The sequence below is a fragment of the Oenanthe melanoleuca genome, chromosome Z (genome assembly GCF_029582105.1).
Source record: "Oenanthe melanoleuca isolate GR-GAL-2019-014 chromosome Z, OMel1.0, whole genome shotgun sequence".
Classification (NCBI taxonomy): Eukaryota; Metazoa; Chordata; class Aves; order Passeriformes; family Muscicapidae; genus Oenanthe; species Oenanthe melanoleuca.
In genome coordinates this window covers 53,882,869-54,440,579 of record NC_079362.1, presented here as the reverse complement: position 1 = coordinate 54,440,579, position 557,711 = coordinate 53,882,869, and the positions used below count along the sequence as shown (strand labels likewise).

Below are 557,711 nucleotides of genomic sequence, written 5' to 3'. Positions count from 1 at the left end.
AAAAAAAAAAAAAAAAAGAGTATGGAATCTGAGTGTTCCCTCTTTCAGTTTAAGGTTATTTCCTGTATTCCGTCAGGCACTATATGAGAGACCAGCTCCCACCTGGTACCTTCCTTTCAGGGAGCTATAAGAGCAATAAGGTGGCCCCTGAGCCTCCTCTTCCTGAGACTGAACAAACCCAGTTCCTGTGGCTGTCCCTCATATGACACATTTCCTAGTCCTTTCACCAGCCTTGTTGCCCATTACTTGACACACTCCAGCACCACAACGTCCCCTTTAATGTGATTCCTTCTTGGGGAGTACACCTACCACAAGGGGCATGAGCAGGTACTGAAACAGTGAGTTTGTACATACACGGACACATGGTTGAAGCTCCAGTGTTTGAGAGGAAAGGGGTAAATTGAAAGCTTGCTCAGCTTATCCTTACTTGAGACCTTTCTCAGCTGAGAGAGAACAGGCCACAGCTGGAGTTGTTATGGTTTAAGGCTCTGGCTACTCACATATAGACAACAGATAAGAAAGTGACACGATGCCTAGTGAAGTGGAACTGCAAACGGACTGGCAAGGGAAAATTTGGGCTGTGAAAGGATTTTATTGTCTATGACATGGTATCCTCATGTAAGGATCGGTTTGTGGCTATGGTTAGCATTACATTTATGCTAACCAAGTACAGTGGCATACTTGGAATAAAGATGCAAAGCAAAGTTCAGCCACAAAGAAATTTCCCTTAAAAACTTTTTATTTAAAAACTTCAGTGAGTAGACTGGGGCTGCTTGGGAGACTGGGATGAGACACAGCCAGACAGTAACCCAAACTGACCAAAGGGATATTCCAGACTATGTGACTTCGTGCCCATATAAACTAGGAGGAAGAAGGAAGAAGAGGGGATGTTTGGAATTACATTGTCTTCCTGAGTAACCGTTAGTTGTGATTGAGTCCAGCTCTCCTGGGGGTGGCTGAAGACCTGCCTGTCCATGGGAAGCAGTGAATAAATTCCTTATTTTGCTTTGCGCATGTACAGCTTTTCCTTTTCATATTTAACTTTCTGTATCTCAACCCATGTTTTCTAACTTTTACCCTTCTGATTCTGTCACAGATTCTGCTAGTGGAAAAGTGAGGCAGTGGCTGTGTGGTGCTTGGTTGTGAAATGGGAATGGATGACAATCTTTCTGTGCTGTTTGTTTGGAATCAATCCTTAGCTTTCAGCTTCCTGCTCAAGACAGAACTTTGTGTCTTAACTGTTAGAAGTCTGCGATATAACTCCTTATAGCTGCAGCTCCCCACGTTTGTTTGACTACTTTTCTTGCCATAATCTATCCATTTACCCAAACATGTCGTGCTTCTAACTTTCTCACATTTGCCATGGGGCCTACAATAAATCTAACCTAACACAATCAATATGCTTGGCAGCAGGCAGTATTTAGAGCAGGGTATTAAAAATCAACATATTCTTGTACAGCAAAAATGAATAAAAGAAAGGAAAGAAAAAAAAAATAGGTCTGCCTTTACTGATTGAAGTAACTTGTGATGCTATGTATTTTCCTGGTTTCCTTTCCTCTGCTCCTTGTCACAGGCCACCCTGATTTTGAGTTTGCATCAGTCTAGATATTAAATAACCCCCTTTTTTTTTGGCACAGACTGTTCACTCTTAAGAATGTTTTCCCCCATGTCTTACCTGCATTCATTTGTCAACCTAGCTGCACATTTCAGTGAGGCACCTGAAATAACCTGACATTTTACAAATTGCCAACAGCCTTTTGAGACAAATCTCTGTGCTTTGATGTGATGAGGGCTGTTCTATTTTTTCAATGTGTGCTGTCTTTCTTTCTGACCCTGACTGTGATCTCAGACAGTTTACAGATACTCTTCACTTAGAAAAGACGTACAAGGCCTTACTTAGAGTTTTAGTTGGGAATTGGACTGCTGGTCAAGAGATACTCAACTGAACTACTACACAACAAAGAATTGGAGAACTAGAACTTGCAATAGTGATTCCAACAGATTCCCCCACAAAGAATGGCATTAGGGCTGGTCTTGTGTCTCTGCCTCAAAAAATGCTTGCATTAGAATAAAAATGGTATATTTTTTTGTAAAAGAACTGTTTGTAAAATTAATATTTTGAACAACAGCCATGAAACTGAACAATCAATGAAAGAAATTTCTGATCTGTCACAGAAGCAGAGTCTAAAGTCAGCCTCTATGAACTAAAAACTATGCTTAGTTCTGATATGTAGGAAAAAGAGTGGTTTTCCGAAGTAATTGACAAAGAGATCTCTGATAAGTCATCTGTAATCTCTCTCCTAGAATGTAGACCATTATGCAACATTAAAGTCCCTATTTGTAGCTTTTAGCAATTTTCTGAAGCTTTTGGAGCTGAAGCGCTCCAGCTAGTTAGTCTCTGAAGGTAAATAGTGATGGAAAGTTTGATCAAAACATCTCAATTGTCAGTAGTTCAAGAAGGAATAAATGAAGAATAGAAGCTAATTCCTTTATGGAAACCTTTGTTTAATCTTTGAAAAGTCTACAGACTTTTCATTGCCTCCCAGTACCTTAGAAGGCCTGTGGGAGCTCAGACAGGTGTATGTTTAGAATATGCTTTACCATAGCAAACAGCCTTAATGGTTAAGTTGCTTAAAGGGCACCTATATTACTGCACTCATTAAAAGTGATGAAAAACATGTATTTGTATACCCTGTTCCTACTGGGAAATTATTTCACTTGCTTGAGACATTTTTTTTTTCCAAAATGAAATAATATATGTAATATATGCAATATATGTAAAATAAAATGTGTAATATATAATGATTTACATTGTATTTAGTCTTCAGGACCAGGTCTGAAACAATGAAACTTGTCTAAATACAGAGCTTCATTCTAAGTATCCCTTTTTCCTATTTTGTACCAAGACCAAATACAGCACATATAATAAAATAAACAATGTAGCTAGAATGAAATAAATTATACTATCACAGGGATCAATACAATTCAGGATCCACTGTGACGGTTGGAGCTTTTTAGTCATGATACCCATATGAAATGCTTTGAATTTCATTTTGAAATCAGGATATTCTGGGATTGAAGCCAAACCCAGAGACTTTGGTCTAAAGCAAGTTTTATGTACTAGAGGAAAAGCAGTTTTCCCCAGGAAAACAATACAATATTTTAATAACAATACAAAGAACATAAATAAGATGTCCATTAGAAAACAGTATTTAAAAGCATAAAGTCATTAAAAGCAAGATGCAAAAGTTTAGCAAGTAAATACTGAGAAAAAGTAATAATTAATTACAAAAATTTTTCCCCACTGTGCAGCATTCTTGTTCTGATATTCAACTTTCAGCCAGATACAGTTGATGCTCATTTATGCCCTTATATGATTTCTTCAGTGCTTTTAAATTATTTATTATATACAGTGTGCTAATTTTATATGCATATAGATATCACATAATATACAGTACAGAATTTATTAAATGTAATTAATATCATAGACATCAAACGAAAATGTAAGGTAACTCTGCAAGCATGTAAGTTAAATCTGTGAATTCCAACTTTAAATTGTAAAATCAAGATAAAATACAGATTTAATAAATCTATAATAATGATGTATATCAAAATATTTACAGATATTTACAGATACAGTATTTACAGATATTACATATCAAAATATGTAGATGTCTTTATTTGGCATGTCTACATATGAATTATCCCTGTATCTTTTTCAGATGAGTATTTTGTAGTGCACCATTTAGATTATTGTTTAAAATATACTCTAGGCATTTGATGAGAGTTAAGGTGTTATGATGCATGGTTAATGCTCTGCTCTAATTAGATTAATGAGTAATTGCTAGTAATTTTATTACTTCAGTGTTTTGTTTCTGTAGATTTTGTAAATCCACTTCTTCAAATGCAAGTGTTTTAAAGGAAGGTCTAAGTTTTCATATATTTTAATATTTTCTCTCTTGTGTGAAGAAAGACATGTCTTAATACACAGGGTCATTAATTTTGATTGAAAGCAGTGGATAAAGCAAATTTATTCTGCACAACTCTACAAAACTCGGATTTTTTTCCAGTTTTGTATTAGCCCATTTTACCCTTAGGAGGATATTAATGTTCTTCATGCCCTAAACTAGTCAGTTAAATTTTTGAAGGACATGCCTGATATATCAGTTTCTGAGGGTCAAGATCTTAATATGAATTTTATTGTTGTTACAAAGGTCTAGTAGATAGCTCACTCTTGCCCAGTTTTTATAAGTAGTTGAGAGAAATTGATTTAAGGTTAATGGATCTGGAGACAACATCCATTAATTTATCTGCATACATATAGTACATCCTCAAACTGCCAGACAGACAGACAATCTTTTTCCTCTCCTGAATTAAACATTTAATAAAGTTAATATTATCTCTATTTTATATTTGATTTTAAATTGATACATTTAAGCATGCACTTAGAATTTATGAGTTCTCAATGAGCATACCAGGACTTGAACAAATTCGGAAGGTCCTCCTTTGTTCTGTTTTCCTAACTTCTTCTATGTGTATTGCCAGAGGTGGAGAAGGGTGAAAGAGCTATCTGTTGGCGGCAAACATAAATGCTCTTGTATTATATTTCTTTACTGTGTCATTTAGGTTTTTATCTCTGGTTTTGGTCACTTACTTTTCCACTTACATGGAAAATGTATCTGAGTGCCCAGTTTTATTCGCTTCTTGAGCTTGTTCATGTTTAAGAACTAAATTTCACCTTTTGGATGTAAATGATGACAGTATTTTATGGAAAAAAAGCACCTATATAATGGCCTTGTTGTCAAAGATATGTACCTATCAATGAAGAAATGCCTTAGTATTAATCTTACCTCCACGGAGCAGATTGTTCATGATATTAATATTCTGAGAATTACATGTCTATTTCTACAAAAGCTATTCTAAAATTAGACAACTTTCAAATACATTTGGCAGAATCACAGAATGGGTCAGGCTGGGAAGGATCACAGTGGGTCACATTGTCCAACCTCCCTGCTCCAGCAGGATTGTCCCAGAGCACATTTCATAGGATTGAGTCCAGGCAGTTCTTGAGTATCTCCAGTGAGGGATACTCCACAGCCTCTCTGGGCAATCTGTTCCAGTGCATGGTCACCTGCACAGTAACAAAGTTCTTCCTCGTGTTCAGGTGGAACTTCCTGGCCATCTGTGTTTGCCCATTGCCTCTTGTTCTATTGCTCAGCACCACTGAGAGAAGTGAATCCATTGTCTTGACATCCTTTAGTAAGATACTTAAAGACATAGATGAATGAATAACATTTCCTGTACCATGAAAGCTTTGAAATATAATGAACTAGTATTTAGGAGTTTTGCTCAAGAAATCAGAACATTTTTGTTAACAGAGACAAGGATTACATTAAACTTTGCAATATGTATATAGAAGTTTTCTTCAAAATTTTTCTATGAAGCCTTACAGTAGGGATAGTTGAAGATAGAGTTTTTAACAACCATTTAAGTAAAGCATCCTATAAAGACCTGGTTCTACATACTTTAGCTCTGAAAAGCAAGTGCCTGTCTCTCAAGACAATAGCACTTATGTTACTAGTAAGCCATAAAAATTGACACATATTAAAATGCAGGTAGCTAAGAGATGGACACATATATCTGCGCCCATATACACTTTCTGAAACAAGTTACAGAAGTTTAAGCAAAAGTTAGTATTTCAAAATTGAAACAATTTTAAACAGTAATCCACAGTATTGCTTATATTCACTGCCACCAATTTTCAAGCAGTTCTTTCTAATATTTTTGCATGAGTTTTAATTAAAATAAAATAATTTTCTCTATTTCATATTTGCAAGCATGTTCCTTCTCATCTTCAGTTTTAATATGGTGTTTTTCAGGCCAGATAGTTCTTCAGCCAGTGTCAAGGAGGCAATGAAACAGAGATCCAAAGGGAAGCTGCCAGCACCTTATCTATGAAGAGGCTACCACATATCCATAATACATTACACTAGCTAAAGGCAAGTTCAGTCTTTGTTGTGCACTACGTATTAGTACAGTTTCGTCTGAATAATTTATAACTGTTGCTGCATAACCTGGGTTAGTATTAGAAGCCCTAGAAATGTCAGGTTTCAGAATAACCCTTCTATTGGTGAAAGTATTCAGTGTGAAATACTATATAAAGGAAGAGTGAAGCTGAGCTTTTGAAATCACTGAAGGCAGGAAATGCAGAGTTAAGGCTACCATGGAAGCCTTAACTCTACACCTTTAGGTAGGTAGTATCCTATCATTTTAATTACTTCTCCTTTATCCTACTCTATATCTGTGTCATTTTTTATGTGAATTCTAATTATATTGAGTGCTACTTACAATACATATTAATGGCACTGGCTACTCAGCAACATCCGAAATCAGATGTTAACTGTGGCTGAATCTATCTGGCACTGTTATATTAAAGTGACGGTATGATATGTATCTAGAAAATAACATTATGGGTAACTCTTGGCCAAGGAATTAAAATACACATGTTCTGAGTTAGAACTGCAGAGTATGGCCATCACATTTCAAAGTATCATCAAATGAAGAGCAAAATCCTAGACACAAGTAATCTACAAGAGGTAAACTGAGAACAGTAACTTCTGTATATTGCAAATTTACCAGTATAATGGTACACTTCTTCAACAAGGTGTGAAAATATACCAACAAAATCTGTGATTTGAAAATGTGTCTTCTTCCCTCCAGCAGTTCACATTGTACTTCACAAAACATGACTCTTGCTCCTTCTCCTCCAGTTTCCTTCCCAACAATTGGATGAGCAGTATCAAGCATCTGCAAAGTTTGTATTAGGCTACACGCCAGAATATTCTCTTGCCCAATTCAGAATTCCTGAATCTGCCAGATAAAGGAGCAGGTTTATGTGAGGTTGTGTCTTCTTTTAATTTGCTGTTCTCAAATGATATGCAAGGAATACACATCAGGAACCTCAAGACTTAAAAACGCTTTCCTCTCTCTCCTCCCTCCTCATACATACTCTCTTATACCCACATGTAAAAACCATAGTGATTATTTTACAATATCTTTATAATCTTCAGCTGAAATCACAAAAACAAAACTGAGTGATATCTCTAGGTGAACTTGGTGTAATAAGACAGAAATGACAAATTGACCTAATCAGTCTAGTTGCATAAACTGTGCTTTCTGTATGGTCATAGAAAGCACTGGAGGAAATAACAGCCATGATAAACCTAAGTAAGAAATAAAAGCATTAGTCAGGGATCAGTATCTTAAAAAAATTCCAGTAGGGGTGTACTGCTACAGAACTGTGTAGGAGATGTGCAATACATTTCTGGTGGCAAGACAATGAAATGTTGGAAGTGGGTGCTGGAAAATTAGCATTCACTGGCAACAGCACAGAGTTAGAAATATTGGACCATAAGGCATCTCAGGGAATTATGTCATACAGTTGGTTTCAAAATCAAATCTAGTCTTAATTTGAGAGTACCACATTTACTAGAATACAAGGCAACACTTATATTTCTTCATCTATTCCAGGAGAAAAAACAATGGTCCAGAATCCCCCCAGGCCTACCTGATATAACAGGGAAGTTTATTCTGGACTGAAGAAAATGTAGACAAAAACCTTGGCCTCAAGGAAGAGGATGACAGCCACTCTCCTCCCCTCTTTTCTCTACTTATATATTAAATGCAGATCCTGCAAGGGAAAATGATGGAGAAGTGATCCCACTCACTGAAAGAATCATGTGTGTGGGGAGGAAAATTTGTGATTAGACAGGAGAAAAGAAGGCAAGAAGAAGATATAAAGGAGTAGGAGAAGGAAGGAGACACTAAATAGCAGCAATGGATGAGATCTGAGGCAAGTATGAGGTGCCGGCTCTCCCTCCTTCAAATAAACTTCCTTGGTTTCCTTAGGGATTGTAGAATTTAAACTGACCTGGTATTGAACAAACAGTACAAACAAACACAACAAAATAGCTGATGTAAGGAAGGAGCAGTAGTGCCCCAGCCCAGAGCCATGGAGGAAGTGAGCTCCTGCAGCATCTGCAGGCTATGAGCTGCTGTACCAAAGATGTCTTTGTCCTTAGTTTCCTCTACCTACTCCCAGATGGAGTCAGAGATGGCTGCCATCTGAGATTACTTTTCAATCATTGCTTCTTTTGCACCTAGTCCTTGTTTGGGAAGGCTGCTCCTGAAGGTATGAGCTTCTCAAAGAGCAACAACCTTTGGAGTACCAGAAAAAAACATTTATAGAAGGTTTACACTTGTTAATTCTTTTGGCATTTAATAGCTCTTTTTGCTCCCTTGCTTGTATTAACCTCACCCTAAATATTTGGACAGCACAATAACATGTCATATTGGATTTTACTTTCATAAACCAAACAAGCCAATTTTTAGTTTTCTATTCTCACATAATGGCTCTGAGGTTCCCTAAACAACCCTTTAACAGTTTCTTTCTGGTTTTGCTGCAGCTAGAATTCCTTTGTTTTAAGTGTGTCAACTAGACCTGAACAAACAATTGCAGTTCAAATCTTGTCACTGTTTAATATATTTTAATGGGATTCCCCTGTCTTTTCCACGGGAATGGCAGCTCCTAGACAGTATGCAATCAAGTGGTACAGATCTGATTTTGCATGGAGGAAAAACAGGTACCATGCAAGTTAGGCAAAATGCAGACCTTTGTAGTGCTTCTTGATGTTGCAGCTCTCTACTTCTGCTCTTCCAGGACTTTGAGCAGGACAGTGGCCATGTTGATACACAGCAGGCTTGAGATTCAGACGGCACAGCCATCTGGGGTTTTTTTCCATCTACAGGTATCCCACTGAGAGACTCAAAGTAGCATTCCTTGCAGAGATACTAGTAACTGCTGCCAAGTTTACAGGTGTTGCCCCAGCTGGTTGGCCATCCTGGGCAAGGGTGTCAGAACAGGGTTTGGCAGCTGAATAACTGGCTATGAATACATATGCCAGGAATATGCTACTTCAACTCTGCAAAATAACACCCTTTCTCCTGCACCACCCTGTGCTTTGCCTTGCCTGAAGCCATCCATCTCTTATTTGATTTTCGCTTTACCTGTATTTTTGTGAAGAAGCAGGCACTGAACTGCTGCTGGTTTCCAGGCATGCCCAAGACTGCCTCAATCAAAGTGCTCTAGACAAAGAAGTATTCTAAAATAGCAGGGAAAAAAAGCAACTAACTTAGAGCTGAAAGTCTTGTCATCACTGTTAAAATTCCTCATGTTTTATCCCTTCAGTTTGCAAGATGAATTGATTGTGTATTTCTCCTGTTAATATCTGTTGTGGCCGGGTAGCTGTTAAGATGGTTGTAGGTAAAGAAGCAGGAAGGGCCTTTGCAAGGGTTCCAAAAAGATGTTTATTTCTGCCACGCGCGGGAGAGTCCAGGGTCAGAAGGAAAGGCAAAAGCAGGCCTTGTGGTGAGGGTCCAGGCTTAAGTACACGGGTCTTTTGGGGCGGGGGAAGCATCAGAGACCAATTACCAGAGGACATGGGGGTGGCACAAGAGTGGGGTTAGGGCAAGGGAGCCAAAAGGGAAACAGGATGGGAGTGACCGAAAGACTGAGGGACAGGGAAGGGGGCACGTGGACGAGCCAGGGAACAGAACAGGGGTACATTGGCATGACAGAACAAGGTTTGCTGTGATAGAAGCTTTTTATGTTTCCATAACTTGGGAATGCCTTTTAGGGTCTCCACAAAAACCTATGATTAATCACCTGGCCTGCTTACTTCGTATGTACAGTTCTGCATTAGCTGACATAGATCACCATGTTTCTGCATCATATATTAATCTGGGGAATGGCAAGAGAGAAAACTGATTTCAGTAAGCTTGCAAGTATAAACAAAAGCTTTTCCAAGACACAAATAATGTTAATTCGACAAAATCAACCTGGAAACTAATCAAGACTGTAAAAGTGTGTAATTGAGACAAAGCTTAATTCTTAGAGAAACCTGTCAGAACTGGAGGCAATGTAACAATAAATATGGAAGATAAGTAATAAATTTGGTGGACTTTCTGCACTTAAATGTAATAATGAACAAAAAAAACCTGTTTAAATTAAGAATTAAGAATAATAAAAAAACAAATCATTGATTTACTTGAAGCTTTCTTTGTCCCTACAGTTCTGTTTCCCTACCCAAGATCTTACCTGTCCCAATACTCATATTTTATTACTTACAGAAATACATGAAATATAGAGCTCATTTATTTCACAAATCAATAAAGACATTCTTGATATTCCTTCCACATGTTTCTTTGTCCATGATTTTGTTCACACCTCTGATTCTCAAGTGAAGACACTATTCTTTACCCAGACTTCAATGTGTATTTGTCTTCTTTTATATTTTTTTCTCTTTTCTCTTCATTCTTGGGAATTTCTGGGTTTGTACCCATGCTGTAGAAAAGCATACTTCATGCAAGACAAATATGTGAACAAGTTGAAAGGCAGAGACAGATGGAATCATCTTTGTGATACCTAAACAAAATACTGTGAACATAATGAAATGCATTTGCATTAGTGTGTGAGCTTGAGTTGTAAGAACAAAACTGATGCAACAGTTACTCATATATGAAGTTAGAGCCTTAGATTCCTAGCTGCTGACCTGCCATTGCTGCATGCACAGTACAGTTTCAGAAGCTAATGAATATAGACTCCTAGCTACCTGACATTGGTGAATAAGCACATACAAGCTAATTCTTGTTTATGCTTGCCTAGTCAGCATTAATTCTGATATTTTTCTCTCTAATCATATAGAAAAAGGAATAGTTATGAATCTCCATCTTCCTCACAACCCCAGCACTAGAGAGTATCTCTGTTTTATGAAAGAAGCCTGCACACAGTTTAATTTTTAGTGGAAAATACTAAATAGAACTTCATGTTTCAGAGCTAGCAGGTGAAACCCAACCACAGCAATTGCAGTCCAGTGAAGTAATGCAGCCTCATCATACCTATGCAGGTTCTGAGCATGGCACACAACAAACGTTAGACTGTTGTCACTCAGATTAAAGTTTTTTTAGTTCAGTGCCTTTACTTTAGCTTATGAGGTGGTGTGTGGGAAATAAGAAATGGGAAACTGAGGAAGCTGTTCTTTTCTACCTCGTGAGGCAGTATGCCTCACTGCTACTCCCATAGTAATGAGTCATGCTGGGTTTCCTATGATTGTTTGTGATTGGAGGAGGTTTGCCTTAATATTTAATTTATCATCCTTGCTTTCCCCATAGCTGATTACTTTTAGAGGTCAAAATGTTGAAACAAGAGTCTGTAAAACATGCATCTGTAAAATAAAACAAGTTTGGAAATGTGCATCCTGACTCTGGGAAGATCAGCTTGTTAGCCAAATGCTTTAGCTGTCTTTTATTGCAGCCTCTTCCTGGCATACACTTGGTCCCAAGGAACAGAGGTTCTGTGAAAGGAAAAACGAACAAAGAAGCAACAGCTTTAACATGGTTGGTTTTATCATGCTTTACAATTCTGTAACACACATTTGGTAATATTCTGGGCTTCTTCAATTTTTATGTGGAGATTGGCATCTAGTATAGTATCAATATCTTCCTCTTATGCTCATTGTAGTTTAATAGGCCTGTGGTAGCTACAGTTAGGCAGAAAATACTGAAAGATGGCCTAGCAAGGAGCATGTTCCACCTGGGGCTATCCAATGCCACTGGCAGAGTACTGTAGTCTTTCAATCTAATGTTTACAAATTGTGGAAATCTCAGGCACTTAATGGAAGTATTTGCATAACTTAAGATGAGGTATATCCCTCCAAGATGGTACGTGGTGCTGGAGCTTGAGCTGATGGATTAGAAGTGTGCTGTTTGCGTGGCACAGCTGAAGAGCTCAGCCAAATATTGTAGGTCCTATCCAGCTTACAGTGCTGGCTCTTTCTTTTCGGTAGTACTACCGTGGATGTGCTGGGATCTACATTTTTGGGGGGATAATTTTAGAATGGCTGCCGTACTTCTTCCCCGTTTTTCCGGTAACGCCGTCTGTGTTAAGTGTCTGCAGAGTGTCTGCAGAGCAGCGGGACGCGGGCCCGTGTTTTGGCAAGGCGGAGAGCTGGGGAGTTGCAGTAGCCACGTTCCGGAGAGGGCTCCGCGCCGCCTTCGCCCGTGACTCCGTGACACCGGCTCTCCCCGCCGAGCCGCCGGGCGCGGCGTTGCCGTGGAGACGGCGCCGCAGGGGCCGGGGGCGGGAGGAGGCGGCCCGGGCGCCGCCAGCAGCCCGAGCCCTCCCCGCTCCGCTCTCCCCCAGCCGCCGTTCCCTATTATAGAAGAGCTTCCGGCGGCGTGGACCACTCTGACATCATCCTCCGCACCCCGGTGACGGCAGCGCCGGGAGCGGGGCGTGACGTCGGTGCGTAGGGGAGCGCGGTGACGTGTTCTATTTAAAGCTCCCCGGGCGGAGGATGGAGGCAGAGCGAGCAGGTGCCGCCGCGGGCAGGAGCGCGCTGGCCGCGTGCGGCGCAGGGCTGTAGGGCAGGGCGCGGCTCCACTCCGCTCTTCTCGCCTCTTCCCTTCCTTTCCCGTTCCCCGGGAAGGAGGAGCGGGACGAAGGAGGGGGCTCCGCGCGGCGGCTGCGCCTGCCCGCCGCGAGGGGACGAGCGGGCGGTGGCGGAGGTGTGAGGCGGAGGCGGGGGATGCGAGCGGGCACAGGCAGGGGCTCGTTGGCGCCGGAGCAGCCGGGCACCGCCTGAGGCGGCCATCGCTCCCTCCCTTCGTCCCACCGGCGGGGCTGAGCCCGCGGCCCCGCCGCAGAACAGCGCGGGCTCGGCGGCGGCGGCCCCTCCCGCCGCCCGCTGTCAGTGACCGATCCGCCGCGCCCCAGGACGATGCCCGCCCGCTCGCTGCAGAAGAAGGCGTGACGGCGAGGAGCGGGCCCGCCGCCGCGGGAAGGAGGAGCGGTGCCCCGCATCTCCGCAGCCGGGGGTGGGCGGGCGGGTGGATCGGGGAAACGGGGCGTCCCGGTGCCCGCGGGCGGCGCACGGCCGCAGCTCGTCGGTAGCGGCCTCTCGCCGGGAGTCCGATGCCAGCGCCGGTGCCTTCGCTCGCTCTGCCTTCTCGGGAAAATGCATCCGTGCCCGCCACGCGTCTGGTGGCGGTGCTAGGGGGAGCGGCGGCGTGGAGCTCTGTGCGCACCGCCTGCCCCATCCCGCTCCGCCTCTGAGGCACACGGAGCCCTCCGCGGCCGCGCACGTCCCGGCCAGAAGCGCCGCAGCCGCCGCCAGTCCCTCGCGGAGAAGGCGAGCGCCTCCCCGTTCGCCTGCAGGAGGGGACCCGTCCGCCCCCGAAGCCACCGCTGCCGCCCGCCCGGGGGCCGGAGCCGCTGCCTGCGGGCGCCCGGCGGGGCCGGTGGCCATGGGAGCCCGGCCCGCGGGGGGCGCTCCCTAGGGCGCGGGCGGCCCCGCTCGGCCCCCGACACCTGCGGCGAGCCCAGAGCTGCGGCCCCGCCGCCACGGGGCTGCAGAGCTGCCGGCGCGGCGAGGAGCGCCCCGGAGACGCGGCACCACCGGTGCCAGGCGCTGCCGGCCGCCATGGGGTAAGGATGTCGCGGGGGCCGCCGCGCTGGTGGCGGGGATGGGGGTGGGAGCGGCCGCCCGCGGAGCCGTGGGCGCTGCTGGATGCGCACGGAGTCGAGGGGTCTCACTGGCGGGGTGCGCCAGCAGCAGGAATCCTGCTGCAGTCGGTGCCGTGCATCAGCCCGGTGAGGGGAGAGCAGTGCGATCAGTGAGGGGCGCACCGCGATCTGCAGAGGTTTGTCTCCCACGTCGGAATTCTGGAAGAGCCGTCTCGGCTCCCAGTTCCCCACCGTGAGGACCTCTCCCGGGTTGTTCAGTCCTGAAAACGAGTGCTTTAAAGTCAGTGTGCTTGAGTGAAATTCCAGAACAGCGAAGGCTCTCTTCCACCCTTCTGGAGTCTTCAGAGAATATCGAGCAACACGGGTATATCTCAATAAATTAAAGGCTCTAAGGAAATCGGTTTCACAGCAGGCTCCCTAGTAAACTGGGGAATCCACCTGAGAGCTTAAAGAAATGAGAAGAAATGAAATCTATAAAATTAATCGGGGCTCATATAAATTGGTAGATAAAAAAGGGGCATAGATACCTATGAAAACTTTCCACAGTCGTATCCTTGGGAATCTGTATAGTGGTTTGAAAAAATAATTCATTCTACCAGGTTTGTCTGCTAGTGGAATGGAAACTCATCTATTCCAAAGCAACAGAAAACTGGTATAATCTGGCAAACTGCAAGGTGGAGTCAGATTTTCTGAGTCTACAGAAGTTACAAATCATGTCCTTTGTATTTTGGTCATTTAGGAATTCGGATTTGAAATTGGAATATTACTATGGGAGTTTCAAATGTCTCCTCAAGCTGTTTAGGGCATTTGAATTCTTCAATTTATTAACTTCCTTTCATGTGTGGTGATAGCAGCTGTGTCCTTGTCTCTGTCCTATCACTGGGGGGTCACAGGTCAGTGTGTAGGAAGAAATGACTCCTTGCTCCTTAGGCTAGTTTTTATTTTTCTGTTGTCTTCCTTTCCATTAAAAAAAAAAAAAATCAAACAGAATAAACCCAAACTTGCAGCTGTCTACATACCCAAGAAAGTGTTGTTTCTGCCAAAAGTCTAAATAATATTATAATTTTTTGGGATATATACTTAAAATTGCTAGTCAGGCACAGGATTATGTAAAATTAAAACAGTGGAAACCTTCTTACTGATTTAAAATCAGTACAGTGTTTGTAGATATTTGATTTAAGTGTATCATATTACAAATCCACTGAACTGTTGAAGAGGAGCAAACATATTGTCTCCTGAACTCCAGTTCTGGTGTTTTAGTGTTGGAGCTTCTTAATAAACAGTACAAATCCCAGTCGGTAGAGAGCTGAAATGATCTTTAAAAACACAGTTTTTTCTGTGATGACTTGAGTAGTGTCTTGGTACATGAAGGTCAAGACTAAATTTGCTAGCAAATATTTTAATAACACTTTAGACAGTATGCTTTGGGGTATTGCAATTCCTTTGCAGAGCGTCTTCTAACTAGGAGGACAAACCTCAAAATGTAGGAATGTGTACTGAGAACCCCATATTTCTGTAAATCTGAGTGAGCACACCCAAGCCAGGGCCAGCACCTACTTAGTGGATCTGTGGTTAGGTATCAGACATTTGCTTCTGTTCAGAGCAGAGGTCTTGATTCGGTAGCTGTTTTTTATTAATTTCTATGTGCAAATGCCCATGGATTTCAGAGTATTTCTACACCAAGGTGCACTGGACTTTTAATTCAGCACTTGATACTCTATTCTCTACTAAGGTCTAAAAATTGAGTGTTCTAGAAGAAAGTTGCAAAATCATTGGTAATTCAATGTACCTGGGTAACATGATGGTCTGTGTATTGCATTCAGTATTTAATGGGTACTGCTATGCTGTGTAAGCTTGTAGACTTATCTTGTAGTACCTGGCTGGTGGAGAGCTCACCTATTTCAATGGTTATAACACAGAAAACTTGGGGAAGAGAAGTTGGCTTGCCAAACCAGCAGGGTTTTTCTTAATGAAGAATTCACTGTTCTGCTGGTGTAGTTCAGACTGTTTGGCATGTGCAATATCTTTAGGGAAGCCATGCACTGGGTGTGTGGTGGAAACCAACTGGTAAGTAACTGGGCATTGGGCCAGTGCTGCTATTAAACATTTTTTTGGGAAACTTGAAACTGGAAAAATGTAGAGCAGTTCAGGGCACTTTCTTAGTGCTGTATCCTGTATGTCTGTGCGTATCTCTCTTCTCATAGAAGGTAAGTGTATCAAGCCCTAAGGATTTTATAGGCCATACACACAGGATGTCCAGTCTTGTTTCTCTGTCTGCTAGTCTGTCTCACTTCTCCCAGTTCCTCATTCCTATTGCATAAAGACAAGTTCTTATCAATAGTTGCTGTTGAATGATATAGTGGTGTTGAGTGATGTACGTTGTGGACAACCTTTTGTTGTATTGACCACATAAAATACAGCATTCTTTAACAGGGAAACATGGATTTTGTGTAAAAACTGTGTTCTGTCCTAGTTGATAACATGTATTCATGTGTTCATTGCCGGTACTGCACAATCAGTCTTCTTTGAGCAGAAGTCTGATGGCATTAAAAATCCTCAAGTAACAGCTCTAAAGCATACTCAGGATTTATACTAGCAGTTTAGGCTGTTGTATGTATTGATCAGGTAAGTACTGTGTTACAAGCTGGAACCATTGTTGTATTTTTGTTGTCATTGGTACTGCTTGTACTTCAGTCTGTGAGCAGGGGAAGTAGAGACAGTAAGGACAGTTGGTTAGGCTAGAATGAATACACTTCTTTTCAGACACAATGAGGAAGATGCACAGTGGTGAATTATGGTAGGGATGAAGAAATTGATATCCTATTAAACATAATTATCTAGTATTAATTCCTGATTTATTGGTAGGTAGTCTCTCTATTACTACTTCCCATGTTGGCATTTACATGATGGCTGTGCACAAATACCTAAATTTGCTATTTGTTTTTCCCATCATTCATGCTGAATTATAAGGAATTACAAGGTAAAAGCTTCTGGAAGATGTGCTGATCTCTGTCATGTCATGTTAATCAAGGTGTCTTTATAAAGGCTTCATCTTCAGTTTTGTTGGACTATATTTAGTATGTTATCTTAGTAAAGGTGGTTATGATACGTGTCAGTTTGAGATGGCAGAATTAGAATACTGGGGTTCTTAAGTTGGCTGGAGAATATTGAGAAAGATTAGCATTTTAGGGTATACTTGTTAGTGCAGCACTTGCCTAGAAATAAGGCAATAAATAATATTTAATTTTTGGTGGTCTGCAACTGGTTGATCCAATCCTAGATCTTACACAATTTGAAATATGTGCAGTTAGTCAAAGACATTTCTTTAAATAGGACAAACTATGGTCTTGTCCTGAAATGTTTCAGTTTGCTTTCTGTATCTGGGTAACAAGACATGAACGCTGTAAAGCTGTTGGGAGACAGAAGTATTATTGATCATTGAATTTGTCCAGACTCAAATTCTTTAACCTGTTTTTCTCCCACAAGTTTTAATGGAAGCTTTCCCCAAACTTTGTTATAGCAACACTTCCATCAGCTGTGCTCCACAGAAATACTGCAGATAGTAGAGTGGAAGGTATAGCTTCTTGGCAGTATTCAGCATTACTGCAATTCCTGGTTGTCTCAGGGGTAAAATGAGATGCTTATTGTGTGAAAGCAATGGTGGCAAAATAGTTTATGCTGTCTAATGCAGCAAAATGGAGAGTCTAACAAGTTCTACAGATAACACTAACAAAACTTGATTATCAGTAAAGAATTAGTACCTATACAGACTGCATGGAAGTCAGCCTGAAATGGTTAATAAACTACTTTTCAGAGAACATTATGTGTAGACTTCTACAATACTTAAGTTATATTCTGTCACAATCACTTTATGACTTCAAAACAAGCACGAGAAATCTGAACCAGATCTTCTGGCCTGGCAAAACATAAATGTGTCCTGAGCCTCATGAGGGGGTGATTGCTGATCTAGTGAAAGAATTTGTCATGAATTAAGATTGTAATTGATCTTTTAAGGTACTTCCATGCATTGTTAAGATTTTATAGGCCAACCCTTTAGGAAAAATCCTGCTTCTTAAAAATGCACATGAATCCTTCCGATTCATCATGTGGAGATTATTTTTATTCTCAGTGTCTCAAGGCAAACATCGATATGTGTGTGTTCTTTGTGTGCGTGTTCTTGTGATTTGTTTTTCCAAAACAGTGCTTGCTCTATCACAGTTACTATTATCTTTGCAGGACTCAAGTAGATGTTAAGCCATTATCTAAGGAAATACAGAGTCTTGGAGCCACAGAGAATGCAATGGCTTGCAATTCTGTAACAGGTCAGCGCTTCTAATCAGGGAGGGCCCTGACACTTAGCTTGAGATGAGCAGAGTATTTCTGCCTGCTAGTAAGTGAAAGTTTTAAGTTGAATTTAGATATCACTTTATGGGAAATTTTGTTGTAAAACATTTATTCTTTATGATTGTCTCATAAAAAAACTGTAGTTTGATTTAAAGCTTTTAGTTAATCATCCTTTAAATCATTGCCTTTCAAATCTGTGTCTATGCACTAGTGTACTTCAGAGAAGAGCATTATCTAGGCTGTAACACCAATTTACTGGTAGTTTCTCATTAGTATAGGTTGTTTTGGTTGAAGATACGGTTTTCCAAAGTATTCCAGACCATAAAAACAATGCAGATCCTTCAACCTGACTAGAACTTTTTCTTCTCCTTTAGATGTCTGTAATTTGGAAGCTGTTGAGCCTAAAGTAATTACCAAGGACCAAGGTCTCTGCTAATCCAGAAGCTAAAAGTTAAGAGGTGCTTAGGAAGGAAACCAGTGTGGTGTGTTCATACCCAGCCAGGCTGCGACTAGGTCTGAAACTGACCTTGCACGAGTATATGTGCCTGTGCTTTGCCAATGTGTGCTTTGTATATGAGACAGTTTTGACACTGGAGAAGACTATCAGGCTTCCCCATGTATGTGGTTAGTAACAGTTAACTGTGACGGTAAACAAAGAAACAAAAGTATTATTTAAAGTGGAAAAAACACAGTCCACTTATTTTTTAAAGATACCATGAAACATGTATTTAAATGCCCTATTTAAAAGCCCTACTTAGGTGAAAGCTTTCTGGAAAAAAAAAAAAAAAATTAGAAGAGCATCCTTTCCGGTTCAGGGTTTTGTGCTGTTCTCCCTGCAAGGCTTTTTCAGATATATTTAGTCATAAAGGTAGGTGTAATGGGTGTGAAAGTACTGCATTATGAAAAATCTGCTTTTATATCCAGTTTCGATAGTAGACTTCTTCTCACCATTCTGTTTCAAGCTTTTTATATTTCTCAAGGCTCAGCCGTGTGAGATCCACCAAAATTAGTATTGTGTCCAGGACAGAAATATTAGAGAGGAGAAGAGGCTAGAGGGAGCTGTGGGTTTATTCTGCCTGGTCCTTGCACTATTCAATGTTGAGCTCTGTTTTATCTACCCAGAGTCCTGGTAGTGGCATTACTCCATTTGGTGAAGTAATGGAACTGTGTTTCAATACTATATTGATCTTCTGGAACTGCATCATAATCATGCTTCTGGCAACAGACTGCACTCTGATATGCATCTTTGATGGCAAGTAGTGGTGAATGCTGGTCATCCTTAAAAAGTTAGTCTAGGAAGCTACTGTTTAAACATGCAGTAGATGATGTTGGCTTGCCAGATACAAGCATATATTGACATTTCCAGTAACTAGTCACAATTTCACTTTTTTTTAGTTAAAGTTACCAAGTTAGCTAACTTAAGCAGACTGCATCACTCATTTTCTGGAATGGGATGGGAGAACTTAAAATGCTCAGGTTTTTCTTCTTCCTTCACATACATGCAGATGATTCAGAGGCACAGTTTTGTTGATGTTTGTGGTTGTGCTCTTTGCCAACATCCTGATCATTAAATTTTCACAGATCTTGCCACCAAACAGTGGGAGCCGTAGAAGGCAAGCAGTGCTTCTTCCGCTTACCTCCTACAGCACCAATGTTTGTGCAGTGAGCTATGTCAGTGCTGTAACCTAGCTAACTGCAAATACAGGGGTGTGCACAAGGGAAGGGCCATTACAGGTGGGATAGACCTACTTTTTACTACAGCAGTGTCTGTTTATCCTGTGGCAAGTTTAAAAAGGTCTGAACTCAGACCTACCTGTGCTGAGCTTTGCTCCTCCATTTTGAAGCTCAGGTCTGGAAAGATTTTTTGTGACTGTCCACTAGGTTGAATCTCAGCTTATTGAGAAATTGTATTTTTTTCCCCACTGAATAGTATATTTTTAGTAGAACAAAACAACACTACAGCCAAACCCAAACAAGCAAATTTGCTAAGCCCAAACCATAATGGGTCATATTGCTGGGTGTAGAATTTGGTGTTTTAATGTGCTTTTGAATTACCTATTGTGTAAATAGTATGCTGTAGTCTTGGATCCATAATTAATCTTGAAGCTCTTCTTGTAATGGCACATATGATAAGATCTTCCCTGAGTTTTGAAAACTGAAGAAAAAGCTTTAAATGATCAACACTTTACAGTGAAGTGTTAGTAAAATTAATTATCTTTGACACATACTCTCACAATTCTTAGGCCTACTTCTTAGGCCTGTTCATCTAGCCCTGGCTTGTACAAAATTCTGAAAGAATGTACTATGTCATACTGGAGAAAACAGTGTTTTCTCCAGTATGACTTACTGTGGAGTATACAGCCATGGCAGGTATCTTAGCATACTTTTCATGCTAACAAAAATAAGCAAATGTAATAATATGTGCTGCATATCTCTTGTCAAATGACTGTATGCAGTAAACTGGGGTACTAAGCAGATATTTGATTGATTGGCTTTAACCTCTGCTTTTGCACTACTTGGGTTTTTCACTGACTGTATGTGATGCTTCTGGATACTGATTTCCAAGTGCTCTTTCAATTTTCAAGTGTAAGTTCAGTTTTTACATCTAGACATACAGAGGAACTGATTTTACCAGGAAACAATTAGCAGTGCTTGGGAATAGATGGTATCCTGCTGATTTGAGTCTTGGGTACTCATGGTTCTCAGAAGTACTGCACAGCTCAGATAGTATGTCTTGCTACACATGATAGTAGAACTCAAAGAATATTTGGGAAGTTTTCATTAAAAACACACAGGTGCTAAAGTATATGATTAAATAATGGTCTATTTTGTGAAATGAAAACTGAATACTAGATTCCCTAGGATAACCTCATATCTGAATGTAAATGCTGCCCACATGTCTTACAATAGATCTTAATGGGCTACTTGAGATCTGAAGTATTTTTTACTGAGAATTATGTATTTGGTGAGCTTAAATGTGACATAGAAATTTTAAAAAAAAAACAAAAACCAACACCAAAACAGCAAAACTTCCTCTTTTGTCCACATTGATTATAGCTTTTAAAATCAGACTGCAACAAAAGTTAGAACAGTTCTGTTACTGGGTTGAAATGATGAAGAATATTATAGGGTCCTTTTTAATATGCCACTTTTATTGTTAGCAGAACTGGAGAATTAATATTAGTCTGGAGTGAAGTTTTAGACAAATAAATACAATCTGCTTCTTCCCTAATTTTTCTTACAAAGAACAATTTCATTTGGCCTTAAAATATATTTAAAGAGTCCTTCTCTTCTTTAGTAACAACAGCAAATCCAACATTTAAAGAAAACTTCTGCTGTTGAGTGCTCAGAGATGGACATGGTATTCCTCAAGTACTAAGTCAGCCTTTACAGATAGAATCCACATCTAGATCTTGTAAAGGTTTCCTTCTGCTCCATCATCGTGTTTATCTTCTTGTCTTGGTACTTCTGCCACTGGCTAATGTTTTTGTAAAACCCAAGACTTGCTTATTCAGGGAACCCTAGATAATTTTTTCTTATATGTATGCTCTTTGTTTTCCTGAAGAACTCTTACTCTTCATTTGCTTGCAACACTGGAAAAATTTTTACAATTGACTATGGTATGTGTACTTCCTGCTCATGGCATTCTATTTACTATATTAACCAGTCTGTTTATAAACAGAAAATCTGCTCTGAGTGGAAAATGGCAGTTCTTGCTACATGGACTAGTATTTGATTCTTCAGTTAAGCCTCTTTTGGACATAATCATGGGAGCACCTAGGTGCTCTAGTTTGGGAAGACTTGACCATGTTTACCATGCATCTATAAAATGTTTTCACATTTCAGCTTTCTTTAAAACTGACTTTGCAATGCAAGCATTCTGTAAGTAACTAATGAACCTGCTTGGTTTATTTAATGGATACAGAAACAGCTTGGTTTCTTACATTTAATATCTGTTCTGATATTTATGTACAGGTGGAGGTGAGGGAGGCCTTTCTAGTTCTTGTTTCACACATAGGTTTTGAAGGCATGGAACCCTATGAGTTCATTCAGGTACCATGTGAGGAAAATTGTTCACAGAAAAAAGGTCATGCTGAAATAACTAGCTCTTAACAAACACTGGTTCTTGGTCTTTGATTAGGTGCTTCTTAACTGTAGTAGCATGCTGATATTTTTATTGAGGTGGTAAATATAGGCCTCTAAGGTAGGCAATTTGAGTCAAAACTTCTGCACCAGCTGTATGGTACCCATTTTTTTTTTTTTTTTCTCATTTTGTCAAAATGCTAAGCAGTGCTCTGAGACCTGAATTTTTAAAGTTATTTTTGTCTGAGTTAGGCCCTGACACCCAGCTGCTATACTGGGGCTAGAACTAAGGTTGTCATAAGTGCTTTTCAGAGGTATAAGCTAAATTTCGAAGTGTTGTTTGCAAAGTGATTGCTATTACAGTACACACATCACAGTACAGCACATAATACTTTGGCTTTACCAGCCTCCATCAGCACAATCAAAGTGCATGAGCTGTCAATGAGGAAATGTTTCTTTACATTATTTCAGTAGCACTACCTGAGGGTAGTACTGATGCTGTTTTGTGTTTCTGGAACTGTCCTCTTCACAGAATGTGTAAAATAGGAAGGGACCACAGTGGGTCACATTGCCCAACCTCCCTGCTCAAGCAGTGTCATCCCAGAGCACATTTCACAGGATTGTGTCCGGACAGTTTTTGAATATCTCCAGTGAGGGAGACTGCACAACCTCTCTGGGCAATCTGTTCCAGTGCATGGTCACCTGCACAGTTACAAAGTTCTTCCTTATGTTCAGGTGGAATTTCCTGTGCATCAGTGTCTGCCCATTGCCTCTTGTACTATTGCTCAGTACCACTGAGAAGATGGTCCACCACTGGTCCATTGTCCTGGCACATTTCCTTCCAAAGCTTAGATCTGTTCCTCTCTCAGTTTTTTCTTCTTGATGTTGGACAGCCCAGCTCCCTCAGCCTTTCCTCATAAGAGAGATGCTCCAGACCCCTCATCATCTCTGCTGCCCCACCCCAGGAGCTCCATGTCTCTCCTGTCCTGAGGAGCCCAGAACTGGACACAGCACTCCAGGTGAGGCCTCACAGAGCTGAGTGCAGGGGCAGGATCACCTCCCTTCACCTGCTGGCAATGCTCCTCCCAATGTCCCCCAGGATCCCATTGGATTTCTTGGCCACCAGGACACGCTGCTGGCTCATGGGCAGCTTGTTGTCCAGCAGGACCCCCAGGTCCTTCTCTGCAGAGCTGCTCCCCAGCAGGTCAGCCCCAGGCTGTGCTGGTGCCTGGGCTTGTTCCTCCCCAGGTGCAGGACCCTGCCCTTGCCTTTGCTGAATTTCAGATGGCTCTCTGCTCATATTTCCATCATGTTGAGGTCCTTTTGAAGGGTTGTAGAGCACTCAGAAATGTCAGTCACTCCTCCCAGCATAGTATCATAATTGAATTTGCTGAGGAGAAATCTGCCCCTTTTTACAAGTCAAGGATGAACAAGTTAAGCAGTTCAAGGCCCAGTATTGAAACTTGGGGGACCACTAGGGACAGGCCTCCAACTTTGCCACTAATTTGGACCCTCTGGGATCTGCCATTAGGCCAGTTCTCAATCAGCCTCACTGTCCACTCATTCAGTCCACATCCCTGAGTTTTTGTATGAGGATGTTGTGGGCAATGATGTGGAAAGCCTTGCTGAAGTCGAGTAGACAATATTGTTCCCCTCATAAGCTGATTATCAATGGAATGAACAGCTAGTGCAGGTGTGGCTGTCCTTCTCTGCCTGTTGGGGTTCATCTCCATGGCACAGCACTTGGCACAATTTCTTGACTGATGCTTACTATGCAGACCTGCCTAACTTTTCCCTTGTCAGCTGCTGTAGTGGGCTGTGCAGAGCACTCTTTCCTGCATGCACAATATGTGTTCCTACTAGTGTATTTAAAAATTAATTTTTAATCTCACTACAGTGGGAGGTTGCCATGTCATGGGAAAGACAGGATTTGGAGCCATCTTAGGAGTATCTTCAGTGATCCAATGAGCAAACTGTATTACCTGTCAGGATACCTATTTGGGTGTTTGGAGAATGTTTGGTGTAAGTGTGCTGTGAACAATAAGAGAAACAGACCTGGAACTCCCAGTTAAGATCATTATATGTTCAATTACTGCATCCAAAATTCAATGGTGTTTACTTGGCTGTAAGTTCTCAGAAAGGAGTAACTTGCTGGCATGGTAATAATATGCTCAAAGTGAATTAAAGTTTTTATAGTTCCTGTAGTCCTCAATGGGTGATTCAAACTGATTGGTTATTTATGAATATAAAATTAATTTGCTTACCTTTCTAGGAGTCTAATTCACTTCCTTGATACAAATAAAATGATCAATTCTCGTCTTTTGATGGGGACCAGTGATTATTTTTTTGTCATTTGAAACTTAGCGTGCAACTGTAGCACTCTGGTTGGGATTGCAAGTTGTTTGAAGATCAGGTGCTGGTGATGAAATGTGTGTCTATTCAGCCCATCCTTGTGTAAGTTCTGATAGTTCCACTGGTGCTGATGGAAGAATGAGTGAGTTCAGCTTTGAGGTGTCTGCAGTCAACATGTGGTTGTGCTAGTGCAACACACCTATTTCAGGATGTTTATTTTTGAGGGTTATGTGCAAAAGCTCTTTAAACTGACTGTTAACTGACAAATTCTTAATGTCATATATGTTGTTTATGGGTTTTAAGCTGGAAATTAATGACATGAAAAGTGCCAGGCTCACTAAAAGAAAAATTTTTTACATGGAGAAAGCATGTCAAAATTAATAACCTGGAGTGGAAAAAGATGGAGTGGATGTGGTTGATTAGGTGAGAAGTGGTAAGGAGGTGTGACTGTTTCTATATGAAGTTCTGCAGGGAAGCAAAATAGAAGTTTAGAACCAATACCTTATTGCTTCTACACTTCTAACTGGTTGAATTAAAGCTATTAAGAAGCAAAGAGAATTTGCTAAAGACTGTGGTACCAAATGAGGAAACCTCATTTTAGTACAGACATATCTTTGAGACAAATTCCAAATGTAGAGTAATAAACAAGGAAGATATGCATTCCTTGGTTTTTCTTCTGTTAACAAATTGCCATGATATCTGGTCTTAATAATAACAAAATTATGACTAGTACTATTTTAGTGTTGTCTCTCAAAGTCAAAGATGATTGGAAAAACAGCAGTTAGACTAATTTTTAAATAGTATCACTGTTTACATTATAATTGCTGTTTATCTCAATGGAAACACACAATAACTTGATTCTATGCTTTTGTATTTCTTCTATTACTTTTTAGATTCCAGAATTCTCGTCAGTCTATTGTCAAAAGCTCCAGCTTTGCCACTTTGCTCCATAGCTGTGAAATACAGGCATCAGAACAGAAATTCTTGTCGTAGGCATTGATGAGACTTGATGGAGCATGCAAAATCACACTGAATGTCAAATCAGAAGATACCATGTTTACATTGTTTCTTGAACTCTGCTGTATTTTATGGAATGTAAGATGACGTGGGATTGCCACTCTTATTATTTCAGTGATCTACATAGCTTCATGTCCTAGTGCCATCCCTCTATTCTCACTTTTGTCATTCTGCACTACCTGTGCATGGTGACCCTTGTCAGTGCTGCTGAATGATTCTATTGCTGCCACTAAATTGATCTTTAGAACAGAGAATGTTGATTTATGGTCAGTCTTATGCTTTCATGTCAGAACAGAGTGAGGAGTTTCAGTCTGCCAATTTTCTGAATCTGCTGCTGTGGGTGGCATTTCTACCACTGTTGTCTTATTACCCTTAAATCCCACCAACCACTATGACTAACATCAAAACCTTGCAAGGTTTGTTTCTACCTATCTGTGCTTCAGCAAGAGCACCTAAGTGGCCCCGTGCTGTTTAGCTTAATTCTCAACTTGTTTCATTGTGAGTTGCATAAAACTGAAAATTGTTTTGCAAAGGAAACAACTGAATTTTAAATCTTAAAGAATCCATAAATTAATTTGAGGGTGTTTGTGAAATGTTAAAAGGAATGCAGGTCATGAATAGGCTTGCATTCTGGAGATGGCAGAGGTTGAAAATTATGTCCCATGTAGAGCCTTTCTCCTCATTTTCCTCATCTTTCTCTATGCACCTGGAAATGAGAGTGCTGCTGGGCCTGCTTGTAAAGCAGTACATGAGCTCCTGCCTCACTACCAGTGTCTCTGGGTCCAAAAGCAACTTTGTGCTCTTGTTCTCTCTGCTTCTATTGTTTGGAGAGCTGTGTTTATGATGCTGATGTAAGGGGTTTCTTTATTTTTTTTCCTTCTGTTTTTTTTACTCCGCCTAAAATTGTAGCTCTTGTAATGATTCTGAAGACTATAGATATTGTTCCTGAGGATCATGTCTAGAAAATATCTATTCATTTAACCTCAAGAAAACTGTGTTGCAGGAAACTATAACTTAATTGTCACATGACTTTGTATTAAAATACTGTGTGAACTAACAGTAGAAATTCAAGCTAAGCAGTTAAACTACTTAATATTCTCCCTTTTAAATATTTACATGAGTTCTGTAAGAGTAGTCTGACTGTCAGAACTTCATTGCAAGGAGATTTTAGATAAAGATTCCAAAGGAGAAATTGTCTTTGTACAGAGAGTATCAAGGAACTAGAGGAACTAACAGGAAGGATTGTGAATTGCTTTTGGGCCTTTCTAAACTTATTCTACTAACAAGCATGAATAGCGATATTTCTTCCTTTCTGTTTTCTTCTCCTTTCTGCTTGTATTGCAAGAGTACCTAAGTTGGATTTCCTTGCTTTAGAATGGACAGAAACAAATATTTTTAGACCATTAATTGCCTGCTTATTTCTAATTCCGGATGCAGCATAGCTGAGCTTACTGCCTGTAAGGGCTGTTGCAGGAATGTTAATATCTAGACTTCTTGCAGAAATGTCTCATTACATTGTCGTTTCAGGATTCTTTGTTCATAGAACCTGACATTAAGTAGGGTTGTTTTGTTTACTTCTGATAAATATTTTTAGTGACTAGATGTGTAAAAAAGCTGTACCTCTTAAAATTAATTGTCTAGTTCTAAAAATATAAGAACTTGTCTCCTGACAAGAATTTTCAAACAGAGCAAAATTGAAGAAAAAAATGCAGTATTTTACTATCATGATTTCTTAGTATTTTCACTACAGATAAGTATCTGTTCTAAAATTCAACCTAACATAGCTTAGCTGCTCTGAAGTCATTAAAAGCTAATGGTTAGTTCTATTCAATTGTAATTAAAACAAATTTAAGATAATAATTTATTTAGAGATACCTAAGTGCTTATTCTTCTAAATTGTGCAAGTAAGTGGACAAGGGTATCTAGAAAAATTCTGAAGATACCTATATCCCTGGAATAAGTTACTAAACTGAAGTGTAACCTCTGGGTACTTGATAATATACTTTTTGTTACCTGGTTTGTTTCCCAGACCTCTCACTTGATTCCTGCTATGAAAATGAACTTTTCAGGTTGTGTGGAAGGACAAAAAAAAAGAAAACCTTAGCATGTGGTAAGAGCGTATAGGGACATTGGAGAGCAGGCATTTAAAACAAACACAGAGAATTGCAGAAGTGAAAGCAAATCCAGTGTTAATTTTTCTTCTTTAAAAAAAAATCAGTTTAAGACTGCCCTATACATAACCTACAGATAGCTTTATTAATCTTTAGTATAAACAACTCTATATTCACTGTCATTATACCAAAAAATGTGAGTTTTATTAGGATTTTTCTTTGCTCTACTATATAAGCCTTAATTTTAAGTACTGGGTGCTGATTTGTCCTCAGCTCTGCAACTTTGCCACCCTCCATGCTGTTGATGTTTCTAAATTTGTGAGACTGTGATGCCTGTGCTATCCTACAGCTGAATGTACATCAGTGCTGTGGGAAAAGCTCTTTACTCTTCTATTAGATGCTTCACGAGTCCCTTACAAATGGGAAGCTCAGACAGAAGAGGAATGAGGTTAGGTAAACTTTCTTGTTTGTCTTCATGTTTTTCTAATAGCAGGAGTTTTATTTTGCAAAGTGTGGTAATCCTAACTCTTTGGGTTTCATGTGATGGCAATACATTTTAAGTGTTGTTTTACAGTGCCTACTAGTAGGAAACTCCCCTATCTCTTTCCTTTCCTTTCCTTCTCTGGAAGGTACCATGTATGGGCTTCCCTGAACATTTGGTTGAGATTAGCATACATAGAGTCATCCATTTGTTCCCCAAAACAGACTATTTTATAGGATTGCATACCTGTGAATTGTATAATTGTTAAGGTTGGAAAAGACCTGTAAGATCACCAAAGCCAACAATGAACCTAGAGCCAGCACCATGGTCGCATGTCCTCAAGTGCCATATCCAAATGCTTTTTGAACACTTCCAGGAATGATGACTCCACCTCTACTGTGGGCACCCAGCTGGATAACACTTACCATAAATATTTTTTCCTTAACACATACTCTAAATCTCCCTACATTTCCTCTCATCCCATTGCTTTTTACCTAGGAGAAGAGAATGACCCCGCCTGGCTACAACCTCCTTGGAGACAGTGGTAGACAGTGAAAAGATCTCCCCTCAGCCTCTTTTTTTCTTCAGGTTGTATCCCCCCAGCTGACTCAGCTGCTCCTCATATGACTTGTGCTTTTGTCCATACACCATGGCTCTGATACCCTTCTGAAGATGCCCCCCACTTTAGTGGATGTGCTAAAATATTTCCAAAAAGAATTTATTTCAGAAATATTTGAAGTTATGGACTTTCCTGACTTGTTTGATATGTAATCTGAAACTTCTATTAATTGATGCAATAATCACAATGAACAGTTTTTCTGCTAATGAAAATCCATAATTGCTGACTTAAGTAGAGTTCTGTCTGCTCATAGACATCAAATTTAACTTGGTTTGTATAAAATTATATTCTCTGCATCTAGCAGTATATACATACATGTTTTATATATACGTTTTAGCTCACAGTAAAATGTTGCAAGGTTTTTGTTTGTTTTGGTTTGGGTTTTTTATTTGGTATTTTTTTTTCTTTTCAAAAGTGTGGGGTGCCAAGGTATGCAAATAAAGTGCAACTTTTCCCTCTGTTGTCCAAATACTCACAGATTTTCACTAGTCTTTATAGAGACACTAACATTTCAAAGATAACAGATTTCTGGTAATCACTAAATTATTTTCTACTGACTTCCTGTACCTTGTGTCTCTCTTAGTACTGTGCAATATCCTACTTCAAGCTGTAGCAAATTGGTTTAAACTTCAGGCCCTTGAAAATGTAATGGACAGTATGTTATTATGCGTCTGGCTACGGTAAATGTATTTTTACTTGACTTAACAGGTTTAGTGAAATTTTCTAGATAATTTTTCTCCCTTCAAATCCTGAAAAATGGCAGGTATTACTTCAGATGTTATGCTAACTCCTAAGTGCTTAAAAATCTAATACTAAAAACTGATTCTGAAATGGAAACGAAGCGACTTTGAGCAAAGCTTGAAAACACTGCATGTGCAATGTTACATAGCTACAGAGCACAGTCTGAAAGTTTATATTTTGAACTTTGTAGATAAATAGGCAGACATATGTGTTAACTGGTAACTGTATACAGAAAACAAGCTTTCTTGTAGCCACTTTCTAAACATTTGCTGACTTCAAATAAACCTGATTCAAACTCAAAATGTAATGCAAAACAGGTCTAAGAATGTAGGTGTAGGGCTAGATAAATCATTGGTGGTATGGGAGAGATTTTGATTTGGTTACTTGATTCCAACTTCCCCTTTTTTACTACTCAAAGATTGTTTTGAGATATGAAAGTTATTATTATATATGCATATTGTACATGAAAGTTGTGTGTAAGACAAAGAGCAAAATCTGAAGTTGTAGGCATTAGGCAAGGCCACTGAGTGTGTTTGTTCAACTTTATATATAATTTTAACTTCAAGATGGTATTCTCAGTTACTTCCTGTCCAGAAAGAGATTACATTTCAGGGCAGTCTCCATACAATGAAAGCCAGTGTTACGCAGTAGATTCTCCCAAATGTATACAATTTTTATCAGACCTTAAAGCATTTTTATGAACACGGAAAATCCTGTGGTTTCCTGTTGCTTTGAACTGTTTGCAGAGCTTATTGACTCAGACTTCTTGAACAGCACTGACTGCTTGGATGCTGTAGTTTATGAATTAGTTTTGACTAGAGCTGCATTTTTAATCACTCTCCTAATTTCTTTTCAGGAATCTCTTCTCAAGCTGCTTAGAGTAACAAAAGCTTGCTACAGCTTCAGAAACAAGCTAGGGGAGAATATTTTTAAGACTAGCAGGACACCAGGAAAAAGCTGTGGGATTAGTATGCTGACATTTGGTGAAAGTAAAAAGATCTTTGTCCTATCCTAAATCTCAGGATAATCAGCAAATGCCTGAAATACCATGTGCAGTGTTTATGTTGTCTGACCTGGCTAGAAATTTCCTTTGATGACAGCTATTACAGAGGCTCAGAATTCAGTGTATGCAAAATGACCACCTGCAAACACGTGGTGCCTCCTGCAGGACTTTGCAGTCCTCAGGACTGCCAGAGACTCTGTGCTGAGCATGCCGTCTGTCGTGTAGCAGGGACTGCTGTGCCCTGGCTGTACTGGCATGAGCTTAGCACAGCTTTTGTCCAGCCTCCACCACTCCAACCAGCTTGGAGTATGGTTGCACTCCCATTTTGAGCACAGGGATATTGTCCTGTCTTTGTCTGCATGTGGCATCATTTTCCTCTGAAACTCCTTGTATGAAACCTGATGGATAAAATCTTGCTCTGTTTGCAATAAGAAAAAAAAAGTCTCCAAAGCACAATTTGTTGGTCTTGTTTTGAAAGCAGTCTTGTATGTAGACTCCATGTGCACTAAAGCCAGGAAGTCTGGATAATGCACTGAAGTTTGTAAGATCCACTTTGGAGAAATAAGCATTGACATGGAAGTCATGGAATTTTCACTATCAAAATTGATCTGAGTAAGAACACCCCATCACACATGCTTATTCATTCCCTTTTCATCTTACTGATTGGGGAAAATACCTCTGCTGAGAAATTTAGAACTTCCAGGTGGCAGGCAGTTCCTATGGTGGTTCCTTTTTTTTTTTTTTTGAAAACTCAGCTCCTCCATGGGCCACAGACACACAGTGTTAGCCTGTTTCTGTGTCTGCTGTCTGTTTGTGCCTGGGCAGCTCTTTGCTTCAGCTGTTGCTTAAGAGTTATCACCCACATCTCTCTTGTCTTCATCTGCAATCTTGGCCTCATCTTCTGTCTGCACAGAGAAGTTCATTACCTCATCCTACATAGTGCAGCAACTTCTCTGCTGAAACATTGTCAATTTAGCCAGTATGGAGGAGGAAATTAGTGTTGAATCTAATTTTTAATATGTTTCTTAGCATCATTAACACTCCATAAGGGAAGGCAAGTAAGACATCATGTAATGTTGTAGAGGTTCATACTTCTTTTCAGTGGCCTTATTGTTTTCAGAGTTACTAAGACAATGGAACCAGCCTTGAGAAATTACAGGTCTTATGGCATTCAAGATAATTTTGGAGTAATGGTAAACAATAGTATGAGGGAAGAAATAGGCAAAAAGAGGTCTTCACCACTAGTGCTGTAGAAATACCAGATGTTGAAGAATAGATACTTATTTTTTTAAAATAAGCATATACTAATTATGGATTAGCAAAGGAAAGTACTTTCTAACCTGCTGCACTAACTTAAGCTTTTTTTTTTTTTTGGTAAAGGCTGTGTTAAGATGTCAAAATGGAAAGAGTGGTTGGAAATTATTCATTCAACTGTTATAAGCAGGTTTATCTGCTAAACTTAGCTTAGGCCTGATCACGTGTCAATGAATGAATTTCTATATTGGTGGAAAAGCCTGTTTGACTCTGCCTGCTAAAGTGATAATTCTTGTGCTGCTTTACTCATCACATTTCTTCTCCGGTCCAGGAGGACTTGGCACTTCCTTCTTGTTAATCTTTGTTTGACCACTGTAATGTTGCAGCCTAAGGCAATTAAGAACAGCAGGATATGAGCCTTAATGTTTTTGCCTTGCCTGAGCGGGCATTTTTAATAGTCAAACTCTGTTACTATGGCATTTTTGTTGGTTTGTTTTCTTTTTGTTCAGCGTCAGTATATTTCTGGAAAAATGAATAACTTTGCTTTGTAATTAGTGAGGAGTTCTTGTCTCAGTTCCTATTTATGTCTTTAATGAATACTGAATACCTTCTGATAATGAAAGAAGAAGAAGAGAAAGCTGAAAGGAGAAGAGAGGGAAGAGTAAGAAACCAGTAGGGCGGTTTGGTTTTTTTATAGGATTGATTCGTCTTCTTTAAAGCTGTTCTTCCTTTCTTAACTCCATATGGATCAAAATAAGAGGATGGTGCTGTGTAGGGCTAACAATTGAACTCAATGATCCTTGAGGATCCGTTCCAACTCAACTAATTCTGTGATCCTGTGAAAAATAGTGGACTTATTTTTCCATATATAGAAATATATATTATAATTTTTTAAAAATGTATTTCACCTAGAAAAGCAAAGAGGAAACTATCTTCCTATTTAATTAATATTGCTATAACTAATATTGTTTCATCTGGATTGATGGATTGAAACTTCAGATGGGGAGGGCATTGTGTCCTTATGGGGATAATCGAAGACCAAAACTTTAATGTAAAATGTATTGCCTGAAGTTACAAATATTTTTATATGTTTTATACATCATGTGTTGATTGTTCACAGATGTTTTAGGAAATCTAAAATTTAAATAGCTCTATATAGTATGTTGCTACAGAAAAGTACAGATGATGTAATTGTACAGCAGCTTTGAAGGACTTCAGTGGTACATCACAGACTGGTTCTATAACACATTTAATCCTGTAGATATATAGTGCATAACTTGCATTAGCTTGCAGAAATAACCTTTATAAATGTTCATTGTGAAGTGCCAAAACAGTGGTCCGATTCTAGAGTCTTCTGAAATTTAGTGTCTTTGTCAGAAAAAAATCCTAATTACCCCAGTAATCTGGCAAAATCATAATTTGTCCAACTCGTTTAACAAAGGGAGCTATGGCTTTTCCACAAAGTGAAGACAGCTTGTCATTCAGTAGAGCTGTACTTAAAACGTGGGAAGAAAAGACTATAACTCTAGTTTTATCGGAAGTGATTAAGGAAGTGTAAGTAGGCCTCATTTATACTGTTCCATACCTGACTGTGCTGCCTATGCCAGACCCACGCTCTGCCCTGCTCTGGTTTGTCTTGAGCAGCACTGCTGAGCGATCAGCAGGAACGTGCAGGCCACACCATAAACAAATTGAGGATATTTGGGTGGGGCTGTGGAAGATTTTTGTCATGACAGTGCTGGAGAGCAGTATCTCAGGGCTGAACAGTTGACTTTCACTGACACTCACTTTAGCCATATAGTACTCACCTACCTTTTACATATTAAAATTTTAACCTGTGTTGTATTGCAAGTCCCAGTTATGTGATATACTGTACTAGGAATCAACTGAGCATCAGTGCTGGTCAAATGTTCATTAAACACCTTGGAGTCAGTTCTTCTTTGGCCTTTCATTAACATGGTCAGAGCCTTTATAGTTTCCTTTCAATGTCAATATTCATCAAAACAATTGTCAGGCTTCTAAGATTGTTTCCATATTTTTTGATGGACTCTTTAATTTTCCAGGGTTGAAGAGCTGGTGCACTATGTTATTGCACATCCCTTAATATTGGCATATGCTTAACTGTGAGATAAATTATAAAATAGATATAATATTGAAGACAACTAAAGTTTAAGTGTGATTGAAGACATAATTGTAGATAATTAAAAGAGCAAAAATAATTAGTTTGTTTTATTAAACAAAAGGTCTATAAAAGGCAGTCACCTTTGCGTAACATTTGTGCACAAGGGATTTGGAGCAGGAAAACATTTATGCAGTCTCCTATAGCTTGGTGATTTACAAGGAAAAATGAATTGGTGCTGAGGGTGCATTTCTGTGGAGAACTAGCATGTGCATTGATCCCCTTGACCTACGTTCCTTCTTTATCTTTCACTGAAACTGTTTTGCTGTTTCTGATCTGTTCTGCATACTTCTGTCATTTCATCCAACACCCAGCATAGGAGAACACCATGTCTGTCAGCCAGTGAGCTTCAAGGAATCTTGACTCCCAGCTGAGGAATACAATTCTACTACTGAAAGTTGCTCTTCCTGCCAAGCAATAGAGATATTTCAGAGAGTTCACATGTGTACTGCTTTTTAGTGAGGCCAAAGTAAACCCCTTTGACTATAAGTACCCAAAATTCTGTGAGTTTTTCGCACTTTCTTTTATTTTAGGAAAAAAAGTGTTAAAAACATACCACTGAAAAGAAAACAAAGGCAGGTCAAAGGGTATGTTTTATCACACCCTGAAAATGAGAGTCAAAATACCTAAAAAGTTAAATTCAACATAAAGTCCTGGTACTTAATGTATTTGGAACTTGATGGCAGTGTTCCTTAAAGAATACAGCAATCAATTTGTCATTAAAATGTAGCTTAATTTAAACTGACAGCTAGAGTACCATAGAATAGTTTGAATTGGAAGGGACATTAAAGATAATCTAGCTCCAACCTGCCTGCATGGGCCAGGACAATTCTACTAGACCAGGTTGCTCCAGCCTAGCCCTGAATGCTTCCAGGGATTGGACAGCCACATCTTCTCTAGAAATCTCTTCCATCCTCATGGTGAAGAATTTCCTCCTAATGTCTTATGTAAATCTGCCCTCTTTCAGTATGAAGCCATCACCCCTTGCCCCATCACTGCATGCCCTGATAAAAAAGTACCTCTACCATCCCTCTTGTAGCCCCTTGTTAGGTACTGAGAGGCTGCTATAAAGTCTCCTCAGAGCCTTCTCTTCTCCAGAACATTACAACTTTCTCAGCCTTTCCTGATAGGAGAGGTGCTCCATCCTTCTGATCATCTTGGTGGCCTCCTCTGGCCTCTCTCCAGCAGGTCCATGTCGTTCCTGTGCTGGGACCCCAGAGCTGGGTGCAGCACTGCAGGTGGGGTCTCAGCAGAGCAGAGCAGAGGGGCAGAATCCCCTCCCTGCCCTGCTGCCCACTCTGCTCTGGATGCACCCAGCACACGTTTGGCTCTCTGGGCTGGCAGTGCCCATGGCTGGGGCATGTCCAGCCTCTCACCCACCAGCACCCCCAAGTCCTTGTGGGCAGGGCTGCTCTGATCTGTCCATCCCCAGCCTGTGCTGGTACCAGGGTGCTCTGACCCTGGTGCAGCACCTTGCACTTGGTCTTGTTAAACCTCATGAGAATTCCATGGGCTCTCTTCTAGGGCTTTTTAACATCCCTCTGGATGGCATCCCATCCTTCAGCTGTGTCAATCGCTCAGCTTGGGGTCAAGTGCAAGCTTGCTGAGGGTGCACTCGGTCTCATTCTCTGTGTCATTGGTGAACATACTGAAACTGGTGTCCATTGGGACTCTGAGCCATTAATCACTGCCCTCTAGATGTGATGGTCCAACTAGTTTCTTATCCACTAAACTGTCCTTTCATTGAATCCATCTCTTGCAATCTAAAGAGAAATCTATTGTAGGGGACTGTGTCAAGACCTTTACAGAAGTACAGATAGCTGACATCCACAGCTCTCCCCTTGTCCACTGATGCAGTCACTCTCTGGTAGAAGGTATTGTATCACCATCTTAGTGATATTAAAATGTTTTTAGATTACTGTGCCGTGCTGTGTGCCCTGGTAGTTGTCATGGGGAAAAAATTGTGAATTCTAAATTATAATAAGGGTTTTTTTGCCTTGTATAATTTTATTTGCTGAGCAATTTATGATTAAAAATGTATTTTATATATTATTTATTGTTGTTGTTGTTGACCTTAAGGTGTAAAGCTCCAAAGAATGAGGGATTCACAACACATGTTCCTGGCCTTAATTAATGTTAGTTTTAGAGTAATTGCATTGAATCAGCCAGTTCAGTTCCAGATTGTGGCATAAAATTGATGCAAATAATCAGAGTATTAGAAGATTTTGGAGAAGAAGTGGACTTGAAGTTATGCACATTCTGCAGTGTAATGAGAGAAGTTACACATACATTCATGCTGTTTAGTTTAACGGGATAGATGGGCAGCGAAGAGCTGGGGAGATGACGGGATGGTGCTGAATCTGTTAGAGATATCTGTGTATCTGACTCCACAACTGGATGCTGATTTTTGCCTTAGAAGACTTGCATTTTACTTGCATATATGTATTAAAAAACTTACCTGCTCTATGCAGCAACTCATACAGAAGTCATCAGGCAAGGTTTACCATGCAGAGTAACTTGTGTACATCCAAATGGGCTCAACTTGTGTGCAATGGTAGTATGTACAAATTAGACTCATGACTTCTTCTCTCTGTCCTTCAGGGAACAACCCATCTTCAGCACCCGAGCTCATGTCTTCCAGATTGACCCAAACACTAAGAAGAACTGGGTTCCCACCAGCAAGCATGCTGTTACTGTGTCCTACTTCTATGACAGCACAAGAAATGTCTACAGGATAATCAGTTTGGATGGCTCAAAGGTAAATTTTATTTCAGAAAACCTAGGTGTCTGAAACATTTTTGTTACTATTTTCATTTTATATCCTTCGTGTTTCTTCTCAGATGTTTGTATCATTGTCTGACCAACAGATTACTGATGTTTTAAAATAGTAGCATTGCCTCATTATATGTTTTAAGTGTTTATTCATAAATCCTGTTTTCCATATGGTTGCCCTGACTTCAATAACTATTGCTGAATTGATGACCTGTTCCTTGGTTAATGCTATGTGAGAAGGCTAAAAAGACAGAAAATTGTACAAAAAGTACGAATGGGGTTACAGCAACTTGTTTTCATTTCTGTACTCAGTCATTTATCAATATAATTAACTTCAGCATTATGAAGGACATCTGTTCAGTGGCCATAATCGCTTAGTAAATCCTTTGTTATGTAATCTTCCAATTTTTGCTGTAGAGAATACAAGGATTGCCTCCTAATAAAGCCTGCCTAATAATTGGTAAGCTTTTATCTAGACTCGGTTTGGTTTTAGTGGGGTTTTTTTGTGATTTTTTGTTTGTTTGGTTTTGTTTTGTTTTTTCTGTTTTAACTACAGAGGATATTGTGCTGAGCTGCTGCTGTTGTAAAACATGTTGTCCAAGAAATTAATTTGATGTGCAGAAAATCCTTGACTGTTTCTACCCACAGAGCTACCATAACAGTAACTTTACAGATAGTGTAGCAGAAAACTCTAAACTAAGCGCATTAAAGATATACAGACTGTAATCAAAAGTCCAATCCTTTCCGAAGACTTTCAATTTGAAGCTTTGGAAATCTATCCATTCACAATGATTGGAAATGAAGTATTCTGTTAAAAGCATGGTGCTATTCACAGAGATTTTATGACTACTTATTGAAAGCTGAAAATTATTACCCTGCATTTTTTTTAAATACCCAAAATGTTGCTATTTTAAATGTAAAAGGAGATTTTCTATCACAAAGAAGTATATAGAAATTGATGCCATAGTCAAAAATCTCTGCTTCATGTGGCTGAGACTGGTATCAGAACCTAACAGATATTTTCCAGCTTTAAGTCTTTGTTTTTTTCCTTCAAATGATCCAATTAGTTCTGTCAAATAACTAAAATACATTTTGAGTCAGTTTTTATGAATAAAGACACTGGGATTGGAATTAGATGATGTATGAAATCAATACTACCAGCTATAAAATGTAGTTCAACTATCTGGAGAATATACAAAAACCTTATTCTGACATTCACTGGGGCTCCTCTGCCTTCATCCTGATGCTGCAAGTCCTGCTGAGTGCTTACAGAATTAAATTGTCAAATAGTTATTCACATATTTAGTTGTTCTTTTGTCTGCTGCAGCATTCCCTTTACATCCAGTACTAATGGCAAGATATATTGATAATGCAGTTCATCACTTTTATTTACTCTGTGGGACGAGTGCCATCCTAATAATGTTTTCATCCAAGTCTTAGATGAAGATCTAGAATTGCAGTCATGGTTAAGAGAGTCCAATTTTTTCAGGCATTCACAACACTGCTCTGAAACATATGCAGGTGAATAGCAGAGGGACACATGGAAGAATTTTAAGTGAGTTTCCAGCATAATTCCCAGACTTTTATTCTTACTTAAAACCCCATCATTTTTTTAGCATGTCTGTTTATATACAATAATTTATGTGCGAAGAGTTAAATATAAATAAAAAATATTTTTGAGTGCACCCAGAGAGAGTCTTTGCTGTATGGCATATAGCTGCATGTCAGTAATGCTGCTGACAAAACACTTTGCCACTGGTCAAAACCACTTGACCAACCCTACTGGTTTTGAAGGTCTTGCCCCTCCCTCAGAGGGAATAAATCCAGCTAGATTTTATTGTATATATGTGTGCTGGTGAGGTTTACAGCATTATTTGGGTTTGTATGGTGGAGAGACTGATGTGCTGAGCAGTGAGCAAGTAAGTAAAGGCAGCTCACATGTATATTCACCTAGACTGCAGTAAGGAGTGTTGGAGAGACATACACTTTAGATTTGAGTGGTAATCCTATTTATGTCCCACACCCTTCTCTCTCTTTAGGTTGATGAATTTCAGAATTATTCCTGGATAAAATTTAACTTCTATACTGATTATCTGAGAGTCATTAAATATTTATTTTGGAAAACAAAAGGGCATTTAAAGATATGATCTTCACTCCCTTATTGTGCTTTGCAGCTTCCAACCTGAGTTTGCTTATAGTGTCTGTTAATTTTGAAAGAAAGGGTTTTTTTCCTTATTTGAGTTTGATTTAGCCAAGACAGATCCTATAGACACAACTTCTGCTTACTTTTAATGCATTTTGTGTAATGTTTTCTGAAGCTACAGTCTCGTCTTGAAATATCCTGCACCAGATATGAGGCATGTCCCTCTATCTTTGACTAAAAAAATGTTCTAGGACCATTAGGTGTTCAGTGTACAGGCTACATATTTTATAGTCATGCACAATATTTGGAGCCCTGTTGCCCATGGCAGAGAAATCTTGATACAAGTAATCTGATAGAACTTCAATATGGTTTCTCTGACCTCTTGAGTAAATATCTTTTCTGCGACTTTTTTCTCCTATCAGTCCCAGAATCAAGACAAAGCCTGAAAAATTAGATTTCTTATGTAGTATGGCATGACAGCATTGAGCAGTTGTTGCTAAGGCTTTCATTTCTCATTAATTATATACTCATTTCAGAAAAATGTGTTTTAGTACTTCTTTCTCCTGGGTGATGGAACAAAGCTTCCATTTTTTTCTCCAGTAACAATACAGGCAGATGTTAGGATTATTCTGAGTCCCACGGTCTTTTCCATTTTCTCTCGCCATCTCTGAGAAAAGGAAGGAGACCAAGAATAATGTGGTTCTTGCTGCACTAGTTAACTCTCTGATTTTTTTTTCCCACAGATACAAGGTAGGAAAACAAAATTTCCTAGTCATGTAGAACAAGAGATGGCTCTGGAAAAAAGTGGTTTTCCAATGTGCAGGTTCCATGAACCTTGCATATTATTACTCAGTCAAGTCTCCCATCAGTGTTACTGCAGATGATCTAGTTTTAATTACTGTCTCACTTTAAAGTGACAATCCTTTAAATGCTCAATAAACATTTTAAGTAAGACCTGTACCCACAAGTGTTGAGTGATTTTCCTTTGAAAAAGCTGGAAAGTTCTGTGCCTTAAATTATCATTCCATTAGTTTTAGCACAAGATAAAATTGTACTTGACCACTACTGTATATCTTGCAGCTGTTGGGTTTGCAGTCGGTAAAATGAACAGCTCAGACACATGCCCTATTTTCTCATCTCTAAAGTAATATGAAAGGGAAACATGAAAGCTATTTTATAATTCTAAATGTCTTCCTGTCAGATTGACTCTGTTCTGTTTTTAAGATCTTCTTGTTCATTTATGGAAACAACATTCTTAAAAGTTGATGAAGTATTTGACACTTGTTATGCTGATAACTATGCAGTGAAATCTTGATTAGAGGAGAGCAGTTAAAGCAGCACCCATTTGAATGGACAATACAGGCTTAATTATAAATTTTTATTAAAAAAAAAAATATTTTTAAAGCTAAATATGCAAAGGTTTGGTATCTAGTTGTTTCCAGATGTAGCTGACACTGGACTGTATTTCTGGGATGCTCTAGCATTACACTTTTAAATAATAGTTTTGCATGTGAGAGACCTAGCATACTGAGGCTGTTAATTTAGAGAGCATGGAAAACCTTGATTTCCTTGTACAATTGATAAATTCAGTGAAAGGGCTTTATTATTTTAAGAAAGTTTTCTTCCTACCTTTCTCTGTTGCAAGAAAGCAATTTGACAATTAATGTAATCCAGACTAAATGCAGACTGCTGTCAAAAAAGCTATCCTGTTCTGGACCAGGCACTCAGTTCAGGTTCTCTGTGCTGCAGCCTGTCATGTGGTCAGCAGAAGTGTTTTTCCAAGGTTTTTGACTGGGTTAAGCTGCAACCAGCTAAGTTGCTGTCACTGGCAGCAAATGACAGCTGTGAAGGCTTTCAACTTGTGTTTTACTTGGAGGTCTTAGCTCTCTTGCATTGGAGTCTTCTTCTGAATTGACCATGACCACGTCCATGACATAATACTCACGCTCTCAAATATGTGATGCAAGTTTCAGTTAATCAAGCAATGGATGAGCCTGGGCTTAAGCAGACTAGAAAACATAGCTAGAGCTCGAGTTGGGAGGAAAAATCTATTCTACACAGTCCCCAGGATATTTAATTTTCTGTTCTGGGCTTCCACCTGGTTATTTCAAAAGTGGACTTCCAACGACTAACAGTACAAAAGAAGACAAGAAGCATACAAGTAAAAAAGGGTTCTAGAGCACATCTTTTAAGAGAAGTCCTGTCTCACATTCTCTCTTTTGTCCTGCAAGATATAGACAGCTGATGTCCAGTTGGAGGTTATTGTGCAAGAAGTCTGATGGCTTTATTTGAGCTTCAAACTTTATGCCTAAAGAAAGGAGAATAATGTTTCATGTACCAGTGTCTTCACTGAGTAGCTTCTATATGAAAATCTGAGGGATGACTTTCAGACAATGCTGGAGATGGTTCTCTGTTTTCTGGTCACACAGTAAATCCTGTCTTTGATCTGATGAGGCTTCTTGGCTCAAATGTAAGCTTTCAGGCATTCCAGAATTTTCCAGTGGTAGGCAAAATTTGTATTTGGATACAAAGATTATCAGAAAGAATTGGCTATGCTCAAATTTGCTCATCTTCATTAATGTGAGTATAGTGAGGCTGCCAAAGTCACCAAGAAAAAGTTTTTTTAAATTTATCTGTGCTGCAATATCTTTGCTAGGCTTTCTACATGTTGCAATACAATGTATTTTTTTGCACTTTCTTGCAATACTCCTCTCTACTGCTTCATCAGAGAATCACCATATGAACATGGGTACTGTTTGTGAGCTTGGCTGGGCCCTCAGCTTTAATTTTTTCAGGCTTGCCCTGTAGAATTCCTAGAAAATTTTAATTTGATGGTAGCTGTGGTACCCAAATCTGTCAGCAAAAGCAATGAGTGCAAAGTAAACTCCTTTAAAAAACTTCTTATTTCAATATCCCTTCAGAAATCCATATAATTCAAGTAGTATGGACTGATTTTGACTTCTAGAGGATCTTGGTCTTAGGAGAGCAATACTTGGTGCCTGTGATGTTGAAGTTTCTCAGTCACCATCCTGAGCAAATATTGTTACATGCTTCACATTTGTACAGTTTGTGCTTCACATATGTACTCTTTATTGTGATGGAAATGCTGTTGAAATCCACAGTGAAACTTCCATTGCTTTTAGCAGAACCACCCATATCACCTAGTAATTGCATTTTGTGTTTGTATTATCAGAAGTTACATGCTGGAGGATGATATTCTTGCATCCTGTAGATGTAAGAACAGGAACCAGAGAAGAAAAATTATCCTGCAGTTGGTATATGACCCTGCTGTTATTAACCTTGCTTGTATGTGTGTAAAGAAAGCAGACTCTTGTAGAACAGAAATTTAAAAAGAAAATGTGCTCCTTTGTCTTACTGAGTGTTTTTCAGTGAGAATCTCATAATCAGCAGGGTTGGGGGGAGGGCAGATCAGCAGGCAACTTGAGAGGCACTGCCTTAGGGGACAAAGAAATACAAGTGTGAGGCAAAAGACTTTGATAGTCCTTATATGCAGAAACTTTAAAGGTCTGTTTGCTACTGCAAATTGATGCCTACTCTCCTCTCCAGCTTTTCCTCCTTTTACACCATGTATGCAAAAATATGCCTTTGCAATTTTAGGTGTATTTGAATTACAAAACTCTTTCCTACTTTCCAGTGTGTGTCTCATTCAGTATACTCAGTAAATTGCCTACAATATTGGCATTTTCAATTATGAGTTGTCTTAAAAACAAACAAACAAAAAACAAACAAACAAACAAAACGACTAAGCTCATTTTTAACAATTATTACCTTTTTCAGGCAATAATAAACAGCACCATCACCCCAAACATGACATTTACTAAAACATCCCAGAAGTTTGGCCAGTGGGCAGACAGCAGGGCGAATACAGTCTATGGCTTGGGATTTTCATCTGAACATCACCTTTCGAAAGTAAGTATGACCAGTGGTGACTCTTCAGCTAGTGCAGCTACTTAAATGTATTTTATTTCTGCTCGCTAAAACTTGACTCAGTACTCACTACTGCTGTTATTTAAAACAATTTTACCAAAAAATGTTCTGTAGCAATCTGGTATAATGTAAAAGCACAAGAGTAATGATATCTGGAAATTTTCTTTTAACTGATTAAGAAAAGGAGAGAGATTAAAGCCTATTACCATTTACATTGTTAATGTTTTCTTATTACTAATTTGTTTGGTTTTGCTTTTTTAAAAACTGTTATTCTGTTACAGTTTTTCATAATAGAATTTAAAGAAGTAAACAATTTAGTGTTTTTTGTGTATTTAGATCTCCTAGAAAAAACTGCTAGTAGTCTTCAGATATATTTTTGTCTTTTAGGCTACATTCACTTTCACTTTTCTACTATGTAGTACATCAAGTTACTATTATTTAAAAATTTGCAGCCTTAAAGTAAAGCTAGTGGGAAAAGAAAAATACATTTTCTACTGGAATGCAAAAGTTGAAATATTTGCTAAAGCTTTATGTGCCATACATGAGTTTCTTTTCTGGTCTACTTCTGTGGAAAGGAACTAGACCTTATTCCAAGGAAAGCAATAATCTCTGTTTCTCAAACTGATGGAACAGATCCTCTGAGCATCCTTTCTACATTACTTGTTGGTCTTGCTACTGCCCTGGTTGATGAGTGCAGGAACCTGTACAAGTGTGATTTTTCTTCAGATGAGGAATTGCAGTTCAGTTTAAGAACTTCTGTATGTATTAAGCAGAAAATTTTCATATTTGACATAAAGAAAAGATTTGGACCCCCAAACACAATAAGAGAAATATATGTTTTGGGAAGAGATAGCCATGGCTAGCTGTTTGAAGGAAGAGTAATCACAGCAGATCTTTTGAGAAAGTACTTGTCACTATCCAAGGATAAGCATAGCCTACCAGAAGAACATGAAAATGAGACCCAGTACAGCTGCTTTGGTTGGGCAAGCATCAAACTTTTAAGATTTCTTCCTATCATAATCACTTGGTTTTCCTTTCCACAAACCAACAGAAACACAGGACATTCTGAGTGATTCTAGTATTGCATGTATTGCACACCTATTGTTGCTTCAGTGAACTTGGAAACCTCATCAGTTAGTTTGGTGTGTATATCCTAGAAGCATTTGCTTACCAACGTGGTAATAAGTTTTCTTAATGTTTCAATGGCTTTAGCACAAATACTGATCTACTCTCATAGACTAGCTTGTTTTCTTGTTCTCAGATGATTCTTTGAAGGCAAAGCATCCTGCTGTAGTCATGCACACTCTGCCTGACTTCAAGCTCTAGGTTTTCCTTGCCAGTGAAAATACATTGACATTTTTTTATCTGCTTTGTCCTCATCTCTTCTCTTGCCCCTCCCTCTGTTGCCTTCTTAATTACAGTTGTTTCAATCCCATTTTTTTCACTGCCTTCAAGCAGATGTCTAGGACTTTTAAATATTCCTTCAACATAAAACTCTATATTGCTGTTGAAAAATTAATCTGAAAGGCTACATTAGGCATTTTTTCTTCATTTATTTTTTGCTAAGCAGTTACTCAGATTGCTGTTTTGTGGAGAATAAGCAAATTTATTAAGAAAAGTACAATCACTTTTCTGAAGATTATGGTGAATCTATGAGCCCTTTTCAGCATACTGTTCCTGTTGTATTATATCTTAATTATTAAACTGATGTTCATATGAGTGGCAATTGCCAATTGTTTTTACTAAAATTCCTAAAGATTAAACTTTTTGTTGAAAAATGATAAACATATTGATGGGGAAAGAAAACTTTTCTTTAGATTAGAAGCTGTTCAGCCACTGGAGCTGGTAGGTATGTTTGGTTGGGAATCAGAAGACTTGATTTAGATCTGCCCTGTACCTTTAGAGAAATCATGTCTATATTCTCCTTCTTGTTTAGTCTTTCCCTCAGATTACTTACTCTCACTCCTCTGCATCATAGCCAGCTTTACCATAGCACTCTGATACAACTAGCACTTTAGGATTGTAAGTGTATTAAGTTCCAGGGAACAAAAGGCTCCTGGAACTATAAAAAAACAGTTGGTCTAGTCTGTGACCAATTTCCACAGTTTATCTGCTGCAATTATTTATATTATTGAAGTTTATTCTCACCTTATTGTCTGAATGTCTTATAGTACTTTTGACTTTTGTACCATTTTTGTTCTTGTCCCCTTGCCCTTCTGAACTAATTGCTAGAGTGCAACAATGGCAGCCTCACAATTATTGTGAATAGGAATTAGTAGAGTAAAACTGTCTGATGGAAAAGTAAAAGCACTCTAATCAGCTTCACATACAAACAGTATATAGGAAAATTAATTAAACATTTATTTCTATTCACTAGGTCTCTTCTCAATGTTAGACCACAAATTCATCTCAAGACTGCTCCATCAGATGTCAGTGATACTTGAAAGATACCTGAGAATATTCACAGGACCATGATTTTTTAGCAGAGTCCCTCTTGCTGCTGCAGTAGGAGAAACAGAATGTCCTTTCACTGTCAGGAAAAATTGAGACTACTTTCTCATTTAGAATATGTCCATGCTTTTGGTAGTATCCTGATGTATGAGAAGAAATACTCCTTTTAGGGTTTGCTGTCTTACCTTCTTGAGTTAGCTGACATGATTTATTCCATAAAACTTAAAGAATGCTAAATGGAAAGTGCCACCATGGATACTGGCAGCAGCCTTACGTAGTCTCCATGCACAATTTTTCATCTTTTCCTTAAAAATGTGATCTTCCAGAAATGTGATCTTTCATACCATGAGACCTCATCTTTATTATTCAGGAATATTACCAAGAGATAGCTATTGCCCATCACCTGGCTGTCTCAAAGAATTCTAGAGAAGTTGTGAAAATCTCAATCAAATTGGGCGTTTATGGTTCTTTCTTAGAATTCTGTCTATTTTTTAAAAGTTTTTTAAAAACTTTTCTATGACAGTCATATTTACTGCCTTTGTCTCCAGCCATTTATTCTAAACCTCAGCATTGTATTTGCCATTTAATAATTCTCTGGTCTTAAGCCTGATTTAAATAATAAGTTACCCATGAGATTTTGAGGTTTAGGCACAAGCCTTCAAAAAGTATTTTTATCTGGTTCTGGTGATCTGTTGCCAATTTCATCATCTGTTCTGAGACTTTTTTTTGATGCTGGATTAAACTTTCAGGAAAAATAAGCTTTCAAATAACATAACAAATTAAATACAGGATACAAGTGGAGAGAAATTACATTTCCTCAGATACTAGTAGCCTAGCAGAAAAAGGTTTAAAGACAGTAAGCTTTTTTAGGCCTTGTGCAGTAAGTGAAGTTCTGATTGAAAATAATTGGTGAGGTTGTGCAACACAAATTGTAGCCTTTGTACCTTGTATATACATTGAGTGCAAAACAATTTTTTCATGTGCTGCTGCCAAAGAGATCCAGAAGCTGCTGGAGAAGCTTCTGATATTTATGCAACATCATTTTGCTCTTAAACTGATCATATTTAGATAATATTCTGTATAAAAGCAGTAGGACAAAAAAAACAAGTGTGTGGCTACTCTAGCAATTAGTGTAGTGGAAAGATGAGAGCTGTGAATCCAGTTTTTTTCCTAGCCAGAGAAACCAGGCCCTATTCTTAACTAATTGATTTAACCTTTCAGGTTTAAGGGGGCATATATTTCTAAATTACTGCTTTAGCTATTTTCTGGAAGAGGTGCATGTAGCATAGAAATAAAGCCTCTTGTGGCAGTTCCATGTGGAATTTCATTATTTAATGCTCAGTATAAGCAGTTCTAGTTGAATTAATTTGTTCTTTAACTTGATTGATGTCAATGAATGTTCTAGAGATGAACACAGTATTTCCACTGTTTCTTTTCTAATTAGCTATTGAAATTATAAATGCAGATAAAATTTGAGAAGAAGTCAGTATTGTTTCAGTCATGAAAGAACAAAGTACATTGAAAGCTTTCCAGGCTCATGCTGACCACAATTAGGCTTTCAGAAGCAGATTATTTGTTTTTGAGAAGGATAAAACCTGAATCTGAAAGCAGCTATGCAAGGCAGTTTGTCCCTATTATTAGCCATCTCTGAGGTGAGTATCTTAAAACTACCAGCAACAGATCATGCTTCATTGCATTGCCATTTTCCTGACATGTAAGGAGTATGCATTATGCCTGAAAGATATGTCACTGTGTAACTCATTTAAGTGAGTATTTAATAAGAAGAAAAAAATTTAAATTACTGACAGAATTTGACTTTGTGAAATGCAAAGTACAGTATTCTATTCTGCATGTAATGTATTATTTCACGCCTACTCTTTCTCTCTTTTTTTATTCTTTAAACATATGTACCTCAGTTTGCTGAAAAATTTCAAGAGTTCAAAGAAGCTGCACGAATAGCAAAGGAAAAATCCCATGAAAAGATGGAGTTAACAAGTACACCCTCTCAAGTGAGTCTTATTGGCTGATTCAAGCATCATACTTCTTGTCTGTGCTACTAACTGTATTGTTCCTTATATGCATATGTATTCAAAATTAAGAAGCAATTTCTCAGCTTCTGAGAATTCTCTCATCAGTCAGCAAGAGTATCAAGAAGTCTTAAAAATACGTTTAGCATATACTACAAACAAGTCAAAAGGGCTTGCTTTAAAATAAAATTGGGTGCTTTTTTTTATTCCTCTTTTCCTTTATTTCAGCTTTTGCAAGAAAATGAATAAAGCTGGTTATGTAAATGAACTATACTAAACACTTTTTGTGCTATTTCCTATTGTATCTACAAAGCTTCTGGTGGTGCACTGTAAATAATTTTATAGGAAGATCATTGCACCAGAAATAAAGGTTGAAACAGCAAGCTGTTTTTATTTTCTACTGTGTAGTTTTCTTTTGTGAGATGTGTTGAAGAGAGACAATAGATTCACAGGCTGGTTCTGGAGTTTTACTGCAGTTAGTCATGATGTACAGGAAGAGTTTATAAAAGTTATCTCAAAATATGAACTGAGTTAATCTAGGCCTCATCGGAGAGTCAGTTACTATATTCACATTTACGTTAGTTAGGACTAAAATTTATTATGGATACTTTGAATTTTCTTTGAAAAAAGAAATTCCTTGAGGCTTTTATTCCCCATCTCTCCAGTATTCCTCCTGCCCAAGATTTTTTACTCAGTTAGCTATTTGCTTTTTTTAAGCAGTAGTGAAGACAAAGGCAATTCCTTTTTCTGGAGAATGCAACAGCTTTAAAACTACATCAGGGATTCCTAAGTTGAGTAGACTGAACCATTTTTTCTGGGAATCTTTTTCCATTGAATCAGTGTATCTTCAGTGCTTTCTACTGTAATAGGCTCCTTCTCTTTGATGGAGTAAGGATGGCAGGCAGTTTGTAGCATGCTGCATGAATAGTTTTATTGCTACCAGAAATCTACATCTGGTGTCCTACCAAGAGAAGTCAGTGGAAATCAGAACATACACAATGAACAAGCCTTGTGTTGTTTCCCCAGTAGGCATTTTGCCCGAACACTAGGCTGGCTCTTGCTGTTAATGGGAAACTGCTTGCTTCACTGAAATGGAAAAAAAAGAAAGGCAGGGAGTTTTATGAGTTTACTTTACTGTCTCTAAATTTCTGATAAATTCCACAGAGACAATGGGAAGTATGTATTTCAATATTACTCACTTTTCAATAGTATACACTTGACTTTAGAAACAATTACGTGCTTCACCCAGGCCTCTAATTACTTGATGTTGTAGGCACAAAAATATTATGCTTCTCTTTTGACACATTGATTAACATTTTAGACTCAGAAGTTAAATCTGACACTGTCACATGGAGTGACTTATTACGTGGCTTGGACATAAATTTGAGCTATTCACTCAGAGACAAGATGCTTTTGTCTTGCAGCTCGTCAGGGTTAAAGCTTTCTCTTATACTGTGTAAGCTATTAATGTTGTTCATTTTCCTGTACAGAGTTCTTTTTACATTTGAAACCTAACATTTTATACTGTAGGCAGTTACAGCAATGTTACTCTGAGTGATTCTATAATGCCTGTTGAGGGCTGTGATTTCATTATGGCACACTTAAGAATAATTTCCTATTCAGGCCTTTCTTTTCTTCTCTTGGCTTTTCACTGTGTTGATAAGGTAGTGTATTATTATGAGTAGTGCAGTTAGTGCAAGTGCTGACACATGAGCATAGTAGCCTTCACATACTAGTTCCCTAGAGAGAAGGGAATCAAATGAAGAACTTCAGGGTCTAGAAGAGGTAAGAGGCAGTGGCATCATGGCAGACTCCAGCACTTCCATGGTATGGGGCTCATTCAGTCGGATTTGTGACTGGCAGGAGGGTGGGTGCTTGGTACCAGGGATGGAAGATGGGACTGTAGAGATATTTGAAAGATGACCTGCTCTCATTTCCATCATCTGCTAAAAGGCAGCTGCAAGGCAAACAATTCAATTGTTGTCTTTCTGAATAGTTTCATAGCCCTTCTTTCCCTTTTGCATAGTGATCCATTGAAGAGGGTGAGAGTGAAAGAGAAGGAAACATTTTAGGGGTCAGTAAACACTTTGCAGGAGCTTGGCTTTTTTATTGGAGCTTTGACAGCATTGACAGGAAGCACATTGGGAGGTATATGAACTCTGTACAGGTAACTCATTTATCTAAAAGGGTCAGTCCCTCTGCAGTCTTGGACATGCAGATATCTTTCTGTATTAAATCAATAATAAGTAGGAAAATATTGTATACCAAAAATGGAAAATATGCCCATCAAACTTAACAGCTTTAGAAAATGTCCTTGTTATTTGTTATTAATTCAAGTACTGGATATGGTACATTTCCCACCCTTTCTACTTCAGAATCCTAAAAGAGTAAAAGTGTGCTTTTCTGCCTCAGTATGTCTTTACAGATTGAATCTTTATGAAATATCTCTACAACTAATGTAACAAAACACTGCACAAGACTTTTGCTTTCACTATTGTTTGATGCATGCCTGAAAGTACCTCTGCTACATGTGAGTTTCAGTTCTGAATGCCAAGCAAAATCTTGGGAAACTACAGAGAAATAGAAATTAAGAGAGATCAGCAAGAATATCTCAGAAATTGGATATGTACTTGCAGTTCAAATACTTAGTAGACTCTAGCCTTGTTAGAACTTCAGAGCAATTTTGCCTAAAGTCCACAGAAGATGACAGAAATTAAGTTGATTCTGCCAAGTGTTATGAGCTTTAGCAAAGTGTTGCTCCTATAAAGTGCCTCAATGACCAGGAAGTAGATGTTCTGTGGGGTTTTTTGATATTTTGTTTCATTTGATGGAATATGTTCTTCTGGTTTTTTTGGTTTTTTTTTAGTGTAAACACACAGTAGAAAGAAAACCATATACAGCCTAATTTGTAGTTCATAACAGGAGTTCCTTTTCTCTGAAGCAATGCTGCTGCCAATTTTAAACTTTTCAATCTCCTTATTCTCTGCCTGTCTACCAGCAGGCTTTATTTTTCCAGAATATCAGATAATAGATAAAATCACCATTTACCTTAACTATAAAGGGAACTTAACTTGTTCAGAGAAAGACAGTGGCCTAGACCACCAAATTGGAAGAGAGATGCTGCTTTGTTACACGTAAATCCCATTGAGTGCACTGGGCTTTCTCAAAATGAAGAGAAACACATTGTTCCTGTTGGAGAACCTGTTCTTTAAAGCCATCTGAATGAAGACAGATTAATATAATAGTACACAATTTATCTATATCTGGTATGTCTGGAGGCTTTTGTCTAGAAAGAAGTTGTCTATTTCGGGACTTCTAAGACCACCTATGCACATAGCTGTACCATCTGGTGTCCATTTAACTGAGCCTTAGGTAATAACAACTTACAGTCCTCTTAGCATGCTTATATAAAACTGAAATGCTGGCTCCCCTGCTCTGCCACCTCCTATTTCCCAGATTCATAATTTTGCTCTTGCTATAAGCTCATGGATCTTAGAGGCAAACCACCCATGGTCCATTCTCAGTTACAAGCTTCCCCATGCACTTACAGTTGGGTATGGAGTTCACTGAGCTGCATTAAACAATAGCCTGACAGTTGTGTCCACCTACCCACACGCCTTTTTTTTATTAAAAGTAACCTTAATTAGATTTAAGTACAGAACCAAATAGAGCAGTTTGTACAGTTTGCAGTTGCACCCCATCAGTCTTGAGTGGTTTCACCCCAATCAGTTGGCATCTGAACCTCAGTTTTTCTAGGGATGACTATACTCTGATAGTTGTTTTTGTTTTTACCCTGGTCATTTCAGATTAAGAGCCTTTTTGGTTTCTGAAATTGTGTGTATGGGGGGAGGTAATTTAGTCAAAATAGTCTTGTCTATGATTCTGAGCCCCTTCTGTGCAAATTATTAGGAATGACTATTGTCTGAAAAGTTTTACAATCACATAATTATTAGTGCAAGAAATGGTTGGTTTTGGCAAAATGATCCTGTTCTATAATTTTTTTGTCTTTTTCTTGGCAGAAGTACAAAATTTACTTTTGAGCTTGTGAAAAAGGTCACTTTCTGCGATGTTACATGAATTTCTGCAACAAACGTTGCAGCGTTTCATACATGTTAGGATGGCAGTAGCCAGCAGACTTATGCCATTGCCAGCCTGAGCAAAGTAGTGTTATGAGGAATAGCTGTGCCAGGGAGAAGTGTTGAATCCTTACTGGGATGTCAGTATAATACTCAACAACTAACCATGCTGGACTTGTTTGTGCTTGTTCATGATTTTAGAACCACTGACCTCTCCTTTTTTTCCTGTTCCTTATTGTTATCACTAAAAGGTTGTTTGATCTGTGCTGTAAGGTCTGTTTGTTTTACTTTGAGGACTCTTACTCTAAAGACTCAGTGCATGTGCAGTTCTTTTTAAGATACTGAAATTTAAGATGTCTTTTGATGAATACCCTGCTATTCTGTTTAGTTTAAGTATGAAATAGCACAATGTCATTCCCAGTTTTGTAAAATCTGGAGTGGATATGTGAACTTATAATGGTATGTAATAAAAGCTTAATTACAGATGCAGATCTCACAAATTGTTTAACTTCTTTAATTAATATAAAATGGGAACATATTATTTGTATACATTTGTGAAAAATCTTTTCAGTGTAAGTGTTTTTTTCTATTATATTTGGTGCCTTGTTCAGATCCAGGTCCATTAGAGTTGTCTGCAAATAAATTACTTGTTAGGCAGGGGTAGTTGTGAATGTGTGAAGAACTGATTAACGTGTACTTTTTGTGGAAGAGAAATGCACTAGAAACTGATGTTTCTTTTGTTTATGAATTTGCAGGCCATTATCCTTTAGCTATTACATAGACTGGGATGTTTTTCTGTCTTAACTTTTGTTACTTGAATTTCATTCATATTAGAAGTCTATGGAAGTACTTTATTGAAAAATAAGCCTAGGTGGAACTTGTACTTTTTTTTCCCTTCTATTGGAATAATTTTTGTCCATTCACATTTAGAACATTTTAGTAATAGTTTCTGATTTTATGTATCTAGTAGTGGTGTTGCAGGAATTTTATCTTAAAGATACAATCTATCCAGACTTTTTAGACTGTGGTATGTAATTTTTTAGAATACATAATATAGTTTTAGAAGAAGAAAAAGTAGAAGAAAACCTTTTAGATCCAGAAAGCCTTTCATTTATTGTCTATGGAAACTGTCTATCCTCTTGGATGATGATAATAATAATAATAGTAGTAGAAGACAAAAGCATGCCATTTGTATAGAATAATCCATTTGCCTCTTTATATTGTCAGCTCTGTTCTTTTTCTTACTTAAATGTACACACAAACATACGTGCTGGTGTGATGAAGGGTAATGAAAACCACAGCAGTGCCTTCTGCTGGGAGGCAACCATTAAGTTCTTCAGGTGTCCAATGGCATAGCCATAGCTATGTGTACACCTGGGTGTAGCTGGAGTATTCTCCTTCCCAGATAATTGCATGACCAGCAAGAGCTAGGCCAGGCTAGCATGCCCATGAAAATTTTTGCCTGTATTTTGCTGTACAAGTGTTCCTTACAGATGGCTCATAGGTGAAACTGGGAGCACACAGTGATCCTCCACTTTTCACTTTGGTTAGTAAACAGCACAAAAGCTAGATTTTGAAACAAATACCTGAATTATTTATTTCACTGCATTAGAATGTAAAATATGAGGCAGGAGTTCCAAGTGTCGAGTCACCCACCATGTGTCAGAATGAGAGTGGAATGTAATTCCAGGTGAGAGATCTGTAGTAAGTGGAAGGTTGGATCTTGCAAAGGATTCATAGGCCACTTGTGTTTTGTTCAAGACAATCTGAATCTTTTGGTTATATACTTCTATAGTGAATACACATTATGAAATGTGACCCTGAGGGATGCTGGAAATCTGAACATTGTATTAATACTAGCTAAAATTTTTGTATTGTTTAAGAATGGATGTTGGTGCTTTTATGTGCATAACCTTTCTGAGCAGGTCAGTTTGTAATTTTAATGTGTTGTTTGTTCACTTAAGGAATCAGCTGGAGGGGATATTCAGTCTCCTTTAACTCCGGAAAGCATTAACGGGACAGATGACGAGCGAGCGATGCCAGAAGTGACGCAGAACTCAGAACCAAGGGCTGAACCAACACAGAACGCATTGCCATTTACCCATAGGTACAGATTCCATTCCCACATCCTGATTAAGTGATACATATCTGCTTCCTTGTTAAAGGGACCTTCTCCCATGTTGTTTGGGGAAACAAAGCAAACCCACCCCTCACCCCAAAAATGAACTTTTGGATTTGTAATATTTTTTCTAATTAAAACAAAAACAACAACAACAAAAAAAAACTCTTGGAATAAGATTTGGGGGAACATTATAGTTTGATCAGCCCTTGAAGACTGCTTAGTGTAGGTGTCCCTTTAACAGGAATCAATATTTCAATATCTGAGCTCTTAGTAAAATTACCTGCTTCATAGAATATTCCAATTACATGATTATTATAAACATTCTTTAAATGGCTGGTGGGACTGGATGTCAACATCTCATTGACAAGCTCTTGGAAGAAAAGGGACTCTTACAGCATTTTTGGATTACAAAGTTTAAAGCAGGCTTTAATTAATTTAACAGTTCTCTGACAATTGTAAAATTTGTCAACTTTTTTCAAAATACAAGATAAGTGCAGCTCTGCTTCAAACTGAATTCTAGTTTTTTGCACTAAGAATGCTGTGCTCTGTTCTTTGAGAAAGGTAGGACTTTTTATTTAATTATACAAGTGACAAGTTACAATGGATATATCTTGCCTATTAGAAGTAATCAATAAAACACATAATTTATTGGGACCATGAAGAGTAAGTGAAATGTTTAATAAAGTTAGAACATAGCTAGAAATATTAGATTTATTTTTTAAGTATTGTGTAATTCAACTTAAGTAGAGTTTAAAAGCTCTTGATCAAAGTTTGGGGATTATTAATACTTCAGATATGTAATGCAATTCAAAGTGAGCACAAGTGAAACCAAAATTGTGCAGAAAATCTCTGTTTTTGTAAGAGAAAATACTGTTAAGTTTCTGGAAAAAATAATATGAGTTTTTCAAATTAGAAAAACACTCTTACACTATTTTTTCTTAACAGAATGATTGTTTATTTTTATACTGTCACTAGTGCATGCATTCTATATTTCATAAGAAATGGTGCATTGTGAGAATGCTATGTGCATGAACAAGGAGTATTACAAATGTTGCAGATCTATCTGTGTTCTGTAACAAGTTTATTTAAACTGCTTGAGTATCGGAACTTTCCATAAATATTTTTGCGAAAAGGAGTTTGTGATGAAGTCCACACGTGATTAGTGTGGTTTGTTCTTTAAAAAAAAGATAGTTTGAATATGTCCCCTCTGGTTCTGCACATGTAAATATGTTTTCTGGTATGCCAGTGTAGTAACTAAGTTTGCTATCCATTGAGCATTACTGAAAACACTTGAAACCCTGTTGTCATTTTTAATGATGTAGAATAGAGTTTACAGAACTTTTACATGCATTGCATTTTTCTATCTACTTAATGTATGCAGTGTCAGTGCCTAGTTTTAGGTTTTTGTTCTGTTAGATATCAATAGCTAGAATTAATCTTCCAACAATAACTCTGCATTTTTAGGTTTACTTCTTGTTCATTCTCAAAAGGCCTGTGCTTTGTCTTGCTAATGATAGCTTCAAGTTTGTTAGTGAACTATTACTCGAGAAAACCCAAGATTATAAACTTCTTTGAAATAAAGTAAATATTGGAATAGGTAAGGATTTTATTATTAATAAATAAGTATTATTTATTTATTATAAATAAATAAAGATGCATGAAATACATGCACAAAGGAGATGGAAAGTGAAGCCTCCAGGACTGTGTTAATCCTGGTTAAATGGACAAAGGGTTTTCATAATAATAAATAGGCAACTAGGTAGACACACCTAGCTGCTTGTCCTGTCTAAAAGGGTCCTGCTCTCTGCAGGCAGTCTGCTTTCCCTGACATACAAGGAAAAAAAAATTAAAACCTTATGTCCCAATTACTGGACTTCCCTGGACTTTTTGTGTCAGGAGTGCAGAAAAGAGCTGTGCTTCCCCTTGTTCCCTGCCTTTCTGATGTGGTATGTATGTGTCACTCCATGTGTGATGGAGAAGAGTTGCTGAACTGAGCCTTTTCCTTGTGCACCCTGGTAACTTCTGCTGATCCTGAGCCTTTTCCTTCTGCATCCTGCATTTCAGCAAAGGTAAAGTTTAGTCAGCACTTCTGGGTGAGGAGGGTAATGCTGCAAGGGCATTTGAGTGTTGTCTTGCTTGTGGCATTTCTTTTCACTTATTTGCCTTTAGTCCAGAAACTGCTGATCAATCTCTAGGTGCTTTTCAGAAAAAAAGGCATTGTGGATTTCCCTGCAATGAGTTTGGCTGTAGGGCCCGTGAGAGTCACCCAGACTGATTTCCACTGCCCTGAAATAACACTACCATGGCAAATTCTTTTATTCAATAAACGGGAAAGCTCTATTCTGCTCTGGCATTAACGCTAGATACTTACTGTGTGAGGAATGAAGGGGTGTGGTCCTCAGTGTGTGTTGGAGCACACTGAGGCAGTGTGGGGCAGCACAGAAGGAGCCCACGCAGTCAAGGGGCAATGTTGTGGCTTCATGTGCAGGATGAGGTGAGCAGTTCTGTGGCACAGAGAGCTGTGGCACAGCCAGGTGCCCCTGTGGCAGAGGAGAGGGACAACTAAAGGTTTGAAGGGGGCTACTGTCAAAACAGTGATTCAAGGAAGGGATTTCATGTCCTTTTATGATCTGGAAGTCTGACAAGAGTGGAAAAGGTCAGAAATTGCAGGTGTGAAGGTCATGCTTTAGTTTATATCCTACTGAAAAATGTTCAGTTGGATTTTGTTATAACATGTCTTTGCAGGCTAGATACGTTTTCTTCTGCCCTTTGGGTCTTAGCATAAGTAGCTGAGGTTTTTTGTTTCAGCAGTGTAAGTGTAGACTACTTTTGTATTTATAGTTATTTTCTGACCCCAAAACTCAGCATTACTTGAGTCACCTGAGTTTTACTAGAATTCAAATGTCTTATTATTTCAGTAAGTAGTTGTAAGAATTGAAATTAACAGTCTTCAGAATGTCTAAAATTCCATTAATATCCCTTGAGCATTACAGTGCTGAAGTCTAGCTGCTTCAATTTAATTCATCTCTAGAAAATGGTAATGCTCTTCACAAGCTTCTTCTTCAAGCTGCTTGAGAAATAAGTGTACTCTACAGTTACAAGTCTTGCACTAAAATAAATATCTTGCTTTTTTTAAGCTATGTATGATGGCTAATGTTGAACAATGAAGTAATATTGCTGTGAAATCCCACATCCTGGAATATACTATAGGCTGAGCACTGCTGTCATGGGTAAATGTTGCCAGAATAAATGAAGTAAAATGACAGAGTAAGGAATGGCATTAGAATTTTTAAAAGTCTTGTTTGTGGCACTTATCTGTCCTTTTCTGAACAACAGCTAGTCCAAGAAGACTTTTTTCCTAGCAGAATATAGGTAATCAAATCTAACATTTAAATTAAGACCAAAAAATAGACATATTTTTGTTATATGTACATATTTCGGTTCTCAAGTAAAATTTAGTATCCTCAGATATATTTCCTTTTTAAAAACATTTTCCACATTCTTCAATTTGTGATTTTTTTTGTCTTTTTCTCCAACTGAAAACTGTTGATTATAAAGTGGGGTTTGGAGAGAAAAAAGTTGCTAAAAATTTTTGGCTGCTACAGATGTGACTGACATTTAAAGTTTTCACATGACTAGGAATTGTCTACTATGCACCATGAGGATTAAAACTTTTATTAAACTATTCAGTTTTAATACTTGAATTATATTCTAAGGCTGAATAGTGTATCTGGTGAACTTTGCAAGTGCTGCTTTTTGATAACTGTTGGACTTGCTCTTTCACTCTTGAAGAAAATGCGTTTACTTATAAAAAGCTTTATTCCATTTTTGACACCTTAAGAAGCTGATAAAACACATTTTCAGAAAGAAAATGTAAGAGGATTCTACTGGGACAAACTTTGAAAGTCTTCAATTTCCTGTCAACCATGACTTGTACCTGTTACCTCATTTTATTTTGTAATGCCTAAACTTGGAATTTCTATTACATAATGTTTTGATCAGACAATATATAAAGTGTGTGTTTGTTGCTTGTTAGTTAAAACTCTTGGTTTTGTATTCAAGTTTTTATTAGGGAATTTTGACTCATTGCCTTAGTGAAAATGGACTTAATTCGAATGACACCTGTATATTCAATGTGTTATTGTCTAGATAGATTACCATTTAATAATGCTGCATGTAAATCCAATGCTGTACAACAGAGAAAAACCAAAAAGTCTTTCTGGTAGGTAATACTCTTTCTCTGAGTTATCATTAAAACTTGTATATAGTAATCTCTTCAGTAGATTTTTTCACTGTGTGTATTAAAACTACTCTCTTCTACAAGCTTAAACATTGTTGTTGTGTTATAGTGCAGGCACTTTGTCAATCAGGCAGAACTGTTAACTTGGCTTTAAGAAAAATCTTTGAGTTGAAAATTACTGAGATATTTTGTAATTTGAATTTAAACTGAAATCGTAGTATTTGGATGTTTATTATAGAATTATGCTTCCTTACCAGGTAGTCCTGGGATGCATATTGCTTTATAAAAAATTATTTGGTTTGAATGTTTTTTAGCCTGATCTGAGAATAATTTATTATTGTGAGGAAGTTCGTATGCTCTCTAATCAAAGCTCCTGCCCAAAGAACAGCTATGAGATGAGATCAAGCTGCTGTAAACTTTATCTGCTTGGGTTTTGAAAGCTTTCTGGAATGGAAAAGTGTAAAATCAGGCATTTTCTGAAAGGTTTCTGTATAACATAAAAGGCAGCAACTTCTTCACATTGCACAGTACTATCATGAACTGTGACATTTTAGGGCACACTCGAGGAATTCTGCAAAATTCAATTGCTCTGTTGAACAAGATTATTATTTCTTGTGTCACATTCAGAGAAGAAACTCAGAGATGATATGTTTCTGCTGACAGTGTAAGCAAAGAACTAGTTAATATAGGAACTTAGACCTAGATCTGCTTGCCTTCAACCAACATTTTTTGATGTTGCAAAGGCCAGCTGTACTGCTCTTCCAGCCTCTTGTGCTCCACTGGGATGAGCCTGGTGCTCTTCGCTCCTTCCCTGACCCAATTCCTGCTGCTTCCCGAGCTCCTGCACTTTTGCCTAAGCTGCTGGAATCTAGCTCAAGTAGAGTCTCCTTCAAAATAAAAATTCCTTCTAGGAAATTAGTGGTTTGAAAGGAAGGTGTCACATTGTGTTTGTGTAATTATTCTTTTTATATCTGACTTCCCTGATTTTGGTAATTCTTTAATATGATTCTTTAAGATATCTTTGAAATACCTTATAAAAATGGTTTACCATGTATCTCTAGTAATGGAAGGAGAGGCAGAGAGGAAGAATGTCCATGTTATGTATGTGTTACTTAACTTTAAAATTAAGAAACTCTGGAACTAACAGAGCTAATTTTAATAGCTGGGGAAATGGGTGAAAGCAAAAAACTAAAAATAATCTAGCACTTAAGAGAGTAATTTCACCATCTCCCTTGTGCACCTAGGCATGTTCTTATTTTTGGTATGTGAATTGCTTACTTCCTGAGGTTTATTTAGTGAGAACTCCAAGACAGTGATGTAAATTATATTAGCTGGGTGTCTGAAATTAGATGATATAAATACCGTCCTCAGGGACAAGAGAACGTTCTTGAAACATACCTGTCAAGTACATTCTTAGAGGAGGAATGTAATGCTTATACAATTTATATTTAAAAAAACTGTAACAAGCCAAAACCATGCTACTTCTAATATGTGATTTTTCTCTTTTAACCACATACATGAGAGAAAAAACCCCAAAACAGTTAAAACCAAAAAAAAAAAAAAAATTATCTTGCTTAGGGAATTAAATTTTTTTTTAAAGTATATCCATTGGGTCCAGTCTATTCAAAGTGTGGATGACATTAAAGATTGTTGGTACTTCAGCAATTGTAAGCATTGGCTTTGTGAACTGGGGTATGTGATACTTAACACTAAATCCGATTTAAGTAGGCTTGGGTTGGATTTTTTGTTGCACCCGTTATTTAAAAATCATTACTTTTGTTAATGTATTCAAGAATACAGTTTTTGAGCTGCATTAATTCATTTTAGGAATCTACTCTCAAGCATGAAGTTACCTGTTTTTGTTATTTTTAGGTAGTAGTGGAGGAGCTGCCCTCTTTAGTCTAGATTTTCCAAGTTGAGTAACAAGATTTTTCTATTGTGCATTTTGATACCAGAGTGAATACTTGCTTAAATTCGTGAGCAGTCTCTGTGGGGTTTGTGCATGGTATGATTTGTAAATATATTATTTAAAATCGGATGGATTTTGAATTATAAATTTAAGCATGCCATCATATTTTCAAAAAGCATAATTGAAACTGTATTTTAGAAGATCTTATGTAGACAGTTGATATCTCATGTCTTCTTTACTCCTGCTTCCATCGTTTTTCATATTGTCTAGTGTCATAATAGGAAACCTTTCAACCAGTAAGAAGGGATTAGGTATAAGGATCAGGATTAAGGGCACTGGAGCACCTTCTCTATGAAGACAGTCTGAAAAAGTTGTGGCTGTTGAACCTGGAGAAGAGAAGGTTGTGTTGGGACCTGATAGCAACCTTCAGTATATGAAGGAGCCTACAGGGAAGTTAGAGAGACTTTTCATCAGGAACCGTAGTGCTAGGACAGGGAGTAATCAGTGCAAATTGAATTACATGAAATTAGGTTAGATTTTAGGGAAAAATTTATTCCTTTGAATCTGGTGAGGTACTGGAGCTCAGATTGCCCAGGGAGATTGATGTCCTAACCCTGTCTGTGTTCAAACCCAGGTTGGACAAGGCCTTAAGCAGCCTGGTCTAATGGGAGGTATCCCTGTCCATGGCATGGGGGCTTGAGACTAGATGATCTTTAAGGTTTCCTCCAACCCTTAGCATTCTGTAATTTTGTGATTATATTGATATCAATATCTGTGCAAACTGAACTTTTCTGAAGCAGCATGAAGCAGACCAAAGTCCTGTCCATAATACATTAGAGATTTCTTTGAGGTGTCTTCTAAAATTTTTTTTGAAGACTGAAAATTGTTGTTAATAGCAAAGAGAATAAATACACTGAGGAAATGCTGCTGGTCTCAACACACTGTTCTCCAAGAAAACAAACAAACAAAAAAACTCAGAGAGGAAATAATCACAGTGTAGAACTGCTTTTCCTTTTAAACTTATCGATGGAAAGACTTAGTACTTTGAAACTACGAATGTCATGCCTTCTTTGCATTGGAAACTTCACCATTTTTCAGCCTCCCATTAAAGAAACAAAACCAGAAGGCCAATGATACCTGAAGTTCCCAGGGAAAAAAAAGCTAGAACAACCACATAGCTATTGATCTCCTGAGTCTCAATGGGTTTTCCAAAAGTCTTGACCTTGAGAACAGAAGCCTTATTTAAAAAGAAAGACAGAGGGGATGTTTTGCAGGACAAACAGATTTTTCACAAAGTCTGATCACTCATCACAGTTTCCTCCTCATTGGCTAGGAAAGGAGATGTGGAAATGAGATGTGAAAGTATTTTAAGACCAACAGAACCACTCATGCCTGTAAATTCAGACTAGGATTAATTCTTGATGAGAAAGCTGGGGGTTTTCTTTAGAACCTGAAATTTGGACCATTTGTAATCAGACTTTGTTATGGCAGTCTGTTCTGCAGGTAAGAGTATCACAGTTTGCACCTGTCTGAGCACACACACACGCTTTGCCTCACCAAAGAGACCTCTTCAGTGCCTTCTGCCCCAGCAGCCACTCAGAACTGTATGGTAGAAAATAAAGACACCTAGTCCCTGTTGTGTAGCTGCTTCGTTTCAAGGGCAAGACAGTCCCCTTACCTTTGCCAACTGAAAATACAGCCCTTATGCAACCATCTATAAGAAACATTTCCAGACTTGTTAATTTACTGTTTTCTGTCTCTAAATTGATTCTGTCATTGTGATGTGTTTCTGTGAAACACAAGAATAATCTGCTTTTGGGTTTCAGGGTACATATTTCCATCCAAGAATTTGTTGAAAAGATTATACAGTTTTAGAGAAAAAAAATTAAAGAGAATTGAAGATTTGTTCAGAGCAATATCCATCACTGTCATATTTCAATTCTTTTGTTTTACTCATCCCAGTGTTCACTTCATGTTAGTTTTGTTTTATTTAATAAAATCAGATACACAACTTACAGTCAGTTTTGGAAGAATGTATCTGTCCTATGCCTTAGTTGTTGGAGTTTGTAAATCAGAGGCCTCTCCGAATTTTTCAGAGAGAAATTAAAGTGCAGGAATTGAATTAAAACTTTTGAATGAATTGAAGTATATTATGCCACTAACACATAAGGTCAAGGTGTAAGTTGAAGTTTTAGAATATGTAAATAAGTAAAAATATGTTTTAATTACTTTAAAGAGTAAAAGTTTTAGATACTAGTGTAGAGGAACCAGTTCTAGTGAAAGCTGAAAAACATAGTCTTAGATACTAGTGTTAAAAACAAGTTTTTGTGTAGGTTCCAGGAACATAGTTTTAGACATAATAAAACTATAGTAAGAATATTGCTTTCATTTTTTTAGATAGAACAAGTTAAACCATGCGCGTAGCTCATACGTTATCTGGTGTGCTAAGAAACTAGAATTCTAATAGGTTGAAAAGAAATAGTTCAGGTTCATGTTTTTAGCTTATTGAGTAATTTTTGTATAAGAATCCATGCACTGGGGAGAGATATGCTCTTGGTTTCTCTTTCTTTTCTCACCTCACCACCATCATCATTGCCCAGAAGAAGACTGGAGCTGTGGCTGCAGCTTTGACCCTCCCAGGTCTTGCACCAGGAGTTGCTTCCACTTCTAATTAGGACTTTACTTCTATTTAGAACTCTATACCAAAAACTTTTAGCGTAAACTTTATCACTTAGGACCCTTTGCCTTTCGAAACTGATGTGCCTTTACAATAAATAACTTTATAGCAACTATTAGCTGCTCAACTCTTTAAAAGAAAACCACAACCTGACACTTAGTGAAGGAAATTCAAGTGTTGCAAAAGAGTCTTGAGTTCAGAGTCCACAAGCTCAAAACATCTTTAAGAAAACTTCAGCAAGAGAAAACTTGGCACTTTTTTTCAATTTTTATATATTAAAATATGTACCAAGTCATAGCAGCAATATAGTTTCAAAATGTAGCTTTAAAGTTTACTCCTTAAAAGTCTACATAAACCTGGCCATGCAAGCCATACCTTCTTGAATATGAAGAGTATATTTTTAATGAGGAAACATCTCCAGCTGTTCAGTTGATTGAGTACTTCACCCAGATGTCTTAAAATGAGGGTGGAGAGGCTGCCTGGAGAAGTCATGGATGCCCCCCATCCCTGAAAGTGTTCAAGTCAGGTTGGATGGGGCTCTGAGCAACCTGGTCTAGTGGAAGATGACTCTGCCTGTGGCAGGCAGCTTGGAGCCAGGTGATCATTAAGGTCTCTTCCGACCCAAACCATTCTGTGATTCTATGATAAAACAAATAAAATAAGCCTGAATCTTTTAGTTAGAGGCTCTTTTCAACTGTAGGGTCTTTGTATTTCCAAGTGCCTTGGCCCCTCTGCCCTCCATGAGGTATTGTGTCTGTTTTGCCAGCTCCCTTGTTGTTCTGAAACTTCCGGTTACTGTTTCTTATCTGTCTGATTTATTCTAAGAGAAAGGATGTTACACTTTTTTAGGCTGTAAGGCCAAATCCAGTAGAATACTTGAAGTAGAATACTCTCTTTTTTAAAAGAGAGAGGGGATAAGAAAAAAGCCTGTAGCTGAGTATACTTTTTAGCAAAAGTGAAGCTCCATTGGATGGATGTATCAGTTTAAATCCTTTTTACTGATACCACCAACAAGTTTGCTGTGCCTCCTGTGTTATTTGAGGTGTGGTAAATTGTGAGATATGTTCACATCTCATGAGAAGCTGCACAAACAGCTAGATATCTGCTTCTGAAGTTCTATTCAAACTGTGGGATTATGATTTCACTGCCATCCGGTAGGCCTGGTGATAAACAAGCATCTATAATGACAGTGTTAAAGAAAGACTTTAATTCCTGTTCTTGAACCAGTGTAGAACTCATTTTTCCCAAACTTCCAAGCAGAAAATAAATAAATGGAACTTCACCCTTTAACATCTCATGTTAAAGATGAAATGACCAATGTAGTCTATGGATTTTTATATTTCTTTTAGAATTTGCTGTATTACTCCCTTCCTATCTGCCCTCTCTCCTTGGACAAGAGATACATTCTGAAAACAGAAAGGGGATGACTAGCACCATCTTCTGCAAATATTTGTACTTAAGAGCCAGTCTTTTAATTTATTTGTGATGTCATTTACAAGAATTAGATATTAGATATTATGATTTATGAGTATTAGATATATAATAGGGCAACTTACATTACATCTGACCAGAATTACAACATGCCAAGCATCTTCAATCACAAAACGTTTCTACTTTGAGTCTTGATGAAATGTTAAGTGAGGATTCCTCTAAAACACACAACATAGATTCTTTCCTCCATGGGCTTTGCCATTTATAAAGTGCTTAGATGGTGTTAATGAAGCCCATGTGGACTTCAAATTTTAGACAATTTGCTACCTCAATACTAGAGATTAGCAGGAAATTCAAAAGCAATGAGACCTGGCAAGAATTGCTTAAGTTATGAATTTATTCTTGTCTAAGGTATGAGGTAGAAGTGCTGCTATTCCAAATCCTGCTTGGGTTAAGAGGAGGTAGAAATGGTGTATGAATTCAGGAAGTATAAATGCAGGTCCTGAAAAAAAAACCCTTTCTGAGTCCAGAGTAAATCTTCAGAATTGACAGCTGTACCTTGATCTGGTACAGGTTCCTCCAGCAGTTACACAGAATGGGGAGGATGGGGTAAAGTTGCAAGAACATTTCTGTCCCTGGAATATTTTTCATTCACAGGCACATGTGTCTTAGGAGCTAACTTTGCTATGCCTTTTGACTTCACCAGTTCAGAGCCAACATACAGTCATCTGTGTGGCACAAAGAGATCATGTTTATGAAGCCACTTGATGGTTTTAGATATTTATTGATAGGATTCAGTCAAATGGATTACCTCTGCCCACTTCTTGAAAGGATTCATATATAAAAGCTGAAGTTAAACAAAGAAAAGAAAAGCAGTTTAGAAAACTCTTTATATTAAGAGAGCACTAACATAGTGCATTTTTAAAAAGGAATGTTTTATGTTTAAATGGACCACTTAATACAAAAAATGGCTTTCATCTAAGTTATTTTTTCTAGAATTCATCTGGAATTCATAAAATATTTATGTGTGTGTGTATGTATGTATGAATGTATATATATATATACATATATATATATATGATTTATATATTCTTTGAGGGATCATTTTACATCCCTGCAAGACCAATGGACCAAGGACCAGAAGCTCTTGATTTTTACATGAAATTAGAAGCTTAGTTTTAAGCCCAAGGCAAAAGATCCATGCTGTTTTACTTATATCATACTTTATAAGTGTCTTGATCTTGTCAAATGAATTAAGATTGCTAAAGATTTTTCCCTTCTTTAGTGATAGATTAAGGTAGTAATTCCCTTGGAGGATGTTGTGGCCTGGATTCTCTGGTGGAGAACTAGCAAATTCTGCCACATCCATGTGACAGTGAGGTCAAAAAATAGCACCTGAGGGGCTTCTGTACTGCCTGATGCCTTTCCTCCTAGGACTGGGTGGATGAAGTGCCATATTGGGATACTTAACCTCTCTTAGCTTTTAAATATCTAAAACTACTGAAGATAGGTCTCATCCACTAAACCCTCTTTTCCCAGATATGGCCTTTATTTGTACCTCCTGGCAGCATTGCAGTCTACAGTTTTGCTTTCTGTTTTCTGTGGAGGCCACGGAGCGTGATGTTCCCTGGGATTGTGGTCACCCTGCCATGGCTCCTTGATGGACTCTTTCAATCACTCTTTCTACTCTCCAGGTCAAGGTTCCTGGCAAGATAGTGTAAGCCCCAAGAAGACTAGAGTAAAAGCTCATTGATCAAGTAAATAGCCAAAGCTGCTTTCCTTTAAGCCAATTCAGAATGTGTCTAAATGTGCAAACAGCATTCAGTCTGCACCTGAACAAGTATTTTGATTAAATACAATTGTGTCATGTTGATTTTCTGTCACATTGTAGGAGGCAGACCCCTTGAAGCGGGGCATCTATTGTGTCAGCCTTATTCTGGCAGACATAGATAGAGGTTAGGGGCAGACACATATAAACACAACTAATTTGTCTGTCAAAAATAGGTAGTTAATATATTATTATTATTATCTTTTTGAGGTTAAGAGTATTTCAGTGTGACACCAAATAGCCCTCAAGTTTTGTCTGTAATGAATTGAGTAGATTACAGCAATGATACTAGGATATAAGCAATGAATGTAAGAGAGTTTTTTAATCAGTTCTTAAGCCATTTGACAAATGAAGCTAGATCTGTGTGAACATGCTGAAATAAAATGTCTGGAATGTCCAGAGCTCTGTTTTCTCAAGTATACAATAATAAAGCATTATGAGTGCATATGAGTGGGTCCACATCTCGTGATCAGCTTTGAGTGTACAGCTGTTGTCTTTGCAGATTTACTCCATGGCACTGTGATGTAGTGATGTTCTGTCTTTCTGATATGAAATTCATAGGGTTTGGTTTCTAAATTAAAGTTAGAGTAGTGGAAACCATTCTTCTGGGAGACTGCAATCCCACAGGTAATTAAGAAGTAATTTTCTTCAAATAAAGTGGTTCAGACAAAAAAGCCCAAACCAAGTCAAAACCCTGAAAGTGAATTAACTGAGTTCTACTAAGTTATCCATCTCTAGTAGTTTGCCAAAGGAAGAAAAATAAAAGGGTTTTTCCCTTCACTATAATGCAAATAGATAGAAAAATACAGTTTTATTGTCTGAAGCCAAATGCATGTAGGCAATACATTCAGATTAATTTGGCCTTGTTTTAAGAAAATAGCCAAAATAATTTCCTATGTGGGTGAAGTGTATTCTAACTGATCTCTGAGTATAACTGCTACCTGTTCACTTTATTTAGGAAATGCTTTGAAATGTAAAACTAATGTAATTACATGAGGACACCAATCATGTAGTTCCTTCCTTTTATATTCTGCAGAGGTTTTACTATTCTGGTTTAATTATTCATTAGCACCTTAGGAATCATTTGTTCTGGACTTATGATCAGTGTAGTGGGAGGCTGAAGAAAGCTGGCTTTTAAATATCTTCACATCATTGTGTTTGCCCTACCTTTTCCCTCATCTAGAGGCCTTATCAGGAGACTGAAATAGGTCTTGCAATACTAGAAAACAAACATGCTGAAATGTGACACATAGGCACGGCCTCATGAAAGGATGAAAGCTCAGTCTCTGCTCTGCTGTCTCTGAACTCACAACTAGGAAAACTCATGTGCAACTTCATTCTTTCCCTCTTGAGTTGGGATAAGTTAAGTAAGAATAAGTAAGATGGGACGAGGAGATAAGATGGGAGCCAAGCTTTATATTATTCTTTGAAACTGTTACATCAATTAAGTGTTGAATTGGAAAGAATGCATCTATAAATTATTATATTTTACCTTCCAGCTGAATAACCTAATCATCTGCATTGTTCCAAAACGAAGATGAAGGAAATCTAAAATCACTTAGTCTAGACTGAGAAAATAAGAACTATTAACTCCCAGTTAGTTAAGACTAGTTAGGTGCCATATTAGTGTTTTTCTTTAAAAATGGATTCTTTTGCAATTAGCGAGAGAAACTTACATAGGGACTGCTTCCTCTGAGTGTTAACCTGTAAATGGGAAAAGTATCAGTGTCAGAGACTTCTCATGTATTAAATTAAATCTTTTGATTTATCAATTTAGTTAGGGTTTAATAAATATTTCTTTGGAGACAACATAGTGCAAGCAATACAGTCTCTTCTTGGATTCAGATTTGTTTTAAACAAAGCAAATGTAATACTTCCATTCTTTTAAAGAACTGGAATGGAAAAAAATATGACTTGCAGTATCCACATATGTTACAACTCAGCTGTGGTTTGTTTTGTTCAAACACACACAGTCAATAAATATTTTACTGTGCTCACATCATGCAACTTACTGCTTGTTCTTCAAAGTTCTTCAGAGAGCTCCATAGATGGTTTTGTTTGAACTTTATATATAGGCTATTGACTCTTAAGTAATTGCATGGCTACCGCAGGAGATAAATGAAACTTAATTAAATTTTCAATGTTTCCATGTAGCTCCACTTCCCTTAATGGAATAAGCTTATTTTGTTGTCAGCATGTAAACTGACTGTCCATCTCTGGCACTACCTGTGTGATTAATGCATGTCCTTGTATTTACTGGGATAAGCAAACTGGCAATTGTAGTGCAAAAATGAATTGCATTAGTAGTTACTCTTTGATATCATAAGATAACCTAGCATACTATCTGGGCGGAGGCCCAGTAGTCATAAATCTGAATCTTTATGCAGATGACATAGAACTGTTTCTGTAGTCATTCTATTAAAATGCCTTTCTGTTGCTGGTAGTGAAGCTGTGAAAGCCCTGCAGCTGCATTTAGTCTTTTGCTGAGGTCGGTGTTTACTATGAAAGTAAGATGGGAACCAGCATTAGGGGGTCTTACAGGCTGAGTTGTCCTGTGGTATCAATAACAGAAGGTTCAGCTAAGAACTAAAAGAGGCACTGTAAGTCTTTCACATTGAACCACTTGTAACAGCTGCTCCAGCTTCAGCAGAGGCACAACACACTCCAGTTACAGCCATGACAGCACCTATAAATGCTGGCAGAGGCTTGTGCTGAGGATCTCCACTACTTGTCTGTGGTTTACAGGCTTACAGGGTTGGGAGAAATCTCTTTATCCAGCTCACTGCTCTGCGTGTGACTGGTAGCTGCCTGTAGAATAGGTCTTACTGTCTTTACTCTGTTGTTGCAGAGCTGAAAATCTGTGCTGTGTCCTGTAGAATTGACCTTCAGCTGTCAAAGCCCTCTGAGCCACATCTAGACTGCTAAATAAAATGTACCTTGGCACTGAGGTTTGTGGGCTGAATTGTTTCCTCATGTTTTCTCTTCTGTGCCCATGCAGTGTCCTTGTGGCTGTAGGACACAGTCACTGTGTTTTGTATGGCATTTTTCCAGTCCAGCATACCTTCAATGATCAGAGGGCTTGCCACGCGTTTGAATGGTATTCTCCTTGCACTAAAACACAGATAAACACTGCTTGCTCAGAAGTGTTTCTGATGGAAATGGAAGGGTTACAGATCCCATAAGCCTGGGATGACTGTGGAGATGGAAGGATGCTAAGCCCAGCTATAGGAAGACTGTATTTAGAATCTCCTTGGCCAGGTATCACTGAGAAGGACAGTTTGCAGAGAGTCCAAGCTCTGCAATCCATACACCTTTGAAAGCTCAGAGCTTTTGGCCCTATTTTACTAAGTGGAGAAGGTAATCACTGTGAAAGAAGTTGTTCCTTGTCCTTACTACCACATAATTTTTGTGGCAAAGCTAGGGAATTTTAGTGTCAGGGTTACCATGTCCTAGTATCTGACTTGCTGATAGCCACATCATCTAATTGATTTCTTAAAGTGATTAAGTGCCATAAACGCCAGAGTCAATTTTGCTTTCTCTGCAGTGAAATACCTAGTCATTTCAGAAAACAGGATGTACATTCCTAAATAACTTTGGTTAATTTTAAAAATGTAATTCCATTGGAATATTTGAAGTATTCAGCACCATAGCAACAGCAAGGAATTATGCCCAATGTTCAGTGCACTAAAAATCTTACTGGGTATCAGTTATACACTACAGATCTGAGAATAAACTACTTCCAACTATACCAATATGCTATTTCAATAAGAGAACAAGGACAATTTCTTCTTTTACTATTTCAGAATATGTGATACTTTTTAGGTCAATAAGGTTTTAGTGATTACTGCAAAAAAAATCTAGAAATTAATTAGCCATGCTTGTGCTTTTAAAGGGCTTAAAGTTTTAAGAAAGAGGTACTGTTCTTTGTTTATACTCTATGGCTTTCACAAAGATATAAAATTCTGTTTATTTTATAAAATTAAGTGGCTAAGATAAAAATGAGGCCTTTTTAAAAGCATAAAATTAGAGGTTGAGCCCCTTCAGAGAGATCAGGGACTTTGCTCAGGTTAAATACAGGGTTTCACTTAGTGATTCAGTGTACAAAATCATGCTTAAAACTGTGCTTAACAGCATAATTTAAACAAGAAACAGAGCTTAAATGTTACCTATGTAAACACATCCAGAGTGCATTAACATGCAGTACAGGAAACTAAGTAATGTCATTGTTTTGTCTTTGCTTTGTTCCTACCTTTAACTTGGGTCAGGATTGGGACCTAAGTCCTGCATGACTAGAGATCATTGCTGAAGCATTAATTTTGTGTTAATATCCAATCTTTTGCATCCTATGAAGTGTCTTTCATGAGCTCCTCTCTTCTATTAATTAACTCTTAGTGTTTCCATAAGCAGTGAACACATACTTAGCCATTTTTAACTCTGGATTTGTTGCCTTTTGCAGGCATACTGTGCTGGGTTACTGGATGTATTTATTATGTGAGAATTCCCATTCTTAAAAAGAGTGTGATATACAGTCTATTCCTTAAAGATAAATCCCATAATGAAAGCAGTTGGTGTCATGGTAGTTTCTATAGCCCTGTAATGAATAAAGGCTGTATTACAACATACAGACCATGACTTTAAGTGGTGGATCTAAATACGGTATGGCCACCCATTTTCATTGCATAGTGGTCTGCTCTATAGTGGAAAGAGTCTGTGTCGTTACTCAACTTCTTTTGTCATTTTCATCCATTAATTCCACAAAGATATTGATCCTTCCCCAGTGAGCTGATAAGGCACGGTACAAGAGCTGCCAAAGTGCAGTACTGCCTGTAACAGAACTGGAAAGGCAAGTCTTCTCTTGTCCACAGACTGCATGGGTTCTCTGGGTGGTTGAGAGTCCAGTCAAGAAGTTGGCCAAGCTGACAGGCTAAATGAAAGTGGAAGCTCATATGTGAAACACCTCGAGGAAGAAATCTGCTCTATCTCAATATATTGTAGCTGTCCAAATTTGCAGAAAGAAGCTTTGACATTTGCCTTCTGACATAGAAATTGGGAGTTCAAGCATATTATACCTCCAAGTTGAACAAAGGTGTGTGCAAAACAAAGGAACATGTCCTGGAGTGGGATGAACCTTCAATATTTGTACAGAACAATAGACTCCTAGACACATAATTCTCTCACCTGCTGATTGCTCATTTCATCCATTCAGCTGCCTTTCTTGCTTTCCAGCAGGGTGGCTTTGATATTAGGCACCTCACCTAGAGTACAATGTGCTTCAAGGGCTTCCTTCATCTCTTTTGCTATGAGATTCACAGCCTTGTTTCTCAGGTTTTGTGCTGATGTAACTCATGAGATCATGTAGATATTCCTTATCCCAAAGGGAAGGACAGATCTTTCATGGTCTGTTAATGTTCCTCCTTTTCTCCCTAGGGGACCTATCCTCCTTTGCTGAAAATTCTTTTGAATACTGTAATTAAGATAAGGATCTCTTTGAATATTAATTAGTTTTTCATTGGCAGAACTCAAAATATTTAACTCAAAGCTATTTCCTGGTAATTATCTCTGGATTATAATTTTGAGAAGATTTACTTTTTTAAAAATAAATTCCAGTTTATCGAGTAAGGCTTCCTTTTGAATGTGTACAGTTAATCACAAGCACATGTAAGACAGTGAGCAGTGGCTGTGAAGAGGCAATTGTTTTGTGTCTTAGGTTTTTTTCTTACAAAATCTGTTGTTTTTACTGTAGCTTTCTCTCTTTTGTTGTTCTTTAATTATTTAACTGGGCGACTCTGTCCCACATGTACATAAATTCAGAGTTAGGCCTCTACAAGCAGACAGCTCTGTGGGAAGACAAAAATGGCAGTCCAACTCACACCCCTTCTTTCTTTCCTTCCTCTTCCTGGAATACTGAGATAGGACCTGGTCCACTCCATGGCTCTTTCCTCAGCTTCTGGCTTATTACAGGGTTCCTCCTCATCCATGAAATAATGGAAGACAAAACTCCCTTCTGTTCCCTATTGCTTTGAATATTCCAGAGAGAGAGGGAGAGATTTCCACATCTTTACTGGGGGCTTATGGTTCTTTGGACTAGCAAGAGCACAAACTCCCAAAACCCATCAGGTTTAAAGACTTTCCATCACAAAGTTGTTTTAGACATTTAATAGATGGCCACAGAAGCTGCTTTTTGAAATCTCCAGAAAGGGTTGTAATTCCCAAATTGCTTGTTTAAAAATTCTTCCACATGAGGACATAAGCTGAGGAGCTTGAGTCTCATTTTTGGCATGAATGAGAGGAGGTTTCTTGTGAGATTTTAGTAACCCCTTGAGAGATGCTGCAACACTTTGCTGTACCAGCAGGGTCCACATCTCCATCAAATTAAGCAGTCATCTCATTTCACTGTGGGCAATAGCAAGCATAGCCTATTGCAGAGATCTTGCCCTTCCAGCCTTCAGCATTAACTGAAGCTTATTTGATATGGGAGATTTCATAAGGACCTTTTTATGTATTCCTTTCCAAATGTACCAGGGAATTTTACATAAACCCAAACACTTGCCTTACCCTTCCAAGGAGAAGTAGTGATGCTTAGAGTTCACTGTATCTCTCAGATGCCACTGCAACAGAACCAAATGGTTCAAAATGCCCCTGTGCTTTGTAGAGCATGAAGCCTTACAGAGCTCTGTAAAGCTCACCAGCCTGGCTGTCAGAAGGGGTCACTTCTTGCTGCCAGCACAGCTCATGCATTGTTACCAGCTGGTTGACATACCACTCCCTCTGCTTCATAATGCTCACTCCACCAGACTCTTGGGCTGCGTCCAGCACATACCACTATTTATGATCTGGGCAGCTGCTATCAGGACTCTGCTCTGTTCATGTTTGTCAAGTCTTACGGATTTAGTTACTATATCAGAATCCGCATTTTATGTTGGAAGTACTGCATTCTTACTTGGCTAAATTCCTCTTCACATCTGCTGTCCCAAAATAGGATTGCTCACCACTTACCTGCAGAGCAGATCACAGTGACACCTGAAGAAAATAATTTACCTGCTCTTGAATAACAGTAGTTTCTTCAAACCGTGACTATGCTATAGAATAAATTTTAAACTAGTTAATTTTATGCAATGAATGCAATATTAAGTCCCCTAAATATTAATAAAGTGTAATTCTTTATACCTTTTATTGCTATAAATCTGAAATGAACCTTAAACCATGTTTCACAGTGTTGGTACTGCATTCAAGTGAACAGTGAATAAGCAATAATGATTCAAAAAGCAGAAACATAATTTGAAGTGCTTTTGTTTCTTTGTTTCATGAAAGCGTTTTCTCAAAATAACTTCATTCTGAATGGAACTCATCAATGTGTGCTTATCCCCCCTTCCCTTTGCAAGCCTTCTCCAACTGGCTAAATGTGGTGACTGGAGCTTTTCGGATTAATTTTCCTTAAGTGACCTACTTTGCAGAGAAAGATAATCATGCATTTATAGCCTTTGGCACACTATTCAGGTCACAGATGGACAGATACCAAAGCTATTCCTCAGTGACTTACTGGGCTTGTAACTAATCCCCAGTGAGAAAGGAGATTGGCCTGATGTTAATTGGCCAGAATGCCTAAATGTATGGAAGGAAGATCATTGACTCCTACTTTAATTTTCAGAGGGTATCAGAGTTAGGCTGAGTGGTACCAGCCAGGAGTTTTCTAGGAGTGTTTTGTGAAAGTGATTGAATTACTGGATGTCACAGATGTTAAATATCTGATTTTGAATCCTTTGCCTTGACAGTAGGGCGCCATGTGGTGTTCTGACTGTGGGCATGTGGTTATGTTATACATGTACCAGATATATGTTACACATGTACCAGATACTGTGGCCTAAATCAAGGACTAGAGATTCAGGAGAGTTTTGACCTTTTGCACACTAAGGGGCACTTGAAATCCCACAAAGGGTTGTCATTGTAAGACCCAAACCACTGCTATGAAACCTTTTGTTTGTTGGTTTGGTTTGGTTTGAGTTTTTGGTTGGTTTTTTTTTGTTTTGTTTTGTTTCGTTTGGGTTTTTTTGTTTGATTGGTTTTGGGGTTTTTTGGGATTTTTTTTTTTGTTGTTGTTGTTTTTTTGGTTTTTTTTGGGGTTTTTTTTGTTTTGTATTAGCATGGTAGTTGACCAAATAAAACTCAGAATTTGCTGTTATTCTTTAGAGGAGTCCTTTCTCTCTCTTGGATTTGGCACCAATGGGATGTATGCAGAACAGCTTGTCCTGGTATTTTCAGATGTTCTGAAGTTTCACAAGGGAAATGACCAGGCTTTATTCTCTGGTAGGGTATTTTAAAAAATTTTGTGTAGCTTTTCATGCTGAAAAACAGGCAAGAAGCCAGAGTGTTAAGAATGTTTCTTTTTTTGAAGGACCATCTTGAAATTTTGGGATTGTCAGGCAGTCAGTGATGTTAATTCTGACAGTTTTCAAGAAATAACTGTTAAAATTGTAACACTGCCTTCAAAGGGATGCGGGATTTTAAGAAGACAAAACATGTATGCAGGTAGAATTATTGCACCACAGGACTGCAAATGGGTATGACTATGTGTCCCTGAGTGTCTATAAACAGCTTTCCACCACAGTGCAGAGCTGTAAAATGCTCTGGTAGAAACTGCTGTTTGGATCGGTGTGATTGCTGAGTAAGTGTGCATATTTTAAGTGCTTTGTAGAGTACATGGTCTCAGAACACATGAGGGATGATTCAGATTAGGTTTAGATATTGACAACTGTTAAGACAAGCTGTCAGGGCTGTGTATGTATTTTCTACGACAGAATCTAGTGCAGTGAGGGCAAAATCAACTCCTTTTAGCAGCAAGCCTTTCAGACAAGAATTTAGTAAAAGGTTTCAGAGAGAAAGAGTATGTACAGCTCTCCTGTACCTATCCCAAGGGACTGTAGCAGTTTCTGGCACCTTTTTGGACTTTCCATGTGTCCATCATCTTCTTGATCTCTGTGTTCTCTTTCACAAGAGTTAGCATCTCCTCCTCCAAGGGACAATTTCATTGTGTCTGAATTATATGATTCCCTGTGTTTGCTTAGGAAGTGTTGGTAAATTTAAATGTAGCTCTGCAGATACAGGATTCAATGCAGATACTCTCAGTCTAACCTAAAAACAGCCTGCTGTGAGTGTGTTTTTATCTGGTTCTAAAGCAATTAATCTTAATCCGGTTTTAACCAAACTAATCCACAGAACATAATTTCATTACCTTCTTTGTTGATTTTGTTTTCCTTTCTTTTTTTTTAATCTCAAGAAAGTATTTGAGAAAAGAAAGTCAGAACAGCCAGGAGTGGTTATGGGCTATTTTAGTCAAATTATGATTTTATGAAACAAAAAAAATTCACACCTTTGGGACTGTGTTTCCCAGTATAATATCCATTAAGAAGAAATAGGGTAAGTCTAAAGGGTTAGGAAGTCTTTGTATTTCCAAATACAAAATAAGACTAATTTAACTAATATGCTTTCATTTTATGGCGCTATAGTAGAATCTGTAGAAGATACAGTAACAAGTATTTGTAGAAAAAAGCCCCGGTATATGCTACAAACAAGTCACACCTGTATTGCAACAGAAACATATCTGCCGAATATGTAGATCTCTAAGGGAAAAAGAGTACAGTTGAGAAATAATACTGATGCATTCCTGTTGAGAATAACCAATTGAAAAATAATCAGATCAAAGAAACCTTACAGCTTTTGAACTGGGGTAACCATAGCAGTAATAGAAAATACATGCTTCATATTTCATGCTGACATTCCATTATACAAGGAATAACTTAAAAGCTCCTGGCTATTTTCTTGAGAGGCACTGCAGCAGGGGCACCAAGCAAAGGTGAAAGTGATACACACCACCAATCACCCTCATATTATTGCTCCTCACTGAGAGTTCAACTTCTGGGTTCTTAATGGATTAGAAGGATGTCACTGTAGCATTATTAGATTACAAAATTCCTTTCACTTCTTTAGGCTAATGAATGATCAAACAGTTCTCAGCCTTTGACTGCCTCAGACATAGCTGTGTTACATCAGTTTGTGTGCATACCTTCTGAGGGCAAAGATGAGTAGTAAGGCACATTATGTAAGAGAATATCGGTGTCACATATAAAAAATTTGCTAGTAGCTAGTAGTTGCCAATAGTCCTGCAGGACTGCTGAATGGAATTCACTTGCATGAAACTACTGGATTGTATATTTGTCAGATCAGAACATCAGGAAGGAAGTATGAATATACTGATGAACTAGATATTTTGACCATTCTCTTAATACAATTTATTGATATTCTGGGCTACTGTAAGTGAAACTTAAATCTGATTAGAGGTCATGGTTACAGAAATTCATGCTTATCTTCTTGAATGTGTACATCTGTGTTCCCTGAGGAAATAGGATCATCACTATTTCAGTGTAGTCTTTTAAGATCTAAAATTTCCAGTGGTGAACTTGTAATTAATTGTACCATTAAATGCTAGAGCACATTCCTCTTCTGGAGGAACTTATATTCCTGTTCAAGGGGACAAAGTACTATTTGGAAGGAAATGCTGAACCATGGAAGAATCAGATATAATGTTTTAGTGAAACAATACAGGTGATCTGAACAAATAATGAATGTTCCCCAATGTCAGGTTAATTTTGAACACTTAAGGAGCATTTATAGGAGTCATAATGTTCTTGAAATATGCCTTGATGGGATGGACTTTGCATATGAGGAAGTGGAAGAAAGAAACTGGACAAAAGGATGGCAGAATATTTCATTATATATGTATACAAAGTTCAAATAAATCTATAAACTTACACTCAAAATCGTAATGAATTATAATTAATTTACTAATATTAACAAATATGTTTAAATATATAATTTTATTATAATCATTGTTCATACAATATAATTTTGGTCAGAGTTACAGATTTTTGGTTTTCATTGATGCCTTTAATAGTGAGCTGATTTTCTGTATGTCCTGTCCATGGAGGTGTGCCCCTCACATGCTGTTAGCATTATGTAAGTGCACATTAATGAGCTATTTGCATATGATGCATATAATGCATTCCCCTGATGGGTCTGAGAAACTTTTCCTTTGTACTGAGTGTAAAGATATGTTCTGCAGTTGATGGCAAACTAATTACCTGTGAAAATTAAAACCCTGTGTTTTCTAAGAGAACAACTAAATTGTAAGCAGGAATTTTCCCCTATTCAGTAGATGCTACTTCAGTGAACCTCGACATCAGCTTCCACTTTGAAGCAAAGCAGTAGTATATCCATCCTACTTGGTCTCTACTCTCTTTGCTGATATTAGTGAGGAAAAACATATTAACAGTATTATGAAACCCAAGGTCTTTGAATTTGCAAAAACAAATTAAATATGGTATTTAATAAAGAAAATATATTTCAGGAACGGAAGGTTTACATTAAGACAACAAAGCTGTACTTCCAAAGCACACAATTAGCTCTCTTTAATCAAGTCAATAACAAATATTTTCCTACAACACATTTAATAAAGTAGTGGATTTTAAAAGCACTTACATTCAATGTGCATATATTAAAAGAGTGACTAATCATATACACATATTCTTGAATTGCATGCTGTTGCTTTTGGGAAGCTGATGTGTATTTCATGATCTTTAGCATTTGATTTTTAAATACACCCTGTTGAACTGAGAAGGTAGATGTTGTTCTCCAATAATGGTATTACCTATATTTTCCTAATTTATTGCTGTGATGATTTGAGCATTTGGATTCTCATTTGGCTATTCTATTTGGTATATTAATTATATACCAAATAGATATTATATTTGGTTAGTTACATAACTTTTTGTGTCATTCTCTTTTTGCTGGATATTTTAAAAAATTTATAAGACATTTAAAAAACATAAAGGAAGAGATTTGTGAGTTCTGACCATTCTCATTCTGTCTTGCAGTTCGACAATCAGCAAGCACTGGGAGGCAGAGCTGGCCACGCTCAAGGGTAATAATGCTAAGCTCACAGCAGCCCTGCTGGAGTCCACTGCCAATGTGAAACAATGGAAACAGCAACTTGCTGCATATCAGGAGGAAGCAGAACGTCTTCATAAGCGGGTAAGTCAAGGCAAATGGCCTGAATCCTTGAGGTGGAAGTACTAGTGACTATATTAACTCATTTTCAAGTAAAACAAGTTTATTGTTGCAGCTTCAGATTAATCTTTGAGACAGAAATTGATGATTTCCTTAAAAGCGTTTCCTCCAGCTGGAAATTATTTGCTTTGTAGGACTTCTTTTTCTGCAAAGGTTATTGTTGCAAGAAGTTATGAAACCTTATGACATGTTTGGCAGCTTTAACTCTTTACTTCATGCCATCATGTGTGTTTCATTACATTCTCCATGGCACTGAAGTCCAGTCTCTTCTGCATTTAAGCCCTCAGAAACTTGACATCAAATCTGTAAGTTCAAGAAATCTTATTGTAATGCCCTCCTATAACAAAGATGAGCAGCTTACTCTTCTCGTTGTACATGAAGGAACTCTGAACTGCACAAACACAACTGAAAACCAAGGTCATTATATACAAGTAGAGATCTGCACCTGTTTTCATAAAAAGTCTCAGAAGAGACTGGGTCCTTTTGCCTTCATGGCAAATTTTACAGAGGTCATTCAGCAAACCAAAAGTTCATAATGGGGGAAGGAAGGACAATGTTTGAGGAAGGAATGTAACATGCAAGGTTGAAGTCTAAGTTATGAAAACAAGTATTCAATATCTAATTTCACTTCTCCTTTCACATGTAACTCTCTATATTGTATAGTCTATCAATCTTTAGCTGTATGAATTCATCATAGCTTAGGACACATTTCTCTACAAAGTGAAGGCATGATTAACATGTGAAGGAAAGATGTAGTTGATGAAGTTTTATCACGTTTGTTAATTAAAGTTAGCTTAGCAAAAAATCAAGGAGGTACTTAACACTGGAGTGGTACTATTTACAAGCACATGTAGTGATAGGACAATGGGGAATGGCTTCAAACTGAAAGGTGGTAGATTTAGATTAGACATTAGGAAGAAATTCTTTACTATGAGGGTGGTGAGGCACAAGAACAGATTGTCCTGAGGAGCTGTGGGATGCCACATCTCTGGAAGTATCCAAGGCCAGGTTGGATGGGGCTTTGAAAAACCTGGTCTAGTGAAAGATGTCCCTGTCCATGGCAGGGGAGGTTGAAATGAGATAATCTTTAACGTCCCTTCCAACTCAGGCACTCTATGATTCTCTGATACTTATTTAAGAAAAAAATGCAAAAACTGCAAACTAAACTATTGCAATTTTATGCACGAATATGTTGAGAAAGAAGGGTCAATATTGCAGACCTCTCAGTTTGGTTTTCTGTGCTGTACTCACCTATAGGAAATAAGATACAGTAATTACAGTGAGCCAAATCTTACAAAATTCATCTTTCCGTCCTTTGGTGGACTAGTCTAACTGGAGGCTGTTTAGGTAGTCCTGAGAATAATCCTGTATTCATCTGAGGTATGAAAAATCCAGTGGGCTACGCCTAACCTGAGTGAAAGAAAAACAAGTGTACCCTGCAGTTTAAGAAACCTAGGGAAATGGCAAGTTTTTGAGGGTGTCCTACACCTAGACTGACTTGCAGACAGCACTCCTGAAGTCCCAGGCAAATAATTTGATAGGAAAAAGCAACAACTTCCAACAGACCGTAACTGTGCCATAGCTGACTGGACAAAGCGCATGAAATGTAATTAAGACTGGTGCTTTTTGCAAAGTGCCTTTTCTTTCAGTTCAAGAAATTGGCAGTTGCTGACAAAATTTTGCTTCAGAAATGTTCCAGTCAAGCAGAAGCTTGCCATGTGTGTTTGAACAGAGGAAGACTGCCACTTTGTCTGTCATCTCATTTAAGCTTCTCATTTGTTAAAATGGGAGTTGTAGCCTGTGCTCCAGGTTTGTGAATAGATGATAACAGTCACTGTCGATAAAATTATTTAAATTGCAGCCTTGTATTAAAGTTACTACAGTGCAAATATTCAGGTGAATTGGAACAGTAGATAGGCTTTACAGTGAAGAATTCATTGCTAAAATGTGGACATAATAGGTAGCATTCTTCCTAAAAAATTGTGCAGCTTGTGTTGCAAAGCTGAGACAATAAAATTGTTACCTAAGAAAGAAAAGTAGTGCACAACAACAGCAGCTGTGTTTGCCTTGGGAGGCTTAACCGGGCAAGACAGGCAAAGATCCCTTTATTTTTTAATGTTATTCCCACTCTTGGTCAAATCTTACTTATATCTGTTATTGGAAAATAAAATTAATGAATATAGGAGTTTTTAGTATTTCATTTTGCTTTTATGATACTACATTTAACAGTAGCAATTGAGTCTTTCAGGCTATATTCATTATTAGCTGATAATTTTTCATAATTTTTCCTAGCAAATTTCCTGCAATTATTTGTATTTCTGAGGAAACACAAAATCCATAACAGGGTATTATGTATCCTATACTCTATTGTTTACATGCCTTTATAAGATGGTTCTCTAACCTGTGACCTCAGGACTTGTTGGTATCTCACAAAGAATATGGGAACATACTGAGAAAGCCAGTAAGTTACAGTAGAGTAGTTCATTGGGAGTACTGCCCTCTGTTGGAATTTCTTTTAGAAAAATGTAGACTTGGCTAACCCAATGAATTAAATTCTGTAGGCAAAAGTGCATATAATACTAAAAAAAATTCTATCTCAATCTGTTACCATACAGTGCGGTGCAGTGCAAAAACTCTCCTAAACTGCATGCTGAAGACTGATCTTTCAAGATGAATTAATACCTCACTTCTAAAAGAAATTGCAAGTCAGATGCTTCTTTCTTACACAGATCAAAAATGTGCTGTTGAAATGGCAGATCTGGAGACTGTTGGTTAGAACACATGTGGCAGTGTTCAGTCCCTGTCTTGTGCTATCTTTCTGTGCAGTTTATCTGTTCAGGATAAGGATCTAGCTGCAGTTGATCCAAAAAATGTTCCCCAAACTGGAATTAATCTCACCTTAGATTGATGAAGGCTATGTTATGTCCTGCCCTGGAAGGCAAGGGTAACCCATGTTCTTGTTAATAAATCACTTGGGGCAGATTAGACTGAACAGTCAGTGTCTGTAAACAAATGCACATATATATATATATATGTACACACACACACATATACATATACATATACATATACATATACATATACATATACATATCCATACACATATACATATACATGTACATATATATGTACATATATATGTATATATATGCATATATATACTTATACACACACACACACACACACACACACACACACACACACACACACACATATATATACACACACAGATTACCTTAGAACAGTTTGTTTGGAAAGACAGTTATGTAGCCATTTTAGTTGTTATTATCTGCAGTAACCATAGCAATATAAAAGTATAAAAGTAGCACTTAAAATGTGTAAGGAAAGGAAGGAGAAAAAAGGGCAAATGTAGAAAGATTTATAGTCAACTCCCCTCGTTGGATCCAGAAACAAGACTTTGTACAACTTTGATGTCTGTTGCTTGAAGTGAAGATGTTGGTCCATCGGGGGTGGGGAAAAGCCACAAAACTCAAAAGATTTTGTGAGTTTTAAATGCTCAGGTTCACTGTGAGTGGGGGGATACTTCAGAGGTCTTTGGTGGTCCAAGTGGTTACAACTGCCTATTATGGCAGTGCAGATTAGTTCAAACAGCCCGTTATAGCCCATCAGCACCCCCTCTGCCTTACCTCCAGGTCCAGTCACAATCCAAATTGAGGTTAGTAAGTGTATTTGGGGAGGGATGGGCTTTGGTGGTCATAGATGAGCAGCTGCTTCTTTGCAGTTTTCTGTAGTGGGCAAAAGCCCTCCAAAGATTTCAGCAATGTTTACTCATTGACAATTTCAGTCTCTCAAAGTCTAAGATAGTAATTTCTTTTTCCTAGCTACTCTTGTGGAGACAAAAGCATGAAGAGTAAACGTGCCACTCTTAAGGCAACTAAGGTCGCTTCTCTTTCTTTGATTTTGATTGCATTTTAAAAATAATTTCACTTAATTTTTTGCCATCTCTGAGTAAGTGTAAGATTTACTCATTATCAGTTCAGTTTTTTGTGTTAACCTACTTTTGTTTGCTTTCTCTTAGGCCTTTATCTTCCTTTTTCAATTTGTTCTCTGCCTTAATAATGCCTAGAGCTAAGATAAAACAGAATACAAATTCAGTGTGGCTGAGTGAAACATTCTCAGAAAATTAAAGTTTTGTTCTTTCTCCTGATATATTGTAAGCTTAATTCAGAAACACTGTGTTTTGCTATTTTTTCAGTTTATTTTTCAAAAAATGAGTGTATGGATTTTTCCCTCTCAAATACAAAGAGATAGTTCTAGGAAAATATGATGCCCAGTCACGAGCTTAACTTGGAGCTCTCACCCTTCTCTAATCTGCTCAGAAATTACAAAAAATTTCCCTTAAATGGGCCTGGTGAGCACTCCTACACGCCTTGCATAGCTTTTTGACATCAAAAGGGATTCATGAGTTTAGAATATCTCAGTAACAAAAAGAAAAACCCAGAAGTAATCTACTTCAGACAAATAGAATAGCATGGGCCCTAACATTAATCCTGATACCACAAAGAGGAAAGGCTTGAATGATGATATAAATTATGCAAAGTTCTGTCTTTGCCACGTTAAAAATGAAAATTATTAATTTTTTTCATGCATGCTATCTGCTAAAGTAAATTATCCTATGACACTGGACAATAGCACAAAGTAATAACACCAGTGCATAATAATAAGAGCTGCAGTCCTTGAAGATCATTCATCTTGAGGAAAAGAAGCCTAAGATAAAAAGAGATAAAGAGAAGTGTTCAAGTTCTTGGGTATTCATGAGAGAATAAAGAGGTAAACCCTTGAATTCTAGCTTGTTATTTTACAAGAAGTTCCCAGAAAATAAGATAAAATTAGGCTATCGTATTCTGTTTCTTTCAATTAATGAAATAAATGTGAGCTATCTTATGTACTTACTGAAACCACCTGACAAATAACAGATCATGATTCTCCTACTGTTAAAAGGAATTTTAAAATGGATATTAAAAAAAATGCATGAACATACCAAAATAAAACCATGGTCATTTTATTGGATAGTTTCTGTGTCACTTAAAGAAAACAACAGTCTGTAGAAGGAGTTGTAAAAGTTCACAAGAAGTGTGGAGTGCTGCATAAACCATCTATTCAGATTATCTATAGAAAATCTTTGCAGACGCTTTAGAAGTCACCTCCACATTTCCATCACCTGATTCATACTTGAATAGCCAAAACTAACTTTTGAACATGCAAATATGATGTGATGAAGTTGTCTTCTGAATTGGAGCCCAATCCATGGACTTCATGTTTGCTGAGAAGTCTTGTTAGCAGTCCTGTTGTTACTACAGAGAACTGTTTGGCTTTATACATTTATACATTCTCTAAAAATGGAAATATGAAGGAAGGTGAAAGTAAGGAATGCTAGCAAGAAATTTATGAATGGAGTTCTGATCCAAAAAATTATTGGTAATTCACCTTTTTTATGTGATGCCTATCTCTTGTTATTCTCCCTTTAAAACTGTGTCCCTCCTACTGAACAATTCAAATTTAGCTTTGAATAAATTCTGAATAAATTAGGTTTGATTGATTGACAAAAAGAAGTTAACCAATTGTAATCTTCTGCTTAAGATACTGTAATTAGCTTGTGGTTAGATAGCAGCTTTGTACTTCTTGTTTACAATGAAAATAGATGACCACCGTTTTGCATGGCATTAGGGGATACCAAAGGAAAAAAATGCAAACATTTTATTTCAGACAATACATTAGGGATTTTTTCTCAGATGTACATTTTAGTCCCTAGAATACCCATTTCAGCTATCATAAGTGCTTTGTTATTTTTTATACGGTAGGTGTTGTCAGCCTTTACATTATCAGAGAATTTCTTAGGAGAAGAATTCTGAAACCCAGCACTTATTTTAATCTCCCTTTGTGTCCATGATTTGTAATACAGATAATCCACCTAGCACTTACAAAGGTTCAACTTTTAGTTGATAAGTACACTGTACTAAAAAGACAATCTCTTTTCAGACAGAGCAGGTATATCAGGTTATGTTCCTCATATCATAATGTGAATTTGCCTTTTTAAAAAAGTTTATGGCAGATGGAAGTGTTTTTGGCATTCTTCACTTTGCCTTAATTTGTTCTTAGAGTAAATTTACATTTAGGGCCCAAGACTGTTTTGTTAGGATTCTTTTTTATTTTCTCCCCGGGAATTAATTTTTCATTGAATGTGTCATATATAAGATAATAGTTTGGAAAAAAAATCCCAACAAACCACCAACTAAGCCACACCTACTCTGGCTAATAAAATAATTTTTCACAGAAGTACTCTCTCATCCCCATCTTATGTCTAGAAAATCCTAAGAAAAGTGCTAAAATACATTTATCTGCAAGTTATAAAATGCATACTTTGTGGAGGCATGCAACAGGATGTTTACATAGTTAAATCTTGCAGAATTAAATACATCCTATAATTCCAAAACTCTACAGGAGAATAAGAAAATGACAGGATTTAGATCCTCAGGACTGAAGGATTATATCCGTACGGTGTTTGCCATTGCATGTATTTCGTGAACTGTCCAGGTGACTGGAAAAAGTATTTGCTAATTAGATTATAGGGAAAGGAATGTGTTTCAAATTTAGTATTACTTTATCAATTGTGAATAATAATGCTTGGCTAAAAGTTGAATCATCAATTCTGGTAAACTTGTTATATTTTCAAAGATTCCTACTACAGTTTCGCTGCTTTCTTCACAAAAAGATGATAGGTTATTCCTATTTCATCTGTACAGAAATGAGTAACTGTGGAAAACATTTTGGTATTTCCATGGCTTAAGGCTTTACTGCCCACAGACAAAAATGTATCCTTTTCAGAAAAATCTTCTAACTGTTTTATCTGTTGAAAAAAGTAAAAAATTGCTGGTAGTGCACAACACTCTTCTCCAGGTTATTAATTTATCTATGGGTAAATCTTGGAAAACTACAATAACTAATTTCCTGTCAGAAGTGATTTATATGAATAATACCATTGTGTGCTTTTTGTTCCTTCAGAATCCTCCTTGAAAAGCAATTGCTTTGTTTTCTGCATTTTCACATTTAACGCGAAAAATCTTTCCAGAATTTTTTATTCTTGAAAGCTGCACTGGAATAATTTTTATTATTAGATTGTGGCATGCTATTCTGCTTCTTAGTACTGTCTACCAATAAGAAGTGGGAATTTTTCTCTGTATAAAGTATGTGAAACTTTATGCAGTTATCCAGTTTTGCTGACCCATGAAATAGTGTTTCTCTCCTCATGAAAAGCAAAGGGCTCTTTTTTCTCTGTGGGAAGTTCAATCTTCAATTATTGATGGAACTATACTGTCACAGTTATAGTTACAATCCTTTTAGGAATGTCACTTAACCAGTTAAAAATACATAATTAATACCTAAATTCAGTCTTGCATGTGAGCACTCTATGTGTTCTGCACTGTAGCTTGGGCTAGTAAATCTTGGATATTGCATCTACAGTAAATAAAAGGGAGAAAAGACTTTATAGAAAACAAGAAGTTGGTAGTGTCAGGTACAAAAACTAGGCTACAGCCACACTGAATATATGTTGCTAATATGGGTCAAAAACTGCCAGGATGGCTGGGCCCAGAGAGTGGTGGTTAGTGGAGTTACATCCAGCTCCAGGTGCTGTTTCCCAGGGCTCAGAACTGGGGCCAGGTCTGTTTAGTATCTCATGGAGTGCAGCCTCAGTCAGTTCACAGGTGACACCAAGCTGTGTGGGTTATTGATGTGCTGGAGGCCAGGAAGGCTCTGCAGAGGGATCTGCACAGGCTGGATCATGGCTGAGGCCAGTGGTGTGAGGTTCAACAGGGCCCAGTGCTGGGTCCTGCCCTTGGGTCACAACAACCCCAGGCAGTGCCACAGGCTGGGACAGAGTGGCTGAAAGGACCTGGGGGTGCTGGTGCCAGCAGCTGAACATGAGCCAGCAGTGCCCAGGGGGCCAAGAAGGCCAATGGCATCCTGGCCTGGATCAGCAATGGTGTGGGCAGCAGGAGCAGGGCAGGGATTGTCCCCCTGTCCTGGGCACTGCTGAGGCTGCATCTTGAATCCTGTGTCCAGCTCTGGGCCCTGAGTGCAAAAAGACACTGAGGGGCTGGAGTGAGAGCAGAGAAGGGCAATGGGGCTGGGGCAAGGTCTGGAGCACCAGTGCTGTCCATTGTGCTAGTTCTCTGCTGCAATTAAAGCATCTTCCTGGAATCCTCCTGCCTTTATAGGTTCTTGGACCTAAACTAAAGTTTCCTGAAAACTGAGAATGGCATCTGCTAGGAAGGTCTAGGCTCTACCAGAAGTTGCCTTGCTGTCTTACTCAGCTGATGTATTTCACACTGAAGGAGGCAATTCAGTATAATGCCATCCACATGTTAGAAGAGTTTGCACACTAAGTAGTCACTAAAAAGCCTTTTCAGAATATTTTCCTTACATGCAATCTTTACCTGGATGATAAATTCAAAATAAAGAAACAGAGGCTAAGAACAGTACCTTTTACTTTTGTAGTCTCAAATATGAAGCCCGAATTATCGACATTTTCAGATATTCAAGTCAGTGCAGTCTTATGGTAGCACAATAGCAGGACTTTGTTCAGTCAGTTACTGTTCAAAGACTGTTCTTTCAGTCTGAATTCTGTATTCAAAATGAGCTGTAATCACAGGCACATTGCTCGATACTGCTGTGCAAGGGTTTGAAGGATTGATTGAGCCTTGCTTTTAAACCTGAAACACTGAATGAGGAGGTGTCCCTGATAATAGCCTGTAGGAGGGTCAGGCTAAAGCACTTTAACTTTCTTCTATGCCCCCTTCTGTGCATAATGCATAAACAGTTACTTGTAATGATTTTTGGACCACTGGTCATGAGAAAATTAAATGCAATTTGAAACAAGAAACAGAACAAGTAAATGCTATCCAGATTCTTGCCTAGAGCTTTATCTTTTGTTTCTTCTGTTTTCAACTGCATATTCTTTATATCACGTAATTTTCCAGCCCATCTTACTCTACAGATCTTTTTGAAAGGGTCACAGTATGTTTTTCTTCTTTATAGGTACATTCAAGAAGATAAAAACATGAAGATATTTGGCATCTTTTCAGATCTCTTTAGGAATGGGCATTGAAATAAAACTGATTAAAGTAACCCAGTTTTTTAATTGAGTTTGTTCTTTTTCTTCTCAACTTACTGAGTTTTCAGTCAACAGTAAATAAAACAGCTGAAAATTATTTTCTTGCATAATCAGTAAGAGATGGATGTTTGCCCAGGGAAAAGCTGGACTGGAGTAAGACATCACAGCCCTTTTAGTGCTGGCAATTAATTGTCCTTCTGAGAGCAGTTGCCTCTGTTGGCAAGGAGGTTTGTGGGAGCACAGCCTGTTCTGCTTAAGAATAATCATCTATGTTTGCTTAAGCAATTTGTGTGTTCGGTTAGTGTGGACCAGAGTGTACTTGGCAGTACTCACATGAGCTGTGCACCTGGCAGGAGTCCTGCAGGAGGTGTTTTTAACCAGCAATAATAGATGCAACCTGGAACAGTAACATTTCATCCAACAGTGCTATTCATCAGCCCCTTGGATCCCAAGCTTGCACCAATACATACATCCTCCCTATGTGTACCAGCCTAGAAGAAACCATATGGAGAACAGTGGGAGTCCAAGTGCTTCCCTTAGTCACAGGATGAGAGACCTCTGCAGGCTTGCTTCAAGGCATGAGGTTTTAGGACAGAGGTAGTTTGGGGACTGGGCTTCCTTTTGTTTCTCCAGCTGAGGTTTTGTGTAAGTGAGCATTCTGTGCTGGTGCTTGGTAGCAGCCAATGGATCTTGCTGAGTGCAACAGCTTTAAAAGAGGGATTGTCTTCTTGGAAGTTACTATTCAACATCTCAGCAGGAAAGCTTGGAAATTTTTGAGATGTTAAACATCAGAAGGGCTGAAGGTCAAAGGGGTGAAAGAGTTTGACAGTTCCATCAAAACTCAGGAAGGAGCGAGAGCTGTTCATAAACCTGCAATGTCAGAACTATCACAGTTCTGCTTGATAGTGAAGGATTCTTGAAGACCCTGAGCAAGCAAATGGGACCTCAAAATTGTCCCTGTTTAGAGCAGGAGGCCTTGACCGGATGACCACCAGTCTCTTTCCATCCTAAATTGCTCTGTGCCTTTCTGATTCTTGCTCTCTTTAGATGCTAGGTCAGACACTGTGCAGACATGGGTTTGTCCTCATTGATGTGCTCCAATTCTTGTTTGTGTAGTTGCAGTGGTGAACACTGTAACAGTATTATAAAAATCTAAATACAGATATGCATGTGTAATTCAGAAAATCATCTAAGACTTCAGTTGTAATGCTCAGTGGCATAGAAAACTAAGCAAATTACTATTCCTTTTTGTAATGAACACTGGTATTCCTTTTGGGACAATACCAGCAAATAAAGTTCTTTAGGGTGGACGGGAAATGTTGCATTACCAAGTTATATCATACTCCCTCATTCCCTTTATCCCCTGCCAAAAATTTGTTTTAATCTCAGTTCTCTCCATTATAAACCTCATGCAAAAATGTCTAACCAATAGCTTTCCAGTAGAGGAACCTAGATTCATCATGGCTATAGCAGAGGAGAGGTTTGTGGCCTCTGACTCAGAAATGAAAAGTTGTTTTAATGTCCTTGTATTTCATCTTGACTTCCCTTGGACTTGATTCAGTAATCTACCTTTTGAGCCTACAAATAGTTCAGAGTCTGAAATTACTGGTATCACAGTATTATTAGCTGGGGGACATTGGAGCAGGAGAGCAGCAACCTTGATTTCCTGAGATATTTTTTACCTAAGAAATAAAATTGTCTTGGAAATTGTCTGCCCCCTGTCTAACGACTACCTCTCCAAGAATGTTAAATTGAGTGTTGAAGGTTTTTGTTGCAGAATTAATTAGCACTTTGTTCAAAGGAGTTTCTGGGCCAGATTTGTAGGTATGTGGTGCAGCTCTGTTGAAAACTATATATTAGGATTGGAAGGCCCATAACTTCTTGAGAAAAATTTGTTATTAGGTTTTAGTTATTAACAGAAATGTTTTGGTGCACACATCCAGGCAGACATGGAGTGTGAGAGTTCTCTAATATTCTGACCTGTAATGTGAGACATACATGGACAGAGACTTTTCTGCATAGACTCTAGGTGCACAGATTTTTCTTCTTTGATGCAGAAGCTGTTTTTTGAAACTGTTTATCTGTGAGTGGCAGAATATTAGCATCCTTTTGATTATAAGATAAAACAAAAATGCATACCATTGCCAGGTATCCGAGGCCATATGGAGCACGCTTGCTGTCTGCTAATGAAAGGGGAGCTGAGCAAATCCAAATTGTGGCATTAGCTGTTGCCTCTGTGACTGAGAGATTAGCTCCATTACTAGGGGAAGTTAGAAGCTGGCAACTGTGTTTTGGTGACTGAGTGTCTGCTATTACATTGTTGATGCAGAGTCAGAAAGGGGTGCTGTGAAATGTTAATTGGCTTTCTAGGAAGTGTGTGAACATTGTGGCTTAGTAAGGTGGTAGAACATTAAAACGTGTCAGATGGAGAGGTTAGTTAGACAGACAGATCTGTGTTTAGTCATCAAGCCGTTGCTGTGTTTGAAGTGGTAATTCAGAACTTTCTTAAAACTTACAGTAATCAGTATAAGTTTTAATTAGTGTTATTTTCAGCCTATAACAAATGATTTTTTTTGTTTCCAGGAATTCATAGCAACCATTTGCATAACAATATCTTATGGAATATTATGCTAACTTTGAAAGAACACTTTCTATTTTAATCAACAGAAGCCATCCTGAAGTTAGGGTGTATTTCAAAGGCAGCTATTGATGCAAAGAAGTAATAGTACCTTGAATATGTTGAAAGTAATTCTGTATGTGTTTCTTCTACTTATTTCAACAGGTGACTGAGCTAGAGTGTGTGAGCAGTCAAGCCAATGCAGTCCACACACATAAAACGGAATTAAACCAGACAATACAGGAATTAGAGGCTACACTGAAGAAAAAAGAAGAGGTAACATTTATTTTTGGCTTTTCTATTACATCATTTCTAAAGCCTTTCAATACTAAGCTTGTGATGACTGCTAGGTGCTGAATTATTTGCTATAAATGTTGCAAAGTAAATTCTTCTTCAGCTTCTTTCAAATTGTTAGTATTTTTCACTTATATCATTACATTAGTCCAAAATAGAGCTGGGTATCTGCATAGCAACAAAAAAAGTATCATATTTTCCTGTTTGCTTTTACCAAACATCTCTGTTTGCAAAAGTAAATCATAAGTGGTTTCTGAACAGCAATCACCACACTGGTGCAGTCCAGATTCCTTAAGAAATGAGGCTGCTGTAGGCATTCTTTCTTTTTTTCTTGAGATTAGCATTTGAAACAAATAATAGATCAATGCCTTTATCCAGCCAGTCTATTTTCAGGCTCTGTTAATACAGCCTGTATGATCCATAACATCAGCAATTTTCTGAAACACATGCCAAGCCCCCAGACTGAAACTTGGTATTTATTGTGCCATGTGCCTTGGCCTGGACCAGCAGCTAGTAAATAAATTGCAGTAACACCTGCATTGGCATAGGTCCTAGAGAAAAGCATATCTGTGCCACAGAAGGATCAAGGATCACCCATTTTTGGATGGAAAAAGGAGACAGAAAGAGCTGCATAGGAAGAATTATTTGCCCCATGTAAGAAGCTGTGGGCTTTGGCATGTGTGCTTGGAGAGGCAGTGTGTCTTGCTGAGCTACCCTCAGTGCTGTGAGGGGTTTCCAAGGAGGAAGCAGGAGAGGCACAGTCATTATGCAATTTTCTCTTAAAATGAAACAAAGCCTTTTCCAAACTCCCTCATACTTAAGAGACTAGGCTCAACTTGGCAATGCTTCCCATTTTGTTGCCCATTCAATTTTGAACTAGGCTGTTGGCTGCAGAGAAATCTTGCCAGAAGGAGTTCTAGGAGGTGAATATGGCCATCTGGACAAGAGTACTTAATAGTTTTAAGTTTGATACCTTTTCATTTTGTTAATGGTTACTATTATTGTCTCCTGAAAGTAAGCTAAGAACAGTTTTCTCTTCTGTTCATTGTTTCTTCTATATTTCTTATTTTTACACCTTATTATTTGCTAATTGCTAAATTAAAGATGCAATTTCTTTTAGATTCTCAGGCAGGTTTGTTTTTATGTTCAGCCCTGCTACTGGTGCCATGATAAACAGTTTACATTTGAAAATTGGATTTTTCTTCTTGAAAAAATGGAGAAGGGTAGATTCTAATGGAATTTAAAGTATAAATTTGTTTTTTTTTTGTTACAAGGGACCTTAATTCTTTGGGCAAGAATTATTTCATGTCTGTTCTGGGGGCAAAGAAAACTTGTACTTTTACAGAAGAAAATACTTATGTCTATTGTTGTTAATTCACAATGGAGTGCTGTTTCGGGACTGTGGTTCAGAAGTTGGGAGCAGGGCTTGCATTTCATGTTCACTGATGGACAGTTGTCCACTGCCAGTTTTGGTATTGTTGTAATAACTTTCTCAGAAGAGGAAGCAGCAGCCAGATTACCAGCACCAAAGCCAAGCCAGGTAACACATTGCTAGCAAGGTTGTTTCTTCTCCCTTAGGAAATAGAAGGATTGAAACAAGAAATTGAAAATGCCAGAGAGCTCCAGGCACAGAGGGATTCTCTGACCCAGAAGTTACAGGTGAGCTATAGTGCATCATCCTAATTTAGAGAAAAGGGAAAAATTGTCAGCAAGTGACCAGTTCACATGTGCGACTTGTGCTATATTCACTAAATGTGCCAGATGAATGTGTAAGTTAGACTTTATTGAAAATGCTGGGTTGGGATGACCCTTAGGAATTCGTATCAAAATTTCTACCTGATGCAAATTGCTATTTTTATCTGAGGAAACAGATCCACATTGCTTTTACAAGTCCACAAAATACTCTCAAGTTTGCAAACTTCCTTCATTGATGCATATCCTGGACAGTTCTGGTTTCATTTTCACAGCGGTGTCTTCCCATAGTTTTTGCATGCCACTGAAACTGTCTGTGTATCATCAGCCTGGGATGAATTTATGTTCAATTTTTAAACATGCCCTGAGAAAGTAAGGGTTAAAGTGTTCTTGTGTAGTACAGGTATTAAAAACACTCTTTCTACATTTTCTTGAAATTATTTAGAAACATTGTGCATTTTTGGTCTTTAGCTATTGTTTCTTACTGTGTGTAATGCCAGATACCTGAGGCTGCTGGAATTGATGATTATATCTTCTCTTGCTCCATCTGATCTCTTGCCTGTCTGTTGCTGTGCTGACCAGCCAGCACATTCTGTGTCACACCTGCCTCTGGAATGAGGTGGACCAAAAGCTTAGGTGGATTGCATTCTGGTTTCAGCCTTCACAGTTTTGAAAGAACTGTAACCTCAGGCATTAAATAGCTTCAACCCTAAGGTGCTGAAAGGGGATCCTCTCTGTTCTATGGCTTAGCCTGCTGAAAGCAAGCCCCACCTGATCACAGCCACAACTTAAAAATCATTAGGCAGGTATTCTTTGAAATGCATGACGTGAATTGGAACCTCTATGAATCAAATTTCAACCTACAGAATAAACCACTAAAGAGCAAAATGGGCCTATTAATTTTTCCCCATTCTTACGTCAACTTGTTTGTACAAAGTATGTTATTACTTTGAACAGAGTTTAAAGAGTGTTTTGAGTACACCTGACCTTGCCTGTTCCAAAAATTGTTGCTGGCTTTAGGCTAAAAATACAAGTTTTCATCTGAAAAGGCATTTATGTGAGAGACTAAAATGAAACATTATAATGAGAGTTGGAAATTGTTCTAGCAGTAGCAAGTGCAGTAATTTCATTGTAAGATCATATGAAAAGTAACAGTGAGCCAGGAATGAGCTATCCTTAGCAAGCAGAATTATGGGACTAGTAAGAGGTGAAAGATTAGAAAATGGCACATTTTTATTAAAATTTTACCTTATAAAGTCAGTAGTTCTCTTTTAGTAAATTTATGTGTAAGTGACTGAGAGCAGCCCTGCAGAGAAGGACTTTGGGGTGATGGTAGATGAAAAATTCAACATTAACCAGCAGTGTGTGCTCCCAGCCCAGAGAGCCAAACGTGTGCTGGGTGCATCCAGAGCAGAGTGGGCAGCAGGGCAGGGAGGGGATTCTGCCCCTCTGCTCTGCTCTGCTGAGACCCCACCTGCAGTGCTGCACCCAGCTCTGGGGTCCCAGCACAGGAACAACATGGACCTGCTGGAGAGAGGCCAGAGGAGGCCACCAACATAATCAGAGGGATGGAGCACCTCTCCTATGAAGACAGACTGAGAAAGTCGGGGCTTTTCAGCCTGGAGAAGGTGAGACCTCCTGGCTACCTCGTAACAGCCTCAGAGTATCTGAAAGTGGCCTACAGGGGAGCCAGAGAGGGATTCTTCATCAGGAACTGCAGTGATAGGACAAGGAGTAATGTCTTCAAACTGAAAGAATATAGGTTCAGATTAGATATGAGGATGAAATTCAATACAGTGGCAGTGGTGAGGCACTACTTCAGGCTACCTGAAAAAGTTACAGGTGCCCCATCCCTGGATGTGTCCAAGACTAGTTTGGATGGTGCTTTCAATAATCTTATCTAGTGGAAAGGGTTCCTGCCCATGACAAAAGGTTGAAACACTTTGTTGGGTTGTTTTAAGGTCCCTTCTAACCTTATCCATTTTATGATTTTCTGATGCTTTAATCACCAAAGAGATATATTTTGCATATATGTCCGTATGTTGCATTTGAAGTGATCTGTTTCTGGAAATTCTATTCAAGTAAACATAAAGGATCACTTAAGATCTGAGTTAAAAGTTACCTTTATTAAGCTTAAACTTAATTGCTGCCCTGATGCCACTGCCCAGGAAAAAGAACTTGGGTGTGTGCTTTGCTCTAATTGTCCTGCTTTGATTATACTGGTGTTCTCTGAGCCACTTCACCCTACATCTGTCACATTGTCTGCTATAGCTTCACATTGTCTCATATATGTTCACTTACCTGACTCATCCTTTATGTTCAGAGTGTTTCTTTCCAGGGCTCATATCTGTTTCTCTCACTCTTTGTTCTTGTGCTTTATTTTTCCCTCTTGTACTTCGCAAGTGGATTATGTAACTTGAAAATATTTTGGTTAAAACCCTATGAAAAATGCTATACAAAGAAATTAAGTTGTATCACATTTCTGATACGTGCATATCAGGAGTTAATTAGATATCACTCATTGGGAAACTCTCTTGAAGAACAATATGTTTTCACTGTGAAGGTTAAGTATTGGGGTCCTTTTTATTAATTCCATTAGTAGTGTAGAGAAGTCATATCAGTGAGTCATGATCAGTGTGACTCTCACAGTAGGTCAGAATATCTTTATTAATATGGCTGATTCCTAAATATAGCTGTTGTGTGTGATTTGAATATTTTATTCCAATCCTTGCACTGAATTCTGTGAGATATTGTTACAGTGCAAATAACAAACATAATTAGTAATGATTTATTTATACTGTAAGAGAAAACAACATGAGAAATGATTATATCTGATGATAGAAGAGCTTGAAAAAACCGAAGGTAAAAACACCAAGTACAAAATACTTTCTGCAAAGGGCCTGAATGTATCAGAGTCAATTTATTGCTGGATGAGATCAGCTGCCAGTAAAGGGAGATGGCACAGCGAGGGGAATAGATTATGTTACATTTAATCCACCTCTTCCAATCAAGAAACAAGTTTTGAGGTTGACTGATTTGAAACAGGAAACTGCACATGAGCTAGACATAAACTTACAATGCAATAACGTTGCAGAAAACATTAATATTAATTTAGGGTAAATATGCTTAAGGGTCAAATTTAAGAAGCATCATTTTCCATGAATTAAAAGCAGTAGCTTCTGGCGTATGTCATTAAAAGTATCTGAGAAGGGCCTGAAAGGTGCTTTTTAGTGCTAGATACAGGCCAACAGTATGCTCTGTTCAGGTCAGATGTCACAATGTAAAGCCATATAAGTATCTACAGATTTGTCCCAAAGTCATCTATTTCATCACAGAAATTAATTCTCTGAGGTAAGAGCAGTGGCAAGGAGATTCCTAGAGCACAAAATTTGGTGACTAGAAGAGAAGCAATGACAGGATGGGCAAATACTGAAAAACATCAATCAGAGAGGACCTTGGATGTCACTTCTATGTCCTATAGTATAATCACTTGGCCCTCAGTGTGTCTTGAGCCTACACCTGGTAGTACTTGTAAGTACTTGGAAGGAAGGAGTAGACCCAATAAAGGAGAGTATGCATAGTATGACTGGGTTATAACCAGCTGTCTTCTTTATTTGTAGCAGCAGTGGAGTAGCTATTCACTGCTACTCTAAGCATGTACACATTTTATTTATATAATTTCTACAAGTGCTCTATCCAGTTAGCTTCTTTTAGTGCTTTGACAACTAAATCATTCAGTGCTAAACAAACTAATTATTCTCTTGATCCTGGAAATAAGGAGTAATTCCTGCTCTTGGGTGTGCTGGCTGTTCAAGACTGGTGCCCAAAACTCCAGAGTTTTTCACTTGCTTGTTTGCAAACAAGAATTAAGGAAGGCCTCCAGTCTGGCCAAGAGGTAACCCTTAGCTCCACATGCAGCCACAGCTATGAGGCAGTGAAGGTCCTGATGTTCTTCTTTCTCCCTCTGCACCACTGCTGGGGGCCCAGAACTCTCCCCTGCTGCAGAGGCTGGGAGCTGAAACTGAGCACTGGCCATGTCACCGCATCCCTTCTCTGGCCAGGGATGCAGCACCCAGCCAATGCTGCCATCAGACCCCTCACAGGTGGATGCCTTTCTCAGACCATGCACTTTGACACAGGGCTGCCAGTACATACCTGTTACTCTTGAATGACTCAATATTTTTTCTGTATGGGTCAGGTAATTTTCTATGGTTAGCTGAGATCTCTCCAGTGTAAACATTAATGTATTTCTTAGCCTTGAGGGGGACAGAAGAATCACACCAAAACCAGTGAGAGAGTTAGAGGGCTGAAAGAGGAGTTGCTCATGCTGCAATCATTGGCTGCTGCCAAATCTCCCTTCCTATTTGAAAAACTAGTTGTAGTAAAATCTCAGAGCAGGCCTGTAAAAGCTGTGTGACACAAAGCCACTGTAAATAGAAGAGGTGTTGAAAAACTTGTTACCATACATAAATATTAACTCACTATGCACTTTTCCAGACATGGCTGTACAGGGCCTATGGTGTACTAAACACACTGTGCTGCCTTTGAAAGTGATTTTTGCAACTGAAATCACAAAATTTGGCATGAATTTATGAGGTGTGCAATGAATGGAACAAAGAACAATATGCTATTCCAGACCCAGATGACTGTTTCTTTTGGGATTTGATTGAAGAGAGGGCACCTGGCGTGCACAGGGCAGAGGAGTTGGCACTGTCCCTCATCAGGTGCAAGCTGGAGCTGTGAGGAAGCCGAGGGGCTGGTGCCAAGGGCCTCTCCTAGTGAGTGAGAACTGAGCTGGCTCAGGGTCAGACCCCCTGGCTGTGTCCAACACGTCGCTGCTTCATCTTTCCGCAGTGCATGGGAACGGCGTGTCCGTACAGCGCTGGTGGCTGTCCCATTGTCCCTGCTCCACAGGTGGTGCTGTGCAGGGAGCTGCCATGTGCAGCTTGCACCTCCTGGCTCACATCTGTACAGTCACCTTGACGTCCACCTGGGCGCTTATGCTCCTGTCTCAATTCTCAGAGTGCAAAGCCCGCAGTGCGGGATGGGAATAAGGTGGTGCTCCTCTGTCTCTAAAGCAGCCTTCTGGATGGGTTTTTGCAGAACTCTTGATGGAGAGCCGTGTCCTTGAGCAATTCATGTAGTCTAAATTGGGGCGTACTTGAACATGCCTCTGAGATGTTTTCATTAGGCAGTACATTTCTGAGTGATAGAAGTGGTAACATACATGGATGAGTGTATCTTTTGTTCACTGACTGAAATTTGTCCCTCTCCAAAAGTTTCCATCTTTCAGATAATTATGAAAAAATTGAGGAAGTGGCAGTACATATGCAATCATAGTAACAATTCAGGTTCTGATTTTGATTTAGTGAAAACTGTAAAGGGTTACAAATTATTTTAAAAAGCACTTGACAAAAATAGCACGAATACCAACAGGACGGTAGACTACTTTCTGTTTGCAGACAACACATTAACATGTTATGTATTTTCTCTGAAGGAAGTAGAAATTCGAAACAAAGACCTGGAAGGACAGCTGTCTGATCTAGAGCAACGTCTGGAGAAAAGTCAGAATGAGCAAGAAGCTTTTCGCAATAACTTGAAGACACTTTTAGAAATCCTTGATGGAAAAATATTTGAACTAACAGAATTACGAGATAACTTGGCCAAGCTAATAGAATGCAGTTAAAGAAAATGGGATTTCAGTGCCAATCAGCTTAAAGATGCAGTACTGTCTCTCTTCATAGGACTGTGTTGCACAAAAAAGTTGCACAAAATTAGAAAATACTCCTCTGAGAGGGATTGTTTTAAAATTGACTTGTAATTCAATGTAAAATTTAGAACTCAGCTTGTAGCCAGTTGAAGAAAAACAAACAAACAAACTTGAATTACCTCCTTTTACATTATTGGCCACAGATAACTTGAAAGATAGTAACAATAATTGAATGCAATCCTTTTCTAATTATCAGTGATAGAAGAATTAGCAGTGTCCCAGGACACCCCCCATTTTGTGACAAATATAATATAGGTTATTGGCTGTTTTATTTAAGATTTTAAATGCTGTGTTTTGTGCAAAAACTTAGTGATGACAGCCCTGTATTTTGTTGTTCTTAATAATTTCTCAGGATATGTTGCACTGTGAAGAATCAGTGCCAAAACAAATTTATTCTTGCCAGGAATGAGAGAGAGTTGCATCTTTAATTGAAAGAAATCTACTATAACTGCTTGTATAAACTTATTCCTTTTTGGTTTTTTGGGGTTGGTTGACTGGTTGGTTTTTTGATTTTTTTTAATAGGTATACATATATACTGGAAGATACCATATTTCTTTATGGAGCTTACTTTGGTGTTCTACAATATTGTCCAATATAAGGTTTAGTTTTTCATATTAATTCCTTGCAATTACAGTGAGATAGTATCTTCCACTTAGCTAAAGTTTGAAGCCAACCAGTGATAGAAGGTGAGTTCCACCGGAAAAAAAAAAGCCCAAACTCCCCCCAAGAATTTTAAATGTAAACTTAAAATTTTAGATTTAACCTGCACAGATAACAATGAATGGCCAGTTATTTGTTTTCTGGCCTTGATACTTATATTGAATGTTCAATTTGTTGTTAACCTGTTCTGCAGGAGACTTTTTCAGAATGTGACATGAAATAGAGGTTCTGTGAATAATGGCTTATGGGGAGCATTGTTCTGTTGCAGATTCATTAAGGGCACAGAGGTACCACAAGGCATTGTTGGTGGTACTGAATGTGTCTAGCCAAAAAGACTGTTTCTTGAAATTTTGTTGTCATAGCAAATTGAACTGAAGACATGTTTACTCTTTTATGGGTCTTCATATCACATCTTTATCAAAACTACACCAGGCAATATTCTGAACTGTTAACTAAGTGTTTAAAAACAGGACATTGAATTGAATTATCCTCAATGAGCAGGTTTTAAAGTTGTTTTGATGTAATTTTAACAGACTTTTGGTGAACTCACATTTCTTTATATAATAGATTTATTTTAAAAAAACCCAGCTCTTTGAAAGGTAAGCCAATTGTAGTGTGTCTTGCATCACAGTGCATTCTTGCCATAAATTGCTTGCAATGCTGAAGAGGGCTTTTTTAAAATGTATGAATGAGTATCAGACCTCAGAGCTGAAAGATGCACGAACCTTTGTTTGCTCCCCAAATTAATTTGAATGTTAAACATGAAATCTAGCTGCTTATTAAATTTGTAGAACACAGTTTTCTTCACTTAGAGACTGATATTCAAAACTAGAAAAGATAAGTTTGTTTTCATGTATGTACTGTGTGTATATACCATATAATACACACGGGTTGTTATTTATATTGGAAAGACATGCTTTATTTCTGAAATACCTTTTTCTTTTCCCTTAACTGGTGATTCATCAGGTCTCCCCTGACTAGTCAGGGAAGTGGCTTAGGTTAAATGCTAAAACTGTCATGTATTATATGGTATGTAATATACACAATGTTTACGCTTTCTCCATATTTTTTAGGGTATTTTCTCACATTTATTAAAGGGGTGGGGGGAGCTTGTTTCATTGTGCTATGGTTGAAAACTTTGTGGTGAGCTACATGTTAATCATTCAGGGGATTTTAGACAGTGATGTGTATATCTTCATCAGGTCCATATGAGCAGATACAGCCAGTTTTTAATTTTCCTGGGGATATTTGGGCCTGATTCTCCTGTCACTTGTGCTGCTGTAAACCAGATGTGTCCTTGATGTGATGTCACCAACATTCCGTTGGCATAACATCCGTGGAAGTGCAAGGAGAATTTGGCCTGTTAATGCTCAGTGGACATAATAAGGATGAAGAAAGAATAAAAAAAAAACAAAACTTAATGATGGAATAAATGTAATATTATTTTTAATGATATTATTATTGACATTTTTAAAGATATGATGTCATATGTGTGGGGAAAATAGTGGACAGAAATACTTCCACTTAAATTTTGTGAATATGTGTGGTACATGAGCATTTCTATGTATAAGTACACACACATATGTATATACAGAACATGGAAAAATTTAGATGTGCACATTTTTAATATTTTCCTATTGAAATTAAATTTAAAATTGGAAATTGATATTTGAGAATTTCTTTTTCTCATAGAATAGATAAGCTTCATTTCTTTTTTTGAAATAATACAATTACTGAGGGCTGCACCTTTGAATTCCCAAATAGTTGCCAAACATAAATATGGGATGAGGTGGACATACGTGCACATATAAATAAAATCCTATGTCTAAGACTATTTTTAATGCTTATGTACAGTAGGCAAGTGTTTAGAAATTGTGATCTAAAGTTCATACTTAGGTGGCTATACCTACTGTAGCCTCTTCACTTCTGTTTCAAAGTAAAGGTTTTCCCATTTGAAATGTTACTGTCCCAGAGACAAGTACTGTACATTGTATCTATCTAATGAAACTATGGGAATATGCAGTATAAGTGTTCAGTACTATAGCCTGAAAACATGACCATGAACTTGCACTGGAGGGGAGAGCAGTCACTTTGTGTATAATTTGTTATATGGCAACTACAGTCTTGGAAAAAAAAAAAAGGAAAAAAAAAAGTCAAAAAAGGAATTACCATAAGCCTCACAGAAATACAGGAAAAAGAAAAAAGACAGAGAGAAAAAAAAATAAATCAAACCCACAGTTTCTTTATTTTGAAATACACTTGCTATTCTCTGAGAATGTACTACTCTTTTTTTTCCCCTTAAATCTTTTTCAAGTATGTGCAAGTGATAGCAGCAGCTACCTTAATCTTTCAGGTGCTACTGAATTTTGCATTAGTGTGTTATGTTGTGAAATCCTGACTTTGACATAAAAGATTTTTGTAAGTATATCCCCGTCTGGATAGCTAGTTTTTGGAGTGTGTTGTTCATAATCCGTATGCCTCAATGATCCAGAAATTGCATTTTCCTATGTAGACAAAGTAAAACATGTGAATTAAACTGTCCATTATAGACTGGAAGTTCCTTCTCCTGGCCATATATCCAGGAAAGAGGAGAACAAAATGAACTGCTAATGCATAAATGTGGTTATAAGGTCTCTAAGAAAATAATTTTCAGGTAATAAATAAATAAATAAATAAAGGGCTAAACCAGTTGTTACACAAATAAGTATCATTTAACGCTATCGGTGGCATACCCAGCATAATTCCTTTAAAGAAAAACTTAGAATTAACAATGCATCATTTAAAGATTAATATTTTGGGATATGTCTTTTTAGTTGTCAGTTGTGAAAGGCTTCTGATTTCCGTTCATTTTTCTACCAGTTGGGGATTAACTTCAGGTTTGCCTTCAACAAGAGGCTAAACCTCATTTCATTATATCATCTTATATATTCTGTACTGAAGTGGCTGCTGAACAGCATTCTGTGAACAAGTCAAAATCAAAGCCATTTTTTGGAATTCTGCATGGAAAGAGGAATGGAAAACTGTTGCAGACCTTAATTCTCTGCAGAGTGGCAGATATCCGTAAAAGCACTTAACTTGGTTAATTGCAAAAATCTTAAGGCCAAAGATGATCTAATTAGGGATTAGATCTGGATGTCTGAAGACAATTTAAAAACACCATCAAGAAACTCCATCCCAATGTGCATAGTTCAGTCTCAGTAACTGAACATGCCAGTTAAGTGCACACCTATACACTGGAGTTTCTTTTTCAGAAAATGGACCTGACTCTGCTAAGCAATGTTCAAATTGTCTTGTTTACATTTTCTTAGTAATGCTGCATTTGTGCACTACCTCTGAACAGTGCTAAGCAGAGACCATATCACAGAATAACCCATATTATTTGAAATCTCTGGTTTTGCTTAGCAGCCTTAGTTCCTCTTTTTATTCCACTTATTTCAGACAAGATGGATGAATTTTCCCTGTTTTGTTAAACATTTTGGAACAATGAGCGGAGTTTTGTGTTATATCCCAGAGTCAGTTCAGCTTATGTCCACTCTTCTGGCCATGCCTAGCCAGAAAGCAGGTGTGAGTCTAAATGTCATAGTACCTCTAGACACTACAGACAAAAGTGGGTTTTCACACCATAAGGGGTTTCATAGCTTGCCCACCACAACCTCTCAGGGACTGTAGTGGCCAGTTCTGCTTCTGCACTGCTGGCAGCTCATGATAGGACCAAAGAAACACAATATACCTACTTTCCCCCTCATTGCTGGATCTTGCAGAAGCAGAGCACAGATGGAACAATATGTCTGGCAATTCTTAGTATTTTCAGATAAAGGCATTGTAAAGAAAGTAATTATCAAAGCTGTTTTAAATTCGGGGTGGGTGGGGGCAACACAGATTTCAAAAATATTCCCTAGTGTGGAACCCTTGTGTAGCTGTAAAATAGACGAGAATTGTTTGCATAGCGAATGACAAACCACCTGAAAGGATCTCACTTTCCTTAGGTGCTCACATCATGCTGAAATTGAGCATACCTGGCTTGTCCCAAAACTCCACTCTTGATTGCTAGAGGCTTCCCAAGGTCAGCACTGGGGGTGTGTTTCATGAACATAGCTGAAGTCCTGACAGTCTGCAAACCCCACATCCTCTCAGTCTTTTACCTTCACAACTCTAGAAATTTAGTACCAGTATTACCCATCCATGCTCCGTTTTCTGCTGCCATCAGTTGCTATCACCTGTCATGTTTGCGTAATGAAATTCTGAGTTGGGTTTGGGTTTTTTTTCTTTCTTTTAACTTGGAAGTAGTTTCCAACCTTGTTCCCTGCTTTGGGGATTCTCATTTGCTCTCATCCAAGCCTAATCTCCCTGCATGGATCCAGCAGTGTGTCAGCTGCTTTTGCTACTATTAGATTGAGAATAGCAACATAGACATTTTCTTGGAAGAGAACTTGCATTTCTGTGACTGTGGTAATTCTTGAAGAAGAAGGATTTTTTCCCAGTAGATCAAGAAGGAGGGCAGAACTAAGGACCTTCACAAACAATACCATGCATCCAGGTGCTAAGGCAGAGGAAGAACTACACTGAAAAGGTATGTGTAAATATAATCTGTGTATATGGATTTCCTCCTGTTGAATTAAATATGGTCATGCAAATACTTGAGAGAGGGAACATGACTTTTGAAATTCTCTGAGTCTAGCTTTTATTTTGTTAAATGATCAGTGGAATTGTCTCTAAACAAAACAAAAGAAATGTGAAGTAAAGTTACCTTGTACTTGCCCACAGGAGGAAGATCATAGCCCTTACATATGGATGGAAATTTAAACATTAAGTCTACTTTCTCCACATCTGAATATATGATTATTTTTATAATTCCAGCAGTTTTGTTTCTCAGGAATCCACAGCAGTAGGAATGAGAAATCTTATCAGTGTAAGGTACAGCTCTCTGACTTCCACTTAGTGAGAGGAGCCAGGGTAGAAGTATGTAGCCGAGTGCCTCAAGTAGTTTTTAATGTGAGCATCCTGCATCCAGTCCCTGCTGCACAGCCTCACTGCTATACCCTGCCAGCTGCACTTGCTGTCTGTCCCAGAAGCAGCCCAGGAGGACTTGCTGTCCTTTGTTCAGAAGCTGCTGCTTCAAAACTGTGGCTCTGTCATCACCAGTCTGGAGCCCTTTGCTCCAGAGCATTTCGCACATTCAGAGTTGTGCTTGCAGGGGAAGAAAAGGGGAAATTGCATTCTGCATATCTTAAAGAAGCAGAGTAATGCATTGATTTCATATAAGCTGCTTTTCCCCACCTCTTTGAAAAGAAATTATGAAAGCTTTATTTGAGGTGGTTATTGTTACCATGTGAACCTACCAGTCAAAACTTTGATTATCGTCCATTTCTTGCATTTTTCTTTTTGTTCTGTGTTTTTTTCTCTTGCATTAACATGGAACAACCAGACATGTTTAGAGTCAATATAAAAGTCCTAAACTGCTTATGGAATGAGAAATATATTCAGTGTCAAGCTCACCTGTCAGGGACATCCGTAACCCAGAGAACCTCAAAACCCACCCACACAAAAGATACCTGTGGGTATAAGGTGCTGACTGTTGTGCATGAACATCTCAGCCTCACCAAGGAAGCATTGGGGATCTTCTAAACAAGTATTACTGAGGCATGCTACGAGGAAGTACCTTGAATCAGACAGCAGTGCAAGTATTTTCAGAAGACATGCATTTTCATGCTCTTCACCAATGATGATGACTGTACTGCACAAAAGGAAAATACCTATAAGGCACATATAACTCCTCAAAGTCAAAGTCAAAATGCAAAAATGTGTTAGGATTGGCAGCAAAAGTTCCCATCAAGCTAGAGGATTTCTTTCATCAGCTAGGATAGGTGACAGGTCTTTTGCAAATAAATTATAGCTACATTGGAAGGCTCCATGAGAGAACAAGTACAAAGACGAGAGCAGTTGTTTGTATCCGAGTCAGTCTGGGAAATCCAGCTATGGGAACTAGTTTGGGCTAGCAAGTTGAGCAGGTGGAAACAGTGCTGTCATTTCAGAGGGGTTTAAAGGAACTTTGACACTTGGGCCAAATTGCAGTGTTGAAGCTGTGACAAGGACACAGGTATCTAAAATCCAGAAGGGAATAAGGCCTCACAGAGTACTCCATTGGTCAGCTCTGTGACTGAGCACGCAACTGCACTGGAACTGCTGGTGTGTCCAAACATGGAATCCCCTCTCTAAACCTGGCAATGAGGAGGGTTCTCTTATGGAATAAGAACAAACAGATTCACCAGCCTCTGAGGCTGGAGCTCAGCAATAGCTGCTAGGTGGCTGTGGAATTTGCCATAACATTTCAAGTCTCTCTTGTGAGCGGCTGCACCAGAAGAGGGGGCCTCTACTAGAGGCAGTTGTAAGCTGATCTCCACAGCCCCACAAGCACAGTGCTGGGTCTTACACAGCATAAATGCTGGCATGCATCTACTTGGAAAAAGTTAGCTGGTGACAGTGTCAAGGGATCAGGCCTTCATCAGTGGGAAGGTCTTAACAGATTTAAGTGAAGAAATTCTAATTTACATATTTCAGGGTAAGTTTTGGGGTTTTTTTACTGAAATTTCACAGCTCAGTATTGCAATGACACACTGACCAGTTAACAGAAGTCATTGTTGTGTCCTCTTGGGGAACAGCTAGGCTCCTTCCACTGGGAGAGAGCAGAAGCTAAAGTTTACATTCAATCACTTAGCCAAGCTGATACTACTGACAGTAGTACTTGACAGTAGTACTGACAGTAACAAGTGCTTCCTTATTCAGAAGCATCCCTGCAACCTTGAGTATCCACCAAGGACTGCAGCAAATTCATTCATCTGGGCCTCAAAAGGCACGGATTCTGTAGTTATCTCAGGCAGCTAATGGCTGAGCAGAACCCAGGTTTGCTGACAGTGCAGTTTTAACAAGTGCTGTCCTGGGACACAGTTTCTGTTCAAAGTTTCTTACTGCAAATAGAGATTAAAGCTGAATACTTAATGATTGGGTTTTCTGCAAAATGGGACGTAGGACTAACTTGTAAATGTAATGAACTGGTTTTGAGTATTTAAAGATAATACTTGTCATTTTGTGCACAAATTAACAAGCATGCCCTGGTAGGCAATGTGTTGCTTATGTTTTCCCTGAATACATAGCCCAAGTAGATACTTTCCATTTTTGTTTTCATTTTTAAAGAGTGGCAAACCCAATCTCCTAAAGACAGATTTGTTTTAACTAATGCAACCTCTGACTGAGGACAATTTTCTGCACTCCTCTGATCTTTCCCCAGAATGGCTTAATGAGAGCAGGCACCCTCCAAGTATCACTTGGGCTTTTTTAGCCCTGTCTGCTGGCCAAGCACTGATGGAATGGTGCATGAATGGCCAGACTTTGCAAAAGCCAACAGCCTGACTCACTGACCTCAGCTTGACGTAGAGCTGAGTGACAGAACAAGGTATGAGTGTATCAGGGGACACATAAAACACTGTTGCAAAGCGGGGGAAATAAACTTGATCCTACAGTGGTGCTAGGCAGGAGGAGAAGTAAGAACCTTATGTTTCAACTTCGTTATTAAGGGAAGCCTTTTCAGCAGCAGAAATCTTTAGGAAGCCATTACAGGAATGACAAAACTATATGTATGCCATCAACAAAAGTACAGGATATGTGATTTTTTTTTTTTTTCTTTTTTAATACTACAAATACTATTTTATAATGCTGTTTCAAGACTTTTGGGTTGTAGGTTTTTTTTGTTTTGTTTTGTTTATTTTTAGGTTTTTTTTTTGTTTTTTTTTAACACGCCATTAGAAACCAAGAGCAGTGTCCAGTGGTTTCTCTGTCAAACAGTTTTCATACAACTATATCCACTCCAGCAGTCATTTTACTCACAGCAAGTGCATGTGCAGGGGAAAATGGCCATTCTTTTGCAGTGCTTCAAAAGAAGTTGATTCATAAATGTCTGTTACGGTGTTTAAATTGTGCTTTTAACATGCATGGCAGTTTGAGCATGCACTGATGATTTTGTATGCTGAGAACTCAGTTACACTCTTACTGAAATTGAATGAGATTAAAATAAAGTACTGAGGAAGAAAAAGTATAGTTACTATAAGTGCTTTGTATGAATTGCATGATTCTTCAATCTTCCTTATTCCTGTGACTTTTAAACAGTAATGTACAGAGGGAATGTGATGCTAATTAGAAAAGTTGTTAAGATGAAAGAACGAAGTAAACAGTGACTTTTGTTTGAAAGACTGTGAATGTGCTTAGTCTTATGTAAGCAGTGTGGGGTGTAGTGAGACGTCTCAGAATAGTCAACAAATCTGCTGCATTTCATGGTAAGGAGAGTGACAAGAAAGCAATACAGATCATTTGCCTATGGCACAAGTATCTCCAACAAACATCCCACAGATAGCACAAAACTACAGTAGGAATAAAGGGATAAGACAGCAGATACATTGTGAATGTGAATATAACTTTTGTTTCGGTTTAGGTTCTTTTTTTCCCGGAATTTTGGTTGATCAATGATGAGCGAATCCCAGCAACACAGGCAGCAGCTTTAACAGCACAGAGAGTAATCTGTGCCTGTTTTTATCCACCAGCCCTTCCTGTGGAGGCAACAGTTCAAGGGAGATGTGCTGTCTTTGAGCTGATGAAAATCTGGACAGTGAGCATGACTACGGTGAAGATTTGCATAAAGTTTAGAGAAAATAATAGAGACTGAGAATCTTAGTGCAAAGGGGGCAAGGGCAGAAAGGTTTCTTCGTGGGATCAGTTCTGCAGGATGGAGAGTTGGACAGAGACCTGGCAGCTTCTGTGAGCAAGGTAGGTTACACAGTGACGATGCTGTAGCTTCCTGGCAACACCTCTCTGGGATGGTTTTCTGCTGAAGGGCAGTTTGTGTAAGCAAAGTGATGCCTGTAACAGTTAAATGGCTGACATCCTACTTCTAAGGTTTAAGACACTGTTTTATCCATGTTTACAGACATTATAACCTTCCTTTACAAATGTCAAAAACACAGTGGCACAACTCTGAAACAGTAGATTTAGACAGTGATCTGTGATGTGAGCATAAAGCTCCGGCTGTGGTGATGGCAGTGACATGCTGATGACTTCCTGATCCCAAGATTCAGAGATACTGTGGCAGTCCAGGATTCCTCTAAGCTCCCTCCAATGGTAGGAACAACGAAGCCTAGACAATTGGCTTCTCCCTATGATGGGAAGCAGCAGTAAGAACTGCTGAAAAAAGTAACAGTTCATAGGTTTTGGAAAACAATATGCCAAATACCCTTCCATTTTTACTTCTTGCCCTACTCTACTGCCTCTCTTGAGCAGTAATGCTGAGCATAAAGTTGTGGAACAGAGACAAACCCTGTATGTATCAGTAGTTCCTCTATTTCAGAGGCAGTGTGGCCCACTGAGTATTTATTTACAATGCCCTTTTGATTTACATCCGATATATAACAAACAGGAAAAAAAGATAATTCTATATCTTTCATCTTCCGTCTTGTACAAACAAGAGGCCTTATTCTGCATGGCATACCACTGCCTTTCAAGTCTGCCTACAGATAGATTCACTCATCTGCAAGCCTATTGCATTCACTAAATTAATTTCCAACCTGTATGGAAACTGTAGAGAGTTATAAAAGAACATCTACTTATCCACTGAAGCCAATGCCAAGCAGAACCAGCTGATGGAGCACCAGTTTGTCCGGCAAAACAAAACCTGTGAGGGCACCCACGTCAAGGTCACACACTGCCAGAGCTTTAGGACCAGACAAATGCAACTGTTTTCTCTCTCAAGCTGGCAACAATCAAAAAACCGATTATTTCAAAACACATTTCCTACTTGTTTTACATGTTCTGCCATAACCCAAAATTAAGAGTCATTATTACTTGGCATGAAAAATGACACTGGGAAACCAAAGCCAGACCGGCCTTGAATTTTGTCTAAGACCTGTTGCAATGTAGATTTGCACCACAAATACAAAGTTGGTTTCATGTTGCTCTTAGAAATGTCCTTTTTCTTGTTTTCTCAGGATTTTAATGGCACTAGTAAGTTCCTGTTCCAGAAACACACTGGATTTTTGTTTCCTCATGTTAAGGAACCAGCTAGAAATACTTGCACTGCACCAAACACACAGAAGCAACAGGGAAAAGAGATACAATATAAAGATACCTCTTTTACAAGATTTATGTCTACATAAATAATAAGACAAAACAGCTAGAGGACTAAAATGAAGAACTTACCCACAGACAACTAGGAATTCTAATTAGGGACACGGTAAGCATCATAAGGGTGCTACACTTTTTAACATTTCTATATTTAAACTTTTACTCCTTTTCATAGAATGTTTCTGTTTTTTGATCAAGAGATGAAAAGTGGATGTGATTTGCAATTACACACAACTACCGTGCATCGTTTAGGAGCAAGTTTCTTCTACAATACCTAAATTTTTCATGTGGCTTCATTTACAAAGATATTACCTAATAACAAGTATTCCAATATAGCTTAGATGCAACCACCTACCATTAAACCATAACAGGGCATTTGAGGAGTTGTAAGAATAGCAATGGGAACTGAAATAAATTAGATCTGAAATTGTTTTTGTGGGAACTAAACTGCACAAAAATATTTTTTCAATGCTAGTACATAATCAAAGTTAAAACCAAGACAGTGATCAAATAAATATCCTTTAATAAAGAAAAGAGGAATAATTTTAAAGCACCAAAACTGTGAGTATGATGTTACATCGCACATACAATAAGGTGAATGCAGTACTTTGCGTACAGGCTTAAATTTCTGAATCATGATAATAAAACCCCATGAAATACACAGCAATAAACTTGCATTGCAGAAAAGCTGCGCTAAATAAAAAAGACCAAGAAGCAATTAAAATTTTTTTAGTTTCTAGATATTGCTAGAAATGTTTGTTTAGTTCTTAATCTTATTTTTTTAAACATACTTGTGCTTAATACTTAATAACTTTGAGCATTTTCAGGCATAGTAAATTTGCAGAGTTGTTTACAATAAAATACGCATTTATTATGTCCTTTTGAATATAATGGAATTAAAGAATTTTCTTAAAGTCAAGCACAATGTGCTAGTAGTGTCTGAGTCTAATGATAACATTGCACAAAGCTAGTGAATGGAAAATTTGTTTTCATTATTTATTTATTTAACAGGCTTAACAAAGAAGTTAGTTTCATTAAGCTTTGCTGGCTTCACTCATGTAAGACAACTTGCAGCCATCTGCATTTCTTTAGCTTTCCTTTTATGACACATTTGTATACACTTAAAATGAAGTTCAAAACATACAGCAACAGCAACAACACACTGGAAGATGTTAAGTGAATATCCCCAATGCCCAACACCTATTTACCAATTCAGAAGTCAAAACTATGTTTATACTCTGAAAATCAAGCCAGTTTATGGCAAACTAATTCCTGGATAGGTGACAGTCTCTGGAATAAAGTCGCTGCAGAGTTTGGACTATATGCACCAAAACGGTCTTCATCCTTTCCACTTGTTTCCAATGCACACACTACTGGTTAACGAGTTTTAGATAATGCTCTACACATTAACATTAAAAACCCATCAGAATAAAAATCATTGCTTGGTCATTTTCCCTATCAGAGGTACAACGTATTCACATTTGAGAATGGAAAGATGACCTTTTCTGTCAAATTCTGAAGCTCTGAGCCACAGAATATAGAAGACCTGAATCACAATAAAAATACATATATGTCAGGTTGCAGATTCACCACAGCCAGAGCTGTGAGTTTTGGATGAATAGTCAAACTGAATGGGAAGTACAAAGACCCATATATGCAACAGCCCCTCCCACAAATATACTGGCATGCCCACCCTCCCTCCCTTGACCCTCCTAAAAATTCTAAGTATTTATGTATTAGGCAGCAATTAAATATAAATTCACTTTGTAGGAAAACTTAAATTACAGTATATTTATAGGTTAAAAATAGCCATTGTGTTGATAGCATTGATAGCAGTATGTTGATGTGCTTATTACACCAAAGAGCAATTTGCAGTCAAGTTTAGGATGACCTACTGTCTGTCAGCTCCAAGAGGACTGAAATCATGCAACATGCTCTCCCAGTAAGGTGCTTCTGTTACTCCTTTTCTTCGCAAGAAGCTTTGCTTGTTCTTAACTTTAATTCTGTAGTGCGAAACATCAACAACATATTGTCCATGCTTATGAAATCATTACCAGAAATACATCCAGGTAATTTAATTACATAAGCATTACAATGAAAATAAAATCTGATTACACGCATGAGCAAACTTGATTTACAAATTACACTCTGAAATTCAGTGCAACAAATGGAATAAGGGTAACATTAACCAATAAAGTTTCTGCCTCCTCTTCTCAATAAGTTGCATCTTCAATAATGCATCTATCATTACTTTATTATTAAACAGTACAGAATATAGTGCTTATACTCAAAATGATTCTTTACAAATAACGTAGTGAAGTATGTTGAGTTCTATCCCCAATTCAGTCACAACACAATATATAATCATACTAATTTATTTTACAAGTGTCTGATGTCGAATGCAGACTGTCAGATTAAAAAAAAAAGAAAAACCACAAAAAAACCAAAACCAGGCAAAACTTGAAAGCGATGTTTGAGAAAAATAAAAAAGCCTTCATCTACCCTAGACAGATAACTAACATGAAAATACAGTAAAGTAAGACTATTGGTCATTTGTAAAGGATCTGGAACCTCCTTGAATGAGAACATTAAATTCTTATTGATACAAATTCAATTTCTGAGCAAGACTATTGCTGTCTACCTTGCATTTTGGTTATTTTAGTAGAAACTAAATATTTAGTTTCTTGTTCCCACTCATAAAAGATTTTTCAGTCTTTACATAAGCATTTGTACAAGAAACATTATGCATTCCAAATCTTTACTTCACTTAATCAGTTACAGCATAATAAAACTTTTAATTTGAAAAAAGAAGGAAGTTTCTAAAAATGGAAAAAGCCAAAAGCTGATGAATCTACTTAAGATAAATAACTAGCAACAGAACAATGCAGCCACAACAATAAAATGAAAAATATCAATAGGCAGGTCTTTTAATGGAGGCTCTTTTTCCTTGCGCATGTTTACGTGTTTTTCCTTAGTGATGCTTGCCAAGATTTCTCACAGACCAACACAATTATTACAGTTTTTCTCAGCTGTGGAGGAACTGATCTCAATGCAGGACTGTCATAGTTTCCCGAAGTTTCTTGTAAATATACTAAACTTTCCTCATTTTCCGCGGTAGCCATCCCACTGGAAAATTTCACATGGCACAGGATGGTACCTTTTATGCATTAGCCTGTGTACAGTACATATGCACAATTTTTTATCAAAGTGAAAATTATATTAAATTGTGACATCTAGTGACTCACGGAGATTTAAATTCAGGATTTTTTTTTTTTTTTTTTGAGCAGGATGTGGAAAAAATCCCCATTCATTTTCCACACAGAAGATGGCAGTTTTGAACTGATACCTACTGCTATGCTCAGCGTAACAACTACTTTTTGTGTGCCCATAAAATACATGCTCATATGAGAACTCCATTTCTATTGAGACTAAGCTACTACAGAAATCTAAGATTTCAGCTAAATATGAAACAGATTAAGAAGGGTAATTTTCATCAATCATGCACACATTTTTCAAGGCAAAGATGACAGATCACATGGCAAACATATCTGAAAACCGTAGTACAGTACAGCATGGAGCTATTTAGGTAACAACACAGTGGTAAACTGCAGACAAACATGTTGTGCAAAGGAACCACTGCACAAATACTTTAGAATTACACTATTTTTCCTCAGCTTGAAATTTTGCTTGGTTTTTGTATGCATACTCCAAGGAATGAAATGCAGGCTGGAAAAAGGAAAAAATGAACATAAAAGTTGCTTGTTCACCACTGTTAATTCAGCACTAAGTTTCAGATGAAATGTATAAAGCGAATTACCGTTCCACATCATAGTTCTGTTTTGTGCTACAGCCAAAAATTTATTTGATTACCTTGGTTTTAATGTGTGGTGTGACTGAAAATACAAACAAATGTAGAACTAAACAGCTAATGGCATAGGGTAGTGTCAAATGATTAAAATTAATGTTGCAACTGCTGCCATTGCTGCATGAACACAGCATCAGACAGCTCACAACCATACCATGTAACACAGAATTCAGAGAGTAAGAAAAAAGCATCATGTAGTTTTAGGTCTGTGGAAAGCCAGTATCAGGTGTTTCACATAGCTGAAAAACAGAGACCTGGCAACTAACACAGCAAAATCTATACAATTCTACAGTAACACTGCTCGCAGGTGCTTTGAAAAATCAATGTTCACTAACTTTAATAAGTAAGGCAACATGGTTAAGAAAATCTTCTCAAGATGTTTTACAGAGCTTTAATTTTTGGACAGCCACAGCAAAACATCTTCAATAGACTGAAGGGTCCCAGAGCTGAGGTTCCTTTAGATTACACAGCCTATTGCTAAGGTAAGGTCTCCTGCTCCTTTCTCTGTAAGTAAACGGCAAGACATGAAATCCCCTGTTATAAATGTTAACACAGTACGTGTTCCATTACACGACAGCAGCAATGAGTAACTCCACTTAAAAGAACCCAGATCCCCATATAGTAGTTTATCTGTCAAAAGAGGAACAGTGAATGGACCACACAACACAAAGGACAGGGACTGTGTATTTCTCAAACACAGTGTATATTATGCTAGTAAAAACAAAATGCTAGTGAAAATTCAGCTTTCCTAGAAGTCTAATGGGCTGATTTTTTAATACCACATGAGGTTTTTAAGTGGTACAAGGCTACTTGTATCTCTGTTTTGACATACCTCTTGGTACTGTGGTATCGAAAGAGTAGCTGCCTGCAGCCATTAGTCATGAGGTTTAGGACTAGTCCTAAGTATTCACTGCAGAGGAAATTGTAACTTTCCTTTAAAAATAAAACAGTCAGAATCAAAAGAAACTTTTTTCAGCCAGTAGGCTTTTGGGTATGAAATACAAACATTTTTGCAGCCACTAAAGGGAATAATGAAAACCAGCAAGAATAGCATGATTTTCACAACTCAATTATCAGTATGCTTAAGTGCTTTGATCTTTTTTAAAGAAGGCTGCTAAGACTAATCAAAAGCCATTTTAAACCAAAAGAGAAAAATATTTTTAAGTATGAAATTACAAAATATTGCTTCTTATAACAAATGATAAAAGTATAACTAACTTGGTTCAGCATAGCTAAATATTATTTTAAAAAAGCATGAAAATGTCTACTTTAAAAAGATGTCAGACTAAACATGACCTTCTAAAAAGGTGCTGCAGTATGTCTTGCTAAATGTATCATGATGGAAACAAACACATTCTTGAATATGTACTGAATTCAACTCTTAATTCTCATTGTGCTGTGATCACTTGTTGCTTTTCCTACTGACATATGCTTCTTCAAGCTAAGAAGAAAAAAGTCTTAGTTGCATGTTACTGAATTTCAGCTACTGTAGTGCAACTAGGAATTCTCTTTCTGGAATATCACACTGCTACACAGCAAGATTCTCTGCAGGGAGCCATTTAGTTGAATTTTCAAGCACATGAGATATTCAGTGCAGTGAAGGGGCCATTTTATAGCTGGTTTGGAACCCCAAAGTTACTCTAACAGCAAGTAGTCTCCCAGCTCAAAATGGCCCCCTCACTTAACTGGCCATACATTACTAACGCAAATATAAAAAGTGCTTAAGAACTGGGCATTCTTGATAGTATAAAATGCACGTCTAAAGAACTTAGCTTTCTGCCCAAACCAGAATTTGTTTAAACAAATAAAGAAAAAAGTGACCTAAAACTAATATTTCAGGCCATTTTTTTCCATGCACTGAGTTATTTGCCAAAGAAAGACTATTTCTTTGCCAAAGAAAGCCTCCTGTGGAACTGATGGTCATAACTGCCGGCTCTGAGTTCTCAGAAATGCAGAAGAAAAGTAATCTTCAACTGGGGTTTCTTTTCGCACGTTGGTGGCTGTCAAGCACCTGTTTGGGAAGAAAGAAAAAGGAACATCTGAAAAGCTAAACGGCTGTACAAATATTCTCTGATCAACATATCAGGCAATTCTAACATGCAATATACTGAGCAGTGTGTACTGAGCAAAGATTCCCTTTGCTCTCAGGGTAATGACACAGTGACTCTGGAGCCAGAACACACATATGACCAGGTCTTTTTTTTTTTTGTTTTTTTTGCCTTCTGATATTACTGGCAGTTAACACAGATTACAGTTTGAAGAGGCCCAAAATACTGGATTAAGAAACTGTGGAGAACAAAAGCTCCCTTGTTATCTGTTACTTTGTCCACCACTGACAAGAACTCAAGTTCCACATTACTTGTAGTACTCTTAGTGTACTCACTAAGGTGATTTATGTGCACTATTATGTACTCATACACAGAAATTCTCAGGATACTTTTGATAACCAGTAATCTCTTCAATTTTTCATAGAGAAGCTGCTACATATATATATACTACTTGCCCAGCTACTTCAATATATAGAATATCTCAGTATCTTTTTACATGTTTAAGAGTGTCTGTCTGGAAAGAACTGCTCTTTTAAGAAGGTTAGTCAACTTTATGCAGACGTTAACTCACAGAGCAGGCAATACAAAAGGTGACTAGATCTCCTGCAAGAATTAGTTACTATTAGTTTTGTCTTCAATAAATAATGAAACCACTTCACTGAGCACTGCTAATACTCCCTTCACATAGATCAAGGAACTTCCTGGCATTTAACAAATACACATCACTGTATCAGATTTAGCCTTCATTTTGTAAGGCAAATAACTGCATTACATTTAGCCTATAAACATGTACATATAATTAAGCATAATTCATATAAAATGTGTGCCAACAGACTTCCATAAACGTGTTTCCAACTTAAAATCTCTATGCTACTGTTTTTGGCATGTGTAGAGCTTACAAGTTAAAAACCAGTAGGTCAATCTTAAAGCATAATACTTAGTGGATAACCTTACAGTAGAAAATACTAGCCTGTTATTTCTACAACAGATTTTCATTATTTTACTCTTATGTGATGAATGCTAGTAAACCAGACTGTATCTTCAAGCAAGTATGCTCATCTATATGGAAAGTATTTATTCGGTCGAGTTTTTCAAGGGCTTTGTCTCAATCTTAGTTCTCCCAAATTATTTCATGTGCTTGGATAGCAAGGGTCTTGCTTGTTTTTTTCTGAGCTGTTAGTACAACTGTTTCAGAGCTATTTTCTGAGCTATTTTTTACAACCATTTTTCAATCTAAACTATTATATGTTAAATAATCTCACATAATAAAACCAGGGTTGTTTTCATAATGAAATATGATATTGGTAAGAGAAAGGAGGTCCCAGATATGTGAAGAAAAGGGAGCATATACTCCTGAAACTGAACAAATACTGAATCCTGCTTTTAGGTCCAAGTGATTTCACAGGACTTCAGCAGGATGCAGACTGGTCAAAACGGACTGTTTGTTTAGGACAACAACCAGGGACTGTGTGGCAGTGATTTTCAGCCTGCATTCTGAAGTCCTTTTATGGGGTTGCAAATAGCAGAGGAAAACATATATTTATATGGTGTGGCAATGACCATGGAAGATTTCTAAGATGCACTTCCAATGGCTTGGGAGGCCAACCAATTTGATTTAAAAAATATTAAGTCAGTCGTCAAAAATTTCTTTGTATCTTGCCAAAAGAATGGAAACAAAACCCTAAACAGTCAAAGATTTACTAAAATCACAAATTTCAAATTTGATCTGTTATCTAAAAATTAGAATGACTGCACTAAGAAAGTCAAGTTAGTTAGTCTCAAGACATGTCTTTTCTTATAGCTGTCACTTGATTTCTGAAGAGCTGTGGTAGTGGGAGTTTTCAGTGTGCAAGGATAGAAAGAAGTTACATGAAAGTAAAATTATTTTCACTTGGATTTTCAGTCAGAGTTAAGCACATCTCTAGTCCTGGAGTTTGAACTCCAGAATTAGCAGTACATTTTGTAGGGAATAGAAAGAGCAAGCCAAACAGTGTGAAATCATTAGGGTGGCCAGTGTTTAGTTCATGAGGAACTGACAGCAGCATTTATTTTCCTTTTCAAAAATTTAAAATATAATTTGAAAAGACCATACCAGTGCAACAGATTGAGACAGTATTTCATAATCACAAGAACATTCAGCAGATTATATGCTAAGTCACAATCAGTTTTTAAACAGCTGTAGCACTTTACCAACAGTCACTCTTCAGCTATAGTAACAACAAACCAAAGTAGAAATGCTGGATTGTGAATATTCACAATTGTTAGCAGAAGACAGCCACCACAGAGCCGCATTCTATGCTGCTTCCACAGTCACAAATTTCCTTGTGCTACTGATGCAGCAGTTATTTTGAAAACTGATGTCTTGCCAATTTTTGGTTTGTTCTAAAATCATTAATTTAATCTGCTGAAGTCTCATATCTGTATTTTCAGGCACTGTAGCTTAGTATTAATGCAAGTTCATGGAATTCATATTACTAGAAGAAGTATAAATTGTATTTGTGTATTTACAAATACAGATATTTATAGCCTGGAAATTCAATTAAGTCAGAGATTTTAGAGACTGAAACCAAGCCGTCAAGAAGTCAGCCACTTAGGGTAACCAATGAGATTTCAATGTCTTTGGCATTCAAACCTAACTGTCCTTCACTTAGAAGTTCCTCAGTCTGAAATAAGACATGCCCAATTTTTACAAGGCTAGAAATAATCAGAAAGTAAGTATAAGGTGCATCCAAGAGTGATTGTGCTGCTTTTTAAACTTTTTTGGTAAGCTGGGAATTATCCCTTCAAATTTACTGAATAAAATAGAGCTTTTTTTCAGGAGAAGTCTAGTCAATATTCAACAGAAATACTGGAACAGTAAAAGGCTAACATACTGTCTAAAAAGAGTTTTACTTATGAACCTTAAATTCTTTGAAAAGTCAGTGATATTCAATTCATATGTGCATGTTTTACCACACTGGATGTCAGACAGTTTAGTCACATTCCTGTTAAGTCTCCTAGAATGCACAACCTGAGGCTTAGCTGCTACTATCGTTAAAAAAGTTGCTGCAGAAATATTTTCTTTAAATGTAGCTTAATTACAGGTTAGTTTTCCCAGTCTGTGCAAGGCAAATTCTCCTCTTCATCCTCTGACTCAGGTGATGCTTCCTTAATCCTTCGCAAAGCTTCATGGATGCTCCTTGTCAGAGGGTCAGTATCAGGCAGAATTGTAAAGGACTCTCTCAAAACATCTTTCTGTACTTTCTTCAGTTTCACCCCTTTCCTGATCTGCGCCAAGATGTTATTGCTATCATCTTCATCAGGAAAAGGAGGGAGACTTCTCTGCTCAACTTTTCTTAAGTGAAAGCTGCCACGTTTCAAGGAAGCCAGCACTTCATCCATTGGGGAACTCACTGCAGCAAATCAAAAGACCTTCAGTTTATTTTCACTAATTTTATTAGTCTTAATTTTTATTTCCTACAAACCAAAAAGTACCTGCATACTATTAATGTGATAGTCCCATACTATAATGGTAGCACAAATACTGTTTTAGCCTCTAAATAATCTTCCTTATTACCAGGTCAAAACTGGTATATACATATAATTTTAATTTTTGTAACCACTTCTTATTAGACAGTAAAACTTTCTGAACAATATGCCTTTTCTGTTTGAAGTCAGGAAAATCAAATAAACTGCAAGGAATTCAACATAATGAAAGTATTTACTGCATCATCTTTTTTTACTTCAGAGCTCAGGTAATGAGTACATGTCTTAGGTACTGGACTGTGTGATCCACTCTTAGCACTTGCATTTGCAGGCCAATTTTACCCACTATTTCTACAAGCCAGCAAGGGAATCAGCATTATAGTCAATTGCAAGAGCATGCATTTTCCTGCTTCACTGGGTTCATGTATTTGTTAGCATCTAGTCCCAGTACAGTTATTAAAACTGTCTTCCTTTATAATTTATGAAAACAAAAACATCAGAGATAGTTCTTTATGACAAATCCTGCCTTTATAACTAATTTTGAAACTAGTTTACAGAAAAAAACAACAACAACAAAAAAAAAAACCAACAGGCTTTGGCTCCTTGAAAGGCCATGAGTGGGCAGGATCTTCATCCCAGAGAATGCATTATAATAAAGTATAATGAAGTTTAAACACCTCGCATACAATAGCACATAATTCATGCAGTACTTCTCCATCAATACATATCCATCTCCAGCTTTTTATGTACATTGTACAACATGTTTTTTAAAACCTGTTTTGCATTTAGGAGTAGGCTTTGTCCATCCCACTGAAGTCCTAGACAAAAAAGACCCAATGAAAAGAGAGATATAAAAGAATACAGGATCACATATTTGAAGGAGGAAGGAAGGACTCTAAAGTCCCTGTCTGTCATAGAGAGACAAATTCCTGAATTCACTTAGAAACGTGAAACATCTCAGGAGATATGGAGTGGCAGGTAGAGTGCTGGTGCAGACATTAACAATATTCGTAAGAGGGATCTTTGATTTGAATTTGTATTTATCATATTATAATGTATATAAAACTGCACACGCAATAGGTGCTTTATAAAAAATTGCAAGATAAAATGCGAGTCAGTAAAATAAACAATAGGACTACATAGACATTATTGTTATTCTGTTATTAAATAGAACACTGCATTGAAACATAGAATATTTGCAGGGCCAGCAGTAAGTAGATATGTAAATATTCTTTTCACCAGCACTTAGGTCCATTTTCTATCTAGTCTAACATGGTACAGTGTAGATTCAATTCCACAAGCATTTTCCCACTGAATAAGTATGCTACGCTGTCATAAAAGCCATAGATGCTGCCGATGTTGCCAGCATCTCTCAGCTAAAAAGGATTTAACAACTTTCCCATTAATATTAAATTAATCACAGCATACACTTTCCTACAGAGTAATTAAAAAGATGAACTGATGCACATTACAATTTTTAAATTAATACCAATAAATTTTAAATTAAATATGCAGAAATTAAGGCATTACCTCTCCTCCTCTGTAAGCCCTCTAGATCACCAGTCTTCTTAAGCTTCTTCTTGGCACTGACTAGCTGACTGCTATCGAACAGATGTGCTGGTGGGCCACCAGAAGAGTGCTGGACACCCTTCTCCACGCTCTGACGTTTAACAAAGCTGTCACTTTTCTCTAAGGATTTGGTGGCATCTTCCTTGGAGGGCAAAGGTGGAGGTGGAGGTGGCGGTGGTGGAGGCAAAGGGGGTGGAAGCTGTGCTCCAGTGGCAGTCTCTGGTTGAAGCTCGTCACTGGTGAGTGGAGAAGGGCTAACATGGGGCAGTTCAGAGGTAACATCATTAGGAGGCAAAGAGACATCTTGAAGTTGTTTTAGGCTTGTGGATTCCTGCACTTGCAAAGGCTGAACTACTTTTTCCAATTCCACCTCCTCTCTCTTCTCTTGGATTGGTATGGTTGCTGGCAAAGATTGAGGCTGCTCGACACAGGGCACTGAGCTGGCTGCACATTTTCTTCTTGCATGAGCCAGCCGTAGTCTGGTTGATTTAAGTATTACTTGCCCAGGGTACCGCTAAAGTGAATAAGGTATTGACAATTACATAAGGATACGCAATGGACTATTTTAGATTTTACGTACCAGTCATTTCTGACAAACAATTTTCATTTTGCTCTATATGTAAAATCAAAGAAAATATACCCACAGCTATATGCAAAAATTTATTTATATTCTTAGTTTTTATTCTTATTTAGGCCACAATTTTTGTATGATTAGTCTAGTCAGGGAAATAAATGGGTTAGAATTCGCATTTCACTAAGAATCAGACTGCACATTCAAAACTGGTTTTTTTTGCTAAAAACTAAAATGCAAAATTCCCTTTTGCTTTTTTTTTGCTTTTAAAAGGGTCAATGGCTCCCTCTGCAAGTGCAGACCAATCTGACTTAATACACCGGCCTTATATGTGAATCATATTGTTTTAGAAGTTATATCTTGAGAACAAAGATTTTCAGACTTAATTTACTTTTGAATTTGCTGCCTCATTATTAGTCTTTTCATATTAGTTTCATGCATAGCCTTTTTAAAGCAAAAAATTAAGCTGCTTCTGAAAAATAGGTCTAATACCTTTTGCACAACTGTGGTAGGCCTAAAGCAATAACATGTAACAATATTAGTATGTTCACAGAAAAAGCTCATGAAAAGTTGCAGGTTAAAATAAGTAGATTTCCTTAAATTTACAGAAGTGGAAGAATTCAAGAGCCTTGCAAACAATATGGAAATTAAGAGTGTACTACTAAGAATACTGTAAGAGCACTAAGAAGTTTCCTTCCATCAAGAAACTTCTCATACCTTTAATTTTTTTAATGTATTCAACAAAAAGTCTTCACCAATTAATACAGTCTCTGTTTCCTTTCACTTTCAGCCCTTTCCTTATTATTCCCCCTTCACTCCACCTTCTATGCATTTTCTGATGCTTCCATTGTAATAAGAAGGCAGAGGTATTCTAGCTAGCAGAAGTACAGGGGCTTGTCAGGTGACAGTGCTCTTTGTGGGGAGTACTCTTTAGATTATACTTCTCAGGAACTTTTGCCAAGTGTCTTGCCACAACATATAGGTGAAAGAGTGAATAAAAACTTATTATGGCTCTAGGAATGCAAAAGCTAGAGGAATTTGTTACCACCAATGCCGTATTTTGTTGTGAATGTTCCAAAGACCAGTTAATGATACAATGAAAGAATTACTAATAGCACAGTGAATGCTATTACTGGAATGAGTGAAAATTTCTTTGGGAAAGGAAACTGCCAGAAAAGCACAACTGTTTGTCTGTTACCTGCTTAAATGTACGAAGTCTGTCCAGGGTTTTCTGTCGTTCCTGACTAACCCAGGAGCTTTTTCTTTCCTCTTCTTCTTGCAGTTGATCTCGTTTCTGGGAAAATATACATAAAACATGTAATATTACATCCAGTGCTCTTTCTGGCTTCACTAGAAAGAACTCTTCTCCTAAATGTGAAAAGTTGCTTAAAAAGATACTTCTCAAATAAATATAACTTCAAAACTTAGCCTTTGGTTTGCCCTTAAAAATAGTATCTATTTCCTGGTTTGTTTTCTCAAAGAAATACAAAGTTCAGTAAAAAAATATTTCAATCTTGAATAGGAACACTTGGAAGACTTGTTACTTCGAGAGATGAGAAATAAATGACAGAATGCTATACTTCGAGATGCCCCCTTGAATTAAAATTGCATAAATTAGCCAGAGAACAAAGCAGTATCCATTTTCCCCTCATTTCAAGAACAAAATGACAGTCTAAATGCAAGGCTGCACTTTTAAACAAGTCGTATTAGTATTTTCAAAGTGCAAGAATTCACAGAATTCAGCATCACGAAGTTTTGAACCCAGCAGCGATCAAATTAAGTAAATGTTTTCACACATTTACAACAGTAAATATAAGTTTGTATTTACTCCAGCTTTTGTTATTTAACCCAGCTTGATTTTATGTAATTGCACTCAGGTAAAGGTCTGAAGCTCTTCCTCGCACCTAGATAATTGTGTTTCTTCTTGTACAGAGATTTTACCTTATGGAAAACACACCTTTGGATACATCTCCTTTAACTAATCATTCTTGCTTATTGAACTTCAGCAGAGATACTGCATCTTTGAAACAAACACTAACTCCTCATCAAATTTACTGGAAATGGAAGCTAATTACCAGAAGGTGAAATTTACTGCATGAGAGTTCAGAAGCTATCAGGAAAAGTGATGTAACAGATGACCACAAAGCAAAAACCCTGAGAAGAAACAGCTTTAATTCTTAAGATGACTCACAGCATTTAATATTACTTTTGAAAGCGTATCTTCATAATCAAAAATTCTGATCACTTTTGTGAACCTTTTACTCTCATTCAGTCACCACAAAAGCAGTGTCTGCCTGCCATTTTCATAAGTCAGCTAGTGGCCTGGTGTCCTTCATTAAAAGCCAACTCCTGTGATTTGGAAGGAAGAAGTATAGATGCGTTAGGGAGAGAAAGATGAGAACATGTCTGAAAAATAGTAAGGACAGAAAACAGAAAAAGGTGAAGAGGAGGAGAAGCATGTGATAAAAGAAAATAAGAACAATGGAGAAAGAAGTTAGAACAGAAGCATAAAAAAGGAAAAAAAAGTAGTTCTATCACTGTACCTGAATATTACATATGCATTCAGATCACACTTTTCCTGAAGCAGTCTCAAATTCAAGATTTTTTGTTTGTTAGTTTTGGGCAACTTGCTTATTTGATTTTGTTTCACTTTTAAGTAAAATAGTAAAATTGCAATTCTTACTTGGTTTCAAATTTGGACTTCCCTTTTGGAAGTTTTCTAAGAGTTATCTTTTCAAAGTTCTTATTAAAAACCAGTAATTTAAAACCTATTTTACCATAATGCTAGAACTTTTTAGTCATATTTTTACCAAAAACCTCACTAAAAAAATTTAGCATAAGGTTCTTTGTATCATTCAAATGGGCAACTCTATAATATAAAGCTCTGCAGTACTTGAGAGACAGGGAAGTTCTTTAGCTTTGTCAAGTCTTATTTGTAAGACTGATAAATAGGCTACAGTCCACACAACAACTTACTATAAGAACTGATAAAAGAAATATTTTTTTTAAATTCATGAAAGAATAGTCCAATACATACTGCCTTTGACAAGTAGCCTCTCCATGAAATAAATTATGCAGCTGACTTCCTGGACAAATATATCAATGTTAAAAATGTATAAGGATGAAATAGAATCACTTTCACTAAGTGAAGCCTGAATTAAAGTGACTTGGATTTCAATGCATCTTTGTCAGTGATCTTTATCAAATATTGATACTATATCAGCTCCCAAGACCTAGTCTAAAATTTGAATATTCTTTACGATAAGTCTGTTAGGTACAGCATAAGAGACGAGCTGGTCTATTGTCTGCAATGAGACTATGAAAAAAATCGTGGAGCATCCACCTGGAGCTATTAGTTTATACAACATAATTCCAGTAATTGCTTTAATAGAAAGAATAAAAGTAACAACCAAGCTTATTAAGATTCAAGAACAAATATGCGTGATTTCCTCACTCCTATCAGCATAATGGACGTGGTCCTCAGAGATGTTCAGAATCACCTATGTGAACATGCTGATAAATATAATAAATCACTCAGACTGTCAACCTAGCATAAAGAACCATTCTACTTGCTTGGTTCCCATGTCTTACTAACACAACTATATACTCTCCCTTAGCAGCATAATATGACACAGAAATCCATGGTGCAAAGGTCAGGGACACACACCATCTTTTGAAACAGCTATCACTCTGAATGCTCCCCTAATTAATGTATAATGAGGAATGCAAGCTATTAATGAAAGGCTAAGCTCAACAGCAGAAAACTCAAACTTACCAGCTGAACAGTATGGTGTATTTTGTACTCCTCCTCGCTCTGGTGACGCTGCTGGATCTTTTCATTATGCTTTGCTATACAGATCTCCTGCAGGGACATAAAGCATAACCTATAAAGCATGTAATTTAAATACAGATTTACATAATGTCATATTTAGCAAATGGCACCTAGAAAAGTAGAAACTGCAGAGCCCTTTTCAGACAAGTCTTAAACATTTAACTTAAAATGAACTGTAACAAAAAAAAACCAAGCCAGACAGCCCCAAATCTATTACTTTTAACCATCAAAATAATATATCCAAGTGACAGCTGCTTGGAAAGTCTGTTCTCCAGCAACAGTACAAGAGTGGAATAAAACACCAATCTGTCAACACTTCATAAAGCCCTTGTTTAACCCTACGTATTTGCACACATGGAGAATAACTAACTCTCGAATGCACCACTTATTTCTGTTTATGCAAATAGACAGCTTCCCATTTACAGGTGTCAGTTAATCTTTTCCATATACTATCTGCAAGCACAGACAAGAATAGAGTTGTTAACATTCATCATGTTAATCTATTATACTGAGTTTGCATCTCTAACATCTGGTTTAAAACAAGAATTTGTTATATTATCTGCAAATATGAATAGGTTAAAAACATAAAAAACTAGGCCACATTACAGCAGCTGACAAGAAGATGACAGTCAAACTTCAAGTAGACAACTTCACTGGATGACACTGAGGCCTAGGAAATTGGACAGTATGAGCAATGGAATTAGACCTGCTATAAGCACTACACAGAACTAGTGAGAAGTCAGATGTACAGTCATAAACAAGTCTCACAGTTGTGCAAGAAAGTGCAGTGTTAGCAGTTTGGAGTGTGACTCCAGACACAGCATGGAGCTGATGGGGCTCCCACGTATCACTCAGTATGACTTTCTGGCCAGATTCAGAAAGGAGCTTTGGCACTGAAAGCATTGTTTGAAGGAGCTGATAGATTAAAGCACAAAAATAAGGAGGAAAGGAAACCTCACTATTTTGGATGTTTAAAAATACAGAAAAAGCTGCTCTTCTGTAATTTGCCTATGGATATGCTTTGATCACATAAAAAAACCAAAATGAAACAGTGCTCATGTACAGGACTGTAAAACCATGAATGTTACTGCTGTATACAGGTAATTGACAAAAGCAAAGATTTCTGTGCAAATATACCTGAGGTACATCACAGAACAGCTTAGGTGGGAAGGGATCTTAAAGCTCATCTAGTGCCAACCTCCCTGCCACAGACACGGAACCTTCCACTAGACCAGGCTGCTCAGGGCTGCATCCAGCCTGCCCTTGAACATTTCCAGGGATGGGGCATCCACAACTTCTCTGGGCAACCTTTGTCAGCAGTTCACCACCCATAGATTAAAGAAATTTCTTTCTAAAAGCTATTCAAATCTCCCCTGGTTTAAAATTGTTCCCCCTTGTCCATGTAAAATATCTGTCCATGTCAAAAGGCACTCTCCCTTTTTTTTCTAAGCTCCCTTTATGAAAGGCTGTGCTGAGATCTCCCCAGAGCCTTCTCCAGGCTGAACAACTGCAGACTGTCATCACAGGAGGTGCTCCAACCCTCTGATGATCTTCGCAGACCTACTCTGGACTTACTCTAACAGGTCCAAGTATATATATAGCCAAACACTGCTGGGCTTTGTGTGTCTTTCTGGAGGCTTTTTTCCCCTAGTAAAAAGAGTTAATCCCAGAACAGTCAATCAATTTAATTCGTAGTTGCAAAAGTACAAAATACTTCATCTCTGTAGACACAGCAAGCTACATAATACTAACAGAGAATCTGAACAACTTGCTGTAATACTCCTAACTAGTCTATAGTTTATTCTCTATTTAGGTTTCAAATATTATAAAATAATTAGAAAATATAAGTTGATCATGGTTTGGGGTTTTGACATGTCTCAAATACTCAGGGGCCACAATTTTATGTAATGTTTTCACTTCAGCAACAGTACTTAAACCTTTCTGATTAAATGCAATAATGAAAGACGTTTTAAGTATGTAAAGAGGACAAACCTAACTAAAACGTATTTCGTGCTGACTTTGTAATCACAACCCTACTTCAATGTAATTAGATCTCTTGGATGTGAAGTAATAAAAACTACTAGGAGGGGCTGAAAACATGTTGCAGGACAGGATTAGAAATCTGAATCGTCTTAATTAATTACAGAAATGGTCTAAGAAAAAAGAAAAGGTTGCAATTTCAGAGGGACAAATGCAGGTTCTACTTAAGTGACTTCAAACAAAGAATGAAATAAAAACCACCCAGATGGAAGCATTAAGAAAACTAACTGGATGATTATGGCAGATGACAAGTTCATTATATACCAATGAACTCTGGCAAAAAGACCCAAAACAACAAAACCATAATAATTGGGTGTATGAGCAGGAATACACAGCCTATTGCATATACAAGGTGGTCCTTACTTCTAAGCATTGGGAAGCAGGCACATTATCATAGAAACATCAAGTTTGTAAGAGACTTTTAATATCATTCCATCCAACTGTCTACCCAGCACTGCCATTGTAACCACTAATCCATTACCCAGCACCATATCCAGACATCTCTCAAACACCTCCAGGGATGATTTCACCACCTCCCTGTGAAATTATATCCAGTGAGAGCCACACCTCAAGAAATACGTTGATCAATTATGTGGAACTGGGAAAGCAAGAAGAAGTAATGCCCATTCTTCCTTTAATCAACTGACTGATTTCACAGTATCAGATTATACTTCTATTAGACATGAAAATGCAGAGCTGAGGAACCGTTTCAACCTTTGTCATGGGATAAATTACAATGCTTAAGACTAGTAACATGTAATATATGTAAAAGAAATCTGCACCAGTATTGTATCTAACTAGTTTCAGTGAGTCTTGCTTTCAGCTTAAAAAGCATCCCAATGAAAGGGTTAGCTTTTCATGTGCAGAAACTGTATTTTACTATAAGCATTCAGTGTAGTTATGTTCTTATGCTGCTGTTGTTGTAATAGTAATAACAGAATACCAATAATCCTAAACTAGCTGTAACTTCATCTACGTAGCACCTATTTTGGCATGAGATGTGCTTTAAAATGTGTGCCTGCTAAATTCTAAAGGTGTCCTATTAAATGAACACAAAAGCATAGGAGGAAGTTTCCTAGATGAAAGCACACATTATGAACATACTCCAAGCAGCTTCACCAACCAGTTGCTTCTCCCAGTCTGCTTGTGATAAGGTGCAAAATAATTTAATTTCATCACAACTCTGTTTCTATACAGATATTTTTTGAGATACCTTCTATGCCATTTTTTTTTATCTTGACTCTTTGCTATAAATCTAGCTCCCTAATACATCAGCTGCTTGTTCCATATGATAATCTAATTAATACTAATGTGTAGCCAGCAGGGGGTACACTGACATAACAATAGTAATTTCCTGAATGAAAGATCTAAAGCTAGCTCTCTAGAAGTAAGAACAAAAAAGTGAATCCTCTATTAGATTTTTTTTTTTAAATAACTCACTGTCACCAACACAAAGGAACATCAGGAAATGATTGTTTAACAAATGCAAATAGATTTGTATTAAGTATAAAAAAAAAGAGAATAAAGAGTTTACACTCATGGTAGTACAGTGAAAAAATACCAAACTCTGTAAAACCATGAATTTTTAAAATGCCAGTTCAGTTATTCCAGAGTCATGACTGAATTATGTTTCTAAAACACCTTTAACTAAACTTTCTAAATAAAAGCTTGGTAGGATTATTTGATGACATCACTGAAAAACTGATGCATCATCTTCAAAATTAGGGAAGGAATTTCTGAAAAACAAAATAGAGACTACAGTCACTGAAGTTTATACTTAAATTACAAATTGTCTTACTCTATAAAGAATTATTTATTTCCTTTCACTATGTTAAATCCTCAATAGAAAAGATTTTCAAATACCTGGATGATGACATTATCTTCTTCCAAAAAATGAAACTGATGATAGAGAAAAATTTCCTATTGTTTGCTTAATTCTGATATTTGCTGCTGGAAAGGAGATGTTCTCCTAAGGGCATCTTCAGCTGCCAATATCTTGATAATGAGAAAGGACTGTAATTTCTAAACATATCATAAGACTGTCCTATACACCACTTAATGCATAGCTTGCTTTTTGCTTTCTAAAAAAACAAAACAAAAAAGAAGAAAAAAACCCACCAATTCATCACCAAAATCTCACCAAAGGAATCCAAAACAGAGTACCTATATAAAAGTCTGTTTCAAGATACTTTGCTGAAACACGTAAAGTCAGGAACACAATCTGAAAAGCATTAAGTACACTCTCATCTCAGTTCAACAATAAATGCTTCTTAATTGAGACAGACAAAGATATCACACAGTATGTACTTCCCATATTCACTCTCAAAAAGTCACTTTTCTTCACATTCAGTCATCACTGCCCTCATTCTCACCATCTAGAGTCTGCTTTTGTATCCCATCTGTATCTTAGCCCTGCATACTTGACTTAACCTTCAGAGCAAGAATCCCTTTTTTGTCCCACAAATACAAGTACTCACACCAGGCACATTAAATAGTTTTCATTAACAGTGTTTTGCAGTATCATTAGAAAGGTCATTGAAAATACAAAGCTTGCTTAAAAAAATGAGACCAATCTATGAGTTTTGATTTTCAGGTAATTGCCTGAAAGCTTAGAAGTACTCTGCATTATCCAGCAGGAAGAAGAGAAGCTAAAAAATGGCCTTGTTCTTTTCTGCCCAACAAATGCCACAAAATGGCACACAACAGATTCAGACATTTCTTTTTGCTCAAAGATCATTTATTCTCTCCTGCAAGTTTAAACATACGTTGTTCTACACTGATTTTTCTAGAAGCTGAAAGCTAATTATCTCCCTGCAGCACTCAACTGCAGAGAATGCTATGCTGGGCAATGACATAAGAAAGAGAGCTGGAACTAGTTCTGAGAGTGATGTGATGTCCAAGTTCCACATGGCGACATTACCTCTGGTCCTGAAAGCAGTATAGCCACAGCTATCCCAGCACAATGTTGAGAAGATGTAATTGTACCACTCCTGCATGCAGATGCAGACAAGCAACACGACCTTACACAGCTCTGCATCTTGTCACAGTGCACAAGCAGGCATGCTGCTACTCCTGCTGCAGACAAAACCAGCTCCTTCAGCTTAAACAAAGTATTATATCATAGCATAACCCTAAAACAAATGAACCACTGAAGGTGACTAGTTCATTAAACAGATCATGGGCATGCTAAAAAAATCTGTACTCCTGCTTCAGGGTTTCTTCTTAACCTGTGAACTCCAGTAAGTTAAGCAAAGAACAGCAAACAGGCTGTCGCTTTTAGACAGGTTTGTCTACCTTGTAAGGTGCCAGCAGTTTCTATTCGTATCTAGGAGAAAGTACCATATTATACTGTAGCCTGTGTAAATTAGCGAAATAAGACAAGTAAGTTCTCTTACTTAAAACACTAACAAGATTCCTGATAGTTTTTCTCTTTACAAATTCATGTAAAACAAACACAATGACAAAGCAAGCTACTTCACATAATTGGCTAACAGGAGACCTTTCTTCTATTACAACATTTGCAATTTTCTCCATATTGGGTTAACTAGAAACCAGGCAGTGGCTGACAAAATACAAAAAATCCAATATATAAAATGTATCAACAACTTTCATTTGCTCTGTTATGCCTCAGATTTAGGTACAGAAATAGATACGTTAATTATGAAGCAGAAGGGTTTACTATCAATCTGCTAGAACTCTTTCTATGAAGGGGCCATCCTCCACGCAAAGGGACATGACTGTGAACACAGAACCAAATCGACCACTCATCCTAACCCAGAATGAGGCCTCAGCTGACATTTTTGCATAGTTTTATAGTACATAGTATGAGGTGGAACCTATTTTCTAATAAGTGTTACAATGGTCTCTCAGAACTTTGACCTAAATAGCACACCTAGAATTACAAATTAAGAATATAGGCTGGATTTCCTATAGATCTGCAGAATACAGAGTATCAACAACACATGACGTAAGTTTATAAGGATGGGGTAAGAGAATGAAAACAGAACTCACTAGTGAGAAACACACTTGAAAATTCTCTTCTGCAAACATATACAAAACTACTCTCCATAAAAGCATTCATTCTAGCATGCACTTCCCACATTAAAGTATTCCGATTAGTTAATAGAAATAAGTTTATTTGTTGACTTCAAAGTAATTGAAGGCTCCTTTAAGGCTAGAAGAAAGGTAAACAGAACCTTAAATGTATCAATTTAATAATACATTCCATTTTATTTAGTATTCTGCAAAACAACTTCTAGCAAACAATGAATGTAATCCACAAAAATTCTGGGAATCTTGTATCTGAAATTAAAACCTTTTGAAGTTTTATTAAATTCACTAATTATGTCCAAAAAAAGGCAATTAAACAGTACCTTCTTATTTCTGAGGTAGGCTTTCTTGGCTGAAATACGTCCACGCCTTGCTTCCAGCTGGCGGATTTTTTGTTGTAACTTTTGCAGCTCCTCTTTTTGCAAGTGTACAGATGTTGCCATATCCTCTTTTTCAAGCATGGCTTCCATACTTTCGTAAGTGTCATAATACACCACTTCATCTCTCTTCTCTGTTTTAAAGATGTCAGCAATAAGAAAATCAAATCAATGGTTCTTATTTGATAAAACATTTTGTTTTCCTCAACAACAATCCTCCCACTGAGTTACAAGATTTCATGAAGAATGCCACAGCCCTTTCAGAGGTCTCCTACCAAAAATCAATAGGTCAAAGGAAAACCATTAAACAGCAAGGCACTGTATGGCCTTAAAGTCTTTATGAAGAACAGAAATTAATACCAATGAAGGTCAGCCTGCTATTTATGCAAGCTCAGAGTATTGCAACACAAATGCAATTCTAAAAGTACAGCTATTATAGGTAGCCTAATTTGAACACAATGCTCATGCATGTCTTTGGGTCTCACAAGGGGACTCATGGAGTGTAACAATTTTCTCTGGTCTTCACCATGAAGTTCAGGATAGACAAGACTATCTGAATTCACTGGCATGAGATTCTTCTGTTACAACCTACTGGTAATTGCATGTAAGGGCACTCAGACAACAGGACACCAAAAATCCTCTCATAGGTTTTTGATGTCCCAGTCACTGCTCCTGGGAGGGAGGGAGGGCAACTTCAAGGCAATCCTTCAAAGCATTACAGGCCTGAAAAGGAGGTAATTACTAATAGTTTTATCAACAGTCATGATTTTTAGCTTCCTGAGTGAAGCATTTGGAATAACACTGAGCTCATCTTTAAATGCTGCCTTCTCATCTCTTGCCAAGCAGGAAAGAGTGGTGATTATAAATTCTTGAAGAATGTTGGGATGAAGAAGCAGCAAAGACCTCTTGTTCTTTATTCCACTGGCATACAAAGGAGGATATATTTGTAATACACCAAGAAGGAAATGCATTACTGCTGTCTGAAACAGGCAGATGCAGCTGGGATGTCTGTCAAGTGTCTATTCCACAGCAACACCAAACTTTCTTATTTCAACTTTATCAACTACTTTCAGAAAGACTGTAATTTCTCCTTCTTCAGCTACTTGATTACTGGGGACCTTAACTGTTCTATCCACCTAAGCAAAGTCTGAGAAGACAATTTCATGCATTGAACAATTCCCATACATTTAGGAACTGTATTTTTAATTTTTCGTCCTATGGGATAGTTTTGGATTTATTATTAAACAATATCTTACAAACTTAAAATAGCAAAGAAAGCCAGAACAGTGAACTGTTTTGTTGCCATGAGGGAAGGAACGAGGAGATGGTTTAGCTGACTGAGGGCTTTATTTTGGATAAGGTTGTGAGTTGAAGGCTTTTTTGAGATTTGGAGAACATATTAATGACAAATTGTATTGCCCTGTGACATATTTACAGCTTAGTCTCTGACAGCCCAGAGGTTTAACTACCACTACAACTAAGACAAAGGACTTTGATATATATTTCTTTTCTGTCTCTCATTCGGGGGATTTCTTTCAGTTCGTAAGTAAGCAGACCCTACTATGTCTTCAGTACCAAAACTATCTGTCAGATTTTGGGTTGGGAAATCAATCTGTCTACCTCAAAACCACTAATTAATTCTCCACAGAAGCACTCAGTCAAAGCTGCCACATTTCTCTAAGTTATTTACAAAGTTTCCAACATACGGCTATGGTTGTTTCCATCAACAGCCATAAAGGTGCAGATTCATGTTACTGTGAGAAAAATCTGTGATACCTATGTTTTCTCCTTTTCCAGAGGCAACTGTCAATACGATCCAGCTTCAAAACTCACTTAGGAGAATTTTCTATCCATAGCAAAATTTTTTTATGCAAGCCCTACACTTTAAAAACAGGAAAACAAAGCTTGCTTAACTCCAAACATTAAAGACAGAAAGGACAGAACTGGATGGAAAAATGGTGTATGACTTACAGGTACTGTTTCCACAGTTCTTAAGTATATGAGGCGTAGCAGCATAGTCTGGAAGCATAAGGTTTGCATTGCTGCTCTAAATCTGAGATAATAGTATGAGCTTCAAGTGCAGCAAAAGGAACCCAATTTGCAGATACAGCTTGTGAAAACCCATCACTTTCAAGAAATTAGTAATATCAAACATTCTGGGTATTTTTAGTTAGCCAAGTCTAGTAATTAAGACATTTCCTCCTCTCTGATCTTAATTCTTCTAAACTTATATAGTTTGAATATCTCATATGCAAACCTTCAAATATAGACAATGAGAACCATACCAGATCTTCTGTATCTATATGTATATGCCTTATAAACAGGTGTAAATTTTAATGTAACAGTACTTTGGAAGCTCTTCACATGGCAAAGAATCTGTTTTCATTTCATTCCCACAGGCTTCCCTGGACTCTTAGAAAGAAAATTATCTTTCACTGATTACATATTAATTGCAATAAATAAAGCACCTGACATCAATCTTCTGATGCTTTCAAGCTGTGCTGTCAGGAGCAGCTCTTCACATTTCAAGATCTCGAACTGCACTTCATATAACTGAAGCTGTAGATCATAGTAATCAGCTTCTAAGTGGTCCAAATGGGCTATAGCTTCTGTACCACCTTTCAGACTCTGCATCTAAATAAAAAGAGAAAACAACAAACAAACACACACCCTACAACTCCAAGATAATGATGAGAACAAAACCACAGATTTTATGATTACAGCTAGATACTGTCTGGTACAGTAAATTTAATATGTTAAAATTGAAGACATCAAGTACCTAAAATACATTCTCATCAGACACACACTTTAAGATGCCTTTAATATCTGACATTTTTTTCTACATTTTCTCCATTTCTACATATTCTACCAACTGATTCTCTGAAGATGCACAATTAAATTAGAATTCTCCTATCTTCAATCCCAAAAGTCCAAAAGTAGGCATCTAGAAAGCTACAGTTAAAACTTGTAAAAGCAGAACTGACGAAAAAATGCGAAAGGATGTGGAAACAGGGATAAATACATTTACCACTGATCATATTGTAATGACAATTTAGTTGTTCCATCCTTTACACGAGAATAAATACACAGATTAAAGTACTTATGTGTATTTCAATACTTATTTGTATTATATGTTTGAAAAGAAAAGTAACCCACAAACAAAGTGAACTGCAAACATTCTCTTTCATTCAAACAAGATTTATCTGCTCAACACAGTCAGCAATTCAGATCATATTTAGGAAATATCAGCATGTAAGGGAATCTTATGTGCTGAGTTTGGAGAGAATCCATGCACCTCTATAACCTGCATGCAGAAGATTTAGGGCCACATCCAAATTCTTTACTGCTCAAAATATGTATATTTGATAGTTTCTCTCCGCTACTGGATGAAAGTAATGGTAAATTTTCAAGGAGATTTGTGATCTGTCTACGTTATTACTCACAAGAAACGTTCAGTTTCATATTACAGACAGAAAGTCATTAAAAAGGGATGTCTACCAAACAAAAATACAGGACCTATTTAGCTACACATTTAAAAAATATTTGTTAGTATGTCATGTTATAACATCAGCATGTTATCTTCAAGTTGTAAAATTGAATCTGTAATGAATAGCCATAAACTGAAGGGCTTCTTGAGTTTTATTTATCATACATATTTAAATATGACTATACTGAACTAGAAAGGTATCTGTACTGAATTAAACCAATGATCCATTTTACTCAATACCCTGTTTTGGGTAAATGTTAACTGCCAAAGTCCAGAAAAATGAAACTTAACAGGCAGTATAGTGATATCTTCCCAAAATGATTCACCAGCCTCTAGAGCACAGCCTGTAGCATAACCTAAACCACTGCTGCCTCTTATAAAAAAAACAGACTACTACACTTTATTCATAAATTTGTCCTATCCCTTTTTTTTTTTTTTTTTTTTTTTTTTGTAAACATGCATGCTTTTAGCACCTGCATCATTATCTACGAACAGGGATTTCACAGCTCAATTAAACACAAATAGTTCCATGTACTATACTTACTTCCATATAAGACTGCTAGACAGAAGATTTGTGAATTAATTCTTGTTAACTTTTAAGTTTCTTCTGCTGTATTTTGTAGCTCTGCACACATCTTTTGTATATCAACTATTAATCTGAAAACTTCAGTAAGTCCTTAAGTGAACACCAGAAACCTTACAATCATTAATGTATCATGCATATGCTAGAGTCCAGTGCTACACAAAAATGGCTTGTTATGCCATTTTATTACTTTGCATCCATATGAAGTTACTAATTTGAATAGAACAGTAAATGACATAATGATCACATAATTGGAGTGAACTACAGGCTGCTTTTCAAGACAAAAGACTGATTCTCTTGAACTCCCCAATATTTCCATCTAAGAGGGATAATGTTTATTGGTCAGGCAAGATATTAGTATTTTTCAAGGGATTTGGCATTTTTCAAGGATTTCCTCACTGTAAAAATGCAGAAAAATTTGATGGGTTTGGGAGTGAGGGAAGTGGGTATGGGAAAAGTTTGTCCGCTTTTTAAATTAAGGTAGTGTGAAATGTGACCAGACCCAAGAACTTCCCTTTTCTCATGAGCTGTGATATTGACTCAAAGCTTTACAGGTTTTTTTCATAAAACACAGATGGTGCCAAATTTAAATCCACAGTCTATATAAAAACTGAATAAAGACACACAGAAACTATCTTCAAAAGTATCAGCTCACCAAGTTATAGCAGCTGAGTACTTTATTCAGTTGCACTGGTGTCTGCTTGATAAAGGACCTGACAACAGTATCTTAGCCCTAGAAACAGCATACATTATAGATGCTGTTAGTTACCTGCCCTGTTTTAGGGGTACACCACCATGCTACTCAGCTTTCAGATGCAAAAGAAATGGGAAAATAGTACTGCTATATGGTTCATCGGCAGATATCCTAGCTATCCTACATAATAGCCCCCCATGAAAAAGGAAAATGAAGATCTTGAATTTCAACATTTTATGTTAAAACTTCATGTAAGATACTAATAATGCACGGCAATTCAAAACAGTATCTTCACTCAAAACAGTATCATCACTTCTGGGTATATTTCAGTATATTCTGTTAAAAAAATTCTCTTCTTAATTGAGAACAATTCTTATGAATTTTTACGTAATCTGTACCACTAATTTGCTGCATCCTTGGTAGCTCTCAGGCTGATCAACACAGTGAAAGAAACCCAAAGAAATTTAACATGAGAACAGTATGGGAAACATTCTGCAGTTGTGCTGGTTTTGGCTGGACTAGAGCTAATTTTCTTCACTGTGTCTGGTATGGGGCTGTGTTTCGGATTTATGCTGAACTCAGGGTTGATAATACAGAGATGTTTATTGCTGAGCAGGGCTTGCACAGAGCCAAGGCCTTTTCTGCTTTTAGTACAGCCATTCTAGCAGGGCAGATAGAAGTGCATGGGAGGCTGGGAAGACACACAACCAGGACAGGTAACCCCAACTGACCAAAGGGATATTCCAGACCATGTCACACCCTGCCCAGTATATTACATGAGGAAAGAGGAAGGGAGGGAATGTTTGTCTTTCCAAATCCCAGTTACTTGTGATGGGGTCCTGAACTCTCAGATATGTCTGCCCTCAGGAAGCCATGAATTAATTCCTTACTTTGCTCAAGTGTATGGCTTTTGCTTTCCTTATTAAACCGCCTTTACCTCAACCTATGAGTTTTCTAGCTTTTAACCCTTCTGATCCCACTTGTGAGGGAGCAAGTGAGCAGCCACATGGGTCTGGGTTGCTGGCTGGGGTTAAAACACCACAGCAATGGAACAAAGAACTTAAACTGCAGAGATCCAAGTTCAAGCTCCTTTAAAGCCACAACTTTCTGCATTAATGAAAGCAAGTAATTTAATCTCTACAGTCTTTGTTGTTGCATTCATACCAACCAGAGAGTGGTTGCATTCACCAAATCATAGAGCAATTTGTGTTGGAAAGGACTTGAAATCTCACCAAGTTCCAAGCTCCCCACCACGGGCAGGGACACCTTTCATTAGACAAGGTTGGTTTGAGCTCCATTCAACCTGTTCTTGGAACACTTCTCACAACTTCTCTGGGCAATCTGTTCCAGCGTTGATCCCTCAAAGTAATGAATTTCTTCCTCATAAGTAATTTAAACTCATCCACTTTCAGTTTAAAGCCATTTCCCCTTCTGCTACCACAATACTACCTAGCAAAAAACTTTATTTTCCAAGTCTAAATGTTCAAAAATCTACAGACAACCTGCTGAACACAAACACTGTCCTTGAAAATAGACATGTCATGTCTTTGTCCTGAATTGTCATTTCTTCTCAGCTAAAATCCAGATATATTAATTTCTTGAGCATTTTAGTCTCTTCAAACAAATATCCTGTTCTATCTTCTAGAACATTGTAGCTAAATGTTTTGCCAGCACGTGTCTCAGTTCTACAAACATTTTCTTCATAAGACTGCCACCATTCTTCCCCAAGATGGGATTCCCAGTCACATTTCTCACATTCAACTATGTACACTTAAGCCTTTTACATTCTCAGAACACACAATCTGTATCAGAGCAGAAGCTGGTTGGTGCTTATATCCCCGTATCACTATATTCAGACCCAGAGCTCTTTTTACCTTGTAATATACCATCCCAAAGCACCATGCCCATTAGATGTCCCTTATTTCTCTGCCCTCAAAAACCCCCAACTCAGAGCTCAGCACTTTCATCCCAATGTACACAACAGGGAATCATTCCTTTTCTTGTGCAGCCCCTAATACTTTAGCATATCAGACCAAACACTCACTCGTTTACCAGACTGAAATGCCATTCAACAAAAATTTACAGGTTTCCACAGAGAGAAAAATAAGACATGCCATGAAAAGAAGATGCATGGTTGTTATAAGTGAAAATATTCAATATATTTCTAATTAGTAGGATTGGCTCATCAACTCTTGGCTAAGGATGACAACAGCCTGATAAACTCAGGTTCTCAGACAACTCCTGGACTTCCAAATCTAAAGAGCACTGAAACACAGAAAACCTATTTTTGAGCTCTGGGTCTTGCACGTACTCTCTCTTCCCTGCAGATCAAGCTGTCTTCTACAGATGCTCCAAAAATAGACACAGTCTATCAGCCTTACAAACCTACCAGCCTTTGCAGTGCTAAAGTTACTGTAAGCTTTCTGGATAACCTTTTCATAACAGCACCATCAGTTTAGTCAAATTTTGCTGAAACATTTGAAAAGCTCTCTTTAAAAAAACATCTAATTGCTAAAATGTAGTATCATTGCAATCATCTAATCATCTAATTGAACACACATTAATATTAGTATGTGCACACCAAACATCCATATGATAGCAAAGTTTTAAAGAGAATTCGTAGCATTTTTACTTTTGAGGAGATGCCATGAACTCAATAAATGTGGATTTCTTCCTGTTAAAGCATTTAAGCACAGTTTCATGCATGAACTCTTTCCTCAGGAAAACTGTAACTAGCACAGCTCCCTCTGGAAGATTGCCTTAGTAATTAAGGTAAGCAGAGAAAGAAAGTGCAACACAACCATCCAGCTACCCCTATATTTACTAACAGTCAGACACCTTCCATCTGGAAAGTCAAGACATATTCTGAAAAAGTGGTCATGCCTCTGAGACTCAAACTGCAGAAATTACATAGCAGCCACTTTCTGTCCTATCCTTTCTCTTCATTTTACTCATCCCAGTGGACAGTTGTAAACATTAACAGCAAAAACTGTCTTTCTGGTTGACTAACCAGGAAAAGGTGAACAGAAAACATACATAAGTAGCACAAAACTCACCACACCTACATTACAACATCATTTGCATTGTCTAACACTGGCTCTTTCTGCACGTTTTAATTTTCTACTTACTGGCATGAAAACTTACCTCCTCTTTCAACGCATGTTTCTTCTGCTCCAAACAAATTTCTTTCGCACGCATCAACTGCAAAGTCTCCTTAGAAACCGAATACTGAAGCTTTTCCATACGTTCCACTGCTGCTGCCCATGCTGCCTTACCAAATTTCTTCTGGTCTGCTCGCATTCGATCATACACAGCTACACATAGGAAAAAAAAGAGGCAGGTACCTTACTAGTCTACTCTTCAGACCACCACTGCTCCTGCTGCAAAGAAAATGCACACATTTGTACTCAATAAAAATCTCATTATTACAAGCATTTGGTCTTGAACTGCATCCCAAATTTTCCATCTTTCTGTAAATACCAATTAACAGCTACTAAGTCTCCAGCTGTCCGTAATAACATTTACAGTGTAGTCATAAATTTAAATAAATCTATTAAGTGAAAAAAATTACTATTTAAAACAAAGATTTCAGCTTCATTTCAAGTGCAATTCTGTAAGAACACATGAAATTAAAAAACATCTATTTTTTATCTCAAAATGCTGGAGTCCCTTGCCTAATTCAATTTACTATTCTTGGGCCCCAGATAACATCCAGGTGGATACATAAAAGATTTTCACGACTGTTAATGTATAGATCATGTGATACTATACTTAGCTTTGCAAAGCAAAAGCCACAAATGTAATGGAATCAGAGGGGTGGCATTCAGTCATCACATGCTATTACATGCTGTTCTTAGGTAATAAGAGACACCTTTATGTTCTCATGTGTTCTTCCCCTGCCATCTGTTAATATTTGGGTATGTAAGACTACCTTGTGATCACCAGAAGGCCAAGAAAAACCCCAAATACAAAAAACCAGGTAAATAACCTGTATATAAAGCTTTGTGGCTGTAATCAGCCTTCAGGCATGTCACTTTTCACTGATTTTTCCCCAAATCCTGACTGCTGTACATAAAAAAATCACATTAACAAAAAACAATTGAGTAAATATCTAACTAGCAGTGTATCTTAGTTGCTGCCTTTGTCATTCTAGAAAGGAGAAGCTGATTAGCATATTTAGAATTTACTCTAATTAAATTTTTTCCAACATGCTGTAACCTATTAAGTCAGCCAGTCAGAATAACGTGAAATTTCACATTATCTTTAACTTGGGTTGTCACTGAACAGAGTGCTTGCATCTCTTGAGTCAGATGTGGCAGTCAGGTACAGAGATGACAAGAAACCTATCAGTCAAAAAAGCATTTCTCCTGTGGATCTTGCACAATCACCATCACCAAGGCAAAGAAAGAAACAGGGACCTGCAGTCAGGCAGGGCAGGACACCAGGACAAACTTTGTCAGTGAACTAGAAAAAGGTCTGTTTGCCCTATTAAACTGGTTATTTAAGTTAGAATGGTTTAAGGCTGAAAGCACATGGTGCACATACAAAGTCATTTGAGCTCGCTTTACCACTTTTTACTAAAACTATCACATTCTTCAAACACAGAAAAGCTAAGGTTATATCCATGAAGGCTTCTGAACAACAGAGCAGTTTTTGCTAAATAGTTAAACTGAGCTGTTGCTTAATGTTTAGAGCTATGCAAAAAAATTAATGAAAGGCAAGGAACAATAGAAAAGGAAATAAACTGAAAGACAATTAACGCTTACTAAGGGGGTCTGCCATATCCAGCACAGAAAACAGAATCCACCAGGGACTCTATGCTTCCTAAATCCTTTGCAAACACAGAGTACCGCTAATACAACTACATTGAGAAAGTGGCTGTAAAACTTCTACCTAAAATTTTTATTCTGTTCACTTCTGATGATGTTCTGAAGAGGTTTACAGGCAAAAGATTCAAAGAGACACAGAAGAAAAAACAATGACAATTGCATTTTGCTCATGAAGGACTGATGAAAAAAATAACTCACGGTACAATGCAGAATATGGTAAATATTAAATAATTTAATTTTTTACGTGATTAATAGGATGACAGAAAACAACTACCTTTTTGTGTTTTAGCTGTTATTTCAAAATATTTAACTGTAAGATCTTGAATAGAAAGCACAGCCATGTGGGCTTTTTTCTGCCAATCGGCATCTTCTTTTTGCAGACTCTCAATTCTTCTGGGGCCTAGGTAGTCATTTTCTATTGAGATCTGAAAATAAATCAGCCCATAATTAAAAAAACAACTCATTGCAGCTATTCTGCCAACAGCAAACAGTTTCAGGGCTAAGAAAGAAAATAAAACAAAAAGGAGATAAAACTACCACCATTACTATTCAGCAGTAAAAAACTCTTTGGAAGCTCTCCCTCCTCTTGAAAAAGTACATCCACCATTTATAATTATTGTTCTTACTGGACGCATAAAGCCCACACATATAAGTTGGATTTGTCAGAATCTTTTTATTAAGTATATTACTACCTGAAGATTATATGCATGCTTCATGCCTCATCCAGGCTTTCTTCCAGCCTGGACTATTTCATTCTGAAGTAAATAAATGCTCTTCAATCAGAATGAAGCTGGCAACCAGCGTTGTGTTGGGGTGGCAGTAAGTGGTAATCAACATTTCAGAAGTTCTTCTTTGTTATAGGTGACTTAAAGTATATTTTTGTGGTGCCTGGGAGCTCAAACTGGCTCTCATTGCCAAGATCATGGCAATTCTATTCTGAGGTCACAGCTGTCAAAAGCCAGTAAAAGACTTGGAGTTTGTTTCACAATTAATAAAAAACAAGACTTTCTCTCCTAAACTTGGGAATTTTTACACACCCGTCACACTACAACAGACTACATATCTTATATCTTAATGAAAAATTTAAGCATGCTCATGCAATACCAAAGTATTAATTATTAATATTTTTTGCATTTATCAGTCAAGAAGACACGTTACTAGTATAGGCAAAACGGAACGAAACCAGAAGTGCTCATAAACTTACATGTTCCTGAATATTTCAACCTGAAGTTCTAATGCCTCAAGTGTTAATCTTCATTTCACAAAGCTACGATTTGGTCTAAAAGAGCCATTCCACTCTACAGTTCAATTGCAAATGAAAGGTTTTTAGGTGATTGTTCAGGACCTACTTCTGCATATCCACTTGTCCTGCCTCTTAGATGGATGATTTTCACAAGTAAAACCAAATACATACCTTCTAAATACTTGTTAATTTCTTGAAAAACGCTTAGAGTACATTAATAAGGTACTTGAATCTACTTCTTAAATTTCGAAAACTCTTAGAAAGGCAACAGATGAAGTATAATGTGGACAAATGGCAGGTGAATAATATTTTTACCAGATACCTTGTAACATTTCATTCTATGGAGCATGTATGTACCATGTTTCCCAAAGGCAAAACTTGTGAGTGGACAGACAGGTTTCCAAATACATACTGAAGTGGAGACATTATATATATATATATACATATACACACACGTCAGTGAATTACACACTGGTGAAATTAATATTTTCCATTTACACAGAACTCAGAAACAGAAAATCCATTTGTGAAGCTGGATAAAAACCAATTACAGTTAAAAGTCTTCCTTTTCTGCTCCTTGATAGAGATGAGGTAACTTAACACTGAATAGACACAGGATCACTGAGTAATGTGAGTAACATTCTTATTAGGCATGAGTTCTAGGAGAGTAAGGCTCAAAGTAACATTTTTTCATAGTTTTGCCAAAACATTATTCACACACAGTGCAAGCTAAAGAGTTTAATGACTGCAAAATATAATCGTATCTTTGTTCCTTAGGGCAAGTATTTACAAGTAACAGAAAAGGGAACCATCTTTTAATTATCCACAATCCCAAGTATATCAACCACGTATCATCACTTGTACTAAAGGTACTCACATGGCAACACATGAACAAGAACAGATAAACAACTTGCCTTAAGGCTGCAGGTACAGTGCCATGCTTAACAGAAGTATGAAAGGAGCTCCAGAAAGATAAAAAGGATAGAAAAATTTCCCTAATACTGCTTGACCTGCCTTCATGCTTGCCCATACCTACACATCTAGCCAGATAGTGAAACTCTTAGAACATGGTTCTTAAGCATCTTGCAGTACAATCAAAAAATTAAAGGTAGAGCTCATATTCATATTTGGACTTTGCATTCTGCAGCTCAGACAAGGGACACACACATCCAATGTTAACCTTCTGGCTCTGAAGACACAAAATATTGGAGGACGGATGTGTTGGTTTTGGCTGGATTAATATTCTTCATATTAGCTGATATGGGCTCTGTTTTGTGCTGTAAACAGTCTTAGTAATACAGGGATATTTTAGCTATTGCTAAGCAGCGCTGACACAGGTAAGGCCTTTTTTGCTCCTCACCTTGGAGAGATTGGGGGGCTCACAAGAAGTTGGAAAGGGACAAAGCCCTTTCCCACCACACACTGAACTAGATTAAGCTAGCAGCCATGTGGGGCTTAGTTGACAGTCACAGTTAAACTATGACAAGGAATGAGACTCTCATTGTTTAAAAGGCAGCAATCTAAAGGTGAAGACAGAATCTAGGAGCCAGTGGGAAACTGACAGGTGAAATATCCCACATGCTTTCTTAATAAAATTGAAGAGCTAGAAGCTAAGGATAAACCTTGAACTAAAAATCTTTTTCCCTTCACTTCTGAAGCTGCTGGATCAGACAACCACAACCTCTCCACAGCTATACCAGCCTGAGAGAGCTGAGGTTCAATGCAACAAATTCCAAACGAAAAAGTTCAAGAACAAGCTTCCAGGCTGGAGTAACAATTCTCAGTCACAGAGATCTCTTCAGATACATGAAAGACAGTATCTAATTTTTGGAAAAGCAGACTTGCCAGAAGGATACTCCAGAATAGTATTCAATGAATAGAATCTGCATTGCCTCCTTGAAGACAGCTCCCACACCTGTGTTTCAATTAGGTCAATGATTTTCTGAGTGACAGCAAACTTTAGGAGTCCCTTTTGTGCCTCAGATCTAGCTGGCTGCTGCTCTCTGTTTCTCACTCCTAGGCTTGCGATGTTCTGCCCAAGCTTGCTTTGCTGGGTTTGCCTGACATACACGCCCTGTGGCCTCTGAGAGCCACTCCATTGGCCTGAAGGTACTCCAGCGCTCCCTGTGGGAAAACCAACCTCCTCCCATCCAGCCACTTCATTCCACCAGATTCAATTTCTCCAACAAAAAAATAAAGAAGAAAAACAGATATTAAAAAGAAACAATAAAAAAACACAGTATAAAAAAATACTGATTGCAACCTTTTCAAAAGTAATTACAGTCATTCTTTATAATCAAAACCAAATAAGTACGACAAACTAGAAGACAGGGCATTCATGAAGCCACTTTTGGCCATGGACCTGTCACACTTTGGGGAAACACATTAAAAAGATATAGCCATATTATGAGTACAAATACTAACAGCACCAACAATTTAGCAGAATTACCAGTGCTCAACTGCAACCTTGAGAAAATGATTATCATCTACTAGTCATTAATTAAATTTATGCTTGCCATCCTTTCAGAGCAGGACAGACAGACAATCTCCAGAGAAAAATAGAGATGAACAACTGAGACAATGGGGTGAAATATCTATATGGTCCCCCTTGCCAAATGGATGTCTGGGCATTATATCTCAGTCTAACAAAGTGCCACTAGAGTAAATCTATACAAATATATATTAAATCATAATATTCTGTTTAAATAATATAATTATGGTACATTTATATACAAGATAGATGTTATTGATAGCATACCGTATTTCAGGAAATAGAAAGTAAGCCCCTGGGGGAAAATAGTTTAAATGAAGACCACAGATGTAATGGGAAAAGTTGGCAAGTAAAGATAAGGAATATGCCTCTGGAGCTTGCAGCTTATGAAAAAGTAGGTTTCCTCCCCACCTGCAAACACGTCCATGAGATAAGTGACCACTCCCTCATTTTGTCCTAGCTAAGAATTTAAAAAGGAAAAGGGAGTAGCCATAGACCATTAAATATCAACATGAACAGGCTTGTGAGTTTTGAAGACTTTGTTTTCTGTACCCTCTTCAATAATTAATCACCTTGATGTAAGACAACAATTCTCATTATGGAATTAAAAGAAGCTCTTATGTGCTTCTGCATTCCATTATTGTTTGCAATATATGCACACCCTGTTTATGCTTTATGTTGCTTACCTTTATGATGCAAGCATCTTCAGTTTTTATAGCTCATAAAAGAACAGATGTCATTTTAGAAACTAAACAAATGATTTTTAAATTACTATTGTCCATGCTAAATATGACTAAAAAGAAGGCAAAGAATAACTAAAAAATGCTGTCATCTAATGACATTTCTTGTAAACTTGTGTATCTACTTTCGATTTAATAATATTTTTAGTTAAAAATTAAGCAACTCTAACATAGTTGAAGTTTCTTCCTAACCTAAAAAGCTTTCCAGTTACCTAACATTACTTCAAAGTGGCCTTTTGACCTGTAATTGCTCATTTGGACTCAAAAGTTTTGGAGAAAGCCTGGTCAAACAGAAAAACCTCTCATCTCACAACTAGATCAGAAGCCAATTCTACAGTTTCTCTTCTACTCATCACTTTCTCAATAAAACATTCCAGCTATTTTTCCTGTAAAAATCCTATATTCTCCTTGAGAGGAATCCAAGATTCACAGTAAAATTTGCTACTATTTTTTTTTCCTGATGATGACACTTGCTTTTGTAGACTTTCATGTTTTACCAGTTTTACTTCAAATGATGCTTTGAAGCTAAGAAAATTATGACAGCTTTCACAAAATTGGTTGTCACAAAACAGAAGAAGGGATAGAAACAGCAGAAGCATTAACTTCAACACATCACACAAACACCTATTTTCATCAGCTATTGCTTCAGCCTAATGGAACATAAAAGAACATATTTCAACACTGTATTGATATGTTTCTGAAGGAGAACAAATGAATACTTCTAAGAAAACAAACTGAAAGGAGGTTCCTAAACTAGCCCATAAGCAAAAGAGGATGAATCAACAGAGGCAATGCTGTAATGGAAACATCCTTCTCTAGAACAGTTTGCAAATTATGGCTAAGTTCTGCAGTGACTGAAGTACGCTTATTGAGAGAAAATATGAGCACCAGGCCTGAAATGATGACATACACATATTATACATCTAGTAAGTGAATATTTTGAATACTTTCCATGTTTTTTTTCTGGAGAATGGACAAGACTGACAGAAATAAGACTTGGCCCAGGCTATGTAATAACTTAGGCAGGCATATGTCAAATGTCACCAGGTCCCTTTGTTATCCTTCTCTTAGATGAACTTGTAATAGGTAGAAAAGGAGAAAAACGTGAGATGCAACAGCAGGTCAGTTAATTATAAGAACAAAAAAAAAGTATGCTGAGTGAGTCGTGTAGACAACAGTGGTAAAACACAAAATGGAAACGGCTTTATACACAAAAGCATTATTCAGATCAAAGGCTCAGCTATCTGCCTTGTCCAAGAGGTCAAACAAGCAATTCCAACAACAGCTTGCTAGACATAGCAGCAAGAAAATCAGCTTCATCTAGTCAGAGACTTCTCAAAATTAGCCTAAGTTCTTTGTTGTTGTCAGTTTACTGTGCTCTCAGCTGTTACAAACTGTTACAAGCTGCTACAAACACAAACCCAGCACTATTTCCCCAAATGTGTTACAATTCTGTATATACACCCCTAAATATATTAAGTGAAAGCATTCAACTTTAAAGAGGGCTTTACAGTTTTACTAGTTTTATCCTAAGAAATATGGACATGGACTTCAATGGTAATACATAAAAACCCATTTAGTTTGCATGGTTTGGATTCCTCAAAATACCTGGCACCTGGGATTAAAATACAAACTACAGGAGTTTTGATTAACTTAAAACACAGGAGAACAACATACACAATTCAGTCAAGACTGTAAAGGTAACAAGATGTTAGGACATACAGAAAGAAGACCGAATAATAATGTCATTCTACTGTGAACTGCAGTGGTCAATGTTTTCTCCAGAACCATGTAGAAAGAAAACTGAAAAACTCAGCAGTTAGAAGAGAAAAATCATAGAAGATACAGGTTATGGCAAGCATAAGAGGAAAGACTGGGTTTATCTAACTGTGTTTTTTTCCCAGACACATAAGAATTTATGTATAGAGTGTTAAAAACGCTAAGTTACAGTGTTTTATATTGCCAATTGACAGAATTAAAGGTAAACAGTGTACCTTGCATTATACCTTCCTTATTTATTCACCTGTACAGCATAACATCTTTCTACACATTTCAGTTTCCCTGACTGAAACCTAGAGTAAAAAGAGAGCTCATCTTCATAAACAAAGCTTTTATGTTTAAAAAAATGTATTTTTAAGAAGACATATTCTACCAGTTATTTGAAAATGCTGTTTAAGCCAAGTTAAGTCAAAGGCAAGTGGGTTTGAGTGTTTCCAGACATTATAGATTCTGTTTGTGCATGAAAATGATTGGATGGATTTTTTAAACCTTTAGTTAAAAAAAACTTAATACATACAATAGACAAAATGTTAAGCATATATATCAAGAGTTCTTCAAAATATGGTTGACAATTTTTATGTACAGATATACTGAAAAAAAGAGAAATAGTGACACAAGTATTAGCCAGAAGAAATCAGATTAAAGACATACAAATAGCCATGAACAAGGATACTGAAAATAACCGTACCAATTAGAAATAAAGCCCAGTAAGTTTCAGTATGAAGTTAGCAAATGAGATGAAAGCTTACAAAAAGGGCTTTTTTCAGAGCACAATTGGAAAAAAAAAGTACTAGAAAGTACTAGATTACAAAATATTTAGATATTTAGGTAAAAAATCTTTTTGCAAAATTTAGACTCTCAGCAAATTTTTCAACCTCTGAAGGCCTTCAGTCCCTGTCCTTGACCTCCACAGTCTGAAAACCATTGCATGAATGTCTCCTCGTTTTCTCTCTTTTCCTATCTTCAACACTGCAAAGTAAAAAAAAAAAACAAAACACAAAAAGACACCGCACATTTCTAGGTTTCACCCTCCTTGATTCTAATCCTCAGGGACACAATTAAGAATTTTCTGCATGTTTACCAGCCTTTCAAAGTTTGATCAATATGCCTTTTTGAATGGATACACTGATTCTGCATTTTTCTACACTATTTCCTACATTACTAGCACTTAAGGAAAAAAAAAAAAAAAAAAAAAAAGAAATACATTGATAACTGCCAAATTCTGTTACAGGCCTCCTAAGCTGATGACTAATCCAAATCATTAATAGTCACTGATGACTCTCTTTCTGAACACATATATAACACATATATATTTGGTGTCCACAGTTAAACTGTGGCAATTATTGCCACAGAGCATGTAAGGTGTACTAAGAGGTTGTTTTTGCTTTATTTGTAGTTCATTTTAAAGCACCACAGGTTCATTGAGGTACCCCTATTTTTTATACTTTCTATCCCTTAACACTCATGATTCATAGATTTTTCTCATCTTTGATGAGCCATGTGCTTTCCAGACTAAGGCAATCCAATTATTTTACTCTGGTCTAGCACTGAGAATGCTCAATAGGGAAACACCCTTACGTTCCATACTGTCACTACTCTGATATTGTCGTTCATTTGTGAGAGGAAGAAATTAAAACTGTGATGCTCAAGATGCACATATAACATGGATGTATACCAAAGTGTGATGTTTCATATTTGGTGCTTGTTTTTTTATCTCTTTAATAATTCAAACCTTTTTCTTTGCTCTTTCAAAATGCTGAATAGTGAGCTATTTTCAGCAATTTCAAGATAATTCTTACACGTTTTTCCTCAAAAGCAGTAGTTAGTTAATTAGGTGCATACAAGTATGCATACATGTTTTTGGAAATTGTCATCAACTTTCTGTATATGCCTTAGTTTTTCTTTATCGAAACTTCACCTACCCTTTTATTATCCAGCCCAGCTTTTTGTAAGGAGATCTTTTAAAAAACTAAACTATAAACCTTTCAGCATTCAAACATAATTAGTTTTTTCTATAAGTCTTATTAATCACTTTTATAGCTGAACACCTAGAGCAGTCTTTGCTTAAATCTGCTTGTCTGCAAAATGAGTAATCAGATACACACCACAGTTTTGTAGTCAGCTACCTCAAATCAGGAACTAAGTTTCAATAAATGATTTAGGGTACCAGACTGCTTTCTATCAGATTGCCTCTTTGGAATATTTTTTTTTTTGAGAAAGCCCATAAAGTCCTGACTTTAAGTCACCAAAATGTTCTGTTCTGAGTTCATACAATAGTCTAGAGGGTTTATAGTTCAGAGACTGACATACAACCCTTTTGACTCAAACTATAAAGACAATTCACCACATTGCATCATATTCTTAAACAAGGAAACAAAGTTTCTGAGTACTTTGTATAAACTTAAAATTTCTTCTCCAGCCTACAGGTTTTTTAAAAGCTACATTTATTTAAGTATTATTCCTGAAAATATGAGGGCACACCTTCAGCTACAAATAGATTTTAAAGAAAGTTAAAAATCCTTTGAAATTTTACAGTTTCTACAAAATAACTTTACGTGATTGGAGACTCTTAGAAACAGATATTCTGTAAGTACTTTTTAAAGTAACTCTCTCAGTTTTGCCAGCTGTTCTCATAGCTAAATTTCTTCTCCCCTGAACTTGCTTCATACTTCATGAAACTATTTTTTAGCCAAAATTTTACATCTTCAATACAATGTATTTATGTCTAAGTATTTAACTTTGCATAAATCAAAGTTAAATTAGTTACCAAGTTCACTACGACAATTCACCACCATATATTAAGCAAACAAATCCATGTAGAGTTGAGCCAGAACTGCATTTTTAATATACCAGAATCTGTGTAAGGGAGCCTGAGAGGGAAGTAAACCTTCAGACAGACTAATAAAAGATTCCAAGATTTTTAAAAGCAGGATGTTATGAATCATTGACATATATGCTGCTCTAATCTCTAGCTTCCAGTGTTAGATATCAATATTAATATATCTAAAGTCTTTAAAATCTCCTCACATTCTCATGAACTAATATGTAAATAAAAATAATTAACACCTAAGCAATGAAGCTATGAGTGTGTTTAATATATTTAACATACGGTAAGTTTTCAATGTTCTCATTTCCTGGAGATGAGCTGAGATGTAATGGTGGCTCTAGGCTTTCACTCCTAATGAGATATTATCAGTTTCCAGTTAGGCAAAACCAGTTCCTCAGACCTTCAAGAACGCATGTTTTGAAGTTTTGCTGGCATCTACATGTAGGTTTCAAAGCAATTTGTTACATTTTATCTTTAGTCCAATATCAAGGACATCCAAAAAACCCTCAAGCATGAAAAGAGAAGGCCTCCCACTGATCTCACTTGGCATTTGATCAAACCCCGGTGCCTATTCATCATGACTGTGAAGTACTGTCCACAACTACAAGGCCATAAAAATTCTAAGCAGCAAGTTAGTTTCTTTGTATGATCACAGTAACCTGGACAGTAGTTCTATAGCCAAATATCAGCCACTAACTGGTTGTTTCCTTACATACTTTCTGAAGAACATAGCACTTTTTATGGAGGATCTCACAAAGTTTAGATTTAGCTTTCTGAAATCAAAGGCACTAGAACATAGGTATCTACTCTGATTTTTTCAAATTTCAGAAACACTTAGCCTTTTTAATTCCACTTTTTGATGTGGACTACCTCCCACTTTTCGGCTATGGCAATGTTTTTCTGCACGCACAAAAAAGAAGCAAAATTTTCATAGGGAAATTATTTATTTTGATTAAGAAAAAATTTGTGACCATAAATGTAAAACATTTTTAGAACCAAAAATATAACACCTTTTCCTGGTTCCCAAGTAGTCTGATTCTTGGCAAAAAGAATATCTTAAATTCTATTTAAAATTCAACATTAATGCTAGATAAAATGATCTATGAACATTGTTTGTCCTGTGTCTTTATGTTCACAGTTGTCTTCCCAGTTCTTGGAATAACATACAGACAACCCAAAACATGGAACACAGCATTTGAATATCAAGTCTCACTTGACTGGTGCCTATGTATGAGTCTGAAATCAGAAGAAAAAGTCCAGTAACCCATATAGTGAAATTAATGTGCTGAAACTCACTGCTTGGATGTCTTTACGTATTTTTACAACTAAACCAGAAATAGTCCACAATTAAATCAGAAAATGCCTCCACAAATTCAGGCCAGCTTTTACATATATATAAAATATAATACTGTCTTCAATTTCTTTATTATGCCTTCTCCAGCATTCAGTGAACATATGGACTGTTTGGCTGGCTTATCAAAACAACTCTTCACATTTACCTTACAAAATAGTCATACTAAACATACAGATTACATCTACTAAGTGTATCTCGTATTTTATCCTTGAAGTAAGTACAGACTTGCTTCTTTGATAGGCATTTCTCAATTTGATAATACCACTCATTACAAGTTGGCTTTTATTTCTGTGTCCCTCATGAAGGCCTTTGGGCAAGCAGTGCTGTTCCCATATCACACATACAGAGATTTAAGTCCAAAACACAGATGTGCTTGCAGTGCTCAGCTCTTTCAAGAATGCACGGTATCTAGTAAGCATCTTGACATGCTTGGAGGGAAGTCCCCATGGATTTCAACAGCACTTACATACAAAGAGCTTTTATATAAACAAAACCAGGTTTCTGATGCTGGAAGCCCAAAAAAAGAGAAGTATATCTCTCACAGAACACATTGTTCTCTGGTCAGATGACTAGCTCATAATTAAGCAGAAATGTCATTAGAAGTTACTTTTCCACAGTGACATTTCATTTCATTATAACCCACCATTTTCTCCTATACCTTTATACATTTTTCATTCTGTTTTTCAAATCCAGAAATATTTAAGTACTTCACAAACAGCTTTGACTCCTCACATACCTAAATGTTGCATCCTTTATACTAAATGAAGCAAAATACAGCTGAAAAATTAGTGTACAATCAAAATATAAAATGAAACAAGATTCTATCATGTCTATAATAGGCAACAGCAATCTACATTTCCAAGCTTCCACATGGTTTTTAACTTTGTTATGAACTTTCATTCTGAGTTGTTTCATTTGTGGTTTGTTGTTTGGTGGGTTTTCTTTTTAAAGCAGCAATCTGGATACAATACAGATGTCCCTCTCTAAAAAGCCTCCACTGATCAGAAAGAGCTTAGTTTTTGTTTCTCCTTTGTATCCTATAGGCTTGTCTCCTCCTTAAAATTTCACAAGAACAGCAGAAATTTAACACCAGATGACATATATGCCAATTTTTATGTCCTGCTGCAAAGCAGAACACACTCTACCCAAAGATTACAAGTGATGTAATTAACTTCCTTCAAAACTCACTGTGAAAACAGACAAAATTAAATTTATTACAATACTTAAAACCTCCCAAATTCTTAAAAAAAAAAAACAAAAACACAAAAAAACCCAAACCAAACAAAAACAACTTCCCCACAAATCAGAAACAGACACCTAATACAGAAAAGGTCTAAAACATTACAGCTTGCCAGAAAAACATATGCAGCAAGTTAATACAAACCATTCCATGCACAAGTTCTATTTATAAAACATTTCTTCAACCCTAGCTACCCAGTATAATATATGTTTTGTCATCATAGATACAAGTACTGCTTTCTCTCAAACGATGAAAGAAAAACAAGAGATGGCATCTTTCTCTACTGCATTATACAGATGACGAAGCTTTTAACTCAAAAATTGCCAACTTAGGAAGAGAACACAGTGTACATTAGAAGAAATTATATACTACTCAAATAATCAACCACAGAACACACCTCTGATGTTTATCAATGTTAATCTTTCAGGAAGAATATTAAATGATGCATTTTAAAACTGGAATTCAAGAGATTACTGAGGTTTTAAAAAATCAAAACAAAGAAGAACACAACACAACTCTTAACATGTATTTCTACTCATTGTAGTATTTGCTCCTCTCACCACACTTTGAAGAAAGCTTTTCAATAAATGAAGTGTTTATATGCTTCAATTGTATAATACGTCAGAAAAAATATTCATGCCAATTCTCTGTGCAACAACATTTATCACTCACAAGAAGAAAAAGCATTCTTAGTTAAACCATTATCCTGTTATAAAACTGAGTTCATTTAAGATTGCTGATTTTTCTGAAAAATTACTTTAGGCACACAGCAATATGTCAAAATAAAACTAGTACATCATAAATCCTTTTGCCTCCCTCCCTCATTCTTTCTCAAAACCAGAGAAAAACACTTAAGTTGAAACAGTGGAAAAAATGTTGGCTAATTGAACAAGGTATCAAGGTGAGATAAACCAACATTTACAATACAGATTAAATAAAATTTTAGCTTAGAATTAGAAGGCTGCAGTCTTAATAATCTGCACAGGAATGGATAATTTTATCAAAAGTACTTCCAAGATGCAATAAAGATAATGTTTCTTAGCTCTGGAGAAGCATTCAAGATTAGAACTACTTTCTAATATAACAAACACACGCATTCTGGAACAATTTTACAAAATTTTTACCAAAATGAAGTATTCTTCAGGTGGCTTTTTTAGCTCTTAGGAAAATATACTGTCCAGGTGTTACAACAAATCATGTATTTTGATATGGTTCCATGTGTCTAAGTCCTTTGCAACATTAGATAAAAAGCTACTGACTTTCCACAGTTCACCAGATTATCTCAGGAAACTAAAATGAAAAGTAACTTTCTATGTAATCTTCTAAAATTAATAATAGTATAAATATTGCACATCTCTTTGTATTTTATATATTCCTCAATATTCCCAGTAACCATAAAATTTTAAGTTTGACCTATTTAAATCAGCCATACATTTGAAGGGTAGGACAGTAAGATAAACAGGTGGCGTTTAGCTACTTATGTCAGACATTCTCACTCTTCAAAAGCACTCATCTGAGTGAGGAGCCGAGAAAAATAGGGCCAGTATCTAGTGGAAAAATATTACCTCATAATATATTGCATAACAGAACTAGTAAATAGAAATTAAAAAGCAGAACTTCACAATTAATTATCTCAGTCACCTTTACCCTACCTTTATCTGCTGTCTTCTAAGCATTGCAAGTTCCCTCATATCTCGGAATGGCTGCAGTAAGTACTGGTAGAGCTCTGTGGTTGCTTCTGCAAGATTACTGTAGGCTTCATCTTCCATTTGGTACAGTTCAAGGAGCTCTACCATACTTTCTGTATTCTTATGTTTTTCCAGAAGCTGCAGAAAAATAGGAGTTTTAATGAAAATATTGGAACATTCCTGTTAAAAGGGGAAGTAATTTAAAAACATTTTTTGCCTATCCTCTTGTATCATCTTCCCCTTCCCACAAAATCACCACACAAATTAAACAAAACAAAACAATTGCGGTTCCCAAAATACCTCTTCAATTCATCCAGTTAAGTATGAGCGCATTTCTGATAACCTTAACCGAGCAACACTCAGACTGATTTTTTAATTTCCAGAAATTTCTGGAAGGTAATGAATAAGCAGCAGAAAAAGCAACTCAGCACAAGAAGGTAGTCTTCAGGTATGCTACTTCACATACTTACCACTCTTAGGTATCAAAGCAGGGGGAAAAAAGATAAAAAGAGAAGTTGCATTTTGAACATTCTACATTTTTGAGAATTTTTGATGTTTGGGTTTTACGGTATTTTGTCAGTCTGTTCTTTAGATCTATACAGCCCCCACTATACCAGTGCGGCCTCAGACAGAGAGTAACCTATATGAAACAAAACCTCCTAGAAAGTTCAATCACAAAACTTCAAATGTATGAACTTCTCATTCATTTCATTTTTGCAATAAAATTGGAATTACCTAAGCATAAAAATCTTTTAAAAAATACTTAGATGTTAGTATAAAAGTACTTAAATTAATATAAGAAAATACAACATCAAAGTCTGTCTGTTCTTTTAGTTCTCATGAAGCAAAAATTCACTTGTTTGTATGAACTAGCTACAATGTATGATTTTTTTCTCTTGTATATGCTCATTTTGCATCTATTTTGGGCATTTGCTGGAGCAGACTTCACATGGTGATGGGGACCTTTCACTATTTCTAATAAAAAATACTTAGTTTTTTAATAAAAACTAATCTCATATAGACATGTGGAATACTTAATGTATTTACAAAGACAAGATTATCTGAAATTAATTCCCCTCATATAATTTTCTAAGTCAAAGTCTCTTGTCCTTCATACTATCATCTCAAAAAACATATATTCACAGTGCAAGTTATTTAAACTTAAATATTAAGATTAAGAACACTGTGTAACAAATACATCCTATCTTCTATCTGTTCATTCATGTCAGATGCTAAGCCATCCATTAAATACTCTCTGTATAGTGAAAGGTGTTTCAGTTACCAGAATGGGTATGAAAAATATCTCTTTGTAATGGAAAGTTTGTTTTAGGATACCTCCGTAACTCCACCTTTGAAGCACTAATGAAGGTTAGAGAGAGGATGCAGAGCAGAATGCAGAGATGCTTGCAGTGGCTTTATTTATACGTTCAACAATAAAGAGCTTTCACTTATTAAGGTTTATTAGAGAAGGTCTGTGAGAGACTCCTGTGAAACTCCTCACAAGGAGGAAACTCCAGCATAAGGTTAACGCTTTTGTTAGCTAAAAAATTCCACACAGAGAATTGTTCCTATCACAAAGTCATTGCCTAAGGCCTTCCACTCTTCCAGTAGCACACAGTATTTTTGTAGCATTTGTTCTCATCAAGAACACAATCATTGGGCTTGCAGTCTTTAAGACTAGCATTTTATTAACTTTCAGTCTTAGACACATACAACATAACCTGAAACTACAGAGAGCGGGATACTCTTGGATTTGTGCCTTATGTCTTTAATGAATCTCACACATTATTCCAACTCATTATTTGTTTTAACCATCCAGTCTAAGAATGCACCACCTTCCTCAGGTCCACTTCCATGTGACTAGGGCCTAAAAGCAGAGTTGCCATGTACCAGCTTTCTCCCACTTTCCCAAGGCACAATCAGAAATCCCTCTGCAGTCCCAAAGCTGTAATTATCTTTCCAGCAAGTTACTAAACCTTTCTTCTTAAACCACTGATTTCAAGAAGGAGCAACTCTACCAGTGCGTGACAATTTCCTTTCAGTTGCTTAGGCTATTAGTATCTTACTATTAAATAAATTTACACCGCTGTTTCATCATGAAACACTCCTATTCTACAAATTCTAGAGGACAACAAAAAATGACAGTTCGAGAAAATGTAATTATTTCAATATCATTTAAAGGGGAATCTTAGGTAGATATATTCAAGGACAGAACAACACAATTCACTTTTTTTTCCTTTTTATTCACAGACCATTCTTAAGGCTATATAGTAGGTCTGATATTTTGGTAGACGGGCACAACTGGGCACAAGCTGGAGTGAAAGCGCCAAGAAATGAAGGACCAACTCAATTTTATGACTATCAGAATAGTACAAAGACATCTTAAGGACATGAAAAACTAGTATCTACTTATGGCTGTTGGTTGTTCAGAAAAAATAATGTCCATCACTGAAAACTAAGGCATAAAATAATGAATTATCAATACAATCCTGTGCATACAAAAGGTAAGTAAATGGGTAAAACTTCATGGTCTTGTCTGTGTTAGTCTGCTACTGAGGCTACCCAAAACCTATATCAAATCCTAATCCTCAACTCCAAAAATACCAAACCGTCAATTAAAAAAAAGATGCACAGAAGTGAGGGCAGGTTATTCATAGTCAACTAGTATAGAATTTTATATATAAATATATAAATATATAAATATATAAATATATATGTTCTGTAACTATTAACCCAAAGTAAGCTTCTATTCTTAACCCCTAAGGCAATGATGCATGCAGGATCAATTTCCTTCAACTAATGAGGGCTTTCTGAATGAAAAGAGTGACAAAATTTCATTTAATCTGCAGTTCCAGAAAAAGACATGAAAAATGACTTTGAAACCAAAGAGTATCATCTTATTTGGTTTAATGCAAAGCTGTTCACTAGGGTTAGTCTTCAATTCTTCAAAACAGATAGGAAAGTAAGCGAGCTGAGAGTACTTGTTACATATAGCCTCACTACACCCATTCATCTATTTGCTAAAAACTTGGACATTCATCCATCTCTTTGCTAACCTTGAACATAAAGCTTGAATACTGTGTTCAGCTTTGGGGCCCTCATTACAAGAAAGGCACTAAGGTACAGTGTTTCACTGCAATGTGTCTTTCCCCAAGAAGAGAGATGGAGATAAAGACCTATAAAAAACTAAATGAGATTTCCAGATATAGCACTTCTCAAAATGGTACAATAGCTTACTTAAAATGCACTTGAAAAAATTTAAGCAACTATCCAAGATGAACAGATCAGCTTCTAGGGAAGGTCACCTGAACTAAATGAACTAACTATAAAAATCACCTCTCCATTTATTAAACAATGGCAAATAAGACAGTATAGCTAATACAGCACTTGGAAATATCATTGCCAACTCTCTTCCCTAATCTTGACTAATGCAGGCTGTAGGTTGCTGTAATTAATCCTAATGGAGTGTTACTCCTTTACTAAATGTACAGTTTGTCTTCTTGGTGACTCTTTATCTAACTGAAACTTGTAGCTGTGTGGGGATTGGTCTCTTCTCCCAAGCAACTAGTGACAGGACAAGAGGAAATAACCTCAAATTGTGCCAGGTTTTGATTGGATAGTAGAAGAATGTCTTCAAGGAAAGAATTGTCAAGCACTGAGAAAAGGCTGTGCAGTGATGAAGTGGCTCAGTCATCAGCCCTGGGAGTATTAAAAAGATGGGCAGATGTAGCACTTAGAAGCATGTTTTAGTGGTGGGTTTGGCAGTGCTACATTAATAGTTGGACCCAGTGATCTTAAAGGTCTTCTCTGACCTAAATAATTCTATATAAATGGTTTAAAGGAATGCAGAATTATTCACTCTCACATTTTGGAACTGGAGTGCATACCAATCACCAAGGCTTCAACTATGCAGTGCAGTATGAGCAGAAAACCAATAGCTTTGATTCTACTTCTAGATGGATGTGTGATGAAGAGTCCAGGTGCTTTATTGCCACCAATCTGGAAGGGGCAGTGACACAGGAAACAGATGGTGCAAAACTGGCTGCACAGAGCACCTCCCATTATAACAGTCTGATGGAGCTTTCCTGTCCCAGATTGAAGTTAGCTGAAGCATTTTTTAAGCTGGCTGCCATCCAGATAGTATTCAGACTACCAGATACCTGGGATGCTGGGATAGCACAGAATTAACGCCATAAAGGAAACCACACCCTCCATAGACTCACTGGTAGTTTGACTCTGGTATGCTCCCATTTTCACACAAGCAGTACCTAAATGAGTACCTAGCCAAGTGTCTAGACCAACTGAGAACATTAAACCAGGCACTGTTCAACGTGTTAGCAGAAAATATATGAACAATTTTTGTGGCATGTTTTATGCCCCAGTGAAGACTAGTTCTCAGCACAGATATTCAGTATTACTGTTCATTTACTTCAAAAGTTTCAGTATCAATTTTTGACTTTCACAATTTTTAAATTACATTATTCAAAGATGTGGGTGGAGGAGAGTAGAGTAACATCCTGTACAGGCCTGATTAGCTCTATACTCATTGAATGCTGCATTTATTTTAAGAATCATGTTTCACAGATGTTACATTGTTCACAACTAAATGAATCCATATATTTTAGGCAGCTATTATGCAGATACACTCCAACCAGCAGGAAACACTTTTAAAAAAAAATTAACAGGACATATATTTGAACTATATAACAAAGATTATTTCTGTCTTCTGTATTTTTTTTATTTTGTTCAAAAAACTTTAAAAGCTTTACAGCAGACAGTATAATTATATGCAGGTTGACCTCCGCTGGGTGCATAATCCAAAGCTTGATTAAATCACAGAAGAGTCAAGTCTTACATTTCCTTTGCTAACACTACCAAAACTTTCCTTCCTTATTTTTTTTGGTGTATTTTATAAAAACATTGGGATATGGCACAACCATTTTTAAGATAAAATTAGCCATCAAGTTATTTTTTCAGTATCTTCTTAAGCTCCTTCATATTTCTTCTATAACTACAGAACACCCTATTTTCCTATGAATTTAGATTGTTAGAAGCCTGACAGTATTACCTGCAATTTCCAAGAAGAGTTCTTAAGATTCAAATTGAAACATATTCAGTTACTGAGGCATATTCAGTTTCACAGGTAAAACTATGGATAGCTCTTGTCAGACAGAAGAACAGTATGGCAGATAGATCCTTTGTCCTGAGAACAACAGTCCTAAGGGTAAAATTCTCAACCCTCCTGATGATGCACTGGCAATAGTCTGCAATGAGCTTCAGAGTTATAAAGAAACAAAGCCAGAGAGTACATAAAATCTATGTACAAAATTTTAGCAACTGAACTTAGAAGGCTTTTTTTGCATCAGAACATGCTTAGAACTGTTTCTCCTTAAACAAACAAAAGAAATCACTGTTTAAAGCAAATACACTCCCACATGTCCTGACAATAAGCAGAAGTCTCAATTATATGAAATCTTCACTACAGGCAAAATACTTTTCTCACTCTTACAAACATGTGGTCTTGTACTTAAATGTCACCCATTATAGTTAAGAGATTAAGACTTGCCAGGATATCCAGCTGTTCATATGATTGCAATGTCATCAATAATCCTTACCTTTGTAGTAAAAAAAAAGATCAGTTGCATTACTGTAGCAGTAACAGGCCAAAGCCTGACTCTCCCACACACATCTACAGTACATTTTACTGCTAGAGCAGAAATCATCTAAGAGAAGACAAAATAGATAGAGAGGGAGGATGTCATAAATAAATAAGATAATACTGACTAGCATGGGAAGCGCTGGATCCAGCACTACATCTGTCTAAACTCTTAAGATTTAAAAAAGATAAAAACAAGTGAATTCCATACTAACTTGTTTGGAAACAACACGGCAATTGACCACCTACTGAGTGCACAAGAAGTGTCCAGTTTTTTCAAAGAGGCTTCTGCAGACAGGGAATTAAAGTGTATGCTGATGCAGTGCCAAGATTATAGTTTCTAAAATGGCTGTTTAAAGAAGAGCTGAGCTAATTCAATTAATTAAACCAAAAGCACAGATAAAACACACATAAAAAACAAGTTCAAAGTTCACATGTATTTCAAAAAACAAACAGCAAACAAAAGAAAACCCATCAAAAACACTGGAAAGCAAAACACAAGGTGTTTAAAACACAAAAAAGTAAATACACTTCTGTAGGATGTGTCATCTAGGCCTCTGAAGAGCTGCTAATACAAAATGAACCACATTATTCCCCTTTAAACACTACTTAAAACAGTCCTTTACCTGCACACAGTGAGCCTGGGACCTCAGTACCATGTGTGCAGAGATGTTCCAGGTAGGTGGAAAGGCTTTTGTACCAGGGGACTACAGTAGCAGCATCTGTGAGAAGATGCCAGAAGTGTCCCCCATGTCCAACACACCTAAAGCCAGATCAGGATCTGGCCAAGGCCAAATCCATCAGTAACCACAATAGCACCTCTGGGATAATGCACTTAAGATGGGGAAAGAGTGCTGGCAGAACAACTACAGCCCAAGAAGGGAGCAAGAAAGGTGAGAGCAACAACTCTGCGCACACTAAGGTCAGTGAAGAAGCTGTGGGAGGTTCTCCAAGCACCAGTGTAAAGATATCCTTGCAGCCTGTGGAAGACCCCACACTGGAGCAGATGGACGGACCCTGACGTAAAATGCCATTTCATAGAGAACCCATGCTGGAGCAGGCTCCTGGCAACCTTCAGCCCCATGAACAAGGGAACCCACGCTGGAGAAGGCTTCTGACAGGACCTATGATCTCATGGAAGACAGACACTGGAGCACTGCTTCCCAAGGACTGAACCCAGTAAGATGGACTTATATTGCCAGAAGTCTATGGAGGTCTGTCTCCTGTGGGTGAGTCCCCATGTTACAGCAAGGGAAAAACATGAAGAGGAAGGAGTGGTAAAGAAAACACACGATGAACTGACCACAATCCCCCTTCCCTGTCCTCCTACGCCATTCAGGGAGAGGAGGTAGAGAAATCAGTAGGGAAGTTAAGCAAAATATGAAGGGAGGGCTGGTATGAAGATGGTTTATGATTTGGTTTTATTTTTCAGTAGCAAACTCTTGATTTATTGGCAATTGATTAAATTAATTTCCTCAAGTTAATTCTGTTTTGCCAATGACAGTAAGTGGTGAATGATGTCTGTCCTTATCTCGACCCATGATCCCCACCATTTTCTCACCCTATCCAGGTGAGGAGGGGAGTCACAGAGCGGCTCTGTGGGCATCTGTGTACAATATCTACCCACTGCAGGAACACACCCCAGGAGTGTATGACCAGCACAGATTGCTTGGCTTCTTTTCACTCCTATCACTGATCCTCACTTATACTAAGGTTAACAGCTCCTGGACAGTAACAACTACCTTTGTCTAGCTCTTTTACACTGCCTACCAAAATGCTCCTCATTTCAACATACTACCTATAACTCCACAGAAAAAGAAAATAACTCAACTGATTAAGAAAAACTGAAGTAGAATTTTAATGCAGCCAAGTGAGCCAAAACATTACTTCCATGTATACATCATTACTGAACAATGCAACTTCTCTCCTCCCACACAAAATTCTAAATAGAAATCTCAGCAGAACCGCATGTACATATATAACTTGTCAGAAAATCACAAGGCTCAGGCATAAAGCTAGTTAGCTCGCTCAAGGAGATGTCAACAACTAAAAACTATGCATCTCTTTCCCTGTAAACAAGAGAAACATGTAACACAAACATGTGGGGCTTTTTTTAAGCTGGTACCTGTCTGGTCACCTTACCTTACTGTGTGATGTGGCTATGCCACTCCTTAGTCAGACTGTCATGTCAAATGAGTGTCTGTAAATACAAGGTATTAGTCAGAATTTAGTGTATTACTTAGAGTAGGATAGCCACAGACGAGCTACAGAAATCATGGCAAACAAGAGCGAACTGCATGAGAGCACTCATAGAACAAGTTTTCCCTTTTCCTGTTAGTGACACAGAAATAGGTATTTACATTGTAATGTAATTTAATGAATGAAATAGATCTGTTTAGATCTGTATTTCAGAGTTATTATGGCATTTTGGGACTCCTTTCCTTTGGAAAGGGGAAAAATAATTAAAAGGTAAAGTCACTAATGAATCACTGGTTGGTTGGAACATGGTAACTCTGAACAAAAAGACCTCTAGGCAACACCTGAAGGCTTGGCAAAGAACTGGCAAAGGCTTGGCAAAGAACTTACTTTACACCTATCCTAATGAGTTCCAAGTATTTTTTTTTTTTCTGGAGGTCAAAAGACTGAGAACATGCATTATATAAGTGTTCACGCTGTCCCATAAAATAGTTTAACTTTTGGTCCACAGATTGTCTTCTTCTCTCCTTCTGAACTATGCTGTTAGTCAGGAAGATATACTCAAGAGCATCAAAACTGACAACTATCTAAACAAACAAATATTTGCATAGAACAAATACATTTAGTTAGCAGAATACAGTGCTAGTCTTAAAATCTTTCACATAAAGTTTGTCATATTAGGACCCAGGCCTAGCCAAATGCCCACCTTCTGTAGAGAGCAAATGTTCTTTTATGAAAAAGCAAAGAACACTTGATGGAAAGAAGAAATTAAAGAGGTACAATCAATTTCACTGAGAAGTCAACTCAGGGGAATTAGATCAGCAGCACTGAATTAGTACTCTTAGCAGTTTTACAGTGCATTTAGCATGGTAGCAAATAATTCTCAGATGTCTGAAAAGTCTACTATTAGACTTTTAAAAATCTAATTCAAAGCCAGTAAAGCATTATGACAATACTAGATTCTAAGTACTTGTGTGAGTGAATTTAATTTTTAAATAGCTTGCTCCTATCAAAAGAAGACTCCACTTCCCATCCCCTCTTGCCTCTCTTCTTTCCAGTTTACTCCAGTTCCATGTTCCTTCTGCTCTCAGGTGCTCTCTTCTCCACTTCACTGGCTTTAGTATTTCTCAGATCCTTCAACAAACTAACTAGAGTCTGGCAAAAAACTACTTTGTGGTCTCCCTTGGAGTAATCTACTGAGGTTTACTGAGTCGAATCAGCATACTGCAAGGACAAAGAAGCAGAACAGAAAGGAACACAAAGCTGATGGAGGGAAGATAAAAGTGATAGCATCCCCCTGTCAGCTCTAGCAAGCTGATGATCCAGTTCTTCAGCTCCCTTCAACAACACAGCTAATGAACCATCTTTAAGCCCAGGTGACAGATGAGAAGTAACTCAAATGGCCCTGTGTATTCTTTCAATGCTGGTAGAGTTTAGCTTCTACAGCACCTTATACAATGGTGCAATCATGGAAAGGCAGGCTTAAGGAAACAGCATTTTGCACCCCTAATTGCAATTTCTAAAATTTCCAAGCCCAAATAATGGGGATTTTATTTAAAAGTTGAATATGTCCAAAAAAAAAACCAGCCCAGAACATATTTACAGTCCACTATTAAAAACAAAAGGCTAATTAAGATAGCAAGAAAAGCCTTAGATACTGTGTCATGCACATTTTTCCTCCTTCTTTAACAGCAAATACAGTAAACTATAAGCTATTAAATCACTTTCATAACAGAACAGTATTTCAGGCAAAAACAATTTATATTAGCACCAGGGGAACAGAGACTTGTATTCAGTGGTACTAATTGTTTGAGTTGCTTTTATTCCTGTTCTTAGGGAGAAATGAAGGAGAAAGGATACTCAGTTTAAATGTTAAAGGGAAATAAAATCCATGTGTGACAAAGCAGTATGATAAAACACATTTGAAATTATACACACCATTTACCTATTTATTGAACTCCTCCAGAACACCTCCAATACTGCAAGTAATCAAGTAGTTTGGGATTTTTTAACCTCCTCCGATATATGATTTTTTTTTCCTGAATTATACAACTCTGAAGTGACAAAATGATGCAATTTAAACTTTGGACACCTGACGATCATGAACAAGTAACACATTACTGAAGGCTGAAGAATTTGGGCTCTAGCCACAGGGCTATTTAAACTGTAGAAAAATTACAAATCTACTAATCTGTAGATTCTCCCCCTCACAAGTTTCACAACTAATTAATACATTCATATCTTTTTAATTTCTTCTTTTACTTCCTCATTTTTAAAATTTCCTTTCAACAGATATAAAACACAGTGTTTTTTAAAGTTCAGGTTTCCTTTAAAAAAAAAGAAAGCCCTAATCAAAACTTGTTCTATTTTAAGCATAGGGTTCAACTAGAAAACACAGTAAGATTCCAGCTAACATAACAATCTATGATTCTAAGTTATTGAAAATCTTTCACAACACTCTTTCCCTAGAGTAGCTCAAACAAGTCCTGATGCAATACTGTAATGTGAAAAGTTGTGCTACTATTAATTTTAGACGACCCGCTAAATTGTCTGCAAGTCTTCACAAACAAATGCTAATTGATCATTTAAATAACATTTTTTAGAGAAAAAAACCCAAACTTCTCCACTTCCCTCACACTAATATCACAGCATTTTTCCAAAAGAAGGTCAGAACCACTTGCCTACAAATACATTTAGGAAAGTATTGTAACAGCAGACAGTGAAAAATCTGAGTTGCTTATGCACTTAAGAAATCAGAAGTACTCAAGTTCCTTTAAAACAAAATTTTGAAGTTTGCTGAATGACTGTACGTGTTTTGTAACACCTTTCCAAAAGCAAATCCTTAACAAAAAAGGTCCACCAAGTGTTCAAATTTGTCTGAATGGGTAATGTTTGCCATTAGTCATCAAAACAACTCACAGACATACGTTCGATATTCCTACAAAAATACCACAGAAAAGGATAGAAAGGAAACCCTGAGGTAGGGTCTTACCACTGAAAGGTTTTGAACTGAAAGCTTTATATGCCAAAATTTGTGTAACTGGTGAGTGGAGACATGCCGATATATAAGCCATGTTCCATTTACGTCTACAGTCAGTGGCCCCAGATGATCATGTCCAAAGGCTGGCGTGCCACGGAAGCTGTCTTCTCATCAAAACAGACACATATACATATTGACTAACTCACTGATGCTCTGTAGCCTTAGACTAGCATTCTCCCTCTCCTCCTGTCCTATCATCCTTCTCTCTCTATCATCTTTCTGATGAGTAGGTTTCCGCTTCTTGCAAAAATAAAGTTTGGCAGATATATCCTTAGCTGGACTGAGCCCTAACTTCAGCTGACATTCTCTCCAGTAACAGCAATATCGTGCTGCACTGCAACGCTATGTTTCTAATAATATTTAAAAAGAAATGTTAAAAGCACATCCTTAAAACCAAAAAATTTAGTAATTTCCAAAAATCTCTGCTTCTCAATGCCTTCTTTAGCTTTGTGATAGCAGTATTTACATATGTAAAGCACACTATCCTCCCTGACTATTAGTAAACACTGTCTTCATGTTACAGAAATGTATAAAGATTAAACTATCAGAGTGCCTGGGTAATAATACCCTGCCAGCTAGGAAAGGAGAGGCTTAAGAAAGTAGTTTTAAACAACATTTACTTGAAGGGAGGACAATTAATTGAAATGAAAGAAAATAACAATGGAAAAAAAATGAGAAAAAATACACAAGACAAAGATAAGCACAAAGAAAGTACAACCCAGTATCATCACTAAAAGCTAAGAATTTAAGGAAGCTGTAAATCCTAACTGCAATGGATTGTAGAACATATATTAATTACATAGGTTGTTTGCACCTCAAAATATTCTGTCATATGAAAATGCTGCAAAGAGGTACCAATAATTTTAAACAAAAAACAGAGGAAAATTTATCTCTACATCTATGGAAACAAGCAGAATATCAAATGAAATTATCTCAGCATCAGTATACTTCCCAAGTAACAGACAAATGGTTCTCCAATCCCACTTTAGGCAGTTAAAAAGACCATACGCTGTATTTTATTTCTTTTTTTTTTTTTTTTTTTTTCTCTTCCAGGTATTTGTATAAGAAAATTAGTTATGAGACTTGTAAACTGGTATATTCAGTTTCTCGAAATTAAGTCCTTACTAACAAATACTGCTATATTCTACAGAATGTACTCTTACATTTCATCTAAGATTTAAATTCTGTCAAGAAAGATCTAATTTTTCAAGTCAATGCCCTTTCCTTTGTGCACATATAAATTGCCCATGTTTTGAACAAATGTACATTGTTTTAAGCACTCTGACTTTTGGGAACAGCCGCAGTACTCACTGCCAACTTGCTCTAGCAGTAGTCCCATACTAGTCAGAGTATTAATACCATGTAGGTGTCACCAAAGAGCTTGGAGGTTACCTGCCTGTTCTACAGAGCATGCCCTACAGGTGCTGATATATTTTATTTTGTTTAGTACTAACTTACAGAACTAGTTCAGCACTTAAACAGCTTATTTACAAAGGATTTATAACCCAGTGTTACTGGAAACAAGTGTTAACTCTACAAACAATAAGTACCAAAAAAAGCATTCCAACAAAAGTAGCTTGGACTTCCCAAACACTCAGCAGTAGTCTTAACTCTGTTCTCCTCATGTCACTAGGAAAAAAAACAACCCAGAGTATCTTATTTTAATCTTCTGTGCTCCCAACATCAAACCCAAACCAGTGTTCTGTTCCCTCTGTAACACCTTACATGTCTTCTAAACCTAACTACTGACGTTCATTCAGTTATTCTCTCTTCTTGCATAGAAAGATGTTACATTGGTTTTGAGGGAAACACTACTGCTGCTAACATTTTTTCCATGTTACTGGAACACTGAATACTTTTTTGTAATGTTTTATATTTACTTTTCCATTATTTTTGAGTCTGCTGCTGAAACACTCTTTAAATCTTATTGTGCCTAGATGCAGATCAGTGAACAGCAACCAGTCACCTCACTTTTGGAAAACTTCCACTTTTGTTACAGGGCCCCACTACCTACCACATAAACATTTATTTTAGAACTGAATGCATATGGCCAAAAACAATGAAATAAAATAAAAAACAAAACATTATTGGATATTAGTTACCCTTTTTGATATAAACAGAAACGAGTGACAATATTTAAGAAATATATGTTGGAAAGTAACAAATGTTAAATTCTATGACATATAAATGAACCAATTCCTTACCACTTCCTCTAACTTGACAAGCACATTTCATTCATTCATTCAAACAAACCATTTTCCTATTAAACATGCAAAAATAATTTAGAAAAAAAAAATCTGACTATGAAGGAAATAAAGTGACCATACAGCTTTCCATAAAAAAGACTACATTCTCTTCTAATACAGATTGTTACTGTAACAAAATAGATTTATTTTTCCTTAGCCCTTCTAGTTCTTCGAATCAAAAGAAAATTAAGCCAAGCAGGACTAGTCTCATGCTTAGCAAATACATCACTATACAGGAGATGGGGAGTAAAAATAGTAGTAGGTCCTCACTTCCAAGGTAGTCTAAAGTCAGACACTAAAGATAAGATGTTTCCAGAATTACTTCAGAATTTAATCAGGTACTTAAAAGTGTTTGAACTTTCACATAAAAAAAATTAAAGACACACAGAGTAGGGATACAAAATGGTCTTTGTCTACCTGCAAACACTGGAATTAATAAATTTTATAAAGAAAAAGAAAACCAAAGCAAGCTTTTGACTAGTTTTACACCTGGCCCTCAAGATCCTATAGACTATCATCCACCAAATTTCAGTCTACCAGGACTGTAGACCAAATTCCAGTCTAAGAGCTGTATGGAAAAGGAACATTCCCAGGAGCTGATAACACAAAGATGCTGAAGTAGACAAGGAACAATATAGATAGGCTTCTCAAACTCTCAACTCATTATCCAAGAGCACACAATGAAATGTGTCTGAGGCACGACTAAGCTACCCATCCCTCTTGATCACAGTTTACACTAACACCATTTTTTATTCAGGAAAACATGACTACCTTCAGCCTTTTGAAATACAGAACGGACAAAGAGATACAGCACCATTACTGATATTACTAAACAGAAATTTACAAACATCTACACTTAGCCTAGAAAAACTCTTCTGTATGTAGGAAGATCATAAACAGGAAACTGGCAGTACAGAGTACAAAGGCAAACATTTTCTGTCTTCTTGACACAAAGTTCAGGATTTTGGAAATACTAGTCAGGAAACTGGAACCCCAAATAAGGATTCAATGGTATACTCTGTCGAAATAACATCGTTTTGTCTTTTATCTGAGTACCAGAAGATTCTGTCAACAGGTATAAACTTAATGAACAAGTTTTGACAACCATTTCAAAATCAATAGTTTTCTTTGAAAAAAAAAAAAGGCAATTTCAAAACTGCAAATCAGGCAGAAGAAATGAAACCCACTTCACACAGTTTCTCTACAACTCTTTTACTTACTCATCTTGAATCTGTTTCTACTTGCAACATTCTTATCATTTATTAAAGGCCTAAAATTTGGACTGAGACAAAAATTACTCTTACAAAAAGCAAACTGCCATGAAAATAAACTGACTTGCGTGTAATTTATGGGAAGCAAAGAATGCCCAAGCAGGGGACAATGAACATGAGGTTTGGTTGCTCACTTTAAGAATACAAATCAAGAGAGCTTGCAAGTATTTCACAAGTAATAGTCTAACTGCACAGAGGAATTTGTCCTGGGAAACAGAAGAGATATATTAAATAACTATAAATCACTGAGGCACATTTTAAGATGCTAAGTCAAGGTCTTGGGAGTGGCACAATTTTACATTAATGAAGACCCTTCACATTTTCTCCCTGACAACATTCTGGTTCTCAATGAGAATGAGTGATTGAGAATGTTTCTCAAGAACTTCCTCTTTTCCCAAAAAATTCTTATAAGAGACAAAATTGTTTAAAATAGCTTGGATCCATATGGCTGCTATCAGCTGACAGAGTTCCAGCACAGATGGAAAAGTAAATTGTGACATAAAACATGGATTCAGTAGGTTTTCTTTAAAGTACAAAAACCTTTACTTCAGAAATACCAAGCAGCGCCCATCATCCACTGCTTCATTTGCTTATAGTTGTAATGACAAAGAGTATCAGTATTTGCCTAAAGAAAAGACATTTCCTGTAGACCAAGTAAACCCCTCACAGGTAAGGAGAAGAGAAACTTGAGAGCCAAGAGGGAAAGAGCAGGTCATTCCATTGGTTTCTTTTCTTAAACATGAACTACCTTTAATTAAAGAAGGATCAACTTACACAACTGACAGAAGTACAGCTGTATAGACTTTAGGTACACTACCAGACTGGCTATCATAGGAAAGCAGTTGTGCAGTAGTTAAACATATACACAGGCTCTGCCATTTTGTCTGCACCAAGTTCAGAACATTAACACAGAATAAAATTATGCAGCTTAGAGAACCAATTTATTTTTGCCAGTAGTACTGCTAACAAAATAGAAATTGAGATTCTCCAAGAAACAAATAGTTCTTGCTCAGTAATTTTTAACTAGTATCTCCTCAAAAACATCACATCCCTCGAGTTAAGTATCCAGCTCCCAAATTCCATGTTTAACAGCAATTTCTCTAATCCTGCACAGCTCATTTTAAAAACTGCTGAACTAGAGGCCAAATCTAATCTAAGCACACACTTCCAAGCATTCATGCAGTCAAAAAAGTGCAAGATGATATGTTTTCATATTCTGTGGACTAAAACCACCACTAAGTCTTGTCAAACTAATTAACAATTGTATATCAAATAGCAAGATTTAATTCAGTCCCTTAAATAGACATGGGGGAAAAAAAAAAAAAAAAAAAAGAAAAATCCAAATTATATACCCTAACACAACAGTTTGGAAATAAACTTTTACCTGGCAACACTATACTTGGATGTTCTTACCATGATTACATCATTGATACTACAATTTTCTCATACTCTGTAACTCCAGTTACCCAGGAAAAGCTTGGCCTGAATTCTACAGACTCAAAACTATGCCATCAGAGAGTAAGAAGATATGCTCACACTCCAACAAGCGAAAAACAATCACTACCATACGTTTTTTAAAAGAATATTGGAAGGATATACGTGGGTAGCTGAAACAGCCAAACTTGACCTATATCCACAACAGAATTAAGACGATGTTTGCAAAAATAAAGAACAGTGTAACCTGACTCATAGTCACACCTTGATAGATCCGGGTACATTCTGGACCAAGGCCACCAAAGGACAAAAACAAGTGTAAAATTCTCATTTTATATCGGGGAAATCTGGGTCCTCATACAACTCAGTCCATGAACATCGAGAAAGTGTAAAAATTCTCATACACTGATGCTACAAGCTAGTTAGAGGGACATTCTCAACTGCTCTGTCTACAACAGTATATGGTGTAATAGAGACACGATGTGCCCTGAAACATCCAAGTCTTGACAAATAATAATAACAGCAACACAGCAAATACTCATTAGGACCAGACAGCTTGCTTTTTTTTAATTCCAACTCTAAGAACTTCTCAGCTGAACAGAAGTTGTGCTTACTCCAACTCCACTGGAAAACATAATCTCGCTATATAAATACCAGATTCAGCACCCGGAGCCTGTATGAATCTGGAATTTTTTTGGTCTCAAACGCTTAAAATGTATTCTCAAAATAAACACCACATGTTGCTGCTCTCATTTAACAGGAAAAAATTCAGGCCCCAACACATCCTGGTGCAAGGCAATGAAATAACAAAAAATATAGGAGCAAGACCTTGCCAAATCCATCGGATATTAATCCGCCAATATCTACATTTGATTGCACAGAAAAAAGCACTGAGCCACACTCAGATGAGTAGGGAAATATGTACCTCTTTAAATCCTGTCCCTAGAGACCTTGGAAAGGTTAGACCTCATTTTTCTCACTAAGGAACAAGAACGACTAAAAAAGATGCCACAAATTAAACTAAATGCGACACTAAAGTGGCGGCATCTGGCCCACGCAGCAGCCTCACCTCCTGAATGCGCCTGCGGGCCCTCTGGAGCACCTCCTCGTACCCCTTCTGTCGCAGCTCACTCAGGCTCTCGTAATACTCTTCGGGGTCGTCGGTCTCGGTGAAGAGCACCTGCGAAAGGATCTTCCAGCCACAGGTATCCAAGCTGTGAACCAAGTAAACTTGCAGCTTGTAGCAGAGAGCGTCCATCTCCTGCTCGGATAGCTCCGGCGCTCCGAAGAGCACCGTCCACATGCCCGAGGGCTCCTCGGGGAAGGCAGGCAGGTAGGGCTCCAGCTCCGAGTTCACCGAGCACAGCTGCTGGTGCACGGCCCGCAAGTCCTGGAAGGAAAAGAGCCCGGCCCAGCTGCACTCCTCCCCCGCCGGCTCCGCGTCGGCAGCGCCCAACTCGCTCGCCCGCGGCGGCGAGGGCGGCAGCGACAGCGCGGCGGCCACGTCCTCCTTCCCCAGCTCCAGCACTTCGATCTCCTCGGCGGCACCTGCCGCGTCCGGGCCGCGCTGCGGCCTCCGGGCCGGGCTGCCCTTGGCGCGCAGCGGGCTCTTAGGCAGCACCTCGGCCCGGGGATGGGCGCAGCCCCGGGGCGGCCCCGGGTCCCTGCGCACCGCGGGGCCGCCAGCCTTGGGGACGGCTCCGACCTCGGGGCCGCCGCGGCGCAGCTCCCGGGAGCCGCTGCGCTGGCGCTGCGCCGTGCGGTTGTGGCAGGTGATGGCGAACTTGCCTTCGATCTCGTTCCAGGCCACGATAAAGGCGAACTTGTGCTTCTCCCGCTCCTGGAAGGCGTGCGGCCTGACGGCCACCCAGTCGGCCTCCAGCGTCTCCTCCAGGGCGAAGGCGGACATGGCGCTGCGCGACTCCGCACACGGGCACACGCCGCCCGCCCTCCGCGCTCCCGTCCCGTCAGCTGCTCCGCAGCCCCGCACCGCCTTACCGCCCACCACCAGCCATCTTAGCGGCCGGGGTACGAGGGGGAGGGTGCGCTGCTTCCCCACCGGAGCGACGAGGGAGGAAGGGCGGACGGGAATCGCCTCCCTCCGCTCGCCGCGAGGGTCCCGCCGGTCACCGACGCGGACAATGCGCGGCGCCCCCGCGCAAGCACCGCGCGCGCGTCACGTGGGGCGGGATCTGTTTACAAGCGACGGCGCTGCGGCAACTCCGCGTCGGCCCCGCCCCCGCGCGGCTTGTGGCAGCCCCGCCCCCCGCGACGCGCCCCCCCATTGGCGGAGGGAGGCGGGTGGAGCCTCGCGCCCCGGCAGCGCAGCGGAGCCGCCACGCTCGCTCTCCCTCGGTGGGCGTGGCAGCGCGACGCCCCGCCCCTTCCCTCGGAGCCCCGGCGCGGCCGTTCGGGCGCCCCCGCGCTGCGCAGTGCGGAGCGGCCGCCAGGGGGCGGTGAGAGGGGCCGCCGGGGAGCGGTGAGGGGGAGGCGGCGCGGGGCGGGAATAGTGCCGTGCCTGTTTTGTGTGTCAATTCTGACTGGAGATTTAAGAAAAATACTTAAAAGATTAGTTTTCGGGAGCGCCTGGTGGCGCGCCGTGCAGATGAAGCCTGCACTCCTGGTTAGTCTGCGCAGCTTCTGTGACGAGTCCTGGCGGTAAGGGCATGTTCCGAAATAGCTATATTGAGGCAGTTGCGTACTTTATAACTGAAGGAAACTGCACTGAGACTTGGCCTTTGTGCTCACATTGGGAATTTTCAGTGTCTGCAGTGCTTTCCCAGGTTGCCAATTTTGTTGCAAAACACGTGGGTTTCAGGGAGGTTGTCTGAAAGGAATGATCAATCTCCCGTGGTGCTGAGCTCAAGGGAAGCTTTTTCCTGGTGCTCTTTGGGGTATCCCATTTCTCTTCATGTACAAATTAACAAAAATACTTCTTACTAAAAGAAACCCAAAACATAAAAGGCATCAAAAATAAGATTAGTGGACAATATGCATTGGCCCATATGGTGTGTTGACCTTGGCCAGATGCCACTTTATCAGTCCCCCTTTTCAGCTTTTCTCTCCCCTGAAAAAAGGAGAAAAAGTAAAATGAGAATCAACCAGTAGGTTGAGATAAGGTATTTTACTGAAGCAAAAGCAAAAGGTTGCATACAAGCTAAGGAAAAAGAGAGATTTTATTCTCTACTTACCAGCAGCAAGTGATGGCTGGCCATTTCCTGGGAAGCAGGGCTTCAGCAGGAGTAAGGCAAACATAAACCAGAGATGCCTCTTCCTTCTTCCTCCTTTTGCTAGCTTTTACTTCTTTTATGTTTTATGATATTTATATATCATATGGTATGAAATACCCCTTTGGTCTGTTTGTGTCTCTATCCAAGATCTGCTCACCCCCAGACTATTGATGGGGGGCAGAGTGTTGGGAAGACAGCGCTGGTGCTGTGCAGTGCTGTACAGCAGAAGCCAAATACTAGTGTGTTATCAACACCTCTAGCTACCAGTGCAAAGCACAGCACTGTGAGGGCTGCTGTAAGGAAAATTAACTTCATCTCAGTTGGACCAAATACAGCCCATTGGTAATACTGTTGTCCTGGTTCAAATTAGAGGAAGCACCAAGGAAATAAAAAATTTTCATTAGAATATGGCAGGAAAACCAGAGTGAGTCATAACCTTTTTCTAAAGTTACTGTATTAACTAGCATCCTGTCCTTGGAGGCTGAAGTATTTCAGAAGGGCCTCTGGCAGTCCAAATATTCTCTGGACATTAACCAAGCCACCTCATGTGTGCAGAATGGAGGTTACATCTGAAAGTCCTAGCTGTTAGAAAAAAGGAGGAAATTATGGCTCAGCATCCTCAAGATATACCATATCTCTGTTCTTAAGGTTAAGGGCGGCATAATCTGTATATCTTGGACTGTAGTATTCTTTCCTATTACTGTAAATGTAGGCATCAGATGAAAGCACCTGTGAAATAATGTGAAAAAGATTTGATTATACCCCATCCAGAAGTGGTCAAGCAAGCAAGCAAAGAATACATTGGTGAAGAAAATACAGTGTCTTTCTGTAGTATTCAGTGTGGTGGTGGAATCTCCCACTGTGGAGACATTCAAAACTCACCTGGATGTGCTGGTTGTCACCTGCTGTAGGTGACCCTGCCTTGGCAGGGGCGTTGGCCGAGATGACCTCCAAGAAGTCTCTTCCAACCCTGGCTATTCTGTGATTTTGTTATTCTGCTAAATAAAATTTTTGGAGAGGAATGTAATCAGCGGGCCTGTTTTGTCTTTTTAATATGTGAAAGAAAAAACAGTGAAGATGCAGCAATGTATATTTCTCCCTTCATCTCCAGGCTTAAGAAAATTTAACACAGATCAAACATTTTTCATCAGACAGAGGATGAGAGACGTGGTATTTCAAGTATACTAGTGTAGAGGCTGAGGTCTTCTGGCTGTTCTCAGACTGCAGAGGGGCAAACTGGTATGATTTAAAGCAAGAAGTAGGTAAATGTGACATTTAGGAGCTGGCTGAAAACTAGTCTGAAATCACTTGGCTACAATCAAGTTTCTGATAGGCCTCTTTTCAGGCACAGAAAAACCATACTATTACTCTCAATAGCTGTCACACTTTACTAAAATTATACCCCTACAGAAAGAGATTTGCAAGAAGGTAACAACTTTTTAAAATTACATTATAGTAAGCATTATGTAGCCTTCATAGTAGCTTCTGTATTGGAGGACATCCACAACTCTTAATTCATAAAAATACAGTCTTTTCAGATGTTAGGTAATTGTTTTTAAGAGTGGTAAAAGGAAATATGTCACTGATTGTTCCTGAATAAACCAGCAAAAAATTAAAATTGCATTTTAAAAGACCTAGATTGCCTTCTGTTTGCAGTGGGGTGTACTGGACTGTTTATCACTAAAAAGTAGTGGGTTTGGTAGCACTCAATCCACCTGAGTTAATGATTCACATGCCTTAAAAAAATGGTAAGTTTGCAGCAACTGAAAGAACTACTGGCAAGTGTCTCTGAAAGAACCCAAAGCTTTCTGGAGAGAAGGGAACTGCTGCCTTGCTGATGCTGAGGGCATGACACTTCAGGACATGGGGATCCTGCCACTGTCATGGAAACTGCACACCTGAGAGGCCTGGTTACCTTACTAAGAGGGCTGTTGAAAGTAGCAACAAGGTGGCTTATTATGTTTATAGTGCCAAAGCCTTTTGAGGGTGTGTTGGTTTGGCACAGCTTGGGTTTTGGAGCAGGGAGCCACAGAGGTGGCTTCTGTGAGAAGCTGCTGGAAGCTTCCACCATGTCTGGCAGAGCCAATTCCTGATGGCTCCGGGGATGGACACACTGCTGGCCAAGCCTGGGCCAATTAGAGATGTCAGTAACGTCTCTGTGATAACATATTTAAGAAGAAAATCAAAACAAAGTAGGCACAGTTTTTCCTACCCAGAGAAGAGGAGGAAGTGAGAGCGTATGAGGGAAACAAGGTGGGGACACCAAGGTCAGTGCAGGAGGAGGGGAGGAGCTGCTCCAGGCACTGGAGCTGAGATTCCTCTGCAGGCCATGGTGAGACCATGGTGAAGCAGCTGTGCCCTGCAGCCAAGGAGATCCATGGGGAATGCAGAGATCCACCCACAGCCATGGGGATCCATGGGGAATGTAGAGATCCACCCACAGCCATGGGGATCCATGGGGAATGCAGAGATCAACCCACAGCCATGGGGATCCATGGGGAATGCAGAGATCCACCCACAGCCCATGGGGATCCATGGGCAATGCAGAGATCCACCCACAGCCATGGGGATCCATGGGGAATGCAGAGATCCACCCACAGCCCCTGGGGATCCATGGGGAATGCAGAGATCCACCCACAGCCCATGGGGATCCATGGGGAATGCAGAGATCCACCCACAGGATGTGGGGATCCATGGGCAATGCAGAGATCCACCCACAGCCATGGGGATCCATGGGGAATGCAGAGATCCACCCACAGCCCATGGGGATCCATGGGGAATGCAGAGATCCACCCACAGCCCATGGGGATCCATGGGGAATGCAGAGATCCACCCACAGCCATGGGGATCCATGGGGAATGCAGAGATCCACCCATAGCCCATGGGGATCCATGGGGGATGCAGAGATCCACCCACAGCCCCTGGGGATCCATGGGCAATGCAGAGATCCACCCACAGCCTGTGGGGATCTATGGGGGATGCAGAGATCCACCCACAGCCCATGGGGATCCATGGGGAATGAGAGATCCACCCACAGCCATGGGGATCCATGGGGAATGAGAGATCCACCCACAGCCCATGGGGATCCATGGGGAATGCAGAGATCTATCCACAGCCCCTGGGGATCCATGGGGAATGCAGAGATCCACCCACAGGATGTGGGGATCCATGGGCAATGCAGAGATCCACCCACAGCCCATGGGGATCCATGGGGAATGCAGAGATCCACCCATAGCCCATGGGGATCCATGGGGAATGCAGAGATCCATCCACAGCCCATGGCGATCCCTGGGCAATGCAGAGATCCACCCACAGCCCATGGGGATCCATGGGGAATGCAGAGATCCACCCACAGCCCGTGTGGGAGGTGCCCATGCTGGAGAAGGTGGATTCCTGGAGGAGGCTGTGATCCTGTGGGAGACCCAGGGGAGGGAGGGTGCCCCTGCTTCCAGGTTGGAGCAGCCTGTCCTTGGAGAACTGCACCCTGTGGAAGAGTGACCCATGCCACAGCAGTTTTGGGAGGAGTGCTGCTCACGAGATTGGAACCATGCTGGGAAGTGCATGGAGATCCATGTCCCTGGGAGGGACCCCATGGTCTTACAGGGGAGGACTCCTCTCCCTGAGCAGCAAGAGAAAACTTTGGGCAGGGAATTGACCAAAATCCCCATGCCCTGTCTCCCTGTGCTGTTGGTTGGAAGAAGGGAGAGGTTGGGGGGAAAAGGTGTTCTTTAAGGGCTTATTTTTACTTCTCATTATCCTCCTCTGTTTTTGTTAGCGATAAACTCACTTTGTACCTCTAAGCTGAGCCTGTTTTGCCTTTGGAGTGCTTTCTCCTGGTTCTTGTCTCTACTCATGAACCTTCATTAAATTCTTCTCTGCTCAGCTGTGGCAGGAAAGGGTGAGCAAGCAGGTCTCATGGGTGCCTGGCGTTTGGCCAGTGTCAAACCATGACAGAGGGCCACAAGAGTCCTGTCACTAGTGAGCTGAAATGCAAAGTTAGAAATTCAATTGATGTCCTATTTCTTTGTAAGAAGTGGGTCAAGTGCCAGAACTTTTAAGGCAGGGAGTACTTTAAGTCATTGCTGTCCCTGGGCAGTCTCCAAGCAGTGATATTTAATAAAATCTTGAACGAGTAATCCAGCAAAGAGTAGGTTAGCAAATTTCCAGGAGTTTTCTGCTTTTTCTGCCCAGCAGTATAATTTCCCTGAGCCCCTATTTGCTGGTTCTATCAGTGTGATCTCAGTTCAGGCTGGTGTTGGGAGAACAGGGAAACTATGGAATCCAAATCTGGCAGAAATGGTGACTTGCTTAGGCTGATCCATACATAATAAGTGCAGAACTGAGCTGGCAATGGGATAGAATCCTATGGAACTGCATATATACATTTACTGGCACATATGTGATGTAGACTAGTAATTCCTGGGTGTAAAAGGTTTGAATAACCTGAACCCTTGCAAAGTGATCTCACTTGATGCTGCCTAATTTATCTTTTGCATGCTGATGTTATGAACAGGAATAGAAATATTCCTCTAAGTGCTTATACAAGCGTTCCAGCACCTAGTCTGTGAATCCTGCAGCATGCTGCAGGCTGAGCTGAAATTATACCAATCTGGATCTGAATCCTTGAACTCCTTGAATAAAGTAGCTTTAGTACAAAATGTTCGTGAGAAGCCAGGCCTCATCTGGAAAGCCTGGTTTAAGGTTTAACCAATTTCAAACACCTGCTGTGGAAAAGTGATTTCTGCTGGAATACAAGACTATAGAGTCTCAGTTAACCAGTTAACTCAGTTAATGCAATTTCTTTTAGCAATTGAGATGAAAGGGGGAGGTAATTCAATTGTGTGCTTCAAAGAACTGTAGCATGAGGACTGTGTTTAGGTGTCCTGAAATTGGTATTAAGTATTATGTTTACATAGAATGTTGGACAAGCACTTTAGTAGCTTTCTATTGATAGTATGATTCAAATTCTAGTGTGGGTAAGCCAAATAGCAACATCTATTTGTTGTTGTCATTTGGCGTCTTTTTTTTTATTCTGGCAAAAGTTTTAATAGTGTTTCTGTGATTCTGTTTGTGTGAAGTAAGACAAGAAACTGGCTGCATACAAGCACTGTTGGCTTTATGATGTCTTGGTAGCAATGAAACACCCCCCCGAAGCATACTTTGTAGTAATAGTTGTATCTGCACTTGAGATTCTGGAAGTGCCCATTCCTAGCAGCTTTGATAGAAAACATTTCAGGTAGTTTCCGAGGACAGGGAATTGGATTGTTCAGCAGAACCAGTATAGCTACAGTGCATATGAGAGCCCATCAATTTTATGAAGGACAACTGTATACTTTGAGTATTTATGCTGGCTCTAAACTGAAGGCTTTCTGTAGCCAAATATTATTGCTGTTGTAGAACGTGCAGAGTTGTTACTGTATGGTAAGCTTCACAAATGTGTGATGAACTGAATTCTTAATGGAATCTCTTGCTTACTGCTGAGAGGGTACAGTAGTCTAAGTATATATCAATTCCTTTCCTTTAAAAGAATGCTTCATGAAAGTCCCTTCTAGTCAAATAAATACATTGACAAGGTCAGATTGTCTGTTCAAATAAAGGGCAGAATTAATATAACGTTGATAACACTCAAGAATCCCTCTTTGTAAGATCACATGATGCAAAACCCAAAGTTACCAACTTAAACCTGCCATTTAACTAGTTTTTACTCTTAAGTAATAATAATTTTACTAAATTGCATTAAAGATATCAGTAGTCTTTGTGGTAGATAGAAAACGTTTTTCAGCAAGAGAGAAAATTGGAACACTCCTTTCTTGGAAGCTGAATTATTTCGGAGTGGTGGTTCTTGCAGCTCTTTTAATGGTTTACAAAACAATTTGTCAACTTGTTTGTGTGATAGAAACATTATTCTTACATGGTCTTTGCAAATATATGGACACGGAAAATTATCCTGATGACAGAAAGAGCAATTAGAAACTTTGATAAATACAAAATTTTCTTAGAAAGATTTTCTTTTGTCTTAGGTGTAAAAATGCAAGAAATATTTCTAGCATTAAAAATAATACTTTTTGTCATGCTAAATATCTCATTATTAAAAAAAGATCCTTTTATCAAAACACTTTCCAAAAGTCTTTTATTCTTCGAGGACAAGAGTGAAAAACTGCAGTCATAGGTAATACCTGAGGAATATCAAAATATTTCTCTAGAAAGAAGATGCCTGCTTGCCTGTGAATACAGTGCATTGATCTCTGCAGCAATATCAAGACTGTAGCGGAGTGTTGAAAGAGATTGCTCAAGAAAAGAGGAAGCAATATGTTTAGCCACATCTACAATTCAACTCAATCAAGAACATTTAGAACTAGGAAGGGTAGCCACAAGCCACAGAACAGCCATCAAGTTACAACAGATAAAATGCCTACATAAATCTTGAAAATGGAAATTATAGCTCCTGTGGCAGTTAATACAGACTGCCTTCTGGTAATAAGTGGAATGTATGATAAGAGAACAGTTCAGATGTTTTGAAAGTGTCATCTCTATCCCTGATAGAGAGATCAATCTCTCTGGTCTGTAAGATCATACCAGGCCTGTGCTAAAATTATTTGAATGTATGGAAAAAGATTTATCTGAAAAATTCTGCATTGTCTTTTGGATTAAAAGAATGCGTTCAAGACCACATAGCTTTTGGCCTCTGTAACTGGGTTTATATGGGGTTTGGTAGTGGGAGCGTTGCAGGGGTTGGCCTTAAGTGAGACGTTTCCCCTGTGTCTGATGGAGCAAGTGCCAGGTGGCTCTGAGACAGACTTAGGCCAAGGCTAAGCCCATCAGAGACAGTGGCAGCACCTCTGGGATAATGTATTCAAGAAGGGGGATAAAACCATGCAATAGCAACAGCAGCCCAAGAGAGAAGAGAGAAGAGAGAAGAGAGAAGAGAGAGAGAAGAGAGAAGAGAGAAGAGAGAAGAGAGAAGAGAGGAGAGAAGACAGAAGACAGAAGACAGAAGAGAGAAGACAGAAGAGAGAGAAAGCTCTGCAGGCATGAAGGCCAGAAGAAGAAGGGGCGGGAGGTGCTCCAGGTATTGGAGAAGAGATTCCCCTGCAGTGTGTGGTGAAGACCATGGCGAGACAGTTGTGCCCCTATATCCCATGGAGATTCACCTGCCTCCTATGGAGGGTCCCACACATTGGGGCATGTGGATGCCCAAAAGAGGCTGTAACCCCCATGGGAAGCCCACAGTGGAGCAGGTTCTGGCTGAACCTATGGACCCATGGACAGAGGAGCCCAGGTTGGCTGGCAGGACCTGTGTCCCCGTGGAGAGCCCAGGCTGGAGCCATGGAGAACCCAGTGATTCCTGAAGTACTGCACCCAACGGGAAGGAACTACTCTAGGGCAGTTCAAGACCTGCAGCCTGTGGGAATGATTAATGTTAGAGAAGTTAATGAAGGACTGTCTCCCATGGGAGGGACCCCCACAGTGGAGTAGGAGAAGAGTGTGAGGAGAAGTGGCAAAGCAATATGTGTTGAACTGACTGCAGACCCATTCCCTGTCCCCTGTGCTGCTGAAGGGAAAGAAGTAGAAAAAATCAGAGTGAAGTTGAACCCAATAATTAGGGAGAGGGGAAGGTGTCTTTAGTTTTGTTCTTACTTTTTATTTCCTGCTATTGTCTGATTGGCAGTAAATAATCTCCCTGAGATGAGTCTGTTTTATCCATGGTGGTAATGGGTGAGTGCTCTTTCCCTGTCTATGCCTTGACCCACAAGTCTTTCATCATATTTTCCTCCCCTCCATCAAGGTGAGGAGAGACAGTGATAGAGAAGCTGTGATGGCCACCTGGCAGCTCAGATCAGCCCACTGCAACCTCTTATCTTTCTCATGTGTAAACCGTGGCATATCCCATAAATGTTTAAGCTGTTTTTTCTTTGGTATGTGGGAGGAAAATTGAGCATTGATGAGTCACTTGTATTTCCAGTACATTTCCAGGCAATCTGACCTATGCAAGATTCTGCAGGGTTTATGTCATTGCATGTATGTTGGCTGAGATGAGCCTAACAGACTATTGTAAGCACAGCCAATGCTGTCCTTGGGTCATTGTTTGGATTGTAAAATTTCTAAATACTTTTTTCAAAAGGGCCAAGAATATATTGAGTAATGGACTTAATTGGCTCAATTACATGATTATGGGATAAGTGTTACATTTCTAGCAAATACTCATGAGGCCTTTGCTCAAACCTGGTAAATGTAATGTATTAACATGAAAAAATCTGCACTGATCCAAGAAAGCATCAGGATTTGTTTGCAATGTTTGTACTGTCTTACCAGGCAAGGAATTTGATATCAATCAAGGCAATACCTTCTGGAAATGACATGGAATCTGTCTTTCCCCATTCCATTAATCTTTATTGCTTTCTTTATTTTGTTTACAATTCTAAGAAGTATCAATTATAAATTGTGATTTATAAGAACACTGTATTTTTTTCCCCCCAAGATATTATGATGTGTATCATTCTGCCCAGCTTTCATACTGGGCAGGGAGGACCATGAATCATTAGTGATCTTTTTAATTTGTTTACCCTCCCAGGGATGTCCAGCACCTTGTAAGTCACTTGCTAGCCTCACCACAGAAACTAGAGTATCTTCAGCCTGTACATAAAAGTCCCTCATATTTCAACTTTACTCTTCTAAATATCCAACATGCTTCTGTTAAAGCTGCCTTGATAAGTCTGTGCAGGGGTCAGTCACAGCTCTGACTGCAGTGTAGACATACTTAAAGCCTTTGAGGAGGAACAGCTTAGAAAATTTGGGTTTGGTTACCACAAGAGCAACAGAGTATGCTAAAACTCTGGATGAGTTGGGACACAAGCTAAAATAGGAAGTAAACACCAGTATTGAAAGACTTTAGAACATTTAAAAAAAATACCAGACTTCTATGGTACTTACTAAACACAGCTATTTTCCTAGGCATTTGGAAATTTTCTTTTCTTGTAAAACACAAGTCAGCAGGTTAGGGTTAAGTTTAAACTTCACCAGCTTTCGGCAGAAATAGCTACTGGTAGCAGTAGTAGTTTGGCAGATATGTGTTCCAGCATTTTGGGATCCAATGAGATTAGAGACAGTTCAAGACAGAGGACAACCTGCTGGGCAAAGAGGTACACATGAGTAAGGAACTCTGACAACATCATTCTCCAGATCACTGGAGAACACTCCTTACAACAGCAAAACTCATATTATGGAGGGAAAGGTCACAGTAATTCTGCTGATGTTGCAGTCAAGGCTTCCTCCCGAGTGTTCATATCAAAGATGAGACACCTACATCTAGGACATCTAAGGTGTTCTCCTCTGTGCAGCAGTAGAAGGCCTGACATTTAACTTGACTTACCAAAGAAGTTCTCATCCTGATTAAACTTTTCTGAAGAAGTATTGGATAGCATCAGCTGCTCTCTATAGAGAGAGCTACACCCACAGCTGCTACATACTTGAGTCTGATCCAGTTACACAGTACAGAAGAAACAGATGGTATCTTCATCTGGTTCCATCTTCAGATAAATTGCCATGTGATCCCACTGCCTGCACTGAGGAAAGCAGAACAGTCCTGCTAAAAACAAGTACAGATCTTCTGCTGAGGATCCTCCATTCTTCCCAACAGATGGATAAAATCCCTCCTCAAATTCAGATGATCACATTTTGAAGAGTAATAAAGTCTGAGAGAGATCATACAGAGCTATAATTTGTGATTGAAATGCAAGTGGTGAAGGAGAAAGAGGAGTCTTGATCAGAAGTTTGAATAATGTTCAGCTTTTGTAGAGGATGGTTGTTTCTTTGAGTCTTTATTACTTTCATGTAACTGCTGGTAAATACATGTTCAGAAAGAAAATCAACCTTGCAAATAATAAGAAGCTTTCATTTTTAGAAATAAGTATTTTTCCCCTCAAGCAATATCTCAAACTCTGCACCAAAATTCAACTTCTGATTGTGGGCCCTTCAAAATAGAAGCAATGTTGATATCATTACTTTATAAAGTAAGTGAAACATGGCCTTTTATACTGAAATTAGAAGGTTACCCGTATCAGATGTCACGCTACCGTTCTGTAGCCCATTTAGTAAGTCTTACTATTTTCAGTTCTTATATTTATGCCTCAGGCAAACAGTTAAGTTCTATGAGCAATAGAATGTTCAAAGCTATTGTCTTTCAGATTTATGTTCTGCATCCTCAATTCAATGCTTTAACTCACCCAGCACTCCCCAGGGTAAGCATAGGTATGTGCTATGACTCACTTAGAGCTATGTTAATACAGGTACATGCGTCTTAGTTGGTCAGTCAGCTGATAGAACACGTAAGCTCTGCTTATTCTTATGTATGTTAATGGATTTTTTTTTCTTGAAACTTAGGAAAAATGCATTTACCCATTGACACTTCATCAGTGGAACCAGATGACCTCTAATCCAATCCAAATAATTTTGTGACTCAAATTGTTAAAATTCATTTATGTTTGGATTCTTCAGCAGTTAGACTCATCCAATATGCATTATTTTGCAATTCAAGTGAAAGAATTGGTCAGCCCATTCAAGTATTACTAGGTGTGGAGTGGCAGGGACACAGAGTAATGGCTGGTGATTGTGTAAGTCTTGTTTTCGTAGATACACAGTGGTGGTGTGCAAGACTCTCATTTCAAACTCTGCATCTCATATTACCAAGGCTTACTTTCAGCATCTGTTTAGTAAATTTGCTTCATACCTGACATTACTGAAATGAAACCTAATGACTCTATAAGTTATTACACGTGCTAGCAGTCACCAGTTTGCTTTTAGCATAATATAGCATACATATTTTAACATGATATGTAAAATAATTACATAAAAAACAATTTTTATTATGGTATTGTATATTTGCTTTATGACTGTGATCTTGTTTCATTTTGCACGGAAACTGGTCATCCATAGGAACAGTTTTTATTAAAGATTCGTCATATGCTTGTCATTAATTACCAGCTGACACCATTTCCAGCCAGTCTTTATTCCTAGAATTACATCATATGACAAACACATCTCAACATCCTTTGCCGTTGATGCAAGATCTAAAGAATTCAAAGTTGTTATTAAAGTTCCTGTTGGTAATTTCTTGTCATTATGCCATGGCAAACCTTTTATGTTTAATTGTATCAAATCTCTATTTGGTATGCTTATTCCTTTTGGAGATATTCAGACTGTTATTACCATAACTGTAAAAAATGAGACTAACAATGGTTAAAAATTAGTGAGAGATGCCTTTTATTAGACAAATAGTGTTGAAGAAAAATATGGTTTTTAAAAATATTGTTAATTGATACTTTCAGTAGCTGTTAAATTCCATTACTTTCCCTTTACACTGTGTACAGGAGTAGTGCAGACTTTGATTTTTTCTGATTATGTAATTTTCTATTTGTTGAATACTGAAAGATGGCCCTGATTTTTTGCTTGGTAATTCCTTGTTTGTTTACCAACACAGAAAACTCATTTATGCATGGCATTAATCACTGTTTCTTCATATTTAAAATATCACTGGTTCCTCTGTCATTAACAACTGCATTTTTGTAGTGACTTCCTGTTTTCTGTAAGACTTGATGGACTTCAACCTGTTCTGTATTTTGATAGTTTTCAAAGTTTTGAATCCATCTGCTAGCAGAAATGGATCAAATGAAGAACTTCACCAGTTGCAACTAATTCAAGTCACCTGCATTGGATTCTTATTTTATTGGATATGTTAGGGGAGTTTAAACATCTTAAATCAAGAATTTCTACCCCCTCATCTTTTGTTTACCTTTGTTCCAGTGAGATACTGATCATTTCTTTCTGGGAACAAATGTTTCCCTAGTGATCTCAGGAGACTCCCCATTTGGTGCTTTTGTTTAGCACCCTTTTTTAAATTTCACAGGTTGCATTTGGAATTTTCCTGAGTAATCTGAATGCTACCAAATCTATTTTATACAACAATGAGAATGATTTTTTACTGAAAGGCATTATTTTTAAGTTGTGCAACTTCAGAATATTTAATGTTATTTCCCTCATTGAAAGTTTACCTTCAATGTAGTTGATTTGTAGTTCCTTATTACATCTATTTAAGTGTAAGTCTGCACAATCCCTCAAATCTTCATCTAATATTTTACAGAAATTATGTGCTTACCTTCACTACTCTGAATTGTCTCACTGGCTTGAAGGGAATATCATCCATTTCAAATGGTATGGCAGATATTCCTGCTATTTGTCCTGTCATGTTTGCAGTCATAGCGGGTACTGAAAAGCAGAGGATAGGATCTGGGAAAAGGCTGGTGTTGAAAAGGCAACCTCCAACTGGGCCATAGGTAGTGGCAACATACTTGTTTTGTTAAACATCTACCAAGCACAATAGCTCTAGTGCAATTTGACCACAGCTTTTACGCGGCTTTTTGAACAGAACTCAGATTCTGATAGTTTTATTGCAAAATTGGGAACTATGTTTGGAAGAGTCTTGACAAATCAGGTAGAGAGAGTATATGTATAGAGAGTCTTTCCAAGGCAAGTGTCTATATAAAAGACAACCTAGAGGGGTGGTGTGAAAGGGATTGGAAATGCTGCAGTGACTGCTGAGGCCAAAAGGGAGGGGTAGAGCTGCACTGTAATAATTATACCATAGATGTAAACCAGACTCTTGAAGGCAAGAATGTGAGCAACCTGAGCTATAAAAGGCCCTCAGACCTCCTTTTGTGTAGTCTCAGATTTATATAATCAAAAATGAAGACTGAGTTTTAGCATAAAGGACTGCCTTTATACGAATACCAGGATTGGAGCTTCTTGCCTAGGGAGAGCAGACATGGTTCAGGCTCCCAAGATAGTAATAACAGGGAGGTAACCCAGGGATTGGCAGCTAAGTTGTGAGAGGAAGACCACTAGGATAAAGGAAATAATGCAGAAGCAATGGCACAGTCTTTATAGAGTCCTCTCTGAGGGATGGAGACATGATAGTGGCATCCTGTATTAATTACAAACTTTAAGCCTGTTTTACGGGAACAAATGAGTCAGGAGGTCAAAGGTATTTATTTATATGACCCACTGCACATACTAAGTAATTAAAGTCTGGGCATTCAGAGACACTCAAACATCTGTCAACAAGCACCCACATATTAAAAGAAACAAAAAAACCACACACACAAAAAACCAGCTGAACCCCAGAAGTTTAAACCTTTATTAGCCACAAAGAAGACCAAAAAAAAAGGCCAGGAAAGCAGTTGAGGGAGATTTTAACCACATTTCTAAATTCTCAATAGCTGCAGTAGTCTCTGCTAATTTTGTTTTGTCTTTTATCATAATGGAAACTGTTGTATTTGGCAGTCTTTTAGGTGGTATTAAAAATGATAGTAACTGTTCTTTTTGGATGAAGAAATAGCTGGAGTTGATGTTATTACTTTTGTGGTAAAAGCCTGAATCTGCCTCCTCAATGATGAATTAGGAGATGGACACACAAAGAGGAAAAGAGAGGAAAAAAGCCAAGTTAGAAAATGTATCTTCTGTTTTTGCTTTGACTTTCATTTACGGCATTGTTGTTAGAACAGACGCAGTGACTTCAGGATTTGGCTTTTATGAGCATTGAGCTGTTCAAAAGCATTGTGTTACTCTGCCTGTTTTAGACTTGCATCAGTGCTGCCAAAAATATCTAGCCAACTAAGACATAAGCTGAAGGCATAGTGAGAAGACCAGAATGAAGAAGATGCTGGGGAATAAAAGAGGCACTGGTAAAAAGATGTGATGGCAGGAATGCAAGATGTCTTCCAGAGGCTGCATTTGCTGAAGCTGGAGAAAGAGTCAGTATCATGCACACAGCAGGCACTGCTCTAGTCAGGGTGTTTCTTAGAACTGAGTTACGAAGAACCAGAGGGGTCACAGTGGGTGTAGTTGTTTGCCACGAAGTCTTTTCATGGCACTTGAACAGCTACCTGGAGACTTTCTAGCTTTAATCTTCTCTGACTTGTGTAGATAACACTGACAGTTGGCTGAACACTGATGTTTCCTGACTATTATTTCCCTATTTGAGCTTTTCTAAGAGTAAATGCCTTTGGATATCATATAAACAGATAATCTCAGCTGCCACTCCTATTACAATTTGTGAGCCACTCATAACCATTTGAATACCATGATTTGCTGTGCCACTGACTGTTTTAACTTTAAAGAACTGTTACACTTTTATTTGAGCTGGAGTGGGTGCAGGGTAAACATCCACTGGCCCTTATTGACCACTGTCTTCCATACCTTGGGAGGAAGCATTAATTTTATTATATAAAATTATTTTACATTATATTTATTATAATACAACTGTAGAATGGTTCCAGTTGGAAAGGACCTTCAAGACCATCTCGTTCAAACCTCCCTCTGCTGTGGACACAGACACCTTCCTCTAGACCAGGTTGCTTCCTGAAGTTCTGTTCAGCCTTGGCTTAAACATTTTAAGGTGTGGGGAATCTACAGCTTCTCTGGGAAACCTGTTCCAGTGCCTCACTATACTGGCCGCAAAAACAAAACAGAACAAAGCAAAACAAAACAAAACAGGCCAAAAAAAAAAAACAAAAACCAAACCCACACACAGACAGACAAAAAAACCACCGTGCAAGTTTATTTAGTTTCCTTTGTTGTATCTCTTTTAGGACCAAATGATGTCTCTACGTTCCTTTTTTTCTCTGGTATTCAAAACTGTTGCTCTGGCTGATTTTCCACAAAGAATGGCAATCCATGAGTTTCTCTTAAGCCAGTAACATATGCTCTTCACATACATGTAATATATTTAATTTCCCATCCTGCAGCCTACTAAGCAGCTCCCATCAGATTGATTACATATCTTTATCATACCAACTGAGCTGGTTTTTTGTACTTTGAACAACTTGAGAAATGTTTCAGCTCCTCAGGCCAGGGTCTGGGTGGGAGGCACAGCCTCTTCACTCTGTTGGGTTTGTAGGAAAAGCCAGATGATTTTATGCAAAAATATTTCTTAAAAACCGCCAATGACGTTTTAAAATTTTGTTAAACATGTTGTCTTTCAGCTGGAAATAGAAGATATTTCAATGACATTACATAGAAATGCTATGAAAATATGTTTTGTAGTTTTTATTTCTTTTCTTTCTCAGAGGTCAGAGGAAAATATTTTTATTGCATTTTAAAAATGAAAGTTTTTAAATCTTTTAAATAATATAAAACTTTTCTTGTGAAATACTGAGCAGTTTCAGACTTATTTTTCTGGAATACTATGACTTGTAAAGTGCAAAGAAGCAATGGGAGCTCTTATGCCTTCAGTGTAGAAGACAAAAGGGTTTTGGGGCCCAAGAGGAATTAATTGGTGCCTAACTATGGGCTAGGGACTGGCTTGTAATTAGTTTTTTTACTTCCATGAAAGAAGCAGTTTCTCCAATTTAGACACCTGAATACATTTTACCACTTATGAACACTATCAACAAGAGCAGCTGCAGCCTGGAGGGAAGTGGAAGGTGGAATTGTAGAGGAACAGGAGACTGTGTTGATGGGTTTGTTGAAGGCAGATTGGTGGCTCAGAAAAGCACTCTAAATAATTTTAGCAGACTGTAGTCAATGGTGGAGGTGTGAAGCAAGCTAAGAAAAGTGGAGTTTGAGAAATGGATACCCTGTGCTGCAAATGTGTTTTCATGATCTCTACAGTAGTGAAACACTTGGGGAGGTCACAGTAAGTGTGAAAGAGATGAGGAACACAAAAGCTTCTGGGGGCTGCAGCAAGAGGTAAGTAGTTTGTTTTGCTCCTTCCTTCTGTTCTACTTTCCCTGATTTTCTTCTCTTCCTAATTTAGTTACTATTTTCTTCTTTGCTCTCTATCTCCATTCTTTTTTACTTGGCCTCCTTTGAGTGCCCCAGTTAAAATCTAACTTCACTTTTGGATTGAAAAAGCATCTTTTTTTTCTGAAACCATGTAATTTGGCTTAATGGTTTTTGATGTATGACAAAATTGAATTGAAATATTGACCCTATATAGTAATAGTTTTAAGTTTTCTTCCCACTGGCTTCTGAGTACATAAATCATAGAAGTTTTTTTACTTTTTCATCTTCTTCCTTCAAAAATTACTACCATTTAAATCAAAGCAATAGTTTCTGTGCCTTCATCTTTGATCAGCTCTTTTGTGCATGCTTTTTACTTCCTTTTTCTTCCATTTTGTACCTGACACTTCTCATGACAGAGGTTTTTGATATCTAGTTGCAATTCCCAGTTCCTATGAGACATTTTGATTCTAATATGGAGTCATCTTTCTGAAAGGGGCATCATTTAAATCTTCTGTAAGCTCTTGCAATTACAACAGAGAGGAAGATATTTTGAGTATATTCCAGTATTCAGCATGTACATAACTTTGGGCTTCATCTAAGTGATGTTTGGAGCAGTGTAGATACTCCAAAATACAGTGTAATACAACCATTAAATCACTTATTTCTTCTTTTTAACTTTTGGTTGATTTGGTAGATTGGTTGGTTGGTTTGTTTGCTTTTAAAGGAAATAAAGAAAATTCTGCAATTCATTTGTAGTATATATGTGGTACAGTTTCTTTTCTAGTATAGTAATTTCCACTGTTCTCATTAATGCTGTCAGGATATGCATTCAGTTTGCTTTCTGGTAGGCAAGGTGAGGGAAGAGCAGGTGAGACTAAAACATCATGCTGGAGGTAGCACTTCGGCTGCTACAGAAGGCAGCAAGATCTGTTTAAATCAAAACTGAATTACAACCTAGTTTTTATTCAATGGTTTTGTATAAACCTAAAGTACAGACATAGCATTGCACAATTTTCATAAATCAAGTAGTTGAAAGCATTCCTTCTTTCAGTTTCAAAAACATACACCCAAACCCCAGAAATTAAACTAGTTGCAGATTTATTCCAGATAAACTTCTGATTTTAGTTCCACTTCCTGTACAGCTTCCCAAATTTTCTGCCTAAATATTGCTTCATCATTTTAGCATGAATATTTCATCAGTTTGGAAAGTATTTGAGGTTATATCCACTAAAAGAATAAAATGAAGATGCAGGAAGGTATTGTATGATGCAATTCAGGGATTTTAGAGAGGTTGAATATATTTCTCTGAGTCTATTTGAACTCAAGTAACAAAAGCAAATTTCTCTTTTCTCAGTTCCAAGCCTTTTTCGGCACAGACAGCCCAAAAGCTGCTTTGATTTTGTTTACAGTCCAATTCCTGCCACTCTTTTGCTGGCTGTATCTTGCTTTTTTTTGCCAATTTGTTTGTCTGCATCTACAGAGATTCCCTTCATTGCTATGTTTGTTAAAAACACATGTTGCCTTGTGTGTGGATGCCTACACACACTCATATGCATTGTTCTACATTCAAATCAATCCTGTACATCTGAGTCATTTCCCACACTTGGGGAGATCCCATGGGACCCTAACAGTTCAGCAGTTGCCCCACCCTCAGTGGCATAGTCCTTGTGTGACAGATTTGCTGCCGTTTTACCCATTGCTGAACAACAGTGTCCCTCCAAATTGTTTCCTGAAGTAGGCTGGATGCAATATAATTTTTTTCTGGCAAATTCATCAAAGCAATTGCCCACAGATCAAAGCCTCATTAGCTGATGGAGAACTATGGAATATTCTTTATGGCAGAATACAGAATATTTCCTGTATTAGGAAATCAAGTAAAACTTGGGTTTAGTTCTACTACCAGGTTTGCTCTTCAGTGAGCACTGGATTGTCTAAATAAATGACACATATTTGAATGACGTCTTACAGTAAAAATTGCAGGTCAGCTTTTCGAATTTTTTCCATTAGGCATCTAGTGCATTTGGTAATTGTTTTCATTACTTAATTCTGTAGTTTTATTGAACTACAGGCAGATAGTGCTTAAGGATAGGCTTAGGACCCGGGCTGCTGGTGTGCTACCAGTTTGCAGATGTTTATAGATGGTCACAGTGTGTTGAGACTAAGTGCAGCATTACCTTAAAGTTTGCTTCAGGCAGTTCTGCTTTGGTAGACTCTCCCTATGATTTAAGGTTTTGAGAGTAAAAATCTACTCTATTAGTTTTTCAGTTTTGATTTCTGCTGGAATTTTAAAAAGACTGCTTTGTAAGTTCTTCTCTTTTGGAACTCTTTTCTGCCAGCCTTTATTTATGACACACATTTGAATCGTGTATAGGAAAGTTTCCTTCCTTAGCACAGAACACTCCTTATGGCTGGATTTATGTTTTCCTCTGGCTCTCATTTGAAGAAGTATTTTTGTCACTGCATGTTATAAGATAGCTTGAAACTGCTTAGACAAGCAGTTATTTAACTATTTCATTTCCAGAGATTTAGCAGTAAATATAAAATGCATACTAATCATTGAAACCTGTCTTCTTTTTGGTGATGAGCTCTATTTAAGTCATGCCAGTAAAATAATCTGCTCGCTTGTGATGTTACTTGCCATGGAAAAGGCAAAGTTATACTTTCCGTGTAATGATATTATCTATCATGGGTAGAGACATATTTTATGTATTTATTAACTTATTTTTTAGAATTTACATTTTGGCTTTCTGCAAGGTAATGAGGGGACAGTTTTTAAATTTTAGGTCAGATATGCCCAGGTAATATATATGCTTTTATCTTGTTTCTTTCCAGGTTCTGTCATTGAGTTCTGCTAAAAAATGCATTCTAGAGCTTTGCTTTGCTTACTTTTATCAAAGCCAGAAACCTCTGAGGTAGTGAGGGATTTATTTTATGCCCTGTGTCACAATTTTGTGTTGTCATTGTTGATATGACAACATGATGATATGAAGTTCATATGGATTTTAAGAAAATGTTTCTTCATTGACAGGGCTGTCATGCATTGGAACTGCCCAGGCTGCCCAGGGGAGTGGCTGAGTCACCACCCCTCGAGGTCTTTGAAAGATGTGTAGATGTGGTACTTCGGGACGTGGTACTTCGGGACATGGTTTAATGGCGGGCTTGGCAGTGCTGGGTTAACAGTTGGACTCAATGATCTTAAGCCTGGTCTTTTCCAGGCTGTTTTTATCTTTAGGACAAGACTAGTCTGACTTATTTGTGTGTGCAGGAAATATGAAAGGGTTTTGGATTGCCTTTGTTGCCCCCAGTTGTTACTACCAGTAGAGTGAGTAGAGTATGAAGTGTGAGCAAATGAAAGTAAAGCATGGAGGAGGCAAAGCTACTACTGCAATGTACTGCAGACCTCCTGTATAATCACTGCTTTCGATTACAGCCTTCTGCTCTGACAGACGTGCTGCTCAAGCATTAGCTCCACCCTGGTGAGGTGCCAGGTTATGTTGCAGTAAAATAGCATCCTTGTAAGAATACTTTTCTTTCCCTGAGTAGAGAAAGAAAGTGAAAGGGAAAAATCAGAGTACTATTCCTCTGATGATGTGATTATTTTGGTGAAAATATTAGCTACATATTGCTCCTAATGTGTAGGTTGTGTCAGGATCAGAACTGTCCTTTGCCTGTTTGAAAAAGAATTCCTCAGAAAGCAAGATGGAATGAGATTTTTCTTCTAACAGTAAGAGAAATTTTCCAACCCTGACATCTGATTCATGCTTTCCTAGCAAAGTAAACTGCTATGCACAAATCTTTGTTATGTTGATCTAAGGCCTGCAGGGTTTTGACCTGTCCCCAGAAGAGAAGAATGGCATTTATTTGAAGTACTCCAGCTACCTTTGCCCTTTGGTCTGTTCCACTTCTCACTATGGGATAGCCATCACGTCTCTTCTGTCCTTTCAGCAGGAATAATGATGAAGATGGGATGGGTCACTATAGCAGCCCTTTATTGACTACAAATTTATATACAGGGACAATTATTCTGTAAGAAGTGATTCTTCCTAGAACCGTACAAACCCAGATGTTGCAATGGCAGAGAAATATATGCTAGTGAGGAATGAGACAGCACTGTGGATTATCATAATTTGTTTTCCACTAGTGCTCTCAAAAAGGAAGATTAAATGCTGAAATACATGAGTCAACTCAATGGAGAATTAGGATATTATTGGCATTGGCTCTAGTAGTCTTTATACTGTGGAACAGAAGGGTGCAGAGATGTAAGGACAAATGACTAAGGAACAAAATTTCCTAGCTGAATTATGGTACTTCCTTGTAGGGGGTATTGTCTGGTTCTCCCACCAAACTTGGGGGATCCAAAATTGTTTCCATCATGCCAACCAGAATGATTATTTAACTGTGGAAGAATCTTAAAAAGGACCGTCCTGACAGGATGCTTCAACTGACAAAGATGGCTTAGAATATACTCAGTTTCCTAGAGTAAAATCTGAACCATCTAACTTTGACTGGAACATTTGAATGAATCATAAGATATACAATAAAAAAAAGAAAACCCTAGGTACTTGCTTTCAACTTTTTTTGCACTGTTTTAAAATAGATTTGCTATATTTTCTGAAGATTTTTAAGTCGTCAGTCAGGATCAGCAACATGCACTACTGCAAAAGACAGCAAAACAGCCCTGCACTCAGTTACTGAGCTCCCAGTCCTTCAAGGCTGTTTATACAAGCAGATATTTGTGCCAACAGTAAGATTCTTACAGGATTGTGTCCTCAGACAAGAAGTAATATACCAAACAGAATAAAAACAACCTGTGAAACATAAATGATTTTGCCATACATTTGTTTCTATTGTTAATATAAATGAGGATGTTTGTAGCATCTAAAAGACTACATTTCTGGCTTCAGCACAGCAAGCTGTTTTATATATGAGCTGTATGTAATTATATTGAAAACAAACTTGCTTCAAGAATATTTTTGGCTCCACTGTGCAATAACACAAAGGGCCTTTGTTATGCCCTCATCAGTGTTATTTATGGATTGCAAAGGACTTATTAAAGGACAGTTTCATCTGATAGTATTCATCCACTGACCCAAATCCCAAATTTAAAAGTAGTGACTTATATTCATATTAATCATAATTATTAATATGATCAACCAGACAAAGATTTCTGAAACTAGAAGGGTCTATAGATTGAGACCTGGAACAGCAAGGACGTGGTGTTTCAGATCCAAGTCTTTAAATGTGCCAGAATGGAAAATGCAACAAACAGCTTTGCATAATTCACATCAATTATAATCATCTTCACTTGAATTGAAAATGAAGCTCTTGGTCTCTCAAATAGGGAAAGAAAAAAAAAAAAAAAAAAAAGTCACAGAGACGGAGCTAAGTGGATCTTGGGAAAAAGGAATCCCAGAGCAAAGTGAAAACATTAATATTTGCCAGAAGCTCCTACAGAACATTATAAAGCTAGGTAAGGGCACTGTGCTTTCCTCTGACTTTCCAAAACAGCCTTTACATTAAAGGACTACTTTCAGAAATCCTACTTTGTCCAGATTTTTCCTGCCTGACCTGCAGGACTTGGGAAGCATCCAATGACAACTTTCTGTTCTGCTTCAAACTCAGCGTGATGACGGACAAGCTCTTTAGAGCCATAGTCGGACCTCTTGCTGTCAGTACAAACTTCTAGTTTCCAACTGCTGTGGCATCTACCTATGAGTCTATCACTCAGCAATTCAGAGACTATTTATACAGGACTGTAAGATCCAGCATCCAGAGGCACTAGTGGACAAAGTATTTATGACAGTGGAGTAAACTTACAGGAGCCAGCCTGAATGTTGCCCCTGCTCGTCCTTTTGCTTTGGCCTCCCAGATGAACAATAGATGGTCAGTATTTTTTTACTTCACTGGGTTCCTTTGAAATGAAAGACTTTAAAAGAGTATTAATCACTGAGATATTACAATAAAGGAGGTTATATAAAGGTAATTTAATTATATAAGCTTCTTCAGATGAATTACACTTTCATTACCACAGCCTTCTGCTACATCCTTGTTGCTTATTCATACTATTAGTGGTTCTAGAGACTAGGTGTTATTTCAGATGATGAATCCCAGTCTTATTTTCTTTGCTTAATGAACGATTTTTTTTGAGTCAGGCAAACTGCTCAGTCGCATAGATTTAATCCATTGTTGCGAACACTGGTTGCTTCTAAACTTCAGGGCCAGTTTTCTGAAATGCAAAATTTCTCTACTATTCCTCTTGAAGTTTCCAGGATGTACTATGACCTATAGCTTACATTTAATTCAAAGTTTTTTGTCACCCTACAAGAATTGCAACAGATGTATTTTGAATGGAACAAAGTACTTGTAAGCTCAGGTAGTAAGCAGAACAAATTGGCATTATCATCAAGACACTGTTTACAAACTATTCCTTGGCATCAGATTGTTCTTTAGTGTTAATCAAATTGCAAGCTATAATAATTACATGTTAATTTATTCACAACCAGCAGAAGCAGATTCTAAGCAGGTTCTCCTTGTTCTGCATGGTCAATGACATTGTTCTGTTGTTTCCTTTAGAAACCGCTGAGGGGCAGCAGGTTTTTACATTGAAATGGACTTTCATGTGTAAAGAAATCTGGAGCTGTGAGTATTATACATTTGATTATTTTAATAAATTCCATGCATCAGGTCACTGAAGATTATAACAAAAGTTTCACTGTGTGCTCCTGTAAATGAATGTGATTTTTTCTTGTTTGTGGAATCTTGATGTATTTTTTTCCTCCATGAGTGGAAAAAGCCTGAAGAATGTCCTATGAGTGTCAGCAAAGTCCCATTTATGGTGGTAGGATGCCTGTAAGATTGAAGTAATGAATAAGTTTGTCACATGTACATCACACATTTTGGCACTACTTGTAGAAAGGAGACCAGGATATTAGGACAAAAGACTGAGAAGAGCTTTGATTTAGTAGTTAGATATACTGTAACTAATAAGCTGACTAATGGAATAGGCTAGGTTATTCAGAAATCTCTGTATGCTTCAGATACATAACTAACCAGACACCCTAATAAAACAGATCCTATTCTAGTCAGACTATTAAGCTTGTGCCATGAACAGTAAAGACATACTCAGTAGGGAATGCAGTTTATTGTTACTTCTAGTACCTCTGCGTTAGATAGCTACCTTATGTGACTGTCTGCTGGCTTTGATCCTGGCTACTCAGATGTGCTACAGGGACTCACACTAGCCCACAGGGTGAAGCACTGTGTGCTTCAGAGCACAGAGCACAGAGTGAAGCACTTTGGTCTGTCAGCATTGGATGCTCAACTGTGTGATCTGCCCAGTTGTTAATAACCCAAGGGAACAGTGATTTAGATCCATAATTTTTTCCCATATATAGTTAATCAGGTTTGCAGAGGACTTCTGCATGAAGATTTGAACCAAGGGCCAAATCCTTTTCCAGCCAAATTATTTCCTGCATGCACTTTGAAAAATGCTAGCAATTACTATTTGGACATACTCCTATGTCCTTTCTGTCCCCAGCTGAGGACAACTTTCAGACACAGCTTTTCAGTAATACCTCAGGGTACTCTGAGCTAAGTATTCTGGTAAAAATTACAAATAAAAATCAAAAGTCTGATTTGCTACGCTGTTACACCTTAGGCAGTTTATAACAATTCTGTCAAGCATAAAAGTAAAGCATGAATACATTATTTAATTTAATTCTTTACTTTCATACTCCTATGAGCTGTTCTTCCCCAAGTTAACATGACAAAACTGATAAGCCATTTTATTTTTCTAGCCAAAGGCCAGAAAAGCTGGGGTATGGGCTGTCCTGGCCATGCTCTCACACCATTGCAATGTTTTATATTCCCACATACAGGAAGAAGCTGATGGGTAAGAGTCGGGTGTATCATTAGGATACACAAGGATTGCTTCATTCCTAGGCAAAACAGCTAATCCTGTTTGTGCACCTTTGTGCCTCAGTATCACTGAGAACTTCAGTGAACTGAATGGAGAATGTACAGCTTCAGGTCTGAAAAAAAAACCACCCCCAGCAAATTGTCTTTCAGGTCATTGGTGCAAATACTAATTATCTGTAAGAGTCCTGTCTGCCTAGAAGAACCAGCAGAACTGTCACATTAAACATAGGTGTAGCAGTATCAGAGTGGTGTGGAATAACAATGATTTGTCTGAGACAAGAATTCTCATATTAATAGAAGTACTAGGAAAAGCAGTAGAGGATTTAAAAAGTAGAGCCTCAATTTGCTGTTCAGTTATGGGCCAGTCTTGCCAATATAACAGAGGGAAACCTTTCAAGGTCTACCCTTGCAGAAAGCAGCAGCTGTAGAGGACACAGCTCTTCATGCCTATCATATCTAAATTCTGCCTGGTTGCGTGGTAGATGCAGTGCTGTATGTTATTTAATATTGCTCAGAGTGCCTCTTTGCCTCTGTCCTGTCCCTGTTCCAACATTTCTGTTCTTTGTCCAGATCTCTGTAATTTAAAACATTTAAAATGTTTTTTAAATGTCTACATTGCATGCCGTTTGATTTTTTAAAAGATGAGAGCAGCCTGGCCATTTTCAAGGAAAAACTTTAGTCCAGTCAGTCCTTTTATTAAGGAAGTAAAACAAGACTAAAATGTTGCACAACTGGAGACTTAATTAGCTTTTACAGTTCTTGTAAAGGAGACACTTCCTTGCTAAGTAGCAAATACAGGTGTAATTAAGCCTGTTCTGAAGTTATATCGTAATTAACAGCTCTTCTGGTTTCTGTCCTTGCACGCAGATCTGAAAGCCGTAGAGGGGCCCCCCCTCCCGAGTGCTGTAGCTGTGCACAGAGCCACCTGGAGGCACTGTTCGCACAGGTTGTTTCAGGCCTGTGCTTGAAAAGATTGAGATTTCATCAGACAGAAAAAAAACTGAGAAAAAATTATTTTTTTAAAAAAGCAGGATTTTTTTAAAAAGCCTTTGCCTTCATAGGGTACACCTTTGATTCTCCATGGATCTGTAACAATGTGATGCTTTTGTGAAGTGCTTTTTTATGAAAACCTTTGTAGGAAGAGCCAGCAGGATATTCTAGCATATCAGCTGACATAATTGAAAAGAACAAAATTTCCTGCATGGGGCAGAAAAATACTGCTGCTTGACCTTAAGTATGGTGGAGTATCTTTATTCTTGTTTTTTCTCTTGGGTAGAACTGACCTATTTTTTGTTTGTTTGTTTGTTTGTTTGATTGATTGATTGATTGATTGATTGACTGACTATAAATAAAAATGGATCATGGAACATCCTTCCTGTGTTACAATTGTCACTTGATCTCTTTTTTCAATTGCACAGAAACAATAACATGCAAATGTTTGCATATGACTGCTACAAAAACCTCTTGAACCACCCAGCAACAATTGGTAAAGCTTAGTTGGATTGATGTGTTTGCTGTTGCTTTGTTAATTATGAGATAAATCATATTTCTCCCCCTTCCAAACATACATTTCTCAATCTGCTTTGAAATTCATACTCTCCACTCTGATTGCATCAAGTCCTATTTGCCAAATTTATTTTTCTTTCAGATACAACATTACTAGACACAGAAGCTCTGAAGTGTAGTTCACCAAGGAATATAGAAAGTCCATCTTCAGATTCCTAGTGTTGGGATGTAATTGATTGCTGTCTGTCTCAGCAGTTGTATGTGAAGAAGTACACACCACTGACAAAATTCAGTGTCATGACTTCATAAAATTTATGTCAAATACCGTTTATCTAAATAAAGTGTAACAGAAGAAAAAGATAACGAAGAACTTTGACATTCATGACATTCAATGTCATGTGTAAGATTTATTCTCTATATTTTAGGAAAGTCAAAGACTTTAGATTTTCACTTCTGGAAACTTCTGAGGTTCAGATCACTTCACTTCTGCTCACACGTAAAAAAAAAACATAAGAGATAGGAATGTCTTCATAGAGATCTGATGGAGGTGATTTCTGGATATATGATGAATCATTCAGAGGGAAGAATGAATGAACAGGGTCTGTTTGAGAGAGAAACAAGGAATGTATGTAAATCTTCAAGTGTATAACAGACTTCAGCAAATGAAGAAATTCTTCATGTCCTTATGTCTCTAATGAGCTGTAAAGAAATATGGAGAAAACCAATAAAAAATTATAAAGAAAGAATAAATTCCATCAAGGAATATTCAAATTAGGAAAATTTTAAGACTGAAGTAACCAGACATGATCCTTGTGGCTCCCTTCCGACTCCAAATATTTTGTGTTTCTGTGATTGTAGACATTGGACTAACCTAGCATCACCATGGAAGCTACATTATTAGACGTGATAAATGGTCCTTAGGGTACCAAATACAGGAGCTAGCCTTATAAAGCACCTTTTACTTACTTTTTAAGTTTTTAGACATGCTTTCCAGGGAAACAAATTTCCTAGGACTGTGCTGTTGGCCTGTCTTATTTCCTTAACAAGACATGTAATTAACCATTAGAAACATGGAAATCTAACAGTTTCCTTATGCCTAAGTTATTACAGAGAAAGAAATGTGAAAGAAAGCTTTGTAGCTTGGTTGGCTTTGCTGGTTGTTTTTTGCGGGGAGTTTGGGAGTTTTTTTGAGGCAGGGGCTGCTGGATTTTTTTGGTGAAGGTTGGGCTTTTTTGATAGGTTGGAGTTTTTTAGTGATCAATAAAGCACCCTGAAGTTGTTTCCATACCACAGAAAATTCCTTTATATGCTCAGTCTGTGATATGAATAAAACAGGGAATGTTTGTTTCACCCCACTCCTGGGCCAGCTCTCATTTTTCATGTCTTCAAATGGCCTTTGAATATTTCTCATCATAATGTGTTAAAATTCATCCTTTTCAAGCTGGGTATCAAAAATTCAAAATCACATCTTCATAAATACCAGGTTCTTTAGTATTCTGTGTTGTGAAGTCATTAATTTCAATACAAATTTTTGCACATAATGACAGTTTCCAAAAAATCAGCCCAGCTACATATATAGTTAGTGTATGATGATCAAGCAGCATTCCATGCCGTAAGAAATCCCTAAAGAGGTAATGATTGTTCAAAACACTTCTGTACTGGTTGTAGCCTTTGTTTTAAGCCACGTAATTATATGTATGTCCTTAGTGCTACATGCTTTTTGGTAATGATTGAGGATCTGGCATTCCTGTTTTACAGATTTTGCAATATTCCACCCTCTGCAGAGGCAACATTGAAAAGCATTTAGGAAGAAAAGGAATTTATAAAGCATGTAAAGTATATATACTTACATGGGCACCTTGTAAATAATCTGCACTTGAAAATATCTTATTTTAAAAATATCTAATATTTCTTGATTTGTCTGCTTTTGGCATTCAGGCAAAATTTCTAGCTAGTAAGTATTTTGATATGTTTTGAACCTGGAGAAGGGAGGCTTAAACCTGTTGTCCTGGGGTGAGGTTTCAGTGGTCTGTATCCCCAAATCGTGTGTGTTGCTCATGCCTGGCAGCATCCCCCGCCCTGGGCGTGAGTGGCTGCTGCTGTGCCTGCTGGCAAGCTGCCCCCCTCGCTCTGCCCCGCTGCTCTGCTCGGCTTTTTGGCTTGGTAGGTGCTCTGCTGCTTGCTCGCTTTTCCCCCCTCGCCTCCCTTTTCTGCTTCTCTTTATTTTTCCTTATTAGCTAGGAATACCACTGGCATCAAGAAAATCCCGTCTGTTCATGACAAGAAATACGCGTTTCTGCCCTTCCCAGCGCTGGAGACGTTCCGAGCCTGTACATCCACTCGGATGGGTGAAGTTTTTCTGCATCACCCGTGGCTGGTTTTTTTCCTTGTGTTGGGGAGTGTTTTTTTCCTGTGTGTTTGCTAAATAAACAAGTTTTTTCCACTTTTCCTCTGAGGAAATCCTTCCCGAACCCGGTAGGGGGAGGAGTTTGGGGAGTTTGTTTCTTAGGAGGCTCCCTTTGGAGATTCTTCCCCTAATTTGTCCTAAACCAGGACACCTGTCTACCACTAACAGTCTCAAAAGAATACCTGAAGTTTCTCATTGAACTGTTGCATATGTATTTCCTGAACTGCAGAATACCAGCATGGATAGAAATAAGAGAATAAGCATATACATAAAAAAATAGACTAAAATTTTCAACACTAACTGTGAGAATGAGAGTTTCATAAAGGTAGTGGCCTCAATGTAGGATGGGTGGAAATTCATTCTAGACAGAAATTGAATGGTACTTTGCAAAAATAAATGGTGGAAATGTGTCCTTCACAAGGTCCAAATATAGTGGTATCCTTCCTATGAAAACCTTCTCAACAAATCAATGTACAAATTCCATGGGTTTTCTGAACTTAAATGGATCGATCTAATTTCTAACAGAGTTTTTCATTTATTAAAATTAAGATGGTAGAGTGAATCAATCAGCTTAAAAAAAAAAAAAAAAAAAGAGAGAAGCATGTTGTACCACTCTTCTAAATAGAAATTGTGTCTTAGAAACCCGTAGAGGTTTTGCTGTTATAAAGATAACCAAGTAATTAAAGTGAGATTTACAGAAATCAACTGCATCTTTTAAAAATTAGTTTTTTACTGAAGATAGAATATTCTTTTTGAGGTCTTACAATTCAAAGTGTGAAGATAATACAGTACTATTCCATTACATTATTTTTTATTAATTTGACCTTTTTTTAAGATTGCACAGTAGTTTCTTAAGCATCTTAGTCCACAGAAGACTACAATTGTGTACATGGTACTTTAAGACAAAAACTGAGTTACCTACCTGCCCTTTTTCTCTTCTAAAAGCTCTCTGCATATAAGAAATTCCTACAAGATCTTATTTTCCTTAGGTTTTGATTACAATTATAAGATATAGCTTTCAGTTTACTTTTATTCTTTTGACCAGGAAAGTGACCACAAATAATTGGCAGCTTGTGTGTTTCTGCACTAGTTCTCAGTAAATCTTGAGGGCTGAGGAAGCTCCCAATAATACCAAACTGAAAACAGACTTGGGAGTTGAAGTCCATTGCCACTGTCTTTATAGATGGCTTTTTCTTTTTTTCACAGATGAGCTGAGCTGACTATTACTTTCCAGGTATTTCTCTGTCTACTCAATTAATGGCATGCAACTAACAGAAGTTCAGTTATTATAAGAATCAAAAGTTACTTTTGACTGTGTATTCTTTAAAATATTCACCCAGAGAAGGATTTTATTGTCAAAGTTAGACATATTTACTAAGTAATCACATTCTTTCTGCATTGTCTCTTCCATTATATTTTAACTGATAAATCAACATAGTACTCATCTTCACAGATTTTTTTTTTCTGAATCATGAGATGGTCTGTAGATAAATCATTTTAAGATTTACATAACTGCAGTGGATTAGAACTTCTTTTTCTGGAAGAGCTCCTTCAGCTGTTGTTCAGTTGTTGCTTCTTTCTGTTGCATCAGCTCCTTGGCTCCTTTGGTCACTCCCCAGCCATCTGGCTTTGACATGCAAGGACAATATGGCCTGCCTGAAGCAGGCTTCAGATTCTCCCAGTATTCTTTTCTTGCCCTAAATAAAGAAAAGGAAATTCAGGCTTTTTTTCCAGCACCTCATAATATTGATGAAATGTGCCCTAAATGATAATTGCAAAGGGTCATCTAACTTGTAAAGATTGCCATTATATTTAGATATAAAAGTATGAATGAAAATGTGCAATTAAATGCTACATGCTTTAAAAGTATCTTTCCATCTTCGAAAGGAAGACTTTAAGCAAGCCACTATTAGGAGCTGATTTGCAATACTTTTCTTTTTCATTGTCATGAATTACATTCACAGGAGCTCCTCTACTTCTCCTTCACCCCTTTCCCTGCTCCTAGGTCAGCTTTAATTCTTTGAAATTATCAGACATAAAATATATCATTCTAAACACAGGATGTTTACAGTGATGTTTAGATGCTCATATAAGCTAAGCATGCTCTGTGAAGCAATATAAGCCTTTGAAGATGTTGTCTTGGTTTCCAGGTCAGATATATGTACCTTGCTCTGACCCAGGGTTTGGTATGCATGCTCAGGTTATCACCCCAGGTGCCATGTTTCTCAGAAGCTTCTGGCAAAAATCCCCTTTCAGGAGCCAACTCCTCAGCTATTGCTCGGATGTGATACGGCTCAAATCCACAGCAGCCTCCAATGAAACGAATTCCTAAGTCATAGGCCTTTCTTGCATATTTTTGAATGTCCCATCTGGTGGCAATTCTTGGCTCCAGACCTGCAAAGACATTCATATCTTAAGTTTACACCATAGTCCATTCAATTTTTATCCTTTTTTATGGTAAGAAACCGTGTTGTTGAAACATTTGCATGCTGTTTGCAAGAGTGGTTATACATGTACATGTTTGAATTGTCTGACCTAGATTCAGTGATCGAAACTTTCAGAAAGCTTCCTTTCAGATTCTGCAGTGCTCTGCTGACCTGTATTTGTAACATTTTTGGCCTTGCAAAACAGTATCTCAGCACCTTCTGAGGCTGATGATGTTTCCCATTCTGCAGAGTTCTTATCTGAAGAATTGGAATACTTTCAATGTTACGGCTATATTTCCTAATAAGCAATCAATACCTGGAAAAAAGGATTACTACACACTAATCTGTGAAAGGAGGAGGTGTCAGCCTACTGGCATAAGAATAATCCTACTCGTCATTCCTCAGAAATTACACTTTTCTCCACAATCAGATACCAGCAGCCAGTTGTTTCAGCTGGGATTTGCAGCTATTTCTTAGCCCACCCCTCAGTTACAATCCAAGTCATGAGCAGCTTGCTGCCTCACTCCTTGTGGGAAGTTCTGTGTGTAGGTAAGTTAAAATGCCATCTTTATTTTGAATCCTTCACTCTGTTGCAAGTTGTGTGGAGCACTGTGATGGAATAACAAAAGCTGAGAGAGTAGACTAGTGAAAGCAAAGGAGTAAAAAGTGAAAAGAGCGAGGAAAAGCACACCTCAAGGAGCTAGAGGCACAAGAGTGGCATAACCATAAAGAAAAGAATGGGGACTGAAGAAGAAACTCTTAAGAAATAAAAATACAGAAATAAAATAATAAAAATTCTCCTATTTCTTAATACACATGCACATCTGCAGGATGTGAAACATCATGGTTATCAGGCAAGTGCAGCATCATGTCTGTGCACTGAACACTGCTGGGTAAAGAAGCTGTGGTTGAGGTAGTAAAACTCCAGCAATACAAAAGAGAGGTAGGATTGAAGAATGTCCCTATGTCCTGTCCCAAAAATGCTTAACATGCAAGAAGTTGATACAAAGCAGATATAGTCTAAGTCCATTGTGTAGTTAAGAACCAGGTTCACAAATCAGGTTCAAAAAAGAAGGAAGACAATTAAATATTCTTCTACAGAAGATTATTGGTCTCAGAGAAAAAGATTGGACAAAGGAAAAGTAGGTGGACTAATATTGCATGGAAAGCTTAGATTAAGCATTTTAGAAAGCTGTTTAAATAAAAACAATCTTTTTTACAGTGCTCAGAAATTATAGAAAGCATCAGAAACACGAATGCATTATTTCCTTTTCTTTTACATATCATTTAAAAGCTAATGCAAAATTTATGCAAATGGTCAAGAGTAAGAATGCATCATTGTGCACTCAACTTACACCTGTATAAGCAACTAAACTTCAGAGGAATAGTATGGATTGTTTCCCTGCCTTCTTCATCACCACTTCAGGGGAACAGTATAGGCTGTTCCCCTGTATTCTTCATCATCCTGTCACAATCCATGTGACTTGATGAGATGAATTCATCTGATGGCACTGAAGTGGCTAAGCCACTGTCCATCATATTTGAAAACTTGTGACAGTCCAGTGAAGTTCCTAGTGACTGGAGAAGGGAAAACATAACCCACATTTTTAAAAAGGCAAAAAAGGAAAAGCCAGAGAAATACAGACCAATCAGTCTTAAAAAGCCTAGAAATCCCCTGGAAACTGTACTAAGGCACACGAAAAATAAGGATGTAACTAGTGGCAGCCGACATGGCTCTACTGAGGGCAAATTGTGCCTACAAATTTGGTGGACTCCTATGATGGTGTTTCAGCATTGGTGGAAAAGGGAAGAGCAATGAATATCACCTTCCAGGATTTCCACAAATTTGAAACATCCTTGTCTCTAAGGAGGAGAGACTGCTTCCCAAAATCAACTAACATTTTGCTTTTCCATGTCTGCCAATGCAATACTTCCCTTGGCTTTATTCAGAATTAAATATCTCTACCTTAACAGTTATTCAGAAAAACTGTAATGTGCTCCTAGATTTGTCTGCTTGATGTATCTACCCTTGAGATAATTTGGTATGCTTTCAGTGATCAAGTTATTTCTAAAATATTGTCCTTACTTAACTGATGACATTTCAGAGAAATTGCAGTAACACAGAAGAGAAAACAGAAAAACTGAGAAAGTTCTACAGAAAAATAAATACTTCTGGCATCTAATTGCTGGAGTTTGTCTTACAACATACCTTATGCTTTCCTAAAAACTTAGATCTTGTTGCCCTGTACAGAGTTTATGTACTCTTCAGATATTGAAATATCTCTGTTATTGCCTTCATGAAAACCAGGTAATTTGGTAGTTTAACAGTGATTTACCAAACAAATTATCTACTGTCAAGCAATCAATTGCTGCTCCTGGGTTTTGAAAACACTCACCCAGAGAGCCAGTCTTCACCAATTAATTATTCATGGAAATTCTAAATGCTGAGATGTCATACAGATTGCTTACAGCACAGAAGCCAAGAACCATAACAAACCAGAGTAAATCCTTCCACTCACTTGATTGCTTACTGCATCTGTTTGATTTTTTTTTCTACTTGCAATCAGAGGAACTATATGAAGGAAAGAATAGGATAAATGAGTTCCTAACACTTTTAAACATCTTAGATATTTTCAGGACTCAGACATGTTATTACCATTTAATGAATAAGCCTCAGGCTTATGCTTTATTCTCTTTCCTTCATTTATGTAAAGAGAGGAATTTAAAGGAAAACAACCAGCTTCCTGAAAACCTCATTTTTTTCTGGCTGCAAATTCAGATTGTGAACATTTTAATACCGTTTATTCTGAAAAGAAGGGTGTATGGTATCTGAAAATGAAAGAAGCCTTATATAAATATTAAATGGCTGAATCTTTCAGTTTTTGTAGAGTTTCTCCTGAGCATACATGTTATAGACTTCTCCAAACTGCTAATTTGTTAACATTATTAAAATCCCCTTTCTGGTCCAATGTCACACTTATTATGAGAGCAATAATAATGCTTCTATATTCTTTGTACTGCATTGTACATTAAATCCTTTCACAGGTAAACATAGCCCTTGTAGGATAGATGTCACAACCCAGAAAAATGGGTTTTTTTTACTACATTTGCTGCTGCTCTTTGGACTGCTTACAGCTGCCCTGAAGAAGTTTCTATAGCATGAGGAAGAACATTTATAAAATTAATTTAGATTGTGGCATAATTACACTGTGATACCACTGAAGTATTCTCACCATGTGGATGATCTTTACTCCAATATTACATTTTGATCTGTCTGGAAAATGCCAGACAGGATAACTTGGACTCATCGTATTGAATAAAAGGACACCTTGCAGCTTCAACTGTACTAAAAGCTGGGGTAAAAAAAAGACGGGAACAACCCATGAAGCAAAACCAACCATCACCAACAAAAAAGATACCCTTGTCTTACCAAAGGGAAATTCGGGAAGGTCAATAAACCCCTGCTTTCCACAATCAGGTGTATGGAAAGCAAGTGGCTGGCACATCAGGTGGGCTTTCAGTTTAGCAGCCTGCAAGCCCTCTTTCATCAGCCTCACAGTTTCAATGGAAGTTTCTGGATCAAAATGACAGTTGACTCCAACTATAGAAGCACCTAGGAGGAAGAAAATAATAACTTCAAGTCACAACTCTCCAGGAAGTGGGAGACAAAAGTCCCACAACACTCTAGAAGCAGCACTGACCATCTTTACATCACTGTTATGAAAACAAGCCAGCTGTGCTAGAGCCAGGCACAACTCTCCCGAGCTTGATCATGCCATTTACATCTCAGCTGCACTCCTCTTCATGTTTCTAATGATGAATCACATCTTCTACCCTCCTACAGTTGTTTTTTTTTTTTACGGGGCTTAACTAGTGAAATCTGATTACACAGAGCCACACATGCAAACAGGTAGCATGTTCCTAACACAAATTCTACCTTTTGATTTCAGCTCTAACTTGAAACGAAAAGAGCAGTTTGGAATAGATATGTAAACCTTCAATCATAATTCCCCTGATTAATTTCTTCTCCCCTTCCCCTTGTCCTAAAAACAGCCCTTGATAGGCAAAATTATTATTTCTTTCATCCTCTTAATTCTCTCATTTTGAGCTTGAACTCTGCCAAAACCAAAACAGAGAATCAAAGGCAGCTTTGTGCTCGTGATTCTAGAATTTGGGGATGGGTCTGCAATGAAATTTGAATAGGTTTAGGATTTGGCTGTATTCGGTATCAGTTTTTTATGGCTATTGCTCTCACCTGTTTCATACTGATTAGCAAGGATTTCATAGCTGTATTTCCATATGTTTTTACAAGACTCTTTTAGTAAAGTACATATAAAAACTTTTCTACAGAGTCAAAACTCTTATCAGATACAACTGGGAAGCTACCTACTTGAGATACTCATCTACTTATTTCAATCATTAGGGACTTTATTCCATACTTTTAAAGAGTGCATTAAAAGGGATTCTTACCAGCCTTTACCAGCTGGACAGCACATTGTCCAGGGGGCACTCCATGCATGTCTCCTTCTGGGCCAATGCACATCGTAGCTGCAACTGGCTTTCCAGATTCTTTTAGAACTTCAACTGCCCAGACAGCCTCTTCAACGTGTTCAAAATACTGAAAGAAATTAAAACTAGGCTATTTTGTTTCTCAACAGTGAAATATAAAAATATTAATCCAGACCCCAAATTCACCATCAATACAATGATTTGATTTTTTTTTTTATTTATAGTAACATAATTCAATTGAGTGTACTGGCCACACAGTTAAAAAAGGATTTTTAAAAGTAAAAAAAAAAAAAAAAAAAAAAAAAAGAGTAAAAATAAATTGAAAATTATACATTTGTTTCAGAAAAAGAATGCCCATATGGGAGGTTAATCAAGGATTAACCCAAGAATTATTGTCAACTAGGCATCTTAGGTTGCGTTCCATGTACCAGAAGAAATAGGGATTAGTCAAGATCCCATTTACATTGTCTCTTTGTACCAGTACAGAATTTTACTTGACTAAGGTAGAAATTGAGGTTTCAAGGTCCTGTTCTAGAACACCTGCAGATGCTGGTGGGCATTTAGAAAAATATCTGATACTACTGGGATAAAAGCACAGTAGAAAATGTTAAAGGATGTAGCAACATGTAGTGATAGTCCTTAAGGAGACTAGACATCTTTAAAGTAAACACTGTGCCAGTTGAAGGCATGTACTTTTTTTTACAGATTTACCTCCGCAATTAGGAAGTCCACATTCTTCTTCATAAAGACTTCCAGTTGCTTTCGAAAGGCTGCTTTAACTTCTGTTTTATCCTTGCAGCTTAAGTAAGATGGTGTTTGACTGACTCCTCCAGCCACTAAAGCATCACCTTCGTTAGCCACTTCTCTTGCAATGTCACAAGCAGCTTCATTTACTTTGTTGCACTGTGTGAATATAGATTATGTTAGTTTTATCTTACCAGGGTAGGAACCAGGGTAGGTAGGAACCCTAGAAGGACAAAAATAGTCAAAATGGCCTTTTAGTATTTTTTTAAAATTTAAACTAAATTTAATTAAATTAAATATAATTTTAATTACATTTAAACTGAATGTAATTAAAATCAAATGTTTTTTTTGTAATATTGATTAGGAAGATAAGATCCAAACAGTAGGAAACTAATTTCTTGCCTCCTCTAAGTTATCATATTATCAAATATTACCAAATATATTACATTTAATAGATCTTACACAAATAGCTTATAAAAAGCAAGTATTTGGTGTGAAGTAGAATTTTCTTTGCCTCTTAGAAAATGAGTTAGTTACATCTAGGCATATGCTTTCAATCTGAAATTTGTGGATGGAAAACAAAATATATGGGAATTTCAACTTCTCTTTTTTAAAATGTATTTTAGTGTTCTGATAATGCCTGATAATATTCACACAGGGTTATTTAAGACATTTTTAAAAAGATATCATTAATTCTATGATGTTAAAATTGCCAACTTAAATAAAGGGAAAAATATTGTTAATTAATCACCTAGACGGAAAGTCATATTCCTATATCTAAATTAGAATGACCAGAACAGCTTTTCAAAAAGAGGTTAAACTAAGAAAAAAAACCCATCTGATTATAGTAGGTTTCTCTGTAGTCTATAGACTATTTAGAATCTCCATGGTCTTCTCTCAGCTGAAGTTTTATGTGCCTGCCTCAAAAAGCGCAGCTGATTTTTAAGGCTGTTGCTGACAGATTGTCTTCCATTTGCACTTGTGCATGGGTACATGGGAGGAGTCTGAGAGGTGGAACCATAAATTAGTTAAATCCTGGAGGAAACTGATTCTAGAACTGGCAGTAAATAAATTTTGAGAGGTTTGATGTAATGCAATTCCAATACCAGGTGGTCTCCAGTATTTATAATTTTGCATGTCAGCAAGAATTGAAGCATGGCTTGTTCAGAGGTACTGTGTTTCTGGGACTACTTCAGACATTTCAGTGTTGTATCTATTTAATGTAAAACTTAGAGCATATCAGATAAATTTGGTCATGTGACATTTTGGTATGACCTCAAGTCTCAAGTGTTTTGCTAGTGTCCAGATTCTTCTAATTTCTGAAGGTATCTTCACAGATACAGATATTCCTTACTCCCTGAGCTCCAAAGAATTCTCTAATTTTTAGAAAAGAAAATGTACAGTAGGACCAAAGGAACAGGGTCAGAGAAACCACTCAATGCCAAACCCTCTAGTCTCAAAGGAACTATATAGAAATGTTTGGCCAGGAATTCCACTGGAGCCTCAGCTTGTGTCTAATATACACACCCAGCATCCTACAGTTCTTCTGTGGAGGGGGTAAGAAAACACTGTCATGGTACTTCTGCTGAAGTAACAAATTACCTTCACACAAAAGAAGGGGAATATTGACTACAGTGTATAGATTGGATTATTTTAGTTACTACTTAATGAAGATGTGGTTTTAAAAACATTTTGTTCTCATTAGATACTCACTAATCTTTAAGATTCTTCACTATTTTTACATTTCAGTCATTTCTCTGGATGTTAAAACAGTCCTGTTTTTTCACTAGTTGTGCTCTCTGTGCATTTATACTCCCTATAATCTTTGCATCAAAACTCCAGTAAACCCATCTCCTCAGATAAAAATACAGAAAAAATACAATGTGGGCATTCCCTTTCCTCTCTCCACCCTTACCCCATTTTGTGTTTGATTTTTGTTTTGGTTTGGGGTTTTTTATTAATTCACCTTGCCTTGTTTGCTTTTTCAAAATCTGAAATTGCATCATCTCATCCTCTGGTCCTCAAATATAGGTAAAACTCTTAGGACAAACTTGATAATCTCTCTGCAAAACGTTTTGAAATTTATCAGTTTATTTTGTATCTCCAACAGAACTGTTTTACTCACACTTATTTTCTCAGCTACATAATTGCCTCTGTTCTCTAGTTTGTCCTCACTGGCATAAAAGGTGAAGGTCTGCAGAACATTGGATCCAGCTCTGAGGAATTCTCGGTGAAGCTGACGAACTGCAAATTAAGAGATAAAGTTGTTACTGTGTTATCTCCAAATCCATTATTTATTGATGTAATATTGCTGTAAAATAGGTGACATTGTATTTACTAGAAGACCCATTATAAGACATCAGAAGCAGTACCCAAATCTGTATAGAATTCCTTTATTCTCACCATCAAAATGTTAGGTAGAAAATTTTCTTCTTAGCTCTTCTCTGGTAAGAATGACTGAAGATTTCTATATAATTTAGCTGCAGATGCAGTTTTGCCTGTCACCTTGCCTATTCTCTACTTTCTGCAGACCTTCACATCTCTCAGATACAGAGCTTTTTTATAGGGATTTAAGAAGCGATAACAGATGTCTGACAAAAAAACATGTAAGCATAACCAGGAGTACCGTACAAAAGGTTTTTCAATGAAAAAGCTGTCTTCCCTTAGCTTCTATACCACAAGGAAGAAGGCAGAAGAAAGTATCATAGCAACAAATTAAGGGACAAGATGATAATTATATCAAAGAATGCAGTGTTTTTTTGCCTCCTCTATTTTGTATTTTTTACTTTTCTCCCCCAACAAAGCTTTAAAAGAGTCTAGTCAACCAAAAACAAAGTTCTATTTTGCTAAATATACCCTTACTTAAAAGATTTGTTGTTCCAGAAATGTGGCTCACACCACAGTCTTCCCATATGTATCCACAAAATGATTTTACTACATAGACAACACTCATTTTAAAGAAAAGGTTACCATTACTTATAACAGACAGGTTTCCTACATTAGGATTTTGGGAAAACTCTGTAAATGCAGTTGTGCCTTTCTGGCTGTAAGCAGTGCCCTGCAATTTCCACAGCAGGAACAGAACAGGAACTCTCAATTGATTTTTATACATATAGCCAGAGAATAATAATTACAATGATTACTAGAATGTTACTGATCATGCAAAACAGCGTTAAATGTTCAACAGCTTATAGCAAACACAGGAATTCTGTATGTACTATACACAAGATATATATTAACTACACACACAAGAACACTGTGATTTCTGTGGCAGTTGTTTTAAAAAATTTTCCTGAAGTCCTAGTTTATCCCAACTCATTGTCTACTGACACAGTTTGTGTCACAAAAAAATATGCAAGTTTGTCATAAGAACAAAATTACTCCTGTACGCTGCAACAAACACAGCTTTCTACACCAGAGAAGCTCAAACAGCATTTTGTGTTGCTAGAATCAACCTGCATTCATTCAAGCATTTTTGCTTTCAGTGGAGGATTGGTGTAGTGTCCTTTGCTTTTCTCTATAAACACAGTATTTTATTTCTAGTTGCCACTTTGGGTAACTACAAAGTGCGTCTTTTCCTACTACATACGTGATTTAACACAGTGGTTCTTTGCCCAGCAGTCACAAAAATCTTTCCAGGAACACAGGTTATAGCAGAGCTACTGTTCAAAATGTTCTTAGAATCTGCCTGAACACCTGGAACAAATTTCATTTTTATATCTTTATGAAGAGACAAGAATTTATAGTGTTGGGTAATTTTTTTTCCCTACATCATAACAATAGGCCACTGATCCCAAATAAAAAGGCTGTCTCTGTATGTTTCTACTGGTTTTTTTTATGCTGCTGAATGAGAAAGCATTAATGAAAACTGGTCAGGAAATAAGAAAAGGGAAAAAAAAATCTACAAATATTTTCACAAATGCTTTATGACATTTCGATAGTAGACCATTCCTAGAAGAATGGCTGGGATTTGTGTGAATATGGATGGTGACATAAGTAGGAAAATGAAATATTATCTAACATATGATTAAGGAACTTCATACCCCAAAATACCAGGCATGTGAATAGGAGACATGGGATACACTTTGAGGGAAACAATAGTATTGTGAGTACCAGCCTGAATCTCATTCATCCTCAGGCAAATAGGCTTTACCAGTAGAATACACTGTTGTGTTTATCAAACCCATAGCACTACACAGTATCAAAAACCCAAACCACTATGTAGTTCACTTGTGTGACTTCCAGCATGTTTCTTCCAGCACTTGAGAAATGGGAATAACAGTCACATTTGAGGCTAAACCATTATTAATAATTTGATGCATTTTTAGGAGTCAGATGTGTAACACCAGTTTTTCATTTAAATCCATCAAGAGTTGGACTTTTCATAAAAGACACAGACACAAACTGCAAGGAGGTAGAGGCAATAAGCATCCATGCATATGGCTCACTAGAGAGCAATATCTGATTTGTCTTGGAAAAAAAATTTAGATCTCCTAATTTCTACAATTATCAGTCTGGAAAAATCTCCTCTTTTCTAATACAGTTAATGGCCTTGAACTCTTTTTTTCCCCCTTTATTTCACATCGCCTTCTTAGAACTTCCTTCCTTTTCCTTTCCTTATAAAGACAAAAAGCTCTGGTAGCTGTATGGTTTGACAGCCACTGGCTCTGCCAGTTGCTTCTTGGGTTCTATTACATCTGCTTTCAAAGTAACATGACCCTTGAGGGAGCAGGAGCAAAAAGCAGTAATGGAGGGAAAGCAGCCTCACTGCACAAAATGACACAAGCGCATTTGCCCTGAAGGGTGGATTTATAAACAGCCTATAAGAAACATGCAAAGCGTTGAGGGCCTTTGTGGTGCAAAAATGACAAGAAAGGGGAAATAAAGAACGTGGGACAAGTGCTAAGAGTTGTAAGATGGAACGTGCAGGGGCAGATAGGGGTAGACATGGAGAAAAATAGAGAGATGATGGAATGTCTCTTTGGGAGATGAGAGTCAGCAAATTAGGTCATCAATCCTTAAATTTTTCCTGAAGCTCTGCATTATCTAAAGCTGCCCATAACCCTAAATTAGGGATGCTAAGTGACACATAATCGTCACTTTTTGTCGTTTGAAGGCTGAGAAGGATTAGGCTGAATAAATAGCTGAAGAGTACAAAGTGATGTAAGAGAGAGAACTAAGATCTCTCCTTGCACTCCTCTTCCTTCTTCTCCTGTATAGCAGAAGAAGACTAATTCAGAATGGAAAACACTTATAACATATTTTTTTCTCCCACGATATTCTGAATTGACTTGTGGGATTAAGTGCACATCATATTACTAGGGCAAATGCTTTCTTGTAATGAAGCATGCGAAAATAGATAATAGCACGTGCTTCTGCACTTTCTGCTTAACACTACAGTCTTTTCACTGGAAGGCATAGAATGGTTGGTCATTTTTTCTCTGTCCACTTTGAGAGAGTTAGTCTGTTAAATGTTTATTGCAATTTTTAGGTTACTATTGGGTTTATCATTCCCCCATTTCACAGTGGAGCCAGAAACATTAAGTACTCCCATTATGATGTTTATTTAAAACTGCCTTTTCTGAAAGAATTAATAAAAAACTATTTTAATTTATAAATATAAATGAATGACTAGAACAAAGCAAAACAGATAGTTAACTGCAGATTTCCTTTTCATGAGACATTTTAAATTACAAGCTTTAAATGATCAGCACAAGGGAAGACTGGACAAATCCATGAGAGAAATCACTTAATGTTATCAAGCACAAATATAAACACATCTGCATCAAAAAGTCCCTGAGATGCAAGTTATTGAAAACTGAGAAAACATTCTGAAGAGGTATCAGTAGATGATTGCACTACTCATATTCTTACCCAGACAGCTTCTTTTGGCCAGTGTTGGAGCAAGGAAAACAGGTAAGGTGAGCAGCTTTTTAGGCTGTTCTTAATGTAATTCTGCAGTTGTAAAGGAACACTTGTATTTAAAACCTACTATGAGTTCCTATATATGTATTATTTAGCCAACCATTACATTGTTTGCATCCACTATAGGAATATAATCTCCCAGTAAAACTGACCTGCTTCTGGGTGTTCAACAGTTGCTTCAGGAGTCCAAGGCCCAGCTTTTACGTATCCCCTCTTTTCAAGAGCAAAGACAAATCCCCCATCGCCGATCACAATTTCTCCACCATCCAAGCGTTCTAGAATACCCTGGAAAAAGCATGAGGGCAGGTTAACAATTACAGTTCTTCAATTTGGGGGCTATTTTCTATATTTACAAGGTAGATATAAATTTCTGTGAGCTAGCAGAAATATTTTTGCCACAAAAATAAAAAGTAATAAATTTCCTTTCTGAAATTCTAATTAAAGAATGGTAGATGTGCTCTTTTTTAGCATAAGGCTTTAATACGCACACATATGTTATGTGTAAGACTTCTCTTTAGTCAGTTATGTTATATTCCAGAGATATTGCTCCCAGGACTGTTCCTATGAAAGTAAATATGCCATCTCAAATTCTCCAGCAAAATACATGAGAAACTTCTTAAAATAAGACACTAGTACCACTCATCCCTTTATTAGCTCATCTGCTCTCTAGCTTCCAAGGCCACCTTGACAGAGCCTTACCACAAGCAGCTTGTGACACCAGGTGGCACAACAGGCATCACATAAGAATAATCATGCAACAGTTTCCTACCAAACAAGATGCATCTCAGATAGCTGACTTGTTTCTGACAATCTTTTCACAGGCTTAGGTTTGATTAACCAGATTTACCAAATGGAAGAAAATCCTGTTTGTTTTGCATAACTCTGAAATATTTTGGAGTGCCAAATGAGAAACCTTGCAGAACCATATGCAAGGTTGACCTTGCTTCTCCCTTGAACTCCACATTAACTCAAGGAAAGTGGCAATTATTTTTTTTTAAACATGAGAAAAACATGAGAACAAATATTGGTTTCTCCTAAAATACATTACATTTTTATTCTTTTCATTACTTCATTGACTTGTTCAAAATTTCTAAAAAGCAGAATTAGAGTAGCATTGATTTCTGCTATTGGATGGCAACCATAATTTATCTATATTAAAAAGTGATTGAATGAAGACTACCTGTATGAAGGTACAGGATAACAATTAGTCAAAGGTAAGACTGAAATTTCCATCCATGGTTTTCTTGACGGCATTTCAACGGAAGTTTGAGGGAGTAGAAAAAAGAAAAGCCTTATGGACATAGAGTTAAGTGTGATTTTCATGCTGAATGGACAGTTTTTTTAACAATTACCTTTCAAACTTCAGTAATCTTTCTCGATAATTTCTTTTTCATTAATACAACTATCTGCCACCATATATCCAGCAAAGACAAACACTTATGATGTCTCAGCACTTCTATTCTGGCAGAACAAGAGTATGCCTTTCCAACAGTAAGGAACACTGTGCCAGTGTGCTAGCTTCAGCACCAAGCACAGCAGTGCAAACTTCCTTGGAGACTACAAAGCCTGGCTGAAAGTTTGGCTGGGGCACTGGCATTGCAGCAAAACGGCAGGACTGCTCTGTACTGTGCTGCTGGGCAGAGCTTTGCCAAATCTTGGCTTGCAAATCTCCACATCAGGTTCCATTGCATACTATGGACTTGCCAAAATATTGACTGGTTTGACTTTAAAACTTTGTTAAAGTATGCAAGTTTTTTATCTTTGTTTCCACAGAACCAGGGAGAAACAATTTTAGTGTAAATGCCAGTAGGTTTTGTAAAGATTGTGCTTGCAGTAGACTAACATTCATTTGCCTCAAATGGAGCCAGCAAAAGCTCACTGCTTGAGTCTGCGCTTCCTCTGTCTGCCAAAGAATCTTTTGTAGATGAAGCCTGCTTCAGAAATTTAATATGCAGAGAACAGGTGTGCAGAAGAAAAAGATATCTTTAACATGAAGGCATCCTCAGCTGTTGCTTTTTAACTGAACATTAAGCAATAGACAAAAAATTACACCATATATAGCTATTATATTTATTATTATATATGTATTTAAATGTACTACAACAGAACTTTATTTTAGAAAGCCACTTCTAGTATTTAATAGCAGTTTCTCTTCACAGTTCTGCTTCCTTTTGAAATGTAAATCTTTGCTTTTGTCACACAGAAGCAACATAAGCCATGTTTGAATAGAGCATGGCACCTCAAGATACTGTGATATATTAAGTCTAGCACCAGGGTATCTAATGGCAGGAGAGATAAATACAAAGCATAAAATACTTAATCAAAACTTATTTTGTCAGTTCATGCTGGATTCAAATGGAAATAACCTTTCTGCAAACTTTATTATTGGTCTGATATCTTCTCTTCACACCACATTTATTTATATACTGTGCAAAATGCCACCTATTTAACCACCATATGGCTAACCAAAGTTCAGCATCAACATTGCTTTGTTCAGAGACCTACAGCCGTGCACTCATGTCTAATCCAGATCAAAATTATACTGCCAGATAATCTGGTAGGAGACAAATCTGGTGTTAAATTACAAAAACAGTAAGTGTAAAAAGCTATCCAAGGCTTTTTTGAGCCATCTTTTGTTGCTTTACTTTTGCTAATATGAATGAAGTTGTACCACATGGTCCATACACTCATACATGGAAAGAAGGAGTGCAAATGCCTCTGTGAAGATACTCCTACTACCATCTTCAGGCATGTAACTGTACTGACTAAGTGAAAAGCCTGCTTGGTCAACCTATAAACCACCATTTTGTCAGTGAAAAGTAAATCTTGAAAGAACTATTCACATCTCAACACCCTAAGATATGTCCACTGCTTGAAGGGGGTATTTAGGACAGTTTTCTTCTGCTAGGTGTTGAAATCAGGTGGCATATGCCAAAATATAAAAAGCAGAACAAATAACTCCCACCTTCTTCTTTTATAACCAATCTACCTGTAGGACCTAGAGCTCACACACTTCTTCCCATGTCTTTCTGCTCTTTTTCTCTACACATAAAATGAGTAAAACCCATTCTGAGAAAGATGGGCCCTATTAAGGGCAATAGAGCCTTTTGAACAAAAGACAGAATACATGATTCTTCTGACCTTCTCAAGCAGCAGGGCAGGATTCCAGTCCATGTATGTCAGAAAGTTTGACTTAGATACTGCTCATAGTTTTGCCTTAATGGCCTGAATTATTGTGTCTGGATAACTTTTTACACTGCTTTATTTCTTGAGCTTCATGAGGGAGAAGTGGGCCTGCATGCATAGGAGTCTGTGGTGATATTATAAACACCAGTCATATTAATCAAGGGGTGAGCAGTCTGGACCTTTTAAACAAAGCAGACAAGATGCTGGAGACAGAAATCTCATCTAGCAAGAGTTTATCCTTAAAATATTTGCTATTTTAATTTGCAGTGTGTTGCAAGTTCTGCTTAATCTGTGTATCAAATAATATTACGCTAAATGATTTTGTACTCTGGTGGCTCCACTCTCTGTGTTCAGAGAAATAGAGATTATGTGAGCTGTGACTGCGTTAAGATCAATCTAATTTATCTGTCTCATAACGGTGCCCAAGTATCTTTAGCGTCTCAATGCTGAACAGGTACAACTCTCATGACTTTATTTTAGGTGCCTTACCTGCAGAAGTACCGAGTACCTTAGCGGGCGGCTAAACGGCGGGGGTGGCAGGTGGTGCCAGCCAAGCAGCAGCAGCAGCGCTGGCCAGCCCGCGGACCCGAGCCCGCGGAGGCGGCGGGAGCTCCGCGCCGTGCCCGCACCGCCCCGTCCCGCCGAGGGCACGGCGCCGGGCCCACGGCCCCCTGCCCGCGGGGAGCGGCGGCCGGGGCTGCGCGAGGGAGGGAGACGGGAGATTTACCCTTTTGCCCTGTTTCGCGGTCTTCCTGATCGGCAGCATCTTCCTCGCCCAGGGACGCTGGCTGCCCGGCTATGCCCCGACGGCTCGGCACGAACCACACCTCGGCGGGCTCTCCGGCCGCACGTTTATAGCCCGAGGAGGAGGCGGGACGCTGTGGGCAGCCTGCGGGCGGTACCCCCGCCCAGCCCGGCCCCTGAGCCCGCGGGGCGCCCTGGTTCGGCAGGGGCTGCCCCGCCGCCGCCCCCGCCCGGCCCGAGGCCCGGCCGCCCCGCCGTGCCCCCTGCGCCAAGGGGCGGTCCGGCGCCCTCCTCCGGGAGGGCCGGGCTCGGCGGGGCAGGGACGGGACGGGACGGGACGCGGCGGAGAGCGGCGCGGAGCCAGCGCTCTCCATCCCTGCTGCGTGTGCGGGATGAGTGCGGTGCTGCGGGGAGCCCTGCGGCGGCTGCGGCCCCCGCGCCGGCCCGGGCCCCTCGGAGCCCAGGGGCGGTGAGTGCAGGCCGGGCCGGGCCGGGCCGGGCCGGGCCGGGCGGGGGACGCGGGCAGAGGGGCCGGTCGCGGTCCCTGCCGCTGCTGTTGGGATGCGCGGAAAAGGCGCTGGTGACGGGGGCGGCTCCGGCGGCCGGGCCGCGGCGCTCCGTGGGCAGCCGGGGCACCTGAGGCCGGGAGGTGCCTCTGCGCCTCGCACTGCTGCGCCAGAGCCGGAACCTGACCTGGTGTCTACTGGGCCATACCGATAAGCAAATAATGACCGGTTTCAACTGGCGCGATCAAACATCCAGGTGAACTGTGTGGTCCGCTGGGAAGGTGAACCCCGGATTCTTGCCAGGGTCCTGGGCAAAGGTTTGAAAAAAGCTGAAAGGCACTTCGAGGAGATCTCAAATCCACAGCGTGAAAGAACAATGAGAAAAGTCTTTATGCTTGATCTCCATTACCACCTACCTCAAAAATCAGTAGTGGAGCTGGTGTGTCGCACATCTGGCTGTTAAACAGCTTACTGTTAACTTGCAAAAATTAATATGTAATCAGAATAAAGAACCGGTGCGTGTGAGTGGTGCACCAAATACAGAACGCCTGTGGTGTCCTGTGCTCCCACTTATTTTACTTTTCATTTGCCTACACCTATTGTATGAGCATGTATAAGCATGGTGCATATTCTTCCTGCAATTAAACACTTAAAATGTTACAAGATTTCTATTCATAAGACATAAAACTAGTAGCCTTTATTTATAAGTGGAAGTCTAGACGACTAGTTACATATTAGAAAGTCTGTTGCTAGAGAAGTTGAAAGTGTAGGAGAGGAGAGATAAAATTGAGTGTAGATTAACTCTTCTGAAGAGAAGGATACTGTGGTTTCATGGTAGTCTGTACTGCTACTGTCATAATATGTCCTGCCTTGTCTCACATCCAAAAAAATTACTTCTTAAAAATTTGTGATACATTTCCTCGTATAGCTTGCTGCTTGGCTATCTGTGGATGAGGCAGTAGAGAGGAGCATCAGTTGACTTGCAGAAGAATAGGGCTGCCTACAGCAGCAGTTCTGGATTGTGCTGGACTCAGGTAGTTATGAAAGTACAGTGTGGAGTAGCAGGTACAGCCATTGACAAAAACCTGTTTCTATAATGTTTTGTCTTAAGCAAAGGAGGGCATGTCAACCCTAGGAATGGCTCAGTTGTTTAGAGATGGTGCAGGTAACACCTGGGTTGTGAATTCAATTTCTGCATGGGTCTTCCACTTAGAAGCTGGACTTGATTATTTTTGTGAGTAGCTTCCAACTCAGAATATTCTGAGAATCTGTGAACATGTCCAAATAGACAAAACATGAAAGTAAGTACCAAACTTCATTCTTCATGAACAGGTACACTGCTATAGCCTACTGACATTGGTTTTAGAAATTTATTAAAGGTCCTACTGACCAAATGGTTTTCAAAGCCTTTCTGTTGCACATAATACAGCACTTTGGAAGAGTCAAGTTTTGACACTGTCATGTTAGACATTAGCTTCTTTTAGAGAAATAGGATCTACATAAAAAGGTACATTGGATAAACAATATTTAAAGCTGCATGTGGAAGCAAACTTGTTTTGTTGTTTTTTATGTTCTTTTCTGTTTATAATTACTGTTTTCCTATGTGACCCTCAAAGGTCATTTACTTTAGAAGTGGGTATGAGTGGACAGGTTAGATTTTAAGCTCAATATGTAAACTCTCAAGCAGAAACCCACGTGTATTATGATTGAAGCCATAAACAAATGAGATGGGGAAAAGTGAAATTGCCTTTTTCTAACTGTCTGTAATTTCACTTTTTTTTTTTTTTTTTTTTTTTTTTTTTTAGTAGAGAAGCCTCATCTCCTTCCTTAGGGAAAGACAGAGCAGACACAGTGATTATAGGCGGTGGTTGTGTTGGTGTGAGTCTAGCCTATCACTTGGCTAAAGCTGGCTTGAAGGATGTTGTTCTGCTTGAAAAATCTGAGCTCACTGCAGGATCTACCTGGCATGCAGTAAGAAATGTTTTGTTCATGTGTCAAATTAACAGTAGCTTGTGTATGTAAGTTTAATTACCTTTTTTATTCCCCCACTTTCTTTCCTGCCATTGCTGACATTACATAAAATTTTGGAGGAGCAAAGGTAACAAATGTACGCTGTTAGTTTTTTATGCCTGAATATTTGTCTGCATTCTAAGGAAAAGAACTAAAAAGACATACGTGTAATAATGTCACCTCCTTTAATAATGGTAATCACATGGTCATTCATACTGGTTCACAATGTGCATTTATATAATTAAATATTTTCTGAATCTATATCTGCAGTAGTTAATGTAACAAAATTAAATAAAGCTCGCCACAATAATACAGTAATAGATGCTTTCCCAATTAATTTCCAACTATTTGTAACTGAAATTGAAAGATTGTTATCTGTGTGTGTAGCAACACAAAAGAGCAGAAATGCAAAAGTTTTAATCTACTCTGTTAATACAACAGAGCATTTATGCAATAATTTACCTTTCAGGGGCAAATTAAGGAGGACAGTTAAGACTCAGATGTATTATATTTTATTTGTATTCTCATACTTCTCCCAGAGGAGGAAGTCTGAAGTCTGCAATGCTTCATCTTTGTGCAGAGGTTTCGTGTTTTTGATGCTTTTTGAGAGAACAATAGTAAAAAATGAAATTAAAAAAAAATCACTGCCTGCAGTGAATAAGTAGTATACTTCATTTTACTTGTTTTTCAATAATGAAGCAAAAGAAAACATGCTGTACGTAGTAAGAAGAAACAACATTCAGTAATTGTATGTCTTTCAGACTGTCATGCAACAATTCGGCAAACAGAGCAACATGATGCCAAGTGTCAGATCAGGTATCTTGTGTATTGAATCATAACTGCAAAATACTCAAAGAGTACTTTGTCTTAGGTACAGGACTGTGGCACAGAATGAATTCTATTTGCCTCATGCATACACCCAAAAAAAAAAGTTTGTAAAAAACAATAGAAATCCCCTAGTTCAATAAGGAATCAGAATCTTGAATGGTTACTGAATGTTTCATTTGTTATTGTTGTTACACTCGCTCACCCCAATTTACTGCTCATAACAGTGTTAAAGTAACCTTCCTCCAGTACTTTTCCCCACACTTCGTGAGTGCAGCATTGGAGCCCTCAATGTGGCTCAATTTCAAAGGTAAGGAGGGACCTGGAGCTCAGCAGAGAAAATGCCTGCACTACCAGAATTGAGTGAACTGCCTCATGACACCTATTAGAAGGAATTTGATGTGATTAACACAGCAAGATACCTAGTTATCTAGTTAAAATGTATAACTACATGCTATTTTTTCATTGTCTCTTTTCACTGAACTCTGTATAAGAGGACTTTGTCTGAAGATGACAAGATTGGTGATGTCTGTTTCAGATGAGTAGGAAGATCAAAACTGTGACTGTGAGTTCCTTGTTATAATAGATACTGTTTATTTATCAGTGTTTTTCTCACAGTGATACAGTACTAAATACAGATGACAATTACACATACTCTTAAGATATGAAATGGTGTGTAGCATGTTGCCTGCAATCACAAATGTTGGAAGTCTAGTTCAGATGTTGCTGCACATATTACCTCTTTCACCATCCAGGTAGTCCTGCCAGAGCTCAGAATCATGTTTCAGATAGCTCATATTCCTGCTGGAGTTGCTGCTAAAACTTTATTTCACTTCTCAGGTCTGTGATAACTTTGTCTGACTTTCATGTGTGCTGTTAAAACAGCAGAATATCATGCATTCTTATATTACCATTTATGAAGAAGTATAACAGAGCAAGTTATTATATGTTATATTATACTTTTTCTTGCAACTTGCTATTGATTTTGCTGCTGACAGTAAAACAGTACAAGTCAAATAATAACTTACACAATTTGGTCACTTGCAATAAGAGACAATTTATTAAATAACAGTGTTAATAATGTTCTCCTCCAGAAAGCTAATTTAATAATGGCATTAGAATAAAATCTGAAACTGATTGAAATAGAAGAAAATTGATACATGAACATTTAAACATTTAAAAATTTAAACTATAAAAATGCTTTAAAATATTTGTGTCAATTCTCAGAGCAAAGTAGTCATTCTTTATTTTCCCACATCATGTTTATGTAAAATAACAAAATCTCTTAGAAAATTGGAGTAAAGCCTAGAGATAAGCTCCTTCAACTACAAGACTGGTTTGCTCTGAATTTCAGGAAAACATGTAGATGCATTGGGAAGCCAGCTGGGCCAGAGTGAATTCATGACTGAGTCTGGAGAAAAACACAGTATACTGGTGATAGAGCAGGAAAAAAGCTGCAAATCAGGAAATTTAGAAAAGTTACTTGAACATGTGAGGGGGATGTTAGGAAAGCCAAACCTGAACTATATTTAAAATTTGTGAGGAAAACGAAAGGCAACAAGAACTGCTTCTACTGCTGTGTTAATAGTAAAAGGCTGAAAAATGAAAATAAGTAAGTGCTGCTGAATGAAGTGAGTAATTCAGTCACAGTGTACACTAATAAGGTCTCAGTGCCTTCTTGCCTCAGTTTTCTCTGACAGGATTTCTCAGGCCTCCAGTTTAAAGAAGTGTAACTACTGGCAGTGGATAAGGACAACCAGGGATTACTGGAATAATTTGGCACATGCTTGTGTGTTGGAGCAGACAGTCTGCATCCAATAATGCTGCTGATTCATCACAAGGCTGCAGATGTATCACATTTGAAAGACAATTGAAATTGTTGGATATGCTAGAGATTTGGCATAGGGCATATGTATGACTTTTCTAAAACGCTAAAGGACTGAGCAGAGCAGCTAAAGGTTAGCTAGCCTTAGTTTGGCTTTTCAGAAAATCATCAAATGAGTCCCAGGTCCATAAAGGAGAAAAAACGTGATTTGGAACAGTCAAGATAAATTTGCCAAGAATAAATAATGTCAGATCAAATATGGTTGCTGAATACTATGAAATTATTGAATTCTTAGACAAGGGGATATAATGGATATCAATTACCTAGATTTTGGCAAGACTTTAGACACCCTCCCCACAGTATCAATCTACCTAACTAAAGATATTACAGTCTATATGGCTGGACAGCTAGAGAGGTAAGACTCTTGGGATGGCTGGGCTTAGAGGTGCTGGTGAATGGATCATACTCCACCCAAACCCTGGAAATAATGGACAGGAATCTATCCTGGGACCCATCCTGTTTAATATCTTTATCAGTAATTTGGAGTAGGTGATGAAGTACATGCTCATCCACTTCTGAAGTTTACACAAACGCGGAGGAGTAGTCTATGCACTCAAGGGCAGGGCAGCCATGCTGAGGGACCTAGGCAGGCTACAAAAATGAAAGGACAGTTTTATGGAGTTTAACAAGGCTGAATGCAAAGTTCCATATCTAGCAAGTAAAGTAGAGCAGCCTCTGTCTTTGAAGATTCTCAAAGGCCAGACTGGAAAAAGTCTTGAGAAATGTGGTCTGATCTTGTAGCTGACCCTGTTTTGGATAGGAAATTTAAAACAAATCTCTTGAGGATCCATTCAGTCTTTTTGTTTCATTATAATTATTTTATGATTTTACTATCTTAATTTTTATATAGTAAAATCAGGTTATAGTTGTTAGCCAGCTACACTCTTGAAATCAGAAACATTTATTACCTCAACCCAAAAGGCAACAAGTGCATTTAAACTTCTTTTCTTCACTTGAAAGTGTAAGAGATTGAAGTATTTATGTAATTCCTGCAGTTAAATGCTCTTGAATATATATGGGTTTGTAGCTAACTTGCAAGTGATTTGTGACTCATTTAGTTCAAAATGACTGCACTAATAGTGACGACTAAAATGGAATTTCCTTACATCTGGAAGATGTATTACTACATTTGAAAGAATAACAGGAGGCCAGAAAATGTTTACATAAATAAATGAATACAGTAAAAACAAAATGAGATAACCAAGAATGCATGTAGAAGTAAATTAATTACTCTTAGGCATTGTACATGGCTAAAGAAATTTAAATATTTCAATACCTCATTTATTTCCTCATTGTGGATGCATTGAAAAGAAGCCCTTAGAATATATTTTTTGAGAAACAAACAAGTTTTAGCTAAAAACTCTGCTGTGAAACAGCCCTGTGGTTTAGTCTAAGGTGATTAAAATAAATGTGTTCATAAGGTGAATGCACATGTGTTAAATGAGATAAAAATCACATTTGGTTCAATATCTAGTCTTCAGCTGTGTCCTGTGTGATGCTAATGGTTCAATATCATAATAAGAAATAAACAAGGAATATTTTTTCCAGACTATTAATTTAGCCTAGGGACTTCAGAAACCAACATGCCTGCTTTGTTCTTGTTGGAGCCCTAACTAGATGAAGCTCTTTCCTTTGTGTGATCACTTCTCTAACTCAGATTGTTGAGGTAATGGACATTGCCAAATATACTTAGAGTCAAATTTATGAATAAAATATAGATACAGGTGAAAAATATGATACTGACAAATGATTACACTCTCTTCTGTTGGATTACCTGGGCATTTCAGTAATCTGGTGCACTATGATATTGCATATAAATTGAGGTATCAGATAGGAGGGAACAACTGCAATAGTATCATGGGTTGGCAAATTTGCTGAGAAAAGACAGATGGCAAAACACCTGTGCAGAAAACAGAAATGGCATAAGTAGAGAAAGGACTTAATTTTATTTTTGTAGCAGTTGTCTCTATGCATGTGTTGTTTTTCTTTACAGTATCTTGGCAGTTCCTTTTCAAATGACAGTTGGAAGGATTTCTAATCTCTGTTGTTCCTATTTCTTATTTGAGGCTGGCTTAACTACTTATTTTCATCCTGGAATAAACCTGAAGAAAATCCATGCTTACAGCATCAAACTCTATGAGAAGTTGGAAGAAGAGACTGGACAGGTAATCCCCTTAACCTTTGAAATGTTCATTCAGAGTAATACCAATTTTAGCAACAGTCTTATTAAAAGGTGTAGTTGATAACTGTGTGAAGTAGGAGTATATACCTTTTTCTTGAACTACATTCTTCTTCATGCCTAGTCACTATATATTGTTGGTGGTTTCCCAGATCCCTCTGCAGTTTAGGAAAACAGTGCTCATAAAACACCTCAAGTTGCAGCAGAGTCTGCAACATTCACTTGATAAAGCTAGAATAGTATCAGGAATCTGGAATGAACAGATTGATTATGATACATTCCTGCCTTAAATGTATCTGCTTAAAAATTCATATGATATGATGCTGTCTGTACTTGAGAAGATTGCTGCAGTTCTTCCTGTCCCTTTCAGAGATGTGTTTTTATGTAGTGATTTAAGGAATGGATATGTGGAGAAACACAGGACTCATCTTTTTCATTTGGCATCTTTTAGCCTTATAGTTTTCATTTACTAAACTTGTGCTTGCGTTGGATGGCAGCAGAAATTGAATGAACCTCACTGCACTAGTCTACACATTTTATGGTTTTTAAATATTTGTAATATATATATATGGCAGATATTTTTTAATATTTGTCATAAAATGCTTTTTTCTTCTTTCTGCTACTCAACTAGATAAGCTGTCACGTCAGATTATCATTATGAGTTCCTTGAAAGACTTATTCAGCCTTATCATTGTCCTGTGAGATAACATAGAAAAGGTGAAGAAAAGTGAGCATTCAGTGTCCAGCTCTGTAAGGATATTTAATTTATTAAAAAGGCAAAACTGGCGAGTGGTTTTTCATTATGTTTATAAAGGTATTTAGTTAAATACATTCCATAGAAAATCATGCAGATAGTAGATTTTAAAATTAAGTATGTCATATATACTTATTTTTGAGACATATCAGATTCTATTTTTGAAAGCTTGTGAGTGCAAATATAAGTTAGTTGTTAGTAAAAATGAATGTGTCATGGCATTCAATTAATGCTTCTTTCAACTGTTTTGAAAATAGTATGCATTAACTTAGGAAGTTAATTTGATAACTTCTTGACAAATTATTTTCTCTAGGAGTCTGTATCTAAGGCCTCTTTGTTCAAGGGCCCATAGCTTACTTGCATCGTGGAAAAATTCCTGTATACTTCCCTTAGTACAGGAAAATACATATATGGCAATCAGTAAAGGTTCTTTCAGTAATTTGTTGTTTCTCTTTGATTTAGCCTGTGGGGTTTCATCAGCCTGGAAGTATCAGAATTGCTTCGACCCCTACTAGGGTGGATGAATTCAAATACCAAATGACTCGTGCTGGTTGGCACCCAACAGAGCAGTATTTAATTACACCTGAGAAAGTACAAGAGCTATTTCCCTTATTGAACATGGATAAGGTAAAGAAGCCAGTTTTATGAAATACAACTTCCATTGCAATTAAATATTGGTCTATCAGAAATGTACATGTGTATTTCTTTATACAAATTGTACAACAGATTCTTATTTTTCAATGAAAGAAAGGTGTATCATAGCCTAAAATCAGAATTTGTGAATTTTAGTGCATACTATATGTTAGAGTACATACTATTAATTACTGTGTCTATAATATTATCATATTAAAGCATTGCAGCTTTTGATTGCATGGGAGAGCTGAACAATTTTACTCTCATAGGCCATTGTTAATTTGGGTAAAGGCTGATACTATTATATATCTTGAAAACTTGTTTTTACTTCTTACAGTTTACTATATTCAAGAAAGAATGTTTTTGTTTTTTTTTTTTTTTAAATATCGATTTTGATAAATGTTACTTTCTTTCTTTTCGGGGATTTTACCTCCATTTAGGTTTTAGCTGGCCTGTATAACCCTGGAGATGGTCATATTGACCCTTACTCTCTAACTATGGCCTTGGCTGCAGGAGCCAGAAAATACGGTGCTCAATTAAATTATCCTGTGCAAGTGACTAATCTGAACTCCCGATCAGATGGGACGTGGGAAGTTGAAACTCCACTTGGAATAATTCAAGCAAAGAGAATTGTGAATACTGCAGGTAGGATTTAATATAAGCGTTTGAGTGCTTTTCAGGTTTATAAACTAGCTGACATAAAGCACCTGACTGAATTGTCTGGGATACATTTATAAGGAATATATATGTTTTTGAGCATTCACTTGGTTTGTGATTTGTACATATTTCTTCATAGTATGGTAAAAATTTAGCTGTTATATTAATTGCTCTTAAGTAGGCATTAAAAATATTTACCCTGATTTGTCGCCAGCAGTTAGCAATCAGACTGCCTTTTTAGATTTTAGTGGCAGAAAAGATCTTTACCTGACAACAGTAAGTTGTGTAGGAGAGAGTCCATGTCTAGAATTACAGAATCATAGAATATCCTGAGCTAGAAAAGACCCAAAAATATCATGGAGTCCAACTCCTGGCCCTGCACAGCAACATCCCTAAGAGTCACACTGTGTTCCTGAGGGCATTGTTCAAACTCTTCCTGAGCTCTACCAGGCTGGTGCTGTGACCCACTTCCCTAGGGAGCCTGTTCCAGTGCCCAGTAGGTGAACTGTCCGTGCAGTCATCTAAAATCTAATGAAACATACCTAGGAAGGGAAATGGAATGTATGTATGAAATAGAAATATCTTCTCTGTTGCTTCAGAGAGAAAGACTGAGGATTTGACCTTGCCTATTTCACTATTATCTTTCCCTAAGATTTAACTCTATCCACATAACCTTGAAATGGTTATGGTTTGTTGTCCTTTGAGTCATATTTTAAACATGTGCTTGGCATTTTTTGTATGTCATAAAAATTGCCAAACTCAAAGGAGCTTGTATTTATGTATGCACATGTTATTCTTCATTGTGTTAAGAAACCAAACTAATGTTTCTGCTTCAAATAACTTTTGGGCAAGTGTCCTTTGGACTTGTGTTTATTTTCCTGAGCAACTTAAGAAGTCTAAAAACCTGTATTCAATCTAAACTTATTCCCTTATTATTATGCTACTTTATGCAAGTGTAGAAAAATACATTACTTGGTTGGCAGGAAAAACATAAATGGTTGGCAGGTTTTATGTGAAGCATGCTTTCTGCTTCTTAGTAGAAGATTTTCTGTTTTCAGTTGTTTGAAAATATGTTGAATATTTACCATATAGATTAAAGTTTTGCTGACTCTGCCTCAGACGGGATCATATCTGCATTTTTAGGGCATTAGTCCTGCATACCTCCCACCACAGTGAATAATCAGGCTTCAATCAGAGACTGTGATATCTCAAGTTGACTTTCTTACTCAGATGGGAGAAGTGAACTGAGAGCAAGAATAATTCCTTTCTGTATATTTGCAGCAGAACTGAAGAAAAAAAAAAAAGGCACCTATTTCTAGTGGGAGGCACTAGAAAATTAAGTTCAGTGAGACAGGGACTCTCCTTGTTGGTGGGTAGAATACCATAGGTGACAATGGAAATTATGAAGGAATTTGACTGGAAAAGGCATAGGTTAGGAGAGCAAAATGCCCTGGAAAGGTTTCTGGAAGTGTTTAGGAGCACTGGCAGCAAGTGGAATAGTTACATGATACAGGACTTGCTGAATAAAGAAGGTCAAACTGGAAGGGGATGGCAGCAGTGGGGGTGACACTGGAGAGATAGTAGTAAGGTATATGATGTGTTTCATTAAGGAAACTGAAACTAGGAGCTTTTCAGACAAAATGACTAGTAAGGATACTCAAGGAATGGTTATATGTGAAACTGAGTGGAAAACTGAGCTGTTTAAGCATGAAAGACTGGTGTAATATGTAATAGAAAGGGAAGGATAGATGGGAGTGGTTTGGAAAGAAGAGAAGGCTGCTGGGACAGAACTTGAGGGAGACTGACTAGCACATGGCGACAAAATAGCTGAACATGAATGTAAACACTGGAGTAAGAGTAGAGTTTGAGACAGCAGAAAAGAAAAAAATATAACAGAGAGAAATTTAGAGAAAGAAATTTAGAGAGTGGGATCAACCAGCTGGACTCTCAGGGGATGTGCTTTACAGATCTTTCTTTCAGCGTCTGGCATATAGACAGCCCTGTCTGTGTTAAATCAGACTCCAAGCTCTTAAATCCAGGCTTTCTGTCAAGACCTACTGGAAAACCCATTAAAATTGCACTTTCTTATATATGCCTTCCATACGTAGGTGATCACCTGCTATCGCTGTATGCCTCGTTGAAATGACAAGGCTCTGAGGCTCTGAGCTTGCTCATGAGTGCCACATAATGAATTTTGGAGAGAAAGAGGATGAGAGGAATTTAGTATGCTTTTTAGAAGGCAATCAACCACACAAACAGGGAAACCAAATTTGAAAAATTTTATATAAGTCACAAAGTGAAGCACTTGGAGAGGTGTCAATATTTGATTGCCTTTGGATTGACAGTGTGTATCTTTCAGGCATGAACTATGGAATAGCATTCAGTTACAAGATCACAAGCTCTGTTATAAATATGATCCCTATGCCATGTGTTACACAGTGTGGATATATTGGTCTGAAGAGGTATAAGATTAGGAAAGGCAGCTCTCCTGGTAATAAGACTAACTTAGGCCATAGACTTCTAGACACTAATTATTCCTACCTATTAGCTCTGCATTGTGTGGATTAAGTATCACAGACACAGTAATTTTCTTACATTTTTGTAGCATAGTATCTTTCTTCAGCTAATATATGAAGTTGATATTAGGCAGGGTTTTCTGGTAAATGCTTTTCAGAGCTTATTTGCAAATATTAGAATGCATCCTTCTGGGTTTTCATAAGTCTTTTTTATTATTTAATAAGTTATTAAATCAACAATATATTTACTTAATTCTCCTGTGTAGTTAACTGTTCAGCCAAAATGAATATTTGGAGCACACATTGCTTAACATTCTGGCTAATGATGTAAAATCAATACTGTATAACACATATCTCATGTAAATGTTTTCTCAGAAAAAACTCGTTCTTTTTCTCAGCCTTTCCTCATTCCTCTACAGATCATGACTTGTATAATTTTAGACTCATGTTGCAGAGAAAAATACATCAGAAGGCTCTTTACATTCCATCTCCCCCTCCCCGCCTCACCCTGCAACTGACATCTGCTGCAGAACTGGTACAAACTAGTTCCAACCGATCTTTAGCTGTTCTTTATGTTAGATTTCCATTTTAGTGGAAAGCAGAGGCCTAATAAATAATCTCTGACATGAAGTGACTATACTGCTTTATTTGCCTGAGTTATTTGCAGCCTGTTTACAATGAAGTGTTGGATTAAAGTCTCCAAAAATAGTGAATTTTCTTTATATACACAGTGTGGGTGTGTGTGTATAATCATGTTTTTTCCAACATGTACACACTATATATACAACCATTTATATATAGGGGTAGAAGGTTGTCTTTTTCAAAACCAAGAAATAGTCAGATTACATATTTCAGCAGATATGCTGAGTAACACTACCACTAAATATTTCAGCATCAGATGTTTGCAGTATGTACAATTTAATCTTCACAAATGTCCCAGAGATATAATGTATGCCTTCATTTTATCTCTACTATGTGTGGCAGGACTTGGCATCTACTTCCACTTAGAATTTTGTTTTAGAGAATGTTTTCTTCCTTTTGACATTTTTGTTTTTGTTCAAAAACCTTAAACAAAGAAACTAACATTTTTCTTTCAGTAAATGTTACCTTTTGTAATTTCAAACAATTAAAAAAGCACTTATCGTAAGTGTGACTTTTTAGAAGTACGGTAGTGTAAATTTTATTTTAAACAAACCTAAACTATTTGTTGCTTACTTAAAAGCATTTTAAAATTAGCTGTGTTTGTAATGTTATTCAGAAAATCTAATTTCTTCTTATAAAGAAAGGAGCAAACCTGTTTCAAAGATCTAACTTTCTGATTCTTTTGCTTTTCCTGTCCACTTTGGATCATTAGCTGGCCTTACCTTAAAACAGTTTTATTTGTAGGTGGCATGGAAATACCAAATCAAATGAAGTTCTCTAAAGATTGTTAGCCACTTAAATCCATGTTTGTGTATGTCTTGTGTAATGAAGGAAACCCTTGCATGTGTGCTAGGAATGCAGATTTATTCATTTTTTTTATTATCTTCTGTATAGGAGAACATAAGTCATGTTTCATTTGCCTTAAAGAATGTTTTGGCACTCTATGTGACTATGGCACGGTCATCCCTCAACCTATTTGACTGACATAACAAGTGTCTGGCAATGAGCCTCCTCCAAATGGTGAGGTGCTATTTAGAAGCAAAAGCTTTACACATGGTAACTGCAACAGGTGCTGGTTTCTAGCAGAGGCTTTTAGCTGAACAGATCTCTTGAAGATGATGATGGATTTCCTCTGCTGCTTTGCCTTAACTGGCTGTCAGTAACTGTTAAGTGAATCATGACAGAAAACGTTTTCCTTGCAAACTTCACATTTTTTAAAAATAATGAATGTTGGACCCTGAAGCTAGTTCATAATGTTAAATAAAAGATGAAGAGCCATTCTGGCATGGGGGAATGGCACAAGGCCAGCACAGCCCAATTCAACTTTCCTAATTGCCCTGGCTTTAAGCCATGCCAGAGGTGAGAGGATGTACTCCCAGTTAATGTCAGCAAGCGGCGTGAGCCGGCTGCTCCCTGCAGGACAGGGAGCCAAGCAGGGTAACAATGCTGGCTGAGCCAGCAAGGGCTCTGTCCGGCAGGGCACAGGGCACAGAGCAGGGAAGGCCCAGGACATGCAGCTGGGGTCAGCCTGTGGTCCAGGGCTCCAGATGGACTTGCGAAGATGAGGCACGGATCCATAGTGATGAAGCCAGGCTGAGGCCAAGCCAGGAATGTGACCACAGGTCAGGAACAGACCTGGTGACGGTAACCGTGGTCAAATGGTGCCCACTAATCAATAAGCAGGACTGTAGAGTGGAGACTGAGCTGAGGTCAGGCTGAGAAGTAGTCCATGGATCAGGGTCTGGATCAATGCGTTCCATGGCCAGACACAGGCATGGTTGTGACAGAGCTGTAAACAGGCACACAATCAAACCAGCTCAGACAGGTTCTGAAGGACCTGAGCTGACCTGGAATGGACTCCTGTGCCCACAAGTATGGGTGCAAGTCCCAGGTGAAGGTATTCAAGTTCATTTATACCTTTTGATGTCCTTGGCACTGAGATATTTTGATATTTTGACTAGGTCTTGGACAGTACAGAATTGAAAAGACAGGTAGGAGAATTTGGTTAAGACAAGTTAACAGCAAAAACAAAGAAAAGTTGCACGTTAAGTTGGGCAGCATGAAGTGTATGTCCCAGGAGAAGGGACAGCTGTGTTAGGTAGAAAATCTTGCTGGAGCTATTTTGTCTTAAGTAGTTTGGTGTCAACTGGTTACACAGGAACCAGGCTGACTTGCCTTCTTTTAGTCAGTGCCATATGGCACATAGCCTTTTATTTGGAAGGCCCTGCTGCCTCTTTTTCATCTTTCATTTTGTCTTCCTCCAACTCTCACTCCCAGACTCCCCTGAAACTCTTATTTCATTGGATTTTCCCCTTCCATTCCCACTCTTGAGACCTCTTCTCCTTGATATAAAATTCAGGAATGTGGGGCTGAAGGATATTCTAAGCACCTTAGAGCAGCTGCCGTTCCTGTCTGCAATTGTACCTGTCTGATTCCCAAGTCTGTTATGTACCAGCCTCACAGCAGATGTAAGCCATGATGCAGAGCCCAAACTAAGTGACAGTTAAGTGGTTTCCACTCCTTCATTCTGACACAGAGGCCTCACTAAGTGAATGTGCCTTAGCAACTTAACCTTAACACAGGAGAATTAGGTCTTCTCCAACTTCTATCTGGCTGTATGCATGAAGGATCTTGAGCCAGCTTCAGAGGCAGGGAAATGTCTGCTTGCATTTTCTGGTCAGAGTCTGTATCAGAACTTCTAATTTGACAGCTGTGGGAGAGCACACTTGACTGTTCACCAATATAAGAATCATTATGAATTGGTTGCTGTATGAAAGACATAATTAATGCAAGTCACATGAAGCGTGTGAAAGAGAAGAGAAACTCCAATTCCTGAGGTCTGTTGCCTAAGAAGTACTGCCTTAGTATGTTGTGATGTTAGGACTTGACTACTCTCTTGGTAGAGCATACTAGCTCATTTGGTTGATAGGAAGACTTTTGGTTGACACAATGTGAGTTAATTTATTCTGGGTTTTAAGTGTCTCTTAACTTTGTTAGGAGTACATTGCAGACCTACTTTACTGAAATAAGCCATGGGATTTCTGGAACTGTTAATTAAATTCTCTTCTGAACTTTTAGAAGTCAAATCTATAATTTACTAATTATATTTTTTAATATGTGCATGCTATAATAATATATAGTAGTATAATTAGGAAAAAAAGACATGGAATTATGGAGGGAAAAATATGCTAGACAGTACAAAAAATAAAGTGAAAATTAGAAGTATAGGGAAAAAAACCTGTCCCACATAAAAACATGATGTTTACTGCAAATGTTTTACTGTCATTTTCCATTCACTGAAATTTATGTTTGAATGTTTATATTTTGGTTTTGTTGTTTGTTTTTTTTTTTTCTCTAGGCTTCTGGGCCCGTGAGGTAGGCAAGATGATTGGCCTACAGCACCCTCTCATACCTGTTCATCATCAATATGTTGTAACATCAACTATCCCTGAAGTGAAAGCTCTAAAAACAGAATTGCCTGTGATTCGTGACTTAGAAGGGTCATATTATCTAAGGCAAGAAAGGGATGGCCTTTTATTTGGTCCATACGAAAGTGAGGAGAAAATGAAGTTACAGGAGTCTTGGGTAACAAATGGAGTCCCACCAGGTGATTAAGAACTTTAAATATTTAAACATAATAAGCACTAGCACACATTTTAATGTGCATGAATCCCAGGCTGTCATGCTGCCTTATGTGATGGAAAATAAAAAATACTTGCAATGCATTATTGTAATGCAAAAACTTTTTTCAAAGAACAATTCTAACTCTAACAATAAAAGATAACAGAATAACAAAAAAAGATAACAAATGTAATGTAAATAAAGCCTACTACAATGTAGTCTTACCCTACTTTCTGAAGAGCTGCTTGTGTGTTGTGATTAGGAGCAGTCACCAAATCTGCAATATATAGCCTTTTTGCCTGAGTAGAAATTTTTCTAAGTTACAATTCTCTCCAGCATGCTGATGGGGGGGTTGGATATTTATTGATACCACTGAGATAATGTGATTGTCAAATAGGAATAGCAAAGGAATGTCTTAGACAAAATGCTGTGCTTTGATATAAGTGAAAGAGAGGTGTAGATATGTATAGAATACAAAAATATCCTATGTCATGCAGCTGCTTACTAAAATATATTATAAATTGTTGTGTTATATCTAGGCTTCAGCTTTCCATTCACTTCAAGACATGAAGTTACATGAAGTCATTATTGTTGCTATTTTAAAAAGCACAACATTTGCTAAGGAAGGGCAAGTTAACATGGTTCAGTTTTGGATTGCCCTGTCATAGCTTCCTGAACTTACTGTCACCAGTAGCATCAAGTGCCTCTATATAATGATGCTCAGCCATGCTTAGAGTCCAGACTAAGGGGTGAAATATACCCAGAAATTCATATGATTTCATGGAAATCATTAGCAGATACAGGAAGTATCTTTTTTCTTCTTCTCAAATTATTGGTGTATTGCGAAAAATAAGTGGATCTTATTAACGCAGAAGAAAGTTTCCATGTGTCTTCACTGTCTTTCTATTTCATTGTTGAATTTGCATGACCTTGGGGTTAAACAAATATGTATAAAGGATAGTATAATTGCAGTGACAAATAAACTTGTTCCTGCAGGTATGTTGATTTTTATGCATGCCATTTTTCCTATGTAGGATGGCAAAGGCTTGAACATATGCACCGATTATTCCCATAAAACTTTATATGTAGATAGATAGCTGTATTGTTACAGATAGCTCTATTGTATAGCTAGTTATATCTATATACAGATAGCATAGCTGTATTGAAAATGTATGTATTCTCTGTGCAAATATGTATATATAATAAGAGTCAATTATTTGTGCAGGTTTTGGAAAAGAACTTTTTGAGTCTGATTTAGACAGAATAATGGAGCATATTGAGGCTGCCATGGAAATGGTCCCTGTTTTGAGGAAAGCAGACATCGTAAACACAATTGCAGGTCCTATCACCTATTCTCCAGACATTCTTCCTATGGTGGGACCACATCAGGGTGTCAGAAATTACTGGGTAGCTATTGGTTTTGGGTAAGTTTTTGTGATAGTTTTTGTGTGTCATATTGTTAAAATGGTAGTCAGCTCAAGCTTTGTGCATTTTATAGGCTTGGGAGTTGTTTTGCACATATTTAAATGTGTTAAATGTAATTGGAAATAATCTTAATAACCATGGTCTGTATGATGTATGGTCATCCGTCTCTCTTATTTCATTACTCTCAGCAATTTTCTGTTTTCTCCTTTTAATCTGGAGGCCAATACCTATGACACTTTATGAAGCAGCAAGAAATGGTAGTACTTTGCACTGTCTGTGCAGCAACTTAAAGTCAGAGTTTGGGTTTGAAAGTATGTTTTCCAGTTCATTTTATTTCTTGCTTTGAATTACACTGTATTTTACAGTTGTTTGTTGTATGTAAAATTGGTTTCACTGAAATTGGACAAAAAAGAATGTGCAGTATACAGTCTTGTGTGAAGACTGTAGCTGTATTGAACAGAAGACATTCCAGTATAGCATGTGACTGCTCTAAGGATACAAATCCAGTGTTTCTGACTGGTGAAAGTGAAGCTGAAAAATTATATTGCTGGGTATTAGAGAAAATCAAATAAAGAGGGCAGTGCAACAACAGAAATAAGTGGTTTACTGGTATCATTCTCCCACTTGTTATGGTCTTTTTCTTGAATGTGATTTACATCTTATTTGTTATAGCTGCACTGGTGCCAGTTTTAAAACACCTACATCTCTTTAATTGCCTTAGTTTGACCATTGATTCAAGATGGATAGAATGAACAAAATACAATTCCAAGCAGATGTTATTGAACACATTCTGTTTACATAGTTTTTCCAATTGCCTAATTTGCTGTTTAAAATCTAACTCAGCTTTTTCCAGTTTTCTTTCATTCCAAATCAAACAAACCCTCAGATCATAAGATAAGGCAGTATCACTAACGTGCTTTCTGAGGCCCTCAAAATAAAGGAGCTTGGTAATTTTGCAATGATTCATTGTGAAAGGTATTCACCTTTGCTGCTTGGATTTAAAAAAAAAAAAAACGTTATCTTTCAGTAACATTTGCAGAACTTATAGTTACAAAAGCGGTTTGCCTAGACCTTGTTCACCAAAAAGACTGCCTAAGTTCATTACTCTGTGGCCAGACTTTGGAGCATGTTTTTCTTTGTTGGTATCAATGGGAACAGAATCAAATTCCATATGTAAAAAATTGAAGATAGTGTTACTTGTGTAATTTTCTTTAAACAACTTATTTCAGAGGTTTGATTAATCTCAAAATGTTTGGACACAGGTTGCAATTATGTGACTGTCATTGGATTACTTTGTCTGCTTTTCAGGGACTTTTGACTCTGTTCTATGCTTCTGAGTAACTGCAGTGTTTCTACCAGTGTTGTAATTTTTTGTGTGCATTAGCAAATCCTTATCTTGCAGTCAACTAGCAGGGACATTGTGACAGAGGACTTAGTGCTTTTAGATTAGAGGATTTTTATTATCTAAAATTAGCAGCTTGCTAGGCATTTTAACATGGAAAGAAGGTAAGTATAGTTAGGACAGCTTGTAGCACTATTTATTATTAAGGTTGCTCAATGCTTCCCATTTTTAGTTACTTACAGCTTTGAAAATACTAACAAGAGTAGTTTAGAATTTTATTCAGAAAAGTTTCATTCAAAGCAGTGAAACTATTCCATAACTTGGGACACAGACACTAGAAAAGGTACCACAGGGTGCAGAGACTCAGACTTCCTAGGAATAGGAATGGAATGACTTGAAAGTGGGTGAGATGCAGCAACTCATAAGTAAGACACAAGAATGTGACAGGCAAAATGGGGAGTTAACCTGTCAGGAATTGGAAGGAGAGAAGAAAAACTGGAGAAAAATGGTTCATGTTCATTTAGGAAATTTTGTGTACGTCATAAGACGACTGAGATTCCTTCACTGTACCACTCTTTATAGTTACTTGTAATATCCTATCCCTGAAGTACATGTTCCATTCTTGTGCAGCAGAATTGCAGTGGTTGTATTTACACAATCAACTCCCTCTTTTCTGAGGTATGGGCACCCTGTGTAATGTAAAATCTCTGATAATGTAGGCCCAGCTATGAGCGCTAAAATCAATGGGTTGCGCAGTCAGTGCTGCCAAACTGCAGAATGCAGAGACCTCTTGGTCCAATTGCAGGGCTGTACCTGTAGTAGCAGGGCAGCCTCCCCTGCATTGTCTTGCTCCAGGGGTTACTGTGCCATCAGCTCAGCAGTCTTCAGCTGAAGCTAAAGGTCTTCATAATGTTTGGTCTGTCATGACTCACAATCTCTTTGCTATTGTCCTTTTGTGCTTTTGGCTGCAGTGAATGGCACAGGCCATCACATCAGGAGCTGGACTTGAAGGCATCATAAGCTTTCATGGCACCAAAGCTTATAGCCATTAATAACTAAGAGCTGATTAATTCAATTGGCACCAGCAACAGCTAATTCTTCTGTAGTGGCAGTTTACAAGCACTTATCCTTCCTGCATCCACTGCAATGATAGAAGTTTGTACTGAGTCTGAAGATTTGTGCTGAACTTCACTGTACTGATTGTAGTTGGTGGAATTATTTAATGTACTCACTAAATTTTTTGATGTTTCTATTTTATTTAGATAAATAATAAAATAATGGATAAGATACTATATCATTCTTATCATTGCTATTATGGATTCATTCTTCTTATGCATATTAATTAGAATTAAACAATTACTTGTTTTTTGTTTTTTTTTCTTGGTGAGGTCCTTGCCTATTTTAACTGAAGGCATAGAATTCAAATTGCAAAGCGGATGACCAGCAACTTAACTTGGTTTTAGTGTCATTATTCTGCATGAGTGTCTATAGTTTAATTGCTTCATGTTGATCTAAACTTAACTTGGGGCAGACCTACTGTTTAATCAAGGATTTTTCTGTTGTGCTCATGCGAGCATTTCACAAACAACTAAGAATTAACTTTCACATCTTCTAGATGGAAAGATATTTTGGCTTTTTTTTTAAGACATGGTGGTATAATAGAGGTATTTAAAAGTTTTAAATCATTTGGTGCTAATGATTATTTGTCATTAAAATGTGACTGCTGTACATTACCAATGACATTCTGCTGCTGACAATGGAGGTGTAGAAATATCCATTAATACAGAATTTAATCTTTGAAAATAGGCCAAAACAGAAAAATTAAAAAAAAAAAAAAAAAAAAAAAAAAAAAAAAAAGAGGGAAAAATTTAAAATACATTGGGGTTTTTGTTAGGAGTGTATGTTAATACTAATTTTAAAAAGCAAAACATACAAGACTTGGCACTGCAGGACTTTTTCCTGTTTTTAAGGTATGGCATTATACATGCTGGTGGCATGGGAAAGTACCTCAGTGACTGGATCCTTGAGGGAGAACCTCCATTTGACCTGATAGAAGTAGATCCAAACCGCTATGGAAAGTGGACAACTACAGAATACACAGCAGCCAAAGCAAGAGAATCATATGGCTTTAATAACATTGGTAAGAAGATATTTTTTAAATACATTCATGTCCTGAAGATGGATTCCAGCAAAGCCTGCATCTAGATTTTTCTGTTTATTGATATGTTTTCTATGTTGGATGATGATTTTAGCATGCCATAGCTTTGGTGACTTTTTGATTTTATTTTTCCCCCCTCTCCCTCTAGTTGGTTACCCTAAAGAAGAAAGATTTGCTGGGAGACCAACGGAGAGAACCAGTGGGCTGTATGATTTGCTGAAGTCAAAATGTTCAATGGGATTCCATGCAGGATGGGAGCAACCTCATTGGTTCTACAAACCTGGAGATGAGACTGGATACAAGTAAATGAAATATTAATTTTCTTTCCTCCCCTGAAAAATTGTCATGGTAGCAAGAGCCAGGCAATTTAAATTTAATGAGAAGCATGCATTTATAATTTATTTCAGCAACAGGATAGATTAGATTGATCTTCCATTCTTGCTTTTTTCCATTGTTTAGAATACATTTTATTCTGATAATGTAGACTTTTCAAACATGCATCAAGGTATCTTGTATCTGTTTTAGGTTTGAGATACCAGGAAGCAACCTAGCTCAAAGAAGAGCTTGGTAAACAACTTGTTCATTGTAAATGTGTTTTCTCCATCTCTTTCTGTTTGATCAGCAGCACAGGATAATGTTTTTATGAAAAATCTCATTCCTCTCTGTGTGTCTGGAGTGCAGAAGCCAAATCTTTGTGCTTTTTTTCCCCATTCTCTATTCCTGCCCACCTAGTTACCTGCCTGCATCAGGAAGTTTCCAGCAAATAAATATTTTCTGTGGGGATATTGGGAGTCTAATCTAAATGAGGCTCATAAAGGAATGGAGAGACACACTTTGCTGTTCAGAAATAAAGCCTTTGACACCTTAAACTTAAATAAATGATTCATCAACAAAATATGCTGTAAATTCACTCATGACAGACAACTACTTATTCTAACATTTGAACACAGTTTATTTTACACAGTGGTTGATATAATATCAACCCATATCTTTCTGTGTTGTTAAAGGATTTTAATTATTAAGCTGTGTTAGACTAGGGAAAATATTGGGTAAGGTACCTGCAATTAGGAAAGTCTCTCTCTTTTGGATATTATTTTGGATTATTAAACTGAAAAAAGTGAAGACTACATTTTGCTGCTAAGAACACAGAATGTCTAAATTGTGTTTTATGTCCAAATGCTCTGTTTCAGACCCAGTTTTCGACGCACAAATTGGTTTGACCCTGTGGGTCGTGAGTACAAACAGGTTATGGAAAAAGTTGGTGTGATTGACCTGTCACCATTTGGCAAGTTTAAAGTAAAAGGCACAGATTCTGTTAAGCTGCTTGATCATCTATTTGCAAATGTTGTTCCAAAGGTAAATGGGACAGTGGTAACTATTGTAATGGAGATAAGCTCCACTTCAGATATAGAAAACGAACCGTTATATTATTCCCGTATTTCTTTGATACCAAATACACAGGTCCTTTGGAGAAGTTTCTGTGTCACCTATTGCACTCAAAAGCACACAAGTGTTTATACTAGACTAGCCCCACACAGAAGTACTTTTTGGCAGTGATCATTGAATCAGAATGGATGAAGTTGGAAGGGACCTCTGGATATCACCTTGTCCAACCCCCTGTTGGACAAGTGTCACCTGGACCCTGTTGCCTAGGCATATGTTCAGACGGCTTTTGAGTTAACCGGGCAACTATTTCCTATGCTTAGCACTTTATAGAAAAAAAATGTTTCCTTATGTTCAGATAGCCTCCTGTGTTTCAAATCTTTTTCTAAAAAATGCAAGTGAATCCTAGCTGGAATTCTTTTACAGTAGAATAGCTTGGCAGCTGCCTGCCTAAAATTGTGCTTTACAGTAGCAGCTAGAGCAGCAGAGCAGAACATGGAAGGGGCTCTTGCCTGAGCTGAATGAATTCCCAAGGGAGCGGCTTTGTCCTTTTTTTTCAAATGCAACCCATTGTTTTCCTTTACTCATACTGACTGCTTCACACCTGGCTGCCTGGTGCAGGCAGGGTTGCAAATACTCAGGAGGTTCCACTTTCACCTCACAAATATAATTTTTCTCGGGTGTGTTCATAGATCCTCAGAGTATGATCTTGTGCTAAAAAATGGCATATTGTGACAAACTACCCCAGATTTCTCATTCTTTGTCTTCAGGTTTTGGTCTGAGTCCCTTTAATTTCCTATTTTGTCAAACCTTCTCATACAGTATCTTTAGCTTTAGAGATACACCTCCAGCAAGAAGACTGTTCCTTTCTGAAGTGACCCTGCAGTTGCAGGATGACTTGGGTTGGTCATTTCAGCACAGAATTCCATTAAGTATTTGCAGTAGGTGGCAGTTTTCATTGCATCAGAAACTTAAAGGGAGAGAACATAGGGAAGCAGCAAGTACACTGACACTGTAGTTCTGAAGGTACTCTGAAAGGTTAGAGTAAACTCAGTGGGAAGGGACAAGATTGATATCCTAGGAGAAAAAGGAACTTGAATTGCCATGTAGTGATATTTTTACTGTATTAACTTTGTAATAATAATTTGAATTGAAAGTTTGTCTTCAGTCTAGTTTGGGGTAGAGGCAGAATAACTGAGTAATTAGTGGGTATGGATAATACTTTCTGATTTATATGGTACAGTGAAATCAAGATTAAGCAGGAAATTATGAGAATAAATGCTTTCTATGGAATTGAATCAGCAATGCTAAAGGAAAGTTAGGTGGCACAGCAGAAGGTACAGTTTATGAGTACACTTAAAAATCCAGCATTTAAGCTGCCTGATTTTTAGTCCCATTCATGCTTGTCTCCATCATAAAATAATCCAGTAGAATTACCAGAGATGTAATAGTATTGCAATTGGGTTTAGAGTGACCAGCATCAGGTCCTAAAATTTCAGCTGTATGCCTGTAAAATGCCAATAACTATGGCATTATTAATTTGTGTAATAATACCTGCCAAATAATCTTAATATCTGAAATATTTCTACTTTCTTGGTTCATTGTATGGAATCTGGCTGCTGACTGGATTATTGACAAGTTTCATTGAAAGCAGAATGATTAAAGCAGAGAGATTAAATTCTGCTTCTGGAACCAGGCCAGCACAACAGCTATGGCACATTCACATTTCTGTTTTTATGAATGATATATGTATGAACATGTATGTATTTTATGGTTATTGCTAAATAACTGTTACTTGAAATTCTGTCTCTAGGGATTGAGTTTCTATACAGAATCTGATTCAAATGTGCAGAGTTATAGATTCATAGTCAGCAACTACAAAAAACAGAAAAGCATTCATAAATCAGGGACCCAAAAATGTAAGCCAGCTCAATATTTCTCTCTTTATAGTAAGGGGAAAAGCATATGTTATTCTCTTGTGACCTAAAACCTTATTCACAGGTTTCAGGAATATTCACAGGAATATTCATGTCAATTAAATGGAGAATTTTTTATTTAGATGAAAAGAAATGTAGCTTAAGAATGCCTTGTGTAATGCATAATTAGGAAATACTAAGGTCTTGATTTATCTTATTTTTAAAATTTCCATTTTTTCTGTAAAGGAAAAAGCAAAGTTTCTACTTCAAAGCTTGAGACTGGCCAATTGTACATCTCTCCAATATATTTAATGATGTTTAAGAATTCAAAGGTTTTATTTTGCATTCTTAATAATCACAAATTTTACTCTGTAGGTGGGTTCCACAAATATAAGCCATATGTTAACACCAAGAGGAAAAGTTTATGCTGAGCTAACCGTCTCTCAACTGTATCCTGGAGAATTCATGCTTATAACTGGGTCAGGGTCAGAACTCCATGATCTGAGGTTAGTGTATTTTTTAATGCAGTAAGTACATACTGCTATATAATCACATTAATACAAAAGCATTTTTACTGAGTTCCAAATTCTCAATCATTACTCAACAAAATTTTCACAAAGTTCACGAGAATTCTTAGTTATTGATTTTAGTTTCTTAGAAATTTGGTTGACTTGAATTCTGAAGTATAAGCAGTTGGATATTGAATTATTGCTGATGTAAAAAGATGGAGTACCTGCTAACAGTTATGTAATACACTTTATTGGAGGTAGTTCTTGTTTTGTTGTTGGACCCGTTTGTCTTTGGCATTGCATGATGTAACACAGCATGGCTGTTCCTTTCTAGTGTGTTCTCTTACGCAAAAAAGAAAATTGGCTCTTAACAGGGATGGCCCCAGAGGCAATGACCTGGCCCAGACAGATAGGCAGTACAATCTTCTTGATGCTGTGGCAATGTGTTCTGCTTTGGGATCTGGGGTCACAAAGTGAAAAGAAAGAAGGAAAGAAGGAAAGGAGAGAGGAGAGGAGAGGAGAGGAGAGGAGAGGAGAGGAGAGGAGAGGAGAGGAGAGGAGAGGAGAGGAGAGGAGAGGAGAGGAGAGGAGAGGAGAGGAGAGGAGAGGAGAGGAGAGGAGAGGAGAGGAGAGGAGAGGAGAGGAGAGGAGAGGAGAGGAGAGGAGAGGAGAGGAGAGGAGAGGAGAGGAGAGGAGAGGAGAGGAGAGGAGAGGAGAGGAAAAAGAGAAAGAAAAAAGAGCAGTTGCATGATGGCTTCACTAAATTTCTTCTCATAGATGAGCATTGGAATTGACATTTCTAGCGTTCTTCTTATTGGATGTTGATGGCAAGTCAATTAATCAAAATGAATCAACATATTAAAGATTGAAATTCACTACCCTAACAGGCAAAGAATAATATACTGTTCTATAATAGCCCCACAGGAATCTGTAGGAGCATTGGCACAATCAGAAACCAAATGGCAGAGCCAGATCTAATATATTTAATTCTACAGATTTTCTGTAGTCCACTTGAGTACTTGCCTAGGCCTGAGATCTTACAATACTGCTTAACAATGTAGTATTCTATAAGATTTTTAAATAAAACCATTTTTAAAAATTTTCTGAGCTTCCTGAAAGATAATTTGCAGCTGTTGTTTTTGATTAAATTCTAAATTAATTTTCTGCCAATACTTTGAATGCTATATTTGGGAAGCAACAAACCTGCTTGTACATTTCTGTTGCCACAGAAATTTATTTAGAGATTTCTTATGTTCATAGTGTTTATTCCTTACTCTTGTTGTATGCTGACATTTTATTAAAATATTCAGCATCCAAACCCAAATCTGTTGTCATTGTAGGAGATCACTTCTTACTCTTACCTTAAAAATACTGTTCTACCCATTTAAATGCTGTTCTTTCCTGGCTGTATCTCAGATGCTTGTGTTCCTATATCAGTGCCTTACCAGAAAACTCTGTTTAACATCAACTATGGATTTGTCTATCTAATATAGCTCATAGTTTTGTGGGTTTTGAGAGTGTGAGACTGGGAGCTGCTGGAGATATGAACACTAACAGAAAAGAATTCCTAGTAAAATCTTACTAAATTCATTTTTTTCATAAGAAGTGTAACATTGGTGTTATGTTTTATGTGCAGATGGATAGAAGAGAAAATAGCAAGAGATGGATACAAAGTTGAAATAGAAAACATGACAGATGAGATGGGAGTACTTAGTGTAGCAGGTCCATATGCACGACAGGTCCTCCAGAAGTTGACAAATGAAGACCTAAGTGATGCGTCATTTAAGTTTCTCCAGTGTAGACATCTGAAACTTTCCAATATTGCTGTTACTGCCATTAGGATATCTTACACAGGTAAGTGGTAGAAAAAACATACACTTAAGGAAAAAGACAATGAATAAAATAGTAAACGTCATTAAAATTATGTTGAAAACTAAGTCTCGTCGTGTATTCATAAGGTATCTTACATGTGAGTGTGGGAGGCATCACGGTATGTTGATTTTCAAATATGATATGGTCAGGGTCTGTGCTGAGTTTTCCCAAGACCTTTTTCTCTAGAAATACCCTATAGTGTAAATATTTATTTTGCAGAACAAAAGGCCAGTTCTGATAACCTCTTTGGTATTTGCTGCAAAACCAACGTCAAGAATTGTTTTTGGATTACCATATATTAGTATTTGTAATGTGCCTTGAAAATGTAATGCTGTAGTGCTTAGTAGTTGGCTTTCCCAATTACTTTTTATTCTTATTTCTTTTTGCATCTGTTTTGAGTGTAATAGACTGAATTGAGAGCATTCTGAAGCAGCTGAAGTCCTTGCAATTAATATTCTCTTTCTGTTGTGCTAAATATGTTAAATACACTCATTTTTATTTACACTTAGTTACATTTACTGGTCACTTGCCAAGTCATCATCTGTTTATAATGTCCTTAATTTATCCTTGGGACTTTGTTACATGACCTTTTCTTATCAGTTATTTTGTTAGTTTTTTTACCCACAGTTTTCAGTTAACAGTTTAAATTTGAATAATAGTACTACTACTTAAGATGTAGGGCACAAATTCTCTGGTAGCTCTTGCTGGGAATTAGACTTGCTATATGAGTGTGAATTAACACTTATGGCATTGATCCTCACTTTTGACCAAAGGCAAGAGTATATTTATTAGGATCATTTCACTGAACTGATTAAAATACTAACCTTTTTTGTGTAATAGGTGAATTGGGCTGGGAGCTGTACCATAGAAAAGAAGATTCTGTACCTCTTTACAGTGCAATCATGGAAGCTGGCCAAAAAGAGGGAATTGATGACTTTGGAACATATGCTCTAAATACTTTGAGGCTGGAAAAGGGTTTCCGAGCCTGGGGAGCAGAGGTCAGGAAATAAAACTTCTTTATTATTTTTTCTGGATGTTTGGGGCTTTTTTTTTTTTTTTTTTTGATGGGGCAGGGGTTGTTGTATTGGTGGGGTTTTTTTTAAATTTTATTTTATTATGACTGTGCAGCTTTTAGTCATAGTTAGCACAGCTATTATTTTTACCATTTTCTCAGTTTAGCATTAAAAGAAAATTTTCCTCAAGCAGGAAAAGCTTCTATAATTCTTATTGGTGATTTTCTAAATAAAAACAACTGGTATACTCCATTGCACTGCTGGCAAAGAAACACATATTTTGATTCATGGGTGGTTTTCCTCTTGTGTATAACAAAATCATGAGGGTTTTGCTGAGCTCTACTGTTTCAAAATTGGAGGTTTGGCTGACAGTTCTCAAAATGTTTTATTTCTCTAATAACTATGTCATGAGAGGCAAATTATTTTTGCTTCATAATGTATCTGGAACTTTTTCATTTCCCTTTACCTTGTTCCTGCAGAATTTGCTCATTCATAATAAAGAACTACTCACACTGCCTAGAGAATTTGGGGGCAATCAGTAATTTCATTTCACCTTAAATTTTTCCTTTGGAAATGAAAGAGCTCAAGAGATTGAAACAGTGGGAATTTAAGGGTCCTTTTGGTTTGCCCTGTGCTAGCTATTTTCATTCTTTCTTCAAGTGCTGCCTAAGAAATTATTCCCCCTACAGCTAATGGGAAGGTGGTGAATGAAATTGGTTTTGCATTTTATTTCCCTCTCCAGCTAAGCCACTCTGCTGTGTTGCAAATGGTGTGCACACCTTAGTTACTCAATCTTCTGAGGATCCATTCTGCTTTGATGAAAAATCCTGTTTCTTGCTGAAAAGTGTTTACATTGCATATGGAAACTTAGGTGACTGGTTAACATATCTTTATGTCATATTAGGCATGCTAGTTGATACATTTCTTGCTGGAAGCATGCAGTGTATTCAAACAGAAGTTGTGCAAGCACAGTGTGGAAGACTATGACACAAGAGTAAATAGAAGGATTTTATAGAATGAATAAATAATCCCCCCCAGTCCAAAAGCTATGATGGTCCATCATGTATGGATGGTGAATTTATATCTTTTAACAGATGAACTGTGACACTAATCCCTTGGAAGCTGGACTGGAGTATTTTGTAAAGCTAAACAAGGTATGTATTACTATATTCAAAATGTTGTATTATGTCCAAGATTATTCCTTAAGTGTATAAACATGAAAAATGCCATTAGCTGGAAAATAAAATAGATTTAGTAAATCAACAACACAACTGTAATTATGTTTAGTTTACTAGTAGCAGCTTGTTTAAAAAAATCTCTCCGAGTTTCTTGCTATCAAAATTATACATTAGATCAAGAAATTGCAAATGCTTAATGTTGTCTATGTGAAAAATAACTCTTTGTGATTTATTTTTAGAGAGAAATTTCATTCATGTACTTTTGTAACCATATAGTATATATACACACACATATACATACACACACACATATATATGTATCTATACGTACACATAATACATATATATACAACTATATATACACATATATACACACAAGCTGAACAAACCTATCCATACTGTGTTAATATTCTTCCTGTTAATTCTTGTTAAAGCTGATACTGTACTGTACTCTGGTACAATTACTGAAGAAAAGTATATTTTTTAGAACTGTTAGGGACAACTGACAACAATAAGTTAAATATAAGCTAAATTAGTATATTGGTTAAAAGAATAATTAGTTTTCAATGAAATTTCTGAGGAGGTCCTCTGCTCATAACTTGTCCTCACATGATTTGAAGGTTAGAGAATGGAGCTAGTTGAATTCAACTGTGTAGTAAAAAAAAAAAAAAAGATATTGTTCGATCTCCTTTAATTATCCCCTCACTTTTTAAAAATTAATATTTTAGCAATTCAAATTCTGTTTTAGTCTAAGAGATACAAAAAATTGCTTGTAATTCTCTTTGTGGGTCCAAATGAATCACATATTATATGTCTAAACTGTGTCAAATAGAGGACCTTTTCATGAAATCTGATGAAATCTGTGAAGATCTAAAGCCATCTGCTGTTCTCAGTTACTCCTTCAACTCAAACAGTAGTTGCATGCACAATGGATCTGAAATTTCTAACATGGAGAATCTGGTCCTAGAGATTGCAAGTGAGGTTCCTAAATGACAGCCTATTTCTGACTTGATCTTTTCCTTCAATTTTTAATTTGTAAATTAAAGTATATAAGGGAGATCAAGAAGAAAAAGTGTTTTCAAATCATTTAATCTTGACAATGATGCAGTGTGGTATAGCAACAAACTGTTATTATTTATGCTCCCTTTATACCTGAAATGGTAATAAATCAGATAATAAATGGTGCTCAGTATATTTGCCCTGTTATGTGGAGGCACAGTAGAACTGATAAGAAGAATCCCAGACTTTAAGTTACAGCTCTAAATAAAAAGCAAATCTTAAACTTTGCACAGGAAAGAATTACAGAAGCATGTTAAATTAAAATGATGCTTTTATATTTATGAGACAATTTCACTGATCAAACAGAACAAGCCGAGGAAGGTGTTTTTCCTCTCACTGTTTAACTGTCTAAAGAAGGCAAAGTTCTTCAACCTACGGAGGATTGAGGCAGGCTGCTCCCAAGGATGTCACTGGGAGTTCCTGCATGTAGTGCAGTTACAGCTCTCTCCATTCAGTAACACAATTTTGCCTTCATCTAAAGAAGTGACACATGCAAGGGAAAATACAGAATTCTATAGATTAGAATTAAGTTGCATTTGCAAAAAAATCCTTTCCATCTTGAGGAGAGATTAGCAGAATTGCAGGAAAGGCAATAAAAAAAAAATTTGCTTGTTTTTCTTTCCACTTCCTTTTGATACATCCCTTTGTTTTTCTTTTTTTTTCCTTTCCTTTAGCATAAGTAGGAAAGCAACCATAAGCAGGGAAAGCTGTTCCTTGCCAAGGTAGCCATAGGATCATAGGAAGGCATTAATGTGCAAGAAGCACTTGATTCCTTAGTTGCTCTGCACACCCTCTGCATGGTTGAAATGCAGGGCTGGAGCAGTTCTCCAGAGCAGGTACTCACATTGTAGACAAATGGGCATGAATGAATGTCCTGCAGAAATGCGGTGTGTCAGCCCTGAAGCATTTGCCAGTTTTGCTGAACTAATGTGAAAAAGGAAATAATCAATATTTTTTTATTGACTTAAATGAGGGCAGTTGTGACTGTATGTTGACACTTCAGAGGTACCTGAGCTAATTCAGCTATTGGAAGCACTCTAAACACTGTAGCATGAAGTGCAGTGTGAGGTTATTTACTCTCCTTCTTGGCAGTTTGAGTCCCAGTCCCATGCCTCTGTTTTTGTTGCACATTTGGCATAGCACAGACTTCACCATTCTTTACAGGCTGCTTTGACTGAACACAAGGAAAACACTCTTTTGTTGCCTGTTTCTATTGTTACGGAAAATTTCCCCTCAAAAAAGGTAAACTATATAAAAATTACAAGCAGCAGATACTTAAATACTTCTTTTTCACATTTTTGTCTGTTCCGCTTCCCACAAGGATTATTCCTTTAAGCATGTGCTTTCAGCTGGGGGAAGTGCTAATATCTGTGTAAATTAGAACCAAATGGCACTGTTCACTTAGTTATTGGAGTTCTTACTGTGCAACAAGCAGCTGAAATAGCTCACAAAACAGTTGTGAAAAGACTTCAGCATATGCAAATCTTGAATGTCTTGGAACATGAAAACTGTTTCTAAACAGATTAAAATGAATGAAGAGCCAGATACCAGTGAAGGTAAATACGATCAAAAAGAATTTTAATTTCTACAGGGAGACATTGAAATATCTGGGGAATATATATGAAGAGATGTAAAGTCTCCATAAAATTCTGATGGTCTCTGTGTTTAGAAAATTTAGTGTTTACATCACCTTCATGTACAGATGGAGTAGTAATTTTTGTGAGATGAATAATAGGAAAACCTCTTCAAAGCTAAAGCTGACTCTCTTTCCTCACAGGGTTTAAATTATAACATGGCAATAAGTAAACCTATTTCCACAGGGCTTCTGTGTCAGTTTTCGTTTTATCTGAGGCATTGTTCTGTGTGGTCTCCTCTAGTCTGCTGATAATCCCTGTTTCACTAATGTTATAGTCGCTTCCTTGCACATATGAACAGGATGGGCTGCCATTTAACAAAAGTGGAGGGACACTAATAGGATTAATTTATAATTTAGAGTATAAAATACTTTCACAACTTTGCAGCAAAATTCTGTCCAGATTAGGGATTTTTATTTTTTTTTTTAAATACCTGCTTTCTTTTGGCTGTTCAATTACATTTAGTAAGTTAGTTATATAGTTGTTAGATAATCTCATCTCATTAATAAGCACTCTGCTACTAAATATTCAGTAGAGTCGTAATGTTAGTCACTGTGCCAAGAAATACACAGAATATCTTTAAGAAAATATGCAGTTCTTTTTGGTCCACATCCAGGAATACTGTTCTGTACATTTGCACTTTGCTCAGGTTTTTGAGTGTTCAAGGGTACAGTCTATCACCTCTGAGTGTTTAAAATAACCTTATTTTTTTCCTGACTGTAATGGACCAGATATCCCTAAGAAACTTGATGTTAGAGTGAAAAACCTTCGTATCATCCCACGGAAATGAATTCTTTGAGGAGGGTTTTTCTGAGCTCAAAGCCCGCAGTTGGCTGTCGGTGGGTTTGTGTTGTGTTGCTGTATCCAAGACTGCCATCTCCTGGTCGCTGAAGAATCAGTGACATGGGAACAACACCGCGGCGTGGGAAGGGAGCACAGTAGGTTAAGGAAACCCTTTGGGACTCTGCTCTAGTGTGCTCTTGTATGTCAGGATCCGAGCGCTTGACTCATATTTCGTCTGTTTCCACTAGGAGAAACTGCTGTTTTCGGAGGCAGTGTTTCTTTGCCTCAACCCTCTTTGTTTACTGGAGCAGGCATTTTGTGCTCAATTCCAAACTTCTTTCCAGATTTTTCTATATGCAGAATCTCTTATTTTTTGTTATGTCTTTTCTACCGGCTTCCCCCAACCCCTTTTTTTGTTTCCTTTTTACTACCAACCTAAAACCTTATCCTTTGATTCTTGCTTTTTTCCTTGTCTGCTTATCACTAATTGCATTTCATCTCCTCCATCCCTACTCAGTGAGTGCCTGAATGTCCTTGTCAAAACACATCTCACAGGCTGCAAGTGCTACCTCTTCTTCTCACTTTGACATTTGCTGGTTTTTAACTATTCCACCTGTTAGACACATTAATATTAAATTGCTTTGGTATGCATTACGAATTGAAGTTTTGTCACACCCATCAGCTTCATAATAGGTACGTGAATGACAAGATCCAGTCCTTGAGTATTGACCTAACCTCCAACATAACAATATGTAAGATATTATCTCTCAGGAAATTAGAATGAGCAGTTCTAAGGATGTGCCTCCACCCTTTTATTGCTTTGATAGCATGCTTAGATTTACAGTTTTATTCGCTCCTATTTCTAGTTATTTGTTTATGTCCTGGCCACTTGCCAAAACTGTCCCTCAGTTCTTTCAGTCCAACTTGTGTTTCCATGGTCTTGGTGTGGAACGGCCTGAGCTTCAAGAATTCCTGCGTCTCTCCCTGACTGCCATTGTCTGCCCTTGCTTCACTTCTCCAGCTTGCATCCCTTTTGTTGTGAGAGAAATGACTACAATAGTGGTCACTGCCCCATCTCAAATTTCCTATCCACCACTCCATAACCTGGAATAAGACTGTGCTCCATGCCAGCTTTACTCTACATGAAGAAAGGGAAGAGGAGGAAGAAGAAAGAGCGGAGGCTTTACTGAAGAAGGGCTAAGGAGCCTGGGCACAGGAAAAGGGATGGAGTGATGGATAGGAAATTTGAGATGGGGCGTGCTACTTCTTCCCCCTCCTCCCCTTTCAGTCCCCATTTATTATGCTTATAACATATTGAGTGTACTTTTCCATCTAAGTCCTGTCTCCACTCAAATTGAAGTTCAGGAATGAGTGGAACTGTATTCTATAATTACTTCATTTGGTGTCCAGAGGGTCAGAAAAACAGAGGACTTATTTCATAGATTTATACAGGTTAGGAAACATATCCTAAGGATATGTTCCAATATCCTAAGGATATCCTATATCCTAAGGATCTGCAGAGATTTTGTCATCTATATAAAATGCACATCTAGGTGACTCCCCGTGGTTTGACCTTCTAAAGAAATAAGCATCCAATAAAGGATTTTGAGCCAAAACAACACAGTAATTCATTGGTTGCTTCTATCATATCATATCATATCATATCATATCATATCATATCAATTTCCTACAGCTGACTGTATACAAGAAGGGCTTAGGTGGATTGAATGAAAGATGCATTGTTGCAGGTGCCATACAGACTGGCCACCCCCCTTACAAAACTTTTGTCTGGTGTAAGTTGTAGCTTTGATTTTCTACAGAAAAGGAAACTTGCCAAATATTTGCTCTCTGAGAAGAAAAATTGTCTTCATTTATCAGGCTGGTGAGGCAGATATCATTTGGAATGCTACCCCAGATAATTAAAGAGCATCTAGCTACAAAAAATTTCAAAATACTGTATAGAGGCTGCATCCAGAGTGTTGTAACATTATGTTTATAATAGATGACAGAAGCTGTTGGTGCTACTTTATTCAGTGGGGTTATTTTGTGTTCATGATTTGGCTCTATGCTCACAATCCTAGATGGTATACTGAATAAATTACAGCAGTTCCTTGTTGAGAGAGTTGTATATCTTTGCTGCAAGTAACTATTGAACAGATATAACATATTTCTTTTTAGACACTTTTGACATGATTCCAATAAACTGCATGGTGTGAGAAACAAAAAACAAAAACAAACAAAAGAAAAACAATGAAAAAAAGTTTTTGAAAGGCTTATAGGTAGTTTCTATACCTTTGCTTCCCTTAAACTAGAAGATGTTTTTACAGAGGATTAGAATTAGATTAGGGTGCCATTGAAAGCCACGTACATTCGAAACACAGTAAGTTGAACTCCTCAAGGTATCCTACTGTGCATAAAAAAATCACATTGGTTATTGTCTTGTAAACTCTTTTTTAAAAACTGGATTTGTCTTGTGCTGCAAACTCATGGCAACTAACACAAAGTAAAAGCCTGATAAGAAGTATAAGACAAATATATATATACTGTATATATACTATATATATAGATAGATTAGCTAATCAGTGCTATCCCTTTAGCTATGTGCTATTTTAAACATTTGGCTGATTTGTCTTTGTGATATGATTTTTCATTTTAGATTTATCTAAGCTTATCTAACACACAAGTAAAAAGGAGCAGCCCATCTTTTCATCTGATGAACTGCAATCAAATAAAATGAAGCTAAGCAGTAGATACTGTCTTTATCTTTGGTTTCTAAGAAGCATTTTTATTTTATGTGAAAACCATTACATCTGCCAAGCTTAATGCTTTGGAAATTCATGCCAAAGTAAAGAAGTCTTTAAGATTAAAGATTTGTATTTTTGATTTAAGATTTGTATTGTAAGATTAGCTTTTTTGGACTTTACTTCAACTAGTGTAAACATTTTACATTGTTTCTACATGTAAAGTAATTTTTTTAAACTCAGACAGTGAAGAGCAGCTTTAAATTTTATATTTGCTCAAGGCTGGAATTGTTTAGTGTTTTCATTTGCTTCTGTTATTCTGTTTTGTTGGTTTTGGGGTTCTTTATATTCATATATTGGATTATATTGGTTTAAATAGGATTTATTAAAATTGTATTTTGTATGACAAGATAAAGCAAATAGAAGCAGTATGCAAACTGACTATTTTTTTCCTAGAAAGAGGAAGTGTTTGTTACCAAAAGCAGCCTGACTGAGGTTGAATGCATCAGCTTCCAAATTCTGTTCTAATTGGGATGAACAATCCCATGCACATACTCTTAAATGGCAAAAATGAATAATGGTGGGAATACATTAGTGTGAAATTGACATGGGTACCCAAGAACTGTGAAAGAAGTAAACTAAACTGAGGCTGTACCAAACAATGCAATACAACACTGACCTAGTTGAATTCCTATAGTTGGAATTTAAGAAGGCGCTTTAAATATTTAGAAGTGTATATAGGCTTTGGAAGTTCTACATTGTATATACACATATATTTTCACACATACATTTTTATTCATGTTCATGTAGTGTTCAAGTATGTATGCATCCATTTATGTATCTATACATGTAGATACACACATTTTTGCTGTGTACATATACATACAGATATATATATATATGTATGTATATATATATATATCTGAGAGGTGTGTATTTCGTAGAGTTTGAATTATAGGTTACATCCTGGAATTCCAAGCCTGGAATGTTCTTAACCTTCAATTATCAGAAATTAGTAAAGAACAAGCCCTTTACATTAAATCACTCATATGTGTCTTTAGTTAGGATAATAGCTGTGTGGTGGTTTATTCCAGGTGGCCAGAAGCTTGGCCCAGTTAAAATTAATTGGGAAAGGATTTAATTCTTTATCTGCAAGCAACAGGCAGAAAATGACCCACACTTAGGTGGATTCTAAATCCTGCTAGCTGCTTGTTCTAGTGGTTCGCATACCTAGGGCTTATAGCACTGCATTTGAATACTTGTGTTCAGCTCTACAGTGCTCCATGTGACTAAATATTAGCATGAATAGGAAGGAATTGATTCAATGCTCAGTATCCCTGTAGAATGTTTACTTCTTGGTAGTTCTCTTTGTTATGCAAAGCATTTTAATCTGTGAGTCATGCTGTGGTATACAGTCGTATGTGCATTGCTAGTTTTAGGTGTTTCCTATAGTTGCATCTACCATGAAGTAGAAAAGTGAGAGGGAACTACCAGTAGTTGATTATTGTCTGGTAGGAAATCTTTGCTTTATCTTTTGCAGCAGTATTCTGACATTCTATTCTAAAATGAATCTTCACAGTCTTTTTTTCTGATCTGAGGTGTATTTCATGTGTTTTTTCCCCAAAAAAGAAAAGCTCTGATCTTTATGGGCAGTATCTGCTTTATCCCCAGTTGAACCACCTTGATGTTCAGACTAACTGCTCCTTAACTGGTTCATAAGCTGTTTTTCACAACTGCTTACAGAGCCTAGCCTTTCATAGTGCAAAAACTCTTCATCACTTAAATAATTTCTTCTGAGCCTACCCATGGATTTGCATGGACCTCAAGAAATATAAGAACACATGAACTAACTGTATAATATTATTGCACATACATGTTGCTTTTAATTCTGAGAGTGCAATAATTCTCTACTGAAATTAAAGAAATAGTATTTTGAAGTCTTCAACTATATTTCATTTATTTTCCCTTAAACACTCATCAAATTAATATCATTCCTGCTTCAGATCTAAGATCAACTGCCTTCAAATGGCTTTCACTGCTAGTGAAGCAAAGGCTAGAAAGCTAGAGGACTTTGCAGGGATTTGCGGAGGATTTTGGAAATTTAGTTTGAATACAATTCTTTTGTTCTGTCTGATCTATGCCATAGGAGAAAAAATGGACATAATGAAGAATTTCTTCCTGGAAAAGCATTGGAAAGGACTGTCCAGGGAGGTGGTGGTGTCACCATCCCTGGAGATGCTCAAGAAACAACTGGACATGACATTTCGTGCCATGCTGTTGTTGCTAAGGCATGGTTGGTGAAATATTGCACTCAATGAGCTTAGAGGCCCCTTCCTACCTAAATGATTCTGTGATGGAAACAGGCTACTGGAATCAGCTCAGTGTGATCAGACAGAGCAAATACTGTCCTATATACCCTTGAGGGTTCTGAGACTTGCCAATGATTACCCCCATACTTGTCATACACTTGTGCAGGCTTCTGCAAATATGAGAATCTAATTGTACCTTTCTAAGCAGGCTGAAAAAGAAAATTCCAGACATAGCAGCATTCTTTACAAAACATGCTGTATTATCCCATAAAATGGCAGATATGGGAAAAAATGTACCTACCTTAAAACAAGAATATGGAGTAAACTGCCAGCTGTGCAGCCTGGCAGAGACATCAAAGTGGAATACTGACATGTTACTGTCATAAATTGATGATGGCTTCAAAAGAAGTATGTTGACAGAGCAAGGCCAAGACTTCAAGGATCTGGGTATTGGAATGCACTTCTTGTCATAGACACTGAAATGATGGACAGTCTTCTAGCTTGCAACCTTAACTGGGCAGGTAGTCTTCTAATATGGCTCACTGTATATGTGTTTCTACTAAGTTGGAATTATGGATATTAAAGGCTGAGATCTAGGAAAACCAATAAAGACAATTAAGTTAGCAAGGTATAATATACCAGTATAAAAATACTAAGATGCAAGATATACTATCTGCCAAGGGTTTGATTTCATCTGTATTTCATACTAAATACTTATTTGATGGGCAAAGACACTAAGATATATTTAAATGTTTATATCTCTAAACATATTGGAGACCTCAAATAAACATATATAATTATTTTGTATTTGTATAATTATCTTGTATTTTTTCAGGCAGCAGACTTTACAGGAAAAGAAGCACTGAAGCAGATTAAAGAAAAGGGGCTCAAACAACGACTGGTATATCTCACCCTGGAAACAGATAATGTTGATCCAGAGGGAAATGAAAGTGTGTGGCACAATGGCAAGGCAAGGACTATAGTTCATGTTGCAAAATCTCAGTCTTAATTCCCCATGAGCAGAATCTTTGTGTTTCAAGTATGAATGCATTATTTCTATTTTACTGGCATAGAACAATTTGAAGGTATGATAAACGCTCTAATCTCAAGCAAGAAGTAAAGACTAAATACCTACAGAGATGTGAAATGCTGTCAAGTCACTGAAACTAGGGTTGGAACAGACTAAAATATTGTTATCCGTTCTCTTCTTCTGTAAGTTTACTGCTGTCCTAAGAAAACACTTTTGCTACTCAAAAGAAGTGAAACAGCAAGCAAAGTTTGGGGCTCCATACTCCAGCACAAATTATGTGTTGAGTATTTCAAATCAAGTGGTAGTTAAATTGTTACAGATAATAAACATACACATGTGTATTGTATATGTTCCAACTTAATTGAACATAAGAATAGTATATTTTTTCAAAAAGCAAAAACTTCCCAGTTTCAGGTGATGTTACTCTCTGTTGAGAATATTATGAACTTGCATGATATCTGAAGTATATAAACCAAAATGTGAGATATCTAGTTTTTTGAGTTGTTGGCTGGATTGGGCTTGTTTGTTTGGTTGGTTGGCTTTGTTTGGTTGGTTTGGTTTGGTTTGATTTGGTTTGGTTTGGTTTTGGGTTTTTTTGTTGTTGTTTGGTTTATTTATTTTTGAGAAAATCTCACTGCATCTTGAAAATAAGTACAATTATTTTTGTTTTTTTCAGGTTATTGGCAATACCACATCTGGATGTTTCAGTTACGGAGCTCAGAAGAGTCTGGCTTTCGCTTATGTTCCCATGGAACTCAGCAAAGTTGGACAGAAATTGGAAGTTGAACTTCTAGGTAAAAATTATCCAGCAACCATTATACAGGAGCCATTGGTGTTGACTGAACCAACAAGAATGCGCCTTCAGAGAAAGGGTGAAAGTCCCAAAATATAAACACAGATGAGGATACAGCAAATTGTGTAGTAGGAAATAGTGTCATTAATATGCATAAAATTAAGAAAATTAAACTACTCAGATTTTCAAATTACTAAACACAAGATTTTCATTGCCTTACATGAGTGAGAAATTCAATGGTATTACTTCCTACTTCCCTGTATGCACTGCTCACATTAGAGAGCTGAGCAGAGTTGATGAGCCACTGTGTGTTCTGCTTCCCAGAAGCACTTGTGAGCAGAAAGTGGCAGGGAATGAGTACATCATTGATCCAGCTTGCTACCACATTGGTTGGCAGATCTGCATTAATCCATATGAGAAATGTGCGCTTGATTCTGTCCAATAACAAATTCCTCCCCTTCCCTCACACTCACAGTTCCTCCTTTGCTGGCCCTTGAGGTAAAATAGCTTATCTGTCTTCTTTACACCTGAATAGCAAGCTTACCATAAAATCATGTCACTGGTGCTACACAGAATGCTTCATAAGGGATTAAAAGACATCATATTAACCATTGAAATAATAAAGGCATTCTTAAAAGTAATCTGAACTTTTGACTTTTTTTCTCTGCATGTCAGCCTGGCAGAAATTCTCATAGAAGAGCAAAATCTAGTTCTTCTCAATGAAACAGTTATAGGAAGCCCATTCTTCACAATTTTACATAAATCATCTGGCATATTATATGTAATACTCTACAACAAACAGTATGTTATTGCTTAATTTCTGAACAAAGCTTAAATTACAGATTTACTGTATTAAATCCGAACTACTAGACTGGCACCAAAGGTGGTGATTTCTTTCTTACTGTTAATTATAGATTTAAGAAACAGTGAGAGCCATATATTATTACACAGAAATATTAGCAATGAAAAAATATAATTAAATTCACAGCAAAGGAGCTTTATTGAGTGTTAAATAGTCAATAACCCAAGTAAGCAGCATTGGGATGATGTGTATGATGGGAACACACTAAATTGATAAAAAACGCATCTGGAATTCAATAATATTCTCAAAAATTCTTTTGAATAATAATGTTAAAATTTCCAACTAAGTAATGCTGTCCTTTTGGCTATAGAAAAATGTTTTCAAAGTATGTATTAATCATGTCCAAAATGCAGTTTTTTCCAAGGAATTGGTGCCTCTAAATCTTCAGCAAAGAAGCAAATGTATAAATAGTGTATACCAGGAGAAAAACAATTTGAATAATGAACACTCACTCTTGATAAAGTAAGCTGACATTACATTGTGCTGTTTTGAATATCTTTTGCAAAGCAGGTGAAAATTTAATACATGAACTTTGCCAAGTTTGAATGTAGTACTATCTTGAGTGAAAAATCATTCAGAAATTATTCTCTGCTATACTTTCATAAGTGATTCAGTTCTATTTTGCTGAACCATCAAAATGTTACTTTTTATAAAGATAACGTTATCTGTAATGAGGCACTTAACCATCATGACTCTGTGAGCACTTACGAAATTGGAAGTAGAACATGATGCTATATGGTTTTATTTAGACTACGGAGGAAAAGAACAATGCTTAGGAACATACATTTTAGTATTTCTCAAGATTATGCATATTCACTAAACACCACGTCCTGGAATGTAGTGTAACAGTTACTTTGAGACAGATCCACCTGTACTCTCCTAATCAGCTTTTCTATGCCAAAAATGTTCCAACAATGCCTCCATATCCCAGTCTGACACAGTGAGGTTTGTAACTCCTTTCCTGACTCAGAGGAAAGATTAATATCAGCTGGATCAATCTGACTGCAGAAGGGATAGGCTTTCTGCAGCTTGAGCGAGAGTAATGCATGGCAGACACAATCCCTACAGTCAAGTGAGCTCAGAACCTGAGTAGGTATACCCTCCAGCAGCTTGTACTGCGTTTCCAATTGTAACCTCCCAACCCCTAATTTCTTTGTGAGGCCGATGCAGACTTCTCTCATTTTACAGTGTAGTATTTTACAAACCCAGACACTTATTTCTTTGGGGGTTACTCACTGACAGCTCTTGTCACCAGGTCTCACCAAGATCAAGCCTTGGCCAATTAGTGGGAGCTGTATGAGCAGTGGCTGAGGTCACAACTTCTTTGTGAGGGACAGACACTGATCTCTTCTCTGTGGTGACAGAACCCAAGGGAATGGCCTGTAGCCTAGTTGGGGAAGGTTTAGGTTGGATGTTATGAAAATATTTTTCACCCACAGGGTTTTTAGACACAGGAGGAAGTTCCTTGTCATGGCACCAAACTTGTCAGAGTTCAAGGAATGTTTGGACAATGCTTTCAGGCACACAGTGTGATTTTTGGGACTGTCCTGTGCAATGCCAGGAGCTGGACTCAATGAGCCTTGTGGATACTTTTCAATTCAGCATATTCCATGGTTCTAAGTTTCATTTAGCTTCAAGATTTAGATAAGCTAACAATGTGTCATGATGCTTCTGGGTCAAGGCAATATAGTTTCTTCCTTGAGTCAGTTTACAAGACTAAAACAACTTCTGGTTCATCACTGACCACATGTAAGGCAAATGGAGTATCTTGTTGCTCTCTTGTTACTTCTTAAGAATGTCTGTGCTTTCTCTTGAACAATGAATTCAGGAGCAGAGATATCAGAAGTAGTTTTAAGCAAGGATGGCTGAGAATTAGAAGTGATAGCGGTGCTTCCTAGCACTTTCAAAGCTTGACCTGTCTTCTTTTTACTGCTCTCATACCCAAGTCAGCTTGCTGAATATTCATCAACATTGCATTCTGCACAGCACAGATAAATAAAACAGTATCAAGACAAAGCTTTACAAATCATTCCCACATTCAGGTTCACATACGCAAGTCAATTCTTTTAAGTATTTTAAAAAAAGAAAAAAAAGTACATAAACCTGAAGAAATGAGGTGGGGGAAGTGTTCAGCAGCTATTGCAGTTTCCTGTCACTTCTTTTCATTACAGATTGAGATATGGTCTTGCTAAACTTGTGCCAAGAGGAAGTGAATAAGAGTGAGAATGTTTAAGTACTGAGCTTTAAGAGGGCTTCTAACCAATCAAACAGAAATACCAGTGTAGAAAGACTGGTAGGCACTTCTTAAGAGTCTTTCTCAACCTCATCAGTTAACAGAGGAGACACATTGCAACGAGGTGAAAAAATGTCAGTTCAATATCTATGAAATTTTTAAAAATACTCAGATCAGGATATGTAAAAAGCAGTTTCTCAGATACTTTTGCTTGCCATTTTCCTGTATTTTTCCACCTCCAGAGTTTTTGCTCACAAGAGTAGATGTTACTATTACTATTTGAATTTTTGTTCCAAGTTTCCATGTGCTTTGCCAAAAAGTGTTCAGTTCATGCTTTGTATGGCATGATAAATCCACACTGATACTGTAACCTTCTGTGTCACTCTAATGACTTCTTTAATCACTAATCTCAAAACATCATCCAAATTGTTCAACCCCAAATTCAGAAAATATAAACTGAAACATAAGAGACTGAACATTGACTATTTCCTGGATTTATTCTTTTGATTCTAGAGAATACTGTCTGAGAAAAATATTTTTTTCTGATATGGATTCCAATTCCCTCAACTAGTATCTGCAGTATATTTTTAAGATATTAGTTCAAAGTTTATATATTAGTTCAAAGTAAAGTTTTAACTATGGTCAGGCAACAAGGTTATCTAGTTCTAGTGAAATAGGATAACTGGTACATAACTCTTGACACTTCTCTACAACAAAATATTTATCTAGCTATGTTTGTACACCATTACAACTTTGGAAATATGAAAGATGAATAGAAATTATGAATTTTACTTCAAAATTTCTGGTGTCACCTGCACTATGCAGATTTTCAAAGTACTTATTTTGAGAGAACAAAAAGGGTTTCTGTGGGAAAAGTGCTAACATTGGAATGAAACTTAACCTGCAATAAGGAAGAAGTTAGGAAAAAAAAAACCAGTTCAGTGAGATGTTTGAGACTGGTTGTGGGATCTGAACTAGAACGAAGAGAAATTGTAATTTCGCAGCTTTTGAAGAGTATGAATCACATTTCAAGAAAGAAAATACTACTCATAGTCACACACCAGTTTGTCAGTGATCCTGGAATTTACTTCTTGCTTTAGTTCTGTACTGTTGCTTCTTGTTCCAATACTGACTGTAGATTGCAGTACATTCTCATTGTAGAAAAAAAGCTGACATCACTCATCATAGCTGTTGTTTTCAAACCACCGAAAACCTGTGGGATTTAACAGAACCCAAGCTGGTAGCTTCATAGGCTTATCCACTAGACTTCATTAATACAAGTAGTAACTTTCTCTCTACAGAGACTTGTCAGGAAATAGTCAGCAGTCTAGTCTAGTCAATATTTGGCTTTCTAACCATGAAAAACTAATTTTAATGTGGACTGTTCTTTTGCCTGTTACCAAAATGTGATACACATTTACCCTTCTAGCTAAATGGGAAATATATGGTTATTTGATCTTCCACTGAAATTTATGCGTATTCCATGGATGAACAAGAGCTGAAAGCTGTTTCTGTCCTTTCACTCTTAGATTTTACATCAGGATTATAACTAAGGTAGTGGTTGTTTGCAATATTGCTTTAGACGATTACATGGTTTGAAGGAACAGCCCCATTGACATTGCTGCTGTTTCTGCTCCCGTGTTACTTCACTTCCTACACTCTAACAGTCACAAGCACCATCTTGTGCCAGACCTCGATCTAGGCTTCTTATCCCAATGGACAAAATGGAGAGAAAAAAGCACTGGGCTGCTTATGATTTTGCACGGGATAGGGGGTTGAAGGGGAAGACATACGGATCTCTCTTTTGTGCGTGTGGGGTTGTGAGTGTGTGCATGCTAGCAGCTGATGCTGACAGTTTTCCCTATAGGAAAAATCGCCGCTTTGCTCAGATCAGCTGCATCTTCAGTGATGGTTGCAACTTGTCTTTCCCAGGCTGTCCTGAACATTGGTCAGCAGCAAGGTCATGTGTGTGCTGCAGCTGCTTACACACAGAATAAGCTCTGTAGGCAGTATTAAAGACTGAGCTGCTATGAAGGCAGAAGTAACAGTCCGGATAATTTTACGCAAATGCACTCTGTCCTGTCCTCATAATGATGTCCTGACTTCCTTAAAATTTGAGACACAAGCTTCCCATAGTTCCCCGGTTCCCCTGGGAAAGGCTCCGAGGATTGAACCGGGTGTTCAATGTAGGAGTTGAAACAAGACAAAATTAGAAGGGACCGCCAGCATCAGCGGCTTAAATACCTTGCCAACACCAGCAACACCTCTACAATTTTGTTTTTTAGCTAATACCAAAACCAACTGGCACAAACTCGCACCACACCACGCGCTGCCCCCGCCAGCCCCGCGGGGCCGCAGCGGGCCCGGGCAAACCCCGCGCTCCAGCTCCGCGCCCCCCTGAGCTCCCGGCTCCCCGCGCTCCTGGCCCGGCCCCGCTCGCTCGGAGGGCGGAGCCCGGCTCGGGGCGGGCCTCACCGCCCAGTTCCCGGTGCCGGGGATGGCAGGGCGGGCGGAGCCCGGCTCGGGGCGGGCCTCACCGCCCAGTTCCCGGTGCCGGGGATGGCAGGGCGGGCGGAGCCCGGCTCGGGGCGGGCCTCACCGCCCAGTTCCCGGTGCCGGGGATGGCAGGGCGGGCGGAGCCCGGCTCGGGGCGGGCCTCACCGCCCAGTTCCCGGTGCCGGGGATGGCAGGGCGGGCGGAGCCCGGCTCGGGGCGGGCCCCGCGGCCCAGTTCCTGATGCCGGCGATGGCGCGGCGGGCTGGCGAGTCGTGCCGCTTCGGCCGGCTGCTGTACCTCTGCCTGGCCCTGTGCCTGCCTCGCCCGGCGGCGGCGCGCCCGCCCGCCCCGCACCTGGTGCTGGTGCTGGCCGACGACCTGGGCTGGGGCGACGTGGGCTGGCACGGCTCCGGCATCCGCACGCCGCGGCTGGACGCGCTGGGGGCGGGCGGAGTGCGGCTGGAGCGCTACTACACGCAGCCGCTGTGCACGCCGTCCCGCAGCCAGCTGCTCTCGGGCCGCTACCAGGTAGGGCGGGCGCTCCCGGCCGTGCCCGGGGTGCTGCGGGCGCTCCCCGCTGGCTGCGGCTTTGTGCCGCTGCGCTGCCGAAACCAGCTGCTCTCACACGCAAACTTCGCTTTGCCTTGCGACTCGGGAGTAAAGTAGACACGGAATAGGAGCAAATTGTTCTGTTCTCTATGCTTCGGTTGGATTAACAGGCGCGGCAGCCTGTCGTGGAGGATATCCCTGCCCTAGTCTCTGACTCGTGGATATTTTTCCACTGGACAGGCATGCCATCGAGACGCAGACAGAAGCACATGAGCAGCACGTGTTAAGGTTTTGCAAGGTGCTTTCCAGTGCAGCGCCCAAATGCGGTACATTCACCTCCCCGTGGTACAGGAGGTGTAGATGTTCTGCACCCCTCCTTGGAGTGCGCACGGAGTGGTCGTTATTCTGGGTGTCCAAATAGAGTCGTTACCTGATTTTTCCCACTTTTTCTTTTTTTTTTTTTTTTTTTTTCCCCGAGTTGTAAGGATGTAAGATTTGGGCTTTATAGTGCTGGTATCGCTCCACCCGTTCCCATCCTTTTTGCAATTTTGGCAAAAACATGGGGAGTGGGGGAAAAAAAGGTGTGGACACACAACATGGATAGAAGGAAGAAACTCACAAAGGGTTAAGTGTGTTTAAGAAACTTCCCCTCTGTCTCAAGAAGTCCTGCACATCTGTGTTAACCATAGTGATTGCCAAATAAACTGCCCTCTTCCCTGAATGAAAGAAAATAAATGTCGTATTAGTGGAGGCTATCTCCTGTTGCAGAAAGTTTGTTCTAGGTGACACTCCTTCCAAGCAATATTTGTCCTGTTCCTGGAAACTCCAAGAACGAATAATGATTTGGAAAAAGCAATTTACATTATCTTACCAACTTCTAAAGTTGTTCTAAATTAAATGACCTAAAATATCTTTTCATAGTGACTGTTTTTAAAATACAGTTCATAGTCTGAATGAGATTTCCAAGAAAGAGCAACTGCTGCATCACATCTTAAAAGTGGACATTGGATTTAAATTAATCCCCTACATCTGGTTTGATAATTTAGTAATCTTTATGTTGACCTTGTTGCAACTAAGTAAAATAATATTAGAAAATGGAAGTAATAGTTTTTTTTAATAGAGGAGACATTCTGTGCAGCAGTAATTATGCAACAAATAATTATATTATGCAGCAAATACGTGCAATCTTTTTCTAAATTGTTTTATCCGTGGATATGATTAACGGTTGCTTAAAAACTTGAGAAAATAACCTAAATCTGGTCCTCTCAGGAGCTGAAATTTTGGTAGTCACCTTGCAAGAAAAGAGTCACCTTGCAAGAAAAATCACCTTGCAAGAAAGAAAAGCAATGGTATTGGTCTATAGCTATAGATTTTATTATTGCCTCCTCCTTTTTCTCATTTTCCCAATACAGTGCAAGAAATTACAATGCTTTGCTAGTTTGTGTCATTCTGTGTATTAATTTTTTTCTGTAATACAGCATTTTAAAATATTTTAAGTGTTTTTTATATAAAATATAAAATGTGTACTATAATTTAATTTTTGGAACCTCCTTGTTCAAAGTAAATGAGAAAGTAGTAGGCCTTTTGGAAAAGGGCTTTACCCACTTGCCTAAGATCTGGATTTATTGGTTTTAGAAGTCAGTTGAGAGAGTTGCTAAATTTCAAAGCAGTGCTTTGGAAGTCAATCATGCAGATTGCTACACTGGTGTGCTTAGTGGAGTCATAAAATCTGGTGTCACCTGCTCGAAGGGATCTTGGAGGCTTTGTGCTTTGACAGACGCAGATTGCTAGGAATATTTAAACAAGATATATATATATATATATATATATATATATATATGTATATATATATATATATATACACACTTGTATGCATATGTTTGCAGGCCTAGGTTTTGGGAAGTACCTTTTTGATTGTGGAGAAGACAGAGAAGTTGACAAAAGTCAGCTAATAGTGTTAGTAGCCGAGGAGGTTCCTTATATCAAGTGTGGTATACTACTCAAAGTACTGTTGGTGATGGTTTTGTAAAGAAATACAAAATTCACCTCTTGCTAAGACTGGAAACTTCAGTGGAGCTATTAAATATCAGATCAGTGTAAAGCTTTTGCCATCCCCATATCCAAATGATTTCTATAGTATTTGTACTCATTTAAAGCATGCAAATAAGCATACAAGTGTGTATATATAATGCCCATCTAGAAGAGTAATAGAAAAATAGTTTTCTTTTATTGGCCTTTCCTCCAGTGACTGTTCTCTGATACAGGCAAAAGCTTGATAGCTGCACCTGCCATGTGCATTTTTCCCCATTTCAATCCCATTTAAAATCTCCCATTCCATCTTGAAATGTCTCTAGTCTTCAAACAGACCATAATGTTAATTCTTATCTGTTAGGTTTCTAACTAAAAGCATAAAAGGCTTTGTGATTGTTTGTTTATTTGTTGGTTGGTTGGTTTTGGGTTGGTTTGTTTTGTTTTTTTTTTAATTGTGCTTGATTTATGCCTGGAAAGATGTTAATTCTTGCAGTGCTGTTTTCTTGTTTTCCTCCGTACAACCCCTGCCCTCCACCTGCAGCTTCCTCATCATCTTCAGTGTTACACTGGTAAAAAGAGGAGACCCCAAAACTAGTGCTGATCTCTAATGCTGCTGTGCTTCTTTTTGAACCTGCTTATAAATTAACCCACAGGCTATGAGTGATCTCTCACACTTCTTTTCTGTGCTAGATCCACACAGGTTTACAACACCAGATAATTTGGCCATGCCAGCCCAGCTGTCTGCCACTGGATGAGAAGCTCCTCCCAGAGCTACTTCAAGAGGCAGGATATGTTACTCACATGGTGGGGAAGTGGCATCTGGGGATGTACAGAAAAGAATGCCTTCCAACCCGCAGAGGATTTGACACTTACTTTGGTAATGGTTTGGTTTAACATGGGCAATAAGTGCTGTGTTAAAAAGGATGAGAAACTGCCCCATTCTTGTAACAACAGCAGATTTACTGTTGATTTATAAGTAAAGCCATTCCTGGGTATTTGTATTTCCAAAGTATCACTGCTTAACTTACCCATTTTTCCTCCTAAAAATATAGCAGACATTTATTTTATATTTAAGGTATCTTCCTTTTTTTTGTACATTTGTTTCTTCAAAAATTACTACCTGCAGCTGCTGAAAAAAAATTCAAGTAAATTTCTTGTGCCTTGGATTTTTGTCCCAAGTTCTTTCTTTTCCAGAACATAAGACTATATTTTTTTTTTCAGATTCATCCATTTTTTCTGGATATTGGGGATGAAAACTAAAATCTAACTTCAAATGTAGTTTTTGAGATTCATGTGATTTGAAGAGTTTTATTTTTTAACTGCTAAAACGCAAGAGCTCTCCATGCCTAACAGGCTAGCCCTAGGTAGGAGCAAATCTGTACATGTAGAATTTTTTCCTAATTTCTTTTGGATATCTCTAAATGATAGTGTCTTTTCTTCACCAGCTGGTGTCAGCAGTGGATCAGAAACTATGTTACAGTGGACATAAAGGATGATTCATACTTGGGTGTTTTCCACTAAATTAATTTTAAAATTCCAAACTTTCCAATAGAGGAGGAAGCCTTATAACAAAATACAAACATAAAAACTCATACCATCAATAATCAGACTAGCTCACAGTTAGATCAGTACTTTGGCTTTCAGTGCATTAGTTTCATGCTCATGGACATCAAAGTATAGATAAGAAGTCATTGAACTGCTTTCAAAATGTTTAATTTCTTTTGAAACTACTACTTCATTAGGAATGAGAAGCCTATGAGGTATTAAATGTGGAGCTACTTAGACGTGTCAAGGGTGTCTCAGTAGGTGGTCCAGGATTGAATTAGTGTTTTAGCTCAAAACTGCTGATGTTTTGACATTTATGTTTGACTTTTTTTCTCCTCCTGGTGTGTGTGTTTATGTGACACGATGTTGGCCTGCTCATTTGACATCTTTTCCTGTTCTAGGCTATCTCCTGGGCAGTGAGGATTATTATACTCATGACCGCTGTGTCCTCATCAAAGCAAAGAATGTGACACGCTGTGCTCTGGACTTTCGAGATGGAGAAGAAGTTGCAACTGGATTTAAAAATGTGTACTCCACAAATTTATTCACAGAAAGAGCTATAGATCTTATAGCCAGTCACAAAACTGAGAAGGTACAGGCAACAGCTGTTACTCTGATAACTTTGGCATTAAGGAATGTTTTTTAGAAAGTTAATGAAATATTTATAGAGAGAGCTGTGTTTGAGTTGTAATTCAGGGCTATTCAGTAAGTGCATAGACCTAAATGTGAGAAGTAGCACAAGTAAAATGCACCTGCTGCCAAAACCAGCTTTGTCTGCATGGTCCTGGCCTGTTACCCTTCTCCATTTCTTTTATTATAATACAATTAATAATTTTTTAGAAATGGTTTAGCAAGTAGTTTGCCCTTCTAAAAAAAGAAGGGAAGTTTAGGGTGAGAAGTTTAATAGAAAGAAATTGTTAACAATTATATTATGAAGAAAAGATACACCTAATGTTTTTCCACAGCTTTTCAAAAGTAATATTTCAATACTTTCTTAGTTTATGTGTAGGGATTAGATGATACAGAAGTCGTAGAAGAAGTCAAAGCACACTACCTGCATTGTTGATATATCAGGTCTGCTTTTGCTACAGTAACTTTTGCACTTAGTACTTTATGTTCAACTAATTTCCATTCTATCCCTTCCACCCCAGCCCCTCTTCCTCTATCTCGCCTTTCAGTCTGTGCATGAGCCTCTCGAGGTCCCTGAAGAATACATGAAGCCATATTCTTCCATAAAAGACGAAAAGAGGCGCCATTATGCAGGGATGGTGACTCTTATGGATGAAGCGGTTGGAAATCTTACTGATGCTCTGAAAGCATACGGTCTTTGGGACAACACAGTTTTTATTTTCTCTACCGGTAAGTTCCTTCAAGTATTCTTTCAGTAATAACTTCGCTACTGTGTCTAATAACCTGACTACAGAGACATCTGGCCCCTCTGTCTTTCCTCTGGATAGTTTTTAATAGCAGAAGAGTGACCAAAATTGAGCAGAAATTTAAGTAATATAACAGTTTCTCTCCCTTCTCTTAGGGCTTTCTCAAGCTTGACAAAAACAGCTCTGAAATAGTGTCTGTGCAAATGGGGGATGCTCCTCATGGTGTACAAATACCTTTGTAAAATCTGAGGAGTAGAATGGAGTTAGAAGCATCCTACTGACACTGCCTTTACTGAGGATCTGTCAGAATTGAATTCTTACTGAGAACTATCTACAAATTTATTTCTTCTGAAGCAGTCTGTCCTGTCTGTGAATTGCCATATGATGCATGAACCACTAACAGCCAGACAGCAAGCAGTTTGAAGCCAAAACTATTTCTTTCCCTCACTTCAAGGTGAAATGTAGTTTTTGTCTTTCATGAAGTATTTCACTGGCATCCTACTCCCATGAAACAAAGGTCTGTTAATAAAACAGCTGAAAATGTGGTGAGCAGTCTAGTCAGCCAAATTACAATCTAAGTTTTTGTATGTACAGGCACATGACCCAGTTTCTAGATTATTAGAGTAATGCAAATAATACATTGCAAGGCAGTCTCCTTTGTTTCCGAATAAAGAATAAAACAGAACCTTTTTGAAATACAGCTGCTTGGCTGGGTTTCAGGAACATATTTGCTGTTGTTTGATTGGAAGGGGAAGTAGCCTTTCAATGCATACAGTTGTTCTTTTGTCCACGCTTTACATATTAGGGCTGTGAAAATGGCATATTAATTTTCTATGAACACTTCAAATACAACAAAAACAACTAAAACCAACAGACAAGCAAAAGAAAAAAAAGCACCAACTAAAGTTTGATGAAAATGCACTGATGTATTTTGAGTTAGGCAGCTGCTTCCTATAGCACTCAGAATCTTGGAAATTCATTTTGAGTCCAAACCTGTTTGCCTTATGATGTTATATTTGAGTCTGAGTTTTGGCTCTAGCAGGATTTGATAACTCTTCTATGCCTGTTTCTGTTTGCAAAGTTTTTGTATTTAGAACTGAAAGACATATGAAAAACGATAGTGATATTTATTCCATATGGAAAAAATCCAGTCTTTGCTGATGGGGCTTGGTAGAGTTAAGTAATGATTTTTCAGTACATTGTGGAATAAAATTAAATATATCTGAGCTAGAATTAAAAGGTATGAGTGAATTAAAAAGAAAAAATTGTTTTTTCATTTAAAGAGCATTTATTTTTCTGAATGGTGAGAGCCTACTCTGTTTTTTAACAGTGATTATTTTGCAAACAGTTGCAGGTATTTTTCAGCAAGAGTTGAACAATCAGGAGAATCAAGTGCTTACTGTATCTATTGGGACTTATTTTGAGTTAATTGACAGTTAAACTTCCAGGAGGTAAATTTAGTATGATTAAAATGCATGGAAATTTGATTTAAATCAGGCAGGACAGGGGCCAGTGATTTGGGTTTTTTCAGTGGTCTCTCTTTACTTCACGCAATTATTCTTTACAGGCACAAATAAAACAACAATGCAATAAAGACCTAGTTTCAAAATCCAAGTGCTGTAACCATAAAACATTTTAATAAGACCAGAAAAACGGAAAAAAGTGTCAAATTATTCAGTTTTTCTATATTTTGTTTAGTACTTTTGCAGGTGGTGTTTCAGAAGGGACATTAGAACATGGTTGAAAAGAAATATGGGAGGCTCTGCAGTTGAGCATCTCGTGCAGAGAGCTGGGCTGTGTCAGATCTCCCTGCATGGCTTCCAGGTTCTTTGAGAGTCATGGTCTGCACTGGTAGCTGTAATATGAGCATGTGATTATAATATGATTTACCTTGAGCTCTTGAGGAAGTGCCTGCTTGAAGAATTGCCTCTCCCTGCCCCAAGTGCTGCTCTATCACAGAGAGGAAGACACTCTTTTTGCTTGGTGGGATGCAACAGGGGACACACACTTTATGATCAAGCTCTCTCCAAAAAAGTTCTTCCCATTGTGTGCAATTAAGAATTAATTTAAGGATTTCAATGAAGACTGCAAGGGAGAATCTAGGGAATAATAAAATTTATCTGTAAGTTTAATGAGCAATGTTAAAGACATAAAATCATCATACCTGCACAGTGGCATTTGGGGCTGCTGTTGGGTGAGAGGCTGGACATGCCCCAGCCATGGGCACTGCCAGCCCAGAGAGCCAAACGTGTGCTGGGTGCATCCAGAGCAGAGTGGGCAGCAGGGCAGGGAGGGGATTCTGCCCCTCTGCTCTGCTCTGCTGAGACCCCACCTGCAGTGCTGCACCCAGCTCTGGGGTCCCAGCACAGGAACAACATGGACCTGCTGGAGGGAGGCCAGAGGAGGCCACCAAGATGAGATGATCACAGGGATGGAGCACCTTCACTATTAGGACAGAGAGCTGGGGGTTGTTCAGCCAGGAGAAGAGAAGGCTCTAGAGATGCCTTCTGAGGCTTTTCAGTACTTAAAGTAAGCTAAAAATATGAGGACAGAGTTGTTAATAGAACCTGTTGCAATAAAGCAAGGGGTGATTGTTTTAAACTGAGGTAGAACAGTTTCAGACTAGACATTTTGCATGATGAGGTGGGTGAAACACTGGAGCATGTTGCACAGAGAGGTGGTGGATGTCCTATCCCTGGCAACATTCAAGGTCAGATTGGATGGGGCACTAAATAAGCTGATCTAGTCAAAGAAGTCTGCTCATTGTAGGGGGGGTTGGACTAGATGACTTTTAAAGGTCTTTTCCAACCCAAACCATTCTATGAGAAAAGCACTCTCTGTTTTGTTATCTGTGTGGTTTGAAAAGGTGTTGGTGAAAGTCTGTAGAGGCAAAAGAAGGCCCTACTTTTATGGTACATTTTACTAGATTCATTACTATTTCCTGTATAGTTGAGGCCAAAATTCGCACTTCTATGTTTGCATCTCTCCATGCTTTAAAAGTCCTGCCCAAAGAATAATTTACAAGTGGTCATTTCGCATTTTGTACTATAGCGAGTAACTCTGCAACAAACATAGTTTTCTGACTACTTCCCTGTGGAGTGTTGACCTCAAACTGCAGATCTCTTTTTAGTGGGTACATATTTAAAAACCATAGAATATGATGTAATCTTTGATCATGTGGTAAGTTTGTTTTTTTTTATCATACTCTTTCATATTTCTTCCTATTTGTTATGGCTCATTAAAACATGCCAGTTGACAGATAAATACTGCACATTTTGAAAGAGTCTTGTAAAATGTGTAAAAGAACTTCAGTTGCTCTTTAAAGTGGCCTGATGGAGATAAATGTAACTTCATTATGTTCGATCATTAGCAAAATCTGGCTCCATCAGTATGTCCTGTAAATCTGCCTCTGGTGTCTTTTTTAATAGATAGACAGGTTATTTCTATAAGTATATAAGAAAAAAGTGAGCAAATTCAATGTGTGGTGTTACATTTGTGTATCAAGTAGTAGCTTGAAAAGTCTTGAGTGGTTTGATATGAAATAGAATTTAATTTTATGGAGTGTTTTTTACATGGCAAATACAAGTAAGTCTGTGCTAATGAGATCATTGATGATAATGAAGTTATTGCTTGTTTAAGCAAAACAGATGAAAGTGATGCAGCAGTAATAGGTACTCATGGCCTTTTGTCCACTTGAAATCAAAGAGAATGAGAGATAGAGTATTTTTTCCTTTTAGCAATCTTAGGAGACTGTATCTACCAATGTCCCTACAGAGGGCCTCAATTTAAAATAAAGGTCATAAAAAGCATTTAAATGGTACCAATTTGGCTCAGAACTATTTACATGGGCTTAGAGTCCGAATTTTGCTACAAATACAGAACTGTGATTTGAGGTAAGAAATGGGGATTTGCTGTGAGTATGATATGATTATAGTTTCTGCAAGGCATTACAAGAAATTTTGGTGTAAACTTGCCAACGTTAAAGCAAAGGAATATGACCCCTAACTTCAGAACTGTATTAAAGCTGCTGTCCTTTGCTTTATTTAACTTTCAGCTTTTTGTTATAATAAAATACTGTGGAGCAACACTCCTTCCAGTATTTCCTGCCGTTACGTGGATTAGCACTGTAATGCCTGGTAGTTGCCATCAGAGGGCTTTGAAAAGCAAAACAAGTAGAACTTTTCAAGCCTTGTTTTACACAGCTAAAAGGAAACCACATAAATCCTTTCCATAATGGAGCATGTGACAGTGATGACTGTTTTCACTCCAAAAGACGGTCTTTTTATCATTGTAGAATTATGATTAATAAGAGCACAGATTGTGTTGGACATACTTACTGATGTTTATACAGTCTCTATCATACCCCTAGGGTTTTTTTTTCCCCACAAAATTTCATTTTGCCGTTTTTCCCCCTTTTTTTTTCTTTTTTTTTTCTTTTTTCTTTAATTCCAGCCAGCATATTGTGGCTTTTGGCTAATGAAATACTGGGATTTTCTTTTTCCTATTTCCAGTGCCTTTGAGACTATGAATCTGACTTTCACTGCTTCCTTAAAGGCATTGTTTTAATCTTCTTGATACCTTTGTTCAAAAATGAACTCCTGCTTCTTTACTTTTGTTTACAAGGGACTTCAGAGAGCCTTCTAAGTGCAGATGGCCAAGCCAACTAGTAGAGCAGTTATTCTCTGTCTGTGGTATCTGAGGTTCTAATTCTGAAGGTTGTGCTCCCAGATGCTTTTATTGCAGACCTGAAGACTTGTTCTAATTGGTCTTTCAGAGGTTTCTGAGAAATTTGGTGTGTTGCCAGTGAGGAAGATGCCTAGACATCTGTTGCCTGAGCATCTGCTGCTTCCTAAGTGGAAATAAGAGCAGATGCCTTAGCTGCAAGCACCTTCAATCATGCTAGTTATTTGGGTTCATCTATTCCACAATATTATTTTTATGTTTCTTTTATTTAATATTTTTTTTTTTATACAGGCAAAGGTTCTGAATTATCACTATACTTGCATTGTTTAGAATTGTTATATGTCAGTGGCAGTGCAAGGTGCGTGTGGTTGGTGTTTTGTACTCCAGTGCTGGCTTCTATTTTTGTTTTCAGGCTTTTTCCATATTAAAGTATGTGTGATAATTTAGAAATCAGAAAATACATTCTCTGTCATATGGTGCAGATAATAATAATGAGACTACATTTTTAAGAATATGTTATCAAAGGTGGAAATGTTAAGGTGGAAATGGATTTAAAATCTATACTGAAAGATGTTGATAGACCATATATTGCCTCCCTCCTCCCCTCCCCTTTTAAAATCCCATGAAAACCCAGAATGTTTTGTAGAAAATGTTTGTTTGTCTTCCGTTCCATCTGGCATTAATCCCTCCCTACCCACCCAGCTTTTTCCATGCAAAACCTAACACTCCAAAGCCAAGTTCCTGAACAGGGAGTAAACTCGTGCCAGAGATACTGGCTTCGTTTTTGTCTTCATGGTTTAACACTCCATCATAAGTTGAATCTTGAATTTTTCTTCCTGTTTTTAGTGAATGCCAGTGCTTGAAGTGAAGTTCATTAACAAATGAAACTCAGAAGTGAATTTTGCACAGAATTTTGCAAATGGGCTAGTTTTGTGTAAAGTTAAGCATGCTAATTGCTGTGCTAGTAGTTTTTTTCCTCAGAACAAGATTCATGCTGAAAACAGGTCATTTTGTGTATTAACAATAATATTTAATAATTTCCTACCGCTCCCAAAAGGTTGCCTTAAACTATGATTACTATTAAACTATACTAATTATGTTCTCCATAATAGTGTTTGAGAAGCCTCTATTCTTTGTGTCAGAATCTTCTACACCTAGAAAGTGGTCAAGTTCACTTCTATCACTGGACAAATCCACAGTTTTCTTGACAGTTTCTTGTCTAACTTGCTTGCTGCAGACATTAGAGCAGTTTGTTAGGTTGTTCCTGTTAGTTTTGGGTTAAAATTTCCTTCCGCATTTCTGTCGTGTCTGGTGATGGTGTGTGCTGGTATAGACCTTGGCACAGCAGGGTCTGTAAATAGTGAAACCTGTTTAATTACTGAGACTGCTCACAATGAAAGCACTCGACTGAAACTGTCTGTGCTAGGATTGCTGGTATCATGGAAGCTGTACTAAGAAGTAAGAAAAGAAAAAATTCCAGTGGCATGGAAAAGGGCATTGTTCATGCTGCTTTTGTAGGGCTAAGCCTGTAACTAGTGGAAACCTGTGTACATCAATTTATTTTCCCGTGAGACAAATTTTTTCTCCCCCAGTTTTGGAAACGACAGGAGAATAAACAGACGGTTTTGGTGAGTTGCAGAAAACTATAGAGGTTGATTTATATAAGCACAGCTTGATAAAAGTTACTTTGTAAATGCTCAGTAAAATTCTTCAGTAAATGGTGCTCTGATGCAGGAAAGGTATTATATTCCCTTGGGAAAATAAAACCCATATGGTTATATATAAAGCACAACAAGTATTAGTTAGCTGAATTTTCTATTAGGTGTAGTTTTCCATTTTCCCTTTAATTGAAGGGCTTTCAATAGTGTTTCCATCACACATACACAAATAAATCTGTATCAAGCGCTGGCAATACACTAATGTGTTGGCACTCTGAAGATAAAGTGGCATTTCTGCCATTGAACATTGAACTTTCAAGGTTATTCTCACAGTGGTGGGTGAACAACATCAGCATGAAGTACACAACATGTTTTTTCATCAGCTGGTCTTACAGAATGATTTTGGTTCATTTTGTTGGAAATCTGTGTTTTGTATGAGTCATCAGAGGAAGTGTGATTACTCTCTGTCATACTTGCAGCATGACTGAAGAACACAGCTACACATGGATCTTTCAGATGCAATGTGGGAAGCGGGAAAGAACATGAGTTCAAATTAAGGGCAAAGTTATTCTCTAATTCATGCTGCGACTCTCCTATCCACAGTGTAGATCTTTGTTGTGTATTCTGTACTCTTTTTTTTTTTTTATTGAAACCTCAATGGGAGTTCTGCACTTGGAACATCTACAGAGTAAGCATTATTTATGCTGTGAAGATCAGAGGGGAGAAATTTTCCCCAAATGTGATCCTTTACCAGTATAATTGACAGTACTCTCTGTTTAACTGTGACTCACAACCATGAGCTTAAATCACACAGACAAAGGGCTCTGAAGTCCTGTTCTGTGACCTAGACTTTCAGCAAGAATGTTGGAGGTCAAAAATGAGATGCATATACAGAGCTGTGCATTGATTCCGTCTAATGTTTGTTCATATTGTGTCTGGCACTAGTAAGTGCTATTTAATTCCTTTTCTTGTATGCAAAATTCACTCAAAAAGCTAAAAAAAAGCCCAACCAAACTAAGCACTGGCTGCCTGCTTGTTTTGTTGATCTTGGCAACTGATTGTAGTTTTCATTCAAAATTTTGTATGACTATTAGGTGTGACCTATTAGTAGACAAGTAGACTTCTCTCCTGCTTATATACACCACTTCATTTTTAAATAACATAATGCTCGTTATTGTGGTGGTATCATGTCTGCTAAATATATGTGTGAGTTTTAAATCGTTGAATTGCTCTTGCTTTGCTCTTTGTCCTGAACTAATGTGAACTATTTACTGCCTCTGTAATTTCAATAGTGTTTAAAACAAAATCATGCAAAGTCCGGATTTGCATTAAGAAATAGAGATGTCAACACTTAATGGAAACAAAACTGGAGTTTGGCTCTTCTGTAGTCTCCCTTTCAGAAATGGGCAACAGGAGGAAAGGCATAGGGATAGGGGTTTTGTTCTACTTCCTATCTTTTCATTTCTCTGAGGTTGTTTGCATGTTACACCTTTTGTTTATTTTTAAATAAAGTTGCAAACTTCAGAAATCTGATTGGTAGAAATATTGAGGGCAGTATGAGTCATTTCATTGACATACTCTGCTTTCTACAATATTAAGACACTAACAATTGTTAAAATGGCTTTTGAAACTCTGTAAGTTACATATGAAATAATTTCGTAGTTAACTTTTAATATACTTTCCATTTCTGCTTCAGTTGGATGGACCCTCACACTGACCTCCATGTGGTTCTGATTAAGTTTAAGAACATGATTGCTCCTAAACCCCCAGCCCTTCAAAGGAGCATGAGATACATAACATGTAGGAAAAGTTTACAGAACTAAACTGTGGACAAATTGTGTATGCCCTCTTATTTCTGCCCTCCTTTACTATATTTGTTACACTCATTATTGCTTAGTTGAAAATTAAGGGAACTTACGTGGTTGCTAGTATTCAAGGCAGAGTTGTTTTTAAAGTGCGGTATTACAATATCAGAGAGAAAAATAGAAATCTCAGTGTGGGAAAACAAAGCCAGAGTTACATGGAGGAGAGAAAGGATCAATCTCTTCTGTTGTACAGTTTAGTGGCTCATACGATTTTGGAACAGTGATACAAAGATGGTTGAAAAACCTGTTCTCAATCCATAGTCCATTGTAATCCATGCTCTGTTAAGGGAATTTTGCTGCCTGGCTGGCAGTGGTACTGGGATAGGATTGCTTTAGATGCTGTAAGATTGAAGATTAGAAGTGTGTTTTTGTTGTTGCTGTTTACAATTTGTAAAATCTCCTAACGCTTTACCACAACACGATGGGGGAAAAAGTCCTGAACTCATGAGAATTTGAGTTTCTTTTTAAACTTTGGTCATTCTGAGCTCACATGTTGCATGGTGGAAATGTATCAGAAGTGTGAGGAGAGGAAAGAAAAAAATTAGTTTTTTGGAATTAAGGAATTTGGTCTTGCTGATTTTACCAGGACCTAGTGAGTATGAGTTTCTGTCCATTTCCCTGATTAACTGTCTTAGGTATCCAAATCATGAAATGTCTTTCACTTCCTGTGGGAAAGAAAGAGAATGTCTTAAAATCGGTCTCTAGGAACGTGCCCCTGCAAGGAGCAGAGGCATGTTCAGCTAGATCAGGTTGCTCAGAACCTCGTCTCCAGTCTGGCCTTGAATGTTTCCACAGATGGGACATCCACCACCTCTCTGGGCAACCTGTCCCAGTGTTTTGCCAACCTCATAATAAAAAATGTCTTCCTTATATCCAATCTAAATCTACCTTTTTTCGTTTTAAAATCATCACCCCTTGTCTGTCCCCATCTTTCTTACAAACCTCCGTAAAGTACTGGAAGATGCTATAAGGTCTCCATGGACCCTTCTCTTCTCCTGACTGAAAATTCCCAACTCTTTAGGTCTGTCCTGATAGGAGAGGTGCTCCATCCCTGTGATCATCTCATCTTGGTGGCCTCCTCTGGCCTCCCTCCAGCAGGTCCATGTTGTTCCTGTGCTGGGACCCCAGAGCTGGGTGCAGCACTGCAGGTGGGGTCTCAGCAGAGCAGAGCAGAGGGGCAGAATCCCCTCCCTGCCCTGCTGCCCACTCTGCTCTGGATGCACCCAGCACACGTTTGGCTCTCTGGGCTGGCAGTGCCCATGGCTGGGGCATGTCCAGCCTCTCACCCACCAGCACCCCCAAGTCCTTGTGGGCAGGGCTGCTCTGATCTGTCCATCCCCAGCCTGTGCTGGTACCAGGGTGCTCTGACCCTGGTGCAGCACCTTGCACTTGGTCTTGTCAAACCTCATGAGATTCCCATGGGCTCTTTTTTAGAGCTTGTCCGGGTCCCTCTGGAAGAGATCCTGTCCCTCAGACATATCAGCTGGGCCACTCAGCTGTGTGTTGTCTGCAAATTTGCCAAGGGTGCACTTGTTTCCACTGTCTGTGTCCCTAGCTGGAGATATTAATCAGTACTGGTCCCCTTACAGACCCCAAGGGACACCACTCATCACTGATCTACATCCAGACATTGAGAGATTGACTGGTTCTCTGAATGTGACCGTCCATTGTACTGTGACCCATCAAATCCATCCTTCCAGTTTGGAGAAAAGGATTTTTTGTGCAATTGGGTCAAAGGCTTTACAGAAGTGCAGATAAAGAACATCGGTAACTCTTCCCTTGCCCACTGGTGTAGTCACTTTGTTTTAGAAGGCAGTTGTGCTGATGAGACAGGACTTGCCCTTCCTGCAGCCATATTGGCTGTCCCAACTCATCTGCTTGTCCTCCATGGTCCTTAGCACAGCCTCTAGGAGGATGTTTTCTATCATCTTCCCAGGCACAGAAGTGAGAGAAGACAGGTCAGTAGTTCTCAGGGTCCTCCTTTCTAGCTTCCTTAAAGATTCGTACCATGTTTCCCTTTTCCAGGGATATATTTCCCTTCACCTGGGACTTGCCTTGACTGCCATGATGTTTTAAATATCATGGAGAGTGGATTGGCAACACTACCAGTTTCTGGACTCTGATATGCCTTTTGTCAGGTCCTGTAGATTTATGTAAATTCCTCAGGTGGTCATGAACCTGATCTTCTCTTACAGTTTTTCTCTTTCTTATGGTCCATCCACTCAAGAGGTGTGAGAGGCTGCCAATGAAGACTGAGGCAAAAAAGTTATTGAATACCTCAGCCTTCTCATTCTTTCTGTCAGTCATCTCTATTGTGAGGGTATGCTTCCCCTAATCTTCCTATCCTTGCTGTAAAGCCCTTGTTACTCTTTGCATCCCTTACCAGGGGATGCACAGCTCCGGCCATACCTTGATACAACATGCCTTGGACTGCATCCCTGTACTCTTCTCAGAATACCTGTTCATACTTCCACATTGTGAAATGCACTGGCCTGAGCATTTTCTTCTTGCACCTCAGTTTTACCAGTAGGTTGACTCTGCCATTGCCTTCTTTCCCTGATTTCTTATGCCTGGGGATCAGGAGTTTTTGCCCTCTGTGTCCTTAGAGACCCGTCAGCTCTGTTCTGCTCGCTTGTCCTCAAGGGCACTTCCTCAAGGTCCTATTGATCAGCTTCTGGAAGAGCTGGAAATTTGCTTCCCTAAAATTCAGGATCCTGTCTTCACTCTGTACCTGGCTCATATTTCTCAGGACTGAGAACTCTACTAGTACATTATATTATAGAAGGCCATTTGAAATTATCAAAATGGAATTTCTTAGTTTTTTTACAATTTTTTTATTTCAGCATTTTTTCAAAATTTGCTTAATAGAACTGAGAGCTTGATATTTTATATATGTACATTTTTAGGTTTCCTTTGTAACAGATAAATATTGTTTGAAACAACCCAGAACTGTCTGACACAAAGCTTTAGTATTTTTTTAAAAATGTTGCTTCTCCAGGGGACTTACTTTGTCAATCAGCAACAGCTCTATAGAAACACAGGGAAAATCAATCATTGATTCACTTGGGAAAGAAACATACAATGTTGTCTGGTTTGGGTTAAGAATTTGGAAGAAGTTGCAGGTGTTGTATGAGGCCGTAGTCAAATGAGTAGTATCTGAAAGAAGGTTATTTGAATCCCTGCTGAAATGTTCTGGATCTGTTTTCCTTCCCTGCTTTTTCTTTTTTTTCGCATATAAACTATGGGATGGTTAGTACATCTGTTTCATATCTTTATGAATATTCCAGAACTAAAGTATGCTGCTAGGCTGAACTCTACAGAAGAATCAAAGAACTTCCAAATAAAAACTCTGCACAACTGTTCTTTCTTCCAGTTTTTATTATTTCATGTTATTCTTATACATAGAATATAATGGGTTAATATTTGTAAGCCGTATCACTTCAGTTTGCATTAAAAGAGTAAGATTTTCCCTCTTTGCCTTAATTAATGGGAGAGTAAAGCCAGCAGAATTTACTTAGATGGTCAGAATATAGATGTGCTGAATGCAAAGGAAGCCATACATTTGACAGATTTTTGAGTTAAAAATATCAGAAGAAACACTGAAATTCATGCGCATGTTAGTTATTAGGCAGTGGATGTAAGATTTGGACACAGTGAAGTGTATCACGTCATTTAATGTGCGATGTGAAAATGGCTTGGAGAACTCTTGCTGCAGTGCTCACTGCAGTTTTTTTCCTCTTTGTCCTAACACTGAAACAAATAAGCTAATTTCCCCTCCTTTTGGAAGGTTCCTTGTTTGTTTTTTTCAGTTCCTTACAGCCTGGTCTTAATAATTCCTTTGCTTTCTCTATATCTCTTTATGCCCTTTTAAAACCTCTGTGTTTCTGGACACCTTCTCATGCTTCCTATGGCTAGAGTATCTGTCTCTTACAATACAGCATCTGTCTTTACATTTCTCTTTAAGCAGGAAGAAACACCCCCACTTTTATCTGAACTTTGAGCACTGCTGCCGTGTGGAATGCTGCCTGTGCTTGCTCTTACATTTGACCTCCAATTGTGTTTTCTCAAGTTAAAATACAGCCAGAGCTTTGTGTACATTCAAGTGAGCTGACCCTGAATTCTGTATTAAGATTCCAGGGTAGCTTGAACTGGTTGGGGAGAACCAGAAGTCTGCAGCAGTAATTTCACTTATATTTTAGAGTAAATGGCTCTAACCTACAACGCATAAAACCAGATAATGAAGCAAACGTAGTGCAGGTTTTTCGTTACTGACTTTTGGTATTGTAAATTATCTCCATATTTAGGCTATGCAAAAAATTTTTACTGATCACTGCAGAGAACTGCATGTGTTGAAGTATTGTACTCTTTCTGATAACTTGCAAGAGTATACTTTATCAAATCAACAATGAAATAGCATATACTGACATCTGGTATGCAGAACTTAATGAGAGTTTTAATAGTTGAATCTCTTTAAGTCTACTTCCTATTTTCACTGAAGCACTGTAACAGATTTTACAATCAAATAAACATCTGTAACAAGTGCATATAAAGAAAGACATCTTCTGCATGTTTTTTTTGTTCACGTCCAAATCTTTTCAACACTATTCTGTTACTCATGGGGGATAAAAAACAAGGTACGTTCCATTACTTTTCTCTCTAACATTGTACATAATTGCAGTTCTGACTGCAGTGGATATAAATTGATATTTGCCTACTTTAATGTATCACACATTCTGCTGCCATCAAGCTGAGTTCCAGTGATTCCAAAAAGCAAAGACTTTGTTTAAAACAATTTAATAGTTAGATTTAACTGGCCACAAATGCTTTGCATTGACCAGGAGAGAGAAACTGTTGCTGACCATCCCTTGCAGTTCAATAGAAAGTCAAAGATACCAGAAAGAATACAATGACAAAAACAACCGCAACAACAACGACAAAAACCAACCAAAAAAGAAACCTGAAAGGAAAAATGCATGCCTCAGGTGGAAGAATAGCTGTGTAGACAGTGATGCTGATGTGTGGGGCTAAGGTTAGGGGCCTTTTCTGCCCAGGTGCCTCCTTTCACAGGCGTTTGCCCTTGAGGTCTCTCAGCTGCTCAGGGCCTTCATGTGGCTTCCTGTAATTCTCTCCAAGTGACCTTGGGTAGCTTGAACATTTTAAATAGCTACAGTGGTTTTGATTTATTAATCTAGATAATTTTGAAAAAATTGTGTGAAGAGTAAGCATACTTACCATCATACCAGCCCTTTTAGGGATTGTTGACCTCTTGTGTGATCTGAGAGGTTTTTATTACCTCTATTCTTTAAATTATTTCAGTCAGAGCCTTCCTGCAGCCTAAAGCAAATGACGAGATAGGCTTTGGGAAAACAGAGACCTGAAGACCTTGCCTAATTTAATGGGTCACTTATTCCATAATCCCAAGAGAAATCTGAAGTAGGATTTAGTAAAATACTCCTGCTAAAGTGGGAGTAGAGGGAAAATGTGACTTCTGAACTAACTAGTTCAGGTAGTTGCTCATGAGGACAGAAGTCCTTTGTGAGGAAGATAAAAGTGCCTACCCTTATGACTTAATAATTCTTAATGCAATGTTGGACTCAGCAGTTTGAGGAAGGATCATGTGGGTGGTTTGGTCAATGATATAAATTAGATGATAAATTCTAACTGTTGGTGGCATCACAGATGGCAGCAATAGTGGAGAAATTAATTTGGCAAGCATAGGTTGAGTGAAAAAGATGTGTTTTATGGCTTTAATATCACTGTATTAGATAAGAAATTTGCAGAGAAAAGAAGGCAGGATGTCTCCTGGAAATGGTAGGATTAGCCTATTTCTGAAGTATGGGTGTACTGTGAATCATTTGACCATCCAGTGCTAAGTCTCTGTTTATAAGGAAGAACTGTAATGAAAAACTGTCTTTGAGCAGAGGAATCTGTTAGTGCATTTTGGATTTTTTTTTTCTTTCCCACTTTCAGGAATGGAAAAAGAAAAAAAATTACCCTGTAAAGAATAGAGTTTCCGGGGTAAATGTTCTAGGAAATGATCCTTAGGCACAACCCATTAAAACTATAATGCCCACAAAGAGCAAAATATGCAATTTGACTATTCCTTTGAAGTCTACAGTTGTTTCTGTTGTGCATATGAACAACTTCCCTTAAAAATCTCTGGGAGTTATAGTGTATATTTGAGGACTGAATGTGGTCTGTACAGCTAGATGTTGCCAAGAGGAGAGATTTCACAACTTCAGAATTCAGGAAATATGATCAAAAGTAGCAGAAAGTTCAAGGATGGTGATATTGGAGAAAGGTTGGATCTTGCCAAGAGGAAATTGCTGGTGACCTTACTGAACTAGCATGGTGCAGGCAGATTGCAGAGATTCAAACATGGGAATAATTAAAGAGGGCATGTTTTGGCATGTAGCTGGGGGAAAAAAATCACAAAGCTGGAACAAAATAATCATTAATAAGTTAAAAATTTTGAATTCAAGTGTTCCTTCTTGTCGCTCTCTTGAATGTAGCATTGATGTGACAAAATGGAGGAGACTATTAGGAACAACTGTAAATGCTAGTTTTTTTCTGTTTTTTGGAGAACATAGGTTCAGTTTTGTCCAGCTTAACATCCTTTTTTTAAGATTCAGCAGTATTGTTACTTGTAACCAAGCAGAGAGTAAAAGAAAGGAATAACAAGCAAAACATATTCTGAAACACTCATTCAGCAAGCAGGTTGCCTGCCATTTCTGTTCGAAGAAGGGATTTATGAAAACTGGTTCAAAATACTGCTTAGATCATTAGCAGGAACAGATATTATTTATGTAGACTTTCATTACTGTCCATTGCTTGTGTTTCTCTATCACCATATTAACTTATGGAACAACCCCTTTCCTCTCCTGCATTCTTGGTTGCATTTAGCAAAAGCTGAGGTGGCTGTTGGGAGAGCCTTGGACAATGCTGGAAATTGCACTTCCACCTTGTTCAATTAACTTACCTGTTTCTTTTCATCATAATCTCTCAGAGAATGATACAGCCTACAGCAAAGCAAAACAGTTACAACTGATCACATTAGCCTTTTTCATCCCCTCTGTAGGACCAGTGTTGTAAAGAATGTTATTTTCTTCACTCTTTGGTGTAAAGAGTTCAAGTTTTAGTGGTTATGTGCTTGATGTGAGAATTAGCTTATGAACACATGCTTCTTCCTAAGGTGCATGCTGCACTTTTTAAAAATGTCCCCTGTGGTAAGTAATAACTAAAGACTTTTGTTTCATTTTTATATTTTTTTGCTAGCAGGTATTTATTTCTTTCTGGTAATGAACTCAGTCAGTATATTCTGGGTATGGCTAGGGCCCCAAGGGACTGAAAACTCAAACAAAAGTGATGTAAAAAACAGATGTAAATCTGTCCAATGGCCGGAATCAAGTCATCATTTGCACAGTGTAAAACCAATGCATGTGTCTAAACTTAAGAAGAAAAAAAAGACATTTGGCTTATAGAGGGTGAAATGTAGAAGTGGTAGACTCACAGGAGGGGTTGGGTTACTGCTGGATGACCAAGGATCATCTGTAATACTCCTTACATGAATACTTCTGCCACTCCTGCTTTCAGGAATGTACTTTTAAATGCCTTATACTGAGGCTTCCACTGTTCCTGACAGATTGGAGAGTTTCACCATGGGGCAGTTTTGCCTGTCTGCAGACAGTGGTGTTGGAAGGTGCCCATCTGCACCACCTTCCTGTGTACAGGCTGGGTTGGACTGCGTGCAGCCCTGTTCTTCCTCCCCAGCCTTTCTCCCAAAACCTTTCCCAGCTGTATCCTGATGTGCTAAACTGCTTAAATTAACTCCAGATTGCTCTGTTTATTGTGTGCCAGAGGAGTGACAGACGGCAATCAGAGCAGCTTCCTCTCAAACAAACTCCAAGAAAAAGGGGGTACAGGATATTAGGATGGAAAATATGGGTTCTGGGAAGAACCCTGAGGCTTTAGTGCCTGTATATTAGATTAGGTCTCTGCTGTTCGCATTTTAATTCTAAGTTTTGGCAGCTTTGTATCCCTGGAAGTGGGGTTTTGGGTTATTTTTCTTTTTTGTTTTTCTTTTTTCTTTTAAAAAGAAAACAAAAAAGTTGCTTTGTCAAAGTAGTAATTTCTTTTCCCCCCACCTCAAATGACACTGGAGGAAAGTGAAACAAGCTCCCCTAAGGTTATTAGCCTCCTTGTGGGCCATGTGCACCTCAGTGCCTCTGCTTCGTTGGAAGTCAGTGACTTCTTTTCTTGTATATGGCTCCGATCAGCCATAAACGTAAAACTAGTTTTCCACCAGCTCCTGTCTTCACAGTTGGGATAGCATCCTCTTTTCTAACCTTACAACTTGCAATCTAAATTACAAATGTAGCAGGTCTGAGGTCAGATCTTTCAATACATGTGGAAGTGTAGCTTTGTCTGGTTGCTGCTTATAAGGAATATCAGTAAGCACAGTAACAGCAGCCCTACTTCATGTTTTTTTTCTTCCAAAAGCTGCTATAAATATGCCTCCTAATTAGATCCATAATATTATTTTGATAATAGCACTAGGCTTCTAAGAGAGTTAGGCTACTTCCAGAAGCAGAGGAAGAAACACAGATGTATTCAAAATAAACTTCTGAATGCTTCTGCTGAATAAAAACACCTAAGTCCTGCCAGCTATTGGACAGTCTCTGCACTTAGAGAATTTAATGTGTAAATTTTAGTGCTTCCCAGCATATTTTTAGTCATATGTCAGCCCTATCCTGTCCGCCTTTTATTGTTGTCTTTCATATGGACATATCTCTTCTGTTTGGTAGGGAGAGATGGAGGATGCACGTGGAAACGAAACATCCTCCTCTGTTACAACAGTTATTTGTTTTAGATGCAATGAGGAAGCATATAGGAGGGATTCTGTTCCATTTAGCAAGGAGAAACCAATTTAGTTTCACTTAGTTTCATGACAATGAATGGCTTCTTCACGAAGCCATTTATGTATTAATCAGAAGCAAGAAACTAGAATGCGAGTTATTATTGATCATATTTCCCCTTCAAACTTTTTATCCGTGTATTTCATGCTAGGTTACATAGATTTGATGGCTTTAGGATGTTAGCAGCCTTTAGCTTCAGGAGGAGCAGAAGCTTAAAAGGTTTTTCTCCTTATTTTGAAGATGCTTTAATTTGATAACATATTGAAATACCCTGCATTATGAAATAAATTGAAGCTGTTTTTTCTTTTGGTTTGTACTCACTTTAAAAATATTGTGTAGCTTTAGACAAGGCTTTCAAACAGAGCTTGGCATGGTTTACATGTCAGACAGATGTGTGCTAGATCAGCTTACTGCAGGGGCCCTTGAGGAGAAATCAAAGAGCATGGGAGTTTTCTATTGCAGCTTCAGAGAAACTCACCAATTAAAAAATCTAGGAGCCAAAGTACAGGTGGAAAACAGGAAAAAGATCTGGGGCATGTCAATGTTGGATTTGAAAAGTACTGTAGGTACATAAGGACTATTTGGCAAGTGTTTTGTAACTGTTTTCAGGAAAAAGGAGACCTGGGTGTTGGTAGCCAGAAATGTTATACTAGATCTTTAAAGAGTTTATTGGTTGGTCAAAGTTATTGTAAGTACATGATAAACAAATACTGAATTGATTCATAATATCTAATTGTATTTATACAGTCATAGATACTTAAGGTTTTCTTCTTTCTTTGCTCTTGCAGATTATTATTATTTCAAATTGTGTATTTGGGTTGTGATCTGAATAGGATAGAAAAGTGTTTTCATAGTCAAAGATTTTCTTGGTATGCAGCACTTCATTGCACTTGATTTCTCCTTTTTTGTTGCTTTTTTTGTTTGTTTGTTTGGTTTTTTATTTGATTTGTTTGTTTGTTTTTGACTAGTTCCTAATCAGTCAACTCCTAAATGTTGGTTGGTTATTTCTTGCTCTGCGGGTATATGAGTTATATACACAGAGATGTATTAAACTTTTGGATAACTATTTTAAGAAATTATTATAGATATCCAATAAGTATTTACATTTCTAAACCTCATTAACATAAAACATTCAACATATTTAATTTTGTGTGTGAGTCTGTGTGTGATATAACGCACTTTTGGTCTTCTGTAACTTACTGCTAAAATTTATTTATTCAGAATTTGTTGTGCTCTGAGGTATACAGAGAAAAACAGTTCAGAAGTTCCCTATTGAATTGCTGTGCTGAAAAAGAATTTTTTTCCCTTAAGATTGTTATTTTTCTTGTATAAATTAATTAATTACTATTGTAATTTCTAAAGTTATTGTCATAAAGATTTTCCATATCAGTTCTTGTTCTACAAATGCCAAAGCCCATTGTTAAATGGTTGGAGAACTAAGATTATTAGGATACATACTTTAAAAATTACAGTTTTGATACTGTAATCAAGGTTGTATAATATGTATCACAAACTTAAACGCGCTTATATCATCTCAGTAGAATGGAAGGTTTAGAATAAATAGAAGTTAAAGACAGTTTATGGAAATGATGAGTATGTTTGTGAAGTACTGTATAACTCAAGTACTCAGCAAGAGTGATTTTTTTTTCCCTTATAAGGAGACTTATAGGTAGCTCTTTATTTCTTGAACTAAGAAAATGCAAACTGAAATGCTGGAGGGAAAACTGCTTAATAACTGCACCAAATACAGTCCTGGATGAATCTTTGGAGAAATTCCAGGAAGCCCTCTCGGAAGAGCTTGTCTAGAACAATTTGCCAGACACGTCAACGGGACTGTGGGGTGTAGCTCAGTTGTGGTTGAAAGAGGAATGCAGCAACCTGAGTGGTCACAAGGGAGGCAAAAAAGTATGCTCTGTTAGGAAGAAAAATAAAATTCACTTTTCTGTAATGTAATTGAAACAAGGCCTTGTCTGTTTGAACAAAATAGGTAGCTGTACAAGAAGACACACTGTTTCTTTTGGAGGAAAAAAAACCAAAAAGTTTTAATGTACTATTTACCATTTTTAATCGACACATATAAGCCCTTTCTAAGACTTGACAAAAAAACCATCCAAGAATATCTTTAAATGAAGATTAATTTCTAGCCTATTTGCAGAGAAAAATTGTACCTCTAGTCTAAACCAGTAATGTGAGGATTGTGATCAAAATCTGCTAAGATAGCATATGCAGGCAGTAGAAGTCACTCGAGGCAGTTGCTTGGTCCACATGTCCACATGGTGGAAAAACTGGGATGTTGTCTATACTGTACTTAGGTGGTCTTTGGAAGCTCTTATTATAGTGTTTTGCCCACTATCCAAAAAATAAAATATAAAGGTCTCTTTCTAGCTATTTGCAGAAGTTTTTCATTCTACTGCGTTGACAATAATGGATTTATTTTTTTTTATTGCATACAACTGGGGGAGATTAAGCTTGTTTTATTAGAGAGCTGGCCTTACACAGTATTACAGTACTTGTTTCCATTTAATTTCTTTTCCTAAAAATAACTCTCAAGCCCATTGATCAGTCTAAACTGAATTTCTCAGAGAAGTGATCTGTGATGCTTAAAGTTTTAACACATTTATTAATGCTAGTAATATTACCTCTGAGTTCAGTAACTACTGTGAATTTTTCTTGGCAATGAATGCATGCAGGCAAGAGATATTTATGATCCTAGGAAGGACATTTGTCAGAATTTGTTCTTAAATCAACTCTTTTACTTTTTTTTGGTTTTCTACTGTCCAATGAGATACAAATCCCAAAAGAAGCTTTCCCCACAGTTGTGTGCATCTATTTCCAATGGTTATCTTCATAGTGCAGAGCAAACTGTTGCTTCAGTTTCAGGGCAATTTTGTAATAAATTGAATCCATCCAAAGTCTTGGATCCATGCTTCACTAGTTACTGCTCTCAGAATTGCTTTATTGATGTTTTTTATTGTCCATCTCTTTTTTAAAGAAGTCTTAGTTATTAAACTGCTTACTAGTTATTACATATATCCTACATCACTGTATATATACACTGTGCTAGTCAAAATGTTTGGCAGCTGGCAACTCTTCAGAGAAGTATTTGGGAGAAACAGAAGGGCCTCTCTGTTCAGTTTTGTTTATTGATTCCCTAAAAACTCCTGCAAAACATCTCTTACAGTTTAGAAATTACAGATTTAGCAAATTAAACTCTTTCTTGTGTATATGACAATGAATATTAATTACAAAAGCAGATGTTTGTGAGAAGAACATTTGCCTTAATTTTTAAAGTTGTATTATGTATTCAAGGCATGCAAGTTTTACTTTGCATCGATTTTTGTAATGTTGAAAGGTTTTTATTAAGTATATTTTTTAAAATAACCCTTCCTCTGCTTTATTTTTAATAAAAGAACCACAGGAGTTTGAAAGGAAATTACCTGCATTTTAAGAATAGGTTATATCCTCTGATCTTCTGTGATGAAAATATGTCTTATTTTCACCCAAATTGTTTTGGGATGGAAGTACTTTACTGCGCATTTTTGTTGTTTCAGCTTGTTCCATCGAGGCTGGTGTTGATTCAGCTTTGATGGAAACAACCTTTTAAAGTAGCCAGAATGCTTCAATTTCTTTCCTTTATTCTCTTGTTTTGTCATTTACTCAGCATATATGTGCTGTGCATTTTTTTGTTGCTGCTGGTGGCATCTATTACAAATTCTGATTCAGCCCATTCTCATATTAGTGAGACTATCTCTTCCCCATGTTCTCCTTTGTTGCCACAAATTTCACCTTGTAGAGGAAAATTCAGTGAGAATGGAAATAAAGCATCTAGGTACCCCCCTCCTTAAAATAATACATAATGAGAGTGATTAATGCTCTGAGAAATAATGGTAGCTAAACATCTCTAAAAGCAAGCCAAGCCAAGCAAGGAATGAGGTTCTTTAAAAATGTGTGATGCTTCCATTCAAGAAAGCAAACAAAGCTGCATAAATTGGTTAGATAATGCTTATGGCAAGTGGCATAATTTCTGGATACAGCCTTATTCTCTCCCTTTTCATCCTTTCTTTAGGGAAAATAACTGGTTAGTTTTATGATTGTTTAATTCCCCTAGTGTGTTGTAGGTATTGCTGTAGTCTAAATTATGTAGATGTAATTGCAAAAATTATTCTTACAGATAAGAAACACACACTCACTACATTTTCCACACTATATTAGTGTTTTTAATGAAAATAATATTTGATGTTTGTCTCCAGCAAAGAGATAATGAAGTATCATGCCTGGGGGAAGCTTGTGTTTTCAGCTGAAGTAGCAAGACTGAAACTTTAATACTAAGCAATCTTACAAATCAGGGCCATGATATAACAGTAGCTTGAATCCAAAAGCTTTGCTATGGAGACTGTCTTCTAACATAAGATAGGCTAAGTCATGGAGAGAAGCAGTTACAAAAATGTGTGATAAATAGTTCAGAAAATACTGTTTTGGAATGGATTTAGAATTGGATGTGAAGCCCGTGTAGAACATGAAGGAACAATGATTCCATTTGTCTCACACCTAAGTGGATTTTAAGCGTTTTAAACAACCATGAGTTTCCGCATGGACTTTGGAATTTATTCCATGTTTGACATACCTGAGTAAAATAGTATAAGGAGTTAGTAAAGAATAACTTACTTGGGAGAAAATGTAAATGGTTGTGCTTCCACAGATGGAGGATCTGTCTAGCCAGGCACCCTCTCACTATTGCAATTCTTGGTGGCACATGGCTGGGAAACTTCTGTGAAAAAAGACAAATCTTCAGTAGTTTGTGGCTGAAGAAACACCTGCAACTGAGGAGTTATAGGAATTCTATATTTCATATAGAAATTATATACTTTTTTCAACTTTGACTTCTTCAGTGGCTTTCTGAACCCATGCAAGCTTTTACCATCAATATATACATCCTCAGTTCTTGATTTAAAGGAAATGTACCTGAACGTGCACATACACAGCTGGTGCCCATCTTGTCTCTCTTGCTGTCCAGACATACTCCTGGAGGCAAAACCAGGACCAGAACAGTAGTTACAGTCCTGAGTGGACTTTCTGTCAGGTTCATACTCCATGCAATCAGTGGCTTCTTGTTTATTCCCTCTCCCCTTTATTATTTAGTGGTTAGCTTAATATTTTATTGATACGGGTCCCGTTAAGGTCCTTCATTGTTATGTAACCACTTCCTCTTTAACAAATGGTAGGTATTTGGAGTCCTCAGTAACATTTCAGATTGCGTGGAAGGTGTTGCTTACATTCAAGCTGCTAGTGACACATCAGTTATGTTCTGCCTACCTAGAAAGGAAACGAACTTTGATAATCAAAACAGAAATCATCCTTTTCCCTCCTTCAGTGCTTTCTTGATAATTCAGTCAAGAAATTACACAGGAAGGACCCCTTGAACATAAATTCCTGAGGAAGGAAAAAATAACGTTCTAGCAATCTAAGAATGAGAAGTCAAATGAGGAGGGTGAGCCTTGTTTCACGTATCAAATATTTTTCATTTGTAAATCAGATCAGCTATCAAAATACAATTCCACCCCACTTTCTTTTAAGCTTGATGTACTATTCTCAATGCTGACACACGACACAAGTTTTTTCAGGATCTATGTTAGATAGACTCCTTGTATCAGGGAAATTATTGTGTAGTGAAGCTGGCAGAACGTGAATGTTTTTACAGAAAGCAAGGAAAAAGTAAACAGCATAAATATTTGACGGTAACTTAGAAGTGCACACTTCTCTCTCACTATTCTTCAGAAATACCACCTCCTTCTATAATTTCCTTGCTGACTTGTTGCTGATAATCAGGACTTAGGAAACCCTCATATGCTGCTATTAAATTGGTATGGACAGCAAGCAGTTTGTGATCCAAAGGAGATATGTAACATATTGAAGTTCTGATTCCTCTGTATGTCCAAACTGTGCTCTAATACTGTGTGGATAAGATGCCTTTTATTCTAAGGCCACCAAAGGTTAAAAGCTGCTGAAAACTCTGTCCCATGAGTATCTCTGACAGGAATTCCTGTTTATGTTATGAGTAGAAGGAATTGTTGAAACTGATTGCCATGGTTTGACATAGCTTTTTAAAATTTTTGTTGTAACCAGCAACTGCTTTAAGTTCTCAGATCTTAGAGCTCTAGATTGTTGTGCAAGAAATAATGATAGCACTCAGTTAATTTCTTTTTAATCCAAAAAAGCAGGAACATGGGCAACCCAACCGGAAGCTAGTCGGGCCACAGGACATTTGACTCTTCAAATAATTCTATTGTTACCAACTTCTTCATTTAACTTAGGCTTCTACCTTTCAAAGTCTTCACATATCCCTAGTTTATTCCTTTGTAGAACAAAAGTGTTCTCCTGTGTGCAGTAGAAAGGTGGGGGTTTGCACTGTTCTCTAATTAAACACAGAATTACAGAATAAACTGAGTTGAAAGTGACTTGGAAGGGGCCCACAGGGACCAATTAGTCCCAACTCCTGGCCCTGCGCAGGACTATCCCCCAGGATCACACCATGTGCCCAAGAGTGTGTCCAAATGCTTCTTGAACTCTTGTCAACCGAAAAATTTTGTTCTGATTACAGTAAAGTTCTGTAAGATGTTGGACTTCTTGTTTTTCCCTCAAGCTTATGGTTTTTTTTAATCAGAAAATACAATATGAACCTCTCAACACTGAATGTCAGTGAAGCAATTTGAAGTAATTTTAACCTCATTAAAATAGAAAAAAATTATGCTTAACAGAATTGCCAGCAATGACTCTTCTCAGAACATTACAGTAGGTTTGAAGAAGAACAACTGTATAGCAGTACTGAAAGTAACTTCAAAGAATCATTATTGTTAACTTCAAGGATATGGATTTTATCCTAAGCGTGGAAGCTTGGTCAGAGAGAGTTAAAAAGAAAAGCACTCCATGAGCCATCTCTAATTCACGTTGATAGTTCTGTAGTCATGGTGATTCACCTTTTTCTGTAACCATCTTATATGTTATTCTCACCAAATAAATTCAATTTCTGATTCACTAGTTAACTAGTTTAAATTCATTTTATTAGGGCTGTCTCATTCAGCCTGAGGAGAAAGAAACCCTGTTTTTTCTCACCTTATATATCAGTGGGGCTGCCTAAAAATCTGGAAAAAAACCTGCTTTTAAACCAGGTGTGCGAGTTGTCCCAAGACCAGAATAACAGGTTTCCATTTTAAGCATGTTATACTGCTTTGGAAACCAGTGTTTTCTGAGTACTAATGATGGTATTGATAGCAAGTCTTCTTGTGGTCTTTAAATTAGTTAAAACTAAATTTTTGATGTCTTTGGTTCTGAAGGCTTTGGATACCTAAACAGTGTTTTTAATCATGGTCAGAAGTCATTCTTTGCACAGGCTTTCTAAACTACTATCTTCTAGTATGGTGTGATTTCTGCCTAGTGATACCTTTTCATTGATGTAATTTGTAGGTGTTAAAATGTTACTTGTCTTTGTTACTTGGCCCCAAATATTTCACATTATATGGACACCCGATAGCAGTATGCGAGTGCTTGCGTGACTGATGCACCTGTATTGTGAAAATATTTTTTCAAATGGATGAATAGGTGTTGTGGGGAGGATTGTTCTGTTTCTTTCTTACCAATAATTCTTTTTGTTTATTTGTTTTTCAGATAACGGAGGACAAACTTTAGCAGGGGGGAATAACTGGCCACTGAGAGGGAGAAAATGGACCCTCTGGGAAGGAGGAGTGAGAGGCGTAGGCTTTGTTGCAAGTCCTTTGCTGAAACAGAAAGGTGTAGAAAGTCATGAACTCATCCATATCTCTGACTGGCTGCCGACGCTGGTGCACCTTGCTGGAGGACATACCAATGGCACTAAGCCTTTGGATGGCTTTGATGTTTGGAACACTATCAGGTAACTTTCATGTCAAATCACTAAGTCATCATTCTGGTATGAGAAGAATTTAATCAGCCCAGAAAACAGAACTGGAACAGGGAGGGAAATATTACCTGTTCCTTTCCCATAAAAAAGAGAAGGTATGAATGCAGGTAATTGTGCTGTCTGTGAGAGAATTATCCAGGCTGCAAATTAGTCCTGGTTGCAGATGCAAACAGCTCCTCCATACAGCTTTAATTTGGTATTTTGAATTTCTCTGTATGAACAACAGCTCAAAAGCATGGTATACTTCTTCAAGAACATTCTATGATCCCAAAGTATGTTAAATAATTTTACACAGCATGGCGTATAAGTTAGTAAATTTTATGGATCAAACTCTGCTCTCTACAGAGCTCAGTCAGGTGTCTCTGCAGTATGCATCTGGAATTGGACATGTGGGAAATCTGTTCAGACATTAAACTCACTGAACGTGGATTCCACTTTGATAGGTTGTTAGCTCAGTATGGGACTTGTCAGGCTGCCTCACAGTGTAACCATTTGCATAGACCCGTGTCATGCTGTCCAGTGCCTTGAAAAGCATTTGAGATCAAGTACAAAAGTACATCTGACCTGGTTCCTGAATGTCATGAGGTTGTGACTGATTCAAGCAAGCTGAAATACTCAAAAGCATAGTGCAGACATGCTTAGATGACTGGAAAAAAGAAGCAGCATAGCTCCAGCTGGGTTATTTCAATGTTCTTTTATTCCACTAAAAAGGATTACAAAGTGACCTTAGTTTCTGCAGCATTTGAAAGTTCTGTGACCAATCTTTAGTTTTGCAAAAATTTTGTGGTTTAAATTCCTTTCTTTCTTCCTTTTCTGTGCTGCATGTAATGTATTCGTTGATAGGGCTAAATCCTGTTATCTCTCTCTGTAGAAGTTATAGTTATTTTAGTAAGTCTTTGAATATAGTCTTAATTCACATAAGAATAATTTAGGATGGAAAGTTCAATACTGCTAAGGGAGAATAAAAGGACTAACAATTCTATTTCCTACACATTTTTCAGCTGCAAATTAATGTTCTGTTTCTTTTGGTAGCCTTTGTTCTGTTTTTATAGCAATTAGACTCTACCATATTATGTGTGTTACTACCTTTTGTCCCCTTCTTTATTTTGCAAGTCTTAGTATCCTAGACTGAATTGCAAGAGTTAAAAGCAATTCCTAAACAAGCATGAGCAGGAGTGTTGTCTGGGTTAGGAACTGAGATGAGAAATCGAGAGTTAGAGTAGCAGATTTGAACCCATGTAGCCATCCATGGATCCATTGATATGAATCTTGGAGTTAAAAACAAAAAGCAGAACCAAACCCACCCCCTACACCTCCACTAAACCCCGTATCTTGAGTTCAGAATTGTTTTTGTCTTGGATTACTTGTTTGAAGCTGGTAAGCTTGATTTAATTCTTAGTGCTGCCTGTGTTTCTGAAGAGCTAAGGGGCGGTTTTCTGTAGTAGCTGGAGTTTGCAGGAAGCTCATGGCCTTGTGCCCAGGTGTACTGTATGGCTCTCTTCCAAGTGGAAGAAGATAACGATATGTAAAATTGAGGCCAGGGATCATTAACTGCCAGGAAGGAATGGAGACTCCCATCCAGCCAGAAAAAGTAAAATGTTTTACTTGTCAGTGTTCCTGTGGGGAAACTTAGCATCAGCAAGATCCAGAGTACGCCTAAACCATAGACTTTTCTTCGAGCTACCATTGGAATTCCTGCCTACTTCAGGTTCAGTTTCAACCATGTATTTTTGCAATGGATTAGTCTTCTCAGATCAGGTTACTTCAGCAGGAGAGGCGTTGGGAAGGATAGATACAGCTGTGCCAGCACGATGCTGACATTTGCATTTCTGTCTTTGTAAAGGGAATGCATGCAATATTTACTGGCACTGCCAGGGAACAGGTGACTACCAATGGTTTTGGGTGTGAGGGTCTCTGTCTGGACAGGTAACAAGTCAGGTTTTCTGTTAGGCTTTTCCTTGGTTGATCTTGCAGCCAAAATGTCAAATTTCACATGATCTTCCCGTGTAATCAGGATAAATGAGTGTATTAAATTTCATGACCATAATTCAAAAGGTCACTTGAATATTGGATAGCAAACAATAAAGGCACTGTGCCCTTTTGGTGATATCTGATGGAAAGTTCAAATATGTTGTTTCTTTGGGACCAAAAGGCTCACAGTGAGTGAAATTATGACTTGCTAAGATTCTCACCAATTTGAAAAAAAAGAAAATTAATCACTGTTGCATCTGGTTTTTTTTCCAATACAGTCTAATAGATGGATAAACTTTTTGTGATTTTTCTTCTGTGGGGGGGACACTTTAATCCTGAGCTTGCTGGTTCATATGTATGTAATCAAAAGGAAAAATATCATAAATTTGTAACCTTTATTTAGATATTCAAAAGAATATATGGGATGGTGCAAATGTTCTCAGAAGTCAAAAAATATTTAATCTATTTCAGTGATATCTGAAATAGATTTAGAAGTATTTAAAAATGAGTTCTTAATATGATATTTATGTAATAATATAAAATATAATAAGACAATGTATAATTCATAATAAATCCTATACCACTGAAAATAACTATGTATAAATGTAATATACTATGCAAGTATGAATATATATATGATACAGAGAAATTAACCATAAATTTTAAGATACTGAGCATAAATTCTGAAATTCTAGACCAAGTTCTTTCTGTCATGACTGTAAATGACTGGTAGTCCAAATTAGGAATCACATTAACATGACACCAATTAATATTAAGTTCTTGTAGTAGAAAGAAGTGCTGAGCCAACTGTTCCTTTCATAATTCCTTTTATCTACTTAAGTCTGGCCTGAGGAACCAGAAGATATTTAACGGTTAGGAGGAAATAGCAGGAAAAGATCATGTTCAGGAACATGTCTTGTAGACAAAAATACATTATTTTGCATTCTTTTTGGTTAGCTATACTTTAAGTTTCTGTCATATAGTGCATGAAACTGAGGAAGAACAGTGTTTGTGTTCTCACTATTTGAACATGTAGGTAAAAAATTTGCGTGGTATTTAAAAGCTCTTTGACAGGGATTTTAACTCAAAAGCTTGTCTGCTCTTTCCAAATCCATCTCTTGACCCATTACTGTTTCAACACTGTATCAACAGAAGACTTTATAAAAGAGGAATGTGATTTTATTTAAAATAGAAATTGAATAGATCAGGTTTTGCTCACACTCTCACAGCCTGACAGTCTTACTCACCCACAGATGTGTCTAGGAAGTCTGCCCAGCCAGACCGAGGGGCAGCGGATTTCAAGCCTTCCACCTGGCATCCTGACACCATGATGTTTGTGAACACATAATGGCCCCAGCATCTGTTGCTGTGGTGCCAAGTCCAGGGATGCCAGGTGTGAAGTCCTTCAAGCTTCTCCTCTGCTCTTCGTAGGTTGGTAACTGTGCACAGGTTCTAGTTATGCCTGTTTTTGTCCTTTTAATGCTGCATCTGTGTCCTGCACCACCTCTGTGAGTCCCTGTGGGCCATCACTGCTTTGTCTCCAGATGTTGCTGTGCAGTGGAACAGTGCAGTGGTTTGGCCTTGATGTGCTGGGGCTTTGCTGATGTGGTAGTCTGGACTGTCATTGATGTGGGCTGTACTGCAGCTCGTTCCCTGCTCTTGTGTTCGTGATGTTTTCTCTACACACAGATGAGCACATCCAGAAGAGGACAACAAGGTGAGGGGCTTGGAACACAAGCCCTGTGAGGAACGACTGAGGGAACTGGGGTTGTTCAGCCTGGATAAAAGGAGACTTAGGGGTGACTTTATCACTCGCTACAGCTGCCTGTAGTCAGGTGGGGGTTGGTCTCTTTCTCCAGGCAGCAACTGACAGAACCAGAGGACACAGTCCTAAGCTGTGCCGAGGGAAATATAGGTTGGATACTAGGAAAAAAAAATTTTATGGAAAGAGTGATAAAGTACTGGAATTGTTTGCCTGGGGAGGTGATGGAGTCACCATTCCTGGATGTGTTTAGAAGAAGATTGGATGTGGCAGTCGGTGCCATGGTTTAGTTGAGGTGTTAGGGCATGGATTGCACTCGATGATCCTGAAGGTCTTTTCCAACCTAGTAATTCTCTGTGATAATAGTTCTGTGTGATATATGTAGATTTTACCAGTCTTTCTCTATCCATACCAATCTTGGACTATTTTTCTATGCAAAATTTTGTTGCAGCATGAGATTAGACCCGTACTACGTCATTTTTATTTTCCTCCAAGTACCTTTGAAGAGAAATTTAACTTCCTCTTTGATGTCTTTAGCTTCTTTTGGAAAATAACCTAGCATAGTATCACTGTGTCAACCCATTTTTGGATAAGTATCACATCTTTCCAGTCTTAGGTATCAACATTTTATAAAGGTTCATAAATAAAGAATATATCATAGTAGATTTCCCTTTTCACTTGTCTTAGATTATCATGGGTAAGACTACAATATGGCTCTAAAACCATGTACATATTACACATTATTTCTGAAAATAAAGTGATAATATCACTGATATATTTTACAAAAATAGTAGCTGAGAATAGCAGGAACAATACTAAAATGCAACCATTCAAGGAATCAAAATTGTACTGCATATTTCCAAGAAAGTATCACAAAAGGCAGTTGCATTTTTAGAAACATCTGTTCTCCAGATGCTTGCTATTCTATTGAAATAAAGACACTTGGCAAAATAGTTTTTCTTTTCTTTGCTTGATGCATTTTTTGATACATCTTGATTTTCAGCACTGCATATCTAATGTGTCCATGCTCAAAGAAAGTATTTTATTTTGCATTAACAGAAAACTGGAATGGTAGACAACATGAAGCAGTATGATAGGCACTGAGAGATTCAGGATAAAATACAGTACAAATAACTGTTATTTTGCAAAGCTTATTAAGCAGAGAGTTTAAATTTTACTTAGATACTTTGTAGGGCAAGTTTTATTTTTGTATTTTTATACTGTTGAAATACCGTAACTGATTTGATACAGTAAAAGAAGTACGTTCAAGTTGAATTCTTCTGTACTGAATGGGTGCATTTGTTTTAGGAATCAAGCACCTGTTTAAAGAAAATTTCATTGTTGTGATATAAATTAACACAGAAGAAAGAGCAGTCTAAAGCTGGGAGTATGTTTATTTCTAGCATATCTGAAATATAATCATTTTAGGAAAACATTAAAAATAAGATGCAGAGAAATACGACAAGGTTATGAAGGCTCAGATTTTGCTTAGTGACACTGAGAATGTTTTTGTGCAAGACAAACATACTTACCCTGAAAAACCTTGGATTCATTTCCAAGGACACCTTCTGGCTGTTTAACAACAACAGAAGTGGAAGATTGCATGTAGATCTTTCTTTGTGCTCACTAAGGAGTAAAAGGGTTTTCTGTATGTTTTAAGAACTTTGCAAATAAGAAGAATGAACTAGCTGGTTCTCATACCAACACTGAAATTAGGCCACATGCTTTCATTAAACTATTCTTACACAGAGGACTGTTTTGAAAAAACAGCAGCTTTTAACTGCTTAATTAAATAATTAAGACACATCTTAATTATTCTACCATCTGACAGGGTAAAATAATAACCAGACAATATAAAAAGTTCCTTACCTTTAGGGGGAGGGATGACGTATTAGGATATTGAAGTCTAAAAATAAGTATTCTAAAATTAGAGAGTTGTAAGATATGGTTACACAGGCAGATACTAAAATACAAAGGCAGGTTTCCCTAGAGAATATTATTGCTTTGTTATTGTAGCTCTCCTGGCGAGACTGCGTTCCTGTTGCAAAATAGCCTTGCAGAACATCTGCCAAGGTGGATCTGTTGTTGAGTCTGTGTGTCTGTGGAGTTTTGTAAATGGGGAGGAGGGCAGAGTTAAGGCACTTCCAGAGAAAGGTATCTCTGTTACAGATGTGAATTTCCTATTTGTTGTCCCCAGAATGTTGTTTCTGTTTTCCTGATGTCTTTTGCTGTGAGACAGGTGGTTTTTTCAACACGCAGTGCCAAATTCTTTGGCTATTGTTTTGTGATATGTGCTGGTTATGAGCATCCATGCTCTGTACAACAAGAATTACTGGACTAACACTCAAACTGAAAAACAGGGCTGTACCATGTAATAGCTCTATGGAGCTTAATGCAGTGATGCCATAAGCTGCAGGGAGTATATCTCATGATTGCAGATAAATCAGATCCAAGGTACTAACTGCAGTATTCTATCCCAGAACAAAAATGGATTAAATAATAATGGCAACCACTGCATGAAAAACTTACATTGCTACAAGTATAATCTTTATTTTTTGTTTTCTATCAGCTGTAATTGTAAATAGGCATGTTTAGTATGTAATATCAACTGTCCATGTTAAATTTTAAATCGGAAGTTACTTTCAGTCTGCTTGAACACTGAATATACTTGGTATAATCATAGACTCATATGGAATCATAGAATAGGCTGGTTGTAAGGGACATTTAAATGTCATTTAGGCCAATCCTCATGACACAGGGATATCTTCAAGTAGATCAAGTTTCTCTAAGCCCTGTTCACCTGACCTTGGGTGTTTCCAGGGATGGATCATCTACCTCTCTGGGCAACCTGTCCCAGTACTTCACCGCTCTCACTTTAAAAAACTTCTTCTTTATATCTAGTCTGAATCTATTATCTTTTAGTTTAAAACCGTCGCCACTTATCCTGTCACAACAGGCCCTGCTAACATATCTGTCCCAATCTTTTTTGTAGGCCTCCAATAAGTACTGAAAGGCTGCTGTGAGGGCTGCCCAGAGCCTTCTGTTCTCCAGGCTGAACAAACCCAACTCTCAGCCTGTCCAAAAAGGGAGGTGCTCCATGCCCCTGATCATGTTGGTGGCCTCCTCTGGCCTCTCTCCAGCAGGTCCATGTTGTTCCTGTGCTGGGACCCCAGAGCTGGGTGCAGCACTGCAGGTGGGGTCTCAGCAGAGCAGAGCAGAGGGGCAGAATCCCCTCCCTGCCCTGCTGCCCACTCAGCACTGTGTGAATACTGAGTGGCACTGTATTAATATTGAATCTATGAAGATGAGAAGTAAATAGGAGTAAGTTACTTAATTCTTCTGTATTTGACTCTGGTGGAAGATACTGGGTTATTTAGCATAACTCTGGTGGTTTCTTTCTTTTAAAATATTCTGGAAAATGTAGATACAACTCAGAAATTGAAAGAAAACCTTCCCAGGCAGTTATTGCACAGTCAGTCACAGGCTATAAATTTGAATCCTAGTTTAACTTTTGCTAACTGGTTCTTGTTACTGTTACCTATGAACAGATGGTGAAAGGCACACTTGAACACAGCTGTCAATGGAGCACATAGAGACAGAGTTTATTAAATTTAAGATAAAATTTGTTTAAATAAGGCAAACCATTCTTTAATTAAGAGTGTGACTACTATAGGCACTAGGGGAAGGGGGAATTAACCTTTTACCCACATTTTGGAAAAAACTTCTTTGTGGCAGAGCCTGTACATGGAATTACTAACACTGTAGCTTAATTAATGTAATTCCTCTGTTTTAATTACAATATATATTACCTGAACACATCTAATCATTTAGGTCTTCTTGTTAGTTCTGTATAATTCAAAATGTATCATCCAGAAATGGTTTTAGAAATGTAATAGAAAAGTATTATTTTAATTGTTTGTTATTGAAAATTTTAAATTGCAGGTAAATACTGTTTAAGTATATATTCTATATATTAAAACAACTGAGACAGGTTTATATTACCTGAGTTTTTTATTATTAATGTCAAGAAGCTTAGGAATCCTGGCTGATTCTTTGATTCTTAAGTTAAGCTCCTTAATGAAAGAAAAGCATCTAAATTATTTGGAAATTTCTGAAAGGTTTATAGGTTCACTGTCCAATAATAAATTATTGTTGTGTTTTCATATTGTGACTTTGTGTCTTCATGTAGCAGAGGTTCTTTCTAATTATATCTTCCTACTCACATTGCCCTTTATAAGGAGTAAATTTCATTTACTCAGCTTTTTAGGTCTGGGATTTACTTAGCTAAGAAAATTAATGGGTAAGTTCAGCAATTTATTCCCCACTGTCTCTATGTACTGAATGGCAAGAAAAAGAATTATTTTCTTTTTTAACACAACAAGATTCTAAGTATCTAAATAATCCTTGTGACTTCAATTAGAAATCAAAGGTGTTTTTTTGGGTTTTTTTTTTCTGGGATACCAGTGCCTGTGTTGTTTTCTGAGGCACCCAGACATAATGCTTCCAGGACTTGTTCAGGTATGCAGAGAGCACAGCAAGCGCTGTGCCAGCTTGTGCTGTGAAATTTGACTCTTAAAATTGATTGTTGTAAAACTCTGCTTAGGTAGGGCCAATTCTGTACTCCGTGCACTTATGAATAGTCTAAATAAACACCACCGAAGTTAGGGAAAACTTGTAGAGACAAAAGTTGTTGCTGCTTAGCCAGAAAGGAGCATTCAGATTAAAGTTGATAGTAATCAGTTTTAAGTTATGAGCTCACTCTCTATTAAGATGACAAAAAGTCTCAAAATAAAGGATGCAGAAGCCTAATGAGCTCTAGAAGGTAATTAACATTTCCTTTTGAAATCTCTCTTAGTGAAGGAAGACCTTCTCCCAGAGTGGAACTGCTGCATAACATAGACCCCATGTTTGTGGATGACTTCCCATGTGAGTATCTCAAGATTTATTAAACATACAGTTTGCCTTCTGAGCACTTATTGGCTTCCCTAAGTGAAGTATTTCTTTACAGATGAAGCAAAATACGATAGGATGCCTTTTGCTTTTAAATAAATAGCTTTAAATTATGGAAACGTCATCCCCTGGATGGTGTAAGTATTTTGACATGGTCAACATGGTCTTCCTATTTCAGAGATCTCTGAAACACTGCTGAGTAATGCATTAAGTACTTTGGGACATGGAAATGTTGAGGAGCAGCTGTGTGCCTGAGGTGCACAGTGAGGCACACTGCCAGCAACCCTTTCCAAACCCTCTCTTCCAGGGTTCCAAATGAACGCTCACCATAATGCATCTTGATACAGCTGTATAATATGAGCTTGCAGATGGAAAGCTTGAGTTTGTGAGGAGCTGAGATGTTCCAAGCTGTGTGATTGCTTTTGTTCCATAATCATGTGGGTTGGATCCTTAAAGCCACAATGACATGAATTAGAGCTGAAGTTTGCTAATTCTATAGCTCTTTTTAAGCACCATCTGTTTTATGATTCAACATTACTAGTGTGCTAAGGACTACAAACTTTCCAGGCAGACTTTTTTTTTTCATACAGAACATTGGAACAGGTCCCCTCTAGAGTTTTTATAGCATTTCTGTATTTCATTATATAAAGAAGTAAATCCAGGCAGAGAAAAAGTAGTGCAATGGAGACAGTGATCTGTTGCCTGCGAGACAAATACACATTGTGCTGCAATAACTGGATTGAAATGGGTGAGATTTGGGCCTTTTGCAATGCACATCTGGTTCTGTGGTGCTTTTCTGAGAAGGAGCAACATTGTGCCTATCTAATGCTGACTGGGCAGCACTGCCTGCAGATAATTCCTACATATTGATTGAATTAAGGTGTAGCTACTCCAATTTCCCTTCAAAAAATGCTCAGTGAGTCATAGCATTCCTGTTCAATGTTATGCCCTGGTGAGGTATTCTCAGGCCTACTTTGGACACCATCTTTTCCTTGTGGGAATGGCCTGTGATTGAGGTGTTTGAGTAGACAAATTCCTGGAGGAAGAAGAAGGGGGACAGGCAAAGGAAGTTTACAGGAACCTGAGCTCTGCTTCCATGATGCCACACTCTGATGATCGTTCAGTTTGCTACATACATCGAGTCCTTAGTTGTGTGTTGAAATGTGGGCAAGAAATGGGGCTGGGGGTCAGAAGGTGTAGTAGGTGCAACTCCTGTGCTGCATAAGATGAGGTTTTTAAGCATCATGAACAGATGGAGTTATATGGGTGCTGTAAATTTGCAATGTTTTTATGTGCCTTTCAGACCTGCAGTAATTAAAAACAAAAACTGAGCTCTTCACCCACACATTCTTATGCACCATGTAGAGTTTACCTGTCTCTTCTCAGCAAAGGCCTATTCTTTTGGTAAATCATTTTGTGCCTCCTAGTGAAATTATGCTTTGTCATATAAGGATTAAAATTTCTATTTAGCAGCCTGAGTTGTTAGGAGTAATTGTATATGTATGTAAGTCATCTGATTTTTACTTACTGTCTTTCATTTATTGAAACTGAGTAATAAGTTTAGAATTAATATCTAGAAAAATGATGCTGGTGTCTCTATTATGGATAGATTTGTAAGACACAAAACTTGGAATATACAAGCAGTTTCAGATTTTCAGCAATCATGGTTCTCTTCATGTTTTGTTGGCTTCCTTATTTTTCTGTTTAAAAAGAAAAACACATCTTAAACTGTCCATACACTCTTCTTATCACCAAGATGATAAACTGTGTCCTTGGCTGTTTATTGTTTATGTGTTCTAACTGTTTTGACATTGGAGTACTGTGGTATATGTCTTCAAGTTTTGCTGGGCTCTTTCTAAACTCCTGTATTACCTTTTATCTTCTTTATGCACATTTTGCTCTTGTCCTAGTCTACTTTGAAATATCACAGCACCTAAATCATCTGGTGTCAGATGAAGTATTCCTATTATACTAATACTTTCTTTTTATAGAAATTTGAATTAGAAAGTGAAATAATAACTGGAAGATAAGATCAGCCAAATCTTTGGGTTTGCACAAGTCTGTAAAACAGCAAATAAGAATTAAATATCAAGATTCTGTTAAGTGTAACCAAAAAAGGACTTTTCAAGTTGTTGTGGTTAATCAGGTGAGAAGGCAGTGCTGTTGTAGTTGGGCACATGTAAAGCATTAAGTTACTATTTTACCTGCACTCAGTTCAGGTTCAGTGTTCCTGAACTCTTGAGTGGTTTTGCCTATAATGTATACATTCTTTCACCATAATATATTTTTATTTAATGGATGCATTTATCTTCATCTCTATCAGAAAAAAACTAATTAAATATACATATATATATATATATATATATTTTGTAGAATGAATGATGGGATGTCTCATGTAATTAATAGAGTTTTTTAAGTGAAACAGCAGAACTGAGCTTTATTCTGTTCAGATTTTTTACACCAAAATAAGCACTCCTTCAGGGAAGAATTTGTGCAAAAGACATTAATTAGCTTAGTGACAAGTTAACTGTTACAGCCAAGTATTCAACAGAATATTTAGTTGAAGTAATAAGGCATGGTGTCTTGGTTACAGAGCTAGCAGTATCTCTGCTGTTGTGGTCTGTTAGAACTGACCTTGGGCTGTGTGTTTATTCACCATTTATGAGGTAACAGTGTGTAACTTTTCAACTTCTCAGACTGAGCATGGGTTTCTGATCACTGGATATCAGCCGGGGTTACTCCAGCAGCTCTGATGAATCTACAGATCAGCATCTGCTTACATTTTTCAGGACCTGATGTCCAGTGGCAAACACTGCAGCCCTGCAGTAGGCTTGTGTCAAGTTCTGCACTTCTCCTATTGTTAATAGTAAAGAATGCAAGAGAGAAAACACTGTAAAATAGTTTGTCTGCAGTTCCATTTTACCAAAAACTGCTCGGGTCTCATTTCACTGACTACTTCAAGTAAATCATCTTCTCTCTCAGAAGGCAGACTTCCTTCATTCAAATATAAACCTTTCCTGTGGTCTGACACACATGGGCAGTGTTTTAAACTGTAATTCTTTGTTTTTCATCTTTATTGCTAAAAAGGTGTTCCTCTCCCTGGCCAGAGACCTTGCCTGTAGCCTCCTTCTGACCCGTGGCATACCAGTGGAGTGGTTGGGGTTAAAAACAAGCTTTCCTCTTAATGAACTCATCTGGTTTGTGGTGCAGACCTACAACTATTGTGTAAGAGCAGACAGTGGAATGAAAAACTAGAGTGGGATCTCCAAACTAGGATGAGGAGAGGGGTGGTTGTGGGCTTAGGGTGTTGCAAAGCCAGTCCAGTGGTGAGCTATTGCCAAGATGGCCAGCCTGTGCTCTCCCTTTCCTCTATCCTTCCTCCTTCATTTATGTTAGTTGTAGAAATCACATGACAAGATGATTATTCTGCCAGATCAGCTTTCAGATTGTTTTAGGGAGCCTGGCAAAAGAGGAGGAAAGGCCTCTACCACATCAGTGAACTGAATCAACCTGCCCTTTAGTTGTGTGACTGGGAACAGAGGATCAGTGTGTGGTTGCTAGCAGATGGAGGGTCTGGCCACAGGATTCACTAGCTAAGATCAGTTCTGACCACGCTGGGAACCTCAGCCAGAGGCAATAGTTTCATGGAGTTTAAGCTAGTAGGCTGCTGGCGCTACCACAGTGCCTCACCACTGCCTCACCACTGCTCCCCTTTCTCATGGGTCACCAAAACTACTCACAGAGCCAGGCTGTGAACCAGGTCAGAATGCTAGTTCAGATTTTAATAAGCCTTTCTTTTTCCCCCACCGGATGTATGCTGGATAGTCAATTGCTCATTTTGGCACGAAGACTGGGACTAGAAGGAGTTTTGGGGGACTCCAAAGGTGAGACTGGTTCTTTTGGCTGTGAAATTAAACACCGAGGTTTCTGTTTCATGATATATGATTAAGTGATCCAACAGGTTTCTGCTGGTGATGCGCTTTACTTCCTACCCTCCCCTTTCCCAGCCACATGTTTCTAGTGCTTATTTTGCATTCATTTTGGCACTTCTTGGATATCTCAGTGAACTGATCCAACTTGCTAGCCTGGTTTTCTTCTCTTGTGTGGGTTGAATCTGCACATTGGAGGGGCTGATGGATGCCAGCAGCAACCCAAGGCAGGGGCGAGGAGGGTGTGTGGTTGGAAGAGGGGAGGCAGAAGGAGAGGCAAGCTTCCTAGTACTGTCTGGCTGCTTTTGGAACCAGAACCCCACGGGGAAAGAGTCAGAAGCCACATCTGGTTGAGCCTTGCTGTGCTAAACCAGTTAGGTGAGCTCTGCAGATGGAACTGGACCCACATGCCTCAGAGGTGCTTGTTCCTCTCCCTCCTTGCTAAAAGCCATTGCTTTTGTCTTTCTGGTTGTTTCTTCATCACACTATTGATTGTTTTCAGAAGTGATGAATATGTCTCAATTGCTTGATCTCAATGCAGATCTGTAGTTTTATTACAGAGTTTACAATTATGTAAATTTGCTATGAAAGATCTACTGTCTTTCAGGTTTAGGTCTGGAACATCCACTTTTTCTGTTAGCTTTAAGGATTCAGTAGTAAAATAAGAAAATTAAAAACAGAAACCTAAAATTATGTTGAGAGTATAATTTTCTCTGTAATGTATAGGTTAAGAAAACACAAATAAAATGCATAAAGTAACTTAAAAATTGCATAAGTAAACAAACCTGATTTACATGCATTTCAAGAGAAAAGAAACAAAAATTATTGGCCCATTTTTGTGAATTTATCTTTAAAAATAAAAAAATAGCCAAGTTGCTGATGGCTTGGCAGCTGTACAGATGACATCAGCTCTTCCATTGTGAAAGATCTCCTGTCTTTTATGCCTTATGGCATTTCATCAAGTTTTGGTGATTCAGCTAAATTAAAACCCAACCGGTTTTAAGTCTCAATTCCCCTAACTGCTAAACCAAACTTATTTCTGACCACAGTCATTGCTAGATGACCTGTCTTGAAGCAGCATTGAAACTTTATATCCCACAGAATGCAATTTTATTTTGAGAATCAGAACTAAATGACATGCTGAAAGGAAGTGTACCCTTTAATTCAGAGTTGTTAATCAGAATCTGTCAGTACACACTGTATTAGCTTTAATCTGACTTGCTAAATTTATTAATAAATTTGGTGATTTTTCACAAAATCTTGTAGACTACATGTGTAGCATCACTTTCTCTTCAAAAAGAACTTGAATTTATTTAGATTAGAAAGATGTATTCAAAATAAATATGTTTTGGGTAGTGCTGGCTTAGGCTGAAAAAGCTTTTACATTCATTTAAAATTCCAGACTTAACCATAAACTAAAACTTCAAAGGCATAATAACAGTGTAGATTACTAATTGTAGTCAATTTATTTGGAAGATGTATCTATTTGGAGGGAGACAAGAAAACTTGTAAAAACATTTTGTGATTTTCCTCCCAATGTTTTATTTGCCTAGAGCAAAATTAATCAGTTTTTACATTGCTCTCCTTGACATTTGAGAGAAGGCATTACCTCATACATTGCACTATCAATTGCCAAAATAAATGATTGCTTATAAAGGACTAGATCTGCTATATGCAGAATGAACATATAATATATTACAATAGAGAAATTTTTTCTGTTCTAGGACTGATATGTAATTTGTGGACATTAAAATTGCATTATAATGGCTATAGCATTATATATTATGTCCATACACATACCAAAATGATTCATCTTGGAGTATATACTCCAGGCTCCTCTATGTCCCATTTATTATTTATTTTTCTGGGTAAAAGATGCTTCCTGAGACTTTGAAGGACAGAGATTACTTCTCCAGTTCTGTTACTAATGATCTAGCTTGTTTAGAATTGTTTAAAGGAATTATTAAAAGGGAAAAAATAAAAAGTGGGAAAAAATTATCATAGTGGAGTTAATCAGTAGCAGCAAAAGATGCATGGATGAGTGTGCTGGGTGGGTGTTGAAAGGGATAAATATACTCCATGTCTGTGACAGGCTTAAGATCCAGAATCTACTCTGCAGTCAGAACTGTGCAGAAAATTGACCAGTATAATCAGCTGACTGAGCTCACATAGTGACAGCTGGAATTGGAGAATGGTCAAGAAAGGAAAAAGACTGTTCTTTGCTTCTCCAAATTACCATTTTTCTGCAAAATTATACATATGCATGCTGACCATCTGGACTCTGTCATCTTCCCATTTCAAGAAAATCATAAATTGCAATGACCCCCCTGTAAGTTTGTAAGGCAGGAGTTGACAACGTAGGATCCCTCATAGGACAACCCTGGATCCTTCAGCCACTTCGTGCAGTGCATGAACTGACCTGGCAGTTTTGGGCAGAGCTCAGCTCCACTCCCTGATGGGAGGCTGCTGTTCCAGCTAGCTCTGCTGCCATTCACATCAGAGATAAGTGGTGTTTTTCTTTTGACTGTCGGCTGTATGGGTGTAGCTCTTGCTGTCAGGCAGTTTGGGCTGTGGCTCTGCATTGCCTTGGCTCTCAGCCCATCTGCATCTCAGTGTGAACTCTCCATGCCTGCAGTATGTAGTACTAGAGGATTGCATATTTGGTGAGCCTCATAAATACTAATTCCCTTGTTTCCTTGGGATGTAGATAATCTCCTTTTAGAATTTAGAAATGTTAGGTCACTTGAGTAAGTGTGTAATGCAAGTATCATGACAGGAATCCAGAAATCCCTCTGCATTATTTTTTTATGCTTCATTGTATTCTATAATTATTTGGACATAATGCTAGCATTTTATAGTTTTATGCAGGTCATGACGTAAATGGTAGATTACATCTTTCAAATGAAATATCTCTGAGCCATAAACGTGAAAAATTGTAACAGAGCACAGGTTGTTGACAACAGAGTTGCTGCTCAGTTTTCTTTAACTTCAGCACAGCATCCTTATAATGATGCAGGTGGAATTTGGGAGTTTCACATGTAAGGCCACCACAACGGGACATATCTTCAATAATTCATAAGTTCCATACAATCAGTTAAAATTTGTTTCCTGGAAAAAGTAATATTTTGATTTTTGTTTTCCTTATCTTGCCATTGGAAGTGAAAGTTCAACATTGCCTTTTGCTGTCTTGCTTTTTGTGATGTGTAACATTGTAGGCTGTTATATTAAGTTTCTTCTTATTTAGAATAACTTCAGGTTTTTTTATTCTGTAGTTGTCTAAGAATGTAGTAACCTGGATAAATGATTCACCTAGCTGAGAGGTGCTGAGATTTTTTGCTGCCCTCAGTGATTCTGGATTTAAATCAATTGTTTGTGAGGTGCAGTATTTTTTTATCTTACATAAAAAAGAAGGTGAATCCTTCAAATGTCTATTCTTGTTGAAATTAAGTAGAGTATGTATTTTGAAATGTAAGAGACTGAATATGATATTCTAGTATAAATCTTTCCTTTGGAATCAAACATTGCTATAATAAAACAGACATTAGAAGGAATAATACGAGATACAGATGTTCATAGTGTTTAACTATTTGAACTAGGATAGGTGAGTTTCACTGTGTACAGCACAGCTCTACACCTTGTCAACATGATGGCAGGAAGTTACAGTGTCTCAGGGCTCATCCACTTCTCAAGATCAGTATTCTGTTTGTTCTCACAAGGTTAAGGTCAAGGCAATTCCTCAAATGTTTTTATTTTAATAAACTAAGAGAGAGTTTTGTAGACAACTCATTATTGCCATAAAGCAGCAAAAGGTCACAAAATGTCTTTCCTTAGTGAGGTAGCAAAGCCCCTTATTTCTTTGGTAATTCATTGTCACAGTGTAGGTTGGAGGAGCCCTTGACATTTCCAGAGTTTCCTTACTGGGCTGAAATAATTGCTCTACACTTCATGGTTCAAAAAAGGAGGAATCAGTACAAAGTACATATATGCAAAGGCCTTGTAAGCTCACAGAACCATCTGCATTTCCTGTACCAAGATTGTTCTTTCTTCTGTCATATTTTCACAAACTTCCATGTTAATTAATGTATCAGAGCTACAAATACTTGCAGCTTCAGAAATGTACCTTATAAATGGCATAAGCCAGTATAAAAGTTCTATTTCTAAAACTGAAATAGAAAAAATCACTTTCTACTGTCTATGAGCTGTCTTTCAGAAAACACTGTAGAATGTGTATTTTATTCACTATAAACATGAAGAAAAAATTGTTGGCTTTAGAAGATGAGCAGAAAAGCAAAAATTAATTGTCTATCTGGGTGAAGACATAAAAATGTAGATTGAAGAAGGTGCCTTGCATGACTCCAAGACTTTTCAAAAACTGTGCAAGACTTTCTTCCTGGTAAGGAGGATTGTCTGTCTGTTGTAATATAGACAATCCCTTAAAACAGGAATCCACTGACTGCAGCAGGCCTAGAAATAGTCGAGAAGAACTTGTTCTGCTCTCATGTTAATTGTGTTTGTTTTTTTACATAATTAAACAGTGCTATTCAAAGCTACCTTGTAATTTTGACCTTTGATTTCTATGAGTTTTTTTGTCTTTGGTGCTTCATAAGAAGGTAAAAGTCTAAGAAGCACGAAATAATATTATGCTTAAAGGTTTGTTAATGTACAAAACCAGTCTGTTCCCAAACAAGATACTCTTAAATATACTTCCTTTAAAACAGTCTAAATGACCTGCTAGGGCTTTGATATTTAACTTTGCTACTATGTTTATAAAGAGTCTAAAATAGATATATTTTCTGAAACATTCAGTAAGCTCTAAAGTTTTTGCTTTATTGTGGATGATGGTGGCTGTGAACATTAAGGTAGATATCCATAACTTTTTTTCCTGCCCGTATCTCCATCTCTTCCCAAGATTTTGCTTATGTAAGAGTTAATTCAGAGACAATACAATGAAGCTGGTTCAGATCATGTATCCTATGAAAGAATATATCCCAAGAAAGAGCAGTCTGTACATTTGTAACATTATCCATTATAATCACGAAATTAAAAACTATTGCTGCATATTTGGGAAAGTTACTCTAATTTCATTCTTGCAATTAATTGGCAGAGATTTGCTAAAGTTCAGCAGTTATCAATAAAGATCTTAAGATAATTTGCAGAGTACTAAATGGATCATAGTGAGACTGGCATTTTTAACTAGAGCTGATTATACTTCAGTTGACTAAGCTGTCTGCTGGAGGGGAGCTGAATTCAAGGGCTGAATCAGTTGCTGGAGAAATATTAATTGTATTCATGCCAAGATAACACTATACTCTTTGCCAAAGCAATAGGGAAAAATTCTGAAAACTCCTTCTGGAGTTTGCTTTGTCTTGTGCATGTCTTAATGAAAACTAAGTGACAGGCTGCTCCACAGAATCAAGTCTAGCAAAAGGTAATTCTTGTATTGGAGTTTCTGTTGTATAAAATGCTAAAAATAAACTTGCAGTATAGTACCAACAGATTTATGGTTCATCCAAGTGAAACACAGTGCAAAGTTTTCTGTTTATGGTCAAGTGAGAATTTTGCTTGGGGAATACTTTTCTACTTGTTTTGAAGACTTTTTCTGCAGCTGTAGGGGAGAAAAAGTTATAAATGGAGAGTTATAAATCCATGGAGAACAGCTATGTGTATCCATGCTGTTAACAAACAAATGTGGCATTTTAAAATATCTTATGTTTATAAATAAAAGATATATGAAGTCCAAGTGTATCTTATAACTGTAAAAAATATTAACTGTAACATTTGTCCTTCAGCTTTTTTATTTCTCAATAAAATTTTCTTTGAAAATATCATCTTATCTTGCAGGTGAATATTTGATTCATCTGAATGTTTTGGATTTTAGTAATAAATTGTATCACTACATTAGAGACAGTCCAGTTTTTCAGTGTGTGTAAGAGACTTGATTTAATATTCGTAAGTGGAAACTAAAAAAGTAGTGCTTGCACTGCTCTCAATACTGTAACCACTGTGGTCTGGGGTATATAATAAAAAACTTCAATCATGTTCAATATATTATTTCCTGAAATTTAGAAGGAAAAAAAAATCTCATGTTCAAGTAAAGCATGTTGGTGCTTAATCAAAAACATAAAGCAAAGAAATTCAAACAGAATGAAAATCCATTGGCATTTCTGACACAGTCTGAAGATCCATACTACTTTTGTTCTGTGTGCAGATGAACAGTGTAGGTGGTAACATTTTTTAATTGCTGAAGTGGCCTCCACTAAAAATGGTGTATTCTGAAAGCTATTTTTCTGTTCTTATGTTCCCTCATTAAACTTTCCTGCAACATTTTCTGTTTTCCCCAGATCCAGGTAGTTAAAAACTGGGAAATACCAAAGAAAATCTGGATTTTTTTTCGTGTACAATTCTGGTTTTTAAGGTGTAATGTAGAGACCTGGGATTTAATGTATTTGTAGACTGTCTGCAAGTCAAACTATAGGCCAGATCACTTGCAAATGAAAATCATGTTATGCCTACAGAATATTTTGCCTCTTGAATGCTAGAAGAGGACTTAAATCATTGAAGTAAGAATTAAAGGATAGTAGAACATTGAGAATTTATTACAAATGGTGTACCCACTAGCTTTCCTTACTTTCTTATATAAATTGAAGGTTTTATGTACAAATTTGGTGGAAATCAACCAAAACTCATCTGGATATCCCATCTATTATTTTCTCTGTTGTCATTCAAAATACATGTATATATTACATGATGTGAAATGTAATGTATAGACTTCCACAGAGCTGGGGAAAAATCTCTCCTGGAAGATGGGAGGTCACGGTTCAAAACTGTAACAAACAGTAACTCAGCTGGTTAGAGCTTTTGGTGTGGCCTGAGAATTTCCTCAGGGAGGAAACTATTGAACTGTTGGAAAAATGCTGTTGGAGGAAAGTTCAGAAGATGTGGTTGTGGGAAGCAGTGCTGACCACAAAGAAGAGTTACTGGGTGGCTTCCTGAGTTTTACTGCAGTGAAGTTATGGTTGCTTTCTTGACTTTGTGTTCCTGTGTGTGGCTTCATGCTCCTGTAAAGGATCAAGTGTTTGGTTACCTGTTACCTGAAGTCTGCCTTCATTTTGCTGTTTTGGTGCTGCAGGAAAATATGTTTAAATAAACACTTTTTCAGTTTTCTAGAACTTCAGAACATGGTGACATGGGTTTTGGAGCAGGGAAAATTACTCTGGAATTCATTTTCATCTGCTCATCCGTAAGGTTCTGTTTTTGGTATGTCTTGACATTGTTCTTATTTTCTTAAACTCCTTCTTGTGAGAACTGGTAAATTATGTATTGGCACTTTTGTTTTGATTTCAGAATCACTTTTATTTGAGGAGTTGATTAAAGCTTATGTGTTGTTGCCAGAAACGATTGCTGTAAATGCAAATGGGGAAGCCTTTCATAGGATGGGTTTGTGGAAAACATTGTGTCTATTGAACTGTATGGATAAAGGAGAATTTAGCTTCATTTATTTGATTAAGAGGATTTGGTAGGGTGTAAATTCCTTGTTTGTTACTGCTGATGCTTAACAAGTCTGAACCAGAGCCCACTGGAATTAATGGAAAGGTCCCCATTTGTTTCAGGGTAGATTTTTTCAAGCTCTAACAGACTTCCTGCTGTTCCACAGTGGAGCGTTGGTAAGGCACAGGAGGCCTGCCAGTCATGCAGGATTCGAGTGTGTGTGTGTGGTGAGGTTTTTAGGAGGCTGAAGACTGCTGTCATGAGGGTAATTTTTGTGTGGAATTTCATAATATTTAAGAAAGCTTTTGATTTTTTTTAACCTACACTTTTGCTATTATTGCACAAAAATGGGGAAGATGATTACAAGGAGTTTGACTTGTCTATTGTTAGGAAAGTAATCACTTGAGATTTTTTTAACTGCTTGGGTTTTCTATTTTCTCTGGGCAGTATGTAAATAAAAAATTTAAATCTTGATAATAGCATCAAATAACTTGGCTAAGAACAGAAACTTTTATTTTAATGGAAGCAGTAGGAGAATTACTAATTACCATTTTTCTGGCAATGCATGCGAGATGGTGAACACAATAGGAATGTACTGGATTAGTAAAATAGTATGTTGATTTTAAACTTGACAATGGAAATACTAGAAAATACTCTCTTTCTATTTGGGTTTCACTTGTAAATGGGTTTTGGTTTGCCAGTCCCAGACTTCTGGCGGGTAATCTTCTCTGTGATTTTTATAGACTACTAATCAGATCACAAGAGGCAAGGAGGCATACACATTGCCTTATTCTGAAAATAATACTCGTTACTGCTTGTTGGTTACAAGTCCTAGTAGAAGTAGTGTGTATGGTTTGGTTCAACTGTTAAGCAGGATTCTATTCTGCAGCATATATGGAATTGTTCACTTCTCTCTAATAAAAAACATTTTTACAAATTAAGGAAATGTTTTTAATGTCTTAGAGTATAATCTCAGCAGAATTTGAACATCTAATTTATTCCCTTGAGACTTAACCATTACCAGTACCTTTTGAAAGCCTGTCTGTTAAGAGTGAGAGTCTTCAGTGAGTTGATAGCCAGTAAACAAGATTGAATTATTTAAATTTACAGTATCTTTTTTTGAACAGTGCCACTTCATTCCCTGAATCTGTGTGGTGCAGTCCTGTAATGGCTGTGTCCCTTGCTCTGGGGCCATGTCTGACAGAAACTCAGGATGGGTTCTTCTTGTCACACCTGTAGCTCTGTGTGTGTTCCTTCAGCCTCTGTTAGCAGAGATAAGTCTGAAAACATGAGCACTTGCAGTGATCCTCCCAAGAGCCTCTGAATACGAGCAGGACTTGCGAGCCATGCAGGAGAAGGGCAGGGCTTCCTCTGCCGGGGAGCAGCGGGCTGGTCAAAAGAGGCCTCTAGGGAGCGTGGCAACTGGAGGGGGCAACCAGGGGCGTGGCAGTCAGGGGCGTGGCATGTCTGTGGGGTGTGGCACATCTATGGGGTGTGGCAATCAGGGGCGTGGCACGTCTATGGGGCGTGGCATGTCTATGGGGTGTGGCAATCATGGGCGTGGCACATCTATGGGGTGTGGCATGTGTATGGGGTGTGGCAATCATGGGCGTGGCAGTCAGGGGCGTGGCACGTCTATGGGGTGTGGCACATCTATGGGGCGTGGCATGTCTGAGGCGTGGCAATCATGGGCGTGGCAGTCAGGGGCGTGGCACATCTATGGGGCGTGGCATGTCTACGGGGTGTGGCAATCAGGGGTGTGGCAGTCAGGGGCGTGGCATGTCTATGGGGTGTGGCACATCTATGGGGTGTGGCATGTCTATGGGGTGTGGCAATCAGGGGCGTGGCACGTCTATGGGGTGTGGCATGTCTATGGGGTGTGACATGTCTGAGGTGTGGCAATCATGGGCGTGGCACATCTATGGGGTGTGGCACATCTATGGGGCGTGGCATGTCTGACCTGTGGCAGTCAGGGGTGTGGCACATCTATGGGGTGTGGCATGTCTACGGGGTGTGGCAATCAGGGGTGTGGCTGTCGGGCGTGGCAATCAGAGGCATGGCACACAGGCGTGGGATGTCTCTGGGGTGTGGCACATCTCTGCAAATGAGGCACGGCAGTTTGCACGGCAGTTCGCGCAGCCAGGGCAAGCTGGTTTTTCCCTTCTAGTAAGGTTTGCTCTGTGTTGTCTACAGTGTTTCTGTTGGTTTTTCTGTTGGTTTTGGTGTTTCTGTTAGTAATGGTTTTTGCACAATCGAAAACTGTAGTTAGTACTAGGTGTGAATAACCAAATAGAACCCTCCAAAAAGGATGCATCTGTCCAGACCCCTTTCTGTGCAGTGTTTGAGCTTATCAGTGGTACCTGGGGATGTTGCAGAAGAAGCCTGCCTGCGGTGTGAGCAGTGCATGATCTCCTTTCGCTGCTGGCCAACTAAGGGAGGAAATCGAAAGACCAAGGAGTATTAGTTAAAGGGAAATAGATTGGTGGAATTCAGCCCTCCCATCTTTGAGGGAGGCCCACCAGGAGTCAGAGGATTCCTATGCCTCCCACTGTCAGGCAATAGAAGGGCACCTGGTGGATGAAGGGGAGGGAAAATGGGTCCCTGCTCAGGGAGGTAATGAAAAAAATTCCTCCCCCATCCCCTAGCCAGGTGCCAGTTCAGAATTGGTATGAGGCCCTGGATCTAGAGGCTAAGCCAAATGGTGTGAAGAAGCCAATCTTCCCAGTGAGCCTCCCAATTATGCTTCTCCTGTCAGACGGATAAGTCTACCATCAAACAGAAAAGTAGGGTAGTAGTAGTGGGTGACTCCCTTCTGAGAGGAACAGAGAGCCCTGTATGTCAACAGGACCCACCCACAGGGAAGTGTGCTGCCTCCCTGGGGCCTGGGTATGGGATTTCACTGGGAGACTCGCCGGACTGATCCAGCACTCTGATTGTTACCCACTACTGATACTCCAGGCTGGCATTGATGAGATTGAAAAGAGGAGGCCATTAAAAGGGACTTTAGGGCACTGGGTCAAGTGGTTGATAGGACAGGGGCACAGGTAGTCTTTTCCTCAGTCCCCTTGGTGGCTGAAATAAACAGTGAAAGGCATAGGAGGACTCCTATCATTAACAAGTGCCATTGGCAAAATTTCCGATTTTTTGATCATGGGGCAACTTTTATGGCACCTGCCCTGCTGGAACTGGATGGGCTCCATCTCTCTGTTAAGGGCAGAAGGATTTTAGGTCATAAACTGGCAGAACTCATTGAGAGGGCTTTAAACAAGGTTTGAAGGGGGAAGGGGATGCAGCTGGGCTGTTTGGAAGCAGGCCCAAGGGTGGTAAGCCTGAGCTAGGGGTGAAATCAGTCACCCAGCTGAGGTGCATGTACACCAATGCACACAGCACGGGTAACAAACACCAAGAGCTGGAGGCTGTGGTGGAACAGCAAAGCTGTGGTGTAGTCACCATCACAGGAACGTGGTGGGACGACTCACACAGCTGGGGTGCTGCACTGGGTGGCTACAAGCTCTTCAGAAGAGACAGGACAGGGAGAAGAGGTGGAGGGGTGACCCTTTATATTAGGGAGGCTTTTGATGCCATGGGTAGTGAAACCAATGATGATGAAGTTGAATGCCTTTGGGTAAGAATTAAGGGGAAGGCCAACAAGGCTGATATCCTGCTGGGAGTCTGTTATCATCCACCAACCAGGGAGAAGAGGTGGGCAACTTATTCTATAAACAGCTGGAGAATGTTTCAGGATCATCAGCCCTTGTTCTTGTAGGTGACTTTAACCTAGCAGACATCTGCTGGAAACTTAATACAGCAGAAAAGAGGCAATCCAAGAAGTTCTTAGGGTGTGTGAAGGACAACTTTTTGTCACAGCTGGTGACAGAGCCCACCAGGGCAGAGACTATGTTAGACAGTTGTTTGTAAATAGAGACGGGCTGGTGGGAGATGTGGTGGCTGGAGGTCACTTGGGGCACAGTGATCATGAAATTATAGAGATCTTGGTGTTTGGTGAAATCAGGAGGAGCATCAATAAGACTTTTACATTGGACTTCCAGAGGGCAGACTTTGGCCTCTTTAGGAGATTTATTCAGAGAGTTCCTTGGGAAGCAGCCCATAAAAACAAGGGAGTTAGGAAAGGTGAACATGCTTCAAAACAGGGATCTTGAGGGCATAGGAACAGACTGTCCCTGTGTGCTGAAAGATGAGTCAACCAGGCAGACATCCAGCCTGGATGGGCAATAAGGTTTTGTAGGAACTTAGGAATAAAAAGAGGATGTAGATCTTTGGAAGGATGGTCAGGTCTCTCAGGAAGTATTTAAGGAGGCTGCTAGGGGGCTATAGGAAAAAACAGGGAGGCCAAAGCTCAGTTCAAACTTAAAATGGCAACTTCTGGAAAGGATAATAAAAAAATGTTTTTACAAATACATTAATGGTAAAAAGAAGGGTGAGACCAACCTTTGTTCTCTATTGCATGCAGGAGGGAACTTGGTAACTGTGGATGAGGAGAAGGCAGAAGTGCCTAATGCCTTCTTTGCCTAGTCTTTAGTGGGAAGCCGGCTTGTCCTCTGGACAACTGTCCTCCTGGGGTGGTGGGTGGTGTCAGGGAGCAGAATGGTCCCCCTGTTATCCAGGAGGAGGCAGCCAGAGAACTGCTGAGCCGCTTGAATGTTCATTAATGTATGGGACCAGATGGGATCCATCCCAGGGTGATGAGGGAGCTGGCAGATGAGCTTGTGAAGCCACTCTCCATCATTTACCAGTCCTGGCTCACTGGGGAGGTTCCAGGTGACTGGAAGCTGGCCAATGTGACTCCCATTCACTGAAAGGATAGGAAGGAGGATCCTGGTAGTTATAGGCCAGTCAGCCTGACCCCAGTACTGGGCAAGGTAATGGAACAGTTTATACTGAGTGCCATCACACAGCCCTTACAGGATGGCTGGGGCATCAGATCCAGCCAGCATGGGTGTAGGAGGGGTAGGTTGTGTTTGACCAACCTGGTCTCCTTATATGACCAGGTGACCTGCCTGGTGGATGTGGGAAGGGCTGTGGGTGTTGTCTGTTTGAACTCCAGCAAGGCCTTTGACACTGTCTGCAACAGCATTCCCTGGAAAAGCTGCAGCCCACAGCTTGGATAGGAGCACTGGCTGGATTTCTGGGCCTAGAGAGGGGTGGTGAATGGTGCTCCATGCAGCTGGTGGCATCACCAGTAGTGTCCCACACGGGTCTGTGCTGGGGCCAGTTCTGTTTAGCATCTTCACTGATGATCTGGATGAGGGGATTAAGTCCACCATCAGTAAATCTGCAGGTGACACCAAGCTGGGAACATGTGTCAATCTGTTGGAAGGTAGGAGGGCTCTGCCCTCTCCTCTCCCTGTAGAGAGACCTGGAATGGTTGGATGGATGGGCAGACTCCAACGGGATGAAGTTCAATAAATCCAGGTGCTGAGTCCTGCATTTTGGCCACAATAAACCCCTGCAATGCTATAGGCTGGGGATGGTGTGGCTGGACAGTGCCCAGGCAGAAAGGAACTTGGGGGCACTGGTCAGCAGCCAGCTGAACCCGAGCCAGCCGTGTGCCCTGGTGGCCAAGAAGGCCAATGGCATCCTGGCCTGTGTCAGGAACAGTGTGGCCAGCAGGAACAGGGATGTAATTCTTCCCTTGGGGGAAGAATGGGAAAATGCAAGGCTGCACCTCGAGTGCTGTGTCCAGTTCTGGGCCCCTCAGTTTAGGAAGGACGTTGAGAAGCTTGAACATGAGGAGGCAAAAAGGTGAGGGGCTTGGAACACAAACCCTGTGAGGAACGACTGAGGGAACTGGGGTTGTTCAGCCTGGATGAAAGGAGACTTAGGGGTGACCTTGTCACTCTCTACAACTCCCTGAAAGGTGCTTGTAGTCAGGTGGGGGTTGGTCTCTTTCTCCAGGCAGCAACTGACAGAACCAGAGGAAAAAGTCCTAAGCTGTGCCAAGAGAAATATAGGTTGGATATTGGGAAAAAGTTTTCATGGAAAGAGTGATAAAGTTGTTGATGGAGTTGTCTGCCCAGGGAGGTGGTGGAGTCACCATTCCTGGATGTGTTTTAAAAAAAATTGGATGTGGCACTCAGTTTAGTTGAGGTGTTAGGGTATGGGTTGCACTTGATGATCCTGAAGGTCTCTTCCAGCCTAGTAATTCTGTGACTTTGTTGCATTGCTGTCAAGTGACAATTCTGCTTACTGATAAAATGCAATCTCTTTTATCACCTGTAAACCTGGGGTTAAAGATGTCAGGGGACTGGCAGCTCTGAGAGTTGTCCTAGCTGTTCTGATAGCTGAGTTGTGATTAAAAGATTTTAAGAAGTGATAGAATAACATGGAAATTTTCTGTGAAGCATCTCTGATGTGGTTCAAAAAAAAAACACCACTCCATTTTGTTCACAAAGTGTAGTGTAGTCCTGTTGGAACATGGCCATTCCTAGCCAAAGCAGACAATGAATTTCCTGAGTAAAGAATTTATCTCTCACTCAGTGTTTCAGCGTGTTGAAGTTTTTCTCACGGTGGCTACACGCTATGCAGTAGTGCCACTCCACATTGTAGGTGGTGCCTAGTTAGGTCAGGTGGAGGCTGTAGTCACCCTGAAAAATATTCAAAACTACCTAGGTCATGGGATTTCACTCAAAATACTTCATGATGTAAGTAAGTTCAAAGTACTCAAAGTATTTTGCCTGCATGTCTAAATGATATGTCCCCTGTCATTGAAAACAATGAGGTTTTGATTATCTGATTGCATTTGGCCAATGTCACACAGGATGGGAGAGAGTGAAAACAACCTGGTCCCTGGAGTCCCACAGAAAGTGCACATTTAATTAAGTAAAATGTACATCTAGCAGAGGATTTTTTTCACAAGGGATTGCGTACCAGCTATCTTTGTAACTGGTTTCTGAACTTTCTCAGTCTTGTTTTTGAGATGGGAAGACCAAAACTAGTTTTCCAGTTGTGTGGGCCTTTTTGCTTTGTTAAAAAGTCCTTTTCTAGCAACTCCTTTTACTCAGTTCTCTTTTTGTACAATGCTGACATAATTCTGAAAAAATGTAAGCTCAATCTATAGAGATTCCAGGTTATTCTTGGTTATGAGTGTCACAAAGACCATAATTTTAATATGTTTATATGAATTCCAGATTATTTTTTCACACATGCATCACTTTACCTGCATCTATTTTAAATACCATTGGCTATTTTAATGCCTACTACCCAGCCTCATGTAGGCCTTCTCATTGTTTGCAGCCAGCTTTAGATAACTTGTCACCACTCACATACTCTGTCATCTCACTGTTCATTCCCTTTTCCAGGTCATTTGGAATATGTTCAGTGGTATGGGTCCCAGTGCAAATTCCTTTAGGAATCCTGTGGTGGCCCCTCCAGTGTTGAGCAAAATTGGTTTTGTTTCCTATTCTTTTAGTCGCTGTTCTGTCCACCTGAAGATTTTTCCCTCTTTTCCTATTATTGCTTAATTTCTTGGCCTACCATGGCCATGTGATATGAGAAGTAAACTTTTGCTCCTGTTATCTGTTGTTTAAGTACTGGAGTGTAGTAACCAAAGAAGTTTATAGGGGGTGTTTCATAGCCAGACAAAATTTATACCGAAATAGAAGTCTTCTGAACTACAGAGAAAAATTTTAGTCAATAAGAAAATATCTAGGGAATCTCTTTTGTGCAGTATGTACTACAAACTGCAAGGTTTCAAACTATGGAGACGTCCAGCATGGTAATGTGCATACACTTGTGTCACAGGAAATGCTGGTGGTATTCCTACTTGGGCTGAATGCTCTTGAATCTGCTTTACACCTGCAAAGCAGTAGCACCTCTTTACTATTTGTTCAGATGTGTTTTTTGTTTGGAGGGCAAAGAGTGTGAGCCATCTAAAATCTTAATTCACCATGGGACTTATGGCTTTTCTTAATACTTTCCAGACTTTTCTGTCAAGCAGGTTGCAATTAAGCTTGGAGATTTTGTGATTATATTTTCCTTGTCCTACAGCTGCTACATTATATTAGCAGAAATAGAAGTTTAGCTATAGAGAATGCTGCTATTTTTTTTTCCTTTGGGAAATATACTGAAAAAGATAGATAACTTTTAACATTCTTGTTTTGCAGATGAAGAAACAACAGTAGAAGCTTCATTTGTTTCTGTTTTCATTAAAGGACACCGATTATATGCAGCTGCTTATAAAAGAATGTTTTTGTTACTGTGTAGGATATTGGAAAATTGTAGGCATGGCCACTCTGATATTCACTTAGCTGTTCAGATTACTCTTTGGTCAGGGCTCTGTCTCCCAAATAAATAATAAATTAGCATTCCTTTGTCTTTCTCCAAAGTTTTTCCTCAATACCCAATATTGCCTCCCCACATGCTTTTATTGTAGATCACAGTGTACAGAAATACAGCATACTTCAAGAAACATTGTTTTGGGCCCTTTAAGTTTGTGGTCAGGACCTTGCTAAGTGGCATGTTAGAGAGAACTGTGTACTCTTTGATCTCCTACCAGCCAAGAAAACTCATTCTCAACATCGGTCATTTTCATCATCTTAATCATACACTGAAGGCACAATATTTTATTTTTAGATGTACTGTCTATTTATGTTGCCACACTTTAAAGTTTCTACCAATTGCTTGAGCTAGTCTCAGTGAATGAAAGAAGGAAAGCTAGACAAATGAGAAGTGTAATTGATCTATGTTTATTAGATCTGAAAAAAAAAAGACTATTGATATAGAATATGCATAGTCTTTCTTTTAAATCCCAGCTGAAAATTGACACTTTATTTAGTTTATCTTCTTTTTTTCTGGCAGTTAAAAATTAGGTATCAATGTTTAAATGAGTATACTCTTACTAACTCATTATATTTAATAAAATTTTTCCACAAATTTGTCTTTTAGATTAATTTAAAGAGGAAGCCTTTCTTTAAAAAAGCAGGTTCAGATTGTACCTTCTATTTTCTTTAACTTGCAAATTTACACCATGTGGGTGTGGACTATCCTTAGCCTTTTTTTACTAATAATGGTCACCTAGTACTTGGACTATTTGCTTTGCAAAGTAAAAAGCAAAGGATTTAAGTGAATCTTAGGAAATATTTGCAAAGAAATTTACAGATCTGAATTTTCCAGCTGTCCTACCAAGTGTTGCAGTGACTTTTTGCTGTTGCCTGTGCTATTTTTTATTTTGGTTGCATTAGAAAAACCTTTTTTTTATTATTATTATTTGCTCCTGATTGAATATTAAATATTTTAGAGGTTATCTGTGAAACTGCTGGAAACATCATAAGACTTAGAGAGATAAACAAAATGGTTTTATAGCCACAGTACAGGAAGATGAGAGCTTCTGATAGGCATCTAAAGCTGTAAAATGCAGTAAAACTGGATCAACCCTTCTTTTCTTCTCTTACCATGTAGTATTGCAGGCATCAAAGGATCATGAAGTTGTTTTGGTTTGCAGCAGTAGTAGAAGAATTTTAAATGTTTTGAGTTGTATAGAAAAGAAATAGATTTTCAGACATCTTTGTGGTTTTCATGGTAGATAATTTAGTGTTTTTTAATTTTAGATAAGTTTCTGGTAGGTAACTAGGATTGCATGAGCTAAGAAACAGATGATTGATTCTCAAGCATGCATTGATCAGCACGGTAGAAATATGAAAAAATTTTTCTTCCTATTTTCCACCTCCAGAAATCATTGTCCAGTTGGATAGATGAACTGATGAGTTAAGCAGAAGGCTTCTGTAAGTGTATGCAAAAATATGTAGGGAGACAGTTTTTTTCAGGAAGAGCTACTCTCCTAGCATTAAATGATGTTTTAAATCAGGAGTACACATGGGATACTGAATGAGGTCAGAGAGATTTTTTGAAAGGCGAGGAGGAATAAAACAAGGCTAAGCACATTGCAGCATTTTTATGGTCTTCCCTAAGCTTAGGAAGTGAAGTGAAAGAACAGATTGCTGGGCAAAGTAAGAAGTTTTGTGTTATCTTTTCTGTTTTATGTTGAATCTTCTGTTAGTAACTGTCTTGGGACACACTTAGTACGGCAAAAACTGTCATCTTGTAACATTTTTGTAAGTCACAGGGGCTTTTCTAAAATTTAAAATTGTATGACTAAGGCAGGAAATAATGTAGGTGTCAGATTCTCATTTCAATGTGAATCCATTATTTCAGTTACTGTCCTCTTGGTTTACGTTGTGGTGTAAGTGGAAAAATAGTCCTAAGGAAATAACTGACCTGTCTGCACACACTGATCTGTGCATTGGAAGTCATTGCTAGTACTAATTAATGTTACCATTGCTTTATTCTACCTCTCCTTTAAAGAATAGCACTCAAAGTAAACTAGAGGATATGCTAGAAATTACTTATGGTGTTCATGGTTTTGTGAAATCATAGTTAAACCTGAATTTGCAGCATATACACAAAGAGAGGAGGGCAACCAAGGTGGTGGAAGACTTAAAGGTCAAGACTTGGGATGAGTGGCTGAGGTTGCTGGGTTTGCTCAGCTTGGAGAAGGCTGAGGGGTGACCTCAGGGCAGCCTACACCCTCCTCAGGGGGGAAAGCAGAGGGACTGGTGCTGGTCCCCCTGTCTGTGACTGCTGACAGGGCATGAGGAGATGGACTGACACTGCCTCAGGAGAAGTGACCACCGGGCATTACAGGAAGGCTCCTCACTGAAGCAGGCTGCCCAGGGAGTGCCACAGCTCCACGCCTGTCAGAGCTCACAGAGCATCAGTATGACACTTTTGGTCATGTGGTTAAGTTTTGGGTAGTTCTTTGAGGAGCAGGGAGTTGAGGTCTAAGATCCACATGAGTCCTTTCCTACTTGAGATATGCTATGGTGCTCGGATTCTCTACTTAGTTTTTGTGGAAGTTTTGGCCCTTTCAGTTCAGTACATAAGGGATTAATATAATAGAAGTTGTATAAATGTAATTCAGTATCGCTTTATTTTGTTGTTTTTTTTTTTTTTTTTTTTTTTGCCTCTCCTGAACTAGAAGTGATTTAGTTACGCATCTTGTGAAAGACCACACCAAAAATCTGTCCAATTCATTGTTCTGAGAATAGCAGTTGTATAGGACAGAGTACATGAGGGCAAGCACATAAATACACTTCTCTTGTGTGGCCCTCACAGCCCACTTCTAAACTTTAGGCTGCGATTTTGGATGTAGGAATTCTTGAGGGATTTTTCTTCCACTTTATGAATCCTTTTATTACTCAACCTGCATAAACTTTTGGCACCCACAGCATTCCATGTGAAGGAGTTCCATACTTGAGTTTGGTTTATAATAAGAAAATATATACTATCATTTATTTTCAATACATGACATCCTCATTTGTTCAATGCCCTTATTGGGAAAGATTTGTTGTTCCTTAGTCAGTTTCCCGTGGCCACACAATTTCTTAGACCTCTGTCCTTTCTTTTGTCATTTGTCCATTTTTGAGGATCAAGAATCCTATTTATTTAGTTATTTTTTACATGGAAATTGTTCTATAGCTTTAATCTTCCTTGTCTCATGTCTTTGTATCTTGCATGGCTTTTCTGTGTCTGTTTTGTAGCATGGGAACCAAAACTGCTCAGTGAGGCTCATGTGAGATACAAGAAGGGGCTCAGTGGTGGCATAGTGTCCTGTTTGTTGCTAGTTTTAGTATTGTGATTGCTTTTCTGGACAGCCTCTGGACCATGCTTCTTCTTTAAAACTTCACAAACACTTCCCTAAATATCAGTAGTTGAGAACAAGTTCTGTTGTGTATGCGTCCATGTTCATTACTTTCCCTTTTGCTGTACTTAAATTTGTGCATTAGCAAGACTTAGTGCACTGAAAGATTGTTCACTTTTCTTAAAAAGTCCAGGATTTTCTCTGGTCAACAGTCAGGATATTACACATGTACTTATCCAGTAGTAAATTTTCCAACATCCTACCTGAAGAGTGTGCTATGGAATGTTCAAATTATCAAAATGGTAATTATTTTTGCAAATGCAGCCGTTTTGATTGATGCTTTCTGAGCATCTTGTATAGATTTTTCAGAGTTAATGACAGAGCTAATGGCCTTTGAAAAAAATCAGTTTTCTTGAGGGTGCAGATTAGCTATTGAAAATTGCATAGGAATTTTCATCCTAATTTGAAATAAGTATATGTATAGAAGCAATGTATGACAATAGAAGTAAAAGAACTAAGCTGAAGTTTCTGTAAGGGGCAATAGACCAGATTTCTAAATTATTTACTTTGGTGTGTGGTGAGAGTTGGCTACCTCAATTCCTTTAAAAATTTGATTCTGAGGCCGTTTTTAAAGCTGTCAATACAAAGGATTTCTTGAACTCTGCTGTAAACTCCAAAATCACTTACCAAGGGCAACGGCTTCTGAGGGACCTAGCTTTTACTACAGAGATATAAAAGCTATTTAAATAATAATTGGTGACCTAGAACTCCAACCAAAACTCTAAAATCTTTAAATTCATTTTACCATGAAATATTTGAAAATAAATATCTTAATGAAAGCTCACTGCTTACTTAACTAATACAAGTTTTATCATTTCCCAAGAGACTACTTAAAAAGGAAGTATAGCTGCTGGTGAGGCTTCAAAGTTGAGCTTCAGGAAATAGTGGCTTCTGTTTGACAATAGGAAAATTCATGGGAAAGGCTGTGAGACTTTCTTTCAAGGTAAAAACTAAGCCTTATTTCATTAGCTGCTGATACACTGATCCAACAGCAAAAAAGTAAAATGTTTAGCCTCTACACAACAAAAACGTCATTTTTATATGTAAGTCTGTAATGAGAGTATGCAGACCTGTGAAGTCTGGCTTGATTACAGAGCTTAATAAAAGGCATCTGTCCTTTGCTGAATTAGTCCACAAGGCTGTTATCACTGTCAACCATAATGGAAAAAATAAATAAAACCACTCCCACAATACAGAACAAATGCAGAAAAAAACCTGCTTAGATGCTATGGGAGTAAACATTTTGTCTTAAAAAGGAAACAAAACCAATATGACTTTTTCAGTCTGCAAAATCAGAAAAGAGATCCCTGTAAAATCCATGAGGCAAGGGAGAAGACATCCCAGGCATTTTGCATTTCACCTGCAACAACAAAAGCTGAAGGCAGAGGTAGAAACTTACCAGGTGGGCTGAAGAAAAGGAGGAATATGGATAAATGCAGCAGAAAGAATGTCTGAGTTTAAATGGCAAGTTGTAGGATGGGAAGTAAAGAATTCATGTCAAGCAAAATCTTTGTTTGTAATAGTTCTGTATCTGGTGCTTATGTAATGTAATAAACTGTCATTGCTGTAATCCATGTAGAGAGCATTCAAACAAGCATCAGGCTGTTTTCCATGACCAATATGTCTGAGAGAGAGAAAGTTGACTTGTGCTGTCTGGAAAACAGTGCACTTCCCTGAATAATAGACAATAGACAATTTCTTTGGCATAAGACAAGAGCTTGCAATGGGTCAATTAACATGACTGACAGAGTTCTGTTTATAACAGCTCAACGTGAGGGAATTTATCCATTTCTCTTCAAGAAATTTTGCTGAAAGTTAATATTTCACCAAATAACTTCAACTTCATGCTCTGTTAAAAGCATTTTTTTTTCATTTAGGAGTCTAGTTTGGTTACCTGGCCCAAATCAGTGTGTTTGAAAACTTTTATCTCCTTGAATCTTATTTTAAATCTCATACATGACATTCTAAGGATATTTTGCAAAGCATATCTAAAAATACAATTTTTCATACCATTTCCTTGAAGTATTTTAAATAGTTTATCTTGTGTAATGTTGTAATTCCACGTACTGTGTGCAGCTCAGCAAGCAGGAGCATATTCTTCATGCTAAACTTTAAAATCAGAAATGCAGGTTCTCATAATTTTATCTTTAGACCAAGCCTTGAAATTGAAAACCTTATTTGAGACATAAGGTTTAAAAAACATGATTCTCTTTTTTGACCTGCCGAATGTCTTTCATTATGCTTGAGAAGGTAGATGGCAAAGAGGAGTAGTCAAGGAGGAGTAGCAAAGCAAATGACAGAATAACACATAACACAATGATGTTGAAAAGTAAGCAGTATTAATCTTTAAATTGTTTCATATTTGGCTGTATGAGGATTTATCTTCCAGGAGAGATTCTGCTGGAGTTACTTATGAGAATTTCCTTGTTTTCATAGGGGTTTGAGGTTTATTTTCTTTTTTAGATCAGCTTCAGTGCTTCTTGATCTAAGATGTGCTGAGTGCTCCCCAGTCTGTGTATGCATACTCCAAACAAGTAGCCCCTCTCATATCCTTATTTATCTGGGAACATTATACAAGTCTGATGTAGACAGGCAACTTGGATATGCACAAATCTGTTTATTAAAGAAAATAAACTCCAAGTGTAAAGTCCAGTAAGAAAATGAAAACTTTGCAAGTCCTTAATAAAAAATAGAGAAATTGTGTCCTAGCATTTCCATTCCCAACTTTCTGTTCCTCTTTCCATTAGATGTATGTTTGCTTTACTGTGTTATGCAGAATTTACTCCTTTTAGAAATACCTAGTTCTTCTTCCTATTGGCTCTTACATGATCATTGTGCATCTCATGGATTCTTATCCAAAAATCCATCAGCTGAGTCCTTCAGATTCCCTAAATTGATTGAAAACCATCTCTTTTGGAAAGAAGCTAGAAAATCAATGTTAGTTTCTCTCTATCATCTAGTGTGTCTTCTAGTCTGATTAAAGTTGCCTTGTGGTAGTCACTGGTAAACTGCTATAGCTGATACAATTAATATAAAACTTCTAGATTTGATGTCTTGAACTCCTATTTTATTTATGAAAGTTGATATGGAAGTTGGTTTGGATGTTTCTGGGCTGTCCATCTGGCTCACTTCCTACCTGTTGGTTTCAATAACAAGTAGTCTCCTAATCATCCCTGGTCAATGCATTTTAATTCTCTTTCCTGAACTCCCTCCTATAAGGAGCTTCAGGTTTCCTTTTGAGAGGGAATGTGCACATGGTTGACATTTCAGTTTTCAACAGTACCTGAATATGGGGGTGCATCATACACAGCTCCTCCAAAGACAGTATGAAGATATGTCACAGAAGAAGCTTGCTGACCAGATGTGGATTTTTGTGACCAGTCAGCTCAGCCCAGAGAGACAGCTCTGTTGTGGATACAGGTCAGAGCCTGGCACATGTTCCCTGTAGTGACCTAAGAGAATTAAGAGTAGTAGCATTGACTCAGGGGATCTTTCAATCCTATATTCCTACCTGGAAAAAGATACAGGCATTTGTGTGACCAAATTTAGCAATTACAATTTTGAACATTCTTAATACAGGTATATGATAGGCACATATAATATGTGTGTATAAAATGAGTCCAGTTATTTGGACTCAGCTGTCACGTTTTACACTGGTAAGTTTTTAAAATGCAGTTCAAGTTCAGAGTTAAATACAATCATTGAATCATAGCACAGATCTTTGCACATATATACAACAAATTGTTTATTCAATAGGGAAAAAATAAATGGGTGATGCTGCTTTGTTTTTCAACAGAGTTCTAAAAATTACCTCATGAATATTCAATGTACCTAACTTAGTTTACTGTTTGATTAAGGTCTTGGCATTGACAAGAGGACATCTTTACCGCAGAGCAATTCTTCTCCATGGGATAGTGCACTTTTCAATATATCCATACATGCAGCAATAAGACATGGAAAATGGAAATTACTAACTGGATATCCAGGTAACAAAATAACTCCTTTTTGTACAGTGTATCCTATTCCCATCCACCACAAACACAGTTTAATTTTGTTTCATGTATTTTAATTTCTTTTAGTAATTCTACTAACTTCTTCGTTTCTTGACCACATGCAAAAATCTAGAATGAGCACTTCTAAAATCCAAACAATGTTTTTTTGTTTTTTTTTTTTATTTTCCAAATATTTTGTCTGGAAGTTACTTGAACTGCAGGGAAAAGACTGACATAGAATATCAAATTGGAAGGGACCCATAAGGATCATATAATCCAAGAAGAAGGTCCACTAAATTATTTGATATGATACATAGAATTTTAAATCTCAGTGGTTCTGTGGTTTTTTTGCATAAATGAGACTTCTGTTTAGGTAGCCCTGGACTAGAGAAACTCTGGCGCAGGGCTAGAGTTAAGGTGTGCAGCAACAGTCACTGTGCAGGGCTTGTCAAGGGACCTAGTGAATTCATCAATTATAGCAGAACTCTGTGTCTTCACACTGGTGCTCTGTATCTCAGAACTGACCCTTGGTCTGTTCCTCTTCTGTAGGCTGCAGTCATTGGTTCCCTCCACCGTCTTTGTTCAATGAGTCACACATTCAATCATCTGATCCATCAACAAAGAGACTTTGGCTGTTTGATGTTGTCCATGATCCTGAAGAGAAGTATGATGTGTCTGAAAAATACCCTAATGTGGTGGAAAAACTACTCTCACGGCTTCAGTATTATCACAAACGTTCAGTGCCTGTGTTCTACCCTGATGAGGATCCCAACTGTGATCCAGCAGCAACTGGGGCTTGGGGTCCTTGGGCATAGTGCACACAGCTTGGCATCCTGCAATAAACCTCTGTAGCAGTCTGGCTTATGGACTCGGAGCCCTAGTCACATATTTTATACTTTCTTTAATAAGTTATTGCTAATTATGACCTCATTCTTTGAATAATTCTATTTCTTATTCTTGAATAAGAAATACTCTCTCATTCCCAAAAATTGTATGTGAAATGTTAGTAAATTTTTTTTTAAATGTTCTTTGTCTGGAATATACTTTTAGTGCTAAAGAAAAACATTGCCTCCTTCCTTGAAAGAAATTGAAAGGAATTGAGTTCCTTGCAAGGAATCATGGCAGCAGGGACATCCACAATTAATCAGTCTTATGGAGTATACTGAATTCTGGTTTCATCCTTGTCCAGAAGACAGATTCTACTGAAAGCTATTATATAATCTGTATTGGCATAAAAATTTTTGCCTTTAACATGTATTTCCATTCAGAAAAGGGAAGAGTAAAAAAAGAAAACTTCACAAATACAACAAAATCTCTATTTCTTGTTCACTCTTAATGTATCAGACCAGAGTAGAAAATGATGATCAAGAGTGCTGTGTGGTAGAATGATCTTGACAGGCTGAAAAAATGGGTGAACCAAGATTTCATTAATTTCAACTAATTAAATGCAGAGTCCTCCACTTGGGGTGGAACAACTGCATTCAGGAGTATATGCTGGGCCATGACCAGATGGAAAGCATTTTCATAGGGAAAAATTCTAGGCATCCTTCTGGACAAGAATTAGGACAACAGTTGCCATTTTATCTCTAGGTGAAGAAAATGAGCCACATGTTGTTCCATGTTCATGAGAATGTAGCCAGCAGCCAGGGGAAGTCTTAATTCCTTTCTTTAAGTGCTAGAGCATAGCATCGCATTTTGAGCTTCCCTATGCAGGAAAAGTATTGATGAGTTGGAGTTAGTTCAGTGGAGAGGTATGAATATGATCATGGGGAGGATAAAAAAATGGGTTAATTTATGCTGGTGAGGAAAAGGGTTGCTATCTTCACCTACCTAATGTGAGAGCATAGAGAAGAGGAAGCCAGACTCTTCTCAGAGATGCACAAAGATGAAAAGGACACAGGGAACATGTGGAGTTCCAATGCAATATAAGGAAAGGGAAAAAAATCACACCATGAGTTTAATTAAATATGGAAATGTGGGACTCTGGCAACCCTAATCCTGGGGATGTTCAGTCTTTGGTTGGAGAATTATCTGAACAATTCTGTCCCTGAAGCTGGACCAAATTTGAAGATGACCCAGTTTGGTAGAGATGCTGAGGAACAACCAGTGACCTCCAAAGGCCCCTTTCTGCGGGAATTACACAACATTCTGTGATGAACAAACCTTACTTTTATTACCTGCCTGGTAAGTACAGTCTTTATTACCATAGTGGAGTCTGTTTTCATCCTGAAGTCGGCTCTGAGCCATGAAGAAACCAAGCCAAGCCAAGCAACATTTCTCAGTTATTCATCAAACTTATGCAAGATAACCTGCCAGCTCTCTATGAGTGTCTCATACCCTTAGTTCTGGTACTGCTTCTCAGTGTCCTTGTCAGGATGCAGAGCTCAATCTGTCATCATCTCCAGAAAGCAGGAATCTAATTGCCTTTTTCCTGGCTCCAGGACCAACTCATATATATTGCACTAAAATTTTGCACAACTTTTCAGTTTTCTCTAGGAAGACTTCTGCTAATTGTTAGCAAACAGATTAATGAAGAAAAAGGCTTAACAAAATCTGTGCATTAAAAAAAAAAGGCAAAAAATAAAAAGTCTGAAAAAAAGATGAAACATGAAAACTGAAAATGCATATGCTTTCTATTACAGGTGATTCTCCAATACACTGTCTTAAGTCTAATCTTAAGTGCTTGTCTTTTCTACCTTTGATCTTTTTGCTACAAGTAGAAGTGAAGCTAAAGCTCTCCAGAAGCCTGTTCAGCTTTTTATCTTTCTCCCAAAGAGCTTTATGTTTCTCTTGCTCCTTTGTCACTTCTACTCCCTTATGTCAGTATTTTTTTTATTCTGTTTCATTCACCATCTTCAGCCTTGGAGACAAGGAGAAAAGTAGTTTCAGAAAAAGTAATTTTTGTATAATATACAATACATTTTCTCTGTGGTTTAATTGGATGTATTCCTATGGAATCCTGTTTCAGACCAAGTTTCAACTTCCTTCCCCATTCATCCATCATTGGCTGAAAGCAATTGGTTGCAGCAGGATATGACTGGGTAAGCTTTTCAGATTGTTCCTCACCTTCTAAATAATCGCTCCGAGCATCAAAGACTAATTTCTCTTCCATTAGGTTCCACTGGGGCTCTCGGGCATAGTGCCCAGCATTACAATACTTTCTAAGCTGTTGATATTCACACAATCATGTGTTTCCACAGCTTATCTAGAAACTGGGAGAATCATCTGATTGTTACCTGCCTCCAGGTAAGTTATATTTTTTTTGGTAAAACATATCTGCTGTGAGAGAAGCTCCTACTATACTACAGTTAGTAACTTTCATATGAACTAATATATTTAAAACAGTAAATTAAAAACATTGTATGTTCTGTAGAAGTAATTTCCAGACTGGTACCTGATCATATCTCCTTCCATTTCATGAACCACATTTAGGCTTTTCTTTCTGTTGTGTGCTCTTCACTCAGTTCCTGCTCATGTTTTAGCTGAAACACAGCTCATACAAAACCTGATGTTGCTGGGACCAGCGCTGTGAGATCCAAGGGAGAGCAGCAAATAGGCAGCCCACAGGAAGGGCTCAGGTCATTACAAAGCCATTACTTGTCTGCTGCAGACATAATCCTTCCTACTTATTGTCGATTCCTCCAGCCACTAACTTATGAGAATCATGTAGACCAAACTTTAAAGCTGGAAGTTGTAAATATCACAGGTTGCCCAAAAACACCTCTGAAGCATATCCAGCATCTGCCAGTCTGCTGAGGTTTTCATGCTTCCTGATGGGATACATGGGAGGCCTGCACTGTGACAGAAGAGAAAGTATGAGCACTCTCATCAGCAGCTTTGGGAGTATTTTGATTATAACTTGTAAGTTATGACTTAGAAAACTTGTGGGTTAAAAAACCTCATGGATTAAGGAATGAATTTGCGAATTCCCATGTTAGTCTCATTTGTATGAAGGGGATTGAGCCTTTGTTTGATGTGTGTGTTTGTTTCCTTTCCTAATGAGCTCATAAAATAATTTACTTACCATGTTGTCCTGTAAATTAGCGAGATCCAATCAGACCATGACAATCTTGGCTTCAGAGCACACCAGCATTTCACTTTTGAGCTTTTGAAGAGTCTTTATGATAACTGAGGCTCAGGCTCTGTTATTTGCTGACCACATCAAGGGAGGGAAATTGTAAGCAACAAAACCTTTTTCTAAGTTATTATATCACATTGACAAAGCTTGCATTACTGCATTCCCTTTTCTAACTGTTGCAGTCAGTTTATTTTATAGTGATAAAATAATTTATATTAGTTTGTAACTTACCTGTTTAGTGCAACTGCAAATTCCATGTTCTAAGTGTAGCACACAGTGAGTATTTCCCATCGAGTCTGAGATTCTGAAAGAGTACACTGTTAAATTACCTTTTGTGACCTTAAGGTCTACTATTTTTTTGTGTGTCCTAATGATGCATTTTGTCTTTCAAATTTCTTTTGAGATAAATCATCCGAAGAGCAGAAGTTCCATTAGTTCTTATTAATCCAGAATGTTTTGGTATAGTTTATTTGTGCAATCAAATGCAAATGGAGACATTGGCAGCCATTCCCCAGCATACAAGGCAAATAGATTAAAGGAATTTATGTTATCCTCACTCTTTTTTCATACTGCATATTTATTTAGTACCCTATGTACACACGCAGACAGGTAAGATTAGAAAGCTAACTGTTCTCAGTCAGTATCACATAAAACATTTTAGCTTATAGTCAGGGTTACAAGATGTGGTTGTTGCAGTAACAAGGGACTGGACTGAGGGTGGAGGGAAATTTCTGCCCTACATTCTTGTGTCTCCTTCAGCTTTCAGCACTTGTATTACATGAGGGAAGATGTTGTCTTACCCACAGAAGTGGAAACTTTTGTCAGTTATATTTTTAACTGGGTTTTATATGCTGATACCTAGTTTCATGGAAAAGAAAAAAAAAAATCACCTAAATTGTAATAGTTCAAGTACTTGATGACATTGACTCCCATCAATGTCAGCTTCTTAGCTAAAGTGAGAAAAGAATAAAAAATTTCTAATTTTAATTTCAGAGGTAAACAGAGCTTTTATGTGTTCTCTTTTCTCTATGTCCTGCAATCTGCATTTTAATGTCCTGCTGATATTCTAATTTATATATTTAATTTACTAAGAAGTGATTGTGACATATCATTGTCTTATACAGGTATTCAATTCACCCTCTGTTTTCTCTTGTTATGTTTTAAAATCCAAAGATTCCTTATATTCTCAGCTACAGTAGACATAAATTTTTTTTCTAATTATTTTCCATGGGTGGTCCTTCATAAAACATTTTAATTGAACTATGTTAGGGAAAAAAACATCTGGCTTAAAACGTTTAGATTGACATCTGCAAAGAGTTGTATACTGTTAAGTTGTTTGGAACTGGGAAATAGAGAATTCTTTATATGTTTTGTGGTTACTTGGGTAACATTCAAAAATGCAAGTATTTTGAACTCTAAATAAAACTTAATTTCATCCCTTTCCAATTTAAGATTCATTCTTAATCTAGCAAACAACTGAGCATTATGAATTCAAAAGTCTTAATATTTGTGCTTTAGAAATTATTTAAGCTCCAGAAAAGTAACCAAGTTTAGAAAAATTCTGACACTGGCTACTCATTTTGCATTGCTTATTTATAAAAAAGATGTACAGAGTCAAGGAGTGGATGATTTTATAAGCACAACAGAAGATCCAGATCTTTTCTTGAGTCAAAGACCCCATATTCAGCCTGAAAATAATTTGTCCAACTTTCCTAAGGTTGATAAATGAGTCTTGGATAAAGATCTGAGTTTAATCCTCTTCAGAATCTCTGAACAGAAGAACGCAGAGTTTAAACACCTGTGGTCTGTGTGGATTTGAAGCTCCACTACCAGTCCCTGTTGGGCTCTGCGAATTTGCCTTTCATCTTACTTTCTGACAAAGTGGTTTAATTAGAAAGACTGCTAGCAATATACCTAAAACTGTTCCATGCTTTCAGTAAATGAGCATGAAGTTACACATAGAGTCCTGTTAGACCTGTGCCACCCTATTGCAGCCTTACCAAAGGGTCCTGATGGAAGGGCTGATGGTGATAGAGCCACTTGGGGCTTCTATCCATATGTGGTGGAGTTTGGCACACAAGGACATGCAGTCCATATGTGTAGCCATGTTTGTAATCCTAGAGTCAGGGACCCCAAATGACAAAGAAGCAACTCAATCACAAAACACTTAAAGTTAAAATGGAAGATTACTTGATAAATAAAAAAGATATAATGTCAAGCACTACCAGGGGATCCAGAATCTAGCCACGGGTTAGGGCTGTTTTAAATGTAAGAACACTAAACCATTTCTAAGGGAGAATTTGTTTTCCTGCCTACCTGCTCCTTTGGCAGCCCACCACAGGCCCTCTCCAGCTGGACTCTGGGGCTGTGTCTCTCTCATAACATTAACCTTAGCTCTGGCATGATGGAGGGGTCAGAGGACCATTTCTCCAGCCCAGTCCTTCCCTTGGCACTCCCTTTGGAGTCCCACCCCAAGTTAGACCCATAGGCTTCATGTCTCTCTAACTATAAATAAGCTGAGGTTTGTTATGGGGAAGTAGTGCTTTTGCTAAGAGAAGGGGAAAAAAAAACCTGCCAGTTCTAAGTTTGAGGAGGTTAGGCAGTATTTTTGCCAGCGGGTTTCCAGCTGAATGTTTTAACTCTTTCAGCTTACGTCTTTGTCAGCAGCAGGCAGTGGACTCAATTTTGTTTCAAGCTGTGTTATTATGTGGAAAGATCCTGATTGAATATACAGCGTAAGGAATTCCTCTAGGGTCCCAAGCTGCTGCTTCTGAATCCAGTGCTCTCCTGTCTTCTTCCAGTGCCTTACAATTCATGTATGAGCTCATCTTTATCGAGCAGAACTGCTGCAAGGAACAGTAAAAACTTTTTTGGCACAGAGCAGTTGGAATGAGTCAGCCATCCAACCATGGACAGGATCAGTGACGGCCCTTGTGATAATTGCATACCGTGGTTAGCAGAGGCAAAGAGGATGATGCAGTACTTCTTGTTGTGTTAGTGTTCCCTCCTGAGAGTGTTGCTTTTGTGGGGTGGAGTGCAGAGATACTGGAAGGTGGCGATGCAACTGCTGCCAAGTTTCAAAGAAGTGACTACCGGCTGCCATCATCAAAGCAGTTACCGGATGTTGATCCCCTAATCCTGGCTAAACTCAATAGCAATAAAGGCAGTCATATTTTTTTTCCTGCAGGACTATAGTTAGAAAAAAAAAGTATAGTCTGAATAGCTAGATTTGGATCTAAGGAATGCAGTGTTTATTTGGGCGAATCTTCAAAAGCCACAACAAGGTACTGCACCAAAGCCACAGTTCTGGGCTTCTAGATTTTGGCATTCAGGACAGTGATAAAAATATAAAAGCCCTGTCTTTCTTTTCAGCTATGCATTCTTGCTATTTCTTCAAGCAAACAGGGAGTCAGAACACAGTGAATACACGTACAAACAAAGTAAGCTGTGTTTGGTATTCAGCAATGCTTATTGAGTAATTTTGGGCATAGAGCCCATGGTAATGAATGGAAAACTTTGATCAGGACATCTGTGGCCTGCCCAAATCATTTCATGGGACCTGCAAATCTGCCAGAAACATCACTCGATGGCCTTATTAACCAGGGATGTTGAAGTCTTTCTTGATTGTGTACATTCTCCAAGCACACTCATGAGGTAGGAGTCATTGATTTTTATTGGATAGAAAACTCAGAATTGGCTTGTTCAAGGACATCTAAGCCCTTAAGTTTCACATTTATCCTGCTTCACTGGGAAAAACTTTAATGAGTCTGTCTGGACGATGAAAAGATGAATGTTGAGAACATTGAGTCAGAGGGTGGACTTAACTTCTAAAAAACATACTTTCAGTTCCAGCTTAACTGTACTTAACTCACAGTAACAAATAGTTTGGGTTTTTTTTATCTATAGATTACAGTCGGGACAATTCTGTGATTCCAAAGTTGTTTTCTTTCTGTTTCTCATCAGTGTGCAGTTATCCAGGAAAATAGTTGATTCCTGGAGGATCATAATTTTTTCCACCCTCTTCCCTTGTGTATGTGGTAAGAGAAGCCTTTTCTGAAAGGCTGTGAACATTGTAGCTGCCAGCCCAAGGGCCATGAAAGCACTGCTGCCCTGTAGGTGGCCCCTATAGATGTACTGAAATTTCACTTTAATTCTTGTCCTTTTTGCTTTGTTTTCAAATATTCTGTTTTACAAGTCATACTTGGTGGATAAAACACTGTCTGAAATAATCCCAAAGTGGCTATTAGTCTGGTCTAGTCATACCCCACAGCCCCAGCAGTGACATGTTGTAGAAACAAAGTCATTCTCCTGCCTTTTCAGTTCTGTTTTGACTTTACTCTATAATGAAGAGAGCATGGTCATGGTATATTAAACAACTGGATAAGAGCAACATATACATTAACATCACTCTGCTTCTAACTAAAGCTCCAAAACTAATACAGTGGAGAAGCCTGGCTAGGAATTTACTGACAGTTTTCTTTTGCCATAAATCCAGCATTTGAAAAAAAATCCAGTACAGCTGAAATGGCATAGCCTTTGACTGAGTAAAAAATAGATGTATTTATAATATCAAAGGAGACTTATGAAAATAGCCCATCTGGATTTTGAAAAATGTAGGAGGGAATAGAGTGGAACAATTGCATTTCTGTTTGTATTTGTCCTAGAAAGTAGCCCACTGTGAAGAAACATTTAGGAATGTGAATGATTGAGAGATTGTCTCTTAGAGGCAGCAGGTATAAGATGTCTGAAATTCCTTTGAGTTATAATTGCTTGTTAACAACAAGATTTTTTGGTTAATTTTTCTGCCCACAGTAGACAAGAACTTAATGTACATTACTTTATGTGGAGTTTTTGGAATTCACCTTCTTCTGTATTTCCTTTGTGATTTCCTTTTACTTAACTATTCTTTAATGACATTTGTTTGATTACATCTTCAAATAAAGTAATGACCTCTTTTTAAATGCAAGTGCTGGTTTTATCTATAGTTTATTTTCATTGTGCTTGTCATAAATGTACTGCTGATACATGAGAATACAAGGAAAGGCTTAGGAATACTTGTATTAACCTAAGTATTATCCAGATAATAAGTGACTATAATACACTGATAATCATCAACATTCTAAATATAGCAGAGATCTGGCATTGCTTAGGTTCATAACTGTCAGCCCCAAATACACACATAACTGCAGTGCACTTGGAGCACTGTTTTCTTCCACTCCTGTCTTAGGAGCTGATTACTGTGTAGATCTCTCTGTATTGTCAAAGTGAAAGTCAGAATAATTCCACTCAAGGCCATAGCTTCAAGTGAATGCAGTGCCCATGAAAGGTATTTGCATATGAGCTGCAGTCAGAAGATTCTGAATTAATTAATGGTTAATTAACATCCATGTGTCTTAGTTGCCCATGTGAAAGGGTATTGTGAGAAATACAGATAGGATTGTGCTTGGAAAAATCTTGTTTGGGGTTTTGGTCCCCAAGTGCAGTCATGGTTCCAATGTGTTTTATAAACTGGTTCAGTCAAGCTGTAGAGCAGAATTAAATGCTCCTGTTTATCATATAAACTGGAATCATTGATTTAGTTCAGGGAAAACTCATTGATTATTGTTCACTGATTAAGTTATATTTGTAGTGGAATTGTGTCTTATTTTGAATATTAATCTGAAAATATAATGACAACTTTACTCTGTATCACTGCTGGAAGAGAAGAAAGTTACTCTTTCGCTAATAACTCTCAGTTTTTAAATCTATGCATATTGCAAACATTCTATTCTTGCTTAATGTTGTTTTAATTTTTTTCGTTGCGTGTTTATCTTTAAAATAAATGTTATCTAGATATGACTCCAGAGAAAGGTAGCAAACATACATTTACTCATTGAACTTCAGTCTCTAAACAGACCTGCAGAACAGACCTTAGGAGTTTTAATTAACAAAATTTACTGCATTGAAAATGTTTTGAGAAAATCTCCATTTTCTCATCCTTCTGCTCAAAAACCTGGAAATGAAAATTTTTAAAGAAAGAATAAATTATGAACCCTATATAGAAATATGTTTATGATAGAATTTTCTATTGGTAGACCCATAGTAAAGCCCGTGGAGACAGAGAGACCAGTAAATCTGGTAGATTTCTATATTTTTTAAATGGGCCCATATTTAACTTTGCATTACTGCTTAGGAATCAACTTCCAAAAAGCGGTAACAGTGGCTACTGTTCTTTCCCTTAGGGTCCGAACAAGGAAATCCAATGTTTTCTGGTCAGCAGTAGGAATTCCACTTTGTAATCTGACACTCTTCATTCCTCTCCTCTCAAAGGCAGTAAACCAAAAACTTAAAGGCAGAACAGATTTTCAGATCATGTAGCATTTGTAAATCCTCACGCACATTTCATGATTTGTTGGCATGTACAAACTGAAAGCTTCATGACCTGGCCTTTCTCTTGTCAGTTTGTGCTCTCATCACATTGTCTAGCTATACACGTTTCACTGAGAATTCATGTTTTTGCATTTCTCTGATTTCAGCCCTATTGTTCCAAACTCATGAGGAATAAAAAGTCGTAGAAGGGCCAAGATCTTCATATTAGGAGGCTGATAGAGCTTGACTGTAGCCAACAGAGCTATGCTAGTTCGTACCAATAAATATGCAATGATTAGAAAGATATTAGTCTCTTTTTTCTATTTTTTAATATCTGGTCTCTAGCAAGCATGTGGTGGTGGCATGCTTCTGCATATGTATGAGTAGCAACTGCATATGCAGTGGTAACAATTGGATCTTTTCATGCTCAGAGTAAGTAACTCAATTCTAGTCAGTCTGTAATTTCTTTCTGACAGGCTCGTTATTTCTCTGCCAGTGGTATGGTTATGGTTAAGGGCAGCTGTACAATTTTAAAGCACAATTTTTCTGTAAGCACAGTATGTCTGTTCAAGCACACTTTTGTCCTAACAGCACATTAGCCCGCTCACCCAATGACCATGGCTGCATCAGTTGTAGAATATGGTTGTAAGACACTTGATAGAACAAAGATCTTGACACACAATTTTACTTGCTGCTATCACCTCTGTTTATTTATCTTTCTGTGATGGGTATGTATATATATGCAAAGTCTCTCGACCCAGGACTAGGAAAATTATCTAGTTGCTTTGGCTACTTTTTCTCATTAAGGATTTTTTCAAGTTCATCCTGGTGTCAGCATGCCCTCTGACTTCATTGGAAGACCTCAGTGCTATTTGAAAAATATCGGATTGTTTTCAAGCATGATACAAGCTGCAAACTCAGTTGGAACTGTGTAAACTTTCATAAGACTTGTTTGTAGTAGGAGCAAACGTAGTAAGGACAGCAGCTAGGAAATTTCTGGTTGCTCTTTTCTGTGCTTTCAATATATGTGCTGCACTTTTATCTGCATATATTGCAGCTCCTTAGTCATTTCTGTGACTAATCTGTTAAAGACCCTTTTGAGGAGATAAGTATTTTTGGAACATTTCTTAAAATGATGATATTGCTGGACTTTCAGAAGAAATTCTGAGAAGTCCACTCTTGCAGTTAGTGCCAATTTTTGGGTAAATAACAAGATTTTGGTGAATTCTACACTTTGAGTTTGAGTACATCCCTATAGCTGACACCTCTGGTATATGACTTTTAGCTTGGATCTGTACCCAAACAGTGACAGAAACTAATAATGTAAATTAGAAAAATAAAAGCCTATACATTTCCGTATGTTTACTGTAAGGAGGTTGTAACAGTAAATTCCAGCACAATGATTTTGTGCTCCTAAGATATGATGTAGGTATTTTTCATTGTCACTCTTAGTGAATTATGCACTGAATTATCTGAGGTTTATGCACTGCCTAAAAAGCTGAGAGGGATTTAATTCATTTACTACACCCAGTTCTTCATAGATCCAACACCTGAGACTTTTGCACACCCTTTTGAAATTAGCTGCTGAGGGGAAGGAACACTGGCAACAGTGTTAAGGAAGTGCAGTCTCAGGATCTGCACTCCCTTAATTAGAAGCCTGAGACTCATGGTTAATGGTGATTAATGTTCCATTCTGTTTTGCTAGTTCTTCTTTGTGGGAAAAGATCACATAAAGTTGAAGTACTTTCAAATAACTATTGATATTAATTAATCTCTTTTTAAAAGAAAAGTTATTTCTACATATGTTTCTGACAAATTAAGAATAAAACTGTTATCCAAGAGTGTGTCATTTAACTAATCCTGACAAACATAACTGTACCTGGCTGTTGTAGCTGCTTCTTTTTCCCACACTGTTGTTTTATTTTTTTAAACTTCAAAGTCTCCAAATTCCTTCTGATTGATGCGCTGATATTTTAACAATGTCTTTGTTGTATACTGCAATCAGACAAGTGCTAATACCCTTGAGGAATCTGGCAGAACTGTGGGAATCTTCCAGCCATAATTGTATCTTATTGTAAATGTGATGATATTGGCAACTTCAGATGATTTGACAGAATGTGCTGTTGCTGAGGGTGATACCAACTTTCTCTATTGACTTACAAGTCAAAGCATCATTCATTTATGCATTCTTTGCTGTCTCTGGTATGGAGTTTTTTAGTGCAGTTCTGGAAGATGTTTGAGACATAAATGCCTGCTGAATTTAAACAAAGAAAGAGTATAATCAGGGGAAAAAACAACAGGAAATCCTAATTACATAGTTAAAATTGCTGGCACGATGAATTATGATCAGTGACACTGAATTTTAATGTTATAGTTAAAGTTTATTAGTTTTAACATTATGAGAAAAATAAAGCAATATAAAGATGCTGAATGTAGTTCAACTTACTGTTAGAACAATGTTAACCCAAGTCTTGGATTTACGTATTTAGTTATTTACAAGTTATTCTAGCTGAACACTTTAATATGTTTTTTTTTTTTTTGTTGTTGTTGTTTAGCAGGTTCTAAATGCAGAATAATTGCACTGAAAACTATTTTTTGGGACTAAGGACATTGCAGATGATTCACTACATGCCTAAATGTGTAACCTCCTTATATTTACTCTGTTTTTGGATCTGTGCCTCAAGCCATGGTTATTACTTGTTCAAATTCTGGTACAGACCATTCACTCCTCTGGTAATAAATATGGTTTCCCTAAGTATAGGGGTAGAAACACCTGATTTTTATTCTTGTGGGTTATTACACATTTCTTCTTTCTCTGTATTTACATGAGAAAAGTTAGATACCTGTCATTTAAATTATGCAATAGACCCATGACTTGCAAATTATTTATACACTGGATTTTATTTTTTATGACCAAACTATGAAGAATAAAATAGTATTTCCTCTTTGGTTGTTTTTTAGAGAGAGAGTGATTCACTTCTTATGTTTAGAATAGCACTAACGGAGGTTCAGGGCCACTATCATTACCACTAATTAATGTAACAGATGTGAGATAAAAAGGTGCTCCCTATTAGTTTTAACTACATGTACTCTGTCTATGCTTCCTGAAGACTACTTGGCCTACAATAACTTTAAAAAATACCATGATTTGGCTCTGAGTCACATGTTTTGATTGAAATCAGATAGCCAAAACCACAAGAATCCTAACTTGTTAGAAATGGTGACTGTTCCAAAAATGTGAATCCAGAAGACTGGCATACACACTGTAAGTAGAGGACACACATAAAAGCTCCTGATATACCCTCAGCTTTGGGTTTTATTAATTTTGTTGCTGTTACTTCACTGGGAAACCATGAGCACCTTGCTGTACAAGGCTGGGGTTTTTTGTTTGCTGTTTCAAGGCCAGAATATATATTCTGCATATTAACAGTGACTTCAATCCTAATTTTCAATGTCAGAACTTTGTCAGAAACTGCTTCATGGAATATTTCTTAATGAACTTGTACCTTTCCTTCCTTCCTGCAGCACTAGAAATGACTGTGTACTGTGTCCTGGACATGCTGTAATTCCCCAACAGAACATGATGCATCACTCCATCGAAGTAAAGAGGTGTAATTCTTCTTATTTTACTAAATTATACTTAACAATTCTCTCCTTCAGAATTTTCTCCAAGTGCTCCAATTGTTGCAACAATTTGTAACAAAATGTGACTCCCAGGAAAGATCATCTGTGGAATTAACTTTGATTTTAAGATACGACCTATGCTTACGTGTCTTTCAGTGACATTGCAAATGTACCCATGAATTTTTTTTGTGTAACTTTCCCCTGAATGCCCATAAGAAAAGGCTAGGGAAAAAAACTTTAAGAGAAACAGTACCAGTTGAAATTTGTACTTTTGTTTAATCATACTCACCAAAACCTCACCTTTTAAAGGTTTCTGTGGGATAGTTAGACAGCCTTGTTATTGCACAGTGGCCATTGTGTATATTTTGTATTTAGTATTATTTTGTGAACTACTTTTGATGTGCTGTGTAAGTATTAAATTTGGCTATGATACCAAGCTCTAAGGTGTAGGCAATAGCTCAGATCTTTTACACTAAGATCTTGTACACTGAAATAGCAATTTTTATTATTCCAGCTTTGGAAGTTGGAATTTTTTTTATTCACTACCTCTTTATGGATATTTTGCTGCTGCAGGAAAAGCATGCACTAATAACTATGTAATACTCTTGGTCAATATGTGCCTTACTTTTTTCCATAATTAATTTCTTCCTTTGTCTTTCCTCTTCTCTTAAGTAGCCCTATAATTATCATCACTAACAATGTTCAATCAGTTGTGATATTTTAGTTCTCAGCTGTTATTTCTTTTTCCTTATCATTCTCAATAATTCCAATATCCTTGCAATATTTGCATCATCTGCATCTAAATGTGAATAGTTTGTTTCCAAGCTGTTGTTTTGATTCCATCTTATCTGTTCAAATAAGGAAAGCACGAATTCCTAGGACTAATCACTGTAGGGTTTCATTAATGTTATCTCCAGATAATTATTTTCATTTGTGTTTTAATATAGATCATTCATCACTTCTTAAACAGCTAATTTAATTATTTCAGAGACAAAAACATAAAAATACAATTTAAAGTTTCCTAGTTACACACAACATAGTTAAGAATGAAGTGTAACTTACTGTGTGAGAGAATCTTTGAGAAATAAAAGGCTGTTCTTGTGCTTCTAAATGTGTGATCCATGGCATCTGTCTTTAACAAGAATAGATACTGTGAAACAAGTTTTGTGCTGCTGTCAGAACTGACCATTAGCAGGAAGTAAGGTTATTTGATTATTTTGCAGAGACAAGGCAATTGACTTACCACTGAACATACATAAACCAATGGCATAGAAGAGAAATTTGCACACCCTGTAGTGAAATGGTGCAGTGTTTGCAGTGTAGATAACTTCAAGGGCTGTGAAAAACAAATACAATTTTCCATGAGGGTTCCATCAACCCATTTGAAGACAGGGATTCACATTCTGAGGTTTTATGATGTGACCAGTAGAATCCTGACTTAGAGGTCCCAGCAAACCTCTCATGCTAACATGCAGATATGCACCTAGAGGGTAAATAAGCAATAAGGTGAAAGGAATGAATATGTTGGTCTTTAATTTAAAAGAAAGCTATAATTTGTGAGAAATACGTGTTTTAGCATAAGGCTGGATCCGTAAAGAAAGTCAGCAGCCTGTTGTCCAGAATCCCCAACCTCTAGCAAAAGCCTTTTTGGCAAAAGCACCTAAATAGGTCTCATCTGTTTATATTGGGGCTGATTTTCACATTATTTTAAAACTGATATAGAGATACCATATCAAACAAAGTGATTGATTCAGGTTTCAGTGAATAATCAGAGAAAGACAATTCTTCCTACAGGAAAATACCATAAATCCTAATTATTAGGCTCCTTCAGCATGGTTTTCTCTGTGATTAAGTTTATTTTTAAAGGGTTTTTTAGCCAGCATTCTGGTCAACCCAAGTATTTACTAATGAAACCTTGTAAGTTCAATTACATGGAATTTAAAGCAAAAACACTAGGTGAACTTTTTGTGGCTTAAAAATACATACAAGCTATTAAGCTGAAATACAAAGTCAGAGTATTACTTTACAGTAATGCTGTTCTATAATGAAAAGACACAATACTTTCAAAGATGTTTCATGCAGAACTATGATCTCTCTGAAGACATTTCAGTGGACTATGTAAAAATAAAGGGTTTATTTCATTTGTTTGGCTTTACAGTCTTATCCAAAAAAGGATTTCATTACTGTGTAACCAAGAGCCTCAGATACTGGAGCAATTTTTAGTGTTCTGACACAAATTTGGTGTTTCTTAATAGATTCCTTTTTGAGTTCTGAATAAGTTCTGGGGTTATGTGTTTTCTCCTAGGTAGGGTAAAATTAGCAAGCTGGTTTTAAGCTAGTAGTTGCTCACTCTTCATTATTATTCAGTGTATATATTCTTTGAAAGCATCTAATATTAAGACTCACTTAAGTTTAGCATCATGTGCTGCAATGAACAATGAAATCGGATTTCAAAAGTGTTGTAGTTTTTTGAGAATTGTGGTTAAACCTCTTTGTACATGTTCCATTTTTTTTTTTTTCCTGCTGAAATTCGGAACACATGGCCTAGTGCTGAGGAAGTTAAAATTATAACACTCCGTAGCTTGCCCAGTTACAAGGAAATTGCTACATTGTAATTGTTGCTACATAATTGTGTTTCATGATTGACAAAGAAAAGCCTACTGGTGTCAGTCAGTAGGCAGGCCATACCAAAAATACAAGCTTCAACCTTAAAAAGCATTTTTCTCAATTGACAAATATTTTCTTATAGCAGGATCCAGGTTTCCCCAGGTTATATAGACTGTATGTGATCCTCCTCATTAAAAGATCATCTTCAAATTGTTATCAGTATGTATGTGCATATCTTTTGTTCTTTGGAAGAGACATGAAGTTGTGTGCCCCCAGGCTTCCTAGGACACCTGAGTCTCTTTAATCTGTCACATGTCAGATTAGCGCTCTTGTGAGGCCATAAACATAAACATGATGTAGCCCCACAGGATGTGTTAATGCTGTTGGAGGCTTTTTTTGAGAGAATATGTCTGACTTGTAAAATTCATATTTGATGGATATTTCAAGTATTCTATAGCTAAAACTGTCTCAAGGATATTATTTTTCTCTTCTAAAATTATATATGATGTGCTAACTACCTTCTGGAAAAATTAAATACCTTACCCTAATGAAGATTTTGCTCTAAAGTAGCCCTCCAAAGGTTAGAGGCTTTTAAAATTTTGAGTGTACTGGAATAGCTTGTGGCAAGGTCCAAGCAGATGGAAAAAGAGTTACTTCCCAGAAAGTTTAAATTTAAACACAATAAAACTCCCTTTGTATTTTGCTTTTGTTTTGAATTTATTTTCAGAGTTCTGGATAAACCAAAATATATAGTGCTGGCAAAAGTGCTAGACTGCATGATTTCCAATTTGGCTTTACAATCAATAAGCCTCAAAACAGAAAGTAAAGGCTTCTCAGGGAGAAACAATGATCAAGATTGATTCAAGACAGCATGGTTTACTCTGAAAATTCCATCCTTCTTTTACACTGTGTGGAAACAGAAGGCTCATTTAACCTACTTTGGAGATGAATGTCATCATTTCATAATATCTGTATTAGAAGTAGGAAGAGTTTCACTACATTTATGATAGGAGCATGAAAGGAAAACAGTGAAACTAGAGCCACATGAGGGAAGACAGGGAAAGAATTTCAAAAACATCCTAAAATACTGTATTACAGATGGCTGACAAGATGGCGAGGATAAACTACTAATTCAAACTCCTGGGCTGGAGGACATGATGTAACTTCTGTAAGGACAGTTTTATCAAAGTGCAAGGTGTGGAAATGTGATAATCTACAGGATAAACAAAGCAAAGCGAATTCCAACAAAAACCAAACCAGACCAAAACAAAGGAGAATCCAACAAAAACCAATCTGTATCATTGTTTGTTCCTTCTTTTGGATCCTAGCAATACCATGATCAGTGTGTAAAATCCTGAGCATCCAGATAAGCATAAAATATGTTAGGAATCCACTTCCTATTCTTGAATGTGGGGAATGTGTGGAAATTAGCTCAAAACCAGCACAAACTGCCAGCGGGAGTAGAGAGTGTCTACAACTGCTCTGGTCTGTGCTGCTCTGGTTCTCATTGAACCAGATGTGGTAACTAGCAAACTTAAGTGTAATCATGGCTGAATTATTACTAAGTCAATATTCGTAGGAATGTCCATTTTAGTTTTGAAAAATGTTTCAAGCAGGTATTATAGGACTTGGAATACTGAGTAATAAGACTGTTTCACTGAATTTCTTTGGATAGTTTGAGTGAATCTTCCCAATTCTTAAGCAATTTGTTCAAGTTTTAAATTGCTCTGAAAAACTTGGCAATGTTACAATCTTTGCGATTTATCTCTAATGATGTTAACACTGGTGAATGAAACATTAAACATTTTTGAGATATATAATTCCTAGAAATAGCACTAGGCTATTTCCTTTTATAATTTGTAACACAGCCAGTAGAACTGTAGGATATTTTGGAAAAAGTCCTAGAAAATGCCTCATTTGTGGATGAATAAGCTAGTAGTTGAAGAAGGTATCAGAGCTGCGTTTTTTCAACTGGATATATGAGTTGATAGAGTAATTTCAAATGTTTTATGCATAGAAGCCTGCTCAGTCATTTGAATGTATATGTTTTCTCTTAGCACTCCTGAGGACATTAGAAGGGAAACAGATTAGCACAGCTAGTTATTAATGTGAGAATTTCAATAGGTGAATATCTTGTTTAAAACCCAGCCTCTTTAATTATTTATACCTAATTGATGTCTTGGTTTGTACAGTTGAAATTTAAATTCCCATTAATTACTGCATCAAAGTGCACTTTAAAATATTCTCTGTCCTGGAGCGCCAAATTATGGGAAAGGAGATAAAACAGCTGTTACTGCTGTTGTGTCAGGCAGCATTTATTTGGCTAGACAGCTTTTTTTTTTACATACTAGTTACAATAATATGTGTTTCAAAAATAAAGATTAGACACAGTGATAAATCAGGATGCCATCAGTGAGCCTGAGTGTCTGCATTCAATTAAAGCCTTCTTAAAATACAGCGGTAGATTCTTTTATTGTACCATACTGGCAGAGTCCCAAATGAGTTTAACAATTAGTATCCCCAAAACACCAAGCTCGGTTCAGAGATGGAATGTGAGAACTCAGAATACTCAGCCAGGGTCAACAGATATCTCTTGACACCCACCACAGGCCTTTGTCTCTTCTCATGTTGCTTTCTTTTTAAAGGTCTCAGACTCTGCTACACTGTTTTAACTGGCCTTATTTTTTCAATTTGTTTTTATTTTGATGAATGCCTGCTGCTGCTTTGCATTGGTCTGCATGTCTGGAAGAGTGCTTTCTTCATTGCTTTCCCACGGAAACTTAAGCAGCCCTGTCCTTCATCCCTTTCACTTATTCTTTGTATTTAAATAGGTTATTAAACTAGCTTTCCTGAGTCACCCTCAACTTCTTTCTCCTGTAGAGATGAAAATCTCAAGATATGTCTCTGGATATATTGAAATTAAGTAACCAATTCAAAACAGTATGATTTAAGACAGCTCCCAGTCTTTCCTTCCAAACCTTCTTCCTATTTCCTTTCTCTCTGCAGACATCTCCATGCTTTCTGCTACTCAGCACTGATCTTTCCCTATGTCATCACATGCAGGTAAATCTCGATATGTACATTTATTCTGTACATAACAACATCGAGATGGTAATTTTTCTTTATGTATGGCTTCATTTTTGATCTGAGTTATAAAATCTATTTCCTCTGAAATCTATAAATTCAATATAGTATTGCTGTTATCCACTGTGGATGTTCTTGCACCTTTTTATTATCTACAACATAAGGTGCTAATGTTGAATTACCTTTTTAGCTTAATCACGGCCTCTTCTTATTTCTCATTTGCTCCTGAAGTCTCCAGTATGAACAGATGGGTTTCCCATTCTTCAAATGTCTTTTTTTTTTGGCCTTACTGTCACTAGCTATACAGTAGAGAGACCGAATTCTTTTCTATAACACCATATACTTGTTGACACTAGAGCAATGAAGACTGAAAAATTAAATGTCATAGCTAAGTGCTTAGAAAACCTGAAATTTCTGAAGCTGCAAACAAAAACAAGAGTTACTTGAGAAAGACATGTTCTCTTGAAGATTTCAAGAGAAATTAATTTCAACTGATGTTTTACTTCTTACTTTTCTTTTGGGTAGAAGAACAAAGAACTCACATTAAAATAACATCCATGTCCCTCAGTTTCCTCACTCTTCCAAAGCTGAATCCTTCCTTTTATATATTTCCCACTATCTTCTGGCTCCTTAATTCCTCTTTTTCCATTTTCCTTGGAGTTCCTGGGACAAGTTCCAAATGCAGCATTTTCTTTAGCATTATTTTACTCCAAAAATTTTTCCCCGTGTGTTTCTGTAGTCAGATCATTCATTCAAATAGAATATTAAAATTTATTCCATTCCTCCACAGTGAGAAGATTTTGGAACAGCAGCCAAAATTTTACTTAAAACCAAAATACCACCAACAAAAAAGCAACAGAAAAGTAAGCACAATGATGTAACAAATCTAGTATGAATATATGTGAAGCTTAAAAAGTTCAGGTTGATTTTCTGTTCAATCCAACTACTAATTCTAGTATGCACACCTGATATTCACTTTGTTCATATTTAGCTTTTTGTAAGCTCTTTATGGAAATTTTTGTATCTTCTCCAATATTTTTAATAGTTTCCAGTGACTATTCACAGACTAAGTGAGAACATAATTTTGAGCCAAATAGTGTCTGTTCTTCTTTCCAACCTGTATGTTATTTGCTAGTTATTTGGATGTTGTAGTCTCTTTGGTTGTACTTAATGCTATCCTGTTTTGTCTGCCCTGTCTATATTCTATTCTTACAGCTTTCAGAGAATGTTTTCTGGGCCACATCCAAAGCTGTATTTGTTCAGGTGAACTTCAGGAAATTTCAGGGTAAAACAATCCTTCATTCTAACAGTCCATGGAGAATTTAAATCAATCAATCAAAATGAGAACAGTTATTACTATCTAGGGTTATAAGTAAACCAATATTTAGGTAGGAAAACTGTCTAAACAATTTAATGCCTATAAAGTTAATACTTGCAAAGATCTATGAGCAAGATGAAAAAACATTATATCATCTTTTTCATCTCATTTATTACTTAATCCAAAGTGTGCTTGTTTGACGTCTCTGTTTCCTGTTTGGATAATGCATATGTGATAAGTTCTGGTGATGAGTTATTTGTTTGTACAGTTTGGCGTAAGATAAGCTGAATAAAAATGTTTAGAGCTGCACATCAAAGCCAATATAGTAATTAGTTAGCATTAAAACCCCACTACTAAGATAGAAGGAAATACCAAGTTCCTCACACCTAAATAAATAAATTGTAAATAAATTCTAAATAAAAGAAGTGTTCAAATTAAGAAAATTGTATGCTATGCTTAGATCTGCCAGGGTTGCAATCCTTGGCCTTTAGACTACATGAAGGGATTTCAGCGTGCTGCTTCCTACCCCCTTGTGAAAGCTGCCTGCTCATGGCTGTTTTTCTAAGTCACAGACTTGTTCAGCCCCACAACCTGATGCACTGAGCTTGCCATGTGCAATTTCTCCATCCAGGTAGTATGCCAAGACTGTAACAATATGTGCTGCAGACCAGACAGGATCTGATGGGGTCAGACTATCTGTTAGCCCAAAGTAAAATGTTCTAAGCCATGGCTGCCTTTTGTGTTACATGCATGCTGTAAGTTAGTAACAAGTTTCTTAAAAATTTTATCATAGTGTTCCGCAGATTATATGCTTATTATCAGGTGTCATCTTTCCCATTAGTAATTACTTTATCTACTGGCCTGCACATTACCACTAACTGGTAGCAGCACTGTGTAATTGTTCCTACTGTGCATTTTTAAATAGCAAACCATTTTTAAACAATTAATGGAGGAGGAAGATAAAGCTGCTGCTGCCACTGGATCCAATACTGCAGCAACCATCACAACATCACTCTTTATATCCAATCTGTTAATTGCTGTGAGACTTACGAGTGATTTGGACACATGTGAGTGTATATGTTTAAAAGCTGACTTCATAAATGAAGATAGAAGGAATGCTTTAATAATTCTTTCCCTTCATTCTAGGTAAGCTTTATTAAATCAATTAGCATTTCACTTAATCTTTTTAAGAGTTAATAGATATATCTTTTAAAAAATTAATACTGAGAAAACTGTTATTGGCTACTGCATATTTGCAGTGCAGACTTTATACTTTTTGGTTTCACATTATTGTTGTAGTATCATGGTTCTTTTTGAAATAGCATGAGGCATGTGTCTATTTCAGAAAAAACTGATCCAAAAATGTATTATGGATTTTAGCTCAAAGTGCACTCCAAAACTGGAATGAAAAAGGCCTCATAGCTTTTTGAAAACAAATATGACTACTACATTAATTTTGTATTATCAAATAGTGTTGTCAGTGCGCCATTTGTGTGAAGTCTCTAGGGTTAAAATATTCTTTAGAGATGTTTATTTTTGGACAGACCTATTGAGTTGTCTCCTATTGTATGTTAAAGTAGCTGCTTTCAAAGGTCACAGAGAGTTCAGCTTTACAAAGACAGCCTTATTTTGTAGAAAATGAATTTTCAGACTCTATAATGGGACCATTAAAAAATGTCTCTAATAAAACTTTTTTTAAGAATGTTTCATTTGATGACTTGTCCAGAAAGAGGAAAAGTAATGTGAGGATACAAGTTTGGACAATAATCAGACATGAAAACACATGCTTTGTTTTCAGTAAGTGTAGAGAGTCACATATGTTTTTATTGTTTCTCCCATAGGAACATGATTTTTGAAGTTTTGTATTTGTTTTTTCTTCCTCAACCTATATACTTGGGAAAACACTTACTGACTTTCAGTTTTCTGAGCAGCAGACACCAATAAAAAAAGCACAGATCCAGTAACTGGGTCCAGTCAGATGGAATGTGCTCTTGCAGAGTTTGAAGACCTTGAAGTCCCAAGCAGTCAGCAGGATCAGCCTGCACTGATTACTCTGTATAATGGCAGTAAAAGGATAATTTAGTCAAAAGCCATAGCATCAAGTAAACATCTTGTGAAAGATACCGTTCTGATAGCACTGAAAAGAGAACTCCTTACTTTTCCCAAGGAGGATGGCTTTAGCTGCAGCAAATCAAGTTTTGCACTGGTGTAGCACTTCATTTATGTCTCTGAGATACCCAGAGTGATTTATTTTATTGACCAGCTTAGCAGCTGGTTTTGTCTGTTGCAACAGCCAGTTCCAATCTAGCAAGTGAAGTTGACACTGAGATGAGCTGTATGAAGTTAGACACCTGTCATCCACTTACAACAAGCAGCACATTACACAAGGGTGCAACAGTGGGGTATAGCAGAGGCATGCAGAGACCTGCCCAAGCCTAAACCTTTATTTTCCCTGCAGATGCTTTAAAATGAGTATCTTTGCTTGAATACATATATGTGCTTGGCTTTAGACATCTCAAGATACTTTAAAAATTACAAAGTTCCGGAAAAGCCTGGGTCATCAGAGTGTTGCTTTGAAACTGGAAGAGTGTTAAATATGATTTTAAAGGGATATCGGTGGGAAATCATTTGTGCTGAGGGGGAAAATTTCGAAAACAGAAGCATTGTAGACTTTTCAGACATTCTTTTGCAATGTAAATTGTATATCTGAAGGTCTACACTAAGAGGAATTTTTGGAGACAGGAGGAGTTGTGTTTACAATTCCTGCTTTCCATTCAGTGCATCCACTGTGGCTAGGTCCGGGGGGCAGGCTGTGATGGGAAGTGCCATAGGCAGTACCAGGCCTGACAATGCCAGTCGTGCTGCCCGTTCTCAGCCTGTCTTTCGGACGGAGCAGATGGAGAGTTCTTGCATGTTCAAAGGCCGGGATGGCGGAGCAGCGGTTATTCGGGCTATTTCCAGAGCCTGTCTCGCCGGCTGTGATAGCGCCCGGGCACGCCAGCCCGCCCATGGCCGCGCTGCCCTCACGCCCCGGCCCGGCCCCGCTCTGGGCGCTCCCCCGCGGCCGGCGGTGTGGGAGCGGGGGACGTCAGTGTGAGGGGGCCGGTCCTGGGCAGGGCAGGGCGCCCGCGTCCCGTCCCTCCCCGCCCCTCGCCGCGGCTCCCTCCCTCCCTCCGGCTGGGGGCGGCCGGGTCGGCCCTCGCCGGGATCCCATTCCTCCTCCCTCGGTGCATGGTCGCGGCGGGAGTAGAGGAGGGTGAGCCCGGCGGGGCGCGGGCCGGAGGCGGCGGCGAGAGCGGAGCCCCAGCGCGGAGGAGGCGCCTCTGCCCGGCAGAGGTGAAGTTGTGCGGGATTGGGAGGACGGGAGGGAGGACGGAGACCGCTGGCTGCGCTTCCATTCATTGCTCGAGCGGCGGCCGGGCTGTTGCTCCTCCCGGGCCAGGGCTGTAGGCTTAGGGACGGGCCGAGGAGCAGCCGCGGCGGGACGGGGCACGGCGCGGAGGTGGCGGCAGGGACGGGGCTGTGGCGCCGGCGAGAGCTGCCCTGCTACCGCCGGGACAGCGGCGGACCGGGAGGGCACCCGGGCGCCTTCCCCGCGGAAAAGGACCCAGGGCGCGACCCGGCCAGGCGCCCGCGGCCGCCAGGCTGGCTCCTTCCCTCGCTCCCTCCTTCCCTCGCTCCCTCCTTCCCCCGCTCTCTCCTTCTCCGCTCCCTCCCCTCCCGCGCGGCGGTCCTGCCGAGCAGCCGCTCCCGGCGGGACGCGGCTCTCTCGGTGCAGCGGGCGGGGTTCCGCGGCGCCCCGGCCGCTCCGCGCACACGTCTGGCACCGCGGGGCGGCGGGGCGGCCGCGCTCCCTCCGCGCCGTGAGGAGCGGGGCGGGGCCGGGGGCGCCGCCCGTCGGGGGCCCCGCTCGGCTTCGTGCGGGACGGGCAGCGGCGGTAGCGGGGGCCGGGCTGCCCCGGCCGGGCACCTGCAGCCTCTCCCCCGGGGGCGCGGGCGCTTCTCGGCTCTCCGCGGGCTGCCTCGGGCAGCGAGGGTTCAAAGCTCACCTGGGTGCCTCCCCATCGCTGACGAGTTCTTCATACCCGTCATGTTTCTGGGACCAGTTTTGGGGGGAGGTTTGTGTGTGTGTGTGTGTGTGTGTGTGTGTGTGTGTGTGTGTGTGTGTGTGTGTGTGTGTGTTTGTTTGAATTTTGGGTTTTAGGGCCCTTCAGTGAAGGGCGGGAAGTAGGTGACACAGGTTACCGATGCACGTTTTTTGGTAGTTAAGGTGTCACTCCAAAGGCACTCAGTAACACACCGGTGGGATTGGATCCCATAATTCAGAAGTTGTGGGTGCACTGGAGCAACATCAAGTAAAACAGCATGGGCTGGCAGTGCCGTGTCCAGACAAGTGCACACGCTCCCAGTACCTGGTGGCAGAGCGGCAGCGTTGCACCATCACAGTAGATTTACACCAAGCCAGAACTAAGCAGATGAGACGCTGCCAGTGTGTGCATCCTAATGAGGAATGTATTACTGGGAATAAGTGAGCACAGTTACAAAGTTTCAGCTGACTTCATCTAGAAGAAAATATTATAGATATTAATAACAAGGTTTGGCTTTCTTAGGGAAACATTTTTAGGCACCATTGCAGATCCCTTAATGAAGATGTCTGCTTGGTCCCAATCCTGCAGTAGGTTCTTACTGCTCAAGCTCATGCCTGCAAGAGGCCCTATTGTTTTCATGGGTGTACCTTGGTCACAGAAACCTTATAGTCCTTATAGTAATCCACAGGGACCTAAATTTGTTCTGTGCACAGAGAGTCGTAATTGGGAAATGTCAGAGACATTCCATTTTATTTTTCTGAATAAAACATACTGCAGAAATATAATCCAAATTTATCTCTGGGACCTTCTTGAGTGTTCTATCCATGTTCATGCATTATTAGGTCAGTTAAGGCAGTTGTTAATGAGAGGGTTTTATCTCAGGCAGAGTTTCATGGGACCATTGCTCTGCTTTTCATTCCGTGCTAGTTGCAGTCATTCCAGCTTTAAGCACATCACTTTCTTCACAGGATTTCTCCTTCTGAGTCATGGAGTGGGTTTAATCAGTATGTAGGAAATTGCCCACTTTGTTTTTTTTTAGTTAATCATCTGTTTTTATTAAACATTCTGGGAAACGTTTGTGTGATGATGTACCCACACATCAGGCAAATAGTAGTAGTGTGTCATTTACTTTTACAACTGTAAATCTCTGGGAATGGATGCAGCATTGCTGTGTAAGAATGTTACTTTTGTTACTTATTTAATCAAAGCATAGTTCTTCCACATCTTCTAAGACACTCTTCATTGTGCTGGGCTGGTAAGTTAGGATCAGAAGTACTGCTGGCAAAGACTGAAAGGAAGCCAATGATTGCTGTGATCCTTTTTCCTGTTCTAGCTTGTAGCTGTGAAGATTGCTTGTGGTGTTCTGTAGTACAGTAGGACAGTGACTTATTAACTGCTCTGTGTTATTGCATCAGCAGAACCTGGCTGAGGTGCAGGTGACTGTATAGCTGGCAACCAGGCAAGAAACCTGGTGTTTTATTTTGCATACATTGTAGACGTTGCTGTTTCAATAATAATTACATGAAAAGGAGGATTCATTATTTTTCTGATTGTTTTGGAGAACAGAATTATTATTCATCAAAATTTGTGTTTCCAGAAGATTCTACTCTGTTAGACATTGAGTACCCATAGGAGGGCTCCCCAGTAAAAGAGAAGTGGTGGTTGCAACAAGGGGATGTGTTGAACACAGGATGGCAGCTCCTAGCCAATGTAAGATTTCTGGTTATCCACTACAGGCAAAAAATCCAGTGTCTAGGAATTTTACCCTCAGCATCTTAAACCCAGCTTGTTACAAGATGAAAAGGAAAGAGTCTCTCCATGTAGGAATAGCCGCTGGTAAAGCTGCTGTTTGCCTCAGAGCTGTTTGTTAAAGCTTGAAGTGGGAGGGTGAGGATGGCTGCTCCACTGTCCCTAGCTGTCCTCACCTCCTACACATGCACATGTGTCTTCATGCCCAGGCACAAGCACACACAGCTCCTCTTGTTGGCTGACCCTTCACACCATCCAGCCTGTGGGGAGGAGAGCAGTGCTCAGCTTCTGACTGCTGGTGGCAATAAGAAAAACTGTTTGATGTCCCCATTCCTTCCCTGTGAACAAGGGCTTTCTGTGTCTTTCTTTGTCCTGCTTTCCTCTGTGTTTTTGGTGCCTCCCTTCCCTCTCAAGGGTTGCCATTTCTCTGCTTTCTGCCTACAGGATAAATAATTTTGGGATGTCAGCATTTTGAACTCATTAGGGAGCATTTTGAACTCATTTGGGAACAAGGATAGAGGTGGCAAGAGGCTGGAAGGTGTTCTGTTTCTCAGAGCCCTTTTTTGATGTGAATACCATATGCTGATGTGATTGTAGTTGACAAGTCTGTTAAAACAATTCCGAAGACTTTTGCTTAGATTATTTCTCCTTTCTGGCTTTTCAGCTTTCTTGAAAATTGACAGGATTCTCCTGACTTGTGGTGTCTAAAATCTTCCCTGGCAAAGTAAAACTAACAGGATGCATTCTTCCAAAATCACTGTCCTAATATGGATTAATTGGAATAAAGCAGAATGTAGGGTGTTTGTAAAGCTCAGATTTAAAAAATAGTATTGTTATCCCTTGCCTTTTAAAATTGCTCAGGAGATGTAGCCAGATACTGTGAAAGCTATCTAAACAATACTGTTTTACTGTCTTATAAAGTAAAGTGGTATTTTCATTTTATGCTGCTGACAGAAGGGGATGCATTTTGGAAAAAAATGCAGATCTGAGGTTTTAATTTCTTTTTAATTTTCCTTTGTTTCTCCTTACAACTCTAGCAGGTGTGATATTAACCATGGATAAGTATTTCAACATCAGTTAATCAGAGAGTAATGAATTTTCCTAGAAGTATTTTCTTAAAAGACACTTTTGTGGAAGGTAATTCCAAAGAAAACTAAATGCACAGTGGAAAAGTAATTTAATTATATTTTCTGCAATGGCAAACAGCTGACTGTGAATGTACCCCATCTATGGGAGTGGATCAGGAATGTATCTGAAATTCTGATCTGTGGCAATATATATAGCAGTAGGACAGTTACAATATCCATGACTGAGTATAAGTAAATCACAGCAAAAGATATTTAGAGACCCTTGTGCTGCTCACATAATCAATAGCTTCCAGTTTCTTATTCACTAATGTAATTTTAAAACATCAAACAAAAAAACAAAAAAAAAGTATGGTCTGTTGCTAAAGATTAATTTCTCCAATTCTCATTGTCTTCTGGTTCTTATGATCATACTGTCTTTTTGAGCTTGGACCTCTACTGTTAAGTTAGGTATGGGGTCTTCAGAGAAGAATCCAGAATACTTAAGACATTGATGCAGGAGAGGAATGCTGCAGCAATTTGTTCCCTAAAATATTTCTTATGTATTTTGGTTAATATTTTGTTGATTGGGATTTCTTTAACGGTTTTGCTGAAGTATATGATGAAAGCACAGGAACTAACTGAGCAACCATGAGAATAAAATACTATAGAAAGAGCAAAAAATGTCTTGGAGAAAGCATAATTTTGTGTTGCAGCCAGTGACAGTACTATAATAAATGAACCCAGACCCACAAGGAAGGCTTATTTTAGCTGATTTTTTTCACCTTTAACAGCTTCTATTGCTGAGAAACAATCAATGAAGCAATATTACTGAAGCAGCTGTACAGTCTCCTTTGTCATTGGTGTCACTGCTCTGTTTCAGATTTCTTTGTCTTAATACTGTCATGTTAAAAGTCATGAAGGTATTTTTGGACTGAATCATTCTGTGTGGTATCTCACATCTTCCTGGTAAATGTGTGTGTCTTGGATTTTAATTACTCACACAGTAGTAGCTTTAGAGTTGATCTAAGATCACTAAGTGATCTTCATGCTTGCTGACCCCTGACATTGCATATATTGTATGCCTTCTTGTACATAGTTTCTGAAACTCAGCAATAGGTATTAATGCTGTTATTCCATTCCAGATTAATAGCGGTAAGTTTTGTAGATAAAATAAAACACTATGCTTTAATGGTACAACTGATACTTACCTTAAAGTTTAACTGTAGCTTGTCAGCCTTTTCATTCCTTTTGATCCCAAGTAGGTTTTTCTGTAAGGGTGCTTTAGGAGAAAATCCTGTGAGTTTACTGCTAGTAAAAATGGTCAATATGGTAATTGTAGCAAGTATAACCAGACCCTGGTCTGAACTGAATGTTGTATTACTTTATTAAAAGCCATAGAGTTTTAAAATCTTTGTTTGTGCAGTGTGATTTCTCAGGGTGGTTGAGACTTTGGCTAGCTGTGACAGAACTTTCTGGGTTCAGCTTTCATTGATAATCCCTTAAACCTGTTTGGAAAGAATCACCTGTGATGTGGGAAGATAAATTCAATCTCTGTATTTATTTGGTCTTCTGCTGAGATTGCAGATAGGGTGCCAGTTGGTGCCATCTGTGTTTATAGATTTTGCAATAGTATTCACTGGGAGATTATCTGAAAGCTGAATCAGTTTACATAGGTCAGTGAATTGCAGCTAGCAAGGCTTGTGTCTGGAATCATTGTAAACAGGTTTTTCAGACTTTTTATTGAACCATTTGTCTAAACCTGACCTCATCACTAAAGTGTGTGGTGGTGACGATAATATACTAGTATTATATGTTGGTAGATACATTTGTCATTAATGGTTATGTACTCTCGTTTTGTTTCTTAGCATGCGTCCATTACTTTGACACATGATGTGTAAATAATAATTGTGTGAAGGGAAGGCTGTGCCAAAAATACTTTCATATAAAGGGATGAGGTTTTTTATTTATTGTTTAATAAGTCGTATATATACATATATTGCAGTATTGAAAATACAGTTACTGTTCCTGCAGTTAAAGTACTTGTAGAAGAGAAGATGTTGCAGATAAGAGTACATATTTTGTCAGATATTAGGAGTTTGCTGATATTCATATTTCAGCTGAGTTAGAGTTATTTTCCTTCATAAGAGCCGATATAGTCCTGTGTTTTGGGTTTAGTATGAGACTAGTGTTGATATCACAGTGATGTTTTCATAGTTGCTTAGCTGTTAGTCACACCACATCAAGGACTTTTTAGCTTCTCACGCTCTGAAAGCAAGTAAACTGGAGTGAGTGAGAAGTTGGAAGGAGACGTAGCCAGGACTGCTTACCACAACTGACCCCAGGGATGTTTTGCACCAAGTAGCATTGTGCTCAGCAATAAAACTGGGGGAAGAAGAAGGGGATTGCAGTGATGGCGTTTGTCTTCCAAAGTCACTGTTACCTGTGATGGAGCCCTGCTCTACTGGTGATGGATGAACACTGGCCTGCACATGTGAAGCATTGATTGAATTCCCTGTTTTGCTTTGCTTACATGCATGGCTTTTGATTTCCTTATTAAAGTGTCATGAGTTTTACAATTTCCCTCCTCTAAATCTCTTCCCCATTCCCATAAGGAAGAGCGAGTGACAGTCATGACAACTAAAGCAGTATTTGTACAGAATATCTTGACAGAGGTCTCTGTGTGCAAAGATGGCAGCATCTTTCTGCTCAACTGTTTGGTACTGATGAATTATACATAGTGAATTATGCTTGAAATATATATATTGGAAAATATCTTGTGCAAATACTCTAGTTCTTGCAGCCTTCTATGAAACTTTTTACAGAAAATAAGGCAGTAGTATACATGCTCATCATGACAATTTTGGCAATTGTAACTATTTCAGAATAGCCACCTGATAAAACTTGAGTGTCATTCTGCACAGGCAGGTCTGAGTAATTTAAAGTTTAAAAGAAAATTTTAAATGTAAGTTCTAGTTTAAATATGGCAATGCATTCTTTTATTTTACATATTGGAATTAGTAGGATATATTTTATTTTTATATTCTGTCATATTTGTGGATATGTTTCCTTGTTCTTAGAAAACAGTTTTATGTTCAATATAAGTGGTGGGACAAATTTGACATAATAGTTTCATGCATTCTTACATCTCTCCACTCTCTCTTTCTCTGTCTCTGTGCATTGGTTTTTCTCCAGATAGTTTTTCTCTGGTATGTTTTATCTTTAAGGAGTTAACAAAGGTCTCATTTTTCTTTGTTTTAGGGCTTTTAAAGGTACTAATGGACATAGTCCATGACAGCTGGCATGTAAGATATTCCATGGACTGCCCAGCTGATTGTGTTGCTGAGATGGTAGATCATTTAGCAGAGGTATCCAGTTTGGAGAAATGTTGATGAGGTTTGTGTTGCGTATATGTGTTTATTCAATCGTTAGTCATGATCATGACTGCATAAAATCAGTGCAATTACCTTCAACCAATCTTTACATCTAAGTGGCCCAGACCACATTCCATGACAGCCTTGACAGCTTGAATTAGAGCTTGCCTTTTATCTCAGCATACATAATTTGGAGTACAGCTTTCTTGAGCTTGGTTACTGCAAGAATGGTACATGTTAACATGAAAGAGTGAAAGTGCTATCTAAACAGAGCTTTAGGAATTTTCTTATTTTTTGGTGCTTGGCCAGCCTATATCAACAGTTTGCCTTACTTTTCTGTTGCTCACTGCATGCATTGCACAGTAGATAAACAATCCTTAAGAGCGCATCAGGACTGTCTCAAAGACTCACGGGCACTGTACTGTTTGTGATATGCCTCCGCTTCCCAAAAACATGTAAAGAATGTCCAGGCAAGATCAAAGAACACAGAAGTCCACATTTTCAGCAAAATATCTCCAGCTCTTGGCTGGTGGTCCCTCCTTCTTTCTACAGCCTCCTTGGAGTTGGGCAAGGAAAGGGTCTCAGTAAATTATTTGTGAGCAGGTTGTTACTTCTTTTTTTCCAGTGCAATCGACCCTGAAGCTCCCTTTAAAACCTACCCCCCCCGCCCCACTTTTTATTTTGTTGTTGTTAAATCATTGAGAGGAAGAGATTCCGCCTGACATCCCAAGAAGATCATACAAAGATAGGACTAGAAGAGACCTTATGGCGTCATCTACCCCATTTTTCTGCCTCAGGTTAGGATCATATGTATCTGTCATCTGGGACTTGTTCTAAGGAGCTCAGTGGTCTCCCTTACAAAATCATCATGACGTGAAAATTTTCTTTGTGTGTTATCCAATTCATACCTTTCCTGTAGTAGTTTAATATTCATCCTACCTCTGTCTAGGTCAAAGCAAGTAACTTTTTTTTTTGTATATTGTGTTTTTTAAACTATAATAGCATGCTGTTTTTCACCTCACAGGCGCTGGGTTTTGTACATCAGTTATTTTTGTTGCTTTTCTTTGGGTTACCTTTCTTTACTTCACATCTATTGTATTTGTCCAGTTAATATATTTGTCTTGAAGCTCTAAGGATGTAGAATAAACCAAAACGGGATCATCTTCATACTTACTGACACAATTAGGATCTTCTTTTCAGCGCTGTGACTCTCTATAGTGCTTAAATTGCTGAGGAGAAGAGACAACTGGGATGTGATGATACTTTTACTAATAAATGAATGGCCTGGTGAGTGGCTTAGGGATAAGTTGTTCATTTTCTCTCCTGGTTCAAGAACCAATAAGCTTGAAAATGAAACTAGCAGGTGTTGGGTTTGGAATAGCAAAAAGAGGAATTTTGTCATGCACATATATTAAGTTTTGTAACTCCACAGGATGTTGTGGATACTTCAAATTTATGCCAATTTGAAGTGATACTGGACAAAATTAATGGAAAAAGGAGTCTGGAAGAGATTATTAAATACATAAGCATGACCTCTGGTTTTGAAACTCCCTGAGCTGCAAATTATTGGAGACAAGCATATTTGGGGAAAGTATGACTAAACGATTACACTATTCTCATGCTTCCCCAGACATCTGCTTTTGGCTGCTCTTGGAGACAAAGGTACTGGGTAGAAGATTTGACCTGGCATAATTTTAGATTTGTCTTTTTAAATTGTAAAAACTCAGGACACATTTTTCTATGAGTTAACAGCTCAGGGTAGCATCTGTAGTCCTTGTACTTTTTAGACCAAAAGCTTCCAATCCATTTTCCGTGTAATTTAAGACAGAAGAACTTTCTTAATAAAACACAAAGATTACCATGAACATTTGTCTCCTGCCAGTTGGCGTCAACTGCAAATTATGTTTCATTTCAGTCATGCTAAACTGCCAGATGAGATAATACATATTGTCTCATTTAGGCAATATAAGCAGCTATGTCTGTAATCCTAGCTTGGCTTTTCTGATTTATTTTCTCCTACGTGTGTGTGAAATTGTATTTAATATGAAAGTTTTTTGGTTTTTTGCCCGTCTCCCTTCTACTGTAGATACATTTTAACTGCTTACATGAGCATATCCTACATGAGGTTCCTGCAGAGTTAAAGACTGAAAACATTTGCCTCTCTGATGGGGACAGAGCAGTATAGAGGGAGGAGGATGCTGTGTTACTCTTTACCCTACAGACAGTGATTGAGATTTAGGCTTGGTTTAGATTGTTGATTCAATGATACATCTTTAGGGCACTTGTAAGCCGATCAAAACCCATAACCACATGATGCAAATGTCTCATGTAAATACAATTTTTCATCCCCAGTTTTAATGTTAACCTTATACTAGTAGGTTTTCTGCTCTGTGAGATGTTGCTCATCTCTTGGGGACTCTGACAGTACCTAAACAGGTATTATTTGTGCTTTTTCAGCTGATGGCTTGAATGCAGCATCTTACACTCAGGCAGACTTGACAGAAATGTGCTTGTGTCTGCTCTTGCTTGGGCATAAATTTGTATTGCATAGTGATCATACAAAATGGTAATATACCAGTTGATAATCTGGCAGTAATGAAGACACAGTCATGTGTTGCACATGCCTTCTTTACTGTTCTGTCATGTATTAATATGTTTAACACATTTTGGTTGGGTTTTCTGAAGTGAATATGGGGGTTAAATTAACAGTGTTTTCCCTCCAGACTCTGTCTATAGGCTGCTTTGTGTTTTACCCCATAAATCTTTCCTCTATTCTTGTTATAACAAATAAACAATTTTATGTTCCTCCTGTCAGTGGCTTGGAGTATGAGGAAAAGCTGTTTTGCCAGGAGGTAGAAAGCCTGTGCAGTGATCATAGTGGGAGTGAGGGTGTTTTATACCAGGAATTAAGTTATTCTGTGTTACTGGTGGTTGAGTTCCCAGATTTGGCCTGTGCTACTGCAGTGGAGTCTGGGTTGAAGAAGCAAGGATCATGCAAGTATTAAGAAGGTCCTTCCTGAGCCTCTGTAGTCTGTAACGACCCCTGCTGTTGGGGTAAATTGATCATACTTTGACTCGTCCTCGTTGCTTCACATACCAGAGTGGGCTTTATTTGAAGTGTGTGGCTTTGGAGGTGCAAGCAGAAAGGCAACATTTAGGTTTGTGTAGGTGAGACTGTTGAAGTTTGTTGTAAATAACTGTGAGTGCGGTTCTGTTATTATTGGGATGTTTGTATACAGTAACTACTTTGATCTCTACACACTGAGTGAACATTAATTAATGTTAGTACAGCAAAATTGTTTTCTGACTACTTTAAGAATAGACTGTAGGAAACCCTGGAAGGATTCTTTTGTTCAAATATCATTTCATACCTGCAAATATTTGAACTGATGATGTATTTGCATATAGCAAATAGAAATCTCTTTTCTGAAGGATTATTAAAGCTGTGCCAAATTCAGTTAGTCACAGCCAACAGCATCACAGCTGGATATTTTGGAACTGATAAAAGAAACTATTCTGTTTAGGCAGTAAAGTTTTCTAGTTCTTCTGTTGAACTCAAATACTTCTTCTGTATGGACAGAGGGAGATTCAGCTGTCTTTAGCTGATTATAATTACAAGTGTCCCAGGTGGCATGAAGCTACAGTTTAGCTATCTAACTAAAGCTGATACCTAGCTGAAACATAGTTCTTTGCCAGAGATTTTGTATCTGAGGGGCTCATACTTTATATGTGATGTGTGAAAACACTAAGCAAAAAAATAATCTTTGTAATGGTTTTTCTCCATTTAGTCTTTTGCTGTTGAGTTATGCTAGGAAAAAAAAAAAAAAAAAAAAAAAAAGAAAAGAAAAAAAAAAGTGGCTTTGTATCTAGGTAGCTATCACGATTGTTCATTGAATTCAGATATTCATTATGTATTTTTTTTCTTCCAGCAAGGATGAAAAGTTCAGATTTGAATCAAACAAACCAAGTAATTTGGAAAGCAAATATCTCTCTTTCCAATGTACCTTCCTTTACTGGAAGGACTGAACAAAAACTGATCAGTATCAGTGCTACCATTACTTTGTTGTGTTCTTTTGTATCTGATAGTGTGAAATTCTATTTAGGAGCACTGGTTAATTAAAATCTTGTACATCAGTACGGTCTGGCCAGAGGCATCATTTATCAGCCGAAGAGAGCAGTATATGTACAGCCATCTTTGCAGAAGTGTAATATACTCCCTATTCTCTCCAAAGGTCTTCAGATGTTACAATTCGTTAGAGGAAGTTGGTCTGATAATTGAGGAAGGAGCACTTACAGTCCCAATATATGGTGAAGTAGTTCGCAGTCAGGTGAAATAAAATTATCTTCTATTTACTTTTTGTGGGCTGACTTAGACCATCATGTGTCCTTCCTCATGCAAATTCTCAGAAATACAAAGTTTCTTTTTTAGAAAGCAAAGGTTTGTAAGTTTGTTTCCTGTGGTATTCTGCATAGCCTAAGAAGCTTGGAACATCACTATGTATCTTCTTATTTAAAGAGGAGGCAGGTATGGTCAAACATTTGCTTTTTCTAAAGGAACTGTAATTTGTAAGAATAAAAAAAACACCGTACACTGAATGGGAATAACTAAGCATTTAATAGGGCTTAATATGCAGAGATGAGTTCTGTGCATGGAGCACTGTAGTCATAAAAAGAGGCAGAAGGTCCAAGTGACAGTGCAAGGTTGGATGTTGGGCTCAACAGACAAACTCCAAAATCTGGGATCCTCCTGGCAAAACCTGCAGATCTCTCATGCCAGTTTGCCTCTCTTTGTGAGCTTCTTTGCTCAAGTCAGGGAGCATTCTGTTGTCTTTGAATATCCACAGGTATCTTGATTTTGCTTGAGAGCATCTCTTGATTTGCATTTATCTCATTACCTGATGATACAAGTAGTCTTTTTGCTGATCTTGCAGTGAAGCTGGTTTCCTGCTTAAGGAACAACAAATAGGTCCACCTACCTCTTCTATCTGCTGCTTACAAATGGCAACTTGTTTAAGTCTCTTTGCTTACAGTACACTACTGTTCTGGTTTTACATATAACTCAAAAATAATTATTTGATCCTGGATGAGTTATATGTTCATGTAGCTCTGAATTTAACTAGTTTGAATTGTGTGTTTCTGTTGTTTTAACATGTGCATGCCATTAATGGTTTAGTAATGTAATACAGTCTTTGTCTATGAACTAAGAGAGGAATGAACATTTCTGCTCAGCATTGTCCTTAGTGAGTAGAGGCTGATTTGAAGCTTTGAATCTTAATTTGTCTGTGCATAATTTATTTTAGTTGTTTTTATTTGGGTGTGTGTATTTTCATTTGACTGAGATGAAGATTTAAAGCAGAAAACTACTACATATGACTACAGTCAGCATAAAACTGTCCATGCTGAAGAAGCTTGATTTTTTTTGGTGGTTTTTTTTCCTCCTTTTTTTCTTTGAAGTTCACATGCCCTCACAGTGGAATAAATGATTCAGTAGCTGGTCCATCCACCTGGATTATGGATCTGTTGAGAGCCAAGTTTTTTGAATGGTTCATATGTAATCTATCTTATTTTGAAGATAAGATATGTTTGTTTACTGGAAGGGGCAGACATACCTAACCTGCCAGCCAGTTGGAGGAGAAGCAGCTGTTGAATGAAAAATGTCATATTCATTCTTCTGTAATTTAACACAATCAGGAAGTAGTTTGGTTTTCCTTTTCCTTTGCTTTGTAGGCTGGCACAATATCATCCATATCCACTTCTGTGGTTGCTGACTGTGGCTCAGAGACCTTTGTAGTTTTGAGGGCTTTTGCATCTTGAAGTGTTAAAAAGTAAATGAAGCAGTCAACAGAGGACTTGGTCTAAAAATAATTTTGTTTCTCCTCTTTGCGTTGGATTATTGAGGAGTTCAGGCCTGTGAAAAGAGCTGTAGCTATTCCTGCATCCTCAAATGTCACTGGGATAGCTGGTGTTGAGTCTGGCAATGGTGATAGTTCTTGGTGCTGGTAACCATTCAGTGGCTTTCTCCTTTTCCAGCCATATGTAAGTGATCTGAGCATTTTCCTGGGTGTGTGAGTTGCTTCATCACTAATATGTGTGACTTTCTGGAGGGAGTGTGTGGTCCAAGAGACCTCACAGATTTCTTGAACATGGCCCACACTGTAGTTGTGTCTGTTATTTATTATATCCTTTCAGAAACAGAAGATAAACTATTTTCCCTAATGACTGTGTTTTTTCATATGCTTAAATAAGTTTCTGCCTGTAGTGGGGAGATGTTTTGGCTCCCTTTCACTTATTTTTCTGTGTACTAATATTTTTGCACAGCTCAGCTGGAAGATTCACCACCTACGCAATGGTTTGTTCCAGCACAAGATAGATGGCTGCTTAAATATGTGAATAGTTAAATTTTTTAACATGTGTACTCGCTGGAAAATGTTATAAAGCCAATTGTTGTGTGCTTCAGTTTTTATGATATTTAATATTGAAAATTATGTGATTTTTTGTTACATTGGTAACTTTTGAGATGTATTTGGAGTCTCACGAAAAGTCTTAATTTTGATTGACTGGACGTGTGAAAAAAGTAGTGTTTGACCATAATTGGCATGCAGAGCAACTAATGAAGGATTTTTCAGGACAGAAATCTGTGAAGAAAATATCATCAGATATAGACATCATTGTATCATCCCTCATTCAGCATCGAGCTTCCCAAATTAAGTAAGAGGAAGAAACTGACTTTTATCTTTGAATACGATATTTAATACTATGCAGATATGCAGTTTAAAAAAAAATGGATCTGAGAAACCTAAAAACTATTAAAGAACTAGAAATATCTGTAAGATCTGAGTTTCAGGTAGTAATAAAAAAGATGAGTTCCAGTTGTATGCAAAAATATTCTTGGGACCAACAAAGGAGAGGAAAGAAAGAGTGATGCTTTCCTGTTATATAAACACTTCTTTGTTCCAGAGTACATTTACATTTGTTTGAATTGCAGGCATTTCAAGGTACCTGTTATGAAAGGTTGTTGATGGACTCACAGGAATTAAGAAGAAGGTGTCAAAAGAATCAAAGGGTTGGTGGGGTGGTTTATGAGGAAAACAAAACTACTCTTAATGGTCTTTTTGAACAGTGATGAAATTAAGTCAAAGAAACAAGGTGATTATGAAATGAAGAAAATGTGGGCTGTGTGTCAGTGTTACTTTTTGTATTGAAATAATTTTTTCTGAAGCTGTTTTCCATCAAATACCAAAAATCGCATTAGTCAGATACAATGAAATTGCTTTGTTCAGAAAGCAGTGCTGTAATGAGCAGTCTTGCATTGACCTAGACTAAGCAGACTATTCCCTATCTCCAGTCTTTGAGAACTATGTGTGGGTATTGTGTTGTTTTTAGATGAACTTTAGTTTCATTAGTGCAAAAGTTTACTACTTCTTGAACTTAGTAGAAGTTGTGTTAGAACTTGTGTTGCAAGTTGTAATGGAAATATTTGCCAAATATTGATTTTAATATGCAGAATCTACATGGCAGTACTTAGATATGTAGGTGTATAGTTAAGCCCTTTCATTCTTCATGTGTAGGAAATGTTCATGTGTGATGATGTCAGATGGTTTATGTAATCATTCACTGGAAATTTTAAATGTAACCAATTGGCAATGAGCAGGATGAAAATAAGCAAACATGACCTCTGCTTTAAAAAATGGGAATGTTACTGCAAAGTTTTTTGAACAAAGGGAATAGCTGAGGTATTTTCATTCCTCTTCCAAAACTTCATATCTCTTCTTATGAATTAATGAGTATTGCTCACAATGTACTTCTCAGATAACTCAGTGACCAACTGCATTTGTAGTCATGCAGTCTTCTGGTGTTTCCTTAAGAGGTGAGTTTGCACACTGATGGGAAGTATGGTTTATTGCATTAATTATCCCTGAAGTTATGAGGCATTCCTTTACTTCATAGTTTGAGGAAGCTTTCTGTGATTCTGTCTGCTTTCTTTTGTAGTTTGTGCATTTACAGTTGATACTTTAGAAAGATGAAAGTTGCCCAAAAAATGAACACAAAAGTTTGTAATAGCCAAGTTAGCTCATCTCTTTTTACAGTTACTTTATTCATTGCACTGTTGAACTGTTAGGCTTTTAATTGCATGAATGTTTAAATGGGTTGACTTTTAAAGGAGCAGCCATTTCCTCAACTTGTCCATATTCCGCATGGCTGCTATTGAGAAAAAGTGCTTTTAAGAAACCTCAATATTGTGAAACATAACTGAGGGACATTGTTTTGCAATTAGGAAAACATGTATCAGTTGATTTTTCATTTATAGGTACGGATTTTTTTTTAAAGCATGTTCTGTGAACTGTTTTATTCTAAAACAGACTGCAATAATATCTTTACTTTCCTCTTATAACAGATGATGGAAAATTAGATTTTAAGTTGGACTTTGTTTTGATAGGAACAGAACAGCAGAAAATTGAGTGGTGTCAGTTTCTTGATAAAATTTCAAGTATTGATTTTTGTATTGAAATTATGCCTTTAAAACTGAGCATGTGTTGTTTCAGCTGAAATGAAGATAATTGCTTCAAAAAAGTGCATGTTCATTTGATATCTTAAATTTTTTTATCTCTTACTCTTTTCGGTTCTCTAGAGCCTTTATTTATTATTCTTTTAGTCAAGCAATAAAGATTATGTTAAGCATTTGTGAAAGAAATGGGTGTAGATGATAGTGAAATGAGAGAGAGATTTACTTAAGAGATCCATTCCTGTTTGGTTTTTTTGGGGTTTTTTTTTGTTTTTTTTTTTTTGTTTGTTTGTTTGTTTGTTTGTTGTTTTGTTGTTGTTGTTGTTGTTGTTGTTGTTGTTGTTGTTGTTGTTTTTGTTGTGTTTGGGCGCTTTTAATGTTTTGTTTTCGGACCTGTTTGTTTGGTTTTTTGTTTCAGCTTTTGGGGTTTGGTTGAGGTTTTTGTTTGTTTTGGTTTTTTGGTTGGTTTTGGTGGTTTGTTTGTTTTTTTGCTCTCAGAATTTGTTTCTGTCCTATTTCACATTACAGGTGACTACAGTCTTTGGATACTGAGGAGTCACCTACAAATCTTCTAAAGAAGTCAGAACTCTCCCCTTGAGTTTGATTGTCCTGGTCATTGTTCTCAGGGCTGTTGAGCTTTTTCTGTAGTTCATGCATTAATATGCATTAATATGAATGGAATAACTGTAAATGCAAGAGCAAAACCAGCAAGGTACTTATAATTAGTATTGTTCAATATTTGGAAAGGCAATGTAGCCCTTTTACAAATCTGTAACAGAGCATGCTCCAGTCCCATAACTACAGTCATAAACAGAATCAATTAAAATCACCAGGGCCAAAGAAAGTGCATTCAGAAAATTCGGAAAAGCTGAGCAGTTAAGTTTTCTGTTCTGTTAATGCTATTTACATCCCCATCCTCTCCACCTTTCCCATGTTTTTTTTTGTTGTTTTTTTTTTGGGTTTTTTGTTTTGTTTTGTTTTGTTTTTTGTTTTTTTTGTTTTGTTTTGTTTTTTAATTTTTTTTTCTTTTGGAGAAGTTTCAGAGACTAGAATATGACATAAGTGTTCTGTCTCTAGTTTATTAGATTACATGTGATGACCTAATGTTGTACAATGGACTTATGGGCTGGATCTGTGTTTTGTTATGGTCTGCTGGGGAGGAGAGGTTAGGGAGACAGCTGAATGTACAGATGTGTGAGTGAGCTGTGCTGTCAGCCCTGAACAGCCCTTGCTGCCTGAGAAGGTAAGAGCAGATTGATGTTAGCAGGCGGTGATACACTAGGAACGATTACTGGGTCCTGTTGTCGGTAGTTTCAGCCCTGACCTTCTGCATCAAGTTGTGGTAGACAGCAGTATTTTACGCCTCAAGCAGTGAGTACTGCGTTGAAAACTGTGCTCTTCTTCCTCCAGGGAAATGGTGTTGGGTGGACTGGGTAGAAATGCTGGAAAAGGCAGGCTTTGTATATGATGTTTGGCTGTCTTTGGTGGGATTAATCGGCAGTAGAAAAAGTGTATAAAATGAATGCTACTTGTTACAGGCTTTTGGAAAATCAGCTGATGAAAATTTCTATATTGTTTTTTATGTAAAGTGACATGTTCAGTTGATGGATAACGATGTGTAATAGGCTTCGGTGAAGTACTTAAACTTGCAACAACCATTTTTGTTCACAAAGCAAAGCAAAATCAAAATATCAGCTTTGACCTGTAATGTAACTGTAAGTACGGAGTTGTTCTTGTTTAGCTGGATTTGCAGATAAGCTGCTGTCTCTTCACTAATGATTTTATTGGCAACAAAAATCACATCACCTGTGCAACTCTCTTGAGTCACAAAACCAGAGCTTGCCAGGCCCTAAAAGACCCCTGTGGTCAGGCAGCCTGACTTTCAGGGCAGTGGAGCATTATATGTTTCTGGATTAATTCTTGTTCAACCTGCAGCATAAAAAGAATGTTCAAAAATCACCAGTAATGGAAAAAGTTGATGCTTTCCATGCCAATAACATACAGCGGGTAGTGGGATGACAACAGAAAGCGATAGTGATGTGGACAGGTTGGAAATTCTGAAGTCGAAGTCATTCTGATGAGAAATATGCATAACTCTATGAGCATGGCATGTGGAAATGTGGCAACTCTGAAAAGAGGATCACAGCAGAAATCAGCTCGACATAAGTTGTCAACAGAGAGGAAAATACCCAAGGATAAGAGGAAAGACCTGTCACAAATCCAGAGAATAAAAATGAGGTGCTCTGCCTAGGAGTAGAGTTGATGGCATATATTTGGCACTTGTACAAATGCTACTGGAATAACCTGCCAATGCCTATGTATCAAAGATGATGTTCACTGTTTAGTGGACAAGAGCCTTAAAAATCTATAGTGGACTGAGATAGGGTGTCAGTAAGAAAGTTAAGGTCAATGCTAAAATCAAGATTACAGTTCCCTCTCTCCCTACCTTTCCCCCTCCATGAAAAATAAACTAGTTCAATGCTGAATTATTTTGGGGAAGTCATATGGCTTGAGTTACGTAGCAGTTCTGCCTTTCTAGTTTGATGAGGTGTGAATCTGTTTAATAGAATCACAGAATGCTTTGAGTTAGAAGTTACTTTTGAGGGTCATCTAGTCCAACCCCCCTACAATGGGCAGGAACATCTTCAACTGTGATATTAAATGCTTTCAGGAGTGGGAACCAATCATTCCTCTGGGCAACCTGTTCCAGTGTTCCACCACTGTAAAAACCTTCTTCCTTATATCTGACCTGAATTTGCCCTTTTTAAAGTTTAAAGCTATTGTTCCTTGTCCTGTCACCACATGCCCTTGTAAAAGTCCCTCTCAAGCTTTATAGTAGGCCCCCTTTAAATAATGGAAGGTGCTACAAAGTGGAGCACCCTGGAGCCTTCTCATCCCTTAGCTCAAAAACTGTTTCTCTCAGGATCTCACCTGTCCTCTCAGGAGAGGTTCTCTAGCCTCTCATCATTTTTGTGGCCTGCTCTGGGATTGCTCTAACAGTTCCATGACCTTCCTGGGCTGGGACCCCAGAGCTGGGTGCAGCACTGCAGGTGGGGTCTCACCAGAGGAAAGCAGAGTAGAAGGGCAGAATCCCCTCCGTGGCCCTGCTGCCCACACTGCTCTGGATGCAGCCAAATGATTGGCATTCTGGGCTGCAAATGCACATTGCCTGATCATGTCCGACTTTTCATCTGCTGACACTCCCAAGTCCTTCTGGGCAGGGCTGCTCTCAATCTGTCCATCTCCCGGCATGTGTTGGTACCAGGGTTGCCCTGGCTCAGGGAGAGGAGCCATTTCACTTGTTGGTCAGAAGATGAGTTATGTTTCTAGCTGTGTGTATTTGTATAGAGGCCAGAAACCAGTGGTTTTGATGTGTCTGATTCTCGATTATCTGTTTACCATACAGTACTTGTGAACTCTGTCCCTTGAGGGGGGTTGCACTTTGAAGTGCAAAAAGTCCTAATGGGGAGTGGGGAGGGGAGAGGGAGAGGGAGTTAACCTGACTCTTCTTTCTAGCTTTTCTCTCCATGTCCAACTCCTATTACAGGTGTTGCAGATAAAACCTGACAGGCCTATACTTTTATTTAGTCTTCATGTGGCCAGCATACTGTTTTCCTATTACAGTGTTCAGTTTTCAATCTGAAATTGAAAATCTGAAGCAGTCTCAAAGTTAGTCCAAATTTTAAACTCATACACAAATGAGCTGGCTTTAATTCAAGTGAATGCACTTCCAAAACATGCATTTGTGTGTCTTGGCATTTGTCATCTGTATCTCTAGTAAGTTAAGCTCCACAGCTTTTTAGTTACCTGCATTGGTAACTTAAGGATATTTTCAATGTTTTGCAAAGAGAAAAAAACAAACAAAAACTGAAAAACCTCACAACACTTCTCTGACAACAACATGAAATAAAATTAGATCTCACTGTAATTCAGAAATAATTCCGTTAAACCCAAGAGTTCAGTCAATAAGCACTAACCCCTTACAGTAAATGTAGCTTGTAAATGATTAAGCTTTAACAATCCCACCCTAGTCTAGTAGGTCAGATAAAATCTGCCACTTCTTAATTGGCAAAATATTTAACCAGTCTGAGTAATCACTTAAGAGAAGTTAACTCCTTGATTCCATGTGTTTAAAGATTAACATTTTCAGTGTTCAGAAAGTATAAGCCATTTACTTAACAAAACCCTATTTGCAGCTCATTTCCTTTGATCTGAAAATACATACAATAGCTACTAGCCAACAACGATTCTACACAAAAATTACTTTTTTAAGATTTACATTCATAATAACTAGGAACCTAGTGGTCTGAATTCTATTTCTGATTCTTTATGATCAAATAAACTAATTTAAACTATATTTTTCAATTAAAGTCTTTACAATTATACAAAAAAAAAAAATCTCTGAAAAAAAATCACCTACTCAAACATGTGATCTCCACTGCTGGACAAATCTCATTTTCTCAACATGCAAAAAGCAGAGGCTTTTCCAATATTTCTTCAAGAGAGGAATGCCAATTCTCAAAAGCAAAACTTAAAATAAATTAATTTCTGAAAATCTTTTTGGAAAAACGAACATATATTAACACAGATCTAGGTAAAAATTTTTAAGCAAGCACCAAAAGTAAAAGCTATGCTAGAGAATAGCTGAATTTTACCTTTAATCCCAGCATGTTAAAAAAACCCAAGTTTTTTCCCTTTGATCTATAATAAAAAGCAGTCAGGTATAGCAAGCAGTATATCTTCCATTGGTTTTTACTGGAGCCACTGGGTGTTTTTCAGCTCCCTGGAGATAATGAAGCTTTAAATATGAAGAATGCATCACAGTGATAAACAAGGGATGCATCACCTGACATACTTCTAAAATATTCTAGCAAATAGCACTTAATTCCCTGCTTCTGGTGATACTGTGGGTGAAGTTTTTAACATAGCTGATGATTCCTTGCACAGAGTTAACATTAAATTGCTCATGCTGTAAAACTGGGAGGAATCTGGTTTCTGAAATGCGCATCTAATGAGACAATGGTGCAGCAGCCTGCCTGCCTGCCTGCCCCATGACACTGACAGCTCAGCAGTCAGCTCTTTGTTGGGCTGGAAACTTTCTTTTGCTGGTGCCAAAACATGAGCACTTCTAATATGCATTTTTTTCTGTATCAGAATCTAGCATCAGTCTTCATCACCAGTTGCAGGTAAAAAAAAGATGTTCTGATTAAACATGAGGTGGCCTCACATTCCTCGGACTCTCTGAAGTTTCATTTTTTCATATATTGAAGTCACCTAAAAATAGTCATGCTCCTAAGAGGAATCAGAAATGGTAATTCCCAACTCATTACTAGGCACCAGCTAGAAGTCTCACAAAATCAGGTTCTTTCAAGCATTTTCTCTGTACTTCTGGCTCTCTTACTCTCAAGTGAGTCAGCTGCCATAAGATGGGAAAATCCTCCAACTCCTTCCAACAGTTCTGTGACCTGGTAGTAACAACACTTGGAGGTGATGACTACAGATAGGTTACCCAGCTTACAGAGAAATGGGAGCACAGGTCATCCCTTTTCCATGGAAGAACCCCAACTAACAGGCCAAGGGCGGCTACGGAACTACCACACTCTGTGGGACTACAGAGCAGACACAGTTCTTTAGGTGAAACATATCCTCAGGAGAGGATCCCATGTTGGTAGAGATGCCCAGCACCCACCAGCCAGGTGGTAGCACGATGCCAAAGGTAGGCAGGAGATGAGCAGCAATACTGTCCAGGGGCTAATCCTGCAAAACTCGCCACTCCCTTGGCGATCTATGGCTCTTTCTACTGACTCTACAAACATTGCAGGGTCTAAGATCAGGTAATATGAATCAGGTGGCAAATTTTTCAACACTACATGGGATTCAAACATGGAATTGCTTTGAAGCTACACCCAGCACTTTTATGACTGAATACACTTGTATATCAATTTCTGGCAGAATTTTAAAGCGTGCCCTTCTGAAAGTAAATTAATGGAAGAAAAATGAGTCAAGGGAAGGATTCAGTTTCCTTTTACATGCATGACTCATTTTAATTATCATCCTGCAGGCAGATCAGTTAATTGCTGGAAAGAACTGATTATTTACTCCTTTTCTCATTAGGTAAGAGCCATTACACACTCAGACTGAAAAATCACAGCACAAACTAAAACCAGACCTTGCTTTATAATTCTAGCATTTTTACTTCCTTTTGTATTTTTATCCTATTTTCAAACTTTATTTTATGGAAAATAATGGTGCGTATACATTTCTAAGGCATTTTTTTTTTCTTTTTTTAACACTCGAACTTGGTTACATCAGCTAGTAAAGCGTTATATTATATATAAAGCATCTATTTTTTAAACTAAGTGTCCAGATGCATCTCTAGGAGTATGTTTTAATCTGTGAATTAGGAACACTATTTCACAGCGTAACTCTGTACACAAGGTTTTCTTCAAAGCACTTACCAGATCAAGGTTTATTTTTATTTTACTGTACCATAAGGGATCTCAAACTAAGCTAATTTTTCAGGGAGGCGGAAAAAGAACAGAAATTTTAGCTGCTTTTTTAGATTGTGTGATACAGTTCATGTTTTTTTTTGTTGAGCAGCAGAAGTCATGCTAGAAAGAGAAGACAAAAATCAAATGAAGCCCTGGTGACATGGCAAGTGCTGAGTTAATGAAATCATAATGAAATAATGAAAACTAGCACCTATAATTAACATACAATGGAATGGCAATGATGAAAGCTCAAAAAAAGTTGTCTTTCATTCTGTCTGAAGGACATTAGTATTTCAGCCTGGAAATAAGACATGGCAGACATAAATAATGCAGTCCCCTAGCTGCCATGATTTAGTATTGAAGAGTAATATATCTAGAGAAATTATTTGGATATACAAACATTCTTACTTATGCTGAGAATCTTCAAGATTGCCTTATTTCAAGAACATATTATGTCTAAGTTTCCTCCAAAAAGGAATTCAAACTTGCGAATGGCTAGAAACTGTAGGCCACTGGTTGCTGGCAAGGTAAGCACTGGTAAAGTCCATCTGGCCAGTTAAATGCAGCAACAACTCCATTGATGTGGAGATGACTGCACTGCAGGAAGGACTATCCTACGAGCTAACAAGGGCAGAAAAGCACAGGTGACCCTGGCTCACATGGTTGCAGTGTTGTGTTTCAATCAGTTTCATTAATCTCTCCTCTCCCTCTCCCTCTCCCTCTCCCTCTCCCTCTCCCTCTCCCTCTCCCTCTCCCTCTCCCTCTCCCTCTCCCTCTCCCTCTCCCTCTCCCTCTCCCTCTCCCTCTCCCTCTCCCTCTCCCTCTCCCTCTCCCTCTCCCTCTCCCTCTCCTCTCCTCTCCTCTCCTCTCCATAAAGAAACATTTTTCTGGGAGGGCAAGTTGTGCTTTGGATTGGATCAAAGAAGTGAGGCTACACTAAAGACATACAGAATGACCTTTTCTTCCTAGTTTTTTTGCTTTTGGTTGGGATATTGGTCAAATAAAAGGTGCATAAGAATGCCTTCTGACCAAGTGAACTAAAACATCACATCATTTCCTAAAGGACCCAGTGTGAGCAGATCTCAGGAAGCTTTATGTAGTCAAAAAATGACCTGTTCTTTGGTAAGCTGTGGCCAGTGCTTTACTCATGGCATGTGCAATGCTGGACGAAATGCTTTAATAAACCTGTGGTTTCTGTGCATACATTTTTGTCACTCCTAGAATTGCTGGAATTGTGTCCTTAGCTCATCTGTAAGAAGGACTATTCTATCTCTATTACCAGCTTGCACTAAATTTGTGATAACTGGGTACTGTTCTTGAAAGCTTGAATATTCTTTATTAAAGGGTAGGGGTTTTTGTTGATTTGGGTTGTTTGGGGTTTTTTCCCCAACATCTCCACCATCTTCAGAGATGAGCTTGCCAATTCATTTGCTGCTAAAGACAGATGCAAATGAAGTCTTATCTGAAAGAAGACTTCTCTATCTGGATTAGAACAGGAGGTTCCTCCGGTGTCACAATTTAATCTGTTACCACTTAGAAAGATAAAGGTTGTTTTTCAGCTCTTCGTGGTTTTTTTAGGAGACAGTTTAGCTTCAGCAGGTATTCACCCTTGCAGGTAGTGAAGCTTGGGTATGAAGTTTATCCTAACATTATTTTAACGTTTTCTTTTCAGTAGGAGTATTCAAATTATATATAATTTTTTCGGATGACAGCTAACTTTTTTTGTTCGCTTTCTTGGTCAGCTGATCATTGAAAACCTTTGCTGATTTTCAAAACAGTGGTGCTTGGACAAATTTTTTTAAGTTCACTGCCTCTCTAGATTTTAAAATCACAGGAAGGAAGTGTTGTATCTTTTGGCACATTTCAAGTGGACAGATGTATGTGTTCAAATATGGTCACATAAATTTGTTTGTTAACTGACAGATAAGTTTAGGCCATTTAAATTCCTCTTCTTTAATTAAGTTTTTAATTCTAAACTTCTGTTTAAAATACATGTAGGATCTAGGAGATCTCAGATGCTTTCCTGGTGGAAGTGAAAGATGGTTTGTGGTTTTAATGTGACATTAAGTATCCTTAAAAAGGCAGGTCAGTATATTATTAGCAGTTATACTTTAAACGTAGTTATCTCAAATAAGTGAAGATAGGTGTCAGGCACTGGATATATTATTCTGTGGAAGAGCTGTATTTTCTAACTGTACTGTGAAATGTACTTTTGTCCCTGAAATTGGATAATTATGCATACATTTGTATATCACTACACAAAAAACTGTGAATATGTGTGTGTTAAAACACTTAGGACTCACAATTCTAGCATGCCCTGTTACTTAATTAACAGATGTTTTACTTTAATAAATGTGAGCTAGAAACTTAACCATGTTTGTGTTACTCCATAAGAAAATGGTTTTGTTTTTGTTAAATGATCATGCCCTTCAGTCAGTTAAAATAAACCAGAAGCTATTAACATTTTTAGGTAGGTCTCTCCTAAATCTGAGTTTCTGTTTCTTTTCTGCCATGATTGCAGAAAGCTTTAACATGAGCAATTACCAAGGCTGAATGCTTGTGTATTTCTGCAGTCCTAATAGAAAGCAGAGATGTCTGGAGTAATCAGAAAAAAAATAATGTGCAAGTCTAACTCCAGTCGAATGATTTTAAAGAAATATTACAGATGAGGCAAATTAGAAGTGTTCTGAAGTCCTGCAGATTACAGCCTTTCCAGTGGTGTTCAAGGAGGGCAGTACTGGGAGTGACCCAGTGTCTTGATTCCCCAAATTGAGAGAGAGCATAGCCTAGCTCTGCTCCTGACCAGCCCTGCTCTCCCTCTCTCCCAGACTAACTCAAGACAAAAAGAACTCAGGCTTACGGTGGTCTGTCATGCTGATGTAAAGGAGGGAATGAGATGATAATGACTGTCCAGGTATAAGGGCAGAGTGAAGGGAGGGGGAGGAGGAGAAACTCTGTCATGTTCCTTTTGGGTTGGCAAAAAACTTGACTAGTTCAGCTGCTCCTGAAGCTGCAGCCATGAGGTTGCAGGCAGGTCTCCTTCTACGACATGCATTCATTTCGTGTGCAAAAGGGGCAACTCATCTTTTGGGTGAGAGGAGGTCAGTGGACACAGGGTAAGATGTATGAGAGTTTTAGGAGGAGATCTCAGGCTTGGCTGCTTCTAAGGGTATGACATGACTGATACCACCAAACTGGCGTTGTTTTGCTTCAGATCAAAGCTTTGCAATCTTCTCCCCATCTTATTTCTAATTCCAGATAATTGGGGACAGGCACAGCAGGACACTGTCTGTCTGACACATCTAAATAAACTCTTATTGCAGAGATTCCTGTTCAAAGCATTCCTTCTTTTCCCTCCCCAGTGGTTGTGTTTCACAGATGGAAGGAAGCCATTTTGTTTTCACAACTTCTGTTATTGCTGTTTGATTCTCCCCTGGGTATCTCTTTTTCCAGGATTACAGTAGCAGTAATGTTAGTTTTGGAAAGAGGAAAATAAACTGGTCTGTTCCTGGAAATCGAAGTAGTGCTTTATGCAAAGAGGAGAGACGTGGTGCCGTGGCCCTTGTATGTAGTACTCTGGATTAAGGAGTGACTGGCAGACGTGGCAGTGGCTGTGCTAAGATGAATGTTTCCAGTTACGAGGCAGTTCTCTAGAAAAGCATAAATGGAAGACAGTTGTCAGCAGTGAGGAGTTAAGTGATATCACAGAACAAAGCCTGCTCATCCTAAGATCTATCAAAATACTTGCTGTCTTGCAGAGGCAGACTGGTTGAGGTTGTTGAGTAACTTGCCATATTTTAGATGTCGTCCTTCTGGGTCCTCATCTCCTGTTGGGATCATGCACTTCTGCATCTGTAGGCAGATGTTTGTTTCTGTTTGAAGGGATCTTCTGAGGCAAGGAGCATTTAAAGGTTTGCTTCGTTTATGCGCTGCTCACTGAGGTGTCACACTGCTTCTGCCTGCAGAAATAGCAGGAATGTGCTGGTGGGTTCATCTGTGCTTGCTGTGAAAGCTGCAGTTATGCCTGATCTGCAGAGCAATCCCCCTGTTTTGGGGTAATCAGTTTCCATTGCTTTGTGAACTGTCCGTGCACTTCTTGTGTTTACATGAAGGAAGATGGACCAGTGCTTGTGTGGCAGTGCCGGCGGGTAGAGCAGTTCTTGCAGCTGGGAGAAAGGACATAGCAGAGTCCTGCCAGTGAGTTTGTGATCAGTCTCTTTGCATCTGGAAACTACTAGTAGCAATCTCATTCTGCTAACCAGTACGTGAGGACACAGTGGGAACTGTTCGGGTTGTTTTGCTTTTATTTTTTGTGTTTTAAGCCTGCATTTTTTAAAAATTTCAGTGGTCATTCATAATGGAACAAAAGATAGGACTCGGAGAGTGGCCCTGACAGTGTTTTTGTATTTTTCTGTCTGGAGACGTGCTTGCTCTTGGATTTGTTTAACAAAACTCAGAGGCTTTGCAAATGCACATTGGCAGAGGGAGTTTCCTGGTGAATAGCAGGCTTCCATCTGCATTTGTGTGGATTTAAAGAATGTTTTGGTGATGTGGTACATTGCTGAGCTAGGCTCCAGAAATATGTCAACAGGTGTATATAAAGTCAAGCAGTTAACTACCATGTTAGACATGTGAAGCATAATCTTAATGGCTTTTAATGAGAGTTTAGGGCAAAAGTATGATGGCATTACATCGATGATATTAACACATGCAGGAGAAGTATTCTCTGCAAGGATACCAGCATTAAGTGGTTCCTTAAGGTACAGATTTTATTTGCACCCTGCAATTTATAGATTGTGACTAAATTTCTAACACTATATTAAAATGTCTTCATGTACCATGAGGTTTACTGAATCTCCAGTGTGAGATTTTGTTTGAATTTAAGAACTTTCCTAGGAAAAAGAATTGTTTCTTTTTCATGAAACCATTTCCTGTAACTCCTACAGCCATTCACTCTCTTGTGTAATTTGTAACACTTCCTCCTTCATTGTATTTCCTTAGTATTTTTTAACCCGGAACAGTTGGGATTTAGTTGTCTGTCAAGTGATAGTTAAGTATTGTGTGCTATTACTTTTCAGCCTTGGTCCCTATTTACTGCGTATGTTACCCATGTATCCAAAATACCTGAGGGAGCACAGTAGAGTGAGAAAAGCAGTGAAGAGATGGATGCTCATTTACAGTGTGCTGTATGGACAGGCTGGAACACTCCTTCCTGGAGAAGAAGACTCTTCCTGACTCTGGTTTACTTCCTGGAGGTGCATGTCCCATTCTAGTGGATCTGTGGACCTGATGTTAGGAAAAAAAGGAAAGCTCTAATGTTTACCACAAACTTTATTTTCTTTACAGACTAACTTTGTGTCAACTAAGTCAGTTTAATTAATCTTCATAAGAAATGGAAACTGACATTTTTGGGTTTTAATATCTTAGAACATAGTCTGTTTCGCAGAATGAGAAATTAATTGATGCATGCTTAAAGTACTGTTACTTAGGAAACCATCTCTTAATGAAAAATACAGGATTTATGTACTTTACATAGCTTCACAAAAGGTGGTACTGTACAAGGAAAAAGACCAACCATCTTAACAGATTTGGATACAAGTGAAAAGCAGTCATTTCAGATTTAGTTTTCTTTTGTGGCAGGTTTAACTGTTGTTCCATTGCTTAATGGTGAGGAATTCAATTTGATGTTACCTTTTGACTTTTCCAGCTGTGCTCTTACTCCTGCTTAATTTGTGCTGTTCATTGCCTCAGGCTATTCCCAGCTTCAATACAGATAAGAGAGCAAACAACCTCTGCTATCCAAAAACTGAACTAAAACAAAGCTCAAAGTTTTCCTTGCAGTTTTTTTTCCCTAATGTGGCATACATAATGTCTTAATATTTGAGAGATCTTTATTCAAGTTTTAAATACTATTTCTACCCAACAAACTTTAAAGGACTAAGAGTTGATGCAGGCTTAATTGCCTTTGCCAGTTGGGTGGGACTAAAATGCATCTTAGTGGAAATTTACAAGAAAAGGAGTTTGTGTTATAGTTTTGAAAAGCATATTGATTTTGCAGTACCTGTAAAATTTCCAGAAATACTTGAGAGACACACCTAAATTTTTGATGTGAAACCTTTGAATTCGGATGTTGTAAAAAGTGGTGTACTTTCTTTCAATCATATGCATATACATCCCTTGTAGCTTCATCTTTTAAGTATTTTGTTCTTATTCCTTCTCAAGCTTCTTTTTTTTCTTTCCTTTCCTGGTCTGTTACCTTTTTCTGTGTGTGAGGTCCTTAAAGAAGAAATGCAGATAATACAGTTCTTGAACAAAAACTGGTGAGCTAGTACACTGTAACATGTCAGTCTTCATCTTGTCAAGTTAGGTAAGTTTTGAGAATCTCTGCTTAATTTTGGGTTTGCTTAGTTTTAAATCCCAGCATAGACTTCTGAAGGTACGCCAAAGTCTATATTTTCAGCGTGCACTCAGTTACCAGAAGACCAGCATTTTAGCAGCTCGTTCTCAGTAAAGCAACCTTCACAGTAGGATACAGGCACAATCCTGTTGTTTGAAAGGACTAATTTGTTTACCTCTGGAAAATGTGAGAACTGTGGAGGAGCCAGTGTTGCAAATCTGCTATAATCAAAACCCAGTGAGACTCATCAGGAAAAATCTCTACCATATACTACTGAAACAAAAGTTTAACAGATGGGCCTACTGAGATTATTTTTAGACATGTAAATTGGTTGAATGTTGTGAGTAACACTTTTTCTTACTTTCTGCATAGCCACTCAAAGATTAAATTGGAGTGTTTTACAATTTTTTTGTCTATAAATTCTGTTTTCATGATCTACAGATGTGAAATAAATAATTTTTAAAAATCAAAGTGGATTTTTTTCAACAGTTAAGCAGCAATGCAGTATGCTGTTAAACAGATTCATGGTGAAGATAATTGAAGGCTGTTAAGTAAAGCTCTAGAAAATCATTATACAATACAAGCACAGTCTTTGTCAAGTTTTATGGATAACCTACTTTTAAAATAGGCCCCAAGAGCAGAAAAATTGCAGATTGAAGTATATGCTTCTATGTCTAAGGCTCTGTTGCTTCTGAAGTGTGATTTTCCCAACGCTCTGTAGAGGTTATGAGTAGTAAACTGACTATTTCTTGGTTGCTATGAAAAAATGAGGAATTTGAAAATACAGAAACAAGAAAGCAGCAATTGATCCTGGTGTTGCACAGGAACATCTGTCTGGAGTTTCAAAGGCATCTAGATATCAGCTATGGCAGATTTTCTGTCTGGCTGTGTAAGGATTGTGTGAGCTTGTTGTGTCTATATTGAAGCTGCTATTGTTCTCCTGCTGTGAAATGACAGATGGGCATGTCTGTCCTGAGAGATCTGCGACTTTTGGCTGACTCGTAGTTTCTGAATCCATGTATAATAGAGCTTGCTATAGTTCTTCAAGAGAGAAGAAAAACAAAAGATGGAAAAAAATCCAAATGAAACATATGGTGCCAGGCTGTATTGTGAAATCATGAAAAGTAAATTCCTTTCTTCTTTTTGGAGGAAGATAAGTTGTTTTTCTGAATGGGAGATATCAGCTTTTGGTTTCTTTCTTTTGGTAATGCTTTTTTTTTTCTTTATGTAACATATCTGATGCATATGTATGTATGTATTTTCATTTGCCTCTGATAAACAAGTTGTGGTGCTTTTCTAGTGTAGTCACATAAATAACCCGTACAAACACATGGAATCTGAAAATAAGAGTGATGAAGGAAGCCAAATTGGTTGAGATGTGTGGAGGATATGGTGTCCAATTCAGAAATACATGCTTTGTTTTCTGATGACATGAATTAACATGTCATTAGAAACATGTTAATTAGTTTTCCAGTTACATGCGTTTGTCTTAATATGTAGCATAAATGTATGTTAATTGGGTAATAAATATATTTTATGGTTCTGAAAATGGTTTGTCTGACAAAATGTTATTAAAAAACATTCATCTCTATTCAGCTCAGGTAAATGTGGTTTTGTCTTGAAATAAATGATCCTCAAATTAAAAAAAGGAGATGGAATTACCACTGGTTTTGAGACATCTGTTGGGAAAATGTAACTGAATTAATTTGCATCACTATTACAATCTAAAACTAGATGTTGATGCTTATTCCTCAGTTTGCCATTGTTTAATCAATACTGCCATTTTTACTTCTGTGGTGTTTGCTCTGCAAGTTTGTGAATTGTTAAGGGCTGCTAAGATCATCTGATAGCCAAGTATGCGCCACTGTTTAAACTGGGAGCTATAAACCATCTTCTAGAAGGATCTATATAAATGAAGGACTTATCTAAGTCCTGTGCAAACAAATACATAATGAAGGACTATATATAGTAGAAAGGGAAAACATGGAATGGGCTGTGGATCGATATAGTTTTTTCCTTTCAGGAATGTTTTATTGTCATGTGAATAGAAAGTGTGTATTTTTAAAGCAGGAGAAAAACAACAATTTAATTAAATATTTGGGATGCCTTCTCTCATGCTGTACTTCAGGCAGGTATGTTACAACTCTAAAAGTTACCTTTAGTTACTTACAGAATAGTTGAAGGAACTGGATGGGCCAGGATGAGGAAGACTGATGTGTATTTTTATCATGGACACACTGCAATTTATCAGTGCAAGTGTGTTGCTCCTCAACAAAGGGTCACTCAGAGTCAGCCAATCAGTACCTCTTCCTTTTTCTTAAACTAGTAGGAGACTCTGCAATCCAATTATTTCAACTACCATCTTCTGTGAAAAATGATTTCTTTCTGCTAATACGTAGCTTTAAAAAGTAAAAAATAATTAGTTAAATTCAGTGCAGTTTAATTGAAGTACAGTGAAGATACTATAACCTTGATCCTGTTCAGTAGAATTTTGATCCACATCCCAGTGGAAGGATTTCTGCTTACCTAAATTGATGTTTGCCAGTGTGAATTGAGAATCCTTGTCAGCTGTGTTTCTGGATGGCTCATGTTAAGATAGTTGATTTTTCAAGTCCTTTTTGAATGGTAAGGTATAAATAGCTACTGCTGACCAAAAAAACCCCCAAATAACAAATTGTAAATTTAATTAATGAAACATGGGCACTGTGGTCATCTGTCAGAAGTAAGGGTTAAGAAATGAGCTGATATCCAGTCCTCTATCATTCATGTATGTTATTGTGTTTTTCTCTAGCATGTTAGTATTCATTTCAGTTCTTCTAAATGTGTTTTGGATAAGTCTTAACTGTTCTAGTGGTATGCTCTCTGATGAGGTACATCACTGTATTGGCAACACACAGAAGATGAGAGGGCTTGTACTTTCTCAGGTCCCATGTATGCATTGAATACAGCAAACTGAAATTGTGCAGAAACTCTGCTTATCAAGCCAAAAGAAAAAATATAGATATTTTACTCGTGAATGAGGTAGTGGTAAAAGGAGAGATTCTACTGTTATACTTTCTGAGCTACAAGGAGGTTTGAAGCTACAATATGTGAGTTAACTCAGCATCTGTAGTGTCAGTAAACAGTGCTGGAGAATGGAGCCAGAGGGCATAAATGCTAGAAATTATATGTGTTAACTGGGGACCTACATTTTATTGGTGTCTCTTGCTCTTGGTGTTATTTTTCTTTAAATAACTTCATTCCCTTTAATTTTTCTTCTGATTAAAAAAAAAAAAGAAAGAAAGAAAAAAAAGGGGAAGAGAGAGAACACCTTTTTACTATGTTTAGGTTAGGTCACTTTAACTGATTGGTGTGTAACAACATATTAGTGGAGTCATGTTTTTGTGTGCTGAATACAGTGTGTAGCCTACCTGCTAGGTAGCTTGACATTTCCATTTACTTCAAGGCAGGTACAGAAAGAAAGATTGCCTTCTTGTGCTTCCTGCTGCATTCCCTCTGTCTTGCCAGGCTGCACTCATATTTTGAGAAAACTTGACAGGGAAGTGACAATGCTGACTGCAACTGAGAGCCAACAGGGGATCTCCATTAGCACAATACCCTCCTGCAATAGCAGTAAGGAGTGCCTTGGACCAGAGCAGTGGAGACACCAGTGTCCTGCAATTCCCCAGCAGTGTAGCTGAAGGCAATACCTGAGTAGTTCTTAATTTGCCAAACCTGCCCAAAGGGGTTTAGTGAGTTTTTCAGAGGCTTTGTTAAACTTCTGTTGAACAACCCTGTTTTATTGCCCCTCAACAGGCTTTTGAAGCAGTAAGGTTAGCTTCTAAGGTGACTTGGACCACTTTTTTACTGTCTTAATTGAAAGGAAAAACCTAACCAGCCACAAACATTTACTGCCTGAGGGGCTATCAGTGCTTCAAGCTACTGTTTGTTGTTGGGGTTTGCTTTGTTTGTGTTTTTTTTTAATTTCATTTTTTTTCCAAATCTAGATGGTCAGGAGTCACTGTTACTGAAGTCCACTTCTCATCATTTTTCCCTATTTCCTATTTAAGGTTTTGTGTGATCAACTTCTATTTTTCTTTCTGATTTCGATATCTTACCATGCTCAGGTAAGAACTGGAAGATTGCTAAACTGAAAACTCAACATTATTAGTTACCTCTTTGTCAGGTACTAGTCCAAATATTCAGAGAATCTTTGAAAGAACAGGAGAGTCTTCAGAAGAATGGGTAAGGGCAAATGTGAACCTACACTCTCTACTTCTTCCTTTAAAAAAAAATCTATCTATCTATCTATCTATCTATCTATCTATCTATCTATCTATCTATATATCATCTATTTATTTATCTATCTATCTATCTATCTATCTATCTATCTAGTAAAGGTGCCTGGGAATGTGAAGGGAATTGTAAGCCAGTCAATAAAACCTGAAAGAAGAAAGGAACTACAAGCTGGTCAATGAAACCTTAATCCCTGCATATTTTTTTAACAAGTTATTAAACAGTTGCTTTATAAGCACCTCTGGGGTAATAAAATTGATAAGCAACCAATATAGATTTATTAAGAGCCAACTGTTTCAGACAATTTTAATTTCCTTCCTTGGTAGTGTAGCTAACCTAGCAGACTGAAGATGAGTGATAGATAGATGAGGTATGATTTTATTATTTTTTCATGCAGTGGCTGTGTGTGATATTCTTGACTACCTCACACATCACTCATAGAAAAAGGTGAGGAACTCCACATGAAATCATTGTAAAATGAGCACGTACGTGGTTGAGAAAAGGTCTCTAAGGGTCATTAATGGTTTACTGACTACAGAGAAGGCATTTCAGATGGGTCCAGTATATCTTCAGGTTTTGTTCTGTATTTTTATCAGATATTTGGCTAGTAGAACACATACAATATAGTAAGTGGTTATAAACAGACCCTCTGAATCCATTTGTTGCATATAAGAAGTTACAACATGTGAGTAACAAAAGCAAACCTATTATCAGATGGCTCATATTCACTATACAGGGTTCTGTGCCTCAACTGGCACAGCTGAAGAAAATTTAAATGGATCTCATATGGGGAAAACAATGGCTGAAAAGCAGTTGCTTTGACAATTTAGAAAGACAGTGCAAACACAATGAGTTGAAATTCCAAAAGGTGAGCACAACTTGCTATGTTTTGCATACTTGCTGGAAGAGGAATAAAAACTTTAGGCAGTCTAGCCAGTGAAAACCTGGAGTTTATAGTTGAAGGACAATTACACCTGCTTATACATGTGAGATATATAAATAATGTAAGGGGACATAGCTGTTATTTTCGGTTTAGCACTGATGAGCTAGACTAGTGCACCCAGCAGCTGTAATAAAGTGCTTTAATGCTATGACCTGCAAGATGTTGAAGGGAGTGACTGTTTAGTCTCACAGGAAAAAAATGAGAGCTGTGGGAGACCTCTCAAACAAAGTGAAAATCTTTATAGGACATATTGTCTTCCATTATGAGAAGGGCAGAAAAAAAATAGTATTATTTTGGATGGATGATAGAAAGTAAGAACTGTCTTAGATATGCCATTTTCAGTGGCAGCTGCCTAACCACTGGTGTTGACTATGTGATTTATCCATTTACATATTCTCAATAACTCATTTCCTTTTGTTTATTAGAAGGGACAGGTTCTCACATGTCATATAACTGGAAATAGAGAGTCTCAGTGGCAGTAAACATCTGAGTCAGACTAGTTTTCCAGTCTGAAGTGTTATTGTCATTTCTGATGGCTCTTGGGCGTAGCAGTGAATGGAATCTGGGCAGAAAACTCTGTCCAAAAGAACAAAATCCTATTTGATTATAAACAGGTGATGACTAAATTAATCTAGATTGGTGTTTTGTCCTTCCTATAGAAAAGACATCATATTTAGCCTGATTTTCAGAAGAAGTTTTGAAAAATTCCTGAATTCTTCTTGCTTTACCTCTCACGCACTAAATAACCCTACCACTAAATAAACCCCTAAAACACATGCAAATTCCCCCCATTGCTGTGTAACTGGACTTGATTGGCCAGTTTACCAATGTTCAGATAAATCTGAAGAGACTCTCAGTCCTCATGGAAGTTTAGTAGTTAACAGATTAAAAGTGACATTTAATACACAGAAGTTGGCCTAAATTATTTCTCTCTTCTTATGTCTGTGTGCTGTGCTGGGGCATTCCTCAGGTCCACATCTCCAGGCGTAATTTCCACTGAATTTAAAAAGCTTTCTAAAAGTGCACGAAAATTTAGCCTCTTTGTATAATACAGTCTTGGCTTTTAAAAATGGTTGTACCTAAATTGTTTTTCTGTTTCAGAGTTGGCTATGGATCATGGCATTTTTCCCAGTAGCAAATAAAATCACACATATGAGACAAGCAAAATAACGTTTCTTGTTTGCAATTTTTGTTTCTCACAATAATTATACATAACTCTGTCTAAATCTGCTATGTCTTACATCATATCATGCTCTTCAGAGAAATAGTGATTAATGCTCTTTGTAAACTGGGAGAGAATTAAGGGTCTAATGTCTGCTTACATTTTGTGCCTGTTGGTTTGTCTGCCTTCATCTGGTATTTGGCATATTTTCCTGTATTTCATGAGAACAGAGAACTAGGCATGTTCCAGTCAGGCCAAGTGTCCATTTAGTTTCATACTCTTTCCAAAGGCAGCCAGTAAACATGCATAGGGAGAAAAATGTAAGAAATGCATGAAGTATATGGAGTAATTCTTTCCCATGGTTAGGGTATTAATTAGTGGTTTAGGAGCTTCCTTAGCTCTAAAGGTTGAACACAAGCATTTGTGTTTTCAATAACTAGCAGTGGTTCTGTCATTTAACAATTTAGTTATTTTTTTGAGTCTATTTGTGCATTTTGTGTGTTCAGTGTCTTGCTGCAATGATTCCATAATTCAGGTGTACATTGCGAAGAAAAAACATGTTCTAGTTTATTATAGGTCTATCATTATAGTAACTTGGCCACTCGATTTTGTTGTGAGAAATGGATCCTTGTTGACTTTTCCATGCATCAGTCATTCTGTCAGCATCTTGTTCACTTCTCCTTGGTGACTTTTCTTTGCTGAAGACTTCACTTTGGGCTCAGAAGATTTGACAGTCTTTTGATGGAAGAGTCAGTATTGCAGCACTGTGAAAGCACCACCATCCACTTGGTGGCCAAAGCACTGAAATTTTTTTCTTTGTTATCAGTAAAACTGAGTGAAGATTTCTTTAATTAGCTAAGATTCTGTAAATTATGGGTTAGATTACATATGTAAATTAAGGAGGTAGCGCGATTGTAGATCTGAAAATTATAATAATTTCCACAAGTATTATAATACTGAAGTTCTTCCCCTTGTGTGCTGTACATAGTCACTAAAAGTGGCTGCTGTTATTGGATGAAAGCTATCTCCACAGGCATTTTTTTGTGCCAAAAGCATGTTAACAAACAGCTGGCGAGGCTGAGATACAAATTCAGTTAGATAAATTTCATTTAAATAGGAGTAAAATTACTCTAGAATTAAAGAAACCCCAAACACTTGCTTTTCATTCCAAAGAAAAGAATACCTTTACCTGATAATGAACTGGATCTGAACAGTGATTAGTCTGTTGAGCCTGTAAAAGAACTCTTTCCATGTGTCTAGTTGTGCCTCTTATTTTCCCTCTTGGCCAGCATAAGCGTCTGTCTGTGGTTTATCAAGTGCCCTGTTGCTCCCCGTCCAGCAGTGCAACACCTTCATGGCCTTGCAAGAAGGAGTGAGTGTATTTGTCATACAGTGGCAGAAAGGGCACTGTGGGTGTTTGTTGTGGCAGCTTTGATTCCTGCACTGGCAGGGGGGTTACAGAACAGGGAGCTGTGGGAAGAGCTGGACATTTCAGCACTGCTGGATGTGAGCAGGTTGAGCATGAGGCGGTGTGTGCTGGGAGCAGATTCAGCAGAGAGGCTGTGGGAATATGGTAGTGAAGTGTCTGAGTCCTCTTTAGTTTGTCAGTTCTGGCTTAGGAGGAAACCGCGTAATTTTGTGGTCTTAGGGGATAAGGAGTGTGCATAGCACAGAGACCTTCCCACCAGTTTAATTTGTGCAGTCTTGATGCAAGGCATTGTCCTGGGTTTCTTCGCTGGGATCTGTAGGTACTTCTTTCTCTATGTAATTTTTTTGATTGATTTCAGCCACCAACAGAAAGGCAGACTTCTCAAAGCATGATCACCTATGAAGCACAAATCTGACAACAGTAAGCTTCATTAGTGGCAGAGCTCATAGATCTGCTTGCTTTAATTAGTTTTCCATAGCTGAGGAAATCTTTGCTGTAGGAGGAAGGGTTTGTTTCAGATACAAGTTTTCCCTTAGCAGACAAACACTATAAATTTTAACTAAGATAATTCACACTTCTCTCCTCTAAAATTCTATGAAATAGCTCTTTTTCTTTTGTTTTCCTTCATGTATTGTATTAGGAGCCTTAGTGGTGAGAAGGATTTTAGGTTGCATGAAAGATACATGTGTATTGTGAACTTTGCAACTCCAGGCTAGAAGTCCCAAGTTTGTGCTGACCCTGTGATGGTCTATAATGTGTAAACCTGGAGCTGCGTACCCTGAATTCTGCGGAAGATCTGCCGGAATACAGAATAGGCCAGGCTGGCAGGCATAAGGTGGGACAAATACATGGCCTGCTGTGAAAAACTAAACTTAAAGTCAAGGAAAAATGTTTTATGGGTCTTTCCTCTGCACATTTATAAATATTGTTTTGAGTTGCAGTTAAAAGCAAATGACGAGTTTTGACAGGTGTGCTAAGACTTTCTAGCCCAGTGGTCATAAATGATGAGCTAAAATGTGGGGCATTTTTTGGTAAATAGTTTGTATCATCTAATAATTCACAATGTGTTCAAGTTAGAGTATTACAATCCACTGACTCTTCTCTATTTTAAATTGTAACATGTCTTTCTCTTTGGAAACAGAAAATTTTGACTGACAAGGCTTGTAAGCTTTGAATTTAGGATAGTATTTAAAATTTTTTTGTGTTTCAAAATTAAAGCATTTGCTAGTAACCAGTTGTCCTGGTTTGAAGGACAGGTGTCTGCCAAGAAAGGCAGAAATTTTCCTTTGAAACAGAGACCCGAATTCCACTCCCCCCCAAATATTATAAACGTTTGAATCAAGGACTCTGAGGCAGAGATAAGGGGGTAGGAATAACAGCTCTTTTACTAATATATCTAACTGCACCAGCAGAAACAACAGCAATTGTTAAAATTACTAACAAAACAGAACAGATTACTCGGTTCCAGTCCTTTCTTTAGCTGTGAGCACGCTCTCTCTCGGCGGGAGCGGAGGTGGGAAGGGGCGGCTGCGGCCGCGCTGGTCTCATAGGGGAGCGTCTGGAGCGGGCAGCTCCTCGCTCACCGTTTGGGTTCTGGTGCTCCGCTGTGTCCGCAGAGACTGTAGGCTGTAGCAGGGCAGATGCAGGGCAGGTGATGGCAGAGGGTCTGGCTCTCCTGCGTTCGGCCGCGTGGCTCCAAGACCGAGAGGATCCCCCTCCCAGCTCCCCGGAAACCCGAGTCCCCTCTGGAAGCACGAGAGCCCCTCCCCAAGCCGATCCCACCCACCCCTTTTGTCCAGAGCCAGCAAAGATCCGCGGTGCAACCGGCCAGCTCCATTAGCATGACAATGGGAAAAATTCCCCAAATTGACACAGTAATAGGAAACCACTCAACCCCCAACATTATCCACCCTGATTTTTTTCCATGCCAGCATGCTACAGCAAATTAAAACTTCTATATCATATACATACATGCAGTTACAGGCACAGTATCATAGATAGCTCACCCTAGAACAAGGTCTCCTTGGGGTATGCATTGGGTCTGTCCATCCTTTTGCATCACCCACCAAGTGCAGCCTGGTCCTTGAGTGAAAACCACCCCACGAACAGGATTGTCTTTGCTGGAGGGAGAGTTCACCCAAACAGTTCTACCTAACATGCCTCTCAGGTGTACCACAGGGACCTTATCTCCATCTGGTGTTCCCAAGGGCTCAGATTGGGCAGGGCCTGCTCGGTTAGTGGAACCTCGGGTATTCACTAACCATGTGGCCTTTGGTAGATTGATCTCCCAGTTTTTGGAAGTCCCCCCACCAAGTGCCTTTAAGGTGGTTTTAAGCAGGCCATTGCACCGTTCGACTTTCCCAGCTGCTGGTGCACGGTAGGGAATATGATACACCCACTCAATGCCATGTTCTCTAGCCCAGGTGCTTATAAGGCTATTTTTGAAATGAGTCCCATTGTCTGATTCAATTCTCTCAGGGGTACCATGCCTCCAGAGGACTTGTTTTTCCAGGCCCAGGATGGTGTTCCGAGCAGTGGCATGAGGCACAGGGTAGGTCTCCAACCACCCGGTGGTGGCTTCCACCATGGTCAGCACGTAGCCCTTGCCCTGGCGGGTCTGAGGCAGTGTGATATAGTCAATCTGCCAGGCCTCTCTGTACTTGTACTTGGACCACCGCCCCCCATACCAGAGGGGCTTCACCCGCTTGGCTTGCTTGATGGCAGCGCACGTGTCACAGTCATGGATAACCTGGGAGATGCTGTCCATGGTTAGATCCACCCCTCGTGCCCACTTGTAGGTGGCATCTCTGCCCTGATGACCTGAGGCATCGTGGGCCCATCGAGCCAGGAACAATTCTCCCTTGTGTTCCCAATCTAAGTCTGTCTTTGAGACCTCTATCTGTGCAGCCTGATCCACCTGCTCGTTATGCCGGTGCTCTTCATTAGCCCGACTCTTGGGAACATGGGCATCCACATGACGGACTTTCACAGGTAGCTTCTCTACCCGAGTGGCGATGTCTTTCCACTCATCAGCAGCCCAGATTAGTTTTCCTCTACGTTGCCAGTCAGCCTTTTCCCACCTCTCCAGCCACCCCCACAGAGCATTGGCTACCATCCAGGAGTCAGTGTAAAGGTAGAGCTTTGGCCATTTCTCTCTCTCAGCAATGTCCAAGGCCAGCTGAATAGCTTTGAGCTCAGCAAGTTGACTTGATTCACCTTCTCCTTCGGTAGCTTGTGCAACTTGTCGTGTGGGGCTCCATACGGCAGCTTTCCACTTCCGGTTCATCCCCACAATGCGACAGGAACCGTCGGTGAAAAGGGCGTAGCATTTTTCATCTGCTGGCAGTTGGTTGTATGGTGGGGCTTCTTCAGCCCGAGTCACTTGTTTCTGCTCCTCCTCGTCAGTGAGACACCAAAATCTTCACCTTCTGGCCAGTTTGTAATTATCTCCAAAATCCCAGGGCGATTCGGGTTGCCAATACGGGCACGCTGCGTGATGAGGGCAATCCACTTGCTCCATGTGGCGTCGGTGGCATGGTGGGTAGAGGGAACCTTTCCTTTGAATATCCACCCCAGCACTGGCAGTCGGGGTGCCAGGAGAAGCTGTGCTTCCGTGCCAGTCACCTCTGAGGCAGCTTGAACTCCTTCGTAGGCAGCCAGGATTTCCTTCTCTGTGGGAGTGTAATTGGCTTCAGATCCTTTGTAACTTCGGCTCCAGAATCCCAGGGGTCGACCTCGGGTCTCACCAGGCACCTTCTGCCAAAGGCTCCGGGACAGACCATGGTTCCCAGCTGCAGAGTAGAGCACATTCTTTACCTCTGGTCCCGTCCTGACTGGGCCAAGGGCCACTGCATGAGCGATCTCCTGTTTGATCTGGGCGAAGACTTGCTGCTGCTCAGGTCCCCAGTGGAAATCGTTCTTCTTGCGAGTGACCAGGTAGAGAGGGCTCACAATCTGGCTGTACTCAGGGATGTGCATTCTCCAAAAGCCTATGGCACCTAGGAAAGATTGTGTTTCCTTCTTGCTCGTTGGTGGAGACATTGCAGTGATCTTATTGATGACCTCAGTGGGGATCTGGCGCCATCCATCTTGCCACTTCACTCCCAGGAACTGGATCTCTCGGGCAGGTCCTTTGACTTTGCTCCTTTTAATGGCAAAACCGGCTCCCAGCAAAATCTGGATGATCTTCTCTCCCTTCTCAAATACCTCCACTGCCGTGTTCCCCCACACAATGATGTCATCAATGTACTGCAAATGTTCTGGAGCCTTACCCTTTTCCAGTGCAGTCTGGATCAGTCCATGACAGATGGTGGGGCTGTGTTTCCACCCCTGGGGCAGTTGGTTCCAGGTGTACTGCACACCTCTCCAGGTGAAAGCAAACTGAGGCCTGCACTCTGCAGCCAGAGGAATGGAGAAAAACGCATTGGTGATGTCAATGGTGGCATACCACCTTGCTGCCTTTGACTCTAGCTCGTACTGCAGCTCCAGCATGTCCGGCACGGCAGCGCTCAGCAGTGGAGTCACTTCATTCAAGGCACGATAGTCCACAGTCAATCTCCATTCTCCGTCAGATTTGCGCACAGGCCAGATGGGACTGTTGAAGGGTGAGTGGGCTTTGCTCACCACCCCTTGGCTCTCCAGCTCACGGATCATCTTGTGGATGGGGATCACAGCATCTCGATTAGTCCAGTACTGCCGGTGGTGCACTGTCATGGTGGCAATTGGTACCTGTTGCTCTGTCACTTTCAGGAGCCCCACTGCAGATGGGTTTTCTGATAGTCCAGGCAAAGTGTTCAACTGCTTAATGCTCTCTGTTGCTACAGCAGCTATTCCAAAAGCCCACCTGAACCCCTTTGGGTCTTTGTAGTAGCCATTCCTGAGGAAATCTATGCCTAGAATACGTGGTGCTCCTGGGCCAGTTAAAATAGGATGTTTCTGCCATCCCATCCCTGTCAGGCTAATCTCAGCTTCCAGCAAAGTGTATTCCTGTGATCCCCCCGTCACCCCAACAATAGAAACAGGTACCTTCCCCACATGTTCTGATGGTATCAGGGTGCATTGTGAACCAGTATCAACAAGTACTCTATGTTCCTGTGGCTTTGATGTGCCAGGCCATCGCACCCACACTGTCCAATACTCTCTGTCATCCCATGCCTCTCCCTGGCTAGAGGCAGGGCCCCTCTAGCCCTGGTTATTATTTCTTTCCTGGGCATACATAGTGGAGGTTCCTTCCAGGGGATTTGACAGATCATCCTCCCTTCTGTGATACCCTGAACCTTTACCATGGGAGGTTGAGGCTACCTTCATCTTAGCACGGTTCCCTTGGTTAGCATTTCCCTCCCTGAGATGACGCATCCATGCTGCCAGGACAGAAGTGGGTTTCCCATCCCATTTTCCCATGTCTTCTCCATGGTCTCGCAGGAAAAACCACAGGTCAGCTCGTGGGGTGTACCCTCTCTCCCTAGCTGGGGGGCGTTGGGTTCTAGATTTGGGGCCTATGACTCGCACTGGTGCTGCACTGATCTTTCTTATCTCCTCCCTTATCTCCTCCCTCATCTCCCTCCCTCATCTCCTCCATCCTGTTTTGGACCTCTTGGAGGTCCCTGGCCACGGCAGAGTCATTGGCCTGCATTGGGCCATTCATCATACTCTCAAAATTTCTGAGTCTGTTGGCAACAGAACCCACTGTCTCTTGGTGGTCATCAGCATTGATCATTGCAATGAAGGTGGTATACTGAGATGGCCCCAGGTTTGCCAGATTCCACAGCATCTGCCCTGTGCACCTGACCTTGTCAGGGTCATTGTCATGCTGTCCATCCCTCCCAAAGAGTACCTCTAATACTGCCACTTCTCTCAGCTGCTGGATCCCTTCCTCAAGAGTTTTCCAGTGCATTCTACGGTGGTACTCCTGCATTCTCTCTTTGTGGACAGACTTCTCTCTCACACTCATTAAAAGCCGGTCCCAGAGGGAAAGGAGGCCTTGCTCCCTTACAAATATCCACACCTGAATCCTGGGCCAAGGCTCCCAAATTCCTGGCCTCAGTTCCATCCAGTTGCACACCTGTTCCCGTAAGGTCCCAGACCCGGAGTAACCAAGTTGTAAAAGGCTCACGGCCTCGCCGTGCAATGTCTTTGCGCAGGTTACGGAGACTGTCGTATGAGAGGGACTCTGTGACAATCTCAATCTCTGGCTCCCTTGCTGGCTGTGAGGACCCTCCTGGCTGATCCCCATTATCTAGGTGCCTCGTTTTAATCTTAGATTTTCTAGTTTCCACAGGGGCAACTGCTTCTGGCTGTGGCTGCCCCTGTGATCTGGCTGGAACCTGGACAGATACAACATCTACGGGTTCCACTGCAGCACCATCTGACTCTCCCTCTTTAGGGCAGGGAGCTGAAGAAAAGTGCTCCTTCAACATCTGGCTGTGCTCCTTCAACATCTGGCTTTGCTCCTTCAATACCTGGCCAATATCCTTCACTAGAGCTCCCACCCACTCTGGGTGGTTCATTTCTGCAGTGGGCTGTGGGGCAGCATCAGGCTCTGGGGCAGCATCCGTAGTCCCCGGAGCAGAGTCATGTTCTGGGGCAACATCCCTGGTCACTGGGGCAGGGGCAGACTTTGGGTCAACATCCCTGGTCCCTGGGGCAGGGGCAGACTTTGGGACAACATCCCTGGTCCCTTGGGCGGGGTCATGTTCTGGGGCAACATCCCTAGTCCCTGGGGCAGGGGAAGACTCTGGAGCAATATCCCTGGTCCCTGGGGTAGGTATCAGGGCTGTTAACCAAGCCAATATTCCCTTGTTTCTGAATGCTAAGTAGAGCAGGCCTATCAGCAATGCCAGCCACTGTATAATAACACTAGCAATTAAAACAGATCTGAAATCCTTGAAAACTGGTGGAGTCGCCTCAAAAAGCTGGGTGATAGGTTGGGAGAAAATTTCCCTTGCATTCATTACTTCACAGTAAGTACCATTATTGAAATAACCCCAGAAACACGCAGTTAGAGTATGATAGCTCTGGATCCATGTGGCCACTTCCCAGAGAAAATTAAAAAACCATGAATTCCTGACATAATCAATCCACCAAACTAATCAGATAATAGCTACAGTAACTTTGGTGAGAGGGCCCATATTCAAAAAAGGGCTTACAAATGGGAGAGAGGTATCTGTGGCCACATGGAGCCCAAACCAGATTAAACTTTACAACATGTTGCGCCTCAAGAGAGCTGTTACTCCTGTCTTAACTCTCCTCTTAATGCCCTCAGGCCCCACGTTGGGCGCCAAAATCTGTCCTGGTTTGAAGGACAGGTGTCTGCCAAGAAAGGCAGAAATTTTCCTTTGAAACAGAGACCCGAATTCCACTCCCCCCCAAATATTATAAACATTTGAATCAAGGACTCTGAGGCAGAGATAAGGGGGTAGGAATAACAGCTCTTTTACTAATATATCTAACTGCACCAGCAGAAACAACAGCAATTGTTAAAATTACTAACAAAACAGAACAGATTACTCGGTTCCAGTCCTTTCTTTAGCTGTGAGCACGCTCTCTCTCGGCGGGAGCGGAGGCGGGAGGGGGCGGCTGCGGCCGCGCCGGTCTCATGGGGGAGCAGCTGGAGCGGGCAGCTCCTCGCTCACCGTTGGGTTCTGGTGCTCAGCTGTGTCCGCAGAGACTGGAGGCTGGAGCAGGGCAGATGCAGGGCAGGTGATGGCAGAGGGTCTGGCTCTCCTGCGTTCGGCCGCGTGGCTCCAAGACCGAGAGGATCCCCCTCCCAGCTCCCCGGAAACCCAAGTCCCCTCTGGAAGCACGAGAGCCCCTCCCCAGGCCGATCCCACCTACCCCTTTTGTCCAGAGCCAGCAAAGATCCGCGGTGCAACCGGCCAGCTCCATTAGCATGACAATGGGAAAAATTCCCCAAATTGACACAGTAATAGGAAAACACTCAACCCCCAACACCAGTAATAGCTTAAAGTTACTTACACATAAGCCGGAGCAATTGTATTAAAGCAGTATTAGCACTTTTAAAAGTTTACTCATCATATATAACATTTTTATTGTTGCTTTAGAGGCTGGGTTATTTTTTGTGTAGCCAAGTAATTTCATATTATAATTTTATACTTGCTTTGCTGTTGATAAATACCAGTCAAAGAACAGTGGTTTGGGTGGGGATATCTTTGTAACCTTGTTTCTAGGCGTTGTTCCAAAGTACACAGCTAAAATACTTCATAGATTTTGTTTAGAGCAGGGCCTTTAATGGGAAGATCACTGCTGAGTCTTTTTGATGCAATTTTGCAAATATTTGATGCTTGTTCTTTCCTACAAACTCAACATGAAATTTCAACAGTGGAGTTGGCTGTTAAAAATGCTTTCATTGTCCTGCATACTGTGCTTTGAAGAGGATCAGAGAACCTGTCAGTTTTTATCTGAACATGTGATGCTTTTGGAGAAATCTGGTAATGAGAGAAAGACCAAGAGTATATGAGAACTAATTGTGTAGAGGGCATTAAGGTATCATCTTGCTGCGATAAATGTGGAGAGCTTCCTTTGGAGTGTTTGGGTAAGGTTGTACCCTGATCTGCTCCTCAGTGCCCATGACTGAAATTTATGATGCGTGGTAGATGCCTTTAGGCAGAGAATGAACAGTCAGCTTTTCATTAATGTGTAACAGAGAGACTGGTGGGAACGTTGTTCCATGCTGTGGAGAGCTTGTAGTGAATTCCTTCAATGTTAAGCAAGCTAAAAATAATTCTCTAGAAAATATATGCTTTAGCTAAGCCCTTTGTTTTCCGAACATACGTTAAAACAGAGATTAAAACTATGTATTGAAAGTAAAAAGAACAATACATATGCTCCTGCTCTTTATTGTAATCTTGAAACTGTTAAGCTGTTGAATACGTTCAAGTAAAGATTTAAAAGAGCAGTAGTGTTTGTATAGCAGTGGGGAATGTGTCTATGTGCAATCTAAAGATTGTGTTAGAAAACTGTTTATAAGCTCTTTGTATCTTTGCAACTATTTTTATGTCCCCTTTCTGTGAGGGGACTGAGCTGGCCCATTCATCTGCAAGTAGGTGACTTGCTGAATCTGGTGACTCCTGATGGATAGAGCAGAGGAAGAATTGCATGCTAGATAAAGCCAGTTTCCTTTGCTGCTGTTTGGAGGCATAAAGTTTCCAGAAATTTTAGTTTCCACAGTTAAGTAAATTTTTTAAATGTAGATCTGTCTTATTGCCTCAGAGAACAAAGATGCTAAAATGCTGGAGGAAATTGCATAGGTGTGTTTCAGGCTCTGTATCTCCTTGAGGAGTAAATGGTCCATGACAAGGATGTTGAGGGGAAGAAACCTTTTCCCCATGATCTCACACTTTACTGGTTTGGAAGGGAAGCCAGAACTGTAACCCTTTCCTGAAAAAAAAATACTGCATTATTGTTTTGCAGAGAAGAAAAAGAGAAAGCATTACTTGAGTATTAAGATGCTGTTCTGCTCCACACCTCTGTGGTAAACAAAACATTAGGGGCCTTGGGTGTGGAGGTGTGTCTCTGTCCTTGCTTCGAGGTGGTTCAAATTGTTGCACTTCTCCTGACCAGAGGGGCTGGAGCTGGCAGGTTGTCAGCATGTGGCCACTCTCTCTGGTCCTGGGAGCTCAGCCCTCTTTGTGTGTGGGGAAAGGGATGTTGGCCTTGAATGCATTACTAGCTCTGAAGGAGAACAGAGTGGAGGTATAATCTCCCTTGCAGACACTATTCTTATGGCCTTAAACACTGAACAGTGACAAACCTCTCTGTAGATGTCATTTTGATTTAAACATTTGCTTTTTTATTTGTGCTGGGGGGGATGTGAGACAGGAAATTGCTGCAAGCTGACCTAGTATCACAAATTTAACCTGGTATGTGTCTCCATGAAAGGATATGCATTAGCTTACTGTTATTAAACCAGTTTTACTTTGCTAGCCTACTTTCCCAGGGCAAAGTATACTTTTGAAATCACTGTGGCAGCCTGTTGTGGTTGGTTTTGGTGGCTGCAATATGGTTTGTGTAATTTAGGAAGAAAATAGATATAATTATGTGTGAAGTTAAACTGCCATAACACATAAAATGAACTGTATGCACATCAGAACATCTCAGCTGGATGGATTTTCATGGTGTTAGGTATGTGAATAGAGTTGCTGTAACTCACCTGGCTGAGAGTCTGGCAAACAGAAATCCTTAAGGTTTTTTTGTTTTTTTTTTGTATAATACTAAGAAATAAAAAAGATGCATTTATCAGAAAAACTCTTCCTTAAAATTCAAGCAGGAAACAGGTAGAAACACCATTGACATTGTGTTGAACCAGGAAAATATACTTAATTTACAGATATTATTTTGACTGAATACAATCATTTATTTGTTTTGTAAAAGGCAGTAGAAATACTTAATTTAAAAACTGGAACAATGCAAGCATATTACTTACCCAAACACTTCAATGAAGGAAGTATGTCCTTCCTGCTTTCCTAGGAATTAATGTTTTACTTCAAGTAGTAGTAATTTACACAACCTATGTATACAATAAGCAATATAAACTGTAAGAGACTGAAAGGGTTTGTTTATCCTTCCTCATGATGAGTGTCTTTCGTCTCTACTGCACACAGCCTCATTACTAAAGAGTTGTGTTCTTCTATACGAAAAAACACTAGTAGCAATTTCATGTTTTCTTACTCTCAGGCAATAGCTCTACGTATCTGTTCTTACTATTTATCACTTATGTTCATTGTGGCTTAAAAGCCATACTTGACTCTGCATAAATATGGCAAAGAAGATGCCATGAAAACTTTTTTGTTTATTTTGTAGGAATATTAAAAATTCCTTTTGGCCCCATGGTTGGCTTCACAACTTTCCTGCACAAATCTCAAAATTGTTCCATTTTTCTGCTGGAAGTGTTAAGCATGATGATCATCTTGTGCTGAGTTTTATAGCAAAGATTTTTGTTTTATAATCTGTACAAAAGCATTCCATTTGTTTTATACAGATATTCATGAAATGGGCCACCATATTTTTCCTTCCCATTCTATTTTTTTAAAAATAATTTTCTAAATGCTAAATAACTTTATGTCATTTATACTTTAGATAATCTCTGTCACAAATTGAAAAATACTAGTCCAAAGTTAAAGTTCAAAAGAAATTTTGAACAAGGTTGTCTTTTCATACAAATAGAAAGGTGGAAGTAGCCTATCCATCTAGGGCAAGATTCCCAAAGAAATTGATGTTTTCCATAAAGCTGAAAGGAAAAATGAACAGAATTTTTGTCTATGACCAGACTGTTGGTATAGAGATGGGTTGCTGGGCCACAGGCTCTTTAGTACTTCAGAAAAGATTTTACCTCTCTGAAAAGAATTTTTGCATTTATCCAAGCAGTTCATTGCTAGTAAGAAGCTCTTTAAGTCTTGTCCACATACTGTTGGATCACAGAATAATAGGTCTGAAGATCCAGAATATCTTCCAGGATCATCATCAGACAGCACCTATTGAGCTGCTCATTGTTTTCACTCTTCAGCAGTTTATTGTCTTGGCAATTTGCTCCTTTGAATGTCAGCAGACATTAAACAAAACTCAAAAAAATTCTCACTAAGCAGGACTTCACCTTTCAGGCAGTTTGTGGTGCTGCAATGTAGTCTTTGGCCAAAAAAGGCACACCAGAGTAGGAGTCTTCTTGGATGTTAGTGATTTAATTGTTCAATGATAGGTCGTTTATACTATTAGTTAATTAAAGCTTTAAATGAACTAAAATTAAATAAAAATAATTTTGGCTGCAATGCTATGATAAACCTGAAAATTTTAAGTACTTACTTTAACAAGAACTTGGTTTTGATGAACCTGCTTTTTAGCCTAACATTATTATTTTAAATAAATATAATTTTACAAAGGCTCCGCAGAGCTGCTGATTTTGAAGATGCAGAAGGAGAAGGTTTCTATTTTCCTTGTTCAGTAGTAGCAGCTGCCTCTGAATTTCATTCTTGCTAGCTGATAATTGTATGCAATAAATTGTAACAAGCCAAATGTGATATGCATCTTAATATTACTTAAAGTATGAAAAAAAACCTCAGGCACGATTAAAGGGTGTATGAGACTATGTCCATGGCCACTTAGGTTCTTTAATTCTGGTCCACTTTAATGGACCTTTAATATTAATATAAGGAATAGTTGAGGAATCTGAAGTGTTCAGGAAGAACCTTCCCTGATTAGGCTTCTAAAAATCACATATAAATATTTTTGGACCTTGACTGTAATGTGATCACAGAAACATTGAGTGTTATTTAGAAAGACAATAATGTTGGTGATTAGAGAAAATGAAGTAGCATTTAGTTAATTAATCTTTGATTCTACTCATTAAAAAATGCTTGTTTCAGGAGCAGGATGCTCCTGATTGAGTCTGTGAGAAGCTATTATATTAGGCACAAAGATTTGAACCCATTATATTAGCCATAAAGCTTAATATCAAAGTGTGATGTCATCTCATCCAAAACTACTTGTCTTTCATTAAAAGAAAACTGTTTAGGCTGTAAGAGTTTAAAAAACCGAGATTAAACCCTCTTTTTAGACATACAGTCTTTTAAAAGAACATGTGTTGCAGGTAACTATATGTGTACTATATGTAACCTGATGTAAAAGATATTAATTCACATGAATATCTGAGAGAAATGTTACAAATGCCTGGAATACACACTTAGAAATTAACTGTATTTAGTTTCTGTGGCTCTTTTTAAAGTTCAGTTGAATTTTGAGTTAAACAAACTCTTCATCAATGTGCTTACAACTAGTCTCTCTCTAAAACCACTTTTAGCATCTAAAGTATTTTTAACAGGAATACCATAGAATGATTTAAGTTGATTTAAAAATCATCTATTTTTAACCCCCTTGCCATGGTCTGGGACACTTTCCACTAGATCATGTTGCTGAAAGTGCCATCCCTGAACACTCAGGAATGGGACACTCACAACCTCTCTGGCTGTTCCAGTGCCTCACCATCTTCATAGGAAAGAATTTCTGACATCTAATCTAAACTTCTCTTTTAGTCTAAAACCATTCCCCTTGTCTTATCACTATATGCCTATGTAAAAATCACTCTCCCTATTTTTCATAAGCCCCTTATAAGTGCTGAAATATTCAAATATACTGCAAATATAGAGTATTCAGAAGATAAAGAATGGACAGATGCTGTTAAATGACTGAATTTTTTAAAGTAGTGTTTCCTGTGGATGGCTTGCAATTTTGGAAGCTTGAACACTGCACCTGGACGGAGAATCTTGAATGGCCTTATCTGGATGAACTTTGTTTGCAGAAAATGGGAAGAAATTGCAGAAACTTGGCAGTGTTTATTCTAGCATATTGGTATCCTTTCTGGGTATTCAGTGTTTGTGAAGGCTCTCCTGCCTATGACTTGTAAAGACACATTCCTGTTAGTGAAAACTGTCTTCCTCTTACATGCAGCTTGTGTTTCCGATGTCCATCCTCAGTCCTTATCCTTCAGTAGAGGCCACAAAAATGTTGAGGGGCCTGAAACATCTTGCCTACAAGGAGCTGGGCCTTTTTAGCCTAGAGAAGACTGAGAGGGAGTCTCCTCAGTGCATATAAATATCTCAAGTTGGGTCCCAGGAGGATGGTGCCAGGCTTTCCAGTGGTGCTCAGATACTGCACAGGGACTAATGGCAATAAACACAAGAAGTTCCAGCTCAATATGAGGAAGAACTTCTTTATATTGAGGGTGGCTGAATACTGAACAGGTTGCCCAGGAAGACCATGGAGTCTCTCTTTCTGGAGACATTCAACACCCACGCATTCCTGTGTCACATACTCTAGGTGGCCCTACTTTGGCAAGGAGGGTTTGGACAAGATGATCCCCAGAGGTGTCTTCCATCTCTAACTGTTTTGTGATTCTATGATTTTTGTGAATGCATCATTATATGTAAACCAAGAGTTTTGTCATGTGATGAGTTTAGTTTCTGTTGTGCTTCTAGATTAGCCTCTATAACAACCTGCTTCTTCCTTATAAATAAAAAAATGAAATTTATGAATGCAACTCTCTGAGACATGTTGGTAACCTTGATTCATAATTTGGATGATGAAAAGAGCTTTTAGGATCTTTATGGTGGATGCCCTGGCAATTAAAAAGATGCTTAATATTCTTTGAGACTTCATATTATTTAAGATTCTGTGTAGAATGGCAGTTCTGTCTGATTTCTAGTGGCCAAAAAGACTCCCATCTTCGAGAGCTATCATTTCCTATTTCTTTAAATAACTGGAAGAAAACCTGCTGTAAATTTGTGATCTATTTCAGAAAGCCTGGGATAAGGCTTTTTAATGTAAGTAGATTCCATGTTTTGCACACTTCGACATTTGGGTGACGTGTTAATGGAAGACATTTTGAGCTTCAAAGAAAGGGAAGATGCCATTTTGCACAAGCAAAAATTTTTTCAAAGTCAAAGTAGTAGTAGTCCATTCTCAAAAAAAGAGAAAATTAGAATAAATAGCCTTGTTGTTGCTCAGTTTACTTATTGCTATAATAGGAGTGAAGGAAGTGTTGAGCATTTGGGAAATTCCTCAGTATATGTGATAGCATAGCATGTCCTTCTGTCATCTTGTAGCAATACAAAAAGGGGAATTGTTTCAGCTTTGCACGTCAGTGCTCCTTTGATACAAATTCTCCATTGATTTTTCTTCATTGTTATTCAGGTATTGGTGTGGAGTAAAATTAAGTTTCAAACCACTGTCTTCCCTTCTGTAAAGTAAAAACAAACTTTTTTCTTGGTTCCCATTTCATTTTATTTCCTCAATTTGCTCTTTATTGCTTTGTGCTCATCTTTTCTTACTTCATAGGAGTCATTAAAGAGCTGCTGTGATTTTTTAAGAAGGGACTTTAATAGGAATTTATTTTCTGTCTCAGGATGTTAAAATCAATTTGGTGGCTGCATGTTGTGGTGCTCTTCCTCCCTCCCCCACTGATGGAAACATGAGTGGTTTAATCTAGCCCCAAATTGCTGTATGGAAACCCTTTGCTCTTAAGTCAAAAAACTCAGTGCAAGTCTGTGAATCGTTTTATGAAAATACTGGATCAAGTTTCAAGCTTCGAGTCCCTGCTGATACATTAAATTCTTCATGGTATTGGCAGGGAAGAAGCAGGGGACCTTTCTTTAGCTAGATAAATAGGAGAAGTGTCAACTCCAGATGCCTGAGGGAGAGACTCCAGACAAGCTTTTAGTACAATTACAGAAGGACAAAGTGGAAGAGACCCATGGGACTTGTATGTGTATTGAATTTCATTTAGCTGTTTGGTCACTGGAAAAAAAGTCCTATAGCAGTCTTTAAAGTAGATATGCTTGTAGCCTTTTGTGTATAAATATGGGGATGTGGTGCTTTTTTGGGTTTTTTGGTTGTTTTTTTTTCATATGCATATGTATATGTATATGTATGCTGTAGCATTAGGAAATGCTGTTGGCAGAGGGTACTCGAGCTAAAATAATACAAATATCTCTCATTCAGTGCCCACAGCAAATGAAAGTCAAAACTCTTCCTTGGGACATTTCCTAACAGCTGAAGTAAATGGATTTGCATGGGACTGTTGCATAACTCAGCAGCATGGATGCTTAGTTTTGATGTTGCTGGGTTGTATGTGTAGCAGGGAATTTTATTTGTTCACCTGATACTTTCTGTAGACAGTTAATGACTTGTCTGATCTTCACTTGCCTCAGAAAGCCTTCAGTGATTCTTTACATAAGGACATTTAAAACCATAGAATGAAACTCAAAGTTGTTATTGTTTGCAGTTTGTTGATGGGCAGAGCAATCATATCTGCATAACCTGCCCACTTTTTCTGTATAAATAAGGATATTTGTTATATTTTAATCTTTATCAAGCCATATTGCTTATCATTTTAATATTGTAGTGTCTTGAATTCACATTTGTTAGGAACATTTCTTTGAAAGCACAATGCTGTCTGATCACATGCTCTGCATTATAAATCTTGCCTTTCTGATACTCTCTAAGTTACATAATGAAAATAAAAATTTATAATTATAATCTGCAGTGTATCCTGTTCATGCCTTCTAATGGAATTGATTACTCTATACATTTTGAATGGCTGTCCTAATTAGATAGTATCTGCAATTGTGTTGAGCAGAGTAATTTTAGAACCCATCACTGTCCTTTTCTGTAGAAGACAGACTTTCTTTTTCCTGTCTGAATAGCTTATTTTTTACATCAATTGTGTGAATTCTGTTGTTTGAACTCTATTTCTTCTGCACCTTTTCTGTGTTTTCATTTTAGGAAGTTACTGTTTCTCATTCTTGTTCATCTGCTTCATCTGCTGTGACACACTGGACACACATGAAACTACCCAGGTTTAACCTGGTGTCAACTCTCATCAGTACTGGGGATTATGTTTGTGTGCCTACATGTGTTTAATACAGAACTAAAAAAAAAGCCACTTCTTATTTTACAAATGAAATGTTATGATTTTGTTTGGTTTTTTGGGTTGGGGTTTTTGGGGATTTTTTTGAGCTTCTGTTTTCATCTATATTTTTCATCTTAATGACAGTGTAGAAAAGCTTGAAAATACCTTTTCTAGTATCTCAGAATTTTGTATCTCAGACATATTCCCTTTTAAGAAAACACCAAGTATTTGGAAGTTCACAGTACCATGGTAGCTCTTGGCAGCACTATCTGGTATCTTTGTGTGTGACTGAACTGAAATTTTGGCCCTTCTCTGAGGTTTTCTTATATATAGCTAACTAATAGTTCTCAGAGTCACAGAATATTCTGAGTTGCAGGGATCCACAACTCTTCAGGGAATGGCCCATTAGGGGGTCAAATGCACAGTCTTCATGTTAGCATCATTCTCTAACCAAATGAGCTAATCTTGGTAGTTTACTTTAATCCCATAATTAACTAGAACAAGTTTTTTTAAAAAAAGTGTCTTTCACCTACCCTGAGCCCTCCCTGTGAATTTTTCTCAGTCAGTGTAGATAATGTAACTCTTGAGCTTGTTGTAGGTGGAGGTCAGATGAAGGTCCAAGGTGATATCCTAAGACTACAAATAAAGTAGTTAGAAGTATCAGGTAATAGCCAGTTGCCTGAAATACAGAGGAAATTTGAACTGAAGTTTTCATAGTTTCTACTGCTCTTTGTCTTGAGGACTTACTAGAGGAAGCACTTGTTATATTTAATGGCTATCAGTGGGTCATTGCTTTGTTAATTTGTTCCATCATTTCTTGAGCAAATATGGAATTAAGTATCCAGAGAAAACTGTGGTAGATTTCTTCAGTATAACTATGTCTTGCATAAAAAAAAGTCTTCCTTGAGTCTAACATTTTCCAATGTGCTTTGATGCTGTCTGCACTTGTTTTGGCAAATATAATGAAGAGTTGCTATCTAGTCTTCCTTTCTGTGCTTATTTACATTTTCTAGGGATCAAAAGAAAATACGCCATATCACTTAAATCTGTGATCTATTCAAATGGTGCTGACTGTCATACTGTTACAGCCTGGAACATTCTCTCGCTACTATAGTACTCCATGACAAAATGATGTATTTTGTGTGTTGTAGTTCTGCAGGAATTTGCCAATTCTGCATAACTTTTAAAAGTTACCTGATAGGCCATAAAATTAATTTTTGCTGTTTGTGTACAATACTAGAATGTGAAATTATGACCTTTAGGAAGAAAGTCTGGATTTTGCTTTGCCTTTTTAGTTTTAGAGGATGACTTCTTAAGCATGTATTAATCAATTCCATCCGAGAGCATCTTATTTTTTTATCTTACTTAGAAAAGCAACAAAAACATTCAGCAAAAAAGGCTTCTTAGACTCATGGTGTTTTGCACTTTGGGATACTATTACACATGCTTGTGATTATCTACTCTGCAAACAATTGTCAGAAAGCTTCATCTGTTTTCCAAGTCCCACAGAAGAACAGATGTGGAATTAAGTTTCAAACAATGTACTGTTAATCACTTACATCTGGACACAAAATGAAGTGGAACTCAGTGGAAACTGATTGGATACTTTGTTAGTTGAGCATGGAGTGGAGAATTTGCATTGTTCTTAGTTTTCGTTCTCTGAGCAACCCTTTGAAAACAATACCAATATATGAACAAGACAAGGGTCTGTTTGAGATATTTAACTCTTCCTAGAGAGCCAAAACCTTAGGGGACCACCTGAATGGAGCTGGAATATATTATGCGGATGAATATGGAAGAGAGATTGTGTATGTATGTTAAATTTTCATTTATTTGAGAGCTCTTTTGATGCTGTAAAGGATACTGAGAAGTAGCTGCATATCATTTGTGTGCTTTCAAAAGCAATTACTTAAACCAGTCAGCTTTGCCTGTAAGAGATTTAAAGTCAGTGTTTAATTGCTGGAAAACCATAAGAAAGCAATTATGTCAGAAAAACCTACTCATGTTGCGTTCTAAACTCTAGCATTCATTGGAAAAATCACTTAAAAAGACAGCTCATGCAATTACTTCAGAAAGCTAGTTTTGGGGGAGAAACTATCTGGGGGCTCTGGAACATCAAGCTTCAACTTTACAGAGTTCTTATTATATATCAGTGCATTAGAAGGTCACTGAGACCTAAGGAATTGTTGGATTCTTGTTCTTGGAAATATTTTTTTTCCTACCTGATAATAAAACTCATGGAAAAGGAACTATTGATACTTGTTCCTTGTGTGATTGCCCTCTTTGAAGTATGTCTAGGGATAGAAAAATAGTACCTCCTCATAGGAATCTGCATTTTCTGCTGCTGATGAATTGAATCTGTTGTTAGAATGTGTAGCTTACATGTATGGGATTATTTTCAGTTACTTGATCCCATGTAGCCTGGAAATAATTTGCCTTCCTGACCCTTCAAAATAAAAAAGGGAGTGGGGGTGTGAAGAGTGTCTCTAATTAATTTATTGCTTCTTAAATCTGATTAACTTGGTTAAGCAGACAAGATTATGCCATATTTCAGGGTTTATAGTAGTTCCTTGAAAGTTTTGAAACTCCCTTAGATGTTTAGTGTTATGTTATATTGAAAGGTTAAAAAGGCTAGGAACTCAGCTGTGTGTGGTTTTTTGGCTGGAAAATAACAGAGTTGCCCACAAAACTTGGAATGGGGCATGAGGAGATTAGTAATGATGCATTTTCCTGCCTCCCACAGGCTGTTCCTTAACTTCTCACCTTCATGTTCATCATTATGTTTATTCTGGTAGTAAGCAAATGGCCAGAGCCAATCAAAATGTTAATTCCTACTAAGATAGCAAAATACAGTATTTTGAGAGGTGGAGAGAACAGAAGGAACTTTCAGAAATGTTTGTTATGTTCCAGAGACGTGTTGACTTGTAGCATGACTTTCAGAGAGATCTCTGAAACTTAGACCAGAGTTTATATATTGTTTAAACAAATCTTTCATATGGATTTCCTAGGGCTGTTTTGCTTGTGCTTTGTGAAGTGACCAATCTCTTGCTTTTTTTTTGGGGAGGTCTGCTTGACCTTAAATTTTCATGTTTTCTTTCAAAATTACTTTCTTTCATGGATATTATTTTGTTTATACACTTTACAGAAGAAAAAAAAAGAGATAATAACATTCAAAATAAACATCTCTATACCCCCATATCTTGTTTTTTGGCCTTTGTCTAGAATGAAGTAAATAGCTAAGTATTTCGTGTTCTTTAAACATGGCTTTGTATATGTGGTCGATGTAGACATTGTGTGCATTATCAAGACTTAATAATTGTAGTTGTCTTCTGCCTTTAATAATTCTGCCTGGGATACAGATAATAGATATTTATGGTGCTAGTAGAACTCAAATGAGAAACAGCATTTTTGCTGAGTAATATTTTAAATGGGTTTAGATTGCATGTCTTGGTTTTAACACAGGGTTTGGGACAGCTTCAAGCTGTTTAATATGTTTTTGCTGAGAGGTGAGTGAGAGGTATGCTAATATACTTAAAAAGATCTTTGGAGAAGACTGTTAGCAAGGGAGTTTGTTTCCTTGTTATGCTTGTGTTTCATTAATGTTTAGAATTTCGTTAGTTTTCTGAATTTGTTTCATCATGTTGTCAGCCTCTGACAAAACTAATCAGTTTTCTTATCTCCGCTCTTTTTCTTGAGAGGTTATTGTCAAAATCATGCTCTTTCAGATGGTCAAGAACTTGTATCTCAGTTTTACTCAGAAATGGATGTTAAATAATAATTTAAAAATATTTAGAGGAGTTTAAAGGATATTTGTAACTTCTTAAAAAATGCATACTGTGACAATCTTTGAAGACGACGTTATTGACTTCAGGGAAAATTAAACCTGGATTTTCTGTTTGTATTGCCAGAACATTTCTGAAAAGGTTTTCTTTCTAGCAATGTTTAAGTAAATTTGCTTCAGAAAAAAGCTTAAACTGACAAAAATTTAAAAGGCATTAAAAAAGCATCACTGTGGTATACAAAAACACAATTACTGTATTTTTTACAGTATATTTTACTATTGCTCTTCAATTCCCACCATCCCTAGGGCTAGTTAATTCTCCCACCTGCAAATTAAATATGCTCTTTAATGCTTACCAAGCAGTGGCTAGCTCATTTCCTCTTCCTTGGGTTAGCATCAGAGGAAGTGCCTCTTTGTGGGTTTGTAAACTCCAGCTGGAAAAGCATGCTGGATGGAGATGGCTCAGGACTTTATTTCAGAGGTCTGCAGAAACTGCAGGTTGTTCTCCAGAGCTGGAAACTGGGCAGGTAGGACTTGAGTAAGGATTTTCATATCTATAACATAATTTTACTGAAATGCTCAAGAAAAGCACATGTAATGTTGCTCATCTTCATTTAGTTTTTCTTACATTGGGTTCAGGTTTTGAATTTTGGGTTTTGTTTTTTACAAGACTGAAGAACATTTCTGAGACATCAATTGTCGAAGAGCTGAATACCATTTAATGTGTATTTAATAAGTGATATTTTTAGCCTAGAATTAAGGTCTTCAGTGCCAGATAGGTGTGTTGGGTGGATAATGTTCTAGTAAACTATTGATAGAAGGAAGCTAGCTTTGATCTCAAATTGAATGACCTAAGATCAAGATTTTGTCACTTAGCAAAAAATTGTATCACTGAAGTCTTTCAGGATTAAAAAGCAGTTTTTCTGTGGAAGTAGGTCACAAGTTACACCTGAGTGCTTTAATTTGGTAAACTACTGTTTGCATGTATATTTTTATTGCTTCAATGTAGATAAAAGTTGTGAAGATAGCATGGAAGTTAGTTCAATGTGGAATATATGCATAGAGTAAATAATTTTGTTTTCCTGACACCACAGAGAAGTTTGAGTTTGTATTTTGAGGACTCTTAACAGCTTGGTTAGGTCTTAGTAAGTTGGGCCCTAGTTCAGTGTTTGGTTGCTTTGTTAGAGATCTTCTCTCAAATGTAAGAAAGAAAAGTTCAAAGGGGTTTTTTTTTGTTTTTTTTTTTTTGGTTTTTTGGTTTGGTTTGGGTTGGGGTTTTTTTTTGTTTGTTTAGGGTTTTTTTTGTTGTTTTTTTTTAAGGGTGAAACCTCCAAACAGACTGGTTCCTAATTCAGTCATAACGCGGCTTTACTGGAAAATGCAGGAATGTGTTTCATTGATTTGTAATAGTCACATCACCATGATGATACTCTGACTATAACTTTGGCTGGAGGAGGTGTGGGCTTGAAAACCAAGGAAACCCTGCATCTGTTGCTTTAAAGAGCATGTGTGGTACAGATTAAATAAAAGAATTTGCTAATTGCTTATGACATAACAAAACTCCACAGTTGCCATCTCTAGACCTTCAGGAAAAGATAACTGACTTGTCTCCCTTGGAGACATTCTCTTCCACTTCTGCCAAAAGACAGCTTTGTTTGTAAACTTTGGATTTTGCAGGCCAGTGTGTGGTAATCTGGGAGCAATAATTCAAATGCTAATAAATACTCATCAAAAGTTGTTACTCATTAAGCCAGCTGACATTTCAGAAGAATGGCCTGAGCTTGCCAAGTGATTCTAGCTCACTGCTAAGGAGCATGCCACTGGTTAGAGGATTTGATTAGCAACCACATGTGAGGGCTCCAGGGCACTCATGCCTCAGCCTCCTCTGGGTCCTGTGCTCTTACCTGGGGGCCCAGTGGTGTGTTTCAGTCCAACCTGGTGCCATCAGTCCAAGTTGAAGCTGTGTTGCTGTGTGCCTGTTTCAGTCCCCTGCTGCTGTGGTGGTGACCTGGAGCCTGCCTGTGTCCAGTGGTCACTGGGCTGTCCATGGGACTGTCCCTCTCATCATCTGTGCACAGGCAGCAGGTTGCCAGGCAGTGCTGGCCCCAGGGTGAAGCTGCTTTCTGAATCACTTCTTGTCTTGTTCTTCTCAGTGGTGTCCACCTAGAGCAGCCTTATGGCCAAAACAGAGCCAAGGAACAATTTTAGTGGCCGTAGATGTACTTAGTACAGATACTGCTGAGGGCTTAGGCTGCCTTGAGTTAGTAGAGGGTTGTGCCTAGCAAGACCGGAGTGCTCACGGTGCAGCTGTGGAAGGGGGGACTTGCCATTTTGCTTTCTAGTCCCTGTGACTCAGAGATGCGACTCAAGAGGCATATTGTAAAGTGAACTTGCTAAGTACCTTTACATTGCCTTTTAAATAAACTATATCTTTTTATCCTTGTGGATAACACTAACGATAAGAGCTCCCACTGATTTCAGTGAATGTGGGATCAGACTCATGGCTGATGTTCTATATTACTAACTTCAAATAAAGATTGAAAAGCCAAAACAAATATTAGACAATGACTTTACTAAAGCCAAATTTGCATATTTTTGCTTTAGTTGGTAATGACTGGCTTGTTTAAAAAAGGTAATTTGATTCATTTACCACTCAGTGTTGTTGTGTTAGGTAAAAGGCTGAAAGCAATCTTTCATTTGCAGTGCAGGTCTCTTAAAGCTTCTGTATTTATTCTGCTTAGTTTTGTGAGAATTGCTAGGATTATAAAAATGTGTTATTTGGTTTAAACATTTTAATGATGTATAAAACTTTTCTGTGCTGCTTTCTTGATTAAGGTGGTGCAGTGGGAAAACTGGCATTAAGAGCAGGGATTAATGTATTAGAAGTACATATGACTTTTATTAAGTGTAAACTTCAGGACAGGTGCATTTGGGGAAATATTTTTGTAGTATGAAAAAGGATTTTTTCTTCTGTTCTCTTTGAAACAGCTTGTAAATTAAGCTGCTCTATATAACTCTTGAATTTGCTTTAAATTACATACATATAGGTTTATAGAATGATTTTCTAGATTGAACAAATTAGGTAGATAATACAAAAGGAAAACTATACTTTTGTTGGTTTGTGTGAAAGAGAAAATAATGAGCCTGAGCAGAAATGTTAAAAAAATCTGTTGTATATCTTGAGCTGTTTTCTTCATATGGTTAGCATTCTCATTAATTTAGAGGGTGGTTTTATTTGTGAGGGGTTTTTTTAACCTACTATCAGTGTATCCCTAAAGAACATACTTTGTCCATCATGTTTTGCTGTTATTTCTGAAGGTAGCCTTAATGACGCCTGTGAAATACGACTTTTTTTTTTTTTATTTCATTTTATGTTGTTCTGAATTGATAGCAAAAGACAAAGAACCCATTGAATGCATTATTTCTATTCATAGTGACATAATTGGTCATACAAACCTTCTTGAAGTAAGCAAATATTTCTTTGATTTCAGACTTGTCGTTATATAATACATGGAAGTATCACACAGTAGTATATCTGAAGAAAAAGCTACTTGAAAAGGATGTTTTCAAGATACAGCAGATATATCTGTGTTCTTTTTTTAGTGTATTTGTGCTGAGGAGTCCAAGTATACCCACTTCCTACTGTGTCCAAAACAGGGTATGTGACATGGGAATGTTATCAAAACCATTGTGTTCTCTTAGCAGTGTCCAGTCTATTTGATTCTCCTGTTGACTTTAAATAACAGAACTTTAAATCAATGGCTTTGTTAATATAGAGACTCTTTCACTCTTAGTTTTGCTAAGACATTTATCCCTTGCAAATGAGAAATGAGCTAAAAATGAAGAATGTGGTGTTTCTACCTTTTATGTAGGGGTGGAGATGATGAGGCTGAACTTACAGCTAGCTGAGTAGAAAGGAAGAAAGAGATTTTATATATTTTTGCAACTATTCTAGAAATCTGTCAGAGCTATTGCAAAATTTGTAAGTGCTCCTGAGAGAAAGAGTGAGAGCATACATGTGTTTTTCCCATTTTGATTTGTTTGGGAGGATTTCACCTTTTGTAGCATAAGGGAAGTGCCTGTGTGGTGATGGGATAGTGGAAGGTGTGTGGACTTTCTTTTTGTTAGCTTTGCCACAAGTGTGATGACAGTCTTAAAATATATTTGCTTTCCTCCTTTTTCAAAGTTTTAGGGTTTTTTTTTTTTAAGTTTTTGTGCACATGTGAGGAAGAACACTGCTGTGCCTTTGGCAGGTGGATGGCTCTGTGAGAGAGAGGCTTATCTACAGCTTCCTGTGTGGGCTGATCTTGTCTTACCCTGCCTATACTAGTCTTCTTTAGGGAGCTTAGACTTCAAGCAAGGAAATTTTCCTTAGAAGTACCACCTAATGCATTATTCCAACAATTAGGTTTGTTTGCATGTACATAAAATCGATTCTGCATTTTTTGGTGTTTGAATTTAAGGAAAACAATTTGGCCTTTTTTGTTCCTGAAAAACGGTCTCTGCCTCTGCTAACTCTGCTGTATTTTCATTACCATGCTAACTGTTTTTAAGACAGAAAAGTTGAAGTAATCACAGCTGTTTGGTTTAGTCAGTTGGTGTATTTTGGTGTTGCTTCCTTTTTTATTTAATTCCTGAAGAAATATTCTGTGTGCCAGGAATTCAGAAGCCATTTTAAGCTATGCTTGCCTTTGCAGTACTCCTAGTACACTTTCCTTTGTCCTCAGAAGCACACTTTATTGGAAGTTCTGCACCAGCTTTTTTGTTTTTAAACCATCTTAACCAAGGCCAAATTATGTCCCTTTGTAAGCACGAACTGACCTTCTGACTCGCTTTGTTCGTTTGTGTAAGGGGAGGTTCTTCATATATCTTGTCCTGATGAATGTATAAAAATACAGGATTTGCTATTACTGTGGGAAATTCCATATTTCAGTGTTGCTGAATCAACATAACTTAAATTTAATGCTTTTTGGTAGTGGGGATACAAAACTGTTCAAGATATATATTCCTGAATGTGGTGGCCTGAAGTTGAATAATAGATTATTAGTGGTATCTTAGCCTGTAGACATATCCCAGGATATTCTTTGCCTTCCTTGTTTCCAAGGCTAACTCTTGGCTCATTTTTAGACCACTTTCTGCCCATACCCTAGCTCTGTTTCAGGAAGTGAGCCCTGGGTAGCCAGTGCCCAGTATCTCCAAGAGATTAGTCCATCTCAGGTATAAGAATTCGCATTTGTCCTTGCTTAATTCCATGAAATAGGGTGGCAGGAGTTTAGAGGTGCGTTTTTGGGATTACCAGGCTATGTATGTAATTCAGGTTTTTATTGCATTGGTTTAGGAACTTTTGTAGTTCTTTCTAAGTAACACCTGATATTGAAGTGTTATTATAAATTGCCACAGAATATACAAATAACCTTAAATGTATTTTCAGATCTTGTTATACTTTGTTAGTAAAATAGAGGAAGAGAAAAAGATGTGATTTTATGCATGCTTAGTTTATGTGTTACTGCTTTGTAGAATCACAAGATCACAGAATGATACAATAGTTTGGGTTGGAAGGGATCTCAAAAGTTATCTGCTTCCAGCCTGCTGTTGTAGGCAGGGAGATCCTCTACTGGGCCAGGTTTCTCAAAGCACCGTCCAACCTGGGCTTGGAAACTCCAGGGAAGGGGCATCCACAATTTCCATGGGCAACCTCTGCTAGTGCATCACCACCCTCACAGTGCATTTCTTCTTTACATCTAATCTAAGCCTGCCCTCTTTTGGTCTAAAGCCACTACCCCCTGCTCTATCACTACACGCTCTTGTAAAAAGTCACTCTCTTGCCTTCTTTTGCCCTCTTCTTAGGTACTGTAAGCTTGCTAAAAGGTTACAGAATCATGGAATGGGTTATGTTGGAAGGAACCAACCACTGTGCATTCTGTGTTCCAACCTCCCTGCTCAAGCAGGAGCATCCTGGAGCACATGGCACAGGATTGTGTCCAGGCAGTTCTTAAATTTTATCTCTAGTGAGGAAGAATCCACAACCTCTCTGGGCAATCTGTTCCAGTGCCCAGTCAGCCCACATGTTCAGGTGAAATTTCCTGTGCATCAGTTTCTGCCCGTTGCCTCTTGTTCTATTGCTCGGCATCTCTGAGAAGAGCCTGGTCTATTGTCTTGATATGCTCCCTTCAGATACTGATAGACATTGATGAGGTCCCCTCACTTGTCTCTTCTCGAGGCTGAATAGGCCCAGCTCCCTCAGCCTTCCAGCACTCTGGGGTATCAGCTGCTCTGCCCAGCTCTGTGTCCTCTGAATTTGCTGAGCAGGCATCTGCCCCTCCACCCAAGTCATGGATGAATAAGTTAAACAGCACAGCATTGAACCTTGAGGGACAGCACTAGGGACAGGCCTCCACCTGTGGCCAGGCCCTGTGCCACTGATTTTGACCCTCTGGGATCTGCTGTTCAGCCAGTTCTCAATCCACCTCGCTGCCCACTCATCCAGCCCACACCCTGAGTTTGTCTGAGGAAATCTGCTGAAATCAAACTAGACAATATCCACTGCCCTCCCCTCATCCATCCAGATGGTGGTTTCACTAAAGATGGCAATCAGGTTGGTCAGGGAGAATTTAACTGAGTGAATCCATGCTGACTATTCCTGATCACCTATGTGGATAGCCTTCTAAATGAGGTGCTCTATCACCTTTCCAGGGATCATGGTGAGGCTGACTGGCTGGTAATTCCCTGGATCCTCATTTTTTTCCCTTATTGAATGCTAGGTTGACATTTGCATTCTTCCATTGTGAGCAGCCTCACAGCCATGTCTGCCAGCCCTCTCAGCACTTGTAGATCCATCCCGTCAGGATGTATGGACTTGGGGATGTCAGGTTTGCCTAGGTCTCTACCCCTGTCTTCCTTGACCAAGGGGAAGTGTTTTGTTCCTTGTGTAATTTCTTCTTACTCTGACTGCCTCTCTGTTCATTTCAAGTGGCCTGACCCTGCTTCCACGTCTTGTGTATTTCCTGCTTGCTTTGAGTAGTGACAGGAGTTCCTTGTTTATCCATGCAGATCCCTAGCCCCATTTGCCCCATTTGCCCCATTTGTTGCTCATCAAAGTGCATCATTCTGAGCCTGGAGGAAGACCGTCTTTGACCTCTATTTCCTGCAAAGCCTGTTCCTGTGGGATTCTTCCAATAAGATTCCCCCAAGTCCATGGTTACAGTCTTACTTGCTACCCTGGTTCCTCCTCACTGGATACTCACTTCACAATCTCATCATCACTGCAGCCAAGGCTGCCCCAAGCCTTCACACCTGCAACAAGGCCTTCCCTACTTGTTTGTATGATGTTGAGTGATACACCATTCCTTGTGGGATCCCCCACTACCTGTGGCAGGCACTTGTTAGTTCTTTCCAGGAATCTCCTGGACTGTCTTGTGCTTTGCTGTGATACTTCTCCAGCAGTTTGTCAGGGTAGGTAAAGTACCCCACAAGAACCAGGGCTGTGACTTTGAGGCTACTTCCAGCTGTCTGTAGAAGGCCTCATTTGCTTCCTCCTCCTGATCAGGTGGCCTGTAGTATACACCTCAGAATCTTCTCCAAGCTGAAGAGCTCCAACTCAGCCTGTCCTCGCAGTAAAGGTGCTTCTCTGGACTCAGTTCAGCAGGTCCATGTACTTCTGATGCTGGGGGCACCAGAGCTGGAAGCAGCACTGCAGGTGGGGTTTCACGAGAACAGAGCAGATAGGGAGTATCACTTCCCTCTTCTCCTGGCCACACTGCTTTGGATGCAGTCCAGGACATGATTGGCTTTCTGGTCTTATAAAGCCCACCAACAGCCCCAGTTCATTCCTGTCAGGGCTTCTCTCAATCGACTCTCAACCTAGACTGTACTTTTGCTTGGGATTGCCCTGACCCGTGTACATGATCTTTACACTTAGTTTTGTTGAGCTTGATGAGGTTTGCGCAGGCACCCCTCTCAAGCCTGCCAAATTCCCCTGGGTGTCATCTCTTCCCTCCCGTGTCTTGACCCCAGACAGGCTGGTGTCATCACTAAACTTGCAGAGGGAGGGTATGCTCAGTCCCACTGTCCATGTCCCTTACAAAGACGTTAGATAGTAGTGGTCCCAAACCAACATCTGAGGAACACCACCAGCACTGCTCTCCACTTGGACATGAGTTGATGACTGCAACTCTTTGACTGCAACCATCCAGCCAATTCCTTATCCACTGAGTTGTCCATCTATCAAATCCATGTCTCTCCAATCTAGAGATAAGGACCATGTCAGATGTTTTGCACAAGTCCAAGTACATGAAATCAGTTGCTCTTCCCTCATCTACAGCATTGCAGTCCCATCATAGAAGACCAGGTTCATCAGGCACAATTTGCCCTTTGTGAAGCCATGTTGGCTGTCACCAGTCGCCTCCTAATTTTCCGTGTGACTTGGCATAGTTTCCAGGAAGATCTGCTCCATTGTCTTGGTGGGCACAGAGGTGAGAATGAGTGGCCTGTAGTCTTACTCTTCTTCCTCCTTTTTAAAAATTGAGGTAAAAATTCCCCTTTTTCAGTCAATGGGAACTTTACCAGACTGCCACAACTTCTCAAATGTGGTGGAGAGTGGCCTGTTTCCTCAGAATGCATCTCATCAGGTCCCATGGACTTCTGCACCATTAGATGCCATAGATTTGTGCATCTTCAGCTCCTGAGGATGGTCAGAAACCTGATCTTGTCCTACAGTGGGTGGTTTCTCTCTCAGCCTTCCCTCAGAAGAAAAATACTCCAGTCCCCTAACCATAACTCTGCAATCTACAGCTTCCTCACAAGTTGAAATGGGTAAGTGTTGATCTTTTTTCTCTGCTGAGCAGTGATGTGACGTGGGAAACGGGAATGAAGTTGTGTTTTCTCACTATCAGGAAAAGGTTCTTCACTCTGAGGAAGTGGCCACAGCACCAAGTCTTACCAAGTCCAAGAAGCGTTTGAGCAATGCTCTCAGGCATATGGAATGATTTTGGGGATTATCCTGTGCAGAGCTAAGAGTTGGATTCTACATGTGGGCTCCTTCCAACTCAGGATATTCTGTGATCCTATGATGATTTTCATAGTCCTTCCCTGGACTCTCTCCAGTCTTTCTTAGCCTTCTGCAATTTGAATAGTGTAGCTGGAGCACTTGCCAGTGAAAATCAAGGCAAAAAAGTCTTAGAGTACCTTAGCCTTCTGCATGTCCTGGATAACCTTCTGCATGTCCTGTTTCTTTGCAGAGAGGGACCACATTTTCCCATCTTGCTTTTATCATGAACGTATCTGTAGAAGCTTTTCTTGTTGTCCTTGATGTCTCTGGTGGTCTCTGGTCTCTCTATCAGGGCTTTAGCTTTCCTAGCCTTATGCCTGGCTTCTCAAACATTCTCTCTGTATTCCTTCCAGGCTACCTGTCCTTGCTTCTGCCCTTTGGTTTATGTCTCTCCATGAGCTCTTTGTTCATCCATGCCCTGGTTGCCCTGGCATTTCTCCCTGATTTTCTTGTTGGGATGCACTGTCCCTCAGCTTGGAGGTGGTGATCCTTAAATATTCATGAATTTTCTTGGGCCTTTTTCCCATCCAGAGATTTTATCCCATGGTTACTTCACCAAACAGATCCCTGAGGAGGCTGAACTCTACTCCCCTGAAATCTGGGATTTGTGCTTTTTCTTAGTGGTTGATGTCTAGATTGCTGCATTTCTAGCCAAGAAAAAGTGGCATGGTAGTCAAATGTTACCCATGTTCAGATAATCTCTTACAAGTGATGTTTTTACCATTCCAGTCACCAATACTTATCATGAATATTGTTTTGATAGTTTTGGATCTGTACCTTTCTTACATTTTATGTCAATTATTTCTCTAGGTATTGCCAGGCATCTGAAGTGGTTAACTAAGACCCAAGGATTTGGAACTGAGGTGAGTAAATTGAATTCTGATTATATTTTCCTTGTTTTCACATGCTATCTGACTCTGAAGTTCTGATTATATTTTCTGTGTTTTCACATGCTATCTGACTCTGAAGTTTTACTACTGTATGAAGAAAGAAAGATGTTCAGTAGTTTATACCTTTTGAATATTTTCTTCTGAGCACCAAGCTCCTGTTCAGAGCATTCAAACAACTTTTAAGCAAAGGTTTTAAGGAGAGGAGGATGTAGTCTAATTGACTGCTCTTGATAAGTGAAGCATCTCCTCATATCACCCTGACTTTGGAAAAACTTTCATGTAACAGTTCAACCTGTGCTCCTCTGTACTTACTCTGTACTTACAACCTGTACTTATTGAAGTGGTAACTTGACCCATTGTATTAAAGAAATGATGCCTGAATTGGTTTTTCAGAATATACTTTATATATTTATCAACTTTATATATTTAGCAATTATAAAACGAGATATCATTCTAGAATACATCATTATGAATATCATTCTAGAAATCTGAATAGGTTAATAAATTACTGCACGCTGGTTTTTTTTGTTTTTTTGAACTGCAAACTTTGTTTGTAGTTTTAACTCCCCCTCTGAAATTGTGGTATCATTTGTAAAGTTAAATTATTTTCCTGATTCCCTATGCTTATTGCTGATTCTTTGCATTGTGTGTGCCAAATGCATATAATTTTGACTAGAGAAGAGTGCAAGAAGGATCTAGGGAAGAATTTTTAAAATTCAAAATAGTTTATTGTGATCTTTTTATAAATATATTATTTGCACTTCCTTGTCTGTAGGTGTAGGCTGTCAAACAGAGCCTTATAAATGGATAGATAAAATCAGTGTTACTTGTACTTAGTAGTCATAGAACAGAGGAGAATCATCGAATCATTAAGATTGGAAAAGACTTCCAAGATCGTTGAGTCCAACCCTTGACCAAACATCAGCTGAGGACTTGAAGTGCCACATCCAGCTGTTCCTTGAACACTTCCAGGGATGGTGACACTACCACGTCCCTGTGGAACACATTCCAATGCTTAACCACCTTAAGTGAAAAAATCCTTCCTGATGTCCAACCTGAACCTTCCTTTGGTGCAGTTTGAAGTCATTTCCTCTTGTCCTATCGCTGGCTGCCTGGGGAAAGAGGCCAATGGAAGAAGAGTAAAATAATACTTCCAAAGAGCAACTGCATTTTGCAAACTGCATTTGCAAAGAGATAGTTATTTGGAATAATGTAATGTTTCTAGTTCTCTGGTTTCCATGGCAGAGACAGTTTACGTGAAATAGGTAAGGGGATTTAAGGGATTTTGTTTGATTTCAGTGCTGTTTTCAGCAAATGTTTTGAACCTATGTATTTTGTTCCATGTGTTGTTGACTTCGGTGACCAATGCAGCGAGAAACCTTGGTTTTTTAGGTTTTGTTGTTGTTGTTGTTGTTGTTTTTTCTTTAATGGCCTCTGAAAAGCATGTTTGCTCCTAATTTCAAAAATTAGCATTTAGTTACAACTCTGAAGGAATATATCAGTTTAGAATATCTGCATTCATATAGGTCTAATTTACTACATCCTCTCTATTTCTGTTAGTATTTTACTAGAAAAAGTAGATAAGTGAATTTAAAGTATGTCAGTTAGTTCTGGATAATTCTTTTTTGCCTACATTTTAATCTCCCCCTGTGCTCCCATCCTCCACTGCCTGACAATTATCAGGGCTAAACTGCTGTATCCGTGTTATTATCAGTGCACAGATGGAATGAAGTATTATTGACAGTCATCTATCTTTATTCAACAAAAAATACTGGTATTCCTTTTTTCAAGTTTGATGCTTTTTAAAAACCTTAAAAAGACTCTTATTAAATTAGAATTGCTTTTTGGGTAGTGTTGCAGATAATATAAATTACTTGATAATAGTGCCTCAGACCAGCTAAGGGGTGGGGGGTGTCCTATGGCACTTAAGAACAGAACAGAAGCATTAGCATGTGCATTAATAACCAAACTTAAAAAACAGCTTGAGTGACTGTTAGCAGCAGCAGGAGGGAAGCTGTGTACAGGGTTAAGTGTAGTGGTGATGATACAATTGTGCAGTTGTTAAGTTTAGTTTTGTGAGGATCTGTTATTTCAAAAGAAAATTGAATTGAATTATAACTTTTCCTTCATTAAAAATATATAATTAATATTGTCTCTCAAGAGCACAGCAAAGTTGAGTTGTCTGCATTTTATTCAAAGGCATTGCATAATTTGTCTTGGGGAAACATTTGAAAATAGTTAAGCACTTATTTCCGTAAAGATCTTCAGTTACAGCAAAATAATAAGATTGTAACTGGAAGCAATAAATAAACAAAAAAGATAAAACTTTAAAGCATCAAATTACTTTCTGCTAATCTCTTAATAAAATATTTGGTATTTTGCTTACTCATTCAAGCATTCACATAGTTCCTCACTTGCGTGTGCTCCTTTTCTTGCAATATAAGTAAGATAGAAGCTTATAATGCCTTTTCTAATAAACATGATGGATAGATTCTGAAATTGTATTAGGCAAGAAAGCACCAGTTGTTTTTGTTTTCCATATAATACTAGCCAAGAAATGATTGCTTAGTGCAGGGGTGCTAAGATTTTCCGGACCTCACATCACAGCTGATGGTTATCCACACTCCAGTGAGATGACTCAGGAAAAGCAGATGCTGTGCTAGATGCTGCTGCTGGACATCTCTGGAAAACAGCAGGTGCTAATGTGCTTAGGGAGTGCTAGCCTCAAAACTCTGATGGGTTATTTTGAGATCATTGAAGATGTGAAGATTTGATCCTCTGTTTTAATAGCTAAAGTTTCACCAGCCACTTGCTGGTATTTTTGGCAGAGGTTAATACCAAGGTGCAGTTCTTGGACCATGGACTTCTGTCATCACACCTACTCTGGAGTCTGCCTGCTGATGTGACATATATTTTTCTTTGTAACATAAAAATAAATGTTTTCACTAGCTAGTCCTGTTGCTCTTCAGGTAATACGCTTACCTAACTTCCCTAGATCCTTGGTGGCTTGTGCCTTGGGATCAACTGGGAGAAATCATGATTAAGGAAAGCAAGCAGAGTCTTTCTTCAGGTTTTCCTTGTGATGTGATAACCATGAGAGTAAGAAAAGCTGTGGTTTGCACCAGATGTTCTGTCATCTGTGTGCTGAAGTTTGCTGTGTGATGGTATTTTGTGACTTCAGGCATTGTATTTTGTGTTTCTGGTTAAGTCCTGCCATATCTTAAGCCTGAAATAGAAAACTTGTTGTTAGTTTTGAAGTGACTAAAGGGTCTCTCTCTCTGTGTTGAATCCACATATTAATGGCAAAATACAGATGGGGAGAGGGAATTGATTTTGGGGATTTGTGTATGGTTTGGGATATACAGTTCTGTTTACGTCAATGCAGTTTTGTACTATGTACATAACAGCACAGGGACAGAGTGGATTTTTACATTTAGAAGCAAAAAATAGAGATGTGACCAGTGTTGCTGCATTTATTTGGATTTATTAATAGCCAGATTAAATAGGAAGCTATATTGCTTTTCCTCTTTGAGCCATCTCCTTTCTGTGTCTGTGCTTTGCCTTTTTTATTTTTCATGTAGTTCATCTTGGTTTACTTCTTCTTTGGAGTACTTTAGGATGATCTAAAAGTACTAATCCCAAATTGCACCTCGCTTTACTCATTAGAAACAAAAAATAAAAGTGGGTTCTTTATTCAATTTTGTTTCCTTTAGTCTTGGAGGGGAGAAAGGACATGTTACTAAGTCAGAAAAATTTTATGGTTTCAAGTTCTTTCCTTCATAAGGCACTGGAAACTTTCAGATGGTGTGAACCACATTGAACTGATAATTTGCTTATGGAGTAGCAAATACAATGGTTCATTTTCATGTTATTATTTCTGGAACCTAATGCGGTTCTTGACATGGAGATGCCATACCACAAGCAGTGAGTAAATAGCAATTGCTGCTATGAAAAGAAGTATGATGAATTGCATAGAGCTGCATGTCCCAACTCCTGCATTTAACTTCTGCCTCTGTTATTAATCTGATAAATTATATTAGGAAAGGCAATAAATTTCTTACTCCTCTTGTCAATTTAAATTGCAAGGCCTTTTGTCCCTGAATTGAGCCTCAGTTCATGTTACTATGCTTTGGTGCCCTGTGGAGTCCTTCAGTTGCCATTTTTCCTAGCTCTCAGAAACTCAGTGTGTTATGTGTAGTCCTGAAGACACTTGAATATTTATTGTACTAGAAAAAAGCTAGTAATACTTTCCAGAGCATGGTTTAATATTGCTTTTGGTCTTGTGCAAGGCTGCAGGCTGATGCCAAAAGGAATACTTCAGCCTGTTCTTTCCCTCTCTTACATCAGAGCCCCAGTCCCAAGGTGAGTTCAAGGTAAGCAGCTGATTCAGAAAAGAAACCCCTAACTGCCTGGGAAGGAAAACTAAATCAGGAAATTATGCTGGCCTGGCTTGTCATGTGGATGAAAAATTACTGGATGCAGCAAAAGGGACAAAGACACAATAAGCAGCTGCAAGTAGGTGGGGAGAGTGATACTGTTTCTTTCAGCAACAGGTAATAAATATACCAGATGAGACATAGCATGGAAACCTAGGCTTATTAAGAGCTGCATTTTCCAACCATATTTTGAACACAACAGAAGAATGTCTTGCAATGGATGTGACAGCCCAGCTACAGTTCTCATTATGTTAGTTGCTGATACTAGGTGTTCTTCACTGGGCATATTTTTTTTCAAATACAACTTTTTTTTTTTTTTTTTTTTTTTCCCTAAAGTTACAGTTACCTTTGTTATTCACATTACAATTTCAAGGCATATTTCTGATGCCTAAATACAACCTTATATTTAATTTTAATTTAAACTGAAGTCCACTTAACCCTGCAAATGGGGTGACAGGAGCTGCTCTTGATGTGATAGTTCATACTTATATTCATAACTTCCCCTTTAAACTCTGCTGAGAAACTTGATTAGTCCTTGAAAATCGTATGTGTAATTGGAGTTGACTCTTTGAAGGGCATTTTTCATTCAATGCCCTTTCTCTTAAAAATGTATACAACAGATTAGATTGTTTTCTTTGATCTTGCTTTCTTTGTGAGCCTCATGTAATAAGATCTTGTGTTAAAGGACCTGTCTTCCCCAGTCACTATAAGTTTCCATGAAATAAAAAAAGGGGTGAACAGGACTGAGGAAGAGAGACATGAAATATTAATATGATTTTGGAAAACGTAGTGACTAATTTTAATGGAGGAGCCTTTATACATTCTTTTGAGGACATGAATGTTTGTCTGTTGCATTCATGAGTGAGGTGCTGAGTGAATTCAGCTAAGCAGGAGAAACAACAGTTCAGCAGCAAAAAAGGCAAGTGTGCCTCTGAGAATGCTGCAGCCCAACAGGGACCCTGGCTCTCAAGAAGTCTGTGAAACTGACCTAGCCAATGATGTTGCTGAAATTTCACATCTGTTATTTCTTACTGCCCACTTCTTTGGCAATGGCCAGTCTTCATTTTTTCCATTATAGGCAGCTGCTGGAACTAGAAAGAGCTTGAGCTCATTTTCAGATGTGCTAAATACACTATATTTTACCTTTCTTCCCTCCCCCACCCCCCTTTCTTCTACCACGTACTACAGCATACTGACTTGTTTCCAGAGTGCAGGATCTGTGAGTTGTATGCTCAGCATGTGTCTGAAGATAAGCAGATGTGTTACCCTTGTGTATGTAAATATTTTTTTTAAAAAAACAGGGCCATCATAAAGTCTGGGAAAAGAGATATTCTTAAAAAGAAACTGTCAATGAAAGGAGAAATCTATATACATTGTGTCAGGACTCACCAACATTATTGTTGAAACGTGCTTTCAACCCTGACTGACTAGAGTTACTTTATGAAGAAAGTAAGTGCACAGAGCTCAGTGGTGGAGCCAAGTACTTTATTACCAGCTAGAACTGAGCTGCTTGAAATAAAGAATTCCTTTTGCATTTCCTGAGGCTGTCTTACCATTTTTCTTCAATGTCCCATAGAGGAATTTTCTTACATCCTTGTGGCCCTTTCTAGCTTAAACTATTGGAGCTGTTAAATTACTTCCCGAAGCTACTAGATTGGGGAAGGTGTTTCCTCCCCCTAAGCAAGCCTCTAAGCAAGCTGGAAAATAACCCATTGATGGCTGTTCAAATTTGTGCATCTAAAATTGTGGAACTGAAGCGTAAGAATGCAAAGTATTTTCCCCCAATAGTTTATACAGGCAGACCATAGAAAAAGCATTCAATGATAGTTACTAACTGAGAACTGGCCAGCCTGATGAGCAAACTTGTTATGAATACCAGGGAACCCCCAGATTTCCTTCACTAATTTTTAAATCAGCGTAAGATATTGGAGTTTTGACTTAATCAGGGACATCTACTAATACAAGCAGTGAGGCATCCCTGACAGTTGAGTGCTGTGGTATGATCATGCTGCTGCAGTTCTGCGCAGGGGCAGTGCTTCCCTCAGAGCAGTAGTCACAGATCCCTGCTAGGTAGTGCAGAAGGACTTGAGACAAGGATTATACAGCAGTGAGAGAGTATTACCAACTTTCAGTGCCATAGAATGGATGAGAGGAATGGATGGGAGGGGGTGAGGTGACATACCTGACCCAAAGGTGGGTCAATCTTGTGCTACATATGCCTCCTAGAATACTTCAAGATGTCCCTGAAAAATGCCTTTAAAATAAGTATTTTATTGTTTCTCGATATTAAATGTTACTCTGGTGAAATATAGTTAAAAAGCCTGATAAAATTCTATGTTGCTGAAATTGAAAAAAAAATGCTGTATTAGTATAGGCTCATTGTTTTATTTAATTTTGCACTTTTTATATCTCTTTAAATCTCTTTTTTTCCCTAAAACAAGGTAGTATTTTCTACTTGTAGAAGGTTGCCATTGTCCTTTACCAGATGGTTTTTTAATCCACTTTTTACAGAAGTCATGCAGGAAGATAAATATTTTCATAAAGATTCTTTTAGGGGTAAAATTTAATGCAGTAGACAGTGAAAAAAATTTATAATTTCTAAAGATTTATGGATTTTATTAATGAGGAAAAAACCCCTGCAGGTGATTTTTTTTCCTTGTATTGGAAAAGTTGAATCTGAGAAGAGCAAAAAGAAATTTTATACTAGAGAGATTGAAAACATCCCTTGAAATCCAACTAGTTTTCCAGATTGTGTTGAACATATTTCTCTCTTGAAATTGGCTACTATTATTCATATTTCTTCCTGAAACTGTCAAATCTTTTAGAATGGAAATACTCCTGCATATGTAAAGACAACATTATGTTTAATGCAATTAAAGCATTTTCTAAGTCTTCTTCCCTGGCATTCTCATGGATGGTTATCAAGTTCTTTTTATTTGTTACTGTATTTTTTTTTAATAGCTGTTTTCCTGGCAGCTGGAGGGACTCTACCTCAGAGTTACTACTAGCATATCAAGGCTATGTAATATAGAGGGGATGCTGCTTTATCTGTGTGTGAAATAATCTAAGTGAATCAAAAGAAAATGGACCAGATGCCATGACTCTCACTTGGGAAGTCTTTATCCCATTTGTTTTCTCTCCTTTTAATCACCAACCTATGTGTATAGTTCCTTTTTATTAAAGGAAATCTATGAACAGTAATAGCACACTAATTTGTGCTACATTTCAGCAAATTATTTCAAAAATTAATCACTTCCATTTTAGAATGGTGCTCAACAGTGATAAAATAGGAATTAGGATTAGCTGTGGAGAATCATGCTTTTTAGCATGTTTTGTGAAGTCTGAAAGGCTACTTGTTCCTTTTTGCAAATATGTCTGGAGGCACAGCTCAAAACATTAAACCTATGGAAAGCCTGTCAGAAGGTTTGTGTGTTTCCAGGTATTTGAGTATCGTTAGAAATAATCTGGTTACATTGGCACACTTTTAATAATTTTACCTGTTAAAGCGTCAAATAGCTCTACATTTCATGAGCAACCTTCTAATGTTGCCTGAGTTCAAATCAGAATGACTAAATTACTATAGGTTTGAAGTATTGCAATCATCAGAGAAAAGAAATTATTTCTTGACTGAGGTTATGAAATGTAGTAGTTTTCTGTAGTTGTGATGGTCTAAGGATGCATACAGAAAAGTGGGGGGGAAAGGGTTTTCAGGTACATAGATCTTCTTCAGTAATACTCTGGGAAGCAAAAAGTTTCTGCATTCACTTCTAGGTACCAAGTCTCATCATCTCTATTAAAAACATTTCTGTTTTTAAAATATGACGTTCTAGCATTTCACAAAGCTTGATGAAAATTAAAGGAACAGATTAAGAAAGGGATTAATAGAAACAAAGTAGTTAAAAAAATAAAAACCAGTGACTAGACAGCAAAGAAACAAAGGTTGAAAGCCTAATTCTCTGTCTCCCACAAAGTAAATAACAGTTGTTCTTCCCAAACACTACAGATGGGAGCTTTCAGGTGTCCAAGTGTGAAGCACATAAAGTGTTAGACTGTTGCAGGAGCTTCCGAGGAACTTCTAAGTGGTGTGATGGTGTCACGTCAATTCAGCATTGTGCCCAGTTGCTTTGGGCTTAATACTAGGGTAGAAAGTATAGCAGAGAGCACAGAGCAAAACCACTTTTGAGAAGAGTTTTGTTAAGTCATGTTTAAACTAGACTGTAGAAGGGGCAAGAAATAAGCTTTATTAATCTGGTGCACTGCGAGAAAACCGCAGGGCTCAGGCTCACTTGCTTTCTCACTGTGTAAGATGTTTGTGCTTAGAGATCTGCAAAACTTACTACAAAGTTTTTATTCCTTTTCTTCTGTAGGCTAATGATAATGAGTATGTTACAGCTCCTGCTCTGCAAGCCTTTATTCACATTGCTTAGATGTATGAAAATTCCTTTTGAGGGTGACAATCTGTTGAGAGTACATTGAGGTGTTCTTAAATATCTGGAAAAGGGACCAGGACTGATACTGAGCTGGTTATTACTTTGTTCCATTTTCACTTCTTATTAGGGGAAAAAATAAAAAGTTGTTTCTACTTGAAATACAATGACGTGTTTTGCTTAAGTAAAGAGCTCAGTTTCTTTAGCTGTTTTCTTTGCGTTACTTCCCTTTTGAAAAAGTATTTTGAATCTAAACAAAGACTTTGATTCCATTTTTTTTCCATTCTTAATACAGGCTAATCAAAAATTGTCAGCTTCATAATAGATAATGCAAAAAATTCTGTTTACTCTTTGAATGAGTTCTTCAATCCATCTTTGCCTTGGCTTGTCATCCCTTTCACTGACTTTGTTGTATTTGATGACAAGAGAAATGGGGCAGTGTTTATCCCGCTATGTGACTGCTGTTGTGACAGAGCAACTGATCAGTACACAGAGCTCAGCCCACTTGCTGAGGTCGTCAGCTTCATCTGAGGCTTGTTCTTGTTCTCACAGTTCAGTAACTGAATTTTGGTAAGAGCCCTTGAGTAAGATGCAGTCCATTTGTTCTGCTAACAGCCCAGCTGTGGATACATAAAATCCCCTTTCTCTGTCGCTCGTTGCAACAACAGGTTTAATTGTTACAGGCTCATAGGAACCAATTAGATTAACAGATGTTAAAAGGGAGCCAGTTTCAGGTCTTGGTGGGAAGCAGTAATTTAAGAAGCCTTGTGTAAGAGCTTGCTAACACCTAGGTGATGAGTGTCTGAGTTTGAGGCTGTGGGTGCCAAGAAAATTGCATCACTTTTCCCCTGTTTGCTGAGGCCAGATGGGGATGTTTGTAAGAATAGCAGCCAGAGAACATTCTTACTTTTTTTACCAAATGACAGCATATTGTAGAAGCTCATCCTTGGATTTGTTGCAAGTTTCCCATACTCATTAAGCTCTGTTCATGTTTGCTTGAATGTGTCTTGTGGAGAGAGTTTATTTTGGGGTCTTTTTGGTTTTCCATATTAAATGGCAAGTTAGTTAAAATATTAAATATTATAACAATTTGATGTGACAGAGATCTGTTAGTTCATCTACTTAATCTGTTGCTGATTCAGAATTGCTTCCTGCTGGGTGCAACCTGAAAGAAAGTTTTAGTACTTTCTGTGTTGGAAATGAGGGCAGAAGTGGTTTTTTTCTTGTCCCTCTACTGACTTAAATTGTTTTGATTAGTGCTGCAATAGCAGTATCTGCTCTCAACAGTGGTTTGGATTTACAGATGTCCATATGGATATTGAGAGGCAGTTTGTTTATGGCTTTTCAAAAAGTTTGTAAGAGTTTTGAGGGTATTCAGAGGAGCTGAATTTTAAAATACATGTCTACACTTGTATATTTTCTCTCTCACTTCTGATTTATAAAGTGCTGATTCTTACATGCCCGCTTGCACCTTGAATAGCATTTGGATGGTTTTGAAATCATAGAACAGAGCAAGAGCTTTTAACAACCAAGGTCTAGTCAGTGTTGTTTACTTACTGATACTACTCATTAATTTTATTTGGGTGGTAGAGGAAAAAATAACCCATCCATAAGATTTAACTTCATCTATGTCCCTGCAGTTTTTGGCTTGTTCCATCTTATATGTGGGTGGAATGGCATACCATTGCTATCAAAAGCTGTCCAATAAATAAGTACTTGTTTTTCTCTGTGGGGAAAAAAATGTTAGTTCTTTCATTTGTGAAATTTTTACAAAGCAAAGAAGACACATTGGAATTCATGTGTGGGGATCTTATTGCACATTTATTCAGAAATTACTATTAGCAGATGAAAAGCACTTTTGTAACTATGTCTTGGTTTTGTTTCACCAAAATTTGGTACAAAATAGTCTGGCATGTGACCAAGGGTGTTGCCTGCATGCTTTGTATCTTGATGTATGTATGTAAACTGACAGATTCCTCTCTGTCTCACCACAGTAATGAAATTGTGAAGTGTGATTATGGGCACCGTGGTTGAGGCTCCTAAATGTGTGACTCAAGGAAAACACTAGATATGACTCATGATAAAATCACAAGAGCTGGAAATCATTTGAGCTCACTTGGTTTCGATAGGTATTGGCTATAGTTGCACATTTCTTTACAGGATCATGCTTGTAGGTTCAGCTAGCAGCATATTTTTGTGGTATTACCCATGCTAATAAAAGGGAAATTAATAACACTGTGAACTGTGCAGTGGTATTTTGAGGATGGAACTTTGTTTTCTGTGCCAGCTGATGAAATAATAAGTATTGATTTAAGTAATTATACCCATGCTTCACAAAGGGACTGTATAAGTTTGCCTTCATATTCGCAAAACATAATGTGTTAAATAATGTGACTCAGAACTTTACAGTTTGATTTATTGGAAGCTAATGTATTATAAAATATAATGCATTTAATAACAGGATCACTTTCTAAAATAGGTCCATAAATCTGGACTTTTGATATTCCTATGAATATTTACAATCTTTTCCAACAGAAACAGAAGTCAGAATATCAGACTCTTGGGTGAAGAGAAAATGAGACCATTTTCCTTGAGTTTAATCTGTAGATCAGTTCCATATTCTCAGCTGTTTGTGTATGTTAGTCTCATTTCCTAACTGGCAAAAAGTGCAATGATGCAGTGTCTATTGTATAGGTCCAGCAATTTGCAGTATGCTTAAATCAGTGAGAACAATATGAAGTTACATATTTTGTCAGATTTTCCAACGAGGGTGGCCTAATCCACCCTATTTTTTTAGACATTTTTAAAATGTTGGCGATGTTAAAACTTGGAATAATCAGCACAACTGTAAGAGTTGTTACATGATCCACCTGGATTTAATCCTTGAAGTAAGAAACAGCTGTGGCTTTTTCAAGAGCTATTCATATGCTGTTTGTGTGCATACAGTTGCATTTGAACAGGGAAGGGTATCTCCATATCTGTGGTAACACGGATGTATATCTGTCCAGTGTCCTGTGAAGGTAGGTGCAAGACTCCAGCTGGCTTCAGTGAGAACTACTACACCTTTAACAGTGGAGTATATGTTGAAACACACCTCATACTAAAACAGTCTTCCAGAGTTTCATAGAATTTGGCATGTTATTTGAAAAATCCTGAGAAAGATTGTTCCTAGAACACTATTAACTAGCTTTATTTCTTCCACCTCATTATATTTGAGACTTTTTTTTCAATCTGAAGTCTGTAAATCATGATGTGAAAAAAGGCTCAGAGTGAAATGTTGCAGATAATAGCCATGGATGTTTCAGAAGTATTTGGGAAGAGGAGAGCAAGAGATAGAGAGCAGTAGATAAAGCACTAGACCTTTTGTCATAACCCTAATTATTTTTGGAACAAAAGCAATGTTTTTCTTTGGGACATGAGTGTATTAAGATGGAAAAATCTGTTGAATCTTTTGTGAATGGCTCATATTCTCCTAAATTTTAATTTATAAACAGTTTGCAACTCACAGCCTAATTTGTTTAAATTTTTTGATTTGAGGATCAAGAAAATGACCTATTCAGACTGAACTCTGTCTCTCAAAGCCTTAACAGTCTGATATTTCTATGACACAGTCTAGAACAAAGTCTGTTGAGTAAAACATTTATCCTTCGATCTAAATTTATTATAACAGTATAGAAGGTTTTGCCATGGAGAAGTTATTTAAACAATGTTGGAATGGAGTTGGTTTGCTGAAGTGTGATGAAGTACATGCTGCAGTAAGGAACATATTATTTTAATTAAATGGATGCACAAGTCCTTGTGATCTTATTATTCTGACCAGCTCTTGATAAGGATCTAGACAGAGTTTTCCAGTTGCTAAAGCATTTTGCTGACTTGTGCATGATGGCTAACACAATAAGGGTTGACAGCAGCTATACTGAGTAACATACTTAATAATTTTCATAAAATAAGAGTCATTGTCCTACATGGTTATTGCTACCTTTAGTTCTTAAATGTTAGCGTTAGTGTTACTTACTACTAGATAGTAGTTATATCTGTTAGTTATATCTGAATAGAATTACCTGCTTGCTCCTTTTGAAAGGTAAATTGAACTCTGCTCCTTTGTTTCAAGGCAGAGCTCAGCTTTTGATACAGAGCAATTCTTGGTAGGTGACTTGTCCTTTTAGACTAGAAAAGGCTAAGGGGATTTATAGTTTTGCAGAAGGAAAAAGAAAAACTTTAGATGCTAAATCACACAGGCATTTGGTAAATTGTATGCATTATATTGAATATTAGTGAATCAAGAGCGAGATTCCAGTCCTTTCTTTGCTGGGTGGAAAGCCTTCCTACAGCTATATTCAGAGAGAAGCATTCTATACTGCTTAACTTCTGCTTGGTTTCAGCCATTGTAGGAATATACTCCAGAGTTTGCAGTGTTGTAGGAACTATAAATTATGTAGCTTCTGTCACTGCAGTATTCTAACACAGTATTTTGTTTACCTGTAGCTACTACCTTTGAAATGCAGAGTTACTTCATACAGTTTTTTCTTGTTCTAAGCTGACATTTGCGTGTTATAAAAAGTAATTAGTATTCAAACAATAATTTTAGGTCTGAGAGACAATTTATAATTCGTTATCTAAAAAGAGGGTGCTACTGTACCTCCAGTGAGAGCAACTATTTTGATTGTGGTGATGTACTGAAGTGGGGACAGTGAAGTTTGACCTGTAAGTTATAAGATACTCTTCATGAAAGTCAGTGATGGATTTATTGTTTTTTCTTATCACAGGAAGACACTAGTTCTCTGCAGAGTCTGTTGTTCTCAGATTCAAAGTCTTACTGCTATCCCCCTCACATTTTCAAAATTACTTTTAGCTCAGAAAGAGGAAAGAAATAGAGATACAGAGCAGATGGGAGGCTGATGGATAAGCTGCTCTAGCAACAGTTTGAATATTGGTCAATAGCAAGTACACTGTGCTTATTTGGGAAAGAATACTGGGCCAAGACTGTTTTGAAATGTTCTTTTATCAAATCTCTTTCTAACTTAGTGTTCTCCAGAATAGTTTGCAATTGTTTCAACTCGCCATTTACCAGCTGATGGTGCCTGATAACACACTGATGAAGAATTTTCTGGGAACTTTCTTAAAACCTGAAACTTCATGAAGTCAGTATTTTTCCTAGGTCTATATTACAGAGTTTGACAAGAATGGAATTATTGGCACATGCTAGACAGATTAGTTTGCTCTGAAACAGCGAACAAAGCTGGACACAGTTCATACATAAGTCCTGAGTTGTGTTCTTGTTCACTCATACTAGGTAAAGATTTTGAAAATCTTGTCTGTGTTTGATGTAATTAACTCTTTTGATGGAGGAAAGTTTGAATGATGTCTCTTCCCCATACAGATCTGTCATTTAACTGTAGTGCATAAATGTTTCCTTGTTTGTTTTGCTTTGTTTTGCATACTTTGTTCTTGGGTTTTGGTTTGGGGGCATTTTTTTTTCCCAATGCAGAACAAAAAAAAATAATTCCAGGAAAGGACAATAATTTTATAACAAAAATACAATGCATAATAATACATAGACAAAAATACATTTGCATAGTAATGCTAAAAATCACTAGAAATACCTAAAAAAAAATCCTTCTTGCTATGTTGGTTAGAAAACCAGATCATCTGTGTATTTCATTACTGTGGTTTGATTTATATTGTCTAATTGCAGCTAGATTTTCAGGGCTTTAGAAATGTTCATTCCATTAGGAAAAGCAGGAATTCTTTGTTTAAAGAAAAAATTCTGGCAGGAGGTAAGAAAGTCTGTAAATACACACACCTGTTTTGTGTGTGTACATCTTTGCAAAATTTTCACTGGAATATAAGTGCCTGTTGTATCATAATCAGAGGCAATTGTGGGTTGCTGGCTGGAAACAGTTTGAGTCCCTGAATAAGATGCAGCATACAGTGAAGCTGGATTCCTCAGTACAGTCTGTTTGGTTTTATTCTAATTAATTTTTTAAGAAAGAGTGGCTGCACATTAATTCTTCAGTAGGAGTGGGAAAATATTTGATAAATTTGATAAAGGGACTTGGCAGGGTTTCATTTTATAATAAACCATGGCTTGAAAGTTTCGGGGTCTGAATAATATCTTAGTTTCTCTTTTGTGTTTAAATAACTTCTTTTGGAAAACAAACTAGATGCGTTTGCTTGAGGACAATGTAGAATAGGATGGACAAAAAATGTTAAAGTTTATGCTGGTGTGAATTTTCATTAGATTTTAGTGTGTTGAGTCTGTATCTCATTTGTACTGTCAGACTTCATGGATAATGTTTCCTCAAAGGTGATGGGCATTAATGTCAGGCCAAGCCCTTAGCTTCTATTATGGTGTGCTGATAACATATGAGCAGCACTTGGAGGAGGCAATGCAGTGGCTTGACCAGTGCTGCTAAGCATCAAGGACTGTCTCTGGTACGTAAAAGTGATGATTTATGATCTGGGATCTTCTACAGCACTTTTGTTTGATATGCTGTTGTTGTGCATATTTATGTTAGGCCAGCAAATCTGTTTTATGGTGTACAGTTCCTCTGCAGAAATCAGAAATAAAATTGTGAAAAAAGTGAATTTTTAGATCATCTTACTTCTGTAAACTTCCTGATTGATTGTATTAATTTTGGAGTAGACATCTGGAAATCCTGGCTCCAAATATGTTAAAACTCAGCAGGCAGCTATTAGTAAACATACAGAGGAACATCTGCAGCAGCTGCAGCTCGACTGTCTGTGCCTCTCCTCAAGACCTAGCTTCAATGACAACTTCTCTTACAAGCTATCTATTAAGACTTTGATGTAGAAGTGAAGAGAAGCAGATGTAAGATATGATCCTTCTGAGTTACTAGTGGATATTACAAAACAACAGAGATGCAAGTGGCTTAGCAGCTGTTTCCAGTTAGCCATGACTTCTTGTGCAACTTGATGGTGATGCTTTAATCCAGGAATGGAAGAGTATGGGCTTCTCTTCCACTAATACAATGTAAATATTTGTCCAGGAGAAAAACAATTATGTGGAGCACTATTCAGTAAGGTTGTGAGTTCCAAACATAGAATCACACTGATTTTCTTTCTTTAAAAAAAAAAAAACAAAAAAACCCACAACATTTTAAAAGGCTAGATGATTATATAGATTATATATGCTATCTTCATGATATTTTTCAGGCCGTTAATATCTTTATAATCCAGTATTTCATCCACTTGAATGCTTTCTGTTTTTGCCATACATTCTCCTATTTTCAGATAAAGCATAAGGTTTATCTTGTTGTTCTCATTAGTTTGCCATAACTTTCCTTTGTTCTTCCAATGCCAGCCAAAATGGAGAAGTTTGCTTCTTTTATTTGTAGTTAAATGTTATGAATCTCAACAGTGGAAGGGAAGAGCAACCAACAGGACAGGCAGGCTGAGCCACGGGGTGAGCTTCTGCAGCTTCTCCAGTCTGACAGCATTCATGCAGCGAGTTTTGCAAAAGGCCAGTAGCAGTGGAGATTTTGTTTGGAGGATAAGGAAGATGATTACAAAGAACTGACACCTTTGCACAGAGGTTGAGAAAGTTTATCGCTGGTTTTCTAGAACTTAAATCAGGATCTCTTTGAAAGAAGAGATAATGCAGTGGAAGTTTGTTTCTTTCTAGTGATGCGTTGTTAGTGAGACAGATGAGTATCTGTGACACAAAGTATTAAGAGCATGGACTGGCAAAACATTAACTACTTGCCTTGTCTTGCTACCATTGCAGTTCAGTGGTCCATTTTATGATTACACTGGTAGACCAAGGCCAAATACACCCCTACAGAAGTGTATGATAGCTTGACTAGTCTTGTTTTCTTAAGGACCTCTGAACTGGATGTCTATTATTCTGCTTTAAGTATTTGTTAAAATGTTCTCATGCTAGCTATTGAAGGAGGCAGTTTAAAGTTTTGATGAGCATGGCAAATCTCTTCCTTTCGTAAGGAGTGATTTCTGGGCTTTAAATGCAATTTTCATCAACTTGTGAAACAACATAAGGAAAATTTAAATTAAGCTTGAATCCTTCCTACTTAAACAGGATATTCCTACTTAAAAGAGAAATCTGACTTCAGGCATCAGCTTCTTCTGTAAGGACTTACCTTTGACTTGCCAAAAGATTGTCTTAGAAGATATACAAAGTTTTAGTATAATAGCAACAACAGTGACAAATGGAGAGCCTGTAGATTGCCATTCGTGGTGGGGAGGTGAGTGTCAGGGGAGAGAGAGGTAAATACAAGTATCCTTACTTTTTTGTTTGCCAAATTTTATATTAACTCTATAGAAAGAAGCTAGACAGAAATTGAAAAATCTGAATTAAAATGGCAATGAAACAAGACAGGAAAATCAATTCAACCCACACCTGAGAAGCTTAATTTTTTATTTTTTTTTTTTTGAGAGGACAGCTACCAACTGAGTGAATTAATGTTGAGCTTAAAGATCATTAAAAGGTTATTTTTAGTTAGTAAGGTATCTCATAGCTGAATACAATTTACTACACTAGAGAAGAAATGTTTTTAAAACTGTTGTACATATTTTTCATATGTGATTTTCTTTTAACTCTGTGGGATTAAAGAATTTATTTTCTGTGTTTGTTCTAATGTGAGTAATGCAATACTCTTGGAATTTGATATATTTTGACTATTATTTTCAGATTTGTTTCAAGCATTTGTAAGCTCTAGCCAATAGCTGCAGTTGAAAAATAATGGATTGTTTTCAGCTTTGTGAATGGTGTTTTTCAGAAAGCGGATGTTAAAAGCATTGAAATTCAACTTGCAGAGCTCCTCAGGGCAAAAGAAGCACCTTTTCTCCCAGAAGGGTTGTTTGTGTTTTGGGGTGTTTTTAAAGTAGCCCACTGTAATCTTTAATCCTGCAAAACAGGAATTAATTGCTGTGGACACAAAATCCAAGTACATTTGAATATTTATTACATAAGTAAGGAGAATTCAAAAAGAAGCATATTTGTATAGTCTACTGTGTGAATAATGTTTGCATTACAAAAGTGAAAGTAAGGAAGGATGTTTTACTTTCTTTACTGTCAGAGCCTTCTGTTAAGGAGAATGAGGTGGCTGGCTGAGAAAATATCCCAGACAGACTGAAAACTTCTACTTTCACGTAGGATCTTACTCTGTTTGGGCATACTAATGCATTAACCTGGGATTTGGGGCATCAAATGGCAGCTTAACCCACCTCAGAGCATTTCCCATATTGGCATTTACTATGCACACTTCTTCTCAATTAACTCTACCCTATGCAAGCTCCTTTATTGCTTTCAAGGTTTTTTTGCTAATTCAATTCTTCTGTAATACCATGAAAAGCCCCGAAGGGCTGAGTTTTGTCTTTTGCCTAGGTGACTGAAACAGGATTTGTGTTAGAGAACCTTGACATGTGGCTTAAGTAAGAAAATATTCCATCAATAACTGCTTTCTCCATTTTGGCATTCTGTTTTCAATCTCCATGGCTAAACCAGTGCTAAAAACTTTTATAAAATCTGCCTAGCAGTATAATTTATGATTAGACCTGAGGGGTGGAGGCTAACTCAGCAGTGTAGTTCTCATAAACAACTGCTTAGAGTTGTGGGTTGAAAAGGCAATTTCTCTGGCACACAAGCAATGTAGGACATTTTCAAAGCTTAGGCAAACCGAGACAATACAAAAAAATATCAAAGGAGGGAATATTTCATGCTCTGACTTGTAATTTTAATTGTTTTGGTTTTTTTGTTGTTCTCACATGCCAAGTTAGCAGCAAAAGCTTGTGTTCTTTTGCCTAGATTTTGAGGATCTTGTGTAATGCGCTTAAATCCAAGTTCCTGAAAAGAAATGCTTACTTTTGGACAGTCTAAACTCTTTCAGGAACATAATCTACTTTCTTTTCTTTCTTCTCTTAAGTGGATTAAACCCAAATACAGTCAGATACTTCTTGGACAGGTTTGAAATCTAGAAACTGTCTGAATGTGCTCCTCCCTAAAAAGTATTCTGGAGAGTGATTGAACAGGTTAAATTCAGCTTCTTCGGTATTGACAGTAAACTCTTACACAACTTTCAAATCTATTTTCAGTATTGTTAGATTAAGTTTATATCCTCTTTTGTCAGTAATGAGTGCCTTAATTTTCCCCATGAAGAATCGGAATACTTTTGTCTGATTGACCTGGAATGGACCAAATGGAACCTTGTGCTTAACTTATGTGTCCTTCCCTCTCTGTCCTTCAATTTCTTCAATGAAGTATGTTGCTGGAGATTATTTCCTTAGAATTTCAATATTTGAATCAGCCTTCTGGGCATATGGCTTAGAATATGGCAGGACTTCCAAACTACCCAGGAAATACTTTTCACAATAGCAAAACCCTGTTATGACAAAATGCATCTGCTAATGAATGATTACTGCTGAAAATAAATGGCAGTTGAACTGAATAGGTCATTACCATGTGGAACTAGAACCATGTGACAAACACATCTGAAATCTCTGTTTTGTCCAAACAGGCAGTGAAATACTACTTTGGAATCTTGAATTGAAGTTTTTTTTCTCTTCCCCTTAATTCTCCATCTCGCACTTTCAAGGGATTTTATTTATTTCTCAGCTCACATTAACGCAATGGAGTTTTAGGTTGAAAATAATGGGGAAACTTCGTTCAGATGTTTTACAAACAAATTCTGAGTTTTGTCTCAAATGGATTTTTATTGTGTATTTCACAACTGAGTTTACTTGCACAGTCTGCAATTTAATCAAGCCTAATCTTTCCCTAGCACCCACAGGAACTGCCAGTGTTACAAACATTGGTAATTCTAATTGTATATACAGTGCTACCTAGATCCTTTCATCTCTCTCAGAGAAATTCTTTCCTGTCTGTTATCTGGAAACCAAATTACTGAAGCTTGCATTCCCTCTTCCTGAAGGGAAAAAGGAAAATGTTTTGGTTTTTTTTAATACAAATTTATTAATAGACTTACTATTTGGTGGAAGCTGAGTCCTGTTGCTTTCTTCACTGTGTGTCCTTATAGACTTCTTATGGCTGTACTTTATTTTTCTACATAATATACACTTGCCATAGTTTTTAAACTAAGTATTTATTGCAGTTGGAATGTTTAAATGTAAATGTTAACTCTGATTATTTAAAACTCTGAGAGGACACATTTTGTGTTCAAGATTAGTATACCCAGCTCACATGAGTGAGTGTAAAGGTGTTTTCAATTAAACATGTAGTGTTAAAAGCACTCAACACTGGGCAGTCTAGAAAAAGATGGAGTTTCTTAAAAAAATATCTTCCACCTTCCAGGAGCCCAGAGAAGCCTCCATCAGAGGCCTTCTGTCACTAATCCTGTGTTGGAAAGTCATATCTAATGTTCTGATTCTGATGTTCAGAAGCATCCTGCAATAAAATCAATATATTGAAGGTAAGAAAAACAGGCTGGAACTAGATGAGTAAACCAACTGAAAGTTTGTTCTTTGAGAGCTTACTTGGACAGTGTGTGCATATTTAGTTTTTTTCATGTGCATGTGTAGCTGTAGTTCTGACTGTTGAGCTCCCATGAGGAAATGAGATCTGAGACAGAACTTGGAGGATAGTCATGGTAGATGAGGTCAGGAAGAGAGCTCAGGCCAAAAAAGCCCTGAATTCAGCACAAGAATGTGATGCAATAATCTTTGATTCTTGCTGCAGACTGCTCAGTGTGTGGTGGGGTTTTTGTTGCTTTTCCCTTTTTTTCCCAAGTGCACAAATCTAACCTGTCAGCTGGTGTGATGAATGGTGCTAGTCTGTAGCTGGGGAGTGGTGTGGCAAGCCCTTCCCCAGTTAAGGATGCTTCACGCTGCAGATCTGTGATGCAGACCCTTCTCTGCCCAGAAGGACTGCGGGGCGGGGAGAGGCCACAGCCAGATTTGTCTGTGCAGTAAGGATTGACCTGCAGGGAATCATTTGGAAAACTAAATCGTGCACGTCTTTCTTCATGCTCAGAATAATCAGCAGCTTCATGATTACTATTAGCATCCTTGCTCCGAGCCCATGGCATGAAAAAAGCTGTTCTCACCAGGTCTTTCTGAAACCTTGGGGGGTCTTGCCTAGCACAGGTACTTGGGGCACCACAGGCTTCTTGTGTGACTCGCTCTGGTCACAGCAGCCCTCAGTGTCAGAGCTAAACAAAGGCTGGGCTGTTCAGTGCAGGGGCAGAAGTGCTCCTCCTCAGGCCGCTTGCTGCAGTAATTTTCAAACACAAGTGTTGCAGCTGGGAGCTGGATCTCCCAATCCCTTTTCTGAGGTGGGTTTAAGTGCTTATTCATTTATTTTAACTGCAGGGATTGCCAGGATTTGGTGTGGTGGAGTCAGCAGGCTGTTAGATATGAAAAATAGAAAGAGAGCTCTTCAGAACTTTTTCTGGAGTGTATTGTTTGAGTATGGGTGCAGTTGTAATGTGGGTAAAGGAGGAAGAACTTGAAATGAAAACAGAAGTATTATTTTCTAATTTTAATCTTGAAGTGGGTGAACTATCCCTGGATACAATTGGACCAGTGTGACTGAGCTACAGAAAAATAAGAATGACTTATAAAACTATATTGTTTTCCATAGATATGAGCTAAACAAAAAAAAAAACATTAGTTCTTTGTGGGTAATATACTGCACACCAGCCTGTGAGTCACTGAAGCATTGCTAAAGGGAAATGATTCCAGCGTGTGACTTGACTTGTGACTGTGAATGAAGAAATATCAATAGTTTTGACGTGTTATCTGGAAGGAGCTTCTTTTTCTAAGGAAAGGTTCTTTTTCCCCGATCAGTAGGGAGATTTAAGCAATTACAGTTACAAAAAAAGTTACAGTTATGATACACTGTAACTTTTGTTAAAATGTCCTTCGACTTGTAATGGTGAAGGCCTTTATCTGAAAAGGATGCCTTCCTCCCCCTTGCTCCCTGGGGTGTGGTCCTGCCACCTTCGTACTGCCAGATGGGGTGCTTTTCATCTTCACTGGCAGCTACTTCATTGAGAAAATGCCTGTGTGCTTCCTTCCTGGTTTTCTTTCCTACTCTTCTCTTCTGGATTAACTTTTTGCTGGGTTGTCAGATTCAGTCACCTCATGGAGGAATCCAGTGGCTTCCAGAACAGTAAAAGGAAGGAGGAAAGTGTGTCAGGAAATGGGAAGGAAAGGATCATGTTTGGTCTCCAAGGAGTCCCTGGTAGGCTGGCTCCGCTGTAGCATCTAATTCCACTCTTCACAACATGTGTGTGGACACTGTAAAGTAGTGATTCAGATGCAGAACAAGGGACCTTCAAGAATGCTGTCATGCAGAGTTTTAAAATGTAAGGAAATGCCAGACTTGAGGGCACAAAATAAATTCTGTACACTTCTAGGTGCTTTTTATCTGTTACTGTTAACTATCCCTGAGTAAGTTGGTTGGGGTGCCTCCTGGAGAGATGTTACCTGTTTCTTCATTAGTGAACTCTGTCTTACGGATCCAGACTCTCTCCATCTTCTTCCAGCTCACGTCATTCCTTCACCTTCCACCCAGTCTCCAGATATGGTGTGGTTGTTGTTATTTTTTTGTGTGTGCTTGGTGGGTTTCTTTTTTGGGTTTAGTTTTAAAAATTCTTTCTCTGTTTCCTTCTAAAGCAGCTCCCCAGCATGGCCCTTTGCATAGCTCAGTAACTGGCAGGAGAGGGAAAAGCATGCTCTGAATTGAGCTTTGATTTCAGCTCTGGTCTGACATGGTCCACAGCTGATTGAAATCACATGTTGTCCTCCAGGGAGGGTGTCTGCTAGTCTGGTCAGGGCTCCAGCTTGACAGAAAAGTGTGCAAAGTGAGGATACAGTCTATGGAGGTTCTAGTCACTGGGCAAATTTACAAAAGGCCTCCAGCTGCCAAATCAGAGTAGATGTGCACCCTCAATGTCATGAACCATCTGATGGAGTAGAAGATTTTATCTACTCTTACAAAGCTTTCTTTCTTGAGGAAAAGGTCACCAAAAGCTTTTAATACTGAGAAACCTATCTTCATTTTCTAGAACTGAAACTTGTGCAAAAAAATTCAGCCTCAGGCAGGCATCTGGTGTGGAAAGTTTCAGCCCAAACTGCTATTTTGGCAAAATTGTAAGCAGTGAAAATACATTTTAAGAGTGGAAAGTGTTGAACAATCTCTATGCTAAGGCAGAACTTACATTTTGGTGGATAAAGGGAACCTGTGATGGAGTTTGAGGCTGAACTGCAACAACTTTCATTCCACTTTCCTGTAATGGGATGACCTTACTCAACTTTAAATTCTCCATCAAACAACTATGTCAATTGAACATTTTTCTAGCGCTTACATAGTTACTTTATGCAGCCTTAGCTGTTACCAGAGAGAATGTGGAGAAGCTCTAGGCTAACATAACTAAAACTTGAGGAAAAAAATAACCTTGGACTATGATGGCATACAAAGGAATTCCTGCAGCACACTGCTAATGTTGACTGGAAGACAAGCAGTAGATTTTGTTATGGGATCTAGTTTTATAATTAGTTCTGACCATTTTGAGCATATGCATCACCTGGGCTGGAAGTTACTGCAAACCCCCTTGGGTGTCTTGCATATGCATCCCAGAGGAGGTATTTGAGAAATAAAGCAACTGGCCTGCACTTCCTGTTTTGATTTGGTTGATTTATTGTCCTATAATTTATGGACTGGCCATCTGAAGGGCATGAATCTCAGGTTTGACTGATTGCACTGTAAAAGAAAGCTCTTTTCAGTTCACCCTGAAATTCTTACCACATTTCTGTCCAGCTATTCAAGCTTACCCCAGCCACAGCTGCTTTCACAGCCCTTGCTGAAACTTGAAACTGAAAGGCGGAGAAAATCTTTTTACAGATTTTTTTAATAGTAACCCTACACAGATTTTTTTTCTGTTCCATTATGTTTTCTTATGGCTCTATTCAGTGCTGCAATTGTTTTTACAACTGCCCATATAGGCTTCTGTTTCGTGTTTAAGGTCAAAATTGTGTGTTGGACAAAACGTTAATCTCTGAAGGGTTTATGGACAGATTGTTTCTAGGATCGTTGCTGTATGACTTCAGTTAATGTCATATCTACTCTTTCATATGAATTAAGGCTTCTTGTATCCTCCCTCCTGTTGCATTTTTAAGACCTCTGGCCATTGTTGCTCTCCTCTGATCACTCTTGCTATCTCTACCTATTTTGCTGAAATGTTAAGCAGGAAGCTAGATGCTTTGAATGTGCATGTAATCACCGCTTTCTGTGTTTTAGTGAAGTACTAACACATCTCTGAATTAGAATATTTTGATTTGCTTTTATCCTCTTGTCATTCTTTTGACTCCTACTCAGTTGTGACCCATTTTACATTCACTTCCTTTTCTATAGTACTGTTAGCTCTTCTTCATTCTGTATTTATATACTTCCCTTTCTTGCTACTTATCCTCATTGAATGTTGTCTTTTTTGGTTTCATGCTAGTTTATATTGTATGTATTATGTTGTATGTATGCATGTTTTATGTTATGTCAAGTATCCTTAGGAAATAAATGAATTCTGCTATGTCCGGATTTCTGGATCCTTCAATTGTTTTTAAAAATTAAAATTCATTCACCATCTCCTTTCTGATGGAGAAAATGGAGCAGTTTTGATATAGGGTTCGTTCTGATCCCATCCCCCTGTCAGACCCTCCCTTCCCACTCATCCCCACCCCCCTCTTTTTTTTTTCCATGGCCAGAAACATTCCAGATTTCTCTTGTCTGCAGTTCTCTGGACATCTGAGCACATACATACATTCTTGAGATATAGCAAAATATTATCTCCTTCTCATGTACTAACTGAGAAAGCAGCTATGCTGCTTGAAAGTGCATCAGTATCCTATTAGCCCTTTTCCTCGATTAATCTCATTGGTGTTGGTTAATTCATAGCACTTGATTTACACCAAGGCTTCAAGTTCATTGTGTTTATGATATGCAATTACTCTAGGCAGATCCAATTACTGACTTTTATTTCAATAGATTGAATTCCTCTACATGAATGCCTCTTGAATTTCTCTACTAAATATCATGTCTGCATACAGTGAAAGGTTGTTAGGGTTACCTTTGATTTAATCAGTTTTAGTATGGTCTATTTTTTTTACTGTCTTTCCCACATGCAGCTTTGGAAGACCCCTAATTGTATTTTCTGATGGCTGCTTGGTGCACTTAGTGTAAACTACTGTCTGAACTCACAATGTGGCAACACAGCATAAGCATTTTTTCTAACATAGGTAGTCTTCTAGTTGTAACAGCATATGTGATCAATGTGAATATATTGTAAGCATGGGCCTAAATTTTAAAGAGGGAAAACAAGCAACCCTGCTTTCTGGAGAGGGCTGGTGCTCAGCCTTGTTGGGTTCAAAACATGGAAGTCAGGATGTGTTAGATGTGTTAGATATCCATTCATTCTCAACTATGTTTCTCCATTACCTGTTTTCTTTAAGAAGCTGTTTCCCAGTGATTTCATGTTTTGTGTTTATTCTTCTGAACTTCTAAAAGGTCACTCATCATTTCAAGGGCTCTCTCAGATGATTAGTAATCAGAGTCTTTCCTGAATACCAGCCGATCTAAGTGAAAACATAGTAACTAAGTCACTTTGTTATTTTGTTTCTAAGAGTTCACTTGTAGATGTGTGTTTAGTGTCCAAAGAAGTTTTTATTTCTGTGGTCAAATAGCAAGGCAAGCCACATGGAAATGATGAGTTCATAAACTGTTGGCAATTAAGTTAGCATTTTTAAATTATACTGAACATTTACAATATCCTGTGAAATCTTTCTCTGCAGGAGAAAAAAAAAAAACAAAAACGTGCAAACTTATTTACTGTTTCAAAGCTTGGCTGTAGTTGAGAAGTCTACAGTTGAGATATGTCTCCAGCCTTGGTGTTCTGTATTACTTTCTTCTGGGAACTGAATTCAGACAATGTCACTAACCAGAGGGATTTGTGTCTTAATATTCTGGTGCATACATGAAAGCATTTTACCAGCTCAGAGATCAGTATCATTGTCTGTATTTGTTTTGTGCTTTAAGCCACAATTTTAACTAGGAGCTAAATAATATTATGCGTTAATATCTATACATCTGCAAAATATATCTAACAGTTTTTTTCAAAGTAAAACAAAATACACATCCCTATCACTTCATCTTAGAGAACATGCCTGAATTTTTTTGTCGGAAACAAATGGCCCTCAATTTCTCGCTTTCATGGCAGGGGGTAAAATGGATGGGATGTATTCTCCTTTTTCTCTTTGTCTAGTTTTTACAGAGCATCAGTTTGACAGCATCCATAGCAGTTTATGTGTACTGTAATAACAGTCTCTCCCTGCGAAACTGTGGTGGAGCATGACTTTGAATTAATTTAGATGTGGTTTAGTATTGTCAGACGTAAAAATCTGCTCTATGCTAACGCTAATTTTATCAAGTTAAGTATGAATTTTTTTTCAAACAATGTTCTTTATATGTTACCTCACTTAAACAGCCAAGGTATAGTAGATTCTTAAAATCACATGCTTTTCAAGAATGTGCAGTATCTCCACTTTTTCACTGTTAGTGCAAATACTTACGTATACCAAGACAGGTAGAGAAAATAAGGCAAATTGAGGTTTTCTCTGTTAATTGTTTATTCCTTAATTTGTCTTATAAAGGAATTGCTTATTCATGAGTGGTAACTGTATGTACATACACTGCCAACAAACCTAAATGAATGTTGTTTTTTTTTTCTCTGCTGTCTTAGAAAGCAAATGAGGGAATGGACAAATCAACTTTTTTTTTTTTTTTTTTTTTTTTTTTTTTCCGGTGCGGTGGTGCTAGACACTTGTTTTTGGATGGTTTCAAAACAAGCTTAGGGTAATCACAGTTTTCTGATCAATGTTGGTATTTGTTCATCATGATCTTCAGGACATGACCCTGCAGAGTGAAGGGAAACTTGTTAATCTTAGCAGCTGCATAGAGTTCTTGAAAGCTGTGACCCCTCAGAACACTTTCAATGATAGCCTACCCTTAGGAAAGTGGATTATCTGGACTTTGAAAATGGGATAATATGTCCAGATTTAGTATAACTCTCCAGCAGCAATGTTCTGTGCATTTTTTCATAGTATTTTCAGGAGACAAAATAACTTAAATTGCACTGACGGATCGCTGCCTGCTTGAAGACCCTTCTTGGTCTTCTGCTCCAAAAGAAATAATAATTTACTCTTTGGGTTTTAGCATATCATTCTAAAGGAACAGTCCATTAAAATGTTAGACTTACTTCCATAATCTCATATTCATAATATATTTAAGGGATTTGCTTACAAGAGTTCCTGTATGAACTCTGTAGGAATAGGTTTCCTGTTTCTTGGTCTTAGTTGAGTATGGGTTGATTTTTTTGCCCTCCAGCACTACATTCTTCAATATTGAAATGTTACTGCTGTTTGATAACTTTGTCTTTTATATTAAACTTCTTTTTACAAATTCCCCAAGAGTTTCCAAAGTTTAAACAATGATTGACCATTCTTTTACACACATTTAAATTGCCTGCCATTCTTTTATAGCTTCCTATAAAATTCAGTAACACTTTTCCTATGTAATCATTCAACATTTGTATTATAAGACTTCTGGTAATGTTGTTTTTTGTACGGGTGAGTGTTGAAAAGAATCTGTAAGGCACAAGGACACCTTCTTGCGTCAGACTTTTCCCAGGTCAGTCAGACTGTTTTTGCTCTGGTGCTGTCAAGAAGTGGTGCTGCTGCTGAGATGACCTGCTGGGTTTTCTTGGGGACTGTCAGCAGCCAGGCTCTTGAAGTATGAACGAGCTATCAGTCTCCACACAGGTGCTGTGGAATGTCCAGCATTCCTATTGTTTCTCTTCATATTTTAGCACACTGTTGTTGTCTCTGATTACAGTAATACTGTGTTGACCTTCCCTTATGCATGCAGCTTTCCTGTACAGGTTATTATAACAGCCTGTGTTTTCATTTCCATAGTGTGCTTTGTTCCACCATGCTCTTCCTCTCACCAGCTGGTTCCTATTTGTTTATTTTCTTTTTAACTGTATTTGCATAAAGACATGGATGTTTTACTGTTACTCTGCTTCCTCACCAGCTTGCAACTGCTCCGGATTTATTTTTAGTATTTCACCTTATCTCTTCCTTGCATTTGCTTGTGGTTTAAGTACTTTCTGCTTATTGTTTCTTTTTATAGCTTCCTGCGAAAAAAAAAAAAAAAAAAAAGCCTTAAACAAAACTACAAGTTTGAAAACAAGGAAGAGGATTGTTTTGCTGGGTATGACTGTGACCAACATGCTAATTTTACATTTCAGACACACTCGTCTAATCTAACATAGCCTGTCCTGTTTGTTTATTTGTTTACAAACCAACCAGCTAGACCATTTCTCTATAATCTTGTTGTAACAGGTGGAAGAAGAAGAAGCCAAAATCTAGTACACAGAGGTTTTTCCACTTTGGGGAAAGGAGCTATGTGCATTCTTGTTCTTTCAGCATACTTCACTGCAGTTTCAACTGTGTTTTTAAGCCCTCTTGCATACAAGACAGTGTCTGTGGAATACAGAGAATTGGTGCTGCAAACAGTATTTGGCTCCAGTGCAAAGCTGCTGTACAGTTTCTACAGTGTCTTTATTTCAGCCTGCAGTTGGGAGACAAGCTTCTGGGCATATCCTAGGTAAAAGGACTAAGACTCTGCTAAATGCTTTAGAATTCTTCTGATAATTTATTAAACACTCTGCAGTAAATACTGGTGCTCTTCTTTTGTGATTCTAGTATTTTGTAAAAGCATTGGAGAGCTCGGTACAGCTGCAAGGACTCAGAAGTCTTAAATCACACTGCCAAGGTCATGATCACGATGAGCAAATATAAATATTGCTTATAGGGCAGGAATTACCCAAAGTTTGGTTTTGAAACTGTACAAGAATAAGAGTTTAGCCATACCATACTAAGAAAGAAAAATAAAAAAGGATAGCTTTGCCATCTAGTAGCTTCTGCTTTCTGTGTTCCTTTTCCCTAAATAGGATAACAGATTTTGATTGTAGTAAAAAAGGAACAAAGTAGTTCTTTCCTTTCTTGGGAAAAACTTGCACAGTAAACAAATGTGTGAATGTTCTTGAAGCCAATGATATACACCTTGAACACAGAGGAACACAACTGCCACCTGTTGTGGCATCTCCTGTAACAATCTGTGTATGTCTCTTCCAGTCCAGAGAAAACAGAATTTTCTGTGGATTTTGGTGAAAGATAAGCAACTTTTTCTTCTGCTCTATCCAGAATTACTCAGGCAGCATCTTAAAATAATGCTGCAAAATAGGCATCATCTGCAGTGCAGATGACACCAGCAATGAAGGCGGTGGTGATGGTTTCACCCTGAATGCCTGGTGCATGCTGAGGTTTTCCAAACACAAGGGTGAGCACATGATGTGGATCTCGGCCCTACAAGGGCAGAAGCTGCAAGGGCACAGAGCACAAATTGCAGCTGTGAGAAGACAGCCCATTGCCAAGAGGCTGCTGCAGCACTGCTGGCAGCTCGGACCTGGCTGTGCACATGTACCAACTGGCCTTTGGGCACATCCTCAGGACCATCTGCTTGAAGAGCCTCTCTCTTCTGTCTTACAACAAAGCCTTCTTTCTAGGAGAGCTACTGAGGAATCTAGTTTTTGCAACAGCAATTATGTCATCTGAAGCAAATTGGTATTTTCACAGCTCAATTCAGATGAGTTCATTATCCAAATGGTGAGTGAGTCAGTCCAGTTAAATGTTTTGTTCTGGCTGTGCTGCAAATAGACCAGGCTGCACCAAATAGCTTTGAGAGCTTCTTTTCTGTTATTCCTGTCCTCATAACAGCTCAGGGAAAAAGGTAATTAGAAAAGCAAGGATTCAAGTGCTTCACTGAACCCGTTTGGGTTTTGGTTTTTACCTTGGTAAATTCTGGTTTACCCTAGTGAAGTAAATGCAGTCTACACCAGCAAGTGTATTCTTAGAATTTATCCTATGCAAAGTGCCAGATAGATCAGTCAGCTCTTACTCTAGATAATGAATTAAATTTTTTAAGATAAGCAATATTCCAAAAGAAACAATCACTTACTTTTTCTAAAGATGGCATTCACTGAACCCAGATTAATGAGTTTTATTTCCAGCTTCCTGTGGAATTGTATTCTCTGACATAAAGATGAAAAAGGGAACCTGTTGTGGCATTTTGGCACATGGGATGCCAAACTGATGATCTGCAAGTGTTGTAGACACCATTCATCCAGCAGTGCTGGGGGACTGTCAGGATACTGGGTGTGCATTGAAGCTGTTTTGCTTCCTGCTTGATTTATTCAGTGGATTGTGCAATTTGTTACAGTTTATGATTTTTTCTTAAAGCTTTGAGATTATAATTTTAAGTTTAACTTTTATAGAAGTATTTCTGCTGGTTAAATAAAATAAGAATTTTGGTGTCGTTAATCTTTTATCTGTCAAAATAGATCTCCTGGTTCAACTTCTGTTCAGTAAGAATGTAAATTTTGTAAGGATAGAATGTTTCCAAGCTTTTTGTACTAAATATATATACACATATACACAAAACTTCAACTGTGTTAGATATCAGATTTTATCTGTTGTCAGAGATCTGGAACTTAATAATGGTAACAGTTATTGGAAAACATTTCAGTATGTTAGGCAGTGCTTCACTAGGAAAAAAACCTCAACTCCCCATCCCCAAGACTGGTTTATAGATTATAATGTTGGTCTTTCTACCTGCATGTTTTTATCCTCTCTGTATTAAAGTAGTCCATTTTTTATTTATTTTCTTTTTTTTTTTTTTTCTCTCCCTTGATGCATTGGACATCTCATAACTCTATTGCTCAAAAGTCAGAGAATATTGTGTTTTTAAAATTCAAACAAACCAAAAACCAGAGAAAATATGGTTTGTTCAGTATATTCTGCTTTAGGCTGAAATGGTTTTGCTTATTTGATTGCATTATCTGAACTTCTAATTCTGCAGTCTTAACATAGCCAAGTAGAGAAAGACTGGCTCTTTTGTCACCTGAGATAAAGATAAATGCGCAGCTACATAAACTAGGATGTTTGTCCCAAATCGGAGAGTCATGGTACAAAATTCTGAGTAAAATTCTGATAGGTCCAATACATTTCTAGTCTGAATGAATGTATATTTTTTCCACTTTATACATTTTATTAATGATTTATTCAAATTAATTAATTTTGCCTCTGATGAAGTGAATTGGTTTTTAGGAGAGCATTTATTAGGAAACAGAAGATAAAATTTTTGATTTGCAATCATGTATTTTAAAGAACTAATTAATGCTAGTAATAGTCAATATCAACATACAGAATGCAATGAGTGCAGTGTTTAGAATTGGTTTGAAACAACAACTTGCAGGATGGACAGTTAATGAAACTGTTTCTTGTACTGTACTTTTAATTTTGGCATGAAATTCTATACTTGCATAGAACTTGAAATGCAATAAAAAGATCTAATAGATAATCTCATATTTAAAGATAATTTTCAGAATTCAGTTAAATGTTTGAAACATACAGAGCAGAGAGATTTCCATAAAGCTTTTAGTGTGCAGGAACTTTTTTCTTAGTAATTTTGTCTATTCCTTGGGAAATCTTCAGACATGCATTTTGATTAATTTGCATTTTCCAATGGGAAAGACATAATCAAGAACTTTCCACCTTTTGGCAATAGTACAATGAGATCTTATCCTCCCAGCTAAACTGTAGACTGCATTTGCTTTCAAAAGGATTAATATCACTGAGAATTGAAAGAAGCTAACCAACCCAATATGGTAAAAGGTCATGAAGTTAAGTCCAGGCCCTACAACCTAGTGGGACCTGTGAGTATCTGTAACTTCATCCTCTTCAATGAGGTATACGTTTGGGAAATCATCCACTACAGATGTTACGAGTGAGTTTATGTTCCTCGCTGAAGCACAAGTGGAGAAGGCTAGTCATAGAGGGAAGTTTGTTTCTTTACAGGTGAACTTCTTTGCAGCTATTGTGATAGGTTGCTGTGGTAATTGCCTGTTTCAGCAATGGATACTGTAGAAAAAAACTGCAGTTTGATACCTAAACCATTTCTCAGTGAGCAGAAAATCAAAGTCACTAATGGAGATCTGACTATGTCAACAGTCCTCCTCTGTGGAGAAGGAAAGATGCATTTGCATGTGGTGTGTCAGGGCTAGAGATTCAAAGTGACAGAGAAATAGCTGGAGTTTGTGCTTGAAGGATGAGGATGACAAGAAAAGTGTTTGGCACAGTGCAAGACACTGCATAGTATATTAAATCCCCAAAGTTTTACGGTTTCTAGCAGCAGCCTTTGGGTTCAGTTCACAGTATTGCTACAGACTTCAATATATGAGTGAGGAACATCTCATCCAGAGGACTGGGATGGTTATTTATGCTTTCTTCCTTTTGTTTTGCCTATGTATTTATATGACAGTAAGGTGGATCATTACCAGACCTATATGTATATCCCCACACAGTTGTAGTTTGCACCATTTAGTGCAACCACGTGACATCAGAGACAGAGACATGGCAGCATTTCTGGAGAAAGTGAAGCTGAGAAAGGTGCACTTTTTTTCCCCCTCTAGCCCTTTTCAGTTTCTGCAAACATTCATTAGTTATTAATTTTTGTGGTTGTGTACATTATCTAGTCTACCAAGTCGAGCTGCATTAAAACAAGTCAGAATTTTGCAAATGGCTCAACTTGTAAAAGTATCTCCAATCTTTGCTTTAGATTAAATCCAGTTGCTAAAATTAATAATCTGTTTATTTTTGCTTCTTGCTCTGAAATGGGGTTTCCAGAATTTCAGCTATTAGTCTAGATTTTTTTCAAGCTCTTTGCAGTGAGCTTCCATTTTAGAGTTCCCAACACAGCATTCCTGTAATTATTGATGAATGAAATATGCAGTATTGAAAATATCTCGTTTCAATTCTTCTCTTTGGCCACAGTCAAGAGGTTAAACATTAATAACAACTATAGCTCGCATTTAGTTGATGTGCACAGAGATATGCCAGTGTCTCAGTACTTTGCCTTTTCCTGTATAAAAGGTTTTAGTGCAATCTTTTCAAGTCTGCTGTTATATGTGGTGCCCAGATACTTCAGACATCCTTGTCAGTACAGAAGTGTGGTAGCTCTGATCCATCACAGCCCTTTTCACTTACTTGAACCACTACTGGTTCTTCTCAGTTCAAGTACAATGAAAAGTCACATTAAAGGTGTTTCTGTAAGGTAATACATTTTGTGCATTACTATGCTGACCTGCTTGTCTGTGTTGATTGTTTTTGAAGAATATTTCACTTTCGGCTTGAATTAAGAGGAACAAGAATGATTACATTGGTTTTGTGACAAGATAGGTTCTCCACCTCATCAGTCACTGCAATCGTGGCAGGTAGTTTGCTTGACCTGTGTGTCTTGACTCCAAAGTGAAAAGATCCTGCTGTGCCAAAAATGTGTCCTTTCTTTACTGTGGGAGTGTTACACGTCATGCACCTGGGGAGCAGTCGATACCTGAGAGGTGTCCTTCCGGCTGGCAGCAATCTGGAAGGACTGACGTAGAAGGTTGTTTGCTGTGAGTAACAGTGCAAACACCTCTGGGTCCTTCCTTCTTGCAAAGGTCAGTCCTTGTGTCTACAGCCTTAGATCTCGTCTCAGCAGAAGAATGACCCACCCCAACTGTTCAGGCAGGCTGGAGAGTCATAACCTGTGTGACTGCTCTGCTAACAGAGCTACAAATGTGAAAGGAGATACTGCAGCGGTTTCCTTTGGGGAATTAACTGAAGTGGTGTTTGCTTCATTCAAGGAACCAAGGCTGTTTGCAGGGCTAACTGCTTTGTCTAAGGGCAACTGAGGAGCCCATGAATATGGTATTCTATGTTTGCCTCACTTCAATAGGCACATCCCAAAGGTGCCTTTCTCTTAAGCTTGTTTGTGAAAAACAGCTTCTTTTCCTGCCAGTGTGAAAGACTGTTCCTTCCCGAACAATCCTCACATCTTTGATCTACTGTGTTTGTGAGGCTTTTCCTGAGCTAGTACTGTCTTTTTAGTAAGCCATTCCCTGGAGTTTGCTGAGAAGTGTCACAACTGAGTCATTCTTTCCTTTCCTGCTTGTTTTTCTGGCTACTCTCATATTAAACAATAACCAGTGTATTAGTATAATAAATATCTTAGTACAATATTAATAAATTATTAAGAGTAGTTCCAAATCTGTCACAATGAACTCATGGGAGTGAGTTGTTTTTTACAATAAGCACAGATTCCATGTGGTTTTGGTCTGATGCTGTAGTTTATGCACACATTATTAACTATTTAAATAGTCCAGCTTCCTTTTAAAGTAAAAATCCTAAGTGTAAAAATAACAAGGATTTGCTACTACCAAATAATAGTAGTTCCTTCCCTTTGACTTCCTATTTTTCTCCTAACATCCCTTTTTTTTCTGGTAAGAAGTAATTACAACACAATGAATGTTTGAGTCTGCTTGCATATATGATAATGTAGGTAATCAGTGAAAGGGGGCCTCAAATGAGACTTTGGAAGATTGAGACTTCAGTGACCTGCTGAGGAATCAAACTAGGAAAGTAAAGTCGTGATTCTACTCCCAGTTGGTAAATTCCTGAGCAGTTAGACTATCAGTAATTGTAGCCAAGATTGCTCCCTTAGTGATGATTTTTGATGTGATGTGTAATTTTCTCCTGAGAAGCAACAATAGAAATACCACACATTAGCTTTTCTTAACATTGTAGGTTTAATAAATTTTGGAATTACAAAAGATCCCGAGTAAATTTTCAAAACACAACATAATAGCTGCAGATTTAAGGAATTTTGTAAGTCAATAAATATGGAACAATGGAACAAATCTCCAGCTTGAGAGTTTATGCTTCAGAGGCAATGCTGGAAATGTGAGTTAGTTTGATCTCCTCTTAGTGGGGGGGCAATAAGCAAAGTTTTGTCTGGATGAGGGAAGAGTGAAATGAATTCTGTGCTTAAACCTCCCCTGCAGTTGGTCTGAAAATTTGGAACTTTCATTCTTGTAGTGATTTTTCAGTGATGTATTGGTCCCATTAAAGTCAGTGGGAGTTTTGCCATGGCTTTTGATGAGGTCAGAAAAAGAATAGTGCATTTCAACTGCTTTTTTTTTTTTAAAGTTGGAAAGAAGCTTTATATTTGTTTCTTTTACAGTGATGTATTCTAGAAACAAATCCACCTGTAATTAAATGGCATATTACATAGCATTTGCAAGATGGAATGGAATAAACATCATGTCCTGCTTCAGGAGATCAACAGTCACTGTCATAATTATTTTCTTTTGTTTTATACAGTTATTTTTCACTTGGTGTACATAATATTTGGGCACATGAAGGATAGCTCTAATTTAAATTTTACATCTACGTGCCTTTGGTAGAAAGAGGCTGAAGTAAACAGGGTAATTCAAAGGAAAGACAAGGAAATAGGGTTTTGATTAGGATACTTCAGTGAGTTTTAACTCACTTTGAAAAATATTTTCATTTTCCATTTCATATCTTACATTGTGCCAGCAGGAACAAGACATGATGCATCATAAGTCTACATTCTTTCCATTACCAGTGAAATTAATCTGTTTAGTCTGATGTGTTTTCAACCACCTGTCACAATAATGCACTCATTAATATGCCTGCAGGTTTATAATGGTTAAATATTCATAAGATGTGCAAATAGTCACTCTCTTTAATTTACAAGTGAAGACTAATCAAAACTTTGCTCTTTGTTTGTCAAGTAAAAAACTCTATTCTGGAATGTTCTTTAGGTTGGCAATAATTTGATGAAACTTCATAGGTGAGTGGAGAATCCTTTGCTTATTCTCAGCTATTTATCTGAAACTATGCAACCACTTCAACTTTAAAGCACCTTCTCCATTTTATTATCTGACACTGAATATTTTTTATCACTTTGAAATGTGTTACATTTAGAAAACAAAACAAAGTCACAAACAAAAAAAATCAAAAAAACCCAAAGTGTCGTTCCCTCTTCTTGATCCAGGTGCTTCCTGTGGTGAGCATGCAGTGCTTATCAGAAACCAGTGCTAGCAGAGCACCTTGTGGTCTGTAGAGAGCCTACATCAAATCATTTGGGACAACTGGTCTTTCCTGAAATACTAATTCTTGTCGCTGTTCTCTTGTGACAAGGGAGTGTGATGAATGTACTTCTTACATTTGCAAGTCACCTCTAAGTGTGTGGGGTAGAAATGCAGAGGTGCACCTTTCTATCTCCTGACAAATCCTGCTAGGTGTCTGCTCTGCTGCTTTGAAGACTGCAGGGAGGCTGGCAGAAACCTGCCATTCCCTTCTGAGCAGCAGTTCCTGTAAGAATGCTGAGAGGATCGGGTGGGAGGAGAAGTTTATTTACCAACGTTTATCACTTACGCATAAAATGAACAATCTCTAGTGCTCATACCACATTGTCTTAAGTGAAGTCCCTCTTACCTCAGTGGTTTGATGGCTGTCTCACTCTGCCAGGCAGGGTGAGCTCACAATTAAATAGTTTGCTTGTTCAATAACACCTAAGGATGGAACCTTTTTGAAGTGGGAGCTCATGTCAACCTGGGTGGGGGTGAGCTTGAGGAAATTGATTCGTAGTGTCTGAGCCTCTTTCTGTTTGTTTTAAGTAGTGAGTCAGCATCAACACAAATAGGAGCCACTTCCACGCTCATAGTTCAGAGCATATTCGGAGAGTTTATAACTGCTAATGAACAACATTCCAGAGAAAGCAAAACCCGGGCTTCCAAGATTTGCACATTTTGGGTTATGAGATGCTCAAGCTTGTGTATGGTAAACAAGATTTAGAAACTCATCCATATAGTTGTACTTTGGACCCCAACAAACTTTAGAAGAAAATGTCTAATTGTGCTTGGATTTATTTTATAAACCAGGGTGGCTTCAGCAGTCTGTGTGGCCTTCCATTCAACTGTTTGCTTAAGCCAAGCCAAAAGCCACTTATCTAAAGATGATTTATTCTCACTCTTGAGCTGACAGAACCGGGCTGGAAAGGGTGAAAGCTGAATCGTAGTCTAAGCCTCTGACTTCAGTCAGATCATAAGGTGAGCATGAAGGACTGTCCATAACATTATTCTGTAAGGTACTTGTCGTTTTCCTGTACACTGCTTGTCGGACACCTTTTTAAAATAAACAGCCATGCCATGTGATTGACTGAGATTTGAACTTTGCAGCTGTTCCTATTTGCCTGGTATGCCTAAGCAAAACTCTGCAGCTCAACATCTTCAAAATCAAAACCTTAATGCTATAGTTTGGGTGAGCTTCCCACTTTCTGTTTTTGTCAGTGTAAGTAAAATGGAGGCAATTTTGTTTCTTTACCTAGTTCAGAAAAATAGATGTTGTTTATATACTTCAAACAAAAGCATATTGTATAGTATAAAGGAACAGTTGAATAAGCCTATCTAAAGATGTGAAAGTATGACTGGAGGCAGTGTATCTGGTTGTAAAAATTGAATCTGAAGAGAAAGAAAGTTTTAGCAAGGTTTTAAGTTGGCTTGATTGTTATATTAAAACAACCAAAATAATTTTGCATTTGAGAACTGTTATTCTATTTGGATGCTTTGAGGATCTGATGTTCTTGCTGACATCTTTTCACTGTGTTAGACTTCACTTAATGCAGAGCATGACTATGAGCATGATTCTGGTAGCCAAGCTGAAGGTTTAGATTTGACCCATCCAGGAGCTGTGCTGTCCAGACAAGGAATGTGGGTTATATGGTGGGTCAGAACAGCACTGCCAAGACCCTTGTGCTGCTATGGTGTGTGGCTCAAGTGGACAGTGCTGTACAGGGCTGTTTCCCAGCATGGATAGCCTCCTTCCACACCAGTGTGATCAAATGCAGTAGTAAAAATAGGGGGAGGCCCAAATGACTATGGGGTGAGGCTACTTCCTGTAATCTGCTTCTTCAGCAAGAATTACTTTGAATGAGTTAATACCGAAAGGGTTAAAGAGCCATTGTGTGTTTTGAATTTGAGTTGTCAAAGCAAATATTTTGACAGTCGGTCAGAAGTGGAGGCTGAGTGGCGTGCTGTGAAGAACATACGGTTCTGTCATGGAAAAAACTTGTTGAGAGATGGGAAACTGAGAGGAAGAATAAACAGCTAGTTTTCAGCCTTGCAAGGGCCTGGTTTGAGTTTCTGCTGAGCAAAAATGGAGGGGAAAAAAAGGAGGGGTGAGCAGAGTGGAGCTTCAGGAAGCACAGTTATTTAGCACAGCCTGTAGCTGGAGAGGCTTCCATGTATAGCACAAACATATTGTTGGAGCCACATGAGAGATGGTTAAGTTCACTGGGAAACCCAGAGGGGGTAGGAGGTTGTTGGAAGGAGAAGGGGAAAGAGGTTATTGGGAGGAAAAGGTGAACTACGTAAATGTGACTGAGTTGGAACTTGTCTTCAGTACTTCATCTGCAATCTTTCCTTACTAAGTCTCAGAAAGAAATGCCTCTGCCCCTCCTCTGTGCTTGCCATCCTGCTTTGTATGTTTTTGTCTGTCTGACAAAAAGGACTTGCAGATGAGTGGTGCTCTCCTTTCAGCTTGTCTCTAGTGCTAGAAAAGCTTATGCATCCGTTTGCCCATGGATAAGGGTACATTGCTATGTGTATTGGCTCTTGGTATGTTTTGCACCAGAATAAAGAACTCATTACTAGGAAAAGCCAAATTGTATAGGTTTTATTCAAAACAAAAACATTTTCAATTGCAGTTCTCAATGACATCTACTAGTTCACATTTAGATGCTGCAAAGTTTCCCTTTGTTGCACAGCAGAGAAGTGAACACCTGAGATTTGACATGATCTCCATGTCAGCTTTAGACAGGCTGTTTTGTTCATGCAGTGACTTTTCTGGAGATACTGTCTTAAAATTTTACTGCAATTTATTGTTCTTACGTTTCAATTGGCGAAGAACCCCATGATTTGGTTTTTTCTTCTAGTATAGCATCCCATATTTGTTATCAGTGACATATTTTTATGGCTGCCAGTGTGCATCTAACATTTCCACCTACCTAAGTAAATATGAACTTTGTTTTCATCTGTGTTCAATAAATGGTGTTTTATATCCAGCAGTACAGAGTCAACAGTAACAGCCATTATGGGTGTTAAGCTCTTATGTCCTTTCCACATTACTGAAAATACTGGAATTACAAAGATGAGGAGTTCATATAGGTGCAGTTTTTGCAGAAAAATACAGATTTTAGAGCTTTTTTGGAGCATCTTTTAAAAAAATAATGGCATTTTTCATTAAATTCTCTTTAGTCATGGAGATGACATCAGAAGAATATAAGTTTGTAGTGAACATTTCCTACATTCCAATCGTTATTTAAAGTGGAAATACTGAACAAATGAACTTTCTTTGGCAGGCTGACACTTCAGCTTTCTGTTATTACAAAGGGTGTATTCAAGTTATTAGTATGTCAGGTTGCTTGAAAACTTAATGCTCTCCCCCCGCCAAAATGGAAAATTAACAGAACTGTTTTCTCACTATGTCTGAAAGCCCTTTTTAAAGGCAATGACAAAACACTGAACTACAGTAAACAAATTCTGTTGTTGGCACATCAGTTTTAAGCCTCTTATATCGAAGGAATCTGTAGATCTAGATAATTCACTACAACTAGTATGGGGGTAGTAGAAATTGCGGATGAAATCTTGCACTTTATTCTCTGTGTCTGATATAGGAGGTAGTTGAAATTTCTGGATGAAGTTTTGAATGTATGAAGTTGCGAGTGTATGTTTCGTTTTGCATTCAGTGGGACTAATATTCAATCACTTGACTCAGAACTCCTAAGAAATTAAATACCAACACCATGACAAACCTAAAAAAAATGTTGGGGATGGCTGTTTTTCTGGCATCTGATGACTGCAGCAGCACAGCAAGGAGGTCCAGATCTGATTCTTTTCTCCTGCCTCCAGTTCAATGCCAGTCTTTGGGGTTTAGTGAGGAAAACTTGGGAGTGCTACATTCTCATCATGGAGGGGGTAACATGAGGGCATTTCCTGCTCCCACCCTTGCTTTCAGGCAAAACTGTTTCAGTACAAGAGCAGAGGCGTGTGCGATGACCTGTTTGTTATTTTGAGGCTGATATTTGGATAGGAGTTGGAAGTATAGTGATCTTTGCCTCTTGTGCTAAGATAAGTGTAACTCTGGGAATGTCATCAGCCACTGTTGGAAGGCAGTATAATGGCTTGGGGAAAGCCCTGGGGAGTATTTTGCTTCAGTCGCAGCATACGCTGGGCTGTGGAGGAGGGGAATTGAGGGGAGTTAGGAAGCTCAAGGCTGACTGGCAGCTCCTCTGACAGGGGCTTTTGGCCCCTTGGCAGTGACTGGGGTGCTTATCCACAGATTCCTGTTTACAATGGCGTAAGTCACTAAAGGCTGCCAATGCTGGCAGCAGTTCAAGATGAGGTGTGTGACATACCTGCAGGCAGATTGTTTTCCTGAAACACTGGTACAAACCTCGATCCCAAACTCGGGGAGGCACCACTCCTTGCAAAATCGAGGCTTCAAAGGGATCACCACATCACAGGGTGAGCCGTCTGCAGCTGTAGTCTTGTTCACCTCCTCTTGAGGCGGGGTTGAACTGCAGTCAGCAGAAACCCAGAAGGTCGGAACAAGGTTCCTTCATGTCCTTCATTGCCCCTTGCACCTGGGTGCCCATGGCATGTGGAGCTGTGTTCAGCCTTTGTCCCGACGGCAGGCTGTGCTGCCTCCCCAGAGTGAAGGCGGGAGCTGCACATCTGTGAAACTGCTCAAACGTGTCCAAGCATTTTGCTGGGTGACTGCCAGCACCCTTGGTAGTTTGGACCAGAAGAAGATGATGGGGGTGTGGTGGTAGGAGTGGGTGGGACTGATGGGTGTTACTGAGACCTTTGCTTGCAAAGTGTTTGACAAACACCCACCATGGGATAGGGCACAGCAGATACTGTAAGTATTGCCAGCAGTGGGGGAAAGATTAATTACTCTCCTGCAACAAATCAGGGAGGTTTTACAGCAGGCTCTGTTTGACCAGCCCTTGTTAGAGCTTTGTGTTGTTGATGTGAATCTGTGCCAGATCTTGGTTTGTTGTGGGGGTGGAAGTGACTTTTTTCTCGCTGCTGATGTGTTTTCTCTTTTCTTGTAGGTGTGTGATGTCAAACAGTGGGCAGTCCTTGTAGCCCCCCCCATCAGCCTGCAGAGTCATGTGCCAGTATGAATATTAAGAAAGAAAACCATACTTCAGAGCTCAGCATCCCGGAAAGAAAAAAGGAAGAACTAAACAGAGAGAGCAAATGATTGCACTCCTTTCAAAACTTGAGGCTGTTCACTTTTTCTCCTGAAGCTTCATCTTGGCCTTTGTGAGAAAGCTGAGAAAGTAGGCAGAACAGCCACAGTGATTTTCTTAGCGTACTTTTTTCCTTTTCTAATATAATTTTTTCTCCCTTGTGTCTGGATTTTAAGCGTGCTGCACTGATCACAAGCACTGGAGATCAATATGTGTCATGTCATTGTAACGTGTCGGTCGATGCTATGGACTCTCCTGAGTATCGTGGTGGCTTTTGCAGAGCTCATTGCCTTCATGAGCGCAGACTGGCTGATTGGCAAAGCCAAGCCTTCAAGCTCCGAGGAGGTGGACAACAGAACGGGGGGATCGCAGGAGCCCTACCGTCCAACGCTGGGCATCTACGGGCGCTGCACCAGGATCTCCCACATGCAGTTCTCCAGGCGAGACACGCTTTGTGGTCCTTACGCTGAAAACTTCAGTGAGATTGCCAGTGGGTTCTGGCAGGCAACCGCGATTTTCCTCGCCATGGGAATCATGATTCTCTGCACCGTGGCTTTTGTGTCTGTCTTTACTATGTGCGTGCAGAGCATTATGAAGAAGAGCATTTTTAATGTCTGTGGGCTGCTACAAGGGATTGCAGGTATGTTCACTTTGAGAGCAACTAAACATTTAATTTTGGGGTAATTCAGATGAAGAAACATAGCAATTCTGGCCTGCCTGCATTAGGCAGACCCAAAGTGATTCTATATGCTGGTGTTTATTCAAACATAACTGAAATTTATAGCTACACAGCATGTAACACATTGACATTGGCAGCAGAATTGCAGCCTGATGTGTGCCAGAATGAACTGACCAGCGCTGCTTTTGTTTGCTGTTCGTTTTTTTTTCCTCTGTTTGAATTTCTTTCAGTTACAAAAACTTTTCTCCTTTACTACCAGCAGAGAACAAAGTTAATACTCATATTGAGGCAGTCTATCTCCCTCTCACTACTTTAGTAATTTTTCCACAGACCAGAGGCAGGTCCCTCAGTGTCTCAAAGGCTTCATGATTGTGGTGAGAGTAAATACCACCCCAGGGCTAAGAAATGGTTGTAGTTGCACACCCAGTTCCTCCAACATTTCATGCTAAGCAGTCTTCTTCAAAGCTGTGAGCTTGACAAGTGATATCTTGAGATAAACCTTTCCTTTAGCCAGCTCATTGTTCAGCTGCAGTTACACAGCCCAGTGAGCTTGTCTTTCCACTGTCCCAGGATCAGCTGTGCTTTGCCTGAAAAGATGAATTTGTTCTAGAGATTTGGTGTTTCTGCTGAAACCCAAAGATTTTACAGAGATTAAAGGACTGTTAGTAAACCAACCCTGGACAGCCTTAGTTAGAGAAGTATTCATTTTTCTGTACTTGCCACTGAGCCATGAAGAAAACCTGTCTCATATCCTGGTTTTCATCTTTTGTGCTCTGTGTGTGTGTGGTCATCTGGAGGAGGAGAGTGGTCTTCTGCCCTGCTTCTGGCAGCCCTCAGAGACCTGTGAGGAGGGAGGGAATGAGCAGGGCCACCTCCTCTTTTGTCTCGGTGGGGCTCTTAAGCAGATGTTTTCAATTCACGAAATTATTTAATCACAACAAAAATTAGGTTTTAACTTGTTTTGCTCAAAATGTGAATCCAGCTTTCCCCCTTCTCACCTCCACTGAGGTGGCCAAACATGTCTGTGATGGTTATACCTGAACAGGGGATGTAATGATAGATATTCAGACCTTTAGCTGAAGCTGAATGGTTTCATTTGCTTACTTGAGACCTGATGTAGTCTTACTCTAAACACACATGGGGAAGTAGGTGCACACTGACTTACTGTCTGCTGCAACCCTCCAGAGCCAGTGTTACATAGCTGATGCTGGCTCCTGAAGCACTACCACAGTGGCTCTCGCTGTTGGCTACTTCATTCATCCTCAGTATAGCAGTGAAACATGTATTTCATGTAAGGTTTGTGCTTCTAGAGCAGAATTATATTCCTAGACTGGCTAAAGATGCGTCTGTACGTATGATGAACATATGGTGGCATACAATTAGCTTATCAGGTCCTTTAGATGAGCATGACAGGTTTTGCTGTAGTCACTCCTGGTGTACAGAATTTGCTAGAAGCACTGTGACAAGGAAGCAGCTTGCCAATGCAAATTAAGCCAGGGATAGTTGTTAGTTTCTTGCCTTCTTACTCTGTATTTCAGAAATAATCCATTACTATTTTTTCCAGGAGATACAATTATTGCTTGTTTCCTTTTGGAGGGGTATTTGTATGGGAGAGATTGCTTAGCAGCATAAACAGATCTTTAGCATGTCAGATTTGAGTCTTTTGAAAAGATAACTTTACTTACAACTCAGATACCATCTCAAAATACCTAGTCTGTCACCTAGGATTAGCAGGTAGAAGGTACTTGTGTCTTAGAATAGCGTTCTGGAGATCATGCATTTCTGAGAAAATGCCTGCTAAGACAGTTTTATGTTTTATTATCTGTCCAGCTGTACCCATAATAGGACTTGCAGCCTAAAACATTGAACAGTGCAGTTGACAAAGCATTTCTTACATGGTAGGGCATAGATCAGTTCTTCTTGAGCTGTACTGAGCATTGAAGCACTTCCCTTCTTACTATTCAGATAAATGACACAGCATGAAACTAGGTAAGAGAAAGGTCACCCTACTGAAACATGGTTATGGGAAGTAGTATTTACAACCAGGCATCTTATGGCTCACAGCTCGTTTTCTCAAGATTAGTTTTATTGGGTCCACTGTTACTTTTGTGCCAGTAATGTTACAGCATCTGCTTATTTAGTTGCAGTTATTTTCCTTATGACTAATGGTGGCTGCTAATTTAAAATTTCTCAGTTCCTGAGTTTTGAAAAATGCTTAAGTGGGTTACTTAAGAGGGACAGTTGTCAGCATGGCAAATTCAAACAGGGATTATAATAGATAAACTAATGCCCTGACCAGAGAACAAGATATAACCCTGCCTTAATCATTTTAAGCAGTACATCATTCTTTCTAATGTGTACTATTATGTTTTAATAAGCATAAAAGAAGAATTCACAAAATAATTTTGTTAATCAGCCTATATCAGTACCATATTTGTAAGTATGTCAAACATGTCCTTTTCAAACATGGGATGCACACATGGTAGAGTCATCTACAGGAGCTCAGGATCTTGCAGACTTAATCTCATTTAAAATCTCTATATCTTTTCAGTAGAGATTTAATATAATTTAAAACATACAACAACCTAATTTATTCCTGGAATTCATCATGACAAAACAATAACAGACACCGGATATATCTTTACAGTCTAGAAAGACTGGTTGAGGATGATGCCTACGGTGAAATTATAGAACAGAAAGCAACATCTCTTCTGTTATGGCCCTCGGAAAAATGTGTAAATTGTCGTTTAGTTCAAGAGGAGGAAGCATACACATATCTGGACCATAGGGATTTTTTCATTATTATTTTTGTGGCAGAAAATGAGAAATACAAAGCCATAAAGGAAGAAAATATGGCTCTTGTTTAAACTCCTGTAGTTCCAAGAACTTCTATCACTTTACTTTCAGACTTCAGAGCTTTTCATTCTGCAGCTGTAGAAACAGTAATCAATAGCCCTGTTTTGGAGATGTTTGAGGATTGTTTCATCTGGATAAGTACCTTTTCTCTACATTAGAGAGGGCAGAGAATGGAGATATGTAATTGAATAGAAGAAGACCAGGCAGACTTTCATATGTATGTCTTTTTAGGGAAAGTATTCTGCTTTAAATCTGTGAATCACTTGAAATGCAGAGGCTGGAAGAGGAAGGATGTTATTACATGCTAACTGACAGGAATTAATTAAAAGTAAATTTTCACAGTAATCTTGTAGGTATAGGAAGTAAATAATTGGTGATCCCATACTGACATACCTTGGTATGTCTATAGTGTAGTTGCATATGTTTTTACAAGTCTTATTTGGGCTTGTGTACTTCACTTTGTTGCTAAGTAATATAATAGAAACATAAACTAGCCTCAAAGGAGGGTGGGAAGAGCTTAGGACAGAGCCTAAACCAAGTTTGGCTTTCATCTCTGATAGTTTCCTTTATGAAGTTCATAATCAGCAACTTGGCTTCCTTTTTTGGCCTCTGTCATGGCTGGGAAGACACAACCCCTTCTCCACAGCCAGTGTCTGCCTGACTTGCAGCTGAGCCACAATGCACCAGCAATCCCCTGACTGCACACCAGGGGGAGGAAGCTAAATTAGCTGCAAGAGTATTATATCTACCACAGAACTTGAGCAAGCCCCTGTGGTTTTTTGTGGGGAACTCTACATCATCTGCCTGCAAAGTCTTTGGGGAAATGGAGCTGACAAGTCGGGAAGGCTAATGGGTTTGGGAGCTCAGTTTCTTTTGTTGCTGTTTTGCTGTGCTGGAGCAGGGCTGCCTTGCCCGTAACATTTACCAAAAGAGGATAACAATAGTTCCTCTTCTCTAAAATCTTTCCGGGTGCTGATGGATTCATCTGGGAGGCCTGTTGTGGGTCACCCTTTCTCATCTCTTCCTCTATTCACAGTCCACTGTTTCCTAGCTCTAATGGGGCTTGACAGAACCATGCATGAAAAAAGCATGTGAAAATTGGGTTGCATGAGTCAGAAGACCAGCTGTGTCTCAGCACACCAAGGAGTGTCTTTGGTTTGTTCAGGTGAATGCATGGCTGCATTTTGCTGTCGTGTGGCGTAGCTGGCTGTGCCACTGGCAGTTGGATGTTTAACAGGTAGATCAGGTCCAGTCAGCCAAAGCAGAGGTTTGTGTTTTCAGTGGCTGGCTAGTTGAAGTCTGTCTGCTTGGGCCCAGATGCTACAGCTTTGGGCCTCTCTCTGTCACCCCAGCAGTTTCTCCTCCAGCATTGCTGGGGAATGACTCCGCTTCTTCTTTTCCAAGGTCTGAGAGGCTTGTTTTTGCCCCCAGCAGTTGCCCTGCTCAGTCCCAAGCAATGATAGCTTTTCCACAGTACTTTCTCTTCTCCGGTATCTCAAGAGCTCTTCTGCATTCTTCCTTCTGACTTTTCATGATTTCTCTCTATGACTGTCCATGTCTTCTCCTTTTCCCTTCTTGGTATATTGGAGGGTTTCCTCCATTAGGAGCTGCTGCAGTACCTTGGCAATAATTCAGTTCCAGGAGTACATCTTTACCCTCAAATGCAAGGGAACTTCTCTGCAGCTTTCTAATATGTAGAGGTGAAATTCTGTTTCAAACCAGCTGTGTGTGTAGCAGTTTGTCTTTGCTGCTGAAACAGTTTGTTTTACATCTCTTGAGCTGAGAAATGGTTCAGGCTGTTATACTGACTTGGCATAGTTTTCATTTTGGGAGGCTGGGTGATTAGGAAGATGGCCTGAGCAGAGTGTGATAGGAACCATCTGAAGGGGTTGAAGATCTGGAGCTGCTTGTGGGAGTGGGTGAAGTAGGATCCAGCCACTCAGGGTGGGCTCATGGTGTGTGCAGCCGTGCGACTGCAGACTCCTGGCTGCTGGAAGTTAAGGAGGCCGGTGGGAGTTGCAGAGGAGGAAGCTGGGGAGGAAGTGGGAGGTCAGCCAGGCCTTTCATCATAGAGGGGAGAAAAAGCAGGAGAAACGAGCTGTGGTAGAAGAGGCATGAGGGTTGTAGAGCTCTTTCATATTCAGACCATAATAGAAAATGTTATGTAGTTGCAGTGTAGTTTAGGATATTTGTTTATAGGTGGCATCATGCTGTACAAAGCCATTATTTTGTCTGATAAAGAGACAAACTGGTGGATAAGGAAGAATGCACCTCGTGAGCTGACATTGCCCGATGGCAACAGAAGCTCTTGCACAGCCAGGGAGCCCAAGCAGTAGGAGAGCAGAGCTGGAGTGGTTTTGCCCTTGAAGACAAGGAAGCTTCTTGTTTGTCTTTCTAAAACGCAGAGCATGCATTTTTCAAAAAGCACATTTCCTCTTTGGATTCAGCTCAGAGTTTTTCTTTTCTGATGCCAGAATTCTGAATTCTTGGGGTGGGAAGAAAGAAAAAAAGGAGGGGAGAGGGATTTCTCATGGAAATCCTGTCAGTCTGAACTGCTTTTGCTGTCTGCGGTGTAGTGCTTCCTGTAACCTATATGGCCCAATGCCAGCGTGACATCTAGTACACACTTGGCTGCTGAAAGTTCAAGCAAAGGGGACTGCTGTCTTGGAATATGCCAGGGAAGGAAAACTGAGCTCAAGTGCTAAATTGGTGTTGAGGCTGAGGGAGACCATTAGTAACTTCAAAAAATAAAATTAAGATTTCAGTGTTTGTTAGATTTGGTGGTCGACTTATCTCCTGCACTATCAAGGTGGGCACTTGGAAACTAGCAGACACACAGCAGACCAAAACAAATAGAAAAATAAACAAAAATTTCGGGTTTTCAGTGATCAAGTTTGGCAGTTGATTATCTTGGTGAGCATAAATCTCTTCCAACAAACAGCACTGAGTATGAGAGAGACTCCCATGCTAGCTGCTGAGAAACATTTTACTGTGGCACATGTGCACACTGAGGTGTCTTACCAAGTCTCTTATTCTACCAGCATAAGTGAAATGCTGAGCACTTCTTTACACCCCTGCCCTGGTGATGTGGGAAAGAGTGGTGGTGACCCCAAGAGGCCATGGGAATATCAGGAGGGCACAAGGGCTCTGTTTCTGTCAGATTTTTGGTTCTAGGCCTCAGAGCCAAGACAGATGCTCCTATTTGTATATAGAATGCAAACACAAGGAAAATATTTAAACTTAGCATATGCTGTGTTCTCTCAAACACAAGAAAAAAAAACATGAAAGGAGCTCTTTCAAGAAAGGGGACTAACTTTTGCTTAGCTCCTGTCTTTGGTGTTCCTGATGTGGAAGTGAGGAAATAAGTGGATTTGAGCTATGCTTTGTTACCCAGTACAGATGCCCTGCACTCTGCTGCTGCATAGCTCACGAAGCCACAGGAAATTCTCCCCTTCCTGCATCATTTGCCTTTTCCTTCAGGCTGAGTCCTAGTTCCTCTGCAGCTCCTCTCCCTCACCCCCAAACTGAGATTTTGTTTTTACTATGGGATCAGTATTGAGGAAATGTAAGGCCATGAAAAAGGTGACCTTAAGCCCTTTTACCTCTGTTGAAGCTAAAGGAGGTGGTTGTTTTGGCCTCCCTTACTGAGCTATAGTAATTTTTCATTTCCTTTCTGCTAGTCCAGCATGAGCGATCGATGGTTTGGAGGCAGTAGCACTCACTGGTGGAACAGCAGTGGAAAAGGTTATGGTGAATGGTAGGAAATAGACTGGGTCTTTGCCTCTCTTTCATGAACAGAATATTTGACATGGCCTTTCTTTTCCTGATTCAGGAACCTCCTGAGTTTACCACTCACAGCTGAATATCTCATTTAGGAGCATTGACTGAGCCTGTTACTGGCTCATTCTAGATCAAAAACACTTGCCTTATTGGGTTTTAAGGTAAAATGTGGGAGGTGGCTGTGCCTGAGCAATGGCCTGACAAGTGGAGCGTCTTTGTTTCCCTCTGTACTGCTGAAAACTTGTAAATATTTGGCTTTTCCCCTGTAAGTCATTATCTTGACTTAATTTCTGGGTTGACAGCCATTGACATGGGAGCCCCCAGAGTGTGATGACTTTACATGGCTGACACCCAGCAAACAGGCAGCAGTGTCATTTCAGGGCTTGGGACTGATTTTACTTTGAGCCTACACATTTTCTTCCTTCCCAACTAATGGGCACTCTCACCACATAAGTAAAAGTTATTTAAAACTAATGGTGAGTTTACGGTCTCCTCTCTTAAAAACAGCAGTCTGCAGGCTCACACTTCAGGGAAGTCTAAGCAGTAATACAAATATATCAATATAATAAACAACCCCCAAATTCCTCACATTGAGCTAATGAACTGAGTTACTTTGTGACTTTTTTTGGGGGGTAGTAAAACATAATGGTTGAGCATCCCACCAGCAGTCCCCTGCACTGTATTTCTATCTCTGTTTCCAGATTGCAACAGGACTAACGTTATCAGATGTTTTCATAGGTTTGGTTATGAATAAGCATCTGATTTTCATAATACATGGGAAAAGAAACATGAGAGTAGGGACCTCATCCTCTTCCTCAGCTTGGTGAAGGTAGTGGTTTGGGAAATATTTTTTCATCTGCTAAGTGTATGCCCTTACAGAACTCTGAGACAATTTTAAAGGGAAAAAAAATCCATGCAGGTTTTGAGCCATCACATGGTTGTAGTATTGAACTACTAATTCTCCTGCCTCAGCTTAGGGTATCCCAGGTACACTATGTAAACCTATGTATGTGAGCAGTCATCTGCAGAGACTGAAGGTAGGAAGGTGTGCACCTGCCTCGGTGCACTGCCTGCTGGCAACCCTCCCTGCCTCAACAGCCATGTTCCAACTTACCCAAAACACATCTCCTTGTGTTGGCTTGCACCACCTGTGGTGTCCAGGTAGGCTTTTTAAAGCACTGGTCTTCATAGTGCTGTGAATTTTTCTTTTGTTTCTCATGCAGCATTAGCGAGTGCGCCAGAGGCCATTTCTCCAAGGCACTAGGACATGCAAAGTCTCCCTTTCCTTTCTGGACAAAGACCTGCTTGGCTCTGGTCAGATGCTTGCATTGGTGGCTCTGGCAGCCATCCAGGGGGCTGGAGAGCAACTGCACAGGCGGGTCTGGGGCCCCGTGCTGTGGGTGCTGTAAGCAGTGCTCCATTCAGCATCCCATGCTTTTCCTATAGCCAGTGTGGAGTGCTAGAAGCACCGCGTCAGCAGGCCTGTCCCATCTGATGAAAATGGTTACTGAATCACTTTGCAGGCTGAAGGTGTCTGTTGTGCAGCTGCCGAGTAGGAGGCTGTCCCTTCACCTGTCTGTCAGGGGGAAAAGTGATCAAAAGTGCAAGAGTGGTAACATGGCAGCATCCCTGCTGGGTTTGTCAGGAGAAATTTACATATGGGAAAGCCTCCTTGGCTTCAGCTGCACTAGTACAATTGTACAGAAATTCAACACTTTTGAAATGGTTCAGGTAGCATATTGACATGTGTGGAAATGGAGCAATAAAGGCAGGGTGCCTGGCTGGTAAGTGCTGCTGGACTGATTCTCAATCTTCTGTGGTTTTGCAGAAGATGAAAACAATCAGGATCAGTGCCACTAGGGATGCAGCCCACCTGCACTGCACTGCAAAGCTAGTTTCTCCCTGCTTTTATTTTTTTACCCTTTTTCTTTTCCTCTCTTAAAATGTTGCTGCTTAGTTGTGCTGTTCCATAGGAGCCTGTTGCAATGCCGCCTCATTGATCACAGCTGCTTAATTTCCTGTTTCTTCAGCAGTATTTAAAAGCTTTTTTTTACTATTTTGCTAGGAAATGAGTAGATAGTTTCAGGCTTTGCAATGGAAAGTGGCTTTGTTAGTATATGCTCTTGTTTAATATGGCACAACATCAGCTGTGCAGGAGACTGTCAGAGCTAAGTTGCATGCCTTCGTTTGGCTAAACAAGCCTCTGCCCCACCTCCTCTCTCAAGGGTTGCTTCCAGGGAAGAAGAAAGGTTTTCCTAAGATCTAACCCCAGTTCATAATGTGACATAAAAATGCCCACGATGAAAGGCTGGTCTGCTGGTTTTCCACAGTGTTGACCTGGCAGCACTGCTGCAGTATATAAAAACCAGGAGGAGCAATAGCTTGCTGCAGCTGCAGGCCTTTAAAAGGGGAAAAGTTCTTGGTGTACAAATACAAAAAGTCTTCTCCTATAGGAAAAGCATTAATGAACTGTCTTCTGAAATATTTTTTGCACAGTGATGCAGTCTGCTCTATTATTGATGTTCCCAGTATGTTGTATGGTTTTGCTTTGTTGTTTAGGAGAAAGGAGGTTCTTTTACACCATTTAAGTAAAGAATGCCTCACACTTAATAGGCTGTTGTAATCAGGAGATATATAGTAATCTAGTAATCAAAATCTCATGCTCAAAGGCATCTTTTTGAAAGTAAGTAATTAGGGCCTGATATAAAAGGTTATGTGGCCAAATTGCCTTCAGTGAAAAATGTAAAAATATTCTCTGCTCTGCTGATAGAACTTACACTGAAGAGTTACAAGTGAGGTCTCTGGGTAAAAAAGTAATTTGAATAGTTTTCTGTTGTCATTCCTAGGCATCTGGCAACACTGTGTGACATTCTTTCATACCTTTGTTTTGAGGATTCCTAAGAGGAAAGGTAACTGAGAACTGGCAGCAACTAACGAAAAGGAAATTTGGAAAATTTATCGTACTGATTTCAAGAAGTGGGATTTGTGCTGCTTAAAAAGTAGGAACAGCAGTATGTATACAACAAAAGCTGCAGTTTCATCAGTGTATCTGTGCCCAGAGAGGGGGTTAAATCTACAACAGTGCAAGCATGAGTTCTGTGAGCCTATAGAGGAGCACAGTGGAAAACAACTTGTAATGTTTTCAGAGTGAATTTGTTTCTCCCAGCAGAGTGAACAAACAACAATAATTCCACAGGTAGGTTGGCTGTGAATTAAAAATCATTTATTGTACAGCAGCATGAAAAACTGAAAAGATTCATTGTAGAAAACTTGTTCAGACAGAGCATTTAATTTCTATTCTCTGTTCTTTTTCTTGAGTATTTGCTTCTCTTCAAAGACACAGGGATGAACAAAAACTGATTTATTAAGAAGAAAACCTCTAATATTTACTGTCCTCCTGCTACACATGTCTCAAGACAAACTGTCAACAGAAGATAGGTTTTTCCTCCTCATTGCTTTGCATGATCCCAGGAGTAGAGGGGGTGGTTCTTTTTGAGGGGTGTCTGGCTGCAGTAGTTGCACAGTTCAGTGATTTGGTTTGCTGTCTTCTATTTTAGGCAGTGGTTTGCACTATTATTGGGTGGTGGAGCATCATCCTCCTGTTTTGTTCAAGCTGTAGGAGTCATTGAGATGGGCTCTGTGACTGTCTCTTCTGAGATACTGGGTAGCAGGAGGCAAAGCTCCTCTTTAATTGAACACTCCTTTCAGATTGGGAGATTGGGCAGATTGGGAGTCAGGAAGGAGCCCTGCACACTTCAGCCTTTGCTCTGGCTATTGGAGCTTTGAGCTGAATATGTGATGAGGGGTCTGTGCTTCTCCACTTGCTGTTAGCATGAACTAAAGGAGTGCCTTTCTCCTGTGGGTATTTTGAATTGACTTAATGGAATCATCTTTATTTACTTTTCCTGTCAAGCAGGAACCAGTTATTAATGAAATAAGAAAGGGCTAAGGGACTCATGAGACACTTTCTGTCTGCACTGAAGTGGAATAGTAGAAAGGAGGTTTGGTAGTGAAAGTACTAATTTTTTTTTAGCTTTATTATGCTGGTCCAGTATAGGAGTTACAAAGTTAGCTGTCTGAAATCAGATGCATACTGGTTGCATTCAGATCTATAGTCAAGGGTTTCCTCCAGATTTTGTTTTAATCTCTGAGAAAATAGCTGAAGTTTACCAAATTATTGCCTTTTATAGTATTTATTAGATTTATATATCCAGGAATTTTCTGTACTTTTGAAAAAAATTGTCTAAATCAGTAAAGTCCTGGTGACTACATTTCGCAGCAGTGCTGTGCCTTTTGAGAGCCTGAGTTTTGGGTAATGGCTTTTAGCTTGGGGCATACATTCCATGAATCAGTAGCTTTTAGAGCTGCTCAGCACTCTAGTTTTCATAAAAAGCGATGGACATGTTTTGTTGGTCTTTGTGACACTCAGCCATAAGCCAGGTTTGCTGTTAAACACGGGCTGTCTAGGTTTGTGAGTGATGGAGTGCTAAACCTAAAAAACTTCCATGTTGGCAGCAGCTACGCTGGCATATCAGATCCAGCTTCTTTATTCAGTGATAGTGATTTTTACCTACCAAAGGGCTTGTGATGGTTAGAGAGCAGCAACTGGCCCATGCCAATGTGCAGTCAGAAAGATGCATAGTGTGATCATACCGGGTTGTGCAGAACAGGAAACTAGTGATGAATAGAGGAGAAGGAACTGCTGGTGTTTAGTCTGAAATGGCTGCAGGGCTCAGCAGGATGAATGCATGGCTTATCCAAGTCTGTCCAAGATAAAGCAATACTTTATACTTTATGTATTTGGCCAACCAGCCAGGAAACACTGCATAAAATTTGTCATTGGTTCTTAAATGTAAGCAGTGATGAAATCCCTCCACAGAGAACGGATATCACTCACTAATGGATTTTGCCGCCCCAAAGAGTAATGACATTTAGGTCATTCATGCCCATGGTGTTGTGTCATCATTAGAAAAATGCTGGAGGAAGGACTTTGTTTTGTGAAATGTCTGGCATTCACAGACATTAATTTTAGACAGTCGGATGATGGTTTTTGCGTTTCGTGTAAATTAACTGGTTACTAGCTAGGACCCACCTTATCACTATTGGCGAGGAAAATTTCATGCATATGGCTGAATTTCTTTGAAAAAGCAATTAAGGAACCCTAACATACTGCACAAAAGTCTAACTGCTAAGTGTAACTCAATGAAGGAAGATGTAAACAAGTGTTTAAATCTGTTCTTTTTAATCTCTTGGTTACAGGAAAATAAAAAATAGACTGTTTTTAGTGCACAACTTTTAGCCTACTTCTAGAAGGTGACAGCACTTTTAGCAGCTGCTTTCATCAGGATACTAGTTTGAATAAAGAGCTCTAAAGTGCAGGAAAAGTTGATCAAAAATATTTATGGGATCTGGAAGGCTGTATTAATTTTCTGGATAAACTGGTTGTATTTAAACAAAAACTGCTTTTTATAATTTTCCAGTTCTTTTAAGTAAATTTTTAAGGCAAACAGAAAGCAAATTTTGATACTGTGAGGTGTTCTTGTGTTTAGCTCCTTCCTGCATTCTGTGTAGGAGGGAGATATGTGTTTAATTCATTGTGATATTTTTGATGCCCATAAAAAAGCACTGTAGCCACTAGGGTGTTAGATATTTTGATTAAATCTCCTTTCTTTGTGCAAAGACACATATGCAGGGACACTAATGTGACTTTCAGTTTCCTTAATGAAGCTCTTCACTGCTTAGATGGTCTTCATAGAGACACCTATGGATACGAGAGATAATCCCTTGGGCAAAACAACTAGTCTGAGCTTTTCACTTCCAGCCTGAGGCACACCAGAGTGTTTGGGCTGTTCAGCAAGATGGGAATTTGAGGCTTTTGCCCCTGACATCACTAGGAAAGTGCTTTCCTTCTGAAGTAGTCAGCCTGTTTGGAGGATCCCCAATACTGTGCACTGGCTGTGGGTACTTCAATCTGTTTGTTTGAGGTTGACTCCAGAATCCCTCTGTCAGGAGAGCAGCTTAATGAACTGGCAGCATTATTTTTCTGCTATGTCCTAATGTGGCCAGAAAAGCAGAAGTATGAGTGGGTTGGGGTTTTTTTTCCATTTTGTTTTACTTTGTTTTTTGTTTTGTTGCTTTTTGTTTGTTTCCAGGCAAGAAAATCAACATAGGCAAAATCCAGAAGAAAAAAGGCAGATGTTTATGATGAATGGCTGAATAAAGCTAAATGAGGGCTAGCTAAAAACAAAATCAAAAGTGGATGCAAGTATTCCATGTTTTTGAGAAGTGCAAGCATAAGCAATAGGTGGAGATGCTTGAAAATTTTGCAGCAATAAGGTGTGAGAGCAAAGGATGTAGGAGGAATAGAGATTAAAACAAGGAACTAGACCATTATCATAAAAAATAAGCCTTTCACAACATAAATCATAGGGTAGCTTCAAATTTAGTTAAAAGACTGCATGGCATATACATACATTGTATAGGGTACAATCCATAAAGGAAGGTTGGATGGATGAGATGGCAGTTTTCTTTTAATCCTGGTAAATTATGAGTATTAGTGACCATGAATAATTATTATTAGATGTGCTGCATTTGGTGTTAAACTGCTCATTTGCTAAACTTCTTTCTGTTTTTATTTCTAGGGCTCTTCCTTATCTTAGGCTTGATACTTTACCCTGCAGGTTGGGGATGCCAGAAGGCGATAAGCTATTGTGGACCTTATGCTTCTGCTTACAAACTAGGAGACTGCTCCTTGGGCTGGGCTTTCTACACAGCTATCGGCGGCACTGTTCTGACATTCATCTGTGCAGTCTTCTCGGCGCAAGCTGAAATAGCCACATCCAGTGACAAAGTGCAAGAAGAAATAGAAGAAGGAAAAAATCTTATCTGCCTCCTTTAACTCCAGTGGGGAAAAAATACCAGCACCTGAATCTTTATCCGCTTTCCATTGACTGGACAAGCAGATCCATTTACCTGTTTTTACATTTGTGTGATTGAGCCCCATGCATTCCAGCCCTGAACTACTGAAAGGGTCTTTCTTCTTTGCTGGGCTATGAGGATCAGAGAAAGGATCCCAAGAAAGCAGAATGTAAATACCTGGGGATATTTTTAGTTTCATTCTGTGATCAGGACACAGTGGAATATATTAATCCGACTGGGGATGTGAGTAATCACATGTATATAGCAGGAATGTTGTTAAAACTGACAAATTCTGATTGATCAGATTGTCAAACCCACCTTGGTCACTTTGAAGAATTTGGGTTTAAAATAATAAAAGCCAGCATTTTTTTTTCTTTTATTAAGCAAAAGAGAAGCCTATTTTAATGAGGCTTTGTTTCCAAGGGCTCCTCTCACAGGTGAATATTTCTTCATCGTCACCTAGTTTGGTACCATTTTCATGGAGGTGCTTTTTGGTACTGAACTTCCTAGAAGTACAGTGCCCTCTTGGATATTAACTCTATGTGGGAGAAAGGAAAGCTGATGTTTACACCAGTCTTTAGGCATTTAGAAAGTCAAGTTCCTGCCAGGTTTCTCTCTCTTAAAACAGAGCACAAGGTGTGTGCAACTTGTTATTTAGCAGATAAATACTGTTTCCACTGACTAGACAGAGAAGCTGTTGTTTGACTGGCTCTCTCAACTTATTCAGGTAAAACTGAAATATTTCTACAGCCTTTATTAACACTTCTGAAAGCCTTTATTAAAACTTCTGAAATCCCAAGCAGACAACAGCTCCCCACAGCACCAGCCTTACCTGGGTTGCAGCCTCTCCTACAACTGTGGATTTCACATTGTACTTCAACAGTATTACTTTTTCTGTCATCAGTGAAACATCATTCACAGTCTACAGAACAGTCTGTCTCATGACCCAGAAGCACATGAGTCTTTAGGGAAGTTAAATTTTTCAGGAAGCCTTGGCAAATTCTATGTAGCTGGGAAATTTCTTTTTTTTTTCTTCTTTTTTTTTTTTTTTTTTTTTTTTTTGTGTGTGTGTGTTAGCAGTAGACCTTTTTCCAACTAAATCAGCAGAAATTAAACAGACCTTGCCACAAATGCCATTTTTTTTCTCAAAGCCAGATGGTTGTGTTATTTGTGGTGTTGCCTCACTAACTAGAACTACTTCTGATAAGTTTGTAAGGTATTTTAACATACAAAGGAATCATGCAACTGTGCCATAGGAGCATTGGGGATAATTCATCCAAGAAGTAGTTCTAATGAAATATTAGGTGAAATTTAGATTATCTTTCTTATTTCTTGGTAATTTAACATCATCCAATGACAGTGTTGCTTCACTATTACACAGAGCAGAGATTATTGTTTTTGCTGGTTAGTCCCTTAAAATATGCCATTAGTTGTTAAGAAATCGTTGTTACTGTCCAGGTAGGTAGCTGCTTTCAAGGCACTGCTGACGTGCTGCACAACACAAGAGCTGTTCTGCAGTCCTGACGGCGGGCCCGGGGCAGCCTGGAGGATGGGTGAGCAGCCACGGAGCTGGGGTGCCCATCCAGTGCCTGCTGCCCACCAGAGACACAGAGCAGCTCCCAGCCTGTGCCTCTGTGCCCACGGCACCTGCAGCCTGCACACTGGACAGATACACAGGTGACACAGTCCAACAAGGTCAACTTCTGCCTGTAATGAAAAAGGGATTGTTTAAAGCTAGCCTTTCCTTGCATTCACCTGCCCCTGCAACCCACATCCTCCATATTCTACTTTAAAACAGGTAACTCACTGTTCTTTTAAATATTGAATTTAAATCCCCTCCAAAAGTTATGGAGTGCACAACCACCTGCATAAATCAAGATTTTAATAAAGCAAAATTACCAGCACAAAGTGGTACCTGAGGGTGAAAATCACAGCCCGCACAACCTGTCCACACCTGTTTGTCTCGCAGCCTTTGCTCTATACGCATCCCCCCACCTGAAGTACATGCACTGGGCTTGTACCTGGAGTCCAGCAAGGCTTCCTTCAGACATCCCTCCCAAGCCCCTGCTGGAGTAGACACTGCACCTGGGCCACCAGCTCTGCCCTGCCCTCAGAGGCCCTGCAGTTGGGAAAGAGGGGGCAGCAGTTGTATAAACCAGCTAAAAATGAATTGCTAAGTAGATGTACAGTTTTACCTTCCTTAGGTGGGTAGCAATCCAAACTCCAGATCACCACTGCCAACAAGTCTTGACACAGTATTAGGGTGAAAAATGCTGCTTTGGCTTGAGCACTTGATCAGGCAGAATCAAGTCAGTTCTTAAAAAGGTCGAGAGGGCATACAGTAAACTGAGCAACCTTCATTCACATTACTAGCTGACCTCTGCTGTGATCCACATGATGCTTAAAAATTTCAATTGTACATTTTGTTTTGGTTGGTTTTTTTTAAGTACAAAAGAGAGATTTTCAGTGGCACATTTTGCTTTTGTTTGCATTCATAACCAAGAAGAACCAGCTTTTCTGCTTGTTTGCTGGTATTTTATCAGCTTGCTCTGCAACTGCATAATTACCTAACTTGCAAGAATATCCATGTTCATCACATAGCACAGATAGAAGACATGTTGGGAAGAAATACAGAGGAGAAGTAATCAGAATTTCTTTTCTCAGGGTTCTGTTTTTCTAGCAAGTGATAAGGTGGTATATATTGTGATTTTTTTTTTCCCTTGATGAGGTTTTCAGGTGCAGGGTGCACTCATTGAATTTCACAGCTGTTTAAATTGCTCCTGAAGTTCACCTCAGCAGTAGCTTTCAAAGGCACTTTGGGAAAGAAAAAAAAAAATCAGCTTAAAGCTAATTTAATTATTTCATGAGGGGGGCTGCAGAGTGTAACTGCTTCTTAATGTACATGCACTGCATAGGCTCTAGAGGAATTTGCTGTGGATTCTTTAAAACCTGTGTGCCAATTAATTCAGTTTAACTTCGTTTTGTGGTATTGAAGATTTCTTCAAACATCTGTGGTTTCATCAACTCTTAAACTTATATTCATTAAAGTGCCATAGACCTTTTTTTTTAAATTGTAGCATATTTAAATATATATATATATATATATATACACAAACTTGTGTGAGATGTGCAATACAAGGAATGGGTTTTGTGGGGGGGGTTGGTTGTTTTGTTGTTTTTTGTTTTTTTAGTTTTTGCTTTTAAATAAGTGATTTGAAAAGGGACTTCCCAGGGAAGCAGTGGCTGGACTTTGCTGGTGTAGATATAGAGTAATGCAATAAAATCATTGATGTTGAAGATCAATACAACAGTAGCAACAGCAGCTTGAAGATTTAGCAAAAATATCTTCTAGATTGATTTTAAATACTCAGAATACAGACACTTCCAGTGTGAAGCTGTGTCCACCTCCAGCCATTACACTCTAAAAGCTGAAAAGGCTCAGCAAGGTTTCTTAGTGTGCTTTACTTGTAATGTGGCACTGCAAAAAAACATTGCTACTGAGCTATTTCTGGGTTGTCTATATCACCTTTGTATCTATTTTACTCAATAAAGTTCTCTGGATTCTGATTTTTTTTTCAGCCAAGTAATTTCCATTTTGCATTTTTACCCCCTCTCCCCCCCAAAGGTTCCCACATCCTAGTGGTAAATGGAGAGGAGTTCAGGCCTTCCTTGAAAGCCATGGGCACTGGTGCCTACACTTCAAGGAAAGGGCAGAGCGAAACAAAAGCAGAGCACGGCAGCAACATACACACAAATCCTCTGTATAGGAAGAGCGGCTGCAGCGATCCGGCTGGAGTAGGTTTTGAGCCATGGTTTATTTGTGGTACTGTTTTTGTGTTCTTGACTCACCACTATGTACATTTGTTAGCATGAATGATGTACCTAATGTTTTCTTTTTAATCTAAATTTCAATTAAATGTGAGTTTTTGAACTTTTAACAGGAGTCTGACTGCCTTAATACAAGCATATTGGACAAGTTGAGCCAAGCTGAGCTTCAGTTGTAGCTTTACTAGCATTTAAGATCCCGGTCCAGTGATGTATTTGAGATTCCCATCTGACTTAAACACTTATTACTGCTTACTGATCAGAAGTATGTGATCTGAAATTGTAACTATGTGTTATACAATACAGTTGCATTAAAGAGACTTTCTAATTGAACATAACTCTGACAAAATGTGTTTCATTTTGCAACTAAAGCCCTGCATTTCCTTTCTCTTGAAAAAGGGTAGTTAACAGTTGTAAAATATATATTGCTTCATCATACACAGATTTTTTAAATGGTGTTTGCCACAGTGTGTTTTAGCTTTCAGCTGTGGCATGACAAACCTTAGAGAAAGGTTACAAAGCCAGTCTATAGCAGAACCAGGAACAAGGCTTTTAGTAGTTTAAAGAAAGCATGTCACTTATTTATCAATTGCAATAGTCCACTTCTATTAAATTTATATATAATTCATCTCATATAGCTTAATTACACTTGTAACAGTTCCTAAACTCCTTGGGAAGAGAAGTAGCTCTTGGTTACAACTTGGAACATTTAGAAACCTATAGTCCAGAAGTAAGGGGATAGATGCCACTGAACGCATCACTACTATAGTCAATTTATGAATTTCAAAACAGGTATAGAGAGAGCACTTACTCTCCAAATGTACTGATTAAAGAAATTATGAAGTACTGATTTGAACAGCTAAAAATATTACCTTCCTTTTTCAGTAGTTTATGGAATTGGCAATAGCAGAGTGTTCAAGTCTCTAAGTGTGTGTATTGTTACATGTATCCATGTTCTTGTAACTTACTCTGCAAGCTCCAGCTGGGTTTAGAATAGTGGAGCAATCACAAAGTCTATGTCTATTATCAGTGTTAGAGTGACAGAACAAGACAACATCTTTATATTTTTGTGATTCACTGAAAACTTGTTTTCAACCTTTTATTTGGAATATCTTGGTATCAGTTAAATTCTGAGAGTGTAAGAATCAGTATCTTGTATTTGGCTTCAGGTATCACTCAGATGTGGGGGGGATCGGTAACTTGGTCTGACCAAGGCAAAGGAGAAAGAATGCTAAATTTAATCACACAGGTCTTGGGCTGGAGTCAGTGATCTCAGGAGTGTTCAGGTCTTTTTCATCCTAATTGATTCCGTGATTCTGTATTCTGACTACTTCCAGTTGTTCTCTTACCTTGGACAAAAAGTGTCACCTCACTGCCCAATCCAGGAGATGCATTTTTTCTTTTAAAACATCATGCACTCCTTTAAAAAAAAAAAAAACAGGCACAACAAAGACAACAGTTCTGCACTGAAAAACAGCACCCATGCTTTGGCATGTGTGCAATGACTACAGCTCAGACATACACAGGTGTTTGATTAGGCTGTAAACATGGTAAAATCTAAAGCAGCATTGTCAGCTGGAGCAGTGGCAGAGCAGCTGATGCCACAGAGGCAGCAGTGGTCAGAGGCAGCTGTTCTGTGCTCTGGGCTCCTGTGTTGTCTACCCAACACCAGCTGTACAGAATCACAGAGCAGAAAAGCTGAGTGCAGGGCCACAAGTGACTGAGGCCAGTCTGTCTTCCTGGCCTGCACCAGCCCTGATTTTTGTAAAAATAAAGCCTCAAACTTTATCCATAAACATCAGTCCCAAACATTTCATCTCTCCACCTGGAAGTTTCCCTTCCTGAATCATGGATATAAAGAAGTAAAACCTGATATTCTCAACACTCTCAAGAGTGGCTCCTCTGTATTGAAATATTTTTCTTCATGTCTGAGTGTAACGTAACAGGAACATGAAGGAGCACTCTTTAAAAGCAGGACAGTACATATATATACACACATACAGACACACATATATATATATGTAATAAATACACATATTACTTAGTCAACAGGAAGCTCCAAGTGTATTGAGAGACAATAAAACAAATGTATACTGGAACCACCACTGTTCAATGTAATCACTTTCATCCAGCAAAATGCACAAAAATGTATGGCAACATGAGCCTCAAGTAATACATCCTTTATCAATGCCTTTTTCTCTTCCCCTCAGTACAATGTGACACTGTATCTAGCTTAATACTTGCATAAAATTTCACTGGCTTTTGCTGCTGAGCTAGATCTGCACTACTTCCTTTGTAAATCTTCCTGATTCTTCTTATTATGAAAATAAAATTTTATTAAAATAAAAGCTATTTACAGATGAATTTGTAGGAAAAAAGTACAAACTAATTCACACATATTTTAATGTAACTGAGTCAAACCTAAATAGCTATCTGACCTAATATGCCCTATTACAGATTCATAACCAGAATATTCTAGATGTGTGCCTTTTCCTTGACAGAAATATGTTTCCAGAAGTATCACTGAGTATTTTTAATTACAGTTCTCTTAACCCATGCTTTTCTCTCAGTGTGTACATGCTTTTCCAACTTCTGGAGGAAAGTAACCCGAGCAAACCAGAGGAATTATCTCCCATGAAGAGCAAAAAAATTGTGTAACAATTCTAAACGTAAAACATGACTGGATCATATGGCATAGCCATGCTTACATTTACAAGAAAGTACAGAACCTCTTCCTTTAGTGTGCGGACACTGCCATCCTAGATCTGTAAATGACAAAGGAAGATCAAGTAGATGAAGAATTTCAATACTGATTGATGCATGCATGTGAAAGCGTCTTCAAAAACACGTCTGCCATCTCCCAAAATAACCCTGATTGTACTTCAGAGTACAGAGTTTGTGGTATCACTGCATGAATATGCATCATGCATTTGTGAACTTACCTACCTCACAGTCTAGATGAAGTCATTCATCCCTCCACAGGAAACCCTGAAGTAAGATGAGTACTAGAGTGCAGGTGCTACAACTGACATTACATGAAAAAAAATCAAGATTTTGATAGTGACTAAAAAAAAAAAAAAAAAAAGAAAAAGCAGGACAGCAGTGACAGAAATGTTGAATCACTGGGAGAAATTAAGAAAATAAATACAACCAAAGCAAAGCTTTTTTCAGCAACTTCATTTTACTTTCAATAATGTTTTAAGAGTCACTTCATACCTCTAGAATTCCTTCCATTCAGTCATGACACAGCATGTTTCATCTTAACCCTTGTGAGTTTACAGCACAAGAAGGTAAGCTGCAAGTATTTTATTAATTTTCTTCATAACAGTAGAGTAGACTAATTCTCTTTAACCAGATTTATTGATAGTGGACATTTTGCTTCACCATTTCAGCAGAAATACAGCATCTATATACAGAATTATAAAAAGCAAGTCAGACTTTGACATAGATCATCTTCCCTGCACATCACCCTGACTGTTAGAAGAAAGATCCCCATTATTGGTCAAAACTATACAGAGCAAACACCTAGGAAAAAAGTATTTTTACTCTATGACACTGTGTTAATACAATAAATATACAAAACTTCTGAACTACCCAGACATGCAACAGAGGGACAGAAGAAGTGTATTTGTACAGAACCATGACATTCATCAGGATGGCAGAACACTGTTAGCAATTTACAAAATATACAAACATCCTCAGATAAATAAAAACAACTCCTAAATTACAGATCAATGACTACTGACATTCCAGTGTTTAAACTTCATACCTTGTACTCTGTTTGTCACAATACTACAAAAAGACAACTCAAGTGGGCGCCATACTCTGATTAATAAGAGATGGTAAAATCTAATTTCTGTTAGGTACAAAATATTTTAACAAATCTCAGCCTTCAGTTGTCAAAGCTAAATAAACTCTTCCCTCCCTCCCTTTTGGGCTGCAAAGTGTCACAGATTTCTGGTTTCAAGAATTCACATGAAATGCGGCCCTGAATTTCACTCAGAAGGCTTAAAGCTGTACATTCAACCCATGATACTACAAATCAACAATTCTTATACATAGAACATTACATATGTTTTCTCAAGGAACCTTCAAACATTTCAGAAAAAAATCTACCTGTCAGATTCAGTTTTTATTCCTAATGTGTTTGGGTTTTTTTTCCAGTAATCTATGCTATTATGCAATCTTTAACTTCAGTTATATTGTAAGGATGATGTCCCTAGGATTCCCATCCAAGAGTACCAAAAGAAACCCCTAAATTTAGATTTAAAAGTAATCCATTGCAGAGTTCCTAGATACACCCTTCAAGTTAAATTTAAAATATGAAAAGAACAATCTTGATATATAGCTTTTAAAATGATGGTCCCCAATCTCAGCTGAGGACAGTCACTTTCATCTGGAAAACTTTAAAAACATGCCATGCAAATCTAAGTCCAATGTTACCATGTCCATTGTTATGACATTTTAACGGCCTTGTTAGACAGAATATTTAAAAAAGTATATTAATTAATGTGAACTTCAGCATAGCTGAAACTATGACATCTTTTCAAATTCAAGTCTGATTTAATGAAATTAGTAAACAAAAGGAGACTAATAAGAGAATTCATGCTAACAGTATATTATTGATTCATGCATGAAGCTAGAGAAGTATTTTTTAAAATGAGCTTCTGTATTACGAATACAGTGAAACAGACTCTATGAAATTCAGTCCACTTTCAAAACGTGGAGGGGCTTCAGAACTTTATGCTGTATTATTAAAGATGATGTAACTTAAGAATTGAATTGATTTCAGCCACGGTGTGTACTTACACAGGTATGGGACAACATCTTTCCATTTTCTGGAAGAGTTTGAAAAACTGCCTAAGTATTGCATGTAATTCTCATGAGGCAATCCAAGAATATAAGGTCTTCAAAGGAGAGAAACTCATGCTATACTATTACATTCTAGAATATTGTGATGGTATGTACCATTATGGATTGCTACTTTCACAGCACCAATCCAACCTCTTAGGCCTCCAATTCAATGAGTTAAAATTTAACTTTATTAAAAATAAACATTTCTCCCTTTGCCAAATCAAAATAGTTTAAAAGCTTTTTTCTTATAGCTTAGATCACATCACAGAGATGGCTGACTTAATATTAAAATTCATTCAAATATCCACTAAAATGCTATTGCTTAAAGAGCCTGGTTTTAGATAATATTCCTGTTAGAAAATGAAATATTGTATATATAGTGTTTTGGACAGGCAGTAAACAGAATGACTGTCCGGGCTAGAGATTTAGTACCACTGTTAAACATAAATCTATACTTGGAAAAAAAACCCAAATAAAAACTAACCAAGAAAATCCCAAATAAAACAAAAATACCACTGCACATATAAGACTGACAGGAGATATGTGAATACTGAAGTTAAAAATAGCAGATATATAATCATTCAGCTCTGTGATTGAAATCACCAGTTAACTTCCTTAAACTGAACTATTCTATTACATAAAATGTTATTCCCCATAGTAATTTCTCACAGGTAGAGAATACTCCATGGAAATAGATACAAACAAATGCTATAAAGTGGTGCAGGTAAATTCTGGACCAAAACACTACTTAAACAAGACTGGGTAACTCAACCGTATTCATGCAAACTTACAGGTTTATATCAAAAGACTTACCTAAAAAAAAAAAAACAAACCACAAAACCAAACAAGAGAAGAATTTATACTCTCTGCCTTACTTGTATTTGACCCCCTGCAGCTGCTGAAATTGCATAAGCAGTAGTCAAACCTAACTATACCTCTCAGTGTATGGTATAGTATACCTCCCACTTCTTATGGTAGAGGGAAATTAGTTCTTTAAAAGAAAAATAATTAATCCAAAGTGCTTCCCTGAACCTAAAAAAAATACTGGAGTGAATTGCTAAAAAACCTTCCAGATTCTTAATACATTGATTTGATCACTATATATCACAGTTCATTCTCAGGCAAATTACTGAAATTATTTATCCCCCATATATTATGGAAAGCTTTACGTTGCAGAATTCAACCTTTTAAAGCAGGGGAATATATGGTTTTCTTCTTAAAATAAATAAATTTATAATAAAATAAACCAAACATTTCCCCATGCACAGCTGTAGAGGAGAAAAACATGCTGTGTGAATTTTGACCTAGGCATTTAGGGAGTACAGTAAGTGACTGAAAAATAAAGAACGGCGAAAGAGAACTGCGGCGACTTTGCTCCTCTACATCCGGTTACCCTTGAAGGCGTTCTGAGCTGCGCTGGTGGCCGCTGTCGAGGCGGCGTTGGCTGCAGCAGTTTGTACAGTTTTGTTGGACATCACTCCTGTGGCAAACTCCTGCTGCGCCTTCTCAAAGCTCGCGCCAGTCGTGCGGTACAGCCCGTGCACCTGCAGAGGGGAAAAGCACTGAGAAAATGGTGCTGCGCTTCCCGTTTCTCAGCAGACCCATAGCAAAGTCCCAAATGCAAAGTGCGGTTGTGAGGCGAGGAAATGTGATTTGTTCATGTGATTGAGAGAATCCAGAGATGAGAACATGGAATTTTTTCCCACAAACTTTTGAATTTTTCATTGTCCTGTTGCATACACAATTTGACTGTGGGGGATGCCTACAATTATCTGCAAGTTCAAAGGCGTCTCTTCAAGTTTACTAAAGTGTGTGATGCATATTTGGTGAATTTTTCTCTACAACAGTATTTAGAAACATTTTAGTTACTCTGACTGGTTACAAGAGTAACTGACTGAATATTAAAAATTTCAAAATATCCTAATTACACAGGTACATTTGCAAAATGAGTCTGATAACCAATAGCTCTGCATAATAACCAGAAGAATAAATAACATGGCTTACAAACACTCTTAACAATATGGCATATAACAAATAAAAAAATCAACAAAACCAGATAAAAAATCCTGATTAACTTCCAATTACCTGAGTATTAAAATTCAAATGCTATTTGTGACTCAGTTAAGTCACGAAAAGGTTGTCAAATAATATTACAAAGACATTTTCATTCCAGTGTAGCAGGGAAATTAACATAACTTTTTCCTCTAATAAATGTGACTATTTCCCATCCATAAGGATATACCAAGTCATATATGAATATGCAGATTTTTGGGAAGAATCTGGATGCATGAAAAGTGTAAAAACATATTCTACCATGTCCTTTTCTTGCTTGTTTCTTCTCATTATAGAGTATCTCTACAGAAGATGAGAAAGGACATCTCCAGGGACACACTTAAAATTTCTAGTTTACTGTGAACAGGTCAAAAGAATTTGTGCATGTGTAAAATCTTTAAACCTAACTGTAACTGAGGCTGAATTACTAGAATTCAGCCAGCACATCATCATCATAATTCTCAGTTACATTTATCTCAATGACTTACTAATACATCAATATCTATACTTATTTCTTTGAGTTTTTATGATCCTGCTGGCAAAAAATATTTAAAAACAGAGATAAAGATAGATGAGGTGTTGAGCATCTCTCTATTGATTTTAATGTGAATGATTGGGTAACAGCTGAAACTTAGCAATCACCTGAGTCACACTTCTCTGTACCTGATGGACAACCTGGCATCTACAGCAGCAATCAGTGTCCAGTGCATTCACCTAGTCCTTTGTGGGGATACCTCTAAGGTTCTCTAACTCAGAGCTTTCCTTCCCCATTTGAAGAAAATACCTGCATTGTACAAACACCATTTTGTAACTCCACAACAGTATAAGCAAAACTGTACAGTTGTTAATAGGTAAGGCTCACCTTGAAGAATATACCTTAATCCCCACTACTTTGTGAAAGACTACTTCTCTCAAGATAGAAAGCAAAATCCAAATCAAATGTAGAAACAAAAGAGGGAAATAATATGTAACTTACCTTTTTAAACATAACTAGTGAGATAACAGCAGATGCTGTGAAAAGTGCAGCTATGATTATCATCATAATGCCAACAGGAATACTCTTATTAAGTCCAGTAAGAGATGAAATCCACCCACTGAAGGAAGGAGAAAGAACAAATTTTACTAGTACAGCACATGAACCATTTAACCAAAGATACTGTCACCAAAAAAAACTTCATAACCTTCTGGTTTTGAATAATTTTGAGTATTTTTGAAGAAAAATAATGGGAATTTTACATATGCATATTTTGGTTCTATAATATGCTTTTAAAGCTTTACTTCCATTTTTTCACAGAAAATGCAGTGAAACTATATGAAAAATTGCTGTAAATATTATTATCTTTGAGCAAAATTGTGGAGAAATTAGAGAGCTGCTTCTCAACTTCTTCATGTTTTTTTGTTATACTGTCATTTCAGATTGATTCAAAACTACATGAATTCATAAATGAGAAAATATCCCTAAAATATAGTTTCTAACTTCTATAAATATGGAACAGGAAAATACCACACATATACATCTTCCATGTGAAGATTCATTCAATTGTATCCACAAAGTTATGCTTTCTCAACTGAGGTTAATATAATTTTTTAAGTAGAGAGCATCAGATGAACTAATAGAAAAAACTGCTATATATGTATCTACTTCAAGCATTTCCCCATTCTTCATAATTGAAACACCAACAGACACCAACAGTTTCAGACCTGAAAACTAAAAAAAGCAGACTGCCTTAAGAACAAAACCCCATGCATTAACATGAAAAAGATTTTAAAGGTACTAAAAAAAAAAAAAAAAAAAAAAAAAAGGCAAAAAATTATGTAAATCAAAACTCTACAACTTTCCCTTCACACTGCTTTGATATCTGCTATGTCCCACTGTAACCTACCACAAAACCCCAAAATCTGAACTGTAATTAGGATTTTCTGATCATCTGGCTACTTTCAATACTCCTTCCCCAAGTATGCTTAAAAGCACACTTCCCAGACTTGGATGAATAAGCAATAGAGGATTCCAGAGCAAAAATAATCAAGCAGGATCTTTTCTTATATAACAATTCTAAAGCAATGCTGTTTTGTCTGCCTTGCACATATTCTGAGGTTTGTAGCAAAAAGCACTGATAGAGGGAAGTGTCATTACCCAGCTACAGCACTGCCACTCATGACTTCATGTTACCAGCCAGCTAGCACAACCTCGCTTTTAGTTAATTCCTTTAGATCATGGACAGTGACTGATTCCCCATAGTCTCTCCTTGTAAAATATAAATATTAGACCTCAAAGACTCAAATAAAAGATAATATACATACAAGCTTCATGCAAAAGCTCATATATTTGCAAACATTTAAAAGAAAGATCAACTTATTACAGAATACGGATGTGACTCAGACAAATGAACTTTTAAAATAATATCAAAGATATTCACCCAAATGCCTTGTTATCTCGTTCTACAAATTTTAGCCATGAATTTCTCAATAAGTAGGAAGCATATTAATATAATTATAAATACCTAACAATACAAAAAATATGCCAAGTATATATTATTAATGTCTAAATTTTTACTTTTCTTTACCTTAAATACAGAACAAGTAACAACTCCTTACACCACTAAAACAGAGGCAGTAATGAAAGAGTAATTGGTTCAAAGTGGTTTAAATCAAAGGATAAAATTTTAACCAGCCTAGTAACAGAAGTACTTCACATTCTTTGGATACATTTCACCCACTTCTCCTAGTTAAGAGCACTCCAAAAATGCTTTCTTTTAAGAGCTAAATGTAACATTCCACTGAACACATGTTTATTCCTTTGAAATCACAGACTGGATTTATTGCAGTTGTTAACTTCAAATCTGTCTGACTTATGGACTGTACAACGTTATGGCAAACAGAATACTTACCAGTTTCCCCATCTTTGAAATCCTGCAGCTTGAAGTACATGTACAGCAAACTGGCAGATATATACAAAGAAGAACACAAAGAACCTGAATGAACTGTCACTCCTGAAAGAGGTGGAAGGAAAAAGATTAAAACAGACAGAAAGATCATGATTTTTATTCATATTCTGTAGTAACAATCTAACTTTTTTCTGCATTAACAAGAGGATAAGTACTTTCATCTATCAAGTGACTTGAAGTGTCAGCAATTCTGTGGCTTTTTGGAGTGTTTATTTACAAGAGCTCCTGTTTCTTCTTTAATAAAGCGATTTTGCCACCTTCATATCTAAGAAAGGTGAGAATAGTTCTGCTCAGCCCAGAGCACGGCCTCTTCAACTAACAATTTAAGTTTGTATAAAGAATTCTGCTCTACTTTCAGACTGAAGTTCACAGTGATGGCAAGAAGGGAAGAGAATATTTAACTTGTGAAAGGAAATAAAATCTTGTATGGAATTACTGAAACACAGGGCACTCCAACATACTGAAGCAGCTGTTATTTTAAGTAAAATGTACTAAAAATATTTGCTGTTTAAATTACTAAAATGCCAGCCTTACAAAGACTGAAAATAAAAAAAGATAAAAAAAATAAATAAACCAACCAAATATAAATATACAGGCAAAATTTCAATGAAGACTCAACCTACTACTGTCAAAACTATTGATCATATGATATGCTTGCTACTAGAGTTGTTAAGAAAGCAGAAATTATTTAGTTAAGTTACAAAAACAGATTTTGCCCTTAATAGCTCTTCTTGCAGAAGGGAGTTTGTAATTTCTACACAACCAGTTCAGTTCAATAATTATTTCATTTTCAGCTGAGCAACTGAACTGAAAGTTGAATATGCAAGTAGTAGTTTTCCTTTCTCAACCAACCAATTTTCTCTAAGAAAAGCTATGGATTTACCAGACAAGAAATGAACGTTAAACTATATGATTCCTCAAAGATATGTGGCTATAGCAATACGTCCTAATTTAACAAAAGAAATACTTCCTGTAGTCTGAGAGTTACAGCTAATTGCAACTTCTGGTCATCAATCTTTTAATGCAAAAATAAGGGTATTTTAACTGAGAACATCCTGAATCACTTCAACCTAAAAAAACCCCAAAACTTTAGGAGTACAGGACTTTAAATCCCTACATGCTGATCTTCACTAAGAAAAAGTTTAATTTTGCATGCAAATACACCATCTTATTCTTAATCACACACCTCATGCTTCTGAAGTTTGCAAAGATTACTAAGGCTAGGAAAAATACTAGTTTGTTTACTATGTACCTGCTCTGTTAATTCTTAAGAATCTCAGGCTATTTCAGTTACAGATACTGTAGGTGTCTATCACTTAAAAATACAAGATTTTAAGAGCAGCTATTTATGAAGTTCATTCAGGAAGCATAACATTTAAGACACTATTGACTACTAACCTACTCAAATTCTTGGTGTGAAAAGACAGAGATTAAATGAGAATGTTCTATGCAATTGTTACTAGCCCTTATTAACTTTAACGAAGTTAAATATTTCCAACAAACACTTTGTCTGTGGTAAAAAGGATAAATGTTTTTTAGGATATTCCATGATATTACTAACTACTGGCATCTGCAAATGCTCTGTTTCTAATGAAAGCACGTTAAAGGATTATCAAAATGATAATCAAGCAAATTTTGGAATGTTAATGCATTTTGACAAGTCTCTAAATATTCTAAGTCAGGCTGAAGTTTTTACCTGAAAGCTCCATAAAGTGGTCTGTACCAGCAGACAAAAGAACAAGGGGTAAAAAGCAAGAACCAGAGAATACTCAATCCAAAATCAACTCCTCGTGTAGAATCAACGTAAAACCAGGCCAAACATCCAAAGATATTAAGGAAGAGTGTCACTGTATGGACTGTAGAAGCAAAAGCAAAATAAAAGCTAAAGTTGTATCTGAACTTATAAATGTTTTAAACATTTAAACAAAACAGCATTTTAAACAAGACATCAGCATGCTGACAATACCAATACCCTCTCAAAGTGTTCTGTAATAAATTGATTTATATAGATTTCTAAATTTCAGGTAAACCCTGTATTCACAAGTGAGAGCACTCTACATGAAAATTCAAGTACCACCAAATACCTGGCAATTGAAAATATTCTATCAAAAAAAAATACTTTCAAACATTAAATTAGGAAAAAAGAGGTTTCTACGGCTGCAATAATTGATTTTTTTCAACAGCAATAACTGAATACAAATATTTATGAGACTACTGAATATTTTTTTGAGAGAAAGCTTAAAAATTACATAAAGTGCATCACAAAATAAGCACTGTACACGTTCAAATTTGAAGACAAAAATTTCCAAAATAATCTTCTTTCAACAGAAAGCTCTTTGTCTTCCATATAATAAAACAAAACAAAAAAAATCACTTACTAAGAATATTCCTCAGTAAAACATGGTCTGCAAGCTGTTCTAAATGCTTTAATATATTTTGTATATTCAAATATTTCTTACAACACTGGTCTTTCTTAGAACATCTGCCTTTTTGGTGGTCTGTGGTTAGCTCAATTCTATGATTTTCTCATTGGCAGACCTTGTTACACATTAAATATTCAATTTTTACTGAAAAACATACATTTGAATTATGACTTCACATTTTATTTCAATTAAGTTTACTTCTTAGAACAGAATAAGGCAATATTAAGAAACATTACAACTACTACCTTCATGCTATCTGGCACAGAAGTTAGTTCTGCTAGACTTCAAAGATGAACATGGATTTCTCTCTTTGTTCAGCAATAACCAGTGATTCAGGAGGGATTTTGCTGCCTCAGAGAACAATTTCTTTCCTTGTGGATCAGGATAAAGTAGGGTATTTATAACTGTACAAACTGCTCCTGATAGCAATAATTTTTGTTTTACTTAAGTTCAGAGCAATATTTTAGGCATTCTACTGGATGGTAAGGTTAACAGAACAGGCAAGATACTAAAGATTCTGAAAAAGACAATCCTGAAACTCTTTGTTGCTGTCTTAATTATGACTTGAGCTCTAAATCAACACAGTGGGAAAAAACTCTTAGAAGCAAGATACACAGATCATTGCATGGAACACTGACGAAACTAAAAACATTTCCTCAGATAAATCATATTATTAGCAAGACATAGGCAAAGACAGCAGACTTGACTGCAAATCTCACTTCATTGCGCTTGCCCTTCTCTGAGCCTGCTTGCTGCAAGGTACAGAGAATCATTTATCCTTTAAAACAACACTTTCACTAAGGGATCTAGACAAGTTTAGCTCTTATATGAACAGACGTGGTTGTAGGTTCAGGATAACAGTTTTAAGTACCTTCCACCTATTTGCCTCAGCAAATTAAACCATAATCAAACTATTAGAAAATAATGACCACCTGGGGGCTGAAATCACCTAGGGCTTTGGTAGAAGTCTGCGACATGCAACGTCTTTATGACAACCTCTAAGCTATAGCAATAGAGTACTCAGAGTGATTCAAGAAAGCCTTCTCCTAGTTTGTGCGTGGAAGCAGCTGAAGTTGAAATAAAAGGCGTTCATGCCAGAATAAGAGTCAACAATGGGAAACTGCATTAGTTTAATAAATATTAATACTTCGCTTTTTTTTTGTATAAACTTCCCTGAACAGAAGAATTCTCCTTAGATATATTGTCTTAATTAACTACACATTATCTTCCATAAATGTCTGAAAGTGAGTTGTAGATAAAGACTACAAGTTGTACTGAAGATATTTGGAATGTACATTATTGAGATGATTTTGCTATTCCATCTGAGACTGTAAGAAAACAAAGTTTGGTACTAAGTTTAATTTTAGTAATGTTTCATTGATTATATTCTCAGGAAAACTAAGTTCACACTAGGACACATGACTGTTACCGTGGACTGGAACTGTCTAAAGGCAAATGGGATGCCTATAGAATAAAGAGTTCAGAAGCCACAAGGCAACTCACTAGTGAGGACTGAGCTAGTGAAGTTTGATCACACGCAACCCGGGAGCACCAAATAGCTTCAGATTTGTTCAGGCTTTTGTTCCTAGTCTGTTCTGCTCACTTGGGAGAGATATACTAAGATGCCTTACAAAAAAAGAGAAAGATCTTCCGTAGGGAAAAAGCAGATTCTAAAACAGACTTAGATAACATAACACAAGTATTAAACAGTGGACCGGCATATAAACATACTATTTAAAATGTGAAGGTACTTTTAAAAAATTTCCTGATGCTACATGCTAAAAAAATAATAATAATAACACAGAGTGGACCAACAGTGAATCTGTATGACAACAACCAGTCAAACCTCGAGAAAACATCCCACAAAGAAAGGCTGAGTGAACTATGCTAAATAAGGCAAAAGGAGATGCCTAATGGGGATAAATACATTTTCCGTAATAACAGTGGATAGAACAGGGAATATCAAACACAAGAGAAGAGAATTAAATTATAATACCAAGAAACATCTTGTAATTCTAAACGACAGCAATCCATTAGAACAGGCTTGGAGGGAGTTTGTGAAGTGTCTATCGTTGGAGGTTCTCAAAGACAGGCAGAACTATCTATATTTATACACATAGGCTATCTAGGCTATCTATATATCTATACAGACTGATTATGAATATATATATATATATACACACACCATCTATCATATACTCAGACAGAGGATAAGATTAAACTCTCCTAAACAAAAAAAGAAAAAAAAGTTGGCACTTCAGGGTATTATTTTTCTACCAGAATCTCTTCACTTTGTAACTTCAAATAAGAAATGTTCTTTGAAAATCAGTGGTGTTTATTTGGCATTTGCTATCAGCCTGTGGAGAAAGTAGCTGGAAAATGTGCTTTTGGACCTGTTTTTGACTGTTAGCACAAGTCAAGAAACATTGTACTTGACACTGGACAAAAAGATCTAAAAATCAGTGCTCAATGCTAATGAGCTAAGAAAACTGTCATTTTCATGTGCAACCCCTTAAAGCATCAATGGCCACAAAGTCAAGATAGACTAGAAAAGCTCCAATGGCAACTCTGAAAAGTCACTGCTAACAGATTGTTACAGTTCACAGAAACATGTGAGCATTCAGTCTGTTTAAAAAAAAAAAAAGGTTCCACCCCACAGAAAAAATGTGCAAAGATAAAACCACATCAAAGAATTAGAAAACTCTGACTTCTGATACAAAAGGAGAAAAGAAGGATGAGTTAATGAAACAGGGATACAAACAATTGTTTTTTCATGAAAGGAAGAGCATATGGACCTTAAATAGGCAAAGAAGTTTCCCCATAGACACAAAAACCATGAATGATGTCACAAAATTAATACTAACTGTGAAAACAGAAAACTAAACTATAAAGTTTGTTCCCAGGGCCACTACAAAGGAAAAGGACCTACTTTATAAAGTGGTGAGAATGCAGTACTAGATTTACCCAAGTGTGATTAGTTTACAGAACCCCTAGACCTTACAAGACACAGGAAGTTCTGGAAGAGGAAATAAAATTTAGAGTGGCAAGCTGTAGTAGGTTTACTATGGGAATAACTACCTCCCCAGAGGAAAAAACAGTCAATGAGAAACTACCAAACCACACAGATGCAATCCTAGGAAAGAAGAGTCACAAGGACTGATTAACAGCCAACCCTAAGGCATGGACTTCTATACCCAGTATTTTTTATCTTTTTTTTTTTTAAACTGTGAAATAGCTTTTGTCTTTCTTTTCATTTATTATGCCCTGTTCCTGCCTTCATGAGGAATATGTAAGTCAAAGAGTACTACAGCTAAAGAACAAAGAGTGCAAGAAGACATGCTTGAAATCTCAGTCTATCTAAAACATAAGAGGTCGTGTCAGTATAAAAGCACAGCTCCTATATATTTTAAAATAATATAATACTGCTTCTCTCTTTACTTGTTGCCGTAAGAAGGAAAATTAAGAACAGTATTAATATTCCAATTCTAACTGCCCAACTTCACCTCATATTGGAACATAGGCACTTTAAGAGCTCAACTCTGCAAATGGCCAGAATTGGTAACCATCCTAAAATTCTGAATATTTCACCTTAGATTTCGTATACATCTAAATTACCTGCCAACTTTATGAGAGTAACTAGTCATACGCTCTACAGTTGTTTATTTGAAGATTAACAATCTAGCAATGAATATAGAAAGCTCTAGATTATGATGAAGTGGAATTGATTTGATTCAATGCTGTCTGCTCATTTCTTGCGTTTCAATTACGTGGTTCAATCACAGCAATAAGATTACCAGAGTAAAGTGTGAAATTACGAAGAATTCTTAACTACATCTTAAGCTATGAAAAAAAGTACAGAAAACATCTGAAATCCACACTTTCATAGAAGGTTAAAAATATATTAAAGGCATCAAAGTATCTGAATCTTGAAATTTCATTAGTCAGAGTATTTATCAGGCTTTTATCAATCATAGTGGATGAGGCAGAAGAAACAAGTGTGGCAATTTGTTTAATCCAGCATTTCTCCTGACAAAACACAGCCTGCCAGTGAGGGCAAAATTAACCCTACAAAGATGGTGCAGAGATAGTTTAACATGGACTGATTCTTCAACTACTTTACACTATTTCTTAAGAAAGAGTAAAATGATATAAAGCCTTTGCTATAGATTAAAACTGTATTAAACTATATAAAACTATGTATATTAAAGCAAATGGGTATTATACTTCTTGAAATCAAAGGTCTATTAACATTAATTATGAGATTTATTCCTTAACATATAAGCTGATTTTAAAAACAGTAAAATTATTTCTAAGTTAATAAATAAGTTAATTTCTAAGTTAATAAAGTTCATTTTACAACTGGAGAAACTTAAGCCAGACAAATGCAATACATTAGAACCAAATTGCCCTAGGATAATCCTTTTTCTTTCTGTGGAAGCTTTTATGGGGTAATTCAATACTTTTAAAACTGAAGCTAACATAAAATTTTGCTTCAACATTTGGCTTCTGGATTTAAAATAATTTTTCATTACAGAAGTCCCAAAACCCAAAGCAGAAAATATGTATTATGTATAACCAAGTTTGAATAGGCACTTCGTTTTGCTAAAAAAGAAAATACTTACACATCCACAAATAGTACATAATCTTTACTGTCTTCTGGAATTCTACAGGAATATCTACTGAAAAATCCTGGTAAAAACAAGGACCTACAGGAAAATTCTCAGGAAGAGGTGGCCAGTTATTTTTTCTACCTGCAAAACAGAAAATAAAGAAAAAAGTTTAAAAAGACCTTTATAATGTAGTTTCAGTCTCTGTATACTTGAAAGATATACACATTTGAACTTGTTTGAACTGTTTATGCATGAGTTTCTCAACTGAATTGATAACCTGGGCTACCAAAACCCAAGAGTTTTAAGAGCAATCCTCAACATAAACTTCAGAAATTAAATACAATTAAGTGAATTCAGGTCAAGAAAAGTACAGTATTTTATCTAAATAAAAGACATCTGACATTTTCAGAAACCTGATATTTTTAGCGTCAAAGTATCTTTAGTTTTCAATACAGTTTCCTGTCAGAACTTACCTAAAAGGCAAGAAGTCTCGAGAAAGACAGTTACTGAAATGGTCTTTAAGTACCTTTTTCTAACAAGAGTATGTCCTATAGCATCACTGTATTTTGATACAGTTGTGTGACAGAGTGGGGACACTGCAAAGGACACAGGATCAGACACCTGGATTTCCTGTATGCTTATCTGATCACAGGGCAGACTATACATTCTGCTGAACACAAGTCATACCAAGCACAGACTCGGAGATTCAACTGAGACAATCACTGCAACAAACCTTTGCCCATAGCATTTCAAACTCTGGATGCAAGAGATATATATTAATCACCATGTGACCAAATGAATTAATTGAAATAGGAAGCATCACACTTTTGTTAGTTCGAATGCAATACTGCACAGAACCTGAGCAGAGGAGGCCAAAGCTGAGGTGACACGTGTGCTTGAAGATCTTTCACTGTAGTAAGTTAAGACAACATGTGACAACAGTGTCCTAGATGTGCAGCCAGTGTCTTAAGGTAAATGAATGCAAATAGCTAGAGAAATGCAAAAGACCCTGCTCTCCAATCAAGACCACTCTACTGTATTTTCAAAGGAGTCCAAATTAGTGCGTATGTCCCTGGGATACAGAAAGGTGATAGACAGAATAGTTCAAAGTTATGGCAGAGTAGGTCCACAACAGACATCAGGAAGCATTTCTTTACCAAGAAAATGGTCAAACACCAGAATGTTTTTCCTAGATGATTGGTCAATGTCCTCAGCATACCAGTGTTTCAGGGCATATGAAAAATGCCCTTACTAACATGCTTTAACTTATTAGTACCAAAGTGGGCAGGCAGTTGGACTATATGGCCATTATCAGTCAGGAGGGCAGCAGCAGCAGCCAAAGTACATTTATGGGGTGAGCGTTAGATCAAGCTGTCCAGAGGTTTCTTGAGCTCAGGGACACTTGAGCAGTAGCCCAAAGCCCTATCAGGACTCAGAAGCTCTCACTAACCAGTCAGGGAGTGAGCATTACCAGGAGCAGAGTGGGTGACTCAATCGGCTTTAGGGAGCACAAGTGACCATGGTGCATCAAAAAGATGATGTGTGGCAGTTTGTGCAGCAGGGCAAGCAGGGAGGGTGCTGAAATCTGCAGGTAACTGCTCATGCTTCAGGTAACTGCTAAGTGCCTTACGTCTCTGCCATAATGGTGGACACTTGTCTCAGAATCAAAACAAGTGTGTCTACTGAGACATCCCCAAAGAAGTCTGACTGACACATCCACTGAGGGAACTGGAAAGGGAAGAGACACAAGTACAGGTGGGAGTTTGCACAGATATTTCTACTGGAGAAAAGGCTTGCACCTGCATGAAATGTGCAAAGTTTGATGAACTGTTGCAGAAGGTGGACAGATTGCAGCAGGCTGTGCAGTGTTAGGGATGAAACAGAGATAGAGAAATGGCTTCAAGACCGTATGTCCACAATGGAACATCACGGATTGTGAGACACCTTGGATCCTGGTGACCCACAAACAGAGTTCAAGTCCAACCTCTATCCTCCAACATCCACATAAACCATATCTAAACACATATGATGTTTTAAAGGCTTTAGATGGCCATTAGCAAGTCCAACAAGGAGCATCTGGACCAGCAGCACATAGTCATTACTGTAAGAAGAGTAATTGTGGTGGAGGTCACTGGGACCCCATCTACCAGCCTGATCAAGAGTCACAAAAGGAAATGCTGCCTAGTAGGGTCAAAGATACATGATGCTGCCAAGAGAGTAGCCCAACTTGTCAGGAGCATGGACCACTATCCACTATTACTTTTTCACATGGGTACAAATTATACCACAAGCCAAAAAATAGGAAGGGTCAAGGAAGACTATAAAACGCTGGCAAGATGCATGATAAACACTGGTGCCCAAACCGTCTTCTCATCTATCTTCCTGGTCACAGAAACAGGAACAACCAGAAGCAGCTGCACTGTACAGATGAAAGTCTGGCTTCCTGGCTGCCATCAAAGTTTTGGCTTTTCTAATAATGGGTTGTGCTTAAATGATTGTAGCCTGTTAGGGAAGAATGGGATCCATCTGTTAAAAAATGGCAAGAGAATCTCCAGCAGCATGCTGGCCAATTTGGTGAGATGGCCTTTAGACTACAGGACACAGGGGTGGAGTCCAAAGTGAATGATCTATGGCCCCCCCATAGATCATGCTATTGTTTCCTTCTATTGCTTCCTTCTAGGGAGGACATCATGACAACCATGTTCCTTGACTGCTTCTCAAGATCATTATTCAAGAGAATCACATGGCTAATGACATGAAGGGTGTTCATGGTTATAATAAATCCTCTTACACTCCCATCTAGGGAATCTGGATACTTGATTACCTCTCTGAAGTGCCTGCACACAAACACACAGCAGCATGAGGAACAAGCAAGAAGAAATAGAAGTCTATGTGCAGTCACAAGGCTCTATCAAGCTCTATTCAGAGGCAGACAAATGAGTTGACAGTTTATGGGTGAGAATTAAGGGACAGGCTAATATGGGTGATACTGTTGTGAGTGCTTACTTATAAGCCACCTGATGAGCAGGAGAAAGTTCATGAGGCTTTCTGTGGACAGGTGGCAATAGCCTCCTCCTGGGGACTTCAACGATCCTGGTATTTGTTCGCAGGACAACATGGTTCAGCACACATGGTCCAGGAAATTCCTAAAGATCACTGAAGATAATTTTTGAAGCATGCAGTGTAAGAGCCAATGAAGAAAGATGTGCTGCTGGACGATTGTCTTGGGGTAGTTTTATAATTATACTCTATTCCCTAATCATCTGCTTTATTCCCAGAAATGGCTGCTATAGCTTTAAGATGAACTGGAGGAGGAGTGGGGAGCCTTGGGTTCCCAAGTGGGTTTTACTCAAAGCCTCTCTCCAGAGCATGCAGCTGTGGTGTGCATCAAGATATTACATTCTTGCTTTCACTAGATTAGTTTTAGCCAGCTTAAGCCCAAAGGGGTTTTTCCTTCCTTTCCCCTGGCCTGGAGGCTGCAGCAAGAATCCCTTCAGAAGCTTCTTGTTTTTTTTTCTTGAACCGTTTCTGCTGCGTTTTTGGTCGGTATGAATCGCCAAGACAGTGGACCAGCAGGGGGCTGCTCTGAGTCCCAGATCTCAGAGAAAAAAGGCAGAACCAACAAGAGAAAGGACACCAAAATCCACCAGCTTCATCTGCTGCGAGGAGGACACCAACACCAGAAGTTCAACAGGTTCCCATCTGTTTTGCCTGAGTTGCTGTATGAAGTCCGTTTTCCCCTTCCACGACAACAAGGGGCCAGCTGCCATTTTTTTTTCCTTCCAAGCCACACAGCCAATTGGGAGCTGGGGGGTAAGGTTCTAAAATTTTAATAACTAGCATTTATTCAATTTTTTTTCTGTGTCTTGTGGGCACAATGCTTTGTTTATGAACAAGTTTTTTTCACTTTCATCCACTGCAATTCATTTCTCATTGGCAAAAAGGGATTACTTAAGTCCTCTTTAGAGAAAACACTCATTCCAGAGCATTTTCTCCTAAAATTTGTCTCTAAACTGAGACAACAATCAAACCAGAAGGGACTGGTTTAAGATGTGAAGGCTGAGGCCAGCCTGGGCTATAGCAACCATGAGATGGTAGAACTCAAGATCCTGTGTAAAGGAGGTAAAGCAGCAATCAGGACTAGAATCCTAAAGTTCCAGAGAGCTAACTTCAGCCTCTTCAAAGACGTGCTTAGCATAATCTCATGGGTTAGGGCTCCAGGGGAGAAGGGGATCCAAAAAGCTGGTCAATATTCACACATCACTTCCTCAAGTCCAGTGCATTCTCATAAGCAAGAAATCAGGGAGAGGGGGCAAGAGACTTGCATGGGTAACCACAGAGCTTCTGGTAAATTTCAAACACAAGAAAGAAATTTATGGGATGTGGGAAAAAGAGCAGGTTACATTGGAGGACTATAGGAACATCATCAGAGTATGCAGGGATGTGACAAGAAAGACCAAGGCCCACTGGCAATTAAGTCTGTCAAATGATATAAAGGACAACATGCAGAAGCAGAATGTATTTCTACAAGTACATCAGCAGCAAAAAGAAAACTAGGGAACATGTGGACTCACTGTTGAATCAGATAGGTGTCCTAGTGAAGGAAGACAGAGAGAAGACAGGATTATTGAATGCCTTCTTTCCTTCAGTGTTAAAGGCTGAGGCCAGCCCTCAGGAATCCCAGACCTTGGGGTAAGGAGAGGAAGGCTGGAGAACAGAAGATTTCCCCCTGTCATAAAGGGCTTGATTAGAGACCAACTGTGCAGACTTCTGACACACACAAATCCACAGGCCCTGATGAGATACACCCACAGGTGCTGAGGGAGCTGTCAGATGATGTAGCTAAGCCACTCTCTACCATCTTAGAAAAATCACACAAAACAGGGCCCAATTACTGAAGGAAAGCCAATGTTAGTCTCATCTTCAAAACTGGCAAGAAGGAGGGGAATCCAGGAAACTACCAGCCAGTCAGCCTCACCTCCATCCCTGGAAAGGTAAGAACATTCTGGAGGCCACCACCAAGCATGTAGAAGAAAAGAAGGCCATCAGGACTAATCAGCAGGGATTCCCCAAGGGGAAGTCGTGCTTGACCAATCTGACAGCCTTCTGTGATGGCAGGGCAGGATGGGGAGGTGAGGGGAGAGCAGTGGATGTTGTCTGCCTCCACTTCAGCAAGGCTTTGGGCACCATCTCCCATCACATCCTCACAGGTAGGCACAGGAAACATGGTTTGGATGAATGGACAGTGGGGTGGACCAAGGACTGGCTGAATGGCAGAGCTCAGAGGGTCAGGATCAGGGCAGTAGAATCCAGCAGGCAGTGGTGTTCCCCAGGGATCAATACTGGGTCCAGTCTCCCTCAACTTGTTTATCACTGGCCTGGATGAAGGGATCCAAGGTACCCTCAGCAGGTTTGCTGATGGCACAAACTGGGGGAATGGCTGATACTCCTGAAGGCTCTGCTGCCTTTCAGCTGGACCTTGGTAGGCTGGAGAGCTGCACAGAGAGAACCCTGATGAGGCTCAACAAGGGCAAGGGCAGGGTCCTGCAGCTGGGGAGGAATAACCCCAAGTACCAGCACAGGCTGGGGCTGCCCCACTAAAGAGCAGCTCTGCAGAGAAGGACCTGGGAGTCTTGGTGGATCTCAAGGTGACAATGAGCCAGCAGTGAGTCCTTGTGGCCAGGAGGCCCAGTGGGATCCTGGGCTGCATTGGGAAGAGTGTGGCCAGAAGCCAAGGGAGCTGATCCTCCCCCTCTGCTGGGCCCTGGTAAGGCCACATCTGGAGTGCTGTGTCCAGTTCTGGGCTCCTCAGCACCAGAGAGACAAAGAGCTCCCAGAGAGGGTCCAGTGATGGGTCACAAAGATGATGAGTCTGGAGCAGCTCTGGAGATGCTCTCAAGGAGAGACTGAGAGAGCTGGGCCCCTGTTTAGTCTAGAGAAGAGAAGACTGAGGGGATCTCATCCATGCACATAAATATCTCAGAAGTGGGTGCCAAGAGGATGATGCCAGACTTTCCAGTGATGTCCAGATACTGGACAAGAAGCAATAGCAATATACTAAAGCACAAGAACTTTCACTCAAGAAGAGGAAGAACTTATTTACATTGAGAGCACTGGAATGGGCTTTGTGAAGAGTCCCTCTCTGGAGACCTTCAAAACCCACCTGGATGCATTTCTGTTCCTGTATCACCCTGCCTTGGAGGAGATAATCTCCAAAGTCCCATTCCAACTCACTATTCTGTGATTCACTGTAAGTCCCTTCCAACTGAAAATATTTTATTCTATTTTACAAACTTCTCTGACAATCTGAATTGCTAAGGAATTATGCAACTTGGAATTGTAACATTGCTTATTCAAAAAAAAAGACCAGCATATATGAAAATAAAACGTAACTGTATATAAAAGCGAAATGACCAGATAAAGTCAACCTTATACACAGTTATTTGCTTTGCTGGGTTTTAGGGTTTTTTTGAATTTCAGTTCTTCCTTTTGAAAAAGAATATTCCCATAGATCAACTTGTAGCAAAGTATCTTCAGTTAAGAGGATGCAGATCTTCTCACACTTGCAAAATTGCTGTAAAAAATTGTTGATTTTGCACAGCACAAAGTTTGTGGCATACAAAATATCTAATTAAATATTAATAATAGAATATTAGATATTATAGATATTTCCGCTCTTTGTATAGAATATTGTGTTTGTAACACAGCAAAAGAAATTAAATGTTTCAAACAAAAAAAGTTCTACAGCAATAAATAGGTAGATGAGAAATAAGAGATGTCACTTTAAGAAGTTAGTTAGTCTCAAAATGCTTTATTTCTATTCAGCAGTATTACTCAGATACTAATCTAAAACAAAAACTGAAGAGAATAATATATAAAAGAGAATAACATGCTCCAGAGGTCACACTTAAAATTTTTTCACTGAAAATCTGAAAGGACAGCCCAGTTTATTCAGTGTATCCATCTTCTCAAGGGAGATAAACTTCTTTATCCTGAAGACATTACAAAATCTGTTTCCCAGTGTCACTGTAAAATTGAAAGTTTCTAAGAAAAAAATTTAAAGTATATTTTTCATGCATACCCCCTTGCTGATTGAGACTCTGCATTTCCCTTTCTCTGCGATCTAGTTCAGCTGCTTTTCTTTCCAGTTCTTCTTGACGCTTTAGCAGTTCTGCCTGGGCCAAGGCATGCTCCTGAACAAAAAAAATCACCGGATATTGACAAAAAGTATGAACATGGCAAAAATATTCCTAGTCTTTTTACTATAATTAAACATCTCCATTTATTAAAACTGACCCAATATAGCACAAATTCACATATTACAAATTACTTTAAGGCAGTATTAATTTTAATTAGGAAAGCATTGCTTACTTACAAAATATATTATTCCAGAAGCATATTTAAATAATTACTATTAAAAGGAATCTAGTCTCTAAAAGTTGCAGACAAACCTTAGCTATTTGTGTGTAGGAAGATGGTTCTTCTGTTGGTTTCATTATTGCTGGTTGGGTACTGGGTACATTAGGCATTTTCACATTTCCTGGAGGAGGCTAAGAAAATAAAAGACAATTATAGGGATATTACATTCTAACAAACTTCTTTTCATTATATATTGGTAAGAACAAATTTGGATGTTTTAAAGGAAGTGCTACCGATATAAACTGAAAACTCGATATGCTGCTTGCAATATTTACAATCTTTAGAAAAAAGACATCAACTGAGTTCTGTGGTACAGCTTATCTTGCACTGTCTTCAATTAACACTCAAAGAATTTTATTAATTCAATAAAAATAAATGCAATTTTAATTTTGTTCTGACATGAATATTAATACAGCCAGTTACTGTTTCAGAGAATTGCAGCATTTAAGAGCTATTAATTCATACTCTGAAACCCAATGTAATTTATTAATAATGTCTTCCAGAGACTTCTACTTAACAAAGGCTTATATCACCTGGCTAAAGAGAGAAGTAATGTACTATATGAAACTTACAAATTCAAGATCCATAATCTATTGCTTGACTATTTCACCAATTTTTGCTAGGTATCTCTCCACAATTGCTAGGTTGATATATGTTTTAAGAATATAATCCCTACAAAAGTTTCATTTCAGCCACTGTATTCGGTGGATACAGAGTATTGCTGAAATATAGTAGTATTTCTCTCATTAAGTACAGAAAAAAGTGCATGTTTTTGATACTGTGTTTTCATATTTACCTAGCTTCATACTTCATAATATGTGCACAGGAAAACAAAGTCACATTGATCAAAACGATCTTAAATGCTTAAAGTTCAATATGGCTTTAATGCGCTTTTCCAGATTACTATTCAAAAATCACAACTATGCAAAAAGGCACAGGTATTATAAATCATCTATGGTAGATGAAGAACCTAGTGAAGAAAGCATCATGATCATAGAGCATTTCAAGTTGAAAGAGACCTATAAGGATCATGGAGTCCAACTCCCACCTTAAGTTGACTAAGCAGGACTTTTCCTCTCATAGACCAGTTCTGGCTCTGAGTAGTGACTGCACTGTCTCTTAAATGTTTTTCCCTTGCTCACAGAATAACCTTCTCCATAATTTTACAAGCCATTGGAGTGAAACTTATTGGCCTGTAATTATCAAATTCTTCCTTCTTCTTGAAAACTGGGACAATATTTGCCAGTTTCTAGTCAATGGTACCTTTTCAGACTCCTAAGATGATTTAAAAATAACATGGAGAGGACCCATGATATGATCAGCCAGTTCTCTCAGTGCACAAGGATGAATTCCATGGGGCCCCACTGTCTTACGTGTATTCAGTTGAGCAGTAAATCTTGAACAACTTGAGATTTACAAAGACTTCAAGTCACAGGGGGCCCTGGGCCCATCAGTGGTCTTACAGGTAAAAAAGGCATTAAACGTCTCTGTTCTGTTCACATCCCTAATTGTGAGGTGACTGACCTCATTAAGTAACGGACCAATATTATCTCTGAACACCCTTTTGCTGCTGACCTCTTTGAAAGGCCATTTTGTCATCCACCACAGTGCTGTCCAGCTTGCATGCTCATCAAGATTTAACCATGTAAATCTCTTCCCTGCAGTGGCAAACAGCGTATCTGCAGCACTCCTGTGTCATCTGTCCTTGCTTTTTATGTCCAAACACCTACAATTTTTATTTAAATTCTAGAAAAAGATCCCTGCTTAGTCAAGTTGGCCTTCTGCTTCACTTCCTTGAATTACAATACTTTGAAATTGCTTGCTCTTGAGCTCCTAAAAGATGGTTCTTTAAAAAATTACCATCATGCTTTTAAAACTCAGTTTCCTCAAAGTCTTCTGTCAAAATAAAGTACTTATTTTCATAAGTCTAATCAAAGCTGAGAAGCAAAAAGAATATCACAGCTACTTATAAGGAAACAAACAAAAGTATTCAAATGCCTTGGAAAAATCATTTAACTCCCAAAATAACACTCAACAATGCAAAACATAGCTGCACAGTCTGGGATTTTCCTAGAAGTGAGAAGTACTGAGGTTGTACCAGTATACTCTCAAGCTCTAGCATTGTGCTCACAACGTGGGCTGCATTCAAAGCTTAACCAGAAGCAGCCCATGTCAGGGGAAGCAATTGTGCCCCTTCTCTCTCTGTTCTTGTGACACTCCAAATGGATTACTGCATCCAGCTCTGAGGCATCCAGACTAAGAAGACCAAGTTCAGAGGAAGGACATCAAGATGATCAGAGCAATGGGGCACCTCTCCTGTGAGGACTGGCTGAGAGAGTTGGGATTGCTCAGCCTGGAGAGGAGAAGGCTCTGGGAAGACATTATAGCCTCTTCCAGTACCTGAAAGACAGCTTGAACTGGGTGCCTCCTGTCAGAGACCCTAGAACAAAGAAATCCCTGGGTTCATACCTTCACAACCAATGAACTCATTCTCCACGTGCTCTTCATGTGCCTTGCTCAAGCCTTTTGGTCCCATATGATTTTTTATGTGGGGCCTAGTAGCTCTTTATAGAATTCTTTATGTCCAGATAAGATTGGACAGATTGCAGCTTCTTAATCTTTCCATTTGCACTTGTCTTAGAGGCTCCCTTCACACAATTAAGTAACAGTTAAAGAATAGCTCAACTTCCAAAGGTGAAAGTTTGCAGTTTGCAGCCTAAGGTTTCAGCAACAATCAGCTTAAAAATATTCAGAATACAGTTTAAAAAAATTCACCTAACTAAACTTGTTTATAAATTATATTGACAGACAATAACCAGCCACACATTTTGATAAGATTGCAAAATGTCTTCACTATCCAAGGCAGCCACTGAAAAATGTGGTTACAGTATGAATTTACTATCCTATTTCCTGTATTCCTCCCCACAATGGAAAAGCACAAGGTATACTGAAATCATATAAATTAGAGAAGTAAAACAATTGTTTCTTTAACATAAATTTTTCCATTCACTACTGCACAACTATCCAAAGCCTGTGTACCATTATTTAAACACAATATTTTCCTTATTCTGAACAGCATTTTCATTAAGTGAAATAGAATCAAAAGCAAAACACTGGGTAAGTGTGCAACACTCATAAGCTTCAAAGCTAGTGAAATGCAGAAAACCGCAAGGACAGACTACCAGAGGTTTGTAAAAACAGGAAAAAGATGTTAGTAAAACCATAAGAAGTTAGTAAAACCAGGAAAAAACTCAGCTCTGTTTTGGCCCCCTTTCAGAGGACCAGTCTTCCTCACCAAGTCAAAGCTATCTGAAATCAACCTTGCCAACGCATCCTCCTGCAATACTTAATGGAACTATCTATTCTTACACATCTTCCACTACCTGCAGCTAGCCCACTATACATTCCACAATATCAGTCAAAATTCTGAAAATAAAACCTCACAAATCAAAGATTAACAGCATTATTAAAAAATAAACATGCTTACTGTTCTTGAATCAGAGAACGGATTGTACTCATCAAGCCCTGGAGGAACATTTCTTGTCACTTGTGTAACAGAAGGATCCTAGAAAAGGAAACAGTTGTGTAAATCTGTGCACATGCATATAATCAAAGAGTCGACACCCATATCATTATATCACATATAAGTCAGATTTTCTTTCAAAATAAAAATGGTTTGTTTTCACTAAAAATGTCTGTAAACATCCACCTCTTTATCTCCAAACTAACATCATTTCATTCTGATCTTCTTATAAACCTAGATTAACACAGTATAACAGAAACCCCATCTGTCATATATTTGATTTGTAAGGAAAAAAGCCTCTATCCTGCTGTGTTGACCAGGCAGAAGAGGTTTCTGTAACCCTTAGACTTCTCTACCCAGAAGTACATCCAACCCCATCAAGAACAGAAAAAGCATTTCATAAAAACGGAGCTGAAGAAACAGGGTCCCATCATGCCAAAAGCAATTCTGATTCAGTTTATATCTGAACTAGCAAAATCAAGTGAAAAAAGTTTAATTCTTTCTACTTCAATTAATTATACAGCAAGAAAGACTGCTCGAGATTTAGCTTGAGAAAATTATTTCAGAAATGAAACACTTCTTTGTGCTACAGACACAGGTTTTGTTCTGCAGAAAAGCAGAAGTGCCCCTCACAATGGACCACATCAACTCAGTTTCAAAAAACCTGTACTTATTCCATGCAATGCCTGGTTCTACTACACGGTTTCTGTGCCTGAAAGTTTTTGCATTTAGAATATAACAATAGATAAAAGGTAGGCTTTCTTGAAAATTAGTAAATCCATTTATTCAATACTGTTAGTTACATTTATATTTACTTAAATGTACAATATTCTATATGTACACCAAACACAAAAAAGAGCTATATATACACTTCATTTTATAACTATTATGTTTAGATATAGATATTTTCTCATTCCCAACAGTCTAATTCAACATTAGAAAACAAACTGGAGTTGATAAAGACTGAGAAGAAAAGATATATTTACATTTGTATTCCGTTTAAAGACAGAAGTATTTAAGACCTTTACCTGTGACACAAAGAATAACAAAAAGAGCTTCTACAGGTATGTTAAGCAGAAAAAGAAGGTCAAAGAAGTTCACCCCTGATAATGCAGGTGGTACTAATGAGAAACTGGTAACAACGAAGGAAGAGAAGGTTGAGGTACTCAATATTTTTGCCTCAGTCTTCAAGGCAACCTCTCTTCCCACACCTCTGAAGTGGATGGAGGACAGGAGAAGAACTGGGAGAACAAAGTACTACCCACTAGAAGAGAAGATAAGGTTCATGACCTGAGAAACTGAAATGTACCTAAGTCTCTTGGACCTGACAAGATTCATCCCAGAATCCTGTGGGAATTAACTGATGTAGTTGCCAAGCCACTCTACATGACATTTGAAAAGTCACAGCACTCAGGGCAAGTTCCAGGTGACTGGAACGGGGTAGCCATTTTTAAAAAGAGTAGGAAGGAGGACCCTGGGAACTAGAGACTTGTCAGCCTCATGTCTGTGTCTGGAAAGATAATGGAAAACATCCTCCTAGAAGCTGTGCTAAGACACATGGAGGACATCAGTGACAAGTGCCCCTCAAGGATCTGTACTGGGACCAGTGCTATTTAATGTCTTCATTAATGACATAGTCAGATTGTGCACTCTCGGTATTATCAGCAAATGACCCCAAGCTGAGCGGTTGACACAGCTGGAGGATGGGATGGCATCCAGAGGGTCCTGGAAAAGCTCTAGAGTGCCCATGGGAATCTCATGAGGTTTAACAAGACCAAGTGCAAGGTGCTGCACCAGGGTCAGAGCACCCTGGTACCAGCACAGGCTGGGGATGGAGAGATCAGAGCAGCCCTGCCCACAAGGACTTGGGGGTGCTGGTGGGTGAGAGGCTGGACATGCCCCAGCCATGGGCACTGCCAGCCCAGAGAGCCAAACGTGTGCTGGGTGCATCCAGAGCAGAGTGGGCAGCAGGGCAGGGAGGGGATTCTGCCCCTCTGCTCTGCTCTGCTGAGACCCCACCTGCAGTGCTGCACCCAGCTCTGGGGTCCCAGCACAGGAACAACATGGACCTGCTGGAGAGAGGCCAGAGGAGGCCACCAAGATGATCAGAGGGATGGAGCACCTCTCCTATGAAGACAGGCTGAGAGAAGTAGGATTTTTCAGCCTGGAAAAGAGGTTTAAGGGTGACCTAACTGTGGCCTTCCAGTACCTGAAGGGAACCTACAAGAAAAATGGAGAGAGACTTTTTACAAGACCATATAGTGACAGGAATAGATTCTGGATTCAAACAGAAAGACAGTAGGTTTTGATTAAGTATTGCAAAGGAATTCATTACTGTGAGGGTGATGAGGCACTGGAACAGGTTGCCCAAGGAAGTTGTGGATGTCCCTTCCCTGGCAGTGTTCCAGACCAGGCTGGATGGAGCTCTGGGCAACCTCGTCTAGTGGACTGTGTCCCTGCCTTTGGCTGGAGGAGCTAGATGATCATTAAGGTCCCTTCCAACCCAATAGAATTCTCTGATTCTATTACATAAATGTAATTTTTTTTAAAGAAATACAGCAGGTGACATAATCTACACTTAAGCAAATACAGACATTATTCAGCTAAATAATATAAAAATCAAATTTAAATGCAGAATCTGGTTTCTTAGAATCAGCATCTATTATGGCTCCAGCTTAGTCTTATTAGCAGGAACTTTATATGCAGATGCAGGAAGAGAACTTCCTTAATGGCTTCAGTCAACTTATTTACAGCTAGAAAGAAAACCAGGGCAGAACACCTAGCAGTTCTAAAATCCTAAGAGACAGAGAAAATGAGAACAAGTCAGTTTTTTCCAATTACAAGTTATACTTACAAAATGATTCATATGAGGCAATTTCAAAAGTTGACTACAAAAAAGCTTAAGAAAAATCATTGATTCAAAAATTAAAAAATTGTATGTTGTATATTTTAAACAAATTCATGTACATAAGCTCTGGTCACAAACCACTTTTCCTTAAAGCACACATTTAGCTGCAAAGCAGTATTTCAGTGGTCACTGAACAAAATCCACCCTTTCTGAAGATGCATAAAAAACAATGTCAAATGCATTTCAACATCAGCTTTCTTATATTTGACTCATCTTTAATTAGTTGTTTCAAAATAACCAGGCTGATAAGTCTCCCTCACAAACCCGCCACAGTTAACATGTTACTCAAATACATTGTAACAACTAATAGATCATCAGGTCTTGCATAAACCGATAAACTAATTAATTGTTACCACCTTCTTTGATAAAATGACTATCACAAAATACTGTGCAGATAAACAACAAAAAAGAGGGAAAACATGGTGTGGTGAGTATGTTTCTTGTCAAAATTCAACCAGAAATTACTTGAAATGTTGATTAGAAAAGTACATTTAAAAATGGGAATAATTAAATACAACATTTGAATTTCACATTAGTTTAGACTCATCAGTACAAGATAAAAAAAGATGAAGTTAAAACAATGTTAATATAAATAAGCCAATTTCATAATTCAATATATAGAATAGCATAAAGTTGTATACAGCTGAAAACTTTTATCTTATTCTGGTATGTGTCCTGTAGCCAGCAACAAAGCCCCTAGACTAGTTGCTCACTCACTGCTCTCTGCAGTGGGATACAGAAGAGAACCAAATGAAAAAGCAAATAAAACTTGTGGTTATTATAAAAAAACACAATTTAAAGGTGGGATGCGAAACAGGAAGGTAGAGACAAAAAAAAAAAAAAAAAAAGGCAACAAAACCACACAAGTCATGCAAAGGCAATTGCTCACCACCTCCCACCAACAGACACATGCCCATTCAGCTTCTGAGCAATAGTTGCTTGGAACAGCTCCCCCCACTACTGTCACCAGCCGTGCTGCCAACACGATGTTATGCAGCACGCAAAATCCCTCTGGTCAGCTGCTGTCAGCAGTCCTGCCTATGTGCCCTCCCAGCTTCTTGCTGAAGCCTATTCCCTGAGGGGAAGCAAGACTGTGAAACAAAGGTGGTCTTGGTGCTGTGCAAGCACTGCAGAGCAACTTGAAAGCGCATCAGTGCCTTCCCAGCACTGTTTTGGTCACAAACCTTGAACACAGCACAACAGGGACTGCTATGAAAAAAATTAACTCTATCCTAGTTAGACTCAGTACACTTATTCCAGTCTTTACATGTTAATGTCAATTAGCAGAGCATAAAACACTTTGTTCATGCTTTCAGTATGATACCCCTTTCAAAAATGCTCTCATATAATTCCCTCTTCCACAGAAAAATGTTCAAGTATAGACACATGTACAACTTGTGATCACTAACCATCAGCCACATAGTGAAAACACAAGTTCTAATTACTATCACTTGATTACCACTCAGGATTTTAGGTAGAATCAGCTGCTTAAGAAGTGTATTTCAACACTGAACTTGTGTTTGAAGAGTGCACTATTGTTGGGGGTTGGGTTTATTTTGTTCCAGTTTAAAGAATTTTTCCCATTATCATGCTAACGTAGCCTGCTGGGTTACACCCAGGATCTTTCTGATGACTCTAGACACAGGGGTAGGTGGGAGCGGCTTCCGGGAGGGGCTATTCATGTTTCCAGCGAGCTGGGAGGAGGGACTCCCCCTATCTGCAGCACACGTGGTGAGAACGCAGGAGAGCCAGACCCTCTGCAAACAACTGCCTTGCATCTCCCCCGCTTCAGCCTCCTACCTCTGAGGACACAGCAAATCACTGGGACACAAACGGTGAGCGAGAAGCCTGCTTCCACCTGAAAGCAGCACACAGCCACTGCCGCACCCGCCCCTCCTGCTCCCACCTGCTCTCCACAGCTGTGCCGGCTCTGTCCTGTCTTCACCACCGGGACCAAGCGCAGAGAGTGTGTGCCTGTGGCTAAAGAAAGGACTGGAACTGAGTTAGCTGTTCTGTTTTGCTCGTAGTTTTAACAACTGCTGTTTCTGCTTGTACGGTTAGATATATTAGTAAAAGAGCTGTTACTCCTACCCCCTTATCTCTGTCTTAGAGTCCTTGATTCAAACAATTATAATACTTCGAGGGAGTGGAATTAAATTCTCTGTTTCAAAGAGAAGCTTCTGCCTTTATTGGCAGACACCTGTCCTTCAAACCAGGACAACTCTTAACCAAATAACTCAGCCCAGATTTGCTAGGAAACCATAAATTCAATTATTTGAGTAACTACAATATCAGACTCATGAGACACCCACTGAACAGCAGCCATTTCCAAAAAGCATGAAACAGTCAAGTCAAATTCAGAAGAGCAACCCATATTCAGAAATACAACATACAAACAAAAATTAATATCTGATTAAAGAAAGCTTTTTGTCTCAAAGTGTTTTATGGAAGACCAGGGTCAAAAACTCCTCAGATCTCTTTGTACATTTACTGTGATATTCCAACACTAAGAAATGAAAGTGAACATATGCTGAGACAACCAGGTGTACTAAAGCAACAGTTTTAGCACTGAAAAATAAGTTCAACACTTAAACACACACAGTAATTACAGCAGGAAGACCTTTATCAGAAGTCCACTCCCATTCTGAATTAACAATTGCTACACCTCTGCCAAATACTGCTATTGTTTGCTAAAGCAGCAGCTCTAAAAAAAACCTGAGTGACACAGAGGACATTCAATAATAGCTCTATTCAAGTAAATTTTCATTACCCAGTAAAGGAAAAAAATTACAATTGTATTGAAATACACAAATTCAATCACACCAAGCAGTATTCAAATTCTGCATTCAGAAAACTTGAACTACACAGTCTGGACTTCAATAGAAGTTGTGACGCAGAAAAACTCAAGGAAAAGTAAGCCAGTCATCATAGGAAAAGAGGAATGTCAGGACTGACGGAGGCAAGTACTAGCCTGGAAATTTGTATCTCTCCTATAACTCATTCATTGCTAGAACCATCCTCAGCTCTTCACAGTTAGGGTGCCCAGGTGCAGGTGCTATTCTAATTGTTCTGAACACCTACAGTGCATCAAATGACTGATACCAACAGCAGCTACACTTCATATTTCAAAACACTACTTACAATATTCCTGAAGAGATTAAACCTTACATCCCACAAAACACAAAGGATTGTTTTGAATCATTTACCTTACACTCACTGCACCTCATTTTAAAAATGGAGCAAATGCCAACTCATCTAAACACAGTGATGAAAACTGTGAAGCACTTGTACTCACTGCTGTGGAATAAAAAAAACCCATTGAATTTAGAAGTTGTTCAGCGTTTTAATAATACAAACAATAAATGCTGTGCAGGACGACACACTCCGAAGAAGTGGCATTCAAATTAATGCTATCAAATTTTTATGTTGCACAACATGGATATTCTACTGGCTAAAAACAACAAGAACTAATATTCCACAGGAATAAGTGAATCTATACTGTAACAACTTATTTTCCATATCTCACATTCCACCTAGCCTTATCTCACTCAAACTCCTGCCAGTTCAAACCCAGAGCTTCTGACTTTTTTATTTAACTATTAGTCATATAATCACAGAACAGAATTAAAAACAGACTATTTTTCATATCCAGCTATTAGTGCATTTAAGTCACACGGTCATTTCAGATGACATTTTCAAAATCTGAATTAGTTTAAGAGACTGAAGTTTTAAGAAAGTAGCACAACCTACTTTAGTCATTTTCCACCTAAATCTTTCATTTTACCTATTTCTTGCAGTCTCTTTCCTGTAATTTCTCCAAAGGAAATATTAACACACTTTTTAAAATCCCAACAAGGCAGGTACAAGCAGCAACCCATCTTTATGCCAAGAATGGAAAAGTCAGAAAAAACACCCCAACAAACAGTAACACAAACTGACAGAACAAACACAGAAAAAACAACACATTTATATTTCATATAGGCAAGAGCACCTATGGAACTATTAAAAACATCTTCTGTGCCATAACAAATTATGCTCATATCACTCAGATATAGATAAAATTAACTGAATACCCAGTTATCACAGAGGGTGTACAAACACAATTAACTACAAATGAGAATGTTTAAAACATAACATAACATAATAATCCATTCTACATCATCTTTTACAGCTTTTTAAAAAGCAATATTGAAAGGAATAGACCTCTGTTGTCAAGGAGACCAAAACTAGTCATCAGCTACCAGTTTCACGAACACAGAAGACACCACCAAATTAAAGACTGAAGAAGTAAATACATCTGTAACAATGCTTAGCATTACAGTTAACTGGATTTGGGTCCAGGATTGTTCCACCACCAGTAAAACACATCTATTAAATCCGTAACGTGGCAATAATCTGAAAAACACCATCAGCTAAGCTTACATTATTAGTTGTGATTTTGATTTAAGTGAAGGGAATATAGTGAACTAGGAATCAGCCCCTCCAAACTGTCATTTATGTTGCTCAAAAAACTTTTCACTTTGAGGGATATCTAATCTTTTATCAAAAAGACAAAAGCACTTTTTGCAAAGAACATTTTTTCAGTTTAGTCCCAAGGACGAGCAGGGAAGTAAAAGCAGTATTTCATTGCAGAGGCCAGGAAATGGGGTTTATAACACTAAACACTGATTTGGATAGAGACTATAATGCTTTTACAGCACATCGGCAACTGAAAAATAATCCAAATAAAAATCATTTAAGCTACACAGAACCAAAAACAGTTGGAAAGTAAGATTTAAGAAAGAATTCATCCTGAAGTTTTGTGGATTCTGATTTTAGGGCTGGGAAGAGGTTATAGTAACAGTAAACATTTGTACTTCCTGCTCTCTGTGAAGTACACCTAAGATAACACCACTGGATCAGAAAATTAAGCAAAAATGCAACATAAAATGCCTGAAACTGTTGGTCTGACTTTTTTGATTTCTTGACAAAAAATTATCCATCATACTTTTCATAAACCGGTTCTGGAGTGTTTCTCAACCCTAAAAAACTGCCAGATTAAGGTTCTGAAATTGCAATTTACATATGCTGAATAAATATTTGATTAAAAATTCAGGACTTTAAGTAATAAAAAGTAATAAAAATACCCAAGTATCTATTTAGGTTTCGAGTTTTTCAAGTTTATCGATCACTTATCAGCCATTTTCCCATCCCACTCTTGAAATGATGTTCACATAGCTTTCTTCCCTACTCTGCCTGAGCACAATTATTAAATAGGATACTGCAAAAGTAGCCCACTGGGCTTTCTTATACATGTCCTTTGAATGCTGCCTATTTTATGTCACATTCATCACATGAAAGCAGAGCTGCGAAGGGATCTGAGCAACTGAGCAAGGTAAGGTGCCCACCTCTGAAACCTAAAAGAACTTCAGAGGCTGGCAAGAACAAATTTGTCCTAAAGTTTGCACCAGCAATGGAGTACTGGATGCCTAACAAAGTATCACCTGAATCTCTCAGCTATTCTCAAATCATTCTCCTTTTCCAGCTCTGACATGTGTATGTTCCTCTTTTTAACATTAAAAATCTCAGTATACAGGGAATCTCAGTACAGTGCAATAGTAACACTAGGCAATATGTGCTAACACTTCAGTGAAAATCTAGAGGGGAAAATGAGGCTATGAGATACTGAATAACTATTAAAAAGCTCCGTATTTTTAACAGATTACAGCTCAGTTACAGCACTGGTGAAGCGTACTCTTGAAATCCAACTTCTATGCAGGACAGCTAAAGGACAATCCACTACCATAATGTTCAGCATTAAATTATGAAAGATTTAGGGCTATTCATAATTTTTGAAAACATGAATGGATAGTAAAAGTCAGAAAAAATACCTGCATTTTATGTCCTTTACTAACTTTAAGACAGACAACTTAAATCAGTATATTTTACAGTCAGTATTTTACAGATACAGGAATTAAAACTCATTTATGCATACAGGCATGCGACAAAACGGCTTCGTTCTAAAGCTGCACAAACATCTTATATAATAAGGGTCTCAGTTCTTTAAAAAAAAAACAGAACTTCTCTTTCTTCCTTTAAGTTTCTATCACTTTAGCTTCACTTCAGCATCCACGATATAAACTGTAGAGATTCTGCTGCCACAGAAGGCAGCAGTCATTCGCATAACTGCTTTCAGTATTAAACCTCCAGGTTGTATTTCCCACCAAACCAAGGAGGAGATTAATTTGTGCTCATGTGAGTCAAGATTAAGTGTAATATCCAATTTAAAACTTACTTCTGTACTTAGCTCTAGTGACTCAAGTAATCCACTGACCTCAGTGGGAGCAATTCAGCGTCATTCTTAGGTATTGCAGAGTATCTTAGCCATCTAAACAAGAATGTCAGTCATGACTACTACATAAGACCTGTGTCTTTTTGGAGCAACAACTCAAAGGTAGCTACAGTTTGGATCCCTACTCCTACTCAAAGAAACAACTCAAATACTTAACATTACATGCATCTGAGGTCTGCTCTGATGATGCTCTCCCACACTGAATCTGATCAAGAAAAAAGAAAAATCTTCCTATCACATAGGGACTTGGCTTTTCCCTGGAAAGGAAACCATTCACTTTTGAACAGAAATGTATCCTAGTTTTCAGGCCTATCATAATTTCTATGGTGTCAAAAACATGCACCTGTTCAGAACTAAACATATCAAACGAACTGGCCCAATAAAATTTATTGCACAACTCAGTCTTTATAGTTCTCATTCTACAACAACCAAAAAATAACTGTTTCATATGTATGGATAATTAATAGTCAGTTTGCAAACCTTGCCGTCTGTCAGCCAAGATCCAAAGGCCTATGAAATCCATTGCTCTATTTAAAAAACTTTCTCTGAGTAGTAGAACTGTTCACTTAGGAAAAAACCCTCAAACCAAGAACACAGAATCAACAATTTTTATTGTAGATAAACTGCTGATTGTTTCAGAGTAAATGATACTTACACTGAATTTTGAGACTGCTATTTCAGAACCTTTGTAACTGTATCACCTCCCAAGACAGAGGACTACAACTATCACCTATCCTATGACATTGAAAAAAAAAAAACCAAACAAACAAACCACAAGGAGATAGCTACATTAGAAATCTGCCTTTGTCCTGCCATACAAAATTTATTTCTTGCTGTTTTACCCTATTTAAGGTAGACGGTCAGGACCTTGAGAATTCCCAAACTCCTCCTAAATGGTCAGACCCCCAGTCCTTACTAACCCTCACACCTTACCTGGTCATCAGAAGACTGGTGGCTGATCCTGCTTTCTTTCACTGGACATGATCCTGACCCTGGCTTCACTTTCTAACTTCGGCTCAGATCTGTCTCCTCTCTGTAGATTTGCCTAGCACTGAATGCAGTTACCATCACCACATCTGCTCTGCTCATCCTTTTTGGGTGCTGTGGGACTGCAGCTTTTTAAAGTGAGAACTTTACAAAGTGTGAATTCACACTCACAAGCTAAGACTAGTGTTTCTTAGTAAACTAAATTAATAGATTTCATTACTAACCTCCTTCCAATCATGATACCTGAGGTCACACCAACTGTGTACTTCTTCACACTGCTGATATATCATATTATGATTCTCACATCTTCATTTGTATGAATGCATTTTCTTCTGACAACTTTAATGTTATCAAAAACTTGTAAATGTTAGCATTTCACTTATCTGTTTGTTTCCATATACCCTCTGTCTTTCAAAAAAATCCATCTTTTGGCATTGTTGGTACAGCATTCAGAAGACATTTAGAGAGGAAAACTATGACTTCAAAAGCATATCCATGACTGTGGATTCAGTTCTTTTTAAAGAAACAAAGAATTAAAAAAATGCAAAGGTTAGGCAGCCACTTGTCTCAAAATCCACAGCACTCCATGATCAAGCCAGGTAATTTCAGTTTTTCCAGCAGACTTCCAAAAGCACTAACTACCCAAAATACTAAGCACTAGATGTTTATGCTTTACCTTTATCTTTCCAGAGAACACTTTTATTAGATTCAACATCAAGCAAGAAACTCTGCTCTAATCTTTTTATTAAACAGCATAAGAACAGTCACAGGAAACTTCCTATGTAGATCACAGACAACTAGTAAAAAAAAAAAGTTTAAGAAAAAAAAGTATCTATCTTTAGACCTTGGCAACAACTCTTCCACCTCATGCCTCCCCACCCCTTCTATGCCATACTACTTTGTGATTTTACATGAGCATAGAAAGCAGCTTCAAAAACAAGGAAAACAACTAATCACATCATACATAAAATTACCAAGCAAAGACAAAACTATGAGCACATTAGGATACAGTGTTTAGACAATATGACTTAGGCTCTCAGGGTCCATCTGGAAATACCTGTTCTATGCATGAAGTATTTTAAAACACATAGACAAAACTTAAATACATCCATCCATTACTACTCACTAATTTCAAAGCTGTCCTGCCAACAAGATGGCCATCAAGCTTTAGCTTATGTATGAGGCCTTTTGCCCCTTCAAGTTAAATGCATGGGTAAGTAAAGATATGCAAGATTACCTTTTACAGGCAGTAGAATGTGACTGAAGTTAGCAAAGACTGAAGGAAGGAAAAAAAAAAAAAAAAAACTCTGAAAAAGGAAAAATAAGAGCATTCCTGAACCATCCTCTGCAAATGAACAAATCTAAACAGAGAGCTTCAAGTTACAGAGAAGTTGTTATAGAGTCCTTTTATCATGATGCACTGCAGATGAGAAGCAGAGCATGGATTCTGCCCAACAGTTACAACAGAAGTTTTTCCCTAAAGAGAAACTGGAATAAGCTTTTGCGCTTTAAGCAGTATCTTCAAACTGGAAGTATAATTCAGGTGTGTGCCTAGTTTAGGTCTCACAATACTCCACAGGACCAGTTACACAGCCTGATGAGTACTGCAGAGGCAGATAGGTGGAAAAGCATAATGTATTTCTGCTGCTGAAGATGCATTCTAGAATGACACCTTTTCAGTGCTTGGTGCCAAAAAGAACAGTGCTCACTGACATTGGTACTAGCCCAAACTATTGTTGGCAGCAGACTCAGCACCAGGACCTGGAAGGTCATTGCACTGCATACAACAAGTGAAAACAGATCTTAGCCTAAAGTATTCTAGCCTAATGAATACTATTGCTATGTTTTATGACCATAAAAACTAATGATTCAGACGGACTTTATGAACAAGTGTTAGGAACATTATGCTTCCAGCATCTATGTGGACAGAATTATGCTCGGCTTGAAATGTTGCAGTTCAATTTTTAAAAGCCTTAATTATTCCAGTTAACATTCTAAACTCGCTTCCACATACTGTCTGTGTGCACTTTAAAGTGCCTGCAAGAAGTTCAGTAATATTATCAAAGTAGGTAGCTTCAGAAGTTAGTTTAACTGGATTCAAATGACAAAGAAAAACAGGAGGGGAAGCAGCCAGGGAGGTCACTACGTTTTGACAGCTGAAGCTAGTGAGTGAAGAAAGAACTCACAGCTGTGTGACAAGTCAGCAGAGCAAAATTTAAAAGCTTTATAGTACATTACAACACAGCAGATTGAGATGCAGCATAGAACTCACACCCAGCAATTGGTACCCTGATTACTTCAGACATAAGGTAAGGAAGCCAATAAGCTTGAAGGGGGCGGGAGGAGGCTAGACAAGAAGAGGGTAAAATCACAAATTCATTAAGTTTAACTATTTGGCTCAAACAGACGAAAGAAAAAAACACTGTAGTAGCGCTACCTCTAGCACAAAGCTACGGTCAAAATAAAAAAAACCCCAAACTTTTCTTTTTTTCCATCGAAATAACGCATCTGAAACACGACTTGTGCTATTTTAACTACAGAAGGAAATATGGAACCCTGAAGTTGTGATCCGCTGCTTATCCTCCCCGCCCCCACTCCGGGCCTCTGCAGCCCGCGGAGGGCAGGGACCCCGGCCCGCAGCTGCCACGGGGCCCTTCCCAACTTCCTTCCTTCCTTATTCCCTTCCCCCTTTTTTCCTTCCTTCTTTGCCATACTTCCTCTCACGGGAAGTCCGAGGCTCGGCGCAGACCGACACTGAGGAAACCTCACGGCCCCCTCACCTTGAATGGGTTGTTGAGGTCCGGGTCGGCGAAGGGGTTGCTGTCGAAGTCCGACATGGTGGTGGCAGGCGGGCGCTGCGGTGCCCGGGCGGCGGCTCTGCCCCTGCGGCGGCGCCCCGGCAGTGCCCGGAGCAGGTATGCCCCCGCAGGTGTACCCCCCTCCGATGTGGCCCCCCGCCGCTGTCACAGCCCCGCGGCCCGGGCCGAGCCCGCCCCACCGCACCGACCAGCCACGCACCGCCCAAAATGGCCGCCCCGGAAGTGAAGTTCCGGGTGGGATGGCCCCGGCGGGGAGAAAGGGATGGAGGCGGAGCGGCTGCTCTCGGCGTGGGCGGGAGCAGGGCTCATGCCTGAGCCGGGCAGCTCTCGGGGCGTGGGCGAAGAGCCGGCTCCCGGCCCGGCTGAGGGTTGGGCTGTAAGCTCGTAGCTGGCAGGGCCTGCAGTTAGGGGCCCGCCTCGTGTTCGTGGCTGCTCGTGTGGGGCACTGAGGGCTGTGTCCCGCGCCTTCCGTGGTTAGCGCTGGCTGTGAGCCGAGGGGAAGGAGGCCCGGGGCTCCCTCAGGTAGTCGGGGGGGCGGGCAGGGGCGGCCCGGCCCGGCCCGGTGTGTGCGCGGGTGTCCCGGCCCCAGCCGAGCCTTGCGGCCCCCCCGGCCCTCCGCTCCCGCTCTGTCGGGACGGCCCGTCTGGTTTGGAGGGTGAAGTGGACGGGCGAAGGTAGTCAGAAAGACTTACTTGGTAAACCACGAATTTACTCTCTCGTTTGCATCTCCTTTTGGCTTAGTAAATAGTTAATGCGGCGTGGGGCTGCTCAGGTGACTTGTATAAAGTTTCTACAAGGACGGTAAGTAAGAGTCGGCTTTGAACCACGGTCACAAAATCCCGCTTCCGTGCGAGGAAGCATTAAAAAGGCCTCTTGGAAGTATTCAAGCATTTCCAACAGTTCAAAAGACTTTTTAAATACTTCATCAGAAATGCTGACAAGTGCCGTTTGAGCAGCCTGGTCCAAAATATGCAAATAAATGCAAAGGAGCACCACTAGTTCAGAGCTAAGTTGAAGCATGAAATCCAGTGCTACCAGGACAGTCTATATTGACACAACATTTACAAAACCAGCAAATCCTGAATTTCTTGACATGCTTTCTAAGTAAATTATTTGAACTTTGATTTAAAGCCAAAAGAATAAAAAAGGGGTTTGAGACAGGTCAGACAAAATGAAATTGTTATGACTGTAAATCTGTTTTTTTGCTATTCAAATGTGTATATTTTTTCCCCACATAATCTGGACTGTGATGCACACTAGTGTTAGCACTTCTATGATTTTTTAATAGCTCTACACGTATCATTACTCTGATCTTTATGCTGATAGTCATTATAATCGGGCTGTTGTGTCAACAGGTCAGGAAGAATCCTATATGTATATGAGAATTAATTCTGCATGGATCAGTAGAGAAAGCAATACTTCCTTCAAGGTCTATTCTGATTTATGCAGAAGTGTTTGTGAAGTACTGTGTGACATTAAATGGTATGGAAATGGGACAAATCATAAAAGCATACCTTCTAAGCAAAACACTTTCAACTTCCTGGTTTCTCTGAAGTGTAAATACTTTAAAAAAAAAAAATTAAAAGGCAGCTGTAGCACAGTCAACGAAAGTACATCACAGCATTAGTCCTAAACATATGCAAAACTCAGTTATGGTGACAGCACATGTAATCATGTTGTTTTCCAATATTCACCCATGGCTATATATATTGTGGCTCAATATATGCTGATAGTCCAAATGTTAACTGTTTCTAATTCCGTTACAGGAAATAGCTCATAAATCCATCATTCTGATTTATAAAATGCTAGTAAGTTATTTATGAATAACTCTTAGTAGAGAATGGGTGAATTGCTTTAGATAAAAATGTGTTTCTTAACTGGAGATTCCTTCTGGGACTGGTTTAATTCAGTGCTTTTCAATAACTCTGAACCAGAGGCTTTCTTAGCAAACAAAACTATCTTAATTTGAATTGACCCTTTTTTCAGAAAGAGGAGTTCAAGCTGCTTCTGTTAGTGCTATACTTGGATACTCGTGTTTACAAAGTCTTGTGTAAGGAACTAACTTTATATTATTCTTTCAAATCCTGGTTCTCTCAGTTTTCTATGACTTGTGGGATTTGAAATGTTTGTGCCAAACTCAGATGTTGGTGAGGAGTGCTCAGATCAGCTGACAAGAAAATCCATCACGTTTTTTCAGTCTAAAATGTTCAAGTCCTGACTAGACCGTCAAGTGGTCTGTCTTGATCAGTAGTCTGCTCCAATGAAATAAATCACAGTTTTATGGATAATGGACCTTCAAATAATAAAACCAAACTGTAACAAAGACCTTTAACTCTTTAACCTTAGCTATTGTAAAGAGTGCTTCCTCTCATAAAGTGGAGCAATCTTTCCAGCATCAAATGCAAGCATGATGGTTAGAAGAAATCAGGGATGATGAATGTCTGTGTGCCACATGAGCACATAGCTAAGACTGCAGAAGCTGGGCAGAATTACTGGCATGGAAGACTGGACAACTGCTTGAAACTCACGTAGCAGAAATGAGGAGTAGAACTCTGTGGTAGTATAAGTACAAGTTAAAACTTCAAATTAGATCATGTGCAGATGACAATTGTAAAGTCTTGCAAAAGTTTAGGCAAAAGACACCTAGTCTGTTAGGTAAAACTTTTAACTGAAGAGTTATTAAATAGTAGCTCCTAGAACAATTTGAAATAGCTAGATCATTTTTCCAGGCTTTACAGCAAAGACATTGTCACAGACATTTACTTGCAAAATTTTGGAAATATTTTAACTTTAGGGGAGGGAATAGAAGTGTGATAAACAGGCATTTAACTGTAATACTGGAATATCATGAGCTGCATTATTTCCCAAATTTTTTTTGCATCAATTTAAAAGAAAATGTGTGGAAAAAATAGGAGGAAGGTCAGAAATCATAGCAGAATGCAGAACTATACATGCAGACTTCCATTTTACCTGTCAATCTTTTAATCAAGGAAGCCCTGATTCCACACAATAATAATTCCAGTTTCATTGTGCCAATGACTGAATCAAAATCTCTTTGTTTCCAGCATATGGTGTTGAGTTAACATAAGTTTGTTTTAATAGTCTGAAGTTGTAGGATCACTTTTTCTGTGAGTAGGGCAGCTTTGCCAGTTCTACTGTCAGAAGTTACACTAGCACTCTTTTCTGAATAGAACCAGCTTACAGGAGGCAGTGTGTAATCAAGTCAAGCCCCTAGAGTCACCTAACAAGGACAACAGTGAATGCTCACAAGCTGGTGAGCACCTTGCCCTTCTTATGGGAACCCTGACTACTTTCTGAAGCTATATACTTAGATTTTCTCACTGTGTTCCAGACTTGTAGCAGGATATTTGGAATTCTTCTGTAAAGAGCTCACCTCTTTGGGAGGAGAAGGATTTCCAGGGCAATAGCTGATTTGTGGAAGGGAACAGGTAAATGGTGCACAGCCAGACTGCAGCCATTTTGCCAAAAGCCAGCCTAGGACTGCCAGTGCCCTGCATTCTTGTGCTCTCCACCACTCTTGCTGTGGCTGTTGCTAGCCTGTACACCACCCCAGACTCACACTGAGGTAAGAATATATGAATCCAGGCAGTGTTCCTCACGCCTCTCAGGAGGATCAGAACTGACCTTTACAGCCGAGTACACCAGTTTAGAGCAGAGAACTAACTTCTTACATTTGATTCTCGAAGTAACTGATTTCACTGATGTCCAGGTACTGTAAGGCTTGCTGTGTATTAACAAACTCATGCCAGTCTTGGCTTCAATTACGAATCACTTTTGCTGACTTAGAATGACATTGCTCAGTATTATGTCATTTGAAACAAAGGTACATGAAAAGTAAAAGCTGTCCTCAGTGGAGCTATTAGATGCTGCTGCTCTTATTCCCTTTAGTTCCATTTTAGTCCATCTGTTCCAGGACAAAAAGTAAATTATTGGCAAACTACCCTTCCCTATATGTTTTTCCCTGTGGACCAATTGCCTGTGTTCCTGTAAGGAGTAGAGCTCTTCTCCCATGACAGGGATTGCCTGTATTTTAGGAATGTGCAGGCACATCATAATTATCACTAACAAGGTGTCTTTGCTCTTCCCCGCAACTGAACTTGTCTGCCTGTTTCCCATCCCACAGACAGTAAAGGTAAGAGCCTGGCAGTCATTGGCACTGGCCAAAACAACAGGATGTAATCATGTAACAACAGTTACTCCTGCTGGAAGAAGACTTATTTATTTGTCTAGAACAGTAGCAATTTCCCCCTCCTTTCTAAAGAGTCATGACAGGTGTGGATGCAGCCACACACTGCCACAATTGCTACCTTTAAGAGGATGGCTAATCTATCACGAAAACCAGGGTGTGGGAGCAGTGAATAGTAAGCTGCAGTCATGAGGGAAAATGTGGCAAAGCAAACACATGCTGTTTGGGAGTGAGGAGAGCATTCCAAGCAGCTTTGGAGTGAAGCCAAGCAGCACTGGCAGTCCTGCTTGCATATGTTCCCTTTACCAACTTGAGAGTGGGAGGAAGAGCAGAAAATAAGGAAAGCGATAAAAGAGCTGTTTCAGCCAATGAGATCTGTCTTTCCTACCACTGTATTTCCTCTTTCTGTATTACAGGGCAGATGCTTGCTTTCTGTGCCCCTTTTCTTATACCTCCCCAATCTCTCCTCATATCTGCACCCCTCAATAAGAAGTTCACAGTAGGCATCAGTGGGAATTGCCTATACAGTGGCCAACTTGCACTACGATCTCTTCCAGCCAAATGATCTTGGCAAATAACTTTTCAGTGTGTCCCTCATCCTTTCCATTTTAAAACTGCACTTTTCTAGTTGAACATAAATAGTTGTGTGCTTTTTGGTTATGTTTTGCATTGCTTTTAATCACTTGTATTTTTTTCTTTGAGTGATCAGTAAGTTGTAATTATTAAGTTATTAAATACCAATTAGAAAGCAATTGAATTGCAATTCTGAGGTCTGAAAAATAATTCAAAACTGTAGTCTTCAAATGTCAGGAATTCAGAGCAAATTAAAAAATTATAAAGGATGAAAAACAAAAAGTGTTTTGGTATCAATTCAACAGCATACAGTTTTGTAAAACAAATATCAGATTTTGCATAAAATAGTTCAGAGTGTATTTTTCACCATTGGATTCTCCTGATTCTGTTGCACAGGTGCAAGCAGTTTCTTCACCCAAAGCACAACAATTGGAAGTTTTTGGCTTGAGGCAGCCTGATGTCATTCCATCTTTACAGATGCCTGTTCTCCCTGAATATGACCATTAGTGGATAAGCATTCTTATGCCTGGCACAGAGAGTCTTGATACAGCTGTGTCAGGACACATACAGCTGTCATCAGGCAGGAATCTGTGCCTCTGCTGCTGCAGTCATTACTCCATCAAAAGCAAAAGTAGTGTCTTGCGTTTGTGGAGTTGAATGGTGTCCTTCCTGGCTGTAGGCAGTGATTTAAGGACAGATTTCTTTCTGGCCTGTAATGGTACACAGAAAGCCAGCTCTTCCAAGGAGTGCAGTCCACAAGGAGACCCAGAGGGAAAGATGATGAACAATTGAATGGCTCCACACAAAGCAGCAGAGTACCAAGCTTCTCATCATCCAGAAACCTCCATTAATAGCTCTTGCTAACTGAGTAAGTGTTGGAAAAGTGCCCTCACGATGGAACTGACTCAGACCTGTATTCCAAGGCAATATGACAGTGTACAACTGCATGCATGCCACAACACCTTTAGACAAAAATGGAAATTTAAGACAGTCACACATAGTTTGAAGCTAATTCATGGATATAAAAAAAATAAAATTATTAAATCTAATGATCTCTTGGTGAAATTCATCTTGAAGATTATCACACTGCTGGAAATATAACGTGGTGTAGTTATTCTGAAGGCTGTAATAGCAGACATGAAGTGACGCTGACAGAAGGATACATAAATAAACAACAAAAACATGAAATAGGATAGATATAGTTGAATAAAAATTAGGCATATTTTGGTTTAGTGAAAGAAGTGATTTCCAGAACTTACAGCGAGTGGAAGAAGCAGAGGTGTCAGTAAACCTTACGTTAGGTCACTAGATATTCCAGTTTGGGTAGAACTATGTTTTTTAACAGCATGAAGTATTCTTCTTGTTTTCCTTTGCTCAAACTTTATTCCCATGCAGAAAAGGTACTCACACTGGAGCGTGTGGATACTGAGAAGCTGTGATCTGGTGAAAAGCTTGAACAGAGAGAGAGAGAACTTTTCCTTCTAGAGATAGAAAAAAGAAAACCCTTGCTTTTACACTAGAACAGCTCATCCTTAAAAACAAAACCCCATGAACTAAATGACCCATGAAAAAAAGCAGTTGTGGGAAGACTGGTTTTGTCCATGGGAGGGTTTCATGTTTCAGGTTTTTAGGGAAGACTGCTACTCATGAAAATTGGAACCATGTTGGAAAAGTTCATAGATAACTGTCTCCCATGGGAAAGATGCCATGGCATAGCAAAGGAGACTCCTCTCTCTAAGGGAACTGAAGAAAGATCTTTAGAAGTAACAAACTGACTAAAAATCCCATGTTTTGTCTCCCTGCACTGTTGATGAGAAAGAAAGAAGGGCTGGGGGGCTGGGGGGGATAAAAGGTGTTCTAAAGGTTTGTTTTATCTTCTTTTCATTCTGTTAATAAATTTTTCTTTCTACCTTTTAAGTTTTGAGCCTTTTTTGCCCTTAAAGTGTTTCTTCCCAATGTTTCGTCAACTCATGAATCCCATTAAAGTGTTTTCTCCCCCCTCCTCTGCTTAGCTATAGCAGAGGAGAATGAGTAAATGATTTTTGTGGGGTCATTGGTGTTTGGCCAGCATCCAGCCTCTGACACACATTCATTTAACAGCTGACTTTTGAAAAATCAATTGTATCTTACTTGCATACTCTAAAGGTGTGCAGGCACTGAGCAAGCAGTGGGAATGGACATAGCTTTTCAAGCGCAAAGCTGTAAACTCAGCATCATTTGAAATGCCAGACTTATTGCACAAAGGGTCATATTAAAAAAACCTGACTTTTTTAAATAAATAACTTGTCCCTCTGAATTTTCCATTTGACATATATAACAGGTTGTAAATCAGATCCTTAAAAGAAAAAGCATTGTGGTAGAACTGAAAAAAAAGCTACCCACTCGTTAATTTCAGAGATTACTTTTCAGATGGGGCAAATTCTGGGTATGAAAAATGACAGATTTCAGCATGCAGATTCAGGCTGTCTCTGAAGGAGAAACATGAATTGTTTGTTAAACTTGTACCTGCTCAGGTTTAAAGTCAATTAGAAAAAAGTCTACTTAATGTTAAAAATGCAATAATTGTTCTCTCCTTTCAGTAACAGTAGCTCAGTGCACACTTTCAAGACAGAAAGTATTGTTTCTTTAAAGCATCACTGATCTCTAGAGGAAAGGATTTCAACATTGATTCAATTTTGTACATGATTCTTTATTAAGACAGATTTGTTTTAAAGAATGGCCATGGGAGATAGCAAAGGATACAGGTATGTCACTAAATTTGGTTGCTGGAAAGAAACAGAACATAAGAAGCAGATTAATTGTTTTATTGTGACCCTGATCTGTTATTTACAACAGTGTTCTAGTTAAAGTCTTTAAAATGTTACATTACCAAATGTTAGTTTGTTCAATGGTTGATACAAGCATCACTGGAACCATATCAGAAGTGGGGGAGAATTCTCCATATCTTTTCTGCCTTTGAAAAAATCACTGCATAGAAGGAAAGCAAAACTGCATTATTAGCTCAAAAATGTAAAGTTCTTCAAGAGGTTACATGCTAAAAAAGCCCTGCAATTCATGAGGAAGGATTTTCTTAGTAGGGTCACATCACTTTGTCCCCCATTTAAAATAAATGAATAAATGCTTTTTCTCTAGTTTTGAAATATGTTGTGTACATTAAATTGCAGAATTAGCTAAAGATGTCCATTAATCTCCATTCCGGCCCATTGCCTTTATTTACCATGCAGCCTTTTATGTCCGTTATAAGATAATTAAAAATGACATAAAAAATGTTGTTATATGGTGATAAACTTTAATATGATCTGAAATAAATAGGTAAAGAAATCTGGAACTTCATAAAAGTGCTTGGCATTAAGGGTCATGGCACCAATGCTGAACTGCTGTTGGTAAGCACACTAAAGTGGAATCACTATTCCCTATGAAATACCGGAGTACAAATGTGCAGCAAGTTCTATCCCATACTTGAAAATCCAAAGCTCAGAATAACCTAGAAGCTGTAAACAGTAAATCATAATTTTAGTAAACAGAGATCTGAAGTGTTGGAGAGAAAACATGCAGGTCCATGATGAAAAAGTCTGGCCTCTTGTCACAGTCTGAGGGTCTCTTATTGCCCAAGACCACTCAGATGGACATAGGAGGGTGGTTCAAGGCGCAGGGTATTCTTGAAGCTGCCGAAGAAAGACTGCAGGAGACAGTCGTCTGGTCTTAAGGTCTGTTTATTGTTTGTTATCTCTAAAGTGTTCTTGCTCGCGAGCAGCAGTCTGGTCACCTCCATGTCCAGGACAAAAGTCTGCCCACGAAAGGCAGGACTTATCTTTTATACCCTAAACTACATATTCTATGTTTACAATATCTTTCCAATACTACAATATCTTGTTACTATGTCCAGTTTTGTCCCCAACCAATCTGTGATTCCCAGCATCCTTCACCAACATGGAGAATAAGAAGAAGAAGAAAGAAGACACCACACCCCAAATCCTCCATCTTGGCCTTGTGGCTGATAATATCAACAATCCCAAAAATTACCTTTTCTACATGCTAACCATCTAATTCACACTCTAGTTTCCCTTAAAGGTTGCATTTCTTCTCTGAGAGAAGGCAGCTGTTCCCATGGAGCTGAATCCAGCTCTCGGACCCCCTGGCCCTATTCGGGGGTCTCTCAGGGGTCTGACAGGGGGGTTCTCGCACCCACAGAAGGTCCAGAGGGACTCCCTGGACCCCCACAGCCACTGACAAAGTGAATGTTTTACCAAAGATATTTTTGTTTTTGTCATAAGGATGAAATACATGATACTGTTAGCATTTATGTGGCTGAAGAGTTATGGATAGAGTATATACTTAGTGCAGATATATTAAACTGGGTTGTCAAATTGTTGGAGTCAGTGAGTCAGAGGTCTCTCTGAAGAATTCAGAGAGAAATCAGAGTGCAGGGATTGAATTAAAGCCTTTGGATGGATTGAAGTATATTAAGCCACTAACACATAAGGTAGAGGTGTAAGTTTGTTTTAGGATAAGTAAGTGATCAGTAAGTAAGTTTTAGTACGAGTTCCAGTGCTTTTAGTAAGTGAAAGGTTTTAAATGCCAGAATAGCAGTGTGAGTTCTAGTGAAGGTTGAAAAACATACTAGTGTTTTCTGTGGAGGCTCCAGGAGCGTAGTCTTAGACATAACAGAGCTATAGTAAGAATACTGCTTACATTTTTCAGATAGGAAAAGATAGACCATATGCGCATTTTATACATAACCTGACTTGTTAAGAAACTAGAATTCTAATAGGTTAAGGATTTGCAGTCTGAGTTTGTGTCTTAGCTTATTGGGAAGATTCTATATAAGAACATGCGTTGGGGAGAGCTGGTGCTTTTTACCACTGCTATTTGCCATTGTTTTTTGCCATTGCTTTTGCTATCAGTTTTTGCTATTGCTTTGCTTTGCTCTCTCGCTGCCATCATCAACACCCAAGAAGAAAATAGGAGCTGCTGCAGCAACATCAGTTTCCTGGGACCTTGACAAGAGCAGTTTCTACTTCTATCTGGGGCTTCATACTGAAACTTAGCATGGACTTTAATGTCTGTGACTGTGCTTTTTGAGACTGATGCACCTTTGCAATAAACAGCTTTATAGCAACTATTAGCTGCTTTGCTTATTTAGGAAGAAAAACTGACAAAGTTGGTGCCTAAGAGCACCACAGGTCTACCCTCACACCAAATTATTTCAAATGTCATAAGGTACCATTATTTCTGTGTGGTATAGCTGTAGTGCATGCAGAGTGCTCAGTTCCAGCTTGTGTTCTCATAGAATAAAAAACATTTAGAAGTATGTGTATACTACTAAAATACTGTGAATCAATGCAAAGCAAGTTTTCCCCTTAGAAAATTCCATCTCTCTTATAGTAAATGACTTATGAATTAAAGACTTATGAAATCACTGAAATAACTGCAAACTTTTCAAACCACTGAAAGTGCTGGAGTACATCCCATAACAAGGTATTACAAATTGCTAAATAACTTTCTTTGATAAGTGTCATGGAATTTTTAGCAGAAAATAAGGTTTGATTTTTTTTGTCTACTATTGTATTATTAATGTCTTAGATTATCTATATCTTGACAGTACCAGCATAGTCTAAATAGTCTAATAAGTGGCCAGAAAAAGATGCTATAATAAACTATTATTTTTGTTCTCAAAACACATTTTCCTTGAAAGCCCTAAACTCTTTTCCATTTTTTCATCATAGCCTTTGATAGGTGTGTCTACCAAACACACCTCATCATACATGAGATGCCACTTTTATTAAAATAATTTTAAACCTAATTTTTAAAAAGTCACCAGAAGCTATATGATCCTATTGGTGGAAAGAAACTCACTTTGAAACATGGCACCAGCCTGTTAAACATCTCTTAGAAAATGTACAGAGAAGTATATTCTTAGACTCAAAGGAATTAATATTTTTTGACACAAACTATGGCTGTAACTCAAAATCACTTATTTTTTCATGCTATATAACTCAGAAGAAAATCCATATTTAAAATCAGTGAAAATGGGAATAATAAAGAGCCCAAAAGAGATACAGGACACAAAGTGCAGAATTTTGAATCAAGAATAATAGTTGTGTGGGATTTCTATTCCAAAGAGTAATTTCATTGTAAAACGTTTTTTCTTTGATTTGCAATAATCATAATAACAGATTTAGGATGCTGTACACTTTCTGCTTCATGCCGGTGCTGTGAGATTCACTTAACATTTGAGTAATATTTAGCAACTAAATAACATTCTTCCTATTTTTGTGAAAGGACATCTATTAAAGCATCACAGAAAGGCTGAGAAAGTGCCAACAGCAAAACAATATATTTGGTATTTAATTCAGATGAAAATTTATGTGAAAAATGCAACATAAGTACTCCATCCTCTTAGCAACTATCTGGGAAATGTTAAGAAGCAATGTAGCTTCACTCAGATGTCCCATCCAAAAGATAAGCTTGGTAATGATTCTGTCAAGCATTTGCAATGAAACATAAAGTGAAGTAAAAATGTTAGAAATACACAGTCATACTGGCCCCCTTTCTTATCCACCTTAACACCTAAAAGCCCTTAGCAAGGCTTTCATCATTTCATGGCTCATTTACTGTAACAACCTTTCCCTGACTAATCCATTTTTCATTGCACATCTCTTCCCAGAACGCTGTTGCTAAATTCATTTCCACTTCAGTTTTGCAGCATTATATGAGCTCTCCCTTCTCCAATATGTCCTGTATGAAGTGGGGCCTGTGTAATCATTGACATATGAGGCAACAGTACTGGTGAATTTTATAAAAATCAAAATGTTCCGTGAAACAGATAGTACTGAATTTGTGTTGCTTGATTAATTTTCATGTCACAGTTGTGATCTGCATTAGCTCATTCTGATTTTTTGCTGTCTGTTCATCTTTGCAATCCATCCTCCATAAATTTAGAGACCCTGAATTTTGCTTTTTAAAACACAGCATTGAAATAACACATAAAAATAATTCCCAATGCCTTTGAAGGTTGCACATTTCTGTATGACATGCCATGAGTAAATAGTTTGTTTGCTTTTTAATGACTGAATGCTTTTATAAACTTTTTGTAAGTGACTGCTTTTAAAAACTCCTATCACAGAGAGTTATCTTTAAATATGTCTGTTAAAAACATGTTTCCCAAGGTTGTATGCCATAGATAAATACTTACTCTTGTTTTAAGATTTGAGCAATTTTTAATTTGAGCCTGAGTGAAAACATCTTTCTCCTCTCTCTCTTTGTATATAAATGTGTGTATGTTTCTATGCATTGTATTTATATTGGTTAATTGTATATGCCACAGACTGCCACTTGTGCTTTTAAATTCTAGACGTTGTTTATGCTGGCAAGAATTGGTGAGCAAATAAACTGAATATTTTGGACCCAGATACCTTACAGGATTGAGGTCCGTAAATTCCATTCCCTCAGTATTTCTGAAGACATCTTTCCTTCAGGAATTTTGTGACAGTGTTGTCCATGTTTGTCCTGCCACAGCATTGTTTCAGTTGTTCTATTGTGTACGAACTTACAAATTAACTTTTAGGAATTGTTTAATTATTTAATTTTTTTAAAAAATTAATTATTATTTATTTATTTAATTGTTTAATTATTTTTTTATAGTTACTCAATATTCTGTGGATTAACAGAGATTCAAGAAAAAGAGAACTAAAGTCCTACTATACATTTAAAGTTGAAGAATTCACCACGTATTTTCACTGGTAATAACATCTTCACATTTACAAAAGAGTAAGCAATTGCCATTCCATGTACCATTGAAATAGGTCCTCCTTCTTTGTAACATTTTGTAATAATACCAAAACATCCATTATCTATACACTTAAGGAGTCATCTGCCATCCTTTACTATTCTAAACAATAATGTTGTATGTGGCTTGGAGTGTTTTAATTCATTTGCTTATTGCTGAAAGAAACCTATATTCTATAATCTTTCCCAAATTTATTATGTATGAACACAAAGTCATAAAAATATAAAGAAATCTAACTGCTGCTTCCAGTAGATAAATTCCTCCACCTATTCTGTGTCCCCACACAACTATCCAAAATGGCTTTCTAATTAAAAATGTGGTAAGTATAACAAATGTCCATGTCTTTTTCTTCCATATAATGTTATTCTGTATTATGTTACTAGCTTTAGCTATGAAATACGACTGAAAATTAGTTCTAGCTAATAGCAAGCTCAGTTTTTAAAAAGCAAAGACAAAGAATTGGAACACTAAGGATTCCTGCTCCAATCTCTCTGAATTACACTGTGCTCAGAGAAATTTGAAATAAGAATGGTTGCTTATATTAATAATTTTTATTTTATGTAACAAAGAAGCAATTCCTAAGGACTTAAGGATTCCTTGCAAAGGACTTTGAAGCCCTTGGATGACTACTGCCCAGTGACTCTCCCTTGTCTCCTTTATGTGTTATGGTGCGTGACAGGAGAAGCATTAACATTCAGGAACTGTCACTGGAGATAGTGGGATACAAAAAACACCCCTGCAAACACTGAGTGCCTGTTGAGGTTGAAACCATGGCTGGCCTGGTAATCTCTGTCTCTCTGCTGGTGTCAGCTGCACCCTTGCATGCCAGCAAACAAAGTGGATGGCAATAAAGTTCCTCAGGTATTTTAATATATCAGCAGTCTGCAAGTATTACATACCTCACAGTTTAATATTATCTCCCCATTAAATCCCTCAAATTATACTCAGATGCCCCAAATTATACTTGAATAACACAACAGAGATGTGATTGCAATTACTGCACTAATTGGCTTAGCGAGGGTGCCAGGCTCCATATCAGTAATGAACTGAAATAACAAAATACGTACCTTACAATTATTTATTGGATAAATAACAACAATATACAAATCATAAATTGTAAAAGGGAAAGTGACATGGGAAATGCACCAACAGCTACAACACTGAGGAAAATACTTTGATTTCACTAAGCAATTAAGCTGAGTAAAATTACAGGACAATGTCAAAATATAGAATTTTAATTCTTTAAGCATTTTCCGACAAAAAAAAAGCAGAAAGTTTTCTGTGGCGACTCTTGCTCCCAGGAACACAGCTCATGGCTTCCCTGGAGCAAAGAAAAGCACTGATGATCCTCTGGTTGCACTTCATGTAGGGAACTACAGGGATGGCTCCAGTGAGAAGCTGCCAGAATCTTCCCCAGGTCTGATTCAGACAGTGGCAGTGCCATCTTGACTTTGAGATGAATCCACTGCTCGGCAAGGCCAATCCATCATCAAAGCTGGGAGCATTTCTGGGATAATATATTGAAGAAGGGGTGTGGGGGGGAAATAAGGTGCACCCACAGCAAAAGAGGAGATATGGTTTATTTCTCTTTATTCTGCTCTTGTTGGATAGGCAATAAATGAAACTAATACCCCAAGTTTCTTATCAAGCAGGAAATACAGGAGTTTCACACCTTAATTTCACTTCTCTGGAAGAGGGTACAAGAGGAAAAAGGCACTTCATTACTTGGACATAATTCCCTCCTTCTGGAACACAGGGCTGCATGAAAACCTGCTGTTTTTCCAGCCATAGTTATCTACAACTCAAGGATGAGACAAGTAGAACATGCAAAGTATTTACTAGGCAGCATGCCACTTTAAAAATATTGTCCCCTCCATTTGCTGGTGTGTGTGTGTGTATAACAAGCAGCCTGGGAAGGAAGCAAGACTGGCTTTTGCCTAACATTAGGCAGAAAAGCAGTAAACCCCACTGGGATTTGCCATACCTGGGACATAAGTATGAAAACAAATGAGAAGACCATTGGTGTGAAAAAGAAATTCTCTTACTGTTAGTCTCCTAGAGGAATCCAACAGGCTTTTGATATGAACATTTTGCTCCTTCAAGGGAGTGGGAAGAAAGACCTAGGAATGCTGCATCAACTCTTTGCTAAGGAATTGCTGGTGGGCTGTCCCTGTCATTTCCCCTGGAAAAAATCCTGTATCCCCAAGTTTCAAGGAATGAGTGTTAAGCTGAGAGACCAGTTTAGGACCCCAAAGAAGGGAAAACACCAGGCGACATTATTAGGCACCAGACAATTTAGAAAGGGGCAGCACGAATGCCTCCACTTTGAGAGAAGGCTTTGGAGTTGGGTCTCCACCGAAAAACTTGCAATCTCTTGCTCCTCTCAGAACCAAAGGAGAGCCATTAGCATGAGTCCTTCTGCCTCTCCAGTGCAGGCAATGTGGTCTGGGTTCTTTGACAGAGCCAAGCTCATGCAATCTTCAGCTGGAGGCACCTTAGAGAGAAGCACAGAGGAGAAGACCCAGAGCTGCCCCTGCACTGCTTTGCCCTGACCAGAGGACTGACCACAAGCGCCCCAATGGCAGGAAGGTGCTCAGAGCAAACTTGCACCAGAAGCAGCAAAATAGGCAAAGGTGGCCCATCCTGTTTGCATCCCCTGGGCACCCTGGGGTTCTACATGGAATGTTGGGCTGTGCCCGTAGCAACCGGCGTTGTCTCCTCCTCCTGCGGCCGTTGGTGGAACACTGGTGGAGCAGCGGTGCAGCAGCAGCTGCAGCATCTGCTCCTGGGTGTTCCTGATCACACACCTTCTGGCCTCAGCGCCAGCTCTGGCCTCTGCATCCACATCCTCATCTCCTCATCAGCTGCCAGACATCCCCACAGCACTTTGACACTCCCCAAGGTAAGGAAATCCCTGTTTGCCCTCAAACTACTAAAAGAAAGGTACGAGGCTCCAGCTGGATGTCCCACCAACCATGACACACATGGTCTGTGCTCACTTTCTCCAGACCAGGTTACACATGACAGCAGGCTCCAACTTCTCTAGGAATAATGATGCCTCCAGTTGAAATACAGACTTTTCCCTAGAGGACATAGAGAGCTGTCACGGGGCAGTTTCAGATTCTTGTCCACTGATGACCCAATTCAAAGTGCTGGGTACCCACTGAAGTCCTAAAACTATATTGCGGTGACCCCAAAAAAATCTGGTCCTTACTGAGGAGTTCAGGGCTTCAGTGTTAACAAATCCTCTTGGGCCCTGTCTCTGCTCACACTTCCTCCAAAGTTTTAAAACCACAAAGATGGAACTTCTCCTCAGTGATCCATGCTGTTCAGGGCATGCAAGCAGTTGGACAGTCTTGTCCTCCAATATTGGCTATCACCTACAAAAACCAGTCTGGTTTCAGCCATTCTTATGTACTTACATACTTTCCTCACAGATACATATTGCTTTGATATCTTTATGGACTTTTCTTCTGCCACCTACATTGGATCCCTTTTCTCTAGAGATATTGGTATACATTTGTTGATGTTTTTCAGTGCCTGTAGGGCTGGTTCTGCCTCTCGGTCAAAGGCAGCCATGCAATACCATCTTGTGTGGTTCCTCTCGAGAACACAATCATAGTATCACCACATTTTCTGGGTTGGAAGGGATGCACAAAAATCATGCACAGGACAGCCTGAAGAATCACATCCTGTGCCCAAGAGCAATGTCCAAACAATTCCTGAGCTCTGGCAGCCTTGGTGCTGTCACCCCTTCCCTGAGGAGCCTGTTTCAGTGTCCAACCACCCTGTGGATGAAGAACCTTTTCCTCATATTCCACCTAAGGCTCCCCTGGCACAGCCCCCATGCCATTCCTTTGGGTCTTCTCACTGGCCCCAAGACAGAAGGCAGCAGCGCATGCCCTCCTGCTTCCCCTCTTGATGGCGCTGCAGCCTGCTGGGGGTCCTGCCTCAGAAGTTCCAAGTGAAAAATAGCATTACACCAAACTAAGGGGTGTTGGGACAGAGGAGTTTGTGGTTTGCAATGCTGAGGATGAGAAGGAATGCTCCCAACACATGGCGGAAGAATGATTTTCATCTGCATTATTTTCATCTCTTTCAGGAAGAAAAGAGAGGCACCATGAAAAGGAAAGCAAGAGCCCACATTCGGCCGTGAGTTTTGCCATAGGGATTAAAGGATGGCAAACTTGAGGACTGGCCAGGAGCAGAACTGCTCTTTCAAAGTTGGCTGGGATTGGTTCAAGCCCGTGGGTCCACGGGATATGTCTCTTGACCACTTGCCTTTTTTACCTCCACTTCCTTCTTACTTTTAGACAAATCAACGTTGGCAGTGACTTTCAGGCTGAGCTCCCCGAGCTGCAGAGCAAACCGCCAAGTGACGATGAAGAGCCTGCATCCCTGGTCTGGAAGCCCTGGGAGGAAGATGACTCTGACATGGACAAACCTGACAGAGGTAGCTGTCCAGATTTTCTTCCACCCCTGAGAGATCTGGATGTGTAAAACCCTCCTTTTTTGGTGAAAAGGCAGCTTTGTGCACACTCTGCTCATCTCCTTGTCTCACCCATCTTCCCACGTGAGCGTGTTAGAGGCAAGGAGAAAGTTCTGTTGGTGCAGCAGAGCAGGAAAATGAACAACTTTCCTGCTCTCCAACTTGGTCGGGGCCATTTGCCACAGGACGAAAGGAGATCAGCCCATGCCTCCCTTTACAGAAGCTGCTTTGAAGAGAGAACCAGTACAACATGGGCCCTTGCTTCAGCTGCCCCTTTCCTTGCTGTCCTTTCCATGCTCTCCAACCTGCTGTGATATGCTCCTGTGCTTTCCTTCTCCCTTGTATCTCATCCTTTCCCCTTCCTTGGCTCAAGCCTGACTTCTGGTGGGATTTTGTTGTGCTTGCAGTAAGAGAACTGTTGGACATGGCCAGCTCCCGTGGCTTTCCCAAGGCAGCAGCTAACCTGGAGCTTGCCCTGCACTGCCTGCACCAGGCACGCGGCAGTGTTCCGGTAAGAAGTGGCTGTTTGGGCACAGGGAAGAGGGGACAGGGAAGAATTACTAAGGCCTGGCCACTGGGAGAGCCTTTCCTGGCTGATCTTTGAAGAAGGGTGCAAGAGTGCAGCTGCCTGCTGTGTCTCCTCCACCTGTGTTAGGGCTGACTCCAAATGGCTCCAGCAGGAAGAATGTCTCTCCTGGAGGCACTGGCAAAGGGTCCCGCAGCCTGCTGCCTTGCAAATCTCCTGGAGATCTTGGTTCTCTAAGACATTTTGGGGTGGACTGAGGGGAAATTCCCAGAAGCCTCAGGAAGGTGAAGTAATTTTGGGTGCCGGAGGAGCAAAATTATAGAGTTCGTGAGCCACATGCCACTCTTGGGGAGAACGACCAAAGGGCTGAGAAGTAAAAATGAGGGATTGGCAGCAAATCACAAGGTTTGACCCATATGAGATCCAGTGGAATTAATGCCTGAAGAGACAAAGTAAATGAAAGGCAGCGTTTACATTTCTCGGCTCTTTTCCATGTGGTGGGGGAGCTGAAGCCTTTTTCCCTTTGTTTTTGCAGGAGGCTCTGGAGATGTTGCTCTCAGGGGGGCCTCCAACACCTCAAGGCCACCCCTTGGCTGATTACCATTACGCAGGTAACCAAAGCAGAGCTTGTTCCTTCACTCACAGATGCTGCCGTGCCCTTAACTGCCATGTCAGGCGTTTACGCTTAAACGGGTAACACCTGCACAAGGTCTCGTCTTGTCAGGGGGCAGGGAAAGCAACAGCATCTAGTCCTTCAGCCTGACTTGTTTCCTGTGCTTTTTTCCCTGGGCAATGCCTGCTCTTGCCTTCATTACTTTCTGAGGGAGCAGACATGTGCACAGATGAATGATGGATGGTGCTGATTGCCTCTTGGCGGCCAGTGGGATCTACCTCAAGTGGCAAGAGGCATCAATTTACCTGCTGCTTTTTCTTGCCAGACTCTGTTAAATGGACACCTGAGGAGAAGGAGTCCTTCCAAAAGGCTTTTCACACCTATGGCAAGGATTTTCATCTCATCCAGAAGCAGGTAAAGCCACAGGACATTCTTTGCCCTAGCAGATCATCAGAAAGAAATGTTGATTATTTTTGGTACCAAATACTGCAATTCAGTAGCTCTCTCCTCCTATACAAAAAATATGAAAATAATAAAGATATGGGACATCCCTTTCCTGTGGATGAAAATCCTGTGTGAAAGTGGTGATTCTGTCTCTCCAGCCCTTTCCTCCAAGCTCTTTTGGAAGACACAGGTTTATTCTGTCACATTTGTCTTGTGCTTGTGCTGCTGCTTCCTCAACATATTGTCCTGGGAGGACTGGAGGGGAAAGAAAAGCTCTGCTGGATGGATTTGTTGTTGATCTGTGCATCACATGTGTTATGCATTACACAGCATAATACACGGCTTTCCACGTGGCATAATGCCTCTTTTACTCCATATTTATTTCATTCTATGCCCTACACAACTTACTCCATGATTTTACTTCCTCATTTAGCTCACACTCTACTTCTTCTCCAACGCACCCTACAGGATGGCCATTTCAGATTCCTCCTTTTTCTCTTCACAACAGATTCCAAGCAAGACCGTGGCACAGTGTGTGGAGTACTACTACTCCTGGAAAAAAGAACATAAACTTGCCCACACTCTTGCTCAGGTGAGTGGGAAGAATAGCAAGACAAGCCAGGAGGGTCAAGAAACTGGGAGAAGGCGACAAAACCTGCTGGCGAGCTATGTGAGATGCAGCTCTGCCAGGATCACATCGTCCCACGCCCTGGGAAAGGCACAGCAGATGCTGCCCAGAATCATTGCTGCTGTTGCTCTGAAATGGGGAATTCTGCAGCATCCCTTTGACCCAACAAAGCAGCAATTTCACCAAAATGGGCTTTGACTCGCTGTAGACTGGTTTCTCAAGGACTGGCACCCTTGCTGATGCCAATCAGATCCTTCATTCCACACTGCTTGCTAACATCTCCAATCCTGGCTGCGTTCATGGAGTTGCTGCAGATTTTCAGGGACCTTTTGGAGCATCCCAGCAGACTCCCAAAAATAACCTGCTGATGCTGTGGCTCTGCTCCAACCTTCCTTTCTGGCAAACTGGAATTTGGTTCACAGAGAGAGAGATCATTTGGGGGAATAGAAACTGGGTGACCATGGCTCTTCACTAATTGGACTGAATTGAATACCCATTCCCTAGGTATTTGGGGAGGAAAAATAAGGATAGAGAGATGTTAGGCAGCGAGGTATAAATAAGAAATGTAGAACTAAAGACACCCACATATTTATCCCAGGCCTGTGGGCAGTAGAAAGGAGGTGTTTTTTCCTCCAAGGTGCTGTGTTGACACCCCACTGCAGCCCACCACCAAATCCAGGCATTTTCTCAGCTCTTCAGGGTTTGCAGGAATTTACTTAAGCCAAGAGATTTTTGCGCTGGACACTCTGATTTCCAGCTTTGCGGGAGGAAGGAAAAATTGATGAGGATTCTTTGATTTCCAGACGGTGGGTGAAGCAAAGAGGAGCAAAAGCCCTCCAAGAAAGGAGCATGGGGAGACAGGCAAGAGAAGCCGCAAGAGGGCCCGCAACGCGGAGTGTCCCTGCTGCCAACCGGCCCAGCCGCCCCGTTCAGCGGGAGGCCCCTTTCCCTGCGGGCAGTGCCAACGGTGCGCAACTTCTTCCTCTCACTGCTCACAGCCCGGGCCCTTGAACTAAAACACACTGGCCCTTCCCAAAGGCACCACAGGGCAAGCCCAGGGCACTTGGAGGATGGCCCCTCGCAGCCGTGCTCAACGTACTTACAGCCCACTTTAAACCCAAGCAGCTCAGTTAAACCCCAGCATTCAGACTGAAACCTTGCCTTGCCCCAACAAGGCACAACTCATACAAGTAGAAATAGGCACACCAAAGCTTGCTTTGATGCTGCTGGTGGAATTCAAAAGAGAATGAGGCGATAAGGGGAAGAAATTAGAAGGAACTGAAACAAGAAAGATTTATGGTGCTGAAAAATTCACAAAGGTGTCTCAGCCTGGAAAGACAGAAATTCAGAGAGAAATGGAAATCTGGGAGTCTGATTTAATGGTGTGTATTGAATCAACAATGGATGGTTTGTTTCCTATCTTCCAGGCTGTTTGCAACCATGAAGGAAAGGAATGCACACAGGAGAAGACATCGCCCACGGAAGGAAGCAGAGCCTCTCGCTAAGAAGAAAAAACCAAATTAGCCCTGCAGCTCTCCAGGCCTAGCAAGAGTTAGCCATCAAGAGGACTAGATAGAAATAAGATGGTTTCTGAAGTTTTTAGGCTTCTTTATTTTTCTGTTTAGTTACTAGATAGGCATTTCTCTATTGATTAGCTAAGATTTGTTAGTATTATTAAAATTTGATTAGTAGTATTAGATTTATCCATAAATGTAAGAGATTTGGTATTGTTCGCTATGCTCCATCTTCTGTCATTTTATCTTTGTTAAGACAAAAGCTGCCTTGTTCATTAAACCAAAGTTTGTTCCATTTTGTCTTTCGTCTGTATGAAATCCCTCAAGCAATGATTGTTGCATTTGTTTGGTGTTACAAACATAGCATTCGCCCGGAGAGAAGAATCTGGGCACATGCCTCCTCCCGCAGGCTGAGCCCCTTCCTCAGCTGGCGGGACTTACAAAGGTGTGTCCCCTTTACTGCCAATGGAATAACGGTGGGGTTTCATCCTTTGATGAAGATCTCACCTGGGACTGGAAAGGGAGGCTTTGTTTAATTCAGGCAATGGGGTCTAAATGACTTGGCCTTGTCTCATTATGTGTGGAGGGATAAAAGCTGCAGGGTGTAGTCCTTTCTCTCACCCAGCAACAGAGCTTTGTTGAATTTTGGTGGACAGATGGACTTGGCCACGTCCAAGGATTTTTCTATCTTCTCTGATTCTGTAACATTAATAGCCAAATGTACTGCAAAGAAAGCAGTAGTTCAGTTCCAGTTTCTCTTGAAAGGACCAGCCTCCCACTCTGGGCCTCGACCAACCTCCTTAGCTGAAGCAAAGCGCGTGTGAATATTACCCTCTCACTTCTCACAGCTTTGGCATCTGCACCAAAGAAGCATCAAACTCGCCCCTTTAGCTGGCCCAGGAAATGGCATTGCCGGGCAAGGCTTTGGGAGCAGGGGCTGGGGAGCATGGAAGGACAGGTGGCAAGGCAGAGCGCAATTCCAGGCTGCTTCTGGGACACTGACACAAGCTTGCCCTTGTCTGATGGAGCCAGGCAGCATTTGGAGCCTACAAAGTATCGGCTTTGCAGTGGGCTTTGTTACAGCTGCCCCCTCCCTTTACTGCTGTCTGTGTAACAAGCAGCCTGGGAAGAAAACAAGATTTTCTTTTGCTTAACTTCAGGCAGAAAAGCAATCAAACCCACTGGGTTTTGCCATAACTGGGACATAAGTATGAAAACAAATGGGAAGGTCATTGGTGTGAAAATGGAATTCTGTTACTGTTAGTCTCCTAGAGGAATCCCACAGGCTTTTGAGATTAACATCTTGCTCCTTCAAGGGAAGTGGTAGAAAGACCTAGGAATTACGCATTAACTGTTTAAATCTATTTTTATTGAAAAGCAATAATGTTTCCCAGAGATTTCCACTTTCACTCTTTGGCAGGTTTTCGGTGAATTAGGTATTAGGTCTTGATACACGCTTTCTTTTTATGATTGGTATCACTGTGATCTACTCTTTATAATATTATTTTTTTTTCCTTCTGAACAGAAGCTTGCCCTAAAACACAATCATCTTCAAGTAATAACAGAAGACTAATTTTAATATTCTAGCTTTTGTATATTGGAGGTAGTCATTTTATTATATTTTTAAGCTGCTCTTTTGCAGTTTGGGAGTCTTCATATTTAAGGTAGGTATTCTCATGTGCCTATCTTCATCTAACAGTTGACATTGATTTTTTTCCCTACTTAATCCAAATTTCTGTTTCTTCATATCTCTTTCTGCTTTCATATTATATCTTCAACCAAATAACTTTTTAAGTTAAAAGAAAGCCTATACTAGTTTTGTACTTAGAATAACAAAAATACAAATCAAAGGCTCCACACATGCACTGACAAATGATGCAACGAAAGATATAGCATATGGTAATTATAATAAATGGCTTAACTGAAAATTTGCAAAATTAGTACCTCATCACTCATTTTGACTTGTCTGTCTTATTTAGATTGAGATGTCTCACCACATTCCTGTAATTTAGCTTTAATAACATCTCTGTTAAGTAGATGCCTGTTGAACAGAGAAGCATTACTTAAATAATGACATTTCAGCAGTGAATTAACTTTCTCCTCTGCAATTAAGTAGCTGTCCATCACATTCATCAGCTCACTAAATCATCTTTCTGTATCTTCATTATTATGTATTAGCCACGTACAGTGGTAGGCCATGCAGTAACTCCTTTCCAGGATTAGGTTTGACTCCTTTACATACTGTTAGTACTGAGGAGGAGAAAGAGGATAGTAGCAAGTACTCCAAAATCTGAGGATGGTTGATTTTTAGGGTTGTGAAGGACAAAGGCATGTACTTGACTGATACAGTAATAAAATGCTAGGTTATTATAATGGTGTCTTGTGTCTACAGCTGCTTTAGTCACATTGCATACACAGCTACAAGCTTCCTATTCTGTTTCACAGGTTAATTTCATTTTGCAGTGTTTGTTTTGGGACAGAGAACAGGGAGAATAGGACAAAATTGTATTATACTTTCTTCAAATTCTTCCATGTTACTTACAGTAAATGTTTTCTATAATCTGAAATCCACAGAATCACAGTTGTAAAGGAGAAAAATGAATTCAATGTTTTAGATTTCTGATGTACCATGGACCACAAAGTTTTATATGGTTAATCCAATTTTATGCCAAACACATGGAGTTTAGACCAAACAAGCGGAGAAGAAAATAACCAGTTAGTTTTCATTTGGATATGCCCTCCAATTTTATTTTTGTTAACGACTTCAATTTTGATCGAGAAATGGCATATTTTGTATTCTATGGCTTTAATTTCAATTCATTACTACTGTACTTACCTTGGGTAACTTCATTCTTTGTTGGCATTTATTTTGCCCTGATGAGATACAAGGACATCCTGATAAAGCCATCTTTCTTCTTTCTTTTGGTTGCCCAGTCAAACTGAATTGATACAATTTTAAGTTTCTCTAAAGTTTTATCTTTTCTTTAGAGTTGCTGAAAAGTTTTGTTTAGTCTCTTTCACAGCCTTCCTTGTTCACTGAAACACACAGATTAGTTAAGTGGATGGGGCCACTGGGATCATCTAGCCCAACCTCTCTGCTCAAACATGGTCCACTAAACCTATGGTGCTCAAAATGCTGATAGTTATTGAATATCTCTGGAAAAGGAGACTCACAACCTCTCTGGTCAATATGTTCCAGTGCCTGGTCACCTCCACAGTAAATAAGTTATTCATCATGATCCAGTGGAACTTCCAGTGCATCAGCTTCTGTCCTATTGCTTTTTGTCCTACTGCTCAGCCCAACTGAGGAAAGCCTTGTCCATCTCCTTGGCACTTTCCCTTCAAGTACTGATAGACATTGATGAGGTCCCCTCTCAGTTCTATCTCCTCGAGGCTGAACAGCCCCCGCTCCCCCTGCCTTTCCTCGTAGGAAAGATGCTCCCTCAGCCTGCTGGCAGTGCTAAGCTATTGCTAATGCTTTAATTAATTAAATCTTTTAAATCACCTTTTTTTTTGTTTTATTGATAGCAGAACTGAACATTTTAGTCCTGTGGTTACTACTACTTCTTTTAACTACTTTTGTAGTTAAATGAAGCCTAGACTGCATTTAATAGAATTAATTAACGTAGAAATGCAGCCTAGGACTCCACAGAAATGACAAATTTCATACCAGTTATGTAACAAATTATTTGACTTGTCTGTTTTCTGTTTTCCCTTTATCCTGGGAAAAGGCTTTCCAGTATATTTACCTGCCTTTCTTTCTCTTGTTTCCAAGAGTTCTGAAGTGCATCATGGCAGCATATTCTGACAAGTCTTCATAGAGATGGTCAGTTATAGCAAAGGGAACCTGCAAATATACCTTAATTTTAAAAATAGTACCTATCTTCATTTTTCATGTCCTTTTGCTAGTACTAAGGCCTGCTCCATAATCAATAAAATCAAAATTACAGCTCTCTCAGGAACAGCTTTCTTATTAATTTCTTTATATTTTTAATATTTTGGGGTTTTTATAGTTGTTTGTTTTTCTGCAAAATTGTTTCCAAAAGCATCACCATCATCATTTTTCATACACTTCTGTGTGCACTGAGCAATTTCTGGATTTCAAATTAAGTAGTACATTTTCAAAAGTTTAGCCAAGCTGAACGGAGAATATCTGTTTGTTAGTTCCTTGCGATTCAAATACAGATAAGAAAACTATGTTCATACAGTTTAATAAATGAATAAAGTAATGCATTTTGTTCCCTGAAATATATAGTGGCTACAGTTTTTCAAGATTTGGAACAGGGAGATTCTAAGTTCAGTTGGTAAAAGTATTGTTATTCTCCTCATTGGAGATATATTTTTCCAAAGCTAGCTTTTGTTCATGAACAGATTAGTTATATGCATTTATATAAAGCAAATTACTGCAGTATCTCTGGTAATTTTAAGATAAACAAAAATAAGAAACAAAGAAACAATTTACTAGGTAATCTGTGCAACATAAATATTAACAAGAAAACAGAGAAAAATACTTTCTATTTCTCCTTTTAGGCAACAGCCTAAATGGCATCCTGCCACTTATTGAATTGTGCATAGTTAATTAGAAAAGCTTGGAACCATAAGATTGAAATTTTGTCTTTTTGCAAGTAGATCAAGGTCATGCTTAAGAATAATCTAGAAGTAGTGCATTACAGAAAGGCAGTCCTGGAAGAGAAGCAATGAGCTTCATCCTCCAAGAAACACGTCTGAAGATTTTAGATTAGTGCAAGTCAAACAGCCAGATGGAAGAGACAGATAAATTTAAATATGTAACACATGGAACCATTTAAGTTCTTGTGAAACAGAACCAGCTCCTTGTATTCAATGCCTCCTGACAGCAAAGAGAGCAATGTTTATTTCAGTCACATGTCTGGAAGCTGAGTATTAAAATTAATACCCAAAACAACTGGGTGATCTTTACTGTCCCAGATAAAGTGGCTAAAATAGTTTAGCTAACTTAATCCACCCCTCTGTAATCATGTTTCTGGGATAATTTAAATTTGTGCTACTAAGTGAAAGAAGGGGTGGGGATTCTTTCACTGCAAGTTCATTAGCTTTAACCTCAATTTAGTTACCACTTTAGTATCAAAAAGAGACCTCCAATAAACAATAAGACATTTTAAAAACTTCACCTCTGAACTGAATAACTATCACTATTAGCAGTTAGGCTGTCGTGAAAAATCTTAACAAACCACATTTTGGCAACATCTCAAAAAGTTCTCTTCTCCCTTTGCTGAATGGCCTAAATTATTCTATTGGTAATTTTCCTGTATTCATTACCTTTTCTCAAATGAAAGCTGCAGTTAAGAGTAAATCTCTCCAGTTCTATATAAAAAGTTTTCCCAGTTGGATCTGATAAGCACAAACCAGGAGGTTTTTCAGGACCTCAACTAAGTTCTGTTATGTTTAGCTTTTTTTCATTGTTATGCTAAAACATTGAAAGCTGTAAACTGCATAGTATTAAACTTTACACACCTAATTTTAAGGTAAGAAAGGCTGAACTTGAGATAGTGGTCCAAATTCATCATCCCATTATTTTTCATTGGTTCTACAAGTTCTATCTACCTTCTTGTCTGGTGCATTTTTGGTACTTCACAAACAATAATTGCGTATCATGTATTCATGTATTAATGTATTCAAAAGCTAATTAAGGTATCTGTAGTATAGGTACTGTTCTACATAGTACTCTATTATAGCATATGACTCTGCCTTCTATTAGGCTGCTCTTGCTTTATGTAGTAGAGAATCAGGATGCCAACTGAACTCCAAACCTTGTTACTAAAATGGTGTCAAGTGGGTCAGTCAGGATGTGAAGCTAAAAAAAGAAACACTGCAAAACTGTTCTATAGTGCCAGATCTGTGCTCACAGAAGCAGTCTGTGACCTGAAACACATATTGTTGTAGCACTGCAGATTTTCCCCCTTTGGCTTCCCACTGCCTGGGGGCAGGAAAGTGTGTATGTGGTCTCTCTACATGAAACAGCCTGCCACAGTCTGACTGATAAGAAAAGTGGTTCATTTAAAGTCGTGCTCAGCTCCTGTAGGCAGGAATGGTTTTCCCTAGAATGGACTCTTTACTACCAAATCTGTAACCAGTTTATCCTGAAGGAGGTTTCTGCAAACGCCCCAAGGTAAAAGGATAGCATTTTATTGTGTAAGCCTGTCTCATTCTGGCTTTTGTTGCTTAAATTCCTGAAGTATTAGCACTGCATTAAGAAAACTTATTTGGATTGTTCATCTTGAGTATTTCTTAATTTGGAAATATGAAACTGCATTAGCTGGAGTTTTCTTCAGTCATTGTTCCACAACTGATTTTCTTTTATGTGGAAAACACTGTGTATATATGAAAAAAGTTATTAAATTAACATAAGCAAGTGTTATAATGTTCATGCTCTCACTGATGTGGAATAGTATTGCAGAGATTTCTATGAGTATTGTTAAATATATACTTCAATTATTCTTCACTTTCAACGTCAACAACCTGGTGGAATACAGTGAATGGCTGACAAGCCAATGAATGCTACAAGGACCAACAGAAGGCTAACTTTTTCATATGACTGGCATTTTGCAGTGAGGCAGCAAGTATAAATCATCTGCCGTCGCAAGGATTATGTACTCACAGTAACAAACCTCTGAGCAAAATTTACCGGATATAATTCAGCACAATGACATATGAAGAAAGTGGACACATTTGGTGCAGGAATCTGCATAGGGCAGTTTTCACTATGAAAATGGATTATCACAAAGTAACACTATGAACTGATGATCCATTGGAAACTGCCATTACAGAAAAGTTAGAACTGTCACATAAATGAAACAGAACAATTTTGCATAGGATTTCAGAAAATTAATGGCAGATAATTACTTAAAATTTCAGGCCCCTTTGAAGCAATTGCAATTCTCCACACAATTTTATCACTGACAAAACAAATAAAATCTCCAGATAATAAGTAGAAATAGTGATTAGCAATAACAGGAAGCCTGTCATTGATTGCATTTCTTGAAAAGGCTTTACAGGCCACGACATAAGAAGAAGTAAGCTCCCTTTCTTATTCATGCAAGCAATCCTCACTCATATAAGTAACTACAATAAAGTTAACGTGTCTTCTAATGAACAAAGACACAAACTAGATCTCACTATACTGGTCATCCCACATCATAAAAGAGAGTTAAAATGAAAAAGATTAGATTTTATATTGAAGTCTGTGAGTCTGTGTAACACACAGGTCTGCAAAAAAGTATGTTTAAAGCCTACACTGATGCCTTTTTAAAAAAGCAGTACCATATTTATGTAGCTGTAAGAAGATTAATATATACAGATAATATTTTGAACATAATGGTTGATTTAGATCTATATGCAAAGCAATGCTCATATTTGCATTGATACAAAAATCTTCCATAAACACACCACTGATAATCCTTCTTCTGTGCAGCTGCTAACCAGGGAATGTGCTTGTTCTTTATGAAATTACGTAAGGGTAGTGTGCTGCTTTTTCTCCATGATATTTAGGAATGGGAAAGTTCTCACAATGTTAAAAATTTAAATATATTAATGGATTCAAGTAATTCTTCCATAAGACTTCTAATTAAAAAACTCTAAACCATATAATGTAAACTAAATATGTTAAAAATGTAACAGTGTTCAAGGGTACAGATACGCTTGGCTTTTAATCAGGTTGGCTTTTCAATCTTTAATCTGCTTAGGCTGAAGAGAGCAAGAAATAACTAACAAAACAGTCCTAACAGAATATATTCAGTGCAGGTCAGGCGAATGCCAGTGACATATACTCTCAACTACTCACAAAATCAGTTTCACTGTGTGTACTCTGATCGCAAAAGGGCATGTAAGTGCATACAAAATATTTTGTCAAGAGAACAAAATATTGACAAGACACTTCATTCCCTGTGGAGCCTCAAGATCCTCTGGGCAAAATAAGCAACCCATTATAAATAAATGCTTGTCTACTCCCATTCTCCACATTACATCTTTACAATAAATCTCACTTTTTGTAAATGTATTACTACATAAAACATGGAAGAGGAAATTAGCAACAGCTGACTGCCCCTTACCCTGAAGTAAAAAAGCTGATTAGTAATGTTAAGTATTTGATGGAAGTTTTATGTGAAAACATCTACCTCTTGTGCCCAAAGTTGGAACTGCCACAGACAATTTTCATTAACCAATATGAAAGAAAAAAAAATTTATTAGTATTAGTATTAGTATTAGTATTAGTATTAGTATTAGTATTAGTATTAGTATTACTTCCCTTCAATGCTGATTCATACTAATAATATAGCTATTCACACTGTAAGGATAATGTGGACCTTTGCACAGTCTTTTTCTCACTATGGTCTTAAAAATCAGGGCTCAATGAGGGACACAGACTCCTATGGAAGAACGTCATGACAGGAAATCACCATGTAAACAAACCTTCAAAAGTACCGATTTCTGATGCAAGTAAGTTAAATTAGATGTCAAAGCTAAGCTTACTCCAAAAATCTTAGAGTAACTCCAAGTGCAAAAAGTACCCATTAATACGAATTTTTCTTTTGCTGCTAGGAGGCATAAAATTCTGATTTATTTAACGCGGGTAAAAATTAGTAAATGGTATCAAAATCTTTAGAGAACCAGATTTGGTGTCTTTAACCTGGTGTTGTGAAGACGTTGGCAAGATTTTCTATTCTGTATTCCTCCAACCTTTCTTCTAAAACTTCATTTTATAGGTAATTTATTTCTGATTTACTATTTTCTGTTCCATGAAGTATTTTTTTTTTTTGCCCTTATTACTTTAGAAGAGGTTTTCTGTACTGCTTCCATGTCACAGTCTCAATTAAAAGAACATCAGAAAGGTCAGAGTGGGCCAGAAGAAGAGGTCATCTCTTTGTCTCCTGTCTTCAAAGAGGAGAGATTTGAGATTTCCCCCAGCCTTCCTTTATGTTTGGTATCAAATTCCTAATGTATAGGAAGTTGACTGCCACTCAGAGAAACTAAAAAGGGGAAAACAATGTACAAAAAGGAAGAGCAGTATTGATGTAAGTCCAGAGTAGTGGAGAAGGGATGCACTTAGGTAGCCAATCAAATTTGTTGCTGTTTCAGGAAGCCTCAAAGTCCATCTCCACTTAGAAGAGCTGTCAGTACACTCTGTTCTGCTGTTTGTAACTGTCTACTCCTTAAAATTCAGACGCACTTCAATGCCTTTACAAGGACCTGGGAAAAAGTTACCTGCTCCTCTAATTACTGTCTCTGCTTAAATTAATAATTGCTGAAAAATATTTAAGTCCTCAATTTTTTTGAAAAGCAAATATATAAGTATCATAGAATCATTAAGGCTGGAAAAGACCTTCAAGATCATCAAATCCAACCTTTTACCAATCATCACCATGCAAAATAACCATAGTACTAAGTGCCAAATGCAGTCATTCATGATGAACTCCTACTTCCCTGGGCAGTCCATTCCAATGCTTAGCTACTCTTTCAACTACTCAATCACTAATGATAAAAAGAAGGAAAACATGCAGACGTCAAAGGCCATGGAAGCAGAACTTTCTGATGAGAACGGTATCAAAAGGTTTGCACGACACACTGGCAAATCTTTAAATGCTTTATTAAAATTTGAAATGAAGTATGTCAAAGATCTCTGCTACTCTTAGATGCTAGTTGCTTGTCTGATATTTGAATAATACACCTCTCTCCTAAGATATTATTTCATCTCCAATGAACTTCTGTAGAAAAGCTTTCCTCATCTAAGTTCAGTTATGGAACAAAAAGGTATACAAGATCAAATGGGATTTTGCCTCATCAGGGTCCTCTTACTTAATTTTTTCTTTCATAGTAAAATGTATGACTGAAGTAGTTTGGAATCTAGAAACAAAACCCTGGATTGCAGTTCGCTGCTTCAGAGAAAAAGGTATTTTTGTGCAATACTTGCTGGTTTGACTCAAGTGATTAGATGGAGTGAATCACTTTGTGAAGCACTCTTTCTAATAACCGTGTAGCACCATGTGCTGTCTCTATGCAAAGCACGAACGTCATCATCGAAGGACCTGAAGGCAAGGCAGCAACCATCCCCCATTTGTAGTGAGGGTCCCCATCACCTTGTGGGTAGGGATGTCCTATCCCAATGCGGGGCTTCCCTTTGAATTCAAAACCAGGATTTCTGATTGGGGCCACTGAAACGCGTGCTCTCCCACCGACACCTCAGCTCACCTGGAAAAGTGAGGATCCTGTCTGGGTTGAGCAGTGGTCCCTTTCAAAAGTTAAACTGCATGCATTGCATGCCCTGGTGGAAGAGCAACTCGCCAAAGGCCACATCACCGAAACCAGGAGCCGCTGGAACACTCGGGTCTTCGTGCTGTGAAAACCTGGGAAAGACAGATGGATGGAGACTCCTCCAAGACCTTCACGAAATCAACTACATCCTCGAGGACATGAATCCTCTCCAGCCTGGTCTGCCATCACCATCAATGCTGCCTCGAAATTGGACACTTGCTGTCATTGACATCAAAGATGGTTTCTTTAGCATTCTACTGCATCCCCAAGATGCCCAAAGGTTTGCTTTCTCCGTCCCCTCTTTGAATGGAGAGGCTCCCCTCAATAGATACCACTGCGTTTTCCTCCCACAAGAATTCAAAATCTCTCACACCATGTGCCAATGGTATGTGGCTCATGTTCTCTCCCCTGTTCAGAGCTCATTCCCAGAAGCACTCATCTACCACTACATGGATGACACCCTAGTTTGTGTATCAGAAAATACTTACTTGGACAAAGCAGTGAAAATAACCATTGAAACCATCAAAAAACAGGATTCGAGATTGGTGAAGACAAAGTGCAGTACACCAGCCCATGGACTTATCTTGGACTCCAAATCCATGAGAAAACCATTGTACCCCAGCAGTTCTCCATTCAAGATGACCCAAAAACCCTGAAAGACCTACACAGTCTATGCGGATCCATCAACTGGATACACCTCTTTCTGGCAATATGAAAGAAGACCTAACCCTCCTGTTCAACCTTCTCCGTGGCAACCAAGACCTCAACTCCCCACGAACCCTCACACCAGAAGCCCAAAATGCCATTGCCAAAGTCCAAAAAGCCCTCTCATCACGCCAAGCTTATCGATTCAAACCCAACCTGCCTTTCCAGTTTGTCATCTTAGGAAAAGCTCCTCGTTTCCATGGACTGATTTTCCAATGGGACCCTCAACTCACAGACCCTCTGCTGATCCTCGAATGGGTCTTCACAAACAATCAATCCACAAAGACAATTACCGCATTTCTCTCTTGCAGGGTGTGAATTCACATGCATCTACCTGCCACTGACCACTGGAGATCTGGAGCATTTGCTTCAGACCAATGAAAGCCTCCAATTTATTCTAGAAAGCTATACTGGTGTGCTGGTTGCACATGGAAGGATGGGGGGTGAGCCACCGTAGGGAATGGAGGGACTGTCCTGTCTCTGTGAGCTTCCCCTGTGGGATGCGGGGACCAGACAGAGGGCTGATTTGGTGGCTGACATCCCAGGTGGCCAATGAGAGAGTTGTTTTGCTTTCATAAATCACATTGGTGGAGGGTAGGCTGCTCTCTTTCGGCTTCTGGCCTCTCTGGAGGTAAGGTGGCTCTGGCTGGGGCCCCAGGCCCTGGCCGCACGGCCCCAAGCCCCGGCCCTGGGCTCAGGCTCAGGCCCGGCAGGGCCCCGGCACGGCCCCGGCCCCTGCCCTGGCAGCCCCTGGCCTGGCTCCGGACTCAGCCTTGGTCTCGGCACCCCGATCCCAACTCAGTAGGGGGGGCCTGGCCCAGTATCCTGGCCTGGCACCGGCTCTGCAGGGAGCCCCTGGCCCCGGCTTGGCTCAGCGGGGCCGCGGCTCAGCCTCGGCCCTGGCCTGGTGGCCCCCAGCTCCGCGTGGCTCCTGGCTCTGCTTGGCTCAGCTCGGCTCCCCTCTCCAGCTGGCATGGTGGAGCGGGGGGATCGGGAAGCCACCAAAGGCTCTCCCTTCCCCTCCCACCCCCTTCCCCCCTGTTCTGAGAGAAGAGGCCTCCAGCTGTGGCTTCTTCACGTTCTGGATGCAATTTTAACTCTTTCAATGCCTGGATAAGATTCTCGATCTCCTGAGCTCCCATGAATGAGAAGAAATAAAGCATGGAGTCTACAGAAGTCAGCAGAATGAAGATAAAGTTCCTGATGGGAAGAGATTGAAAAGATGCAATTGATGAGTAGCTGAAAAACGTTTTTGTGGGGCTATAAGGTGACTGTGACTACATTAAAATTCATTTAAACTGTGAAATATACTTGGGGAGGTTTAAGTGCTTGAAAATAAGAGCTTTTTCCTTTGAGGAAATGGGGCTTTCTGTTTTGGGACTGGAAATATGGACAAAGGCATTTAATAGAAAAAGAGATAAAGAGAATTTTGTCTCTCAGTAGCTTGCCTTTAAAAGTGGCACCCCAAGTGTTTAACATAACCCATAGCACAGCTCTGGAAGGACTGTGGGGATGGGAGAAGAGTAATAATGTAATAATCTGCAATATTTTCCTGGGTGGATGTAGATTGTGAAGGTGAAGACACCCCCTAAGCCTTAACCAAGAAAGGGACTTTTCTCTCTAGAGTGAACTGAAATGATTATTTAAGTAGATAACTGATTGAAGTGTTTTCTGTATACTGTTGTTAAGAAATGTGGAATGAAGGAAGGGGGAGGAGGGAATAATCTAGAAATCTTATTCTGAATTCTTCTTGTGTTATTAATAAATTTCTTCTTATACCTTGTTAAGTTTTAAGCCTGCCTTGTTTTCCTCTGCTCCTGAATCCTATCTCTAAAGGAAACTAAATATATTAAAATTGGCAAACCCAAGTCACACCGTGACAACTGGCCAAATTTCCATCCATTTGCCAAAACACAAACTTTTCAATCGGAATGCAGTTTTTCATCTGGTCCCAAAATTAGTCCAAAGCAGGACTCCTCTCAAAGCTCTAACTGCTTTCACAGACAGCTCAGGCTCTTCCCACAAGTCAGTAATGACTTGGAAAGACTCCGAAACCCAAAACTGGGAATCAGATGTCCAAATAGTGGAGGGATCTCCACAAATTGCCGAGTTAGCAGCCGTTGTTAGAACTTTTGAGAAATTCAAAGATAAACCTTTTAATCTGGTCACAGATTCAGAACACGTGGCTGGTACAGCCATGACAGCAGAACATGCCCTCCTCAAGGGCGTCTCCAGCCCAAAATTACACCAATTAATTTCTACATTGACACACTTGGTTTCCCACAGAAAACAACCTTACCATATTATGCATGTGAGATCACACACTGGTCTCCCAGGTTTCATTACAGAAGGGAATAGGAAAGCAGTCGCACTGGCCATGTCTATGGAAACTGCAAATGTCCCTGACATCTTTGTTCAGTCAAAGCTGTCCCATGCATTTTTTCATCAAAATATACCAGCTCTCATCCAAATGTTTAAGCTCCCAAAAGATCAGGTAAAAGCCGTTGTGGCAACATGCCCAAACTGTCAAAATTACCAGATGTCTTCTATGGGTACAGGAATCAATCCCAGAGGCTGAACAGCTGCCAGCTGTGGCAGACTGACGTGACCCACTTCCCATCATTTGGGAAGTCAAAATATGTGCATGTGTCAGTTGACACGCTTTCTGGAACAATTTTTGCATCAGCTCATGCAGGAGAAAAAGCCACTCATGCTATTAAGAATTTCCTCCTAGCACTTGCTACTTTGGGAGTCCCAAAAAAGATCTGCCTGCAAATCTCATAAATTGAAAAGTCTTCTCAGTGAATGGGGAATTTGACACATCAGAGGCATTCCTTCAAACTCCACAGGACAATCCATTGTACAGAGAACCTATCAAACCATAAAAAGACACCTCAATCAGCAGCGGAGAAACACAGAAATTTTATCTCCAATTGAAAGACTCTGCAAGGCTCTCTACGTCTCTCTTCCTAAATTGTACAGCATCAGAACCTGATCCCGCAATTCTTCATCATTTTGCAAATTCAACCTAAGCCAAGCTCACTGAGAAACCACCAGTGCTAGTGAAAGACCCAGAAACACACCAAATTTTTGAGCCCTTTCAATTGATCACCTGGGGAAGGGGTTTGTGTGTCTCTGTCATCTGGTCCAAGATGGTTCCCAGGAAAAAACATAAAACCATACCTAGGCACTGCAAATACTAGCCCCCCTCAAACACCATCAGAAATTCTCCTGAGTCCAACACAAAACCTTCTCAAAACCAAACCATCTCTGCTTGGAGATGCAGGTGTCACAGAGCACCCACATACCAAAGAAGAGATCGTCCTGTCAGACGACAGCAGACGAAAAAGAAAACCAAGCAGCATTCTGCTGCCTCAGTCAAGTCCTAGGCCATACCTAGTCTGGTCACAAAGTAGTTTTTAGTCTAAATATTATTAACCTTTGCTCCTTTCTTACAACCCTTGCCAAAACCTCTAACCCTATACCCACTCCCCTATCTTTAGTGTTTAAAAAAAAAAAAAAAAAAAAAAAGGTGTGGGGGGGAAAGGAAAGGGATGAAGGACAGAGCCCTATCCCTCCCATCCCAAAAATAACAAATTTAGCTTATATTCCCTATCAGAAGCCCCATCCTTGCCCAAAGATGAAAATTATCTCCGTTGGTGCTGTCCTCTCTGCTACCTGGATACTATTCACCATGCCACATGCTTTTGGCTGCATAAGCCCACAGCCCAACCATAATGTTTGGGCGACCTTAGCAAACACATTAAAACAAGATAACGTGTCTATCCCTGGGCAGCCTTGACAACCCACTTTCCACGCTTGGTGGAAATTCCATTTGCAGCAGATGACTGGCACGTTTATAACTCAGAGCTCCTCCGCACCACAGGTAAGAGACCCAGCCCAGTGGACACTTGGGACAATTGGACAAAAATACTGCCAAATGCTCTTGAGGAACCTCAAGAATTGGATTTGCTGGGGTCCTCCAAGGCAACATACTGTGTCAAATTCTCCTTTAAACATCCAAGACAAAATTTGCACAATTTTGGTCTGATCATGAACACATACAGAAAAGGCATATTGCCCATCAATAAAGCATACAATTATCCAGATTGGTTTAACTACACTGCTCCCACAATTTCTGAGTCCTCTCTCCACCCCAAGTCACTGCCCAGGGGAATGTTTCTCATCTGTGGTGATCGAGTTTGGGCTGGGATACCCTCTCGTCTCCAGGGAGGACCCTGTAGCCTTGGTAGGCTTTCTACCCTCACCCCCAACATTACCCTGTTACATAATTGGAAAAAAGAAAGCAAATCAAAACTTGAAAAAAGATCCTACACTGAATTTGATGAAAATTGTGATCCCAAATTATACAATTGGAACAAACCCAAAAGAATTGCTGCCTCCCTATTCCTACCATGGGTGGCAGCAGCAAAAGCCCTTGGAGAAATTAATAATTTGGGGTGCTGGCTTAGTAAGCAGGCCAATGCAACATCTGCTGCTCTGAGTGATCTTTTGAAGGATGAAGAAACCACAAGACATGCATATCTGCAAAACTGAGCAGCAATTGATTTCCTGCTGCTCGCCCACAGACATGGCTGCCAAGACTTTGAAGGGATGTGCTGCTTCAACCTCTCTTCACATTCCACATCTATCCATGCAAACATCCAGAAACTGAAAGACCTCATGAAGGACTTGAAAGTGGAAACCACCCTGACTGGGTCAACAACATCTTTTCGGCCAATGGGGGCTGATGGGATGGGCTTCATTCTTGATTAAGGGAATTTTGTGGATTTTGATTGTCATTGTTATTGTGTTAGCTATGTTTTCATGCCTTGTTCAATGTTTCAAAAAAGCTATTAGAGATGCTCTTTTTGTAAATACAGAGCGAGGAATTGTGGATGGTTCAGATACCCCTTTAGGGCCCCCTTGGAACCTTCCCTGAGATAAGAAATCCTTCCTTAGAATGACTCATGTTAGAGGAATGTTCATCCCCCTGTAGACACCATGTTATCTTTTAGAGTTTCTATTGGTCTTTATGTTTACCAGGTGATTGGCCACTTCTTTACCTAAAACCTTAAAGTAATTGGATAATTTTATTGGTTAGCTCTCAATTCTCCTTAACCCTGTAAAATCCCCTACATATTCTATGTATTTAGATTTGCTGACAGACAAATTAACAGAAATAAAGTTGTCTTTGGAATCTCTGTGCAGCAATCCCAGATCTCTTTCCTAGCTGGCTAAGAAGGTCTTACAAGCAAAGATGAATCTCACAGAAGAGCTGATTGCCTAACCCTTAAGCATTGTTTGCATCTAAAGACCTTGCAGTTGACCTCCTGCCTAGAAGCAGCCAGGAATTCTCTTCAGAATGCATATCTGGGCTTGCTGTGGCAGCCTGGGGCAATAAACCCCTAGCCCCAGCAGCTACAAAGGATTAGACAACCAGCAAGATGGGACTTGGTGTCCCCGAGAGTAGAATAGATAGGTCATCTTCGCTGTATGTTCTCAAGTACATAGTAAAGATAGCCATGATAGCCCTATAAACATTTTAATATTTTTTAAAAAAACTCATCACTATGGTTTGGAGGAGAAAACACACTTTTTTTAGTTTCAAAAGAAGTATCAAACAAGATCTGGAGGGAAAAATATGACTGAAAACAGAGGATGCTTCTGTTTTTCTCTCAAGTAAAACAGGAAGCCTGAATAAAATGTCAGCTTTAGTGATCAGAAGAGGATGTGTAGTCTGACTTGCATCATATGTGGTATACTTCAAGTACAGATAAAGTAGACTGATGTGTCCCTTAGAAGAGAAAGCAGAAATAGAAAGGCTGCATGACTTTAGTTCCCATTCTATCAGACTACAAATCTTTGGTAGAAGTTGAACCATTTCATTAGATAATATATGTATTAATTTCCTTTGTGCTCCACACAATTCTCATTTTTCAGGTGCTGAACTCTGTTATAAAAAGAATATCTACACATTTATCTAGCTACAATAGGAATAGTGAACTGAAATACGTAAGAACAGATGCACCACCAAAGGCCTATCTAGCCCCAAATAAGTATCACCAGGATCGGATTCTTATGGGAGAATATTACAATAAGGAGACTATATAATGATACTTCTCTGTAATAAACTTGTGATTCAGGAACTTCCTGAGCCAGCGATGTTTCAATAACCTTTGTGTTCAGTAACCTTTTCTTTCATTATATTGTCTTCACATTCTTTGAACTCATGGAAAACTTCTGCATCAACAGTACTTCATGGCAACTATCAAAGTACGTATTTAGTTGTGCTGTAGGACAAGCAGCTCTTTATTTTGGACCTACAATCTACAGGCTTTATATGATAACTCCTAGCAGATGGGATAATGAGTCACATTCTCTGTGCAATTCATGACTTTATAGATATAGATCATAAACCAGAATGATCTCTATCAAATGTCTATTTTCTAGGCCACAGAGTTAAAGTCTGTTCAGGCTTTTTCCTCTCAAATATAAGTCATTCTTTATCTTGATCTCTCTATATCATTTCAAGGATGTTAAATATATCCTCAGATACACTGAACAGAACTAACTACAAATCTGTTTATTTAAATGAAGCCTATGCTGTAAAAAACGCTCGTAAATACACACTGAAAAGAGCTTCAACAGTAAAGCTTATAAATGTGCTATACTTCCTTTATTTTAGTCTTTAAAATAATAAATGAAAGAAATTTCCTTTTCTCACATTCTTCTAAACAACTTCCTTTTTAGAAGTATGGAAAAGTATGTATTTACATGATTCTGTGAGAGTAAAAAGAATAGGTATCAGAGATATAGTCAGATATTGTTATTTTAAAATTTCATTTAAACTATTCTTTCTTAATTTATATATTAATAATTTAAACTTTCTTATAATTATATGAACATTTCTATAAATACAATTCCATTTTAATAGTAAATGCAATTAAAAGAAATATTATTATCAACTTAAAAATAATAATCAGAAAGTTTATTAAAAATACATTTTAAAAGGAAATTTTTATATAAGTGACTATAAATTCTCTTTAATTTGAATTT

General features: G+C 38.5%; 8 protein-coding genes and 1 long non-coding RNA gene across 16 annotated transcripts; 6 read left to right on the top strand and 3 right to left on the bottom strand.

Annotated features, from left to right (window-relative positions):
* The first annotated feature begins 13,090 nt into the window (after nucleotides 1-13,090).
* On the top strand, nucleotides 13,091-99,343 carry HOMER1 (homer scaffold protein 1). Its single transcript, XM_056514738.1, has 9 exons — nucleotides 13,091-13,543; nucleotides 36,368-36,524; nucleotides 42,480-42,611; nucleotides 46,997-47,089; nucleotides 53,148-53,290; nucleotides 77,318-77,474; nucleotides 89,426-89,536; nucleotides 91,133-91,213; nucleotides 96,744-99,343. Exons 1-9 carry the CDS (start codon nucleotides 13,539-13,541, stop codon nucleotides 96,930-96,932), a joined length of 1,068 nt encoding a protein of 355 aa, XP_056370713.1. The 5' UTR covers nucleotides 13,091-13,538; the 3' UTR covers nucleotides 96,933-99,343.
* Nucleotides 99,344-105,411: 6,068 nt separating this feature from the next.
* JMY (junction mediating and regulatory protein, p53 cofactor) lies at nucleotides 105,412-170,632 on the bottom strand. Of its 2 annotated transcripts, none has more exons than XM_056514733.1 (10): nucleotides 169,526-170,454; nucleotides 152,578-152,751; nucleotides 139,526-139,676; nucleotides 137,567-137,736; nucleotides 132,127-132,292; nucleotides 129,605-129,792; nucleotides 123,135-123,221; nucleotides 120,558-120,653; nucleotides 118,750-119,302; nucleotides 105,412-113,717 (listed from the first exon to the last, which is right to left on the bottom strand). In XM_056514733.1, the coding sequence occupies exons 1-10, from the start codon at nucleotides 170,363-170,365 to the stop codon at nucleotides 113,710-113,712; spliced, it is 2,433 nt and encodes an 810-aa protein (XP_056370708.1). In that variant the 5' UTR covers nucleotides 170,366-170,454; the 3' UTR covers nucleotides 105,412-113,709. The 2 variants fall into 2 exon arrangements, with proteins under 2 accessions (XP_056370708.1, XP_056370707.1); XM_056514732.1 differs by lacking the exon at nucleotides 105,412-113,717 and adding an exon at nucleotides 116,836-117,146 and having other exon boundaries at nucleotides 169,526-170,632.
* Nucleotides 170,633-170,940: 308 nt separating this feature from the next.
* On the top strand, nucleotides 170,941-200,191 carry LOC130265580 (uncharacterized). Of its 2 annotated transcripts, XR_008842630.1 has the most exons (4): nucleotides 170,953-171,114; nucleotides 194,037-194,102; nucleotides 196,248-198,722; nucleotides 199,124-200,191. It is a non-coding gene; the product is annotated as an uncharacterized LOC130265580 (long non-coding RNA). The 2 variants fall into 2 exon arrangements; XR_008842629.1 differs by lacking the exon at nucleotides 199,124-200,191 and having other exon boundaries at nucleotides 170,941-171,114; nucleotides 196,248-198,945.
* LOC130265578 (betaine--homocysteine S-methyltransferase 1) lies at nucleotides 200,004-217,049 on the bottom strand. Its single transcript, XM_056514736.1, has 8 exons — nucleotides 216,811-217,049; nucleotides 213,050-213,182; nucleotides 209,098-209,216; nucleotides 206,940-207,131; nucleotides 206,190-206,337; nucleotides 205,150-205,332; nucleotides 201,459-201,687; nucleotides 200,004-200,990 (listed from the first exon to the last, which is right to left on the bottom strand). Exons 1-8 carry the CDS (start codon nucleotides 216,847-216,849, stop codon nucleotides 200,816-200,818), a joined length of 1,218 nt encoding a protein of 405 aa, XP_056370711.1. The 5' UTR covers nucleotides 216,850-217,049; the 3' UTR covers nucleotides 200,004-200,815.
* Nucleotides 217,050-217,132: 83 nt separating this feature from the next.
* On the top strand, nucleotides 217,133-256,841 carry DMGDH (dimethylglycine dehydrogenase). Of its 2 annotated transcripts, none has more exons than XM_056514735.1 (16): nucleotides 217,133-217,296; nucleotides 219,142-219,304; nucleotides 224,120-224,218; nucleotides 225,449-225,613; nucleotides 226,060-226,264; nucleotides 232,793-233,041; nucleotides 234,281-234,479; nucleotides 237,793-237,962; nucleotides 238,129-238,282; nucleotides 239,171-239,336; nucleotides 241,655-241,785; nucleotides 243,425-243,642; nucleotides 244,501-244,658; nucleotides 245,768-245,827; nucleotides 255,213-255,347; nucleotides 256,084-256,841. In XM_056514735.1, the coding sequence occupies exons 1-16, from the start codon at nucleotides 217,220-217,222 to the stop codon at nucleotides 256,297-256,299; spliced, it is 2,565 nt and encodes an 854-aa protein (XP_056370710.1). In that variant the 5' UTR covers nucleotides 217,133-217,219; the 3' UTR covers nucleotides 256,300-256,841. The 2 variants fall into 2 exon arrangements, with proteins under 2 accessions (XP_056370710.1, XP_056370709.1); XM_056514734.1 differs by having other exon boundaries at nucleotides 219,139-219,304.
* Nucleotides 256,842-261,963: 5,122 nt separating this feature from the next.
* On the top strand, nucleotides 261,964-330,711 carry ARSB (arylsulfatase B). Its single transcript, XM_056514731.1, has 8 exons — nucleotides 261,964-262,319; nucleotides 265,062-265,248; nucleotides 266,318-266,508; nucleotides 267,068-267,275; nucleotides 292,076-292,319; nucleotides 300,935-301,005; nucleotides 328,020-328,148; nucleotides 328,704-330,711. Exons 1-8 carry the CDS (start codon nucleotides 262,032-262,034, stop codon nucleotides 328,967-328,969), a joined length of 1,584 nt encoding a protein of 527 aa, XP_056370706.1. The 5' UTR covers nucleotides 261,964-262,031; the 3' UTR covers nucleotides 328,970-330,711.
* Nucleotides 330,712-352,371: 21,660 nt separating this feature from the next.
* On the top strand, nucleotides 352,372-478,119 carry LHFPL2 (LHFPL tetraspan subfamily member 2). Of its 3 annotated transcripts, XM_056514730.1 has the most exons (4): nucleotides 352,372-352,549; nucleotides 418,740-418,792; nucleotides 459,808-460,588; nucleotides 473,905-478,119. In XM_056514730.1, exons 3-4 carry the CDS (start codon nucleotides 460,159-460,161, stop codon nucleotides 474,159-474,161), a joined length of 687 nt encoding a protein of 228 aa, XP_056370705.1. In that variant the 5' UTR covers nucleotides 352,372-352,549; nucleotides 418,740-418,792; nucleotides 459,808-460,158; the 3' UTR covers nucleotides 474,162-478,119. The 3 variants fall into 3 exon arrangements, with proteins under 3 accessions (XP_056370705.1, XP_056370704.1, XP_056370702.1); XM_056514729.1 differs by lacking the exons at nucleotides 352,372-352,549; nucleotides 418,740-418,792 and adding an exon at nucleotides 459,574-459,611; XM_056514727.1 differs by lacking the exons at nucleotides 352,372-352,549; nucleotides 418,740-418,792 and having other exon boundaries at nucleotides 459,634-460,588.
* Nucleotides 478,120-481,168: 3,049 nt separating this feature from the next.
* SCAMP1 (secretory carrier membrane protein 1) lies at nucleotides 481,169-518,988 on the bottom strand. 2 transcript variants are annotated; one of them, XM_056514726.1, is made up of 10 exons: nucleotides 518,839-518,902; nucleotides 510,647-510,720; nucleotides 505,797-505,874; nucleotides 502,342-502,440; nucleotides 501,972-502,083; nucleotides 494,903-495,031; nucleotides 489,554-489,713; nucleotides 487,801-487,902; nucleotides 485,889-486,006; nucleotides 481,169-484,404 (listed from the first exon to the last, which is right to left on the bottom strand). In XM_056514726.1, the coding sequence occupies exons 4-10, from the start codon at nucleotides 502,417-502,419 to the stop codon at nucleotides 484,240-484,242; spliced, it is 864 nt and encodes a 287-aa protein (XP_056370701.1). In that variant the 5' UTR covers nucleotides 502,420-502,440; nucleotides 505,797-505,874; nucleotides 510,647-510,720; nucleotides 518,839-518,902; the 3' UTR covers nucleotides 481,169-484,239. The 2 variants fall into 2 exon arrangements, with proteins under 2 accessions (XP_056370701.1, XP_056370700.1); XM_056514725.1 differs by lacking the exon at nucleotides 510,647-510,720 and having other exon boundaries at nucleotides 518,839-518,988.
* A 13,960-nt stretch (nucleotides 518,989-532,948) lies between these two features.
* Nucleotides 532,949-540,150, top strand: LOC130265572 (zinc finger protein 541-like). Of its 2 annotated transcripts, XM_056514723.1 has the most exons (9): nucleotides 532,949-534,348; nucleotides 535,549-535,598; nucleotides 535,760-535,899; nucleotides 536,343-536,446; nucleotides 536,997-537,072; nucleotides 537,400-537,488; nucleotides 538,027-538,110; nucleotides 538,950-539,113; nucleotides 539,574-540,150. In XM_056514723.1, exons 1-9 carry the CDS (start codon nucleotides 534,025-534,027, stop codon nucleotides 539,668-539,670), a joined length of 1,128 nt encoding a protein of 375 aa, XP_056370698.1. In that variant the 5' UTR covers nucleotides 532,949-534,024; the 3' UTR covers nucleotides 539,671-540,150. The 2 variants fall into 2 exon arrangements, with proteins under 2 accessions (XP_056370698.1, XP_056370699.1); XM_056514724.1 differs by lacking the exon at nucleotides 538,950-539,113.
* Nucleotides 540,151-557,711: the final 17,561 nt, after the last annotated feature.

Coding starts and splice junctions, on each gene's coding strand:
- ARSB (XM_056514731.1), top strand. CDS start 262,032: ATGCCGGCGATGGCGCGGCGGGCTGGCGAGTCGTGCCGCTTCGGCCGG. Junction 266,509..267,067: donor CCAGTCACAAAACTGAGAAG/GTACAGGCAACA, acceptor CTTCCACCCCAG/CCCCTCTTCCTCTATCTCGC. Junction 301,006..328,019: donor GTTTGTGGATGACTTCCCAT/GTGAGTATCTCA, acceptor TGTTTGATTAAG/GTCTTGGCATTGACAAGAGG.
- JMY (XM_056514732.1), bottom strand. CDS start 170,365: ATGTCCGCCTTCGCCCTGGAGGAGACGCTGGAGGCCGACTGGGTGGCC. Junction 152,752..169,525: donor CCCGCAGGCGCATTCAGGAG/GTGAGGCTGCTG, acceptor ATTTTTCTGCAG/CTTCTGGAAAAACATAAGAA. Junction 119,303..120,557: donor GACTTCGTACATTTAAGCAG/GTAACAGACAAA, acceptor TATTCACTTTAG/CGGTACCCTGGGCAAGTAAT.
- SCAMP1 (XM_056514725.1), bottom strand. CDS start 518,895: ATGTCGGACTTCGACAGCAACCCCTTCGCCGACCCGGACCTCAACAAC. Junction 502,441..505,796: donor CGTTCTCTGATTCAAGAACA/GTAAGCATGTTT, acceptor TTATTTTCTTAG/CCTCCTCCAGGAAATGTGAA. Junction 484,405..485,888: donor CACTAGTTATGTTTAAAAAG/GTAAGTTACATA, acceptor TCCCCTCTGCAG/GTGCACGGGCTGTACCGCAC.
- LHFPL2 (XM_056514730.1), top strand. CDS start 460,159: ATGTGTCATGTCATTGTAACGTGTCGGTCGATGCTATGGACTCTCCTG. Junction 460,589..473,904: donor GCTGCTACAAGGGATTGCAG/GTATGTTCACTT, acceptor TTTTATTTCTAG/GGCTCTTCCTTATCTTAGGC.
- LOC130265578 (XM_056514736.1), bottom strand. CDS start 216,849: ATGCTGCCGATCAGGAAGACCGCGAAACAGGGCAAAAGG. Junction 201,688..205,149: donor CCTTCCCGAATTTCCCTTTG/GTAAGACAAGGG, acceptor ATGTCTTTGCAG/GTCTGGAGCCAAGAATTGCC. Junction 200,991..201,458: donor AAACCCTGGGTCAGAGCAAG/GTACATATATCT, acceptor TTCTTTATTTAG/GGCAAGAAAAGAATACTGGG.
- LOC130265572 (XM_056514723.1), top strand. CDS start 534,025: ATGGCAGGAAGGTGCTCAGAGCAAACTTGCACCAGAAGCAGCAAAATA. Junction 536,447..536,996: donor AGGCACGCGGCAGTGTTCCG/GTAAGAAGTGGC, acceptor TTGTTTTTGCAG/GAGGCTCTGGAGATGTTGCT. Junction 537,073..537,399: donor GGCTGATTACCATTACGCAG/GTAACCAAAGCA, acceptor TTTTCTTGCCAG/ACTCTGTTAAATGGACACCT.
- DMGDH (XM_056514734.1), top strand. CDS start 217,220: ATGAGTGCGGTGCTGCGGGGAGCCCTGCGGCGGCTGCGGCCCCCGCGC. Junction 237,963..238,128: donor ATATGGCTTTAATAACATTG/GTAAGAAGATAT, acceptor CTCTCCCTCTAG/TTGGTTACCCTAAAGAAGAA. Junction 244,659..245,767: donor TCCGAGCCTGGGGAGCAGAG/GTCAGGAAATAA, acceptor ATCTTTTAACAG/ATGAACTGTGACACTAATCC.
- HOMER1 (XM_056514738.1), top strand. Junction 47,090..53,147: donor TAACAAGTACACCCTCTCAA/GTGAGTCTTATT, acceptor TGTTCACTTAAG/GAATCAGCTGGAGGGGATAT. Junction 89,537..91,132: donor CACTGAAGAAAAAAGAAGAG/GTAACATTTATT, acceptor CTTCTCCCTTAG/GAAATAGAAGGATTGAAACA.